At 37.7% G+C, this 535,800-nt stretch overlaps 1 protein-coding gene, 1 non-coding gene and 1 pseudogene across 2 annotated transcripts; all 3 read left to right on the top strand.

Annotated features, from left to right (window-relative positions):
• The first annotated feature begins 62,986 nt into the window (after window positions 1-62,986).
• FAM155A (family with sequence similarity 155 member A) lies at window positions 62,987-528,202 on the top strand. Its single transcript, XM_039326731.1, has 3 exons — window positions 62,987-64,556; window positions 516,443-516,614; window positions 523,569-528,202. The coding sequence occupies exons 1-3, from the start codon at window positions 63,894-63,896 to the stop codon at window positions 523,862-523,864; spliced, it is 1,131 nt and encodes a 376-aa protein (XP_039182665.1). The 5' UTR covers window positions 62,987-63,893; the 3' UTR covers window positions 523,865-528,202.
• On the top strand, window positions 190,399-191,476 carry LOC120300547 (annotated as a pseudogene).
• LOC120300556 lies at window positions 381,447-381,548 on the top strand. Its single transcript, XR_005554689.1, has one exon. It is a non-coding gene; the product is annotated as a U6 spliceosomal RNA (small nuclear RNA).
• Window positions 528,203-535,800: the final 7,598 nt, after the last annotated feature.

The raw sequence follows: 535,800 nt of genomic DNA, 5'->3' as shown, positions 1-535,800 counted from the left end.
TTTGTTTGTCAAGCTTTTCTGGCATTATACCTAATAAAAAAAGTTCAGGTTTAAAATTTACATGTTTTTCCAACATCTTATTTAGCCAACTATGTATTTTTGTCCAATATCTCTTTGCTTTAATACATGCCCCCCCATACATGGTTTTCCTGTATATGGTACGATTCTTGCAGAATCCACTGAGGTTACTTCTAGGGGTTTTAGTAAAGCAAGAAGCAGGGAAAAAAGAAACATTTTTGCCTCTAGTGCAGTAATTTTTCAAACTTTGCAACGTTAAAATATATGGACTTCAACTCCCAGAATTCCCCGCCTACTTTTTTGTTGGATCAGTAGAAACTGGATAAATTGGAAGATCATAAATAAGCAGAAGACCCAAAGTATTTTGTTCTTTAGTTGAACAGTTCACCCTTGTTCTTTATTTTTCTAAGATATTGAATAAGAAATATATTGCCATTAGATTATTATGCTTTGAATTAACTTACTGATCTAAACTTTTGATATTAGGATATACCTGATTCATGGTTTCATTAAAAATGGAGGAAGATACTCTTTCTCAGGGAATGATTTGAAGATAAATCAATATGGGCTTCAAACCCCAGGAGATTAATCTGTTAAAATTTGATGTTATTAAGATTTAAGCATACTTTAGAATTCTCAACGAGTCCCAAGACTGTTAAATTAATGACATAGCTAAGTCACATTAAGAGATGTTTGATGGAATAGCAATCTGGAATGCTGGCAAGTACGGTATATGACTAATCATTTGCATTTAATCTGTCTTGATAAAATTCTCTTTTTGTACAGTACTTGAGACTCTGTTGTTTTATAATTACCATAATTATCACTGTTTACATTTCACTTTTCTTTTTTGCAAATCTCAATTGATGCACACATCTTTAACTATGGCTCAATGTGTGTGTGTCTGTACCTAGATATAAATCTCCCTCATGTTCGTGTTCCTTGTTTCAGATTCAGTAGTTGCAGCTCTGCAAAACCTTATCCTATAAGAAATGTAGTCTTCAAATACAGTAAAACTATAAGAATAATAATTTATATAACAATGTCATTTACAAAAGAAAATTTATTTTCTTGAAGTAATTGATTTTATTCAAGTATTTATCAACAATAGGGATACCCCTTATTTTGGTTCTGTTTGGAGAGCAGTGGCTAGGTATAGAAAATTAATAGCTGCCACCTTGTGGTGATTTGACTGAACTTAAATCACTTCCGTAGCATTTTTTTCTACACTTTGACTCAATAAACACTAGAGTTATCTGATAAAACCACACAAGAAGTTATCTAAATTGAACTTAAATAATTTCCAGTAGCATTTTTTCTATGGTTATTTTGACATTCACTTTCTGGTTCAGTGGAATCTTATCCTTCTTTTTTGCAAACCATTCATCCAATCAGCTTTTTGTTTTATTGTAACCATTTATGTTTTCATGATTATTTTCCAAATTGTTTTCCCAAATTAGCAATTGCCACTATATGCATCCACAACCACACACATTATTTAAAAACCTGCGTGGCATTCAAAATGTTTGCTTACAATCATGTGGAGTAGGGCTACCATGAACATTAGTCTATTTTACATGCACAAAGTCAAAATGTAGTTTGTTTCAATTTGCCTTAGCATGTTGTATGAATAGTTTTATGGTGGTTTATCGCTTAGCAGAATGTATAAAATGATCTGTTAACTGATTCTAATTCATCTAATAATCCTCATTTGAATTTATTTTGATCTCGATTCATCTGTGTTTATTGCACCATGTTACATCTCTGTTGCAAGCTTAGCCTTAATTTTAACCTCATAATTCTTTTGCACCTTGTAATACAAAATTCTCTTTATTCTGTCTCATACTGTTTGCATTACATTTTACTGTTGATTTTAGTGCCTAATGCCAAAGACCCATCCATTAATGTTTTATATTAACACAGATGAGTACAAATAATCCTCAACTTACAACAGTTCATTTAGTGATCATTCAAAGTTGCAGCAGCACTGAAAAAAGTGACTTATGACTGTTTTTCACACTAATGACTATTGCAGCATCCCCATGGTCATATGATCAAAATTAGGATGTTTGTCAACTGGCATATATTCATGAGGGTTGCAGTGTCCCAGGATCAGGTGATCACCTTTTGTGACCTTCTGACAAGCAAAATCAATGGGGAAACCAGATTCACTTAACAACTGTGTCACTAACTCAACAACTGCAGTGATTCACTTAACAACTTTGGCAAGAAAGGTCATAAAATAGGGCAAAATTCCCTAATAAATGTTTCACTTAGCAACAGAAATTTTGGGCTCAATTGTGGTCCTAAGTCAAGGACTACTGTATTCATTTTCATATGTTCATAGATTATACAGTGTCTTTATCTCCCTGATATCATTTCTATACAGTAGCTGTATCTCCTCTTTTTGAAATAAAGAACCTGGTTGGAAAACAAACCTGCAGTCTAAAGTTATACAATATATGTTAGCAGTGATGATGAGGTTGCTGATATTGGTTGAGTTCATCATGGTAAGCCATAATATGGCTTACTTGGTTTTGTTTTGCTAGGCTATGTGGTTGGGCAATTATGGTCTATAACAGGCCTGGACAACTTATAAAAGCAAATGGGCACATTGATGAATTAAAAAATAATTGTGGGCTGCAAAAAAAAATAATAATTATCTAACTGGTAAAGCGGAGGCAGTGCTGGCGTTGGTGGTTTGGTGAGACATGGAGGCCTTGGAAGTGCTTGGTAGTGTATCTTTTGGGGCAGTAGCCACATGTATCCTTCCTGGCTGTGGCAATGTGAATTTTTAAAAAATACCAGTGGACATAAGACTGCTTGACAGGCTCAGTATTGTACAGCCCTGGTCTATAGCTTGGTGTTGTATATAAATCAATTACTATGCTTCCCCAATAAAACCTGATTAAACCAAGCACATTCTCAAATTTCTCATATGTATGTTTTTTGATAAGGATATATTAAAAAGTCCTTAAACTTTAATGAAAGAAAGTGACTGGTCTGCCATCATTCCATATTAGCATGTTGACTTTTGTAACACTGTATTTTTTTTTTAAAAAAGGAATTAATCTTCATTCATACACAAAGTTAACTTAACCTGGAAGGGAATGAACGTAACTTTTGGGAATATGAATATTCCACAAGATTGGAAAACTTTTTGAAGATAATCAGCTGGATGTCTGATAATATTTTCAAAGGAAATGGACTATTGGATTTCTTTAAAATGAGATATTAAAATTATACATTCAAAATAGAATATCCTCAGGAATTGATCTAAGAATTAAAAAGTGTATTGGATACAAAGATCACCACTCAGTAATATTTTGCTTAGGAGACTATCTTGCTGACCTAGAGCTGCTTGTTGATTGACATGATACATGAGCTAATGAACAGATAAACTGCTTGAAAAGTCTTTCAATGGAAGATAAATACCAAATGTTCTGGAATGATAGAGACAGGAAATTTAGCCTCTTCGCTTTTGTACTTTTTCTCATCCATCTTCAACGAGCTATTCTTCTTACAGGGCTCCTTTTTGAAGTCCAGTGTAGCTATATTTGCTTTGACTCACTTAAATTGATCCAGAGTTTAGTTTGTATTACAGGTAGTACTCAACCCACAATCACAATTGAGCCCAAAATTTACATGGCTAAGTGAGACATTTCTTAAGTGAGTTTGTCCCATTTTACGACCTTTCTTGCTACAGTTGTTCAATGAATCATTGGAGGTGTTAAGTTAGTTACATGGTTGTTAAATGAATCTGGCTTCCCTATTGACTTTGCTTCTCAGAAGGTCACAAAAGCTGATCACATGACCCCAGGACACTGCAACGGTCATAAATATGAATCTGTTGCCAAGCGTCTGAATTCTGACCACATGACCATAGTGATGTTGCAGTGGTCAAGAGTGAGATAAATGGTCACAAGTCACTTTTTTCAGTGCCGTTGTAACTTCAAACAGTTAAATGAACTGGTGTAAGTCGAGGACTACCTGTAATGTAAATATAGTTTAAAACCCTAAGAAGTAATAATTTGCATTGGTCAAATTCCATTTGAATATTGTATCCAGATCTTGGGTGTCATATTTTAAGAAAATTCCCAAAAACTGGTACAGAGAAAACCAAAATTAGGTGATTCAAAATGAAATGTACAAGACTGAGGAAGTGGGTATATTTGGTCATGGGAAAAAATAATTGAAGCGGGACATGATAGCATTCTTTAATTACCTTTGGGAGTATCTCATATAAGAATGTCAAGACCTATTCTCTACTGTCCCAGAGTACAGGAACAAAGAATCATGGTTAAAGAAAAGGAAGTACTGACTGAACTTCAGGATAAACTTCCTTACTATAAAAACAGTTTGACAGTGGAACTAATTATCCAAAGGATATGCTCACTTCAGTGAATATTTTCTACAATACTGGAAGCAAGATAGCCATCTGTCTTGGATGCCTTGATTTCTATTCCTGCAAAAAACAGATGTCAGCCTATACAGCCTTTCCCAACTAGACAAATCTCATAAAAGATAAATCAAAATAAACTTTAATTGAAAGGGAGAAAAAAAAGAAAATATTCCCTTCACAAAAAAGCAACAAAAATTCACTGAGGAAACTGCAGTCTTAAGCGGATCATTTGAGGAAGAGATTAAAACAGAGTTACACAGTTGACTCCGATGTAGATTATACTGGAGAAGAGAGGGTACAAACGATGTCCTTCTCCAGCTCTTGGTGGTCAGAAATAATTGTGCTAGAGAGGAAAATGCATGAAAAGGCTATGGTTGCACCCTCTTCTCTATACCCTCTTCTTCAATACAAGTATGAAGATGGTGGACTGGAGAAGAGGGGGAGAATTTCTGAATCAAACCTGGACATCTAAGGCCTCTGAAGTTTGTTCTTGATGTTTGAAATGCAAATAAATACAAAAAAGACATCAATGCGATGCCTTGACATAAATAAAATGAATCTTATCTTACCGGTACCTTTTTTCTAATTCCATTGAACTCAGGGATAGCAGATTAGTGCCATTTCTGAAAACCAAAACTCACAGAGGTACGACTAATTAGTCTTCTTATACAGTAGAATTCAACTCCAGCAGATCAGAATGACTGCACTAAGCTATAATCCGTATGTTTAGTACTAGGTTTGGCTCAGCACTTACCCACTTTCCAAAGAAAGTATATCTGAAGATGTCAACCATAGATAACTTTGGAAAAAGACTGTTGCTAGTTCTTTCTCCCAGCAATAGACAAGATTAAATATATTTATAATAATGACAGGGAAGTTTAAAAAAGACAAAAAACCTGCAGAGAAATGTTACTGAGAGAACAGTAGTTCTAGATCTAGGTAAACTTCTGAATTCAATTAAGCAACACATCATTCATGTAAAGCTTTCTTGCAACTCTCTAAGAGAATTTCTCTAAGAGAAATTCTGCAATTACTAATTTTGCACAATAGTTTGATACATGGAAAACAAATATAGGAGCCACTAGACAAATATTTCAGGAAAGTTCAGCCTCACAATATTTATATAAAAATTTAATAATTTATATGAAAAATGTTAGAAGTCATATACTGGTAGATCTGAAGTATAAATGACATGGTAACTGGAGACCCCTAAAGACACATAGTCATGGAATATACCTTGAGCCTGAGGTCATAAGAGAAAAGATGCAGTGGTGACCTTGGGAGATGTGGAAATGCTATAGCTAGGGCAACGGTTGGATAAGAGGCAGTTTAGCCCACAGTATGAATGTGAATATGGCAAGCATATCAGGAGAGACCCTCTGTAGCATCTTGACCTGTAAAGGTAACAAGAGAATTATATTTTCAGACTTGCAAGATTCTGTTAATGTAACATTACAATAAAATAGCATTAGTTCATCTGGGTGTATATTACTGTCTGGTTGCAATGACACCCATCATTATGAAATGCTTTGAGAGGCTGCTAAAGGACATCATTGTATTTAGTTTCCCGCCATCATTTGACCCACTTCAGTTTGCTTACTGACCAAATCGCTCTACAAAGGATGCTATGTCTTCTGTTCTCCATCTGACCTTGGAGCACTTACAGGAAAGAAATACTGATGTGCATTTGTTGTTTGTTGAGTTCAGTTCAACATTTAATAAAATCATTTCGCAGGATCTAGTAGACAAACTGGGCCTTTTAGGCTTAAACACTCCTTTGTGCAACTGGATTCTTGATTTTCTTACTAACAGGCCCCAGTATGTACAAGCTGGAACAAGTATTTCTAACACCATTTTCTTGAGCACAGATTTTCTTCAGGGCTGCATACTAAGTCCACGGCTCTTCACCCTATTGATCCTTGATCGTTGTGCTATGTTTGCCACCAACCATATTGTGAAGTATGCAGATGATACAACAGTAGAGAGCCTTATTCATGACAATGAGGATGTTTACCACAAGAAGGTTGAGAGTTTGGTGAACTGATGTAAGAAAAACAGCCTAGTTTTAAACATCGGAAAAACCAAAGAGATCATTGTCAATTTCAGAAAAGGCAGGCACAGCCACACTACTCTGTGCATTAATGATTCACCTGTGGAGATGGTTACCAGCATCAAATTCCTGGGTCTGTAGTTAACGAGTAGGCTGACTTGGTTGCTCAATAGTGAGACACTGGTGAAGAGGCACAGAAGCACCTGCATTTCCTGCGTCGCATGAGAAAAGCACTTTTCTTCCCCTGTCCTTATCACTTTCTACAGAGGGGTGATCAAGAGCATCCTATCATACAGCATTATAGTCTGGTTTGGAAGCATCACTGCTTCAGATAGGTAGGCGGTGGAGAGAGTGGTGAGGATGGCAGAAAAGATTATTGGCAGTTCCCTCCCTTCCATCCAGGACATAGCATATAAGCATTGCTTGAGCAGGGTCCTCAAGATTGTCTAGGACACTACACATCCTCTTCACAACCTGTTTTCCTTGTTATCTTCGTGGTATCCCAAGCAGAACATCCAGATTCAGTCATAGTTTTGTTCCATACAGTATTAACCTTGTGAACTCTACAGCTTCCTCTTTCTGTTATGTATTCAAGATGGACAGTGATTAATATTTATATGTTATTTATATGTAAGGTATAGGTTTATACCTATGTTGTAGATAGCATGTTTAAATGTGTGTTATGTATGTCTACGCTTTGAGAACAAGCAACTAAATTTCATTTTTAATGTGTGCCAGTGTGCCCACATTAAAAATGACAATAATGGTTATCTATCTATCTATGTTGTCTGCACAATCTTGCAAGGCTGACAAAGCTGTTATTTATAGTTAGTTAGAGATAAATGTAACAACTTCCTCTTAATGTGAAGGCTCAGTTCTTAAGATTGGTAATGTTTAACTATGTGCAAATTGATTGTTATTTTATTGGATTTTTCCCCCTCATATCTTATTACTCATAGTATAAAGGCACCTTGCTAACTATTTGTAGAAGATACGTGCTCATGATGCAGTCTTTGCCTCATTGCTAACCGAATATGAAGGCAGTTTATGTCAATTTTATCTGATGTTGGGGTAAGCAGACAAGTGCTAATATTTGTCAACCTTTCATCTGATATCCTTAGCTGCTGTGGACATGCTCCCTGATCCTTCAGTTACTGGGCACTGCCCTCCAAAGCTGTTTTGTAACAACTGACTGCTGCTTTGCAAAGTGCTAGTTGGGCAGGCTTTATATGGCCTTGTTATATAATGAGTCTAGCCAGTGCTTTTTTTCTAAAAAGAAAAGGTGCCAGAACTCACACACGTCATACAACCCGCCTTGCCTACCCTACAAGGTTCCATCCAAAAAAGGTGTTGGAACTCCGTTCTGGGTGTTCTATGAGAAAAAAAGCCCCGAGTCTAGCATTATTCTGTAAGTGTAGAAGAACAGATTTAAAACATGTACTTGTGGCTTTTGAAAGAGTGCTGGAACTGTGCTTAAAAGACTTCCTTCTACTGGAAATTGGTGAATTGATGTGCCGCTCACAGTAGGAGGCATTGCAGCCAAAAGGTACTTAGATATAGGATCAAAACTGCCAACAATTCTCTCTGGATTAAAGAGAAATTTTGGGATTATTTTCATGCATTCTGAACAACTGAGGGTTTTTTTTGTGATTGACAGCAGAAACTAATGTTTTTGTGGTCACTTGCAATCAGCTGGGAATTGTACCATGCACTGAGCTTTTAATGAACACTTTCATGGACTCAAAATTCAACCAAGCCTCATCTTTTTAATCACTTTGGAGTTTATTTTTTTTACTGACTGTTAAATTTGAGAAACCTTCAGAATTGCAAGTCTGGCATTCATTGGGAAAGTCTCTCTTCAATCTGTTTAAGAAAAAGAAAAATATGTCTTTCCAGCCTTGTAAACTGTTTATTGTTTGAAATATACAGCAAAAGGGTAATTATAGTGTTGTTTCTAGAAAATTTTTAAGCACTAAGAGTTCAGATGAAATTGATTTTAAAAAGGCTTTGAAATTCATTAGAATTATCCTATTACATGGGGAAAACTATGTATTTCTATTTCAAATTGATAACAAGACTTTGAAAGTAGATTGCTAGACAGAATCAGATGGCAACTTTAGAGGAAATATATCATACTTGGGTTCAAGAAATACTTGAATTATTTAACTTTATACTGGAAGCAAAAGTTCTTATTGAGGAGGAACAAGTTTCTTGGAATTTAACTGAAATAGATTTTAAAATGAAGTTAAAATTATAAACAAGGAAGAGATGGAAATATTTGATTTATAGTGAAAGTGATGATCATTTATGTTAAGTCCTCAGCGAAATGGCAATGACGCGAGAAGTAGTTGTAGTTCTCAGGAACCTCTTTATTTCTGTTCAGCATACTGGTTACAAGACGCTGACAACGCCCAAGTCTCCCTGCCCCTTTTATAGGCGATCCCCGGGCCAAACTGTAACATTTGGCACGCCTGCACCTTGCGCATGGGCGCAAGTGCTGGCGACAGCCAGTCTGGTCCCGGGCAGCTTGCACCTGCCCGGGACGGTTGCAATGCCCCGAGCCTGCCTTCACAGGCTCAGGACATAACTCCCCTTCCCCCCCGGCTAAGACTATAATCATACAATAATAATATGCAACCCAATACGAGTGTGATATCCATACTAGCTTTCGTACCAGCTATCTCTTTTGCTTCCATTGTTCCCCAGTGTTCCATTTGTTTTTTCTACACGTACAGGAATACTCTCTGTTAACTCTGTATCTTCTAAATACTTAGGAGATCTTTTAGCTCTCTGTGACCTCCTGATTTCTGAGTACCTTCCAAGTACCCCTTGACTGAGGGGTGCTGTATGCTTGTTCCCCTTGCTTGGCCCTGGTGATTCCCAAGGACTGTGCTCCAATGCCTGGCCTGCTTGCTTGCCCACCGGGCTCGTCAGGCCAGGGCTTCTTTCTCTGTTTGACCTGGTTGTCCTGCCTGGTTGCAGGCTCTCTGGCCTCCTAAGTGACTGCCACTGTTGGGCAACTCTGTAGAACCTCCCAGGTCTGTCCTAGACCTATCAAGAGGCTGTCTTTCCTCATGTTCCCGTTCTGTAACCGGGCTTACTAGGGTTTCAGTACTGTCCCAAAACTCAGTTGCCCCCTGAGTGATGCCAGAGGTGTTGTAGTTGGGATTCAGTTCCTTGACCACCTCCCTATGTGCTTGCCCCCTTCTAGGAGCAGTGGCAGTGTTGGGCCAACTAGACGGAATGTGTGCCAGCTCTCTTGCAGGGTGTGGATTGTTTGGATGCTCCCGGATATCCTCCTCTGGGTTCCTTTGGGCTCCTTCCTGGTGCACGGACACAGCTTCTGGAGTACTTCTGATCGGCCTCATGTTCTTGATGGCGCCACCTGCTGCCTCTTCTGCAGTAACCTCTCTAAAGGCATCTTGGAATGATAAGTCTTCTTTAGCGAAAAGTCTCTGCTGCAATTCTCTATGTCTCAGTCCGCATACAAATCTGTCTCTCAGCCGTTCTTCTAGATCTTTGAACTTGCAGTGTTTAGTGGCTTTTCTCAGTGCAGCAATGGACTCTTTGGCTGATTCTCTGGGCCGCTGATCCCTCTGTTCGAAGGTGTGGCGCCAAGTGATGACGGACAACTTGGGCTGGAAGTGTTCCTTTAGTAGTTTTTTGAGATCTGTGTAGTTAACAGATTCTAGAGGTGCAGGTGCTGCTATGTTTTCAGCGATCTCGAATGCGTCTTGACCGTAAACACACAGCAGGGTGGCGGCTTTTAAACTATCTTCTCTTACTTGATTGACTTTAAGATAGTTTTCTACCCTGGCTACGTAGGACTCCCATCTTTCCGGATGCGAGACGTCGAATTCTGAAAGTCTTCCAACTTTTGCCATATTTGTAGTACAGGAAGGGTCTATCAGCCAGCTTACCCCCGATGTTCGCTGAATTGGCGGGCAGCTGCTGAGTTTAACGCTGTTTCCTACTGCTCAGGACTCTAAGGTAAGCTTACAACTTGTCTGCAGTCGTTGTAAGGCATCCCACCTTCGTTGCCAGTGTTAAGTCCTCAGCGAAATGGCAATGATGCGAGAAGCAGTTGTAGTTCTCAGGAACCTTTTTATTTCTGCTCAGCATACTGGTTACAAGACGCCGACAACGCCCAAGTCTCCCTGCCCCTTTTATAGGCGATCCCCGGGCCAAACTGTAACATTTGGCGTGCCTGCACCTTGCGCATGTGCGCGAGTGCTGGCGACAGCCAGTCTGGTCCCGGGCAGCTTGCACCTGCCTGGGACCATTGCAATGCCCCGAGCCTGCCTTCACAGGCTCAGGACATAACAATTTAAAAATTGAAAAAGACATACAAACAGTCTATCAAAAGAGTAATGTGGATTATCCTTTTAAATTACAAAATAAGACATTTACTAGAATTATTACAAGGCAATTTTCAATGAACATGGATAAAGACGGCAAGAATTTTGAGAGAAGGAACAAGGATAGTAGAAGAAAACAGAAATTAGAACTTTATATATGGAACCTAAGAGTTCCTCGGGGGGGGGGGAGAAAAAAATTGGTTTACTTGATTATAGAGAAATAATGGACTGTTATTTCTGATTATGTTTAATTTGTCAATATGTTTATTTTGACTGGATACTTTTCTGTTTGGAAATATTTACTTGGGTGTAATGGGATGGTTTGCAACATCCATTTTTTACACACAAATAGGTTACTGTCTGATAATGTTTAATATTTTAATTTTTGTAATGTTTAATTGTTAATTGGGATTATATTTTTATTATGAAAGAGATGAATTAGAGAGAATTAGGCTTAAAATATAAAGTGGGACTATATATATATATATATATATATATATATATATATATATATATATATATATATATATATATATAGTTTATATATATAGGCCACGGGTAGGTTACTAACTATGCTGACTCAGGAATTCTGGGAGTTGAAGTCCATGAGTCATAAAAGAGCCGAGGCCTACCCCTGGTTTAGGCCAGTACTCTTCAACGTTTTCATGAACTATTTTGATCTCATCAAATTTGCAGATGACACTAAGCTGGCAGAAATAACCAACACCCCAGAAGATAGGTTCAAGATCGAGATGGACAGACTTGAACACTGAGCCCTATCTAACAAAATCAAATTCAATGTAGACAAAAGTAAGGTTTCACACTTAGTCAAGAAACACCAAATGTACAGATCAGGTGAAACTTGGCTCAATAAAAGTAACTGTGAGAGGGATCTTGGAGTACGTGTACAATCACTTAAATATGAGCCATCAGTGTGCAGCAGCAGCAGCCAAACAGCCAGCACAATTTAGGACTGTAATTCTGGACTCGGTTGCAGTTGTAAGTCAAGAACTACATACGCAGATGGCAGGTGTTAGTGAAGTAGAGTTTTCTATTGCTTTAAATAATCTATCCTTTCAAAATGGAAAAAAGTATGGCTAGGAAGTAAGATAAAGATAAAAATGAGCAATGTGTCAGGTAAAAATAAGTCTCAGTCTAGAATATAACTTTGATTAAATGATATATTTTTTTGCCTAACCTTTATCCTAATAAGAGGGTTAGCTTTATTCATCGGGGGGAGTTGTCATACCAATTCATTTATCATTTTAGGAGCATAAGTTGTCACAAAATTTGAAAAAAAAACATACAGCATATGAATTCAGTGTACTAAACATGAATTTATTTATTTAGTGTATGACATATCATACATGGACTAGCAATAGCAATAGCAAACTCCTATATTCAATTCTTTTTCCAATTCTGTTTTTTTAATCATTAGGCATTAACACACTCTTGATTATTAGCAATGAAGAATTATCTTGACAATTACTACTTTGGGAGATTATTTCCAAAATAAGCAATCCAGTACAGAAACAGACTGCAGGTGTCAGAAATTATCAACTCAAAGAATGTCAATTGCCTAAACATTATTTTTCTCAAGCAAACAATCATGATGACACAATAAACAGATTACTATTATACATAGTGAGTTGAGAACAATGGTAGTTACCAGTGAGAAGGTCTCCTTCAGATAGTTTTTTTGGGAGATAGTCCCTCCTCTGAAAAAACTCAGCATTCTTCAAGATAATGATAGGTTCTTCACATTTTGTCTCCCCTTGCTTCCTTGAGGAATCACTTTAAACACAACATCTAGGCATTGTCAGCCTCCTGCAGTGAGCTATGTGGAAGAACAGCAAGTTGTGAATTTCTGAAATGCAAAAATCAAATGGTCTCTTTAGCTAAATATCTGATTTCTATTTCGAGCAGTATAACTGTTCAGTGAGAGAAGTAAGGAATAGTATGTTTATGGGAAGAGATACTCTTGGAATAATACTTAACAATCAATCATTTTTAAATCCCATCAAGGAAGCTAGAAAGAACATTCCAGTTTCTGTTGTCTGGTTGTGAGCAGGGCTGTGTAGCAAGTCAATCTTAATACCTTCAAATAGAAATAGAAAGACTGTAGCAAAAGAAAACAAAGGTAACACCGATAATAATAGACACTTTGACTACAATACCAAAACAACTGGAGCATCACTTGAACACCCTCAGCACTGACAAATTCAACATCAGTCAATTGCAAAAGGAAGCTTTATCTGGAATAGCTTACCTCCTGTGATGATAGCTCTAACATTATCAAACATAAATATCTGCCTTTCCCAGGCCCTTGGGAAGGACTTGATAGGTAGATAAAAATGACAAATCCAGTCTGAACATCTGGCTGACTGTCGACAACATATCTCAGATTGATTGATGAAAGCTCTAGGGTTAAAGTTAAAGGCAAAGAATTAAAGGCTTAGTTGGTATTTTCATTTGTCTTTCCATGAATAGGAAGAGTAGGGTGTAGGAAGGGGGGTGGGAACAAAATTTAAACAATGTTTAATTTCTGAGGTCATAATCTAAATTTTTAGAAGAAAGGGATGCTTATATAAGAAAGGCTGCATTTCACAAAGACTGGGAAAAACATATTTCTTTGAAATATGGTGAACTTGCTCAGAAGGGCTTTAAACTGGATCCTAAAGGGATTGGAAATAAGTATGTGGAGTAACAGTTTCATAACTATTTTTACATTTTAAGAATTCTGGCAATTGAAGCTTATACATCTTAAAGTTGTTGGGGTTGAGAAACACAGGTTTACTGTAGGTAATTATCATTTGAATATCACTAGCCAGAAAACTAACCTTTGTAAAAGGAAATACTAAATCCACAGCTACAAATAGCTCCAAGGAAAAAAAATGAAGATGATATCAGGTTGATAGTTCGAAGAAAAATGTTCTTGGCTGATTAGAGAAGTGAGCTGACAATAAAAGAATAAAACTTAATAAAGAAAAGTACTATTTTTATTTAGAATAAAGAAATGCACAAGCAGGAATGTGAGGATTCTAGCCTAATAATCCATGGAAACAGAGAAATTATAGCTGATCATAAACTTAATATAAGTCAACAGTATAACAGAGCTGCTGAAACAAAATATAAAATCCAACACATTTTTAAGTTGCAACAACAGAAGTATCATTTCCAGCTAATGGAAAGTAAATGTTTTATTATTTTATTAGATACTAACGGTGTAATATCCTACAAGCCAACTGAGTGACTGACTGCTTTTGACTGATAGGCTTTGAACAGTGGTTCTCAACCTGTGGGTCGGGACCCCATTTGGGGTCGAACGACCATTTCACGGGGGTCGCCAAACAACGCAGTCCGCCATTTTTTTCCCCTTTTCCTTAGCTGTGCTACTCCCTTTTATTCTATTGGCTTTTGAAAGCCAATAGAATAGACTCTCTTGAATAGAGTCTAATTCTATTGGCTTTCAAAAGCCAATAAGAATTGTCCAGGCTGTCTCTGCCCCGCTGAGCCCGCCAAAAGTCCCATTCTGCAAACGGTGCTGCACCAGTTGAGTAGTCCTTGACTTACGACCAGTTGAGTAGTCCTCGACTTACGACTGGTTGGGGGTCGCGGCATTAAAAAGGTTGAGAACCACTGGCTTTGAACATTATTTTTTACGTACTAAATTACTGTAACATTTTTTAAATATCTTAATTTTTATGGTATTCTTACTTTTTGGAAAACTTATCTCATTCACTCCTTTCTGATTCTCTCCTACAAAAAAAAAAAAAAAAAAACCCTCAACATCTCTTCTCTTTTTTCACTTCTTTTGTTACTTAATAAGGAGCCTCATTGATCAATTTGTTGAAGGTGCTTGGTATATGGTGCTCTTCGTTGTTCACTCCCAAGAATATCTTGTTTAAAGCTTGTTCTGGATATTTGCTAGTTTATTGACAAACAGTTCTTGTTAACTTAAAAATATGTAATGAATATTAAAAACCACAGAACTCTTTAGGGATATTTATCAACTTGCCATGATAGGTAAAATCTTTACAAGAGATTGTTGAAGGCAGGGATGCAATCTGATTATTAAAGACATTTAATGGCTTTTCTGACTTACTAACAAACAGCAAACTCAACACGTTTAAAGAAAGCTGCATATAAGGACCCATTTTAGTAACCAATTTCACAGCAACATGGCATTTCTCATAGGTAATTTTTTGGTTAGGAACTATACAACCATTGAAATCCTGCTATTGTGCTTTTTTAAAAGGAATAATTCTATGTAATTAAAAAGGTAGTTAAATAAGTATTATTCTCAGCATTTTGAGTCAGTTCTATCATTAGCTATAATGAGGCAGTTATCTCAGGTGACAGATATTGAGAGCAAAGCACTATTAGCTTCCCATTTATTTTACTGTTACCAACCTTTCCTGTCTATATGTCTATCCTGCATTTCCTAAACTAACCTTCTGGCCTTGACGTTTATAAAGGACTTTATCCTGTTAAAGCTGCAAATTTATCAAGGTTTATTAATACACATGAGAGAGTGGCTATGTCTGGCATCCCAGTAGTTTTATTTTACTGTGTACTTATTTCTAATTTTAGTTTTTCTGGAGTTGATTTCTTTTTTATCAATAACTGCAACTATCATTCATTCATTGACTTTGTGAATTGTCAACATACTTAGTCATTTTTTCTTTGAGGAAAACTTGATTTCTAGTTATTTCATACTGGTTTTGTCAAAACAATATGGAAGTGACTTGTCATTGTCTTCTTACATGACATTTTTGTTTTAGAGCCTAATTTATAGTCCTAACTTTTCCTGTTTATCTTGCATCAAAGTTTTAATCAATATTGTTTTTTCCACAACCTATATAAACTTGTCTAGTGCTGAGATAATGCTGACATTTATGGTTTTACAAGTATTATTACAATGAATATTGACATTTACTGAGTGTGAAAAAAAACTCCTTCCTTCCTTCCTTCCTTCCTTCCTTCCTTCCTTCCTTCCTTCCTTCCTTCCTTCCTTCCTTCCTTCCTTCCCAGTGATTAACATTTATAAGCCATCCAATTCCATACAGTCTGGTCAGTATATAGTAGTTCAAAATGCAGTTCAATAAAAATCAGAACTATTAAAATAATGTCATCCCAATCTTATGACTCCTAACAAAATAAGACAAACAAAGCTACTGTATTTCAAGAAAATAAAATCATAAGTAAAGTTACAACAAAACTATAGAATTTTAAAAAAACAGGTATGCACCAATCAACTGGAGCCAGATTGAATTTCATGATCTTCCTGAATAGCCTGAGATGGTCTGGAAAACTTCCCTCTGCTACTCTAGCTAAAGTCATACATCAGGAAGACTCCCAGACTGCAAGTCTGCTTCTTCTGGAAGAGAACATCCTGTTTCTGAGCTAAAGATAAGCTTGTCCTAGAATTGGAACACTTCTGAACCAACAACCATTCTGTCTTGAAGCTGAGCGGTTGTTGATTGTTGACATAACTAACATCTCTCCTTTAAGAACTGTTGGCTCCCTTATACATTATATTTAATATCTTTAAAAAGGTTACTATTTTTTCTTTTGAAAAGCCCTCTGCATGTTGTCTTTCTCAAAAGTATCCTATCTTCTGTCACTTTGTAAGACCTTTCTGCATTATTATTTTTTTCTTGTAAAGTATTCCCACCACATTGTGAAATCCTGTTTAGTATTAAGTTGGGCTTAATGTCATACATACAGCCATAACTATTACCTGTCAGCTTTGTATCCAAAATTCACTGGCGAAGCCATCTAGGTAGTCATGCCTTTGAGATTCCTAAACACCAATGAAACAAATTTGGGTTTGAAGAATGAGATGTCTAAATGAACAATAGAGTTGGCTGGGTTGATAGAAACTACATACCAGTATCTTTTCTCTTTCATAGAACTATCTTTTCTGTGTTCAAATTCTTATTTTTTTCATATCCCTGGGAAGATTCCTTAAAGTAGAATTTTGTAGTCAATATACATTTCAGAGCTCTCAACTGAGCTCTTTATTCTAACTGGGAAAATAGCTAACTCTAGAATTAGGATGATTGAAAAGCCCAAGGGATATGCATAAGAGTTTCCCTATTACAGATTGCTAGTTAATAACAAGCAGCGCAATGTCTAACTGGAAAATTGGGTTGACTGCAAGGTGTAATGGAGGCCATATATTTTGTCTTTCAGCAGGGAATCAAATGCTTGCAAATCAAAATAAGATACTATTGTACATCATAGTTTACTTATATAGCATGTTAAATAATCTTATTTGTAAATGACTTAGTTGCCATTAAGGGTCAAAATGAAAAAAAAAGAAAAAGCAGAGAAAGGATTAAAAACTATATCTGAAATGTTTTTAACATAAGAAATCAATTTAAGAAGAAGTTACCTTAAGTAGTTCTCTAAAGGTTAAAAACAAAAAGGATCAGAAAATTTTGAGCACCCTGATTTCCAGCAAACTAATCTAAATGTATCAGGATTTTATTCCAAATATTCTCAGGAATTTACAAAGTAATGGTTTCATGTAAAAGTGAAATGATGGTTCTTCATTTTTATTTTAAATGTATCAAACAGAAAGAGCTTGCAAGACAGTAAAGAAAGTAGCAACAGGATACACAAATGTTCATAGTAACATTTTCTTTAACCTGCAAGTACTTATGAATAGGGGATGAGGCTATTCTATAATCTACTTTGAATATCTAAAATCATCTTTTTTTAAAAGAAAGTTTACTGATGGAGGATAGGTTAGTTATGTAAGGCTCTTCCCAAATAGAAAGAAAATATCTCAGGGGCTGCCACAAAGAAGAGGGAGTCAAGCTATTCTCCAAAGGACCTGAAGGTAGGACAAGAAGCAATGGATGGAAACTAACCAAAGAAAGAAGCAACCTAGAACTAAGGAGAAATTTTCTGACAGTTAGAACAATTAATCAGTGGAACAAGCTGCCTCCAGAAGCTGTGAATGCTTTAACACTAGAAGTTTTTAAGAAGAGATTGGACAGCCATTTGTCTGAAATGGTATAGAGTTTCCTGCCTGAACAGGGAGTTAAACTAGATGACCTCCAAGGTCCCTTCCTACTTGATTATGATTGTGATTATGATTATGATTATCAGTTCACAGATCTGTTAGTGGAGCCAGAGATAATCTCCTGGAAAGCATTCAACGGTGTAGATGAGCCATTTGTCTGAAATGGTATAGGGTTTCCTGCTTGAGCAAGGGGTTGGACTAGATGACCTCCAAGGTGTCTTCTCAACTGTATCTTGGTTATTGTAGAGACTTCTTAACAGAAGAATCAGATGCTTGGGACATACCCATGTCATTGAGAGACTTATTCAAGTGATACAATCAAAGCTTTGGACTAGTTTATAAAACAGTTCTTTTTGTTGTTCTCTTGCTATTTCTATTGCATAATCCACCATCCAATTCTAACTATTTGTATAATTTCTTTCTGCTGTCCTTTCTGAAGACTGCCAGTTCCTCCATCCCTCCATATTCCTATTTTCTAGACCATCTATTTTTACCATCAGTTCATCATCAAGTTCTTGAATATTGTCTCATTCAAATTGTCTTGTAAAGGTTTCTATGTATTCCTTCGTTCTTTTTAAAATATTATATTCCATCTTTAAAATCTTTCTGTTCATATTCCTTTGAATTTTCCCATTTCCCTAATTTTCCTAAATAGATCCTTTATTCTATTTTTTTAAATTTTCTTCTATTTATTTATGTTATAGTTTTAGCTGAAACAATATTAGTAAGTAATTACTATTTTCCTGAGAAAAAAAATCTTATTATAACCATGGATTCTATTGATGAATATATAAACTAGTTTAAATGACTCATAGAGGAATAGACATCCTTCTGGAAAGATGATCTAATTTACATAATGATTGTCAATACACTCATTATGTGAACGAGACTTACAGAACTAAAACAAATAGAAGGAAAGGTAGTGAAAACATTTTCATTTATTTCTCCATCTTTTATTTTAATGCACTTTCCTTATCTACTCTTAGGGACTCTATCTTGTATTTCATTGTATTTAGTATGTTCCAAATTCTCTGGAGTAATGGTGGTTTTTACATATCAGTATTTGTGGATATACATGTTTACTTGAAGAAAGTAACTCAAGTATATACTACATATTGAGCTGTAATAATATAATAAAAAGTGTAGTAGCATTGGGGCTGGCCCAGGTTATTTTTGCTGTTTGAGAGGGCAAATAGGAGGCATCCCCTCACATTCTAGGAATAAAAGGTAACTGGGTCACCTATGCTTTCAGAGTTTGGTGTCTGTACTAAAATGGTCATGAAGTTAGCTAATAGCTTGCATGCAGATGAGTGTTTTCTCCTACATATACTGCTTGTATGTAAGCAATCAAATAATAACCAGAAAAAAGAGCTGCAATTAAATGGTTGAGATTTAGTGACTAAAATTAGAGGATTTCTAAAGTCTTGGAATGGGCAACATTGGAACAGTGGATCTTACTTCTCAGTAGATCTTCATTGATGCTTGTCTTTTGCCCCTGTTGTTTCTCAGTGCCAAGGGAAAAGATAGTTTCCCCTTAGAACTGACAAACATCAGGATCCAGTTTTTATATGGGCCAATAGAAACATCAGAGCCAGGATTCACGAAGGATATCATGACGAGACGGGTGGAAGAAACTGGAGCTCTGTCTTCTTAGCCTGATTTCGCTCTGCCTGTAGACCCCAAGGGGCCAGAAAGTTGCCCTGGAGGGGCGATGAAGAAGAAGGGAAGCTTTGGGAGTTTGGGCCAGATGGCAGTCGGTCCAAACGAACTGAGAAACCTCTTCAAACGGATGGAAGAAAGGCTGCCTGTAGGCACAGGCAGTCCAAGTTATCAACAACCGGAGGAAAAAGAGAGCCACGGCAAGCCGTCAAACAGCTGATTGTCAACAATGTGCTAAGAACTGGGTGAGACCATTGTTTTTTATTCCTCTTCCTTATGGACTTGGAAATAGAGATCCTCTGATTGGAAAAATTTCTGAAGCAAAGACCCCAGAAAGATTTAGGAAGAAGGGAGTTAAAAGTGGCAAGAAATTCTAAACAGGGCAATAAAATTAAGGAATATAAAATATATATATATAAAATGGAATTGGGAATGATTTAAAGAAAATTTAGTTAACTCTAACAGTGTGGTAAATCTTTTTATATTTAATTTCTATGAGAAAACAACTTAAAAACAACTTTTTAAACCCAGACATAGACAATACAGTAAATAAGGACATCTAGTGGTGAAAGGAGATATTACAACAATACCAAAATACTAAAAGAACTTGAGAAGCTCTTGACTTTGAAACAACAAAAGAACTTTGTGTGACTCTATGGCAGAAAAGACTTTCTACAATCATATCTTCTGACCCTGGATATAAGTACAACAGAAACTATTTGGAAACAGAGGGCTTTTTACATCTTTAAACTAACTGGCACATTTGGATTAGCCTAAAGCAGTTGGCTCTTTTCATGGTTGGATTATAGCCTAACGCAGTTGCGTTTTTTTTCTTTTTCTTTTTTTCTCCTTATGGATTTATAAAACTCACTTAATTGAAAAATGAGAGCACCAAATCTCACTAAACTTATGAAAAAAACCTCTTCTGCACCCTCTGTTGGAACACCTAGTCCAGCAAGCCAGGGATCTATTAAAACAATGCTGCAGTGAGAAAAAATAAATCTCTCAGAGAAAGATGCAAGCCACATTATGGCTAATTCAAGAATCAATACAGAAAAATCATAAAGAGATAAAAACTAACTTTGATAAGCTAAATGAGCAAATGCTGGATATAAAGGCATAATTTGATGTCCATCACCAAATGATTGCTAAAAAGGAACAAAGAATCCAGAAAATGGAAAATAAATCAGAAGAAACTAATAAAAATTAAGGCATTAATGCAAGATCTAATGAAAGATTAGAACAAGCAAACCAAAGCTTTGAAGAAGCAGTTGCAGCCTTGGAAATAGAAAAAGCTGTACACTATTTAAGATTCCAAAATATACCTGAAGACAAGGAAGAAGATATAGCAGAAGTGATCATTAATCTCTTGGCAGAGGCCCTAAAAATAGAAAGAGCGGAGATACAAATGGAAATAGATGAAATATTCCGAATGAATTTCAGCTATGCGAGGAAATATAAATTACCCAAAGAAGTCCATGTAAGATTTATAAAGAAAACAATAAGAGATGAGATACTGCGAATAGTTAGAAATGAACCATTACAATATAAAAATAAATAAATTGTGGTGTTGAAGCAGATCCCCAAGAGAATAAGAGACACCCAAAGGCACTTCTTGACCACAAAGTTAATTGCCAAAGGAATAAATTTTAGATGGTTAATGCCAGAAGGGATCCTAATCAATTGAAACAATACAAGATATTGACTGGATTCAGTTTGGAAGGCAGAAGATTTTGATGAAAGAAACAGAGCATTCCTGGAGGAAAGAGTACAACATCAACAAGAGGATAGAAAAGAACAAAAGCAGACAGAACAAACAACAGAGGAAACAGCTATACAAATTGAACAAGAGAAAGAGAAGCCAGACCAAGAGGGTGAGGGAATGGTAAGAGAACAGAGGACCATGAGATCACCAAGACCTAAATAAAAGTAAACAAAATGGAGAAAGAAAGCGGAATCTTTTCAGTGAATATAAATGGACTGAACTCTCCATCAAAAAGAAACAAAATCTTTAAAAAATTACAGAAATTATATATTGATATAATTTGTTTGCAAAAGACACATATAAAAAAACGATATTATAAACTTTTGGAATACCCCAAAATTGGGAAACTCTACTATAAAAAAAAAAAGAGGAGTAGCTGTTGAAGGGTTCTGGAACAAAGTGAAATTGTTTAGTCTAACTGTTGCTTTCTTGCTTTTTGTAATCAGCTTTTGCACCAGAGAAATTTCATGCAAGTGTGGGAAACATGTACATAGATGGGATATACTGAAGGAGGGAATAAGGGAGTGTACAGGAATGATTGATATCTTTCTTATGGTGTAATGGCTCTGATTTTCATTGGCTAACAAAGTTTATAAAGCAATGCTACCAATTTTCTAAGGCGTGGCACTTCTGACGTAACTCTGCCAGCATTCCAGATCGATGGCCATCCAGCTACTTAATTTGATTAAATAAAGTGCTGCTTGATCAAGAAGTCTCTGATTAGATTGATATGGTATCTCAAGTTCAAGTAAGGGACTGGGACCTTACACTGTATATGTTAAAGAGACAATAGATTCCAAAATGATTTATTTAGATGAAGAAGGAAAAATTGTGATGGTAGAAATAATTTTACATAAAAAAACAAATACTTTTAGTAGTAATATATGGACCAAATGATAAACAAAAAGAATTTTATCAAAATCTTCATAGAAAAATAGTAGAAATGGAATACCAAAATATTTGTCTAGTAAGAGACTTTAATGCAATAGTAGATGGGACATTAGACTACAAAAGTGGCAAAACAGAAAAAAGTGGAAGAAAAAGATTACCTAAGACTTCTTTTAATATGATAGAGGAAATTGGGGTACAAGAAACCTGGAGAGAAACTAACCCTCCCAAAAGGGGCCCAGTTTTTACATGGGCCAATAGAAATATCAGGGGTCTAGTTTTTACATGGGCCAATAGAAGTATCCCTACATCACTAGCAGTCTGATCCTATGCATATTTACAGAGTTAATTCTTACCCACCTAAATGGAGCTAAGTAAAAACATGTAATCTTGCAATCTAAGGGATTGAATATAAAAATATTATCAATAGCAAAACTATCTAGAGTAGATCAAAGGGTAGGAAAAAATTCAACAGTTATATTTTCTAAACATAACAAAAGAATAATCTTTTTCTCCCAGCTTGTCAAAAGTATATGGGTTTGAATCTAAATCAGGTCATATTTAAACCAGGCTTTTTTTAAATTAAAGTGAAGATTAGCTCGTCCTGTTAACTTCAATAAATCTACTCTAGTCTTTAAGTTTATCCTACTTTTTTTTAGTTTTTATCCCACCATTATCATAAAAATAATGCAGTTGTATAAAGTTAACTTTATGAGCAGAGAAACATTTCATGGTGAATCCTACTGATTTGTGTAATGGGGCATTTGTTTCCTATAATTTTCCAAAAGTTGTTTGTGGAAAGTTAAGCTTTTTAAATTGTTTTGGTATTAGATTGTTTACTTATATTATAGAATTGTTTTACAGTTTTAATTATCTCTGGTTATCCTGGAAAGGCAGCATGTAATGTATATGTATACAGAAAGAGAATCAATTTTTACTGTACTTTCTCATCAGCACTTGATATTCAATAATTTCCTATTTCTGTGGAAATTTAGTTTAAACTCTTATTGTTAACTGCCATTAATATTTCAATTATCATTAATTCAAAAAATACATTTAAAAGTTTAATGCTTGTCATGGTAGTAAATTTTCAAAGCTAATTAATTGGTGTGTGTGTGGCATAGATATACTTGTTCTTCTATAGAGAAAGGTTTATTTTGTTTTACAGGACACCTTAATTTTTATATGACAAGAAATTTGGAAATATCAGATAAAATACAGTATCCTCTGACTGCAGAATGATTAATTCTGAAAAAAGTATTTCTAATGGCTTGATCTCTAATTCAGCTAGGCTGTTGCTATTATGTTTGATGAGCAGAGCTGAAACCATTTCCTCAGCATTGAAGAAAATTAGCATTCGCCTTATGGTTTTAATAAGGAGGAGTGGCTAGGGCCCTTCTGTTGCTGTGTTATTTCAAGATGCTACAACCTATTCAGCATATTCTAGATAAAAAAAAAAAACTAGTGGCTTTGTGAAACTTAACTTTGGACTATCTCTGTTACACCCAACTATATTGTCTTATTTTCATATGAGGTGTAAACTGTAGAGAACTTTTACTAAGTGTTTCTGTAGATCAATAACAGAGATCAGACCTCCTGGAAGGCAATTGCCTATTGTGTCCCATAGAATGTACAATGGTGACAAAGAATATTGGAGGGGATTCTTGTTGAGGGTTAATAAGATCTGGTTCCAACAGGATTGTGGAACAGAAATATTAGGAAAAGGCTTTCCTTGAGATTGGAAGTCTGACAGTTAAAATATTTATAATTGACCAACATCAATCTGTGGCCTAAAGCTGGCATAAACAAGTTGCTACAGCACCATCTTTATCCAATGTAGGAGTCTCTGCGTTCTTTGAGCTTCCTTTCCCTCCCACAAACTGGGATAGTCTGTTGGTTCACATTACAATTGACACACCTCTAATACTATATCAGTATATTGTATATCAATTATACTGAGCCACTGACTTAAGGAACACAAAAAGTAGAGCAAAAAATGAAAGGAAACAGAATGCAATGAGAAGAAAGTGGTGATAAGACTTCTGCACCTGGGTTTCTTCAAAAGTGCTTTGCTATGAATCTAAAACTGCTTGAAATATATTGGATATGATTTTTCCAGTTCCCTGTATTTAGAAATCTAGAACAGATGATTGAAGACCTTGTATCAACATTAGCTTAATCTCAGAAACAGGGAGTCAACGTGGAGTGCTATATTCATTAATAGTTCCTTTGTATAGAGAGAAGATGAGAAAGATAATACTTTCTTGGAAGAAGAAGAAGGTTGAGAAAGAAGACCTCTTGAAGGCTGTTTTGGCATTTTTTTGCATACCATATTCTGAGAGCTCATACAAATGTATATGCTTTCCTTAGTTATCAAAGAATTTGCATATTGTGCAATCTAGGTTGCCCATATTTGGGAGATGAATATATGGAAGCTGATAATATCTTGGAAATTACTCTACAGGTGAAATCCAGGCTTATGGATGAGTTAGCTCACGAATGCAGAGTGTTAAGCTGAGCTGAGTAGCCAGCCATTGATAACAATATGCAGTGACAGCAGCAGCAGCAGCAGCAGCAGCAGCAGAAGAAGAAGAAGAAGAAGAAGAAGAAGAAGAAGAAGAAGAAGAGGAAGAGGAAGAGGAAGAGGAAGAGGAAGAGGAAGAGGAAGAGGAAGAAGAAGAAGAAGAAGAAGAGGAAGAAGAAACATTAAACATTGAATACATGTAGTCCTCAACTTATGACCACAATTGATCCCAAAATTTATATTGCTAAGTGAGACATTTGTTAATGTCTTTATTTTGCCACATTTTAAGACTTTTCTTTCCACATTTGTTAAGTGAATCACTACAGTTGTTAAATTAGTAACATGGTTGTTAAGTGACTCTGGTTTCCCCATTGACTTTGCTTGTCAGAAGGCCCTTGACCCCAGGACACTGCAATTGTCATAAATGTGAGTCATTTTTCAAGCATCTGTGACCATGGGGATGTTGAAATGGTCATAAGTGTGAAAAATGGTCATAAGTCACTTTTTTCAGGGCCATTATAACTTTGAATGATCATTAAGTGAATTGTTGTATGTTGAGGACTACCTGTAGAGCAATTTATATGGTATTATCTTAGGTAAATATATCTATAATTATTACAAACATGTTTTTAACAAAAAGTTCTAAAGTTAAATGCTGTTAACTTGCATTTTTAAAATAAGTATTGCCTTTTATATAGGAACTCTAAGGAAGTATATAGTGGTCTCTTCAATTTTTTCCCACAACAGCAACCTTGTGAGATAGAAACAATATTTAGTCCAAGAGAAATCAGTAAGTTTTCTGTTCTTAGTCCATTATAGTACACCAGACTCTGTAAAAATATGTGTAAAAGCAAGCAACGTATCTTGCAGATAACCCCATGGAAATACTATCAACCCTAGATGTAACTAATTAGTGTTTAAGATAAATGTTCCATTTTTTATATGGTTACATAATTTCCCTCAATTTTGAAAGAAGAATAATTTTAAATATTTTTGCAAAGAGTTTGGGCATTTTATTAAAATTCCACAAAGCCCAACTGATACATCAGATATAATCCTCCAGTTTGATAGTACTATATACATAATTAAGAGGCTAAATGTTTAATGACTTTCAAAGTTACAGCAGCATTGAAAAAGTGACTTATGACCAGTTCTCACGCTTATCACCATTGCAGCATCCCCAGTCATGTGATCAAACTTTGCATGCTTGGCAATTGGCATATATTTATGATGGTTGCACCATCCTGGTATCCTGGAATTGTAATTTGCAATCTTCTTGCAAGAGTCATGGTGGGGTAGTGGTTAGAATGCAGTATTGCAGGCTAATTCTGCCAATTGCCAGCCATTCTATCCTGATTGGCTCAAAGTTGACTCAACCTTCCATCCTTCCAAGGTCGGTAAAATGAGGACCCAGATTGTTGGGGGGGGGGGGGCAATATGCTGACTCTGTAAACCACTTAGAGAGGGCTGTAAAGCACCGTGAAGCGGTATATAAGTCTAAGTGCTATTGTTATTGCTATTCCTAGGAAGCTTCTGAGAATAAAGTCAATGGAGGAAGCCAGATTTACTTAACAATTACATGATTTGCTTAACCATGCCATAAAAGTCATAAAATGGGGCATGACTCACTTATAACTATCTTGCTTAGCCAGAGAAATTTTGGGCTCAATTGCAATCAAAGGTCGGGGACTACCTGTTATCTGGAGTTGAGGTTGAAGAAACTGAAAAATAGAAATAAAAGAAAAAAAAAATGGGAACCATAAAATATGAAATAACAGAACAGTATCTGCTACAGTTCATCTCTGATCATAAATATGCAAAAAGAAAAAAACAGAACCCTGGAAAAGCAGGTATCGGAAATATTCTTCTGAGGCAACAAATATATATAAAGGTTTTTTAATTAATAGCTGTGTACAGAATGGATGTTAGATTTGATTTTGTTCTGAGATTCAGTTACCCAATCAGAAATGTCCTCCTATTAAAAATTTCACACTGATATTTAGGATTGTTTCTGTACTTATAATTAAAATATTTTTAATTATAATATTAAACATTATTTTAATGTTTTTATTTAGATATCTTTTATGAGCAGTGTAGGAAATCATTTTCTTAGTTCCAAGAGTCAATCAAATATAAAAATGAGTTAAATTTCCCTGCTCTCACTCTTAATGTCAGTAATAGTCTCTCACTTAAATGAAGAGCTCCTGAGGATACCTTTTAAAGCTTCGAACAACTCCTTGGAATTCTCTGGTTGTTTTGCTGAAGACCTTTCATTACTAAAACTAGGTAACATCATCAGTGCTAGTAAGGAAAATGTCTTTAACAAAAAGTTCTAAAGTTGAATCTTCAGATTGCTGTCAGCCTGCATTTTTCATATAAGTGTTCTAGGTAAACTTGAAGATTGCTGGTACTGGCATCATCAACAAAGCCATTTGCGGTACTGTGTTTTATAATGCTAATGTATGGTTGAAAAAGCGTATAAATAAGAATAACTATTTTGGGTTTATGAGATGGGGAAAAAAAGTTCCTGTTCCAAACAATCAACTTTCCTGTAGCTATGAAAGTAGATTAAAAACAAAGCTGGAGAATTGCCTAATTGTTGATCTTCCTTTGCAGATCAGATCACTGGCTCTGCATGAATCACTTAGCTTAATAGACACTGAGGATTTCATTTGGCTGTACCAGCCCGCAGGATAGTGCCTTTGAGTTTTAGAGAATTAAATGCCCAATCGAATCAGGGAGATTTTCCCTTTGCAATTCCACTTTGTTAATTATATTTTAAAAGGAGGTTGAAGACATTCTCTATGAATATGGCTGATAGTGAGTCATGTGGAAGGGCTGCCACTTTCAGCCCTGGATTTTCCTCATATTGAATATTTTTTTAAAAGTCCATCATCACTAGAAGCTGCCTTCTTCATGGAAATGCTATTTAGTGCTTCCACTTTTTGAGGTAACTTTTTTTTTTGCCTTCTATGGGTTTTGATAAGATTTGAATTTTTAGGTTTCTGAATATTGAATTTCAGTACTCATACAAAAATCTTCCTGGCCAGCCTTGTACTCAAATGTATGATAAAATTTTCACTGTCCTTCCCATCCACAATCCACATTAAGTCATACTGATCTATTTCATACTGCTTCCTTTTTCTTCTTCAGGCCATCCTTTGATCCATGTCCCATTGTCTTTTATCCTTGTGTTTCTTCCATTGTGCTCTGCTTACCTCATCTTCTGTTTTTGTTATTTATCCTACCCTCTTTTGTTGTATACATTATTCATAATGAATTTCTGAAGGTATAAATGCAGTAAGATGTAGGCTATATTATTTGTAATATAATCACTAGCCCTCTGTAAGTTTACAATCACTTGTAAACAAATCACTAGCCCTCTGTAAACAAATCACTAGCCTACAAGGACAAATCATTTACCTAGGGTCTGTAATCCGTGCTCTTTGGGCAGAAATTAGGTGTCCAGTTCAGCCCCTCTACTCTAGTAAGCCTCCGTGCTATCAGCCCCCTTTACCACAAAGATCCTGCAGGAGAAGGGCAGTGTGGACAACCGTGGGATCTGGCAGGGTGAGAGCTGTGAACCATAAACACAAAGCTTTCACTGTGTCCCTGCACAACAGTTACAGTGCCCTTGCTGACCTTAATAGGGACATTAAGGAGACAGGTAAAGGTATTTGTGAAGATAACTCAAATAAGCAGGGGATTGTGGTCCGAGATGAAGAACTAGATTTTGACAGGGAGAAGTGTGAATCAGGTATTGCACATCAGTCATGCAAGAATAGAAAGGCTCCCAAAAAGAGAAGCTACCTTCTGGTAGGTGATTCAATTATAAGGGATGTAAATTTAGGAAAGGACACAGAGGCTTTGAAAGAGGTCAGGTGTCTTCCAGGTGCTACTGCCAGTAGGGACAAGAAGCGTATTTCTAAAATAATCAAGAATGGCAGCAAGGACTGTGATGTGGAGGCTATTGTACATCTTGGCACTAATGATCTGTCCCAAAAAGATGTACTCTCTGTGCAGAATGATTTCCAGAGCTTGGGGAAGGAACTTAGCAGAATAGGCTGTAGGCTTACTTTCTCAGAGGTTTTACCAGTGTATAAGGAGCAAAACGGAAAAGGCCAGTGCATAGCACAATTCAATATGTGGCTAAAGGAGTGGTGTAAAGGGGAAGGCTTTGGATATATTAGTCACGATGTCAGTAGCTGGTCCAATCAAAAGATGTACAAAAGAGATGGTTTGCATCCATCAAAAAAAGGGGCTGAGTTACTCGGCTGTAAATTCACAGATTTTCTGAAGGGAAATTTAAACTAAACAGCGGGGACAGGGAGTTAATTGATACGGAACGACCCTGTCCCCGGCAATTTAAAAACTATAGGGCTATCAGTGCATGTAGCATAGATGTGTGTGTGGACAAGAATACCAACCTTGCTATCAAGCAAAATGAAGCCTCTAATAGCGAGTGCCACATAAAGTGCACTAACCAAATAGGTGGTAAGACAATAGGGGAACTCAGGCACCACACAGGTTATGTAGAAAGGAAACACAGGGCCACCCACAAAGGACTCAAATGTTTATACACCAATGCACAGAGTATGAACAGCAAACAGGGTGAACTAGAAATTTAGGTTAATGAGGGCAGATACGATATTGTTGCCATTACGGAAACATGGTGGGATGAAACCCACACATGGAACACACAGCTAGAGGGATTTAAATTATTTAAAAGAAACAGACCAAATAAAAGAGGAGGTGGAGTTGCTCTCTATATAAGAAATAACTACATCTCCACAGAAATAGAGTACAACAATGATAAAAACTGTCTTGAATGCATTTGGGTCAATATAAAAGGGGGGAGGAAATGACATTGCCATAGGTGTATATTACAGACCACCCAACCAAACAGAGGAAATAGATGAACTTTTTGCTAGTCAGTTAACTAAGGTATGTAGGAAGCACATCACAATAGTAATGGGGGACTTTAACTACCCTGACATCAACTGGGAGACAAACTCCGCACCAAGTGGAAGATCAAACAGGTTCCTGGCAAACCTAGCAGACAACTTTGTCTCCCAAAAAGTAGAGAAGGGAACTAGGGGATTAGCCATTTTGGATCTAATTCTCACTAACAGAGATGAAATGATAGACGGTGTTGAAGCCATAGGAACCCTGGGAGGAAGTGATCATGCAATATTAGAATTCAACATTATAGAAGCACAACCAATAGAACACAGTCAAACTAGAGTCTTGGACTTCAAGAGAGCTAATTTCAATAAACTTAGAGAGGGCTTGGGAAGGATTCCATGGATGAGAATCCTCAAGGGGAAAACAACTCAAGAAGCTTGGGAAATTTTGAAAAATGAGATAATAAAAGCACAGTCTAGCACAATACCAACAAAGAGGAAAAATAACAGCTCTCAAAAGAAACCAGCATGGCTGCATAAAGAACTCTCTGACAAATTGAAAGATAAAAAGGACAAGTATAGAAAGTGGAAAGAGGGGAACATAACTAAGTCAGAATATCAGCAAATAGCCCGAGCCTGCAAAGATGAAGTGAAGAAAGCCAAGGCTCAAAATGAACTAAGGCTTGCGACCAAAGTCAAAAATAACAAAAAAAGCTTCTTTCAACATGTAAAAAACAAGAAAAAAGTGAAGGAAATGATTGGTCCATTAGTGGGTGGAAGTGGCAAGAAGGTGACAAGCAACAGGGAGAAAGCAGAACTATTTAACTCATTTTTTGCATCTGTCTTTACACAAAGGGAAAAAACAGACCAACCTATCAAAAATAGTGCCATAAAAAACAAAACAGAAACACAAGTTAAGATAGGCAAGAAAATGGTTAGTGAGCACCTGTCCAGCCTAGATGAGTTCAAATCGCCAGGACCAGATGGATTACACCCCAGAGTTCTCAAGGAACTGGCAGATGTGATATCGGAGCCACTGAACTATATTTTTCAAAGATCCTGGAACACAGGGGAACTACCAGAGGACTGGAAAAGAGCTGATGTAGTTTCCATCCTCAAAAAAGGAAAAAAAATGGATCCAGGAAATTACAGACCTATCAGCCTGACCTCAATACCTGGGAAGATCCTGGAAAAGATAATCAAACAACGAATCAACGAACACCTAGAGGCAAACAAAGTCATTACTAAAAGCCAACATGGGTTTGTCAAAAATAGATCATGCCAGACAAATCTTATTGCATTCTTTGACCAAGTGACAAAATTAGTGGATCAGAGGAATGCTGTGGACATAATTTACTTGGACTTCAGTAAGGCATTCGATAAAGTAGATCACAACCTACTACTTGACAAGATAGAAAAATGTGGGGTAGACAGAACCACCACCAGATGGATCCGTAGCTGGCTGACCGGCCGTACTCAGCGAGTGGTCCTCAATGGAACTGCATCTATATGGAGGGAAGTGTGTAGTGGGGTGCCCCAGGGCTCTGTTCTGGGCCCAGTACTCTTCAACATCTTCATCAACGATTTGGATGAAGGGATAGATGGGGAACTCATCAAATTTGCAGACGACACCAAGCTGGCAGGAATAGCCAACACTCCAGAAGACAGACTTAAGATACAGAAGGATCTGGACAGACTTGAACACTGGGCACTAACTAACAAAATGAAATTCAATGGTGAAAAAAGCAAGGTTCTACATTTAGGCAAGAAAAACCAAATGCACAAGTACAGCATAGGTGGCACCATGCTCAATAGTAGTAACTGTGAGAGGGACCTCGGAGTCCTAGTAGACAATCACCTAAATATGAGCCAGCAGTGTGCTGCAGCTGCCAAAAAGGCCAACACAGTGCTAGGCTGCATTAACAGAGGAATAGAATCAAGATCACGTGAAGTATTAATACCACTCTTACAATGCCTTGGTAAGGCCACACTTGGAATACTGCATCCAGTTTTGGTCACCACGATGTAAAAAAGATGTTGAGACTCTAGAAAGAGTACAGAGAAGAGCAACAAAGATGATTAGGGGACTGGAGGCTAAAACATATAAGGAACGGTTGCTAGAATTGGGTATGTCTAGTTTAACGAAGAGAAGGACAAGGGGGGACATGATAGCAGTATTCCAATATCTCAGGGGCTGCCATAAAGAAGAGGGAATTAAGCTATTTTCCAAAGCACCTGAAGGCAGGACAAGAAGCAACGGGTGGAAACTAATCAAGGAGAGAAGCAACCTAGAACTAAGGAGAAACTTCCTGACAGTGAGAACAATTAATCAGTGGAACAGCTTGCCTCCAGAAGCAGTAAATGCTCCAACACTGGAAGTTTTTAAGAAGAGACTGGACAGCCATTTGTCCGAAATGGTGTAGGGTTTCCTGCCCGAGCAGGGGGTTGGACTAGATGACCTCCAAGGTCCCTTCCAACTTTACTACTACTACTACTACTACTACTACTACTACTACTACTACTACTATTATTATTATTATTATTATTATTATTATTTACTTATCTATCTATCCCATATTTTTATTAATCAGGATGTATTTTAACTTGCCTGTCAGCCCACCCACCCCCTCACCCGTCTGTCTCTATATCTAATTTTTTACTTGTGTTATTTTTGCAATTGATGAATATAATGAATGCCAGATCAGTCAATTACTACATTGTCCCTCTTTTCCAGTACTATTTTAGAAACTAACATTAAACTGAGTTGCAAATGTTTAGTTCTCATCATTATGGAGAAAAACCTGAAAAAGGAACAAATTAATTTGCAAACACTAATTGCAATTTCTTTCTACCCCTTGTTATTGGGAATGAGGTTAGAGAAAACCAGTTACACGTAAAGTTCAATAACTAAACAACAGGATACATATGCTGTAATTTAAATTAGACATTATTTATCAGAATATTCCCATATCTAGATTTCTTTTTTATTATTTAAAAAAAACTGAAATGCAGCTTGCTGATAGTTTGCTAGACTGCAATATTTAATCAATCTACATAATGAACAGCTCTAATTGGCTAAAACATATGCCTACTTAACTGTCAGCAGATTTGATAATTTTGCATACTATTTTTAACACAAGTGCTTGAAAACTGCTGATGGAGAGCATCTTCTTAAAAACACATTTTTCCTCTTTCACACGCCAGAGGAATGCCCATTCTATGATTGTGCATGATAAAAAAAAAACCTGCAACTTCCATCAGAAATGTTTTATTCTACAAATGAATTGAGAGTTAAATCCCACTTAAACACATATGGCTGATAAAGTTATTTAGTAGAGTTGTTGTGCAAATTATGTATCTTTGCAATTATTACTTTTCTATACTTTTGGCTGTATTTCCTGGTAGTAACATGACTTGAAGACACTCCAAGCTGTCTAATAGCAGAGTTTGCAGAGTGGTATAGGAGTACTTCCTCTTCCAAATATATTTATTCCATTAAATAATAATAATTAACATTCCTTAATAATAGTTTATTTATTCAACAATATTTAAAATCTACCCAATCTTCAGAATTCTGGGTGGGGTATAATAATAAGTTACAAACAGCATAAAAATGGAAAGAGTATACCTTTTAAAAAAAACTCTCAGGTATTCAAAACCAGTCTGCTTAGGCCTTATACTCCATGTCATATATGTTATGTCCCGAGCCTTGCAAACGGCTCGGGCGTTTGCAGGCAGTCCCGGGCAGGTGCAAAGCTGCCCGGGACCAGACAGGCTGTCGCCAGCGCCGTGCGCATGCGCGGGTGCTGGCGCGGGAAAAGTAACCCATTTACCCGGGAGTTGCCTATATAAGAGGCTGCGAGGCGTTTGGGCGAGGCTGAAGCCATCTTCCTGTAAGCTGAACGCTGAATAAAAGAAACTGAGAACTCCAGCTGCTTCTCGTGTCTATTTTCCCGCCACGGACTCAACACTGGCGACGAGGTGGGATGCCTTGCACTACCTGGAAAGGAAAAAGTGTAAGCTTACCCAAGGAGTCCTGAGCGGCGGAAGAGGAACGGCGTCGACTCGGCAGCTGCCCGCCAATCCGGTGCGCATTCGGGGGTAGGCTGGCTGATAGACCCGTCTCCTGAAGATCCGAAGATGGCGAAAATCGGAAGGCTTTCGGAATTCGACGTCTCACATCCAGAGCGGTGGGAGTCCTACGTATCCAGAATGGAGAACTACTTCAAGGCAAACCAAGTGACGGAAGATAGCTTGAAGGCTGCCACCCTGCTTTGCGTTTGCGGCCAAGACGCCTTCGAAATCGCAGAAAACCTTGCAGCACCTGTTCCAGTAGAGTCTGTAAGCTACGCAGACCTGAAGAAGCTGCTGAAGGAGCACTTCCACCCCAAGGTGTCCGTTATCTCATGGCGCCACACCTTCGAACAGAGGGATCAACGGTCCGGTGAGTCAGCCAAGGAATACATCGCCGCGTTACGGAAGGCCGCCAAGCCCTGCGAGTTCAAGGACCTCGAGGAACGACTGAGGGACCGATTCGTGTGCGGGTTAAGGCATCGAGAGCTACAACAGAGACTTTTCGCTAAGGAAGAATTATCCTTCCAAGACGCCTTAAGGGAAGTCACCGCAGAAGAAGCAGCAGGCGGCGCCGTCAAGAACATGCGGCCGATCAGAAGCAGTGCAGAGGGTGCGTCCGTGCACCAGGAAGACGTCCAACGAAACTCCGAGGAGGATCCGGACGAGGAAGTCGACCGTCTACACCCCGCGAAGGAAGGAAACCAGAAGGGAAGCTCTTCGGCTCCGCTCAAGTGCATCGGCTGTGGAGGTCGCCACAGGAGACCCGACTGCAAGTTCCGCTCCGCTACCTGCCGGGCATGCGGCAAACTAGGGCACATTGCAGCTGTGTGTCTGGGCCGACGAAAGGCACAACCCCAAGAAGAACGCCTGAAGGGTACCAGACTCCCCAGCCAGAATAGGGTAGGTTTTTGCGCTTCGCGAAGAAGCATCTGTAGGACAGGCACACACAAGCCCATGAAGAAAAAGCTGTCACTCAACGTGAAGCTACAAGGGGTTCCATTATCTATGGAACTAGACACAGGGTCTGCCCTTTCCATCATTTCATTGCATACATTTAGGAAGATTTGTTCCAGTAGTGGGACTAAGGCCAAGTTAAGGCCTTCTGATATTGTATTAACAGATTTTCAGAACTCAAGAGTGTGTGTTAAGGGGGAGGCCACCCTTAACGTGCAATACAAGAGTTTTGAAGGTCCACTAGACTTATTAGTAGTAGGGGGTGAACGAACGAGTCTCATAGGACTCGATTGGTTTGAGGCCCTGGGGATACACGTCACAGGACTCAATAGCTTACAAACACTCGACCTACAGGAAGTCTGCAAAGAATTTGCAGATGTTTTCAGCCCCCAGCTGGGCACATTTAAAGGACCACCTGTGTCCTTAAAGCTAGACCCCACTGTCACTCCCATTAGGATTAAAGCAAGAAGGGTCCCTTTTGCTTTAAAAAGTAAGATTGACACTGAATTAGACAAACTAATCCAACAGGGAATCCTAGAACCTGTTGATTCCAGCCCGTGGGAGACCCCCATTGTCACGCCTCTAAAGGCAAATGGGGACATTCGCATTTGTGCTGATTACAAATGCACACTCAATAAGGCATTGCAGCAACATGCCTATCCTGTTCCTGTGGTCAGTCACATCCTGGCCTCTCTCAAGGGGGGGCGTGTTTTTGCAAAGCTTGACCTAGCTCAAGCATATCAACAGCTGCCTGTTGATGATGATGCTGCTATAGCTCAGACCATTGTGACCCACAGGGGAGCCTTTAAGGTAAAAAGGCTACAGTTTGGAGTGAATGTCGCTCCTGGGATTTTCCAAAGCGTAATGGAAAACACACTACGAGGTATACCAGGGGTCTGCCCCTACTTTGACGATGTCTTGATTGCAGGAGACTCCACACACATTCTAGCTGAAAGGCTTAGGGCTGTCCTGTTAAGATTCAGGAAATCAGGCCTCAAGCTCAGAAAAGACAAATGCAAGATTGGGGTGCCTTCTACTGAATTTCTGGGATTCAAAATCGATGCTGCTGGGATTCATCCTGCTGAATCCAAACTAACTGCTATTTTAGAAGCACCCAGGCCAAAGTCTAAGGCCGAACTTCAGGCCTTCTTAGGCCTCCTGAATTTCTACAATTCTTTTCTTCCACATAAAGCTAGTGTAGCTGAGCCTCTTCACAGGCTACTAGACAAACAAGCTGTGTGGCTGTGGTCACAAGCACATGAGGCTTGCTTTAAAGAAGTCAAGGCCTTGCTCACTTCTAACAGTGTTCTTGCACATTTCAACGAGTCTCTTCCTGTGTGCATCGCTTGTGATGCGTCCCCCTACGGGGTTGGAGCTGTCCTGAGTCACCTCAGGTCTGATGGAACTCAGGTTCCTATTGCATACTACTCCAGAACACTGTCTTCTGCCGAGCGCAACTACGCTCAGATAGACAGGGAGGCTCTGGCTGTTGTTGCTGGAATTAAAAAATTCCACGATTTTCTATATGGCAGGCATTTCACGGTCTTCACTGACCATAAGCCTCTGCTGGGACTGTTTACCACACGTAAGCAGACTCCCCACATCATTTCCCCTAGAATGCTTAGGTGGTCTATTTTTTTGTCTGCATATGATTTTTCATTACTCCACAAGCCTGGGAAAGAAATGGGCCATGCTGATGGCCTCAGTAGGTTGCCTCTGCCAGTAGTAGAAGCTGACCCCGCGCCAGCTGTCAACATTCTATCAATCCAAGCCTTGCCCGAGCTCCCTCTTAGTGCCAGGGATGTTACCGCTGAAACAGGTACAGATCACACACTTTCACGTGTCCGCTCCTGGGTCCTGTCCGGGTGGCCTGAGCACTGCCCTAGTCCTGAGTTTCAGAGTTTCTGGTCCAAAAGGAACGAACTGTCCCTTTCTCAGGGTTGTCTGCTTTGGGGAAACAGAGTTGTCATTCCCACCTCAATGAGGACTAGGGTCTTAGAATCCCTCCACGAGGGTCATCCTGGCATTGTTCGTATGAAGGCTCTTGCACGAAGCCACTTGTGGTGGCCTGGTTTAGATAAAGGTATTGAGGCTAAGGTACACGCATGCCACCTGTGCCAACGATCTCGCCCAGAGATGCCCCAAGCTCCTGTGCATAGATGGGAGGAAACACAGTCCCCATGGTCTAGGGTGCACATTGACTACGCTGGGCCCTTTCAGGGCCAGTTCTTCTTGGTCCTTGTTGACAGCCATTCAAAATGGCTTGAGGTTGTGCCTGTCTCATCCACCACCACTGCAAAGACTATTCAGGTACTGAGGGGGATTTTTGCTGCACACGGGCTGCCAGATGTCATTGTGTCCGACAACGGCCCTCAATTCACCTCCTCCGAATTCCAAGCTTTCTTACAGGCAAACCTGATTCGTCATGCCACGTCTGCGCCTTTTCACCCGTCCACCAACGGTATGGCTGAACGCATGGTGCGCATCGCAAAGGACGCCTTGAAGAGACTCACCTACGGGGACTGGCATCACAGGTTGGCTGACTTTCTCCTTTCTTATCGCACCACACCGTCCACTTCTACAGGGAGAAGTCCAGCTGAACTTCGTTGGGGGCCAACTTACTACTAGACTTGACCGGTTGCATCCGGACAGACTGCCTTCATCTACCTCACATCCTAGGGCACCTAGACAACTACTTGTGGGTGCCCCGGTTTGGGCTCGCAATTACGGGCCTGGTCATACATGGGTCCCCGCTTCTGTGTCCAGGATCACAGGTCCTCTCTCCTACGAGGTTGCCCTGGACAACGGTCGTGTCCTGCGTCGGCACATCGACCAACTTCGCTCTAGGCGAGACTTTTCTGCTGAGACTCCTGGGTCTTTTCCAGGGGGGGAGGGGGACCCTTTGGAGCAAAGGGAAGGGCAAGAGCTACTGCCCATCTCCACTGAGGGAGCCACAAACGGCCCATCCCAGGGTTCCGCAATTGCTCCGAAAAGAAAGTCATGGAGCTTACCCACACAACAGGCACTCACGCCTACTCCAGCCAGGGAGTCACCCCGGGGGCATACTCACTTTCCACACACATCACACAGCACTCCAGCAACGGAGGATACCCGGGGGCATCCCAACAAATCATTCCCTGCAAGAGAGCTGGCACACAATTCCCAAGGTTGGCCTGACCTTACCCCAAATCCTACAGGGGGTCAAACATACACAGAGCTAGTCGAGGACCAAGTCCCGACTACAACACCCTAGCACAAATCAGGGAACACCTGAGTTTTGGGAAAGTACAGAAACCCACACGAGCCCGAGCACAGAATGGGGTTCAGGGAATGGACAGCCTCCTGACAGGTCTTGGACTGACCTAGGAGGTTCTACAGAGACGCCCAGCAGTGGCTATCACTTCAAGGGGCCTGAGGGTCTACAGCTAGGTAGGACAACCAGGTCACAAAGCAACAGAAGCCCTGGCCTGACGAGCCCGGTGGGCAAGCAAGCAGGCCAGGCATCGGGGCACAGTCCTTGGAAGACACCAGGGCACAATAGAGAGAACAGGCTCACGCCTCCCTCCAGTCAGGGAACTTATGCCAGTAACCCAGAGCTAAGAAGGTCACAGAGAGCAAAGAAATCTCCTAAGTACCTAGAAGATTACATAACATTGCTGGCAAGGCAAAAGCCAGTAAACAGTGGGAGCACTGGGGAGCAAATTGTCGTGTAAAATAAATGTTGTATGTTGGTAGTAGTTTTAGCCCGGGGGAAAGGGGTGTTATGTCCCGAGCCTTGCAAACGGCTCGGGCGTTTGCAGGCAGTCCCGGGCAGGTGCAAAGCTGCCCGGGACCAGACAGGCTGTCGCCAGCGCCGTGCGCATGCGCGGGTGCTGGCGTGGGAAAAGTAACACATTTACCCGGGAGTTGCCTATATAAGAGGCTGCGAGGCGTTTGGGCGAGGCTGAAGCCATCTTCCTGTAAGCTGAACGCTGAATAAAAGAAACTGAGAACTCCAGCTGCTTCTCGTGTCTATTTTCCCGCCACGGACTCAACAATATATTTGAGATAAAGTAAATTATTTTACTAAGTTAGATCCTGAACATTCAATTCCTTAGGTAATCTAAATTATGGAAGGCATCAGAACTGTGAGCAGCATGACTGTTTTCTCAGATTTGGAACAAGCTGATTTTTGTTTCATTAGCAGAAATATTGTATGGTCAAAACATAGCAGCAATATTTGGGTAAGAATTCTGAAATCAAGATTCTGTCCTTGTAGAGCAGACATGTCAAACACATTTGGCCCACCCGGGGCTGTCCCAGAAATGGCAAGGGACTGGCCCCCACTGTCCCACGCCTGGCCCACCGCAACCCAGCTGGGTGACTTGGAGCACGTGCAGGAAACAGCGAGAGCGCTTAGGGGCTGGTGGTGTGCAGTAGCAGCTCATTTGCTTTATCCCACCCCTCCCTTCCCTCCCCGTCAGACCCGGCCAGGAGTGGAAGAGGAGGAGGTGGAGGAAGCCGAGGTGTTACAAAAAAGGAGAGCTTCCCCCATTCTTCCACCCCTTCTCTCTTTTTTTTAACTTCCTCCCACTCCGTTCAGGTGCAGCTGAGGAAAAGGACAAGGAAGAGAAAACAGGAAGTGTGTGTGTGTGTGTGTGTGTGTGTGTGTAAGAGAGACAGAGACAGACAGAGAGAGAGAGAGCCAGGAGGGGAGGAGGAAGCCGAGGGTTTACAAAAAAAAAGAGCTTCCACCTTTCTTCCCCTCCTCTTTTTTATTAACCTTTTTGTGTGTATGTGTGTGTGTGTGTGTGTGTGTGTGAGAGAGAGAGAGAGAGAAATTGAGCCAGCAGGGAGTTGCAGAGTAAGCAAATTTACAAAAAGGGGATCTCTCTGTCTCTCATACACATACACAGAAGGTGGTGTGCAGGTGGCGAGAGAGCAAACTTGCAGATTACCTTTGTGGTCTATTCTTGCCTCCTCCCCTCCCTAAAATCCAGGCAATAATAAAACTCTTTGGATTGAATGGGACGTTAGGAATTGGTGTGAGTTCAAATTAAAAGGCTGAGTTATTTTGTCGGAGACAAATTATTTTGTCGGAGACAAAAATACTTCCCTTCATCTGCTCTTTTATAATTTAATCCAGCCTTACCCAAACTAATATATTTTGGGTGTCATGAACAACAGTTCCCATCATCCTGTGGCTATGCTGGCTAGAAATGCAATGCCTTATTTTCTTTGCAGTATGCACCTAGGAGGCAGTAGGTCTGTGGGATTTAGATGTATTTAAACATTTGATTCTTCTGCCTCATTTATTAAATCAACATCTAATTTGAAATTAAAAGTTTCTGAGAAATCCAGGGTGGTTTACAAGAAAACTCTCAAAGACAGCTATTGTAAAGCATCACTAGCACTGCTTAAAACAATATTAAAAGTATGTATTTTAAGAAAGAAAAATAGTAGTAATAATTTTCTTAGTGCTGTTTGACCATAAAATGTGTGTTGTTTTACATATGCTTGGCTGAACAGCGTGTTTGGAGTTGCCTCTAAACGGGTGAGGGTTGCACTGTTCATATTTTCCTTGGGAGAAAGTTTTATAATGGGGGTGCTGTCTCTGAGAAGGCTCTGCTTGTGGCCACTGTTCTATAAACCAAACCAGGGGGACCATCTGGTCTAAATGGATGGTAAACATAGATGATTAGGGGGCTGGAGGCTAAAACATATGATAAATGTTTGTGGGAATTGGGTATGTCTAGCTTAGTGAAAAGGACTAGGGGTGGTGACATGATAGCAGTGTTCCGATATTTGATGGGCTGCCACAGAGAAGAAGGGGTCAACCTATTTTCCAAAGCATCAGAAGGCAAATAATAGATGGAAACTAATCAAGAAGAAAACCAGCCTAGAACTAAGGACTTGTGAAAACAACTAACCAGTGAAAAGGCTTCCCTTCAGAAGTTGTGGATGCTCCATCACTGGAGGCTTTTAGTAGAGATTGGATATTCCATTGTCTGGAATGGTATACATCCCCTGCTTGAGCAGGAGCTTGGACTAAAGACCTCAAAGGTCTCTTCCAACTCTTATTCTTTGAGAGAAGTGCTGCCAACCTCTCCCCCTCTCCTCATCCCTTCCTGGGCACAGAGAGAAGGAGGGAAGGAAGGAGGGGAAGGAAACAGGAAAAAAGTAAGGGAAGGAAGGAAGGAGATGGGAATGAAAAGGAGGGAGGCAGGGAAGAAGGGAGGGAGGAATGAAATAAAAGAAAGAAAGAAAGAAAGAAAGAAAGGAAAGAAAGAAAGGAGCAAAGGGAGGGAGGGAGGGAGGAAGGAAGGAAGGAAGGAAGGAATGAAGGAAGGAAGGAAGGAGGGAGATTGGAATAAGAGGGAGGGAGGGAGGGTCTGAGGGAAGTCCTGCTTTAGCACTTGGCCACCAGCAGCCCTGTTGCCCCTTTGCCTTCCCCTGGTGGTCTCCCATCCTATTGCTGAGGATGCTTTGGTTACAAAGCCAGGTTTCTTCGCATGGAGAGGGAGTGGGCCTCTCTCTGACCCCACACTTTGTCCTCCTGCACCCACCATGAGCAACCTGGCCAAGGAGAGTGAGCATAGCAGCAGCAGCATTGAGGAGGAGGTAAGTGCAGCTGGGCGCCCCTTCGGGAAGTGCGGCTAAGTGTGTGGGATCCTGATGCCATGGGAGCTCAAGGGCTGGGCTGAGCACTTGATCTCCATTGCCCAGGGCTCTGGGCAGTCCATGCCACTGTCCAGGGGCCTTGTGCACAGCCTGTGGCTCAGTGAGGCTCCTCCAGTGGACCATGCCCTGGTGCTCGCCACCTGTCCCACCCACCCTTCCCCACCCTCGGATGTACCTCATTCCTGTCCAGGCCTGCACAGGTGCCCCTGACATGAGTGACATGGAGCTGGCCATGCCCACCCAGTAGGCCATGCCCATGCCAGCCACACCCACCTGCCCCCCCCAATGGCAACCACGATGCTGATGCGGTCCTGAATGAAATTGAGATTTGACACCCCTGTTGTAGAGGGAAACACTTTATCTGGGGCTGCTTTAAAATATTTGGAGAAATTGTACTTTGGTTATTTTTCCCTGAGAGCTTGTATCCCAGAAGGCAGTGGATGTTGGGCACAAGTAACCAGAAACAGGAGTTGAGTTGAAAGCACTAAAAATTTATTACGTGCTACCTATACACAAGAATCTGATCTACTAATAGTCAAGCCAAATTGGTGCTAGATAAGGGTCAATTGAATTCACGAGGAACTGGACTTGGGTCTCTTGTAGTAATGCAACAACTCCAAACTGATGACACATTTAACCCTGCCTTTGGGCTTAGCCTACTCATCTCCTAGAGAAGATAGATTATGGTCCTATTACAACACTAATGTTTATTTTTCCTCTATTTAATGTTTTTACTCCTTTTTCATATCCAGCAATTTGTAAAATCACAAAATTGAAAATTTGTGTACCTTGAAGTGTTCCATTATACCCAAATTAACAAGGAGATATGAAAGGCAAAAATGTCCTTAAATTAAGTTTGACTCTGGAAACTAAACAGACATAACTAGGCAGCTTGCTTGGCAACAGTACTATAGTGGTTTGCTAGGAAATGATGTGCCACTGTGTACTTTTTGAATATTTTTTCAACTTCCCAGTTTAGTGTACTGACTGGGATGCCATGATAGTCTCCTAACCAGGCATAATAATAATAATAATAATAATAATAATAATAATAATAATAATAGTAAAGTTGGAAGGGACCTTGGAGGTCATCTAGTCCAACCCCCTGCTCGGGCAGGAAACCCTACACCATTTCGGACAAAGTGGCTGTCCAGTCTCTTCTTAAAAACTTCCAGTGTTGGAGCATTTACTGCTTCTGGAGGCAAGCTGTTCCACTGATTAATTGTTCTCACTGTCAGGAAGTTTCTCCTTAGTTATAGGTTGCTTCTCTCCTTGATTAGTTTCCACCCGTTGCTTCTTGTCCTGCCTTCAGGTGCTTTGGAAAATAGCTTAATTCCCTCTTCTTTATGGCAGCCCCTGAGATATTGGAATACTGCTATCATGTCCCCCCTTGTCCTTCTCTTCGTTAAACTAGACATACCCAATTCTCGCAACCGTTCCTTATATGTTTTAGCCTCCAGTCCCTAATCATCTTTGTTGCTCTTCTCTGTACTCTTTCTAGAGTCTCAACATCTTTTTTACATCGTGGTGACCAAAACTGGATGCAGTATTCCAAGTGTGGCCTTACCAAGGCATTGAAGAGTGGTATTAATACTTCGCGTGATCTTGATTCTATCCCTCTGTTAATGCAGCCTAGTACTGTGTTGGCCTTTTTTGCAGCTGCCGCACACTGCTGGCTCATATTTAACTGATTGTCTACTAGGACTCCGAGGTCCCTCTCACAGTTACTACTATTGAGCATGGTGCCACCTATGCTGTACTTGTGCATTTGGTTTTTCTTGCCTAAATGTAGAACCTTGCTTTTTTCACCATTGAATTTCATTTTGTTAGTTAGTGCCCAGTGTTCAAGTCTGTCCAGATCCTTCTGTATCTGAAGCCTGTCTTCTGGAGTGTTGGCTATTCCTGCCAGCTTGGTGTCATCTGCAAATTTGATGAGTTCCCCATCTATCCCTTCATCCAAATCGTTGATGAAGATGTTGAAGAGTACTGGGCCCAGAACAGAGCCCTGGGGCACCCCACTACACACTTCCCTCCATATAGATGCAGTTCCATTGAGGACCACTCGCTGAGTACGGCCGGTCAGCCAGCTACGGATCCATCTGGTGGTGGTTCTGTCTACCCCACATTTTTCTATCTTGTCAAGTAGTAGGTTGTGATCTACTTTATCAAATGCCTTACTGAAGTCCAAGTAAATTCTGTCCACAGCATTCCTCTGATCCACTAATTTTGTCACTTGGTCAAAGAATGCAATAAGATTTGTCTGGCATGATCTATTTTTGACAAACCCATGTTGGCTTTTAGTAATGACTTTGTTTGCCTCTAGGTGTTCGTTGATTCGTTGTTTGATTATCTTTTCCAGGATCTTCCCAGGTATTGAGGTCAGGCTGATAGGTCTGTAATTTCCTGGATCCATTTTTTTTTCCTTTTTTGAGGATGGGAACTACATCAGCTCTTTTCCAGTCCTCTGGTAGTTCCCCTGTGTTCCAGGATCTTTGAAAAATATAGTTCAGTGGCTCCGATATCACATCTGCCAGTTCCTTGAGAACTCTGGGTGTAATCCATCTGGTCCTGGCGATTTGAACTCATCTAGGCTGGACAGGTGCTCCCTAACCATTTTCTTGCCTATCTTAATTTGTGTTTCTGTTTTGTTTTTTATGGCACTATTTTTGATAGGTTGGTCTGTTTTTTCCCTTTGTGTAAAGACAGATGCAAAAAATGAGTTAAATAGTTCTGCTTTCTCCCTGTTGCTTTTCACCTTCTTGCCACTTCCACCCACTAATGGACCAATCGTTTCCTTCACTTTTTTCTTGTTTTTTACATGTTGAAAGAAGCTTTTTTTGTTAGTTTTGACTTTGGTCGCAAGCCTTAGTTCATTTTGAGCCTTGGCTTTCTTCACTTCATCTTTGCAGGCTCGGGCTATTTGCTGATATTCTGACTTAGTTATGTTCCCCTCTTTCCACTTTCTGTACTTGTCCTTTTTATCTTTCAATTTGTCAGAGAGTTCTGTATGCAGCCATGCTGGTTTCTTTTGAGAGCTGTTATTTTTCCTCTTTGTTGGTATTGTGCTAGACTGTGCTTTTATTATCTCATTTTTCAAAATTTCCCAAGCTTCTTGAGTTGTTTTCCCCTTGAGGATTCTCATCCATGGAATCCTTCCCAAGCCCTCTCTAAGTTTATTGAAATTAGCTCTCTTGAAGTCCAAGACTCTAGTGTGACTGTGTTCTATTGGTTGTGCTTCTATAATGTTGAATTCTAATATTGCATGATCACTTCCTCCCAGGGTTCCTATGGCTTCAACACCGTCTATCATTTCATCTCTGTTAGTGAGAATTAGATCCAAAATGGCTAATCCCCTAGTTCCATTCTCTACTTTTTGGGAGACAAAGTTGTCTGCTAGGTTTGCCAGGAACCTGTTTGATCTTCCACTTGGTGCGGAGTTTGTCTCCCAGTTGATGTCAGGGTAGTTAAAGTCCCCCATTACTATTGTGGTGTGCTTCCTACATACCTTAGTTAGCTGACTAGCAAAAAGTTCATCTATTTCCTCTGTTTGGTTGGGTGGTCTGTAGTATACACCTATGGCAATGTCATTTCACCCCCCTTTTATATTGACCCAAATGCATTCAAGACAGTTTTTATCATTGTTGTACTCTATTTCTGTGGAGATGTAGTTATTTCTTATATAGAGAGCAACTCCACCTCCTCTTTTATTTGGTCTGTTTCTTTTAAATAATTTAAATCCATCTAGCTGTGTGTTCCATGTGTGAGTTTCATCCCACCATGTTTCCGTAATGGCAACAATATCGTATCTGCCCTCATTAACCTGAATTTCTAGTTCACCGTTTGCTGTTCATACTCTGTGCATTGGTGTATAAACATTTGAGTCCTTTGTGGGTGGCCCTGTGTTTCCTTTCTACATAACCTGTGTGGTGCCTGAGTTCCCCTATTGTCTTACCACCTATTTGGTTAGTGCACTTTATGTGGCACTCGCTATTAGAGGCTTCATTTTGATTGGTAGCAAGGTTGGTATTCTTGTCCACATACACATCTATGCTACATGCACTGATAGCCCTATAGTTTTTAAATTGCCGGGGACAGGGTTGTTCCGTATCAATTAACTCCCTGTCCCCGCTGTTTAGTTTAAATTTCCCTCCAGAAAATTTGTGAATTTATAGCTGAGTAACTCAGTCCCTTTTTTTGATGGATGCAAACCATCTCTTTTGTACATCTTTTGATTGGACCAGCTACTGACATCGTGACTAATATATCTGAAGCCTTCCCCTTTACACCACTCCTTTAGCCACATATTGAATTGTGCTATGCGCTGGCCTTTTCCGTTTTGCTCCTTATACACTGGTAAAACCTCTGAGAAAGCATATTTAAACTAAGCCCATTTCTCCTTAACTTCAAAGTCCAGACAAGATCAGCTGGTACTGACATGTATAATACTCTGTTGGAAAGCAGCTCTTGAAAATTATAAAAGATATATTAAATAAAATTATGTGAATCCCAGTAAGTAGACTTCTGAGCCTGAACAATCATAACCTCACCCTGATGGGCCTGGCTCACACCACCTGTGCCAGCAGAGGGGGCCTGCTGCAGATCCCGTCAGCCAAAGAATTTCAGCTGGGGGGCTCCAGGAGAAGAACCTTCTCTGCCATGGTTCCCACCCTCTGGAACATCTTGCCCCAAGATGAGATTGGCTCCTACCCTCCTGACATTTTGAAAGAGCCTTGAGATCTGCCTTTACCAGATGGCTTGGGGACCCAATGAGGGAGCTTCATACTGGAGGTGGTTGATTAATTAAAAGCTAATCACACCTCCCCACCTTCTGTGTGTCCAGCTCCCACCTTTCCCATCTGGTTTTAATGGTTTCCCATTTTATCTGCTGTGTGCCATGACTATTGATTTTAATGTTTCTTTTTTCTTCTTTCATGTTTTATGCTGTAAGCTGCCTAGAATCATTGGATATGAGATGGATGGCAAATAAATGTTAAATAAATAAATAATAGATAGATAGATAGACAGACAGACAGACAGACAGACAGACAGACAGACATATAAAATACATGTTTCAACCCCTAATTGGGTTGAAAAGTCGCCCTGGAGGGGTGACTATCATTGAGGAGGCTCCCATTCAGCTGCGGAGGGGCGGTGGCTCCCTCCGCAGTCCGAACTAGCTCCGTAGGGCTGACAGAGAAGAAGATCGGCCAGTAAAATGGCCGATCACTCAGATCACTCAGCCACACCAGCCAAAAGTCAGAAGATCAGCTAAGCATAAAGGACCACCATGATGAATCCAGGTGAGACCTTTCCTCCCTCTCTTTATTCTGACTACTTTCCTGTAAAAAGCTTTTGATTACTTCCTTGTCCTAAGGCGTCTGTTCACTTGGGAAAAAGAGCTTAAAAGAAATAAAATATTTAATTTTTTATAGACTATTTAATTTTTTTGGATACCTAGGGGTCCTGAAAAAAAAGAAACATCATTATTACTCTATTTATTATGTTGGAGATACCTGATTTTCTCTTTCTATTTCTCTAAAGAGATAAAATTTTACCAACTTGGAAAAAAGATTTTACAGTCCACTGAGGACATCTTGTAGCAAAAAGTGTCTTTGCAATTGTATTTTCTTTTGCTATTTGAAGATGGATTTGACCTTCAAATGATAACAAAAGGGAAAAGATAAAGGATTTGGAACACCTGGGTGGTAAATTTGTTTACTAGAATTTTGGAGGTGGATATTTGTTGATCTTTTCTAAATACAGCCTCCATCAAAAGATTAAAAGACTATTTCACCATTGAAATGGAGGAATCTTACCCAAAGCTTGATTATGAACTTATATTGGAAAAAATCTTGGAAACTACAGACTATATGAAAACGTATATGAAATCTTGGAGAAAAATCAAAAATGATATTACAGAACCACAAACCGACTCTCAAATAATGGATCAAGCTATAGACCAAAGAATAACAAAGGAAGAACAGAGTAACCCCAAAGAGGCCTCTACTCAACAAGATATACAACTTAAAGAGACAGAGGAATTACACTTACAACTTAATTATGAACTTACACCGGGAGAAATCGTGGAAACTACTGAGCAAATCAATTTTACACAATCCTATATACAATCTATGGAGAACTTTGATGATCAAAGAATAACCTTAACTGAGTTATTTGAACTGGCAAAAACAGAGTTTGACATCCAGGTACAAGCCACTGAAAATTGTGATAACGTGGACAATCAACTAGCAATTATAACATGGAATAAAATTGATTATACCATTTAGATGACATTGTAAGAAAGGGAAGAGAACCTTGACTAGTCTGAAGTATCGAGAAATACTTTTATTCAAATGTTGAGGTTTGATGTCATAGAAGCCTTACTATGGAAACTGGTTTGGCACAGAAAGAAAGCTAGAGTTAGGTTTAAAAATGCGGTTTAAAATTTCACTTAATGGGTTAAAAAGGCTGTAGAGATTTTGACTGATCTAATAACAAATGAAGTACGTGAATTTTGTAAAAGGATACTTCCCGCAATAATACCTTGTATTAGAGATAATAAGTATTTGGAGGGGTAAATTTCATTTAAGAGGTTAAAAAAAGACTTTTTATAGATATAGATTGATTGATAGAATATATATTTAAAATAGATAGAAATGTATTTTTTTGGACTGATATTTTTACTTCAAATAAGACAATTATTTTGTAATAGAGGGAGAAGAAGAGGTATTTGTGACAAGAGAAGAAATAGTATTAATAAATGATTTATTAGATTAAGAAATAGGTTATATGTGAAAAATATAAGAATGCTGTTGTTGGAATAATATATTTATCTTAGATAGAATTATTATGTTAGGAAAAAGGGAAATGAGGGATACCCGAAGTGTCAATAATATGTTTATTTAAGCCTAATTGGAATATGGTAATTGTAAATTAGTAGAGTTTAAAAACAGGATTTGGATTTTTATAACTGAAATGTGATTGATGACTGATTTGATTGATTGAACTTTATTTAGAAATGTATTAATTTTAATATGCAATATTATATGCAGGAAATAGAGAGGGAACTTCTAATGAACTAACCTGAGCTATATACAGTATGTATGACTTTGTTTTTGAACAATTGATATCCCCATCACCACGTTGTTTCTCAAGCACTTTGATGTAAAAATGAAAAAAAAATAAAACTTCTTATAAAAAAAAGAATCATCTTCAAATCAGCTGTGCTAAATATACTGTAACTACTCTTTTTTATATATTTATTCCTGTAGATCTCCAGCCTTGACATCTTTAAGACTTATGGACTTCGGCTCCCAGAATTCCTCAGCTGGCCATGTTGAATGAGGAATTCTGGGAGTTGAAGTCCATAAGTCTTAAAGTTTGCAGTTTTGAGACCTCTCCTGTAAATGTACTGGGACACCTATTTCTAGAATTCTCAACCCTAGCATTAAATTTTAACAGTCCTAGCTCCTGGACAGTGCTAAATTGAGGAAAAGTGTTGTGTTTAACATAAGTATTATTGCCTTTTTAAGCGTTCACATGGAAAAGTCAGTAAAAATATAATTTACCCAAGCTTACTATAAATTGCTGTAAAACTAGAACTATTAGGCTAATAAAATTCAAGCAGAATGAAGAAATTACAAGCAGCATAAAGCAATAAAGATTAAAAGATTTTGTCTGATGCTGAAATGCTAATAGAATATAGTCAGAATAGATATGTAGGACAGAATTCTATAATCAGGGTGCTACCACTGAGAAGGCATACAGTGAGGATTCCTACAAAAGGCCAAATAATGGAATTAGGAGGCTTTAAATATTTGTCCTAAAGCCAAAAAGATGTTAAAGATCCAAGTCAGCTTGGATACTGCATGTAGACTTTCATTTACTATTTCTGACTCCTATCTAAGGAGTTTTACAGTCTGAAACCATGCCTTTTTTCAACTACAGGCAACCATATTTGGTTAACATTTGACAGAAGTAGGCATCTCATACTTTGTGGATAAAAAGCCTTTAGCCTTCTCATGCATCTGGCCATCAATCGATGCTGTCTGTTCATCAATTCATGGTGATTCCGACTCAGAGGGAAATATTTCCCATTCTTCACTGTTTGTTGTTCTGAAAACAAAACCAATTTTACAATTGGGTTATTTCCCCTTTCCAATCCTAAATCTGTTGCTACATCCTTCAGTTGCCATGGTAAATGGGTATACACTCTCATTCCAGTTAGGTGAGAGGAGACATCCCATGAAGTGAATGCTAATATGTAAGAAACACAAAGCCTTGTTTTTAACACTGCAGATTTGAAAATAAAAATATAATATATAATATATCCAGCATTAATTAAATAATACAGGAAAATACCTTAGTAAGAGATGATAACAAGAAGCAAGCCATTTTCTGTAAACCTGTGATGAAAATAAAAGGAACGGATTTAAGAAATTCAGAATCTTGTGTTCTAGTTCACAGTTCTACTCTTTGATTTGAATAAATAACTGTTGTGTCCTGAGCCTGCAAAGGCTCAGGATGTTGCAAAGGTCCCGGGCAGTTGCAAGCTGCCCGGGACCAGACTGGCTGGTGCCGGCGCTTGCACGCATGCGCGAGGCGCACCGCGTGCATAAATGTTGCTTTTTGGCCCAGGGATTGTCTTTAAGAGAAGCTGAGAGGTTTGCATACCTCAGAGTTGTAACGGGGCTACAGAACAACAAAAAAGAAGCTCCTGAAACTACGAGATGCTTCGTGAGTTATTGCCATTAACCGAGGACTCAACACTGGTGACGAAGGTGGGATGCCTTACAATTAATTGAAGAAATTGTAAGCTTACCCTGGAGTCCTGAAACAGCGAGGAAACGGCGTTAAACTCAGCAACTGCCTGCCAATACAGCGTCGTTGGAGGTAAGCTGGCTGATAGACTCTTCCTGCACTACTGTAAAAATGGCAAAGATAGGAAAACTTTCTGAGTTTGATGGTACGCATCCAGAAAGATGGGAGTCTTATGTGGCTAGAGCAGAAAATTATTTCAGAGTAAATCAAGTGAGAGAAGATGGCTTAAAGGCCGCCACCCTGCTGTGTGTTTGTGGTCAAGATGCATTTGAAATTGCTGAAAATTTAGTAGCCCCTGCACCTCTTGAATGTTACCTACACAGATTTAAAGAAATTATTAAAAGAACATTTTCAGCCCAAGTTGTCTGTTATTGCACGGAGACACACTTTTGAACAGAGGGATCAACGGGCTGGTGAATCAGCTAAAGAGTACATTGCTGCATTGAGAAGAGCAGCTAAGCCTTGTGAGTTTAAAGACTTAGAGGAAAGGCTGAGAGACAGATTTGTATGTGGGCTGAGAAACAGAGACTTGCAGCAGAGACTTTTTGCTAAAGAAGACATATCGTTCCAAGATGCCTTGAGAGAGGTTACTGCAGAAGAGGCAGCAGGTGGGGCAATCAAGAATATGAGGCCTATCAGAAGTAATCCAGAAGCTGTTTCTGTGCACCATGAGGGAGTCCAAGGGAGCTCAGAAGAGGAACCTGATGAAGAAGTAGATCATCTCTACCCAACCAAAGAAGGGAAGCAGAAGGAAGGCAAAGAAAAGTCTTCAGCTGTACCCAAGTGCTTCGGGTGTGGAGGTTGCCAGAAGAGGACCGACTGCAGGTTCTGTTCTGCAATCTTTAGAGCATGTGGAAAGCAAGGCCACATAGCAGCTGTGTGTCGGGGCCGTCAGAAGGTACAACCCCGAGAAGAATTGCGCCCGAAAGGTACCAGGGTCCCCAGCCAAAACAGGGTGGGTTTCTGTGCTTCACGAAGAAGCATTTATAGGACAGGCACACACAGGCCACTCAAAAAGAAACTGTTACTTAAGGTGAAGTTGCAAGGAGTTCCATTGGTCATGGAACTAGACACTGGGTCTGCACTTTCAATCATTTCCATTCACACATTCAGAAAGATTTGTTCTGGTAGTGGTTTCCAGGCCAAGCTTAGGCCTTCTAATATAGTGTTAACAGATTTTCAAAACTCCAAAGTGTGTGTTAAGGGGGAGGCCACCCTTAACGTACAGTATAAGGATTTTGAAGGTCTATTAGATGTATTGGTAGTGGGGGGTGAGCGCACGAGTCTCATAGGACTCGATTGGTTTGAGGCTTTGGGAATACAAGTTACAGGGCTCAATAGCTTGCAAACAGTAGATCTACAGGAAGTCTGAAAAGAATTTGCAGATGTTTTCAGCCCACAGCTGGACATATACAAACGGCCCCCAGTTTCCTTAAAATTGGACCCCACTGTCACTCCTATAAGAGTAAAAGCAAGAAGGGTACCTTTTGCTTTAAAAGGGAAAATTGATGCTGAATTGGACAAATTGATTCAGCAAGAAGTCTTAGAACCTGTTGACTCCAATCCTTGGGAAACTCCCATAGTCACGCCTCTTAAGGCTAATGGGGACATTCGCATCTGTGCAGATTACAAATGCACTCTAAATAAGGCATTGCAACAACATGCCTATCCTGTACCTGTAGTCAGCCATATTCTGGCTTCCCTCAAGGGGGGCGTGTTTTTGCAAAGCTTGACTTAGCATAGGCTTATCAACAGTTACCTGTTGATGAAGCTGCTGCTGTAGCACAAACCATTGTAACTCACAGGGGGGCATTCAAAGTCAAAAGACTACAATTTGGAGTAAATGTGGCTCCTGGAATTTTCCAAAGTGTAATGGAAAATACCTTGAGGGGTATACTAGGGGTTTGCCCCTATTTTGATGATGTCTTAATTGCTGGAGATTCCACTCAAAATTTAGCTGAGAGATTGAGGGCTGTCCTGCTGCGGTTCCGGAAAACAGGACTCAAGCTTAAAAAGGACAAATGTAAAATTGGGGTGATAGACAGGGAGGCCTTAGCTGTTGTTGCTGGAATTAAAAAATTCCATGATTTTTTATATGGCAGACATTTCACGTCTACACTGACCATAAGCCTTTGTTGGGGCTGTTTACAACAAACAAACAAACTCCCCATATCATCTCTCCCAGGATGCTGAGATGGTCAATCTTTCTGTCAGCCTATGACTTTTCTTTAATTCACAAACCTGGCAAAGAAGGGCAAAGTGGGCCATGCTGATGGCCTCAGTAGATTACCCTTGCAAGTAGTAGAGGCTGATCCTGCCCCTGCCATCAACATCCTTTCCATTCAGGCACTGCCTGAGTCACCTTTAAATGCTTGAATCAGCCACTGATCTCACACTCTCTCGTGTCTTATCTTGGGTTTTGTCTGGATGGCCAGAGAGTTGTCCAGGCACTGAGTTTCAGAGTTTCTGGCTTAAGAGGAACGAGTTATCCACTTTTCAGGGTTGTCTGCTGTGGGGCAGCAGAGTTGTCATTCCTACCTCAATGAGGTCTAGGGTCTTAAGTTCCCTTCATGAGGGTCATCCTGGCATTGTACGAATGAAGGCGCTTGCGCGCAGCCATTTGTGGTGGCCTGTGTTAGACAAGGAAATTGAGGCTAAGGTGCACGCATGCCACCTTTGTCAGCGCTCACGCCCAGAAATGCCCCAGGCTCCTGTGCATAGATGGGAGGAAACACAGTCTCCATGGTCTAGGGTGCACATCGATTACGCTGGGCCCTTTCAGGGTCAATTCTTCTTGGTCCTGGTTGATAGCTATTCAAAACGGCTTGAGGTTGTACCTGTCTCTTCCATCACCACTGCAAAGACCATTCAAGTACTGAGGGGGATTTTTGCTGCACATGGGCTTCCGGATGTTTTGGTGTCTGACAATGGCCCTCAATTCACTTCTTCCGAATTCCAAGCTTTCTTACAGGCCAACATGATTTGTCATGCCACCTCTGCGCCTTTCCACCCTTCCACCAACAGTATGGCTGAACGGATGGTCCGCATCACCAAGGATGCTTTAAAGAAACTGACCTATGGGGACTGGCACCACAGGTTGGCTGATTTTCTTCTTGCTTACGCACCACACCTTCAACTTCTATGGGGAGAAGCCCAGCTGAACTTCACTGGGGGCGCAAACTGACTACTAAGCTTGACCGGTTGCATACGGACAGACTGCCTCCTAAGTTTACATAACCCAGGGCACCGAGGCAATTGCTAGTGGGTGCCCCGGTATGGACCCGTAACTACAGGCCTGGTCACTTGTGGGTTCCTGCTGTAGTATGCAAGGTTACAGATCCCTTGTCATACGAGGTCTGCTCGGATGACGGTTGTATCCTGCGACGGCATATCGACCAGCTGCGTACAAGACTGGACTTACCTTCAGAGACTCCTGGTTCTTTTCCAGGGGGGGAGGGGGACCTCTATAGGCAAAGGGAGGGGTGTTGGCAGCAGCCAGGCACCAACAGAGAGGCCACAGACGGCCTATCACAAGATTCCGCGAGTGTTCCGAACAGGAATTCATGGGAACCAGCTAGCACACAGGCACCAGTGCCTACTCCAGCCAGGGAGTCACCCCGGGGGCATAATCATTATCCACTAACACCATTCAGCACTCCAGTCAGGGAGAATAACCGGGAGCATCCTAATAACTCAAACATTGCAAGAGAGCTGGCACACAATCAGTCTAGTTGGCCCAACACTGCTACTGTTCCCAGAAGGGGGCATTCACACAGGGAGGTGGTCGGAGGGGCAAATCCCAATTTTGACATCCCTGTCATAACCGAGGGGTCAACTGAGTTTTGGGACAGTACTGAAAACCCAAACAGTCCTACTATGGAACTGGGGAGTGGAGGAAGGCAGCCTCAAGATAGGTCCAGTATGGGCCTGGGAGGCTCTACAGAGTTGCCCAACAGTGGCAGTCTTCTAGAGAGGCCCGAGAGCCTGTAACTAGGCAGGTCAACCAGGTTATGAACAAAGTCCTGGTCTGATGAGCCCGGTGGGCAAGCAAGCAGGCCAGGCAGTGGGGCACGGTCCATGGGGACCACCAGGGTCTGAGAAAGGGGGCGAACCCATATCATCCCCTGGACAAGATGTGCTTAGAGATTATCAGGGCCTAAGAAGATCACAGAGAGCTAAGAGATCTCCTAAGTATCTTAAAGATTTTGTAACTCTGCTGGCAAAGCAGAAATAGTAAGAGGGTGTTTCTGTGGAAAATTGGAAGAAAGGACACTGGGGAATTAATCCCCAGAATTATAGCCTGGCACCATTGGAGCAGGGGTTGACACACCACGCTCGTGTTGAGGTCGCGTGTAACTATTCATGTAGTTGTAGTCTTAGCCGGGGGGAAGGGGTGTTGTGTCCTGAGCCTGCAAAGGCAGGTTCGGGACGTTGCAACAGTCCCGGGCAGTTGCAAGCTGCCCGGGACCAGACTGGCTGGCGCCGGCGCTCGCGCGCATGTGCGAGATGCGCAGCACACCTAAATGTTGCTTTTTGGCCCGGGGATTGTCTTTAAGAGAGGCTGAGAGGTTTGCATACCTCAGAGTTGTAACGGGGCTACAGAACAACAATAAAGAGGCTCCTGAAACTACGAGATGCTTTGTGAGTTATTGCCATTAACCGAGGACTCAACAATAACCACAAGAGATACCTAAATGGAGCAAATGTCTAGAAAAGTCTACAAAGCTTGACAAACAAGCATGGAGAAGCAAAAGATCCCAGCTAAAGATCACAAAGCTTTTTCCCTTGCTTGTCATTTACCTCTTTATTTTACTTTGGAGGTACTGTATGTATTGCCCCTTTCACTTTGGTGCCTGCCAAGGTAATTAAATGAATAGTAATGAAACATTCTGTTCCATGTGCTTGAGTTCACACAAAAAAATACATAAGTTAGCAGCCACATATGGCAGAGTTAAGTCTTCTGTGATCTTGAATCCCAAAATACCTCGCAACTGTTTGTTTGTGGTAGGAAGAAAAGCTAAGTTGTCTTTTCCTTTGCTTGCTCTGATCTTTGTGAGACCAAAGGACAGAATTTATGTGCAGCCATGAAGAGGAGGTTCCGTCATCATGCTCTGCACTGTAATTCCAATAGCACATTCTAAAGGACAATATATTGATTATGTAGAATTACAGTGGTAGTTACATTTATGTTTGCAGGAGGCATTTTGATTTAAAGAATGATCAGACAATGTTCATGATAAGCAGTCTGAGATCAATGTCTTAAAAACTATGGGAGAAAGGAGCTTGAGTCAGCTTTTGAACATTAGCCAATGAATAAAATTAACTGGTGAATTCTGGATTCTACTCTAGGAAGTCATATCTCTAATCTCAGGCTACATACAACTTAAAAAAGACTTTTTTTCGAGATCTAGAATATGGGGATCATATTCCAAAAGCCTCATATAATAATTGTGCAGGAGATTTAGCAATGAAATCTTGTAATGCTATGAGAGAATGACCTTGGGAGATAGAAGGGAAAGATGCAGATTGGACAAGAAGCATGTAAAAGATGTCTCAGCCCACAGAAAGAGGGATGGCATCAGAAATGTTTCAGCAGGGACCCTCCCTAATTTTGCAGAGTAAAAGGAAAGGTGGGGAGAAACACTTTTAGACTTGCAAGATTCTGTTACTGTAACCTAACAATAACGTTAGAGCTAGTATTCCTAGTTGTGCTTCATATCTGGACTATCTTGCAGAGCTAATATCAATCTAAAACATCTCTTTCCATTGTAAGGGTCAGCAGCTACCAGAGGAACTTGAGGTTCCTAGAGGGCATATCAGGAGACTCAAGTGGAGGCTTCTAAGTCAAACAGAATTTTATTTGGCCAAGTGAAGTTGCTGGGTGGAACACTGTCTGAAACACTGGCAGCTGCATTCAGAAGTATCACACAGTGGTCAGTTAGGCACTTATGTTTATATACAGGTAACAACCAATCACAAGGTGACACTTGTTTGGCACACAGAATATTAATTAATCATCTTTCATTACTTTCCTGCTCTTTCCCATCTCTGGGTCTGTGTACGTGATCTTCCTGCCTTCACAAAATGGCGTCCCTAATGCAAGCACAGTGTACAGAAGCAAAATGGTGACCATTAGGCTAATAACAAGAATACCCTTTTGTACGATCCCTATACCATATACAATATAGACTGCATATATATGTACATATACTGCATATCCATGTATATTGGAAATAATGTAGTTTTTTAAAAACTTTAAAAATAGAGCTGGAAGGGATCTCAGATGTCTTCTAGTCCAGCCCCCTGCTCAAGCAGGAGACCCCATACTATTTCAGACAGGTGACTGTCCATTCTTTTCTTAAAAACCTCTAGTGATGAAGCACCTATAACTTCTGAAGGCAAGCTGTTCCACTGGTTAATTGTCCTCACTGTTAGGAAGTTTCTCCTTAATTCCAGATTGCTTCTCTCCTTGATTAGTTTCCATCGTTTCTTGTCTTGTTCTGGTGCTTTGGAAAATAAGTCGACCCCCTCTTCTTTGTGGCAGCCCCTCAAATACTGGAATATTGCTATCATGTCACCCCTAGTCCTTCTTGGCTCTATATAAATGTATATAAAAATATAAATGATATAATAAATCTGTGTACATCCTCACTAGTGAACAGAACATCACTTAGTAATCTAAAATCCAAACTGAAATGTCTACGAAGTAAGTGTGATACAAATTTAATTGCTCTTCTCAGATACGAAAAACCATTAGTCAATTTTATGATAAAAATTCAAGAATAGAAGCATACCAAGGTACAAATTATTTAAGGGCTCTATTAGATCCTGAAATAAGAACTCAGGTTAAAAAAATGTCCTGTAACATGCCTTATGTTAATTCATTATAGCAAGCCTAAGTTATAATGCATATTTTCTAATACAGACAGCTATAGAACTAAAATAGCACTGAATAATGAAGAGATTATGAAAAAAAAGAATATTCAATGTATGCAATGCTTAGTATGCCTCAAAGCACTGAAGTTGCAAGGACAGACTATCCCATTTTTTTTCTTGAGTGTGACATGTATAAGTTGAAAATATTTCTGTAATATTTCAGGATAGTTATATGTTCAATAGTTCTGCAGAAATGCTTCTATAGAAAGCCATTGTATTAAATGAGATATGGACTCATCCATTATGCAATGCTTCTGTTATTCAGTAGAAATGATATCATTATTAAGTTGGCTGTACGGCCCACATAACATATTCTAATTCCTTGGGAGTTATGAAAACTAGATAAGATTCCATCCATGCATTGCTGATGCTCCTTAGACCTCAAGGTGTTTGCCTTGTTAAGATTAATATAAATAATTAAAAGCACTATAAAACAGCCAAAGTATTTGGCTGCTATTTGTTGGTATGTTTCATACTCATATCTTTGAAAGAAATTTACTGATTGAAAATAAAGAGAAAGAGATGATCAAAGAACAGGCACAAGAGAGATATAGAAACAACTGACTGCACAATGATAATATTATGAATGGGTATTTAGCAATTATATGTTCATCTTGATCTTTATATCTCACCTAAAAATAACTGTGGAAGATAAAACTCTGCCTTCTAGTATTCTGATACAGTTTAGTATTGGTCAACACAATTTAATTGGGGATACAACTGTAAATAAATACAGCAAAAAATCTCTGGCATTCCATCTCACAATGAAGATGCATGTGCATCATAGTCCCTGCAATCTGACCTTTGTTTAGTGGGTTCATTAAATAGTGCCATGGGTCAAATAAATAGAATTGACCATTCAATAATGGATTATAATGTTGAGATTCACCAAAGTACATTAAAAGTCTGAGAGAACACCATGATCAGAATGTCAGAAAATGAAAAATGGTTGAAATTATTTCCATATATGTATGATTAGGATTTCAGTCATGTTGATCTGAATAAACTGATACAATAAACTGCATTGCCTCACTTTGATGTACGTGTATTTGTGCATATATATTTTCATTTCAAACTTTACCAGCATGAATATATAATCACTCAGAGTATTTGTCTTTGGGAAAAAGGATCTTTGCATTGGAAATGGCCTTGAGAATCTGCAACTCTTTGGTAATTAGGAAATTAGGATTTATTATTTGTTATTGAGATGACTACATCATTACATCCTCTGCAGCAGGGTCCCCAACCATGGTGATGTGCCAGAAACTGGGTGGCACAAACAAATGAAGCTCCATCTGTGGGATGCAGGCAGCACACGAAACTACACCTGCTCTGGTCTATGGAAAAACCTCTCTCCACGGAACCGGTCCCTGATGCCCAAAAGGTCGGGGGCCGCTGCTCTACAACTAAGGAAAGAGTTAATTTGCCCCTCAAGATTTGATGAGGGAGAGAGATAATGCTTCTGGTGGAAAAAAACTGCATGGATGACAGTGGGAGCCTTCTATGACCATTTTGCTGTTTTTACTCCTTAGTGGCATTTGTGAGTAAAATTCAAACATTGTAAAGAAAACCTGGAAGAACCAAAGAGGCTCTAATTATATAGGAAAAGGATATTTCATAAAAGAGCAGCAGATGACATGTTCAATATGTATTTGAACATGTAATATCATATTTCATCTTAATTGTCATCTATTTTGGATTTGGCTATTCAGTTTGTGCTATGAAGCAATCATTTATGTTTTAGAGCATCAATGGTCATAAATTAGGATCAGTTTAGGGACTTGATAAACATTCTTGTTATGAGCAGAATATTTTTGATCATGACCTTTATTATTCTAATTGTGCAATAAATACCAATTCATAATGCAAATAGAATTTGCAATACTAAATAAATGCAATTTGACAAATATGGTGCCGAAGAAGTATAGAAAATGTCCCTGTTAATACAAAACTCCGGATAATTATTTAAGAATATATGCTGAATAGCCACAAATGTATTTAGCATTGCTTGAATTATAAATCATTTTCAAAAACCATGCATAACCAGGCACTTTTAAACCAAGATTTTGCATCAATTTGGAATTTCTGAGCAGAAAGCATGACATTTAAACATTTTCCATCTTTGTCCTCCCTGAGTAATTACGTTTTTTTTTTTAGAGGAAGAGATTTAGAAACTTGAAATGGTGCCCATTTCCAAGAAAGAAGCACAAATCTATCAAAATGAGACAATGCTGCACTGAAGCACACTATATCTACTGTTGTATTTGTTTCTGCACTAATGAAAAATCTTTTCAAATCTGACATATTGTGCAATATGAACAACCACCCAAATAATTTCTCTGGCTGAAAACACTGCATGGCTGAATTGCATTACAATGAAGTAGATCACGGACACAAGTTTAAAATATCTGTTGACCTGGCTTACTGTGGAGAAAATCTTGAAATAATTCCTATCTTATCAATACTTGAGTAGGAAGTTATAAAAACATTTAATATATATAAAGTTTTCTATTATTTAATAATAGGAAATGTTAGGCTAAAAAAAAAGAAATACATTCCTGGAAATGTAATATGCAAAATGTTAAGAGATAATGTAGTATTTGCTTCCCTAACAATAATGTAGCTTTGAATGTATATTTAGAAATAGTCCAAGTAACATATGTTTTTCCATGTAATATAAACTTAAGATTTTGCCCTAGTAATATCTCTAACAATTATTTCCAAGTTAGTAAAGTTTGGGTTGGAATTATAAACCATGAGTAGTGAGTCAGAGGCTAAGAATATTTCTGGATATAAATTTTATCATTAATTATCATTAATTTTGGTTGGAATTGATGGTACTTGGATTCCAATACATGAACAATCCCAGGTTCTTTAGCCTTACATTAATATACAAAGATTCAAGAAGTGGCCCAAAGAGAAGAGATGAGTCACCTCCTATACTTCTGTTAACTGCATTTCAATTAAAAATAGCTCATAGTAGAAATGAACACTAAATACAGGTCTCCTATAATCATACTTAGTTTGGGCCAACTTGGAAAACACATTTTGGCACAAGTTTGCAACTTATCTGACAGTACTTCCAGCCATTTTATCACCTAAGTCTTGTATTTTTAGGATTGAAATGAAGCACACCTTGAATGGCCCATTCTCACAAGATGCTACAGGCACTTCTGTTCTGTAAGTCTCAATGCTCATCAAAAACCAGAAGCCAATCAGAATGTGATTTCTGGCCAGGAGATTAGCTAAGATGTTTTAGTCAATCAGGAACCAGCTGTGAACATCTTGCCTTTCTTCTCATTTTCTGCAATAAGACAAATACTTCCCCTTCACTCTGGAAAGAAATAAAAGGAAATAAAATAAAAGTGCTTCACCTGTTCACCATAGGTGCATATTACTGGTATTACTATACTCAACCTGATCCTCTATTGCAGTGATTCTCAACCTTTCTAATGCCGTGACCCCATAATACAGTTCCCCATGCTGTGGTGACCCCCAAGGGGGTGTGGCCACCAATAAGAGGGAGTAGGACAGCTAGGGAAAAAGGAAAAAAATGGCGGACAGCATGGTTTGGCGACCCCCGTGAAATGGTCATTCGACTCCAAATGGGGTCCCGACCCACAGGCTGAGAACCACTGCTCTACTGCAAGGAGAAATCTGGAACTGGGGCTGGTTTCTGTATTTCCTCCAGGTTCACATGCACACACTTGGTAAATTTTCATGATAAAGCATAGGTGCTCTTATAGTGCCATGATTTAATGTAGTTGGAAGTCCCAAAATCCATCCTGCAATCGTAACAAAGAGATGGTACTAAACATAATGGAGAAGACAGAGAGAAAATAGTAATTAATGTCCAAAAAGTTTATCCGTGCCATGAATCCATATGAACCCATCTGAAAATGCTACCATAGGCAACTATTAATATAACTTCACTTTGATATATATATATATACACCATCTGAGCCTGTAAGAATTCTCTGAAATGGACAAATAAATCAAAATTAAAATTTGATGGGACCTCACTTTGTTGCTTCTTGAAATGTTTCCTGTTTCCTGTAATTCTGATACCCTTGTCAATCTCACTATAAACATGCATGACATCCTTAACCATTCCTGTAGGAAACACTGCATAAAGTCATGGAGTTAATAATATAATTTAACATATCCTGCAAGTTTTATTAATCTTAATACCGAAATAGCAAAATTCAAACATATAATGTGATTGATATGAATTACCCTGTGATTTCTCTTGTAACATTAACATGAATATCTCAATAGCTCCATTTTTTTCTCCCATTCATTTGTGTCTGATTCTCTGAGATTGCTTGGACAAGCAATGGAATTTTATGTATGTATTATGCTTCTCATTTACTAGGCAATATCTTAATGACACAGCATAGAAGAGATACACTGGGACTGAAATTATATTGGGTCAACATATATGACTAGCTTCTGTGGGAAACAAAATATTCAGTAGCATAACATAGCATATGAAATGGTTCAGATTTGAGGCCATCATTCTTTGAAAGAAGATATCACATATCTTTCATTTTAATGTTTAAAGGACTAAAGAGATACATTTAAGTGTATTATTATCTGTATTACATTTAGATATCTAAATATTTTAACTAACAGTTTTCTATATTAACAAGATAACACCTCATAATACTAGAAATCCATAAAACCAGTGTGCCTATCTGCCAATCAGTAAGATACCTAAGGATTGAGTAAGATAAAACTTCATGTGAAAGTCTAACTTCTAATTGGTATTATAACACTGGAACAACTGATGCTGTAATGTTATGGATTCCTTTTCAGAAGCACATCCTCTAGCACATTTGCTGGCATTTGCTTTGTGTACATGGGCATCAGATTGGGATGTGGCCTACTGCCAGATTATTCTACCGCAAATCCTTTTGGTGGCGCTGTAGCTGTTCTTGAACACAGGCCATCAAACTAGAATGTAGATGGAGAGTTGCTGCACTAATAGCAGAAGTATGGTGAATATTAGTATGAGTAGTCTTGGAAGTATCTGGATGGGGGTGGGCAGGCATTAAGTGCTGCCTGATCCTTCCCTTATACCCACCTGCAATATTTTTTTTTCTTCAAGAAGAGAGCAAGAACAGATTTTGAAGGCTAAAACTATACCCCTCACTCCCTAATTAGCTCCTTTAATAAGGAGTGCACCAGAACAAAACAGACTCACTTGTAATCTAAAACTCCAAGCCCCCACACAGCAACACTTCTCTCTATAATAGAATAATGAGCTTCAGAATTGGAAGGAATGTCCTTATGGTCAAGTTCAGTTAGGAAGGCAAAATCTGTTACTCCAAAATATTATTGCGCAGGTACATATAGTGCATAACATAACACAATCATCATTATTAAATACAATTAACGCAAAAGATTTTTCTCTAGCCCTGTGAAAAAGAACTTTCTTCAATCAAATTCTGCTGGGAGAATAGCGCAGAGGCCGATTTTCGGCAAAATGGGATTTAGCGCTTTCTGCCCCTCTCTCCGCAAAACGTCTCCGGTCAGACTCCAGCGCCTGCCTTTTCTGTTTAAAAAAAAAAACAAACGCAAAAGCCAGAAGAGAAAGTTTTATGCAACTGCGTGCCTCCCGCACTACGAAGTGGCTCGGGGAGAGTTGGCTGCTGCCTGTTTATGAAACAGCCGCTACGAACCGAAGGTTAGAGCTTTGGGAAGAGTGGATGGGAAAGGGGCGCGCAGGTCAAATGGAAACCGATCCCTTAAATCGGCAAGAGCTACGCCGGAGTCACTCACCCCGAGGGTCTCCGAGGCATCCATCTTACCTGAAGGGTGAGGGAAGAGAGTTGAGAGATTTCCCCCCTCGAGCCAGAACGTCCTAAAACCGGCGAGAACGAGCCACAGAGTGGCAGGCAATTCCCCAAACCTCTCCGCTTCCCTCCTCCTCCTCCTCCGGCCCCCTCCCCAGTCGAAAGAAAGCAGAGCAAGCCGCGCCGCCGCCGCCGCCAATGCGCCAGGCTAGCGGCGCAGGAGGAGATGACGCAAAGGGCCGTGCGCTCTCCACCAAAAAAGTGCTTCTCCCGGACGAAGATGGCGGCAACTTAGCGCAGGGCCCCAAGATGAGGGTGGCCCCCGGGCGGCAGGAGGCAACCAAATCCGTGCCGCGAGCCGGGAGGGATCGTGCCCGGCGGGAGCTTCAGCGAGAGCCACAGCAACCGCACCGCAGTGGCACCAACACTCCTAGCAGCCGCTGCAGCGGCGGCGGCGGCAGCAGCAACAGCAGCGAAAGCAGAGCCAGCCGCAGCGGGAGCCACAGCAGCAGAAGCCGCCACCTCCGAAGCGGCAGGAACTGCAGCAGCCTCAGCCCCGGCGCTCTGGAATCTCCCCAGCAGCCCCGGAAACCTGTCGAGCCGCAGCCACCCCAGCGCCAGGAGCTCGTCTGGGGCTAGCGGGGGCGCAGTCCGCGGGGTTCCCCGGGTGGCTCTCCAGGGCGCCGGGGTGGGGGGTGGGGGCGGTGGAGCGCGGCATGAGGCGACGGGCGGGAAGCGGGGGACTGGCGGTGTTGGCGCCAAAATGGGGGCCTGTGCTCTGACCATGCCCGGGTGACAGGAAAGGCGAGGGAGGCAGGGGACGGCTACCGGCCCGGCCCAGCCCAGCCCAGCGCGCAGGAGCACCAGCACCATCGCCACCATTCGCACCAACAACGCCGCCGCGGCCACCCCCACCCCCGTCGTCACCCTTCGCTGAGGGGGGAGCCTGGCGCCCCGCCGCCCAGTGTCCATGCCCGTGGGGCCGTCGAGCCCGGCTGCGGAGCCCCCGTCGCCGTGGAGCCGGCCGGGGCTGCGCGCTCCCGAAATATGAGCAGCCGCCCCACGGGAGGATCCGGCTCGGGCGTGTGCTTCGGCCCGCGGGACACCGACAAGCCCTTCGCCGACTCGGAGCGGGCACAGAAATGGCGCCTGTCGTTGGCCTCCCTGCTCTTCTTCACCGTCCTGCTCTCCGACCACCTGTGGCTCTGCGTTGAGGCCAGGCAAGTCGCCGCCGGGCGCCATCGGGACCGGGAGCGCCGCGCGGAGCCGGGCATGGAGCACGACGTAGGGGGGACGGCCCCCAGCAGCAGCCCTGCCGCACCGGCCACCGGCCAGTGCTTCAGCTTGCTGGGCGACGCCGAGGCTGCCTGTCGCCGCTTACAACCGGGGGGCTCGGCCCAGGCGGAGCTCTACCTTCCCTTTTGTAATTCCTATACGCTGCGCGAGCTTTTCGCCGGGCTTTCTCGCCCGGACACGCTGAACTGCACTGTGGACCACGGCGAGGATCACGAAGACGACGACTGGGGCGCTGGGGAAGGGGATCGGCGCAGCAGGGAGGAGGATTGGCTTCGCTCCTGCCGCCGCTGCGTTCTGGTTTACCAGAGGTACGACCGACAAGCTCAGGACCGCTACCGGGAGTTCGAGCTCGTGCTCCAGAAATACCTGCAGGCGGAGGAATACTCGGTGAAATCCGGTCCGGAGGATTGCAAGGTAGGAGCCTCGCTTGCTTTTCGGCGGCGGCTGTGTGTATTTTACCCTTGGGGTCTGTGGCTACCTAGTTGGCCTGCGATCTTCGAGGAAGCGCGCGGTCAAGGCGTGGAGGGGGGGAGAGAACGGCGGGCGGGCCATCCTCGATCTCTTGGGAGGGTAGAGGTAGTTTCCTTCTGAGAACCGCGAGACACTGGACCTCTTCGCCTGGGGCTGGAATGCGGCTTGGCAGGGAAAAGTGGCGGCGTGCCAGCGAGTAGGATCCAAGGTGAGGAACGTGCATGGGCTGGAGCTGGGGGAAGGGAATAGTTAGGTTGAAGCATAGTTGGGAAGGGGTTTTCCCATGTCGTCCTTACCTGATTTGCGATTTCGGTTGTTTCCCGGAGTTGGCAAGGAAGAGGCGTCATTCAGAGGTCAGCGGGCCAGAATAGTTGCTTTGCAGAGGAAGTTATTTTGAAGTTGCTGTGTTTGTAGGGATGAATAGATGATGGAAACTAGATATATGTTCTTTTGGGTTTTGTGTGCGTGTAATAGGCACAGTTCATAGTTTCCTGTGCTACCAAAGATAACGTGCTTGGTGTTTCTCTTTTCTACACTTCCGGACTATCGAGAATAAACGACAGAGAAATAATAGTTACGTGTTTGGTCAAGTACTTACAGCGTCTCTCTGAAGGACAATCTTGTCCGAATTCATTGTGAAAGCTTTGCTTTGGGGGCTTTAAAGTGCTTCCTGGAACCGTTGGGAATCAAATCTCGGTGATTATCTGAGGAGTACTAGAGAGGATGGTAATTGAGTCATAGAGGAAAGGAAGTAGTCTCAGGTGGACTTTCTTTTTCTTGGCACATGTGTGTGCTTCAAATCTTCTCTATTAAATCTCTGGAGTTAGGATTAACTCCAGTTTTATTAACTGCTAATAAATTCTGCAGTGATTCTGGGTAGAAAGCCCTGATGGTAGTAGAATTGTGGTGACTGCACACTTGATTATTTTCTCATTCTGCTCAAGCCACAATTGCATGTGTAGCAAAATTTTTTTGTTGTGTTGTAACTGTTGTAGTGAATTTCTTTACAGTTGCTGTCCCAGGTGAATTCATATGAAAATAATTTTCTCTAAAGCTAATGGTATGATTTTATTTTAAACAAATTAAACTGACTATGTGATCACTTTCTGTAAGAATTGTGTTATGCTTTAAAATACAAAGGCCAGCAATATTATTTTGAAAGAAAAATGTCTGGATAGTGAATATCTTAAGAAACCTTAAAGATCACTGCATTTTGTTTTAGGTTTTGTAAAAAAGCAAAAAAATGTAAAATATCCAAAAACACTTTTAGATTGAACCAGTTTTAACCCCCCCCCAAGAAGTAGTCCTTCAGGAAATATTTATTGGTCAAGAAGAGTTTTCTGTTTTTTTTAAAGCAACTTATTTTAAAAGTTTGCTTTGAGGATAGTATCTTTATAAATAAACTTGTGATATCCAGACTTTGGGGATATAATAAACAGTTCAACGTTACACATGTTATTGCTAATGTCTTGGAAGCTTGTCCTTATGATCGATGTAAGTGTTGCTTCATATTTAAGGAAAAGGAGAAGGAGGTGTTGAGATTGTATATTATTCTGAACTGTAAACTGAATCAGATAAGGTACAGTCCAATCCTGTCTGATGGAACATAGGCCCACAGTGCTGCGGAGGCTCGATGCTGTCCATGGTGCTGAAAGTGCTTAGTGATATCCTTGTTGCTTGGTGTTACAGTACTGTTTGTAAAATAAAGACTCTAAGTCACTCAACACCTTGTTGATCATTATGATAACTGAATATTATCATATACTTAATAAGCTTGGTTATAAATGAGTTTTGCTTAGCACATTGAAAGATAGAAACCTCAGTATCTCAACTACTAGGATTTTTTAAGCCCCCTTCAGCATTAGATGGAAATTTTAATGCATCTACAGATGTAAAATCTCTGATATATAGTATTTGATCTAAGTGATAGCTAAAGATAAAATTTGTTTTGGTTCTGAATGTTTAAGATACAGTGAACTAGAATTTCAAATATTGTTTATTTTATATCTTATCTAGTTTTATGTGCTGCTAGTCACCTTTACTGTGCTTTAAAACAGACAATAAACAGCCTCAGTAAAGCTATTGAGACAACTATTCCATAACAGACATGTAAGCATTTTTTGCAGTTTACAATTTACATTCAGTAACTAAAGCAATGATACTTAATAGTACATGATCTACTATAGCATTTGCTTTCCCAGTCCTTACCTCTTTCTTGTACAAGTAACCTCAAAGAATGAATGGCTGGCACAGCCAGTATTTTCTCTTATCATGCTCCTAGAATTGTATTGTGTATTGTAATTTTCAAAAGCTACTAGTGTGGCACTATTCTGATATTTTATTATTTGTACTGTAGCATAAAAACAGATTTTTTTTAGAAATGTAATGAAACTGTAATGAAAAACATTTTTTTCTTTTGGTAACTATCCCATGAATACCTTTAAAGTGCATCACATTAAAGTAATATTTGCAGTTATGGATCAGTCACAACATTGTGGGCTTTATTATGTCCATTGCAGCCTTAGTCATCCACAGATAAGATTTCTTTAGTTTTATGAATGATTATTAACTATAGGCATTCTAAAGCTTCTTGGTGTTAGCTGACCTGTTAGCTTGAACTGATGGTATTACATGAAAATAACAATAAAAACAATATAAAGTTTTACATTTGACCTGGATACAAAATTATTCCATAGGAATAGTATTGGTGTATTAACAGCTCTTTGTCCAATTGCATTTGTTTGGGGATTATTATTTTTCTGATTTCATGTCTTTTTCTTTTGTCACACATCCTTTAGGTTGTGTGCACGCCTAAGTAGAGATTTTCTTATTTTTAATTGTATTTACATATGTTGTTATTCAGACATCAAATATCTAATAGCATTGAGCACTGTTAAGCTTAGAAATCTCTTTATTGTTCATGGTATTGCATATGTTTATCATTGACACCCCCCCCAGAATTAATTTTCTCTTTGCTTCTCTAGTACATTGTCCATCTTTATTTATTTTGAGCCCAAGAAAACCAAACACTCTTCCCAGCTTCACTTTTGAATAGTGAGTTCACTAAGCCCATTGATTAACATCACCATTCTCTTAATATTTAATATTAATCTATGTTTTACTTTACAAGCAATAACAATAATGCTTGTATAATGATATTCTAAATCTTTTTTTCCTGATTAACAATGGTGTCATCTGCTCATCTCAAATTGTTAATGTTTCATCCTTTTCTTTTGATTCCTGCTGTCATCAATTCTGATTTTGCTATTTTTACAGTATATTTGTTGTAAAAGTTAAATAGATATATGGAAATATGCACCCTTGTTATACCTGTTTCCAATTCTGACCCATTCTCTTTTCTTCAATTTCAATTCTTTCAGTAACTTTGTGTTCCTGGTAAAGATTTCTCAGAACAGTAATAATAGGAGTTGTGGCATATTCATTAGCCATAATACAACAATAATCTAGGGGGGGAAATTGCAATTTTTTTCACAGATCATCCTACTTACAAAGATAATGTGGGAATATCTGCTTTAGCTGTGCAAGGTAGTAGTGGGCTTGCTCGGTCAAATCCCTGATGGGAGTTTTGACAGTGTTTCTGCTTTGTTCTTTTTTCTTGGTAGCACTGACTTAGTTGGTTATTTATTTATTTATTGTCTATGTCTGCTATCTCATTCCAAATATACATTCTAAGTAGTATACTGATACTAAACATGAAAATATTTTATAATATAACACCTAAAACATAAGCATAAAATGCAAATTAATAGTTAAGATCGCTACTGATATTCCACAAACAAACAAAAATCTTCTGGAACAGCCAGCTTTTATCAATTTCTAGAAAGCTAGGACAAGAGTAGCTGTGTTCCATAGCAAGGAGCTTCTGGGAAGAAATCTCAACTTTATGCGTCTTCACACTTCAGCTTCTGGCCCAAGGATACCTTCATAAGATGTTCTCTGGTTGTCCAAATTGGGCAGACAGAACCTAATTTGGAAGGCTATCTGTAGCTCCCCTGAGCCTGTGTGAAGCTTTAAAGGTAGGCCTGAAATCCTGAATTATATCCGGAAACAAACAAGCAATGAACATAGCAACTGAACTAATGGTGTGTCATGACATGACTGTCCAGCAAACACATGGGCCATTGCTGAAGCTACCAAGAAGTTTTCAAGGGGGGGGGTTCTATGTGAAGTGAATTGTAGTAGTCCATCTGAGAGATGATAAAGGCATGAATTGGATGAAGGAACATTTCTTTCCATTTTGGTTTGATATACATTAAACATAATATAATAATGCAATGATCATTATATTTTAAAGATGAGAGCATAATTTTGAATTATATGTGAAACAATTCAAAAATTACCACTGTGTAAGTATTATGGACTTATTGAAGGGACAGCAAATATGATAATTTGCCCCATGCTTAATTGTTATTGCTTCTCTAGATTTACAATTTTGGATTACAGTAAAATGTTCGAATGAAGGAGAATATTTGTAGCTCGGGGTTGAAATGAGGGATCCTTGGTGCTCTCTGAGCTTGGTTGTTGTCTTGCAGAAATTTCATTATCCAAGCTAGATAACGTCATCATAGCACTAATGCTATTACTTAGTTTGGGTAATGAAATGTCTGCAAGAAAGCAACCAAGCTCAGAGAGTACCAAGGACTTCTCAGTAAAATGTTCACTTGCTATATTTAAGTTGCCTCTTTGTAATGGAAGAACTAATGAATATCATTTTGTGTGATCAAAATTGAATGACTTTTTTTTTAAAAGCAGGCTGCATTGTATGCCATATAATGTGACTTTTGTCTATTCTTTTTGTGTTTCTTCTTTTTTAAAAAATTACTTTTCTTTTTTGTATATTAAAACAACAATTACAAGTAATAAAAACATGAAAATCTGATTTACGCTCTACTCGATGGGCTCTTATTCCATTCAATCAGGGACTGAACTTGTTGAAAGGACAAATTGTGGCTTCTTTTTGATGCAGATCAACTACAGAATGAAAACTTGTACAAGAATAGTTGAAGGCCCCATCTGGGTTTCCCACATTTTTAAAATACTCAGTCATAACATTTTGAGCAAGTTATTTTTTCATTTCCATTAGAAAGGCTTAAAAAACTCATAGCCTACTAACATTATAATTTCTGATTAAGTTTATGCCAGGCATAATGCAGACCATATTTTTGCTCTTTAGCAGATCACTGAGAAATATATAAATGTGAGAAAGAGAGAAATTTTAACTGTATGTTTGTTGACTTAAAGAAAGTGTATAACAAAGAGAATAGGCTTGAATTATGAAGTGTTTTGCATGAACATGAAACTGAAGACAGGTTTCATATACTATAAAGTATATGAAATAAAACATGCATAACAATAAATTAAATACTTAGAAAATGGTAAAAAAAATTGACCTGGGAGTATGGATATGTGATATCCCATTGGCTGTTTAATGTATTTATGGATAAATACAATATACAGATTGCCCCATTATTCTGTTTCACAAATTTACAGCTGCTAAAAAGTAGTCTTGGGTGTATGCATGGAAGTTTTGTGTCAATATTTTGGCTTGTTGTTTTTTTCCTACTTTGCAAAGCACAATATGGTGGATGTGCTTTTATACATATATAAAGTATGTATTTTAAAGATTTGGTTGTCTCTGTAATGCACCGTTTCCTTCACTTGGAGAACATTACCTCAAATATACCAGCAGGCTTTATTTGATGTAATATACATACACATACAAACACACACACACACACATTTGGGGAAGAGGGAATATTCTCTTAAAATAAAAGCAGACTGATTAAAAAAGGAATAGAAAGTGTGACATCCTTTCCTCTTATGCTTTCTAATTAAAGCCATTAAGGCAAACCTGGGCCATAAACATCAAATGTAAAATAAAATAGGATTGGACAAAGGAGGTTGTTCCAAAATGTAATGGTATTGGGAATGACCTCGATAGGTGGGAGGGGAAGATATTATGTCATTGGCTACATTTAATTTGTTTCTATCATTTTATGGAGATTGTTTTTGGTTTGATCAGCACTATTTCTTATATACTATGAGAGTAAATCACAGCCTTACTTTCCATGGGCATTGATGCAGCAAATAATATACCCACTATTGAAAAGCTGAGATAAGTATAAGATGAATGAACATTAGAGATTTCTCTGAAAGCACAGTGTGTAGAAAGAGACATTCTAGCATGCACTCCAATTTTTTGTGTGTCCTGCTTTATTTTACTGTTCTTTTCTGTTGTCCTGCCATCTCTTGTGAAGAAGTAACATGGGTTCCATAGTTTGGCAGCAAGCCACTAATATGTGTATGTCTGTAGCAGAGGCCACAGCTTCATATTGTCAAAGACCAGACTCAAATTTTATGGGCCATTTCTTATTGCTTCTTAATGAAAAATCACTTATGACTTTGAAACCATGTCATCTTTCTCAATTTATTTATTACATTAATATTCCATCTTTTGCAAGATGACATCTCTGACCCTATTGGGCCAAGCCATTCAGTAAATTTTATATATCTGAATAAAGTTTTCAATCAAGTTTCCTCAGTTCTAAGTCTAGCACTCCAACTTTATACACCACACTGACTTTTTTCACTTATTACACCATTTTAGAAACAAAGAATATTAAGATTTTCTTTGAAGTATTATTTGGATTTAAAACAATAGTTTGTTCAAAGATTCATTCAGGATACAAATTTGATCCAAATCTAATTTTGTACAGAAGGCTTCGAATATTTGGACAATTATATATTAAAGCAAGTAATAAATTACATATTATAGTGATGAAGCAACTGAATTTTAAGTATGAAACTAAAGTACAGACTAGGCTGGCCCCAATGTTTAATGTTTCTTGCTAACTTTTGCTTACTGTATCTAATATTCTAACTTTCCATTTTCTTTTCTTTTTTTCCCACATTATTATTGTTTTGTTTGTCTTTTGATTTTTGACTGTAAATTAAATTTAAAATATTTTATAAATGTGCTACTATAGTTTCATTTCATAGGAATATTAAGCAGGAGTTTGCTAATTGAGTATATTGTATGAGTGAATAATTGACAGAATAATCAGCCTTAAAGTATTATTTGAAAGCAAACAAAGGAAAATAATCACATAGATGTAGGATTTGGATTTCCTGCATCCATTAGTACTGTTTTGTCATGGCAATCATACCTGAGATTGTAAACAGTTCCTTAACAAGAAGTTAGATGGATGCACAAAGGGACAGCACAAGGAGAAACACACATGCAGAAATACAACATAGATTCCCCTCCTTGATTAGATCCTTACAAATATAGAGAAAAAGGATCTGAAACTAGCTTGTCCTGATTATACCCTCAAAAATAAAGACAGACACAGACACACACATATGTTATGTTTGCTTAAAATCTGATTGTTCCTTGGAGAGATAAATAAACAGTATAAGCACTTAACCACAAGTTATTTCATTATACAAAAGAAGGATAGATGCCACCTCTGGCCACCGCCATGTAGGATTGGGAAGAATTCCAGAAATAATGTCCTGCATGCTTTTTGCCCCTGCAGCTACTTATGCCACTATTAGACTCCAGAAAAATGAAGGCCTTAATAAGTAGGGCCAATGTCATGGTATGGTTGAAAAATGAGGGGACAATTATGTTAAAGTGGGATCTGTGCTAAAGGAAAACACAGCCATCAGATTCCAGGTAATTTGCATTATCCATTACAACTTTAAAAATCGCCTTGTGGCCAGAGGCCAGATGGATGGCAAATTTAATAAATAAAAAACAAAATAAATTCCAGTAGTAGTTTTACCATTTAGAACCCAACTTCCGGAGAAGATATTTGCCGTGATACCTGGGGATGGACGGATAGGTGATGGGAACAATTGTGGAACAAAACAAATTTAAAATTGTCTCCTGCCTATGCAGTCATTGGATACCATGCAAAACTTACTGGATCAGAATAAATATGGGGAATATGTATGGTGGTGTTATCCTATGTATGGTGATTTTGGTTATGCCATGAAGAGTCAGAAAGCTCTAATTTACCGAATCAGCAAGGTGTCACATGAAAGCCCTAGCTCTAGTATTCTATAGAGCAGGGCTTTTCAACCAGTGGTATTGGTACCACCTGTGGTACATTGGCACCTGGCAGGTGGTATGCGACCATCCTAGAAAAATGGTAGCAGGGGAGGAGAATAAGCTGAACTGGTGGCAGCACCACACAAGCCTGAGCGAGAGATGGCTGGAGCTGCAGGGCTGTCAGGGCTCAGTGGAAGCACCAGGATCAGCACCAGGCTCCAGATGGACCTCAGCGCTGATCCTGGTACTTCTGCTGAGCCCAGAAGAAACATCGATCAGCTAGAATGTTGCAGCATCTCCAGGGTCTTGTGATTTACATTCAGATGCTTGACAACTGATTCATATTTATGACGGTCACAGTGTTCCAGGGTCATGTGAAGTGACCAAAACCTGCTGCAACCACCCAGCAGACAGGGGGAATAAAAACCAAACACCCCCCACCCCACCCCCACTGCCAATCCTCAACAGAAATGCTCACAACAATGAAAACCTTGGACAGGAGGAAGAACGCCGCTGGGCCTGTCTTGCTCGGCTGTGGCTTGGGGGGGCACTTTTTCAGTACCATTGTAACTTCGAACAGTCACTAAGCGAACTGTTGTAAGATGAGGACTACCTGTATTTTATCACTTTTTTCCTTTTTTTTTTTTTTTGGTCATCAAGTTTTTGACACCTTGCTAGGTGACTGGTGGTACTCGGATGTTGCCATATCTTAAAAGTGGTACAATGGGTGAAAAGGTTGAAAAACCCTGCTATAGAACAGTGATGGCAAACCTTTTAGAGACCGAGTGCCCCAAAACCAGCCCCTCACCATCCTGCCTGCTCTGCCCCTTCGCTCCCTACCCCTCCCACCCCCGCTCCGCCCCCCCTGCCCCACCCACCCGCAGGGCCACTGCAGATCACCCAGGTGGCCCAGTAGCGCTATGGCGGCTACACCCTCTGTCCGCACTCCGCAGGATCAACTGCATGCGATGGGGCACAAGGGTGGAGTCTTGTCCCCACTGCCCGGCTGCCATGTCCTTGCCTGCACTAGTTTGCGCGGCCTGTGCCTGCGGGTGACTTTCCCCCAGGGGCCTGCTGGTGAGGAGAAGGCCACAAGGGGAGGCAGGGCTGGGGTGACGGCGCACGTACCCACAGAGAGGGCTCTGAGTGCCGCCTCTAGCGTACGTGCCATAGGTTCGCCACCATTGTTCTAGGGCAGTGATGGTGAACCTTTTAGAGATCGAGTGCCCCAAAACTGGCCCAGCCCCACTCCACCCCCATCCCTCACCCCACCTACCCACAAGGCCACTTACCGCCTCCAGGGCCCGCCGCAGATCACCCAGGCAGCCCAGCAGCACTATGGTGGTCATGCCCTCTGCCCATGCCCTGCAGCATCAACTGTGCATGATGGGGTGTGAGAACAGAGTCTTGTCTTTGCTGCCTGGCTGCCATGTCCTTGGCTGTGCTGCTCCATGTGGGCCATGCTTGGGGGCGACTCTCCTTCAGGAGGGCTGCTGGACAGGGGGTCACGGGGGGAGGCGAGGCTGGGGCAATGGCACGTGTGCCCACAGAGAGGGCTCCAAGTGCTGCCTCTGGCACCTGTGCCATAGGTTCGCCACCACTGCTATAGAAAATGCAGTATTTATAACATAATTTATAACAAGAATTCAGTGGAGTGTATTTTTATTAAATAGGCATATGTCTAGAAACATTATTTAATACTGCCTTGGAGTACAAACTCATCTCATGCTATTTGATGCTTCCTGTTCTTTTGGCTCCAGTTTACCAGCAGCTCTTATAAAAGGAAAGAAATAGAGAGATACTGGCAAGCTGGTCAACAATTTGTACTTAAAGCTGGTAAGTTAAATTCTTCCTGTTCTTCAGTTGCTAAAATGGACTATTTCATCTGTATTTTACCACCCTTTTAATTAACTTTTTATCTAAATCCATTACTTGCTTTGAATCTTGTGTTGCAAATTGCCTGGTTAGTTTGAGTTTCTTTCTTCTTTATTATGTCCCACAATTTTTCTTTTATCTATCAATGGCTCTTGGCATGCTAGGAAAATTGCAGAGTCCAGAGTAAACATTTAATAAAATAACAATAACAAATTCAGATTACATTATTGACACTAGTTTTTAGATTTTCCAAAACTAATATAAAATTTTTCTTTTTAAAAAATATTAACAGTACAAGTTAATACTTAAGATACAGTAAATGCATTGTATAGTGACTTTTTTTCTTCAGTTTAAAGCTACAGAAAATAACATATTGATGAATTTGCAGTTAAATTCTGCGATGTTTATTTAGAAGCAAGGCTTTATATATTCAATGTGTGAGCCTCAGATAAACATGCCCCTAGTGGCATCTTAAACTGTGAAAGAGGAGATTGCCTATATCATTAATTCAATATAATATTAGTATAAGCAGGACAGAGATTTTATAATATGGTTTACATGCTTATAAAATACATAAGTTGTAAAAAAAAGAGGTAATAATAGGGAATTCTGCCTGATAAGGCTCTAGAAACTTAGCCATGTAAAGAAAACATTTTTAGTTAAAAGCATCCAGTTTTCTGGTTTACTGTCAACAATAGTAATTTAGTCTTGTCAGGTTAAATGCAGTTCCTGCTCTGTGCTGCCACATATAACCTTGATCCTTTCCTTTTAGACTATTGATTTGTCAGACATTTAATGATAAAATATGATGCATCTCATTTGTTAAGAACTCGATGGAAATATTTATGAAGACACAAGAATGAATTCTTCTCTGGCAGATATTGGCACAGACAATGTAGTACAAATGTCAGTTTCATTTTATAGAAAGCAGCATCATTAAAAGTAATTCAGAACTCCAATATTAAAAGATGACATGAGTGGGTACTGTCATTAAAATGTTCTATATGATTATATATCTTCATGCATCTCTTATACCACATGAAATAGTTAATAATGATAATTTTTAAAAAGGAATATATTTATTTAATTAATTTATTAAGCTGGAAGACTGCTAATACAGTTGGAATGTGGGATTTCTCAAATGTTTTCTTTCCCTTTGAAGAAGGCATTATTTTTCCCCTATTCTTGGAGTGATGGATAATTATTTCCAATTTCTCTTGGTGGTATTTTCAACTTATTGAATAATAGTAGTAGTAGTAGTAGTAGTAGTAGTAGTAGTAGTAGTAGTAAAGTTGGAAGGGACCTTGGAGGTCATCGAATCCAACCCCCTGCTCAGGCAGGAAATCCTACACCATTTCGGACAAATGGCTGTCCAGTCTCTTCTTAAAAACATCCAGTGTTGGAGCATTCACCGCTTCTGGAGGCAGGCTGTTCCACTGATTAATTGTTCTCACTGTCAGGAAGTTTCTCCTTAGTTCTAGATTGCTTCTCTCCTTGATTAGTTTCCATCCGGTGCTTCTTGTCCTGCCTTCAGGTGCCTTGGAAAATAGCTTGACTCCCTCTTCTTTGTGGCAGCCCCTGAAATATTGGAATACTGCTATCATGTCCCCCCCTCGTCCTTCTCTTCATTAAATGTTTGTTCATTAAATGTATTGTTGGAGATGATAGACAGTGCTATTGCTATTGTCATTTTCTGGTATGTCTTCTGATTGTTCTTAAGCATTCCTAGCTGCTCACATTTCACAGTTTGAAAAACCCACATAGTGATTCATCCTGATTTCTTCCCTTAGAACTTAATTGAAGTGGGAGAAGCCAGGGAGAATGCAGATTACTGGAGACTGAGAGAATGGATATTTACACAATACCTTGGCTATCTCATAAGAACACTTCATTTCACCCATGATAATTATACTGAAATTCTAATCTTCTCTTAAGAAAATGTCAAAAAATATTTTTTAACAGATTGAACAAGAACTAGTAGTAAAATACAGGGTTGTACCCTGTGCTAAAATTTGATACCCTTCCTTTCACTTTCTAGAAGGTGAGCATGGTAAAGTATATAGAACTTCCCCTGGAATACTCCTGTGATACTAGATAGAATTGTTATTGATAATAAGTAAGACTTCTGTGATAATAGGTAAAATGACTGGCTGAAAGTTACCCACTGAATTTAATGGCTGAGGGTGGAATTGAATCTATGTTGCCTCAGTCCTAATCCAGTACTCTAATTACTACTGATAGAAGTTAGTGTATCCATTTAGCTGCTATCCCGATTTTTCAATCCATATCTGAAAGTCCTAAGCTAGAGTGCAGAAAACAACTGCTTTAGGTTAGCAAATTTGTAAAACACTTATCACCTCAGGATTTTCTTTGCAAATAAGACTTTGTCACATGCAAGCATTGCAAGATGTCACAATTGTGTGATAAGGTCATCTTGTGGGTGTGGTCATTTGCTTTCCTTATCCCCCATTCATGTCTGGATAGTGTGCCAGATGTTGCAGCAATTTAAGTTAACTCTCAAAACTCTTTCAAATAATCATACATTTATAATTGGGTGAAATATTTTTGTAATAGATTGTTAATAATTTCTCTTATAATTATAGAAGATTCAGCTTTTTATATAGTTATATAAATGTCTGAACTTTTACAGTACTTGTAAATTAATTTGCAAAACTCCAGAGATTTTGATGGTTTCTTCCAGAAATCCCTTCATTTATATCTCTTCTGGTTAGCCTTTTGAGTAATTTCTCCTGATATATTGACTTCTAATATTTGTTTTTTGTCTTCCTTTGTGTCTTTTTACTTTTTCATACACCTTTATCATTTTAAAATAATAGCTTTTATTATCACTATATGTAGTTTTTTGGGGTATTACTCTTGAGGGCATTAGGATTCATAATATCCAAAGAGCAGTAACTGATTAAAAACTGATGTAGTGGGCATCTGTAAAACAGCAACACCACCACCACCAACAGCAACAATAAAAAAGACTAGAATAGGCTTGTGTTGTGATGACATAATATTGTCTTCATCAGACTTATTGGTTTGATAGCCTACTGTGCATGCTGCTGCATTTTATTTTGTTAAATTAAAGAAGTTAATATGAAATTATATCTCTTGAAATATTAGATGGCAGTTCTGTTCTTTAAGGAAATACACTTCCTGAAGAACTAAAGTCTCTGTTTATGGTAATGGATCTGCAGAAATCTTCTTCCAAGGACAGCACTATAATTTGAAGCTGATGTAATGTTATTAGTGTCCACCCTTGCCAAACTTTAAAAAATCACTACAAATTATATTGTTTTTTCGTATATGAATTTATCAGGTGAACCTCTCTTATTATATTTCAGAAGTAACATGGCTCATAGCCTACTTAAACTGAAGGGCATGGATTAAACTGATAAGGATTAGCCATACTAGGTTTTTAATACAAATGAATTGATCGTAATGTGGACATACCTGCACTACACCTTAAGCTGCTCCAGTTCTCTTCTCATGCCCGGCTGACTTTAAGCTGCTTTAAGAAAAAAAAAACCTATCTGATCTGAGACAGTTTACCAAAAACATGGGGAAGGATTCAATCTGGGCTGCAGGGTATCACAGCTTCACAATAGATGATTCTTTTGCTGCTGACCCCTGTCAACTTCCTGTTCCAGGGAAGCAACTGCAACACATACACACACACAAATTGAATTTATTACCCAAACTGAAGCATTAAAATGCACACGGATATAGGTACAATAGCTAGCTTTAAAATAAAAATGTTTCTCTGGACATCCAGTTGATCAATAAGGGTTTTCTAGAACTAGACATGGTCCTGCAATAACACTTGTCTAACTCAGGGGTCCCCAACCTATGGCCTGGGCCGTGGGGTCTTGGCCAGTGGGCCGTGAAAATGGCTGGTCACTGTGTGCACGTGTGGGTGCGTATTCCCCCCCCCCACTCATGCAAGCTCCTGTGGCCCGGTTTGCACATGTGCGCAGGTGCAAACGGGATGCTAGCACGGGGTGGGTGTCTGTGGCCCATTTGCGCATGTGTGAACGGGGCCGTTAGCCCGGGTGGGTTGCATGGCCCATTTGTGCATGTGCGAATGGGACCGCTAGCTGCTGCGGGGGGGGGCGTGACCGTTCGCGCATGTGCACAGCACCAGCGCATGCTGCATGTGAACGGGGCTGCTAATGCTGCGCCAGTGTGCGTAGCCCTGTGCATGCGTGCACCAATTTTGAAGTTACTCTCCTTCCTTCCAGTCCGCGAGCCTGGAAAGGTTGAAGACCTCTGGTCTAACTCATAGAATATTGTTGCTGAGAACCCAGCATTTTTTAAAGAAAATTATTCTTTTTCTTTCCCTGAGCTACCTGATTATCCATTTAAAATAACCTGTGTAGCCTTTCATCATTTCTTGTCACTCAAGCAAGTCTGTGAGAAAAAAAGAGTAATAAAAATCCCAAATGTTTCTGCTAGGTTTTGAACCAGCAACATCACACATGACAACTTAAGGTTTTAATTACTGCACTACGGCAAAGGACTGTTAAAGGTAGCTCTCCAAGACTTTAAAGGCTATGTCAACCATTGAATTGATTGAGAAGGTTTCCTGTCTTTGACAATAAACTTTGTGCAGGGTTGGCTTAAAAGAAGGTAACATTAGCAAGTAAAAAAGATGGGACTTGAAAACACTTGAGGGACAGAAGGAGGAAAATGCTACTTTGAAAGCAGAGCAGGGAAGTGCACATGAAGGTCAGTTTTGCAGTGGGTGAGGGTATATGTTGCTGCCCTACAAAAATGATTGCTGGACTGTACTGATGTTGGGACAATCTGGCAGTGTGGATAAGCCCCTATTTATATGTGCCAGTGTATACTTATGAACTAAAATTGTTGAATGATTACATCTAGGAAGGGCAGTCTCTTCCTGGTATGCTAATTAATACATGCAAAAAGATAGGAACTAGTTCCAGTGCAACAGAACACTAACCAGGTATCGTGGTTGTGCACAAGCTTTCTAAAGGACACAATTATTTCAGCCCTTCAAGGAGTGGTGCTTCACTCATGCTTACATCCTTTATGAGGTGCCCTTTTAAAATGTTTTGCACAGCCCTACTAATATTTAGGTCTCTGCCACAGAAGGCATTATCTGTTTTTTTTTTTTTTTTACAGAACAAATCTTTGTAAATGAAAGGACAAGAATAACATTTCTTTGACCTGTTGGTTGCATAGGAACAAAGGAAAGGCAACCATATAAAAGGTTAAGAAATCCAATAACAAGACATACTCTAAGTTCACTGTATTACAGCTAAATCATTTTAAACAGATTCCTTGCTGGAGAACTGTTCTATCTTACTTGGAGTTCAAAATACTAGTTTACAGATATAGCAAATCTAGGGATAGTAAAAAAAAAAAAAAAAAAAAGGAAGTGCCTGTGGAGATAGAATTTACTTAGGAATAATGAATTTGGCAGATTATAAAATCTGACTTCATTTATTGAGTTTCTTCCATATCTTCTTGCTTGTTTGGATATTTTGCAAACTTTAAAGGGGGGAAACAAAAGTAAAGAATAAGAAGAAAAGTAAGGAGGTGAAGGTAAAGGAGTCCCTGCTGATTTTATTCCGCTAGTCATTGCTGACTATAGGGGTGTGCTCATCTCCATTTCAAGGCCATTGAGCCAGAGCTGTCCGAAGACATTTCTGCAGTCATGTGGCCAGCATGACATCATGGAATGCTGTTCCCTTCCCACCAAAGTGGTGCCTATTAATCTATTTGCATTTTGTGTTATTCAGATTGCACACTGCAAGTGATAAATGCAAGATAAGCTGTCCATTTTAGTGGATATATATATATATATATATACAGTCCATTTTCTATTTTTTTAAGACAGCCTTCTTCAGCTAAGTCATCTTCTTACATGTATAGCTTCTTCCACTTTAGATACAGGTACAGTGACTTAATGGCTTTATGTGCAAGTATAGTTGAATATTCCAAGATTTTCCATATATTTGTCCAAGGTTACTTGCCTGGCATTAACATAAATACACTTCCTTAATTACTGACAAGCCCTACATAGCTAGCAAACCAAAAAAATCCCCAAGAACCACACAGATTTGGTAAGGGCATCTTTATATACATTGAAAAATGTAAGAATAAAGTTCCAGGCCAATTTGGATAGAGTCTCTTTGGAAAGTTTCCTCCCTATAGCTGCAATTAAACTACAACCCTTCCCTGCAACTTTTTACGGTTTTTAAGTCAAGAATGATTACATTAAGACTCTTTTATTTCTCCTGAGCCATTTAATATAATGTTTCCATTTTGCTCTTCTGTAGTCTTACTTACTTCAGTCATACAATTTATCTGGATTTATTATTTTTCTTAATGTTGGAATTGGCAATATAAGCATTTATTCGAATGATACCATTCAATAGATAACTATTGCAATTTTTTAAACTGATGGCCAACACTGCTGTACTCAGTCATATGAGTAATTCTCTGCTATTATAGGTAGTCCTTAACTTACAATCATTCATTTAGTGACCGACTGAAGTTGTGGCACTGAGAAAGTGACTTAGGATCATTTTTTCACGTTTATGATTGTTGCAGCATCCCCAAAGTCATGTAACCAAAATCTGGACATTTGGCAACCAACATGTGTTTATGTCAGTCCTGGGGTAATGTGGTCATCTTTTGCCCCCTTCTGACAAGCAAAGTCTATGGGAAAGCCAGGTTTACTTAACACTGTGTTAATAACTTAACAACTGCACTGATTCACTTAACAACTGTGGCAAGCAAGATGGTAAAACGGGGCAAAACTCACTTAACAACCGTTTTGCTTAGAAATGGAAATTTTGGGCTCAATTGCAGACATAGGTTGAGGACTACCTGTTCATTTTTTAAAACTGAAACAAAATTAATTTTTAAATTTGGGCATTTTACTATTGATTGCTTGGCTTTTAGTGCAGAGCTTGCAGTTTATACTTCGATCTATGATTGGAACTGAGTTGCTCTTTGTTTCCTTTTTCCTGTTTAAACTCTTCAATTAAGAGCAAATGGAGATGTGCGAGCTGAAAAATCACAGGCTTGGAATTTTTAAGCTCTTCAGATAAAACTGTTTAGCTGCAGCAGCTGAAGGCTTATTTCATCACAGCTAAATCAGCATTTAGAACCCACCACTGTCTCACTTATGATGCAAAACTGTATATTTAAGTAAGATATCTAAATAAAAACCACAGACCAATTGAGCAGTGCAATCCAGTGATAGTTATTTAACAAATGCTTGGCATCTTCTATAATCTGGTGTTTCTATGTCGTGGGAATTTATTCTTCTGGCCATTGTCTCATAAATGGCCAAACCAATCATTCCTCTCCTTTGCACAAACCCTGACTGCTTTTTCCTTGTGATAGTATCGGAATTGCTTTGCTGAATGTCCTCTTTTCTAATTGCTGACCATAGTGTATGGACCAATTTCCAATTATGGAAATTCCTTTTTCCTTCAGGCATCTGTGAGCCAGTTGGAAAAAAGAATTTCCTTCCTTTCCTAGGGGAGGTGCCGGCAGGATTCCCGACTGTAGCTTGCAGTAGCCATTTCCTAACATTCTGCAAAATGGGGAAATGCCAAACTGTTACGTGTTTCTGTGAATTTTTAAATATTCATACAGGAAACATTAATTTGGAATCATTTAAACTTTGTGTTTAAATGTTTGGGCTTCGTTTCCTTCTTTCTATTCCTCAATAATCTGAAGACTAGCCTACAGTACCTGATCACAGCCTTTTTAGTAATTGTAAATTGTTGATGCATCCAAATGCCAGTTTTTCTTATTTGTCCAAAACCTTTTTAACACACCTGCATATACAGTGATGGGCAGCATAACCATGAGTTAGATCCTGCAAGGTTTCGTATTCCTTTGCTATATTTCTACTCTGAGTTTATTTCCACATTCATGTGTATCTTGCCTGATAATTAAGTGGATTGGCAGTATCTGCAAGTTGTTGACAAGCATTTGTTTTATATAAATGTAAGAATGTATGCCAGTTCATTTTCATAGAAGGTTAATTAAGTAAAGCAATCATATTTGTATAACTGATTTGTGATTGAATCTGACAGATCTGGATCATGGAATTAGCCTATATTTCAATTTCCAGGAAATGTAAACAATGTATTTTTCATTTGCTTCTAATGATGTTAGTCTGCCATCTATCATTAGTACCAAAACAAAATCAGACTTCTTATTGTTGATGTTATCCAGAATTCTGTCACATATAAAGGAAGAAACCCTTGATGATTTGATATATTTTAAAGTATAAACACATTGTGCTTATTATGCAGCGGAAAAAATATTTTGCCTAACAATAAGTTATCAGCAATGACATTTTAGTATTGAAGTATGATGTTTAAATCATTTGACTTAATAAAAGAAAAAATACCTAGAAAATAAAGCATGTAAGCTTGTATTTGTAGAATCCTTGATGCATTTAGACTTTATAATAAACATTTCTATACTTCTTCAAATGTTTGTTCAAATTAAAAAAAAGGTGAATTCTTCAAATCATTGTAAAATCTATTCAAACAGAACTCATTTCAACTTTGTGGTATCAGTGTTTTTTTTCAACAATAAGTGGTAAATCTTTTACAACAAAATTAATATGTGAAATAATTTCTATTCATAAGAGAGGCGAGCCATTATATTACATTATTGAAAACTATGTTGAATATTGGAGAGCATTTCATTTTTAAAAGTACCAGAAAGTTGATAAGATAAGATAAACTTTATTGTCCTTTTTTACTGTGGGCAGAATGGCGCAGATTAAAAATGAAATTTAGTTGCTTGCTCTCAAAGTGTACACATACATAACACACATTTAAACATATTACATACAACATAGGTATAGACCTACACCCTTACATATAAGTAACATATAAATATTAATCACTGACCATATTGAATACATAACGGAAGGAGGAAGTTTTAGAGTTCACAGGGTTAATATTGTATGGAACAAAACTGTGACTGAATCTGGATGTTCTGCTCCGGATACCACGGGGCCTCCTCCCAGAAGATAACAAGGAAAACAGGTCGTGAAGAGGATGTGTAGTTTCTCAGAGAATCTTGTGGACCCTGCTCAAGCAACACTTATGTGCTATGTCCTGGATGGGAGGAAACTGCCAATGATCTTTTCAGCCATCCTCACCACTCTCTGCACCGCCTTCCTGTCTGAAGCAGTGATGCTTCCAAACCAGACTGTAATGCAATATGACAGGATGCTCTTGATCATCCCTCTGTAGAAAGTGGTAAGGACAGGGGAAGGAAGATGTGCTTTTCTCATGTGACACAGAAAATGCAGGCGCTGCTCTGCCCATTTCACCAGTGTCTCACTGTTGAGCAATCAAGCCAGCCTACTTATTAACTGCATATCCAGGAATTTGATGCTGGTAACCATCTCCACAGGTGAATCATTAATGCACAGAGGAGTGTGGCTGTGCCTGCCTTTTCTGAAATCAACAATGATCTCTTTGCTTTTTCCAAAGTTTAAAACTAAATTGAGCCTTCTCTCAACTTTCTGTGCCCTCTGATATTTTCTGAGTGCTTTTGAAATTCCATGAAATATCTAATATTTTATGATATTTTTAAATTTAGTTTGGGGTTTAATTTATTAATTTAAATATTTTGAGGATGTCTTGACTTTTCCTACTTCTAAAACCATGAGTCAGAACCTGCACCAACTGCTCAGTTAGTGTTAGCTTCCAGTTTTGAGCTGAATTTGGGAGCAGTTAATCACACACAAAAAAAGCATGGGAATGGATGCATATTCATATGTCACCTTGGAGATGTCAAGCAGGCATCTGTTTCAGCTTTAATGCATATGACTGAAACATTTGTAGTTGCTAGCCTTGGATAGAATTCATGCTATGTAAATATGCATGATTGCTTGTCTTCCAAAACAGTTTATATATTTAATAATCTTAATTCTTCTTATAAGTATTATCTTATGATATTGTTTTTATGTATATTTTTTATATACATAAAAATATATGTTTTTATTTATATGGATATTCTGTACATTGTTCATGCAGTTTTCTAATTGCTTAGTTGGTATCTAATTAGCTGTTTGACAGAGGAAGGCAGATAGGGTTTCCTGTTTTGGGGGGGAACTGGGCAGAATAGATTTGAGAGCTGTGTGTGGCATATGGGTGTCATGGTCCCTTCAGAGCCGGTTCGGAAGAGGAGTAGTAAGTGTTGGGATAGGGACTGTCCGACAGGGATGGCATGTCTCCTTTGGCAGGTTTGGAGAGGCCAGTGACTGTCCTGGGCCCCTCAGGCATTGGGGGAGGTGGTCGACCAGATGGAGAGCTACCTGTCTGCACAGACATAGGGAAGGATTGGCTGCTAACAGCAGTGGTGCTGATAGGCAGCCAATCTCCTCCAATGAGGAAAGCTGCCTCCTCCACTGATCCAAGGACACAGAGAGTGGAGTGAAGACAAGCCCAGAGAAGGGTTGCAAGGCTACTTGGGAAGAGGTCTCCCCACCCCTCCTCACAAGGAATACCTGGAGTGGAGTGATTTAAAGAAAAGCCATGGGGAGTTAGTCTTTGCCAGGAACAATTGTTTGCTTTGGCTTACACTCCTCTGGCTTTGACTCATGCCTGTTGCTGTTTCCCTTGCTTGAAAGATTGCTCTTCGCCTTTTGTCTTGGACTTAGCCCTTCTCTTGTGGATTGCTTTTGGCCTTTGCTTCACTGCACCTTTGGAACCGCTTCTTGCATTGGACCTTTCCTTGGCCCAGAAGATTTCATTGTCTTGTGCCTGGACTCTGCCTGGTAGACTGGACTTGGAATCCTGGATCTTGCCCTATGAGCATGCTCCCACTCTGTCGGCTTTATTTGTACTATAGGGACTGTGTTTTGGATACTGTGGGTGGCTGCCTTCAGGGTAGTGTGGGAATGGAACCTTACTGGTAGTTGGAGGGCCGTTTTCAGGAACATTTGTTGAGAAAAATAAAGGACTATCTAGAGGTCTGCCTTGACCACCTAGGTTATAACAGTGGGTAACAAAATGTTCAGATGTACTCTATGGCCAGGGTCCCCAACCCCCAGTCCATGGACCAATACCGGGCCGCAGCATGCCAGCAATTGGGCCTCACAAACAAGCAAAGCCCCATCCACAAAATACAGGCAGCACACAAAACCATACCTCCTCCGGTCTGTGGAAAACCCTCGCTCCACGTAGCTGATCCCTGGTGCCCAAAAGTTTGGAGACTTCTGTCTATGGCATAAAAAGGGACAAGGTAGTAGCAAAACAAGGTCTGTTTATTTGCTGAAGAAGAAAGATAGCATTCTAGTTTCACCCACTTTTGCTCAAGTCATTACCAACCCCATTGCACTCATATGGCTTCTATTTGCAACTCTCCTTCACAGAATTCCTGTCCTGGAATCTTAAATAACTTAAATAACTCTCTTTTGGGCCTAACTTTAGTACATCTATGTCATTTTCTTGGCAACAATACAAAGGTGGCTTGTCATTGTCTTTTTCCAGAATGACTTTTTAAAAAAACTTCCCAGTTTAATTAATAGTCTCCCATCTAAATGCTGACCAGACACAGCCCTTTTTTAGCTTCTGAACCTGGTAGCCAGCCAGATGCTGCTCTCATTTGAGACCAACTAGAGCAGCCTTAGCAACTTTAAAACTGATTGGGGAATTCTGGGAGTTGTCTTAAAGTTACCAAGGTTAAACAATGAACTAGAACAGGGGTCCCCAACCCCTGGTTCCATGGACCAGTACTGGGCCATGGCATGCCAGCAACCGGTCTGCACAAACAAGCAAAGCCCCATCCGTGGGATGCAAGCAGCACACAAAACCATGCCCCCTCCGGTCTGTGGAAAAACTTTTCTCCATGGAACCGGTCCCTGGTGCCCAAAAGATTGGAGACCTCTGAACTAGAATCTAGTGGTACATTTTAGGTACAGTGGATATATAGAATAATAGCTTTTTGTAAATCTAGCTTGCACTGTTACAGAAAGAATGCCTGCAAACAGTGAATTTATTTTCCAAAGCAACTATGAAATATTGCCCTTCCTTTTGTTTTTCTTATAAACATTTTCTCTTTTTCTTATTCTCATTTCCCCTCTAGTAGTCTCTTGTGCTTTTCTTCTAAGTAATAATATGTTAAGAAAGGGAGAATCAAGGGTGATAGTGTCATTGGCATGACAAATGTGTCTGTCCTAAAACAGTCTTCTGTTTTACCTCCATAGTGATAGTTATAGGATTCTAGAGCAGAAGTGAGTAATGTTTCCAAAATTCTGCTTGGACTAACTTAAAGTGTGAATCCTTCTGTTAAAAAATGGAAGCAGTTGCATTCATTTTTCTCTGCCTATCTGAAGGTTTAAAAAACTATCCTCTACTTTATTCTCACCAATCCTAACTGTTTCCAAGATTTTCCTGCTCACTCCACATTTTACTTTCCATTTAATCTCTTGTTAAGTGTGGAATTCAAGGCAAAACGAGAAGGGAGATTTTAATTTTCCCTTGGTTACTTCAGGATTAAAGGAAAAGAATTTGAGGGCATTAGGTCTTTTAATATTTTATTGAAATTCTTGCCTGAGCCTTGGGGACAGACTACACTGATGCATCAATTTAGATGGGTAAATAAAATATCTCTCTAAAATATTGATCACAGACAAGAGTTTATTATAATTATTTGTGGATTCTGTTATGAGGCTGAGCATCATTATGCTGGAAAATGGTTTGGGCATAAACATTGAATCTTTGTTATTTATTTGAATTCATATAAATTATTGAATACATCCAATAAATGTATTGAAATTCATTGTCAAAAGTCTTGAGTGGTTGTTGAGTTTCATAAAAGTAATGCATGATTCACATAATTACTGTATTATTAATTAGCTTTATTAAAGGAATGAACATATATTAAAGATTTCTGAGAAAAAGAAAAAGAAATGTGAAGAAATGATTTTCAGGCAGAATAACTTACTTTCAGTGCTTAAATGAACAATTATTGTTGGACATTCTCTCACACAATATTAGCTCTCAATGAAAGGATTCTGTTCTCTGACACTTTTAATTGACTTTAACTGTAGCATAAATGAAACTGGAATCAGGAGTTAATTTCTCCCAACAATTTTGGAGCATCTGAATTGGTGCCTTACTACTATGTATTATAACTACCCAAAAGCCTATGAGTTCTAAAATCAATAGAACCTCCTGTATACTTGGCTTACTTTCTAAACCAGAAATTAATATCAGAATTATGCACTTTAAGCATTTCCTATATTCCTAAATTGGTTTATTATTTGCAAGCTATTCCATTGCAATTCATATATATTAGGTGCTTTCTTATAAGTGAGTGGTCTTAAAAGGCATCTTAAAAATATCTTAAACTAAATGTACAATAAATATAGTTTAGCACAGTATAGTCCAACAGTGCTAAACTATTAGGATTGTGTAAAGCAGCATGGATTTATTTAACAAAAAGTGGGGTCCCAGCACACATTGAAAAGTTGAAATTTTTGGGCAGTGCTTCTGCAGAGGGCTCCACTTGACCTTCTCCAGTAGCATTATGTCTTGAGAAGACAGCTATGAAGAGTTCCAAAATAGATCAAAGCATATCAATATGGCTATTTTATTTCAGTCTTAGAATTAAGGGCAGTGCTGTTGCTTTTCGAAACGGGTTTTAGGGGGTGCTTCATTCAAACTTAATTGAAACAAAAGATTATTTGAAAATTTCCTCTGCTCTATAAAATATGCACACCATCTGAAGTAGCTATGTATTCTAAGTGTGTGTACCTGACCCCCTTAATCAACTGCAAACACACTTTTTCAACTGGAATTTTCAGTAATTTTAATTCTGGATAAAACAAATCTTCTGGATGAGACCTTGGCCATTCTCCAGTACAGGAGATGGAGAATCCACCTATGAGTTTTCTCTGTCTGCCTGCTCTTGAGACCAAGTAGCCAAATTAGCCACGCCCCTCTTGCCAGGAAATCCAGTCTTAACTTGGTCTCCGCTCTTGCAAGACTTCTGTGACTTGGCTCTCATCAATTGCAGGTTAGATAGAATTACTTTGGTGGATTCTTACCATTTCTTTATTATTGGCAACTCTAAATTATCATCTTTGATTTTTTTTCCCCCACCAGGGCTGGGATCAGCTCTGACCTCAAACCTATTTGAGAGGTGGGGGTGCATGGGGGGGGGAAATTTCCCATAAGCGGGGGGGCAATCCACAGCCAAGGGGGAAAAAATTCCCCAGTTTTGGCAGCAGGATTCCTCAAACCTTGTCGTCTTCCCTCGTGGTCGTTTTTGCATCCCTCGACTGACTAGGCCTCATTCTAACAGTGGCGGCCATTTTAGCTCCACGTGGAGGCCTATTCAGGCCTAACAGGCCTGGCCATAGGTATCAATACCATGTGATACACTGGTAAATCTCATCCCCTTTTCCCTTCCCTTTCTCTCTTCCCCAAGGCCCTGGTTGGGGGGGGGGAGAGAGAAGGCAATAGCAGAGACTGCTTGCTCTGCCTTTTCTCCTGCCCTCCCAGCTTTCCTTCCCCAATTTGGGAGTGGATTACAGTCTCCTGCCTCGGATTCAGCTTGAATCCGGACTGTCGGAGGCTGTATAAACAACCCATAGCCCTCGCGGATGCCATTTTCACAGCCGAAATTTCGGCTGTGAAATTAACTTTCCCTGTTTGGTGCACAGCACAGGGAGCATTCGGGGGCCTGCGCGATTGCATCGCAACGCCCCCAGAACGCTCCGATCATTCGGGGGAGCCCAGATCTCCCCGTGGAGGCCGCGGAGCCTAAATTCGGCGGAATTAGGTCGCAGCCACCATTTTGAAAGCCCGAACGATGTGGGGAGCTGGATTTTGCTTCTTTCAGCTTGGGAAGCAGGGGGGGTTGGAACAAGCCACCATCACAGGCCTCTTCTCCATCGGTTAGCCACAATTGAAAATAATTCCAATTGCTCAAAAATATCTTTTTTTGTATCTTAATTGGGGTTGCTTGCAAATTTTTTTATTACTAGTGCACACTGCCTGGCCACCTAAGGCCTCCGGGCAGAGCCCAGAGAGTGGTTCCACACGTGCCTTCGGTACCTGCCTCATTTACCGTGACCATAGTCCAGAGAGAATTATTTTTGGTCAGGTGGTCAGGGGAGCAGTCTTGGTATTTGCTCCAATTTCGCTTCCACCAACTACTTGTCCGCCAGAGCTCCTTCTCAGTGTTTTTCTTACTGAGATTGCTCAACTGGGATGGAGGGATCACCGTTGCCTCAAACCTTGGGCACACCCTCTCCATCACCCAATTACGGCTGCAATAAACCTTCTGAACAGAAGGCGGTGGGCAAGTGCAAAGCTAAGACAAAACATTCACTAAAGAAGACATCCAAGTTGGCGGAAAAGCAGGCACCAGGTTCTGGAGAAGGAGTTCTCCAGAGCACAGAGGCAGGCCCAATTGGACATGGATCAAATGGCTGCTACTGAAATGGAACTTCCCTTGGGCCCATCAACATCATCTCAAGGGGTGTGGTCCGTCCCGGGAATGCCAGTAACATTAGGTTCGCCCTCCACATCGGCTCAGCAAGCGACACCTGTCTCGGGCACCATCCCTGAGTCCACATTCACGCCCACGGCCGCAGGACTCAGGGGTCTAGACATCGGAGATATTTTCTCCGACGGACGCTTGGAGGCATTATTAAAAGGTTGTGGACAGAGCTCTGGCTCAGTGCTCAGTCCACTCCGAGCAGGAGGCCTCCACCTCGACCATGCCACCCTACGAGCTCCCTATGGAGCCCCCAGCACCTCAGGAACCCGTCTCTCCCGGCCAGTCCTCCATGAGTGGATATTCTTCCCCTCAGGAGGAGGAGCAACCGGAAATTACTCTCTCGGAGGATGAGGAACTCCCCCCGGAGTCTTCCACTTCAGGGAGTTTATTTAATGCCAACCTGTTCCTAACAATACTCCGCAAGGCCACCCTGATGGCAAATATGGTCCTCGCCATCTCCATTTGTACGCCACTACAAAATTGACCATTTTGCTTCAGCAGACGCCTCCTTTGGTAGGAGGGTCCTCCAGCAAGTGGTCTCTGAGGAATCTATTCCGGCCTTAACTGTTCCGCTCCATCTTGGGAAGCATAAGATAAGGGAACTTCCTGACATCTATCGACCTCACGGAGGCGTACCTACATATCCCCATCTCTCTGGCCCACTGCCGATTTCTACGGTTCGTGCACAAGGGGCACTCCTGTTTGGCCTATCATTGGCTCCCAGGGTATTTACCAAGATCCTGGCGGTTCTAGCAGCTCACTTAAGGATGGTACCAGTCAGAGTCCAATGTTACCTGGACGACATATTAATCCAGTCGTCATCCATCCAGTCCTCCATGGCAGACCTCAAATTGGTGGTAAAGCTGCTCCAGGATCATGGTTTCTCGGTAAACTTCCCCAAGAGCCATATGGTTTCCATAACAAGACTGCTACACCTCGGGGCCATCATAGACACGGTGGAGTGCTGGGTGTATTTATCCCAAGAACGCCGGGACAGCATAAGGGAGTCAGTCCTCCAATTACGCAGGGGCCGGACAGTAAAGCTGGTCAGTCTCTCCCAATTGTTAGGGAAGATGATCTCGGCAATAGCGATCATCCCATGATCCAGGCTCCACTCCAGGGAACTGCAGTGGTTCATCCTCTCCTTCCAGAGGTAGAATCTCAGTGCTCCCTATGAAGGGTGAGACTCCCACCTGAGGTATTGCGCTCCCTCACGTGGTGGCTATTACCCACCATGCTCAGAGGGTCCTGCTTCAAGGAGCCAGATTGGATAGTGCTAACGACCGACACCAGCCTGTTCGGCTGGGGAGCGCACCTTCGCTTGCATTAGGCACAGGGCCATTGGTCCCACTCAGACCTTCGGCACAACATAAATTGGCTGGAGCTATGGGCCATACATCTAGCCCTCCGCCACGTTCACAGTCTGGTGACAAGGCGTCACGTACTAGTTCTCACGGACAATGTGGCTGCCAAGGCTCATATAAACCGACAAGGGGGCACCTGATCTCATACTCTATTGACCGAGTTGCTCTCACTGGGCGCCTGGGCAGAACACAATCTGGCCTCCATCAAGGCCGATTATATTTCAGGGGAGGCGAACACTCAGGCCGATCTTCTGAGCAGGACAACGGTAGATCACTTGGAATGGCGCCTCCATCCGAGGGTCTTCAGAGAAATCTGTCACCATTTCAGCCTACCGCTTCTGGACCTCTTTGCATCCCTGATCAACGCCCAGCTGCCTCGATTCTTCTCCTGGTTCCCATCCCCAGGGACAGAACAGACGGATGCTCTTCGGAGTCCATGGCCGGAGGGTCTGCTTTATGCGTTCCCCCCTCTCCGTCTTCTCCTGGCAGTAATCCGCAAGCTTCTTCGGGAGCGAGCGGAGATACTTCTAGTGGCCCCTTACTGGCCAAGGAGGCCTTGGTTTGCCGATCTAAGGAGCCTCTCCCTTGCAGATCCATGATGGATTGCTCCAGACCGAGTCTCACTCAGCCAGGGGGCCATCCTCCATCCGGAACCCCAATGGCTCCAGTTAGCCGTCTGGCACTTGAGTGCTCAATCTTGTCACAGGAGTTTTGCTCACAAGAGGTCAGGGTAATCCAGGCCTCTCGTCGCCCTTCTACAAACCATATTTACAAGGCCACGTGGAAGAACTTTCGCTCCTGGTTCTCCGGTCGACACTTGTCACTCCCGGAGCTCACGATTCCCAACATTCTGGACTACCTTTTAGAAGGCCTGGAGAGGGCTTGGCTCCAAACACATTGTGCAGGCAGATAGCTGCTCTTTCCACAGTCCTCACCTGTGACTCCGTGGGGTCCTTGGGGCATCACCCCTTACTCCGCTCATTCCTTAAGGGTGCCGCTAACACCAGACCCCCTACGGTACACAGATACCCTTCTTGGGAGCTGCCACGGGTCCTTCAGGCTCTGACCAAGTCGCCCTTTGAGCCCCTAAAGACGTGCAATGTTTGCTACCTGTCCCACAAGGTGGCATTTTTGCTGGCAATCACGGTATGATGTATTTCAGAATTGGCAGTGCTCTCAACCTGGGATGACCTGTGCATTTTCCACCAGGATCGAGTGGTCCTGTGCCTCGACCCTACTTTCTTTCCAAAGGTCAATTCCCTTTTCCACAGAGCCCAAGAAATAGTGCTCCCGGATTTTTGCCCTAACCCATTGCATGATCTGGAACGGCAATGGCACCAACTGGACGTCCACAGAGCGCTCCGGTACTATATTACACAGACAGCGGCGTTCCACAAATCAGAAGCCCTCTTTGTCTCCTTCCATCCTTCCTCCAGGGGTCGGAAGGTTTCCTCTTTCACAATTGGCAGGTGGATTAGGGCGTGCATTTCGGGGACATACCAAGCTGAGTCATTGCTGGTTCCTCAATGAGTTACAGCCCACTCTACTTCTACTTCTGTGGCCTGGGCCATTCAGGCATCTATTGAGGATGTTTGCAGAGCGGCCACATGGTCTTCACCATTTCCTTTCATATGGCACTACAAGATCGATAGGTTTGCCTCAGCAGAGGCCTCCTTTGGTAGGAGGGTGCTCTAACAGATTGTACACCAAAGTGCCACTCTGGACTGGTCTACTTCCCACCCTCAGGGACAGTAGGCTTTGGTATGTCCCATTGGTGGATTCTCCATCTCCAGTGCTGGAGAAGGGGCGTTGTCTTACCTGAACGCCTTTTCTCAGCACGGATGAGCCACAACGTTTGATGAGCCACAACATCTTGCTATCAGTCAATGGCTACACTTGTGTCAAGACTGGGATCTCTATGGTCCAGGACGGGCGTGGCAACTTTGGCTGACTTGATCTGATTGGGCAGGAATACAGTCTAAACCCATTGGTGGATTCTCCATCTCCGTGCTGAGAAAAGGTGTTCAGGTAAGACACCACCTCATCTGTAAGGTCAAGCAAGGAAATCAATGTATTTGTGAGCGTATTGCTTAATTCCAATGGTATAACGGTGATGTGTATTGGAATGATCTCAGTTTGATTGACAAGGGTCACTAAAGACCTTCTGATAAATTAGGAGATGAATTAGTAAAACAAGGCATACCAGAATATTTGGAAGAATTTTTTTAATCTTCTGTGTTAATCAGTGGATAATCAGAGGACCTAAGGCATGGGGGAGGGGATAGTAGGGAGAGGTGGTTTTATAACTTTTCATTGCTTGACCTTCTTTCCTAATACTTTATAGGGATCCCTCCTCTGTAGCAGGAAACCAATGTGGACAGCTCTAAAGCAATCAAAGAATGATCGGTAATAAGAGATAAATAGATACATTCCCCAATTTCATATCCTTTTGCCACTGCCTTGAGACAAAAAACTGGCCTAGTGTGTGTCCCATATTGTGTGTTGGGCTGTCAATACCATAATTTGGGTAAGGTCTGTGATTGCCATGATACTTATGAACTCTTAAACCACTTCAGATTCTGAGGTGAGGCATAGCAGATTATAATCTCTCAGTAGTATAAGTATGGGAAACTCCGTCCAGTCGCAATGTCGAACACGTCATACAGATAAGCTGCTGCACGGCAGAAAGGCTGGTATAAGAGCAGCAACCCCATCTGTTTCCTAGAGCCCAATTTATATTGATTTTATTCTGATATTGTTGTTTCTCTTAGCCATTATTGTCCTGGTAGTATGCAGTATGTGGGAAAGACATTCTGCTTCTCATTTGTTGAATGGAGAAGCTGATCATGACCTTATTTACTAATGACATGAGAAGATACAGTTACATGAAAAAAGTATTTACCAGCTTTGAATGTATTTTGTCTCTGAATGTTCATGTGGATCTGTAGATCAGACTAACTATAGAACCAAGATTTGTTGTCTGCTTCATTTACTTTGTAGATATCAGATATCAGGCATGGAGAAAGTAATGTCTTAAATTGAGAATGCTTTGCTGCCTCAAGACCTGGGTAATTTATCATTACTAAAAGAAGCATGAATTCTACTTTATATCAGGGAATTCTTCAGTGAAATAACAAGTCATCTTGGCATCAGCTAATGCTAAAACACAAATGGGTCAAGATTATGATTCTAGACATACAATCGAATCTCTGTCTCTGTCTGTCTGTCTGTCTGTCTGTCTGTCTGTCTGTCTCTCTCTCTCTCTCTCTCTCTCTCTCTCTCTCTCTCTCTCTCTCTCTCTCTCTCTCTCTCTCTGTGTGTGTGTGTATGTGTGTCTTTACCATGTTTTGAAATACCAAACTTGAAATAAGCAATTTATGGCAGAAAACCATCAGAAATCACTAATTTGAACCAGGCCGCCAGGGAGCAATGGGCTAAAATTCATTCTCAGAATGAATGTGAATAACAGGAGCAATAGCATTTAGGCTTATATACCACCATATAGTATTTTCAGCATTATCTGGACTGTGTATTTGCATATTGTACCCAACAGTCTGGGTCCTCATTTTGCTAACCTTGAAAGGATGGAAGGCTGAGTCAACCTTCAGCCCTGTCAGGCTCAAACTCCTATGGGAAGAATTTGCATGCAATGCTGCTCCTTAACCATGCATCATGCAATGAAAAGCATTGGATTAGAGTTATTGCAACTAAACCTAGTACAAATGACTGGATCTGAAGAAGTGATCGTGTGTTAAATGAATTTTGTTTATGAAAAAATGAAAGCACTGAACTTTGGGATTTTTTTTGTCCTTTATTATGAAGCTCTGATAACTTTTAGTGGCAAAAATTTAGAAAATTCTATACGGGGTGAGTATGTTCCTTTTAAAGAGATACATTAGGAAACTATTTTTATGTTTTTAATTAGAGAATGAATGTTTGGCTTGCTGTTGTTACCAATGCCTTATTTTATTTTAGTCTAAGACATATTAATGATACCCTTTTCTTTTTCTGTCTTTATTTTTTAAACTTTGCCCAGTTATCAATATCATCTATCTTTTCCTTTTTTCCAAGTGTGCTGCTTTCCTAATATCGAAATGGATAGTTAATATTTACTTGCATTTTGCCTTCCTTTTCTTTCAGTTATTCTTGACAGAAACTTTAATTAGAGTGTGCATATGTATTTAAGAAAGAATTGTTTAGAAAAGATTTTAGAGTTTAGGAGCAATTCAAGGCGCTGATCATCATATTTAAAACCCTACTTAACATGGAATCAAGTTATCTGTGGGACAGTTTCTCCTTGAAAGTATCTGCCCATCCCACCAGAATGGATATGATAGGCATGTTCCAGATCCCGTTCCTTAAATGCTGCCATCTTGTGGGTCCTCAGAAGTGTTCCTTTTCCATTGCAGCCCCAGCCTATGACCCCCCTCCAGATCTGACAGGCCCTTTTATCTTTCTGAATCTTCTTCCAGTTGCTGATACAGGATGAGATCAGATGGGAACGCAAGTTACATCAGGGAAGTGTGGTTGTGACACCAGTTTTTTTTTAAATGAATGTTAGATTATTTTTATTGGGTGTAAAGCACCCAGTGTTGCTTTTAAGATGGGCCGTCCTAGAAGTACTTTAAATGAAATCAAATAAAATTTTAAAGCCTGTACCTTTGAAAATTTCACTATATTACTTTCCTTTCAAGCTTTTTTTCCTGTCAAATAATCATGATATTAGTTAGGTGGGCTAGCTAGCTCTCTCCTGCCCTTCCTGCTTCCTGCTTCCTGCAGAGATGCAGCAAAGGGAGGAGCTCCGCCCAGTAAGCTTTTCAGCTCCTCGGAGAACATGTGAGTACACTCTCTTTTACACATACACATACACACACAAAACACACACACACACACACACACACACAGATTGAAGCAGGGAAGCGCAATTGCCTCTCTCTGTCTCTCTCTCTCTGCAAAGGCAGAGGAGGCTGGGAGCCACAGGGGAAGGCTCAAAGAGCCGCAGGCGGCTCCGGAGCCGCAGGTTGCCGACCTGTGGTATAAATCCTTAGCCATTATAAAAAGGATTTTGTTGTCATATCTAACATTTTAAAAAATGTTTTAGTACAGCCTGCTTTGGTAGGATATGTCATTGCTATATGCAGATGATAATCTATATCTGTATCAAATTGCTATATACCTATAAAGATTTCAGAGATCCTTTTGCAGCTAAAGAGAGGAGTATTTTTCTATAGCACCACCCTCTTTGTGGAGTTCTTGCTCTAAAAAAGCATACTTTAAAATGTCCTGTTCCAAATATCACTTAAATAGAGCTTTTCCACCATGTGGCTGTAGCATTTTCCCTAGCAAGCAGACGGTTTCAAGGCTGCTACAGTGTTTTTTGGGGCCAGATTTTTGTGGCCTTTGTTGTCCTTCTAATGGCTTCCCAGTGGAACTTCTTGGCTGTTGCCGTCAGAATGGCAGAAGGCCATCCTCTTTTCCTAGATAGCATTGGCTGCCAATTGTCTGGTTTCCAATTTCACTGCTTTGGCTTGCATGGTTTATAAGTCCTGGCTGACCCTGTGATTATTGGGTTCCTCTTAATTATTGTCTTGAATCTTAGGTATAAAATTCAAATACTAATACTCTGATTTTATCTTGCAATAAGTGACATAATCATGCTTATACTGTAGATGCCTGAAAATCGATGCTTTTCATGCAACTGGAAGAACAGAGGTAGGAACAGCACATAGTTGCTATAGAGCAGGGGTCCCCAATTCCTGGTCCGTGGACCGGTACCGGGCCACGTCATGCCAGCAACCAGTCAGCACAAACAAGCAAAGCCCCATCTGTGAGATGCAGGCAGCACACAAAACCATGCCCCTCGGGTCCACGGAATAATCTCTCTCCACGTAACTGGTCCCTGGTGCCCAAAAGGTTGGGGACCTCTGCTATCGAGGATTGTTGTAGGTATTTCTTGAAAGAAAGTTTGTTTGTTTATATTATTTCTGGGAATTTATAACATTAGAACGAGTGGCTAAGTTAATAGAGGAGAGAAAGAAGATTTAAAAAATCTAAGCAGTACGATGAACTGAATAGGAGGGAATTTTAATAAGGAAAAAAGTAAATATTTGCATCTTTGTAAGGAAAATGAAAGGTAGAAATCCAGAATTAAAGGGACTTGATTTGACAGGAATGTTCTTGTTGGCTACAAGTTAAACATAGCCAGCAGTGTAATACAGCTACCCTTATTATCAGGATAGCTGGACAGTGCATTATCAGAGTCAATACCACCGAAAATAGCAGTTTTGTTGTGCTGTGCCCTGGTCCTGCCCATTTGGAAAATGTATGTCCAGCTGTGAGCACCATTGCTTAAGAAAGACAGCAACAAATTGGAGTCAATTTTTCTAAATGATGAAGAAACAAACCCCGTGAGGGCAGATTGAATGGCATTGAGGGACAGGAGGAAGATCCTCTATAAGGCAATGGTTAGATAAAAGAGGTCTGTGTTGGCAGCAAGAATGTAACATAAGTAAACATCTCAGAGCTTCCCTTGTTGTCTCAAAGATAAAGGGAAGGAACAAGAAAGTATAGTCAGACTTGCAAGGTTCTGTTACTGTAATTTTACAATAAAGTAGCATTGACTTACATTACATTTGTTTCAGACTGATCTACCTTGAAAGGCTGAGAAGAATGGTTAAAAGAACTCAGTATGTTTTACCCACAGAAAATAAAACTGAGGAGAAATACAATATCACTTATCTGAAAGGTTATCACACAGAAGAGGGAGAGAACTTATCTGTTACCACACAGTAGGATTGTAATAAAAAGCTTAAAATTGTAAGAAAGAAGATTCAAGCTAAACATGAGGAGGATATTTCTAACTGTGATTGAGGTGAGGAGTTTTTCACTGGAGGTATTCAAATAGAAACTAAACAAATTTCTGTCACAAATGTTGTATTATGGTTCAGTCACTGGCTAGATGATCTTTAAAGTCCCTTCCAATTTTGTGAACATAGCTATTTTGGTCTTGAGTAGATGAATAAGACAAATGACATGTTTACCTCTCATTATGTATATAAAGATACTATATTCTATTATTTAATAATATTTTATCTTAGAATTTCTAGTCTGGTTGTAATCTTTTCAAGTAATTTACATTATTTATATTTACAATGTAAATCTACTACAGTTTGCTCTGGGAGTTTATTTCTATTATTTTATAGTATATCAAAATGGAAAATTAAAGCAGAATCTAAGAAGATAGGTATTGGTCATGCAGACTGCGTTACTGAATCACTGACTGCTGTGAATGCTTTTGGTATTTGAATTGTTTAATGGTTGTATGGAGTAATGTTAGTTGCTTTCTGCCAGAAAAGAATTTATAATACTGCTTTGTTTTGTTTTTACAAGTGAAGTTTAGTTTGAAATTGAGCTGCTACAGTAGAGGATAATTCTTGCTTAAATCTAAAAACAAATCTCAATCAATTTGTAGAGTATAAACGTGTTTCTGTTTAGAACAGTCTTTCCTAACTAGATACTTTCCAGATTTCTTGGAGTATACCATAATCCCAGAGTTCTGTGGGCTTTCTGGGAGTTGGTCCAACACATCTGGGGATTGCTTGCCTTTGTTTTAGAAAGTTATAGGATTGTTGATTCATTGAAAAATACTCTAGTCTCCAGTTTGTGTCTGTGTTCTTTAGCAAACAAGGATTAATATGAAAGTTGTACTGATGATATACATAAATTAACTTGTCACAAGGATTATTTTTCTAATTCTGTGATACTTCAATTTTTAGAAACGTGTACTACTTTAATAGCCTACTCATTCTTAAACTATGAATGTTAACTCAGACAAAATATCACTGCATCACTTAGCAGTGGAAGTTCTGGTCTCATGTGTAGCTGTAACTCAAGAACTACCTATAACTATCCAACTCTAAAAGACTCTGGGTGGCTTAAAATATCATATATTCAAAGATATCAGAAGTATGTTTGTGTATAATGGAGTTGTCTGGTTGTTAGTGGCTAGAGAAATTACCACTAGGGAAAGAGGGGAAAAGTGCAAGAAATGAAAAGTAGATGTGTGAAAGGCAGAAAAATATCTACTAACTTATTTCCATTTATCTTTGTTTTCCTGCCACTGAGAGAAATACGCTAAAGAGGATAGAGAAAGAGACACATAAATGTCAGCAAAGCTACTGTCCAACTGCCTTTCTCATAGGGAAGCATTGTGGAGTTTTTTTTTTTTTTTTTTTTTGGCAAGATCTGTCAAATTCAATCTTTTGTTGGCTCCTCCTACCACACCAAACTGGGCCCCAAAATATTATCCTGATAAGAAACAGATCCTTCCTTTCCAACATTCCACTGAGTTAGAAAGAACATATTAGGACATTCCATGTTCTGGTTCATATGGAGAAGAAGCAGTGTCTACAAAGACAAAAATACTAGATGACCTCCAAGGTCCCTTCCAACTTTACTACTATTATTATTATATTAGTTGGCAGAGTTAAGCTTTCAATTCTAGACTAATATGCTCATTCAGTGAAAGAAATTCATTGAGTGAGCATATTAATCTAGCACTGAAAGCTTAACTTTAGTTAAAACTAAGATATAATGCCTTCTGTAATCCAGTTTCTCATGTGAGGGAATAGTATACAATAGTAGTATGCAACAATTCTGTCTATAGCCTTGTAGGTTAAATGTTAAATATCTTGAAAATGTAACTTAAGAATGCTTTTAAGTAAATCATATTGGTAATATTCTGAGTGAATGGAATGAAGACTTTTTCAATAGATTTTTTTATTTTATTCCCAAACTTATAACACAAACTGCAACAGAAAAAAAAAAAACAGGAAGAAAAGCAAAACTAAACAAGGCAAGGAAAAATGTGCATTAAAAGAAACACATAGACATAATTTGTCCCCCCAGCTGCATATTGATAAATATATTTCAGCAATAATAATTTTCCCCCACTTGTGAAACAGGTCCACAATTTATGAACTTCTACATCTCTGTCACCCAACCAATTTGACCTGACATCTATCTTCTATAAAAACTAACAGTAAACAGGTAAACCCAACAGTAAAACTAACTTCCAAAGCTAACAATTATATTTCATTTTAAAGTAAAGTCTATATATAATAGCATATCTTCAATAAATAAGAATTGTAGCAAAAAACTTAAATGAACAAGCCAGTGCTAATATATGATAATAGTAATTGGCAGTTATGTAATATAATCCATTTATCAGCACTTTCCATCCAAATAAGAATATTTTATCTATAAAATGAAATTGCATCAGAACTTATAATTATAGTATCTAGATAATTACCAATAAATGTAGACAAAACTAAAAAGTTGACGTAAATAGGAAAACATCAAGGCTGTGTTGTAAAATGTTTCTAACTCTTATGAGTGTAAATCCTTAATATTTTAGAATTCTGCAATTTCTTTGACATAGACAGATGTAGATGAAAATATAAATGAAGATGTAAATATAGATACACATGCTCATTTCATTCATTCATTCTGATAATTGAGGTAGTTTTGCTTTATATTTGTCAAACCATAGCACTTAACACAGGATGTGCTATAGGATGTGCTATAGACAACTCTTTCTTTATGATGGAAACATTACTTTTTTTTACAAAGGGATACACAGGGCATTTTCTATACAAATGAACAAGTTGATTCTTTTTTGTTATACCCAATTATAGCACTCAGAAACCAATAAGAGAACATTATTTTCAGGATGCTCAGCTGCTCATCTCAAAGTTTAATGCCATAAAAAAGAGATTTTAAAAATGAAAGAAGTAGCATGAATTTGAAGACTTAGCATTTATCAGTAAATTTGATTCTCTTTAGGTGAAACATAGCAAGGAAATTCTATTCTTATACCCCATCAGCATTGGTTCAAAATAGTTAGATTTGAGCTCAAGATTGGCTCAAAATAGTTAGAAACTGCTTTTATAAACATTTTATTTTTATTCCCTATACAAGCAAGATGTCATCTAGAACTTCTGTTTCTATTTGCATGACTTTTTATCCCAATATTTGCCTTTTTAAATATTTGCATGGAAAAATATGTACCTTATTTCTGAGACTGATTTTTTTGTACATCTGATTAAAGCTTTCATAGCCAGAGCTCACTTAATCTTTAAAACGTGAAAATATTTACAAATATTTTGCTGTTGAAAAGCAAACTTGATTATTCATTTTGCAATTTTTCAATTTCATGCTGGTAGGTTTTGAGTCAGTATTTTGACTCCTGGTGATGGTCTGGATTAAGTTTCTGCACTTTTCTTGGCAAAATTTCAGAATTGGTTTGCCATTGCTGCCTTCCTAGGGCTGAGAGACAGTGACTGGTCCAAAGTCACCCAGCTGGCTGCATGTTGAAGGCAGGACTAGAATTCACAGTCACCCGGTTTCTAGCGTGGTGCCTTAACCACTATATGAAACTGGCCTTCTGTATTATATAATATTCTCCTTGACATTTAGAATGTAAATGTTCTACAAATATTTGATTTACCTGGATGTCCATTTGTCTATACTTTGCAATGCTAGAGCTAATGAAAAAATAATAATTTTGTTTTCCCTCACATCCATCTTGTCATCTTTTGAATTTTATTCACATGATAATCCTGTTCTGTGTATGTTTATTTTCTCCCTTTGCTTATTTCAAATCAGACCCATAGCAAATGTTAAGCATTGGTATAGATTATGTGGGATATTGCATACAAATTGCATACAAATCAAGCACAGCTCAACCTCAGTGATCTGGGATTTGCACTAAATATATGATATTTACTTCTTTGAACAGTAATTGAAAAAGTAATATTAGAAATGTTGTAAATCATTAAAATCTTAATTATTGGGTCAAAAAGGCTTTAGAGATTTGGACTGATTTGACAATCTAATTGAATAAATGAAAGCAGTAAGATAATAATTGGTGTAATAATATGTTTGTCTTAGATACGATAGTTAATTTGGTTGAGAGTTAAATTTTACTTAAGAGGTCAAAATGATTTTTTTTGTTTGTTTTTTTACTCTGTTTATATAGAAAACTATTTTGTAATAGCAGAAGAATTAGAGAGATCTATGATAAGAGAAGAAAGGGTATTAATTAATGATGTATTAAATTAAGAGATGGAATATATGTGAAAATATTAGAATGTTATTCTTGGAATATTATGTGTGTTTTAGAAGGGATACCCCAAATTTTATTAATATGTTTGTTTAAGATTAATTGGAATATTTTAATTGAAATTAGTGGAGTTTAAAAGCATGAGTGATTTATGTAGATGTAATAGTAGGGATGATTCTGTGGATTGATTGAATTTTAAGAAGAAATAGATCAAATTTGTTATATCATGTGAGGAAATAGAGGGGGGAATTTTTAAGGTATTAATTTAGTTATATATATATATATATATATATATATATATATATATATATATATATATATATATATATATATATATATATATATGACTTGTTTTGCTATGATTGATTACCCTTACACCACAGTGTTTTCCTGAGCACTTTGATGTTAAAATTAAAACAACAACAACAATAAAATGTGTATATAAAAAAAGAAATGTTGTAAATAATGTAGTATAGCAATCATATATCTTCATTTCTATTCTGTAAAAGAACCAGTATTGGGACATACTTACATAGGCATTTGTTTTATTTATTTATAATAATTTATTTTTTATAATAATTGATTCTGGACAGTTTACAATAAAAATATAAAAACTGGTATAAAAGCATAAATAAAAACAGAGGTAAAACAGAAATAAGAGCAAAGTTAAAATAAAAATATTACATATTAGAAAGGCAGGGGGAGTAACCTTCATGTCATCACCAACTTCCAGAGTGATATTAACAGGTGCATGCAACAATTTGGACTTGTATAGCTTCCTTTTCGTATGAAATAATGATGAAGTATTTACTGTAAATGCTTTTGCCAGAGGTGTTAGGCTTCAGGTTGGCTACTTAATTTGATGAGCTGTTTGGGTCTGAGTCTGGATAGAGAAAAGAATGAGTATTCATAGTTTCCATACTTCAGATTGGCATTGTGTGGAGTTTTTGAAATGGTCTGGCAAAAATACTGGGAATCTGGCAATCTGACTGTGCTTGAGATGCAGAACAATTCAGACTATAACCTGAATGGGTTTTGTGAATGAGCGAATATAATTAGCCTTTTAGTTCTTACAGAGTTCGGCACAATCAAAATGTCAAAAAAAAATTCTTTCCTCCCCCACTTTTTAAAAACCCACCATACTATTCATGACTTTATGAAAGAAATACTATTTATTTGGAAATGTTTTATTTTAAGGTTATAAAATGTTAAAATGGTGTTTTCTTATTTATTATATTCTGTCCTTACTAATAAAAACATTCCCTTTTTATGTATTCTTGTTCTGTTACGATTTCTTCCCTGACCCATGTTTCTTGCCAAGTATCTCTAAGTCTTCTAAAGCTAACAGGAATGGTTGATATCTGAAGCTTTGTATTGTTCTGATTTCTGCTCTTTGAATTTAGAAATGACCATTCATATCTACACTTGGAAAACCCACAAAAATGAAGAGATATGCAGAACCATTTCCTAACCCTTGAAGATTCTGAGGCTCGCAGTTTGGGGAATACTGCTGGAGAAGTGCAAAGGAAGCAGTTGCATGTGCTTAAGGCTTGTGAATCAGATGATAAACTATTGTTATATCATTATATCTGAACACAAAAGGCAAGCAATATTTGGACCTCTGTAAACCACTACAACTAAATATTGATGGATTTCTCTTGTGCTTTGAGATTTCTGAACAATTTTGCAATTCTCTCTATCACAGATACTGCAGTTTATGACTTTTGTGTGCTCCAGGGGACTTTTTCAACTCAACAATGCTTTTGTTGAATAGCTTGGCCTGTTGCTGAGCTGTAATCCACATGACCATCTGGGACTGACATGATACAGAAGCCAATTAGCAACAGTTTGCCAGAAGCAACAGTGAACCTGAATGCTGGGATATCATTCGGAATGCTGTTTAGTATTTTATTTTTGTTATGATTAGAACAAAAATGCTAACCTGTCCACTGTTTCATATTTCTTTATACAGAATGCCTTATTGATCTACTTGAGCATGAGCTCATTAAGGACTGCTGAATTCAGTGATGAGGAGGAAAGAAGTCAAAAGCCATGTGAGAAATGACCCATCTGACACCAGAAAAATGTAATGGCTGCTTTGTGCCCATTTTCTGCAACACTTTGGAAAAAACAATCATTTTCGGATCAAGTCTTATAGCAAAATAAATCCACAATAGAAAATAATGGGAAAAGGATAAAAGGATAAAATAATCTTTTCCATATTGCAAAATAAATATAAAATAAATTGCTAAGTATTGAGAGATACTGAACTTTCAAATCCACAGATACAGTTTTCAATCCTCCTGCATATTTTCTTGTATCAGACTTACCAAAATTAATGTGAGCCAGAAAAGAACATATTTTATTTAATTGTATACTTATAAATATTTATATCTTTATCATGACAAGATTGATTCCAATGTAAATTCATTGGTAAATCAACCTATTAATACTTTAACCCAAAATAAGATGCCAGTCATTTCAAATTTACAGGAATAAATAACTCACTGTAAAAAAAAATAGAAAAGAATAGAAATTCCTGGACAAAATGTTTAAAAAGTTAACATATTTTTACAGCAAATAATAATACTGTAGACTTAATAGTCTTCTAGGCACCAAGTTCCAAAATATTTATACAAAAATATGATATTTATTGCACATTTTAAATGTGTATAGTGCATATAATAGGTAAACTTTTTGAATTTTATTTTATTCAGAACATTAAAATACAAACTCCCAAAAAGAAAAAAATACAAAACAAAACACAACTAAACAAGACTACACAAAAAGAGTGCATAAAATGAAAAAACAAAACAGACATAAATTGTTCCCTCTAGTTGAATACTGATAAATATACTTCAGATATAATAATTCCTCCCCACTTTGCGAAGCAGGCACACAATTTATACATTACTAAAACACTGTGTTTACCCAGCCCACTTAGCTTGACATCTATCTAGTATATGGAAACATAGCTAACAGGTAAAACTAACAGCTAAATTAAACTTCAAAACTCTGTAGTAACAGTTTATTTATTGTATTTCATCCACAGTCCATAATGGCTTCTGATCTATTTTAAATCACCACATTGTCTCTGATCTGTCTAGGATCAAATATCCTTGATTGAATCTTAATAATAAGGTTTTTCTTTAAGATATTAATTGAGATCTTTCCTAACAGTTAGATTTTATTCCCCAAAGTCATAAGTCTCTGTTGTGTATATATCCACTGCATTTATTGTTCAGAAAAATCTCCTGTAAATTGTAACATAATACCTCTTAACATGTGTTTTTCCAGAAGAGAACAGCAACTAAGATGATCAAAGGCCTGGAGACTAAAACATGAATAACGGCTGCATGTTTTGGATTTGGCTAGTCTAAAGAAAAGAAGAAATAGGGGTGACATGATAGCAGTAGTCCAGCATTTGAGGGGCTGCCACAAAGAAGAGGGGGTCAAGTTATTCTCCAAGGCACCAGAGGGCAGGGCAAGAAACATTGGTTGAAACTAATCAAAGAGAGAAGCAACCTGGAATTAAAGAGATGTTATGACTATCACCTTGTTGTTTGTATCTTATGATTTATGTTGATTGCTTATTTAGTATCGTATTATGATTATGTTGATTTTACACAGCTTTCCCAGCGGAGACAAATTCTTTGTGTGTGCAATCACACTTATAAAGAATTAATAAAGAATTCTATTCTATTCTATTCTATTCTATTCTATTCTATTCTATTCTATTCTATTCTATTCTATTCTATTCTATTCTATTCTATTCTATTCTATTCTGATATTGAAGAATTCTTTTAGGTCTATTGCCTTAAGTCTGCTTAGCAAGACTGATGGATATCCCTTAAAAAGTCTTAGATATTTGCTACCTTCATGGATGCCTGGATCTTGGACATGTGACATTACAGTACATGAATCCTAACATAACTGTGATTTGTTTAGAGTACCTATTCTTTCAGATAAAAAACATGGGTGCCATAATTGCTGAGTGCCCTCATTGTGGTAAGCCAAAAACAAAACCACATCAGTTAGCACTATGTGTAAATTCAGTCACAGAATTGTAAATTGTGTTAGAGAAGGATAATGTCCATATTTAAAATAATCACATCACAAATATTCATGGCTTTATTTAGTTATATGTTGAGTATCAGACTCTAAGTCTAAGTGAAAAATTATTGCCATGCAATTATAGCCTTCCATTGTTAATTAGGATAAGAAATTAAATCCATGCTTATTCAGGTGAATGTCTTGTTGGCAACACTTGTACTTATCATGACATTATATTGAAAGAGAACTTCCTATCTCTTAATTCCTAGTTAACCACTAACTAATGTTCCCAACTTCCAATTGATTCAACCTATATTATGTTTACTATAGCTCTGTTCCCTTTTTATCTCTCATGATGTAAAAAAAGGAGCAAATTATTCCCTGGGTCTTAAAATTGCAGGCTGTTAGTAATGTCAAACCACCATCTCTTACAAGTAATTGCTGATTCCTTTCAAAGTGTTGCTGCATTATTTTGAAACAAATTGTCATCATTTGATTACTGCAATTAATCTGATACTTAGAAAGGTATAGGAGGATGAAGCTTTATTGCTTTGCAAAAAAATGGATGAATCAGGTTGGCTTTGGAATCTTCCTTTGAAGATTTTATTAATGCTCTTAAGGAAATTGTGTCGATATTGTCTATAAGGTCACCTTTAAAAATATAATTGAATATTAGTATGCATGTGCTTCTTCTTTAAATGTACTTTTCTCTGAAATATTTCTGCACTATATTGAAAAAATATGAAGAAATTTAAGAGGAAGAATGAGTTTATACTAATGCATTGCCATATTTTTCATATCAATTCCTTGAAATGAAAATGTGGAATTTGTGATGGTTAGCTTTTCTGTTATAACATGTACTGTATAACAAATAACTTGAACTGTTCAACTTAAATGAGACTGTATGCATAATTCTTTATGGAACACCATTTAAAATACTAGATTCGTATATGTATAAAATTGTTTCTTTAATGTTATACAAAATGAAATGGTTGCTAATGTTTTAGCTTCATATGGTTAAGACGCGACATATCACAAGAATAATTGGAATGCAAACAATTTAATTAATTGCTTAAGTGAACAATATTAGACAAAATATAATTTTACCTAGCAATATGTTCAGCAATCAGATAGGAAGAATATAAAAACACATATGTTTTCATAAAGTTATATTAAAACCTAGACAACCTCAACAAGGGATACCTTCAGAAAATTTATTTATTTTGATCAAATATTAGCTTATACAGAAAAATCAAGTAAGAAAGGACAAGTATAATTGAAAAGATATAATAATAAAATAACAATCAAAGGAAAGGAAAACATTGTACATGAATGAACAATAAGAAAGGCTAGGCTTGCTCTAATGGGCTCAGGTAGAATTCAGTAATTATAAATAATTTTGCAAATCTAGTGATCTCTGGGCATTAGACTAATAGCAACAATGAATAGAATTTTTGTTTTTCTAGGTCTGTGAAATACAACAGGGTTTATAAAAGTCATGGTAAAGAATATTATAAAAAAAATTATAAAAAAGGCTTCCGGTTCCGGTTCGCGGCGGTGCGGTCGAGCGAAGGGAGTCGTCCCTTTGCCGATCAAGTTTCCCCCTTAGAGGGTTGAAAAGATGCTCTGGAGAAGCATCTACCATTGAGGAGGCTTCTCGGATAGTTGCAGAGGAGTGGTGGCGTCCTCTGCGCACCGAGTATCTCCTTTGGGCCAACAGGGTAAAGATCGGCCAGTAAGATGGCCGATCATTTAGCTGCGCCAACTGCAAGCCACAAGATCAGTTAAACAAACAGACCCACCGTGGAGAACTCGGTGAGACTTTCCTTTCACCTCTATTTTCTTTATGCCTGTGAAAAGTTTTTTTCCCTTGGAATTATTCCCTTTTCTGGTGAAGCGGCTTTTTAAATGGGGAAAGAGAAGCACAAAGGATTAAATTTATTTTTGTTTTAATGGTTGATTTTATTTTTGGATATTGGGAGCCTCAAGAAAGTTTTTTATAATATTTGGAGAATGTTTTTAATATTAGAGATGGTATAATGAGAAAAGAACTGAAAAATGGGAAATGGTGGAATTAATTATTGGAGATTTGGAGAAACAGTGAAAAACAATAGAATATTGGTGAGAAAGAGAAGAATTTATTTTTGGAGTTAATAATGCTTAAATAAAAAAAATACTTGAGGCACCTGAATGAATATGTTAGTTTAAGATTAAATATTTGCAAAATTAAGAAAGCATGATACAGGATCTTTGGAATGGATAATGAGTTTGTAAATTTTTATTGATTAATGAAATTTATATAGAGTGATATAGTCAATGAAAATTTGTTTTAGGAATGTTTTAATGAGCTTATAACAATATAAATAGATAGAGAAGGTTAGGTTATTTTTAATTATATAACTTGGATGAAATGTTATATTAGTGAATGAATTGGTTTTAGAAAGATATTGACTTGATTATAATGTTTTTAAATAAATGGAGAGTTCTTTAAGCTTAAGTTTAAATGTGTGAAGAAATATAGGTTTTATAGATTAATTTTTTTATTAATGCAGTTGATGGTTAGACATAGTAATGAATGAATTCATCTGAAAATGTATTAATTTGATTATAATATTCTATATAGATAGAGAGGGAAATTTTTAAGAAATATTGTGTATGTATTTACTATGTTATTGTTCGTTTTTTAAAAAATGATCACCATGTTTCCACGTGGGTTCTTAAGCTGTGTTGGTATAAAATAGAAAAGTAATAAAATTTGTTTTGGAAAAAAAATTAAAAAATATACTAAAAAGAGTAATTATACATGAAACAGAAGCTATGTTTCTTGAATTTGGCATCACTATGTTGGCTCCAAAATTGAAATGTTATTTTTTCCTTCTAGCACTAGAGGAAAATGTGAAAGCAAGTCAGGAAGAAAATGCCATGGTTGCTTAAATGTAAGGTCATGTAAGTTCTTTGCCAGAGTGAACAGCCTTCGGTTAATCAACAATCCATACAGCCCTTTCCTGATCTTTTTGGAGGTCTATATTTAGATATATTTTTAAAAATTCACTTTGGTCCCTATTGAATCCCAGCATTCTTTTTTGACAAATGTTCTCCTGGAGCTGGATCTAACTTCCAATTATGATGGAAAATCAAGTCAGTTAAAAAATCAGACAGAGTTAGATATATTGTTGGAGATATATTGCACATTGTTGATACTAAATCTTCCACCCTTTTATTTCTTGCCTATTGTTGAGATTTCTTTCTCTCTCTACTTTTGACTATCTGTTATCCAATTTTACCACAACTTCTTTGATGTTCGCTGATATAATAAATAAACCCCAAGGTATATTTTTTGCAACTTTCATTAAATAGTCCTTGTGCTTGCTGTGATCTGGATGTATAGTAGCTACAAGTGTGCTTGGATAAACTGGAAATTACCCACAATAATTTTCCAACAAAAATAAGTACCTTAAAAATATAGATTGGATTGGATCCAGAACACATACACAAGTGTGTTTTATTGTATTTTATTTTATTTTTATTCTGCATTATAAAACAGAAGTTGGAAGGACTTTGGAGGTCTTCTACTCCAACTCCCTGCTCAGACAGGAAACCCTGTACCATTTCAGACAATTGGTTGTCCAATCTCTTCTTAAAGACTTCCAGTGTTGGAGCATTCACAACTTCTGGAGGCAAGTTGTTCCACTGATTAATTAATAGAAGGATTTATATTCCTTGCAGACACCTGGTCATTTGCATTCTTTTAGAGAGTCATTGATGCCACCTGGAGGTTTATCTGTGTCATCAGGGTCACCTGAGTAGTGCAAATGGCTGTAGAGCCTTCTTAAGAATGCAAAAGTCCAGCTCTCTGTAAGGAATATATATCCTTTCATTACCCACCATCCAGTCAGAGCTGAAGAAGCTTCCTGGATGAGAAGCGAAACTACTTCAAAGAAAAACAAGGAAGTCCAATTGCCTCATGAAGAAGCATTTTTGGGAAAACTGGATGCAGTATTCCAAGTGTGATCTTTTGAAGGCATTATAAACTGGTATTAACACTTCATGTGATCTTTTTTTTTAACAAATATTTTATTAAGTTTTATAAGGGTAAAAGGGGAATAAGGTCAACAAAGGTATAACAAAGAGAAACATACAAAGGGGTTAGACCAGTGTTTCTCAACGTTTATGTGACGGCGACCCCCGTCACACAAACGTTCTGCGCAGGCGCGGCGCCGCCCCACGCGCGGCATGCATGCGCAGTGCCGCCCATGCACGGCGGCGCCCCATGCGTGGTGCGCATGCGCGGTGCGACCCCCATGCGCGGCTAGCATGTGCGGCACGACCCCATGCACGGCTAGCATGCGCGGCGGCGCCCCCATGCGCGGCCAGCATGCGCGGCGGTGCCCCATGCACAGCTAGCATGTGCGGCGGCACCCCATGTGCAGTGGTGCCCCATGTGTGGCTAGCATGCACGGCTAGCATGCGCAACGATGCCCCATGCGCGGCGCGCAAGCGCAGCGGCGCCCCCATGCACGGCAGGCATGCGCGGCGGCCCCCCCTGAGGGGAGAAAATGGCGGATCGCCTTCTTTGGCGACCCTGGAAAAATGGTCGATCGACCCCAAATGGGGTCGCGACCCATAGGTTGAGAACTGCTGGGTTAGACCAAAGAAAAAGGGTAAACACAATAGTGGGGTTATTCCCACAAAATAACATCGCTTCAGCAAGTAGACCCATCCAGGTATACATATTAAATCTTAATTATTAGTCTAATATTAAACAGCTTACAATAATTAATTTTATCTGTAATCATGTAAATAACAAGTTGGTCAATATATCTCATTCATTTTACTAAATAACTGCTTAATATAATATTGCTAATATATTACTAATTAGTTGTAATAACTTTAAAATATTAATATATTACTTATTAGCTATAATTTACTTATTATTAAAATCACACTTCATGTGATCTTGATTCTGTCCCTCTGTTAATGCAACCTAGTACTGTGTTGGGTTTTTTTGGGCAGCTGCAGCACACTGCTGGCTCATATTTACGTGATTGTCCACTTAAATCTATCTGTCTGTCTGTCTGTCTGTCTGTCTGTCTGTCTGTCTGTCTGTCGCCTATCTCACCATGGGGCTACTCTAGGCTGCTTACAACAATAAAAAGAAAATGAAAAGTATGTAAACAAAAGTAAACTAATAGAACAACAAAATAAACATAGAAAAAGAATACAATGCAAATATATCAATATGACAAGATGGATGGGTGGAGAGCAGAGAGCAGTTGGGGCGGAGGAAGGTGGAATCTGCCATCAATCCAGCAGCCACCTCCAGCATGGAACTACCCATCTGGTCCACAGGCCTGTGTGTGCACAAAAAATATATTATTAATGTAGTTATTTTTCTTCATGAATAGATGGATGCCTATATTTGTGTAGGTGCAAGTGCTTGACTTGTTCAGTAGGAACTGATACAAATTAATTAACTTCTGTTCTGAAGTAATGCAAATAAAGAATTTGGTGCAATGGGGTGGGTGGAAATAATCTGTGCAATAACATTGAAATATTTATTTGTTTTTTTCAGAAGCTTAGATGATAATTAAGATGTCAAAAATGGAGAAAGTTAATTGCATGTAGAACATTGCTAATTTAACTCTCTATTTCTTTGTATCAATTAAAAATTATGGATATCTTTCAAAGTCGCATAGGTCATTGAAATGAACCAATATAAAATATGCATTTTTGAATCACTGTCTCTTTTGCAAATTGATGAGTCCTTATTTCTTCAAAATGTATTAGATACTACTTGGACTTTATGTTGCATGGTAGAAAGCAGATAGAGCTTTAACATCTCTTAATATTAGAAAGTATCCGTTGGTTCTAAGTTAACGTTTAGTATGAGGAAGCCCAAATATCTCTTGGAAATGTGCAGTGGTTGTTGTTGTTGCCTTCATGTAAATTGATAAATGCTTTCCTCAAGTATAAATTAGCCTTGTAGGTTTGTGTACTCTTTCTACTTTACCTTAATTAAGTTTAACACCACTTGCTTTCTGGTCTCTTTTACTAAACAAGCTCTGCTTGATTCCTAGAAGAGATCATTAAATATCCTAAGAAGTCCTTATCACAGGATTATTTCATATGTGGTTGTCCATTACATCCTGTTTCCAGAACTCAATGCAGTAATTAACAGAAAACAAGGAGCCCTCCTGATACAAGTTTAATGTATTAATGCTTTTCTTAAAAAACAAACAAACACCAATGTATTTCAAAAGTTTAAACTAAACTTGCCTGGCTACATCTATGTGAATTTAGTCATTTGCAAAGATAACGTTGTAGAGATAGATAGCTTTTGTGTTTATGGAATTGGAAGAAAAAGGCAGAAAAATATAGAATATAATTAGATGTTAATTATACTTTTTGCTAAAGCTATTCAGTCTTTAGACTCAGTTTCTGACAAATACTGCAGTTCATATGGCCATAGCATTTGACCTAGTTTTGGGGATATTCTTCATCTTCTTGCCTACTATCTGGAAATAGATAATGTTCAGGTAGTCCTCAACCTAGGACCACAATTGAGCCCAAAATTTATGTTGCTAAGTGAAACATTTGTTAAGTGAATTTTGCTCTATTTTACAATCTTTGTTGCACATTTGTTAAGTGAATCATTGCAGTTGTTAAGTTAGTAACATGGTTGTCAAGTGAATCTGGCTTCCCCATTGACTTTGCTTGTCAGAAGGTTGCAAAAGGTGATCAAATGACCCTGGGACACTGCAACTGTCATAAATATGAACCAGTTGCCAAGCATCCAAATTTTGATCATGTGACCATTGGGATGCTACGATGGTTGTAAGTATGAAAATTGGTCATAAGTCACTTTATTCAGTGTCGTAACTTTGAAAAGTCATTAAATGGATTAAATGAATACAGGTCGAGAACTACCTATATACTACTTAGTTATTATAGCTGATCTCAAGTTATTAAGCATGGTTTTTTATTTTCTTCTGATGGACAACTTGCCTATAATTTTTGTAGGACTCTTGTACTATGTTTCTATGGAGGTTAAGCTGCCTATTTCATTGATCGCCAGTGATTCATTTATTTAAACAGCTATAATCTGCCATTATCCAGAGCAGCATGTGATCCATAGAAACAATCCATAGAAATAAAAGTAAGTAGTAAAATAAGTAATAAACTAGTTTAAAGAACCCAGTTTAACACACAAAATAATGAACCACTAATACTATCATAGTGTCATGTAAAGCATAGAAGGCATAGTCAATGTATGTTTACTAAATCCAAGCAGAAGTGTAAAAAGAATAAAAATCAAGTATCTCTTACTGAAGGATTAAAGGCCTCATCCTTGGAAATATCACAGGGTTGTTTAGAAGACAGTTCCTAATTGTTTGTGCACATGTGATTATGCACATGTGCACATGTGACTATGTGCACAAACATAGTCTTCTGCTGTGAGTGCCAGTGAAATGAAGTAGCCTTGAACATCCTCACAGAGATAACATTCTAGCGGCTGCTAGAGATGACTTTCGAAACTGGATGAAATTATAAATTTTATTCTTTTGCCAAAATATTCTTCTTTACAACCAGACTAGAGTAGCAGAATCTAGACACCTAAACTAATGACTCTTATATTCCTTTCACAGCCTGGCTGCCAATTCTATCTGTTGTAGTTTACAATATGACAGGTATAGATTTGGGATAATTTTCACATTCTGTAATGCTCATAGGCTCCACTCATGTCCAGGTGAATGAAGGAATCCTCAGCAGAAAGCATGAATTGGATCCCTGAAGGAAAAGAGAAGCAGAGAGGAAATGGTGTGGAAACCATGGCATGGATAATAGATGATACAATCTGCAGTCCCAAGATTGTGTTGCTGAAATTCACAAATTCATTATCAGTGCTCAAATGATTTCCTGTTGACTTTTTTCAGAGAAACCAAAAATGGGATGTTAGGTCTTGGCTAGACATAAGAAATTGAGAGGAAAAAATGCCCCTCCAAGCATCCAAAAAGATAAAAAGAAAAAAATCTGTGGACTACCAGTGCCATTCTGTAATTTTTTATTCCAATGCTAACTAAGCTGTTCAAAGAATATCTGTTCTGTTTACTTAGATTATCTTCTGCAATCTAAATTATTTCCCTGTTTGTGAATTTTAGTATGATTATTTTACATGGGGCTGCCATTGAAAACCATCTGGAAGCCACAGCTGGTACAAAATGAAGTGATGCAAGTGGGAATGGGTGCCTCCCAGTATGCCCACATGTCACCACTGCTATGTGAGGTTGCCATTCAGCTAACTAGTGCAATTCAAGTGCTGTCATTACCTATAAAATCCTTTGTGGAATAGGATCTAGATATCTCAGGGACTGCCTGTCTCCAATTGTTTCTACTCACTGAGAATGTTTTAGGAGAGGATACACTCCAGACCCCTTCTGTAGCATGGTCTTTATAGACAGGGAGCTGAGTCACAGTAAACACAAAACTCCAAAAATCAAGAAAACTTGTTACTTTTCACAGACACTTAAGCATTCAGTGTTTTTTTGGGAGGGGAAAACAGTCCCTTTGGAGTGTCAGGAATCCACTCCAAGAACTGAAAAGTAAAATTTCAAAGTAAAATATCAAACCAGGGGAAAACAATGGAACATTCAGTCACAGTTTGAGTCTTGTTATTCTCCTCCATTCCAGCAGTGGATATCCCAGTCTCTGCAAACAGGCAAATCTCTACTTGTGGCACTTTCCTTTTCTTGCAAGGAATTCCAATTGAGGAACCAGATCTATTTACTGCCTGACAAATGAGCCAGGTCCCAACTAGGGCACACAGACAGGTGGGGGAGCCTTGATAAAGATAATTCCAGCTTTCTCAGCAGGTTTCCTTGTTGTTCCTCTGGTATCTGAGAGGTCCTTGGTGCTCTCTGAGCATGGTTGCTTTCTTGCAGACATTAGGTTGGGTAATGAAACGTCTCGCACTGAAGATCTTACCTAGTTTGGGTAATGAAACATTTGCAAGAAAACAACCAAGCTCAGAGAGCACCAAGGTCCTCTCATTTCATCCCCGAGCTACAAATATTCTCCTTTATTAGTCTCTGATATCTGCCAACTCTATCACCTCCCCTTTCAGCAGGGCAGACTTGGCTTAGCCAGCAGCCCTGAGCTTTCAGGCATTTAACGATTAGGAGCTGTGGCATACTTATTTCTGTTTCTTGCCTTTTGGCTAAGATTAAGTATAGTATTCTTATTAGGAGGCAGGTTTATTTCCTTCACCAAACCTTCTGTGAACCCACACTCTGGAACTCATCTCTCCAAAGATATGGACAGTGCCCTACCAGTATCTCATAGGGTACTAGAAATACTTAAGAGCTGGATTTGATCTCAGGCCTGGGGTTGGTATGTGTTTGTAGAGCTCCTGGCTTTGTTTGATTTGTTTAATTGGTAACAAACTGGGCTGCTTGTAGGATTGTGTGTCTTTAACAGTTTTATTGTTGCGCATATGTAAGTCGATGGGTGGCTACATAAATTTAAATAAATAAAGGGTTTTTTTGGAAGCAGCCCTCAACAGGTGTACAAAATGAATCTTTTTTGGACGTGGGATGTGATAAAAACTTGTCTTGATGATTTCATTATGACGTTCAGGTAAAATAGGAATTTTGGATTGTGCTGAAAGCATTTTTAATTGGTTGTATAAGCAGACCAAGCTGTTTTACATTGTATTCTGTTTAATTAAAATATTCCAAGCAAAAATCAAATCTTGAAAAAAAATCATGTTGCATATGAATAATGCTGTACTTGTGAAAAGCCGCTCTCTTCTGTACAACAGGTACTTAAATACCATGGTGACTGACATGGGGTATATACAGGAGAAGCTTTTTCTGTTCTTCTTCCATATGCCTTTTCCAAGGCCAGTGGCATTATGTTGTTCCCTTAAAATATCAAGCTAATATGTCAGTGAAGCAAATGAAAATGTTCTATGCAGTGCTTTTTTTCTAAAAAAAAAAAAAGTGCCGGAACTGACACACGTCATCCAACCCGCCTTGCCTACCCTACAAGATTCCATCCAAAAAAGGTACCGGAACTCCGTTCTGGGTGTTCTATGAGAAAAAAAGCCCTGGTTCTATGGGAAACATGAAAATATAATTCAATTTTCATCTGACCTAAGTTTCTAAGTATCCAAAAAAAAAACTTGGGTTTTTTTTTGGAAAAAAAAAAAAACCTCAGTGATGTTTGGTGGTAGAGGATTCCTGAAATTCCTCATAATTTCTAGAAGCTGGAACTTCCTACTCTACCTTGACCACAACCTGCTAAATTAAATTTTCAAAGTGAACAATTTCTTATCCCACTAGAAATCCATCTTCTGCATCTACTATTTGATGAAAATATATGTTGTTGTTAAAGTTTACAAAACGAAAGCGACAAGGATTAAAAAGAAAATAAATTACTGACAAAAGAGAATAAAGATGGATAAAAAGAAAATATAGTATGTTCATTAAAAGAAAATAAGGGTGAGGATGTTTTGTGTTAAGAAAAAGTTTTAAATAACACAACATTGGAGGTATAATTTGTTTTATATAAAAAACAAGGCCAACAATATCTATAAAAGAGACTAGCTCTCCGTGGAATATGGTGAGACAAGAGAGAACAAATTTTAGGTTAGCAAACAAAATTCAAAATACAACAAGAGCAATTTTGGAATGTATTTGGGTTAAATATGCCTGAAACTTACAATCAATTTGTAATAATATGTATAAATACCTGAATGCTTTCCCTGAAAAGGAAAGGTTCATTATGGGTTTGTTTTAAATTGTGGTATTGGAGAAAACTCTTCAGAGTCCGTTGGACTGCATGGAGATCAAATCAGTCAATCCTAAAGGAAATCAACCCTGATTGTTTTTTAGAAGGACAGATACTGAAGCTGAAGCCAAATACTTTGGACACCAAATAAGAAGAGATGACTCATTGGAAAAGACCCTGATGTTGGGAAAGATTGAAGGCAAAAGGAGAAGGGGACGGCAGAGGATGAGATGGTTAGATAGTATTACTGATGCAATGAACATAAATTTGGGCAAATTCTGGAAGATAGTGGAGAACAAGGAGGCCTGACGCGCTGTAATTCATGGTGTTGCGACACAATCTAGCAGCTGGACAACAACGAACAATCGGGTTACTGTTTGGTGCTAGATTGTTCCTCAGGTTCCAGAATTGTAATTATAGTTATAAACTGTTACACTGTTTATTTTGATTTTGACTTTCTTTTTGTAAGGCAGGAATATAAGATACTCATCGTCCTTTATATTATCTGTATTAATTTTAAAAATAAGTTTTTAAATTGTTCACTTACCAAAAGAGAAAGGGTTATAATGAAAATACCCTGCTTCTATGTTTTTGAATTTGAGTTTGTATAAAGAATTTGAGGATTTATGCATGTTAAGGTATAAAGATTAGTGGTAAATTTAGATGGAACTCCATAGCTAAGTATCACAAATATATCTCCTTTTTAATACCCTTCAGACATTTTAAACAAAAACATTTATGTTTTACATGCTGATAGTTCTTTATCTTTTTAGCTCATAGCAGATGCTTTATTGTTTTATTGTAGTTTATTTGTAAGAAAAGGCTCCCTGCCTATTGCAAATATAATTAGAAACTTCTATCTTTGGGATGTAGAATGTAATGTAGAAAGAGGTTCAGTGGCCCTTTTTGGATATTTAAAGACAATAATTATTTATTAGATTTGTTAAACAGGATGTAGTCCTCCTCTTACAACCGTTTGTTCAGTGACTATTCAGTGACTCACAGCTGGTCCCCAAAATTATTGCTGTTGTGATGCCTCCACAGCCATCTGATCAAAACTCGAGCATTTGACAGGCCACCCATAGGCAAAATTCAGGGCAGCCAAAAGGCAGAGATTCAAGGCAGAGTGTGTGAATCAAACCTGGAATGGCTTGGATTGGGACAGATCTATTCAGTAGAATTCAATTCATAACAACAGTGGGAAGTGCTGGGATTGCCATCACTAAACAATGTCACCTCATGTCGTGCTTTATGACTGCATCACTTAGCAGTGGAAATTCTGGTCTCATGTGTAGCTGTAACTCAAGAACTACCTATAACTATCCCACTCTAAAAGACTCTGGGTGGCTTAAAATATCATATATTCAATTGAAATTAATTTTAAAAAGCCACATAATACAATAGATGGGACAAAAACACCTATAACATAATTAAAATCACATATAACAGGAACTCCACTCAAGTTTTAACCCCAGGCTTGGGAGCAGGGCTAGGTCTTAAAAGCTTTCCGGAACTCTAAGAGAGAGGGTACTGTATGTATCTGGGGACATTGCCAATCCAGAGAAAGGCCACTTCCTCAGTTCCATTAGATAACAGTGTTTAAGGGGAGCTGCTGCATACCTACTTTGCCTAAGTATATTTCCTTAGGTGGCAGAAACAGTTGGATACAGATGATCCCACAGGTAACCAGGCATTATGTCTTAAAATTAGGTGATCACCAGTATCATTGAATTGCACTTGGAAGCCAACTGATAATCAATGCAACTCATACAGGAGCAGTGACACATAAGTGTAAAGAGAAGTGCTTATTATTGTCTGTGCCACAGCATTCTGGGGTAGTAGAAGCTTCTGGATGTTCAGTAAGGGCAGCCTTATGTACAGCACATTGCAGTAATAAGCTGCAAGTAAATCAGGAATGCATGACTGTCTTCTTCTGTATCTTGCTCTCTGCAATGACATAAAAGAGGCTAAGTATATTGTACATAGGTATCCACCAGGGTGGGTAGAGGTACATGAACAAAGGAGGGTCATGTCATCACAGTGCAAGCTCTGGGGGGTTTTTTTGGGTTTAAATTTAACGGACATAGATTTTTGGGGGGTTAATAAATTAATATTTTAATTTTAATTTTAGTTAATATTTGGAAAGAGAAAGAACATTCTGACTTTAGAGAGTACCTCATCAGCTCAAAAGCTCTTATAGCTACAGACTGAAAAGGCGAATCAGGAATAAACAACATTTGCTTTTCCTCTTCTTGAGAGGCATTTATAATCTGGATTTTCTATTTTCAACTAGAGTGCCAGCATATATACCACATTTTTCCTGAGTAATCCCTCAAATTAAATAATTCTACTGTTTGTTAATCACTTTTTTCAGTATTGTAACTGTATTAAAATACAGTTTGTCATGTAATCTAAATAAAAGAGTGACCTGGTTTACATTACAATTGTGTGAACTTCACTAATTAAATGGATGGTTTAAATATTTTATTAATCATACTGGTAAACATGCAGATGAAGCACACGTACGAAAATTAGATACAGATAGTCATTGAGTTATGTCTATTCATTCAGCAAACTATTCAAAGTTATGACAATACTGAAAAAAAATAATTTAAGACCATTCCTTGAAGTAATGGTCATTGCAGCACTCTGGTGGTTACGTGATTGAAATTCAGGCTGGCCTGCATTTATGACCACCACCCCCACTGCCCCCCCCAATGGTACACCAACCTGTGGCATCTGCTCATGTTCCCTAGCAGCTGTCCATAGCACTTACCTCCTCCCTTGTTCCCTACTGCTTGCCCGTGGCACTCCTGTACCTGTAGCATGGGAAGAGCCTGCCCATGGTACCCACCCCCACCCCACTCCCTTGGCCTTGAGATCCGGAATCTTTTAGCAAAATCATTGTTTAAAAGCATGTATTTATATTATTTTATATATTTCCTAAATACACCTTTCTTGGGCTGTTGGTTTGCCTAAATATTGTTTGTATCAATATTAAATATTTACAACTAGGCCTTGCAAGCCTCTTTTTTATTTAATGTTTATTTATGAAACTTACATCCTGCCTTTTCTCTAGAGTATAACGTGATGCACATAGCTCTCTGTTATTTTCTCTGAAAACAACAATCTTGTGATCTAAGATTTGGTGAGAATGAGCTAAGAGCATTTCGTCCAGAGGTTTTCATGACTGACAGATGTAGGAGCAGGAGTGGCAGAACATCTGGGTGGAGTCGAAAGAGTTTCTACGTAACCAAAAATGGACTAAGTCCAACCCTTCTTGAATTCCTTTAATCCTTATCTAGTGCCAAAATAGCACTAACCATTAGTTGAGTAGATTCCTATGCGTAGACATAAGAAATAAATCCATTTAATTGGAACTTCTTATGTGGTCTTGATCTTCCTATGTGGTCTTCATATTACATTTGAACCTGATTTTTTCCAGTCCTATTTCAACACCTCAGTAACTATACCATACTCTTTTATTGATGGGGTTTAAATTTATGAGATGTATCCTATAATATTTATGAGATTAAAGATTAGAACAAAGGATGAATATATTTTCTTCACTTCTTTTAATATAGTTCCTTTTGCTTCACTCTTTTTTTTTCTGAAATAGCAAATGAACATTAAATGTCCTTATCTGATGGACTGAAGTAAGATCTAGTACATGGGTGTCAAACTCGATTGCATCATGTGACGTATTGTGATGTTTTTTGCCTTTGAGGAGCTGGGGTGGGTGTGGTCTACGCATGATGCACCCGGCCCACAGGCCACCAGTTTGACACCCCTGATCTAGTAGTTACAGAGCAAACAAGAGCAGGTAGTTTTTATTAGTATGCTCAACATATTGAGTCACAGATACTGATTCAGTTTAGAAAGTAATTGAAGAACTAACTTTCTGGTGTTCTGATTATATAACATTAACCATGTCGCAATAACTGGCAATCCCTAACCAACTTAGGCTGATATTGAAAACAAATGAAGCAATGAGAGACATGATTATTTCTTGGATTACACACCACTAGGACATTCCTAGATTGTAAACTATACTGAGAAGTAAATATATATTCAGACAGATGTCTAATTGATTACACCTTGACATTTTTTAACTGCTATACTGCAGTTTTACTTTTTACAATCTCTTTTGCCTTGCAGCCCCCAACTAGGGGCGTTAAGCAGGCTCAAGTCGCAACTGCGAAACATTGAAAATCCAAATTTCTTTTTCTGACAAAGAATTAAAGAATTAAATTGGGAGACTAAGATGGCCATTTTGAGCTCATTCTGCTCTCGTCAGTTAGCCACACCCTTTATGGGATTCGAACCTGGGCAGTTTACATACTAGGCAGTGATTTAACCACCAAGCACAGGCTCTCCTCCCTCTTTGCCAGCTGAGTCAAGGGAGTATATGCAGGAAGTTTTTCAGACAGATGTCTAATTGATTACACCTTGACATGGTTAAACATTAAGAAACCTGTTAACTTTTAGAAAGCCTTACATTCACTTGCGACAAACTGCTAATGAAGGATAATTCCTAGATCAGAATATACTGTTCTCTAGCTTTTCTTTTCAGTCTTAGCTTTTATGTGCACAAAACAATTTTCAGAAATTACTTCCTTTATGAAGAAAAGTTAGTTTAGCACCAAATTCTGAATAATGCTATCTACGTATGTATGCCAAAACCTTCAAGGTGGCAGCAAGTGAATGGGTTCAATGTGGCACTGTGTCTGCCATCTTGCATTTTTTGATGCCCCTGCTGAGTGCCATGATTCAAGAGAAACAGCATAAGAATATCTGCAAGTCATGTAGCTCATTAAAATGTGCCTCAAATCTTGGGAAATTGAGAGTAGAAGTAACAGAAGTATCAATAAGTTTCAGTATAGGACAGTTTTCCTAACCTGGTGCTGACTACTGGCTTACAACTCCTCTGCGTTATGTAATTGAAATTGTCCTAGCATCTTCATAGAGACATGTACAGTTCTCTCACAATCAATCAAGTATTCAAGTACCTTTTAAAAATAAATAGCTGTTAACTTGATTCAATATTACTTTAAGGTGACATGAGGCATTCTGATTTATTTACATCAACCTATACTTAATCCATAGATGTCATGAGCATTCTTATGATACCTTTTGTATGTGTAGAATTTTGAGAGTAGGAAGAGTTTCTCTCATATTGCACTATTGCTATGCTTTCTTATTCTAAAGTAAAGAGTGATATGAGAATTAGTTTCCTTTTCCCCGAGTTAGCATATAGAAATTAAAACTGACGTATTATATTTATAATTTAGAAATTAAGAGTTGATGAAAGCCAGTAGTTGTCCAATCTTGCAGTTTTCTTAATTTTTTAAAATGTAAAATCAACAAAGTGCAAGAGGCTGAACATAACTTTATTTAAAACAAATTCAATTTTATCACAAGAACAACAACATTACAAAATAAAAAATGTATTTGGGGCATGTTTACAGATTTTAAAGTGACAACTAGCACTTGGAACTGAGATAATTAAAAACGGTGTTAAATATAATTCTTTAAGGATAGGTATAGGAAGAAGAAAAACCTAAGCTAAAGGGGTTATACATGCAGACCCTTGCAAAAGATGTGTCTTCTTTCAGAGCTTGAAGAGTGATGTTTTGTTTGAGCTTCTATGAAGCTTTAAACATGTTTCAACCTACCAGACATATAACAATAAAAGACAGACTAGGCATACAAATTAAAATAAACAAGGAAATGGTAAGAGAGCATCTGTATGCTCTGGATGAGTTCAAATCACCTGGATCTGATGGATTATATCCCAGGATTCTAAAGGAGCTGGAAGATGTAATCTTGGAACCATTGAACCATATCTTTCAAAGATCCTGGAGCACTGGGGAACTACCAGAGGACTGGAAAAGAGCTGATGTAGTTCCCATCCTCAAAAAAGGAAAAAAAAAATGGATCCAGGAAATTACAGACCTATCAGCCTGACCTCAATACCTGGGAAAATCCTGTAAAAGTTAATCAAGCAACAGATCTGCAAACACCTAGAAGCAAGCACAGTTATAACCAAAACCCAATGTGGGTTTATCAAAAACAGATCATGTCAAATACATTGTGCTGTCCCACTCACTCACACACACACACACAACAGTGATTTAGTGGGTTTATTAATATTCCCCAGCAATTCCCTTCACCAAAAAGGGAAAACGTCCAGCCAAAAGCAGACCCATGCTAGTCCACAAGGCACTTGAAAGTTTCCCAAACAAGATAAACCCAACAGGCAAAATTAAATCCACAATACAAGAGGGCTCATGAGGCAAGAAAAGTCTAGAGTTCATAAAGCACAATGTAAGTCAAGGCATGTGTCAATCCAAAGCATGGTAGGGATCACAACCAGGAAACACTCAGCTAAGAAATGAACACATTGTTCCCAACATCATCTCCATCTGTCTGCTGTGCTAAATAGCCAGCTTCTGGTGCAGCCCATCAATCACCCCCTCCCAATTAATTAGGCTGAACTTTGCTGGTCCTGCCTTTTCTTTGCCTTAGGTGTTCTTGGATCAGGTGCAGAAGGCAATTCCTCTTCCTCATCTCTGATGGGCTGCACCTCTGTGCTTTTCTCACTTGAAGCCGCAAGGCTGTCCGACTGCAGCTGTGCTTCAGACAAATCCCTCTCAGATGGCTGCTCAGACTCATTGACCAATTTTCCTCCTGGCAAGCCTGGAACTTGTTCATCCTCCTCTGAACTGACATCTGGAGAGGTATTTGGGGAAGTGTTCAGGAGAGTCATCTCATAAATCTTATTTCATTCTTTGACAAAGTAACTAAATTAGTGGACCAGAGAAATGCAATGGACATCATATACTTGGATTTCTGTAAAGCATTTGACAAAGTAGATCACAACCTAATTTTTGGTAAGCTAGAAAAATATGGGATAAACAGCATCATCACCAGAGGGATTTATAAATGGTGGACAAGCCACACTCAGCGTGTAGTCCTTAATGCAACTACATCTATATGAAAGGAAGTAAGCACCAGAGTACCCCGTTTCTGTTTTAGACCCAATACTCTTCAATATCTTTATAAATTATTTAGATGAGGGAATAGAAGGGGAACTCATCAAATTTGGAGATGACACTAAACTGGCAGGAATAGCCAACACTCCAGAAGATAGGCTGAAGATCCAAATGGATCTTGACAGACTTGAACACTGGGCTCAAACTAACAAAAACATCTAACAAAATGAATTCAATATAGAGAAAAGTAAGGTTTACACCTAGGCAAGAAAAATCAAACGTACAGGTACAGATTAGGTGAAACCTGGGTCAATAGCAGTAACTGTGAGAGGGATTTTGCAGTCCTAGTAGACAATCAAATATGAACCAGCAATGTGCAGCAGCAGCCAAAAAAGCCAATGCAATCCTAGACTGCATTAAAAGAGGGATAGAATCAAGATCATCAGATGTGCTAGTGCTGCTTTATAAAGCCTTAGTACAACCACACTTAGAATACTGCATCCAGTTTTAGTCACCATATTATAAAAAAAGATGCTGGGATTCTGGAAAGAGTACAGAAAAGAACAACAAAAATGTTTAGAGGGCTGGAAACTAAAACATTAAGAATGGTTGCAAGAATTGGGTATGTCTAGTCTACTGAAAAGAAGGACTAGAGGTGACATAATAGCAGTCTTCCAATATTTCAGGGGCTGCCACAAAGAAGGGGGGGGGAACTTTTTTCTAAAGCACCAGCAGGCAAGACAAGAAACAATGGATAGAAACTAATCAAGGAGAAAAGCAATCTAGAACTAAGGAGAAATTTCCTAACAGTGAGAGCAATTAACCCATGGACCATCTTGCCTTGAGAAGTTGTGATTGCTTCATAACTGAAAGCTTTTTAAGAAGCCACTTGTCTGAAATGGTATAAGGTGTCCTGCTTGAGAAGTGGTTGGATTAGAAGACTTCCATGGTCCGTTCCAATACTCTTATTCTGTTATTTCTGTTTTTTTCCTTAAAAGCGTTTCACTTCTCATCCAAGAAGCTTCTTCATTTCTGGTCAGAACTGAAGAGGTTTCTTGGATAAGAGGCGTTTTCAAGAAATAAATCCAAGAAAGTCCAGTTGCCTTTTGAAAACTTCTAGGCAGAAAAATTATTCATTCTTTTCTATAGTTGGTTAACAAGTTATAGCTATAGAACTGGGGTTAGGAAAGTGGCAGTACTGAAAGGAAAGTTGTTATTAACACTTCTAAAAGATTAATTATCAGTTCAGAACCTAAAAAGTGTCAGCATAGCTTCTCAAAATTACTTCAACATTTTTGTGAGATATTGTATCCTCTCACAATATTTATAGACATTTAACTGAGTATTTTCAAACACATTTACCTCCTCTGTGTACCTTTATGTTGTATAAAATATTTAATAGGCAATACAAGTTAAATAAAACAGAATACTTCCTGATTTTGTCTTTGTTGTAGCCAAAATATTACTTTCTAATTCTTTAATCTACATTGATGATTTAAGCAAAAACAAATAATATTTATGTATATTTATGTTTATTACATATATTCATGCAAATCAGGCAAGAAAGTGATAATTAAGAAATATAAAATTTTGTTTCAATATTGAATGGATTCAAAATAATTACAAAACATATTATTAGAAGCGGAGTTTCCTTCCTTCCTCCCTCCCTCCCTCCCTAAATCAATATTGTAATGAAAGAAAAGTTAAGAAAGAAAATTATAGAAAAATTATTTGGTTCACCCCGTCTTTTTCATTTGTTTCATTCTTTCTTTCTTCCCTAGATATATTCTGAACTTATTAAATCTTAGTTATTAATATAAAAATTGTTTATTAAGTATTTATAGAGTTAATGATTATTGACCTTGTACAGGCCAAAACATAGCATATATTGATTTTAATCTTTTTGCAAAGGAGGAGGGAAATGAATTCAACCCAACACAAAGCAGAGGACTATTGCAGAGGAGATTGAGACGGAATTCCTATCATGTGGGGCATCTACTGAATCTGCACAGTGCAAAATTGTGTAGCACTCTTCATGAGTTGCAAAATCAGATTCTATGGTGGTTGATCAAACTAGAGAAAGACCAGGGTTGCTTAGCAAGTGGGGATGGGGTTGGGTTGGATTGGGGTCTGGAAGGACACATAAATAAATGTGCATTTCTCCTTTTCAGCATGTCCTTTAAAAAGGCAGTTGATTTATTAAAGCCTTCAAACCAATGTTGTTAAGCAAATCCAACAGGCTGCTTTTCCCAAGAATGTTTATTTGAGCGTGCTCCTTTTAAAGCAGCGAGATATTTATATCAAATAAGCATCCCCAAAATTTGAAAGGCATTAATCTTAGTGCACCGCAACACACCTGGAAGGCCGATAAAAAAAAACATTTGAGCTGAGATTGTGGACAAAAATCCATTGAAACTATAGCTCGCATCCTGCTATAACGCATCCTCTGTAAGGATTCACGGACTTAATTTATAACATCTTACCTAATAAAACACAGGTGTCAAACTCGCTGTGTTACGTGATGTGTTGCAACATATTGCGACTTTTTTTGCATTGCTGGAGCTGGGGTGGGCGTGGGCTCTGCATGATGCAACCGGCCCATGGGCCGGCAATTTGACACCCCTATAATAAAATATCCAGAAAATACTGATCTGTTTTGCATGCAACTACTATTATAAGGTTGGTATGAAACAGTTTCTCTGAATGTAGCCAAATTCTGCTATGCTGTATGTAAAATTAGGCAAATGTTAACTGCCCACTGTTAATTCACCACCAATTGCAATATATTGCTCTGCCTTTTATTTTTATTTTTTACTATTGGTATTGTTTTAATGCTTTTATCTGCTGTCTGTGACCGTAATAAAGATTAAGAAAATCCTGATATTTATTTGGTTTTTACTTTGCTCCAATCCAAAGACTCGTATTGGCTGACAGTACAATAAAGAAAAAATAGAAACATAAAAAAGATTAAAAACCATAAACCAGTGGTGGCAAACCTATGGCACGGGTGCCAGAGGCGGCACTCTGAGCCCTCTTTGTGGACATGCGCGCCGTCACCCCAGTCCTAGGCCTTCAGTTGGGTTTTATAAAACCTTTTCGCTTTAGACCTCCGCTGCCGTGTGCAAAAAAAAAAAAAAAGTTAATCAGTCAATTTCAACTTCTCGCGGGGAAAAAAAGATCTTGCAAAGTTGGAATTGATTGATTGAACTTTTTAGTCCCACCCAGTCTGCCATTACCACTGCAGCCACCCCACCCAACGGGCCACACCCACCCAATGGACCACGCCCACCCAATGGGCCATATGCACCCAGCACTCGATGATGCATAAGTGGGTTTTGGGTTGCAGTTTGGGCACTCAGTCTCTAAAAGGTTTGCCATTACTGCCATAAACCATACAATAGCAAGCAAAGAGGCATCATGATCTAATCATACCCTGAAAATCTCCATCTTCAACATCTTCCAGAAGGTGGCCAAGGTTTAACCTCAAATAAGAGCCCATTTTAAAGGACTAGCATCATCATCAACAAATGCATCTGAGCATTGACACATAGACCTCCCTCCTGAAATGGGGAATTTCTTTCAGAGTTGTTATGGTTTAGCCAACTTCTATAGAGAGATGAAGTCCTGCTTATATTTATACAATTCATAGTTTATTTCCCATATATCAGTAATCCTCCTTTTTAATTTCTACTTTCTTAAGATTTGATGCCCTAGAAAAATTATGCTTGGCATGGAGCATATCAGCCATAATGGAATTACTGCTGTGATAACATTGTGTATATAATATTGCAAGAATCTCTCAATTAATGACATCACACCAACATTAAAGGCATTAGCGAGCATTACACAGGAATTCCAGGTAAATAAAATGAGGCAAACAAATACGAGCTCCCTAGGGTAGAACAATTTTTTAGGTCTCTAAACCAGACAAAGTAGTTAGAGTGCTATAGAAATATTTAATTATGATTATTACTAATTAAATGGATGTTGCTTGCTGAATATACACCGGTGTAAAACATTTAGTAAATATAGCTGGATAGTCAGTTTGATTAGCTAGATTGGAAATGCTCCAAGGATGAGTTAACAATATTCAAAATGATATCTTCATGAAGAACTCTTAGATAGTCAGGTAGTGGCAGTGGAAAATCACATAATTATGGGACTCAGAATAATTAGCTATTTGGATAGAATGTTCTAGAAATATTACGGGGTGGGTGGGATGGAATTATGCTGGTCATTACTAGGCAGAAATTCCTCAGTCTTTCCCATAGAGGTCATGCCTTAAAACTTGGCTGAAGTTTTTTGATTCTTGATAAAGACTATTCTTTTACCCACCATTTACCTTAGATCTCTGTTTAAATTACTGGGTTCTCTCTGTGATATTTTCAAATAAAGGGTTTATTTTTAGAGATATTTGAAGCACCATTTGTTTCAAGAAGACTTAAACCTTTGCAAGTATTCATCTAGTTTAAAGAATGCAAATGTTCATCTAGACTGACATTTGGAAACAATAAAAAATTGGGAGAATGGGAACATATTTTTGGAAATAATTGTTATAATCAGTGCTTTTTTTCAAAAAAAAAAAAAAAGGTGCCGGAACTCACACACATCATACAACCCACCTTGCCTACCCTACAAGGTTCCATCCCAAAAAGGTGCCAGAACTCCATTCTGGGTGTTCTCGAGAAAAAAAGCCCTGGTTGTAATTATTGATCATGATATGGAATAATCTTTGGGTACGACTTAGAAAGTTATAATTGATACAACTTGCTAAGACTAGGTTGTTAATTGGACAATTCTGCCAATTCTTATATATTACTTGTACATCGCCCAGGGTCCCTCTGAGGAAGATGGACAGTTTCTAAATTTAATAAATGGATAGGTAGGTAGGTAGGTAGGTAGGTAGGTAGGTAGGTAGATAGATAGATAGATAGATAGATAGATAGATAGATAGATAGATAGATAGATAAGAGAGAAGTCTTTGATTTCTAATAGGCTTTTAGGCCCAATTCAAAGTACTGAGGTTTTTTTTAAAAGCTCTATATGGTATATTGCCAGGATATACCAGGCATAATGGAATCTCTCCATCCATCTGGTCATCCAGTGTCCCCCTACTCTACCATGATAATTACAGAGTATGGCTAAACAATAGGACATATCTATGATAGCCCCTCTTTTTCTAAAGCAGCGGTTCTCAACCTATGGATCGTGACCCCATTTGGGGTCGAATGACCATTTCACGGGGGTCGCCAAACAAGGCTGTCCGCCATTTTTTCCCCTTTTCTTGCTGGGCCAGCTAGTGGCCCAGTGGTGGTCGGCCTGCGCCTTCGCTGCTGCTTGCCAGCTACGCCTCAGCCGGCGCAGGGGGCAGCACCACGCATGCGTGGCGCTCCCGGGCCGAGGCGGTTGCTGGGCGATGGCCCGTGTGCAGCCGCAGGAGAGGAGGCGGAGCGTGCGTGACTCCTCCTGACCCGCCCACAGGAAATACAGATAGTCCTTGACTTACGACCACATGGTTGGGGTCGCGGCATTGGGAAGGTTGAGAACCATTGTTCTAAAGGAATGTGCAGTCTCCACTTTGCTACTAAACTTGCTGGGAGGCTAATTACTGGTAGCCAGCCAGAATTATAATGGTGAAATGGGCAGCCATATGCATTTAACAAATAAATAGATCAAATAAATAAATATCCCACAAGGAAGCAAAAGCTGTATTATTCTGTTGAGGTCTTGGCCACCACCTAATTTGAGTGAGGCATTCATCTTGTTCGTTTTTTGTTTTATTATTACGTATTGGGGCAGGCTATAAAGTATAAATCAAAGCCCCTTTAAATAGTACTTTGCTTATAATTAATACATTTTGTAGAATTAAAGAAAGTATATTCAGGATTATGTTTATTTTCTAGTAATCCAGATATGCTTAGATATTAAACCCAAGAGTGCATGAATATTGGAGGCAAATAATGAATATAATATTTGAATGAATAGCAGTAGTGGGGGGAATTAATCCGTTGTTCTTTAATTGTTTAAAGAGTGGAAAGCATCAAAATATAAAATAATTTATTATGAATGTATTAATAGCTATACATATTTAATGAGCTCTGAAATAGAATAGTGCTCATTCTCTAACAATATGGGAATGACTAAGGAAGCATCGGGCAATTGCAAAAAGGGAGTCCTTAGTAGTGGGAAGAGCTGTGGTGGTGCAGTGGTTAGAATGCAGTCTAATTCTGCTGAATGCCAGGAGTTCAATCTTGACTGGCTCAATCTACCCATGTGATCACTGACATTGACTTGAATGCACTTAACCAATCAATTTATCAATCAATCCATCTTACAAGTAATTTTTACTGTCAGCAGATGTAATCAGAACACATGTTAATGCTGGGTAGGAGTAAAGAGTATCAGCCAGCACCACAACTCTTTATCTTTTTCTTTTTTAACACTGTTTATTGTTTATATGCTATGTACATAGCAAACTGGCAGAGAAAAAGTATTTTCATATTTGCCAGACTTTTTGAACAAGTTATCAGAGTTGTTGCTGTGTAATCTATGAAATAAGGTATCTTAAAATTATATAAGATGATCTCTTTATGGAATTCTAATTGATAATTAAAGGGGAATTCACACAATGAAAGTATGAAGAGTTTTTGAGCTTATATTATGCTGTTAATAAACTACTAATATCCACTAAGATGTGAATGTTTAATAAACAAAAAATAAAAAATGTCCTTCATTTCCTGCAACATTAAATAAATATTCACGCTAGTACAGGCTGAAATATTTAAGATGTCCCTTAAGAATTGAGCAGTATAATTCAACATGTTTCTTCAGGGCAATCAATTGCCACATTTAATTTTAGCTGGGAATGTTATATTAATTATCTAAGTATTATTACTACAAGGTTAATCACTGTAATGTTGAGGATGAACACTTGATATCTACTGGTAAATGGTGGTACATAAGCCTGAATGCTTGGGTGAAATTATTTAGGTCTGCACTCTAATTACCAAGATATCTTAGATTTTGCTTCCCAGTTTGAGTAAAATTGGGACCAGGGCAAGAGAAACAATCCACAAACATTAGTGAAATCAATTCTGAGTAATGTCATGTAAGACAATGAATATGTGCTTGCTAGTTATGCTGCTAGGTTCTTCAGAATGTTTTTTTTAAAAAATGCAGGTACAGTTATTTGTTGTAGCTTGAAACTATCTGAAGTTATTACCAGGCTGTAAGAAAAATGCTTAAACTGCCTGCAACCCATATCATTGCTTTATAGCAGAAATAATTCTAAACAGTGGACATATTACAAGGATGAGCAGGTGAAAATAGGAGACACAAGGGAGATGAAGTTTTTTATTTGTTTTAAAGTCTTAGGTATCATCTTTCAGAGTTATGTTTTCTCAGGATGGCTTCTAAAATACTGATATACATTTAAAAAATCCCAGAATAATTTAAATAAACAATGAAATAATGATTAAAATACAGGATGTGACAATATAAACCATAGAATGATAAAACTGTGAAAACCCTTCTAAAAGCATGTGCATTTAAGATCATCACATTAATTAAAATGTATGAGAATGTAAACATACCCTAAAAGGCATACTTTTCCTGGGGAATATATTCCAGAATCAGAGAGCTATCAATGAGAAGCCTTGTCAGTTAGCCACTTGCAGCTGTTTAGTGAGTGTGGGAGGCAATAAGGGCAAGATCTATAGAGATGTTATTATTATATTTAAATATACACAAAAATGTTCTCCAGCATGGAAAAGAATGGAGAATCCATGAATGGGGTTAAAGAAGTCCTCTAGCCCAATTAGACCAAATCAATCAAGTTGCCACGCCCCTGCTGGAGCGGACCATGCCCCAATTTCGATTTGGTCTCAGCCCAGGACGGACTAGAAACTTGGCTCCCAAAGAGAAAATTTCAGGAGGGCAGGTTGTATTTCTTTCTGCTCCCATTTATGGATTTTTCATTCTCTTGCCATCTGGTCAGCGCTGGGATCAGGGCTGCCCCAGCTCGGCAAGAGCTTCCAAAGAGTTAAATTTGCTGAGCCAGTTTTTTTTCTCCCTGCATTGGCCAGCTGATCGTCGCGAGTGCTGCTCTGAACATGGCGCGACAACAGGGCTTTTTCTCTTCAGATCTCTGCTGTTTTTTTTGACAAACTCTCCATTCCTTCATACATTTCTTGCCTTTTCTTTCTTGCTGCTTGCTCGACAAGAGGCTGTCTCCCCTTGATCTCAGCTTTCATTTCACTTTTTCTTTCGTCGGCCAGCGCGGCCGCCATTTTGGACTACCACACGGTTGGCGGCTGCCTTAGTTTCGTTATTTCCCCCTTCTCTCAAAGTTGATTTCTTCCTGCCTATTCTTTAATTTTCAGCTTGGTTCTCTTAAATTGCATTGTGGGGGTGCCTGGTTAGTGTTTTTTTCAGCCCCTAAAGTGTGATTTAATTGCGGAGACAAACCTTCATAGGACGATATTTTGGCAGGAACAAATAGATCACCGATCTTTCCAATGTTGTAGGTTCTTTTCCATCATTACTGTTACACCCTGCAGTTTTCATAATAATCTGCAATTAAACAAACACTGCTTACCTTTCCCAGCTTTTGAATTATATCATCTGCCAGCTGGGCCCAGCTGACTATTCCATCACAGCCTGTTGACGCCGTCTGCATCTAGTGGTTCGGCAGATTTTTTTGTTCCAGCCAGCACTAAGTGAGACATGAAGGATTCATCACTAAACAGAAAATAATAATAATAATAACAATCCATCGCGAAGTGTGACTCCGTGCTTAACGGTGGGCCGGACTTCACAGATCCTCGTGTAGGCCTGTACCACCCAGTTGGGCCGTAGCTGCATCTCTTGCAGACCAAGCCAGTTTCAGTGATCTGCTGTAAAACTCCTGCTGATTATGGCAGACAACACCGTTCCACAGGCTTCTATCTCCAGTGGAAATAAGAAACACAAGTCACCCAACCAAGAAGTGGCCACAAAAATCAAGGCCAAAACCAAAAGAACATCTAAGGCAGCCGAAAAGTAAGCTGGTCGCAGACATAGAGCGTTAGAAAGGCAATTTTCCAAAACCCAAAAGTGTGCGGTGGAGGGTCCGGTTCCCTCGACTCCTCCCCCTATTGCATCGACAATGGGGGGGCCCGCGCCCCTCATCCTTTGTGCGGGAATGGTCTCCAGAATGGGATCTAGATCAGAGTCTCTCACTCGGGTTCAGCCAGGATCACCTTTCTCTCTTCAAGCAGGATCTAAGAGTGCGGAACCAAGATCCGGTACCAGGGGCCGAGCTCACCCCTCCCACAGTGGCGTATGGAACCTCAGAGAGTTTCTCCCTTGCGGGTCTACCTCAGGCTCCGTTGGCCTCATTCACTCCTACAGCAGCAGGACTCTGCCCCCTGGAGCAACCATCATTTACTGACTCTCAGTACCCAGATCTGGCCTCTTCACTATGTTCCTGTGGGAGCGAGGTGTCCGAATATTCAGAGCACATCCTCAAAGAGGGTCAGTGGTTGGATGATGAGGAGCCACACATGGAGCCCCCTCCCTTGGTAGGCTTGTTCAACCCTACATCTTTTCCCTCTCTCTTACATAAGGCCTGCGCCACCGGAAAGATCGAACTGGTGAATCCCCCAGTGTCTGATCAGACACCTGGTCAGGGTACCATCCCCCTGTTCTCGGAACCAGTCATAGAACACCAGCAGATTCCTTGTCCTCCCATGTTTTTGAAATCGGTACAGACCAATGGGGTTCCCCCGGCACCTTTTCCGCTCTTGGGGGGATTGACCGTAAACTCATAGATACGGTTTCGACCCTGAATGAGGCGTTGTTCCAGAAGTGGACAAGTCCCTTACTCCCATCCTTTCAGAATCCAAGATTCCAGGTGACATGTCGGAGGCGCTGAAGGCCGAGGACAAAAAATCTGAGGTTTCTTTCTATAGGACACACCAGGCTTCGGTGTGGGCGGTAAGAGCTTCCACATCAAATTCATTCTTCGCCAGGATCTCCCTGATCTGGCTACGTGAATTACAGTCTAGAATCTCCCCAGAGGAGGTAAGGGTACACCAGGATGCGACCAAGTTGCAGGCAGCCTTGCAATATATGTCAGACGTATCTCTCCAAGTGGCCAGATTCTTGGCCCGTTCCATAGCCTCCAATGTCGCTGCACATAGGTTATTTTGGCTTAGAAACTGGTGTGCTGACACCAAACACAAATGGAGGGTGGCTGCTGCCCTGTATCAGAGTGGTCGTCTTTTTGGAGAGGCTCTCACTCCGTACTTGGTGGAAAACAGGGAAAAGAAGAGGGTACTTTACCACCTTTCCAGAAGATCGGGCAGGCATTTTGTCCCATATAACTGTCACCCTCCTTTTCAATCGGATCAGAACCGACCTCAGGAAATGTACCACGGCCCTTTCCAGCAGAACCGAACCGTTCCTTGGACCGGTCCAGTTACAGAGACAGGTCCAGACAGCAGATTCAGAACAAACAGCTCTTTCGAGGCAGAGGAGGTCGCCCCTTCCTTAGGTCAAGGTGACTCGGGGTGGACCCCTCCCATAGGCGGCAGACAAACTTATTACATACGCAAATGGGAGGACACCACCATGGACGCTTGGGTGCTGATCACCATCAGGGATGGCTTGTCCCTTGAATTCATGGCAACCCCCCCCCTGATGCTACATCACCTGTCCCTTGTCACGGAATCCCATAAAAAAGGGCCTCATGCGGGAAGCCATTCAACATCTATTAAGCATAGAGGCCATAGAGCAAGTACCATCAGACCAACTGGGGCAGGGGTTTTACTCCATCCTATTCATAGTACCAAAGTCTTCAGGGGGATGGAGGGCGATACTCGACCTCAAGGTTCTGAACTCACACCTGTTGTATCGCAAGTTCAGAATGCAGATGCTCCAATCAATCTTGGCCAGCGTATGGTAGGGAGACTTCCTGACATCAATAGACTTACAGAGGCATACCTTCACATCCCCATTCACCCAGAACACAGACAATTCCTCAGGTTCAGGTACTCCAACCATCACTACCAATACAAGGCTCTCCCGTTTGGCCTATCATCGCCCCCCAGGGTTTTCACCAAGGTCCTGGCAGTACTTGCTGCGCATCTCAGGTCGGTACCAATTCGCGATCACTGCTACTTGGACGACATCCTAATCCAGTCGTCCTCTGCACCGAACGCACTGACGGATCTGGAGCTAATGATCGGGATGCTTCAAGGTCATGGTTTCTTAATCAATTTTCAAAAGAGCCACTTGATTCCAGCCACCCGCCTATTGCACTTGGGTGTGATAATAGACACAAACCTTTGCCAAGTATTCTTATCCCAGGAGCATCAGGTCAGCATCCGTACTCTGGTCCGCAAGGTCCGCAGGGAGCAACAGGTGACCCTAGCCCTGCTCTCCCAACTGTTGGGAAAACTGATTTCCTGCATTGCCATAGTACCCTGGGCCAGGCTTCACACAAGACAGCTCCAGTGGTTCTTACTCCCCTACCAAAGGCGGGGCATAAGCTCCTTTCCCCAGAGGGTACAAGTCCCAGCACAGACGCTCAGATCCCTTCTCTTCTGGCTCTCCCCAGCTTTGTCCAAGGGATCCCTTTTCAGAGAGCCCATTCGAGTAACTTTGACCACGGACGCCAGTCTATTCGGCTGGGGGGCACACCTCCAACTTTAGTTCGCCCAGGGCCGGTGGTCCCAGCGGGACCTTAAACAAAACATCAACTGGCTGGAACTCAGGGCTATACACCTGGCACTTCGCCACTTCCGCAAAACGATTGCAGGGTGCCATATGTTGGTCCTGATGGACAATGTGGCAGCAAAAGCTGTCAACTGGCAGGGCAGCACTCGATCTCAGGCCCTGATATCTGAGGCCCGGTTACTGGGATCATGGGCGGAGCGGAATCTCCTTTCCCTGAAGGCGGAGCACATTTCAGGGGAGGTGAACCGGCAGGAGGATTATCTGAGTCGCTCTACAGTAGACCATTCAGAGTGGTGTCTGCATCCACGTCTCTTCAGGGAGATCGCGCAGCGGTTCGGTCAACCGATTGTCGACCTTTTCGCCTCCCCAGTGAATACCCAGCTCCCACGTTTCTTCTCCCATTTCCCCTCACGGGTCGGAGGGACTAGATGCCCTCCGCAGCCCTTAGCCTGGGAGACTACTATATACCTTCCTACCGTTTCCCCTGATTCCAGCTGTCATCAGAAAACTGTTATAGGAACAAGCAGAGCTGATATTTGTGGCCCCATACTGGCCGAGATGTCCATGGTTCGCGGATCTCGTGAGCCTTGCCATATCTCCTCCATGGAGGGTTCCTCCAGATCGGATAGTCCTGTTACAAGGAGTCATACAACACCCAGACCCGCAGTGGCTCCAGCTAGCTGCTTGGCATCTGAATGCCAGTTCCTGACACGGGGTTCATACTCTTCAAGAGTGATCTCAATGATTCAGGCCTCTCGGCGGCCGGCAACAAATCGGATTTACGATGCCACTTGGAGAAACTTTTGTCACTGGTATGACCAAAATAGTTTGTCCATTTCTTCTGTTACTATTCCGAGGATACTCGAATATCTCTTGGAGGGCGTGGATAAGGGCCTAGCACCCAGCACTATCCGTAGGCAAGTGGCAGCACTCTCCACGGTTTTCACCTGTGCCAATTCCGGCCGTTGTCTCAACACCCGAGGGTTCGATCCTTTATCAAGGGGCTTACAAACAGCAAGCCTCCTGTAGTCCATTGTTACCCCACTTGGGAGTTACCACGGGTACCACAGGCTCTTGCAGGATCCTCCTTTGAACCCATCAGTCTTGCAATTTGCGACACTTGTCCCATAAGGTGGCCTTCTTAATTGCAGTGACATTGGCGAGGTGCGTTTCGGAATTAGCAGCTCTTTCTGTCAGGGAAGACCTATGCACTTTTCACCAGGACAGAGTGGTCCTGCGGTTGGACCCCTCGTCCATTCCCAAGGTTAACACCTTATTTCATAGGGCACAAGAGATTGTGTTGCCGGACTTTTGTCCTATCCCATCACACGACTTGGAGCAGTAATGGCATTCTCTGGATGTCTGCAGGGCACTGCGATATTGCATTAAGCGGACAGCTATCTTTTGTAGATCGGAGGCACTTTTTGTCTCTTTCCATCCGGCTTGTAGGGGTCAGAAGGTCTCTTCTTTTACCATTGCCAGGTGGATTAAGGCCTGTATCGCGGAGTCGTACCAGGTACGCTCCTTGCCAGTTCCAAGCCGTCTAACACCACATTCAAAACGCAGTGCCTCTACATCAGCTGCGTGGCATACTCAAGTTTCTATCTTTGACATTTTTAGGGCGGCGACGTGGTCTTCACCTTCTCCCTTTATCTGTCATTATAAGCTCGATAAATTTGCCTCTGCAGAGGCCTCCTTCGGCTGCCATGTCTTAGAACAGGTGGTCCAGGCAGCGTCAACACTTGACCAGTCAAGTGTAGAGTCACATGGGCTTTTGGTATGTCCCATTCATGGATTCTCCATTCTTTTCCATGCTGGAGAAAGGGCGTTGTCTTACCTGAAAGCCTTTTCTCAGCATGAAGAATGGAGAATCCACCTCCCCCCCCTTTGAAATTCACAGTCAGGTCAGTGTCAGTAGGCTGGGAGCCATCACGTCGCACAGTCATTAGCTTCGCCCTTTTCGAAACTGGGGCATGGTCCAGTCCAGCAGGGGCATGGCAACTTGATTGATTTGGTCTAATTGGGCTAGAGGACTTCTTTAACCCCATTCATGGATTCTCCATTCTTCATGCTGAGAAAAGTCTTTCAGGTAAAACAACACCCCTTCCTAAATAATAAAGGGCTTTATAGGCTAATTAATATCAGTACCTTAAATTGAGTCTGGAAATAAGCTGAGACTCAGAATATATCATATCAAATCCCATTGATGGATTAGTTGAAGTTGGACAGAAAAAGCTCATCATTACCTTCTGAGGTGGCCATCCATGAATGAACACAGCTCCAAACTTGTTCCATTTATACTTAACATGATCTACCTTGTCAGAAGTATATCATAGTCAGTGCTATTGAAAAATATTAAATACTACGACAGAATCAGCAGGGTATATATCCCTCCTGTTTTACTTCCGGATATGTTGACCATACTAGTACTTAAACATCAGTTGAAATCAGTACAGAAAATCTATTTTATACTATTAGCTATGCACTTGCCCGGAATGGAATATTGGCCTATTCTTATTTAGATTTTTTGGATCCAGTAATGTCTCACTGGGAGGACTGATGTCATTGTATTTTCTATTGAGGTTGGCACCACTCTTCCTAAGATGGAGTTCTGAACCAAGGTTTCTTTTGTATTAGAGATAATAGATATAATCAGTGCTTTTTTTCTAAAAAAAAAAAGGTGCCGGAACTCACACATGTCATACAACCAGCCTTGCCTACCCTACAAGTTTCCATCCAAAAAAGGTGCTGAACTCCATTCTGGGCATTCTATGAGAAAAAAAGCCCTGGATATAATAAGCCATAAAAATAAGGGTTGAACAGACAGAAAGCCATCCAAAAATGAAAGTGTCTAACATTAAGGTTCTGTGTGGTCTTCTACTAGGTCAGATCCTAGAAGACATTGAATCAATAATAACAACAACAACAACAACAACTTTATTGTCACTTTTAATATACACCAATCGGCATACACCGCTTAGAGAGTTCTTGCACTTAAAGCGGTATATAAGTCTCATAAATAAATAAATACCTCAAAATGAAATTTCATTGCATACAGCTCTCAAAAGGTCACACCCCTAGTTCGTGGCCAGCTCAAGTTACAGATGGCAAACAGGAGAGATGGAAGCAGAGCTCCATGTGGATTAGCCCTCAAATTAACTTGTATTCCTGCATGACGACATTGCCTCCTTTCCTTTTTCTGATCCTGTCTCTTCCACCTTTTCCTTAAAGATGCCTTGCTCCTATTCGCCCTGGAGCCGCCGCCACCAACTCCTCCAAAAGCCTCTCTCCCTTCCTCTGGGCCTGCCGACAGCCTCATCCTGTTCCTTTGCTCCATAAGCCCTGGGACCTCTCCTCTCTGCCTCCTTTGGAAACAGCCCTGGCTAAACAACTGAAAGGATGAATTGGCAGAGGATAAAATTTTCACTTCCATTACCATCCCAAAATATTCATTATAGGAGCTCTGTCAAGCATTCAGCCAGATTCAAAATGAATTTTATTTCACTGCATGAAACCCAACAATAAACTATATTTTTCTGCAGTATATAAATATGGTATACTACAGTGTGTTAAATGTAAGAAGTTATTCCACAGTTTGAAATGACTGACTTTAACCACACTCATTCACTAGAAGAAATAGGAAACTGGTTTGTTCCAAAGTGAAAACTCTTGTTTTCATTTCCCATAAAAGAAGTTGAAAAAGAAGATGATGAATTCATGGTTACTCTTCTTTGTAATGCTAAATCGGGACCAATTTGATAAAGAGATAAAACCATCTGTCTTGGGCCTTGAAATTTCAAGGGAATTCAAATGTAGATACTTGCCAATTCTTAACATAAAATAGTCTAAAATGTTTCTTTTTGTTCTGTCTGCATGCCAGTGGTGGGATTCAGCCGGTTTGCATTACTTCAGCAGAACCGGTAGCTAATTTTTTGTTGCCCATGCCCAGAACGGACTTCCAGAAGTGGCATCCACACAGAGAACCGATTGTTCACATATTTGAATCCCACCACTGCTGCATGCCTTACTTTATCTTCAAATGCTGTTCATTTATTATGGCTCAGGGTCTCAAAAACTGGAATTAGTCAAGCTTCTCTAGAGTTTGAAAGAACCTGTGCTAAACTGATGTAATATTCTGCCTAAAAGACTTACAATTTTTTCTTTCTATTGCTCTCATTAAAAGTTCTATTTAGATAAAACAGGTGAAAATGACAAAGGAACATGTAAGGCAAACCCATTTATCTTGTAATCATTATTCTACGCAGTGCACAGGACAGATATTTCCACATTATAGTTTCTATTGTTTATTCTATTTTGGAACACTAGGGGCCAAAACTATCATACTTACTTAGAAGGACCTATTCTTCTAACTATTTCCCAATTACATCACAGTTAAATGCACATATTATGTCTGTCTGTCACATTTAGAAACCACCCCGAGGGATCCTGGGTGCTGTACAGATAAAATGTTTTTTTAAAAAACCACAATCTAAAATGTAAGCATTTAAAATAAAAGCAAGCATTGTTAAAATTCAACATTAAAAGTTAATTAAAAGGTGGGGGGGGGCTCAGGGTGGTAGTCAGCCCCACTCTGCATGTTCCTCTGTGAGCCCCAAGTGAGATGGCAGAGCCAAGTCTTTAGATATTTTCAAAAGGCCAAAAGACTGGGGTCCCATCTCACTTCTGGGGAGAGAATATTCCAACGGCAGAGGATATGTTCACATAGTCATTTGTTTGTAGCATTATTATTTTCCCCAAACTTTAACTAAAAAAGATGTGCTGTGATATATAAAAATATTAAAAACCAGGTCAAATCTTATTGCATCAAATATAATTCAGTAAGTATTGTACGCTTATATAGTCTTGTCTAAATATGCATTATAACTAGTTTGCCTTTAAGAGAGCAGGGAAAACTAAATAAAGGTATGTATATCCCAGATTTAAGATCTAGTAAAGATAGGATACAAACAAACAAACAGAATAATATAAAACTTCATATCTGATCTCACTCCAATACTTTTTAGAGCAAGCACAGTCATTCTTTGGCTATAAATACTGTCACTGTAACATAGTTGGTTTTAATTCAATGAATCAGAGTTTATTGATATTAACTGAAAATTGGTTCTAGCAGTAGAATTTAGTCATTATAACAAATTTATTTGCATTATCATTTGCATTCTACTTTGTGAAGATACACTTTCTCAGGTTATGACCCTGGTAATACAGAAGGTCCTTGACTCACAAATATTTATATAGCAACCATTAAAGGGGACTTATGACAGGTCTTTGCACTTACAACCATTGCAGCATCCCTATGTGTTCCAACAAACAATTGTACAGAATATGATGGTAGTTTTCTATAGGCTAGACTGAAAACTGTAGAAGAAACATTTTCAAGACTCAAATCTATGGATAAACAGAGTCTTGGAACAAAGTACGCACAGTACAAAAGAATCTTGTACACTTTTTCTGATTCCAAAAGTTTGTGATAAGATAGATTTTTCCTAGTGTCTTATTTTCCCTTGAAATCATATTAATAGCGTGTTGATGACCTATCTTTGCCAGGAAATAAATCATGTTATTTTTCTGGACTGTGCAAGTATGACAAGCAACAGATTTTTCACCTAGGATTATGTTCTCAGCTGGGAAATAAACTGAAGTTACTGGCTGCATTGAAACATACATTTTTCCCCTCAGTGGTAGTGATAAAGAAACCTCATCATTCTACTGAAGTTTTAAATAAGATAACTATTTCCTTACAACTGCAGCAAATTAATTTCCAGGCAAGCTATTTCCTTACTTTTTTAAAATAAAAGATTCTGTTCTTAAAATGATCAGTACAAGTGTCTGAAAAATGTCTTGAGCATATTAAAAACACTGAAAACATGAAAAACATCTTAAACAAATTGAAAACATCAACACCACCCATTCCCAAACACGTGTCACAATGTTCCAACATGATGGGATTTAGAGGGTTTTGGCCATTGCTTTCTTTCAGGGTGTTTTTCAACCTGCCAGTTCAGTTTTCAGCACTTGTCAAAGTATCAAGATAGAAACCAGGAGATTGTGAGTTCTTATCCTCCCATAGGCATGAAAACCAGCTTGATTGATTTTGGGCCAGTTACTCTCTCTTAGCCTAGTTCACCTCACAGGGCTGTTGTGGAGAAAATGGGAAGAGGAAGCAGCATTAGGTATGTTTGCTGTCTTGAGTTATTTGTAAAAATAATAAAGGTAGGGTATAATTTAAGAAATAAACCGTGTGATAATTATGCTGGATTGACAGACTAGGATATGTGGAATGAGACTAAGCCCCCACCTATTTCTTAATGGCACTCAATCACAGAGGAAGACATGTGTAGCTCTTCAGACGAGGATGTAGGAAAAATTGACATCTGCTTTTCTATGATGGACTACTGTCCTAACAGACCCTGGGAACACTGAGGGGACAGAAATATTGTGTAATTAACTGTCCTGTTAAATCTGTTTTTCTCACCAGTCAGCCAAATAGCTCTATTAGCTGTTCGCCCTATGATAGTTGGTTCAGGAGCTAAAGCATTATCCAATTGTGTAACTAACCTTGCAATTTCTAAACTCAGATTAATTTTTGGTACTTTGAACGCTAACCCATGAGACTGCAGGAGCTCTTAAGAGATATTTGACTCCAGAGAAGGGATGGAAATGTAAAATATAGATTCAGAGTAACTGGAGCCTACTAGCTAAAAATATTTTTTCAGTGGTTCTTGCTTCTTGAGTTTGCCAGTCTTGCATGTCTTGACATCCTTCTACTGTTTTATTTTTATTTATTTTATCAAATTTATGTGGCTGCCCATCTCATACAAGGTGACTCATAAGATGGGAGGAAGATATTTAGTAGTTTTCATGCCTGCTGATTGGATCAGGAATCCAAAGGGAAACTGAGAGCAGAAGCCCAGATATAGCTACAATTGTGAGGGGAAATTGCAAACGGTAAATGTTAAGAACCAGAAAGGAAGTCCTGCTATTCCTAACTCTTGAATCTCCTTAGCAAACCATTGTCCATTTATGCTGATCACTCAAAGGGTGGTTGAAAAATATCTATTTGTAGGTACTATGACTAAATTCCTTACTGTTTGTTTAATCAGTTGCATAGCATTTCAGAATCTTCGATACCTCAGAGAAGTATGTTACTAAAACGATTTTCCGGTTTTAATAGTTTTTCAAGTCTCACTGATAATGACACCTAGTCTTTGGAATATTACTTCTTATTCAGACATGCCTGTGAAAATTAATATTCATAGCATTGCAAGACAATAAGAATAAATTAGGACAGTGCAAGGTCCCTAGAGATGGTTAAGACTGTTTAGGCATGAATTATTAAGAAAAAGTGGAGATTACTTATTTAAAAATACAAAAGTAACCTAAGGCAATAATCTCAGTGTTCAAAGATTAGTATTTCAGATACTAATAAAATCAGTAGTAGAAGCGCACCTAAAAGCAAGTTTGATGGCACTTGGCTAGAAACCAGGAGATTGTGATTCTAATCCCACCTTTGGTACAAAGCCAGTTGAGTAACCTTGGGCCAGTCACTTCCAAACCTAGGAAAGAGGCAGTGGCAACTTAAGAAATTTTGCCAAGAAAATTGCTGTTGTCAGGAGTCAAGATTAACTTGAAGGCACATACTCACAAAACACATTTACTTCAATATGATTAACTAATGTGGGCCAAAACCAGAAATGGACCACTTAAAGCTCCTAGATTTTCATTTTATGGCCTTTTTAGTCCTCTCTGTTAGTGACTGCTGAAAATCATCCATTTGGTGCTCTGTTGTGAGGAGGGAATCAAGTGAAATCTGTAATGTAAATCGTACTCTTAAAAAGGGAGGAATCTGGGAATCCTGGGAATTTATGTGTATTTGATGGCTTTGGGGACCACATACAACTCTTGAGTTTTAGCATAGGCACTGCAGTTGAGATACATAAAATTTGCATTAGAATATTTGTGCAAAATAAGAGAAAGGTTCTTACTCTTAATAATGATATCAAATAATGAAAAATAGTAAATTAAATTATTTTTTATTATTTTCTTATTGCAATATGCAAATAAGATGAACTGCTTATAAATGACACTCTAATTTCCTGAATCTAGAAAAAAATAACAGTATTTTTCATGTAATGGGATCTTGGCAATTCAATTAGTAACGCTTACTTTTTATATTGGCAGTTGGTGGCTTTTTTGTGGTTACTCAATCTAGAAAAGTTGTTTCACTTTATAATATGAAAAAAATCCCACAGGTTAGTATCATCCTATGGTTCATAATATGTCTAAAGGAATAGTAGCTTTCATGCTTTCTCCATTCTCAGTATTTTGTCAAAAAATACATGCAATTATGTCTCTTAACAGGCAGGGCATAAATATAACAGTTTCCTCTACTTTCTGATTAAAGCTATAAAGATTAATCCTAACTATGTTAGTGTTGAAGAAACAGGCAACTGTGGAAATATTTTGAGCTTTCCAAGTCTCCTCTTTACAATCCTAGGAGTTGAAGCCCATGCATCTTATTGTTACCAGAGTTGAGAAACATTTCACGAATACCACATACATTGTTTATATATTTAAACTAGTTTGGTTTTAGTAACATAGTGAGGAATGGGAATGCAGGTTAAGTTCAGGGGAGACCTTAAGTCCTTCAAACTATTACAAATACATAGCCCTTGATCTTGTACAGTTCCTTCAGAATTACTAGAAAAAACAAAGATAATTTTGATAATGACAAATGTCTCTCCAAGGGATGTTAGGTCCATAAAATGCATAGAAATATTACATTATGCTCCTAAATATAACATTATAATGCAAGAAAATATGACAGTAATAATATTTTCCTTCATTTATTTAGAAAAATACATTTAGTTTATAGTAATTCTTATAAAACAGATAACATTTGCCTTATGACCACAATAACCTTCTAACTTAAATAATTTATATTATTTTTAATAGAAAAATCCATTGCAAAGTGAATTAACTCAGTGATGACTGTAATACATTATCCTTGAAAACAGTCTAGGCATTGTGGCAACCATGCTGCAAACTGGTGCACAGATCACCTGATGGCCAAACTGAAAAGATCTGCATGAGCTTCCAATTGCCTACAAATATAGTCTCTCTGTTGGCTTTTAAAATCTTAGAATTGAACAATTGCTTCACTTGCTATGAACCTGCCTAGTTAGGGTAGCAGGACATGCTGTTTTGAAGATCCCATCATGGCCAGAGGCGTGGTTATTTAAATATGTAGCACAACTGTATCCTGTTTGGCTCCCAAAATATGGAATTTCCTGCCCCTGGGGGCATGCTTGGCCCCAGTTCTGCTTGAACTTAGGAAAATTACAAAAGCATATCTCTGCTGCCAAGCTTTTAATTGTTAATTGATTTTAATGATCCTGATTTCAGTTCTAAAGATGCTACTAGTGTGTTGTATTCCTTAGAAAGGCAGGATATAAATTGAAAAGTGGAAACAGGAATAATGACAACAACTGTAACTTGGCAATGTTTTAATGTATCAATCTGTTGATTTTCATAATTGGTCTCTTCCCAAGCTTTTTTTCAGTCAGGCTGTTTCAGAAAGATTTCCCACCTATTATTTATTAACATATTAATTAGGCTTATTTTGGGTTTTTTTTTTTTTAGGAGGGTGACACCTCCAAATTTTATCCTCACAACAACCTTGTAAGTTATGCTGGATTGAGAAAGTGACTAACTCAAAGTCATCCAAAGAGTTACAAAACTGTGAGATGGACTTGATTCTCAGTCTCTGCAGCGCAATATCTTAACTATTATATTATATAGTTTGTATATGGTATTACTATTTACTTTTAATCCTGAAATTTTCTCCATTTTATTTTAAATAAACAGATTCATATTGGGTTAACCCCACAGTTAGCGCTGATTACTTGGTAAAATCATTTGTACATGTACGTTATGACTAATGTATGCTCTACTGATTTAAACTGGATCAATTCCCTATTCTTTTTTTTTTCTGTGAACAGCTATTTTTGGTTAGTTTTGTATGTATCCTTTAGAATTCATGACTCACCATTTCTTGGATATAACTACTTATTTCTTATCATAATTTGCTGTTTAGTTCAAAAGTCTCTTTACAGTACAGATTGGTTAGTGGTACTAGGAGCCAGTTCCTTTTAGTTTTCACTCACAGAAGTAGGCAATTTGAATTCTATGTTTCATGATAAAGGTGGCTTTGGAAGACATTATGGACCACTGACCCATGAGGGGCATTTCTGCCCCTGTGAAGTAGCCATTGAACTGTTAATGTTAGCCTGAAATAAAATAAAGTCCACCAGCCAAAATAGATGGGATCAGACAAGATATATATATAAAAAGGTTACTTGAAATCGGCAGCGGAAAAACATGTTCAGAGGATGCCCCCAATTCTTATCTGCAATCCTGCTTGGGGATGGGGCAACTAGATGTCTGTATAAAGTCCCTATGGGGCTTATTTAAATACATAGTTTTACCAAGGATGCTAACTTTTACATGCAAGTGTAATACTGGAACAAAAACTGTGACAGCACAGCTGTGTGTATTTCATACATTGTCTCCCTGGAAACCCTTTGTCTGCATTTTACAAACACTTGCTGCTTTATCCTCTGAACATTGGCTGACAGTAAGAAATGTTTATCTTGTTTTATCTGAAACCAAGCGTGAACTAGAGCTATAACTCTGCATTCTCATTTTAACTATAGGTAGTCCTCAATTTAACTAATATTTGTTTAGTGACAAGTAACAACAGCACTAAAAAAAGCAACCTATGACCATTTTTCACACTTAGTGACCATTACAGCATCTCCATGGTCACATGATCAAAAATCAGGTGCTTGGCAACTGGCATATATTTGTGACAGTTGCACTGTTCTGGAGTCATGTGATCACCATTTGTAATTTTCCAAGCCTGCTTCCTACAAGTAAAGTCAGTGGGGGAAGCCAGAATTGCTTTATAACCATGTGATTCACTTAACTACAGTGATTTATTAAACTGCGGCAAAAAAGATAATAAAATGAGGCACTACTCACTAAATTGGCTTGCTTAGCAACAAACACTTTGGATTCAATTATGATCAAAAGTCGAGGACTACTTGTGTGAATGCTTTAGCTAATTTGTTTTTTAGATTTATCCCATCTTTCGTTCAGTAGCTCAGTATGGTATATATATTACTATTTACAGCCTTAGATTTTTAATAAACTTACTGACAATATCTTTCATTTATTCTGATGTTTTTAGATGCCAGATAGGACAAATTTATTCACCCAGATTATAATGGTATATTTTAACTTTTGCTGAAAATATAAAATATATTATAAAATTTGTAGAATATTGTAATATGTAGAAAATATTTTGCTTACTGTAGTTATTGCTATACGTCAATTGGTGTATATTTTTTATCATGGTTTTTGTTTTATTCCACATATATGTCATCTCAAAACTTTTTTAAAAATTTAAAATGAGATTTTCAGAGTTACATTTCAAAGTTCAATCCAACAGTTTTATGTATCTAAATATTTCAAAGTGGCTTTATAAAAACTAAATTTATGTTCCACTTCGTGTACAGCTACTCTTTCTTTACCATAATTTCTTGTTATTAAAATTAGATAATGATATTGTAACAAAAGTGAGTATAGTCAAGGCCATGGTTTTCCCAGTTGCAATGTATGGCTGTGAAAGTTGGACCGTAAGAAAGGCTGAGCGACAAAGAATTGAGGCCTTTGAACTATGGTGCTGGAGAAGATTCCTGCGAATCCCTTGGACTGCAAGGCGTTCAAATCGGTCAATCTCAGAAGAGATCAATCCCGACTGCTCTTTAGAAGGTCAGATCCTGAGGTTCAAATACTTTGGCCACCTAATGAGAAGGAAGGACTCACTGAAGAAGAGCCTAATTCTGGGAAAGATTGAGGGCAATAGAAGAACGGGACGACAGAATGAGGTGGATGGATGGAGTCACTGAAGCAGTAGGAGTAAGCTTAAAGGGACTCCAGAAGATGGTAGAAGACAGGAAGATCTGGAGGAACATTGTCCATGGGGTCATGATGGGTCAGACGACTTCGCAACTAACAACAACAACAACATTGTAACTTAAAATGAATGATATAGTTTGTGGTCAACATAATAAAAACTGTGATGTATAAATTAAATTTGGAGTTCTAAATGTTATTTCTAATTAGTCCCCCTTCCAATTTTTAATGAGACTTTATTTCTTAGTTTGTGGGTAGAGATCAGATTATAAAAATATATTAATGTTGTAACTCTTAAAAATAAATAAGATAAAAATGAGGGGCATTCTTACTTTTTATAAAGAATAATTATGGTAACAGTTAAACCAGTGTATTATTTTAGGACAGTTTCCAATGTATTCATTTTGTTATTGGTTTTAATTCAGTAGTGAGATTTGGAAACCTTACAAGTCACTTTTGTTTTGTTTCAAGTAATTTAAATAATTAGGTATAGAAAATATGTGGTAGAGGGAAATGACAGATAAAAGAAACAATTCAGTACTGCTTCAATGGATTAGGATGCTGTGCCAAAATCTTAATACATAAATGCATAATTACAAAAGCTTTTCCTTGAAAAGTAGAGAGTTTAGAAAGTGTTTTCCAGTTGCTTGGATAAAATGGAACGAAATCACTATAAATTTTTCTTCAACTAAAGAAAGAACCAATTCACACATTATAATTGTTTCCTGGTTCAAATGGTTGGCCTGAATAGAGAAATGTGTGAATTGACAAATGATATAGGAACTTCACATGTGTGAATGATTGATAATAGCAGATTTTTACATAAATTTGGAAAGTGTTAAAGCTTTGATTCCTAATGGGTTTATGAACACATTCAGTTTTCTTTGTCATTCATTATATAAAAGCTGTTTGCCATTATTCTAGAATGCTTTTCATCCTAACTAGCTCACAACCCTAGGTTTCATGGTAGACTCTCATCCAAAAGCTATCCAGGCCTTACCCTGCGTAGCTTTGTAGTCCAAATAAGTCTAGCTAGCTTTGCCATCTACTGAAACATGTTATATATGATCATGTTTTTGCTCTAACCATTGGCTTAGGTAGGAAGGTAGATTTAAAGCACACAAATAACAAACATTGTTTGAGCAGAGTTCATAATAGAAAACAAAATATAATTTGTAAAGTTTAAAGTAGAAGCTCCACATAAACAATTTCAGATTATTTAAAAATCATTGGTCTACAATTATGAGTGATTAAAATGATATGTGTGATTTGTCCCTATACACATAATATGCTTTCTGAAGAAAGTGACATGCTAAAATATAAATTTAATTTTAATGCTTGGATATAGAGTGTCTATGAACTTATATCATGGGGGTTTTAATTTAATAATGCTAGGAATACTATTAATTAATAGGCAAAATAATTCTACCAGGGCAAAATACATGGACAAGGCATTCGATGAGTCATTAACAATGTAAATCCTGTATGTACCGGCAATTGTAAATAAATGGATAATCTTAATGACAATTTAAGGATTATAATGCATAGATCATCAAGGATAACTCCATTATTTATGAATTTATGAGTTCTATATATTGAATGCGTTTACTGTGCGCATTCTTAGAGATGTACAAACATCCACATATAGACAAAATACATTAGAGGGGTTTTATATGCATGTAGAATTTACATACATGTTTTAATGATTGAAAGTTATATAGTGGATATTATATAGTTCTATATATGTGTATGTATATATTTGTTTTCTGAGGTTTTCGCGGGTGTTTGTAGGTCTTTGGTTATTCGGGTTTTCTCCGAATAAATTGGAAGTGTCTTGACGACGTTTCAATGAAGTCTCATTCATCATCTTCAGGCTGGTGTTTTCGGCTTTGTGCTCCTAGAAGCATGAAGCCGAAAACACCAGCCTGAAGATGACGAATGAGACTTTGTCGAAACGTCGCCAAGACACTTCCAATTTGACGCGGGAGAAAACCCCAATAACCAAAGACCTACATATACAGTAGAGATGTCTTATATGCTGTCATATATATATATATATATATATATATATATATATATATATATATATATATATATATAGTCAAAATAATGATCACCAAGAGAATATCTATCCAAAAATAGAATTTAATCCACCAAGCTTTCGTCAAATACATTTGACATCGTCAGGGTTAAAAGGCTAATAATAAAGTCTAACGAGGACGATGAGAACGAGGATGAATCCTCCCCTGAGGAAACTACCAGGCATATTATGATAACCCGGTCGCGGTCGAGCAGAGGAAGGCACCCTCCTCTGACATTCTCAACACAAAGCTACGCAGTGAAACAGCGACTGCAATTAAAGGGGAAGAGTCCCGTACGGAGTGAGAATGGAGAATTGGGGATGAGTGGGAATGGTGCTTACCGATAACGGACGGAACAACAAGGCGCTGACAATGGGACGATGGCAGAAAACATCCTGAGTATGCGCGAGGGAGAGAGTGTGAAAACGAACAGTAGATCATTCAGGAGGACTCACGGGAAGGAGGATGGGAGGAGGAATAGCATGGGCTGTGACTATGAGCCTGCATTACAACCCCGAGGGATAGATAAACAAGATCAAAGTGGTCTTGGGGTTTGCAGGGATATTGGAAGCGATTTAAATAATTGCCCACCCCCGGTCCCTAAGGGATGCCGTGTGTGGGATGGTGGGGGAATTATGAGCAGGGGAGGAGAAAAATTCTGATCCCCAACCTGACCAACCCGGAAACAGCTAACGGAGTAATGTATGACAGAATGCAAATTAGCAATGGAAAGAGGATAGGTGCTGGTGTGGGGTGTGTGCTTGGGACGCAACTCGATCAGCTGGGGCTGATGACACGCTCCAGGAGCCGGAAACAGGCATTAAACAACTGTATATAAGACTTCCCCCGGCGTTTGCCTTTTAACCCTGATGATGTCAAATGTATTTGACGAAAGCTTGGTGGGTTACATTCTATTTTTGGATAGATATTCTCTTGGTGATCATTATTTTGAGAATATGAATACTCCCAAGAGTCGCATTTTTGTTTTTATTTCTAATCGAACCTGGGCTATATGCATGTTAGGCATATAGCCCAGGTTCGAATCTCAGAAGAGTAAGTCTGGCTGAAGAGAGTTAAAGGAACTCGAAATAGCTATACCAGTTCTCTCTTTATTCTTTGTTAGCAACCTAAAAATGTAAAATGATGTCACAGTTGGTGACTGCTGCTTGTGGATGGCTCTAGATTGAGCTGATACAGGCAAAAGAAAAGAAAAGAAAGAAGCTTTCTTTCTCCCATATTTGGGCTGACAGGGTGCACATTCAAGGTAATATATATATATATATATATATATATATATATATATATATATATATATATATATGTAGGTCTTTGGTTATTCGGGTTTTCTCCCACGTAAAATTGGAAGTGTCTTGGCGACGTTTCGACGAAGTCCCATTCGTCATCTTCAGGCTGGTGTTTTCAGCTTCGTGCTTCGAGGAGCAATGTTGCTCCTCGAAGCACGAAGCTGAAGACACCAGCCTGAAGATGACGAATGGGACTTCGTCGAAAGGTCGCCAAGACACTTCCAATTTTACGTGGGGAGAAACCCGAATAACCAAAGACCTACATACAAACACCCGCAAAAACCTCAGAAAACAACACACACACACACACACACACACTACACACACACACACACACACACATATATATATATATATATATATATATATATATATATATATGAGACAGCATATAAGACATCTCTACTGTGCATGAGAACTAATCACAGGACAAAAGAACATTTCTATCAACTCAGTTTAACTTCTTGCCTTACTTTTGAAATTTGTAAGCTGATCAAAGATTGGGGAGTATTAAGAGATCGTTATCCCAAGATAATAATTGTATTAACGGGGGTTGAGTGTCCAGGGTTTCTTTCTTATATGAATGATTGTCTGAACAGGCATTCTGATTTATTACTCTGCGATAGGTTTTTAACAAAATAGGTTTATTTCCTTCTGTTAAGCAAGGATAGCAAATGTAAAAAATCTGTGAAAATAGTTCTTAATGCTATAGCTATTCAGCATCAACACTCATTCTGCCTTTTGCTAGTGTTACAGCACTATAAAATTTAGATTTATGAACAATATTGTATCCAGTAACCTCCTTTCCTGTCACATAAAGCATTCAGCACATGAATGAGTTACAAAATCATTCTAAGAAATGAACTGTTGATTGTATACTGAAAAACAAATCAAGAATAATTAAACATTTGGTGCTCTGCTCTCTCAAAATCATGGTGGGAAATTATGTGTGTGTTTCAATTGAAAAGAAAACATCTCCAAAGTTAATGATATGCTTATCATGCTAGACCGATACCATTTATACTATTTCTGGTTTGAATCACTCAGTATTTAACATAGCATACATTGTGCAGAGTGCTACATAATTGACAGGAAAAACACTTCAAGGTCAGGCCAAAATTATCTGTTTAAAAATATATATTTTGATATCAGTTTAGGTGACAGTAGATGTCAGATTTAGTTGTGAAGTCCTTCAGATTTAGAACAACTTCAGGAACCACTTGAACTTGATAAATACAAAATAGCAATAGTTTACTAGATATTCAAATCCACTCTATCCTGGTTGTATCTGTCTGAAATTGTAAACCCACATTGCTGAGAGTACTGTTTTATATATAAGTGACTGAATTGTAAACTTCTATGGTTTCTCCAGGAACAAGCCAGAATCTAAGGCCATTGTTTGCTCTTGGATTCTTCTTCAAAAGGGAGATACCACATTTCCTAGTTTGTGCAATATGACAATTTCTAAATCAAAAAGGCTTGGTCTAATACTGTTATGTTTGAGGAAGGAATAGGAGAGCTTATAACAGCATGCAGCTCAAAATGGTTAGCCAAAATTTGGAAAATTCCAGTTTTACTGTTCCTGTCAATATAGCTATTAAATCTTCAATCATTTACAATTATTTAGTAATCTCTGATCTTCAGTTGTAACACCTTTTCTTTAGTGTTAACTTTTGTTCATTTTATTTGATATGATAAAATGACTATGCCTTTGTTTAGCACAGGAGGGGAATAAATCACCTCTAACACTGCCTCCTTGGCATCCTTACTATGTTACTAATGCAAATAGCTTCCAAAAATATGATCCTGTAACTTAGCTTCACCATATCCCAAGACACTCAGATGGTTATATATCCTGCCAAAGCCACAGTATCATGGACTACTAATACGATACTGTGAGATGGAACCACATCAGCACCTAATTATTCAAATGTGAAGCTTGACTGTGACAACATTTTTAGAAGTTACCCTCTCATGGTAATATAACATGTTGCAGATGTTACAAAGAGATCCCAAAGATTGAAATGTAGAGGAAAATGGAAATTTTCTCAATAAAAGTGATCTCAAAATAACTACTGCCCTAGATTTCAGTGCTTGAAGTGTTTCCCAACTGCTTTCTTCTACACAGATGGTATGGAACACTGCAATTCCTAATGTCATCACCAGCCAACTAGAATGTGAGAGATATATACTGTTGAATATCAGACAAAAGCAGTGAAATATGAGTGCAAACAACTCATTTACATTATCCAAATAAGACAGATCAATCAAAAGCAAAAGGAAACGTATCAGGGGATCTGATTTGTTTTTAAGTATGATTGGTTACTGTCCAGAATCACTTGTTCGCAAAGGGTGGTCATATAAATTGAATAAATAAAATTTAAAAACCTGGGGGTCATAAATGGCAGAACTAGGTTAGCCTGGATAATTGGCTGTCACTGAGCAGCTGCTTTAGAAGGGAAATACTAGCCTATCTTAGTTATCTCACTGTGAGGACATAAATGTGCTTCATTATTGACTATGCTTGAAACATCTGATATCTGCCAAGGGGTTTTAAGACTGATTACTAGTAGTTGTTGGTAATTACATTTGCCAGCAGCTTCACACCTGCCAATGGGATTTGGGCCAGATTAAGGGTTTATTTTAATGATCTGTTCCAAAGAATGGGCCGTGCTGCTTTTAGCTTTTGTAAGAAGTTCAAAGGCAATGAAATCATATCTATTCACAGATGAAGCAACAGTAATAGTAGTAGCAAACTATTTACAGTGCTGTTTTTTTCAAATTTACCCCAATCCATAGACTCTGGATAATGTCACAGATTCTTTTACTTATACCCAAGTGAGTAGGCTCCAAAACCCAGGAGAGCCAACACAGTTGCATAGGTCACTAGGCAACAAATCCATCCAAGTACTTGAAGCCTAGTACTGCCTGCTCACCATTCCACTCTTTCCCATTTCTAATGCACCTCCTCCTATTCCAGCTACAACTTCTTATGAGTCCTATTGTTGGAGAACAGCATCTCTTTCTAGCTGCTTTAGGCTACTTCAGTAAGCCACACACCAATATTAGCTCCCAACTGCTTCTCTGCTTAGTTTTTATAACCAACAATTGCTACGCTGGCTAGTATTGAAGGAAGAGTCTTCATCATGATTCATCCAAGCCGGGGATAAACAACTTGGTGACTGCTTTAGAAAGAAGGTTGCAGTTTATTGAAGAGGAGAGCAAGACAGGAAGAAGGCTCTGGAAGAAAGAGAGTGAGCACATAGGGAGTGGGTTTTTATATCCTCTGGAGACTTTTGTTTGGAGTTATTTCCTGTCCTGTTTCAGGCTTTGTATTTCCTGTGTCACATATTCTGACCTGAGTCTGGATGTGCCTTTCTGATATTCTGATGGTGGTGGGTCAATCCTATTACTCTCAAGGGTCATATCCTGGTTCCCTGAGGCTGTGGCTGATGACTCTTAGATTTTTGGTGTTGACTCTAGAGATTTGTCTTCCTAATCCCAGCTTCCTGACAAGATTATCTGCATTTCTGCAGACTTGGTTTCTGCTTGGGACAGAGAGACTTGGGGGCAGGGTTGGTTTCTGCTTTTAAAATCCTTTAGGGAAATATATTCTGCCATTTTAATATTTCCTTCTCTGAGGGGGCTGACTTCCCACACTAGGGAGAGGTTTTCAGGACAGTGCAACAGTAGCACAGGTGCTGGCCATTTTGTAAGTGGCCTGTCCATTCACAGATAGCAATAGCAAAAGAATAATACAGGTAGTCCTCAACTTACAGCTACAACTGAACCCAAAATTTCTGTTGCCAAGTGAAACATTTGTTATGTGGGGTTCCCATTTTACGACTTTTTGTAGTTGTTGTTATCACTGCAGTTGTTAAATTAGTAACATAGTTATTAAGTGAATCTGGTTTCCAGGATGGAAGGATTTCACAAACCTCTTGTGCCTGTTTTTTCATTGTTTTAAATAAATGGACTATAAATACCAGTGCTTGTAAAGCAGAGCAACAAAAGGAATGTCTCATTTTCATTTTTTAGTTAAATTGAGTATGGATTTTTCAAACAGCAGTTGTGCTCTGGGGCCTAGCTAAAGTGAGACAAATCCACCCCCTGCTTTTCCACAAAGAGTTTCAAACACAAACATTATTTTGTTATTTTTTAACTTTCTATTCTCCCCCTAATCCAGTAATCCTGTATGTGTGAGAGACAAGCCTCCCACAATTTCTTTTTGCTGAATAAGAAATAAAAATGGGGGTGAGGTGGGAGAATCATATAGCTGCTATAGTGCTACCTCCTAACCACATGTGATTAGATATTTAATCCTTTCTTTCCCCCTGCCCCTCCTTGGGGGAGATAAACCCAATTCTTATTAGAGAAACAAAATAAACCATTATTAAAGAGGTGAAGATTAAATGTAAACTCTCTTGTAACTTCAAATATTAACATCAACCATTCCTTCAGTAAAATAACCATTTCAAAATGAATTAAAGAGGAAAAGAAATCTGAAACAAGATTTCAGTCAAATCTCAAGATCATTCACATAGATTTGCTACAAATTGCTCATTTACATATCAGCACCTAATGATATAAAGCTTCAGGCTTCTTATGAAAAAGTGGTGTCTGAAAATGATAAAGCAATAGTCATGATCCAAAATGTATTAATAACTGGTAATTATATGTTACTCCCCAATTTGAACAAATACTTAAGCACACAAAACAACAAAAATGTATTTAACATCCACACAACAAAATAAATCAATGCTCTATCACAGATTTCTGACTAAAACATTTAACTGTTTGTTATAGAAACAACAGAGTAAAGTCTTCTGCTTCATTTTGGGGATCTCCCCCAGATTCTTTTGATAATTCCAGCTATGGTAAAGTTGATACCACTCACTCCCCCCCCCTCCCTGGACTGTTGAAGGCATCTCCTAATGCAGGAATATGGAAAGCAATGTCACAGCAGTGATGTAATCTCCACCTCTTCATATGTAGTGATGTCATTTCATCATTCTAACAAAAGCAGTGAACTCCTGTGGATGCCCATGGGCAAAACATCTTGGTCTATGTTTCTGGAGCTCTGCCTTTTGTTAAAAAAAGAAAGAAAGCTGCTTTTGATCCAGAGAAAGGAAAGGCTAGAAAGTTCTACAATGCCTATTTGTCAAAAGACATATTTTACCTTCATGAATGTGTACAGTCAGTCCTTGACATATGATTGCAATGGAGCCTGCTCATTATGATCATATGTCGTCATGGTTTAAAATGTGTTCATCAGATATCTGAAAGACACTGTAAACAGCCATATATGTAGTCATGTGGCTAAGTGCAAACTGTTCATGTGATTGTGGAGGGATCCTGACAGTTGGAACTTTGGATCTGGGTTGTAAGTCCTCTTTTTTAGGCCTGTTCTAAGGTTTTACACTTGGGAAAGAAAAACCAAATGCACAGGTATAGAAAATAGGTGCTACTGGCTCAATAGCAGTAAATGTGAGAGGAATCTAAGAGTTTTAGTGGACAGTCATCTAAATATGAATCAGCAGTGTACTGTAGCCACCAAAGAGTCGATGCAATCCTAGGCTATATTACAGAAGGCTAAAATCAAGATCATGTAAAATGATAATACTGCTTTATAATGCCTTGGTAAGACCACATTTGGAATATTGCATCCAGTTTTGGTTGTCATGTTATAAAAAAGACTACTGTAGAAAGAGTGCAAAGAAGAGCAACAAAGATAATTAGGAGGTTGGAGGCTAAAACATATGAAGGATTGCAGGAATTGGATATGTTAGTGTTATGAAAAGAATAGCTAGGGGCTCAAAGAAGATGGGGGTCAACCTATTCTCCAAAGCTAAGTGACCAGTTGTAAGTTGAAGACAATCTGTATTCAGACGCATATGGTGTCTTTTTGGGAATGTGAGCTGGCTGGGAGGAAACCTCACGATTACAGATAAAAATGTAAAGCAAATTGTAAATATTTATTTACAATAAATGGAACTAAATGTAACATGGGACTACTTGTTTCTATGCAATTATTTTAAGATTAGTTAATTTTGAGTCCTTATGTTAGCCTGATAAGCGCAAAGCTTATAACAGAGTTGGAAAGGACTTTGGAGGTCTTCTAGTCCAACCCTGTTCAGGCAGGAGACCCTACACCAGTTCAGACAAATGGCTGTCCAGTCTCTTTTTAAAAGCCTCCGCTGATGAGTATCCATAATTTCTAATAGCAAGCCTTCCATTGGTTTATTGTTCTCACTCTTTAGTTCTAGGTTGGTTCTCTGTGAGGTGAGTTGAAATTTGAGAATGACTGGCCCAAAGTCACCCAGCTGGCTTTCATAACTAGGGCAGGACTTGGTGCCTTAGCCATTAGACCAAACTGTTATTCCTAAAAATCCATGTGGAATACATGGCCATACATTTGAAACAGCAATTCAAAATATAGTGGTCCTGCTATAGGAGTTAGGATGAATTCAAATTCTAGCAACAGCATAGTTTAAACTATAAAAATCTAAACAGCATAGTTTGCTGAGAAAACGTAATGCAATTGCAGTGCAGGAGGGTTTTTTTTAAAAAGGTATCTACAAAAACCTTTGTTTTAATTTTTTTATACATTCTTTCAGTGGGTATCTTTTGAAAGATCATAAGATGCTGATTCAGGAGGCACCCTTAGATGTCTTAGGTATACCTTCAAGTATTAGATGAATCTAAAATTAATCTTGCTTTTGTATATTATATATGTATAGTAAAAGCCAACCTTTTGATCCTTTTAAAACAAAAACTTTTACAAATGAAAAAATGTACTGCAAAAAAGTTTTGTAGACCCAAGATAGACTTTGGAATCGTGAGGTAAAATCCTGAGATTTCACTTGCAAATGAAAAACAAGCATGATAACATCTGCTATTAAAGGACTGGGTATTATATTGAAACAGAATTACCACAGATATCTTCCAAGCTATTCTAAGATAAGAAGTATTGGTATGCCAATGAATTGACCCGAACTGTTAGAACAGCATTTTCTCCTTCTAGTAGTCAAACAATTTTCTCTGGATTCAAAATGCTGTATGAAATATCCTTAATACCATTAACTAGTAATACAGCATAGCACAGCAAGAAGTGCTCTATTCACACAGAACTGGATAATATATGTGGAAGCCAACTGGTTTTAAAAGGAAGTACTTCTCAGTGCATGTATTGGCTTGAAAATATTGTATAATTGATTCTACGTTAGATATTCCATTAGAAAAGTTATCTAGGCTATAGTTGCTTGCCAGCTTACAGGTGGCATAATTCACACTTAATCAGCTCAGAGGAATCAGGCTGTACTTAATGCTTTCAAACAAACAAAGATGTTAGATATCTATTTTTTTACAGTTCTACGTTTATTCAGATGTATAGTCTCAAAGATTGCTGTAAATGTAAAAGCCATATAACTTTGTTCTACTTATAGTATTGCCATTGAGGAAACAATTTTTAGTTTAATTTTGTCATAATAATGAAAACACTAATTTTTGAGGTGGTGTGTGATTTGAATTTATTTTTATACTTGAAAAGATATTTATAGTTTTGAGCTTTAAAACATAGAAGTGTAATAAGTATCTTCGTCTTCTTGTGCCATATCCATTATTGGACGTTGGCGATCATGTTGGTGATTCTGTTTTTATCAGCAGCCGCACGAAAAAGTGCTGCTGAGTTTTGTCCAAACCAGTCCCTTAGATTTTGAAGCCACGATGTTCTTCTGCTTGGACATCGTTTGCCTTCAGTCTTTCCCTGGAGGATTAAATGGAGTATGCCATATTTTTCTGGGTGTCGCATCACATGTCTGAAATATTCTAATTTTTGTTTTTTAATTGTTTTGATGATTTCCTTTGGCTTTCCCAGGCGGCTTATCACCTCCTCATTTCTGATCTTGTCAACCCAGTTTATATGTAACAGCCGCCTGTAAATCCACATTTCAAATGCTTCTAGTCTCTTCAGGTGGCCTTCTGTCAGAGACCAACTCTCTACTCCATAGAGCAGGATAGAAAAAATATTGCATCTGACAAGCCTGATTTTCAATCTTAGGCTTATGTCATGACTGCAGAAGACCTTTTTCATTTTGAAGAATGCTGTTCGAGCTTTTTCTATTCTTGTCTTTACTTCAACGGTCATGTCCCAGCTTTCATGTAAATTAGAACTGAGGTGCGTGATCCTTTCAACTTTTTCTAGTGGTATTCCTTCTGAATTTATTGGTGGTAAATTAACAGGTTGTTTGCTGATGACCATGATCTTGGTTTTTGAGGTGTTAAGCTTCAAGCAGTATTTTTCAGTTACTGTATTTCTGTGACTCTGTTGATGAGGAGCTGAAGTTCTTCATGCTTACTGGCAAGCAGAACTGTATCGTCAGCATATCTTAAGTTGTTGATCCAAACACCATTTACTTTGATGCCAGTAAATAAGTAATAAGTATAAGAGCTACTAATTTGCATTGAATTGATAGTTGCACTTGCCCAAACTCTTGTATGTGCCCTAATCTTATAAAAAGAGTATCACATAGAGCACGGGTGTCAAACTCGCTGCATCACGTGATGTGTTGCGATGTGTCACATGATGTATTGCGACATATTGGGACTTTTTTTGTATTGCTGGAGCTGGGGTGGGCGCAGCCTCTGCATGATGCAGCCGGCTTGCAGGCCGGCAGTTTGACACCCCTGACATAGAGGGAATAATTATGCAATATTTTTTCCTTCCTGTTTTTCAGTAATTTTTAGTAGCCAGGAATTAGCAACTTTGATATAACACTCATCCTAAAAAATAAGGGAGCTGAGAACTGTGCAATAAAGAGATGCAAATGTTCAAAGACATACAGAAATGCTGTTTTGCATACTTTACATTTCATGTAACACTATTTTATTTTTAGTGTAGCGTTGTTATAGCTAGGTGTCTGGTCCTAAATATATTTGCCTAGAATAATACCTATTGAAGGCAACCACATTTCTCTTTAAATATATAGTATTTACAATTGTGCTGTTATACAACTTTCTCTGGAATACGGAGACAGTGAGTTAATTGATACAGAACATTCCTGTCCCCGCAATCTAAAAATTATAAGGTTATCAGTGCATGTAACATAGATGTGTGTGTGGACAAGAATATCAACCTTGCTGTCAAGCAAAATTGAGCTTTTAATAGTGAGTGCCACACAAAGTGCACTAATCAAACAGGTGGTAAGAAAATAGGGGAACTCAGGCACCACACACAAGTTATGTAGAAAGTAAAAACAGGCTTAGTCATAAAGGACTCAAATGTCTATACACCAATGGACAGAGTATGAACAGCAAACAGGATGAATTAGAAATTCGGGTAAATGAAGGCAGATATGATATTGTTGCCATTATGGAAACTTGCTGGGATGAAACCCACAAATGGAACACACAGCTAGTGGGACTCAGATTATTTAAAAGAAACAGAGCAAATGAAAGAGGAGGTGAAATTGTTCTCTATGTAAGAAATAACTACATCTCTACAGAAATAGAGCATAACAATGATGAAAACTGTCTTGAATGTATTTGGGTCAATATAAAAGGGGGGGGGAGAATGACATTGCCATAGGTGTATACTATAGGCCACCAAACCATACAGAGGTAATAGATGAACTTTTTGCTAGTCAGTTAACTAAGGTATATAGGAAGCATATCACAATATTAATGGGGGACTTTAATTACCCTGACATCAACTGGGAGACAAGCTCTGCACCAAGTGGAAGATCAAACAGATTCCTGACAAACCTAGCAGACAACTTTGTCTCCAAAAAATAGAGAAGGGAACTAGGAGATCTGTCATATTGGACTTAATTCTCACTAACAGAGATGAAATGATAGAAGGTGTTGAAACCATAGGAAACTTGGGGGGGAGTGACCATGCAATATTGGAATTCAACATTATGCAAGCACAAGCAATAGAACACAGTCAAACTAGAGTCTTGGACTTTAAGAGAGCCAATTTCAACAAACTTAGAGAGAGCTTGGGAAGGATTTCATGGAAAAGAATCCTCAAAGAGAAAACAACTCAAGAAGCTTAGGAAATTTTGAAAATGAGATTATAAAAGCCCAATCTAGCACAATACCAATGAAGAAGAAAAATAACTCCTCTCAAAAGAAACCAGCATGGCTGCATAAAGAACTCTCTGATAAATTGAAAGACAAAAAGGACAAGTATAAAAAGTGGAAAGAGGGACACATAACTAAGGCAGAATATCAGCAAATAGCCCGAGCCTATAAAGATGAAGTGAGGAAAGCTAAGGCTCAAAATGAACTAAGGCTTGCAACAAAAGTCAGAAATAACAAAAAAAAGCTTCTTTCAACATGTAAAAAACAAGAAAAAAGTTAAGAAAATGATTGGTTCATTAGTGGGAGAAAGTGGCAAGAAGATGATAAGCAACAGGGAGAAAGCAGAACTACTCAACTCGTTTTTTGCATCCGTATTTACACAAAGGGAAAAAACAGTCTAACCCAGACATGTCAAACTCGCGAAATCACGTGACGTCGCCTGACGTATCGTCACTTTTCCTCAATTGTCGTCAATGGAGTGGGCATGATTTCGGCATGATGCACCCGGCCCGTGGGCTAGCAGTTTGACATGCCTGGTCTAATGTATCAAAAACAGTACTGTAAAAAACAGATTAGAAACACAAGTTAAGATAGGCAAGAAAATGGTAAGTGAGTACCTGTCCACCCTAGATGAGTTCAAATCACCAGGACCAGATGGACTGCACCCCAAAGTTCTGAAGGAACTGGCAGATGTCATCTCAGAACCACTGAACTATATCTTTCAAAGATCCTGGAGCATTGGGGAACTACCAGAGAACTGGAAAAGAGCTGAAGTAGTTCCCATCTTCAAAAAAGGGAAAAAAATGGATCCAGGAAACTACAGACCTATCAGCCTGACCTCAATATCTGGGAAGATCTTGGAAAAAATAATCAAGCAATGAATCAGCAAACACCTAGAGGCAAACTAATTTATTACTAAAAGCCAACATGGGTTTGTCAAAAACAGATCATGCCAGACAAATCTTATTGCATTCTTTGACCAGGTGACAAAATTAGTGGACCAGAGGAATGCTGTGGATATAATTTACTTGGACTTCAGTAAGGCATTTGATAAAGTAGACTACAACCTACTACTTGATAAGATAGAAAAATGTGGGTTAGACACCACCAGATGGATCTGTAGCTGGCTGACCGGCCATACTCAGTGTGTGGTCCTCAATGGAACTGCATCTACATGGAGAGAAGTGAGTGGTGGGGTGCCCCCAGGCTCTGTTCTGGGCCTAGTGCTCTTCAACATCTTCATCAATGATTTGGATGAGGGGATAGATGGGAAACTCATCACATTTGCAGATGACACCAAGCTGGCAGGAATAGCCAAAACTCCAGAAGATAGGCTTAAAATACAGAAGGATCTTGACAGACTTGAACATTGGGTGCCATCTAACAAAATGAAATTCAATGGTGAAAAAAGTAAGGTTCTACATTTAGGCAAGAAAAAACAAATGCACAGGTATAGTATAGGTGGTATCTTGCTCAATAGTAGCAACTGTGAGAGGGATCTTGGGAGTCCTAGTGGACAATCGTTTAAATATGAGCCAGCAGTGTGTTGCAGCTGCCAAAAAAGCCAACACTGTGCTAGGTTTTATTAACAGAGGGATAGAATCAAGATTATGTAAAGTGTTAAAACCACTTTACAATGCCTTGGTAATGCCACACTTGGAATACTGCATCCAGTTTTAGATACCACGAAGTAAAAAAGATGTTTGGACTCTAGAAAGATACAGAGAAGAGCAACAAAGATGGAGGCTAAGGAATGGTTGCTGGAATTGGGTAAGTCTAGTCCAGTGATGGTGAACCTTTTAGAGACCCAGTGCCCAAACTGCAACCCCACCCACTTATTTATCACTGGATGCCGGGTGGGCGTGGTTGTGGTGGTCATGGCAGACTGGGTGGGTGGGGCCAGAGTGGCGGGGGCCAGTCCCTCGCCATCTCTGGGGCGCGGCACCTGTGCCCACAGAGAGAACTCTGAGTGCCACCTCTGGCACATGTGCCATAGGTTCACCACCACTGGTCTAGTCTAATGAAGAGAAGGACGAGGGGTGACAAGATAGCAGTGTTCCAATATCTCAGGGGCTGCCACAAAGAAGAGGGAGTCAAGCTATTCTCCAAAATACCTGAAGGCAGGACAAGAAGCAATGGATGGAAACTAATCAGGAAGAGAAGCAACCTAGAACTAAGGAGAACTAACTAACTAACTAACTTCCTGACAGTTAAAACAATTAACCAGTGGAACAACCTGCCTCCAGAAGCGATGAATGCTCCAACACTGGAAGTTTTTAAGAAGAGACTGGACAGCCATTTGTCTGAAATGGTGTAGGGTTTCCTGCCTGAGCAGCGGGTTGAATAGATGACCTCCAAGTTGCCTCCCATCATCATCATCATCACCACCACCACCATCATCATCATCATCATCATTATTATTTCACCCCAAAATCCCGGTAGCTTCTGTACTGCTGGGTTTTTAAAAAGTTATTCAAACTCTGGCTTTTACGAAGGAAGGACAATATCTTGTGATTTAAGGCAGTCTTCAAGGGACATCTGTATCTTCCTGAACTTGCTTACATTTTTTACTTTTAACAACTGGATTTTCTATTCTCCAACATGCAACAGACTGCTTATTTCTTTAACCTCCCATTTTGATAGGGATTTTGCCATCTGTTTTTAAGCACAGCAGTATTTGAAATCCAGCTGTGCTGAAAGAGTTCCTGGTAAGATTAAACAAATTTTTTTACAGTGAAATAATAATAAGGTATGAAGAACTTTGAGACCTAGGTTGTAAAAGAAAAAGAGAGAGAAAGCTATTGAAAAGAATCTAAGGGAAATAAAGTAGAAGTCTGCATTTTACTGTAACAAACTTTAACTTTGCAGAAATATTGCTACTTCAATGCACTCTAAATGTGTCATGAGCCTGTTAAAAAAGGCACAATTGGGTTCTTATGTTATCCTGATTCTAAGATGTAGTCTTCTGATATTTAATTCTTAGCAAGCAAACAGTACTCTGTGTAAAGAAACATAATTGTTTCCCTAAAGTGCTGAGTGCTGATAACTTAAAAAGAAATTGAATTCTACGTAGATTGACCTACATAGTCACTGTATGTTGAAACCTCATTTTTCATGGAGAAACATGCACAATAGTAGGTCCTCTAGTTTTATTTTGTTTTCCAAGCTCTCCTTGACTGATTTTCATTTTTCAGTCTCAAGGTTGTTAGACTTAAGTGAAGGGCAGATACAATGCTTTTTCCTGCTAAACTATTCTTTGAAGATAAGAACTCTCCTTTCATCAATGCTTAGTTTTAGAGCTGTGCTTTGAAAGTGACACTTCACAACATGTAGGTGTGGGTAGACAGCAACTTTCTTCACATCTTTAAAACATCTGTCCTTTTCCAGGGCTATCAGCTGTTTTGTAAGCTGCTCCCAGCTATCTCCATATGTGTGTGAATACTTAGGCACTTCCCTGAGCAAAACACCAAATCTTTGGTGGAAATGTTTTATGTGTCAATTAGAGGACCAATCAGTCAATAATATTTATTTAGTCCAACAAAATTTAAAAGAACAAAACAAGCAAAAACTGAGTGAAGCAAGTGAATGCAAAATTATACTAATGTCTAGCAATATAACATTCACTCCTCTATTACTATGCTAATACAGTTGTTACCTAGGTGATAAATCTAAAACATTAATAGATATAAAATAAAAGTAAAAACTATCCCTTATAATAGTTAAGATTATTAAACCAAGTAGTATTTTAAAACACAGGTAAATATGTATTTGACCAATTATATCTAGTTAGGTGCCAACTAGAGTGATTCAGAAATGTCTCTATATTGAGTCTCCATGGTCTGATCAGTGGTTTCATCATTAGTAAAGTAATTTGTGACTGATTTTAATGGAAAACAAAATAGACTACTCATATTTGGAACATATACTATATATTATTTATTTTGGCATGCAGGATCCAGTAATACAATAAAAATGATTTGACAATATTGTTGGAAATTTAAAACCATGTAGGCTGTCCCTATCAATCTTATGAAAAAGAAACCTGATGATATGGTTGATAGTTTATGGTCATTGCTATTGTGAAATATATATATATATATATTTCTTACCTCAGGATAGGCAATCTACTGGCATGCTTCCACCGCCAATTTCTTTACAATATTTATGTAATTTATTCAAGCTCTACAAGCACCCACCTTTCAGTAGCGACTCTGGGCAGCTAAGACAGTTTAAAACCTCTGATTCAAATATTAGCAGTAAACGAAAATATTGAGGGAAGGAAAGCATAGAATGGCAGCTGAGAATAAACAGTCACAATAAGTTAGCAAAATTCATGTGGGCTCAGCTAATCTTCCAATATCTAAATCTGAGACTATAGCCTAGTGCATACTCTTTCTGTTGGGCCCAATGGGGTAAGTAGAAACAGCTACCGATAGGCAACTCCTCAAATTGCCTGTTTCCTAGCTCATCTGACTCTATTTTCATAAAAAGCAAAACCAATGGGACTAATGTGGGAAGCTGCTAGCTTCCAGGTCATTTTTATTTTTATACCAATGGATATGCTGTGGCAAGTTAGGATGCAGCACCTGTCTTTGGAATAGGCAGGTATATGCGTGGCAGCCCCCCTTTTTTGAGAAATATGCCCACCATCCAGGACCCCTTTGGGTATAATGTAAATTTGAGATAAGGTACATTTAAAAGTTTATTTAAACTATTATCAACAAAACAAGCTAGGGTAATAAAAAAATCCCTCCAAGCAAAGGAAGCTCCTGAAAAGTCTCCCATGCCCAATATTGATATTTGCATTAGAATTTTAAGTGTTTGATTTTACAGTTTCTCAATGGATTTTGATGACATTACTATCATAAATTTTGCACCTTGAGTTGTATAAAAAGGAAAGTTGTAAATAAATTACGTGTCACAAATATACATTAAGTCTTTAATTCTCTCGATAAAGCAGAGACAATAAAATCTTTCAGTTCTGCTGGCTCCTCAGGACTACAGTCTATTTAGCACTGTTGCCAGAATTGGGATTAATGTTTCCTAAGAAAGAAACTGTAGCTGGTATGACTGAGCCAGAATAGAGGGAATAATCAGTAATTCTCCTAGAGCACAGGTCAGCAACCTGCGGCTCCAAAGCCGCATGTGGCTCTTTGAGCCTTCTCCTGCAGCTCACAGCTTCCTCTGCCATTTGCAGAAAGAAACAGAGACAGAGAGAGGCACTCGCGTTCCCTCCTCTCTGTTTGTATATAAAAAAGAGAGTAGCCTCACCCTGTTCCGATGAGCTGAGAAGCTTACTGGGCAGAGCTCCTGCCTTGGCTGCGTCTCTGCAGGAAACAGGAAGCAGGAAGGGCAGGAGAGAGCTAGTTAGCCCAGCTATGCTGGCTCAGGAATTCTGGGAGCTGTAGTCCATAAGTCATAAAAGAGCCGAGGTTGCCTACCCCTGAGCTTGTTGGAGAACAGCTTGAAGCCAGCTTGCCAGGTGAGCAGAAGATCGGAGAGAGGGAGGGGGGGGAGAGAGAGAGAGAGAAAGAGAGAGAGGGAAAGGCAGAGAGAGACAGAGATTCTTTTGACATCTAAAATGAAGATAACATTGCATATATCCTTTTTTACCTTTATGAGATACACCCCCCCCACACACACTGTATATATACATACACATACTCCCTAATTATACTAAAAATGCGAATACACATACATATACATATATACATACATACACATACACACACACACACACACACACACACTCTTAAAGTAAGGCTAGGCATCATAATAATGTCTGAAGGAGTGATACAGGGTGGAGGCTATGTCCAATATGCTGCTTTGCTGTATTCCCCTTCTGTCCCAGAGCTGATAGGAAATCATGCCATTCTGAATCTTTTGTCTTGCAGACACCAACGTTGTGTTGCTGTCTATTCAGTGTTATGCAACAGTCTAAGGGCTGTGGATGGAGATCCCCTCAGCTGAAATTCCAAATCCATCCAATATAATTCAGCACATTAAGTGCTCCAATTATTCAATAATGTACTGCATTTCTTATTTTTTTCTGTCCTATACTGTTCCTTCCACTTTTTAATTAAATTACTTGAAACTATGGTTCAACTGTTTGACCATTCTTCTTCTTCTTGTGCCATATCCGTTATCGGATGTTGGTGATCATGTTGGCGATCCTGTTTTTATCAGCAGCCGCACAAAAGGTACTGCTGAGTTTTGACCATTAGGTGGCAGCAAAGAGTTAGGTTTTTGTACTTGGCTGTTCTCTGGTGGTTTCTAGAATGTGTACATCTAGCACAAAAACTGTTTTAGAGAAAAGAGTTTAGACATGGAAATGATGTGGGAGCCATAAACTACTATGAGTGTGAAGAAAAAACAAGAGTCAGAGCTTTTCTGAGAGCACCACTCTCTAGGCAAAATCTTTGACAGGCTGCAGAAGTACTAAAACTAAAGTGTATTAAGCAATAGGCTTATCAATTTCAAAGCCTTCATTGACCAGTAACCTAATTCTGGAAACAGAATTTATAGGAACTGATAACAAACATGGTATTGTAGAGTAAATCCATCGGGGGGGGGGTCAGCATATAGTAACTTGGACTAATTTTTTTATTAGTTGATAACTTATTATCAGTCATAAAAGATAAATTAACATGAATTGTAATTGGGGGAGGAGATTTATTTATTTAATTAAATTTAAATAGCACCCATCTCACTATCTAAGTGACTCTGGGTGATTTACCAGTAAAAAATATAAAATTATAAAGAAATAAAATTTAATACAGGGTTAAAAACAGAGGAGCACCCCCATGCCATTAACCATCCAGGGTTGCATGCTGCTTTTTTATCTCCAGTACAGTTGGTGGAGCCAGCTCTTCAAACACTTCTGGAGGCAAGAAGTTCTACAGCACAAAGGCGCCAACAGAGAAGACTCCATTCTTACACTCTACCAGTTAAGATTCTGTAACTGATTTGGACATATTATAATATAGAATTAGAAGAGTGGCAAAAATTATGGGAAAGAAATATTAAATTAACTAAAGCAGTGCCATATAAAGAAAACCTATACAAAATGTTTTACAGATGGCACATGACACTAGTGAGACTAGAGAAAATGTTTAAAAATACTTCATACATTTGTGGGAAATGCAAACAAAGGCCAGGTACTTATTACCACATGTGGTGGACATGCCCTAAAGCAAAAAAGTATTGGGCTAAAATATATTTATGGTTGGAGAAGATGACTAAAAAACAAATAGACTTTAAACCAGAACTGTTTTTGTTAGGAATAATAGGAGCCAAATATGAGAAAGATTGTAGATATCTAATATTACATGTATTAACAGCAGCAAGAATTGTATTTGCCCAGTATTGGAAAAATGAAAACTTATCATCTGAAGAAATTAAGAAAATTCTAGTGTGCACAGAAATGGATAGATTGACTTTAGAGATTAAAGAGAAAGAAGACTCCGTCTACTTTAGAACATGGGATAACTTTTATCAATGGCTAGAAAAATGAGTCAGAGAGAAAGGAATGTGATATGTAATTTTGAATATATATATTAGTAAGAAGAAGGCTATTGAGTGATTATTTAATACTGTTTATGATAATTAACTACATCTATTATTCTTACTTAAATATATGTGCCCAGATAATATGCTATTTGCTAAATATTGAAAACATTACATGGGAAAACCCCAACCCTAACCCAAACCCCAATCCTAATCCCAACCCCATTTTATCCCTAACCCTATTAGAACTAATAAAATTTATATTAAAAAAAGATTCTGTAACTGATGACTCCACAACATACCCTCCCTGCCTGATCAAGCGGGATGGGTCACTGAAATTGGGATGAGATGGTTTCTCAGCTAACCTGGCCCCATGGCGTGAAGGGCTTTAAAGATGATAACCAATACTTTGAATTGGACCCAGAACCAAACTGGCAGGCAGTGCAGTTCACACAACAGAGATGTTACATGTACAGTTCTTGAAACACACAAAACTACTCACGTAGTCATATTCTGCACCAGCTGTAGTTTCTATATACTCTTCAAGGGTGGCTCCGTGTGGAGTGCATTGCAGTATTAAATGACCAGGGTGTGAGAGACTGAGAGAAGGGCCTCTAGATCAAGAAATGGGCACAACTGGTGCATTACACAAAGTTGTGCAAATCCCTTCTAACCATGACTGCCATCTCCCCCCTTCCCCCACTCTCCTGCAAAAGGGCTGGCTGGTATCGGCATCACCTGGGCAGGCCTGGCCACGCATTTGCCCAGTGGCGCTGGCGAGCCCGGCCTTTCTTTCTTTCTTTCTTTCTTTCTTTCTTTCTTTCTTTCTTTCTTTCTTTCTTTCTTTCTTTCTTTCCTTCCTTCCTTCCTTCCTTCCTTCCTTCCTTCCTTCCTTCCTTCCTTCCTTCCTTTCTTCCTCCTCTCCTCCTCCCTCTCTATCTCTCTCTCTCTCTCCCCCCTTCTCCAAAGTACAAACTTACACGTCCTTCTTCCCCTGCTAGCCTTCTGCAAGTGCAAATGGACGCCGCGCCCTGCTTGTCTTCTCCAAACTCATGCCCACTATCGCTTCCAAAGGCTGTCTGCTCGCTCACTCGCTCTCTCGCTGCACTCCTGCCAAAACCTGCTCCTTTTATAGGTTCCTCTCTCCCCGCCCAGCTCTCGTATCTGTTCCCATGAGAGCGTGCTGGATTCGGTTTCCCTGCCCTCTCCAGTTCCCACTAGTCAGGCGCATGTGGAGAGGGGGAGGGGAACATCCCTCTGGTGCGTGTGCTGACAAAAAGGGGTCTGCGTGCCTAGTCTGGCACATGTGCCATAGGTTTGCCACCACGATCCTAGGAAATTGCTAACTTGGCAAGATGAGTTTGAGGTAAAATGAAAAGGTTCCATGGAGAACCCAAGAAAAACAACAGCAGGATATCTGAGCTGAATAAACCTTATGGAGAAAGATCTTATTTACTGCTTAGAAAAATAACTAAAATTGTATAGCACTGGAAAATGTAATGGTATTGTCTGTTCAGGAAAGTTTTTGACATCATGGAATGGGGGTCTTGCAAACACAGGTGATGTTGTGGAACAATAATCCATAGCTGATGTGAACTTCAGGGGACTTGTGTGAGACAATCTGTATCTGTTTTAATCATGTCTAGGGATGATTAGAGGTGGCCAATATGAGTAGCATGAGTTTTGTGTGACCACATGAAGAAGACTAGAGAGTGTTTTGGTAGTACTGCTAGAAAAACCATGCCTATACTGTATTTGTAATAATCAGAGGTTAATGGGTCATTCTTAGTTGCTCTCTCATATCTATGAAAGGATCTCTCTACCGAATGTACTACTGTGGAATTCTGTCGTCATTTTCTTGCCCTTTATTAGGAAATCAGATGTTCTAAGTATCTCACTGCTTCAAAACTTTATTATTCTGATAATAATATTGTTTCAAAGAGATCAGTAAAAAATCCCCCCCGTTCTAATGTTATTCTTTTGTAAGAATATGTTTTTTAATTAAAAGATTGCCTTGCTTTTAAATCTTTAGAGATTTCTGAGACTCTTGAGTTCAAGTCCTGCCTTAGGCATGAAAGCGGGCTAGCTGAATTTAGACCACTCGCTCTCTCTCTCTCAGCCCAACTCACCTCACAGGGTTGTTGTGGGGAAAATAGGAGGAGAAGTCACATTAGGTATGTTTGCTGGCTTGATTTATTTATAACAATAAATGTGGAATATAAATAAATAAAATCTATTATGTTTTCTAGCTCATCATGTCTTCCATGCTTCATTGTGTAAAAAAGTTATAATTGTATTCATTGTTGTTCGGCAACCTGCGGCTCCAGAGCCACATGCGGCTCTTTGAGCCTTCTCCTGTGGCTCCTAGCCTCCTCTGCCATTTGCAGAGAGAGACAGAGACAGAGAGAGGCACTTGCGCTTCCCTGCTTCTCTGTCTCTCTCTGTCTCTGTCTCTGTGTTTGTTTGTGTGTGTGTGTGTGTGTGTGTGTGTGTGTGTAAAAGAGAGTGGACTCATTGTGTTCTCCGACAAGCTGAAAATCTTTTTGGGTGTGGCTCCTCCCTTTGCTGCATCTCTGCAGGAATCAGGAAGCAGGAAGGGCAGGACAGAGCTAGCTAGCTAGCCCAGCTATGCTGACTCAGGAATTCTGGGAATTGAAGTCCATGAGTCATAAAAGAGCTGAGGTTGCCTACCTCTGAGCTTGTTGGAGAACAGCTTAAAGCCAGCTTGCCAAGTGAGCAGAAGATGGGAGAGGGGGGGAGAAAGAGAGAGAAAGAGAGAGAGGGAAGGAGAGAGAGAGAAAGAGTGGGGGAAGAGGACTGGCAGACCAAAGGCAGAAAGAAAGAGAGGGAGGGAGAGAGAGACACAGAGAGAGACCCTTTTGATATCTAAAATGAAGATAACACTGCATATATCCTTTTTTACCTTTATGATCGATCGATCTATCTATCTATCTATCTATCTATCTATCTATCTATCTATCTATCTGTGTGTGTGTATACACACACACACATACACACACACACACACACACACACACACACATATATATTCTGAGGTTTTCGCGGGTGTTTGTATGTTTGTTTGTCTTTGGTTATTCGGGTTTTCTCCCACGTCAAATTGGAAGTGTCTTGGCGATGTTTTGACGAAGTCTCATTCGTCATCTTTAGGCTGGTGTTTTCGGCTTCGTGCTTCTAGGAGCAATATATAAAAGGTAAAAAAGGATATATGCAGTGTTATCTTCCTTTTAGATATCAAAAGGGTTTTGCGGCTCCCAGTGTTTTGTTTTTGGTGGGAAACGGGTTCAAGTGGCTCTTTGAGTGTTTTGGGTTGCCTACCCCTCCCTAAAGTAATTATAATTTATAATTATAATCAAAGTGAAGTTTTAAAAATCATCCTCCACCCATGATCTTCATTATTGCAATGAAGCAGTGATACAATCAACATTTCAAAAATATAATCTGAAATACCTTAAACCTTTTTGCCAACATTTAAATGCTTTTTGAAAATGTTTAAATGCTTAAATATTTCAAAATATATAAGCAATTCTTGGAATAGAAATTTCAAACTCTGACTCTGAAATTCATGGGAAGAAAGTGAGGAAGGTGAATCAAAAGAGAACAACAGGGATCTTAAGCATAACTAAATCACCAGTCAATGTCACCTTTTATAGATGGCTAATAATATTCAATAAACTTTTAAATCAATTAATATGAGGGAACTTTAGTATCAAATAAGGCATCCATATTTACAATACATTGCAATCCAATGTAGGAAAAAAGTGCAAAGCTTCTCAAAAACCAATTTATCATGCAAATCTATGGTAGAAAAGATCACATATATAGCATCCTGAGAAATCTGTATTGTTCCTCAAATTCTCTGGCATATCAAAAGTAGTCAAAGAAATTCTCCAAGTATGATGTGATTAAATAATAGTAAATCAGAGAGGAAGTGGTGATGGTAATGGTGAATAAAATCCAGCTAGGAAGGGAATAGTCAACTTTGCCTTATCTTGAAAAAATAAACAGATCTTATGAATACTCGGCTGAGAGATTGCTTGGAAAAGTCAGGTTCAAGGGCTGGATCGAAAGTTGAAAAATAAATGAAGAAAACAGTGAAAAACAACTTTCATAGTATTGCCAGGAATACTATGGAAGATGGACATGAAGAAACCGGGAGCCCAGCTCAAGTTAAGCATTTGCTACTTTTTTCATGGGCATATTGTTCTTCGTGGATGAATAGGAGTTACTATATATATTCTGCTTTGGAAATGAATTCTTTAAAAGGAAGGGCAAATAATTCAAGGAAGGTATTAGAGATGGGGAAATAGATGGCTTCTTCTGGGGACAAAATAATGATTTTGAAAACAGTTATCTCTTAACAGAGCTCTTAATTTTTTTAAAATCCACCAAGGATTGAGCTGTAAGCAAAACAGAGAATTTGGGAATCAGCTGTATTTGAGAGATGACTGGTGTCAAGTTCAGGGGTTTTGATTAGTGTGAATGACCAGTTGTTACAAAATCTTAACTGATTTGTTAAGTAAACACGGACTGTATAACAGCATTAACTGATCTTGATAACTTTGAATCTCTGTCCTATCTTCGGAATACCTATCCAGATTCCAGGATAGAAAACCTATCAGATTTGGGAGACAGACCAAAATAATCTCAGTTTAAATTGGGTAGAGACTGGGAGAGAAGCAGAATGCGATAGAAAATGCTGAGAACTGGCCGAAATTGAAACTCACAAGTTGAACTTTTAGGAGATCTGATTATAGTCTATTATTTTCAGGGTTTTTTTTTTTTGCAATGTACATTTATAAAGCAAAGATTATAAAAAAATGACATATCTAACCATTGTTCCATATGAGAGTATAATCCATTGTATGTTTACTTGGATATAAGTCCACTATGTTTGTAATAACCTAAATTCAGACTAAAAACTCTTATATTTCATCACTCTGCTTTTGACAGTGGACAAAAAAATGCATTTTGGAGGCTTACAAGGAAAACACTAGCCAAATAACACCTTTTCACTGAATATCCGGAGCATCAGATGGATTGAGGATTGTTTCTTCTGGTACAGTATGTAATTATCTCTCTGTAACACCTGTAAGATACATTTGCTCTGTAAATGTATCTACTCTATAAATTCATTAATCAGACAATATATATTTATTATTGTAGAAAGAAAATTAATCAACATTTATTTATTATCCAAGAGTGAACACAAGGAAAGTTCAAAAACATAGTACAATATCTTTATTTTCAGATACCAAAACAAATATGCACATTTAACAAAGAAAACTGAAATACTGGATTCAGAGGAATAATGAAGTAAACACTGATGGAATCTGTTGTTACTACAAATCAGTAATTATATATCACATACACAAACAGTAACAATTAAGCTATCTTAATTTGACAACATTTTTGTGCTACATTCAGGTGTTTTAAAACTAGGAGAGAATTCTCATGTAATATTATTGTTGTAATGCCTGACTAGGGTATTAGTAATAAAATTCCACTATTACCAATTCATTCTCCTTATTGATCATCAGATATTCTGTCAATTTTTATAATCCTGGACCCAAAGGGGACCAAAATAATGACTGAGAAAACCTGAAGGTTCCATGGTGGCCTTAAAATCTTGTTTCATCTCATCATTAATAGTCGTAAAATGTAATAAAGCCATTCATGAAAAAATAATAGTGGGCAACAATGTGGGTAGCCATGAAGGACTTGGTCTTTGATGGGCAAGTCATTTACAACCACAGATTGCAGTTGAATATAGATGCCTACAGATTTATTAAAGATTTAAGAAATGGGAAACCTTTAATAGGAATTTAAAGATTAAGCCTGGCAAAATCAAAATAATCTTTTTATAATGCCTGTAAAGGGGCTTAATTGCAGCATTTTATTCTGTTTTTAATATTGCAATAATCCAATTTTATGGAAATATCTTTCTACAGCAGTTGTTTTCATATCAGGTATAATTAATACATTAATCCATATTATAGTATAAATTATGTAGTAAGTATAATGTATTTACTGTAATAAAATAATAAATCCAAATATCCTTATCATACTTCTACATTTTAAGATAAAGGAAAAAAATCATGTTGTGGCTCATTTTCCCAATGAACTCCAACAACAAACTGCATTCTGGCTTATAGACATATTGCATTGCATTGTTTGGTTCATATGCGTAATAGAAGTAAGATTAAGTGATTTTTTTTCAATGATAGCTTGGAAAGGCAATTCAAAGCAATTGAGGGTTTTTTAACAGCTCCTTTTAGAATATAAGACATTTTCTTCTCTGTGTTATATACTAAATTGGAAAGGAATTACTCCTTTCCAATTTATGTAATTATAAATTGGACAACAATGAATTATATAACATTGCCCTCCTTATATATTTCCTTCCTCCATCCAAGTGTCATCTCTTCCCAACCATTTAAATCTAACACAGATATTTATTCCTCTGGCATTCCATGGGTTAAATTCCTACGAGGCTGGGTTAATATCTAGCACCCCTGCAACTAACAAAGACACTGCACCACCACGCAGGGTTTTTGTTGTTGCAAATATCTGCAGTGTGTAGTCGAACAATATCCAAGCAACTCTCCTTTCTTCTATGCTGCAGAACTGCTATCCAAATATAACCTCTTGCTGGAAGATCATTGACAGGTCTGAATAGCAGTTTTGCATCTAAAATAGCTGTTTCTATCTTCTATATTTGTGCTTTCACTTACAAATGTGCAGTTTTCACTGCTGATTCTGCCATTGCAAAGTGTTGTTGAGTTAAATAGTATTTGAAACTCTTTTAAATTTTCCTTACAGTTTTATTAGTATTCAATCATTTTTAACAAGGGTATTGGGAAAGTATGCAGTTTTAAAAACTTAAAAAGTAATATTATAAATATTCATTCTTTTTTTTTTACAACAGCATATCTATTTAGAAACAAATAGCTGTATCAGACATATTACCGAAGGAAGTCTACTGTCTAATTATGCATCTCCCAAAATCACTTTTTGTAAGATGGGCGATATAAAAATGATGGATGAATGTATAAAGATAACATAGTCAAGAAGGTATCTGTTGCGTCCTTGGCGGGAAAACAGACACGAGAAGCAGCTGGAGTTCTCAGTTTCTTTTATTCAGCGTTCAGCTTACAGGAAGATGGCTTCAGCCTCGCCCAAACGCCTCGCAGCCTCTTATATAGGCAACTCCCGGGTAAATGGGTTACTTTTCCCGCGCCAGCACCCGCGCATGCGCACGGCGCTGGCGACAGCCTGTCTGGTCCCGGGCAGCTTTGCACCTGCCCGGGACTGCCTGCAAACGCCCGAGCCGTTTGCAAAGGCTCGGGACATAACACCCCTTTCCCCCGGGCTAAAACTACTACCAACATACAACATTTATTTTATATGACATTTTGCTCCCCAGTGCTCCCACTGTTTACTGGCCTTTGCCTTGCCAGCAATGTTATGTAGTCTTCTAGGTACTTGGGAGATTTCTTTGCTCTCTGTGACCTTCTTAGCTCTGGATTACTGGCATAAGTCCCCTGACTGGAGGGAGGCGTGAGCCTGTTCTCTCTATTGTGTCCTGGTGTCTTCCAAGGACTGTGCCCCGATGCCTGGCCTGCTTGCTTGCCCACCGGGCTCGTCAGGCCAGGGCTTCTGTTACTTTGTGACCTGGTTGACCTACCTAGCTGTAGACCCTCAGGCCCCTTGAAGTGATAGCCGCTGCTGGGCGTCTCTGTAGAACCTCCTAGGTCAGTCCAAGACCTGTCAGGAGGCTGTCCATTCCCTGAACCCCATTCTGTGTTCGGGCTCGTGTGGGTTTCTGTACTTTCCCAAAACTCAGGTGTTCCCTGATTTGTGCTAGGGTTGTTGTAGTCGGGACTTGGTTCCTCGACTAACTCTGTGTATGTTTGACCCCCTGTAGGATTTGGGGTAAGGTCAGGCCAACCTTGGGGATTGTGTGCCAGTTCTCTTGCGGGGAATGATTTGTTGGGATGCCCCCGGGTATCCTCCGTGACTGGAGTGCTGTGTGACGTGTGTGGAACGTGAGTATGCCCCCGGGGTGACTCCCTGGCTGGAGTAGGCGTGGATGCCTGGTAGTTAGGTAAGCTCATGGAATTCTTGTTCGGAGCTCTCGCGGAACCCTGGGATGGGCCGTTTGTGGCTCCCTCAGTGGAGATGGGCAGCAGCTCGTGCCCTTCCCTTTGCTCCAAAGGGTCCCCCTCCCCCCCTGGAAAAGACCCAGGAGTCTCAGCAGAAAAGTCTCGCCTAGAGCGAAGTTGGTCGATGTGCCGACGTAGGACACGACCGTTGTCCAGGGCAACCTCGTAGGAGAGAGGACCTGTGATCCTGGACACAGAAGCGGGGACCCATGTATGACCAGGCCCGTAATTGCGAGCCCAAACCGGGGCACCCACAAGTAGTTGTCTAGGTGCCCTAGGATGTGAGGTAGATGAAGGCAGTCTGTCCGGATGCAACCGGTCAAGTCTAGTAGTAAGTTGGCGCCCCCAACGAAGTTCAGCTGGACTTCTCCCTGTAGAAGTGGACGGTGTGGTGCGATAAGAAAGGAGAAAGTCAGCCAACCTGTGATGCCAGTCCCCGTAGGTGAGTCTCTTCAAGGCGTCCTTTGCGATGCGCACCATGCGTTCAGCCATACCGTTGGGTGGAAGGGTGAAAGCGCAGACGTGGCATGACGAATCAGGTTTGCCTGTAAGAAAGCTTGGAATTCGGAGGAGGTGAATTGAGGGCCGTTGTCGGACACAATGACATCTGGCAGCCCGTGTGCAGCAAAAATCCCCCTCAGTACCTGAATAGTCTTTGCAGTGGTGGTGGATGAGACAGGCACAACCTCAAGCCATTTTGAATGGCTGTCAACAAGGACCAAGAAGAACTGGCCCTGAAAGGGCCCAGCGTAGTCAATGTGCACCCTAGACCATGGGGACTGTGTTTCCTCCCATCTATGCACAGGAGCTTGGGGCATCTCTGGGCGAGATCGTTGGCACAGGTGGCATGCGTGTACCTTAGCTTCAATATCTTTATCTAAACCAGGCCACCACAAGTGGCTTCGTGCAAGAGCCTTCATACGAACAATGCCAGGATGACCCTCGTGGAGGGATTCTAAGACCCTAGTCCTCATTGAGGTGGGAATGACAACTCTGTTTCCCCAAAGCAGACAACCCTGAGAAAGGGACAGTTCGTTCCTTTTGGACCAGAAACTCTGAAACTCAGGACTAGGGCAGTGCTCAGGCCACCCGGACAGGACCCAGGAGCGGACACGTGAAAGTGTGTGATCTGTACCTGTTTCAGCGGTAACATCCCTGGCACTAAGAGGAGCTCGGGCAAGGCTTGGATTGATAGAATGTTGACCGCTGGCGCGGGGTCAGCTTCTACTACTGGCAGAGGCAACCTACTGAGGCCATCAGCATGGCCCATTTCTTTCCCAGGCTTGTGGAGTAATGAAAAATCATATGCAGACAAAAAAATAGACCACCTAAGCATTCTAGGGGAAATGATGTGGGGAGTCTGCTTACGTGTGGTAAACAGTCCCAGCAGAGGCTTATGGTCAGTGAAGACCGTGAAATGCCTGCCATATAGAAAATCGTGGAATTTTTTAATTCCAGCAACAACAGCCAGAGCCTCCCTGTCTATCTGAGCGTAGTTGCGCTCGGCAGAAGACAGTGTTCTGGAGTAGTATGCAATAGGAACCTGAGTTCCATCAGACCTGAGGTGACTCAGGACAGCTCCAACCCCGTAGGGGGATGCATCACAAGCGATGCACACAGGAAGAGACTCGTTGAAATGTGCAAGAACACTGTTAGAAGTGAGCAAGGCCTTGACTTCTTTAAAGCAAGCCTCATGTGCTTGTGACCACAGCCACACAGCTTGTTTGTCTAGTAGCCTGTGAAGAGGCTCAGCTACACTAGCTTTATGTGGAAGAAAAGAATTGTAGAAATTCAGGAGGCCTAGGAAGGCCTGAAGTTCGGCCTTAGACTTTGGCCTGGGTGCTTGTAAAATAGCAGTTAGTTTGGATTCAGCAGGATGAATCCCAGCAGCATCAATTTTGAATCCCAGAAATTCAGTAGAAGGCACCCCAATCTTGCATTTGTCTTTTCTGAGCTTGAGGCCTGATTCCCTGAATCTTAACAGGACAGCCCTAAGTCTTTCAGCTAGAATGTGTGTGGAGTCTCCTGCAATCAAGACATCGTCAAAGTAGGGGCAGACCCCTGGTATACCTCGTAGTGTGTTTTCCATTACGCTTTGGAAAATCCCAGGAGCGACATTTACTCCAAACTGTAGCCTTTTTACTTTAAAGGCTCCCCTGTGGGTCACAATGGTCTGAGCTATGGCAGCATCATCATCAACAGGCAGCTGTTGATATGCTTGAGCTAGGTCAAGCTTTGCAAAAACACGCCCCCCCTTGAGAGAGGCCAGGATGTGACTGACCACAGGAACAGGATAGGCATGTTGCTGCAATGCCTTATTGAGTGTGCATTTGTAATCAGCACAAATGCGAATGTCCCCATTTGCCTTTAGAGGCGTGACAATGGGGGTCTCCCACGGGCTGGAATCAACAGGTTCTAGGATTCCCTGTTGGATTAGTTTGTCTAGTTCAGTGTCAATCTTACTTTTTAAAGCAAAAGGGACCCTTCTTGCTTTAATCCTAATGGGAGTGACAGTGGGGTCTAGCTTTAAGGACACAGGTGGTCCTTTGAATGTGCCCAGCTGGGGGCTGAAAACATCTGCAAATTCTTTGCAGACTTCCTGTAGGTCGAGTGTTTGTAAGCTGTTGAGTCCTGTGACGTGTATCCCCAGGGCCTCAAACCAATCGAGTCCTATGAGACTCGTTCGTTCACCCCCTACTACTAATAAGTCTAGTGGACCTTCAAAACTCTTGTATTGCACGTTAAGGGTGGCCTCCCCCTTAACACACACTCTTGAGTTCTGAAAATCTGTTAATACAATATCAGAAGGCCTTAACTTGGCCTTAGACCCACTACTGGAACAAATCTTCCTAAATGTATGCAATGAAATGATGGAAAGGGCAGACCCTGTGTCTAGTTCCATAGATAATGGAACCCCTTGTAGCTTCACGTTGAGTGACAGCTTTTTCTTCATGGGCTTGTGTGTGCCTGTTCTACAGATGCTTCTTCGCGAAGCGCAAAAACCCTACCCTATTCTGGCTGGGAATCTGGTACCTTTCAGGCGTTCTTCTTGGGGTTGTGCCTTTCGTCGGCTCAGACACACAGCTGCAATATGCCCTTGTTTGCCGCATGCCCGGCAGGTAGCGGAGCGGAACTTGCAGTCGGTTCTCCTGTGGCGACCTCCACAGCCGATGCACTTGAGCGGAGCCGAAGAGCTTCCCTTCTGGTTCTCTTCCTTCGCGGGGTGTAGACGGTCGACTTCCTCGTCCGGATCCTCCTCGGAGTTTCGTCGGAAGTCTTCCTGGTGCACGGACGCACCCTCTGCACTGTTTCTGATCGGCCGCATGTTTTTGATAGCGCCGCCTGCTGCTTCTTCTGCGGTGACTTCCCTTAAGGCGTCTTGGAAGGATAATTCTTCCTTGGCAAAAAGTCTCTGTTGTAGCTCTCGATGCCTTAGCCCGCACACGAATCGGTCCCTCAGTCGTTCCTCGAGGTCCTTGAACTCGCAGGGCTTGGCGGCCTTCCGTAGCGCGGCGATGTATTCCTTGGATGTTTCACCGGACCGTTGATCCCTCTGCTCGAAGGTGTGGCGCCATGAGATAACGGACACCTTGGGGTGGAAGTGCTCTTTCAGCAGCTTCTTCAGGTCTGCGTAGCTTACAGACTCTACTGGAACAGGGGCTACAAGATTTTCTGCGATTTCGAAGGCGTCTTGGCCGCAAACGCAAAGCAGGGTGGCGGCCTTCAAGCTATCTTCCCTCACTTGGTTTGCCTTGAAGTAGTTCTCCCTTCTGGATACGTAGGACTCCCACCGCTCTGGATGTGAGACGTCGAATTCCGAAAGCCTTCCGATTTTCGCCATCTTCGGATCGTCAGGAGACGGGTCTATCAGCCAGCCTACCCCCGAATGCGCACCGGATTGGCGGGCAGCTGCCGAGTCGACGCCGTTCCTCTTCCGCCGCTCAGGACTCCTCGGGTAAGCTTACACTTCTTCCTTTCCAGGTAGTGCAAGGCATCCCACCTTCGTCGCCAGTGTTGCGTCCTTGGCGGGAAACAGACACGAGAAGCAGCTGGAGTTCTCAGTTTCTTTTATTCAGCGTTCAGCTTACAGGAAGATGGCTTCAGCCTCGCCCAAACGCCTCGCAGCCTCTTATATAGGCAACTCCCGGGTAAATGGGTTACTTTTCCCGCGCCAGCACCCGCGCATGCGCACGGCGCTGGCGACAGCCTGTCTGGTCCCGGGCAGCTTTGCACCTGCCCGGGACTGCCTGCAAACGCCCGAGCCGTTTGCAAAGGCTCGGGACATAACAGTATCCCTTCCATTCCCACACAGAATATAATCATGAAGGCAGCACACTGAATCCTGAGAAGTTTCACTAATATAAAGAGTAAACCAAAACTTCTTTGGATTTGTACTTTTCTGGTTATTAATATTTTCAGGGGTGAGGGTGGGAGGTATTTTGGGTGCTGCTTCATTTTAAAAAATGGTCCTCACCTATTTGATCAGATAAATTAAAATGGAGTTTTGTTGTATGCTATTGGTCCTCTCACAAAAGGGATGCCATTTTTGTATAGTTGGTGCCAAAGGGAATATGCATCTTGTTGATTCCAAGATTCAAAAATTTAATTTCCATGATCAGCACCCAAACCAGTGCAGGTTCTTTTAGACCTAGTGGTCCATATATTGTTTACTTTAACAATTTTCAGAATATTGAGAAACAAAGAGAGAATCAAATAGGGAAGATACGTAAGGTAATCTCTTTTTCTTTCTGTCCTTCATATAGTTACTGTAGCTGGAGTTTGGAGGGAGCATATACTTGAATGGGATATATCTCTCCTGATCTGAGTTCCTGCATCATTAAGATCTGCAAAAATATAGAAAGCTATGTTCATTTTCACGTGAATCCACGTTGTCTTCAGACCTTCCAACTGAAGGAATGTAGATTAGAGAGACAAAGAAATGAGACGAGTGAATATGCCCCATTCTTTATATGCTTTCAGGGACATAATTGAAGAAGTTAGTATTGGTTCAACTCAGCACTAGCTGCAATTTCAGTATCATCCTTAAGGCAGTCACACTTAGAATGCATTGTAGTAATTTAAATAGGAACTTAGCTACTTTGTTGAAGTAGCCTTGCAGTTGGCAGCCATTGAAGCTACACACAAGCATCCCATGCTGTAAAAACTATTGCAACATCAAAAATAATGTCAAGTGTGTTTTGTCATCACTGTGCAAATGATGGGAATTATGTTTTTGAATCATTTTGTATTGTAATGATGTAAAGTAATACAAATATATGTCAAGTTGTTTACACAATAACACACACCCAATTGTCTCATCTTTAGACTTCTCCAAGAATGCCATGCTGATTTGCCCTAATTTTGGTTTCACAAAGATATCCATGCAAACTACTAACATTATGTGAACTTTTCAGGACAAAGATAAAAAGTACCCAAGAATGATTATATTTAAAAGGAGAAATTTTCTCAGCTCCTAGATCTGTAAACTGTTCATCCACAGAACTTTAATCTGAAGGGGAAAATGCAGCTGGACACCATGAGTATATTAATGACTTGCCTCCAGTTGCCCCTAAATTATCTCACCACTGGTCTCTTATGGATATTAATCAATGTGGAGAAGCAAAAAGGATCTCTGAAGCACCTCACCGCTTAATGGCCAAGGGGTTCAACTAAATCTTCCAGTGAAATTCTTTGGAAACCCTACCATCAAATATCATGCTTTCAATGTTCACTACATGATGTTAATCTAGAAAATTCCATGCACAATGATATGAAAAGTCTTAGTGAGTTTCAGAAGTACAGCAGAGTACCCTCTTGATTTTCAAATCAAGGCAACAAACGTAGTTTTATTCCTAAATCCAGGTCTTTTCCCATACCAGAATGAGTGTAACACGATCATGTTCCACCAAGAAGCTATTCTCCTGAAAGAATGTTTTTAACTGGGAAGTAGTTTTCATATATATATATATATATATATATAGGTCTAGGATTGCAATGTTTTTAGGAAATGCATTATTAATATCTTTGCAAGTCCAAATCATAATTATTGGAAAACAGAATAAAATATCTGAAAACCATAAAACTAATTAACCATCTAAAAATATGAACAGATGCATCCATCAATCTTTCCAAGTAACTTGAAGCTTACGTTATTTAGAAAGGATGCTTAAGCTCTGATCTAAGGCCTGAGTCATTTGTGTAGCCACACATATAATTGGCAATTTAAAATGAAAACATAATGTTCCTGAAAAGTGTTTCTTACATTGGCTTGGAAATATCAGTCATGACACTGCAAAATCTTCTCTAAAAATAAGTAAAGTTCGCCTGCTACTTCTTTCTCAGCCATGGTGAAAATTTATCAAATATATGATTTAATATAACTATCACTAATCTGATGGTCTACAGATGAATAATTTTTAAACATCCAAAAGGTAGGTGGAATAAAAATTACAACTTGTCTAAAATTAAACGAAGTTGAAGCTAACATAATCTCTCTTAAGAGTGAGGCCCACAGTTGTGGCATTGCCACAGAAAAGGCCTTGTATTGAGGATCTACCAACTTAGCTCCCCTTAGTAATGGATATATGTTATGTGTTCCTGGCCACTTTCCTTCATGACCAGAGGCAAGCTCGCCTGACCAATAACCAGCCAAGACACAGCGAAGGCCTTTTGTTTAGTTTATTGCAATAAGCCGGGAGAGAAGCTATCAAAGCTTGGTTCTCTCCAAACTTCTAACCCAAAATATTTCTTTCTTTATACATCCCTTGTCCTGGCCGTCACATCCCTCCTCTTTCCCCATTGGCTGAGGTACTATGAGGTTACACTCTTTTCGACCGCCTCCTACATATTTCCTGCTAAATACTAAATCATATATCACATGTACATTAAAATTAGGAGATAATTTATGAAAGGTGTGCCAGTTAATATTAATTAATTAACTGCGCATGCTCAGTTGCCTGAGTTCTGGCCCCCCATTTTTATGACTTCTTAGAAAAATAGGTTCTCGCTATCATTGGTCCCTTCACTATTTCTTCCTCTAAATCTATCTCTAATAAATATTTATAAGTTTTTGTTAAAAAATTTTCTTCCTTACCTGTTAAAATTTTATCCAATTGATGTGGGGTCTGGTTTATTCCGTGCTCTTCCATATCCTTATTATATTTAGATTGGATCTGTAAATATGGCCACCAGTCTATGGTTATTCCTTGTTCTTTTAATTCTTCTCTTAATTTGAGGTTTTCTTGATTATCTAATAGTTCTTTGTATCTGATCATCTTTTTTTTATCCAGGGTGTTAGGGTGGATCGTTGCCTCCATTAGTGAAGTCCAATTTGGAATTTTCCTATAGTTTCTTTTTTTAACTTTTTCCCACGTCCGAATCAGTGCATCTCTTATCTGATGTTGATAAAAATATGTGTGTGTTTTCTTATGTTTTCCCCATAGAAAGGCATGCCAACCAGCCTGTAAGTCATGCCCTTATATCATTAACACCCTTTTATTATCTAGGTTTATCCAATCCTTGATCCAGAGTAGTCCAGCTGCTTGATAGTAAATTTCCCATTTTGGGAGCCCAAATCCACCTCTACTTCTACTATCTTGTAATATTTTCATGTTTATCCGTGCTTTTTTGCCCAACCAAATAAATTTGTTTATTATTTTGTCCAATTCCTTGAAAAAAATTTTCTCTAGTTTTATCGGGACTGTTTGGAATAGGTATAATAATCTTGGTAATACATTCATTTTAATCAATGCAATCCTACCTAAAAATGATAATTGTAATTTCCCCCAGGTCTCAAAATCTTTTTTCATTTGTAATATCAATTTTTTATAGTTATCCTATAAAATGGGCACGAAATGTGGGCCGAAATATAAAACTGGAAGAATGGGAAAGATTATGGAACATAAATTGCAAACTGACACTGTCAACTGCATGTAGAGAAAATCAATACAAAATGTTCTATAGATGGCATTTAGCACTGGCGAGATTGCCCAAAATGTACAAAAATATGAATTCGGAATGTTGGAAATGTAAAAATAAGGAAGGAACATTTTATCACATGTGGCTGTGCCCTAAAGCAAAGACCTATTGGGAACGGATTAGGAACTGGATACAGGAGATAACTAAGGTACAAATTGAACTCAAACTGGAACTATTTCTTTTGGGTATAATAAATTTAAAGATGGAAAAACAACTCCAATACATTATTATACATATATTAACAGCAGCCCGCATAGTATATGCCCAGTGTTGGAAGGGTGAAAACATACCTACAAACGATATAATCATACACAAAATTCTACAATGCGTGGAAATGAATAAACATACGCTAGAATTAAAAGACAAGGAGGCAACAGAATTTTATGAAATATGGAACAAATGTTATAATTGGCTAGAACAGAGAAAGAGAAAGATATGATTACTGATGTAAATAAACTGTAAATAATATATAGGCGATGTATAACACAGTTCTGTTAAAGGAAAAAATGTATTTTCTCATTTTTTTGTTGTATAGTGAAAAATAAATAAATAAAAATTAAAAAAAGAAAAAAAAGAAAAATAGGTTCTTTCCTGTTTTGCTAATTATCTTCTATTACAGATGTTTTCTTCTTCCTTTTCCCACTCTTAAGACCCAGCTATTTTTGCCTACATATTTCCTTTACATCCTTTCTTTATGTTAACCTTTCCTCTTTCCCACCTTAGCTTCTCTACTCAGTAAATTTCCACTGCAGCAAATTCAATTTTAAATTTCTCTTTCAATATTAAATTTTGAAGATCTTTCTTTTACTTCTATCAATATAGATCACATTTTCCAGAACGGATAGAGTCTTTCCAATATCACTATTTAGGGCTATATAGGTAAAACAGCATCTCATACCATCCCTGGAAAGCCAAAATAGTTGATGTGGCATTGGTGTAATATGGCCCAGAAGTGAAGGCCATAAAACACGCTGGACATAAAGCAATCTGCATTCAGCAATAGCAGAAAGAGTTGAAGATGAAGTGGGAATCTATGATTTTCATGCCAAACAAAGCTATTTTGCAAATGTTACATCATTGTCTTTCTTGTTCCTCTGTCTCATACAAAGACCCATACTTAACCACTAAAGACTTGTACTCAGTCTGGACGTCTATAGCTTACTGCTTCTTAATAAAAGACAGAAAGACAAAAGTCTTGGACCAAATGTAAATCAATTTTCTTTAGATATACATGAATTGAATATAGATAGTTTTTAGAAGCAATACCAAGGAAAAAAGTGTAATAATTTATATATATAAGAGTAAATATTGACCAGGTGATAGGATTAAGAAGCAGAAAATGCAGTCCTAGCTTCACCTTGGATATGGCAATAAATCTCTCTAGGAATGCAAGTTCTCAAGAGCTTTATAGTAGAAAATTCAAGGATGAGGCTTAGATACAGTAAGTTGTTATTGCAGATGCAAAAGAAGCCTTTAGAATGAAAATGAGTGACAGCAATATTCTAAGAATCTAACCCCCTCTCTCCATCAACCATAGTTACAGAATTTCTAAGGTTTTAGCCCTGCAGTTGTTTCCATTGTCTTTAATGGTAATGATTTTTGTGTACTAATTTCTCAGCCTTGGATGTTGAGGGTACCTGCACAATATTTTGAGAATGATTCAGTCTTACTTCTGGTATTGCAGGCCTGTGTACGCTCCCATAATACTCACAGCCCAAAGCCATCCTGGTTTGATGCTCTCCAAATATGTAGGACTTCAGGCTGTCAAAACCTCATATTCTGTTAGTGAGATTCCTACAGACATCTGACGGACCATCACTGGATGTAGAATGCTGGGATAGATGGACAAGGCTGTATTGCACAGGGATCTGCTTACATTCTCAAGTACTATGTGAGAGAAATACATACGACATCAGGGATATCAAAACTACTTTCAAAGCTTTTTGTTCAGGGGTAAGGAATAGCCTTAATGTAGCAAAAGCAATTAGTATTCTAGGCACAAATTCCCTGGAGGATGAAAAGCTGAAGCCAAATACAAAATAGTTATGCAATATTCATTACTCCTGAAATGAAGAACCTTTACATGTTTCACTGCTCTTTTCTTTTTCAACAGAGCTACAGAAGGAGGCACGATTCACAAAAGTAGTAAAAATATAGTTTCTATTCAAACAACAAACCTATTTGAAAATAAAAAGTATGGCCTGATTTTTGAAAAATCTACTTTTAATTTGGGGGGGGGGGTAATTCCAAATAACTTTACATCATCATTTAAATTAGGCCCTCTCAATTCCTGGCAAATAGATGGGGAAGAAATGGAGGTAGTGACAGAATTTATCTTCCTGGGCTCCGAGATCACCACAGATGGGGACTGCAGCCAAGAAATTAAAAGACGCTTGCTCCTGGGAAGGAAAGCTATGGCAAATCTAGACAGCATACCAAAAAGCAAAGACATCACCCTGCCAACAAAAGTACGTATAGTCAAGGCCATGGTTTTCCCAGTTGCAATGTATGGCTGTGAAAGTTGGACCATAAGAAAGGCTGAGCGCAAAAGAATTGAGGACTTTGAACTATGGTGCTGGAGAAAACTCCTGCGAGTCCTCTGGACTGCAAGGCAATCAAACCAGTCAGTCCTAGAGGAGATCAACCCTGACTGCTCTTTAGAAGGCCAGATCCTGAAGTTGAAACTTAAGTACTTTGGCCACCTAATGCTGGGAAAGTACTTTGGCCACTGGAGAAGAGCCTAATGCTGGGAAAGATTGAGGACAATAGAAGAAAGGGACGACAGAGAATGAGGTGGCTGGATGGAGTCACTGAAGCAATAGATGTGAGCTTAAATGGACTCAAGAAGATGGTAGAGGACAGGAAGGCCTGGAGGAACGTTGTCCATGGGGTCGCGATAGGTCGGACATGACTTCGCAACTAACAACAACAAAATAATAACATCCAAATTGTTTTGGGAGGAAAATACAGAAAAAGATAGATTAAAATAAATAAAATGAACTTAATATTACTTAGAGTTTATTTCTCTACTTTTTGCTATTTTACCAATTTATGAGAGGAGTCTTGAGTTTGCCTAGTAATCTTAAATGAGGGACTTTCTAAATTTCAAATTAACAATATTTTATCAAGTCACCCCATCAAATTTATTTATTTATTTTATTACCTTTATATAAGTACCCATCTCACTTAGTGACTTTGTGCAATGTACATAATTTGCTTGTTTGACACAAAGAACATGATAGGATTAATTGGACAGGGATTATATTAGTTCTTAGTTTTGCTCAACAAGACACGACCTTCTATATAATATTATATTTGGGAATGCTTTGAATCAACGCTTCAGAAAGAGCTATTAATTAAATGTCTTATAATTTCCTTGCCCTCTTCTCTCTCCTCCACTATGCTTGCTATTGAACTGTTAAATCACATTATCATAAAAAAGATAACAGCATAGGTAGCAAGGAAATTTCCAAAATCCGTAGTGAGCTAACATTTAACTAAGCCGGTGATCAATATTTTGTGTAGGCTTTCAAATTCTTAAGTTTTACAAATGGCAACTCTACATATATTAATGGCTACTGCTGGAATTTTGATAGGTACTATGTTTTAGATGTGCAAACAGTTTTAACTAGAGTAATTTATAAGTTCATAACTATGTCTGAAATTGGAGTGAACAGGCAGATCCAATGAGAAAAGGCCTCATATTTGGTGTCGCTTGGGAAAAGAAATTTCTGTAGCTGCATCTTCCTATGCAAAGGTAAAAGAAAAATGCAACTGTTGAAAAAATTCTTCTTTCCAAATTTTAAATTAAAAAAAAAATCATTGTTCACAACTGTAGCCTAGGGACGTATGTATATTTCAAAAAAAATTTGATTGGCACTTTCAGACTCTGTTTAAAAGATGCTACTGAATTTAATTTTTAAATTAATAGAAGTGAACAGAAATACATGGGAAAAATAAAATTAACTGTATTTAATTTATTAGTTCATCTTTTTGATCCTGACAGTGCCTGTTTTGGGAAGCAGTTCACTTAGTATGCCAATTGGTCACCAAATATAGTCCTTAGTTCTTCTCCCTATCCTTTGTCCAATTACTGCCCCCCTCCCCATCCCCACTAGTATTGTATATATTTGCAGTACTTTGCATCAGGTTATCCTGCCATATCTGTTCCTGACTGGCTTTTAGTGAATTAACATTTACTAAAATGCTATTTTAATTTATCTTAGGTTGGTAAATACAATTCACAGATTTGTTGCCTTATATATGTCAAACAAAAATCAGATATAGAAAATTATTAGAACTAGCAAAAACAAATATTATGTAGCAATAACAGCATTTACAATACTGTGGAATTCCAAATTTTTTCACTTTGTTTTGCTACTTTCCTTTTACATTTCTTTTAAATTTTTAATTGTGAGTCATCCAGAGATACTAGGGAATTGAACAATCTCAAAATTGAAATAATAAATAAATAAATCCTGAACACTGAATAATGAATGAAACTGTGGAGAAGCCATTAAATGTAAATAATAATCTTGTACTGTTTCAGCAGTTTTCTATGATTATATGGAAATATCCTAGATGCTGTTTAATATACTCTATAGAATTGCTTGTTGCTGTTGCAAATTTTAAAGACCACAGTTAATCAGAGCGAAGCAGTGTACCATTAGCAATGTAGCATATTCTTATAAAAGTAATTTAAATTTGAATATCTAAAACTCTTTTTTACTTACAAGAATATTCTTATATCTACTTTCACTTGTCTAATAATAGGCAGTGAAATAAAGGAGGTAATTTTAAAAAACAGTAAGATCTAGACCTAAAAGTGGTGGGATTCAGCTAGTTCACACCAGTTCGGCAAAACCAATAGCTAATTTTTTGTTGCCCAGAATGGATTTCCAGAAGCGGCATCCACATATTGTTCACATATTTGAATCCCATCACTGCTAACAATTATATTTATTATGAGAAAGAACAACCTGGAAATATGAAATAGGAATACATCAAGTTTATTTCACATTGTATGCAGCAGGGCTGCAACATGCCTCGCGGGCTGCAGTTTTTCAGCTTTTCCCCCAGGCTTTATTGAAGACACATTTTTTTTTGTCTGCCTGGCGGCTGCCGAACCCAAATATAAGCAGCTCTAGCCCAGACAAATGGCAAGCCCAGAAGAGCAAGGCGGTGAGCAAAATGGAGTTCTCCCAAGCGGAAGCTGTCAGAGCTGAGATGGACTGGGAGGTAGCAAGAATTACCTACAAGAGCAACACCTGCACCAAGAGACCCCGACCCCCCCAAGCCTCAAAATGCCATCACCATTGCAGTGTCTTCCCAAGCTCTCTTTGATATGGTCGAGGAAAGGAAAATTTATGAAGAGCAAAGTCTGGAAAAATATGTGGAATATCAACAAGCCAACAAGAATGTCACTCTGAAACCTGGGCCTGCTTTTGCCTTTGTGAAGGTGGTGGAACATGTCAATGCATGACTTCGTGAACTATATCCTGATGATGAAGATCTGTTTGATATTGTGCTTATGACTAATAACCATGCCCAGGTGGGAGTGAGACTTATCAACAGCATTAACCACTATGGTCTTCTAATTGAACAGTTCTGCATGACTGGAGGAAAGAGTCCAATCGGTTACCTGAAAGAATACCTTACCAATTTGTATCTTTCTGCTGACTCTGAAAAAGTCCAGGAAGCCATAGAAGCAGGAATTGCTGTTGCCATTTTATTTTCTGGAAATAAAAATGTGCCTTATGATGATAAACAACGAGTAGCCTTTGACAGAGATGCTGTTCTTTTTTTCTGATAAATCTGAAATCATTGTGAAAGAACATGGGCTAGATAGTTTTTTTTAGCATGAGCAGATCCATGAGAATATACCTCTGTGCAGGGTCCTTTGAAATGTTTCCTGGAAGACCTTGGAAGGCTCCAGAAGAGGTTCCACCTCAGGAACGAACGATTGGACTCTCCAGTCAGGACTTAACTAGCGACAGCCAGGAGTGCTGCCAGCTCTGGAGCCAGAGTGCTGAAAACTCTTTGCAGCTGGGGACTGCAGATTGATGAAGCCCTCTTCCTTGCAAGGGTCCAATCTTGGCAAAAATCAGACCTCACATTTTCTTTGATGATCAAATGTTTCACATAGAAGGAGCACAGCAGCTGGGTACTATTGCTCACATATATCATATGGCATTGGACAGAAGTAGTTATAAATTATTTTGGATCTTGTAGTTAGATTACTTTAGTTCTCTTCTGTGAGTCTTCTTCAGAGCAGAAATGTTGTTTTCTGAATTCTCATTCTTTGTCAGAGGTAGAAAGTATCAAATGATGGTTAGCTGATAGCCAGCTTAGTTCACAAATCACATTTTGAATCCTGTTTTACAAATAAGCTTCACTTCTTAAGTGATAGGCATGTATTGGACGTTATCTGAGATGTGGTGTGCCATAGAGCTCAGTACTCTTTCCATGCCTTTTTAACATCTACATGAAGCCACTGGGTGATCATCCACCACCCATCAGTCTGCTAATAATACTCAACTCCTGTTCTTTGGAACATTGGGCTCCCCTAGCTGAGATCTTCACTCACCCCTTTGGCCTTCCAAAAAGGCCTGAAGACTTGACTCTGCCAACTGGCCTGGGGTCCCAATGGGGACGTATCATTCTGGAGGTGGTTAATGAACTAAGATAAGTCCCCACCTCCTCTCCCTATATGCATTTTGCTTCCTTTCTCCTCCTCTTTGTCAATTTTAACTGAATTAATGTTATTATTTATTGCTTTAATATTTAATGTTTTTATTGATTTTTAATTATTGTAAGCAGGCAAGATAAGATGAATGAATGAATACATAAATCTAAGTATTGATTTAAAGATAGAGCTATTCAGAGCTGAATTGACCATTATCTAATAATCAAATTTTCATTCATGTTGAAATGGGATTCAAGGCTTACTCTTTCATTAAAATCATATGTTATTTGTCCCTGGCACTATCCATGTTTCTTTAGGCTATTTTCAATTTTTTAAATGTTAGATACAATATGTATAAAAATGGATAGTAAACATAGGTAGCTATTTATATACCTGTATGGATAGTCCTCGACTTACAATAGTTTGTTTATAGGATTGTTTGAAGCTGGAAAAAGTAACTTATGACAGATTTTCACATGACCATTGCAGCATCCCCATGATTAGGTCATCAAAATTCAGGTATTTAGCAAATGGCATGTATTTACAACAGTTGTAGTGTCCGGGGTCATGTGATCACCATTTGTAATCTTCCTAGCTGGTTTCTGACAAGCAAGTCAATGGGAGAAGCCAGATTTCCTTAACATAATTCATTAAAACAACTGCAGTGATTTGCTTAACTATGGCAAAAAGGTCATAAAATGGGGTACAACTCATTTGAATGTCTTGCTTAGCAACAAAAATTTTGGGCTCAATTGTGGTCATAAGTCAAGAACTACGTGTATGCGACCCTGTACTACTTATAACCACTGAGAGCTGAATGTAAGACTACAATAACCAAAATTATAGCTTACTAGAAACTGAGAACCACACTTTTTTTTTTAGTAAACAGACTATAAAAATAGGATATATTCAGACATCTGGTAAGTGTCCTAACATGATAGGTAAGCCGGATCTAGAACAGTATAACTAAATATATTGAATAACACAGGTCTCCAACCTTTTTGCTTTGGCGATCCAATTTGCATGTACAAACAGGCTGCGGGCATGCGCATCACGCAAATGGGGCTGTGAGCATGCATGCGAGGCTCTCAGCAATGGTGGCGCCTGTGTGAGGCTTGTGGCGACGCCACCTCCAGGCTCATGCTACCATCAGCACGAAGATCACTCCATGGCCCACCTGCCACTTGCGGTGCTGTTGCCGTCCGCTCAATATTAGCAGTGCTGCCTCTGCCCACATAATACTTGCGGCAACGGTGGCATGAGGGGGAGTGAGCATGCACATACGTGCATGCACTGCCCATCTACTCATGTGGCCCGGTGGCCAGGCCTGGTAGTGGGCCACAGCCCATAGGTTGGGGATCTCTGAAATAACATCAATCGTCTGTTTTTAGATAAGTAGATTTGGAGCACATGCATTTTATAAAACCAGTGATTATAAACTTATAACTGATTGTTTATTTGAATTGTTTATTTAAAGGAGAAGAAACTTTGAGGGATAAAGCCAGGTGAGGAAATAGACAAGAAACACTGGAATTCTATTTTATTGCCATAGGCTATAGTAACAAAATCATGAAAGCCTGTCAATCATACCAAATGGACTTAAGGCAGAGTCTGTTGAAGTTTTTTTTCTAACGTTCTCATGTTTTCCTGGATTTAAATTGTGCTTTGCTAACTGTTGCATTCTTTTCCCAAGTCATCTTTGTGATTCTCTACAGTAGCTTTGCAGATGGCCTAAATTTTACTGTTACTTAGGAAAGTGTTTTTGCTGAGTGAAATTAAGGCTTTATTTATTGTCAGATCTACAACTTTTCTTTCCTTCTGTGTCTAATTATTTTTTCTCCCTCCTGTCACTCCATTTTAGTATCAACTTTGTTTTCTCTCGTTTCTTCTCCTTCCCCTTTCTCAGCAACCATATTCTCCTATTTTCCCTTTTTGTGAGAAGTAAGAAAGGGACTCTTTGTGTGTATTTGCATGTTTCTGTATATGCTGATTTTTGTATAACACACAGAGAGAGAAAGGTTGATAAATAAGGAGAGCTTCTTTTATAGGCAGTTCTAATCAGCAGTTGTCCTAGTTTTCCTTCATTTTGGAGTTGGCTTCTGGCAGGTGTTAGCATAATTCCTTCAATTACTTTTCATTGCCTACAGCAGTGGTTCTCAACCTTTTTAATGCCGCGACCCCCAACCGGTTGTAAGTCGAGGGCTACTCAACCGGTCGTAAGTCAAGGACTACTCAACTGGTGCAGCACCGTTTGCAGAATGAGACTTTTGGCAGGCTCAGCAGGGCAGAGACAGCCTGGACAATTCCTATTGGCTTTTGAAAGCCAATAGAATTAGACTCTATTCAAGAGAGTCTATTCTGTTGGCTTTCAAAAGCCAATAGAATAAAAGGGAGTAGCACAGCTAAGGAAAGGGGGAAAAAAACTAGCGGACTGCGTTGTTTGGCGACCCCCGTTAAATGGTTGTTCGACCCCAAATGGGGTCCCGACCCACAGGTTGAGAACCACTGGCCTACAGCCACATGGTATGTGTACATGTGTTATTTATGGGAAAGGGGGGCATAAAGAGATAGAGAGTCGTTTTTTTTTCCAAAAAGTTTTTTTTTTTAAAGAAAGCTAGTAGCTGACTTCAGTCCTGGTTGTTTTTTAAGATGCTGGGCTTTCTATGAAAATAGACACTTTCCATTTTCCTGGGACACTCTTAGACAACTACTTCTGGTTCATGGGTGTGTTTACTGTGAGTTAGTGATAGCTGAATCAATTGAGTCAATTTTGCCTCAATGAAGAACTAAACAAAAGCAACCATGATCGTGAACATTAATGATTAAGCAAGTGACTGTAACATGTATCAACACAAGGGTCTGCTCCCAGTCACAGTGGCACAAAATCCTTACACTTGGGTTTTGATCTCACATGGTAAGCTTTACCCTTCAATATAAAAGTGATACAAACGTGGAAAGGGTAGTACTTCTGTAACAACATTGCAATTTCCTCTTGTTTTTTTCTTCTGCTTCGTTACATGATTTCTGTCAGATGCCTATGGCTAGGAATACTCATGAATGATTTCTGTCAGGAAACTAGTACTAACACTGATTAATTCATAATTCATTATGATTTTTTAAACTGCTTTAGTCAATTTATAAACTCTATGTGTGAAATCATCCCCTACCCCCTGCTGTCCCCATTCCCGCTGCTGGTCCATGGAACCAAAGGGCTTGGGGACCACTGTGTTATGCAATACTTTTTATTTAAACCTAATTTCTGCAGCATTTTCTCACATGCTTTCCTTCATCATTCAAAACTCTTTTATCATTCTACAAGGCATCATATGGCATAATTCCCAAACATTTCTGCAGCACTAATATAATTAATTTCAGTGTTCCAAGCAGCTTCCACCTCCTCCCTTTTCACATACAATTTCTATGCATTTGATTGAGAAATTAAACTATTTTCTAATACTTTTCAAAATAGGACCCATGCTTTCTCTTCCCACAGTGATTTTGGCCAGTATGCCAAAAGTACAACCAAAGCCTAGTTTGCCTCAAGCAAATTTACACAATTCTATGTAGCCTAGATGTATACTCTAGAGCAGTGGTTCTCAATCTTTTTAATGCCGCGACCCCTAACCGGTCGTAAGTCGAGGACTACTCAATTGGTCATAAGTCGAGGACTACTCAACTGGTGCAGCACCGTTTGCAGAATGGGACTTTTGGCAGGCTCAGCAGGGCAGAGACAGCCTGGACAATTCCTATTGGCTTTTGAAAGCCAATAGAATTAGACTCTATTCAAGAGAGTCTATTCTATTGGCTTTCAAAAGCCAATAGAATAAAAGGGAGTAGCACAGCTAAGGAACAGGGGAAAAAATGGCGGACTGCGTTGTTTGGCGACCCCCATGAAATGGTCGTTCGACCCCAAATGGGGTCCCGACCCACAGGTTGAGAACCACTGCTCTAGAGCAAACATATTTCACAAATAGGCACATAATTTAATGTTTTACATATTAATCCTGGAATTTTATACTGAATTCTCCATAAGATGCATTTCACTGAGAGCTATTCTATAGAAAATGATGTGCCTTTCACAGAAATCACCTGTGTTTAGAAAGTGTATATTTTATAAAGTCTAGTATTTTTTAGGGTCAAAATATTTCACATACATTATCAATAAATATTACCTAGTTCTGCAAAATAAGTCATAGAATGCAGCCTAGATTGTGTTGATGGCTGACCCAAGAATAATTTTTGGCACCAAAACTATGCTTTCAGTCTTAAATTTGAATCCAATGGAATGAAAAAGATATATGGAAGAATTAATGGTGCCTTACCTTTTCCTGAACTCAGTACTCTCCTAGATTTAGCCTGGGTACTTGACATTTTATATTCATTTATCTTATTTCTGCAGATGACTTTACCTTTGCCAGTGCTGTACAGATTGAAACTAGACATGGTAACAGACCTCTGGTCCTATTTTCAAATATCTGCTTCATTCTTTAGATCACAGCGAGCTCATAAGTTCACTAAAAGCTCATAATGGCAATGAGTCAGAATGTGTATTTCTGATTCATTGCCATTACCTACCTACCTTCCTTCCTTCCTTCCTTCCTTCCTTCCTTCCTTCCTTCCTTCCTTCCTTCCTTCCTTCCTTCCTTCCTTCCTTCCTTCTCTCCCTCCCTCCAATTTATACAGGCAAAGCAAGTGATTCTGTGTCGTGTACAACAAAGTTTAAACAATTTATAAATACCTTAAACAGTTCTATTCTTAAAAGCATTAAAAACAATGTGCTCTTCTTTATCACTTTATTTCTGTATTATCACTTTATTTTTATCATGTCTATGCCTTCTTCCAATTTTGTCAGTGTAGGAAACGTATTTGTCTGATTTCACAGTGACCTGGGAATTGTGGCAACTGTATTCCCTCATCCTCTGATGATTCTTCCCCCTTTCCTCCCCATCATTAAAGTGACATTGGCCAAGTCTTGGCTTCCTGTGTCATTATATATGCCCTTTGGTCCCCTGCCAAAAATCTTCTAAATACCACTTTGGGGGGGGGGGGTGCATAAATTCACTTCATTTTTTTTGTTTTAGTTTTTAGCTTTTTAATTTTTGTAAAATTTATATTATTTATTGTGCAAAATTTATTTATTTATTTATTTATTTATGAGACTTATATGCCACTTTAAGTGCAAGCACTCTCTAAGCGGTGTACACCAGTAAGCAATGTATATATATATTTACATTGCCCCCAACAATCTGGGTCCTCATTTTACCCACCTCGGAAGGATGGAAGGCTGAGTCAACCTTGAGCCGGTGAGATTTGAACCGCTGACCTGCTGAACGTAGTCAGCTAAAGTGGCCTGAAGTACTGCACTCTAACTGCTGCGCCACCTCGGCTCAAAAATGATTTTGACCTGTAGGAATAACTTCAATATTTTTTACAAATATTCCTGTATAGTGTCCCTGACGCAAGAAAATAATTTGACAGTAAATAAAACAAACTATCTTATTTGAGGAAGGAGAATGGCATTTATAAATGCCTCATCTGGAAGCACTAATTGATCCTAGAGCTCTTCCATTAGGTCATCTTTCCTGCCAATGGGATCTTTCATTCTTACTGTAGTTAATACTTAAGATTTCTCTTGAAATAAATAATTTCAATCATTCCACTCTCCTTTAATAGACTTTCTCTATTGGCATCTTAGTTTTGAGGTCTTGCATTAGCTGGAAAATGGCTGGATTTCTGAATCAGACTGTGATTTTTCAGCTTTTTTTTGTATATATCCTTGATAGACAACTGAATAATCATTTTCTTATAATATAGATGGGAAAATAGAGTCAAAACAAACTATTTTCCCAGGATTAGCTGAATAAGTTACTGCTTCAGATAATGCTAGAAGCTAAAGACAGAGCGTTTCTAATTATATTTTTAATAGACCCTTGTTTCCAGTATATAGGAAATTATGATGAGTAATAATCTATAACATTATAAATGTAATCTGGATGCATTTATGGAAGAGTCTAGAGTGAATATAGTCAGAATGCTTTCACATATTCTGATCTGAACTCTTTGAATAAGTCGTGATCCTTCACTGTTGAAATCTTTGCCTAATGTCATAATTTGTGTCTAATGTCTAATTGTGACATTGTGTGAAATGTGAGATAAAATGTGAATTTTTCTCACATTCTGGCTCATACATATTGTATAGGTAGTCTTTGAGTTACAACAGTTTGACTAGTGACCGAAGTTACAACTGAAAAACTGATTTATGATTGTTTTTCACATTTAATGACCATTGTAGTGTCCCTGAAGTCACATGATCAAAATTCAGACACTTGGCAACTGGTTCATATTTAGGATGGTTGCAGTCTCCTGGGGTCATGTAATCACCTATTGCAACCTTCTGACAAGCAAAGTCAATGGGGAAACCAGGTCCATTAAACAACCATATTACTAGTTTAAGAACTGCAGTGATTCATTTAACAACTGGGGCAAGAAAGGTCATAAAATGGGGCAAAATTAGCAAATATCTCACTTACCAATATAAATTTTGGACTCAGTTGTGGTTGTAAGGCGAGGACTACCTGTATTTACCTAACTTCTATTCTCTTTTACATCAGTTGAGCTAGCCCTTTGAATCTAAATTTAGTATACTGATTACTCTTCCTTTCTGTCTCTTGTCCAATGTCACTGCAATATTTCTATTATTATTTTGTGTCCATCAATCCCAACCCATTCTATAAAAAGTTGGGTGTTTGCAAGTATAGTTGTTCTGTTAGCCAGAAAAGAACAGATGTCAGGATTGCAGAATCCACTCCAGTTTTTAATAGAATTTTGAGATCCATCAGCACAAGTCAAAAAAAATTTGGGCTTCAGGAAGCAAAGCCAGTTATTTCTTGCATTCTTGAGCTTTAACCGTAGGTATAATTCTACTTCTATTCATATGATTTGTAAGTTCTAATAGGTTTAATTTAAAATAAATTAATTTAAATTTGGTACCGTAATATACCTAAAATTGGTATTGTTAATGAATTGGGAGTTGTCAACCCTTGTTAATCAATTTCAGATCAACCAAAAGTCCTAATCCTATCTATTACCATTCTTGCTGTAGGCTTACCAAGCTATGCTCATCTCTATTTATTTCTGTACTGCAGCTTGTAAGCCATAATTAAAAATGTACAGCCTCAAGCTGTTACCGGTACATTTTTCAGCATGTTATTGGAACATTCTATACTATAAAACTTTTATGTTTAAGAAATTCTAAACCTAATATAATAGTGATTTAGTGAAAATATTGCCAGTTTTTCAATTACTCTAATGTTGTATGTGCAAATGATTTCAATATGATTTCCTGATAAGCATGATAATTGGATCTGATAACTTCAAAAGTATTTTATTGACATAGTAATCCTTATATAATTAAGTGGTACATAATGGCATGAATTTGATTTAGTTTTGATCTGACATATATAGTTTCTTGATATCCTTTGGATTATAGTGCTGCTACTTTTTTTTAGGCATTTTTAACCTTCATATTCACAGTACTGAATTTGAAATCAGTAGATAGTTGCTGTGGTTCAGTAGCTTGGCCTGGGTTCAAATCCTCAATAAGCCCAGAAAATCATTGGATGCTTTGGATAAGTCATTGTCTCTTGGTCTAATCCAGTGGTTCTCAACGTTTGTGTGACGGCGACCCCCGTCACACAAACGTTCTGCGCATGCGCGCTGCGCATGGGGGTAGCGCCCCCAGGAACAGTGCGCATGCGCGGCGCCGCCCCCTGAGAGGAGAAAATGGCGGATCGCCTTCTTTGGCTACCCCCGAAAAATGGTCGATCAACCCCAAATGGGGTCGCGACCCATAGGTTGAGAACCGCTGGTCTAATCCTTCTGCCATATGAGACAATTCTTTGAATGTTTTTTTTTTAAAAGAGCAAACATAAGACATGCAGATCAGTTAACATATAATGGAGTCACTTTACGTAAGGTTTAGTATTTACTATGAAGGTTGCTGTTAAAAGCAAATGTGACAATATCTCCACCTTTATTGTTCATTTTAATGTTACAGTTACCAAAATGGCACATTTTAGGCGATCTTCTCTTGGGTCTTCTCCAGATTATTGTGATTGGTTGACTAATGCCAGGTGATGAGAACAATGATGAGCTATAAGCTAATTTTACATTGAGATAAAATGTTTGTGAAATTTGCTCACATTCTGGCTCATACATATTTTATTTATAGGAAGGAAGGACAGTTTTCCCTTTGAAATAATTATCTTTGTAGTATATCACCTTAGATTCCCCAAACCAATATTTGTAAAAAGAACACATCAGAGAACTTTCTGTATTCATGGACTTAATCCATTTTCTTGATTTCTCATTGTTAGAGAAGAATAAACTGTGGGGTTTCTTTCTTCTCTGGAAACATTTTTTACAAGAGGAGAACAATGAGGAAATGGCATGGAACCTGGTGTTGTCATCTTATTTATGAACCACAACAGAATTACATGATGATTGAACAAAACTGGAAGATCTAAATCTGCTGACCTGAGAGGAAGAACTGAATTAAATGGGATTTAATTTAGAATAAATACCCACAAGGTTCTGCTTGATGAACTAGGCACAAATATTAGTTCAACTTTTTACAGTCCCCCTTCCATATTCTATTGTATCTTCTCCTGTTTAGTAATTTAGTATTTCCTCATCTCAGTCCTAGTTTATTTCTTTTTCTCCTTTTCTTTCCTTGTGTAGCTTTGTCCTTACAGCCTCTCTTAACTTCCTTCTCATTCTCTTTGCACTTCATTTGAAACAGAAGAAGGGAGTACATGTACTTAACATTGTGAGAGAGGTTAGTTTGTATGTATATGCTGCATGTAGGGGATAAGTTATTTTCGGTTTTTCCTTAGTTCACAATTAGTTAATTTTAATCTGTAGTAATTCAATTAACCTTAAATACTTTTTTTTTCTTTCCCCTAGCCTTTTTTCATATATATAATATGAAGCACTACTATTTTACCTGCTCCTGCTGTGATTTGAAAGTTGAGCTCCACAAATTCAATATCATCTCTATGAAAAGAAACTGCAAAATACCACTTTGCTTTGTAACTGAAGGTGTACGAAAGCAAACAATCCAACATCTCCTTATCTCACCATGCCTCAGAAACAAAACTACAGTACTTTGCAATGAATATCAATCACTTTTCCCCACACAGGTTTATTCAGTTACTAAAACCATATACAGTAATAAAAGCTTTCTTGCCTGATACCTTATCCCAGATTAATTGCCTTATTTTCAATGGCTTATTTTGTCTGATTGCAATATAGCTATGTCAGCAAAAGATTATAAAAAGCTTCATTACCTGCATGCCACCAGCTGTGTAAAGCACCTGTGTAATTATAAATTGTTGTGAAGGAAAGTGTAGAGTAAGGAAAAGTTAAGGGAGAGTTGCAGTCAGGTCTTCAGTTGCCGTTATGTCATCAATAAAAAGAAAATGATGGATCCATAGATTAGAATTGGCTCAAGAAATGATGGATATCATGCTGTGCATACCTCTGTTCCCATTCTCTGGAGAAATGTGATATCTCAGCTTCCTCTTTATAAAGTCTTCATCTTCTGATTTCTTATATTGTGTAGATCTGTTTATTATGCTTTTGAACTCACTAAAAACTATGACATAATTGTTGATGCATAAAATCTGTTTCTCTTTAGGAACTTATTACAAGATATTGAAGATGTAGCAAACAGGAGCCCTTGCAGATTAGAATAAGCTTTATGGAAGGAGATGGATGCCATATAAATTTAATCAGCACTGCATGGACCTGATTATGATAAGAAAGTTCCAAGTATACAATGAGAGGAATCTACTCTGTTTTTGAATCCCTTTGTTATAAATATAGCAGACAGATATGAACATGAAGACACACAACCTACCTGAAAGTACTTTTGTTAAATTTCTATTGATGTATGCATTATATGCTTTTCTTTTAAAAAACAAAAGAAACAAAATTCCTGTGCAAACATATATACATTAAAGGGTAAATGTCTGGAAATGTTATAATCAAATTGTTGTGATGTATTCTGTCTCTAATACTCTTAATTCAGATTTTATATAATGTATAGTATTACTCTGGAAGAGACATTTTAATCTGATATTTTATTTCATAAACAATTTGTGAAAGGGATATCTTGGTACTATAAATGAAGTTCTGAGCTGATTGCCTTATAAATCATTAGGAAATAGATAAAAGCAATGACTTGATTTGCCAAATAATTTTGCCTAACCTAAAATATACAAACAAATGCTTCAAATGTTCCTATCAAATTTCTGCTCAAAAGAAATACCTGAGGCAATTAAAGGGAAACAGAAGGAGGATTCATTATAGCTAAGGACATGCCTTATGAGAATTCCTCAGATGTTAAACTATATTAATCAAATTCATTTTATTGGAGAATAAAATAGCCGTATTTTTAATTGGTTGAGACAAGAACTATTTTATTATTATATTAGGTATACAACAATTTGTTTTAATTAGTGGAAGAATAATTTTTGTTTTATTATAGAAGAGATGTTAATTGGGAATACTTACAAATCAAAGTGTCAGAAAAGAAAAACTTTGGTGAAATAATGGGGCAGAGTGGGTGGATACAGCAATGTTCAGAATGGAACAAAACCTAAAAATAGAAAAATGAAGTAAGATAAGAATGAACTCAGGTATTGGATGAAACAGTTCTGTGCCAATAAAATAATTTAGCTTGTTTCATAAATCTGAATTCCAATAAAGCTGTCTCCATTTTCCAATTAGTCTTCAAGAAAAGGTGTCTTCAGACTTCCAGTTTGTCATTGTAGCTACCGCGGACACTGGAAGGTGAGCTCTGTCTTCCGCATTCGGTTTCGCTCCACTGAGGACCCTGGAAAGGGTTGAGAGTCGCCCTGTAGGGGTGACAAGCAAGGAGGGGATCCCTACTTGATTGCGGAAGGGCGGTAGCCCTTCCACTCGATCCAGGGCAGCCCTCCAAACTGGCGGATGAAAGACCGGCCATAGAAATATGGCTCGTCACTAGGCTGTAGACAGCTGACGTCAAACTTACCACCAGGCACTTCTAAGGCAGCGCTGATAAGACTGGGTGACATCTGAACCTTTCTTCAATCCTAAGTATTTTTTTCTCCTGTAAAAGCTGCCCAAAGTATCTCCCCCCGTAAGGAAAGAGGGAAGGAACTTCTGTCCCACCCTCTAAGAATAACGGTGACTGACTATCCAGGGGAGTTAAAATACTGATAGAATAACCTTAATCTAACTAGATTTATATGCTTCTAAAATTTGGGGACCAAAAGATTTCTTATCTTTACTGAAGACTTTGGTTTTTATTTACAAAAAAGAAATAAAATTGGAAAAATGATTATAAAAATTTTGGATTTAAAAAACTTTAAATGACATTGGTGACATCTTGTGGCCAAGTTTGATATCACAACTTGTTATTGTCTAAAGGAGACTTGGCTTGAAGCCTAGACCAGGGCTTTTCAACCTTTTCACCCATTGTACCACTTTTCAGATAAGGCAATATCTGAGTACCACCACTTGCCCAGCAAGGTATCAAAAACTTGACCCCCCCCCAAAAAAAGGAAAAAATGAGAAAGTACAGATAATCCTTGACTTACAACAATTCGCTTAGTGACTGTTTGAAGTTATAACGGCACTGAAAAAAGTGAATTATGACCATTTTTCACACTTACGACTGTTGCAGCATCCCCAGGGTCATATGATTTACGTTCGGATGCTTGGCAACTGATTCATACTTATGACGTTCACAGTGTCCCAGGGTCATGTGATCAATGGTCGGGGGCGTGGCCAGCTGATCACTCAGGTTGCAGGGTGCCTGTGGGGGGGGGAATCCGTGGGTCACTGGTGGAAGAGGATGGGACTGGGGTGGGTGCCTGCATTCCTTCCTTCCCTTCTCTCCCACTGTCCCTTCCTTCCTTCTTTCCTTCCTTTCCTTCCCCTCCCTTTGTCCGTTCCTCCTTCCCTCCCTCTCTCCCATTGTCCCTTCCTTCTTTCCTTCCTTTCCTTCACCTCCCTCTTTGTCCCTTCCTCCTTCCCTCCCTCTCTCCCATTGTCCCTTCCTTCCTTCTTTCCTTTCCTTCACCTGCTTTTTGTCCCTTCTTCCCTCCCTCTCTCCCTGCCAAGCCCCCTTGGGCTCGACATGAACGGGCAGAGGAGAGGTCGAGGTCGACATGCAGGGCAGCAAAGGAGACCAGCGGCCAGCGCCATTCTACCTGGTAGCGTGGGTGTCGGCTCTATGGGCATCCTGCTGAACAGCTGAGCGGCTCCGACTTCTGGCCACCAAACAGCAGGGAGCCAAGGGCCGATGGCGTGGCCTGAAGCTGAAAGGCTCTGTCTGCCGGCCACCAAACAGCTGATGAATGCGAGGCCTGGACCATAGCCAAATGGCGCAGGGATGCTCACGGGACTGGAAGACTACAATGCTGCAGCTCCCATTGTTCCACCTTCCTTCCTTCCTTCCTTCCTTCCTTCCTTCCTTCCTTCCTTCCTTCCTTCCTTCCTTCCTTCCTTCCTTCCTTCCTTCCATTGTCCTATGGTACGCTGCCCAGACCCCAGCCTGGTTTTGGCAGGCAGCAACACATCACGGCCCTGCCTGTGCACACGCAGAGGCAGAGGAAAGCGCACAGGCAGGATGGGGATGTTACTAGTTCATTTTTAGGCACGTACGTTACGAACCTCCTACTTCTCCCAGTCATTTTTCCCCTACTGGGGCCCAGCATTCAAGCTAGGTTCCCCGATCCTCTCTGTGTACATCATTCTTCCCACAGCTCTCCCCAGTGCTGTTGAGAGATGCCCATTTCTGGCCGCATTGCTACCATTCTTAAGTTACATTTGCACCCACCCGAAGGAAGAAAGTGACACTTTTCTCCTTCCTCCAAAGGAAGGGAGACAAACCCGCATCGCATCCAAGTCACCCTTCCTTCGAGTGAAGTAAGTCCCCACCTTTGAGACTGTTTCAGCCTGAAGCAGAGAGTCAGAGAACTACGTAACTCTTGGCATTTGGACCCTCTACTTTTACGCTCTGGAAGCAGCTTGCCTTTCAAACCTCCGATAATTAACAGAAGGAGAAACCCAGTGTAAAGGCGCATCTCCTGAAAAGATGGGGGGGGGGAGAAAGGCGATCAGTCAGCCAAGAGCCCAGACTTTAAGTCTATGATACAGCCAATGGAAGGGGAAACTGACTGGTGGGGGCAGGCCGGCCATCATGGAAATGGAAAAGGGTTAAATGCTGCGAAATGGAGGATGGAGTCAGGCCGGCGCATTTCTCCCTTCACAGCTGCATTATATTGGCTTCGCCTGGCACACGTCAGCAAAACAAACATGGGCCTTGATTCCCACCTGCTGCTGCAGGATGAGTCCTCCAGGAGGCAACGTGAGGGCCTTGTGGGGTATCGCAAGCTCATGTGGGGTGGAAGGAAAAAAAGATGGAAGAGAGTGAGGCTGCAAAAGAGAGAGAGAGAAGGGGAAAAAGAAGGCGGGGCGGTTGTGATTTTGGCGCTCAGGGCCGCAATACGAGTAGTCTCAAACCTGCCGAGGAAGTGGATGGCTCTGTCCCCTATCAGGCTAGCGCCTGTTGTAAAGTAAGAAGGGGGAAAAGGGTGACATGGATCGCACTGGCCCACGTGCACGAGAAGTCAATCTGGTTGTTGCACAATGAGTCCCTGGGAAGGATGGGGCCTTGCTCTGCACCTGCGCTCTTCACGCACCCTCCTGCAGGGCACGTTTGGTAGGGTTCGTGCAGGCTGTCGCCAAGCAGCATGTTTTCCACAAAGAAGTGAGCTGGGAAAGGGGGGGTGGAGGAAGGCGATGCTGTGGGGGTGGAGGAAGGCGACGCTGCATACCACCAGCCAGGTGGTTATGTACCACCAGTGGTACACGTACCACCGGTTGAAAAGCCCTGGCCTAGACTACAAATAAGACTTTTTCAACCTTGACAAATATCAGCTGTGAGAAGCTCAGCTGTGTTCTATACTCAGTTATAAAATCATTTTCATTCTCTGACTTTAAAGTTCTCAATTTAACACACCATTAAGAGAATGTGGATGAAGACTAGGAACAGATTCTTTTTATGTTGAAAGCAATACATGAAACCATTCTTTCAGCTTGTGATGAAATAAGATGCTACAGAAAAGAACAAGATGTCAGCCTAGATATACGAATCCCAATTTTGACTACAATTAAAGAATCAACTGTGCAGAACATAACAGAAGAAGTGGAACAATTAAATACTATGATAGAGGATTCAATTGACCAACAAATACAGTCAGTGGAAAATCCAGGAAAGGGACTGACAACACTGAAAATGGAAAAGACTTTCTATATAAACCAGAAGAAACTTGAGGAGCAAGAAGAAGAACAGACCAAAGGGAAGACAAACATATCAGGACAACTATGGCGATCTGGAATAATAGAGAGATGATTCGCTAGCCCTTCCAAAAAATGGCGACTGGATGGTCTCTTTTATTTCAAATAATATATATAACAACAGAGGGAGATCTATTTGATGACTTAAAAGCACTGACATGGAAGGTGAGCTGGCAAAGGAAGAAAGCCAGAATAAGGATGAAGAAAATTGGGGTTTTAATTTATTAGAGAGGGTTTTATATTACTAATTAAAATAGAATATAGAAAAGATGTGTATTTTGAATATTAGATTTTGTTATGAATTGAGATAAAGAAAACTTTGGTCATTTAAAACTTGGAAGTATATATATTAAAAGTTAAATTTGAATATTGATGGGAAATTTAAAATTAGGGAAAACAAATAGGATATTGATTGTCTATAAAGACTGAATGTAAAAGTAATTAAGATATGGATAAGCTAAAAATTTATTGATAAATGTAATACACATGTTTTACTTAGTTGATATAATAAGAACTGTATTAGCTTAAATATGAAATAGTGGATATTAAGGGAAAAAGAGGAAATATTTAATGCTGAAATAGGGGAAATTTTGGTCATTAAATTTAAGACATTTGGAAATTACTTGAAAATAAGGATATTATAATGTATTATTAACTAGATGATGTAAGGGTGGGAAATGGAATATACTCAAATAGATAAGATGTGTATATTGAATATTAGACTTTGTTATGAATTGTGATAAAGGAAACTTTGGTTACCTAAAACTTGGAAATTATAAATATCAAATGTTTAAATATTGATGGTAAACTAAAAATTGGGAAAAATTAATTATAGGACATTGATTGTCTATAAAGGTTGAATGTTAAAGTAACTAGGATAAGTATAAGCTAAAAATTTATTGATAAAAGTAACAATGCTATTTTTACTTAATTGATATAATAAGAACTGTTTTAGTTCAAATATGAGGCAGTAGATATTAAGGGAAAAAGAAAGGAAATATTTGATATGGTAGCTTGAGATTTGTACTTTGTAACATACAAAGATTTTTGTATGTTATTGAATTATTGATTAACCCAGCCACCACGTTGCTTTTTAAATACTTAAATGTAAAATTAGAAAATGAATAAAATATTACAAGAAAAAAAGAAAAGTTGTCTTCAGATGACTATGAATTTCATTTTAAATCATATCAGAAAAATATCTATGAGAAATTAAGTTTCATTTTCAAAAAAGAACTTGCTAAAATTTAATTCAATATTACATGGGACAGAAACACATTAAATTTTAAACAATATGTCATAGAAGAAGGTTAGTTTGTTGCAGTGGTTGAGGCATCAGACTAGAAACTGGAAAACCACGCGTTCTAGTTCTGCCTTGGGCACAAAGCCAGGTGAGTGACTAAGGGTCCGTCCTTCTCTCTTAGCCCTAGGAAGGAGGCAATGGCAAACCACCTCTGAAAATACCACCAAGAGAACTCCAGGCAGTTACCAGGAATCAATACTGACTCAAAGGCATGCACTCACAGACACACACACAAACACACAAACAAACAAACAAAAGGAACGCAGAAATAAAGCTGACAGAGGAATGCAGGAAAAAGTAAAAGAATAAAAGGGACAGTAAATAATATCTCGGTTCTGGGAGCTGGGACAGGCGGGAGCATGAGAAAGAAATCTAAAAATTACTCTGCCTTCAGTATATGTGGTGTAAAGGGTCAGAGGGAAACTTTGGCAGGCTTTCAAGCTTCTATTATACAATTACAATTATAGATTAGAGCAATATTTCTCAAACCTAGGTAAATTACCCAAAATTGGGAAGCAATAGTTTTTTCTTTGGGTACTGACACATGAACTCATTACCCAATCATCACAGGGGCATTTAAATAAGGACTGTCCGATAAACAGCAAAAGAGTTTTCTGATAAATAATTTAGGTAACAAAGGAAAAGGTTTGGGGATGCACTGAAGTAGAGTCTTTGGTTGAAAAAGCTGCTCTTTGTAGAAGAAAGTGAAACCACCTGAGTCTGATTTTGAATCCTATTGTATTAATATTTTTACCCACATTGAAGTTTCAGACTCATTTTGTAACAGACTTTTAATTTTGAATGTGGCAACTAGACAGTGATGGTACTGGAAAATGCTATAACCATTGATGTATCATCATTTCATTCTCATTATTTGGGTCTTCTTTCATTTGAGAACTTTCTGGGATGTTATCAGTTCTGCTGAGTTTATATGATTTTAAATAATGTAATAATGTAAAGAAAATTTCCTAATTAATCTCATTTGCTATTTTCCCCCTATTAGCCCAGTTTTTGCCATCTTCTATACCTTGAGTGTACTATTACAATATTTTAAGATCAACTACCATGCTAGGACCTTCTGGATGCTTATGCAAAGACTCATCCTGTTTCACTGCTCACTTGTGTCTCAACAATCTTTAAAGCCTTCATAGCACGGGACTAGGTTATCCAAAGAACTGTCTGTCCCAATGACATTGACTATGGAATGTCTTGTCCCTAGAGGGGAGGTTGTCCCCAACTCTTTTGGCCTTCTGAAAGAATGTGAAGTCCTGGCAATGCCAATTGGCTTGGGGGTTGAAAAGTGGAACACAGCCCTGGGGTGGTTGGTGGCTTGGGGGGGGGGTTTCCCTCTGCCTTTTAAATTCTGTTTTTAGACTGCTCCTCGTCCTGTTTTAATTCTGCTTTAATTTATGTCTTTTTTATATGCTTTTATAATTTGTATTTGTAAACCACCCAGAGTCACTTGGGTGGTGAGATGGGTGGTGTCTAAATGTAACAAACAAACAAAATGATATACAGTAATTGATCTACAAACTCTGGCTCAGAAATAATGCTGTTGACCTGCCAGTATTTTATATGTATCCAATCTCTTCTTTAGGGTGTTCTATTGCAGCCAAAGTTAATGAATATATAAAGATATTTTAATATTTGTTACTTTTATTTACATGAATTTGATGGGATTCTTAAGTGGTGATATTATTGCTGTTTTGCTTTATCCAGCTAAGTGAATCAAAAAGAAGATCTCCAGTGGAGTCATTTGGCTAATATTTATGCAGACTCATAAAACTTTGGGCCTGTATTTCCTTTGTCATACTGCTCTGCTATTAAAAAGATACATAGCAGTCAGACAGTTGGTATTTTTACAATCATTTTTCAGATCTTGTTTTTCTTTATTAACACACTTGAATCAGAGAGGAAGCTGGGTTTTTAATATGCATATGTGTGAACTTAGAATATATACTTACTAGACCCCTAAAGTAGATCTATCAGTCTTAAGTAGTTACAAAATCTGTTACACTGATTTGCAGAATGTATTTTGTGAAATCTATTACAGCTTAATTATTAGTTTGTTCCCTTTCCTTTTTTTAATTATTATTTCATAATAAGTCAATTAATTTCCTGTCTAACGGTTACAGACTTAATTCTGCATTCTAAGTAATATCCCATGTTTTCGTATCATGTTTTGCTTTATCTGTATATGGATTCAAAATATCTCTCCTCATTTTTCTATATGGTGAACATATACCTGGTCTTACTTTAATTGAGAATTCAGAAATATTTTAGTGCCATGGCTATATTTTCCTAATTCATCTGAATAAGGAAATCTTTACTTATATTTTGTATTTATTTTTGTTTATTTTCTACAAATGATAGTGTCTCCTTTGATGGAGCTTCCAGCTGCACTAATTTATGGACAAAGCCTACCATCTGAGCTCTTAAAATTTCCCACCCACTGCATCTTGCAGGCCCAAAATAATATCCTTGTTACTTAATGTGACTCATTTTATGCTAGTCTGTCCTTGAATAGCTGTAAACAAAATTGCTTAACCTATGAATTAAGCATTCATTGATACCCTACAGACAGCGATATATTTATCATATTGACAAACATCTTGATAATAACAATATACCAGTATTTAAATGTTATTAATAACACAATATTCTGAGTTTTTCAAAATATATAGAAATTATTTTACATAACTATGTTTTCCTACTGGAGAAAGGAAACATGAAAATGCATAGTCCCAGTGACATCACAGACAAAAAAAGTTTGTTTTTCAAAGCTGAAAATAATAAGTGGGCTGAGTGAAGCTAAGGGAACGCAGTAGCTAATTTTATTGCAAAATTGGGCTTGTAAAATGTGAAATTCCACATATGTCTTCCATAAGACATGTAATAATGGGTCTTTGCCAAACAGTGAATAGTATTTTTGGGTGGTATTCATCGTGTTTTTCTAGATATTGTTAGAAGAAAAATAACTCAGAAACAAAGTGGCCTTTTCTAACTTTGCAGATATTATGTAAGAATCTTGCCTGCATGCTTTCTGTTTACGGGCCCAGTTCCCAACGGGCCATGGCCTGGGACCGTGGATTGGATTAGATTAGATATCACTACAGGACATGAGTTTGAAACTTGTTTTATTTTCATATTGTGATTAGACACTTCTTTCATCAACTATTGAAATAGAATTATGGCATTACTTGAATTGCATAATCCATCTATGCCCTTGGAACTGCAGATTTTGTTCACACGTCATGTTTAATTAAGAAATCTTTGATTGCATTAGAAAGCAGGTGTCAAGTGCCAGGGAAATAAGGAGAGCCATACAGTTCAAATGGGTATAAAGTTTTATTGCAAGCTTAAGCTCTCTACAAGAATTTGAACCACTAATGGTCCAAGCAAATTGGCAGTAGATAAGCGTTAATGGAATTCAAGGTGGGCTGTACCTAGATCTCTTGTGGGTGCAAAGGGACTTGTGATTGACGATGTGTTTGAGCCCTCCCTCAGGCTCAGCCAGGTCATCTCCTAAACAGTACTACAATCTCTGGTAATTCTGCTTACTGAACAGTGTGGGCAGCACATAGATCAAAACTGGTATACTAGATTACTGTTTTTCATTAAGTACCTGCAGACCAATTGATAGCTTTTGTCATGCGTCTAAAATCCTGAAACAATTACAGGAAGTTATTCTAGTCTTAAAAGTGTGTTTAAAACTTGTGGACTGGATGATGCAAAATATATTGATGCATAATGCACATTAGACAGTGGCTCTCCTTATTGTTTTATAAGGCAGATCAAAGAGTTGTTGATCATTTTGAGTGCAATTTTGGAGGTGAATTTAGATATACATCTAATTCAAAAAGAATACTATTCCCGGCTTCCTTGAACTATGTAATGCACTCAATCTAGTTTGAAGCACCCTCTTAGCCTGTGTCAACTTCTATGTCACAGAAGATCTAGGCATCTTCATAACTGAGATCTTTATAATATATGAGTAGACTTTAATTTCTAAGCAGCCACAGGTCATCCACATATCCCTACAGGAAATAATGGACCAGAAAATAAGCATCCTTGTTTATCTAAATATAGATACATTACAAACCTCCATTTCTTAATAAACTGCCTTGGCATTTCAAGAAACTTCTACTGCCCCAATAAATTAGAAAATACAGGAAATTAGATAATAACAGTTGACATCTGCACGGTTGCCATAAAGCAGTATCATACATCAGTATCAACCTGGCATACTAGAGTTACCTCATAGGACTAGCCTCAGTCATGCTTTTTTACAACTTATATATAATAACAATGGACTTCATTTTCTTTATGAAAACTGTTTTGTTCTAGTGGGCAAGTTTGGAATTTTGAATGTATTTTATTTGTTATTTAGGTATTAAATTTATTAAATTTGTTTGCTACCCATCTTGCCACAGAGTGATATATTTATAATATAGTTGCTATATGCCTATATCCATATATAGGTAGTCCTCCACTTACGACAATTAGGCCCAGAATATTGGTCATTGAGTGAAGTGGTCATTCAATCAGATGCTGTATGACCACTTTGCTCAACGACCACAATCCTGGCTCTTCTAATTATGGTTGTTAATTGACCAAGCAGGAGGTTAAGCAGAGCATTGGGGAAAGGGCCCAAACCTCACGGGCATCATGGGGAAGGGACAGGGGAGAAAGATCATGAGAACAATGACATTCACTAGGTTTTTTTTTTTTTTTTTTTGCCAGATTTGAGGTCTATTTCTCCAGCACGAAGAATTTCTCTCTGGAGGAACAAACCTTAAATCTGGTGGAAGCACTAGTGAACATCAATGTTCTAGAAGGCTTGGAATGCTGGCATTTACCATTGTCACTGACTTTCTGAAGGAGAAAACAAATGCCAGAATTCTTGAAGGCTCAGAATGATGCCATTCACTAGCATTTTTACCAAAATTGAGTTCTGTTTCTTGAGTGTGTGGGAGGATTTCCCCTCTTTCATGGGGAAATCAAGGAGGGAAAATCCGTTAATTCCAATGTCTCTGCTGCTTTCAATTTTCCCTGCTGGCTTCACCATTGATTTTCTGGAGAAGCTGGCAGAGAAGATTTCAAATTATATAATTGAAATTGCAGGATGCTTGGCAGCTGGTTGTAAATACAAACAGGTCACCAAGTGCCTGAAATGCAGTCAAGTTATGACTTCTGGTCTATAAAGCACCCATTCCAAGGCCATTGTAACTACAGATGGTTGTTAAATGACGGATCGTAAGTACAATACAGATTACTTCTGCAAAACAGATAGTCCTTGACTTATGGCTGTTCATTTAATGATGGCTCAAAGTTATAATATCACAGAAAAAAGTGACCTTTGGTGTTTGCGCTTATGTTGCAGCATCCTCACAATCAGGTAGTCAAAATTTGGGCATTCAGTAACTGACATGTATTTACAACAATTGCAGTGTCATGTGTCATGTGATTGCCATTTATGAACTTTCTAGGGAACTTCTGCCAACAAAGTCAGTAGGAGAAGCCAGATTTGCTTAATTACTGTGTGATTTGCTTGACAGTTGTGGCAAAAGTCATAAAATTGGGCATAACTCACTTAACAGTTGAATTGCTTAGAGACAGAAGTTTCAGTCCCAAATGAAAACACTAAGTTGCAGTCTGACATCTACAAACTCCTCCTCCTCCTCCTCCTCCTCTCCCCCCTCTTCTTCTTCTTCTTCTTCTTCTTCTTCTTCTTCTTCTTCTTCTTCTTCTTCTTCTTCTTCTTCTTCTTCTTCTTCTTCTTCTTCTTCTTCTTCCATCCCTCCATCCCTTCTTTCCTCCCTCCCTCTTCCTCCTCCTCTCCCTCTCCCTCTTCTCCTTCCTCCTCTTCCTCCTCCATTCTGGCTCTTGCTCTTCTGGCAGCCTCAACCATTGTTAATTGATGTTATTGTAGTGTGTCTTTGATATTGGCTCTCCATCTTCTTCTGGGTCTGCCTCACGTTCCTTGATCTTCTCCTCTCCAGGTGAGCAAACCACTTTATTTCCTGTTTTTGTATAGAACCAATCTTAAATTTTGTAATTTAAGCTTGGTTCTATGCCAAATCTTTCTCTTATGGTCTCATTTCTGATTTTATTTCTCCTGGTCACTCTAGCAGCTTTCCTCAAACACCACATTTCCATGGTGACTAACTTTTGTTTATGTTTTGTTGTAAGTGTCCGTGTTTGGCACTGATAACATAGGATGGGATGAATATGCTATGTATAAGATGCTTCTTTGTGCTTATTGTTAATGCCTTATGTTGTAGGAGTGGAGCAAGCTATCCCAATACTTGGTTTGCCTTACTTCATCATATGTTAATCTTTTCATCCATTTTACCATCTTTGGTGAATATTGTTCCTTGATATTTGAATCTGATACTTATTTTATGCTTGTTCCTTCTATTACTATATTTAGGATTTGCTGTTTTCTTTCGATTGCCATTACTTGTTGATTCTCATATTATTTGTCTTGCATTCTTGGTTCATGGCCATAAGATATTGTTGCAGTTTCTTAGCTCGACTTGCTGTTATCGGCAAAGAGTAGTTTGTTGATATTATTTCCATTCTTGGGTTTGGCTTCTTTGCTTATGCTGTCAATATAGGTGGTAAATGATAGTAGTGATAGTATACATCTCTGTTTTACTCCAGATGCTATTGAGAAGGGTTCTGATGTTACGTGTCTAATGCACGGGTTGGCAATCTGCGTCTCTGGAGCCGCATTTGGCTCTTTCAGCATTCTACTGCAGCTCCAGTCGTCCTCCGCCAGCCATTTGCAGAGAGACAGAGACAGAGAGAGGCACTTCCGTTTCCCTTCTCTCTCTCTCTCTCTCTCTCTCTCTCTCTCTCTCTTCCTGATTAACCCTGCACCCGGGCACCCACCCCCTGGGAGAAGCGTGGCCAGGAAGCTGGCCCCGTCCGAGGCACATGTGGCTGGAGAGCCACGTGGGAAGCCCCAGGATTCCCCCCCCTGGGAGTGTCCTGCCGGAGCCTCTACTGAATGGGCCAGCCCTCCTGGAAGCTGCGGCCCTGAGGGAGCACAGCCCCTGCAATCCCCAGCTGGCGCTACCATTGGCCCTGATGGCCAGGAAAGCATGCTGGAGTCCCAGCTGCTGGGAAGGTGATCGGCCCATTCCTCTCCCATCACTCAGAAGAGGTAAACAATTAGTCCCAAGTGCTGGGTTTTCCCCGCATGCAGGATTTACATTGGTGGCGGAGACGCAACAAGGGAGGGAGGGAGGGAGGGAGAGGGAGAGGGAGAGGAAAGAGAGAGAAAGAGAGAGAGAGGCAAGAGAGGGGGGAGGGAGAGGAATGAGAGAAAGAGAAAGAGAGAAAGAGGGAGAGAAAAGGGGGAGGGAGAGGAAAGAGAAAGAGAGAGAGGGAGAGGAAAGAGAAAGAGAGAGGAAAGAGGGAGAGGAAAGAGAGGAAAGAGATTGAAAGAGAGAGGGAGAGGGAAGAGAAAGAGGGGAGAGAGAGTGAGGGGGGAGAGAGAGAGGAAGGGAGAGGAAAGAGAAAGGGAGAGGAAAGAGAGAGGGGGAGGGGGAGGAAAGAGAGAAAGAGAGGAAAGAGATAGGAAAGAGAGGAGAGGAAAGAGAGGGAGAGGAAAGAGAGAGAAAGAGAGAAAGAGGGAGAGGAAAGAGAAAGAGAAAGAGGGAGAGGAAAGAGAGGAAAGAGAGAGGAAAGAGATTGAAAGAGAGAGGGAGAGGAAAGAAAGAGAGGGAGGGAGGGAGGGAGGGAGAGAGAGAGAGAGAGAGAGAGAGAGAGAGAGAGAGAGAGAGAGAGAGAGAGAGAGAGAATGAGAATATGAATATGAATATATGTTGTCCTTACTGGACTTTTAGTAAAGAATGTTTAATGAAATATTTTAGTTTTTTTTAATTAAGAGATGAGGTATGGGGATAATTATGCTGTATTTAAAGATGGTAGATAAGCTACTACAATTGTTTTCTCCTGTTGGGATGAAGGAGAAAGTCCCCCCCCCCTTTCTCCTGCATAAAATTTTGTTTTCTTTGTAGCAGTTCATTGATTTCATAAATGCAACACACTATAGTTTTTTTATACATAGCATAAAGGTAAAAAAGGATATATGCAGTGTTATCTTCATTTTAGATGTCAAAAGGGTTTTGTGGCTCCCAGTGTTTTCTTTTCTGTGAGAAACGGGTCCAAGTGGCTCTTTGAGGTTGCTGACCCCTGGTCTAATGGAATACTATGTGTACATCATATTTTAAGTCTGGGAGAGTGACCAAAAGTTACCATTAATTTCACTAAGTTTTTTATTCCTCTTATAAGGGAATCTTACTTTGGTTTTGTTGATTCAGACTATGGCGACCACAGTTTTTGAAACATTCCTGGATTACTAAACAAATTGACAGAAACTTGCTATAGTACCAGAATTAAGTGGACTAAACTCAGGTGCCTCTCAATGTGCTAATTGAGTCAAGTAACTAATTGAGTCAAGTAACTACTCTAATGAAACAAATATGAAAATGTGGCCAACACAACTGCTCCTTCTGCAATCCTTGTTTTTGTGAGCATTTACTTTGTTTCTTAAGATTTTTACTGACAATTATTATTGGACTTTGTATTTAAAATGCTCATCACCCAATGTGACTCATACATTTCCTTGAGATCAGCAGTGCTTGCCATGGAACATGCTTGAGGGCGGTTTAATCTTGGATTATTGTCAAATGGCATTGCCAAATGGACAGTTCAAATTATAAGCAGAAATGAATCTACGATAGGTAATTAAGCCAACTTTTTGCAGAGGCTGAAAATGATTTTGATTTCTAGTTAAAAAAAACTACAGTACTGCTAAGTGGAAAATGTGCAGTACAAAGTATGCAAAATTATGCATTCATTTTTATTTTCATTCTAGAGAGGGCTGGAAAGAATTGACCAATTTAAAGAACTATTCAATGAATTGTAGGATGAGTTTGGTATAGCAAGCATGCCAGATACTCAGAGACATTGTTTTAGTGCTATGTGACTGTAGGTAGAAGGCCAGATGAATTGAGACCCAGGAGATAGGAAAAAGAGAAAGCTTTAAGTCCTTTTGATGCCAACTTCCTCTTTCCTCCCTGATTCTTTAAATACTTGTCCATTGAACTTAACCAATTGGGAGCAAACAAGCTCCATATTAGGCAGTTTTAGATAAACTACAAATAAAAATGATCTATTTCTCTATTGCAGAAATTCATGTCATGAGCTAAGTCAGACTAGGAAACTAAGGTCAAGCATGCTAATACTGCTTTTATGATAAGGTTATAGTAGCAGAATCTTGCAAGCCTGAATGTGCTTCCTCCCTCCTTCACTTTACAGTACAGCAAATCACCACTGTCATTAAGTAAATCCATGCTTATTAAGTGAACAAGCTGGCACAGAATGCAGTTGTGCCCCTAGGGTGGCCCTTATTACATCACTGTTCTATAGGCTGCACTGGTTGCCAGCTTGCTTCAGAGTCCAATTCAAGCTGTCGGTTCTTACCTTTAAAGCTATTCATGGCATAGGTTCAAGTTATCTGAGGAACCATTTCACCCCAATGGGATTAGCCCATTTTACCTGCCCTGGCAGAAGGGGCATGTCGTGGATCCTATTGTTCAAGGAATTTCAGCTGGCAGGGTCCAAGAGAAATGCATTCTCTACCATGGTTCCCATCCTTTGGAATATTACGCCCCCTGAGGAGAGATCTGACCCACCATTTTGGCTATCTGAAAGGTCCTGAAGAACTGACTCTACCAATTGACCTGGTATGTCAATTATACCTGGTATGATATAATGGGTGTGTGTCATTCTGGAGGTGGTTAATGGACTAAGATAAGACCTACCTCCTCACCTTGTGCATCTTGCTTCCTTCTTTCTTGTCTTAAGATTAATTTTAAATTAATTTCAATACTAACATTTTTTTTAAACAAGTTTTATTAATTTTCCATTTTTACAAAGCTTCAGATATTAAGGAAGCAATATGGTGGTTGGGTAATACATAGTCCAATAACAAGCTTTACATCATCAAAAATTTCCTCTCTGTTTCCCTTACTAACATTTTTATGATTAATATTTTATGTTGTTATTTTTATTGATTATAATTTACCTAGAGTCATTTCTAGGAGATGAGGGGCATATAAGTTTAATATAATAAATAAATAAACACCATGGTTGTTAAAGGAAACCATTGGCTCATTAAAGGTGCAGTTTTGTTGAAAACTGAAAATAAATGCTGATTTTTAGCAAAACCATTATAAAATAAGTTAACGTGACTGTGGGACACTGCAAATGATTGTAAATGCAGCTGTGTTGCCACTGCCAAAATTTGATTATGTTCCTACAGAGGGGGCTTGGACATTGGAACTTAAAATCTGGGTCATGGGTAGCCCCAAGGTAGGTCTGTCATAACTTTGAATGGTCACTAAGTGACATGTTGTAAGTTGAGGACTGCCTGTATCTTTGTGAGAATTAGAAAGAATCGTGTCCAAGATGCACCCTGGTTATAGTTCTGCTCTGGTCTCAGGTATTTTTTAAAATTTGGCTATTATCTTATTAGAGGCTTTTCTTCCTGTTCTTTAGTGTCATTCCTTCTGCTTATTTATAATTCAGCACATTTTGTACTTGCTTGCCCTGTTAAACTTTCCTTCCTGAAGCCCACTGGGAAGTTTGTATGAGAAATCATAAATCTCTGAGATTATGCTTCTGAAGTCCACAGTTGTCACAAGACAAAGAATGAAGTACCAAGGGAAGCCTCATGTATAAGAAGAGGTCATCAAACAAAAAACAGGACCTGATATACATCACTCCCTTCAAAATATTATCCTGCCTGGGTCAGAATCCCAAATTAATCCTCATTCATGACTTCAGACTATGTAACCTTCATGAATTGTAGTAACTTTATCTCTTCTAGAATAAATGCAGAAGATGAGTAGTTTACTAAATTTGACTTATTGTAGAAGTTTACAATTTGATTTGTAGGAAAGAAAGGCAGAATTATCTTTGATCCATATTAAGACAAATTTGAATATACACTGATCCTTTGGCCTGTGCAGTTGATAGCATGTCCTTATGAGCTTCCTATCCGAAATATTTTGGAGTATTACATTGTGGAATAACTAGAATATGAATATATGTATGCATATATTATACATATACATACAGTGCATTTTTGTGAATTTTGTTATGCTGTTATGTTTTGTGAATTTTGTTATGCTGCAGCCTGATTCTACAGTTGTTGAAATTCATTTTTTTCCTCATTAATCTACACTCAGTACCCCATAATGACAAAGTGAAAGCTGAATTTTAGAAATCTCTCTCTCTCTGTGTGTATTGGAACGACTTCATGCTCATAAGTTATTTCTTAAGTTATTCCTTGGTCTGTTTTGGTTAGATAATGTTTTAGGCATTCTGATAGTTTCTAATATGCTGGCAATGTTCAAAGGATGTTGAAGACCTATTTAGGGAGGGATGTAACTCCTGTAGAATGTTATACTTAATTTTGCAAAATGTTCCAGAGTTCTTATTCTCTCTCTTTCAAAAAAAAAAAAAAAAAAGAGGGTCCTATCAGCCCTTCAAAGTAGACCAGACTGGGATGCCAGAGTTATGAATGCTAATACTACTTTATTATAAGGTTATGGCAACAGAATCCCATAAGTGTAAATGTGCTTCCTTCATTTTATTATTATGAGAACTAGGGTGTCTGAAATGCTTACTCAAATTATATTTCTGCCTTGGACTCAGATTTCTTTTACTTAACTGGTGTCTTGATTGCTACTCTTCTTGTTTCTCAAGATTATTCATAGTTCCTAGTTATACATCCCTGTCAGCCTCAGTCTCCCTTCCCCTATACCAGTGGTAGGCAACCTTGGTTCTTTTGTGACTCGTGGACTTCAACTCCCAGAATTCCTGAGCCAGCCATGCTGGTTCAGGAATTCTGGGAGTTGAAGTCCATGAGTCATAAAAGAGCCAAGGTTGCCTACCCCTGCCCTATACCTAAAGAAATCCAAGTCTGGGCCCTAAGAATGAAGTGCAGCTGTGCTACTTCCCTTCTCTGCCAGCAACTCCCAAAGTTTACTTGTTAAGCCCTATAAATATAGCTGTATCTGGAGAGGGTATTTTCTTTTGTTCCTCAAGGTTATTCCGATTGCCCATTACATGACCTCCTTTAATTTGATTCCAAAGACAAGGAAGTTTTCCTAGGAAGGTTTATTTCTCAGCTTCTGCTGCATCATCCAGACCTGAATTATTTTACAGACAGGTGTATCAGACTATACATATTCAGGCTATTGAGGATGGGGGAACAGATCTATTGCTTTCTGCTTTTTATTCTTGACTAATTTTACTAGCAGAAATAAATGTTTTTAATAAAGAGCTCTTGGCAATAAAAGGTGTTTTTCAAAACTGGTGACACATTTTTAGAAAATGCAGCACTTCCCATCCAAGTCTGGACTCAACACAAGAATCTAGGTATCTGCAAATGTTTATGGAAATTCATATAAAATCAGTTGGGTGTATTTTTTTCCCTCTTGTTTTAATTTTTACATCATCTATGTCCTTAGCGCAAAGAATGGATAGCTGATGCTCTTCCTGAAAAACTGAATATATTATTTCTTATGTCATCTCTTATTTTGAAACCAAAAGGCTTCCTTCTTTTCCAAGCCAGTTTCTATTCCTATTTCTACTGAACAAGTGCATTTAAAACAGCGATGAGACCCTTAAATGGCTATTCTTTAGGGAATCTCCCTTTCCTTGTGAGCAGGAAAAATGGCATGAATTTAATCATCTTTATATTACCCTTTCTGTCAGAGAAGGGGTCTTGAAACAGTGCCATGACAACAAAACTGATTATTTTGTTATGTTTAAAACAGCCCACTTTTCCTTGGAGAATTTTGGTGGCCTTGCATCAAAAGAGATTGAAAACCTTTATTTCCTCTTGTCATATTTCTTGATGTGCCAAGTATTTAACACTAGATGACCTGACTTGCCGCATACTCTATCCTGCCCCTCGGTATTACTAAGCTCCCAAGGATTAGGGATTTGATCATTGGTTTAGTAGTCATTAATTTGCTTCTTGTAAAGGGCTTCCATCTGCATCACAAACTGCTAAACTGTTTATGGCCATTTCTTCCAGTACAAAGGCATTCAGTTTACAGCCATTTTACCATCTTTTTTCCCCAGTTGCTTTACATTCATATCTATGTAGGAATGAAATGAATGAATGCCACTCAGTCTAGAACAGTGATTCTCAACCTTTCTAATGCCGTGACCCCATAATACAGTTCCCCATGTTGTGGTGACCCCCAAGTGGGTGTGGCCACCAATAAGAGGGAGTAGGACAGCTAGGGAAAAGGGAAAAAAATGGCGGACAGCCTGGTTTGGTGACCCCTGTGAAATGGTCATTCGACCCCAAATGGGGTCCCGACCCACAGCTTGAGAACCACTCGTCTAGAACACTAGTTGCTGTGTCACCTATCAGCAAGACAACTAGCTCTCTCATAGATGTCTCTTCTGAACTCTGAGACAGGATTCCTAAATCAGATGAATCACCTGAACTTCCTTCATGGAATGGGAGAAAAAAATTCTTTCTCCCAGTTGCTTTGGCTTGGCAGGGGAGAGGAGATTCTGTGTTTCAACTAAAGAGATTTCATAGGAAAAAGGAGGGGAAAACAGATTCTTAGATCCCAAAAGGAAGCAAGGAGGCTTGAAGGGGAAAGTGTTATAATAGTTAGTTGACAGGCTGATAAAGATTCAGGCTTTACATTGTTTTCCATTATCTGCAAAGAGGTCTGCCTCCTCACTTCCTATCTGTCAAACTACTAAGAAAAATGGAATAAACTTCTCCCCTAAGACTCTTAGGAAGTAAATTAGTTCTGCATGAGTAATAATTCATTCATTGAGTATCTTGTAACCCTAAGCATCTCAGCTCAATACATCTTGTTAATGAAAGCCCTGTGTAAATTTTGTTTGAAAGAATAATTGTCAATTTGGGAAAGTAGCCAAAGGCCAACACCAACTTTTCTCTTTTAAAAATGCTTCTGGGTGGTCTCTCTGTAAATGCAAGTAAGCTAGAAGTTTATGCTCATGGTAGTTACCCATTCATTTTCTAAAAAAAAAATAAAAGAATTCTAAAAATAACATTAAGTAGGGCAGGCAGCTTGGTGAACATGGAGGGTATATTGTCATTTAGAGATGTCATACTGGAGATACAGATTGAGAAAATAAAGCAGTAACTTAAAGAGTAGCTTTTCAGTTCAGGAAGTATGAAGACCCTTTGTAATCATTACATAATATGAATATTATAGCACTTTATACATTATGAAATGTTGTCTTTCTTTTGACATTCTTTCATTCATTCTTTATTCTCTCTCTCTTTCTGTCTCTCTCTCCCACGTCCCCCCCGAAAGAAACATTTAAAGTTGTACAACTTGAGATGACAATAATAGGATCAGCCTTGACAGCAAAAGCCACAAACCAAGGCTCCTCTAGCTTGTCTTGAGTTACATTTACTTGTCAGAGCTATGAATCTTGCTGAAGCCCATCTCAGGATGACTGGGTATATATTTGTTCCATTTAAAGCCATTTTCTCTAGGTTATTATGTTTGTATCTCCATTAATGACAGAATAAGTATTTGGGATTTTTTTCACTGAAGTTAGTTCAATTAAACTATAATGCTGGCTTGTCAAATTCTTCTTGAATTGTTGGGGAAAACCATTTCATATTTGTGCATCTTGCCTTTCCCCTTAAAAGTATTTTCTCAAACTCCTTTGCTCAGCTATTTATCAAATGAATTAATACGATCCAATTTTCTTTTGTAACAGAAGTAGTGTGCCTCAGTGGTTTGTAGTTAAATGCATCTGCTACTTGCAGCACACATTTGAATGTCAGTTACTATGAAATATTGTGAACATGAAATCTGATGGCTCAGTTGGGGATAAGCTTCCTTCATTCTATTCTTGTATTCAGTTGATAGCAACTGCCCAACTTTCTCCAGGCTTAGAAGTTAAGTGAGATCAATTTTGGCTTGTACTTGGATGGAGGATCTCCCAAAAATATCAGAGATGGATATTCTTGTCTGTACATTTGACTAGGAATTTAAAAAAATACATAATTAAAGACGAGCAAACACATTTTATACTACAAGTAAGCTTGTATGAAGCCACTTGAAGCTGTATTCAGTTTCAGGGAGATTTTTTCTTCTTCATTTTGCTAAGCCCCAAAGGTTTCTACATCATACTCACTGCCATTTGTACATGTGTCCTACATTACTTGTCTATCCATTGTTCCCTCAGTTTTGCCTCTAAATTCTTTAACATTCCAGTTCTGAGAATAGAATCCACAAAATCAAATGTGGTTTGAGTATTTATTTTCTGATGTTCAAAATTTGATTCATTGTAAAAATCTAAATCCTCTGATCCTTATGAATTTGTAAGCTGCTTCTCTGAAGTTTGCAATTTTTCACAGTGTTGTGTATCAGGATTTCTTCAAAATCTAGTTTATTTTACTCTGAAAAACATCAATTTGCTAGAACAATTTGCTAGAACAATGTGCAAAAATAAGGTAAGAGAACATCTATCAGCTCTAGATGGATTCAAATCACCAGGTCCTGACGGACTACATCCCAGAATTCTAAAGAAATTGGCAGACATGATTTCAGAACCATTGAAACATATCTTTCAAAGTTTTTGGAGCACCATGGATGTGGTTCCCATCTTCAAAAAAGAAAAACAGATCCAGGAAATTACATACCAATCAGCCTGACATCAATACCTGGGAAGATCTTGGAAAAGATAATAAAACAACAAATCAGCACCTACAAGCAAACAAAGTTATAATAAGTAGCCAACATGGGTTCATTAAAAACAGATCATGCCAAACAAATCTTATTTCATTCTTTGACAAAGTGATTAAATACGTGGATCAACAAAATGCTGTGGACATAGTATAATTAGATTTCAGTAAAGCATTTGATAAAGTAGATCACAACCTATTTCTTGGCAAACTAGAAAAATGTGGGATAGACAGCACCAACACCAGGTGGATCTATTACTGGCTGACAAATCATAGTCAATGTGCAGTCCTCAATGGAAGTACATCTACATGGAGGGAAGTAAGCAGTGGGGTGTATCCCAAGGTTCCATTCTGGGCCCAATACTCTTAATATCTTCATAAACAATCTAGATGAGGGAATAGAGGGGAACTCACAATGTATACTAAGCTGGCAGGACTAGCCTACACACCAGAAGACAAGCTCAAAATCCAAAAAGATCTTGACAGACTTGAACACCTTGCCCTATCTAACAAAATGAAATTCAACATAGATAAAAGTAAGGTTTTACAGTCAGGCAAGAAAACCAACTGTATAGGTACAGGCTAGGTGAAACTTGGCTTAATGCTAGTAATTGTGAGAGGAATCTTGAGGACCTAATGGAAATCACTTAAATATGAGCCTACAGTATGCGCAAGCAGCCAAAAAAGTCAATGCAGTCCTAGGATGCATTAATAGAGGGATAGAATCAAGATCATGTGAAGTTCTAGTATCATTTTACAATGTCTTAGTAAGGCCACATTTGGAATACTGCATCCAGTACTAGTCACCACAATATAAAAAAGATGTTGGGACTCTGGAAGAAATGCAGAGAAGAGCAACAAGAATGATTAAGGCACTGGAGGCTAAAACATATGAAGAACAGTTACAGGAATTGTATATATCTAATGAAAAGAAGGACTAGGGGAGACATAATAGCAGTATTCCAATATTTGAGGAGCTCCTAGAAAGACAAGGGGAGGGGGGTCGTACTATTTTCCAAAGCACCAAAAAGGCATGATGAGAAATAATGGATGGAGAGATCAAGGAGAGGTGCATCCTGGATCTAAAGAGAAATTTTCTAACAGTGAGAGCAATTAAACAATGGAACAACTTTCCTTCAGAAGGAGTTGGAGAAGGTGGAGTTAAAAGAGAGATCAGCCAAGCATTCCTACATAGCCATAAGTGAGCAAAATCCAACTTCCCTTGAATTCTATTGACTCTTATCTAACCCCAGACAAGTGCTGTTAATTGAGGTGATTCCTATGCATAGGCATGATTAGCAATAAATCAGTTTTGTTGGACCTTTCTGTGTGGACCTTATTTTTGGTGCCCGACAGGATATATGGGAATAACTCGTTTTCATATTATTCTAAGGATTGTATTTATTTTAATTCTATTATTGCTTGTTTTAGAATTAAACTGCTTAAGGGTGAGGTTTTATATAAGCTTTAATAAAAAATATGTACCAAGGGACATTTCTACAGGAATACTGGTGCCAACTTCCACATTTTTCTTCTCCTACTATAGTGGTATATAAACCCCAACCAGGAAACCCACTGCAAATTACAGCATACATGATACAGGAAATTTCAGATGCTTAATTGCAAATGGTTGGGATAGTGGTGTGGTGGGGAGCAATTTGCAAGCCAAGTAAATCACTAGAAGCCATAAGATTTCACCAACTTACTGTTCAAATGTAGATATGGCAAAATTACACATCTTGACAAATTTGGAAGAAAATAGGAAGAAAATCATACTCTGTATGACTGAATTGCATCCTCCTTCCTATTAAAATCTATTCTACCTAATTAAGCTTTACACATTTTAAACTATTCTAATCAATATTAAAAGCATTTTAATATTGCTCAAAAGCAATAGGAAACATTCATAACTACTAATCTAGTAGCAGTACTATTCAGCTGATGCAAGGTTCCTTTTTTCTTCAACACAGGAGAAACTGTGGAAGGAGGGGAAGGGAAAATAGTAATTGTTCAGTAATGGGACTTAACAAGACTGAGTCATAGGAGGATTAAATAAATGAACGAAAAGTTACTTTACTTCTTTGTTATTATTGTGCTCCTGTATTTGTTGTTTTGCTTAAAAAACACAAAATAACCTGTTTTTTTAAATAGATCTGAACTTTTTTTGGTATTGAACAAAAATATTTGTCACCTTAAAGACGAATCTGGGGGCAGATGCTAGAACCTTTTCCATTTTTCAGAATTTTCTACAATTCCCTACAAATTTCCAGGGAAAAGCAGCACCAATAACTAATGCATCCATCTATTATTTTTCATTGTTTTTACCTTACACATAGAAATTATTTTCATATTGGTCTTTTTTTGAGAAAGTTTGACAAAGTATCAGCAGAATAACAGACCAGAAATAACAGAATAAGAGTATTGGAAGGTACCTTGGAGTCTTCTAGTCCAGCCCCCTGCTCAAGCAGGAGACCCTATATATTTCCAGACAAGTGATTGTCCAGTCTCTTTTTAAAAGTCTCCAGTGATGGAGCACCCACAACTTCTGAAGGCAAGCCATTCCACTGGTTAATTGTTCTCACTGTTAGGAAATTTCTCCTTAGTTCTAAGTTGGTTCTCTCCTTGATTAGTTTCCATCCATTTTTATTGTCTTGCTTTCTGGTGTTTTGGAAAATAGGTTGACACCCCCCCCCCCAGATCTTCTTTGTGGCAGCCCCTCAAATATTGGCATACTGCTATCATGTCACCCCAGTACTTTTTTTTTAGACTAGACATACCCAATTTCTGTAACCGTATATTTTAGCTTCCAGCCCCTAATCATTCTTATTGGTCTTTTCTGCACTCTTTCCAAATTATCCAGCACAGGAGATAGAGAATCCACCAATGGGGTTGCTCTGTCTTCCTGCCCTTCAGACCAAGTCAGCCAAAGGTGCCATGCCCCTTGCTGGGCTAGGACCCAGTCTTGACTTGGTCTCAGCCCTTCAAGATGTATCAGGTTTGGCTCTCTGGTCTGACAGGTAGATTTACCCATTAGCAAATTCTCCCTCTCCCACTTTCCAGGGAAGACTTATTTCTTGAAAATTAGTGGAAATTCCACTCTCCTCTCACCTCCACAGCCTTCTCAGCAGCGCTGGAATCAGCGCTGTTTTAGATCGGCTGCTGAAGGCTGAGGGGGGTGTAAGCTTTTAAATTCCTTCATCTTTCCCCAGGGCTCTGGGGAAATTCCCTTCCCTTCCTAGCTGCCTCAGCGTGACAGCTTAATTGCCTGAGCTGAACAAGTGAGAGTCACGAGGCCCTTCTGGCCTCCGACGAATTTTGGAGCATCGGGCAGTCACAGCTGCCATTTTGGTGGCTGCAAGTGCTGCAGCTTATTAACCACAGCTGCACAGGGAAAGCTTACGAGGCCTTTTGGCCTCTGACATTTTTCAGAGCATCGGAGAGTCACAGCCGCCATTTTGGTTGCCGCGATCAGGCTGTGGTCCTTGGTAGGGACCTCATACAGCGGGGGATTCTTTTCTGTCGTCATCCCATGCTGTCTTCAGTTATCACCAGCGAGGGGAATGACTGACAAAGAAACAGTGTGGAGTCATTTTCAACATGTTTAGCTACGACATTTGGGGCAGCCGCCATCTTGAATCGGTGCCAACATTCCCTCAGAGTTCAGTCAGGCCTTAAGGGTCCCTACCACAGATGCCCTTTTGGCGCGGTCACCCCCTTTTTTTCTCTCCAGCTTCCAGTCCGATCTGGCCAAGTGGAGACTATTCCATGGCAGGAGCCTTCGCATAGGCTTCATAACCTAGCTCAAGCACTATATTAGTAGGCCGTCACAGGTTCCACCAAACCTGGGCACCATTTTCTGGATGGCCACCATTTTGATCATGTAGAGTGATTAGGGAAGAGCATTTCATTGATTACGAACCAGATTAGGCCCCTCTGCGCCAACCTTGGGCTATTCTGATGCATTTGGCCTGGCCACCCAAGGTCTACAGGGTGGCGCCAGATATCTGGCACCTCACCATGCTTTGGCCCTTGCTACAGTAAGAGAAAGTGACCGGACTATGAAGGGGCACTGAATTACCTGTCAGGTGGCAAGGGGAGCAGCGCATAGTCCCTGCTCCAATTTATCTCCCCACCAATTAATTGCCTGCCAGAGCTTCCTCTCAGTACTCCTGAGATAGGTCACCTCAGGATGGTGTCCCACGGTGCCCCAACACATGACCACCATACCCCCATCCACTAGCCACTGGTCAGCAGGGACGTGGATTCTATTCCATTCTCTTTGTGGTCCCCAAGACATCGGGAGGAAGGAGAGCAATTCTAGACCTCAAAGGTCTGAATTCCCACATTGTGTATCGGAAATTCAAAATGCAAACACTCTGATTCATCTTAGGGAGCATCAGGAAAGGAGACTTCCTGACATCAATAGACCCCACAGAAGCATATCTCCACATCCCCATCCTTCCCGATCACAGGCAGTTTCTCCGGTTCTGTACAGGGCCCTCCCGTTTGGCCTCTCCTCGGCTCCCAGGGTGTTCACCAAGATCCTGGCAGTGTTCACTGCACACCTAAGACAGATGCCTGTATGTATTCAATGCTACCTGGACGACATTCTTATCCAATCATTATGCCTTCAGGCAGCCCAGTCGGATCTGGAATTGTCATCCAGGTCCTTCAATAGCACGGGTTCTCAGTGAACTTCCTAAAGAGTCAAACCACTCCCTCGACCCAACTCTCACACCTGGGTGCCGTTATAGACACAGTTGATTGCCTGGTCTATCTTTCCCAGGAGCATTGAGACAGTATCTGGGACCTGACACTCAAAGTGTGCAAGGACCGTGTGGTGCCGCTGGCTCTACTTTCACAGCTCCTGGGGAAGATGATTTCTTGCATCGACTTAATTCCTTGGGCCAGACTCCATTCAAGGAGTCTTCAATGGTTTCTCCTCCCCTTCCAGAGATTGGGCGTCAGCTCATCCAACCGAAGGGTAAGAGTTCCTGTTCAAACCCTGAGATCCCTCCATTGGTGGTTATCTCCAGCAGTAGCCAGAGGGTCACTATACAAGGAGCCTGTCTGTCTTACGCTTACAATGGATGCCAGTAGGTTTGGCTGGGGAGCTCACTTCTGGTCTCAGTTCGCGCATAGCCATTGGTCCCACGCGGATCTGAAACACAACATCAATTAGTTGGAGCTCAGAACCATACACCTGGCTCTCTGCTGCAACGAGATTGTGAGGCAGCATGTGCTAGTCCTTACAGACAATGTGGCGGCAAGGGTACCTGGTCCAGGTCTCTCATGGCTGAGGCCCAGTTACTGAGCTCCTGGGCAGAGACCAACCTTTCCGCCCTCAGGGCCGAACACATCTTGGGGGGAGGCGAACTGGCAAGTGGACTTTCTCAGCAGGTCAACCGTGGATCCCTCAGAATGGCATCTGCACCTGGATCTCTTCACAGAGATCACACAATGATTTGGGCAACTGGTCCTCGATTTGTTCGCTTCTCCGGCAAACGCCCAGCTCCCGAGGTTCTTCTCCCGGTTCCCATCCCCAAGGGCAGAGGGAGTGGATGCCCTTCGAGTCCCATGGCCGGGGGGGTCTGCTCTATGCATTTCCTCCTCTTCCTCTGATCCCGGCAGCCATTCGGAAGGTGCTGCAGGAATGAGCGGAGTGATCTTTGTGGCCCCGTACTGGCCTCAGAGACCCTGGTTCACCGACCTGGTGAACCTCTCCCACTCTCCCCCATGGAAAATCCCACCGGATCGCATGTCTCTCCACCAGGGGATTCTACGACACCCAGAATCCCAGTGGCTACAGTTAGCCGCCTGGCACTTGAGCGCTGGATCATGACTCAGGAGTCATTCTTGGCAAGAGCGATTCCATGATCCAGGCCTCTAGGAGGCCGGCGACCAATTGCATCTATGACTCCACATGGAAGAATTTTTGCCATTGGTGCGAAAGACGGCAACTTGATATCTCGGATATGACTATTCCACAGATTTTGGAGTACTTACTCGAGGGCCTTGACAGGGGCTTGGCGCCTAGTACCATCTGTAGGCAGATAGAGGCTCTATCAACCTTACTTGCCTGTGCCAATTCGGTTCCCTTGGCCCAGTATCCTAGGATACACGCCTTTCTCAGGGGTGCCACCAACACAAAGCCACCTGTGGTACATAGGTATCCCTCTTGGAACGTACCTCGGGTCCTATGGGCTCTCACCAGACCACCGTTTGAGCCTCTCACAACTTGTGCTCTTAATCTAAATGCCATTCTCTCAAGGTATATATTCTTTGGACATCAGAACTGGTATTAAACAAGTTATCTATTATTTTCAAAAGCTACCCTTGAGTGCACAAACAGCTTTTTTGTTAATAAAAATCACCGAGTATTTATATTGCTGATATTTACTTTGGTTCAGTATGGGGTGATGGGATTTGATAAATCCAGTAAGTCTCTGACAAGACTGAATTAGGAAAAATTTATGTAGGTTAAATATTATTTTGGAATTGGTTATATCTTAAGTAGAATAAAATCATATCTTTGTTGAAACATTTCTGGATGAGTTTTAAAGCAAGCCAGAGGAATGAACTTTATGAACTATTTCATTTTTAAAGAATTTCCCCATGTCTGCTTGATGTTTTTTGGGAATGTCACAATAGTTTATGTCAGAAAACCCTGTGCCGGAGACTTGCAGACTAATTCTGGCAATATTAAGAACCTCTTTAATTGATTGATCCTGTTGAATTTTCTATATGTGAGTTACCATCACTATCAGTCTTGGGGAGGACTCTCCTCTAGAAATAAAATATGGGCAAAGCATGTCAAATAAGACTATACAATGTACAAAAATACAAGCTTTTCTTTAGTGCTTACAATATATATAAAATTTTACTTGGAGATCTTGACCTGTCCTAAATAATAATTGTAAATCTATGGATTTTTCATCTTAAGTTAATTTTATTCCTTTCTAAAACTGAACAAAAAAGCAACAATCTGGTAGCCATCATTAGGAAAAGCAGTAGTTTTGTAAGATTTTTAAGGTCAAAAAGTATTTGAGTTTAGACTAGGAAATCAATGACCTATATTATCAGTTGAAAAATAATGGGTGAAAAAGAAGCAGATGCTCACAACTTTCACCATCTGCTTTTGGAAGCCTTTCCCCTCTTTCTGTTTTTTTACAATTCCACGATAAACCAAATACATATCTTCTAGAAGTAAGTTAGCTGTGTTAGCATGGTCTTGAAAGCAGTTATCCTATAAACACACCTACACACTATTGATGCTAAAATGTGTGTTTAATTTACAGGACCTTCTCCATCTGTTAGCTATGTACATATCAGCAAAGATTTTCCTCCTGACAACAGAGCCATATGTGTCATTGGAAGGTCCCTGGACATTAAATCTTTCTGAGCAGATTGAAAGAGAGAGAGAACATGAGGCAGCAGCTGCTTTCTATGAAGTTCAGTAAAGCAGAGCAAAAGCAGTGAAGTGGAAACATTATTTGGATCTGAAATACTTTTTTTTCCACTTCAGTTTCCATGCACCTTCATCTCAGATTACCAGCTTGTTCCTTCAGCAGTCTGATATGCACAAAGGCAATAATAAATGTATAGACACAGTGGTGAGATTCAAATATGTGAACAACCAGTTCTCTGTGTGGATGCCATTTCCGGACGTCCATTCTGGGCCTGGGCAATAAAAAATTAGCTACCGGTTCTGCCAAAGTGGTGCAAATTGGCTGAATCCCACCACTATATAGACACCTTCTCTAGGGTAGTAGTTGATTGGGCTCACCAACTTACTGTGAAAGAAAAAGGGAATAATGGGATTTCCAAGATTTGATATGTAAATAATGCATTTTTTTCTTTTGGAAACTGCTATTCATTGTTTTGTCCTCTGAAACGTTTCTGTTACGATCCTCATCATTTCTTGTATATGTTGGGCAAGATCTGTATTCTACAAATATATCAGTGCAGTGTTTTCCTTATTTTATTTTTTTTTCTTTTCTACACTGAGCTTTAAAGATAAGTGTAAAGGGTGATAGGAATCTAATGATTTTTATGGTTATCTAAAATCATGATGATGATGATGATGATCATCGATTGGATAACTCCAAGAAAATCTCATTGATATCTGAAAACAAAATGTTTTGATATTATTTTCTTATGGGACACCACGAATAAGAGCTTAGTGGGTGCATATCATTTTTACTATAGGTTATATTTTGACTAATAGAAAAACAAATTTGTTCTTCTATTAGTCTAGAATAGGCAATTTCTACTAGCCTGAGGCAGTTTCAGTATTATTCTGGGGTAAATTCTGGGTTAAATACATCATATCTCTCTCCCCCCCTGCCTTTCCTACCACTTAGCTAGTGACTTTATAATGGGCCTCGAGCAAAAGTCTTTTTTTATTTTAAGAATGTGGAGGTTTTGAGAAATGCCATTTAGCTAATTTATCTCTGCCTAGATAGTCTACTAATATTCTCTTTGTATAATGTCTTTGATTATACATAAACTAAAATAATCTAGTGAGCTGCTTCCCATTGTAGGCAATAATCCCATAATCTAATATTCAGCTTCTATTACTTTGACCTAGTGTGTAGAAATGAAGGCTCAATTTACCTAGTTAGTTCTCATCTATTAATTTAAGTCCCTTTTAAAACCATTTGAGCCAAAACTTGTTATACCTGATAGCAACAATTCATAGGCAGGTTTTCTAAATATCTTCTTTTTGTCTATGCTGTCAGCAACTGGTAGTTCCAAAACAACTATAGTTAATCACACACATGCACTGTCCCTCTCCCTCCCTCCCCCCCCCTCACATACACAACAAAATTAGACTGAGATTAGACTGAGAATGAAAAAAAAACATCTTGGAATAAAACAGTGCCAAAACATTTCTACATATTGTTTCGAAGCAAGCACACAAATATTCCATGAAGTGATCAAGAATCAAGTTGTACTCAAGGCAGATTTTATTTTTTAACCACTAGCAAAATAATTTCCACTTTCTTTGAATGTGGGCAACTTCAAAGACAGGAATAAGCTACAATTTTTCCTTTGAGAGGTTTATAGGGGACACTGTAGTGGCAGAAGTTCCTGGTAAGGAAAGGACCAAAAATATTTGGCCCTGAATGGTCTTTGTTCTTATTTTAAATTAACATATGTATGATAAGTCTTTGTAAAATTTCTGTACTTACATCATTGGTTTGGGGCATCCACATCATGGCAGGTGTGTAGGGTGGAGGTGCATGATTCCAGCTGGTGTATTTGCATCAGGTGCCATTTGAGTTATATAGACATTGCGATGTTTTGCAGACAACCTTCAGTGAATTGCAGCAGAAAATGCACACAACATGGGATAGAGGGATCCCTAGCCCTCTTACCTACAACTTTCTGTGAATTCAGGCTTCTGTTCTATTTTTTTTTATTTGAGAATAAAGTCTGTCAAATTCAGTGGATTTTTGAAATGTATAAAATTGTTTTGCAAAACGGAACAACATAAAGAATGGTGCTACATAAGACATTGGTGTACTTTTACAATAAATTAAATCAAACAATATTTTTTTATAATTTTTATTTTGTCTATATAATCTGGTAATATTTGCTTCTGAATGTTACAAAATTGCATCACCTGTTTGAATTTCTTTTCCCTCATTTCCTTAGGACAATTGCTTCTCTATATTATATCAACAACTTGTTTTCAAATTTCCTTCAGTTTTAAAAAGTATGCAGTGCAAACTGTTTACTGAGTTAAAGCCTTCTGCCTTTTCAAATTAATTTCATGGTTCCTTGCCTAGAAAACACTAATTATTAACCAATGTTACACAATAAGATAGTCATCTTGTACTGCTAGCAGCAGTAGATGGCAAAGTAACAATAGTTAATTCTGTTGAACATTATTTTAGGAGAGAAATGCAAGATACTAAAGAGTGAGTTTCTGCTTCCAACTATTTAGAGAAATATTTTTTATAAATAACAGGAACTTCATATTTATGAGATAAATTTATATTCTATGCTTAATGTAAGTTTGGATCCTAAGAATGTTGATACCTGTTGCTGCATTTTTAAACAACTATCCTTTTAATAAAAAATAAAATTCCTTTTTTATTTAGCACTCATCCAAATTGCAAATGATTGCTTACAGAAGAAAGCTAGAAATTCCAACTAAATAAGATAAATTTCCCCAATTCCAGGATTTCTAATTCAAATAATTGCAAAATTAACTTCACAAAAATGAACCCATTTTTTTCCAATTGTAGAGTTGTCAGTTTCTGAGATTTTTGGAAGAAGCTTTGATTATGCATTGCCCCCTATGTTTTTTTTCTTCAGAATATTGCAATTCTTTTCATTGTTTTGGGGTTCAGTCAGCTGTTGACAACTAATGTTATCCTCTATTGCATTTTGGTATTCCTGTTCACTGAACAGATTCTTAACTAAAAGCTGTCTTTCAAACCAAGCTTTTATTCCTATTCTTCATGCTTTAAATGCTTTATAAATAATGGCAAGTATCTAAAAAGGAGTATTGAAGGAAACAGAAATGTCTATACAGTTTCTTACTTTCTTTTCACCTATGATTCCTAAAAAGTTTGCAAAGCTTTTTTCTTATAGATGATATATTAAAATACCAAATAGTTGGTGATTTGCTTCATGTCTTGATAATTTATTATCAGGAATTCATTAGTTTGACCTTATTAATAATAGCAATAAGCAAATGGACATGTATCTTGTAACCTATATTGAATAAAGACTTATATTGGTCATACTGATTACAAAGACATTTGAATAAGTTTAGGCTTACTGGAATCAGTAATTGTAAATGCAGTTAATTAAGTTCTGGCCATTATATCTTGACTCAGGTACAATATTCAAGAAATATTCCCTGAATATATTTATTTCTCTAGAGTTACATGCTTAGAACAGATTCTGAAGTAGCAAACCATAACCAGAAACAATACCTCTGGTATAAGGTGGGGAAAGTTGACACTTATTCTTTGGTAAATTGCACCATATGCAAACAGTCTGCTTATTAATAATTGGTTTTACAAACGTACTGATATTTAGTTGTATAACAGTGATTGATAGATGTACTATTCACACAAAGGAATGGTAAAGATAAAGTCAAAATGTAATCGAACACTATGATTTCTTGTAATGAATCTTCTCTTTTGTAATCAAATGTCTTACAATGCTAAATGAGGTTCTTGACACATTTTAAATATTAAAGGTTAAGCTGTCAAATGGCATTTGTTTTCCCATTTCATGATGATAAACTGTATTAGATGATAAATTCAAAGGGGTAGAAATAAAAATCCTCCAAGAGATGTTGCATAAATGGATGCTTCTGGAAATTTTCTTTCAAACTATGGAAGGAAAATACCACATCTGTCTCTTTTTAAATTTAATCTCTTCTCTCAGAATAATAAAAAAATCAAGTATGTTATCCTACACATCCCTGCATTTCATAATATGTGGCTTGGCTTGATGATTACTATAAAAAGTACACTTGGATCTCTTTACCCTCCCTTGTTGCTTTTCTGATTGTTCCTTTTCAGTATCCTTCTTTAAGCAGCCAGCTTCTTGGGACCAGGGAGTTGAGCTTATCCTTGAAAGCAGGCACTTTGCTCTAAAATAATGTTCCTGTGGTGCTTCACTTGCAACTATCTATTCAGTGACCATTCAAAATTGCAATGGCACTGAATGAAGGACTAATGACCCCTGCAGTCACCTAATCAGAATTCAGGCACATGGTGCTTATGACTGCACAGAAGCTTCAAGTCTCCCCACTAGCCCATCTCCTCCCATAGTTATCCTTCGGCACCCTGCATTCTGCAACCTCTGCTGCATTAGCTGACCCTCACTGAGTTCTTATTCTTACTATGATCAAGCATATCCAACATATCCTAAAGTAGCTGATGGCTGCACAAGGCTTTCTTCCCAAGGTTGCAGACAGCAATTTCCTCTCAAGACCTGGGGAAGATGGCCTCAGGTGGTTTCCTCACTCAGGGCCAGTGGAGGAGTGCCTCCACAGCAGTGGGATCAAGATAATAGGAAAGGTCAGATGGGATGGTGGAGTGCAGGTGACAGGGCCTTGGGGTTTAGGATGTCAAGGTGATGTGATTGTGGCGATTGTGGCTGGACTTCATGCTACAAATGGCTTTTGTGGAAGGCTGGACTTCACACTGCAAAGGGCTTTCTGGGAAGCTCTTTGCAGAAGCCCTTTGCACTGTGGAAAAGCTCCTTTGTGCCATGAGGTTTGGGTTTCCCAAGAATCCATTCATAGCTCAAAGCCCAGCCCTTCTTGTGAAAAAGACCACTAGCTCTGCATTGCTGAGCCAGCAACATCAGCCACCCCAGCCAAGCCCAGCAGTGTGGCACAAAGAGGCTTCTTGGTGCATAACAGCCCCAGAGATGGCATGCCAAGAAGTCCCTTTATGCCCCACTGCTGGGGCTTCCTAGGAGGTGGTACTTTATGCCACATTGCTGGAGCAGATTGGGGCATCTGAGGCTTCCAGAGTTGTCTGTGGCTTTATGCTGCAGCTCAGGGGCTTCTTGCAGCTGTAGTGTATTCTTCCCTGGCATCCCTACATTACAGCACCCCAACTCAGGTGTGGCCCACGCCAGGCTACTCAGAGCCTCCTCCCCTTACAGCATCCCCTTACTCCCTTACCTGAGATTCCTTCCTATTCTTCCTTAATAATTTGCACATCTGGGATTATAATGGCAATCTGGACTGCTGGGATTGCCATTGCTAAGCAGTGCAGTCATGTGATGTCATATTTTATTATTATATTGCTTAGTGATGGAAATTCTGATTCCAGTTGTGGTAGTAACTCAAGGACTATCTATATTTTACAGAGTTACAAATGTCTTCTAAATGTACATTATCAATTGCATGCTAAGAAGCAACTACTAACTTTCACTAACTAACAGATAAACTTTCATTACAGTACAGATAAAAAAATGTCTGTGCAAACTGAACATGAATACATATAATAGCTTCTACTTATTTTTAGTGGAGCCGAATAACCAAAACATTTCATTTAATGTATTATTTTTAAACATATTCTCCCTTTTTCTGACTATACGGCACTCACATGATGTTTTCAGTAGCATTAGAGAATAATTTGTAGAAAGATAAAAGGTTTAACAGCATAGAAATACCTCACCATGTATGAATAACTTTTGGCATAGTAAAGATATGACATAAGAGCAGCCCGTCAAAATTAGGTCAGCTCTGAAACTCTGGCTTATTCATGAAATTTTGCAAAACTGCAGATAGGATTTGATGTCATGTGTGGGGTTGGCAATCATGTTTTAACTACTGTGAAATGTGAACTGTTTCTGCATGAGGCACACAATTAGGAGAGCTCTTTACCTTAATTTGATTGTCAGTAAGGATATGCATGGGTGTAATGAAGATTGCTACTTTTCCTGTTTAACAGTTTGGCAGTGCAGTAAGATAATGAGAGAAAGCAGGAAGGTCATTTCTTTTTTTTCAATTTCTATTCATTGTTTAGCCTGCTTTTTAATGGTCAGTCTCCTAAAATACACTGCACAAACTGATTATGCCATTGGGCATATTTGGAAAAGTAAGACCCGGTTAAGATTTTTTGTTTTTACAAAATGGTTGCCTTAACCATTTACAAAACCAATAGACAAACCAGTGAGATTAAGAGATGGAAACAAAATCATCAGATGGTGTTCATAGGCCCATTCATGCCTTTTGGCATCATATTAGGTTCTCAAGCTCTAAAGGAGTTTGTGGCTCAAAACCTGTATGCCAATAGGTTCCAATAGTATGCAGGTAGTTCTTGAGTTACAACTGCAATTAGGACCTGAATTGCTATCATTAAATGATGTGGTTGTATGGTATAGCATGCTGTCAGGTTCAGTGACAGAAATCCAGACAGTTCTGGTTAGTATCATAATTACAGATGGGGGAAGGAAGGTGTGTGTGCAAGTGAAGAAAGGCCAGGATGCAGGAAACAGTGTGAATGTCAGTGGAGATTCTCGATCCTCCAAGTCATGGTTGTCCCAAAGGTGCTTTTTCAAGAGGCAACTGGACTTTATTGTTTTTCTTTGAAGATGTTTCTCTTCTCATCCAAGAAGCTTGATCAGCTTAATTGAATGGTGGGGAATATGAAGAGACACAGGAAGAAAATATCCTGCAGAAAGCACAGTTCCACAACACAGTCCTTTCAGCAGTTCCAAGAAGGCCCCACACACATTTGCACTACTCAGATGACCTTGAGGACACAGACAAACCTCCAAGTGGCCTCAACAACTCACTAAAAGAATGCAAATGACCAGCTGTTTGTAAGGAATATAAATCCTTCCATTCCCTACCATCCAGTCAGAGCCGAAGAAACTTCTTAGATGAGAAGCGAAACATCTTCAAAGAAAAACAAGAAAGTCCAGTTGCCTCTTGAAAAAGCACCTTTGAGAAACCGTGTGAAGTGCAGTTGCAGTCTGCCCCAGCAGCGCAGCACAAAGCAGCTCCAGAAGCCCCAACTGTGTGGTGCAAAGCTTCTCCCAAGCTCTGTGGTGTGAAGCCCTCCCCCAGCACTGTGGTGAAAACCACCTCAGGAAATCCCAGCAGCTCAGCCCAAAGCCATCACCTCAGGAAGTCTCAGCTGCCCCATCCCAGCTGCACTCACTGCCCTGCACTTCAACTCCGTAGATAATCTTTACCCGATATTTTGCTCTGGCTGCTGATGAGACATGTTTGCGAGGCAGCTGCTGGTCATGTGAGGTCATCTTTCCCAAGTCTTGCAAGGAAACCTATGGAAAAACATCTTGTGTGGCCAGTAGCTGCCTCATAAAGCTGGTAGTGAGAACAAGAAGATAGTGAAAGTCAGCTAGGTGGCAGGTGCTGCGACATGCAGGGGCCAAAAGACCAAAAATGGGGGGTGGGGTGGAGATGTTAGAGGAAAGGTGGCAGAATCCCTGTGATCATGTGGGTGAGCTGCAAACATACAAATTTTGATTACCTGACAGTGGGAGCCCTCAAAGACATAACTTTGAAGATTGGTTGTGTAACTCTAATACCTCATTTTCTTATTTGGAGATGATCAAGAATAGAACAAGGATAGCACATAGACAATGGAAGTCTTTTCTGCTGCAATGAACTTCTGGGGCAGTCATGTCTAAGCTGCTATTTTCGGTAGAAGGTTACTAACAACAGTACATATAGTAACAGAACCAATTAATCCCAAAGAAAAAACCCAGCAATTTTTCATAGTTTCTACCTATAACCATGATCTCCACAAAGTGTAGTTTTACTTCTCTTCAGTCCAAGCCCTTCTGTAACTCTGGGCAGTGTACAATATTAAAGTAAAGTTATGTATAATTTTTGCAAAAGAAGCACTCAACTATCACCCTTTTCATGTCATTGAAACTAGAGCCTTTTTTTGCACACTTTTTTAAAAACAGGGATATAAAAGAAAGCACCAGTTCTGCCAGCATGAGCCTGATCCTTTTTCCAAAAAGAAGTCACTCATAGGCACACAAATGGTGGCCTTGGTGAGGCACAAACAGAGGCTTTGGTGAGAGAAGCCCACTGGCATCAATGCAAAAAAAGTCAGTGCAAAGAAGGTCCTGGATGGTACATTAGTGGTATGCAGTATGGTGGTATGCAGTATACATTAGTGGTATGCAGTATGGCAGAAGGCAGAGCTGGGCGGTGGGGGCAGTGAGTGGGCAGATGGCCAAAAGGGCAGAGATAGGCAGTTGTGGGGCAGTTCAAAGGAGATTCAGGAGTCAGTCTCTTGTTGAGTGTTAGGGTTGGGAGGGACCAAGCCAAGAATGGCTTGGTTTGGTGTGAGTCCTCAGCTACTGACCAGTAGAATTTGGTTAGTGACAGCAATGGCGATTACTGGGATTGTTATTACTAAGCAATGCAATCTTCTGATGTGTTTTATGACTTCATTGTTTAGCAACAGAAATTCTAGTCCCTATTGTCATCATAACTTGAATTTTACCTATATAATTAGATCAGATATAGTTATTGTATATTATACAAGCATATTATATATTCATAGTTACTCATCATTAATTGGTTCCTGAAGGCGCAATGAGTACCAAAGAAAATGTATACCAAACAATTTCCCAAAAGTAATAATGTAATGAGTCACAAGGCAGCCGATACCAACGAGTTCTAACTTGTGCATTGAGTACCAAACAAACAATGAGTATCGGGACAAAAATTTTGTATCAAAATACATTGAGTATCAAATTTGATGAGTTTCAAAGCAATTGAATACCAAGGTATAACTGTATTTATATTTATAAAGACATTAGTTGGCGACTAGTTGACAACTAGTGTTACGATAAAACTCATCTCCCATTCAAAATTCCTTGTTTTGAAAAGTCCTGGTATGACAATCTTATGCCATACTACCAACAAAAACTTACAGAAGAGTTATTCTAAATAATGAAGAACTGACCTAAAATTAATGGGAGAAGTATCTTTAAAATGAACCAGAAGTAGAAAAGGGGGGAAAAAGTGATTCTAATTTAGGGAAAAGACATAATCAGCACAAATTAGTATCACAACCAAAGCACACATTTAAATTGTGTGCTTCAATTAGTGCTTTGGTGTTTTTACATCTTTAATAATCTTGCTGAATATTTCAGTGCAGAATGCAGCATATCCAATCATGCTTATTGAAAAGAAATATTTCTTAGAAAAATACTTGTAGTTTTAGGCTAATTTCAGGAGATGTCAAGCACAAGAGATCAGGACCATACATGAAGTTCCAATTAAACTGATTAAACTCATGCCTCTGCACAGGAATTTACTAAACCAATAACTAGCAATACTGTAGCATTAGATAAGGGCCAACAGAATTCAAGAAGGGTTGGACTTAGTCCATTTGTTGCTAGCTAGAGACTGTAGACCAGTGGTTCTCAACCTGTGGGTCGGGACCCCATTTGGGGTCGAATGACCATTTCACGGGGGTCGCCAAACAAGTCTGTCTGCCATTTTTTCCCCCTTTTCTTTGGCCACGCCCCTGGCACCCGATGATGTATAAGTGGTTGGGGGTCACCACAACATGGGGAACTGTATTATGGGGTCGCGGCATTAGAAGGGTTGAGAACCACTGCTGTAGACTGATTCCTCCTTTGACTCTGCCCCTAGGTTCTGCCATTCCTTCTCTTACAGGAGGCTATATTTGGATTATAATTTTCTTTAAATTTCCAAATTGGCAATATGAATTTAAATAGGGATAACTTTCTCCAATTTGACACATTTAAACAAGATTTTTGTGTTAAGAGATTTTTAGAAAGTACCACTAGAAATTACTTAATTTCTTCATTCACTTCAAAAAATGCCAATATATGTATAGTATTCATGTAGATATGCTGGTAATGGAATTAAACAAATTATCTCTTTCACTTGCCATATTCTTGGAACTGGGGTATTTTTTTCTGAATACACTGAATAATATTGCAAAATGCATTGTATAATGTGCAGTGACACAACAACATTTTTGTAATATTTCCCAAAGGAAGTAGGAGGAAGAGGAGGAGAATGCAAATCTAGCATTCTAAGAAAACAGTGGCTTAACTTTTTAACTCAGACTAAGAAAGAGTAAGATATCAATTAGCATAGATACTTGATAATATGTTTGCAAGAATGTGTACACATATGTAAAAGTGTAGCCTAATAACTGATGAAAAAAGAAGTTGAAAGAGAAGAAAACTAAGTCACAAGCACAAAGCCAAATTCAAGGGGGAAAGTCTAAAGTTTGATTGGTCTTGAAATTTTTACAGTGACGAAGCGAATGGGAAGTATCTCGTGGACTGAGATGATGTATTATACTAAATGATCACTAGATGAATTTGGGAAATCTTTTTAGAATTATATGCCATACATTTTAAAGATGACAGTTTCCTGTCAGGAAGCTAACAGATTTTCATAAATTTTATATGAAAAATTGCTATTCTTGGTCCGGACAGCAGTCTTTATATGGGATATGATTACTTTGTCCTGTGCCTCTTAATTGAATAGAAATGTCTTTTTAGATGTGTTCATGCATTTTAAAATAATGGCAATATAAGAATCAGCTAAAAATGCGAAGCACAGCCCGTAGTTCCATCTTCTGACCTATATCTTTATCTTACAAGTCTTTGGAAGTAGTGAGAGCAGAAAAATACCATTGTGATAAGATAATAACAGCAATATGCACTGAATCTGGATTATCTAGAACATTGCAGTTGGGTTTCAGTCTAGGCTATAGCACTGAGATGACATTGGTTACACTGGTAGGTGAACTCTGGCAGGCCTGGGATAAGGGTAGGTTATCTATCTTGGCCCTTATTGATGTCTTAGCAGTTTTCAGTAGCCTTCTGGACTCTTTGAAGAAGTTGGGGGGGGGCACACTGTTGTATGTCCTTCTTTTGGGTTTAGTTCCAGTTAGTGAGGGAAGAGGTCCAGTCTTAGGTACTTTTTTGAGAGTGCCACCTGTTTGTTTTCTCACACCTATTTAACATTTACATGACATTGAGGGAAGAGGACTTTCTCAGTGGTGATCCCTTCTCTATGGAACATCATTTCCCTGAGGTATGATTGGCCCCCACCCAGTTGCTGGGGCCTCTGTCAGGGGTTCCAGTGACTAAAAATGGAGATGGAGCTAATGAAGTAGTTGATTTGACTGTGTTGCTGCTGCCAGGAGGGGTGGGGAGGGGTTTTATGATTTTTTTATGTTATGTATTTTTTAATATTGTAAGACACCCAGAGTTAGGTGACCATATGAATTTGTTTAATAAATAAATTTAATAATAATATTTATAATACCAGATTCTATACCAAAGGATTACCTTCGCCAGTGGTTTCATGTAGATGTTAAAAAGAAAAGGCAAACTCACATTCTGAGGCACCCTTTATTGGAGGGGCTTAGGGTTCAACATCTTCTCCCTCATCAATACCAAGTGGAACTGGCCATAGAAGGAGGAGAACCACTATAACACAATGCCTCCCATTTCCAACATCTGAAGCCAATTCAAAAAAATATCATGGCTGATGGTATTGAAAGCCTCTGCGAGATCCAAGAGGTCCAGAATGGTTGCATCATTCCTATCCCGAGCCTCCAAGATCATTGCCAAATGCGACCAATGCTGTTTCAATATTGTGTCTTGGTCTAACCCAGACTGAAAAGGATCTGGATAATCTTCTCAAACAATTGCCTTATATTCTTTCAATGTCTTCTCCACCGTGTCTCATTCTAATTCATAAGTGCTGCAGCATCCTAGCTACCCAAATACCGTCTTGGATCTCCTGTTATTATGATGGACACATGCAGTCAGCTCTTTTGCAGAAACAGATTAGTATCTGATGATATTATTATACTTAACAATAGAATAAATGATGTCCATTTTGCCTTGGGTCAGACTCACTTAATTTCATTCCTCTCTGTGTAGAAGCAAAACAGCATCTGATTTGACCAATACATCCAGTTGTGGCAGCCAATTTTGCCTCTCACCTGTTGCTGCTGCTGGCCTGTCACTGGGACCGATACTACTAAGAGTATCAGAAAACAGATCTGCTCTGCTTATGTGTGTTGAGCTCTCTCACATGATTTCATTTCCCTCCAAGTAGTCCAAACAGCAACATAGTCCTCTGTGGTTTTAAACCTGGATTTAAAATATCAAAGGTGCCTTCTGACCCCAAATGTTTGGCAATGCTATGTGACAACTCGGAACGAGAAGGAAAAAGATAGTTGCAACCATGCTCATTCTAAAGATGACATTCTGGAGAGAGATGTATGCACGTGTAAGGTAGCTTTCCTTCAAGGAAAAAAACAGTCCAGTTGTCTTTTGAAAAACATCTTTGAGACAACTATGACCTGGATGACTGAAAATCTCCACAGATGTTTAGGGTTCTCTTAATTATGCTCCAATTAATTAAAGGATTTGATCTTTCACAATGCACAAATTAGGAAATAAACACACAAATTGGGCGATGATTGTAAAACAAAGAGTGTAAAGCTCTAACTTCACTAGCATATTAGGATGATTGTTCACTAGATTGGTAGAATACTTTTCTGGCATTAGTACATCACCAAAATGGGGTCCACTTGCAGGTTTTGCTATTTATTTTGTTAATCTAGTTTTTATAGTTAAATTCTGTTCCATATGGGTCCATATTGTTCATAGTTCAGAAGCCTTTGAAAATATTTTGCAATATTTCAAGAGCACACCGAGGATGGAATTATTGATTCCACAAGTTTCTACAATTCAGGTAATTGATGTGTCAAGCATATGCCCAGTTATAGAAGCACAACCATATGCCCAGTTATAGAAGCACAACATTATAGAAGCACAACCAATAGAACACAGTCAAACTAGAGTCTTGGACTTCAAGAGAGCTAATTTCAATAAACTTAGAGAGGGCTTGGGAAGGATTCCATGGATGAGAATCCTCAAGGGGAAAACAACTCAAGAAGCTTGGGAAATTTTGAAAAATGAGATAATAAAAGCACAGTCTAGCACAATACCAACAAAGAGGAAAAATAACAGCTCTCAAAAGAAACCAGCATGGCTGCATAAAGAACTCTCTGACAAATTGAAAGATAAAAAGGACAAGTATAGAAAGTGGAAAGAGGGGAACATAACTAAGTCAGAATATCAGCAAATAGCCCGAGCCTGCAAAGATGAAGTGAAGAAAGCCAAGGCTCAAAATGAACTGAGGCTTGCGACCAAAGTCAAAAATAACAAAAAAAGCTTCTTTCAACATGTAAAAAACAAGAAAAAAGTGAAGGAAATGATTGGTCCATTAGTGGGTGGAAGTGGCAAGAAGGTGACAAGCAACAGGGAGAAAGCAGAACTATTTAACTCATTTTTTGCATCTGTCTTTACACAAAGGGAAAAAACAGACCAACCTATCAAAAATAGTGCCACAAAAAACAAAACAGAAACACAAGTTAAGATAGGCAAGAAAATCGTTAGTGAGCACCTGTCCAGCCTAGATGAGTTCAAATCGCCAGGACCAGACGGATTACACCCCAGAGTTCTCAAGGAACTGGCAGATGTGATATCGGAGCCACTGAACTATATTTTTCAAAGATCCTGGAACACAGGGGAACTACCAGAGGACTGGAAAAGAGCTGATGTAGTTCCCATCCTCAAAAAAGGAAAAAAAATGGATCCAGGAAATTACAGACCTATCAGCCTGACCTCAATACCTGGGAAGATCCTGGAAAAGATAATCAAACAACGAATCAACGAACACCTAGAGGCAAACAAAGTCATTACTAAAAGCCAACATGGGTTTGTCAAAAATAGATCATGCCAGACAAATCTTATTGCATTCTTTGACCAAGTGACAAAATTAGTGGATCAGAGGAATGCTGTGGACATAATTTACTTGGACTTCAGTAAGGCATTTGATAAAGTAGATCACAACCTACTACTTGACAAGATAGAAAAATGTGGGGTAGACAGAACCACCACCAGATGGATCCGTAGCTGGCTGACCGGCCGTACTCAGCGAGTGGTCCTCAATGGAACTGCATCTATATGGAGGGAAGTGTGTAGTGGGGTGCCCCAGGGCTCTGTTCTGGGCCCAGTACTCTTCAACATCTTCATCAACGATTTGGATGAAGGGATAGATGGGGAACTCATCAAATTTGCAGATGACACCAAGCTGGCAGGAATAGCCAACACTCCAGAAGACAGGCTTCAGATACAGAAGGATCTGGACAGACTTGAACACTGGGCACTAACTAACAAAATGAAATTCAATGGTGAAAAAAGCAAGGTTCTACATTTAGGCAAGAAAAACCAAATGCACAAGTACAGCATAGGTGGCACCATGCTCAATAGTAGTAACTGTGAGAGGGACCTCGGAGTCCTAGTAGACAATCACTTAAATATGAGCCAGCAGTGTGCTGCAGCTGCCAAAAAGGCCAACACAGTGCTAGGCTGCATTAACAGAGGGATAGAATCAAGATCACGTGAAGTATTAATACCACTCTTCAATGCCTTGGTAAGGCCACACTTGGAATACTGCATCCAGTTTTGGTCACCACGATGTAAAAAAGATGTTGAGACTCTAGAAAGAGTACAGAGAAGAGCAACAAAGATGATTAGGGGACTGGAGGCTAAAACATATAAGGAACGGTTGCTAGAATTGGGTATGTCTAGTTTAACGAAGAGAAGGACAAGGGGGGACATGATAGCAGTATTCCAATATCTCAGGGGCTGCCATAAAGAAGAGGGAATTAAGCTATTTTCCAAAGCACCTGAAGGCAGGACAAGAAGCAACGGGTGGAAACTCATCAAGGAGAGAAGCAACCTAGAACTAAGGAGAAACTTCCTGACAGTGAGAACAATTAATCAGTGGAACAGCTTGCCTCCAGAAGCAGTAAATGCTCCAACACTGGAAGTTTTTAAGAAGAGACTGGACAGCCATTTGTCCGAAATAGCGTAGGGTTTCCTGCCCGAGCAGGGGGTTGGACTAGATGACCTCCAAGGTCCCTTCCAACTTTACTACTATTACTATTACTAAATATTGGCTGTAGGATAACTTCTCTTTTTCATGGCGAAAGATATGAATTATTATTAGATTGCATAGATCTACCACTTTTTTTCATTGACTCATTCTCTTCATGATTACTAACTGCAAACTGAAGGGAAAATATTGGCTATGTCAGGAGGAGACTGATGTGAAATGACAGATGACATAAAAAAAACTCTCATTAGAGGCTGAGGGATGTAATATTATCACTCAGTTGGTAATATCCCTTTATCTCAGCCTGGTTTTGGTACCAAAATTGTTCTGTTAATGTTTTGCCTTCTGCTGTTCTAGAAGGCAGGAATAGAAAAATATCCTCTGGTACCTGATTGTAGCATAGTAGAAACTACGTGCAGTAGTCAGGGTGAGTTGTAACCCTGGCACGGATACCTGCTACTAAGTCTAAGTGTACAATTGGTGCATTAGCTGTAATTGTGCAATTATACTCCCTGTTACAGTCATTTCTTGTAAATCTAGCAAGAACTGGAAAATAAGCACTCCCAAACTGTATGCCTTCTTACCCAGAGCAAGTTTCACCTCAATCTCGGAGTCCAGCTTTTTCTAGCTTTCATCTTGTCTGGATTTAATATTATTTCAATTTGTTCTCTTATCCATCTGTTATTGAAGTTCAGCAACATTCAAGGACACTAATTGCTTTTTCAGAAGTTGAAGATGAGAGCATTGGAGTTGGTACCCAATTCCAAGATCTGGATAACCTCTCCCAGAGGTTTCATATAGATGTTAAAAATACTTATATGGTTATTTTCCCAAGAATATGTTGCAGTTTGAATTCTATTTTTCACACAAAAACATGGTTTTTTTTCACTCATATTACATGTATTCTATCAGTCCTGCTGTCAGCTAACCAATAAAATAAAATATTTTATATTTTACTTTTCCATAAAGAATATTACAATAAAATAAAAGGCAATGCAAAAAATAAAACCCTGATCTGTGCTGTAATAGATGAGTAGAATTGATGTGTAGAACCTTATGGTTTTGTGTTCCCTGGGACTTGAGGGAAAAGGACTATATCTGAATTACAGGAGATACTACATTCATGTTGGAAGCCCCAAAGAGCTTTCGGGTTGAGAGGATTGAACAGTGATATCATCATTGCCTGGGGGACACCCAGTTGAATCACCTTTCATGTCCCCATTAAGTTGCCCACTGAAGTGTTACCCATCTATCTACGTGCGATCACCTGTTTTCAGATTGCTGGATTGGCAGGAGCTGGAGCTGGAATTTGTGATGGGAGCTTACACTGTCATGCAGTAGCAAACGGGTCTCAAATGTTAGCCTGTCGATAGTTAGCCCAAAGTCCTAACCTTGTAAGCCACCATGCTCCTTTGTAACATGGAGTAAATTGCCACTTCTTACTTATAGTTATTTACTATAAATGACATTGTTATAAGTTGTACATATAAGTTTAACTCATTATAAGTATATATTTTATGTAAGAAACCTACTTTAGTACACATTGTTCCTTTGTGTATATAGTAAAGGAAAAGGATTCAGCTTTCTCTTGTCTGTGTACCATAAATTAGTTGTAACCCTGTCATACTTGGTCACTTCTGGACGCATAGGAGCACATTAGATGGAAGTAAAAGTGAATTCTGTATCTGTGAGTTCATGCCTGCTGCATGCTGTATTTTATCCATTATACTGCTTGGGACTGCTTGGGTTAGAAGACCAACATTTCCTATGTTTTAATTGAGCTCCCAAGTACATTTTCAAAGTTTTCTCAGACTTTATCACATGCCCCTCCTACATATCTTTTTTTTTTAAGCAATGTGATGACTGGGCTAATCGATAGTTCAATAGCATACATAAATCTTTAGTATAAACCTCATATTACAAGAGCCTAAAGAGAATTCTCCTGGAAGTGCATCACCGCCGGTGGGAGGAGCATCTTACTTTACCAAAAAATTATAGGCCTATATCTCTTTTAAATGTGGATTATAAGATATTTGTAAAAATTTTGGTAAATAGGCTTATGAGGGTGGTGCATCATCTTGTGCATAAAGATCAATCAGGGTTTATAACAGGAAGGTATATGAAAAACAATGTTAGACAAATTATTAATTTATTAGAATACTTAGATAAGAACAACCAAGTTCCTGCAGGGCTCATATTTTTAGATGCTGAAAAAGCATTTGACCAATTGAATTGGCATTTTATGCTAAGAGTAATGGAAGAAATGAATTTTGGTGAAAACATATTACAAGCCCTTAAGGTAATATATCAAAAACAAACAGCACAACTTATTGTTAATGGAGGTTTGTCGGAGGTTTTCACAATAGAGAAAGGTACTAGACAGGGGTGTCCTTTATCGCCATTGTTGTTTGTTTTAACATTGGAAATATTATTGATCAAAATTCGAGAGTCTCAGGAAATTAAAGGAATACATGTTAATAAAAAAGAATATAAGTTAAGAGCTTTTGCGGATGACTTGGTTGTTACTTTGTCGCAACCTGATTATTCTGTAGTAAACTTATTACAGTTGATTCATCATTATGGCTTGGTCTCGGGTTTCAAGATTAATGTAAATAAGACCAAAATTTTACCTAAAAATATGTCTAGTCAGGAGAAGCAGATTTTGACTAACCTGACGGGTTTTGAGATTGTTAATAAGGTAAAATATTTGGGGGTGATGTTGTCTGTTTCTAATGTAAAATTATTTAAAAATAATTATGAAAGGTTGTGGGTCAGGGTACAGAACGACTTGAAGAACTGGGAAAAGTTGCAATTATCCCTCATGGGAAGAATTGCAGTGATAAAAATGAATATTTTACCCAAGTTTCTTTTTCTGTTTCAAATGTTACCAATTTTGAAAAATGAGATTAATTTAAATGAGTGGCAGAAGGGTCTTAATAAATTTATCTGGGCAGGGAAAAAGCCAAGGGTTAAGTTTAAAATTATGCAAGACTTCCGTGAGAGGGGTGGACTTAAGGTACCAAATTTGAAATTATATTATGATGCGGTGGTTTTAACACTAATCAGTGATTGGGTAAATTTGACAAATTCTGAGATACTTTATCTAGAGGGATGGGATTTACTTTATGGGTGGCATGCCTATTTAATATTCAATAAAAAAATGGATTGGGCTTTTAAATCTCATATCTTAAGAATTTCTTTACTTAGGATTTGGAGAAAATATTATAAAAGTGATTTCAAAGTACCATTATGGGCTATACCTTGGCATGCGATAGAAGCAATAAAAAGAGGGGTTAAAATGGATATGGTGTCTTACAGACAGTTACTTAAATGGGATGGACAAAACTGGCAATTAAAATCACGGGAAGAGTTAGCACAAGAAAACTTTATTTATTCTTGGTTCCAATATAGGCAATTACTAGACAGATGGAAGATGGATTGTAAGGTGGGTTTTCTTAGAGAAGATGAAAATCTTATTAAGCAAGTGAAGGATTCAAGACAAACCCACATTAAGAGAATTTATGCGGTTTTAGTTGAATTGGATTCAGAAACGGAACTAATTAAAGACTGTATGATTAGATGGGCGCAGAATTTTGGTGAGCCAGTCTCATTCGACACCTGGGAAAATATTTGGGTGAGAAATGTCAAATTTACACAAGCACAGAACTTAAGGGAGAATTTTTATAAAATGTTTTATAGATGGCACCTTGATCCACAAAAAATGTCTTATATGTACCCTGACGTGCAACCCAAATGTTGGAGATGTGGTTATAAGGAGGCTTCCTATTATCATATTTGGTGGTCATGCAGAGAGATAAAAGCATTTTGGATCAAAATATGGTGGAATATCCAGAGAATTTTTAGAAGGAGGGTAAAATTTACTCCGCAATTATTTTTGTTAGGTATTGTTACAGATTGTGATACAAAGGAGGTTGTATTGATGTTAAATTTGATTACAGCCGCTAGGCTGTTAGTAGGACAATATTGGAAGAAGGAATCTTTGCCTACATTGCAGGAATGGTTTCTTAAAGTAGCTCATTTGGCGGAAATGGCAAAGATTTCGGCTTTCTTAAAGCAACAAACGCAAGAGAAGTTTTTTGCTGTTTGGGATAAATGGATAAAATTTATACAATTTAGATTGGGTATACAAAAATATTATATAGTTTTTTCATAAGTTTTATTTTCATATATATTATAGATAATCTTTTTATATATATAAATATAAAGTTCTTAATTTAATTTTTATTTTTATTTCTTAAGCCTATATTCTGCTCTGGGAAGCTCAGGGGGGGGGGAAGGGAGGGTTTTTTTTTTTTTTTTGGGAGGGGTGGGGGATGGGGGGTTTTTCTTATATATGTATTGTTTAGTTTTATTTTTTTGCATATGTTGTCTCTTGTTTTGTATTCTTTTTTCTTTTTTGTAAAATTTATAAAACTTTTAATAAAAAAAAAAATAAACCTCATATTACAACATCAGATATTTCCTCTCTTTTTTCTTTAATATCCACTATCTCATCTTGGTCTAATACAGTTCTTATTATTATCAACTAAATAAAAACATCTTTGTTACAATTATCAATAATGTTTAGCTTATACATATCTTAATTGCATTTGCATTTGATCCTTATATACAATCAATGTCCTGTTATTGCTTCCCCCCCCCAAACTTTAATTTCCCATCAATATTCAAATTAACATTTGTTATTTATGATTTCCAAGTATTTTATACTTAGATGACCAAAGTTTCCCTTATCTAAACTTCTTCCTTTTTCCCTTTTCATAACAAAATATAATATTCTAAATACACATGTTATCTATTTGATTATAGTCTTGTTCTGTTTTCTAAAAGTTATCTATTTCCCCCCATATTAAACATCTAATTAATAATACTGTATCCCCTCTAATAAGTCAAAATCATTATATGTGTTGTCTGGGTTAACCAATAATTCAGTAATACTTAATTTTTTTAGTTTAGGTCTAATATTGAAAACTCAAATACCCACTCTCTTTTTCTAGTAATATCTGTTATCTCATATTGGGCAAACAAAATTCTTATTTTCAACTAAGTAAAAACATTCTTGTTACATTTATCAATACTTTTTAGCTATACATAAACTTTAATTTCCCATCAATGTTCAAAGAAAAGAAAAAATAAACAGACAAACAAAAAACCACACTGTTATTTATGATTTCCAAATATTTTATGTTATGTAATTAAAATTTCCCTTATCTCAACTTCTCCCTTTTTCCATTTTCATACCAAAGTCTAATAGTCTTGTTACACAACTTAGCTATTCAATTATAATGTTATGTTATTTTCTAAAAGTTATCTATTTTCCACCATATTCAACTCTCTAAATAGTAATATAATATCCCCTCTAATAAATCAAAGCCATTATTTTCTTCAGCCTTACTCTGGCTTTCTTTCTTTGCCAGCTAACCTTCCATGTCAGTACCTTTGAATCATCAAATAGTTCTCCCTCTATTATTATATATATTATTTGGAATAAGAAAGACTATTTGATTGAAATTTTTGGGGGAAGAATGAGCCCATTTGTATTCATTAGATCGCCTCTTTATTACTCCAATTTCCCACAATTGTCCTGATAGGTTTATGTTCCATTCAGTCTGTTCTTCTTCCTTTTCCTCAAATTTCTTCTGATTTTTGTTCAAAGTCTTTTTCAGGTTCAGTGTTGTCACTCCCTTTTCTGATTTTTCCGTTGGCTGGGTCTGTTGATCAATTGGGTCCTCTGACTTGGTGTTTAGTTGTTACAATTTTCCTGTTATTTTCTGCATTGTTATTTCTTTAGTTGTAGGTTTGTATATTTAAACTGGCATCTTGTTCCTTCATGTTGCTTTTTATTTTGTCATGAGCTGAAAGGATGGTTTCATGTATTGATTTCAACATGGAAATGATTTTTCCATGGTCTTCATCCATATTCTCTTAATAGTATGTTAAGTTGCAGACTTTAGACTCAAATGTTAAAAATATTTTTTTGTCTTTTGTAGCTGGGTATGGGACATCTATTTCACATGTTAGAGATAGTCTTTATAGTAGAAGTTGTTTGTCAAGTAAAAGTCCAAGATGTTCCATCATCTCGTATAATAATATATGCTTCTCATATAAAAAAATAGGAAAGCAGTTCCCCAAGTATAGCTCTGAGAGTCAGTAAAAGTTTACATTCATAGTTCCAACAGGCTAGATATGCCACCCAGACGTTCCTTCTTTGCAGCTGGGTATTTCACAAGTGGTAGCTGTCAAGGTCAAAGAAATTTTATCTAAAGTCTGGGCTTCAAGCCAAGTCTCTTTCAGGCAATAACAAATTGTAATACCATACTTCACCACAAGATGCCACCGATGCTGTTTTAAACTTTTTAAATCCAAAATTTATATGGTGGCTTTTCAAATCTTATTTTTTAAAAAAATAAAAACAAACGTCTCCAATGAGAAAAGGAACAATTTTAATCCCCAAGTTTCAAAAAAATATACATCGTATTAAAATTATTCTTATAATTGCTCTGTTTCCCCTGGGTAGTTAGTCGCCGCTTTTCTTAGAGAGTGGGGTAAAAATTCCCTTCCATCTCTCCTCACAGGGGGAAAATACTTTGGGCAGCTTTTATAGGAAACATACTTAAAATCTTAAAGAGAGAATCAGGTCTCACCCAGTTTCATCCGTGTTGCTTTAAAGTTGCTTGGTGGTGCTTTTGACTTTGCTGTCAGCAGCTTAGTGACCGGCCATCTTGGTATGGCCGGTCTTTCCCCCGCTGGTTTGGAGGGCTTCCCCAGATCAAACAGAAGGGCCACTGCCCTCCCACAATGAAGCGGAGGTTCCCTCCTTGCTTGTCGCCCCTACAGGGTGACTTTTGACCCTTTCCAGGGTCCCCCAGCTGAATGAATTCAGACATGGAAGATGGAGCTCATCTTCCTACATCTGTGCCGCTGTGATGGCAAACCGGAAGTCCCATCCTACTGATCTTTTAACTGGTATATACATATACATGTACATGCTATACATGCACATGGTAATCTTTAGGAAAGCGATGGCGAACCTTTTAGAGACCAAGTGCCCAAAAACTGCCCCCACCCCCGTCCCTGCTCCGTCCTGCCCACCGGGCCACCCACCACCTCCACGGCCCACCACAGATCACCTAGGCAGCCCAGCAGTGCCATGGTGTCCATGCCCTCCACCCATGCCCCACAGCATCATCTGCGCACAACAGGGCACAAGGGCAGAGTCTTGTCCCCACTGCCTGGCTATCATGTCCTTGGCTGCACTGCTTCGCGTGGACCACATCCAGGGGCAACTCTCCTCCAGGGGGGCTACTGGTGAGGGGGCTGTGGGAGGAGGCGGGGATGGGGAGACGGTGCATGTGCCCACAGAGAGGGCTCCAAGTGCTGCCTCTGGCACCCGTGCCATAGGTTTGCCACCACTGCTTTAGGAGATACATAGCTCCTAAAGATACATAGCTTAGTTACTAAGGTCACTATTCTCATGTTTGTACTATACATGTGTGTACTTTCTCAATATGCTTGCCAGCTCTTCCCCTTGCATCCACTTCCAACCCACTCACGTGTCATCCAGAAGACAGACAGACAGACAGACAGGAGAGAGAGAGTGTGAGTGAGTGAGTGAGAGAGATTTGACAGTAGAATAGTGCCCTGCCAGAAATCTAATAGACCTCTGTTCACTCAGTCAATCTGAAAGATGGATAGGCTTTCAATGTCAGGCACATCCCTGGAGTTCTCCAACCCTACCTGGACAAAAGTGATTGATGATTATTTCCCACTAGCAGGTGACAGGCAAGGTGGGAGGGGGGAAAAAGTGGGGAACCTGCCAACCACTGCCCTAAAATTCTCCTGGGTTAAATCTTTAAGAAAATTGCTAGAAGTGTTGCTGAGATACAATGAAGTTCGGTTTGGGGAGCAATGCAATTTATATCAGTATACTTTTCTGCATATTAATATGCCCACAAGGAAATCTCATTCACATCTCTGTGTGTATACGTATGTGTATATGCTGTATATGTTAGGATACTCTCTCCTTAAATGCTTCCTTTCTTTATTCTAGGCATTAGGCCAGATATATTTATTTGCCCAGCTTTTTAGTGTAAAAACTCCCATGTTATTATTATTTTCAAAAATACTGCTTTCTTGCTTGATGGAACTGTATTATGTTTGTTATTGTAAGATGTTATTGTATAACTAAATCAAGAAATGCTTCTGTTTTTTAATTGTAGATACTAACAACATATTATGCAAAATATAAATTCTGCTGCCTCGGTATAAGCATATTTCTCAGTACAGTAAATGGATTTAGAATTATAGACTAAATTCGCGTGTATAGAATAGGTCCCTTGGTTACCGTACTTGTTTTGTCATGGACAAAGGTACAACACTGGCAAATTCAATTTGTGCTTTAAAAGAAAGGCTTGAGGCTTGAGTTGCTTTGTTCAAAGTTCATCCACAGGTCAATTCTTATCATTTTTACAGCAGGCAGCATCAACGGGTCATTTCATTGAGGTTCATTTCCCCAGAATTATAGAATTTTTTTTAATAGTTAAATTACTGATAATTTTTTTAAAAAGGAAAAGAACTATCATGAAACTCCTGGAAGTTGAATTAAAAGTTGTATATGAATGCATAAAATGAAGTATTGCCTAGACAAATTGGTTGATTTGGTGTGCCATTTGACTTATTTGGGAGAGGGCTCATTTGGTATATATAAATGATGCAGCTGAAGTCTATTAAGAATGCTAGTTTCTATTCAAAAGATTTCAATGTGCACTCAGAAGAGTAATGTTTCAATATATAGATAACTAGAATATTAAATCAACAACTCATCTTTCTCATCTTCTCATTTCTCATCTTTTCTCATCTTCTCATCTTTCCTATTATCTTCTCCCATGGAGTCTTATGACTTATCATTTGTTTGTATCTTATGATTAATGATTGTAACTGTGATTTTTGATCTATGACTTTGCTGTTTGTATGTACACTGAGAGCTTATGCACCGGAAACAAATTCCTTGTGTGTCCAATCACACTTGGCCAATAAAGAAATCTATCCTATTTTATTCAAAACAGCCGTTTTCAGGATGAGTAGATATCTACGTGAAAAAGTGAGGGCATATTATAGGAAAATTCTGGAATAATTTATTTCATGGTTACATTTTGGATTTTTTAAGTTCATGTTGAATACCCAAATCGGGAATTTCTCAATTTGCATTGTCTGCAAAATACATGGTTCCTCCTCTGCCAGGATTTTGCTTTGTTTTTATGGAACTTGTTATAACATTATGAGATAAATGTTTTATTACAATGAAATGTTGACAACACAGATTAATAGAAAAAAAAGAAGGAAAAAGGAACTGACTGACTTAAACAGCCTTTACAGTTTAAGCATTAAAGTTAATGGAAAAGTTAAGATAGGCAAGAAAATGGTAAGTGAGCACCTGTCCAGCCTAGATGAGTTCAAATCACCAGGACCAGATGGATTACACCCCAAGGTTTTCAAGGAACTGGCAGATGTGATCTCATAACCACTGAACTATATTTTTCAAAGATCCTGGAGCACTAGGGAACTACCAGAGGACTGGAAAAGAGCTGATGTAGTTCCCATCTTCAAAAAAGGAAAAAAAAAAAAGGACCCAGGAAATTACAGACCTATCAGCCTGACCTCAATACTTGGGAAGATTGTGAAAAAGATAATCAAACAACGAATCAGCGAATACCTACAGGCAAACAAAGTCATTACTAAAAGCCAACATGGGTTTGTCAAAAACAGATCATGCCAGACAAATCTTATTGCATTCTTTGACCAAGTGACAAAATTAGTGGACCAGAGGAATGCTGTGGATATAATTTACTTGAACTTCAGTAAGGCATTTGACAAAGTAGATCACAACCTACTACTTGATAAGATAGAAAAATGTGGGTTAGACAGTATCACCACCAGATGGATCCGTAGCTGGCTGACCAGCCGTACTCAGCATGTGATCCTCAATGGAACCGCATCTCCATGGAGGGAAGTGTGTAGTGGAGTGCCCCAGGGCTCTGTTCTGGGCCCAGTGCTCTTCAACATCTTCATCAACGATCTGGATGAGGGAATAGATGGGGAACTCATCAAATTTGCAGACGACACCAAGCTGGCAGGAATAGCTAACACTCCAGAAGACAGGCTTAGGATACAGGAGGATCTGGCCAGACTTGAACACTATCTAACAAAATGAAATTCAGTGGTGAAAAAAGTAAGGTTCTACATTTAGGCAAGAAAAACCAAATGTACAGGTATAGTATAGGGGGTACCTTGCTCAATAGTAGTGACTGTGAGAGGGATCTCGTAATCCTAGTGGACAATCATTTAAATATGAGCCAGCAGTGTGCTGCAGCTGCCAGAAAAGCCAACACAGTGCTAGGCTGCATTAACAGGGATAGAATCAAGATCACGTGAAGTATTAATACCACTTTACAATGCCTTGGTAAGGCCACACTTGGAATACTGCATCCAGTTTTGGTCACCAAATGAATGTTATTTGTAAAGAGGTGGAGAAAGGGAACGCTCCGGGGTTGGTGGCGAGGACAACAATAATTCTTTGGGATTGATTAGAAGATGTTTTAGATAGCAGAGATGTTAAAATAATAACAATACAAATTTATTAAATTTATATACCAATGGTAGCGAACCTATGGCATGCGTGCCAGAGGCGGCACTCAGAGCCCTCTCTGTTGGCACACGCAGCACCGCCACCAGCAGCAGGTGCATCAGGCCACCACTGCTGCCCGGAGCAGAAGCCCCACCTAGCACAAAAGAGGTGAAGCGGCTGACTAGCAAGCTCGAGTAGAGGTGGTAGAGCAGAGGTCACCAACCATTGTTGATTGGTGGACTGGAAGAAAAGGGAGGGGGAAGCATTTTACATGCATGCATGCGTGCACAGGGCCATGAGCACACACATGCTGTAAATGGGGTGGGGCTAAATGCCTGCATGATACTCACTAGCCCTGCCCTGTTCTTTCATGGTGCAACGCCTTGTATCTGCACCCCATGGCATGGCCGTTTTTACGCCTTGCAGCACGGTGGCCAATTTTTGCGCCCCTGGTTTTTGCGTGCCAGAGGCGGCACTCAGAAGCGCCTCCCTGTCCCCCATGAGGGCACCACAATGCTGATGCGGCCCTTGCACTTTGCGATAAATAAGTGGGTTTTGGGTTCCGATTTGGGCACTCAGTCTCTAAAAGGTTCGCCATCACTGTTATATACCATCTGACTTTTAGGTGCTTTACAATTGTTATAAACATTTTAAACAAGAAACAATTCAGAACACAAAAGCAACACAAAAGAGCAAAAAGGTCAGATGGGAACAAGAAAAAAAAAGGAAGGATCATCAAAGTTCCTTGGTCAGAAGAAAAGCGAAATACCAATAGGGTGATGATATAAAATGGTCAAGAAAATCTACTCTTTTTTAAACCAAAAAAGTCATACATATTTCTCACATAATATATGAACATTTTTAATGATTTATAATTGTATTGGTTATAATTGAGCATTCTGGGGACTTATGTAGGCAAAGCATTTTTGATTTTATGACAATAAACTGTAGTTATTATACTGATGATAATTATAATCTTTTGGCTGGGAGAAGAATCATTATCAATTACTGATGATTTTAGTTTGCTTCTTCAACATCCAACATTTTAATGTGCAAAAAATCTCCAGGTTATCATTTAACAATCTGGACTGACAGCTAGAGGTAAAATATTTTGATGCTCAAGATTTTGTGTCTAATTGGAAGGGAATGGAAGCATATATTACAGTGTTTCTTTATATATTAGAATTCACTTCTGTGTATATATTTTCTATAACATGCAGTGTTTGTCTACATAAGTCACTTTACACGGATCACTGTTTTCTAAATAACTATATTACATACAGTCTTTGCCTGACCGAGAAAGTTTTGTGGTAAAGTTTTCTTATTTCCTCTTTTTATCTACTTTCCCTAAAGTATTTTTCCAAAATATTTCTGCATTATATTAATAAAAGATTGTGTGCATAACTTTGATTTGCAGACTTAGCAAAGAATATTGGGAGGCAAGCAAGTTTGGTGGGTGGGGGAAAAAATCTACTGCTATTCTTGTTTTCATGAAGTACAAATATCCCATAGAATCATGACAATTATTTTAACAGTTTTCTCTGGAGACTTCTACCCCAACTTTGTTTTCACGTTCCAATCACTCCAAAGATATTTGAAACCAAGTATACAAATATGCAAAAAATATAGAGTAGTCCTCAACTTGATATCATTTGTTTATTGGTCATTTGAACTTACAATGGCACTGAAAAAAGTTACATATGACTGCTGTTCTCACTTATGACCAGTCCTTGCATTGCAGCATCTCCACAGTGACATGATCAAAATTCAGTCGGTTGGCACATCCTGGGATCATATAATCAACGTTTGTGATCTTCCTAGGTATGTCTAGTTTAATGAAGAGAAGGACAAGGGGGGACATGATAGCAGTGTTCCAGTATCTCAGGGGCTGCCACAAAGAAGAGGGAGTGAAGCTATTTTCCAAGGCGCCTGAAGGCAGGACAAGAAGCAACGGATGGAAACTAATCAAGGAGAGAAGCAACTTAGAACTAAGGAGAAACTTCCTGACAGTTAGAACAATTAACCAGTGGAACAACCTGCCTCCAGAGGTGGTGAATGCTCCAACACTGGAAGTTTTTAAGAAGAGATTGGACGGCCATTGTCTGAAATGGTATAGGGTTTCCTGCCTGAGCAAGGGGTTGGACCAGATGACCTCCAAGGTCCCTTCCAACTTTATTATTATTATTATTAAAGTAAAATCAATGGGAGAACCCAGATTTGCTTAATGACCACGTGATTCACTTAACAGTTGCAGTGATTCACTTAAGAAAAATGGCAAAAGTAATAAAATTGGGCATGACTTATTTTAATTACTACCTTGTTTAGCAATGGAAATTCTGGTCCCAATTGTGGTTGTAAGTCAAGGACTATCTGTAATAAACAATCCAATCAGTGTCCTGCCCTCTGAGTTACTGCAGATCCTAGATCAACAAAGCTGCCTCACCCACACAAAAGGGCATTTTGTAGAGATGTCCTCACCTTTTAGCATGTAACTTTTAAATCAAAAGGTGTAGTGTTAAAACAGCACTCACAATATTACATTGAGGGCTTGTCTTTGCACACTGGGGTGTTTTGCTGTATAGAAACAATATATTTATTAAGGACCTTGGAATTGTTTTGTAATCATCTTTGACAGATGAAGTAGCTGGAAATGACCATATGACAGAGTGTCCATTATATCCCTTTTCCATCGTCTTGAAGCTGTTGGATGTAGACTTAAAACAATACAAACAAGCAAGCTCTTTGCTTTCAAAATAAAGGAGCTGTGCTATTCCCCCCAAAAAACTTTGGTAGAGTGCTTCATATAAAATCTTCATCAAAATAAAGCCCCCCTTTATAACTTTGCCTACTTTACTACTAATACAAATAATTAAAACATGCTCCATTTTTTGAGAAAAACATAAGAATTTTACCATAAATAAAAACCATGTTCTTTTCTACAAATTGTACATTAATACAATTAAAGGTGAAAAAAGCTTTAACTCAGCAGTTCTCAACCTTTCTAATGCCTTGACCCCATAATACAGTTCCCCATGTTGTGGTGACCCCCAACCACTTATATATCACCGGGTGCCAGGGGCGTGGCCAAAGAAAAGGGGGAAAAAATGGCGGACAGCCTTGTTTGGCGACCTCCGTGAAATGGTCGTTCGACCCCAAATGGGGTCCCGACCTACAGGTTGAGAACCACTGCTTTAATTAGACATACTTGTTCAATTAGAGTTAATTATTAATTCCCTCAAATTGCTTATGCAAACTGAGGTGCCAATTTGTCACCATTTAATATAGCCTTAAGCCAAATATTAAAGTTTTTACCTAACACTCCAAGGAAGAACAGTTGATTATAAATCACCAAAGGCTAAAAGTGTTGGTCTTTCTTAACAGCACCAAACTTCACAGATATAATATAGATAGGCCATACAACAAGATAAATGTTTCAAATACTGTACTTAGAAATCATTCGAAACCTCTAAGAAAGAAATAGTCCAAGATTCTTATGCCTTGTTCTTTGTCTAAAAGAATGCAACAGTATTTTAAGGTTTTACTGTATGCACAGGAGTTATCTTAGCTCAGCTGCTACTATTGGCTCAAAATCAGTTATACATCTTATCTATGGAGCACAATAACACAGTTGTTTCAACTTTGCTCCTTACAAAAAAGTGCAGTTAAGATTTTATTATTTTTTTAATAAATATTTTATTAATTTTCTAGTTTTACAGTCATAAGTACTTAATAAACAACATGTTGTCTGGTTCCATTAGTAATTCAGTGGTACATATTAACTTCTTCAATCTAGGCCCAATATTACATCATCCAAAGCTTCCTCTCTTCTTCCAGTAGTACGCATTTTCCCACACTAGGCAAATACAATTATTTGTATTCATTCGTCATCTTCAGGCTGGTGTTTTCGGCTTCGTGCTTCTAGGAGCAATGTGTGATGGTAGCTGCTTCTTCCTTTTAACTGCCAGTGGGGGTATGAACTGATTGGATGAGAGCTTGGCTGTGTTCTGATTGGATGGAGGTGTGTTCTGATTGGTTAGGACAATGGTTCTCAACCTATGGGTCGGGACCCCATTTGGGGTCGAACGACCATTTCACGGGGGTCGCCAAACAAGGCTGTCTGCCATTTTTCCCCCTTTTCTTTGGCCACACCCCTGGCACCCAATGATGTATAAGTGGTTGGGGGTCACCACAACGTGGGGAACTGTATTATGGGGTCGCGGCATTAGAAGGGTTGAGAACCACTGGGTTAGGAGCTTGGCTGTGCTCTGATTGGATGGGGGGTTGGCTGTGCTCTGATTGGTTGGGGGAGTGTTCTGTTTGGGTGGGGGCTTTGTTGTGCTCAGGTTAGTCTGAGTTGCAGGGAGATGTGAGATGGTGAGCTGCATTGCTATTGTTTGGCTTTGCGTTCGTGGTCGTGCCTCATCTTCATGGTGGGTGTCAGTTTGCTTCATGTATGGATTGGAGGGGTTTAAAGTGGCTAATGATGCAGCTGTGGTATGGCTTCTGATTTGTGGTCGTGCCTCATCATCGGTGTGGGTTTGGGTTGGCTTTTTGCGTGGATGTGTCATGGTGACATCCTGTGTGGTTTTCGTGAGTGTGGGTCTGGTGTCATTCTTTGTGTTAGGGACTCGTTTGTCAATAAGGGCAGGTTTCCAAATGGCTGGTAGGCAGGAAGTATCATCTCGTTTGTTCATGCTGTGTGGGCATTTTTCTATCTCGATGGCTTCTCTGATTATTCTGTTATTAAAGTGTTCAGTTTTGGTGATAGTTCTGGTCTTTTTAAAGTCAATTTCATGTCCTGTGATTTTAAGGTGTTGGACCAGGGAAGAAGTTGGTTCCTTTTTTTGATTGAGTTCTTATGTTCTTCAATGCGTGCACTTATTCTTCTGTTGCTTTGTCCGATGTATGTGGTGGGACAAGTGGTGCATGGGATTTCGTATACTCCTTGATTTTGTAACTCAATTTTGTCTTTAGGGTTTCTTAGGATGGTGGATATCTTCTGTTTGTGCAGAATGCTGTCTTGATGTTGTGTTTGTGGAGGAGCTTGCTGATTCTGTCTGTGATGCTTTTTATGTAAGGGAGGAGGGCTTTGCCATTTTCTTGTTCTCTGTCTTGGATTTTAGTGGGGGTTTCTTTTTGGATTAGTTTGGTAATCTTATTTCTTTGGAATCCATTGGATGTAAGTACATTAGTGAGAGTGTGTAGTTCGGTTTTTAGGTGTTGTTCATCAGCTAAGCGTTTTGTTCTAGAGATGAGTGTCTTGGCTACGCAGTTGATCTGTGCTGGGTGGTGGTGTGAGAGAGCGTGCAGATAGCGGTTTGTGTGTGTTTTCTTCTGGTAGATGGTGTGTCCTAGGGAGCCATTGGATTTCTTGTAGACTAAGACATCCAGGAAGGGAAGCTGGTTATTAGCTTCTGTTTCCATGGTGAACTGTATTTTGGGGTGTAGGCTGTTGAGGTGTGGGAGGAAGTTGTCCAGTTTTTCTTTCCCATGTGGCCAGATTATGAAGGTGTCGTCTACGTATCTGAGCCAGAGTTTGGGTTTGTGATCAGATTTTTCTAGAGTTTGGGTTTCAAAGTGTTCCATGTAGAGGTTTGCAATGACAGGTTAAGTAGTGCTGTCTGTTCCTCTTTGGGTAAGTTGCTTTTGGGTGGCTTGCTGGTGCAGAGGATGTTGGTGATTTCGAATCTGATTCTGTTCGTCGGGGTTGATTTTGGTCAGGTTGGTTTCAACTCCGCAAACAATGGTTTCAGTGGGAATGTGTTTGGGAGCGATTGCAAAGTTGAATCCTTTGGAAAGGACATTGGTTTCGGCTTTGGTGAGGATCCTATCTGAGATGTTATGCACTGTTTGTTTCATGTGTGGCTGTGAGGGAGGATGGGTTTGTTTCTGGTCTTCTTGTAGTCTTCCAAGTTTGTTGGTGTGTGTGTCTGTGTTGAGAGTGGTCTGTGTTTCGTCTCTCCAGACGGCGAGTTGTTTGACAAACAAGTCCCTAACACAAAGAATGACACCAGACCCACACTCACGAAAACCACACAGGATGTCACCACCACACATCCACGCAAAAAGCAAACCCAAACCCACACCAATGATGAGGCACAACCACAAACCAGAAGCCAGACCACAGCTGCATCATTAGCCACTTTAAACCCCTCCAATCCATACGTGCAAACTGACAACCACCATGAAGATGAGGCACGACCACGAATGCGAAGCCAAACAATAGCAATGCAGCTCACCATCTCACACCTCCCTGCAACTCAGACTAACCTGAGCACAACAAAGCCCCTACCCAAACAGAACACTCCCCCAACCAATCAGAGCACAGCCAACCGCCCATCCAATCAGAGCACAACCAAGCTCCTAACCAATCAGAACACAGCCAAGCTTTCATCCAATCAGTTCATACCCCCACTGGCACTTAAAAGGAAGAAACAGCTACGATCACACATTGCTCCTCGAAGCACGAAGCTGAAAACACCAGTCTGAAGATGACGAATGGGACTTCATCAAAATGTCGCCAAGACACTTCCAATTTTACGCGGGAGAAAACCCGAATAACCAAAGACCTACATACAAATACCCGCGAAAACCTCAGAAAACAAATACACACACACACACACACACACACACACTTGAATATCAACATCTTTGTTACATTTTCCTAATAATATCAATAATGCTGGTTTAAAATATCTTTTCTAACCAAAATATATTTTAATTGTACTTGCACTTAATATACATTTGTTCAATTAATATCCTGTTTTTCCCACTTTTTAAAAATTTTAATTTCCCATCAGTGTTCAAAACATCTCTATCGCTTAATAATTTCTCATAATAAATTACATTTGGGTAACCAAAAGCTTCCCTTATTCAAACCCTCTTAGCATTTTCATATTTCCCTTCTCATACCAAAATATAATATTCTAGTTACAAATCCTATCTTTCTAGTTATAATAATACTTCTGTTTCTAATAATTATTTATTCTCAGCCATGTTCAAACATCTTATTAATAGTATAATATCCCATCTAATGGGTCAAAACCTGTATTTTCTTCAGTCTTACTCTTGCTTTTTCTTCCTTTTCCAACTAACTTTCCAAGTCAATGCATTTGAATCATCAAGTAATTCTTCCTCTATTTTTGTGTATATTGTTTGGAATAGGAAAGACAATTTGATTAAAGTATTTTTGGAAGGATGCTCAGCCCATTGATATTCATTAAACAGCCTCCCTCCTTCTCCAATTTCCCCCAATTCTCCTAACAGCTCTATCTTCCATTCAATCTGCTGTTCTTTCTTATCCTCAAGTGTGTTCTGAGATCTTGACAGGTAAGATACCTTTTCCATTTCCGATATTATCACTACGTCTTCTAATTGTTCATTTGTCTGAGTCTGTCTGTTAGTTCCTTTCTTTAGGTCCTGTATCTGTGGATCTGTTTCCTCTGATTTTCCTTCTATTTTCTGGGTTGCTAGTTCCTTCTTTGTAGTCATTTTCTGAGTTTGTAGATTTAGATTAAAAAATTGTTCTTTTATCTGTGTTATTTTTAGTCTCATCATGAGCTAAGGCAATTGTCTCTTGTATTGATTTTAACATAGAAATAATTTCTTTCCGAAATTCATCAACATTTTCTTGTTGATATATCAGGCTGGGGACAGGTGTTAGAGATGGCTTTTTACCATTTGAAACTAAGCATGGAACATCCATTTTGTTTTTGTATGTAGTCTTTATAGTCCAATCTATTTAGGGATTTTAAAAGTTTGAATCAATTGTCATTTGAATTCCAAATTATCCAGCCAGCCTATCAGTCCATCCTTAAGTGTCATTTGAACTCCAAATTATCCAGCCAGCCTATCAGTCCATCCTTAAGTCTCCCCTCAGCAAATATAAGTAAAGTTTTGAATTTTTCATTTTTTTCTGTCCAATGAGAGAAAAGAGCAATTAAAAATTGTTCATCAATCAAAGGTTTATAATCCAAAGTATTCCACCATCTCAATCAATGCATGTTTCTTCCATAGGGAAATAGCTCCATGACACAGCTCTAAAAGTCAGTTAGTGTTTATTTTAATTACTTGGCTAAGGTTTAACTTGATTCCATGGTGCTGTTTTTATCAATAGCATCTGATATATATAGGTCTATTTTGGTGGGAAAACATTGCTGTCCTTAACCCTTTCCCCAGACCTTTCAATAGCTCAGCTTCAAAAAAGTTGATATAAAGATTCCAAATATATTCCACCAAACTTCATGGATGTTTTGGTCATTAAGAGATCTCCAAAAATCCCTTCCTGCAGATTACATATTGTTAACTTCCTTCCAGAATTGCTGAGCATTTACCAAAGGCCCATTTCAAAGGTTCTTGTCTCAGCAGTTCTGGAGGGTAGATATAATAAAGAGCTCCTGTAAGGAGATGCCCATGTGAAGCAGGAGGGATTGAGCCAATTGCATGTATTCTTTTGGAATGCAAGTTTTATTTCGATGTTTGGACAAGAGAAAAAGTGGGGAGAGGGGGAAAATAATCCCAGTACGCAAGGTGAAAGGAGGAAGGGTATCTCCTATGTCAAGCTATGTGCAGGGCAATACAGCTAGTTCCTTGAGTTATAACCATAATGAAATAATGAAACCTGTCCATCATGATTGTAACTTGTGGCAATTGCAAATAGGGTCACCCAGATGATCAACCCGATTTCACAATCTTTTTTTTAGCAGTCATTATTTGAACCAGCCAATTGAACCAAGCCCAGTTTTGCTGAAAATGGGAAGTAAATGACCGTTTTTAGGAAAACTGTTATAAAACTCGGTCAGATGATCATGGAATGCAAATGGTCACAAATGCAGCCTGTTTGATGGTTGCCTGAAGTGCAATCATGTGACCGTGGGATACATGGCCATTGGAATTTGAAATCCTGGTCATCAGTATCACCTGGAAGACACATCATAACAGTCACTAAATGACAGTAGTAAGTCAAGTACTATCTGTGAACCCTTAAGTGTTTGGAGCTTGCAGTGTTTTAAACTTCATCCTGAAGGGTAATTTAGTATCCTCCTATAAAAAAAACCCCATCTCTGGAATATAACATGAACTTTAAACAAAAATGTTATATTTTTAAAATGTTTGGTGATGCCCAATTAAAACTAATTTTTTAGAGCTGCATTTATTGCAAAAAGTGCTAACATTGGTAGCCTCAGATGAATCTCACCTTCTCCACAAAGCTTGATATGATTCTCTGTATATAATGCGCTGGAGTTACATAAATTCAGAGTTAATATACAGATACCTTTCTTGAATATAGTTGAATATATTTCCTATGAAACAATTTTGCACCCTTTTCTTTATGATATCAGTCAAGAAAATGGAAGAAATTACATAGAACAAACAGTAGTTGCAGCTTGAATTCTCAGTTATTATTATCAGCTAAACTAGAAAATGAGAGTGCCTGGAGAACAAATTATTATTTTGATAAAATAGTGTTAAAAGTGGGGGAAATAGTCTGTTTACAGTATTTGGACCAAATCCCTGCAATCTAAGCTAATTATTATTCTACTGTTCCTTTTGTTTAATGGCAGAATGCAGCATATGAATTTGGTGTTAGAAATGGACTTTAAACATACCAATTTCATAAACAAGTATGACAATACTATTTATAAAAATGCTGTTTCTATAAACAACAGCAACAAAAAAGAGTGTGTAGTTATGTAGTTATTATATAAATAGCCAGTTGTGATCGTGGTTTAATGCCCCAGACTAGAAACCAGGAGGTCATAAATTAGAATCCCACTTTAGGCAAGGTTTGGTGACTGGGCCAATCACTTTTTTTTAACCTAACTCAATTCACAGGATTGGAGGTGAAGAGGAAAAATACAAAGAGGAGGTAGCAGATTATATTAAGTTGAGTTATTTATAAAAATAATAAAGACTGGATAAAACATGAAATAAAATTTAAAAAGTAGTTTATAAATACATAGAGATTTTTAAAGAAAATTCATACCGACCACTGTGTGTTATCAAGCTAACATATTGTAGTGGTTTTCCTTCAATGTGTTAGCTTATAACACTTATTACAGATAAAAATAAGTCATACTAGCTGTACTAAAAGTGTATTATTCCTGTCAGTTTATCATTCTCTTTTAAATAAATTTTTTATTAAAAAATTTATAATGCTTCCTTCCATCTAATTTTCTCCTATATTCAGTTTGCAAGGATGAATTATTCAATGTTTCTTCCAGAGTTCTAAGGTGCTGAAAACCACCCAAGTGTTAATTAATGATTATTATTAGCTGTATGTCATTTGCACTGTCTGGAAATTTCAGCCTTTGCAAGCAATGCTTAATGCATTGCAATCATGTATGCTACTGTGCCCACAAGAAAGGAATATTTTTAAAATCAGGAAAGTGCATTGAGATAGAACAGATTTTTTCGTCCACGAGTAGCATTTATATCTTTTAAATAACAATAAAATAACACTGCAGAAAAAGTTTAAATCATGAAGACTGCTAGACTGAATTATCAATCTCCAGTAAAGAAAAATATGGAAATACAAAGTCCTTGGATGCAAAGTCCTTGGATTGCTAGAAAGAGATATAATTGAATAATTTCACATTATTGGTCATAAAGCAGTTCTTCTAAACATTTTATTAATATGAAAAGTTATGTGAAATAAACTGTGAATTTCATTTAATCTCTACCATTTTATACAAAGCAGAGATGTTTTTTAATTATCTAGAAAATAATAATATATTTCTTTTGGAATACCTTTGCAATAGTCAACAGATAAATAATTACTACTTTTTTGTAAAATATTCACCCACATATATTAATATTTTGACATTCAGTTCATGATATATTTTATGTATTTATTTTTAGTTAATTTATTTCTTGCTAGTTCTCCAGGACCAGTACACGTAGTGCTCCATTTCTTGTTTTTGCATACAACACAATCCTTCAGGTTGAATTGAAAGATTATTGGTGTGCTTTCACAACTACTTTGTATCTGAGGAAGCCCCAATTGCCCTATTTAATTTGGGTGAAAGTACTAGTAAATAAGATACAGGCGATCTCCAAGACAAACAAACAAAACACCCTGTTTGATCAAAGCCAATAAACAAAACTGTGATTTCGGGCATATCTGTTCAATAATATACAATCCTCGAACTCTAGGAGGAATATAAATCAGCTGTTTATTGTTAAAAAATTTAAAAACAATAAAAGCAACTATTTACAGTACTAAAACAAACTTAGCTTTTGCTGATCCACTGTCAGCGTCTTCAGAGTGAAGTGTTGGGAGTGGAGAGATCTCTTATAAGCCTTGATAACCTAGTTTCTTACTCACCATTGGCCTCCTTCTTCGCTGTAAACTGTATGTCAGGGAACACTGCATTTAACCTTTCCATGAAGACAGCCATCTCTGTCCATTTAACAATACCAAACGTATTGTCCACATATCTGGCCCAAAATTCTGGGCAGTAATCGGACATTACCTTAGATTTCAGGCACTGTAGGACTACCTCAGCAATGATACCCGAAATGAGGTGAAACCTGATTGATGGTGATTACACAGCTTCTCAGCTGCTTACAAATCTGTTTGAATGTCTTCTGCCACCTCCTGGTGAGGCTGGAAGCTGCCAGGTGAAGAACCAAAAGACCATTATTTACAATTATAGTGCTATAGCTAATTAATGTAGTTACAGTGAATGGTCTGATAAAACAACAACAACAACAACAACAATAATAATAAAAGTTGGAAGGACCTTGGAGGTCATCTAGCCCAACCCCCTACTCAGGCAGGAAACCCTATACCATTTCAAACAAATGGCTGTCCAGTTTTTTCTTAAAAACTTCCAGTGTTGGAGCATTCACCGCATCTGGAGGCAGGTTGTTCCACTGGTTAATTGTTCTAACTGTCAGGAAGTTTCTCCTTAGTTCTAGGTTGCTTTTCTCCTTGATTAGTTTCCATCTGTTGCTTCTTGTCCTACCTTCAGGCGCTTTGGAGAATAGCTTCACTCCCTCTTCTTTGTGGCGGCCCCTGAGATATTGGAACGCTGCTATCATGTCATCCCTCGTCCTTCTCTTCATTAAACTAGACATACCCAATTCCAGCAACCATTCTTTGTATGTTTTAGCCTCCAGTCCCCTAATCATCTTTGTTGCTCTTCCCTGTACTCTTTCTAGAGTCTCAACATCTTTTTTACATCGTGGTGACCAAAACTGGATGCAGTATTTCAAATGTGGCCTTACCAAGGCAACGTATTAACACTTCACGTGATCTTGATTCTATTCCTCTGTTAATGCAGCCTAGCACTGTGTTGGCTTTTTTGGCAGCTGCAACACACTGCTGGCTCATATTTAAGTAATTGTCTACTAGGACTCTGAGATCCTTGTCACAATTACTACTATTGAGCAAGGTACCACCTATACTATACCTGTACATTTGGTTTTTCTTGCCTAAATGTAGAACCTTACTTTTTTCACCATTGAATTTCATTTTGTTAGATAGCGCCCAATGTTCAAGACTGTCAAGATCTTTCTGTATCTTAAGCCTGTCTTCTGAAGTGTTGGCTATTCCTGCCAGCTTGGTGTCATCTACAAATTTGATGAGTTCCCTGTCTGTCCCCTCATCCAAATCATTGATGTTGAAGAGCACTGCGCCCAGAACAGAGCCCTGGGGCACCCCACTACACACTTCCCTCCATGTAGATGCAGTTCCACTGAGGACCACATGTTGAGTATGGCCGGTCAGCCAGCTACGGATCCATCTGGTGGTGATGCTGTCTAACCCACATTTTTCTATCTTATCAGGTATTAGGTTGTGGTCTACATTATCAAATGTCTTACTGAAGTCCAAGTAAATTATTTCCACAGCATTCCTCTGATCCACTAATTTTGTCACCAGGTCAAAGAATGCAATAAGATTTGTTTGGCATGATCTGTTTTTAATAAACCCATGTTGGCTTTTGGTAATGACTTTGTTTGCCTCTAGGTGTTCACTGATTTGTTGCTTGATTATCTTTTCCAGAATCTTCCCAGTTTCCTTGATCCATTTTTTTTCTTTTTTTGAAGATGGGAACTACATCAGCTCTTTTCCAGTCCTCTGGTAGTTCCCCAGTGGTCCAGGATCTTTGAAAAATATAGTTCAGTGGTTCTGAGATCACATCTGCCAGTTCTTTGAGAACCTTGGGGTGTAATCCATCTGGTCCTGGTGATTTGAACTCATCTAGGGTGGACAGGTGCTCACTTACCATTTTCTTGCCTATCTTAACTTGTGTTCCTAATCTGTTTTGGCATCCAACTTCTTTGCTGAGTATATAGAAGGGAAAAAATTGATAGAAAATTAGACATGATGTCATACCGTGATGCAGTGGAGGCTTCCTAAGAGATTAGGTGTAACTTGGCTCAATAACAGTAACTGTGATAGGAAACTTGGAGTCCTAGACTTAAATATGAGCTAGCAGTATGCGGCAGCAGCCAAAAAAAACCTAATACAATCCTTGGTTGTATAAACAGATGCATAGAATCAAAATCATGTGAAATATTATTACCGCTTTATAAAGTAAGGCCACACCTGGAATACTCCATCCAGCTCTGGTCGCCACATTACAAAAAAGATTTTGAGACTTTGGAAAAAGTGCAAAGAAGAGTAACTAACCTGATTAAAGGTCTGGAGACAAAAACATATGAAGAACGGTTGCAGGTTTTGGGAATAGCCAGTCTCGAGAAAAGAAGGGGGGACATGATAGCAGTGCTCCAGTATTTGAGAGGCTGCTACAAGGAGGAGGAGGTCAATTTATTTTCCAAAGCACCAGAAGGCAAGACAAGAAACAATGGATGGAAACTAATCAAGGAAAAAAGCAACCTGGAATTAAGGAGAAACTTCCTAACAGTGAGGACGTTTAACCAGTGGAACAGCTTGCCTTCTGATATTGTGAGTGCTTCATCACTCAAGGTTTTTTAAGAAGAGACTGGACAGCCACTTGTCTGAAATGATATACAGACTCCTGCTTGAGGAGGGGGCTGGAGTAGAAGACCTCCAAGATCCCTTTCAGCTCTATTCTGATGATGATGATGATAATGATTGTTGTTGTTGCTGCTGCTGCTGCTGCTGTTAGCATGATCCAGTTGAACAGCATCAAGTTTCTGAAGAAAACTAGAAACCTCTGGAATAATGAAAGGGTGGGATGCATTTGGCAAGAGATCTGATGGAGGAAGGTGGCCTGAAACTGTCCTGTTTCAAGTCTCTCTGTCTCTGTCTGTCTGTCTGTCTGTCTCTCTCCCTCCCTCCCCCCCCTCTCTCTCTCTCACACACACACACATACTGTTGCTAGGAGATAGTGAGTAAGTTACTCAAGCCAAAGTAAATAAACAGCAGGCAGGCAAAAAGAACATAAATCAGAGTCTCAGGAGATAAGGTTTGCCTGACCGATATTTCACTTTCCAAAGGAATGCATAGAAGAATAGTTTAAGTCCAGTCCAAGGAACTGAGTAAGATTTGTTAGCCCAAGGTCAGAGCTGAGGCTTCTCACACAAATAGAAGACAACAATATACGAGACATAGAATATCAGTTGGCTGTTTCCAACAAACAAATAGTCTCTTAAATAAAACTTCAGTTAGCTGTTTTCAATTAAGTCAAGCCCACCGTTGCTTGGTGATGGGTCTCATTCATTATTGCTTTGCAGTCTGCTCCATTCAGCAAGCCTGGAGTCTGAAGATCGCACATCATCACCTGGTTGCTTCAGCTGTTTGAATAGCCTCAGGTATTCATGACTTGATGTCCTTTGAAGCTGGCATTTCACTGGTTCAGCCCAAGCAGCTTCTTCAGGTTCAGAGTTTGTCTGAATCCTTGGCCCAGACAGAAAAAGCAACATCTGAGTGGAAGCATGAACATAAATGGATTCAGTCATATGTAAAATATCAAACCAATGGTCTTGCTCATAGTTTAATACAGCTATGAAGGCATTGTTCTAAACTGGCATTCGTTACCTCTGTTTCTCTATTTTACTGTGGATGATAGGCAGGTGAAGGTTCACATCCAATTGTTGCAATAATGCTTTCAAAAACCAGGCTATGATCTATAAACCCCTTCATAAATTAGATAATTGGGCAAAGCATGGTTCGGGACGATTGATTGTCTGAACAAGAAATTGTTTTAGGGACAGAGATCGCATCCTGGACATAAACTGTTTCAACTTCTTCCCTCAAGACAATGCTATAGGGTAGGGGTGTCAAACTGCCGGCCCAGAGGCCGGACACGTCACTTGGAAGCCACGCCCACTCCATTGCCGGCAATTGCAAAACCGGCCCGATACGTTGCATGATGTCACAATGTCGCATGATGTTGCGAGTTTGATATGCCTGCTATAGGCCCTTGCACCCCAACTAGACACAAGGACAGTTTTTTCCCCCATGCCATCACTCTGCTAAACAACTAATTCCCATAATACTGTCAGACTACCTAGTAGGGCTGTATTACTATTATCCTTCTCATCCTTCCTATTACCTATTCCTTATCTTCTTATGACTATAACTTTGTTGTTTGTATCTTACAATTTATATTAATTCCTTTATTTAGTATCTAGTATGATTTATGCTGATTGCTTATTTAATATCCTATGGCCATCACTGAGTGTTGTATCTTATGATTTATGGTGGATGTTTTTTATGATTATAATCATGATTTATCGCTTGTTACTTGTATGTACACTGAGAGCTTATGCACCGGAGACAAATTCCTTGTGTGTCCAATCACTCTTGGCCAATAAAGAATTCTATTCTTCTATTCAAAATGAATTGGGCCATCTTAGAAAAGAAATCAGCATCTACCACAGTTGATTTCATGCCTTTGATTGATGAATCATAAGGCATAGAGCAAATCTAAGGAAACTATTCAGAGGCAAGAGTCCAGTCTGTTTCCTAATCGGCAGTTTACATTTGTTCCAGAATAAGGATATAAGTGCCTGAAGATCCAGGCTTTACAATTTCACAACTTGGTATATGCTTTTGTCTGGTGAAACCAACAGTGAACTTGAGGCAGGGCCCCCAAATGAGGAGTTTTACACTCATAGAATCTGGTTTTGTTGTTAGATAGCAGATATTTGGAAACTGACAGCAAATTTGTTAAGAAAGGCACTGCACTGATATTGCAGATGATGGGAATGTAATCTGAGCCATGTGAACCTGAAAAAAAAGCTAAAGTGAGCATTTGAATTAATTGCATGAGCAAAATTGATGCATTTGATTTTTGCCTATTTTAGTGTCTAAAAGGGAAAGAAATTCTTCTTTGCTTTAGAGGATGTTTTAAAGATAACATTATATATTTACTATCTCTGTATTTATCATCCCTTCCTTTGAGTTGGAGATATATTTCAAAAATTCCTGAATGTGAACAGTAGCCATTAAATTAATGGCTTAACTAAAACAGAAAAGGGGTTTTTGAATATAGAACAATTGCTTAAAGAATCATAACTAGAATCTGGATCTCCCTGCTCTCATTCCCACTGTGATATTTCACACGAAATATAATCACAACTGCACAATAGTTTTGTAGATGAAAGCAGGATCACAGGGCACATTAAACCAAGTCAGTTGCAAATCTAGCAGTTGTATTAGCATGTCAAATCTAGTAGTTGTATTAGCCTGGCAAGTTTTTCATAATCTTTGGTTCCTTTGTGTGGTGTGCAATCTGTGGCCATTTGGTTCATTAATGCTTCGATATACTGGATAAACCCACAGCACAGCTAGTAATAAATCCTAAACAATTAAAGGCAGTATAATATTTAATCCATTTTCTCTGCTATTTACAATGTACAAGAAGTAATTAATGAACTGGGCAACATTTATTTGAAGGCAAGGTCACACTTAACACATTTATGTGTAAGCTAAATTCCCATCTCTTCAGTAAAAATAATAAGAAAACAAAATACAAAGATTTGCAAATACAAATAGAATGACTCTGGCAAAAGAAAGCAAAGATAGTATTAATAGTAATAGGTGCCTTGGGTGCAATCCCAAAACAACTGGAGCACCACTTGAACACCATTGGCATTGACAAATTTACCATCAGTCAATTGCAAAAGGCAGCTTAAGTCAGAACAGCTTACATCCTTTGACAATACTTTTAACACCATAAAACATGAACATCTGCCTGTCCCATGTACTTGGAAAGGACTCAATCAATAGACAAAAATTTCAAATTCAGTCTGAACATCTGGATGTCTATACAATGAACTATAATAATATGCCAGACTTATCAATTGTCAATAAGAAAAACAAAAAAGTCTGGATAGCGGACATGGCAGTACCTGGAGACAGGAGAAGAGAAGAGAAGGAACTGGAGAAGATAACAAAATACAAAGACCTGCAAATAGAATGAGTATGGCAAAAAAAAGCAAAGGTAGTATCAATAATAATAGCTGCCTTGGGTGCAATTCCAAAATAACCAGAACAGCACTTGAACACCATTGGCATTAACAAATTCACCATCAGTCAATTGCAAAAGGCAGCTTTACTTGGAACAGCTTGCATCCTGCAATGATACCTTCAACACCATCAAACATCCACACCTGCCTAGTCCAGGTCCTGGGGAAGGACTCAATAGGCAGACAAAAATGCCAGATCTGGATAACTCTGTAATGAACCATAATAATAAAAAAAATCTGACAGTAACAGTATCAAGTACACTGTACAGTACAAATACAGTGGAAAGGAAGGAGACATCAAATAAACATTCATTCTCCTATGTAATTTTTCTAGGTTTGTTGCTATTTGGGGCCAAGGACATGACACAAAGTTGTGGTTGCATGTCATATGCTTCCTTTCTTATTCTACAGTTCGTTCACAACCTCCTATTATTCGAATCTTATCTTGACTGAATAGCTTTCCTTCCTTCCTTCCTTCCTTCCTTCCTTCCTTCCTTCCTTCCTTCCTTCCTTCCTTCCTTCCTTCCTCCCTCCCTCCCTCCCTCCCTCCCTCCCTCCCTCCCTCCCTCCCTTCCTACCTCCCATTCATCCCCCTTTTCTAAGAACCAAAACATTTGCATTCTTGTTTGGGAAATTTAAAAAGGGCAACAGTCCATTTATATGACATATTACCTAAGTCATTCACAAAAAAGCGTAACTATTAACATAACTGGTAGGGAAATAGACGGCAAAGTGTGTCTGATTGTGATCAGTTCTGCTTCCACTTGCATACTCATGAGAAAACGGTACTTGTTTTAAATAGATTTATATACCTCAATTTCAGTAGAAGATGCTGTGCTGAATAGCTAAAATATATCAGGAGTTCTTGAATGGAACAATTCGTTTATTGCAATCACATGCCAGGAGGTATATAGAGCGATGTTGGTGCACTGGTTAGAATGCAGCACTGCAGGCTAACTCACTGCTCCCTCCAGGGGTTCGATTCTGAGTGGCTCAAAGTTGCCTCAGCCTTCCATCCTTCCGAGGTTGATAAAATGAGGACCCAGATTGTTGGGGCAAGAGGCTTACTCTGTAAATCGCTTAGAGAGGGCTGTAAAGCACTGTGAAGTGGTATATAACTCTAGGTACTATTGCTATTGCTATCATTTCAGTGTATTCTGTTCAACACTGCATGAAAATTGAATGTGTGTGTGAGTGTGTGTGTGTGTGTGTGTGTGTGTGTGCATGTGTGTGTGTTTGTGTTTGTGTGCATTTGTGTGTGTGTGCACCCTTACACATTTTCATAGCCTTCTAAAATGTTGATCTCTGTGCCAGAGAAGATGTAGTTTTCCACAATTGTTGAACATTTATTTATGCAACATAAAATTATAAAATATTAAAAATCAACATTTTGACACAACTTTTAAAAAAACATCAGATATATAAATTACCCATAGGTGCTTCAGTGGAAGAAACTCTGATTTGATACTGTTATACAAAAACTAGCAAAAAGTTATTGATTTATGTTGTTCAAAAGCTTCCTCAAGGAATGCCTCGTTTTAGCATCCATTTATTCAACATTTGAAGAAATAGAAAAGTAAAGATTTCAGTTCTTTTTTTCTTACTGAATTATATGCATTGAACTAGACAAACCATTCTGCACATAGTAGAATACTTGCTGTTGATCTGATTCTTAGATTTTTTTTTTTAAAAAAATACATAAATAAAGGTCAGGAATATAACACCCTTTTGGGAACTTTTTAAGATTACAAGGAATAAATACACTTATTTGTGCAATCACTCTAGTTTATTGTGGAATGCACGGGATTTTTTTTTTACTTGTAAAAAAGGATCTGCTAATCTTACACTTTAGTGCATTGATCCTAAAAATACATAAATTTTCTGAAATGTATGACTGAGATTTCCTGTTGACATTAGATATCATTATATAGGGACAGAATCAGAATATTTCATTGTCCTAGCTATTAATGAAGGAAATGATTGGTCCATTAGTGGGTGGAAGTGGCAAGAAGGTGACAAGCAACAGGGAGAAAGCAGAACTATTTAACTCATTTTTTGCATCTGTCTTTATACAAAGGGAAAAAACAGACCAACCTATCAAAAATAGTGCCATAAAAAACAAAATAGAAACACAAGTTAAGATAGGCAAGAAAATGATAAGTGAGCACCTGTCCAGCCTAGATGAGTTCAAATCGCCAGGACCAGATGGAATACACCCAAGAGTTCTCAAGGAATTGGCAGATGTGATATCGGAACCACTGAACTATATTTTTCAAAGATCCTGGAACACAGGGGAACTACCAGAGGACTGGAAAAGAGCTGATGTAGTTCCCATCCTCAAAAAAGGAAAAAAAATGGATCCAGGAAATTACAGACCTATCAGCCTGACCTCAATACCTGGGAAGATCCTGGAAAAGATAATCAAACAACGAATCAACGAACACCTAGAGGCAAACAAAGTCATTACTAAAAGCCAACATGGGTTTGTCAAAAATAGATCATGCCAGACAAATCTTATTGCATTCTTTGACCAAAGAAGGCTACAAGGACCAAGTGACAAAATTAATGGATCAGAGGAATGCTGTGGACATAATTTACTTGGACTTCAGTAAGGCATTTGATAAAGTAGATCACAACCTACTACTTGATAAGATAGAAAAATGTGGGGTAGACAGAATCACCACCAGATGGATCCGTAGCTGGCTGACTGGCCGTACTCAGCGTGTGGTCCTCAATGGAACTGCATCTATATGGAGGAGAGTGTGTAGATGCTGTCTAACCCGCATTTTTCTAACTTTCTAACTTCTCAAGTAGTAGGTTGTGGTCCACTAATTTTGTCACTTGGTCAAAGAATGCAATAAGATTTGTATGGCATGATCTGTTTTTGACAAACCCGTGTTGGCTTTTAGTAATGACTTTGCCTGATTCATTGTTTGATTATCTTTTCCAGAATCTTCCCAGGTATTGAGGTCAGGCTGATAGGTCTGTAATTTCCTGGGTCCTTTTTTTTTCTCCTTTTTTGAAGATGGGAACTACATCAGCCCTTTTCCAGGCCTCTGGTAGTTCTTCAGTGCTCCAGGATCTTTGAAAAATATAGTTCAGTGGTTCTGAGATCACATCTGCGAGTTCCTTAAGAGCCTTGGGGTGTAAAGGTGATTCTGGTCCTGGTGATTTGAACTCATCTAGGCTGGACAGGTGTTCACTTACCATTTTCTTGCCTATCTTAACTTGTATTTCTATTTTGTTTTTTATGGCACTATTTTTGATAGGTTGGTCTGTTTTTTCCCTTTGTGTAAAGACAGATGCGAAAAACGAGTTAAATAGTTCTGCTTTCTTTCTGTTGCTACATAGCATAGGTCTGAGAGTACTTGAGAGACTGCCTTCTTCCATGGTATCTGCCTTTCCCATATACTTTAATAGGGAAAGCACACTCTAGATCCCTTTCATTACGGTGTATCATCTTATTAGACCCTCAGCACCTGCCCTGAGGGATAGCTTCCCTTCTGACCTCTCACTGGTTTCAACCTTGTTACCCTTTCAAAAGGCATTAGTCGTGTAAAAATATAAAAGCCTTTTGGATTAAGATATGGTGGAATATTCAAAGAATTTTTAGAAGGAGGGTAAAATTTACCCCACAATTGTTTTTGTTAGGTATTGTTACTGATTGTGATACTAAAGAGACCACATTGATGTTAAATTTAATTACAGCCGCAAGGCTGCTGGTAGGGCAATGTTGGAAGAAGGAATCTTTGCCTACTTTGCAAGAGTGGTTTCTTAAAGTTTCTTACCTGGCGGAAATGGCAAAGATTTCGGCTTTTTTGAAGGATCAATCGCAGGAGAAGTATTTTGCGGTATGGAAAAAATGGATAGATTTTATACAATATAAGTTGGATATTAAAAAATACTATTTAGTTTTTCAATAACTTATATTTAAAATATCTTATAGATTTCATTTCCTTTTTTATTTTTATTTTTTATTCTTATTATATTTTCTCTTATCTTTTTTTTGTCTTTTCTTTATTCTTTTTTCTTTTAAGTATTATTTTTTGGGTATTTATGTTTTTTCATATATATATATTATTGTTAATTATCTTATAGTTTGTTTAATTAATGTATTTAATATTTAGATTTATTCATGGTTTATATTTCTTTTTCCTTAAGATTATTTGAAGAAATTTTAATTAAGCCTATGTTCAGCTCTGGGAAGGTCGGGGGAGGGAATGGGAGGGTTGGGGAGGTTTGGGGGTGGGTTGTTTTGTTTTTTGTAAAATTTTAAAAAAATTCAATAATAATAATAATAATAATAAAGGCATTAAAGACTCAGCTGTTCCCCATACATTTGGCTGGATGGTTAGGCAAACTTTGCCAGTTAGGGTTATCTTTTTATAAACTATGATTGTTGTTTGTCATCTCAAATGTTAAGGCTTGGTTTGTTGAATTGTTTTTAATCTTTGTAAGATGGGCAGTAATGTAAATTTATAATAAGTACATAAATAAATAAAGAAAATAGGACCCCAGTAAACCAGGATGAGCTTTTGGCTTACTCTGAGTTGGTTTTGCATGTTCCCTCCTTTATTTAGGGCTATTCATACAACTTCATCAGTAGATAGCATACTGATACTAAATTGATACATGTTCATTGATAACATAGCTAACCAATAATACATGACATGGTTACAATCAATCTACTTAGTTACAAAAAGAATAATAATTTGGGGAACAATTGCTTTCTATGTCAAAAACAAAAAGTACTGAATTGTTTTTGTGAGAGTATGGTTTTGCCTCTTTACAGATTCTTCCAGTGAGATGAAAAATAAAAATATATTTCAACTTATGCTGTATTAAGATAGTCAGGAATCCATAGACAGCAAAGAAGTCTCTTAAAAAAAAAACAAGAGGCCTTGCTATTTTTTTCTAGACTTCTGTCAACATATGTTATGTATGTATGTGAGAGAAATTTCCTAACCAGTCATGAATTATATTGATTGGTATCAGTTGGAATAGAAGAGCTTCTCTCTCTCTCTCTCTCTCTCTCTCTCTCTCTCTTTCTTTCTTTCTTTCTTTCTTTTTCTTTCTTTCCTCTTTGGTTCTTGAACAGTTTCATGAAAAGTGCAATTCACCTTTATTGGAAGGAGAAGCTGCAGCTGTTGCATTTGTATCTATAGACGAGAAGTTTAATACTTTTTCATATGCTGTCATTGCTCAGTAATGCTAAACTTATGTTACATGTAACATGCTATCTCCATGGTCCATTATCTTCAGTACCTGTACCTCCATTATGGTCCAAGGCGGGTGTCAAACTTGCTGCATCATGTGATGTGTCGTGACCTTTTTCCCCTTGCCGGAGCTGGGGTGGGCACAGCCTCCACGTGACGCATCCAGCCTGCAGGCCAGGAGTTTGACACTCATAGTCTAGGGTTACCAGATTAAGCTCAGTGACCCCTAGAGGCCAGCAAAAAGCTAGACTGTTCTGAAACATCTAATATTGTTTTGGTAGACCTGTGGGACAAAAAGATTAGTCCCAGTTTAGGAAAAGAATTCAAAATCATAGATATGATTTGAAGTTGGCATGCTGGCACAAATCAAATTGAGGTTAATTTTCAGATATAGTAAATATGTGATAGAAGCAAAAGCTCTAATATATCAAAGGAAGTGTAATGGGAGTGAGAAGGGAATATACAATACAGTAATGTAAGTTGTAACCCACTTTAGCAATATAAGTGTTAATACAGAATGAGTGGGCAACACATGAGTGATACTGATTTCTTTCATAGTCTACCCTTTAAATGTCTGAAGCTTAACTAAAGATGGTCTGTGTGTGAAGAAACAAAGTGCACTTTTCTATATTCTGTTCTGTTCAGAAACTCTGTCCTCCCTGTTTTTAGCAACTTGAGGTTTACATATTATGACTGCATCCATTTTATAAGCCTTTATAAAGTATGTTCATCATAACTCTGAGTAATTTGAAAATATTCTGCCTTGTTTAGAGTATTGCTGTTTCCCTTGGTGCCATAATTATGGTCCTGTCAATATTGTTATAAACCTAGAGTTTTTGGATTAGTTTTAATTATAAAACAGAGAGAATAGAAATTTTAAAAAAATAATTCTAATTTTATTCCAAGAATATATCAGCTGGTCAAGAGATGACTAAGCTCTGAGTCTCTTCCTCAGTATATATCAAGGTCGTGCTGAAATCAAGGTTAAAGGCTAACCTTTTCCCTTGTACAAAAATAAAATAACTTTGCAATGATACCATATGCTTCACAACCAGCTTCTGACAAGATGAGTTAATGCAGGATGTGGAAATAAAATCACAGGTCGCAGACACATGAAGTCTTAATAACTACAGCACTTACCAACAAAATTGTCTTTGCTAAGGGAGGAGTACCTATAGTGGCATCTCAGTGAATCAGCCTGGAGTAGCTCCTTGTGAGTGGTTGCAAAAGTGGTTGTCTTTTGCTAAGCCTACATCACAGAAACCATGGTGAATTGCCAAGAAAAGGAAGAAAATATACATTGGAAGTTCCATAATGAAGATATTAAGGATTCTTCTATAATCACAGGCCCCCTGTTATCCTCTGCAACAGCTTTAGGCTACTGCTTTTGGGGATTGGGAAAGGTAAGGAAAAGATGAGGGTAGGATAAACATCCAGGTGGCCATTTGGGAAAAAGATAAATCACAGTGAGGAAAAAGTGATCACCAAAGAGAAATGTCCATTTGCTCCAGAAGAATAGGTAGATGCAACAGATATGCAGCACTTTTCCTGGGTGAGTGGAGAGGATCCAAAGGGCCAGGAGTGAAGCAATGGTGGAATATCCCACCAATGAATATCTCCAGAATTTTTTCAGCAATAGGTGAGCCAGAAAATTAGCACAGCTTGCAAAGCCCTCTGGAAGGTCCAGGACATTATGAGAATTGAGTAGAGATGTTTGTGTCTAAACTATGGGTTTGGATATCTTTAGAGAAATCAGAAGCAAGATGGAGGGAAAATTGCAATGAAAAATCTAGATCAGTTCAAGCAGGGCAGAAGTATTGTCAATATTTTAGACTTTGTTTCTTATTTCACCTATATATGCTTGATCTTGCAGTTACTGTGAATCAATGGGAATCCCTGTGATATACAGCTCTAAACTCAGTTATTAAAACTAAGTGATATATTTATTTTTTGCTTAATCCTAACCCCAGTAAAATTATTGCTGAAGATGATAGTATTGCAAAATTGGAAGAAAAGCTGGGAAATAGAAGTACAATGCTGATACCACATTGGCATTAGCTTTGTGTACGGAGAAGGTTGAATCTCTTCAAAGGAAAAGTAAAAAAATAATTATTAATGGTGTACTTTCAGGTGAAAAGGAGAGAAAAGCAGACTACTCCCATGGACTGCAGAAGTGTGGCAAAGATTATTGGGGTAATTATAGAACTGATAATTTATGAAATTATAGAACTGCAAATTTCAAAGGAAAATCATTTTCTCATTTGAAGAAAAAATAAAGACAAGAAGATAATGAGTTACATATTGGAAACCTAGGCATTGTGGAGCCTGCCAGCAGGTGTAGTATTCTACTGAAAGATTAAATCACACATTTGGAAATCCTCCATTATGGATAAAGAAGCATAGTTATCATGAATGCTGTGAGAAATATATAGGAAGAAATCACTGGATGCAGATTTGAATAGACAATTTTCCCCCTTCTTATTAATTATTTCAATAATTGGGCGGATGCTTTCTGTCTTCTAAACCCTAAATCAATTTCTATTTTACAGAGACCTACTGATGGTTGAAAGGATCTGCTTAGTCATACTTATTTTCATTTCAAATCTTAACCGGTCTGAAATATTGCTACTTTCTTGAACCCTCTTTAGTCACAACTGATTCCTTTGTCAAAATATGATAGCTGAATTGTTTTAGCAGGTGATAACCAAGGGTTAGAAAATAAATACAGCTTGTAATATTTTGCCTAACTGTCTGTCATAAATTATTTGAAAAGTTGTAACATCTGTTATTGCCTGAGTCCAGATAACATCAACAATGCTTAAGTTCCATTACAGTGAAGGACACATTGTACTTGTAACGAGCGTGTTTTATTAATTTCTATTTGACTTTAAAATGACTTGGTTGGAGTTAATGCCTTCTAGAAAGACTACAGGCAGAAGATGGTTTTCATATAGATACTTTGTAGTGTTTAAACCAGGACTGAAAAATGTGGTGCTCAAGTTAAATAACCGGTAAATTTCCTAAAAATGTTGGTCACAGAATAGATTTACTCAGCTATGCACAGAACTGATTGTTAGATGAGATTAAACCCAGATGGAGAGTCTTTGTTCTTTCTGCTATATTCACATTCTGTCTCCTCTTTCTTTCATATCCATCCATCTATCCTTAAATAGTCATTCACCCATATAGCCTCTCAAATGATCAACAAGAAAAGCAGAGTAAAAGGGAATGGAGACATGCTTCCACAGTCTCATTGTACTTGGTGAGGATATTCCATTCTATCATCATAGCCCATAGGCTTCCCAATTTCAACCCCTGTTTTAAAGATAAAATAATTGATTGTTGGGTGTATTAGCTACTGTCTCTTCCATGCTATAAACCTAGTCAAGCTTTATCAGACTGTAACAGCATATAATATCACCATCATTTTATAATAGAATTAGCAACTCATAATCTGGAAGCTCTGCTCAGATCTAAGCTGACAGTTAAATTTGCAGAGCTTTACTATAATTACCTGTTTTTACTTATGATTACTCCACCTCACTGTGGTCCTGGGCAGCCCTAAGATTGCCATCTTAGGTTAGGAAAGAAAAAAATCTGTGTTTCATTTTTCCTTAGGCAGAGATTGGTAATAGCGTATAGCAGCAGAAACAGAGACATTTAAAATACTGTCCACTGGGAGGGAAACGAGAAATTCACGATGGCCATTTTCCTACCATTGGTGGTCATGAAAATTACATTAGTTTTCCTGCTATTGGCAGCACAGTTTTAATCCCTTTTTGCTGAAATATATGCTTTATATGTGTCTGACTATGAATGCCAATGTGCTTATAAATACTGTATATAAGTGTCATTGTCAGGTTAAAATTGATGTCAGGAATGCAATGACTGCCATCTCAATGTTCTGTAGGATATAAATCTAATTCCGAAGACCTGACCCCCATCAACTCGATACAGTTGTTTTAAGCATGATTGCAGCATGAGAAAAGTAATTTTGGGAGGGGTCAAATCTATTTCAAATGTGCCCTCTTACAGGAATTTCACTTCCCTGCTGCCAGTATATAAGTTTCCAGTGATGGTGGATGGGCAAGAGGGGAAGTGATAAAACACTGTGATGTCCTAATACAAATTCTGCATTCTATGTATTTACATGTGACATTGTAATCCAAGTAGGAAAGAGAAGACTTTGTATTCTGATATCTCAATGCATGTTTGGTCATTTTAATGTCATTATGGTTAAGAATGCAGTCCTTTTATAACCAAATTATGTGAAACTGAGAATTTTTATGCTTAATATTCTGCTGATCAAATAACTTTTTGCTTATTTTTCACTAGACTTGCTTTTTAGGTGTACTGTATGTCCTACAGGACATTAAGATTACATTCATGGCATCCCTGCCATCAACTTTATCTTGAAAACAGTGACACTTTAAAGTTGGCTCAAAGTCATCATTGAATTTTCATGGCCGAAGATATTATTATCTTTATTCCGCCTTTATTATTTTTTTATAAATAAGGCATAAACATACCTATTACTTCTTCCTTCTATATTCCCCACAGCAACAAGCTTGAGAGGTGGCTTGGGCTGAGAAAGAATGACTGGCCCAAAGTCTCCCAGCTGGCTCTCATGCCTGAAGTGGGAGTAGAACTGCCAATTTCCTAGCTTCTAACTTGATGCCTTAACCACTGGGACATTTTTGTCACTTTATCACACAGAGCTTTTACTTCTGGGAAGAGGTAGCCTGGTCTGGAGAACTTGTCTGTTTTAAGACAAAAAAAAAAAAAAAAAAAAAGCAAGAGGAACAGTTTTATTCTTATTTAGTGTGCAGGAATCTCTGCTCCTTTCCATCCTCTAGTTCTATTCTGTCCTCTCTACTTGAGACTGATGCTGTTAATATATATATACCCAGACCTTCCAGTTTTCTGGCCTAAGAAATATAGTATTTTCTTCATCAGAGAAAAATATTCTCTCCGTGTTCTTGGGGTTTGCTACCAGATAATGATTATGAATTTATAAGAGTACTTGTAGGAATACAAGGTGGAAAGATAAAACAGTAGACTTCCAAGATTTTGTTACTATAGCTTCTCTCAATTAAATTTATTTCTAGTTTTCCTATAGAAGCAGTTTCCAGATCTGAGGTTGGGATGACATCAGTCCTTCAAGTCTGCTTGTGTTTTACGTCCTCCCCCTCTTACACCACATTATGTCAGGGAGCATCTCCTCTGGAGCTTCTTCCTGATGCTTTCTTCTTTCCCAGGGATACAGGCTCATGCTTCTGCCTTTGCCTCTGTCACAATGTCTGAATATTCAGTTCAAGTCCATCTCCATAACTTCCAGGGCCTTTAACCATTACCTTATATCTTTTCTGTTTATGGTTAGATTATTACCTGAATAAATAAGACAAGTATTGACAATGTAAGATTTACATACTGCAGTAGATTGCAGACTTATTTTCTTGCTTTTATGATTCCCTATTTTGCCTCATGACACCAAGCTGTGTTTATCTTTGTTTGTAAATCATAAGTATAAATTTGTGACCCTTTGCTAGTCCATAGCAACATTGATCATGTAGTTTTAGACTGTTGGGAGTGACCTTTTAGCAGTATCTGGAAGGAAACAGATTCCCTATCCCTATCGTAAATTCTAATGAATCTGCTGGAAACATTGTGGTAGATGAAGCTGAGAGGGGCATGAATGTAGCTTTAATCTCTACACCTCTATTATGCATGAGGTTTGGAACAAGTACTTTGTACTATTTGTAATTTGTAATATTGTACAAATCTCCTCTCCAAAATGTCCTGTGTCACCCTAAAACTTTGACTAGTAGTTTCAGTAGCCAGAAGAGTCACACACAGAAGTCTGTTTGGTAGTTAACAGTAAGTGTGAGAAGAGGTTCCTGTGCATGCATCTCACACATCCAAAAGCAATCTGAGTTTCCAAAGGAAGTCTTAGAAGTGAGCTAAGGTGAAGCAATGTAGCTTCTGCTTCACTTTGTGTTGGGAAGCTATGTTGTTTTGCAAAGTAGCTTTAAAGAGATATTTCACGTGAATCTTTGATGGAACAAACACTCCTTTGAAATTGTGCAGAACTCTTTTAATCTCCCCATGAGTTAAAATGAAAAGGTATTTCTAGTCTGGACCTGATCTAGATTCTAAGGTCCTTTGGAAGAAATGATGGTTATTTGTATTAGAATCATGGAAGGCCCATTGTGCTTCCAGTGATATACACTTTGGTCAAAAAAAAAAAAAATGTGACCAAAACTCATGGCTAAACACCGACAGGAAGGAACTAAGGAAAGTGGAAAAATCAAATAATATGAAAGCAGAAAGGCATTAAAATCCCAAGTTAGAGTATTTGCTACCTTCTCATGTTACTCTTTGATTAGGAAGCATCCAAGGACATAGTTGTAAAGTGACCTGTATCTGTTCTGCTTCAGTTAGTTTGAGATAAATAAAGAATATAAAATTTACAAATCAAAGCCTTTATCTTGAAAATCTTCATCTGATCCCAAGTATATTATTGGTTTGCATCTGGCATATGGCCAGGGTTGTACAGATGGCCTGCCATGCATGACTGTGTCTCTGGATTTCATGCCTGGTAACATCAACAGATTCATCTTTCTTCTTCACCAGCAGTCTGTCTTGAACGGTGGGCTTTTGCTAATTACTGGGCCTCCATTTCATCACCCTCATCCTCATTCTACTCAATCCCACTAGAATTCATAAACATTATATTCCACATAAACATTATACATCACACAATAACATAATATACAATAGCAAAGACTATTAATTGCTCTCCAATAGAACTTAGAAATAGTCTAAAATTTCCAACTAAATTTCCCATTGTGGTGATTTTGCCTTTTCTTTAGCAATAATGCTTCATTTCTTGGTGTCACAAAAAATGACAGCTCAGCTGTCACTAACAAGAAATCTAAACCTATATATGCATTTTTGTTGGTTCTCCTGTTTCTAGCCACTTAATCTATTTAATCTTTTTGATTTTAATAGTATTTATTCATTAGGTATGTACATACATACTCATGTATGCATATATACAGTATATGTATGTATATATATATATTTCTGTATATGTATATATATTTGTGTATATATGTATCTTTCTGTCTGTCTGTCTGTCTATCTATCTATCTATCTATCTATCTATCTATCTATCTATCTATCTATCTATCTATCTATCTATCTAAGAACTGGTTCCTAGGTACAGATCTATATTCTTTTTGATTTCTCTCCAATATCTTTATTCTGTATTAGTACTACTAAAACTCTTGTTGTCAGGACTTTTAACAGGGCAAAACTCTATGTAAGTATGTAGGTATGCAATTTCTATAGATTGTTGAACTGAACTTGGGTGATTATATATATGGTAGCTTTCTTGGCAATATAACAAGACTGGCTACTCTCTGCATTCTTTAGAATGTTTTCCCAATCTAGCTTACAGTTGCAAAATTCTCAGGTGGTTCCCCATCCAAATACTAACTGGGACTAATCCTGTTTGGCTCACAAGGTATGTTAGTGTTTCTACTAGCTAAACATTTTTAAGATATCTTATGATGCAGGTTTGTAAGAATATTCATCGGTGCACTTTGAACTAAAATGTCCAACCTGACTCCTTTTAAAGATTCTTGCCTGCCTAATGTGAAGATCTGAAAGATGACTAAATCTGTACTGTGAATGCATTCAACAAAAAGCGCTTTCAGCTCTCTTTCACAATTAATATTCTTAGGTCTTTACAACAGTCAGACAAGTGGAGACCCTGAGGCCAAGGTTTGGATTCTTGGTCATGTATTCCCCATTTTATCCTATTTTATTATCTTTTTGCCTTATCCCAAATATTGAGTGTTATTATTCTGTTGTATCCAGAGTTAAAAGCTATACATGGTTAGATTGTAATCTTTGAACTATACTAGTGCAAGGGTGTGGAGACTGCTATTAAATTTGGCTGTATTGCCAACAATCAAGATCTCTAGCACTGTAACCAGGTTTGTGCAGCTCTGTTATACAGAAACTAAGAAAAGGGGAAAGAATAGATGGGTGAAAAGTATATATTTAATACGTCTTCTTTATTTTTATTTTTTATTGACACTTGAAATTGTCAACCAGATCAAGCATATTATTCTGAGGGATGGATGATTTTTTTTAAAAAAATCAACAGCTAAAAATGATACATTTTCACTGTTTTTTTTAATACACTGTTATCTTGCAAAGCAATACTGAGTATAGATTTAATTTGTGGCTTTTCTTGTGTTTTGTTTGAAGTTAAATCAGAATGGATACATGAACCAGAACTAAATTATTTTGAAGTGCTGTTTCCAGCCTTTTAGTGGCAGGAAATCATTTTAGAACATTATATAACAGCTGTTACTGTTGGTGACCAGCATGTTAATGTTTTCCTGCATCCCTCATGTTGTGTCAGGCATCTTTCACAGCATCTTGTTCAAGGACCTTTACGGTAAGAGAAAGCAGAGCTAAGGGTTATACAACTGTAATCTGTTTGCAGACAGATGAAAAATTGATCACTCAGTTCTGAATTGTCCCACTATACTGACCTAAAAATGTTACCATCATGAATGTTGCTTTCCTAGAAGAATAGGTGTTTTTTTATTTAAATATGTTTGTACATATGTAAATGAATAAAAACAACTGTCTTTGTAGACTGATTAAACCAACTTCTGTGCAGAAATTTTATGTTTTATTAATTGTATTAAAATTCTAACAACTTTTATAGTTGTGAAGAATAAGAACAACAACAAAAGACCCTGGAGTTTTAAAGTCCACTCCAATTTTTGCTAATTTCAATAAACAAATTTAATCTTTGATATTATCTAATGATTATAATTATTTAGAAATGATTAAGAATCATGTGTTTCCTTTCATCATTATAATTTTATAGCCAAAAACTGTCCAACTAAGCGGTAAAGGAGTTTCTTTAATATTTTATATTAATGTTTCTTTGAACTTAATAGCTATTTAAATGTATATGAAACCACTAGGTGAGATTATTTGAGGGCCTAGGTTGGTATCATCAGTACACAGATAGCACACAATTTTACATCTCCATTCCAGGACAGGTGATGTTGTTCAGGTGCCTGAAGGCTGTGAGACCTGAATGGTGAGGAACTGGTTTAAACTCAGCCATGGAAAAAATGGAGCGGATATGGAATTTTGGGATTTTGATCCCCAGGGATCCAGTGAGTTCTACTCTTGACTCTCAATGGACCAGCACTTCCCCAGAATTAGTGCAAAATTTGAGGTCTTCCTGAATTCATGACTGTTGCTTGAGGAACAGGTGGAGGCTATGGCAAGAGGGAGCTTTGCATAGGTTCAGCTTGTGCAATAATTGCATTCTTTCCTGGATCAGGGGACTTTGCTCATTGTCACTCATGCCTTGTCATTTCTTGTTATATTATTACAATGTGATCTATATGGGACAATTGGTCTCACATGCAGTGATGTATAGTTCTATGTACCTGGCTATTCGTTCATGTTTCACCAGCTGCTGCATGAATTATACTGGCTCCTGGTTGCTTTCTGATTTAATTCAGATGCTGGTTATTATCTTTAAAGCTGGCAATCGAATGAGGCAAATTATTTGTGGGCTTGCCTTTCCCTTAGGGCATCTGCCTTTCCCATGAAGTTAGATAGGGTGGGCACACTCCAGCCCCTTCCCTTAACTATTGCAATCTGATGGCACCTTGGAGATGTGCCATTTTTGTGCCTGCCCTGACCCTTTGAAAGAATCTTCCTGCTGAGATTGGGAAGACCCCCACCCTACTAATATTCCAGAGGGCATTGAACTATGATAAAAATGAGCCCAGCAAATGCAAGAATATGTAGAGTTTATGGGATATTGCATCACAATGGTTGAGATATGTGATATTGTGTTGGGATTTGGTTGCTTTTATACATTTTGGTTTCACTTATTGTTAAGTTGACCAACTTTTTTACAGTGAAAAGGAGGACACAAATAAATTGAAGAAAAAAATATCGTAAATAAAAGAAACATTTTATTCATTGCAACAATAATACAGAATATACTATAATATGATAAATGCATAATAAAAACATTTGTAACAATATTTTATATTGTAATTATGCTTACATGCTGTGCCCCCATCTGCAGCCGCCCCGCGAGCACTGCTGCCCCGCCATGTAGAGCAGGCCCCGCGGCTCCCAAAGCACCAGCTGTGCCATCTCCGGCCCCGGGGGGGGGCAGCCTGCCGTCAACACACCCTGCCTGCAGCTCCCCGCCAGCACCAATGCCCACCCTGTGCAGCCCCATGTAGAGCAGACCCCGTGGCTCTCACAACATGGGGGGGCAGCTGGCCGCTGCCACCCCTCACACCCCCACCCACAGCAGTCCCGCTGCCCCTGCCTCTTGTGCCTGCAGCCATTATTGCCCTAGCAGGACCGAAGATCAAGAGAAACTTACCATGGCATTGCCGCTCCAGTTTCCTCCAAATATCTTCGGGACTAACTAGGAGATGATGTAGTTGGGTAGTAGGGAGGGGTGCAAAGTTCCTGCCAATTTGCCTTTGCTGCAGATAACTTACATGTGCAAAGTTTGCCGGCCTGGTGTTTTGGCGCACTCAGCAGCAATTTCTATTGGCTTCTGAAAGCCAGTAGGAGGAGTAGCACAGCTCATGCAAAAGTTGAAAAAAAACATCAAAAAAAAGGTGCTGGAATACCGTTCTGAGCATTCTATGAGGGAAAAAAAGCCCTGCAGATTAGTCTTCAAATATCGAAAAGGAGGACATGTAGGAGGACATTTTTCGAGGGAGGACAGAACTCACAAAAGGAGGACTGTCTCCCTAAAGGAGGACGGTTGGTCACCTTATTATTGTTATGTTGAGCCACCTAGGAATATCTTGTATAAGACAGGCAACCATATACTACTGTAGGTATTTCCTGGAACGTATATAACACTAGCATCTTATTTCCAAATTGTAATCACACATTCATAAAATGTATTCATTACAGGTAAATGGGATATCTACATTAATCTTATCCTTTGCATAGTATACCACCAAATATGGAATAATTAAAAGAAGACTATAGAAAACCTTTTTGTCTTCTTTCTTCAAGTCATTCCAGAGTCCTGGTGATGCCTGGGCATATGTGTGCAGTTCCCTGGCAACATTTTGGGAAGTGGCTTGCCATTGTCTTTTAATGCTGAGAGAAAGTGATTGGCCCAAATTTGCCCAACCCAAAAAATGGCAGCCAGATCTATCCTGGCCTTCCTTTGTGCTGCTGTTGTGCTTATCCATCCACAACATTGCAGTGCAGGCAGTCTTTGACTTACAACACTTCATTTAGTGACTGTTCAAAGTTACAACAGCATTGAAAAAAGTGATTTATAACCATTTTTCATACAACCTTTGTAGCATCCCCAATGATCATGTGCTCAAAACTCAGATGCTTAGCAACTGGTTCATACTTATGACCATTGCTGTGTCCCAAAGTCATATGATCACCTTTTGCAATCTTTTGACAAGCAAAATTAATGGGGAATCCAGATTCACTTAACAACCATGTTATTAACTTAACAACTCCCATGATTCACTTAACAAATTTGGCAAGAAAGGTCATAAATTGAGGCAAACCTCACTAAACAAATGTCTCACTTAACAGCAGAAATTTTGGGCTCAATTGTGGTCATAAGCTACCATATGAAGGAAGTATCATGGTTCCGATAAATAAGACCAGTAGAAATAAGAACTCCGAAGCAATTGCTTTCCCCAAAGAACACATTTAATGGCTACATAGTATCAGCACAAACAAAGGTGAAACCAAGACTGAAAGTCCCCCCCCCAGGTTACAAAGTAACAAGTTGAACTTCCCATCCCTGCAGTGTGTGTCATAAATCACAATCACCAATTAACTACTTTGGCAGGCTTTCTAACGGTAGCTTCAGCCCACCAAAACTTAGGTAACTTGACCTTGGTTCCCACAGAACAATTTATTGTTATGTCTAAACTAAGAGAATATATCTCTCCCCTCCCATCACTGTGGCAACCGAAAATGAAGTGAAGATGGTTGCAGCCAATTTGGTTGAAGGTTGACAGGAAGCTTATAATGCATAGAAGAAAATGTTATACCAACTGTGTTTTGCCAACAATAGAGGTAATAGCTATGTATCTGCTATTGTTAATGGAAAACTAAGATGATCAGTGTTTTGCTTTACGGCTCACAGTTTTGTGTTTACAAAGATATAATAAAAATCCTTAAGAGTCTTGCTTCACATCCTTTAGTGCTCTTCAACTCCTCTTTGCACCTAGAATATGAACTTAGAGGCATACATGATATTCTTGTCATTTAAGATTTTGGCAGAAATTGGCTTTTACTGAGGAATCTTTAGCCCCTTGCAGATAATTAGAAAAAAGACATAAAATTGGAACTTTGGCTGTGGCTTTTCTGCTTCATCTCTGATCCCACTTATACTGAGAAAGGCAATACTGAGCTGAAGCAGTGTGCTTCAGTATATACTGTAGTTCCTTAACTATCCCAGCAAACTAAAACTGAATGCCAAATTGGAGTCCTTTCATGTTTGTTAGTTCCAATGCTTTCACCAGCTTTATAAGAAGAAGATACAATAATCCCTCAAACCAGTCAGAGGTTCCACTGCCCATTTTCTCTGATTTGTAGCATTGGCTTAATAATGTCCTTAATATCTGCCTAATTCACTTAAAAAGGAGAATGTATTCTTCCTACTAGTAGATGTGTTCTTAAAAATCCCCAGAAGAGGGTCCATATTTTGTTTCATCTCTATTGCTGTTCAGATGTTTTATACATCCTATGGAATTGTATTTTTTTTGCATATGATTTATGTTTTCCCACATTTTTGTTTTAAATTGTATGCAATATACAATGGTTTTTGATCATAAATAAAACAACGTAAGTAAAGATGTGGCCCTCCAGATGTTGTAGAGTTCTAGTTTTAGCAGTTACAACCATTTGACCTACTAGATTAGATTTGACCTGTCAAATCTAATCAAAAACTGCAATAAGGACAACCATAGGTTTCTTTTCTTGAATTAATGATTTCAATTTTTAGTAATAAAATGGTTAAAAGTCTTAAGAAACAATATGTGATACATGCTTAATACTGTCACTGCTGCATGATATCTTAATCTTTCTATCTGGATTATTGTTTCATTACATCCTAGTTGTACATAGTACTTTTGAAATGATAGTGGAATGACATTATTTTGATTTTATTATAAGAACTAAATTTCAGAAGATGATACTGCTTTTATGAATGAGTAATTTGGATGCATAGATATCTGAAGGAGGGGAACAAGGCTGAGTAAGTTTTATGCAAACTCCAGGCCTCGGATACTATAAGATGAAATATGATATCACAATGTGTGTATTATCATTTTTGTGCTATTACAGTTAGGAACAGATGCCTATGTTTATGTATCCTTTTCTGGGCACAAGAAAAATAAATGAAATTATGGCATATTTATAATTTATTCACATTTTCAGTTGCTGATGATAGTGTAAATTCTAGGCATTCCATATGAAAAGGAGCATGTTTTGTACCGTAAATTTAGATATGCCATTTCAAATCGTGTTCAGCTTGTAGCTCACTAACCTCTTTATTTCAAGTAGATTTTACTCTGGCACACATGAGGGAAGGAAGACATTCATCTGTAATATAATACTTTGAATTTGACTTCAGAAAGTTCAATAGCTTTAATTTAATTCTCATAGTGTATTCTGTAAATGGAGATTCCATTCTTTCCTCCTAATAGTTTGGCCATTGTTTTAGTAACTTTGGTAGCAGCAACACAGCTAATTAACAGGACTGTTTACTCATTCATATGCTTCTGTTTCTTGAAACATATTGTGTTGGCAGGACTTCCTAATAAAATGAAATTATAATGTTTCTTAATTTTAATTGTTCTTCTCATTTGCAAACTAGTCCATTTTTTAAAGTTAACTCATGAGGGATAAACAAATTCTACAAACTCCCTACTCTGTCTAGAACTCAACATTTTATTTCCCACATTTTTCTAAAATGTTTCTAATAGTCAGGAACCCTGGAAAAGAATACAGAAGGTGTAAAGAAAAGACGATAGGAAAGTTCCATTTCTTTCAAAGTCTGCAAACTACAGGGAGTCCTCAAGTTACAACAGCAATTGGGACTGGAATTGCTACCACTAAACAATGGGGTTGTAAAGTGTGATGACATGTGATTGCATCAATTAGAAACAGCAATCCTTGCAGTCTCCATTGCTGTTGTTAAGTGGGGATCATGGGTCAAGAAGTTAGAAGACCTAAAGGGCTCACAAGCAAACCAGCAGGCAGGTAAGTTATTGATACTCAGTGGGAGAAAGAGCAGTGGGATTCACGAGTGGGGCTTAGGGTGACTGCTATAAGCAGTGGTGGGATTCAAATATGTGAACAACCGGTTCTCTGTGTGGATGCTTCTTCTGGAAGTGCATTCTGGGCCTGGACAACAAAAAATTAGCTACCGGTTCTGCCGAAGTGGTGTGAACCGGCTGAATCCCACTACTGGCTGTAGGATAGGAGAAGGTGTGCAAGTGGTAGAAAGGCATGACATGGCACGAGCGTGGAGGGCTTGGAGTAGCTGCTATCAGGTGTGAGGGGCTGTGGAGGCATAGTGCCAGTGCAGTGAGACTCAGAAAGTGTGTGGATATGAGACTTAACCAAGCAACATGCAGCCCTCTTTGCCAGCTGTCTTATTGACTTTGCTTATGGGGAGCTACAAAGAAGCTCATAAACTGCGATCATGTGACAATGGGATGCTACAACTGTCATAAGTGTGAATCTAGATTACAATCATGTAACCATGGGAAGCCTAACACAACCAAAACTTTGAAGATTGGTTATAAGCCTCACTTATTGAACACCATCTTATCAAGAAGCTGGGATTGACAAGAATTTTTCTGTTGTGTGTATAGTACTTATATTCACATGTAATACTGCATTGGGATTTTTAGAGGTATGTCTTGTTAAACTAGCCATTGCAAGATATTTCAAAAATAATCAAATCACAGTATATCATAGTGTTAGAGAATTAAACCTTTCATTAGAAAATTCAATTTAGTGCTATTATTTGCAGACTGATTTATCTCTCTTGTAACATAGATAATTTTAAGTTAAATATGATTTCTTTCTTTTTCCTTTATTACATACAGTACATTCAATAACAGCATATTGTGGATTTCATTTTTAAAAATATACAATTATACCTTATGATGGCTCAAAAGATAATGAAAATTTTTAAGTTTTTATAAAAAGTTTTAAAAACATTAATTTCTTATTTTTTTCATGTAGGATAACAAGTGCTTAAACTTTATTTGTAGAGGAACAGAAAAGCGAATATGGAAAGTAATTTCTCTCTGAAATTCTAGATCAGGCATGTCAAACTCACAATGTCACGTGACATTGCGCGATGTATCGTGACTTTTTCCCCATTGCCGGCAATGGGGTGGGTGTGGTTTTTGCATGACGTATCCGACCCGCAGTCTGGCAGTTTGACATGCCTGTTCTAGATAGACTTGAATTTTAAAAGTTTCATGGATATTTTACAAACATTTAAGAATATGATAGATAAAGGAAGTCTGGTTTTCAGTTTTTGATGTCATCTATCTATCTATCTATCTATCTATCTATCTATCTATCTATCTATCTATCTATCTATCTATGATCTTATTTCTCCAGAAGTCATTTAAATGTATATTTTAAATGCATGAACTATGTGCCTGTTACATAGAAATTACAATGCCCCTTCCATCAAAACTAAAGCATTACATGTGACCAGCATCTTTCAAGCTAGGATGTCTCTAGATGTTTGTAAAAATAGTTTCTTTTTAAAGTTTATGAAAGCTTTGTTTTTCATTTAATTAGTTATCTTTGTGGTCTTTGTGTGTGCATGCACAATATCCATGCTTGCAGTTTAATTATGCTGAATCTCCCTGCTTTCTCCTCATGTCCAAATTAGATTAATATTCAGAAAGATCACGTAGCTGGCATTATCCCAGGTGCACAGCATCTGCTGGCTTTAAGAGTCAGGAAGGAAACATTGATATTCATATTCTGTTCTATTTCTCTCTGCTAGACATTTAATTCTCCAAGATTCAATGGTGTCCATAGAGAAAAATGATTGTGTCACTCAACTCAGCATTTCCAAGTCTCATATGCATAGGCCAGTGTACCCATCTTCAGCATGTTTTTGTTTCTTTGTGATTTCCAGGGACCTTACTTTTTCTGTAGTCTGCTTGGTTTTCTCTTTTCAGGTGAAGAATAAATAGTAGCACTGCAGTTTTTGATTCTCTTTTTTTGTTTAAGATCTACTCTAGGCTAATGTGAGTGCAGTGATTATAATATCTATTTCTTTGTGAGACTTTCTAGACACACACACCAAAGAGATGGGCTACTTTCAGCAAATATAACCACTCAACAAGCAAGATGGATATTTCATTTGCATATTGCATGGGATAGCTTAGGATATTACTTAACAAGAGAGAAAATATTATGGACCATTCCAACCGTAGGAAGATAGTCTGATTCATTAGAAGTTAGGGATTATAGATTAGAAGGGGAATTCAGTTCAAATCTTCAACTTGAGGCCAAACCAATTCAGTGTGAACTGCTTTAAAATGCAAGGTTCAGTTAAAAAACAAAAAGGGATTTGTCTGTAGGCTACTGCGGGGAAATATCAAAACTCCTGCAGCTGCTTCATTTTTTTTGTCAGAATGGGTATAGAAATAGCAAGAATAGAAGAACTAAAGGTCATTAACCTGCAAAGAGCTTCAAGACATTTGCAGTAATTTTATGAAATATTCTCCTTGTTCTTTTGTCAAGGCAAAGATAGCAAAAATGAGGAAAGGACAGTAGAGAAACTCCCACATTGTCTAGCAAAGAGTCTCTAGAGAAATTGACTGAACCAAGGCAGAAAGTAGCCCACTATATAAATAAAAACTTTCAAGAACTGCTTTTAAAGTAAGCCCTTTTATACATGCTTTTGAAGGGCCAGGCCAAGCACAATATTGAAGAATACTCATTGTGGAGTGATATAACTGTGGTAATATTTGAGTTGTATGTTGTGTGAGGAATCTTGGCATAGTTTGTTGGAAAATAATGGCTTTTGTTAGCAACGTTTGCTTATCATTGACTTCATTGTCATGCCAGGTTAAGCATGACACATTGGCAGACTGCAATTTCTTCTGGGAAGGTCTCAGAAGAATACTCATTCACTTGTGGCCACTCCCTCTAATCACCGGGTTTAGTAGAATGAAAATTGACATAGCTTTTTGGCAAGCTTTGACCCCCTCAACAGACGGAACTATCATTGTGGTACCAGACACGACAGTGCTTTGGGAAAGTATAGCCTATGCTGAGTAGAATTTGATTGTATCAGAGTTGTGGTTTCTTAGCCATATCTTAGGATGGCAGGCAGCAGAATCAGACTGGCATAGTGAAATCAAATGTGATAAAAATATATTGTAGAGAAAGAGTTTCACCAGAGTAAGTGGCATACATTCTTGCCATTAAAAAGAGTGAATGCTAGTGTCCGTAAGTCTGGACCCTTTTTGTTCATTATCTAGAGATTTTGCTGCTCAGGTTATGCAGAATTAAAAAAAAATCTTTTCTCAGAACTTCATCTGAGCACAGGTGTAAATTTATCTCTGGGTATGCTTCCAGTCATGGAATAGAGGGATAATTTTTAGATAAGTTGTTTTAATTACATGTTCTAAAGAAATTCCTAAAATGAGAAAAATCAGCTACTACAGAAGCAAGAATCTAGCAGCAAGTGTCAGCTCCAGAGTTTATATCTTGCATCTGCCTCTTCTTCTTTGTGCTGAAGCCCACCAATTTCTCAGCCTTGGACAGTCGGATGTAGACAACTGTCTCTGGTGTCTTCTAGCATTGTTATTTCAGCTCTCACAGTCTTGATTCGGTAGTGTGTATTAGCCACAATCCAATGATCATAGTTAGAACAAAGGCAAAGTTAAGATTTATAGCTGACCATATTAAAGAAGTTGAGAGCTGAAAAGTTAATTAGATGCTTAATTTGATCATGATTGCCATTGCCAAAGTTCTCTGACTGACAGTGTATCAAGATGATAATGTTAACTGGTTGCTACTACTAGTGCCAGAATACTCTTTAGATAACTCAGCTGCCCCCATCCAGCATTCTCCACATATGGGATAGAAGTTGCAATACTGTATGTTGTCTATATCAATAGTAGAAGCGGGCGGGGGGGGGGGGGAAGAGCCATCAAATTTGCAAAGTGCTTCACAGACACCTTATTCAATCCACTAGTTTGAAGCCTGTCCCTATTTCAATTGCAGATCTGCTTCAGAGGGGTAATTCAACTGAATCTTCATTGAACTGAAGCAGTCCCTCAAATCTTTGCACAATTCTGATAAAAGCCTGGTACAAACTATACAGTGGGAGAAATACAGATAAACAGATGCTGATGTACAAGTAAGATTTCCTCTTATTTGGATAGATATTGGTCATCATTAACTTTTTCAGTCTAAAATAAAACTTGATAAGTGTAGTCACCAAATTAGAAAAACAGTACTAAATGTGCAGTACTAAAATTTTCAGTGTAAAACTTTTTTCTCTTTGTGAATAAATCTAAGTCTAGATCCAAATCTCTAAATCTAAATATATTTAGTAGATATGACATAAAATAAAACCTTGGGATTGAATATCCTGAGTTTGGAATGGCCATTCAAACTATGGGTTGCCCACCCCCATGAATATCTTGTAGAGGGTCAGAATTTTAAAAAACAACAAAACTGACAAGACTTGCACAGAGAGAGTATTGTCAAAACTTGTTATTCTCCCCTCCCCCCTCATTTGCTAATGCAATTTGGCTATGGGATTACCCAGGTAAAATGGAAAAAAAAATCAATGTTCCTACTTGGTAACACAAGATTGATTCTTGTTTTTGTTCCTCATTTTACTTATATAAGCCTGCAATGGGCAATTGTGCAATAGGCAATTACGATTTTTAGTTTAAAATTTAGTAATCGAAAATAAGTGATGTGAGAATAATCCAAATTATTTTTAAATTTTTGTGGTGCTGTGACCTCCTAAAATGATAAAGGACATAGAACACACAAATACATAAATAAAATGAATGATTTCACTTTTAATGACCATTGAGGTAAAGGCGAATTGTTTTCATGCTGTCAAAATATTAGCTATTTCATTTGTATTCATGTATGGAGGAAATGTTGTTAGCAACAATATTAAAAAGTGAATAGTTTTTTTTATAAAAAAATAAATAGTTTTTTTCCTGAATCTATCTGCGTACATGACTTCTCCACATTCTAATCATTACCCGTTCAACCATTACCTGGTATACACTGATTTAGATAAGAAATTTAAAGCGTCTACTCTTACAGTGATAACAAAGAGCCAGCTAAAATGCCATGTTGCCAAAGTGATAGATTTCTTATTACTCAAGTGGAAAAAAACATTTAAACATTCACTGAATGTTGTGGTTATGAACACTTGTTGACAGCCCAGAGACATAGGGATACATGGCTTCACATTTTATAGCATTTATTTTCTCACATAAACATACCATAGAATTTGTTATTAAGCCCTTCTTGCCGTGTCATCCTTTTGGGATAAAAGATTTTCAGTTCTTTGTAAAACATTGGAAATGTAGACCAGATATATGTATATAGACAAATATTAGTCCTTGATTCAAGGACCATATACTGAATTCTGCAACTTAAAAGTCAACTCCTTTTTGTCAGGATAAATTACATTGCCAAAATCAAGAATAGCTTCAGTAATAAGTAGGAGGTGGATGTATTGAGTAGCAGATGCAGGAAAATAGGACTAATAGATATTGGAGAACAGACACAGTTGCATCATTTGGTTTGCTCTGCATTTTTTGAATCAGAGATGGATAATCCTTTGGTAATCCTATGAGCAGAGGAAGAAGTCTAAGAGCTATAATAAGAGCACCAGTGATATAAAATTGATGGAACTGTTTTTTGACAGGTTTTTTTTAGTGAGGTTCTTTTTCCTTAAATTAGTTAAAATAAATTAGTTATTAGTTATTTTCCTTCTATGACTAACTTTGTAGCTTTAATGTTATCTCTTATAATCTCAGAATTTCTGCCAATTTTCAGCACTAGTGGTAAGAGGAATCCTAGGGCCACAGATTGCTCACCTTCCCCGTAAGATCTCTTTTCAGATAAGGTGGAACACCCATGCCTCCTACTGAGGGTTCAGCTACAGGTTGGCTTAGCTTTTGCAACTGAAATAGGAGGATGCCATTTTGTCCTTGATTTAAGGCAGGGGTAGTCAACCTTATTATACCTACCGCCCACTTTTGTATCTCTGTTAGTAGTAAAATTTTATAACCGCCCACCGGTTCCACAGTAATGGTTATTTATAAAGTAGGGAAGTAACTTTACTTTATAAAATTTATAAAGCAGAGTTACAGCAAGTTAAAGCATATAATAATAATTACTTACCAAATACTTTATGTCGGACTTTTGCTAAGTTTGGCAGAATAAATCTTTATAAAACAACTTACTGTAGTTAAATCTATCTTTTTATTTATACTTTGCATACATAGAAGCATGAAGTCTGATGAAATTACATTTAATTAATTAAATTATTAATGAGATCCCCGAGGCTGATGCTGCGAAACTAAATACTGGATATCTGGCTCAATTTTTGTAAGGAACAAATGAAGGTCTCCTCTTTTGTAAATATTCAGGCAGTTTCTTTCTTTGGTCATAATATGATTAACAGCACTAAAGCCTGATTCCACAAGATATGAGGTAGGGAAAGGTATCAATAAACTGAATATCATTTTCCACATATTTGGATATAAGACAGGCATTTTTTTTTACTATGCCATAGATTTTCATATCCACCACTATCGAATTTATGTTTACTTTCTTCATCATATCTAATTTCTAACAGTTCTTCTTGGCAAGTTGTATCAGCCTCTTCAATATTTGCGGTAAAAGGATTTTTCATCCAGTCATACACCTTCAATTTCAAAATATCTTCAAATCGTTTTTCCATGTCCAATTTAAGTTCGTTGAGGTGGCTACTGAATCTGTCAATATCCTCTGGAGTTACATCATCTTTTATAGATGATAATTCAGGAAACTGATGAAATTCTCTCTTCAATATATTATAACGAAGTAGTTCAAGTTTGTCAATAAATAATGACACAATACTTTGGCAACCTATAAGAGTTTTATTAGCTCCTTGAAGCTGCAAATCGACATCATGAAATCTCTTGAAAATATTTGCCAAATAAAAGGCATCATTCTTTACTGTTTTTAACTGTTGATTGGTCTCATTATTACTTTAAAAAAATTGTATGACACTATCATATAATGCTACAAAACGAGCCAAAGATGTACCCTTTGACAGCCACTGAACTTCTATGTGCAAAAGTAACATAATAAAATCTTCATTATTGTCCTGGCAAAGCTGTCGAAACATTCTATTATTTTTTGCATTGGATTTGATCTTGCTTATGGCTCGAATTATTATAGTTAATGATGAATGGAGGCTTGTACTTAGATGTTTTCCTACAAGATGTTGTCTGTGCACCACACAATGAATATATAAAACATTTGGCACTTCATCCTTCAAATAAGCAACAAATCCACGATAGCGACCTACCATTGATGGTGCTCCATCAGTAGCACATGCAACAATATTATTCAAAGGAATATTATTTTTTGTAAAGCATGATTTCACAGTATTAAATATAGATAATCCTCTTGTATCTGTAATGAGATTTATTGCGAATAGCATTTCTTCTCGTAATGTATTGTTTTCATCAAAATAATGTACATATGCCATCAATAAAGCATTATTATCTGCAATGGTAGACTTGTCCAATTGATAGAAAATGAAGAGTTTTGGAGAATACTTATCAGTTTTTTTTCAACATTAACTGGCATTTCTTCAATTCGTCGCTTTACTGTGCTATCACTTAAGGGCAACATTTTTAAAATTTCAGGTATATCCTGATGCATTATTGTTGAGATAAATTCTTTTATAGAGGGTATTATTACAGTTTCTCCAATATTATAGCTTTTACCACTTTTTGCAATTAATTGTGAAATGCGATAAGCGGCAATTAATCCATCTTCGTTCACTGCATGTTGTTTCTTAAATGATGCAATGATTGTTGAACGATTTTGAAATTTTTTATATATTTCCTGAAAATATTCAATGGGCTTGTCCTTATCATTTGGATGTTTTGTAGAAAGATGTTCTTGCAATCGACTTGGCTTCATTGCCTCATTGGATAATGTTTTATGACACAATAAACACATTAGATGTTGTTTATTAACAACAGATTCTATGAAACCCATCTACAGATACTCTGGCAAATAGTCACGAGCATATTTCTTTTTTTGGGACATGGACTCACAATATTTTGTTTGAAGCTGTAGGCATGTGCTCACTCTCACAAATCTAACTGTGTACTGACCAGTGCGACCACAAACAAAAGAGCCTGTGCTGTGTATCGTCATCTTTGCATGCCTCTCGCACATCGTGGATTGGGTTTGGGGGGGGGCGCCGGCTACCAGCTCTGCTTGTCTGTTACAGCTGGGTGGTGTGGGGGGAGATGAGCAAGCTATTCTGAGATGAGGCTCTTTTGTTTGCGGTCGCACTATAGCGCCATTAATTTCACTTACGTAACGTGAACTAAACTTATGCGCAGGCAATACAAATAGTATATTTTCAGAAATTTAAATTGTCACGGAGAATTTTATGAAAACCTAATGAAAATGTTTTTAAATAATGCTATGAATTTTTTTAAAAAAGTCAATTAAATTTTAAAAAAGGAAAGTGCTTCAGTATCGGACAAAACCCCTACTGCCCACCATAAAAGGTGGAACGCCCACTAGTGGGCGGTAGGGACCAGGTTGACTACCACTGGTAAGGCAACAACATGCTTAACTCTGGAAATAACTTTTGACAAAATGAAAAGCCTAGGTGGACAGTTACCCTGGAAATTTACCTGGCGAATACTGATGCCTTTCTGAAAAGTTTGTTGCTTCTGGGGTCTATAAAAGTTCTAACAAGCACTGTATCTTCATAGGAAATTATGTTAGTGGTTGAAGGTGTCTGGTATAAAATAAGTATGTAATCAGTTAAATGATCAATTGGCTGCTCTCATTGCTGCCAAATGAGGTAATTATAACATAGTAACAATTACTCACAATAAATTGATTACTTTTGAAGCTTTCCTCAAGTGTCCTGTACCTGTGTTATTAGAACAAACCTTGCTAATTATGCTCTGTCAGAGGATAGTATCTGCTGCCAACTTTGTGGAATAACTATACACAGTATTTTACAATATACTATTAAGTTGTTGTTGTTGTTAATTGCGAACTCATGTCCGACCCATCGCGACCCCATGGACAACGTTCCTCCAGGTCTTCCTGTCCTCTACCATCTTCTGGAGTCCATTTAAGTTCACACCTACTGCTTCAGTGACTCCATCCAGCCATCTTATTCTCTGTCGTCCCCTTCTTCTATTGCCCTCAATCTTTCCCAGCATTAGGCCCTTCTCCAGTGAGTCCTTCCTTCTCATTAGGTGGCCAAAGTATTTGAGTTTCAACTTCAGGATCTGGCCTTCTAAAGAGCAGTCGGGGTTGATCTCTTCTAGGACTGACCGGTTTGAACGCCTTGCAGTCCAAGGGACTCGCAGGAGTCTTCTCCAGCACCATAGTTCAAAGGCCTCAATTCTTTGGCGCTCAGCCTTTCTTATGGTCCAACTTTCACAGCCATACATTGCAACTGGGAAAACCATGGCCTGGACTATACGCACTTTTGTTGGCAGGGTGATGTCTCTGCTTTTTAGTATGCTGTCTAGATTTGTCATAGCTTTCCTCCCCAGGAGCAAGCGTCTTTTAATTTCTTGGCTGCAGTCCCCATCTGAGGTGATCTTGGAGCCCAGAAAAATAAAATCTGTCACTACCTCCATTTCTTCCCCATCTATTTGCCAGGAATTGAGAGGGCCGGATGCCATGATTTTGGTTTTCTTAATGTTGAGTTTCAAGCCAACTTTTGCACTCTCCTTCTTCACCCGCATCAAGAGGCTCTTTAGTTCCTCTTCACTTTCTGCCATTAGAGTGGTATCATCTGCATATCTTAGGTTGTTGATATTTCTCCCGGCAATCTTAATTCCAACTTTTGATTCATCTAGCCCTGCCTTTCTCATGATGTGCTCTGCATATAAGTTAAATAGGCAGGGCGACAGTATACAGCCTTGTCGGACTCCTTTTCCAATTTTGAACCAATCAGTGGTTCCGTGTCCAGTTCTCACTGTTGCTTCTTGACCCGCATATAGTTTCTCAAGAGACAAATGAGATGGTCTGGTACTCCCATCTCTTTAAGAACTTGCCACAATTTGTTGTGATCCACACAATCAAAGGCTTTAGCATAGTCAATGAAGCAGAAGTAGATGTTTTTCTGGAACTCCCTAGCTTTCTCCATGATCCAGCGTATGTTGGCAATTTGATCTCTAGTTCCTCTGCCTCTTCGAAATCCTGCCTGTACTTCTGGTAGTTCTCGATCCACATACTGCTGGAGTCTAGCTTGTAGGATTTTAAGCATAACTTTACTAGCATGTGAAATGAGTGCAATGGTGCGATAGTTTGAACATTCTTTGGCATTGCCTTTCTTTGGAATTGGAATGTAAACTGACCTTTTCCAATCCTGTGGCCACTGTTGAGTTTTCCAAATTTGCTGGCAAATTGAGCGTAGCACTTTTACTGCATCGTCTTTTAAGATTTTGAATAGCTCAGCTGGAATACTGTCACCTCCACTAGCTTTGTTGTTGCTCAGATTTTCTAAGGCCCATTTCACTTCACATTCTAGGATGTCTGGTTCGAGGTCAGTGACCATCTCATTGTGGTTATCTGGGATGTTAAGCTCATTCTTGTATAGTTCTTCTGTGTAGTTTTGCCATCTCTTCTTAATCTCTTCTGCCTCTGTTAGGTCTCTGCCATTTTGGTCCTTTATCATGCCCATCTTTGCATGAAACGTTCCCTTCATATCTCCAATTTTCTTGAAGAGATCTCTGGTCCTCCCTATTCTGTTGTTTTCTTCTATTTCTTTGCACTGTTCATTTAAGAAGGCATTCTTATCTCTTCTAGCTACTCTCTGGAATTCTGCATTCAATTGGGTGTATCTTTCTCTTTCTCCTTTGCCTTTCGCTTCCCTTCTTTCCTCAGCTATTTGCAAAGCTTCCTCAGACAGCCATTTTGCTTTCTTGCATTTCTTTTTCTTTGGGATGGTTTTAGTTGCTACCTCTTGTACAATGTTGCGAACTTCCATCCATAGTTCTTCAGGCACTCTGTCTATCAGATCTAATTCCTTAAATCTATTTGTCACCTCTACTGTATATTCATCAGGAATATGATTTAGTTCATACCTGAGTGGCCTAGTGCTTTTCCCTACTTTTTTCAATTTAAGCCTAAATTTTGCAACGAGAAGCTCATGATCTGAGCCACAGTCAGCTCCTGGTCTTGTTTTTACCGACTGTATACAGCTTCTGCATCTTTGGCTGCAGAGCACATAGTCAATCTGATTTCTATGTTGACCGTCTGGTGATGTCCATGTGTAGAGCCGTCTCTTGGGTTGTTGGAAAAGAGTGTTTGTTATGACCATCGTATTCTCTTGACAAAATTCTATTAGCCTGTGCCCTGCTTCATTTTGTACTCCAAGGCCAAACTTGCCTGTTATTCCGGTTATCTTTTGGCTTCCTAACTTAGCATTCCAATCCCCCATGATGATAAGGACATCATTTTTTGGTGTTAATTCTATAAGGTGCTGTAGGGCTTCATAAAACTGGTTAATTTCATCCTCTTCAGCACCAGTGGTTGGAGCATAGATTTGGACTATTGTGATATTGAATGGTTTGCCTTGGATTCGAATTGAGATCATTCTGTCATTTTGGGGATTGTATCCCAGTATTGCTTTTCCTATTCTTTTATTGACTATGAAGGCTACTCCATTTCTTCTGAGGGATTCTTGCCCACAGTAGTATACCTGATGGTCATCTGAGTTAAATTCACCCATTCCTGTCCATTTTAGTTCGCTGATTCCTAAGATGTCGATGTTCAGTCTTGTCATCTCTTTTTTGACTACGTCTAGCTTGCCTTGATTCATGGATCTTACATTCCAGGTTCCTATGGAGAAAAAATCTTTACAGCATCGGACTTTCCTTTCACCACCAGATATATCCACAGCTGAGCGTCCTTTCGGCTTTGGCCCAGTCGCTTCATTCTTTCTGGCGCTACTAGTACTAGCCCTCTGCTCTTCCCCAGTAGCATATTGGACACCTTCCGACCTGAGGGGCTCATCTTCCAGCGTCATATCTTTTTTCCTTTTAGTACTGTCCATGGGGTTTTCATGGCAAAGATACTAGAGTGGTTTGCCATTTCCTTCTCCAGTGGATCACATTTTGTCAGAACTCTCTGCTATAACCTGTCCATCTTGGGTGGCCCTGCACGGCATAGCTTATAGCTTCATTGAGTTACGCAAGCCCCTTCGCCACGACAAGGCAGTAATCCATAAAGGGGATATTATTAAGTATGGAAAACCAATTCTTGCTATTCTATTAGATTGGTTTAGTTATTTTCCTGTTGTTGTATTCCACATCAAATTCCACAAGTAAATTGAAATTCCAGCCTTAAAGCCAGACTGATTGCATGCTCTGTAAAAAAAAAAAAAAGGACCCTCATCATTTCACAAATAGCAATATTATTAAGTGTTCCCATACTGTATACAGTGAAAAAAGAGGATTCACTCAAGAACCCCAGGAAATAATTACACGAATGAAGTCAACTAGCTTTACTAAAATTATGAAAAATCTCTAAAAATATTGCAGATTCAGAATGAAATGAAATTGACTGATTGACTGATTGACTGACTGACCGGATGATGTTGGTTGCGCTAGAACCAATATTATGACTGAGAATCAATTATGTTTTGAGAATTCTTTTTTTCTGGTTTTTAAATTATATTTTACTTGTTGATTGCATCATAGCACTTTTCATCATATTGATAAATGGAAGTGAGAGGAAGTGATTAATTAAATATATTTTAGCACACATAGTTAAGAAAATCAGACTATTGCTTTTAGGGAAATTTAAGTGTAATGCACTTAAAAACTGTGTTGTTTTGTCCCTGAACAGTTTGGTATATATTTCTCAACCCATTAAGCATCTTAATTTATACTGGCTTGCTTTTGTTTTCCTAACAGGATAAAGAAAAAAAATCACTTTATTTTAGTAATTGTCTTTATAAGCCATGAACTTCAGGTCAGCCATCTGTCAAAGTACAAGAATTATGAAGATTTATTTGAAGACAAATACCAACTTTGCATGCAATTGTTTACATCAAGCTCTAGGTTGCATTCAAATGTATATGAAATAGTGGCTGTTGCTAAGACTCATAAGGTACAAAAATACTGTTTGACTTGTATACATAAATATGTTCATGTACAGTCATACAGTAACAAGGCAGAATAGACAAACAGTTCACAATATGAGCTTTTATAAAAGTTTTAATTTAGGTTTGGCAATTATTAATGGAACAACTTTCAAAACGTTTAAAATTAAATTTTCAGAGGAACCAATGAAAAAGGCAGTGTAATGTGGTTTTCAATTTGAAAAAAGTTTCCTTGCCCACTTCAATTCATAGCTTAGTATTTTATTTTTAATCAGTATTTGTTTTATATCATAATGGAAGATATTGTATTATTATATGGTATCTTTGATCAGGATCTGTTTCTATATTTGTTTTTAATTTCTCGCACAGCATTATTTTATATTTGGGGCCTACAAAAGCTAGACATTAGTTTGTTATTCTGTGGGATTTAAAAGTGGGAACTTTAGCCTGCAAATATACTGCATAATTTTTCATTTGCTCAGACCATTTTGTTTCATTCAGTTTTTCCATATCCATCTTCCAGTCTCCCTGTTCTTGACATGGCAATCAGAAATAGACCAACCTTATCTTCCATTAAAGCATACTATGATTATCCTGACTTTTTGCACTAAGTACTCAGTAAGGCTCACAATAGTAAAGCACAAAGTACATAATTTAATTTACAATGTAATTAAAAGGTAGGGGCAGAAGATAGTAGAGACAGAAGCATTTGAGGATATATATTTCTTTAAAAAAAGTGATTAAAGTTTCTTGTTGCAGAGTTCTCAACCTTTGTTGTGCTACGCTCCCTAAAATAAAAAAAATGTTTCTCTCCCTCATGAAGACTGTAGGATCATGCTGTGAGGATCTCCTGCTGTGGAAGAGGATTATTGGCTTCTGGAGGTAGAGTGGGAGGATAGTCTAGCAGTGAGTCAGTTGTGTATATGCAAACTAGACTAAAAGTGTGTTCCCAGAGCCAGGGATCCTTTTTTTCCTGTAGCTTTGCTTGCAGCAACTGTTCCTGTGATAGCCTCAAGCCATTCCTGAGTGCTGCCCAAAAATGACCTGACCAAATTAAGATAATCTATTCTAATCTTCCTGGTTGGCAGCATGCTGATTTCTACATAGCCATTGCAAGGAGTAGCCTGGTGTCCAGTCATGAGGTATCATCCTCCTGAGAGAAGTAGAAGAGGCACCCAATTCATACAGCCTGATGTGGGTATATAAGTGAGCACCAGCATACCTTCCTTCAAGAAGATCACTAAGGAGAGCCATCATTGGAGGAAATAAACAAAAGAGCTGTGATTTTTGGGAGTGTATGGCAGTAGTTCAAGTCTTTGTAAGCACAAAGGCCATTGGAGAGCTCCCAGTGCCTTGTTATCTTGCATCAACATCATGGTAAAGGCTACCTACATGTGGTCAAGGTCAGAGCGACTGTGACCCCATTGAGTGAGAGAATCCCTATTTTATTGAGAACACTTTAATCTCCACCTAAGGAGATTGAAGCACCATGCCCAATTATTTTTTAAAAATGAAACACTGCTTGACATCTTTCATACTTGTTAGCATTTTAGTTTTCATTTATACTCTTTAAAAAAAAATAAAACAGGAAGAGAAAAAAATGGGAATTAGTAAGAGTCACAATTATAAGACCCTCATTTTAGATTATCTACATAGTAATCTCTACACAAATTTGTTTTCCACAGAGTTACATTGCAGTGACATTTCCATTAAATCTACTTTTGCACACTCCAGGAACTTTATATTAATTGCTTTTGATTTCCTAAACATTTTAAATGCAAGGATATTACAGAACAAATTCTATTGGCAGTTGACTGTTGTTTCCACTATAGTTGTGACTCATCTGCCCTTTTTATCCAGCAGATTATAATAATAGAGCATTTTTTTTTTAAAAAAAGTACTTTCAAGAAACAGTCTCTTTGCTAAGGACTTAAAATAAGCTTTATTAGTTAGGGTCACCAGATCTGGGCTACAAAAATCCAAAGAAAGAGTAGATGTCAAAAAGTTGTAGAAAACTCTGCTCCCATCGATGAGCTCATCCACCATCCTCCTCCTCCTCCTCTTCCTCCTCCTAATCATCATCCAAATTTTGCAGCCCAGATATGTTAGCCAATTTAGGTGAAATATATTGCTATGATTGGTTCATTATTATTATTAATTGAGAAATTATTCATTGATATTTTATAGTAGTTATTTAAATAAAACTTCATTCTCATGGTGAAATAATTTGCAAAATACTAATTTGCAAAAGGTTTGGAGTATATGTATGTGTATATATCCTTAATAATATTAAAAATTCGAATCCTGGGAAAACACATATCAATAAAATATAGAAAAAACAAACACCAGGATAAAAATAAAACAAACCTGTTTAATACAAACAAGTTTGTAAGTAAAAGAATTATCAAGCTTTCATTGGCCCGACTGCCAATGAAATGCTAGGTGAATAGGAAACTTGCCTATATAGCTACCTGTCTCTGTGCCCGGCTTCTCGAGCGCATAATTGGCTCATTAGTTGTATTACTCTGCAACGTGCTAAGCTGATTAACATCCAGCAGCCTGTTGGTGGACCCGGTGGTTATGCCCAGATCCTGATGACGTTGGCAGTTGGGCCGATGAAAGCTTAGTAATTCTTTTACTTATAAACTTGTTTGTATTAAACAGGTTTGTTTTATTTTTATCCTGGTGTTCGTTTTTTCTATATTTTATTTATATATAAAAGGGAATGAGGGTAACAAGTAGTGGAGCCATTCCAAAGTTAGCAACCCGGTTAGCATACCTGGTTAGCAACCCTGGTTAGCAACCCATTAACACACACAGGAGCTCACCCGTTAGCGAGAGAAAGAAGGGGGGTGATAAGAAACAGGAACAATGAGATGACCAACCCCCAGGGGTTTACACACGGGCAAGGAAAGCAACAGGGTTGGCAAATAGAGGAACAAAGCTTGAAGCACACACGCTAGATAGTGCAGCAATACAGAGGCAAACTAAGATGAATGAGGGGGTGGGGAGGGACGACCGGGAGCAGATGAACAGCAGATCTCCAGGCACCCACACACCCACAAAGAAAACAACAGCAATTGGAGAGGAGAGGACAACTTTAGAAACGGCCCCTTTAAGAACTACACAGCCAATGTTGATGGGTGGACCTATGACCCGATCCAGGGTCAAAGCGCAGAGACAGCCAGCCACATAAAAATGGACTCCCGGACCCAGCATTTTATACCCTGACAATGTCGGTAGTGTGGTCGACGAAAGATTGGTTTTGTAGATTAAACATTTGTGTTTATGATTTTATCCTGGTGATCACCTTATTTTACTTCACATTATGTGTATACCCAGGATTCGTGTTTTTAATACTTATATATATATATATATATATATATATATATATATATATATATATATATATATATATATATATATATAATTGATTTATATATAAAATTGAAATATCCAGGAAGTATCCTCCCTGCTTTTCTATCTATTTTTTTCATTCTGAATAATTATTATTTCAAGTTCTTTGTTTCCTGTCACTGAAGAGTTCTCCTATCTACCATTGTTAAGTTACACAGAGCAACAGTGTTTACAGACAAAGAAATATGGTGGGCATCTGAAAAAAAATCCATTTTGTAAGATAGCATCTCTAGTTGAAAGCTTTTTTTAAAAAAAAAGTTTGACAAAATGATAATGGTTGTGAAAAAATGTCAGATGCAAGTAATTGTAGATAAACCAGATTCACAAAAGGAATTTGATTTGAAAGTAATAAATTTGGTGGAGACTGAAAAATATATGGATTTTGCAGATTTAGAACTAACTGAGTGAATAGCATGTGCATTCTTGACATTCAAGCCTGCATTCCTTACAACAGCAGGAAAATGAATGAGTGAATAAATGATAAATTGGTTTCCTCTAAGGATTGATGGAGACAGGGGAATGGATTTATCATACTTAACTGGAAAACCATTTTATCTGGACTCTTTGGGGAAAATAAATCAACTTTGGAGAATGGACTTATTATATTTAGCCAGACAACAATTGATAAAAGATGGTATTAAGAAACAAATGTGGCTATTTTATCCAGGACAAATCAGTGTTAATTGTTGGCACTGTTTGGAATAGATGTGATAAATTTTCTATTGAGTACAATAACTGTTTGTTTTGAAATTTCAATCCTGCTTTTTTATTATTGTTCTACCTGTTAACTATTATGTCATTAATATGGTAGATAGGCGAAGGTTAATAATTTGCAAATAGAATTAGCAGTTCAAAATTTTGAGGGGGCTGTTTTGCAAGGGGTGGGAATTAATATTTTTTGTAATATATTTATCAGTATTCAACTAAGGGGAATAATACATCTATATGTGTTATTATTTTAATGCACTTTTAAAATGTTTTGTTTGTTTTGTATTTTTTGTTTCTGTAAAAAAATTTGGAATTTGTATTTTAACTTTTTTAATATAATAAAAATAGACAAAAAAGAAAAGAGATATGAAAAATGAGAACAAACAAATATAAAGATCAAGAGTATGCAGCTTAGCCTCCTTCAGATGTTATCAATTACAAATCCAATAAACCCTCAGGGCTAACATCTGAATTCTATAATTCCAGACTGTTATTAGATGACTGCAAAGAGAGTTTTCTAGTTCTTCTCTGGATTTTTCTATCTACATCTGATACAAAAAATAGTTTAATGTAATCCAAAACATCTACAGGAAATCAGATTTTTGCATAAGGGAGTAAAGACATCTGAAGATAAATAAAATTTGTAGCAGGCTTCTTTAGTCTCCTAAAGAGTGTGTGTGTGTGTGTGTGTGTGTGTGTGTGTGTATGTGTTTGCGTGCACAAATTTTCCTCATAGTTTGTGGCCATCACCATAGTCAGGTAATTGTGATTTGGCAATTGGCTTGCAATTACGATAGTCGCAGCATCCTGCAGTCATGTGATCACCAGTTACAACCTTCATTGTCAGCTTCAAAATCAATGAGGAAGTCAGCAGGAGGTCGCAAATGGCAATCACGTGACTGGGATGTGTAGGATTTTGCTATTGACAGCAGCTAGGACTGCTACTTAGTGTGGCCATGTATCATTGTGCTTTATGACTGCTACATTTAGTGAAGGAATTGCCAATCATAATTACTGTTGTTAAATGGAGACTTCCTGTTCTTGCACATGTAAATTTTCCATTGCCAACATATCTAGAGAATGTCCTTTCTCATACTGAAAGAGGTTTATTAGTGGAAATGTTACACAGAAGAAAAGAAAAAAATCTGGATGATGATGTATTTTGATGAAAAGGTAATTAATAGGAAACAGTGTTCATTCAAAAATTTAAAAGATTTAGAGACCACAAATACAACAGAAATTAAGTTGTAGATGAATTACAGTATAACATTAATCACACAAATTACTGGAATGTATTCTCTTATCATCTTACCATGATCATCAATATAAATAACATTTTAAAAAAACTGCCTATCACTAATGTAATATTAGGCACCCACAGGCATTTGAAATTAATTAGTTCAGGCTAGTTTCAGTTTAAGTTATAACTTAAATTACATGGAAATTGTGCCAATCAATAGCTGCTCTAGAGTCTAATCATGTGACATTCAAACATGATTACAGAATCATAGGCATGATCCATCTCATGTAGTGTTGATTTCCACCTTCATTTGTATGATAGATGTAATATGCAAATTGGCCTGTTCTATTTGGCTAGCCATTGTTACCAACAGATGCCAATTCAAACTACTGCAATTCTTGTGTAGTTTTTGAGTCACTGCATTACTAATTTAGCACATTGTATCTGGCAGATGGGAATGAATATAACCAGGAAGTCCAAGTCATTTTAAAGTAACATTCAAGAGTGAGCGTATGAAACAAAATAGAACAAAGTATAGCAAAAACCTTTCTCTGTGAAAGTAGGCTGTATCAATCAGAGCTGAAAATGTGTAGTTCCCACTTCGTGAGAAGTTTAGTTAAAAATTGATCACTGCTGTGCTTTATAATCTGAAATACCAGAATCTGCATTAATGTTATGTTCCAAAAGTATCCCCATTCAAGATCTTTTGCTAGCAGCTTTGGGGATAAATGGATCAGAGGTCAATGTTTTACCATGCTGAGAAACTGAAAAGTGACAGAGCCACAAAGAGGATGATACATAGAGTTGTAGTGGCAGCTTTCTTTGAAGGTTTTTATGACAACTGTAGAAAATTTCCATAGGTCAAATTGATTGCTAACAACCATTTAATAATTTGATTTCCTGGTTATCTGATTATTTAGGACACAGATTTTATCTCTGTAATTGCACTTTGTTAGGGACACATATACTCCAAATATATTGAATTTTGTATGGCAATTTTCTTAAAATTGTGGCCTCTAGACTACAGTTAGCTGGGAATTTTGAGAGTTATAGTGTAGTTTGTCTGTAATTTCTGCCCAGCTTTGATAGTGGTTGGAAGCTAAGTAGGATAAGATCCAGTTGGTGCTTTGATAGGACTTCCAGTAGGCTGTAGGCTAAAAGAGCTGAATCTCAGAGAAGGCAAAGGCAAATAATTTTCATAATGTAAAGAAAACTGTATGCACATATCCATAAAGTCAGTAGAAATCAAGATTCATTCAAAGGTATTTACATCTGAAGAAAGTCAAGTTAGAGCAGAACTGCTGTTAGATAATTTATGACTCTCAGCTAAATAGTTTTATGTTTCCTCTTCTTTAAATGGCATTTGAAAGTGATTCTGTTCCTTTAGTTCAGGAGGCCCTGGACACTACAAAATACCATTGTCAAAACTCTTATTTTGGGGAAAGCAGATATAAAAATGATTCATAAGCCATTTCTCCCGTTTATTTCACTGTGTGCAAGGTCCACAAGAACCGTGCACTTATTAGGAATCTAGCAGGCCATAATATGCTGGGCTTCTTGGATTACAATTTCGGAAGCTTGGATTTATTGCTTTTCCAGGGGTAGTCATCAGGTATAGTAGTTGATAGTCTACCATTATAATGGTGAGTTTTAGTATTATTAATTCCTCCTAGAATTTAATTACTATACAATTCAGGTATTTTGGATTGCAGTTCTCAGGAAATCTGGCCAATATACTTATGGAATAGTTGACTTGTCTGACTATAAACACATGAGAACCAATTAAAATAATATATTGTTTAAGGAGTTTAGATGGCCAGAAAGAAATGTGTCCCTGTCTATTTCTGTGAGTCTTGTTTCACATTGAGCAAAGGCACCAGACTTGATTTCAAAGTGGTTTACTGAGTAATAATAGTGCACCTACTTACCAGGTTGACAGAGAGGTGGCTGTACAGATGCATCCATGTCCAGAAAATGCAACAAAGTGAAGTCTTGCTGGGGATTACAAAACACAGTTTAGGTTCAGTCAAAAATTAAGCCATAGGAGATAAATGAAGCACAGGTTCATGGAAATGGATCAGGATAACAATAAAAAGGCAAATGTAGTCCATGATCTAAATTGAACAGATGAAAAGCAAAGCAGGAAGCAGGAATGAAGTATTGTATATCTAAAGTTGGCAAGTTGTTTCCAACAATGGGCAATCACTGACAATTACTCTTAAGAGGCCAGGTGCAGATTTGGTGGACATTGGTGGCTTTGCTTCTCAGAGAGCCAAGGAGAATACCTCTGCTCCAAAGCTACTGATGTGTCCTAGCGCTGGACAACTTGCAAAAATTTGGCCCTCATCACACAATTCTTCCCACAACTACTCTGGCTGATTTTCTATTGAGTCAGACCTGGGAGACTGATGGTCTGACACATCCTGGGACTAACAACATGATGAAGCTAGCCTCTAAGCCTCTGAGTCAGGGAAATCCATGACACTGTTTTTTTTTTTAAATATCTTATTTTCTACTCTGTATTTGAAGCACTGAAACAAGTTAGTGGAAGACATGGCAACAATAGATATTTGAAATGGGACAGTTCTAGAAAGAGTATAATGCAAAGTATGGCAGTCTCACTGTACTTCATTCAGTTGTAGTATGTGATATGTGCTGAAGAAGGAAGCATGCTTGCCATAAAGCCAATTAGCTACAGCTGTGCTGCTCATAAGGTTTCTCTATCAAACGTCAGTGGCTGTCACTGTTCCTTATGATCATGCACTGTTGAATTAATATAATGTAATTAGTTCAGGTCATTCAATAGATTAACTCCTCTGCCAGATGTATAATGCAGACATTCTGCCAAAATGATGTTTGGGTGAATAGTTGTTCCGTGTGTGGATCTCATATGCTTGCATAGTCATCTTGAACTCTTTCATTTTAGCTTGTCATTCATTTGGCTCTGGACGTTTGGGTGGCCAGATGCAAGAATAGACAAGTTTGAAGATCATTGTTGGCTGGGGTTTCTGAGAGTTAAAATCCTAATCTACCTGGAAGATACCTGGTGGGTGTCAAGTTCTTTTTGCGGCTATCTAAAACTGATAGTTCTTTCCAAACATGATTCTTATGAAATCTATTTAGACCAAATCTGTTGGAGTTGCAACAATTCTGGCAATTGAACCATTTCCCTTCTAAACCAGTATATCTCTAAAGTACTTTGCATCAAAGCCTTCTTTATTTTCTTTCTAATTGCATTGTTATGTATCAGTGAAAAGTCTGATTTCTTTTTTCCTATTAGAGAATCTTGTAACAGGTTGTTCATGCAAAAGTCTCCTGAATCTTTATGAGTCTTGAGTCTCAAGATATCACTTCCAGTTTCCAGCAAAAAAACACCCTTTGGAGAAAACCAGATTTGTTTAATGACTGCCGTGTTTGCTTAACAACCACCACAAAAAGTATAAAATTGGTCATGTTCATGTGGTGACCTGCTTAACAACTGCTACAACTTAAGATTGTAATTCCAGGCTCAATTCCAGGTAGGTCAAGGACTACCTCTATAGTCATACCAGAATGGAGAATCAAGGGATAGCCTTCACCAATTATTTACAGTTTAGTATCCTTCTGCCTAGTTTAATGTTCTGAAGTATACTCACCCAAGTTTTTAATCTGAATTTGATGAACCAATGCAGTTCAGATTTGTGAACTGAATCAATTCATTGAAAGTATGCATGCCCATATGCAAAAATCCATCACATTTCCAATTGTATTCAAAAGCATTTAATTTGCTTAATAAAATCAATGTAGAAATTTAAAGATTTAATTAAACAAGATCTCAATCAAATCTGCATACAGATATAGAAGCAGTAAAGTCATGATTTTATTAAGATATACTACTAAAAAAGTTAGACATAGTTCAAAGATCTTCCTGGGGGCTGATTCCAAATAGATATGATAAATATTAAATGCTCTATGTGCAGTTGCCATAACTTTTGAAAAAACTGTGGAATTTGAGAAAAAAATAAATTGTACAGCTAACCAGTAAGAATCCAGGGTGGCACCTGTTGCAATGCTCCCAAATGCTTAAGCGTGGCAACAGAAGAGGAATGGCCAAAGTAGAATGCAAGGAGCACAGAACTTATTTAACAGTTGGACAAGAAAAAACAAACCCAAAATCTGTAGTGGGATACGATATAACAACTATTATAAACAGTTAACACTTTAAGCACCTGCAGAGCAGCTAAACTAAAGTTCTCACCTCTAGTAAAGAAGAAGACAAAAGATAAAGTCTTGGTGTTGTTAGTGCCAAGCTGTATTGCATCAGATTCTAGTCAAACTGCAAAGGAAGGTCATCCAAGGGAGAAGAGTAAAAAAAAGTCAATATTGCAACAGTGCCCCTTTTTAATGCATATGCAATGCATGCCAAGAAGGATTGGATCTTAATCACCTTATTGCAACTACAGTCCTCATTTTTTTAACCATCCTCCGGACTCCCATAATGTAAAGTGATATCTTAAATTGATTTAGAAGCATTCCGCTTAAGAAGAGCATCTTCTACTGTATGTAAAGTCACAATCAGGTTCTGTGTCGGTGCCAATACTGTGAAACAGTTTCCTGACCATCTCTATTAGCGATGTTTTGAAAGCATTCCAAGATGGAGCCATCTTTATTTTCAGTTTTTATTGTTCATAGGTCTATTTGGATCATGGTGGTTTTTTGTTTAAGGGATATTGTACCATGAATACTTTCCTTGGTTTTCATTGTCTGTGAAACTGCCAAACAGAACTAGTTTGGTGTAATGTTAAGACATCAGGCTAGAAACTGGGAAACTAGTCCCACAAAGCCAGCTGGGTAACCTTGGACTAGTCTCTCTTTCTGTCAGTGCTGGGAAGGAAACAAGAGCAAACCACCTCCAAAATCTTCCCAGGAAAAACCACAGGATCTCGTCAACCATATCCTTGGCCTGAAGGACTAACGACTGCTGAAAGTCATTGTTTTCTCTAAGATACATCTATTATTAAAATCTGAGGAAGAGACTTGAGAGTGATCTGAAAGAACTAGCAAAATCTTTACTAAGCGATCCATCCTTGATTTAGAATTCCATTGCACGGTGAAATCAATTTATACTAATTTAAACTAGGAGAATACCACTGTTTGGAATTATGTGCTATTCTTTTAAAGTGCAGTTGAATCCTTTCTTCTTCTTCTGATTATTTTCATGTATAAATTTTCATGAAGCAGTTAGAGCCCTCTGCTGGCATTAAATATACCTGGGCTGTTTGCTTTAGAATTTATGAAGGCATCAAGGAAGATTTATTGGTCAGTCATATTTGATGCTTATATGAAGTATTTCACTACTATCAGCCACATCAAAGAGCTTGTCAAAATTTGTTACTGCCCCAATAATAATTTCTATTGGAAGAATGTTTATTTTTTATATTGACCATGTAGAATCACAGCACAAAGCAGTAGAAACACCGAAGCCCTCCAAATGTGTGAAGAATATACATACCTTAAATCCTCCTCATAAAAACCACCATCCAATTGGCATAAAACATATAAGTTGTAATTGAAATCAGAAGTCCAACTAAGCAAAATGACTCCAATGCCCACACACTGATTTAAACAGGATTACAGTTATGGAAATAGAATAGAATAGAATAGAATAGAATAGAATAGAATAGAATAGAATAGAATAGAATAGAATAGAATAGAAAGGGATCTTGGAGGTCTTCTAGTCCAGCCCCCATGCAGGAGAAACTATACCCATTTCAGACAAGTGACTGTCCAGTCTCTTCTTAAAAATCTCCAGTGATGGAGTGCCCACAATTTCTGAAGGCAAGCTGTTCCACTGGTTAATTGTCCTCACTGTTATGAAGTTTCTCCTTAATTCCAGGTTGCTTCTCTCTTTGATCAGTTTCCAACCATTTTTCCTTGTCCTGCCCTCTGGTGCTTTGGAAAATAGTTTGACACCCTCTTCTTTGTAGCAGCCCCTCAAATACTGGAATACTGCTATCATGTCGCCCCTGTTTCTTCTTTTATTTAGACTAGCCAAACCCAAGTCCTGCAGCCATTCTTCATATGTATTAATCTCCAGGCCTTTGATCATTTTAGTTGCTCTTCTCTGAACTTTCCCAAAGTTTCAACATCTTTTTTGTAGTATAGTGACCAAAATTGGTTGCAGTATTCCAAGTGTGGTCTTTCTAGGGTTTTATAAAGCAGTACTAATACTCTGTGTGATCTTGATTCTATGCCTCTGTTTATACAACCCAGGATTGTATTAGCTTTTTTGGCTGCAAACCTCTGCAAATAAATTATTCCATATTTATTTATTTGATTCATTCCTGTTGCTCAAGCTGCCCTCCATAGCACTACCTCCTCCTGCTTCCACACAATACATGGCCAGTGAAGTAAGTTTGGCTAAGAAAATCTGGCCCAAATTTGAAAATCTGTGCCTGAAGATGGACTTGAACCTGATTCTCTGTGGTCATAGGCCAACTTCCTACCAACAATACCAGTTATTTGGGCCCTCATTGAGAACGCCCACTTTTACACTCCCATAATTTTCTCACAGGGAAGGGACTTGAGTATCCCCCATCACCCTCCCTCTCCCAGTAGCCACAAAAAATAGGCAGAATTTCATAAGAGGAGAATAATAGGAAACTGAGCCATGAAGAGGTTTACAAGTAATATACAAACACATGGAATTGTATTGGAAATCTAATGGCAGCGAATACAGCAACCACAGTATAGTTGTCTGCTAAGGTGACTCACCTGCCAGCTGCATTCTGAGCTAACTGAAGTTTCAAGGACAGTTAAAGTTTCAGTATATTACAGCAGGAGTCCCCAACCCCATTGACTGGCATCAGGACACAGCATGTCAGAAATTGGATTACAATACTATAATCATATAATGATATTGTAAAGGTTCTTAGGTCTCAGAAAGGCCATTACTGACATACTACTGAAGCTGGCCAAAGGCTCCCAGAGTAGTGCCTTCAGTTGCTGCTCAAGTAAGATCCTTGTTGTTGTTGTTGTTGTTGTTGTTGTTAATTGCGAAGTCGTGTCCGACCCATCGCGACCCCATGGACAACGTTCCTCCAGGTCTTCCTGTCCTCTACCATCTTCTGGAGTCCATTTAAGTTCACACCTACTGCTTCAGTGACTCCATCCAGCCATCTCATTCTCTGTAGTCCCCTTCTCCTATTGCCCTCAATCTTTCCCAGCATTAGGCCCTTCTCCAGTGAGTCCTTCCTTCTCATTAGTTGGCCAAAGTATTTGAGTTTCAACTTCAGGACCTGGCCTTCTAAAGAGTAGTCGGGGTTGATCTCTTCTAGGACTGACCGGTTTGAACGCCTTGCAGTCCAAGGGACTCGCAGGAGTCTTCTCCAGCACCATAATTCAAAAGCCTCAATTCTTTTGCGCTCAGCCTTTCTTATGGTCCAACTTTCACAGCCATACATTGCAACTGGGAAAACCATGGCCTGGACTATACGCACTTTTGTTGGCAGGGTGATGTCTCTGCTTTTTAGTATGCTGTCTAGATTTGCCATAGCTTTCCTCCCCAGGAGCAAGCGTCTTTTAATTTCTTGGCTGCAGTCCCCATCTGAGGTGATCTTGGAGCCCAGAAAAATAAAATCTGTCACTACCTCCATTTCTTCCCCATCTATTTGCCAGGAATTGAGAGGGCCGGATGCCATGATTTTGGTTTTCTTAATGTTGAGTTTCAAGCCAACTTTTGCACTCTCCTTCTTCACCCGCATCAAGAGGCTCTTTAGTTCCTCTTCACTTTCTGCCATTAGAGTGGTATCATCTGCATATCTTAGGTTGTTGATATTTCTCCCGGCAATCTTAATTCCAACTTTTGATTCATCTAGCCCTGCCTTTCTCATGATGTGCTCTGCATATAAGTTAAATAGGCAGGGCGACAGTATACAGCCTTGCCGGACTCCTTTTCCAATTTTGAACCAATCAGTGGTTCCATGTCCAGTTCTCACTGTTGCTTCTTGACCCGCATATAAGTTTCTCAAGAGACAAATGAGATGGTCTGGTACTCCCATCTCTTTAAGAACTTGCCACAATTTGTTGTGATCCACACAATCAAAGGCTTTTGCATAGTCAATGAAGCAGAAGTAGATGTTTTTCTGGAACTCCCTAGCTTTCTCCATGATCCAGCGTATGTTGGCAATTTGATCTCTAGTTCCTCTGCCTCTTCGAAATCCTGCCTGTACTTCTGGTAGTTCTCGATCCACATACTGCTGGAGTCTAGCTTGTAGGATTTTAAGCATAACTTTACTAGCATGTGAAATGAGTGCAATGGTGCGATAGTTTGAACATTCTTTGGCATTGCCTTTCTTTGGAATTGGAATGTAAACTGACCTTTTCCAATCCTGTGGCCACTGTTGAGTTTTCCAAATTTGCTGGCAAATTGAGTGTAGCACTTTTACTGCATCGTCTTTTAAGATTTTGAATAGCTCAGCTGGAATACTGTCACCTCCACTAGCTTTGTTGTTGCTCAGATTTTCTAAGGCCCATTTCACTTCACATTCTAGGATGTCTGGTTCGAGGTCAGTGACCATCTCATTGTGGTTATCTGGGATGTTAAGCTCATTCTTGTATAGTTCTTCTGTGTAGTTTTGCCATCTCTTCTTAATCTCTTCTGCCTCTGTTAGGTCTCTGCCATTTTGGTCCTTTATCATGCCCATCTTTGCATGAAACGTTCCCTTCATATCTCCAATTTTCTTGAAGAGATCTCTGGTCCTCCCTATTCTGTTGTTTTCTTCTATTTCTTTGCACTGTTCATTTAAGAAGGCATTCTTATCTCTTCTAGCTACTCTCTGGAATTCTGCATTCAATTGGGTGTATCTTTCTCTTTCTCCCTTGCCTTTCGCTTCCCTTCTTTCCTCAGCTATTTGCAAAGCTTCCTCAGACAGCCATTTTGCTTTCTTGCATTTCTTTTTCTTTGGGATGGTTTTAGTTGCTACCTCTTGTACAATGTTGCGAACTTCCATCCATAGTTCTTCAGGCACTCTGTCTATCAGATCTAATTCCTTAAATCTATTTGTCACCTCTACTGTATATTCATCAGGAATATGATTTAGTTCATACCTGAGTGGCCTAGTGCTTTTCCCTACTTTTTTCAATTTAAGCCTAAATTTTGCAACGAGAAGCTCATGATCTGAGCCACAGTCAGCTCCTGGTCTTGTTTTTACTGACTGTATAGAGCTTCTCCATCTTTGGCTGCAGAGCACATAGTCAATCTGATTTCTATGTTGACCGTCTGGTGATGTCCATGTGTAGAGCCGTCTCTTGGGTTGTTGGAAAAGAGTGTTTGTTATGACCATCGTATTCTCTTGACAAAATTCTATTAGCCTGTGCCCTGCTTCATTTTGTACTCCAAGGCCAAACTTGCCTGTTATTCCGGTTATCTTTTGGCTTCCTACCTTAGCATTCCAATCCCCCATGATGATAAGGACATCATTTTTTGGTGTTAATTCTATAAGGTGCTGTAGGGCTTCATAAAACCGGTCAATTTCATCCTCTTCAGCACCAGTGGTTGGGGCATAGATTTGGACTACTGTGGTATTGAATGGTTTGCCTTGGATTTGAATTGAGATCATTCTGTCATTTTGGGGATTGTATCCCAGTATTGCTTTTCCTATTCTTTTATTGACTATGAAGGCTACTCCATTTCTTCTGAGGGATTCTTGCCCACAGTAGTATACCTGATGGTCATCTGAGTTAAATTCACCCATTCCTGTCCATTTTAGTTCGCTGATTCCTAAGATGTCGATGTTCAGTCTTGTCATCTCTTTTTTGACTACGTCTAGCTTGCCTTGATTCGTGGATCTTACATTCCAGGTTCCTATGGAGAAAAAATCTTTACAGCATCGGACTTTCCTTTCACCACCAGATATATCCACAGCTGAGCATCCTTTCGGCTTTGGCCCAGTCGCTTCATTCTTTCTGGCGCTACTAGTACTAGCCCTCTGCTCTTCCCCAGTAGCATATTGGACACCTTCCGACCTGAGGGGCTCATCTTCCAGCGTCATATCTTTTTTCCTTTTAGTACTGTCCATGGCATAGGTTTTCATGGCAAAGATACCGAAGTGGTTTGCCATTTCCTTCTCCAGTGGATCACATTTTGTCAGAACTCTCTGCTATACCCTGTCCATCTTGGGTAGCCCTGCATGGCATAGCTTATAGCTTCATTGAGTTACGCAAGCCCCTTCGCCACGACAAGGCAGTAATCCGTAAAGGGGAAGTAAGACCCTAGTATAGGACAACACTTTTTGTGGACCTGCTTTTTGAGGGGAGTGCAATTCTGTTCTAAACTACTTTTAGACCTGGAATAAAACCAAACTGTTTGCGTACAAGAATTATCGTCATCTTGTTGGGATGTCCCAACCAGTCTCTGAGAGCTTGTGTTGTCCCAACCAGTCTCTGAGAGCCTTCAGATACCAAGAGACTTCTTCTACCTCTCTGATCTGTATACAGTGCATAACTAAGTATATACATGTGCATGTGGTGATTATCGAAGGTCTGTAATTTACAGTGCTGGTCCAGTGCAGATTAGTGGACTGATGTTTTGAAGCTTTCCAGTCACTTAGAACGGCAGCTTCCCAGTCTAAAACTTAGAGAAAGTGATGAGCCCAAAATCGCTTAGGTGGCTTCTATGCCTAAAAAATCTTGGTTCTCCTTCATCCTACTCCAGGACCTAGCCATCACACCACACTGGCTCTCATATTCATATGTGTTGTGTGTATGTATTTATGTATTGTACATGCAAACACACAAACAGAGACATATGTTTATGGTAATTATCAGTCATCCAGGTCATGGTTGTTCCAAAGTTGCTTTTTCAAAGGCAAATAGGTTATCTTTGTTTTTGCTTCTCATCCAAGAAGCTTCTTCAGTTCTGACTGAATGGTAGAGAATTGAAGGATTTATATAAAATCCTTCCATTCATCACCATATGGCACAAAATATGACCACTTACAGGCTCAAACTTGGAAAATAGCTATATTCTGTCACGTTCATACTTTCTCTCTTTTTGGGGCATGTTCCAGTCGAAATTCAAAAGATTACAAATTTTGAAGTATAATTGTATTTCACCATGTTTATTTTGCAGAAAATCTATTTAGATTGGTAAATCAACCTATTCATAGGGAGGATTTTATCCTCAATAGTTGCCCTCAATTCTTCTCATTTGTTCCCTATTGCTACTGCTGTAGCTACTGGTGGATTGTTCCTGGTAATATTGTGCTTGTTAAAATATTATTAAATATTAAAGTGTTAAAATATTAATAGGACTTCGTAGCCGTGAGAAAGTTAGCAGTTATTCTGGCAGTTGTTATATGAGGACTCTGTGGTGATCACAGATGTCTCAGAGCAAATTTGAATCAAGAAGAGAAAAAGGTCCCCCCCCCCCCGGTACCAATTCCCCTACTTAATCTCTCAATGTATCACAGAGGAAAAAAAAATATAATATTTGAATTCTTAAGGCGAAACAATTTCTTGCCAACTAACAGCAAATCTGAGGAGAATTAATTCAGGGACTAAATTCTGGGAAATATGTCTTTAACATGCCTCTTCACAAAGAATACAAATAGACTAAACTTTAGATTTTTTTATTGGTTATAACATATTTCATTCTAGCTTTATGAAGATAAGACCATTCAGGATTGTGGCTCTTTAGCTACAGTGGATACATATTTGTCTGTAAAGATTTTCTCCTAAAGTATATACAGTGATTGCATAAATGTCTGCACAAAAGAGATGATATTTGGGCAACATTCGTGTATGTATTTTCACATAATTTTGCCATACAGAAATATGTAGCTTTGGATAATTTTCTTCAGTAAATAAATGAACAAATATAATGTTTTTGACTCTTTTACTTGGTTTCTCTTTACTTTTAGGCTTTCTTTGGAGAATAGATCAGGGTTTAGATCATATTTATGCAGAAATATTGAAAATTCAAAAGGATTCACAAACTTTTAAGCATTACTTAAAAGTGTGGAAGTATCCTATTTAGGAACTGTGAAGAAAAGATTCAAAATACTATTGCTAAAATAGAGCCTTTTGGGTTTTTCATTTGTTACCTTGCTCATTATCTTTTTGTGTAGTACTACTCGAAGGAGGTATGTCAGGATGGGAGATAGCAATACAGATAGCAATGGCACTTAGATTTATATACCACTTCATGGGTGCTTTACAGCCCTTTCTAAGTGGTTTACTCTCTAAATGGTTAAGTCAGCATATTGCCCCCAACATTCTGGGTCCTCATTTTACCCACCTCGGAAGGATGGAAGGCTGGGTCAACCTTCAGCTGGTGAGAGTCGAACTGCCAAACTGTTGGCAGCTGGCAGTCAGCAGAAGTAGCCTGCAGTACTGCATTATAACCACTGTGCCACCAGGTATTAGGAAACAAGTGATGTTAAAAAAAAAAGAGGAAGAACTTGTTTCTTTTCATGTCTGAAAGTTGTCCAAAGCCCTGGAAGAACACTTTCCTCCCAAAAATACTAATTAAATGTGAAGTCAATAAGTGAGAAGAGTATAGCTATACAGGTAATCCCTGAGTTACAAGCGTTCCCTTAGCAAATATTCGAAGTTACACAATAAGCGCCCCCTAGTGCTTATGAACAAGTCTCAGAAATTATTAATGTTGCTGCACCACGGCAGTCTTCACCCTTATAAGCGACTGCACTGCAACATTTACCCTGGTTATTCCCTCACTCCTCACCCCGGGTCTCCCTAGGCACTAGGTCTTCAATACTCACCCTGCGAAGATCGCTTTCTTGGCTGTTCCAGGCCTTCGGTGCGTTCGCAAAGAATGGCCTAAAGTAATGCAAGATCACGCGAGATCAGTAGCGTGAGATCTCACTCAACTGATCTCGAGTGATCTTGCATTACTTTAAGCTTCCATTCTTTGTGAATGCACCGAAGGCCTGAAGCAGCCAAGAAAGCGAAGGATCTCGATCTTCTCAAGGTGAGTATTGAAGATACCTGAGATAGCTCATGCTCACTTAATGAGCCATGTGTGTCTTAACGAGCAGGGAGTGATCTTGTTCAAGGTACAAGATTTATTCCCATGAGTTTTTGAGTTACGAATGGAATGGGAAAGCTCCATTACATTTGTAACTCGAGGACTACCTGTATTCTTAATTTCCATGGAGGATTTATTTTCTGTAGAGGTTTAAATAGACAACAAAGGTTCTGTATAACAGAGTGCGCCTCTACAAATATAAAGCTGCAGTTTCAGATGACCAGGAGGTCTGATCTAAGCTGATGAAAACAATGTATTGCTGAGCGGAGAATCAGAAGGCTACCTGATGCAAATATTGGAGCCTATGAGAATTTGCCTGCCATAGTGGTTAAATTAAATGCAGTCTAATCTTACAGCTTCTAGGATAAAGCACAACATTAAGAATCAAGAAATCTACATCTTTTATGGTGCTTTGATTATAGTCTGTTGTAGCTCATTTATGGTAGCTAGAAATCCAATTCACCTGTCTTCTGGTTATGAGTGTGTGCTTTCTTTTTTTTTAGTGGAGGTTCTACTGGATTTCAGTATCCATGTAGAGACTACCTAAATGGGAACAGTCCAGGGTAAACATAGGCTGCTCCACATGATATACAACCCACATACAGTATATTAGAACATATTATTGACTCCATTTTTTTGTTTTGTTTTGTTTTATCATGATCTGGATACTGAGACATAATATGTGGGCTCCTTGTCATGGACAGATCACTGTCTGATAGGTAACATCTGAACAACCTGGCCTCTTGACTTTTTATAAGATTGAAAAAAAACATCTGGTAATGTGTTGATTTCACCAAAATCAGATTACACTCAAAAGCTCCTATGTGTTCTCAGAAAAATATGTGACTGTTTTGAAGAGTAGCAATGTTCATGCAAATGCAGTGTTCGTGTTCCGACATACTCTGAGCATTGTATAGCTCTATTGCTCATGCAAAGAATCAGAATGTTAATAGATCTACATATTCTGGTCACAAATCCTTCACTGTATCTTAAAAGGCTATGCCAATATTTTGGCTTGTATTGATAACTTCCACGTCTATTATGCATTATCTTTAAAATATTAATAACAACAAAAACCTGAAATTCAGCAATGAAAATTCAAATGGGCTGTTTTTTGGAATTATTTTATTGATGAACTATATGATTTTTAAATGCATCTTCTGGTCTGATCTTATACAGAAGTTAATGTGTTCTGTTAAAGGGTATAAATCAGATGCAGCACAAATCTCATGTATTACACACTGAAATGCACAAACATTGCACACATAGCATCTAGTTGATTAATACCTGGAGTATAGGATTCTTTACATTAACTACCAGCCTAAATTAAATCTTGAGTAAAGGTAAAGTTTCAAGTCATACACAACTGCTGGTGCTCCCTTGATCTATGTAAGCAACAGAACAGAAATGCTTAGCATTGCCTTGTTTCAGAACATTTTTTTACCATTCTAGTCTATCCTTCAGCTTTCTACTATTAACAATATCTGACCCTTCTTAATTTTTTCACTATCAGTCAAGGTCAGCCAGCAACCTAATTGGTAAAGGTAAAGTTCCTGAAATAAATATGATGTTACTGAATTATGCATGCAGATAGGCAGGGAACTTTATCATTATCATCAACAACAACAAAAATTGTGAAATAATTAATTCAGGCGTGTCCATCCTTTGTCCTGTATACTGTGGCCCCACAAGATAATAAAAATATAAAAAATAAAGGAAGCTTATTATTTATATACATTAATTATGTTATGTATTTTATATGCAGCCCAAGAAAATTCCTCTTCACTCAATATGGCCCAGGCAAGCCAAAAGGTTGGACAACCGTGAATTAATTCATGGGTTAGTACTATATAACCACTACTGGTAAGGCTATGAATCAACTGAACATTCTGAGTAGTTTTCAAATGTAGCCTTCTATGCTAGTTTTCAAATACAATTCTATCCATTGTAATAGTCTAATTATGACTTCACTTAACTGTGTCATACTAGCAGGCCCAAAAGTGCCAGAGGACTGACTGGCACATTTCCCATGATTACCTTCTGGGCATCTGTTAGGAATAGAACCACAGTGCTTTCTGTTCAAGAGAGTTTAAAATTATAAATAAACTTCTAAAATGGAGAAGATCCATTTCAGAAAGTAATGGCTGGATTAAGAATGATAGCTTAATCCTAAAATGGATTTCTGGCTTCAGTAATTCGAGCAACGTATATCAAAGATCCTTGTACTTTAAAGATGAAGATAAAATAAAGCAAAAACATTGCAATCCATTTTTTAAAAAAACCTTATTCATTCTGCCAACTTTTCAGTGTGGTTTTTCACACACCATTGCCTAGTATTAGTGAATAATTTATAGATGTGTATAATTTCAACCTGTAATTCAAACTGCTATGCAATGTCAGCTTTTTGTGTAGATCTTTTTGTTAGAAAAAAATATGACTTATTGTTTGCTTGTCCTTTTTCTGCCCCCACTGCTGAAAAAAAGACAAAAGCAATATTTTATTCCGGATATGTTTTTCTCCTCTCCAATGCCTGCTCAACTGTAGACCTATATCAGCTTCTGTACAATGTGTCAAGTACAGGTGCCAGGCATCAGCTGCAATAGGATTATCTTATTTCTACTTGTTCCCTCCAGGTTTGTTTATTTAATCAGCGAAACAACAGCAGTTCTACAGTGAAATGAGCCATTCACTTGCATAAATTAAACAGCATGGGCAGAAAAAAAATGATTTATCGTACCTTGTCACATAATTCAGGACTCATTGTGATCTGTTCACAGCACCACTTCATTATATAGTTGGGATTCTTACAGAATTTCAGCTCATATATTAAACCATGATATCAGTCACTTTTTATTCTCAGTCTGCCAAATGGTTAGATCCACTTGTATACATTATTAATCTGAACTGCACTTTTGTATATAAATTTGTGTCAGTGCTACAAAGTGGCTGCATGCTGCTTAGAGCTTTAGTGATCCTTAATCCTTTAATATTGCCTTCACAAGTTGTGGGTGCTCCATCACTGTAGGCTTTTAAGAAGACACTTGTCTAGAATGGTATATTATAGGGCAGAGGTGTCAAACTCAATTTCATTGCGTTTCATTTCATCAGCATTGCGGTTGTCCTTGGGGGGGCGGGTAGGTGTCGCCAGGGTGGGCGCAGCCTACTGGGTGGGTGTGGCTGGAGTGGGTGTGGCCTACTGGGTGGGCATGGTCAGCTCCACATCATTTGCGTCAAGGGTGCCTGTGGGGGCCTGGGCAGGAGTAGGACAGATCTGAGGTCTCTGGCAGAAGGGGGTGGGACCAGGGCAAGCGCCAAGGCATAGTCCACTGGAAGAGCCTGTTGAAACCACTCCCCCAGAGCCCATCAAGCCAGATATGTGAAGTAGGTGAGGGCCATTTGCTGGCCACTTCCAGGCGATGGTGCATTTCTTCATTCCTCACAAAGGGTGACACTTCCCCAGCATGCACCCAGGGGGCAGGGCCAACGCTGCAGGGGCCGGTCCCTTGTTGTCTCCAGACGGCCTTGTGGAGCTAAGACTGAATGCGTTTCAGCCTAGATGGCCACCACAAAATTGTACATTGGCTCCCAGCTGGCCTGGGCCAGGGCCAAGGCAGTGGGGGCTGTTCCCTCACTGTTTCCAGGATGGCTTCATGGGCCACATGAAACCACGCTGCGGGGAGCATCCGGCCCCTGGGCCTTGTGTTTAACATGTCTGTTATAGGGTCTCCTGCTTGAGCAGAGGGTTGGACTAAAAGACCTCCAATGTCTCTTCCAATTCTGTTATTGTGCTATGCCAAAGTACAGAAATGATGTCATATTATCATTCTAAATCCAGTAAGTAACTTCTATTAAGGCAGGTACAAATGTATGAAATTTTAAATTGTAAACACAGAACAATTTATGTCCTATTTCAGTTGGCATATCAGCTGATTTAAATTATGGAGTCCTTGGTGCTTTCTGAGCGTGGCTGTTTTTTCTGAAGATATTACCTTACCCAACTAGGTACCATCATGGCTTAGGACTCAGATACCGACTCTGAGCATGAAGAAGCTGTTCCAGCAGAAACTGTGGAATGTCAGCATCAGGAGACATAAAACCAAAAATTATCTGACACTAATCAAGCCCCTGGAGCGGTCAGATGATAATGATATAAGGTCACCCCCAGCACATAGAGTGGACAGCAGAACAGAGACATTCTATGAGATTCCTTGTAATCACAGGAGTAAAACTTGTGATTAAAGACAGCTGGCTGTAGCCTGAATTAAGAGGCAGACTTGACTCATGATCCTTTATTGGAATCAACCATCTGTTCTACAGCTCTTCTGTGGATTTTGCTTGTGAAATTCTTCTGTGGATTTTGCTTATAAAATTCTGATCTTTGGACTGGCTGAGCCACCATGATCTGGTTCTTGGAACTTTGGACTGGATTTTGACTATTTTTCTGTGTGCTTCTGTTAAAAGCAAAATCACCCAGACAAGCTTCTTTTAGAAACTCTATTTTGGTTTGCATTCCTTGTCTGATATTACCTTGAGTAAAGTGCTGATTTTCATAGCAACTGTATGTATGAATGTGTGTTTGACACCCGAAGCAAAACATTTGAAGAACAGCAAAGACTCCAAAGTTCAATTGGCTATTACTATTGCACAATAGCTCTGCTAAGAAAACATACTTATTAAATCCACTAACAATAATGAAGTTTTTTGTGATGTTCAAGAGAATCTCTAATATGACTTTTCTCAAAACATAATTATAGGTTAAAAAATCTTGGACAAGAATGTAGCAAATGTCTAATATGACAAGCCTAGAATTGGGAGCTTTTAGCTTTGTAGGACAGATGCATTATGATACTGAATTTCTCCTAAAATTATAAATTGGAATGCTTTGAAAATGAGGAGTTTTCTCAGGCTCCAACAGGTATAAATATTTTCATTGGTCTTGGAAGCTTGTAGATAAGGTTTTGTCCATCACCATCACTAGGTTATTTAATAAAATAACAACTAAAAAACCCCCAGACAAACACTACAGAATAGATCACTTACAAGCAAAAAAGAATTGTATTAACATTTTTCTCATAATACTATTCTTAATAATTTTTGGTATTTAAAAACAAATCTTCCATAAATATTGAATACTTCATCTTCCCCAGAATGATTTAGCAAAATACTCCATTTTATATAGGGGACGGAGAATCTTTGAATATTTGACTTTCACTTTGATTAAAATTCACTCTGAGTAATAAAGCTGATGAATGAATATAGTAGATATTCACTATGTCAAGAATGTTTTAGGATCTCTACTTGTAATGTGTCCTTCTAGATAATATATAATGATTTTTTTAAATTTTGATCATCTGTATCTATTTTTACTCTAATTAAAAAAGGACTCTGAGGGATAGTCTAGATAATAAGGTGCTCCTTGCTGCAAACAAATCTTAACAATGTATTTGATATTGTCTTCAATTTTCACATTAGCTAGCAAAAGGGATAGGGCCCCAAAACAACATTCATTCTTCTTGCTATTTGCTTACAATTATGATTGTAAATAAAGCAGTTGGACTTATGGGGTAATCATAAATTATATATATTCTGGAATAGTCACATATTTAAGATACATAGTTGTTGCTTATAAATATATTTTACTTACTCAAACAAGGGTAAGAGAAGAAGACGATGAGCAGCAATGTGACTGGACTCAATTACTGTAGCAATGAGTATACTGTTAGATTTTGTCCACAATGATCTGATTCTAACCCATCTAGATGATCATTAAAAGTTGACAACAACTTAGCAATAGCGCTTAGACTTATATACTGCCTCATCGTGCTTTACAACATTGTCTGGGTGGTTTACTATGCCAGCATTTTGCTCCCAACAATCTGGATCTTCATTTTACTGAACTTGGAAGGATGGAAGATTGAGTCAACCTTAAGCCCCATCAGGATCAAACTCCAAGGCTGTGGACAGAGTTTTCAATACTTTATTCTAACCACTACATCACCAAGGCTTTTGGTGCCATATCAGTCACTCAATCATTCAAACAGTAGACACATTGATGGACCTTGGTGAAGGAAGGCTATTGGACTGTGGCAGAACCTCTGAACCTCTGTTCTCCTTTACTATTTCAGACTACAAGGAAACTTTGCATATCTGTTTAACTTCTTCATGTCCCCAGTTCCGGTTAGATTGGTTTCAGATCTACAGCTCACCAGGATCAAGAAATAGTTAATACTCGCAGAATTGCCAAAGCCTAAGGTCCTCCTTTGCATTGATTAATATAACACTGTGATTTACCTGTAAATCAAATATATGGGGATTTGGAGAAAGAAGAGACAGGCTCACTGCCTCTTTATCAATTTGATCTTGGCTTCAGGAGCTCAGATCCCTTTGAAATTCCAATCATCTGTATTTTAACAGAATTGGTTTCTTTAAAGGAATTACTTAATGAAGAGATTTGCAGCCTCTGCCCCAATATTTCTTGTCAAGAAATATGTGATTCTTTGAGACTGATCTATCAATTTATACTTCTGAATTCTGAAACATTAGAGAAACTCTTCCCTTCCAATTACCTTTGAAATGGCTACATTTTTTTTTAAAAAAGGACAACTTTTTAAAATTAATTTGGATCTCATGGGGATTTATAGTCCGATTTTCATAAAGAACATGACTAATTGTTTTTGACCCACAATAGGTAATGTTTGACTGTACAGCATAGAAATGCACTAATAATATAATTTAATGAGTACTTTGATTTTTATAAAATTCATGAATGGAATGTTTTATCATTCTTACATGGTTGTTTATTTAGATGACATTTTGACTTATTTCAAAGATCCAACTAGTTATTTTGAACATGTCTTTAAATGGTTTCACCTGCAGAAATTGTATGTTAAGATAGAGAAACGTTGTTTTGATCTCTTGGTTTTACATTATTTAGATTACTATATTTCTTCTGAGAGTGTTGAGATGCTTTTTAGAGTAATGTTTTATCTTGTCCTGACACCTTCCAAAAATGTAAAAATCTATCAGTTTAGGGGATTTCTGTCACCATTTTATAACTTATTTTTGCAGCCTACCCATCTTATTAAAAGGTATCCCATTCAAGTTGAATTCTGAGGCACAACAAACATTTTTGACAGCTTTTACCTCCCAGCCTCTAATTTGTCATCCAAATTCCATTCATTCTTTTATTGTTTAAAGAGTTGTTTTTGGTTTTGCCTTGGAAGTGATTCTCCTCCACTGATGACTTAGTGCAAGACATCTTGCCTTATGTGCGGCGTTGCGCTACTGGCGGGCCGCTCATGACTCTTGGCCGAATGAAAAGGAAGACACCGGACAAATGTTTCCTAGGGATGAGGGCCCCGAATGAGGCTCGGGAAACCTCTTTTATTAGGTATAAACAAAGAAAGGGCGTACACAATGACATCAGAAGGCACATGATTAACCAGGTCCGATACAATGTTACAGCATACAACAAGGCACAAAAGTGTGGATTCGGGCATGGAGTGATTCTTTAGGGATGAAGGCAGTCCCAGATGATGTTTGAAAATGCATCACGTGGTGTGATTGTGTAATGATGTCCCATTTCCGTGTAGGTGCTTCAGGCAGCTGTGCTGCCCTGCACGTAGGCATTTCAATAATCCCAACACTTATGTCTTTTATTCTAGATAGCTGCCACTTGCTGAAAGAAACCTTGATGTTTTTAACAAGGCCACTAGCAGTGAAAGATACCTTTCAACAATGGAAACATTTTTTGGATCTGTTTAAGGTCAGACTGATCAGAAAATCTGGAATTTCTCAAGGCTTTGCAGAAACTCATACAACATCCTTTTTCCTGTCATTTGACTTTTATGTTATGTATATCCCTAACTTTCAAAATGGGCACATTTATATACTTCCTGCAAGTCTATTTCATTCCTTATAACTCCCTTCTCATGAACATTAGTATAGTATACAGTTATGGTATTGGACAAAGAGCTGGAAGATCTAGGCTGCAGTCTTTTATTTGGTATGGAGACCAGATGATGGCCTTGAGTCATTCATTCTTCTCAGCTACAATCAGTGGGTAGAAAAAGAGCTCCACATGGCTAGGTTGAAGAAGGGTAGCATTCTCTAAAGCAGTGGTTCTCAACCTGTGGGTCGGGACCCCATTTGGGGTCGAACGACCATTTCACGGGGGTCGCCAAACAAGGCTGTCTGCCATTTTCCCCCCTTTTCTTTGGCCACGCCCCTGGCACCCGGTGATGTATAAGTGGTTGGGGGTCACCACAATATGGGGAACTGTATTATGGAGTCGCGGCATTAGAAAGGTTGAGAACCACTGTTCTAAAGGTCTGTGCTCATAGGTCTGAGCTCACAAGCATTTGATGAATATTCACACATAGTTTGTACAACAATTTTTTTTTCATTTTTGATGGAAGGTAATCCTTTCTTTCTATTTCAAGGTGATGCTTATTATGGCCATATCAATGAAAAACAATATATTTCTCTTTAGGCACAGAGCCTGAATAATTTAATTAATGCAGTTTCACATTAGCATAGAAAACTGTAATTATATTCAAGCATTTCTTAAATTTAGTATAACACTCATTTGTTTGTATCATCTGTTATTTTACTTGCCTTGGTCACTAAACACAAAACAAAACAATACTTAAAAGTGACTTCTAGCATGTATTCTTCAGAAGTGTATGCAGCTTTGATCAGATCAGAGAGAATTATGCAGAAACACCGGGAAACTTTACAAAGAATGTTTTTATTTCATTGAAACTCTCTTTGAGGAGTTACTTCTAAATATATCCCTTTAAATATAGAGAGTGGGAAAAGTTATTAGAAAATAATTTTAATATGCACAAATCATGGCATGTTACTGGGAGTTTCTCTAATATCTAGTCAAGGGAAGGCTCATAGAGTCTAAATATTTTGTTTCATTTTAAATCCTTTTGTGTAAATTATAGCTGAACACTTGTCTTAAAATACATTCATATGTAGCTGACTTCACAAGTGCAGTACTGTTTTCATATCTAATCAGACGCAGGAAGTCAACAAGAGCAACAAGTTATATTAATTTATTTGGATTAGTTTTACCTAGTTGGTTTTATCATCTGAAAGATAAAATATCTGATCAAAATTAACATTAGGACGAGATAATGATTTAGAATGGAATTTTGTTTATTAATATTTACTGTCAGGTAAAATTTAATCAAGCATGATGTGGTACAGTTTTGTGGTTATTTTTTGAATTCAGGAGATGCAAGAAGCTGTGAAATTTAATGTTGCTTCCTACAGCTTAATTTTATGATATGGTTTGTATAACTGCAGTTATTGCACTTGTATCTATAAATTATATTGCATACTATAATGTTTGAGAAAATCTTATTGTACAAGTAAATACTAAGTACATCTTGGAAGAAGTGTATAACCCTTTCCAAAGTGTTATTAGGAATGTCATTAAACTCCAGCTTACCTTTTACACCTATTTTATTCTGATTTTATTCATCAGGAAGGAAATACGCTATCATCCAAAATTAAAAGAAAAGCGCATGGAAGCTAAGGTTTTTAACTGAATATGAGATCAAAAATTTGTTGAACTATGAAGCTCATAGTCATGTTTCAAAACTGTGAAACGTCATGTTTCAAAACTGTGAACTATTATGTGGGGTTGCTGTAAAGTTATTTTTATTTACTTGCATTAGGGCTACCAGATTAAATAACAATTAAAAAAACAAATATGGACCAGGTGGTTATGCAGATTTTTGCATAGCTCTATTAATATGTTATATTCTAAAACAAACCAAAATCTTAAGATGGAAGAAACTAATTTTACATATATAGTAAAATCAAACCCATAAAATGCGTTAAGCAACAATTTAAAAAACCAGTTACATCGGTTTTAACATCAATAGATACAAGAAGTCCTAAATTCTCTTCTCCCAAAACAGGCACAGAAAACGTCATATGAGAAGGATGCGGTTAACTTATTTCAATAGATGATGAGATGCAAACATAAGAAATACAATATTATAATTTTTCAAAGACAGTCAAACTTACTTTTTCGAACTACCTGAATTCTCGGAACAAGAACTCATACCTTGATGTCGCTATAACAGTTTGTTTTCTGGCTATAAGATACAGAAACATGGGAAATATTTTCTGAGAAGATTAATCCTCAAGTGAATATTTTCAACAGAGCCAGTCAAAACTTTGAGCAGAAAATCATTTTAAGTCTATATTGCCAAAGAAATTATATGCAGTCCATTACTATCCCAATGTATTAGTTGCCAAATGTTGTTCAAGCCAGCAAATGAATAATTATATTAGACTTGTAACTCAAAGCATTAAAGTTATACAATTAAAGGTTATTTACCTAACAATTCCCATTTAAAAGTTGTATAAGTAATTTTAGTAACCATGCCTTAAGATTGTATTATTTTGTCATGAAATAAGATTTAGGATTAATTTTCAAATCCTAGATTAATTTTTAAATTTAAGGTATGATTCTAAGAAACAAGCTGTATTAAGTGGGCTTACTTAAGCAAGGGCTGGTCTCCATGACCTCAATAGCCCGTCCAATTGTATTATTCTGGGATTGTAGCTTTCAGCTTACATATATATCTTTTATTTTGATAACAGGAATTTTGCTCAATGACAAATATAATCTTGCTATACAGGTAGTTCTTGATTTACAACAGTTCATTTAGTGACAGTTTGAGGTTACAACGGAATTGAAAAAAATGATTTATAACCATTTTTCACACTTATGACCATTGCAGCATCCCCATGGCCATGTGTTTTACATTCATGCTTGATAACTGGTTCATATTTATGACAGTTGCAGTGACCCTAGGGCATATGACCATCTTTTGTGACCTTCTGATAAGCAAAGTCAATGGGGAAACCAGATTCACTTAACAACTGTATTATTAATTTAATAACTTCAGTGATTCACTTAACAAATGGGGCAAGAAAAGTCATAAAATGGGACAAAACTCACTTAACAAATTTCTCATTTAGCAACATAAATTCGGGCCTTAGTTATGGCTTGTGCTTGGTTTCCTGAGCTAGGAATATCTTGAATACTTTTACAGAAATACAAAATATATACTGCTCAAAAAAATAAAGGGAACACATCCTATAAGGAATCCTATAGGATGTGTTCCCTTTATTTTTTTGAGCAGTATATTAACTAATAAGTAAAGAGAATTTAAGATACATAGGCAATGCTAATACTTTTGCCCCAAACTACAATATATTATTTGATTGTGTGCCATTAAGTTGTTGACAATTTTTTGTGATCACATACTATAGATAGATTTTGTCCATGATGATCTGTGTCTTTCAGATCTTTCAGTAGTGTATCCATCACCACTGTAATAAAGTCTATCCACTTGCTCCTGGTCATCTCTTCCTCTTTTTCCTTCCTCCCTTCCCATTAGGAAGCATTGGAGCCTTCTCCAGATCTTTGCTTAATGAAGTTGGATAATCTGAGCCTGTGGTTTGAGAGAGAACTCTAGATTCCCTATTCTTCATTTAAGAATAGTGACTCCACTAGTTGTTTGAATTCTCTTATTACTATATTTTCCTACTTTTAAAAATTAATTTGTTACAGATCTGATTTTGTTGTTCTTTGTTACCTTATATTTTGCTCCTTTGATTGCTTACAGTTAGTCCTCAACTTATGACGCAATTGAGACCAGAATGATGGTTGTAAGTCATGGCAATCATTAAGTAAGGTGCCCATGTGATTACCTCGTTTAATGACCACAATATCTGCTTTCCCCATTGCCATCATTAAGTGCAACATAGGGTGCTTCACGGGGTGGTGGAAGCCCTGGGAGGCCTGATGGAGACCAGGCCCATACTGCAACCTTCATAGCTCAGATGTGTGGCTTGTCCTGGATCTCCCAGAGCCTTGCCAACCATCTGACGCATCACTTGCACAGCTTCCCACCCTACTGGATCCCATACTGTTGTGGCTGCTTCCAAAATGGCACCCACTTCCACGATGGCACCATGCAGCCTCTGTATAGGAAGGCCATGTGACGTATTGGTTCTCTCGTTGGGGAAGGTGATCTTAGCTCTGGTATTTTACTAGATGTGTTCCCACATGTGCCAGTCATCATAATGGGACATACTGGAAAAATAGTTAGTTTAGAATTTCAGCGAGAAACTTTATTTTCATCCCTAGCAGATGAGCAATTTGGATATCTCCAAGGTTTATTAGAAATTTATGTTTAGTTTTCATTGCATGAATTTGTATTTCTTTAAATTGTCTAAAGTTACTTGCTTATTTATAGAATTTAAAATGTTTATTTGCCTTCTCCCCCACTACTCAAAATTTCAATTATAAATCTCTTATGTGAGCAGACTATAGTGAATTAACATGATTAATGGCAAGTACTGATTAAATAGGAAGAGCCATTCAGCTTATTCTTTCTCACAAGAGAAGGTGGCAAAGTATAAATCTCTTCATGACAGAGTCCTTTCAGTAATAGAATAGGAAAGACAATAATAGAATACTTTCAAGCTAACAGTTCTTTAAAATTACTAATTAGAAAAAAATAATGGAGGTAATTTTCAGAATCATCAATCACACAGTACTTCTAAAACAAACATCTGTAAATACTTTGTAAGGGGGGGAATAGCAACAAATTTCAAAGGGGTGGAGGAGAATGAGAATGAAAGCACTTTGTTCAGAAAACGGTACGTTGCTTCTTTTCTAGAATATTTTTTCCCTAAATAATGTTATGAATTGGATTAATTTATTTAAAGAATAGTGATAATGTTTAAAGATGTTTTAGAAAAAAGCAAATGGTGTCATTTGCTTACCCATTGGCATCAATTGCATCTTTGGAAAACTCAGGGTGGGGATAGAATAATATGTTACGGAAAGTTCTTGTCTTGTAATGACTGTCTTCACAGGGAAATCTGCATAGAAATCTGCATTAGAAGCTTAGTTTTCAAAGACTTCCTGAAATATCCTGATAAACAGTGGAAAAAGAATGGAAGTTAGATTTGAAAAGATGGGGATCAAGTTGGAACTAAAGATATCTGGGTGAATGGCTGGTCAGATACAGCTGTGACAGAAACAGGCAGTGAAGTACTTTGTGAAAGAAGAGAATATTTTTCATAAAGGACAAGTTAGAATATGTAGATACAGTTGGAAGAGTCAAGTCTAATGCCATCAATTCACTTTTCCAGGAGTGGGTTAGCTGTGCATCTAGTAATAGATTGCTCCTGACTGTCAAGTATAATCAATACTCACAAATAGACTTACTCTTTAGATAACTTTTGACTCTAAGCACTGGTGATGGGGAGATTGGTTGGCTATAAATGAAATCTGGGATGCCTCACATTCTACTCCTGAATCTGAGGATGAATGAATGGCGTTTTAGGGAACATGGAGATAAAAAATATCCAATTTACAGAATAAATGATTCTAAGTTATCATCACTATCAGATTTCTTAATAAAAGGTTTTACTGAAGAAGCTACCACTTAGATTTTTTAATGAAGTGCAGTTGGACATAAACTTCTCCCCCCCCCCTCTTACTCTCCTAAAAAAGACAGAATGTATCTTTGGGGCAAACTAAAAAATGGTCTCCTATGTATAGAGACAGGGAAACAACTGTTCTCTGCTTTCTCCTTGTTTTAAACAAATTTCTGTGTGATATTTGTGCAGAAGAAAGATAGCTGGAGAACAATTCCACAATGGTGGGTAAAGTTGATTTGCATCATCATATAAAAGAGTGGAGCTTTACAGAGTAAATGTAAAAAAAATAGTTTTTAAATGTAATGGATCTTTTGAATTAAAACTGCTTATCTGCCTTTTCTAACAATATAGGATAATACAATAATGCTTTTTTTCCTATGCTGATTCAACTCAAGGAGATGCATAAACAAATATATTTCTGTAGCATGATTGTGCGGTGCTTTGTAATTCCAAGGCAAAAGGTCACTTTATAGCATCTCTTGACATGTACATAATATCTTTCTGTAACCAGACACACGTTTTCTTGGAATTAATTAAAAATATTAGTTGAACAAAGTCACATGAGAATACCAAACAGCATGAGACTGTGCTTCAGTCTGATGTTTTGTAAAATTTGAAGCAAAAACATCAATACTACATGTGATTTCAAGAGAGGATGCCAGCATCTTCCAAGATTTGGCAATCATGCAAATTTTGGACAAAGTTGTTATTACTTATTTTGGGCTGCCAGGGACTTACTGCAAAGTCCTTGCAAACTTTCAGCATCCCATGCTACAACTTGGGGCTATTGTCTTAGACCAGAGCTCCCCAACCTTTCTAGTTTGGTGGCCAGAAGGAAAGGGAGAACAGGAAAATGTGTGGTTGTGTGGCAGGCATGTGTGCATGTGCAAATAGGTGCGTGCATGGCAGTGGCACTAGCGCTTGCACATGCATAAGTGGGCTGCGTGCACCCATGGTGGTATGCTGGCACCTGCGCGCATGTGCAAATGGGCTGCTAGGCTCATGTGATGCTGGTGCTAGCATATTCATGCATGCTCAAATGGGCCCGCTAGCACCCACGCAGCAGCACTACCATGATGTAGGGGGCTCGCCAGCTATTCCTGTGGCCTTGTGGCCAACAGGCCATGGTCGGTACCGGGCTACGGACTATAGGTTGGGGAGCTCAGTCTTAGACCATTGGCTAAGGTCAGAAAGTTGGTCTTGATTTTATTGCACATGGTTTATTTGACAATCTTGAACAATTTAAGGCACTTTTTCATGTCTTGTCTATGACAACATTAAAAAAATTGTATTCATTTGATAGTTGTACTGTTTTTATATATCAGATCTAAAACATTTTTTTCTTATTCTCAAATCTTCATGCTAGAAACATGCATGCAATATGTTCTCTGTGAATGTATTGTATGACTTACTGCATACAGTGATGTATTACAAAAGATGAAAGAGTTAAATCACTATATCTTTTTCAGAGTGTGTGTGGTACAGAACTATGAAGTTTCACTGAAAGATGATTTTGTTTTCTGCAGATCTCTTAATGAGCTTTGGTAAAAATCCAGTTCCTCAGCAAGATCCTTGCATTTTCAAATTGTGTCTGATTATGAGGAACATTTTGATGGTTGGGAAAATAACTTCTCTCCAGGTTACATCACTCCTGCAGTGGGGTTTGTTTTAGTTTGCCCAGATTTAAGATTATATTGGAGAGATAATAAAACAGCGTAAATGCTATAGTATCTATAACTTCTTATATGTTCATTAACTTAGACCACATGACTTTACATTTTTAAAGATTGTTGTCATGAAGAAAAATTAAATGAAAAACAGGATAAATGCTAGATTTTAGAATTACTTAAACCCATACTCTTTGGAGGTATGTTGCCTACCCAGAAAAACATAATAAAGAATTATAAAGATAAACTGGTGCATAAAGACCACCCTGGGAACGAAATGGGGTGGTGGAAGAATTTTATGAGGAACTTTATAAATAGGCAAGTTTGTGGTAAGAACTAGAATATTATCTATAATAATAGATACAATACAGTATACAAATTGTGTGTACTGATCAAAACCAGTTATCCAGTTATCGACCCTAAGGATTACTTAAGATAATTTCTCCTGAATTTAAAATTTTAAAAGTAAATTTAAAGTAAAAGTAAAAAGTAAATTTAAAAAATAAATTTAAAATTTACTTTCAGAAATTATTGATGGTGCTGGTTGTTGTGATTGAGCAATGTTCAAGTTCTAATAAGGTTATTGATTCTAGTTTAACATAGATTTTTACTGTTTTATGAAATTTGTATATAATTGAATTATGCCTCCAAACAACTCATAGGTATCAACATCCAGCTCAAGAATCCAAATAAAACTCCCAAGTTCATTCTGTTTCTGAAAATCTAACTGTTTATTGAATACACTGCATGGTTTTGTCAAAGCAAAACTAACTCTGAGATTCCAACACCAATTTTCCCAGCCAAACCCCCAACATCTTATGTAATTGATATCAACAATCCCATTTTGTTATGGGAACCATCTGTTTCAAATCCACACCTGTTCTGGTGTCCTTGACAAGGCTTCAAGATCTCATGGTCTTCAGCTGAATCGAAGAGGTTTCGTTTCCCTATTTAACCCACTGCCAAAATTTAATACTTGACAATAGGGACAAAACCAACAATAATGGTTCAATATTTAACATCATAAAAACATAATTATAGTGAAAATCACATCCCAAAAGCTTTCCAGAAGGCTTTTACAGTCTTCAGAAAGCCATTACCGGGGGGGGGGGGGGGGGGGGGGAGTCTAATTTCTAGAGGGAGGCTGCTTCATGATTAAAAAAATATTCTAGTCTCAGCCCTTCCTTATCATATGAAAATGGGATATGATAAGGAAGGGCTGAGACTAGAATACCTTTTTAATCATGAAGCAGACTCCCTCTAGAGATATTTCTGTTTCTGTTTGACTGGACTTGTTATACTGTTTTATGTATAAACAAGATCAGATTACATAATGCAGCTGCCAAGAGTGTCCTTAGCTGATACACAAAATTCATTTAATCCATTTATAGCTTAAAAAATTCTTATTTATTCATTTCCCCCTAATTGTTTATACTGCGCTCATTTTAAATGCAATTAGAAAAACATCCAATTACTTATGCCATTCTAGAATGCTCTTTTTTTAAAAAAAAATACCGAGCATTCTAATTCCAGATGTACTTTTGATTCTAAAAAGACCAGGAAAGAGAGAAAAATAATTTGGTATTCTAAGTTTTGTAGAGAACATTCTTTGCATCATCTGTGTCTAGTGATTTCCCTTTCTGTTCACAACCTGCTGTGTATTTAATTGGATTCACTCACTGTGAGATTGTTCCCATATAAAGTTTGTCTCTATAGGTATCCTGTGAGAAAAGCTTAAACTGGAATTGATTCTCTAGGAACATAATTCAAAAGAAATGTTCAAGTGTATCATAAAATTGCTGATGAGTTTTGTTCACACAATTATTCTTTTTGGAGACCAGTTTTAGGAGAAATGTTTCCTTTTACTGTATACAGTCTTATGAGTGATTCCAAAATTTTCATAGGAACATCCATTGTGAATTGACTACACTCAGTTTCTGAATTAGAAAATAAATATTTAACTTCCAGGTTTCTATTACAAAAAGCAGTACTTAATGTACTTTCAATACATTAAAAAACCTGTAATTTATTTTAAAGGACCATCTAGCACTCCTAAGTTTTGATGAAGACAAATAACTATGTTTTCAGAAATTTAAAAAGAAATTTAAAAGGAGAATTCTGATTTATAGTGTATATACTTGTCTCACAATCACCTCTGAAGACAAAATTTATTTTATTTGAAAAATCAGTTTAATTAACGTTGATAAATGGACAAAGAAATTGTGCCATGAGAAATGATGTCACTTCAAAAAACATTTGTCAGCTGATTTCATTGACACTAATAATGCCATGTACAACCTTGTACTTTCATAAGATGTTGAAATACTGTATATAAATAAAATTCCAAGTGACATAGTTCCTGCCCGCAAATATCATGTAAGAGGCATCATACATAATATAAATATAAACTATTTTTTTTCATTGGAAGCTGCCCAAAGTTTGTTATAATATGGGCAGCTATATAAAGATTTTAACTAATTTAAGATAAATAAAAAAGAAGCTTCCTGTGGGGCATGGCAAACTGATGTCCTGCAGATAGCAGGAGACATTATGGCAGAAGATTGTGTGGACTGCCAAAATCTCTCCAGAGAAAGGTGAGATCTGGCCCATATGTACTACAGACAGCTATTTTTTTGTATGAGGAAGCAGCAGAAACTGACATGTTGTGGTTTCTTGCAAACTGTTGCGGGATTCCTATGAGCTCAGAGCTGTTTAATACAACCTTTACATAACCTCAAAATTTGACCAAATCTCACTTTTTCATCACTTTGGAGTTTACTTTTTTTTCTTTTGCTTTTTGAAGACTGAGAACCTTTAGAATGGGGAGAAGAAAGAGGGAAATCGGCTGAGTTGGCCAGGCACTGAAGTGCCACTGAAAAAAGTGGAGTCTGTGTGCACACCTGCCCTCACCCTGCATCTGCCATACTCTCCATGGTGCACTGCAGCTGATCCGAGGCAGCTGGCCAGGAACCAAAGCACCACTGAAAACAGCAGAGTCTGTGTGTGCATCTGCCTTGCCCACATCAGCCATGCTCTCCATGGTATGCTGCAGCTGATCTGAAATGGCCAACCAGGCACTGAAGCGTTGCTGAAAACAGCAGAGTCTGTGCATGCCTGCTACACGCTCACCCATCAGCCATGCTCTCCACACCTCGGATCATCTGCAGCACACTGCCAAACTGGTGCGGACCGGCTGAATCCCACCACTGAAAATATGTACCCAACCATCCTGATTATTGTCAATAAACCTAATTCAATCCATACCAAAGCAGCGTATTCTATACCATTCTGTAGTTAGAGTATCCAGTAGAAGAGGAAATATATAAAAAGTGCCTTTTAATAAGTTCAACAAGACATAATTAATTTCTACATGCATTCCTACATAAATGGAAGAAATTTAACAAATTAAAATAATTATGATTTTTAAAAACAGTAGGTTATTCAACACAAATTTCAGAGCACAGTGTATAAAAATAATAGAAATGATGGTGATGATAATAATAATAATTCTTATAATAAGACATGGTTGCTAGTCAATGCTGATAGACTGGGAGAGGTTAATATCAAGAGAGGAATCATTCAAAGAGGCTCACATTCACCACTACTATATATCATTGCATTGATTCCTCTATCAATAATAACTCAGGCCATGGCTATCAAACATCAAAAACATCTTCCAGACTATCCCACCTCCTTTACATGGATGAACTGAAGCTATTTGGAAAAACACTATTTGAAATAGAATCACTGCTCAGCACTGTCCATATATATCCAAGATATTGCAGTGGAGCTTGGACTGGACAAATGTGCCATGTGGGGTAAAGCCTGACCATTTTCAGGTACAGTGAAATTTGCATTTTAAGTCTTCCCATTGTAATATATGGAAATGATCCATATCAAGAACACCTCCAACTACCAGTTTAAATGAAGCAGTAGATATCTAAATATTATACATGCTGATGTTGGAAAAAGAAAACTGTTGCAGGCAGTACCAAAAAGTCACAGTGTAGATTGAACTCTTTTTCAACAATACTCTATTCCATGGGAGTCAAACTTGCCACATCACGTTACGTGTCCTGACATAGTGCGACTTTTTTTTGCATTGCTGAAGCTGGGGTGAGCGTGACCTCTGTATGATGCAACCAGCCCACGGGCCGGAAGTTTGACACCCCTGCTCTATGCCATTCCTTGACTTTTCTCTCCATACAATATTGTATAATTCAGGCTCTATTCTTTTTATTTCCCTGCCATTTCTTTTTAATTATTTTTGTATGACTACAAATTCTGAGGTTTCCATAAGCCCTAGAAATTTTTGTATTGACAGAATGCTACTCATTTTATCTTTTATCTTCAAAGTTCAGGAAAAACGAGGAATGATAACTATGGTAGTAGAAAATGGATAGGTATCCAAAGTATATACTGAGAACTCACAACCATATTTATAATAAAGTAAATAAAAAAAATCTTAACATATTAGAATTTTAGATAAATTAGGCAGTCATGTTTGTTCAGGACAGAAACAGAAACAGAAACATCTAATTACCTAATAGTCATCCTTTTTTTTATGAAAGTGGTAATTGTGCTTATTGAAACATCCCAGTATGATCCTGGATACATATGTTTACAATTACATTTCAAATATTTTAAAAAAGTGTTGTCAGGTTAAATCAAAATAATGGTCTGATATATGCATTTAATAATTCAGGATAACTTCAACTTGAAGATGATAAAAAAGTGCTTGGGGACATTGCAAACCAATGGTTTTGGATATATAGATGTACAAATAAATCACATTTAAAGCAGCTCATGGACCATTAATTCCATGTAATTCCTGCTTTATTTTTTTTTACAGTTGCCTGTAAAAAGAGTCTGTCCCCAAAGATCTAATAACGCAATATGACATTAAACCATTGCATTGCCATGCTGTCATTGTTCTACTCTTTTTCAAGAAAAAAACAGTAAAATAGGCCTGTAAGCTCTGCTTTCAACTGTTTTGCTGAAACTATTCCACCTGCTCATTAACAGCCTAATAAAAGAAGAAACAATTGAGAAATCCAAAAGAAAAATAAATTGCTTTTAGTAAATTTTAGAAGCTACCTTTCATAAACCAGTCTATCCCTCTCCCTCCCTCTCTCTCTCTCTCTCTCTCTCTCTAATGAACTATAGGTAGTTGTTGACTTACAGCCATAATTGAGCCCAAAATTTCTGTTGCTCAATGAGACATTTGTTATGTGAATTTTGTCCCATTTTACAACCTTTTTTGCCACAGTTGTTAAGCAAATCACTGCACTTGTTAAATTAATAACATGGTTGTTAAGTGAATCTGGCTTCCCCATTGATTTTGCTTGTCAAAAGGTGGCAAAAGATGATCACATGACCCTGGGTCACTGCAACCATCACAAATACATGTCAGTTGCCAAATGTCTGAATTTTGATCATGTGACCATGGGATGTTGCAACGGTTGTTAAGTGTGAGAAATGATCAAATGTCACATTTTTCAGTGCTGTTGTAACTTCGAACAGTCACTAAATGAATGGTTGTTAGTCAAGGACTACCTATAATATCTTGGGTTTGCCTAACATGTGAAATCAAGCTCAGTGTAGTGGTTCAGACATATCTTGTTATATTTGTTCAGCTTGGTGTAGAATGTATGAAAGGTGAATGTAACAAGTATATTTCACAACTTGATACTCCCCCAAATAGTAAGTCTGCAGAGATTCAGCTGTGTTTAGTTTTTTCTTCTCTTTTTAAGATCAAAATTTTGGAGGAGGGCATGGTAATATCCACAGATAGGTTTAGCAATTCAAGGATAGCCATACTTGCACTGACATTTTGATGGCTTGTATATTTCCTGCAGATGCCCCTGGCAGGGAACTGATTTTTTTTCTTAATCTCTTTTGGATTTTGTGCTTGATTAATCATCTAGAAATGGCTTTTTCCTTGTTGATTAAAAGGAAAAATGGAAAATATACTTCAAATATATTTCAAAATATATATCCAAATATATATCCAATTTCAATATTCTTTAATGTGATGGTCTCCAGATATTTGGGAATTATGACTTCCATGAAGTTACGATTCTGGGAGTTTTCAGTTTTGGACTGTGAAAATTTACATGTAATATTGAATTGGATTTTATCTTAGACATATCTCATGTAATGTTTTAAATTACACTATTCTTTCAAACACTAGGTACTTTCATTCTAATAATGTTCACTTAGTAATATAATTTCTTTCTTGCTGCAAGATATTTACCATTAATGAACTTCAGATCTGATTACTTTCCTTTCCAATTAGAGGCATTTCCAAAGAAACCATTTCATCTTCAATTTAAGAAATATATTAGTTGGAAGATACCAGCTCTCTCTTTAAAGCATCTTTCAAATGTGGGAAATGGAATTAGATTTGGAATAATGGCAGGGGGGGAGAAGCTAGCTGGTGAAACTTCACTGAATTCAAAATATGGTCTACACTCTCCATCTCAGAAATCTTTTTAATTGTGGAAAGTAAACATAGATTATTGAGAAACAAAAATAAAGATAACATAGAAGGCCCTTAAACTCTCCTAATAAAACTGGATATTCCAGAAAAAATGGTCCAAATTGAGTAGTTCTTCCTACTTTCCTGGCCAGGAGCTATGCTGTTTAGGTCACAGACATGTCAAACCCGTGACATCGCGCAACGTATCGGGACGGTTTTACCATTGCCGGCAATGGGGTGGGCGTGGCTTCTGCATGACACATCTGACCCATGGGCCAGCAGTTTGACACTCCTGGTTTAGGATGTCTATGCAGAATTCTGGATTTAAAGGCAAAAAGGTGCATCTGCAACTCCCAAAAGCTATCTTTTCCTAAGATTTTTATTCCTCCACATGCTCCAAAAGACCTCATTATCTTTGGAAACTAAAACATGGTATGACCCTAGTCAGATCTTTCTGCCCATCTGTGAATGAAGTGTTTCTTGGTGAAAAAAAAAATCACCTAGTAAAGTCTCTAGAGACAGATAGACAGAATATAAAGATCAAAGTTTAGACATACTTTGGTAGCCAAAAAGTAATGGAAAGAAGAACCTTTCTAATTGTTATTAGAAATATCATATTTGCTTCCTTGTTCCTGTAAGAAATATTTTAATAAAGAATACCTGCAACTATAGGCAGTCCTTGCTTAACAATCATGATTATTAATTGGATGCAAATTTTCCATTGCTAAGTGAAGTGGTCATTAGGTGAAACATCACATGACCACACCACTTAGTGATGGCCATTCTGGAAGTCCCAGTGGCAGTTGTTCGATAAGGACCGTCCTATCATTAAGCAAGGACCTCGCATGTCTCCTGCCTATTGTGTTTGCCTCTGCTTAAACTTCACGTTAGGCTCCAAACCAAGAATAACACATGGCAATTCTTCCAAGCTGAGTTCTTTTTTGTTTTATACTTTACAGCCAAAATCTAGCCATGCTGAAGACTATTATCTGCATCTACAATATATTCTGTGAACTATTAGGGAGACTCTGTCTCTTTTTGTCACACATAATCCTTGGGCTTAGTTCCCTTTTACTCCTCTGGTATATACCCCTAGTGATCCACCTTCTCACTGCATCTCATCACCCCTCATCTGCCTATGTCCCTCTCCATCTCTGCCCTGTTAGCTGCCTAACACCCCACTGCTGCTCCTGCTTTCACCATCTTATTCCCCCCTCTGCTTATAAGGCACACCCATCCAAGGCAACTGGTACCCTTCACAATGCCTCTGTGACACTATGTCTCAGCCAGTTGTGCTTTGTCTTCAGTGGAAGGAAGAAAATGGTGATGGTCTGCTGGGGGCAGCAGGGATACTGAGGGTAGGGTGGCAGGGTAGCACATCACAGGGCAGTGCCAAAGACAGGGTGGCAGGGCAGGTGGTGGAATATAGAGGGCAGAGATGAGGGGTAGGTGGGGTGGGTAGAGTTGAAATACACATAGGGTCCTTGAATGTTGATTATGTGGCCATGGGGCAGATGCAACTGCTTTAACTTTGAGGATTGGACATAATAACCATTCAATCAATGCTATTATAAAATTTGAATGGTTGCTGAATGAATGGTCATTCATACAGAGAACTATCTGTATATTTTCTGAAAACACCGAAACATTAGCTAATCTGTACATTTGTTTTATTTGGACACTATTTAAGTTAACACTCAATAAGTTTATCATGACTATGAAATCACACAGATTTTTGTCTTAGTTGGGGGGAAAGAGCCATTTAGAAGAGAAAACTTATTTTGAGAGAAGAGTAAAAGAACAAAAGTAACTCCTTGGCACAGCTTGTCTTCATCTGTGCTAATATTTCTTTATACATGTAATTTTGAAAAGATCAAGATTTCTAAAATGAAGTTAAGACCAGGAAGCCCCAGTAATTAAATTCTTGGCTATTGAGTGTTAACCAAATTAATCAGGAACTGCTATACACTAATGATAAAATTAAGTCGTGATTAACCATCAATTATATCAATGAATTCTTTGTTCATTGTAATAATTCTGAAAGGTCTCAGGTGCTGTAGATTTTACTGATTTATTACAATAAGAAATATGATTCTGAGATCATATTCTTTTTCAGCCCATTTATGGAATATATATACATGCATACATACATATACATGTACCACACACAAACAAAAAAAGCAGTACACATGTGATATTACAACTGTTTGCATATGTTTTAGCCAAAATTAGCAGTTACAGTTGATAATCTAAGAAATACCTTATGTTTCCACAGATGTTTCCATCTGTATTAGAATTCACTGGATTTTTTTCATTACTTTCAGTTTCTGCTATTTTCCAAGGTATTTGGAAGCTTCCACAGAGTGAAATGGAGAATGGATTTGTGGGAACACAAAGGATCTTTGAACTAAAATCAAAACTGATTATGCCTGTGGGTAAAAAAATGCTGATAACCAGACATTATTCAGAAGCAGTAATCTTATCTTTTTGTGCTGTTGATGTTTGTCTCCGGTTACATTGTGACACTGTCCAGGTGCATTTCTCCTGGAAATGTTTGTAGCTAGGTCATTGCAACCTATCCAGAGGGATGATTTGTTGTCAAGTTGTCACATGTCATAAGTGACTGTTCTGAATCCTTTTTTTAAAGCATCATGGTAACTGCAGATTTCCAAAGACTCAGCACTTTTTGAGAGAGTATGATAGTACTTTGAAAAGTATTTGAAGAAGATATTACACAAAGTTTGTTAGTATAAACGAAGCAAGCATTAAATCAGAGGCATCATTTGGAAAGTTTACAAAGTTTGCTTTGTACAGACAACATTTCCACTGGGATCACCAGCTACTTGAAGCAGCTGGGCATGTTCATCTATCTGTAGATAATTGGACACAGCCTTTGAAGCAGCTGTACAAGTAGATCTGGCTGCTTTACTCCTTCAGGGAGAGATGCTTTTCTTGAGTTAATGTAGATCATGATGCCTATTTTCAGGTCCCCCCCCCTACAAACTACTATATTTGTATATCCATCCTGTCAGTCTTGTGAGGTAGTCCAGACAAGTAGCAGTCCAGATGAATTCATTCTATTTTATTGTAAGGTTGCATTAACAGAATCCTACAAGTCTGAAGGTACCCCTCTTCCTCATTACCTTTACATCCCAAGAAACTGAGGAGGTCCCTTCTGAGATGTTTGCCACAACCACATTTCTGCTGAAGGCTAAGCTGCCTCTTATCTGACTGTGGCCCTGATTACAGCTCTTCCCTGTTTCCAAGAGTCATTCTTTACCATTTACACATCCAGAATAATAATTTCCTATTCACTTCAACACTGATCCAAGCAGAAATGCTTTCAATGCATACCTTAGAAAGTCCTTAAAGTCGCCTGGATGTTTAGAAGAATTGCACAATATTTTGAGGAGTACAGACAGCAATTCTTTATCCAAATGTTTTTATTTCTTAAATAAATTATGGTAATATTTTCATAAAATTCAGCTCTAACTTTAGATTTTGCTACAATAAATTTAGCACAAAAAATAAAAAGAAAAGAAAATTATATTAAAATAGAGAGAGAAAATAATTGTTTTATAGATCTTTCAAAATTTCTTAAATGTTGACTTGATGCACTTAAAGCTGACATTCTTGTACATAATTCTGTAGCATAGATAGATATACATAGACATATAGGATAGCGTATTCATAGTTGCTGAAAGAATGCTTTTCAAACTTACTTGTACCGTGAATTTTTAATTTTAAAGAAATGTAAAAAGTATCTATATTTTTTCCTGAAATAAATTCATGGGCATACTCTGCAGGTTTGTTATGCACTGATATTTAGACAATAGGGAAAATATGGAATGAATTAATAATATCCAGTTATTAGTTATCTTGCTACTAGAACTTAACAGTGCTGTTAAAGTGTCTAATTAATTTTTACTAGCTGAAAATAACCAGGAAAATGAGATCAGGACTTTTCCATTTTTCATTGTCACTATTAAGGTTGCCAGAGTCACTGTCATTGATGTGATTTTAATTTCGTAAAGGGGACAATTATCCATGATACTGTGTACAGTAAAATTCCTAATCTGAGAGTTGCATACTCTATGTACCATTGCAAAAAAACAAATATTTATGGATACATTTTATTTTTCAACAAGCTTAATACATGCAAGATGGGAGATCTCCAATTTTGTAAAAATGATTGATTTCTTCCCCATGTACAATTTGCTTAGTAGAGGAGAATGTAAAAATTACACTCTAATTTTGTTAAAATACTTTTTACTAAAAACTAGGAGATTTACACTGATGTATCTATGCTAAGATCTGCCTTGTGTACCTTCAAATTTTGGCATTTCACTGAAAATCACATGGCTAATTGTTATTCAATATCCGTTTTAGTTCAAGAGAAGGGATATCATATCTGATTTGAAGTTTTTCAGCACTGTTTTTATAAAACTCATATGAGGTATGGGTGATAAGTATTCTAAACAGTTGCTTGAGACATTATTATCAGGCAATGGAGATACACATTTGTAAAACAGAATTACAAGAATTATTCATAATAATTGTATAGAATTGCAGATATTTATCAAATATATTAAAACATTCATTTGATTATTTCTAAAACTTTAAAAATTACATAATTTAAAAAAATGACATATAGCATAAAAAGGTTTACTTTCTACATTATGGCTATGAATGAAGACTATTAGAAGAAGTAACAGAATAATGAAGGTGATCCTTATTTATTCCATATTTTTTTATGCCAGGCAATCTTCATGTTACCTTTAAAGAAAAATCTATTCAGGTGATATACTATACATAATAAAATGAGCATCCCTGAAACTCATAAAATTTATAATAATATAAATGAGAAATAACATTTAATATATTTTAATGGATATAGATTGGTAGTGTTAAAAGCTTAATACTTTGAGGGTATAGTTTTTCAGATTAAGATATTTGTCTCATTTCTGATCCATTAGAACTTTTAATGATTTAGGACAAGAATATTAACCTGATTTTTTTTTGGAAGCACTGATACTTTGAACTATGAAAAATAATTACCCCAAATATACAAACAGTAAAACGGTAAACTAAGCAAAACAGAATAAACTAAACTAATTTCTCAACCATCAGTAATTAGGTGATTAACAAGATTCTATCACAGATACAACTGAGACTATATTTTGCTACAACAGAACAGAATAGAATAACAAAGGTGAAAGGGACATTGGAAGTTTTCTAGTCCAACCTCCTATATATCTCTTTGCATCTGTCTATATGCCACCCCCACCCAAAATGGTGAATTTTTTCTGTAGATTAAAAATTGAAACAAAATGTTGCCAAAATAAAAATTTACTCCCAAGTCCCAGAAGTAGAGCTATACTAAATTAGAAACCCATCTAATTTAACATTGTGATCTCCAGTGGCCATCAAATCCCATTGGGACTCCCCAAGCTTAGCACAATAATACTTTCATTTTTATACTGTAATTCGTTATGATTATAGTATATGCAATATATTTTAAAATTTTTTTTTACTGTTCCTTTACTTGTTTTTAAACTGCTTCTATTATAATATTTATTTATAGCTTTCGTATTTTTATGTCTACTTACATGCTGCCTAGAGTTGCTCTGGTGGGAGATGGGTAATTTCTAAATGTGATAAACAAACAAACAAACAAAGATTCTGTAATGGTGACTAATCCCAGATGGATACAAGTTCAGGAGATGGTTATATAATCAGCCAGCTGCAAACTTTCTTAGGATTAGTAAAAATATTGGCATCCTCCCGTGATTACAAGTGAGTAGGAAAAAAATTAAACATTATCTTTGCCATAATATATTAGGGGATAGATTGGTTGTAAATGGAAAATAGATCAGTGGCTGGAAGTCATTTAACCCCATCGCCTTCATCTTAATACATTTTACTAAATGACTACAAACGATTAACTGCAGATAGAACAAGTATTAGTGTGCGGGAATTGTTTTAAGGGAACAATATTTAGCCTTGGATTCTGAGACTGTCTTTCTTTGAATTGTTAGTTTCTTCAGACTACTAGGCTATGGGCCCTGACTAATGTCTCTAAGTGCTCTATATGAGTTTACATTCTTAAGGAAGAAGTGACAAGGTAGGATTCATTCAAGTATTGGATGGATTTTTCATTTGTTACTTTCATTTTCATTTGTTATTCTTAATTATAAAAACATTAAAACATTAAAATGTAATTGCAATCCAACAGTGCTTATCAAGCGTTTAACAGGCAATCATAAGATAATATCTTTGCCAGATGGGTTTAAAAGTTATTAACAAAAGATACAAATAATATATTTGGCATGAAGTTGGCAGATGCTTTTTCAAGGAGCCCTTCAGATAATTATAAGGAATACTTAACATGATACACTTTTGAAAATTCTGAAAGGTCCATATGTCCATATATTCAAAATAAAGCTATAAAATACTATAGGTAAGTACAACCATGTTTGCAGTGCTTTGTTAGCAGCTTTGTTGTAATGCCAAATTTCAGATTCAAATGGATATATGAATATTGACCTTTAAAGCTATAATTCTGGTATTTTTTCCATATGTAACTTTCCAGATATTGGGGCCCCTCTTTTCATCATATAAGTTGCATGAAAACAAGGGTTACCTTAACTTCAATACCACTGTTTAATATTAAATAAAAAAATACATAAAACATTAATATCCCATTTTGAAATACTTGATTTACATATTCAATATCCTATTTCTGATTGTATACATTATATTGTATGTCCTGTGCTGTTGTTGAATTTTGTTTTATTTTTATTATGGCTTTTGTTTTCCTCTGAATTTTATTCCGCTTTATTGTTCCTGGTGTTTGTTTGTTTGTTTGCTAAATATTGTGAACTTTTGTCTTTTAGCAAATTGAAAATATAATATAATGTCTCAGATGACAGAATCTAATTGATTTTTGCAAGTAAGATTATTGTAGAAGGGGATGTTCTAAAACAAATGAAAACTACAAGAGAAAAGGTATCAATGTAGGAGCAAGAGGAGAGAAAACCATGAAATAAAACCAAACCCAAACAACATAGCAAACTGCTCCATAAAAAGTATGAAGAACAGTGGGCTCTCAGTCAAAAAGAACCATGTAATTTTATTGAGTGGTATCTTCTTTCCATAATATCGCACTGCACTAAGGAGACTGTTGTGTTTGGAGGCATTAACCAACAGAGACTACTTCTGATAGTCATCCAGAAACTCTTTTAACATGGCTAACTCTGAAGTAGGCATGTGATATTGCTTGTTTGTTTATTAAATTTATTTATCAGCTATCTCGCTATGGGGAGAGATTGTACAGCCATTTGCCTGAAATGGTATAACATCTCCTGCTTGAGCAGGGAATTGGATCAGAAATCCCTTCCAACTTCATTATTCTATTCTAATCCAGCATCCACCTCCAACGTGGTTCTTCTCCATTGGGTCTCCAATATTAGCTATAAATTGGGCTCTAGGTTTTAGGTGGATGATATAGTCTCACTATACACTGAGGAAGCAAGATAGTTGCTTCATTTTCTCCTAAATATTTTAGAAAATCACATACTTTTCTGATAAGGAAGGAGGTTGATTTAGTAGTGAGGAAGGCCCTGAATGAAAAGAGTCAGATGTCTCCAAATGGCCTTTTGACATTCTTGAGAGGAAAAAGAAATTGTCCCTTGCTTCCAGTGGACATCTGGATTTGGTCTATGCCCAATATTGTGGGGATGTAGAAGGAAGCTGTGAAATAGGATGTCAAGAATTCCATATGACCATTTATTTTTAACTTAAGATGAATTGTACCAGCTTTGCCAAATAGTACCAGCTTAAATATATTGCCCATCAATGGTTTAAATAAGCATAGGCTTCTCTAATAGCTATATGAATAACCCAAACTGTCACACTGTAGTCTTATCTGTGAGATTGTTAATCAGAAAAAAGCAGAAAGCTGTATTTTTGTCTCTGAAGGGGTGTAAAGAATAGCAGGGATAATAAAGTATACTTGCTCTCTGCTCTTTGTCTTTTCTTAATTGTCTGAGGGCTCTCCTGCCAAGCGTTTGGAAGGGTGCTCTACAAAATTTCCCAAAGACAAAACTTTGGTGCAATTTGGGCATTTACTCATGAGATTCCTGCCTTTCACAAGGTGGTACTTTCCAGAGGACTCAGAGGAAAGAATTTTAGCAGCCAAGCCATCGCTATGAGTGCTCAGCCTCCAATGTAAACATATAAACTGAGGATTGTCCTTTGTTCTCTACAGTATTGCAACCCAGGATCGCTCCACTGATATAGGGATGACAGAAGGCTATAAGACCTCCTCCTTATATTATTGCTTCTGTGCTCAATTCCTCCAATTGCCCAGCAATTAATGCACAACACTGAAATAGTACTTCCTAATTATCTGGTGTTCTTTGTTTTAGTATTTGCAATTCACTTCTCTTTAACACACTGAGGATGTCAACTAGCTGGGTAATGAAACATCTGTAAGCAAACAACCAAGGACTCCATAATTCAATCCTGATCTAAATATATTATCTTCTGTTGGAATTCAGTTCAGTTAATCAGAAATATCCTCCTGAAGCAAGATCAGTCACAAGCAAGTGCTTAATCTGGCATAAATATAAATATATATATAAAGATAAAAATCCTTCAATTTGGTTTTCCCCATAAAAGTTATTTTTTATAAACAAGGTTGTAAATTAAGGCTAATAGAACTTCATTAAGTGCTATTTTTACTCTCTAATCTTAATGTTAACAATATATGTATTTGTTTCTATTCTCCTACCCACCTTAATCTAGAGCTCTGTAGCATTTTTAAGCATGTAAATGTATGTCCTTAAATGTATACTGGATACATGTCATAGATATCAGGTGTCCCCAAATTCATCAGCTCATTGACTTCATTAAGTGCTAGATTGTACATCAACTCCTAAACATTTATTATATGAAAACAATTTAATAAATAGTTTAATTAAAAGTACTATTAATGGTAATCATAATAATAACAGAGGATATAATCAAAGCTTGGGGGTCAATATTGGGGACTATCACTGCTTTGGAGAACCTTGCTTTATGTGATCAGGATATAGTTCAGTAGAGCAAAATATATTTTTATTCATACATATTAGCCTTGTTCTCACCATATGTTTAACCAGCTGCTAAATCAATGAAATCCCTTTGCCATATGTTCTGGAAGCAGACAATTAACTTAATCAAAATCATTATTTTATAATACATACTTTTTTCAGGATGTCTGTGGTTTCCTATGACAGAGGTCCCCAACCTTTTGGGCACCAGGGAGATTCTGTGGAGAAAGGTTTTTTCACGGACCAGAGAATGTGTGGTTTTGTGTGCTGCCTGCATCCCACAGATGGGGCTTTGCTTGTTTGTGCAGACTAGTTGCTGGCATGCCGTGGCCTGGTACTGGTCCATGGACCGGAGGTTGGGAACCCCTGTCCTATGAGGTCTTGTGGTAAAGAGAACTGAAACACTTCATTAAGTCCTTCCTTATTTTCATCTGGATTTCTCTTGTGCTCAAAAAGGTTGGATCACATTTTATTTTTGCCAATAGACAGATGCAAAATAACAAATTCAACACTTCAGTCTTTTTCCTTCATCATCTTGCCATCTTCACCTATCAGTGGACTGACCATTTCTTTCATTTGAGTGAATGTTGACTCCTGGTTACTGCTTAGGCTTGTCCCTGCAGTTTTATAGACAAATTTTCAGAAGTGGTTTGCCATTACTTTATTTCTAGACCTGAGACAGAATGGCTGGCCCAAGATCTCCCAGCTGGTTTGGTGCCTAAGGTGGGACTAGAACTCATGGTCTCCTGGTTTCTAGTCTCATACTGATACCACTACACCAACTGGCTCCAAACTTATTACATGAGTGCAAATCCCATGTCAGCAAGGTATTTTAAGTTTCTTATATTATCCATACCTGATATAACCAAACATTCAACTACCCTTTTTGTTTTAGACCCCAACACTACCTACAGTTTGGGATGACCAGGAAAAAAGTGCCATTATTGGTTGTGCTTTCTAAATGTGCCACCTTCCTCTTCAAAGCCAACTTTAATTGATTACACTTAAGACCTGCAGTCATCCTAATTAATTGACTCACCATACCAATTAAGCAGCAGTTCTTCGGATAAATGTCATTAGGTTTATTACAGTTCCTTCAGAAATGCCCTTATTAAGACAGTTCCCCCATTTATGGGAGTATCATGTATTTTTTTAAAGAGCAAGAGAAATGATCACAACCAAGCTGGGTTAAGACAGTCTGTAATAAATAGATATTTTAAAAGATGGGTTAAATGTGATATTGGACTAGCAACTGGAGAATAAGTAACTCTGGGTTCAGAGGAAATGCATATAAGTTATAAAGGATAAGACACCATCTAGCCATTAGAGTCAACATGATTAAATAGTTGTGGTTCTCCTGATTTCAAGCATAATTTTTTCCAACTCTGCTTGGGGTTGCTAAAGGCTGAAATTAGAATCTTCAAAGGATGTATTCAAAGCATGCCCTTTACCACTGAGCAATGGTTTTCCTCCAAGGAATGAAATATAGAACACATTCAACAAAATATGTTAGCATTTCAGATTCACATTCTTCTTTCTTTCTTCACATAATTTTTTTCAGTTGTTTTATTATAGTTACCAATGTATTTCTGAATGATAGAGCAATGTGTTCTAAATAAAGGTGAGTAACCTTAGTGTCTAAAGATCAAAGAAGATAATATAAAACTAAGGAATATCACATTTTAAAATAAGTTTCTTCTGAGTCATTCTAAGAAGCATTCCCATTTTTCTACTTTGGGAAAGGTGGTGCAGTGGTTAGAATGCAGTATTGCAGGCTAATTCCAACCATAGCCAGGAGTTAAATCCTGACTAGCTTTGACTTAGTTTTCCATCCTTCCAAGGTCAGTAAAATGAGAGCCCAGGTTGTTGGGAGCAATATACTGACTTTGTAAACTGCTCAGAGGCTGCCATAAAATACTACGGAGCAATATATAAGTCTAAGTGCTATTGCTATTATCAAAGAAGACTGTAATGTGAGAATAAGCCTCACTTCAATCCTGTTTGGCTGTGTTGTTCTCAGGTTGCTTCCATTTTTTTAATTAGTAACATTTCCAGCTTCATCCTGGCATGATGTTAGACCAGTGGTTCTCAACCTTTTTAATGCCGCGACCCCAGACGGTCGTAAGTTGAGGACTACCCAACCGGTCGTAAGTTGAGGACTTTCCCTGCCTGAGAGCGCCACACATGCGTGGTGCCCCCCCTGCGCCAGCCGAGGCATAGCTGGCAAGCAGCAGAGATGGCGCAGGCCAACCACCGGCTGGGCCACCAGCTGGCCCAGCCCAAGGGAGGTAAGGCATCCGCTGGGCCCCACACATGCCAGCAACCTCCCTGTGCCCGCCAGCCTCCCACCTCCCACCCCTGGCCCTCTTTTACTTACATTTTTAGTAGTTGCTCAGCAGGGAGGGGTGGAAACTTCCAGACAGCTTGCCTTCGCTGCAGACAACGTGCAGCACCGTTTGCAGAATAGGACTTTTGGCGGGCTCAGCAGGGCAGAGACAGCCTGGAAAATTCCTATTGGCTTTTGAAAGCCAATAGAATTAGACTCTATTCAAGAGAGTCTATTCTATTGGCTTTCAAAAGCCAATAGAATAAAAGGGAGTAGCACAGCTAAGGAAAAAGGGAAAAAATGGCGGACTGCATTGTTTGGCGACCCCCGTGAAATGATCGTTCGACCCCAAATGGGGTCCCGACCCACAGGTTGAGAACCACTGTGTCAGACAATCACATTGGCTGTGTGGTATTTTTGAGTTCAAATGAGTACAACAGGGAATTTGAACAACTGAAGACAATCACTGAGAACAAAGAGGATTTTTGGAAAATATCTTGAAATGTCATTGAAAAACTGAGAAAACTTTTAGCATTGCCAGAATTTTTTGTAAAACAAATTAATACATGGTTAAAATTGAATAGGCTATCCTTATATAATAGTATTTTAGGATCAATTTATAGCTTTACTTTTTTAAAAATAGAATTATATAGTAGGAAAGAGACATTTAGAATCATCATATCCAACTCCGTTAAGGAATCCAAATTAGAACATATTTGAACAAATCCAGTAAAGAGAGCTCTACTATTTCCCTTGGTAATTGTTTCAACTGTTAAAATGCTCTTACTACAAGAAGTTTCACCTACCATTCATTACTTTGTTGACTTCTTTATTTCATGTCCTGCACTCTTGGATGATGTAGACCAGTGGTGCCAAACTACCGGCCCACGGGCCAGATACATCATGCCAAAACTGCGCCCACCCCATTGCCAGCAATGGAAAAAAGTCACGATACGTCGCGACACATCTCGTGACGTTACGAGTTTGACAACCCTGATGTAGATAGACTTTCTCCTATTGACTAGTTCAACTTTAATTTAGATATTTGAAGAGTGTATGTCATAGTGCTATTTTTTCCTCACCTTTTCTCAAGACTAAAATTCCTAGATGTTTCAAGTTTCATTTTATAGGATTTTGATTCTAGTTCATGGTTATTCTTCTTGGTCTGAACACACCTGCACAAAGTAATGAACTCACTTATACATAGTAATCTTTCTTGAAGAATAATTTCATATTTATGATTCAGTGTGATTGACCTATGAAAAACTACTTGTGTATTCTAAGAGTTTGAATGTATCAATGGCTTACTTCATAGAAAGAACAATCTGATGACCTGGAACATCACATTTTCTTTTTCACATGCTGTAGTTAAATTTATTTAAATAATTTAAAATTTTAAAAATTCACTGTACTTTTAAATAAAATCTTATGATTTATGGTGTTATCCAGAAATAAAAGCATCCACAATGCAACAAAATAAATTAAAATAGCTGCCCCTCAAAACTAATAATTTAAGATTAAAATGGTACTCTAGTCATAAGGAGCAATTCCAGTGATGCTGTGTTAATGAATTAATTAAAAACCCTGTGAAAGAGTTCCATTTATACTAGCTTTCAGAAAGCCAGCACGGTTAGGATAAGCTGAAACTCCTGTGGATGGGTATTCTACAAAACAAGGGCCTTAACAAAAAGTATATTTTCTTAGCTTCACTATCCCCAAAGTTGCTGTAATGAGGGAATGTCAACATTTTTTTCCTCTGCACTTATGTTAGCTGGGGTGATTCTTATTTAAAGAGACAGTCCTGAAGGAACCCTGGTGCCCAGCCCTAGAAGGCTTTATGGGTGATAATGACACACCGTGATGGCATACAAACAATGATTTAATTGTAAAGATATTACTGAAAGTATAGTGCTGGACTATTTTAGCCCTTGGTGTCTTTCATTGAACAAGAGATTGGGCTTAGTAGTCCACAAGGTCCTTTGAACTCTCTGATAGTAAATTCCCTAAGCAGAATTGAAGTAGCTATTATATAGAACTGGTTTTCAATACATGAATTATTTAAATATTTTATATGTCAGGAGCATCTGCAGAATCTAATGGGTGTAAGACAATGATCAAATGATTTTTTTTATATGTCACAATACTTGTATACTTGTGTGTGAGCAGCATTGAGCAACATTGCAATGCTGATTTAATTATTTCCCTGTCTTCTGTAAACACCCATGTCATATGAGATTTATATGGAAAATCTAAGTCCAAAATCATTAATAAACATAAGCCTAAGAACACTAATAAGTCCCATTGAAAATGGTAGAATTTACTCCTGTGCAAGTAGAATTGTACTGATTACATTGTATGAATATTGACCAAGACATGGAGTATAGTATTGACTGGATGAGTTTTAAAGGTAAAAGGGCAAGATATTTTCGTGTTACAAGTAGGTTATGGAGAAGGATGAGAGATAATAAATAATGCAAATTTCTTATCCTTCCTACAGGGACATATATAACTAAGAACGTTAATTTTAAAATAAATTGCATCTATTTTTAGGGGCACAAGGAAATAAATTGTAACACCCTGATGATACACTCCCTTGGTTTTAACATTGACTGCTAAAACAATGTATTTGTTGAAGGTTTTTTTTATTAATATTAATTTCTTCCACAATGTGAATCTAGAAAGTGAGTTTTATGTAGTTTTGCGGTTATGTAACAATTCAAATCAATTTAAGTTTGCCCTTTGGGGATTACTATTGATGAAATTTGTCAATTATTTTTGCCTTTAAAGTTTTAAAAAGTGTGAAGCAATCCCCAGATAATATATTAATATAACATTAATGTAATGCATATTAATATATTGGATCAAAGGTTGAATTATTTTCAAATCGTGCATAAAGTTTAAATAAATGCATAATGTTCCCTTAAAACAAGTGAAACTGAATTCAATTAGCTTGTGTTTACAATTTTTTACAAGTCTGTTTACAGGTTAACAGTAATACTTAATGGGGAAATTCATGCAAATTAATACATAAAGTATTAAGTAATAAATATAAATGTGTATGATCATTCTGCTTTCTATCCCTGAATATGCATTCAAAGTCCTTTTATAGATTAATGTTGGAATGACTCCAGGAATCCTCTTCTTTATATCAGACTATTGTGTGACATATTGTATAATATTTACTAAACAGACCAAACTATACAGGTACCTTTAGTGTTAACCCTTATTTTGTCACCTTTTAAAGTTCTTCAAATCAACCCTTTGATGTCTTTAGTACACCTCTATGTGTTCCATTGCCTCTTTACATGATTTTCTATACAGGTACTCCTTGTTTAGTGACTGTTTCATTTAACAATCATTATGATGATGATAAAAAAAGTAATTTTATGACCTGTCCTTACATTTATGCTTATATTTTATCAATTTTATCCTTACAGATTTTGTGACTCTATAAACAGGGAAAAGCTTAAGTAAGATCATAAGTACAGTCACTGTTTCATTTAGTAATTGTTTCACTTAATGACTGAATTGCTGATTTCCATTATAGTCCTAAATGATGACTATCTATACTATGGGATAGTGAATTTTATTTTCAAGATTTATATAGCCATATCTACATTTCCCCCCTGTAAACTTTATTTGAACATAAAAAATGAAACATATTTAACTGTGGGGGTAATAAAATGGAAGATGCACATTAAGGTGGTTTGGTTTTACAGAAAGAATAATGATGATAATGTATAAAAACAAATATACAAAGGAAGAGAAGAACAGAACAGGAAGGTCAAGAAAATATTAATTTATTTCAAAAGGGCTCTTACTCAAGGAGCCCTTCAGATGGTCACAAGGGGCACTTACCACTTTTGAAAAAAAAAAATCTGAAATGTCCATATGTTCAAAACAGAGCTATGAAATAGACAACTACAATCATGCATACAATGCTTTGTTAGAATCTCTGGCTGCCAAGTTTTAGATTCAAATGAAAGTATGAATATTTATATTGACCTTTAAACAAGTCATTCTAATGTTTATTTCATATGCAATTTCCCAAATATTGGCTGCCCTCTTCACATTATTTCATGAAAACAAGAGTTATCTTAATTTCCATACATGTTTCATTCAATTCCTTATCTCTTATTTTTATAATATTTAATAATTAGAATTCATATCTAAATTATTTTTAGTAATTAGAATGAAGATTTATAGAGTGTTGCACACATTTTCAAATACTTATCTAGGATATGAAATTATAGAACAGAAACAAAAAAAGAACCTGAAAAGAAAGATCAAAGCATAAGCCAGAGATTCAGCAAAGAGGAAATCTCATTAAATAACACAAGGCTGCGATCACTTCTAGGCAACCAAAGATAAAGGACTTATTCTAGCTTAAGGATACTGCATATATGTCTCCCTCTCCTTCCAAACTCCATTAATACTTTTTTAAATAAAAGTTTTATTAATTTTTAAGAATTATAGTCTTTAGTGCTTAGTAAACAACATGTTGTCTGGGTTCAGATATTTAACATTGACTTCTTCAGTGTAAATCTGTTCAATACAGTATTTTTTCCTGACCCTGCTTTCTTCTACATATTTTTTTCATTTTCCCCTCATTACACAGTTACAATTTTTGGTACTGTTAATGTATACAGAGTTAAATATAAGCATCTTCGTGATATTTTACTAATATCATACAAATAATAATAATATCAATTCGTAAATCAATAATGTCAATTCATTAATCAATATCCTTTTTTTGTGCTCTTGTTAAGGTTTAATTTCTCCTCAGTATTTGAAATATCTTTATCAGTTATGATTTTCTTAATATTAATTACATTTATATGGCTAAAGGTTTTATTCATATCAATCCTCCTCTTATCTTCATATTTCCCATATCAAAAAAAATGCAATCTTAATCCTAAATCATATCTTTTATTATAAAAATTTAATTATATCTAAGGGTCATCTGTTCTTTTAATCATATTCAAACAAGTATTTAAAAATATAATGCCCCCTCTAAAAGGTAAAATCTTCTGTTTTTTAAATCTGACTCTTTCTTTCTTCTTTGCCAAGTAGCTTTCCAAGCCAGGGCAATTAGATCGCCCAGTAATTTTCTTTCTATTTTTGTAAAAATTGCTTAGCATGAGAAAGACAATTTAGGTAAGGTATTTTTTGGGGGGAATTCCACCCATTTATATTCCTTAAGTTCTAAGATGGCGGTGCCTGGATCAGCTGCGGCTGCATTGCCTCTCAAAGGTGAAAAATTATGGGAGGGATATTAAGGGGTATAGGCCACATGATCAGGAAGGTTTTAATGTGTTTGAGCAATGTGGTGGAACTAAGGTAACATACAACATACGACTGACAATCTTTGCTGGCATGGCGTGTTTCTAGCTGTTTCGGAACTGTTGGTGAGACTGTTAAAAGTTGTTCGTGCTGTTTGAAATTGTTCTGCTGGCAGCAAGATCTGACTGCTGGTCCAGCGACGGATTCTATTGCAAATAATGGCTGTTTCTAAAGGAGGCAGAGGAGGAGAGGTCCGGGGCTTATGGAGTGAAGGAACTGGATGAGGCTATCAGCAGGCCCAGAGGATGGGAGAGAGGCTTTTGGAGAAGTTGATGGTGGCAGCAGCGTTCTCCAGGGATGAAAAAGAGTGAGGCCTCTTTAAGGAAAAGGTGGAAGAGACAAGATCAGAAAAAGAAAGAAGGTGAGGTTGTCGTGCTGGAATACAAGCTAATTTGAGGGATAATCCATTTCCATCTGTCCTGTTTGCCATCGTTCGCTCCCTAGAGACTAAAATGGAAGATCTGTAACTTGAGCTGGCCACGAACAAGGAGTGTATATCAGAGGTGGTGACCCTTTGAGAGCTGTATGCAGGGAAATTTCATTTTGATGTATGCCGATTGGTGTACTTTCAAAGTGACAATAAAGTTGTTGTTGTTGTTGTTGTTGTTATTAACTAACTCCTAGTTCCTTTCTCCCTCCATTTCTCTTTTCATTCCCTGTCTCCCAAGTTGTGACATTTCCCCTAACAGCTCTATATTACATTTTTAAAAATGTTCTTCCTTGCCATCAGATATATTTTGCAGACCTAAGGAGTAAAAAGTCTTTTGCATATTCATTATTATAGTTAAGTCTTGCAGTATTTTGTTTGTATATATTCATTTATATTTCCCTTCTTTTATCTCTTCTATCTCTAAATCCTTTTCTTCTGTTTCGTCTTCTGGTCTATTAATATTTTTTATTCCCCATTAGATTGGGCAATGGATGATGGTCTTCCCCTGAAGATGGGGATTTAATTGGAGATAGAGGAAAGGTTGTTGTCTATACTAGGAATAACTTAAATGCAGATTGTATTTGGATGCTAAGAATGGCCTTTTAACAGTTCAATCAGTCATTGCTATATTTGATCAGATTCTGAATTCCAATTTAAAAAAATAGTTGAATTAAAGATTTTAAAAGCAAATTATACTTCTAAACCAGTTATGGAATCAAATAGCAACGCATATGTTTCAAAATTTACCTCTAATCCATGGACTGCATGGAGTTTACAAAAAAAAAAAAAAAAAAATCAGTTAAGGAATTCATTAATTAGAAACTAATTTTTCAGAGACCCTGGATCTTGCTTCAAGTTGCTGATGCTCCTCTGAACAAGGTAGAAGTGGCACAACAGACAGGCAATATTACACTATTTCCCACAACTCATTTGTTATAAAGTATAGTCTATTGACTTTACCAAAACCTTCTGACTTCCTAGCAGGCATGGATCTAAAACAGTGGTGGCGAACCTATGGCACGGGTGCCAGAAGCGGCACTCAGAGCCCTCTCTGTGGGCACGCGCGCCGTCACCCCAGTCCTAGGCCTTCAGCTGGGTTTTATAAAACCTTTTCGCTTTAGGCCTCTGCCACCATGTACAAAAAAAAAGAAAAGGTCAATCAGTCAATTTCAACTTCTCGCGGGGAAAAAAAGATCTTGCAAAGTTAGAATTGATTGATTGAACTTTTTAGTCCCACCCAGTCTGCCGTTACCACTGCAGCCACGCCCACCCAATGGGCCACACCCACCCAATGGGCCACACCTACCGGGCACTTGACGATGCATAAGTGGGTTTTGGGTTGCAATTTGGGCACTCAAGTCTCTAAAAGGTTCGCCATCACTGATCTAAAAGGATAATATTAACTTTTAGCCAGTTTATTTTGCCATCATAGTTTAAGAACTTTTTAAGGAAGTTTATATTTTGTCTATATGTGTTCTGTATCCAGTTTTTGCTAATTTCTGGAGGGAGAACCAACCAATGAAGAAGAATGGCAGAAGCTCTAGAGCTCCTAATCACAGCCATCCACTGTCTGTAAAACAGGGAACTCCTTTAAAAATCAAGGGGCAAACAGGATAAATACAGGGAAAGAAATGTCCTAAAGGAAAGGAAGCTAAGGAAGATTAAGCTCAGCTGTTTGCTACTCTCCAACTTGGAATGTAAATGGCTGGAAAGGGTCTGCTAACAATGATTTGGTGAGATTCCTTTCTGAATTTGAGATAATAATTTTACAATAAACTTGGACAATAAGAGAGGATGATAGAATACAAATCCCTGGTTTTCAATGCTTGTATACCCTGCCCAAAAAATTGAAGAAAAAAATAGTGAGCTTGAGGGGGTTTATGCAATCTCATTGCGATAGCAATGTATGAAATTATATAATAGGAATAATCTGCCTCACTGGCCATGAAATTCATATATAAAGATTTTGAGTTTATATTGGTAAATGTTTATGTTCCTCCAAATGTATCCTCTTATTACAAGTCTGACTACTGGGTACATTTAGAAAGATTATTGGAAGAAATAATTACTTTTCACATCCAAGCCATAATTATTTTAGTTGGTGATTTTAATACAAAACTAGGCCAATCTCTTCATGATTTCTCTTGATAGAGTGGACTTCCAAATGATTTTTTTGGGCACAATCATTCACTTTATTTTTCAAAAGATTATATATATATATATATATATATATATATATATATATATATATATATATATATATATATATAGATGGGTATTAGATGGTGAGCCAATAGATCAAGTTAACACCTTTCCTTATGTAGGGGTAGTCTTCTCTGAGACTTGATTCCCTCGTCAAAATAACCTATTCAGAACAAGGGCATATGTGAATTTACTGCTCAAATTAATAAATCACAGCTATTCAGGTTCCTTAACCCCAGTTATTACAGAATATAATGCCAAGGTTAGAGCTGAGATCTGAGGCTTAAAACACATAACATTATTAGAACGAACACAATCACAACATCTAAAAAGTATCTTCAGCATGGATAAAAGAACCTCAGCTGCTGCAGTTAGAGCCGAATTGGGAATTTATTCAATTTGCTCTTTGTCTAAAATCAGGGCATAAAATTGTTGCTACAAAACCAATGCTGTGGAAACTGACAGGCTCTCAAACTGTTCTGTTAGAACAGACAAGATTTCAATTACAGACCTCTTTGATTGTAGTACTGACAAATTATATCAGGAGTTGATGTCTCCTTGTTTCTTGTCCAACTGACCCTGGAAAACAAGTTAAAAAGATTGTTGCACAAAGAATTTTGGATATTGAATTGAAAGAGAGGTAGAGTCACGCTAAGTAAGGCTGGCAGATTGAAATGGATAAGCCACTCTAAATTTTCAAATATTTAAATACAGAAATGCCTAAACGTCTTAGGGGGTATTTACCAAGAAAGATTTGAGCAGCTGGATACAATGGTTAAATATGAAAGGTTTAACCAAGTTCCTTATAATAAATAGATACATTAAAACCAACATATTTCATGTTGATCAGAATCCAAGGGTTACAATCTGTATAATACAGCCTTGTATTTGAACAAAAACTACAGTTGAGAATTGCATATGTGGATCTAATTGGGGTAAATTGTAAGAGTCACATAGAAGTATGATTTGCATTTTCTTTTACTTATTTCTTTTATTATTTTTAACATAGGATCTTATTGCTTTGTGTTTATTGCTCTGTATTCATGATCTAATGGCTAATCAATAAAGTATTACCAACTTACAATGAATTTGATGAGTTCTTCAAAAAGAAAAAAGTGAGAAGTTTAAAGGACAGTGGTGGGAGAATAGAATAGAAAATAATAAGAATAAGAATAGAAAAATGTGGAGAAGTATAACAAGGTGTCCTTTTTTTGCACTTTGTTATGACGTAATGAGATCCAGTTTGGTTAAGGAATTAGGCTGGAAATTGCAAAACTGTGAATTCTAGTCCTGCCTTAGGCATAAAGTCATCTAAGTGACCTTAGGCTAGTCATTTTTCTTAGCCCTAGGAAAGAAGCAATGGCAAATCACTCCTGAAAAATCTTATCAAGAAAACTTCAGGGACTTGTCCAGGCTGTCCCTGGGAATCAGACATGATTGAACAGAAGAAAAAAAAAACATTAGAAAAGAAAGAGTGATGGGTATAATGTTGTGGGGCTATGAGTATCTAAAGCTCTTAGATTTAACCTATTTTCTAAAATAATGAATTCTAGTTAATTGAAATATCATTTTAGTATTTTTTGAATATTTTAATCCCCTCCTTTTGAATTCTTCTTTTGCTAGTCATGGATGAATGTAAGTTAGAAAAAAAATCATTTTCTGCTAGACAAAATGAGAAATATGTTTAATATGTTTCCTGTGCTATGCTGAATCCACTAGGACAGGGTAGGCAACCTTCGCTCTTTCATGACTTGTGGACTTCAACTCCCAGAATTCCTGAGTCAGCATGGCTGGCTCAGGAATTCTGGAAGTTGAAATCCACGAGTTATAAAAGAGCCAGGGTTGCCTACCCTTGAACTAGGAGCACAAATCTGGAGACAAGGAAAGAAGAACAGATTGAAAATATAATGCTAATTCTATGTAACTGAATTGATTTTTAGAAGCCACATTGTGTAGTATTAACAATGATTTACCACTACTTAATTATTGCAATTAATTAGTTACAACTGAGAATCCTACCCAAGGTATTTTTGAAATGTAAATTGCATTTCCACAGCTTCTACAACTGAGTTAGATGTGCCGTTTGGAGAGAAGGCAGAAATAATCACATAGTGATTTGGTGTGTGTGTGTGTGTGTGTGTGTGTGTGTGTGTGTGTGTGTGTGTGTATGCTGATAGAATTGCATTAAAATCCATGTTTTCTTATAATATAGGTGTGGTTTAATTAGTTTTTTGAGTAAACAGAAGAGGAAAAAAATCAGGAAAATGTCTGGTATTTTCAATTTGTTAAAGCTGTTTTGAAGATGGAAAAATATTTGAGAGGATTTTTTGCAAATAATTGTGTAAAAGTACAATAATTTATTTCTGGTATAGGATTTTGAAGAGAACAAGGGCAAACAAGAAAAACAAACTGCAAAAAGTTATTACCACTGTAATGGTTAATTAAAGGATTTTTAGTACTGTAAATCACAGAACCAACTTTCTCATATTTGGAAAAAAAAATCTATTTTCCTGCCATTACATGATGTATATTCAAGGGATTATTTGGACTCAGGAAAGCTGTTACTATTCACTAATCTTCAGTCACAGTGAGGGTTGACTTTGCCATTTGGTAGAGTGAGCTGGTAGCCTCTGTGGAAGGGCAGAGTGGCAGCAAGGTGTTAAGAGAACACATCTAGTTTTCTCACTAACTGGTTGTTCACAAAAGGATGCTGTCTTGCTGCCAATTTGAAGAAAGCTTGAATTGATAGTCTGGTCATTTTTTGTAAATAGAATGAAAGGATTATCTTGCATGGTTCCCTCTATTTAAATACACTCTGTCTGTGCTTTCCCAACCACACACATTTTATATAAGAAGCTGTTTTATCTTGTCTGGTTTCTCACATGCTATATCATGCATGGGTCCATTTGGGTGAGCGTCTGGATAAATGCCTGTTGTTTCCATATAATATAATGACCAAAGTCAACTAGTGGTGGTGATGATGGAATTCTTTGTACTTCAGTTTTCCTTATTAATCCCAGAAGAATAAAAGATCTCGAAGCAGAATGAAATGGAATAATAAATTACCTATCTGGGGATTCCCAGACATGCAATTGAGGGAACTTCTAAGGGGATAAATTTTGATAAAATTTCGTATAAAGAATTGTTAATCTGGTCTGGTTTGAATTGGCATTTGAAATCCTAGATGTACTAAGGCAGGAAAATATTCTACAGTCATGGTTTCAATACTTATAAATAGTGGATAGATGGACTGTAGATAAGAAAGAGAGAATAACATTAGAAGATAAACAATTGGTTATTCAGATTAAAAATCAGAGCCTGGCTCATATAAAAAGAATTTACAATGAGTTATTAGAGTTAGACTCGGAAACAGAATTGGTTAAAGACTGTATGATTAAATGGGCTTAAAATATACAGGAACCGATTTCATTGGATTTATGGGAGATAATTTGGACTAGAAATGTTAAATTTACACAAGCTCAAAATTTGAGAGAAAATTTTTATAAAAGGTTTTATAGATGGCATTTAGATCCTAAAAAATTATCTTGTATGTATCCTAATATACAACCCAAATGTTGGAGATATGGTAATAATGATGCGACATATTTTCATATTTGGTGGAATTGTAAAAAAGTAAAGGCTTTTTGGATTATGATTTGGTGGAACATTCAAAAGATTTTTAGAAGGAAGATAAAGTTTACTCCTCAACTATTTTTACTGAGTATTTTTGTTGATTTAAATGAAAAAGAAACTATTTTGATGTTGAATTTAGTAACTGCAACAAGGTTATTAAGTAGGTTCATATTGGAAGAATGATTCTTTGCCTACTTTAGAAGAATGGACATTTAAAGTATCTAGTTTTGCAGAAATGGCAAAAATTTCTGCTTATTTAAAGGATCATACACAAGAAAGATATATCACTGTATGGAGAAGATGGACAGATTATATTCAGAAAAAGTATGGAATTAAAAAGTTTCATTTATTTTATGAATGAATATTATAACAAATATTATAGAGAATTGTTTTATAGGTTATGGAGTTAAAGGTTAATTATGATATTTTCTTTTTTCTTTTCTTTTTTCTTTCTTTTTCTTTTCTTTCTCATTATTATAAATTTTGTTATTATTAACCCTGTATTCTGCTCTGGGAAGTGAGGGAGGGGGGTTAGGGGTGGGAGGGAGGGTCAGAGGGGGGTAAGTGTAGTATAGATAATGGTTGTTTATAGGAGTGTGGCCCGGGCACTCCCCTTATGCTGCGTTCATGGGTTTGATAGGGATGGGAGGAGAGAAGGTGTAGAGAGGAAGTAGGGTATTGAGAGGACAGGGGGAGGGGAAAAGAGTAGGAGGAGAGGAGAGAAAGAGGAGGGAAGTAGGGAATGTTTTAAGAAAGGGTGGACGCAGCCTGGGGGAAATGGGCGGGTCGCACCAATGGTTATGAACTTATCTTATTTAAAATTGTATTGTATTTTTATAATGTTTAAATGGAAAAAATAAAAAATTTTCAACAACAAAAAAAGAAATGGAACCATAAATTGAAAGGCCCCATCTAGCACTTAGCAATAGCACCTAGATTTATAGCACTCTCTGAGCAGTTTACAGATGTCAGCATATTACCGCCAACAATCTGGGTCTTCATTTTGCCAATCTCAGAAAGATGGAGTCTATCTTGAGCCAGTCAAGACTGAACTCCTGGCTATGGGCAGAGTTAGCCTGCAATATTGCACTGTAACCTCTATGCCACCATGCCTGTTTAGGCTATTAATTCCACCTCCTGCTCAGAGTAACAGTCTAGATTAAAGTATCTCAGACTTTCTGTTTGGATTGTTCCAATGAAAGATGGGGAGCTTTTCACTGCTCCTACTATTAACTTGTTAGATTTAAGTTAAAGGAAGGAAAATTCTATCATTCCATGTCCTCCATTCTCACTTTCTTCTATGTCCGTGGTGACGAACCTATGGCACGTCACAGGCGGCACGCAGAGCCCTCTCTGTGGTCATGTGCGCCATCACCACAGTCCTAGGCCTTCAGTCCCATCCATGAGCAACTTGCATCAATACCCACGCAGGGTTGCCATATCCGCCCCTCCTCCCCAAGCGTTTTTTTACTAACCTGCCTTTCAGCTGCATTCCATTTCTCTGTTCGCTTCTCAGCCTTTGCTGCGTGTTTGTGGAGCTATTGGTAAAAAAAAAAAAGTTCCATCAGACTTTCTAACTTCCCACGAAATCTCAAGAAGTTAGAAAGTCTGATGGAACATTTTTTTTTTTTTACCAATAGTCTCACAAACATGCAGTGAAGGTTGAGAAGCGAACGGGGAAATGGAATGCAGCTGAAAGGCAGGTTAGTAAAAAAAATGCTTGGGGGAGGCGAGGGCATCTGGGTGGGGATGGGAGGGTGGGGTGCGTGCCCTTCCCATACCAGGCCAGCCCCTGCAGCCCCGAGGCAGCCATGTTGGGTGGCAGTAGGCAGGGTGTTGAAATGGGGGCTGGCAGGTGGAGCGCCAGAGGCTTGAGGAGGGCAATGAATTGGGCGGTCGGGCCATTGGCAAAAGCAATGCATCTGAGCAGAAAGCGGCCTCGGAACAAGTGGGGCAGATAAGGGAAGAAATCCTTGCTCCCCCCAGAAATTGCCTTTCTTTCCTTACCTGACTTCTAGCCCTGTGCCGTTTCTCCTTTGCAATCCACCGCCACCATCGCATGCAAGGAAACAAAGGACATTTTTTGAGAAAAGGTCACTCAATCAATTCCAACTTCTTGTGAAAGATTGCAAAGTTGGAATTGATTGATTGACCATTTTTTTCCCCAAAAAACTTCCTTTGTTTCCTAGCAGCATTGGGTGCAATACGTGAGGGGGCAAACAGCTGCGTCATGTCGAAACCGGCCGCTTGCCGCCTCCTGTCTAGTGCCATTGCCGTGAGGAGCCCCTCTTTCTCCTAGGAGTTGTGCTGGTGTCCTTCATGCTGGACATCCTTTGCGGTGAGTTTCTGGAAAGATTTGCGACAGGAGTGGGTGCGATGTGCAAGGCGGCAAATGTCCATGACTGGCAGCAAACAGCCACGTCATACCAAAACTGAGGGGCCGGTAGGCTGTGGCTGCTGATGGACACAGTTGGCCCCCATTCTCTGGCTGTGTGCGGTGGCCGATGGTGTCAGGCAGCAGCTGCCCCGGCCCCTGCTTTGCCTTGCCTTGCCCTGCGGTAATGGCACCCCTGCCCTGCCCCCTGCCTCACCTCACCCCAAAGGACGAGCCTCCTGTCAACCATCCCATCTGCCAGAGACCCCTGGATCTACCCCAACCCTGCCCGGCCCTCACAGGCATCCCTCCCCATGAGCAGCATTGAGGTGACCATGCCCACCCAAGCTACGCCCACCCAGTCTGCCGTGACCACCACAGCCATGCCCACCCAATGGGCCATGCCCACCCAATGGGCCATGGCCCCCCGGCACCAGGCAATACATAAATGGGTTTTGGGTTGCAGTTTGGGCACTTGGTCTCTAAAAGGTTTGCCATCACTGTTCTATGTGATACTGCTTGTGTCCTAAAACAACTTAAAACTAAACTTTCCTAGTTCTTGCAATCATTGTTCACCAGTTTCTAGGACCCCAACCTTTTTTACTGCTTTTTTCTAAATGGTTTCCTTTGAATCTTTCTTAAAAGGAGGTTTATTTCAGCACTGGGCATAATACTCAAAGGTCGAATCTGAAGAATTCAGAAGTTTTTTAATGTTTTTTTAACCATAGAGAAAGAAAATTACTCTATAGCAGATGGTAATACCTGATTTTGTCTTGGCTGATTTTTTTTGTAAAACTGGACCAAATATGGGATGGGAGACCATCAGAAAATCTAGGAGACATTGAACATTGTGAATTAAAATAAAAAACTGGAAAAAGGTATATATAATTTATAACAATAATTTATAGTTTTATATTTATTTATAAATTTATATTTTATTTTTTATATATTTAAATTAATTATATAAATTTATAAGTATTTATAATAATTATTTATATAATTCATACATTCACCAGGAGTTGTCTCTTTATCTTCTTTACTGGATCCTAGAAAAAGTTGTTTTTTAGGATCATGAATTCTCTCTGGAGCAGTCTGTGGCATTTGTATTTTTGTGCAGAAAGGACACCCTTTGGCAAACAAATACACATTACATTTTTGTAGAGGGCATTTGGATCTATGTTGTCATATTCATATTCTGCAGAATGTCTTCATAGCTGAATCACTGGAGAAAAAACAGCTAGTTCTTTAAGTTTATAGTAATATAAGAATGATTTCTAGATGTGCAGTGCTACATAATATAGGTTTGTAAACTTTTGTCAGTTCTGTTCAGGACAATATTTACTTGGACAACAGGCCTAAGAAATATAAATCATCCCAAAATTAGAGAACACTCTTAATATTAATAGCAAATATCTTATATTAACAGTAGAAATGTTACTATATCCAGGAATTAAATCAGGAAGGAGACGTACAGTAAAGTATGTTAAGATACTTTTATGAAAGAAACATTCTACTTCTTTTATCTTGATTTAAAAAATCAACATAAATGATACTATTTTTAACTTTTTAAATTAAATACAAACAATATGCATCAATTCCTAAAACTACAGAAGTTAGTTATCATTTTATGGGTTTCAGTTTTATATCTATAAGTGTTTTTATATTTTACAGTACTTCTGTTCCTACACATTTCTGGGTAGATAGGAATAACATTAGGTTAAATCTGTTTTGAAGTTTATTGGCAGAGTATATTTTTATTTAGAAATTACATTGTAGATATGAAAGGAAACATAAATTAATAAAACTCAATTTAAAACTGCATTAATAACTGATAAGAACTTTACTGGAATTAAATGTTAGAGGACCATAGTTCATTTAAACGTCTAAAGTTTAAAAATAATTCATTTATACATACATCTCTTTGGAGAATATTTCATTAGTGATGATATAGAAGAACAAGATTTGTTAACCATGTAGGACATGTAGTTGTATATTTAACATATTGAATGAGTGAAACTTTTGCCATCTTGAATAAAATTTACAGTCTAAAATAAAATAAAATAAAGTAAAATGGAAAAATAGGAAGAGGGAGCATTTCTACTTGAATTATCCAAAATAGAGGTGGCAATTAATGCTTTACTTAAGGGAGAAAATTATGTTTCCTGTGATGTAAAAACTATTTTTAATTATGATAAACTAAACACAAAAATACAGTGTCCACTTTAAAAAATATGAAGCAAAATTATGTGTAGTATTACTGAGTTACTCAAAAGGAGATCTAAAACAGGTTATGATATTTTAATGAAAGAATGAATGAGAAATAATATTTATTTTTTTAAAAAAAATAATTTTGTTCATGTACTACAACTTTTGTTTTCCTAGTTGACTTTATGATATCTATGTGATACCTATGGTGATTACTATCTGATACCAGTGGACTTTATTAAACCTATGTGATAGTATACCTATGTGAGAGGTATGAGTCAGCTCAATTAATTTCATTAATTTTACCTGCTGGGATGTTGAGTTTCAATTGAGATAACACAGTTTAGTTTCTTTTCTTTCTGTAGAGCCATACTGAAACCTTATGTCACTGATAGAGCCCTATTTCAGGCTTCAAGCTCTCACACACAACTGATGAAGAGTAACTGCAGGAATCCTGTACCATTCAATTAATATTTAGTTGCAAAAAAAAAAAAAAAGTATTTATAAGCTTTTAAGTCATTGTTTACGTTTTCTGCTAATACTTTGTTTTTTCTAGGATATTTCAAGATAAGTTTTCCATTATCCTACGCTGTAGTCAAATAATTGGAAAAATTCCTTCCTTAAATACTCCATGTCCTAAGCCTTGATCTGGCCCAATACTCATACAATTTTATTTCCAGTTTTAGCATAAGTAGATGAGTTTACTATCAGGAAATTAAGCAACTTCCTTGCTAGTACAATAGACAAGATGAACTGAAACAAATGATTTCATCCCTCTGCTTTAAATCTTTCGCCTAATAATATCAGTGCTTATATATGAACATTGCATTATGAAAAATCATCCCATTCTGACCTGAACTTTGCCATTGATAAATGAAACAAAGAACGTCAGGTACAGTAATGATGTGCTTTTTGTAGTTTTCTAGAAACAAGATACTGAGGGTTGTTTTTTTTTTTTTTTAATCTTGGCTTTGAATAGCCACATCTTTTACTCAAACTTTTTAGTATATGTGTATGTGTGTGTTTTACCATAATGTGTATTTTGTTCCTGTTTATTTATTTATAAGTTTTTTTAAAAAAACTCTTGGAAATATTATTTGAAAGATAGAGTAGAAAAATATATGTACTACTAAAACTAGTTGTCACGACCTTCAGATGGCCAAAATGATGCATTGTAGGACAACAGTATTTGAATCAAGATACCTCAAATGGGTTCACTTATAGCAGGACTTTTCAACTGGTGGTACGTGTACCACCTGTGGTACTTTGCCACGTGGCAGGTGGTCCGCTTCTGCTAGCTAAGTGTAGCAGGGGAGGGGAATGAGCCAAAGCGACTCAAGCCTGAGGGAGAGGCAGCTGCAGCTGCAGGACTATCTGGGCTTGGCAGAAGCCCCAGGAGCCGGCAGGGCTCTAGATGATTGGCTCCAGATGATTGGTGCTTCTGGAAGCAGTGCAGAGCTGGAGGTAAACTGAAGAAAAGGGGGGAGGAGAGGAGAGGCTATAAAAGGAGGTGGTTTAAGTGGGAAAGAGAAAAAAAATACAACAGGAAAAGAAAAGGAGAGGTCAGCAGGCAGGGAGGAAACAGGGACAGAGAAGAAGCTGCAGCTGTTGCTGGGTTGGGTTACCATAAGGATTTTTGTACAGTTTTTACAGCATTTTGTAATTCAGAGGCTCCTTTGTGTGCTTTGATTATTGGAATATTTTAGTCTGTATTTTAAGCTAGCAATGAGTCCAAAGTGTTGACTTCCGTAGGTTTAATCCCTTTAAACAAATGTAATTAATTTTACCCCCTTATCTTGAGTCTGTCTATGGCTTTTAGAAAGTTTTCTTTGAAAGTAAACAGGCTTAATTTAAGGCTAAAACTTTTTGCAATTGCCAGAGCCTTTGAGTCTCAGGTTGCAACATTGTGACATGTTGCATGCCTGAGGCAGCTTAAAGAGAAAAAAAAACCCAGAGTTTATATGTTTCTTTATTTTGTGAGCCTTTCTTGCTTTGTACTTGATTCCTGTGTCTTTAAAGGTACAGGGAAGGGATTGGGGGGGGGTGCATTCTTACTACACTGTGGAAAGGGCCGACCAGCTAGCTCAGGGTCTACAACTTAGCAAATTTAAGACCTGTGGACCAACTCCCAGAATTCCTCCTCCAGCCATGATGGCTGAGGAATTCTGGGAGTTGAAGTCCACAAGTCTTAAAAGTGCCAAGTTTGAAGACCCATGAGCTAGCTGGTAATGGTGCATATTAATAAACATGGATAAATTCATTATACATTTGTCAGTGCAAAGGGAAAGTGATTCAGCAAAGGAACAGCCACCAAAGAAATTAAAACTAGTATTTTTCCTCTTTTTTTCTATAGTTTGTAATATTTTATTAGATTATAGAATAAAATACAAAAATACAAAAGCAAATAGCAGGACAGAGTGAGGAGGAAAAGGGGGGAAGTGAGGGGGAGAAGGGAAAAAGACCATACTTCCTTTGTTGCAGTAGAAGGAAGCATTTACATTGAACCTCAACTTTTTACTTTTCCATAATATTATAAACTAGCCATTTCTGTAACAACAAATGAATCCAATCAGTAAAACCCAAAATCCGCCTCCTTTTTTTTAGTCATCAAATTTTTGACATCTTGCTAAGCACTGGTGGTACTCAAATATTGTCATGTCCTAAAAGTGGTACAATCTGTGAAAAGGTTGAAAAGCCCTGACTTATAGGATGTGCCCACAATCCAAGATCTTAAGGGAATGACATTCGGTGAAGTTGTGATGGCTTCAGTGCTCCAGGTTGCTACTGTGCTGCTGCTGTGGTCACATGATCTTCATTTTCAATGGTCTGTGACAGTGTCCTATCCCATTTTCCACAATCACTCCCTTCCTCTCCACTTAGCAGCAGCTATTACCTCCCTGCTGGGAAGGGAAGGGAAAGGAAGGGAAGATTTCCAATGATCCCTAGCAGATTCCCACAAGGAAACACAGTCAGGAAGCCAGCAGGGGTGAGAAGTTACTCTTGCTCCCACTGCTTTTTTGCTCATCTTTAATCATTCTGTTTAGGCTTAACAGGGCACAAGTTGTCTAGTATTAAATAAAATAAGCTGTCTTCATCATTAGACAAATGTGACATGCAATTGCCTCAGTAAATTTATAAAAAATTCCCTTTCTTGCAACATTTTGTCTCCTTTCTCCTAAACTAAATAATTTCCCATATACAGTACATATCAAACCTTATCCCTGAATGTATGTGTAAGGGAATTTATGTTTGGAGAAAATACCACTTTCCCAGATTAGTGCTTTTTTGATTCTTAGATTTCATCCTCAACCAGAATAAAAGCAAACGATTATTTCTGTATCTCCATACCCTGCTGATTAGGAAGTTTAGATTTAGATCCAGTGCAACCCATATTTTACCTACAATACAAAATTGGAGATCATCTTTCCCATTAGCATGCAATTCTCACATTATCTTGGGAAAATTTGAAAATAATTCTAGTAACTATGTCTTAAAAACATATTGAGCTCCAATGTTGCTAAGTGAATAATGATAGGGTGCCTTTTACACTAATGCTACCCTGTCTAGAATTATGAAAATAAAGACATAAATCTTCAGGTATAATTATTTTATCATTTTAGAGGATGAAGGTAAGATGATCCTGCTGATTCCTAGGTTGATGCCCTTAAAAGATGTGAATTTAAATAGGTCACAGGAAAATTATTTGGTTGGATTTCTAATAGCTTCTTTTTGTGTACTGTCACACAACTGCTTGTTTTCTACCTCTAGAAAGCTCCCAGAGTTTGGAAATTGGAATTCATCTTAAAAACTAAGTAAGGCATGGAAAGCATGCAGAGTACACCACCTGACATCTTTCCAACCCTGTTAATAATGGGTCTATGACAACTTGCTGCTGCCACCTCACCCCAGCTAATTTGCCATGGGGATAGCTTGGTGTGAGCCTGGGCCTCTATTTTGGTTTCCAAAACTGGCCCAGTTTAAGGGAGGCAAAAGTTCCAGCCAGTCTGAACTCCTTCTCTGAAGATTTCCTTGTCTCACTTCCCAGTGCCCTCCTTAGCAGGTTAAGACACACACACACACACACATACACACACACACACACACACACACACACACACACACACAGATGTCTCTCCAAGCTTGGGGACTTTTATTCGCATCTGAACTCGCAGGCTGCCAATCATGCCTGTGTTTGGGGAGAAAGGCCTCTCTTTTGGCATGCTGCCCTGGACTCTGAAAGCTCCCAGTTTGGGGGGGGGGAAGAGGGGCAAGCAGGGATAGTGACAGGTTGATTCACTCCTGACAGCATTGCCATGAAGGCTCTTTCCAGTGAAACATCCAGACCACAACAATGACTTCTGCCTAGCCCGTCTGCTTCTCCTTCTCCAAAGGCTTCCTTGCCTAGCTTTCCAATGCCCCCCCCCCCCGCAGAAGATGGGCTAACCAAGAATCATTGTTCTGGGCTGACTTGCCCTGTCACTGTCTCTGCTGCTTGACCCTCTCCCTATCTGGGAGCCGTCAGCCATAAGAATGACTCCCAATTAGCCTGCAGGAGAATGCTGGAAAGTGAGGCGAGGAAGTCTTCAGAGAAGTAGTGCAGGCTTGTAGGAACTTTCAGCTTCCTTAAGCCAAGCCAGCTTTGGAAACCAGAGCGGAAGGCCCAGACTCACAGCGAGTTGTCTCCTCAGCAAGTTGGCAGGGCGTGGTGTCCCACTGCAAGGTGGCAATGATGTAGTGGTGGAGAATTGTCCCATTCTGATCTCCAACAGTGGCCATAGAAGGAGTCTAGTTTCTTCTGTAAAACAAAGTGTCAGCTTCTTGAGGTAGGCAAGGTCAAGCAGCAGAAACATCTGAGATTCCAGGAATATTCTTTATAGTTATAGGGACAAGAACTGAATTATGAAAGCTTTTTCAGAGTTTCTTTCTGTTTTATCTTATAAGAACAAAATCAAGGAGAGGTTATTTTAAATTTAATTTTCTTGTTCTTTTTTTCAGGACTCATTATTTTTCCTGAAACTCCCTCCTTAAGAGAAACATTTCCCCTGTCTCATTTGCAAGTAGACCTGACCAGGGGAATATGACAGAGAAGATCTACATGGACCTAGAAAGGACTATATCCCCTTTCATTGTATGGGAATCACGTGGAAGATCCAACATGGATGGAAGTAAAATGTCTGGTGACTCTGGAGGCAGTTCAGAAGGGCTGGGTTTATGGGGAATTGGCAGACAAGTTGTGATGTGTGACTATCCTCTATCCCTCCCATTATCTTTAGCCATTGTAGTGAATCAGATATTCTTAAGTGACTCCTCTGCATATAAAATCCAGAATATTCAACCTAGTATTCCTCTTCCCCATCCATCTGAACTGTTAAGGGGTAGAGAGGAACAGATGTAGAACATCTGGGATATGGCAACTCTTTTTTGAATGAGGACCAGCTGATAAAATGCTGGATAAATCTTAACTGAAACAAGCAATTGCAGGTAGAAGACCGGCAGACTAATCTGATGGATGCAGGAAAAGGGTTTAGTCCATCTTAGTTTAGTCCAGCTTATTGAATAGGAAGGAGGAAGGTAAACTATTAGTGGAAAGTGACACCAAATTTCCAAATGCAATCTTGGTGCCATCTTGTGCATCTGCTTCATTTTTGTATACAACTTGGTCAAATCAAGCTGTTCCTTTAAGAGGCTGTGCCTCCTACCTGTTTTGGAGAAAGTTAATGGCCCAGGGAACAATGGAATCAAAAACTCTTAAGGGAAGGCAATGTATGTGGCAGGCCTAGACTGCTTGAAAGGAGACATGTTGAGGGAGGAATGTAATGATTATTAAGCAACTTCTGCTGAAGGTAGTAAATCAATCCAGTTGCTCTGTTGATAAGAGAGAACAACTCAAATACTTTTTGAATGATTCATTATATTCTGTTTGTCTGTTGGGTTGCATATTAATGATTATAAATGTTCAGTAAGCGGAAGAGACCTTCCAAAATGTAGATGTGGAAAAAAATCACATCATTGATTAAGCCCTTGTACCCAAAGAATTATCTCTTGAGTGGATGATAGACCTTTGCACTAGACATCTTTGGGAAACATCTAAAATGGTTGTATCCTTTGCAGTCTTCTGGCAGATTGATAATAACATCCGCAGAAACTGTGTACAAGAATGGCTGGAGCAAACTGGCCAGTTTAGCAGTAGGTTCCATGTCCTTTTTCCACTTTGAAAACTCACATCTGCCATATCAAGCAGTGTGTTGCATCTGTGTCTCTGTGTTTCTGCTTTTTGTGCTTAATTTTATATTTCTTCCACTCATGAATAAAACTTTCTCGACTGGAGATACAGGGAACGAGGGTATATATATACAGGATCTGGCAACGACAGTGGCAAATTATGATGTTAGAGCCACAGCCAACTGTTTTGGCTGCCCTTGTTTCTTCAGTCTTGTTGCTGAATCTTTTCTTCACCCATGATTTTGGACCTGTGTAAACCTAGAATTTAAAGTTATCAAAACAATTTTTTTTAAAATCCATATTATTTTGTATCATTCATGCATGGTGCATGGCTATGTAGGAATGAACTATCTTTTGAAGATGATATACTTTTCAGAAAACATGGCTATCCCTCATGGGTTAATGCTGATGTATAGATGGAGATACGTAGGTGTACAATGTCATTATGTAGGTTATATATTTAAACCTGTAAATCTTTACAAAATGTAATGAATAGTTTAATCCTTCAGATAGCTACAGTAAAATATGTTACTTTATTTTTTTTAGCAGAGACAGGGATGACTGCTGTTGTGTCATCCCCAGCAACATAGCTCTGAAGAAGTTGTGGGGGGAGAAAGCAAGGTGTCATTCTTTATATTCATGCAAATAATGACATTTTAAATGATAATGTAATATATCATCCTCCTAACAGTATAATTATCCAGACTCCCTTGTAGATAATTATTCAGGGATAATTGTCAGCTTCTTGAAAAGTTTTTACTACAGATTACATATGTTTTGACTTTAAACAAATTACAGTTAAATGATTTAACTAAAGTGTTTGTAGGTAGTGCATTCAGCTGACATAAAATTTAAAATGTATATATCACTGGAGCAATCTAAATCTAATCAGGTTATAGAAAACATTAATCAATACTTATTTCCTAGTATTAAGTTCTCATTAGAAATGTCAGCCTTCTGCAGCACATATACTAAAATTGGAACGATACAGAGAAGATTAGCATGGCTAATTAGCATGACACACAAATTCGTGAAGCGTTCCAAAAAATAAAAAGAAAGAAAGAAGTGTCAGCCTTCACACCAGACACAACTTTAAGTATCTATTTTGCAAGGAGCTCAATCCCACATTCAAAATAATAGAGTTGGAAGGGACCTTGGAAGTCTTCTAGTCCAGTCCCCTGCTCAGACAGGAAACCCTATACCATTTCAGACAAATGGTTGTCTGATCTCTTCTTTAAAACTTCCAGTGCTAGAGCATTCACAACTTCTGGAGGCAAGCTGTTCCACTGATCAATTGTTCTAACTATCAGGAAATTTCTCCTTAGTTCTAGGTTGCTTCTCTCCTTGATTAGTTTCCATCCATTGCTTCTTGTCTTGCCTTCAGGTGCTTTGGAGAATAGTTTGATTCCCTCTTCTTTGTGGCAATCCCTGAGATGTTGGGACACTGCTATCATGTCACCCCCTAGTCCAGACATGTCAAACTCGCGACATCACATGATGTCGCATGATGTATTGGAGCTTTCCCCCCATTGCTGGCAATGAGGTGGGCGCAGTTTCCTTGTGACATGTCTGGCCCTTGGGCTGGCAGTTTGACACCCCTGCCCTAGTCCTTCTTTACATGAAACTATACAGCAATCATTCTTTATATATTTTAGCCTCCAGTCCCCTAATCATCTTTGTTGCTCTTCTCAGCACTCTTTCTTGAGTCTCAACATCTTTTTTACATCGTGGTGTCCAAAATTGGATGCATTATTCCAAGTGTGGTCTTATAAAGTGGTATTAACACTTCACATGATCTTGATTCTATCCCTCTGTTAATGCAGCCTAGCACTGTGTTGGCTTTTTGGTAGCTGCAGCACAATGCTGGCTCATATTTAAGTGATTGTTCAGTAGGACTTCAAGATCCCTCCCACAATTACTACTATTGAACCAGGTATGACCTATGCTATACCTGTGCATTTGTTTTTTCTTGCCTAAATGTAGAACCTTACTTTTTTTACCACTGAATTTTATTTTGTTAGATAGTGCCAATGTTCAAGTCTGTCATGATCCTTCTGTATCTTAAGCCTATCTTCTGGAGTGTTGGCTATTCTGGCCAGCTTGGTATCATCTGCAAATTTGACGATTTCCCCATCAATCCCCTCATCCAAATCATTGATGAAGATGTTGAAAAGTAATGGGCCTAAAACAGAGCCTTGAGGTATCTCACTGCATACTTCTCTCCACGTAGATTCAGTTACAACACTTCACCAATATGGCGAGGTTAATTTTTCTGCTCAGAAAAAGTCACACATAATGCAGAATTTCTACCTGCTGCAATTCATACCAATCAAAGATTGCTATATGTCTCTGTTCCAGGCTTTAATTGTTTTTCTTCCATGTTTCTGAGTCAACATATTTTTTTTTACCCCATGCAGCTTGAGCATGTTTAATAACAATTTGGTCTGCTGTTGCCATATTTATGTGTTGTAACTGATTTTGCCCAAGTAGTAATCCTTTTGCAAATAGATAAGGCCCTCTAGCTGCCACTTTGCATACACAACATGGTTCCAAATTCCTGAAGTTAGCCATCATCTGATCCCTCTACGTTGTGAGCTCTTGACCTAATCTTTATACTATCAGAGATTTGAATTCAAAAGTAGCCGTTTTTAGAAGTTTTGCTTCTGAACATAAGAAAAATACTGAGTACAGGTAGTCCTTGATTTACAACAGCTGAGTCAAAAAATGCCATTGTTAAGCAAGGCAGTTGTTAAGTGAGTTATGCCTCATGTTAGGACTTTTTTGCTACAGTTATTAAGTGAATCGTGTTAAACAAATCTGGCTTTCTCCATTGACCTTGCTTGTCAGAAACCAGTTAGGAAGGTTGCAAATTGCTGTTGTAACTTGAATGGTCACTAAATGAATGGTTGCATAAGTTAAGGACTAGCTGTACTTAAGCAATAAAGTATCTGTGGAAGAACAGGCTGCTTAGAAAAAAAAAATCAGGTAGCTGCACTGCCTTTTTCCCTCCGATTTTCCCCAGTGTCAGCAAGGCAGAATTGCCAATAAAGCTGCAAAATTGAAACAGGTGTGGGAACTGTGTGTTTTGAGACTCTGCATCTACCAGCAAATGAAGTAAAGCAGCTGAATAAAAAAAAAATGTTTTCCCTTCAGAGGGAATGGATAGTCCAGAAGAAAAGATGTATAGAATAACAGAGTTGGAAGGAACTTTGGAGGTCTTCTAGTCCAACACCCTGCTCAGATAGGAAACCCTATACCATTTCAGACAAATGTTTGTCCAATCTCTTCTTAAAAACTTCCAGTGTTGGGACATTTACAACTTCTGGAGGCAAGTTGTTCCACTGATTAATTATTCTGTCAGGAAATTTCACCTTAGTTCTAGTCCTTAATCTAGTTTCCTTGATTAATTTTCATCCATTGCTTCTTGTCCTGCATTCTGGAGACAGAGCAAGGAAGAGTACAAGTGTGAAATCATGATATGGAAAGTTGCAAGTGCACTAGGAGTTGTCCATTAATGGAAAAGAAAAAAGTAGAAGAAATCCCAAAGAGAGAAATAAAGGCAGAACAATACTTGTAAGAAGAAAAAAACTGCTGTATAATTGTAATACAATAGTCTGTAATTTAGTAATTATAATAGAATAGTTATACTATAGAATATGGCATAGAGGAAATTGTGTAATACTAATGAAATAGTAACAGAATGTAGTAATTGTTATAGTAATAAGATAAGATATCCTTTATTGTCATTTTTTACTATAGGCACACTGACACACATTAAAAATAAAATTCTGTTGTCTGCTCTCAAAAGTACACATACATAACACACATGTAAACATGCTATATACAACATATGTATATACCTACACCTTGCATATAAATATATATAAATATTAATCACTGTCCATCTTGAATACATAGCAGAAAGAGGAAGCTTGAGAGTTCACAAGGTTAATACTGTATGGAACAAAACTATGACTGAATTTGGATGTTCTGCTTTGGATATGTAGTGTCCCAGACAATCCTGCGGAGCCTGCTCAAGCAACACCTATATGCTATTAATAATAGCATTAATAACAATTATTGCAAGTAATGCAGAAATAATAGTAGTAGAATAAAATGTAGGAGATGTATAATTTTCTATCCCTCTGTTAATGCAGCCTAGCACTGTGTTGGCCTTTTTGGCAGCTGCAGCACACTGCTGGCTCATATTTAAGTGATTGTCCACTAGGACTCCGAGGTCCCTCTCACAGTTACTACTATTGAGCAAGGTACCCCCTATACTGTAGCTGTACAGTATATTGGAATAAATAGCCATTAAAATCTGCTTCTCTTTCTGTTTGGCCATCACATGGATGGCCATCACATTGGAAATCACAAAAATCAAAACTTATCACTTCATCCCACCCTGCTTTTTAAGAATACACACCTCTGTTTTTCAATTGGTTCCATGTATAACGGAATGCAGAGAGTTGGAGTGGAGAAAACATTAAGAGAGCGGAAATAGCATGTTGGACCTAGAAAGGGAAAAGAATGAAAAAGAAACTGAAACCAATTCTACCTTGATTGACCTCTGATTCCTGACTTGGTATATCTTGAAAAGCTGATACCATGTCATCTTAAGCTTCTAGAATGCTAAAGGCACTAAACTTTCCTTTATTCTAACCAGTGGGCCTTTCAGATAAATCTCATATCTGAGTTTCAGCCCAGGAAAGCCTATTGTTCAATATTACAGTTTTTCCTTCAGGAAGATCTATTTTTGTTGAAGTCAACTGTGTTGAACTCTCCAAAGTGATTTCAACATAGATTTCTCCTTGGTCTATATGATGTTGTCACCTTATGGCTCTGTTTGGGAACTGAGTGCCCAAGGCTCCTTTGGAAAGCCTCCTTTGCTTGCCATATGGAGAACAAATCGGGAGGATAGTGCATCCTCTTGACTTTAAGATTCAGCCCTCTTCTCAATTTGATATATCCAAGTCACTGTTGCTTTGGCAGTTCTAATTATAATGTTCTGAATCTTACTGAAGGCATTTAGACATTCCTGGGCCAAACCACCTTTCTACACCTTCAATTTTGCACTGTACAATGAATAATTACAGAACAAAAATAAGTTTCTATTTCTTATTCCAGCATTCACCAACTAATTCTATGATAATGTAAGCATCAAAATCAGGCTTCAACTGTCAATGGCAGTTTGGACAATGGAGTCTATTCTTTAGCTGCAAGTCTTCATTCTGATCTCAATGCTGCCACACTTGAAGGATTTGATTTCTTAACTCCCCCAATATGCAATGAAGGGTACAATACTGGCTTTGTCAAGGATTATACAAGGATTTCTATCCAGAAAAATAGACAACTTTGATCAGAAAAAGTTTATTGCCTTTTTCTTGTTTTTGCAATAGCAGAATATGGCTTGAACTTCAGCAAGGAATGAAAATGTGGTTTTCACAATGATAGAAATATTTATTTAGACTTAAACATAGGATGCTGAATGAGTAATCGGAAGGCCCTATACACTTCTTCATTGAGGTACTAGGTAACAATAGGAAGCATGAATATGTAGAGTAAACAGTATTATTGTTTTCTCAATAACCAAGAATTTCTTTTTGCTGCAATTTTTTAATCTTAAATGATTCCTTTATACATAGCAACTAGTTATACTATTTACTGCATGTTAATTAAAATGAATACAACATTAAGGAAAATAAAACTTAAAACAATAAGGAACATGTGGTTAATGTTTGGAAGATGCCAATGAATATATAAAGTTAAAGAGCAATACCATAAACTTTAAAAATGGGATCAGTATTGTGTCTTCAAAGACATAGGCAGTTTTCTTAGTAGGTTATTTTAACAAGTTTTTTATGGTGGAGAAATGGAGACCAGGGTTGAATAAGACTATTCTTTTCAAAGCGAGTGCAATTTCTCACATTTTAAAATTCTGTTGATCTAAAATGAGATGAGGTTTACTTTTGCAGAATTTTGTGATAACAATTTCTCAGATAACAACAGAAATTGAATTAATTTCTCATGTTGCACAATTTATAAACTGTTCATTTAGAAATATATAGAGAAATCCAACTGCAGGATTCATTACTGAAATTTAATGAATGATTTTTCTAGCTTCTTTTAAAACATTTGATCTAAGTAAATAATTAAATAATATTTCAACCTGGTAGGGAAATTTGTTTCAATTTGCTAATAACTTTTGTATTACTCAATTAGGAAAAACTATGATTAGTACGGTATAATGATAGAAGTGTATAATATCTCTCATATATGATAAGATAGGAGATAAGATAGGAAAAGTGACTACAAGAGCTATTTCTACTTTATTTTAAGGCCACATTGATTGAATTTTGGAAGTCTGAAGGTACAGACTTCCTGCTACTACTTATAACTGATTAATTAGGATGGGTCCTTTCTAAGTTTCTTCATCTGACCATTAAACCCTGGATGTTTTCAGAAGTTGTAGCAGGGGCTTTCTGTGTGTATCACTAAAAATATTCTATTGATTTAAATAATGTAAATAATCACCATTCTTGAAATGTTATTGATATTGGTAACCTACAGTATATAATGTGGTGAATTTAAATCAAAATGCATTTAATTTGCTCATTTAATGAATTATTTTATTTATCTTCCACACTTCCTCTGCAATCTGAAGATCTGTGATCTATCTCACCAATCCCCCCATACCCAAGAAAAAGAACTGTGAGTTAGCTCAAGAGAATAATTGTTTCAAAAGATGATCAATGATTGACTAGATACTTGTGACTGGATCAGTACAAGTCTAATAGTTTAAACACTATGCTGTCTGGCTTAATATGAAAATAGATAATATTAAAACTTTTGCTCAGTTGTTTTGAAAAAAATATTCAGCAGTAACAATTTATCCATCATATTCACAATCTTATTAATTCTATTTTATATTCCATTATTTCTACTGGATTAATTTATTTTCAAACATAAAAACTTAAAAACATTATTGCTCAAGGAATGGAAGCAGAGGAAGGATCAGAACAAAAAAGGTTTTATTTTCTAGTTTTATCAGTTTAGCAAGAGTTTAATATATGGATTTGCAATAACTGATATTTGCTTTAATACTGAAAGCAGTTTTGCTTGCATTGTTTGTCTAAGTTTGGGTTTAAATCATGAGATAATTCTTTGCTGTATTCAAAATCAAGTATAGAAAGTTGGATTAGCAGAGCTTGAAACAAAAATAGCACTCGTAAATTGTGGAAAATATGGAAGTATGGAAGTTAGAATTAATTTAAACTTCAGTGCTAAGTTATGAATTATTCAGGGGAATTATTAAAATAGATACTGAGTTCTGTAAAATCTCTTCACATTAAGCTGATTCCTAGTGACTTCTTTTGTGTGTGCCTTCAAGTAAATTTTTTGACTCCTGATGAGTGCCTGGGAAAGTCCCTGCTATTTTCTTGAGAAGATTTTAGGCAGTGGTTTGCCATTGCTTCCTTTATAGGAATGAAAGTGACTGGCCCAAGGTCACCCCAAGAAGGCTTTGGGGACTAGATCCCACAGTCTCCTAGTTTTTAGTTGGATATCTTAACCACTGCACCAAATTGGCTCCCCATGACTTCATAGATGCATCTGTTAGGTTTTCTTAGTGACAATGGTTACTGTTTCCTTCCTTTGGAATTTATTTTTACTTCCAAGTCAAATATGCATGCCTGCATTCCCTGGAAGCCTCACAGCTCAAGAATAACCACCTTCTGAGCCTAGACCAAATCAACTTGGTATTGTTGTCTGCTAGGACAGATATTGGTCCGTGATCCTTAATAGTTGAGATATTTGCATTACCGTTTTAATAAAAATTAAGGACAAAGTGGATTTATAAGTGATTGTATCATGATTCCAAAATCCTCAAATTCCAAATAGTTGGATTAAAAAAGCGATAGTTCTATATTCGTGGCAATAATGGTTTATGCAATGAAAATGCGTAATTTAAGTACCTATATTCTTTTTCTTTTCATTCTTATTTAAATATGTCCTCGAGCCAGATACAGAGGTGCTATATTTTCCAGGAGCTGATGTTAGATATTTAATTGCAATTTTGTATTTTGTCTCATCTTCCTCTCATAGTTTCCTATGGCGATAATAGAGTTCAGTTGTGCACTTAAGGAAAGGCTGAGATTTGGAACAATATTGCCATTGTAACACTAGATTGGAAGGAAAAATTCATTTATCTGCTAAATATTTGATATCCTGGAAGAACAAAGCCTGTTGCATGTAAATGGATAATTTCCACACTGCCGTTTATCAGTGTCTTGCTATATATGGATTTTACTGTAATTATAACATGAACTGGGTTTTAAAATATAATTAGTCTCATTAATCATTATATTGAACCTAGTAGATAATTCTGTGAGCTAAAGCAAAAAGTTAATCATTTTTTTGCATGAATAAGTAAGCTGGGAGCCTTAATGGGATCATGTAAGAGCAATCCCAGAAGCACAAATACATTCACAGCTCAAAAGTTATACAAAATACTAAAATAAGCTTTATCTCTGTGATGTCTATAAGACAACAGATTAAAAGCACCGTCACCTGAGATTGCATAAAATGTGACCATTTTTTACACTTATCATACCACTTAATTTTATCAGTTTTAATTTTTTCATTGTACCTGTTTTTTAAATTGCCTCATTTGAGTTTAAGGTTTCTAGTATTTAAAGCTTTAAGATTTCATAAAAAAGACAAATGGAAGAGAGGCATGATAGGAGCAGATCAACTTATCTCCAGACCAAACATTTCTTCCTTTCTTTAGAATTTGGGAAAATCAAATAAAGTTGAAAAGCAGCAGACTCAAGAGACAAAAAGAAGCAACACATAATTAATGTATTAAAGCCATATAGATACAGTACATGTCAGATTCACTGTACACTAAAAAGTTTTGAACTTTTAGATTTTCAATAGTTCTGGACAAATGTGACCTAAAACATTATCTGTTCACTACATGAGTCAATAACTCAATTAAGAGAACCCAAATAAATTAATGAATCAAAAACTTTATAAATGTTCATTTGTTATTGACAAAAAATGATTTCAAGCTACATGTTTGTGTATGGCAAAAATAGAGCTAATGGATTATGGTGATCTTTGATGTCATGGCACTCATCCGGTTGGAGAGTGTGGTTTTGGGGGGAACAGAATTTAGTTTTTGTGATGTTCACATTTAACTAGTCTTTAGATGAAGTGAGGTAGAGCAGATATAGGATAACATTCAAATGAGATAAAGCTGACTAAGAAGGTGAAAAGAAATTAAAAAATGAAGAACATACTCTGGATTGTTCCTGCTTCTGCATCCAAGAGAATGCCCCAAAATAAATGTCAAGTGTTAAAAGGGAGTGGACAAAGTCTTGCATAATGAGAATCTTATCCACAGTTTCAGGCAAGTAAGAATACCTGCATTCCTACAGAAACATCACACTTGTATTTGTTTCTGTGCTTCATGTCTCTCAGTGTTGCCAGTAGTTGCAGTTCTTGTCTCAGTTGGGAGAGTGGCTTGTTAACGCTGTCTATAGGTAATTGGATCTGTTTCCTGTAATCTGGACTTGTATTACATAGGTTTGATGAAATGATCTGTAGACTTCCAAAGTTTTTACCTGGGTTTGACCAATGCTAGTTTTCCCTTTGGCATTTGTTTAATTACTGCTGTCAACCATAAAGAGGACACTGTAATTTCACTGAAAGCTTCCTTCCTTGATAATTGTAATGGATTAAATTTTTCTTTGAAGTAAATAGGAGGCTCTTCATTTTCAGTTACAAATTTGCATGTGTGTAATTGTTTATGTAACAACTACAACTGCATTGAATATATAGTTCAAATGAACAATTCAAACTATAGATACCGGTATTCTGATCGTTATTTTGTTTTAAAAACTTCCACATTTACTTCTAATCTTGATTCTAAAATGGATTTAGACAAAGCAGTGGAGGATAATGGTATAATGGCTCATCAATTTTTTCTAGCAGGATATCTTCCTATTATATAGAGTTCAACTCTTAGCATTTTTAGCTAAGGCCATGTTAACTTGGAATCCTCGAAGTTGAATTCCATACATCTGGATGTGCTATCTCTAGAATCATAGGAAACTTTCTTTTTAATAGTAGATGCTGAAAAATAGCAACATTTATTCCACTTATCTTTGCATCTGTTTTCCATAACAGAAACAAGATATGAAAGCCAAGGATTGGAATTGACGTGCTCCCAAGAGTTTTCCTTCTCCTCAAAATTAGACTTGCTGAAAACTAAAAAAAAAAAAAACAACCATTGGTTTTGACATTCTTATGAAAAATCTCATGAGATTTGGTAATCTTAATGATTTCATGAGACCTCACAAGAGATTGCTGAAATTTGAGATTGTGCAAAATTTTGGCATTTTCTCTCCTCATCCTGGTGTCTGAAATCTGACACCAAGTAGGGAGTTGTCTTAGTCTATCAAACTAGGTTGCTGTTATATAACTAGAAAATTTTTCACATCTTATATTATTGGGTGGGTGGGTGATGCTGTAAGGGACTAGAAATTGTAAATGTGATTATGGCCACAATGTTTACAAACCATAACTTTTTATGAACTTAAATGTAGGGTATCCATTGGTCAGTGGGCTGGAAATATTATCTTTACAAGTTTGTGTGTTTTAAATAAAGCTGTTATCCATTTGCAAATGAATCTTGCTTCAGCTGTTCCAGAAAATAAGTCTGATTTCCTATGCAACTTGTGAAAATTTGAACTGAAAATCTTTAAAGTTTGATCAGAAAATGTTATAATGACCTAGAGCATTATTGAATTTAGCAGATGTATTTTCTGAAACATAAAAGTAAAGCTTTAAAATGTATTCCATATTAATTTTTGTAATAAAAAGTATTTCATCTGAAACTTTTGAGTAAAAGAATTAAAACATGGAAAAAATGTGGTTTATGTAAAAACATGAATATAAATCTTTAAAGAAAAACATCTTGCCTTACATTGCTCAAATAAGCTGGAATTTGATAGATATTGAAATTGGCAGTAGCAAACTGAATATGTCTTGAACCTGAACCAAGAAAACATTGTTATAAAAATCTGCTTCAGAATATTAATGGGACTAATTAGAGATACTGTATCATCTATTGAAGCACACTGCAAAACTCATTATACCCAACAAATAATCTAAAGATTTTGTTTTTATGCTCTTTGCACTCCCCCCTCCTCTTCTCTTTTGGTAATTCTTTATAGTCCAATTAGAAATATAACTGTTGTTGAATACTTTTGCTATTGCTGTTTGTTTGTTAATAAAGGCCTTTAATAATTTGCTTTTAATATTTATCATGAGGCTTTTATGCTATTTATATTATCAGTTACAAAGTTTTCATTCTACACTTTTCATCTCCTTGCTTAATCTTTTGTTGGAATATTTAACTACATAATGAGATTTGATATCTGTTGCTTTCAAGAAAATGATTTAGATGTTGCAAGATAATATTCTGTAAATTGTTTGTTTGGTTTAAGAGCACAAGAACAGGGCAATAACCATTTTTGGAAAGAAGGAACAGAAAATGTTGCTCTATACCAGGGGTGTCAAACTTGCAACGTCACATGACGTGTCATGATGTATCATGACTTTTTTTCCATTGCCGGCAATTTGACACCCCTGCTCTATACTCACTTTCTCCCATCACAAATATTTCTGCATGCATTTTCCTGCTGTAGTTTTAAAATATTCTTTTCTGCCTTACGTCATCTTGAGTGCTTCCGTCCATTTTGATTACCCTAACACAAATACACACACACACATACACACATCCAATAGACAAATCCATGGGAAGGCTTTCTGGGAACAGAAAGGTGGGAATGTACATTAGCAGGGGAATTCTGCATGTTGGGAGGACAAGGCTGCCTATTGGATAGAATGACTACCTTACAAGCTGAATCCAGAAAAGATTTTTTCAGGTAACATACCACTATGAGAACAGGACAGGAACAACTTAACAGTGTAGCATAGATATTCCTTCTACTTATGAATGTATTTATAGGTCATCAAAGTAACTGATTCTGTTTGATTAAGTCCTTGAATAATCAGAGTTCCTTTGAACTTTGTCCTTTTCTGTCTAAAAGAGAATGTGATAAACTATAATGCAGTGGTCACCTACATGATGAGTGAATTTGTATCTTCAGATCCAGAATTGATTTTCAATTATGAAAGTGGGACAAACATAGGTTGATAAATTGTCTCATCTGTGCTTTCTTGATCGTCATTTTTCATTTTATCCATAAACATAAATTGTCTTGAATAGTTATCAGTTAGTGAAGTGATACTTATCTCCACAAACTTTGCAGCCTGACATTTCATTTGCTATTACTGACAAATCTGCAATGCCATTTGTTTTTTTTATTTTTTTGTAAGAATATTACGTTTATTCAAGGAAAGTTAAAATACAAGACACCAAAATATTAAAAAAGCAAAAAATAACACAAGCAAGACATTAAAAAGAAAAAGTGTCTTAAAAAACTAATACATATACACATAACATCCTCCCTGGTTGAATGCTGATTAATGTAACATGACAATATTAATTTCCCACCCTTTATAAAAAGGCCAGAAGAATTTTAAATTACTCAACAACTAAGTCTATTTACAAATTGTTAGCCTGTCATCTATATACTATATCAATAACAAAATAGTTAACAGGAAAAGCAATAATAATATTATATAAAAGTATAATAATAATAATAATAATAATAATGATAATAATAATAATAAACAACTATTAGTAGTAGTGGAAGAAAGATAAGATTGATATTCCAAACACCTCTGGTAACAAACTATTATTGTGATAAACTTGTAGAAAATTTATTATAGCTTCAATCTGAGATCATCCCAAAAAATTAACCCTAATTGATCCTGAATCAAATATCCACATTTGTTTCTTAATGCCATGTCTTATCAATTGCTGAATTGATTAAATGCAATAAATCCTATCTCCAAAGCTAATCTGTCTTCCCGAAAATAAGCTAGATGGGATCATTCCACAATTAAATACAATAGGTTCATTCCCCACTCTCCTTCAAACCCCTTAAATAAGACCTATTTACTACTTATCTACCCAGAGAGTTCTCTGCTATTATATGGAAACATAGGATTAAGCTTCAGAAAGGTGTATGGAGTTGGCTCTGTTATTTCTGTTTCTTCCTGGCCGCTTTACTGCTGAAAAGTCACACTCCTCTTGGTTTTGATTTTCCACAGTTTGTATTGTTCCTAGGTCCATATTGTCATCTGCTACTTTGAAAATAGAATCATTTTGTGAATTTAAAATGTTTAGAGTTGGTTTCTTCAGAATATTTTTCACAGACTTATGAGTTCATTAAATCTTTTAGACACCCCCCCCCCAAGTGTCAGCCACCACTTTCTCTCTGTAATCCAATATGTTGAAACTCAGTGAAGTAGATCAGCAGGACAGCGGATAATAAAGAAACAGGGAGGATAGTTTCTGGCTGTTTTGATCCAGGTTAATAAAATACAGATTCCCTGCAGTGAATATTCAGTAAAATATAGTCCAAATATAAACATTTTCACCATCCATTTTCACCATTCCATTTTTCCATATGGAAATACAGAAATTGATAAGAGCAACCAAATAAATCAAAGACAAAGCAGAAAGAGGAGATTACGTCATCAGGGAGTTGAAATATATCAGCATTCAGCCAGCCAATTAACATTTAGAGATCAAAAACAAAAACATAAGTTCAAAAAATGAAGTTAAAAGTCCCAGGCTTCCTTATGAAAATGCTCTGCTGGTAGGAAGAGAAAGTAAAAGTCCTTTGACTTTCTGGTTTCTCCCACAAGGAATTACAGTCTTCAAGGAACCCTTCCTAGGCCTGCCCATAGCCATCCAAAAGTCATCATGGGTCATTTCTAAGTGCCCCCAGAAGGTAGGACTGCCAAAGAGCCAGCTCTGGCAGCAAACACAGCAGATTGTGGGTAAGAGAAAGAAAAACTATCATCCTACAGCAGCCATTTTGGAAAGGAGTCTTTTTGTAATGAGTTGTTTTTCATGTACTAAAACAGAAGTAAAATTTCTCTTTGTTTTGTTTTACTATTTCTCCCCTCCCCCCGCCCTTATTTATCCATTAACTAGAGAAAGAACAGGAAGGTTACTTGCATTTCTCTTCTGGAACAAACATTTTATAGCTTTAAGGGCAATTTCCCAGATTTGGACTGTAGAGCCATAGGAAAATATGATCCAGCTTCTCAGTTGGCCAGAGAGAACTAAGCTCTGTTGAGATGAAATAATTTCCCATTACACAATTGAAAAAAAAGCCCCAATGTTGATGAAAGTTATATTTATAGTCATGCTTACAATCTGCTTTGGAAGCATAAGGCAGGAAAAAAAAACCCAGATAAAAATATTTTAAATAAGGATATTAACAAGGTGTCCCAAGGATATGAAAATTAATAATAACGTTGTTAAATTTATGTGCCACCCAACCCCCAGCAAAATTATACTATTATAAGTATTATGACATGTAATTTTCCTAATGATGTTGTGATTGCATATGACAGTGATGCTGCAGCTCCGCTTGCCCGGCGGGGCGGGGATGCGCTCATGCACTGGGACACACATAGGGCTGCTGCCTTGCTTTCTGTGCCATGCCAGGGCTGGGCATTTTTTTACTAACTTGCATTTCAGCTGCATTCCGTTTCTCTGTTTGCTTCTCAGTCTTCGCCATGTGTTTGTGGAACTATCGGTAAAAAAAAAAAGTTCCATGAAATTTTCTAACTTCTTGTGAAGTTAGAAAGTCTCATGGAACTTTTTGTTGTCCCACAAACACGTGGCGAAGGCTTAGAAGGGAATGGAGAAACGGAATGCAGCTGAAATGCAGGTTAGTAAAAAAATGCTTGGGGGAGGCCAGGGCATCTGGGCGGGGTCGAGGGTGGCAACCTTACCCTGTGCGGCTTTGGCAGGTGTCTGGCAGGGGGAGGGAAGCAACAAGCCCCACCCCACCCCTCACATGGAGCGCCCTGCTCCCATTGCTCCCCCACTCCCCACGGTACATTTTTTCCAATCCGTCACTTCCTCTGCCACTGTGTGGGACTGAAAACAAAGTTCAATCAAGTAATTCCAACTTTGCGAGATCTTTTTTTTTCTGCGAGAAGTTGAAATTGATTGATTGAAACTTTTTTTTTTTGCACACAGTGGCGGAAACCTAGGACTGGAGCGACGGTGCACGTGCCCACAGAGAGGGCTCCGTGTGTCACCTGTGACACGCATGCCATAGGTTCGTTACCACGGGCATATGATGTTGCTCATATCTTAATCACTTGTATAACATTATCTTATGTTATTTACATAAAATTCATTAGAAATTTTTTTAGATGACATGGGTGCTTCAGCTTTAATAAATTTTGTATTAGAAGAAAAACACCAACAGATTTAAGATAAATCAAAACCTTTTCAGTAGGAATCTGTTTCAAGTCAGCTTCTGACAGAGAAATCTTATCCTTGTAAGGAGTGGAAATGCTGGAAAGAAGAAAAGAAGGGTTAGAGAGTAATCAGGATGATTTGAAGAAGTGGGTGACCTAGAAACAAAATAATTTAGATAGAAGTCAAAAATAAGATAATGTTATTTATCCTTGTCAGTCTTCTCTAAACCCGGAAGAAAGGCTACATAAATGATTAGATACAGAAATGGCAGAATTGAAATTCATATCTGAAAGTTTGATTTCATCTTATGCTTAAATGTGAACACTGGCTTCTAGGCAAATTCCTATTCCAAATTAATGCTACATTTTCTTTAATGTTCCCCCATCTCTTTTTTTTCTTTTTTTCTCCCTCCAAACTACAGTATGATATAAGCCTAAGGACTATAAATCTCATAGTATTGTGTTTCCCTGAAAGTAAGACCTACCCCCAAAATAAGTCCTAGTTTGGGGACGAGACACATACCTAAAAAATCAAGCTAGGGCAGGGAGGGTGGAGCTGCCCCACGTGCCCCGCAACCGCTTACCTTGCAGCCAGGCATCTCCTCGCCAGCTCACTTCTTCTGTGGCATCCCCAGAAGGCCCCTGCAGCCACGAACAGAGCTATGGATTCAATCGGTTATGCAGAGCCTCTTATGCAAGGTTCTCAGCTGTAGAGGCTTTCCAAAAAGGCCTGAGTGCGAAATGTAGGCTGGAATGCAGCTGCAGAATAAAACTGCTCCTTCGACTGCAGAAGTGGACTGGCCGGGCGGGGCTGTCGGTGCCAGAGGTGAGTGGAAAAGACACCCCCCCCCCCGAAAATAAGATCTGGCACCTCTTTAGGAGGCAAAAAGAAAAAAGAAAAAGACCAGGTCTTATTTTGGGGGAAATATGGTATATGAGAGTTGTTAGTCTTTGTTGTGTCTTATACTCCATCAGGTCTTGTGATTAAGTTGTTTGTGGAAATAAAAGATTTTCCTGAAATAGGTTTTATAGAGAAGTGTAAGTTTTATGCAGATTTAGATCATGATTACCATCTGCACATTTTACTATGTGCTCTGTGCTTTGGAAAGTGGAGATTTTAGTCCTACACACCATCAGCCTTACATGGAACTTTTGCCTCTTTTTACGTCAGTGCCTTTTGTTTCTCCATGGTTGAGTCTTTCAGACCATTTTCAAAATACATACTTTTGATTGGAATGATAGCATAATGGGTCCATGGTCCAAGCTTGAGATTGTTTTCTGTTAAACCTCCAGTAAAAAGTAACTGGTCCACCTGAAAGTTACTCAATGCAGAAAAGTTAATTCATTTAAATGCATTTGCAAATATATCACAGCACAACCTAATTACTGCTGCCATAATGGATACATAGAGCCCTGGTCTTGTAGAAAAACGTAAGAGACTTTTACGAATTCCAGAGGGTGTTAGCAGAGAGATTTATTTTGAGCAAGGTTCAGAAGCAATTAACAACCAGCAATTCTGAACAAAACTACAGTTTTATACTTTCCATTTCTCAGAAACAAAGAACCATACATAAATCTATATTGTATTTTCTTCGGTTAGTTTCTCACAGGCATACAATGAAGAGAGTTTTGCTTCATACAATGTTTCTAAATGCCCTGCGCATTTGATTAGTCACAGATTGCTTACACAGCTTTATTCCAGTAACTATGCAGACACATCATTTTTCTTTTAGTGATTTTTCATTATCATTATTATTATTCCACTTTATTCTACTTTATTCTTCATTATTCTTTATTATTCCACTTTACTGGGACTAGTTTGGAATTATCATGTGATGATGCCTAGAGAGGTTTAATGACCACGTATTCAGTGATTGCACCACTGCTGCAGTTCCATCATTGCAATTCAGCCACTTGGCAACTAACCCACAGTTACAAGTGTAGCACCATGTGGTCATGTGATCATCATTTGGGACCTTCTCAGCCAAATTCCCACAAACAATCAATGGGGAAGCCAGCAGAGAAGATCCGGTAAGTCATTCCAGTAAATTTCTCCTGGCCTCCCTGTGCTTGTGTAGCACCCAGGCACCCTGTACTCACTCTGACTTGCATTCTCCTTCCATTGGCCTGCTTATGTTTATGCATGGCCTGCATGGAATGCCCCTCCAGCATCCTCTGACTCCTTACCTGTGACTCCTGTTGCTTCCTGTTTAACAACTAACATGTCATGGGGTATGATAGCAACTGGGAATGCTTGGATTATCATTTATTAAGTAATATGATGACTTGATATCATGCTTTACCATCACATTGCTTAGCTATAGTAATTTCAGTCCCAACTGCTGTCATAATGCAAGGACTGGACAACCATTTGTCTGAAATGTTATAGGGTTTCCTGCCCGAGCAGGAGGTTGGAATAGAAGACTTCCAAGGTCCCTTCCAATTCTGTTATTCTATTCTGTTGACTATATCTATACAGCAAACAACGCAAAATAGAATGGAGAACAGTCACCTTAACAGAATATAAGATGTGATATATGTGTGTGCAATACAGGTACAGATTCAAGCAGTGATTCATGCACATGTGAGAACAGCATAGTGCAAATGCACATGACTATCACTATTTTTATCTGTGACATATTGAAGGGTATGGGGTAATTTTCATTCCCTTCAAACTCTTCAATAATGAGCATAACTGCCAACTATGATTGCATCCAGCAAATGTTTAATGTTGTAGGTGAATTAATTTAACCCAGCAGAAATGACTGTTCATGTTGATCTAAATCAGGCTTTGCTGAACTGGATCTCTCCTAATGTGTTAAAAAATACAAGCCCCAAAAACCTCATGTTGGTTGAAAATATTGGAAGTTGATTTCCAGCATATTTGGAGGACATCAAGTTGAGAAGGTCGTATAGCTTTTAGTATAGATAATATAACAACATATACAGACATTTTTCTGCAAGCCAGATCAGGACAATTGAAAGCGTTCAAACTTTGGAATGACCTCATTCTTTGTTTTTATCACAAGATTTAAATAAATTTTGGTTTTGGAGCTGGATCACTGCCTCATTTTTTTTAAAAAAAAAAACCTGTCCTAAATGATACCTAGAAAGAATGGACATATCGAAGAATTGTTACAGAATTGTTGTGGAGTAAAGGGGGGGGGAATCCTCAGTTTAAATCCCCCCCCAAAAAAGTTTGACTGTTATACTTATGAGACAGAAATGCTTGCAACTTAAATCCTGTTTGAAAAGCCATATCTACATAAAAATGAATAATTGCATTACATTAGTTTGACTAATGTAATCATACAGGCATATACAAAAAAGAGTAGAAGGTCAAAAAACATGAGGCAGACCCAAAAGAAGATGGAGAAATAACATCAAAGATACAGTACAACAACATCAGTTAGCAATGGTTGAGGCCACCAGAAGAGCAAGAGCCAGAACTTTGTTTCTCTCTCAATACCCGAAGCAGAAGAAGAAAAGGAAGTAAAAAAGAAGAAAAATCATATAGCACAGGTATTGTAGTCACATATTTGGGAAACACCAGGCTATGGAAGGCTCAACTGAGTGTCCTCATAGAGGACTAGTTCAAATCGTTTGCAGTGGTATTTTTAAAGAAACAATGGAGGAAAAAAATTAAATAAATCATTTTTCTTTTTGTACTGTATGACACAGTATATTCTTCAATGTTATTTTTATCCAAAATGCTAGTTGATCTAACTAAAACTTTGTCTATCCATTTACAATGAAGTGACATACAGAAAGAATTGGGACACTGATACCCCAGGAACAAATAAGAACAAAATAAAAGAGGAAGAGGGAATGATTTTGTTTTAAGGTTTGTTTGCCAAGACTTTTCTCATTTTGTATTCTGCATGAAAACTGTGACATCTATTCAGCTAGTTATATATAAGTATGCAATGCAGTACAAATGTAATTTAGATTAAACTCTCTTAGCATTGGGATTGCTTTCCAAATTTTTGTTTTGATTTTGCTAAAATTTGTATTCTACTCTTATATTGTGTTTCCCTGAAAGACCTACCCTGAAAATAAGCCCTAGCTTGATTTTGGGGAGGGCTAATATAAGCCCTACCCCCAAAATAAGCCCTAGTTTTGGTGTGAGGTGCATGCCTAAAAATCAAGCTAAGGCAGGGGTGGGAGATGGTGCTGCCCTACATGCCCTGCACCCACTTACTAGGCCTCCCATGAATCGACACCTGCCTCTCCTTGCTGGCCCACTTCTTCTGCGGTGTCCCCCGCCTGCATTTTGCAGTCAGAGAACCAAGCTATGGATTCAATTGGTAGCTCCGTGCTCAGCTGCAGAGGCCTTCCAGAAAGGCCTCTGACTGCAAAATGCAAGCAGGAGCTCCATTCTCAGCTGCAGAATGAAGCTGCTCCTTCGGCCACAGAAGTGGGCTGGCTGGGCAGGGCTGTTGGTGCCGCTACTGTGAGGTGAATGGAAAAGACACCCCCCCCAAAATAAGACCTGGTGCCTCTTTTGGGGGCAAAAAAAAAAGACTGGTCTTACTTTCAGAGAAACACGGTATAATAAGAACAATTTAAATCAAAGCAGAGTTACATGGAATCCTGGAAGTTTTTATTCATTTTTTCTCAATTGCTGTATTTGTTTGATAAGAAGACAGACTTGAATTTAAGACATTTATATTTTTAAAAAACCTTGTCTGCTTCTTTTACCATATATTTCTTTTGCTATCATATACTCTTATGAATAAATAAAGTAAATTAATTTTGGGAAAACATAACTTTCTTTTCAGCTACATAAAATAAAAAGGATCAGGATAGGATTTTAACTGGCTCTATAAAATTAGGAACAATTAGACATTAATTATCAACTTCCATAGCTGATTTCATGAATTGTTTTTATTACAAATAGCTATGCTAACATATGAAGCACAGCTAACATACATTTGAAAATGTGACAGGCAGTGTTTCTTAAGTCAGCTGTACTATAGTCATAAATGGTGGCAGCAACACATGCAAAAGTTATGTAAAATATTGTTTTACACATCCCAATTTACGAGGGCAGAGAAAATTTCAGGCGCAAGAAAAGGCCTCTCTAATCCTGACTCTGTGTTTCTCTGCTGTATCCTGTTCTGTGTAGTCTTGTTCAGTTAATATTGTTTTAAATTACCATTCTGGGAGCTAAGAGATGAAGTGATCATTGCAGTCAGATGAAAAGATGGGATATCCAATCTCTCAATAAGCAAATGTGTTGGATTTATAACTAATCATGATTCAGATTGATTTAAAGCTGAAAGGTGCACCTTGAGAGAATATTCTTTTAATACAGATGGAAATGATTAGAGAAACTGCCCTATCATGTTGTTCTGAGTAGGAATATTTCCTCTTTGTTAATGTGGCTGTAAAGCAGGGGTATCAAACTGCCGGGCCGTGGGTCAGACGCTTCATGCAGAAGCCACGCCCACCCCATTGCCGGCAATGGCAAAACAGTCCCGATATGTTGTGCGATGTCATGTGATGTCGCGAGTTTGACATGTCTGCTGTAAAGGCATGTTTATGTTCAAAGACCTGGGGACACTAGCATTATATTGAATCCTCATTTAGTTTACATTTGTGTGTTGGAGTGAGTGGCCATTAAACCTGAATGTCCATTAAATAATTTTTCTCCTCCTCCTCCTCCATCACCGTCATCATCATCATCATCGAGTTGGAAGGGACCTTGGAGGTCTTCTAGTCCAACTCCCTGCTCAGGCAGGAAACCCTATACCATTTCAGACAAATGGTTGTCCAGTCTCTTCTTAAAATCTTCCAGTGTCTGGAGGCAGGTTGTTCTGCTGATTAATTGTTCTAACTGTCAGGAAATTTCTCAAGTTCTAGGTTGCTTCTCTCTTTGATTAGTTTTCATCCATTGTGTCTTGTCCTGCCTTCAGGTGCTTTGGAGAATAGCTTAATTCCCTCTTCTTTGTGGAATAATGGAATGGAATAATCTCATATGAGATTAGAAGCAATAATAGCAAGAAAAAAGAGTTTGTATCACATTCTCTGAATTTAATAATGGCTACTCTAATTTTAAAGAGAAAATAAGATGGCCTTTTAGGTATTAAGAAATATAAGATGAATATATTAGGAATGAGATTCATACAGTATTAAGCAGTTAAGATAAAACTGTAGGATAAGGCAGGATGAAATCACTTACTCATTAGGAAATAGATCAAAAGTTCAGATCATTCTCAACATATGGAAGGCAAATTTCTGTATATTTTAGTTCACATTGGCCTTTTCCTATCCTTCCTAAGGGTTCATATGACTGTTCAGATATACATCTGAAAATGCACACCAGAATGTGAATGTTGAGTGTGACAAGTGTGAAAGCAAAGACGATATGAAGATCTGGATTCCTGGCTGTTCATAAGCATACAAATTATAACTGCTGATATCTCTTTAAATCAAACATACTTATTTCCTTGGGATCTTATGGACACAGCTTTTTTCAAGCAAATGTATGTAAAATGTCATTGAATAAAGGTGATAGCTTCAATTTTATTAACATTTGTTTGAAAAACAGAGCCTAAATTTCCTTAACAACCAAGATGTCTTAATAAAGATTTTCTCCTGTCTACCATCAGCAAAGGCAGCAATGTAAAACTATACAGCTGAACAGAACTGTTTCCCAATCATGGAAGCCCCCAGCTGTGAAATAACATATAGAAATATGTAAAGCTTATACAGAGCTGTCTTATCCATTATCATTTTTTTGTGGAGGGAGGATGCAGTTAGAAAAATCAAGGCCTTTTCAGACTCTCATTGGAACATTTTGTGACACTAGTAGGCAAGAATGGCAACCTATCCATCTGCTTTTATCATCATATATTCACACACTATGTAAAGCTGTGGTTTGAAAAGAAAACACTTAGTTTCAATTGTTTCACTGTTTCCCCTCCTCCTAACGAAAACCACTGTGCTGGATTCTGTTGTGAACTGGCCTGTAAATGTCCTCAATGCTCAATGCCTTTTAGCTTAAATGGCTTTAAAATCAACTGATCTAGAAAGTCAAGATATGCAAATGGTACTGTTTCCTTGAGATCCTCAATGAGATCTGATAAGACCAAAGAATTGATGGATGGTTCAAAGGATCAAGTTTCCAATTCCCATTCACAGAAATGACCCCTCTGATAAACTGGGAAGCCTACATGTTAGCTAGCTTGTGTATGATGCTGAAAAGGGGGCAATTCCAGGACAGAGTCCTCAAATGTAATGTGATTAAATAATTTTAAGTTGTAACAAATTGTGTCTAATTTGGATGCAGTTAGAAATAAATGGTGACACTTTATATTAACCTAATAAAATGAGGATGCTGGTAAAAGTTAAAAAAATGAAAAATGATAGAGGAAACGTGAAATACAGGCAGTCCTGAATGTATGACAATAATTAGAACCAGAATTTCCATTGCTAAACAAAGTGGTTGTTAAATGACTCACACCCACCTTGTACAACTTTTGTACAACTTCTTTGCGACAGTGGTGGAGCAAATCACTGCAGTTGTTAAGTAAAAAATGTGGTCATTAAATGAATCTGACTTCCCCCATTGATTTTGCTTGTCAGAAGCTGGCTAGGAAAGTTGCAAATAGCAATCTCATGATCCCAGGATGCTGCAACCATCATAAATACATCCCGATTGTCAAGCACCCTAATTTTGATCATGCAACTGAGGGGATGCTGCAATCACCATAGACGTGAGGACCAGTCATAAGTCACTTTTTTCAGTGCCATAGTAACTTCAAAGGGACACTGAATGAATGATTGTAAGCTGAAGACTACCTGTAGCATCCCTACAGCAAAAGCCACCATGGCTTGTGTCATGTTATGACTATAAATAGGAAATATATTTGTTCTGCCACGGTTAGTATACATTAAATATGGCATGTTAAATTTTATTGGTCTGATACTTGGGGTATGGCTACTGTCTTGAAACAGCCTTGAAATATCTGTTCAACAGAAGATTGGCTTCACAAGAAAAAGATCAAAGTTTTGGAATGGCCCAACCAGAACCTGGACCCAAATACAATTCAAAATCTTGACGTGACCTAAAGAGAACTGTGGAAATGCCTCACAATCTGACAGATTAGTGCTTTTGCAAGGAAAAGTGGGCAAAGATTCCTGAGGCAAGATTTGCCATGCTGATAGGCTGCTACCCCAAAAAACTGAATACTGGCATAAAATTAAAAGGTGTTTCAATAAAGTATTAAAGTTTATTTTAATTTTTTTCCTCTAAAATACTTCAGTTTGTTTTTCAATTGAATTGTACAGTTTATATGTTATAATAAAAGTGGAAAAATTCTGAAGTGATTTACCTTGATCTACTTTTTTTTACATCTCAAAAACCTGGCATTTTAAGAGGGGTATAGGATCCGATCTGGTTCGGTCACTGGGCCCCGAGGTTTTGTCTTCCTAGTTTTCAAACTAGGATTCTTTAGTTTTCAAATTAGAAGTTCCTTGAAGACGGGCTCCAGTATGAGTCCAAAAACTCAGAAGACAGAATCTCTGGTCCTGGCGACCGACCCAGATCAGATCCTGCAACTTCATCCTGGGACACGTATATTTGTCTTAATTCGTTAAGAGGGATCGTGTAGACTTTTTATGTCCATTGTAAAATGGTTAAGACCCATATGGTAACAGCTGAAATTCTGGTTTACTTAACTATTAAAAGTACCTGCTTTGATGTTGGTGGTACATAATGAACCTGATTTCTTCCTTTATTAAACATGTGTTGTAATCTCAGTCATAGACCTGATTATGAGTAGTGAGGGACTTGTTTCGTTTCAGAGAAGCCCACAAGTATGGTTAAAAAATAAGTCAAGATGTTGCTCTGTGTGTGTTTCATGTGTGCTGAATGTAGAAAACAGGGGATCTGTCATGGCCACCATCTAGATTTTTTTTACCACACCTTGAGGACACCCCTGCTTTTCTCTAATGTATATTCTTTTAATCAATGATAGTCAGTACAGGCCTTAGAAGTCTTAAGTATTTGAACCTTATTTTGTTTATTAACCACAATATTATGTAAGTTAATGTGAGTAAAACTGCAAAGGGTTTTACCAATAGTGCTTTTCTTAAGACCAGTTTCTCTATTCAGATTAATCAGTGCATGGAGAAAAAAATTGTAGTGGATGTCCAGAACCATCTTTATGGCAAGGATTTTGCCAATAGCAGATGAAGCAAACCATAAGCCTTTCCACTCCTGATGGTGGCTTATCCTGCGTTGTTTTCTGCTTCTTCTTTTTTTGTAGATGCCTCTCAGCGGCCTCCCTGATAGTGTTGGTGAGTATGTTTGTTCATTCCCAAACTCCTAATAATCACTGAATACCTCAAAGCAAGTCTTATTATTTAGCCATGTTATACAGCTCTTTATGAGCCTTAGTTGTTCCTCAGCATTATCTGCTAATCAGAGAACATATATGTATCCCTCCCCCACAATTCTTTTCAGTTTTATTTTTCAGAGCAGAGAGAATGTGGGCAAAAGGACCATGCAAATTCATTAGGGTGTGCTGCTTTAACAAACATGCAGATTTGAGGGAGTGGTAGAGGATTAATTAAAAAAAGAATGTTGTATTTGAGTAGTAATGAAAATGTTCTTAGGTAGGTATCTTTAGGAGGTCAAATCCAATTATTTGATAAAACTACTGTTTGTGTGAGTATTTGTATGTGTGTTTGCACTGCCTTCCATTTAGAGACATTTTTTTGGGGGGTGTTCTGTTTAAAGCAATCTTTCTCACCCCTCATGCAATTGGGGTTCAGACTGGACCACAGGATGGGGATGTGCTTTCCAGTACAAATGCTCTTCAGAGAAATAGGGATCATGCCTTGCCCTATATTATTCTCCATAGGAGGTACTTATTGAGCCATGTGTGTTTATGTATGACTATAATGAAGCCAAGCTGCAAGTCCTGCATCAGGAACAATAAATTCCCTCTTGTAGAACTGCATGCCAAGAAGCACCAGCCTATTTCTTCACCAAAATCCATTGCCCTTCTTTGCCATTTTTTCCACTGCAGTTCTAACCGGGGGGGGGGGGGCAAACAAAGCCACAGTGTTGTCATTGTGTAGACAGGTGAGATTCATTCTCACATCGACCTGTTCCTTATGCCATTACATTGTGTGTGAGATATCCTATTGGAAAAACTTCCATATGTTAAAAAATATTGTAATAATGCAGCAGGACATTAGGAAAATGATGTTTTCAAACAGGTGCAAAAATGAACAAAAGCATGTGAGTTACAGCTGTTGTTATGGATCCTCTCACTCCCATTTGGGAAAACGAACTTTTGCATAACAAATGAACAGCACCATTTCATTACCACACTGATATTAATGTATATTGGAGGAGTGTTAATTTGTTCGGTACAGATTAACTTCAACATGACCATTCTTGTTATTTCTTTGGGAATAATTCTTTCTAAAGACATACAAGATACTAACACTTCTTTTATATGTGTGAAACAAAATTTCAGAGTTTTCCATATATCTCATTCATTCTATACCCTCCTTTCTTTTTCATATTTGCTTTAGAGGTTTTCAATTTAACACAATGCCTTATTAATATTTTTGCAGTTATTTGTCTAAAGTTGCATCCTTGAGACCTGGGGGTGGGAAATTCTGGTTTGAAGAAAGTAATGAGCTTTCAAATCTAGATGTAAGTTCTATCGCTATCTTTCTCAGGCTAAACTTAAGTAATTACAATAAAATATTTGGAAGAAGGTTGTTGGATTCAAAATTTCAAGTAGTTTTACAGTATTCCAATTTTCTTCTAAGATGGAAAAGTTGGTTTTGCTTTAAGAAGAGTCCTTGGTCTGGGATACCTGACAGATGGATCTTAGCACTCAACCGAGTCAATAAAGGTAAAGTTCTAAAATCCCCACAGAGTTATCTTGTAGTTTCTTCAGATGGTCTTCTATACATATTACTTTGACTCCCAAAAGCTCACCCTCCTGTAATTCATGAAGCATTTAAGAAGCCAGCTTTTAAGCATCTTGTTAAAGAACTATATTTTCACTTAGGCTTTTAACTTAAGAGGCATTTATATATGATTTTGCCTCTTGCTTCTCTTCTTTTTCATTTTTTAAAAACTGAACATATTTTATATTGTTTTATATCTGCTTTAATCCAGTTTGCATTTTTTTATTTTAAATGATTGGAATTGTTGCAAAAATTATAATGTAGGAAATGGTATACAAATATAATAATTAAATAAACCAAATAGAATTCAGACTAAAATCTATATTTTAATGTATTTTCTGGGCATATATGCCATTCCAATTATACAGCATTGTTAACAACAAAGGCAAAACAGAAATAAGCTCATAATAAAAAGCTATAAAATCTAGACATATTTGGGCTGTGTAGATCTTGGGATTGCTGATGTTATAGAGAAGAGGATATAATTAAAAAAAACATTCCTTTGTTCATCCTGTTAATGACATTACCTGAAAAAAGGAACCCAAAGGTTCCTGGTTTTATTGGATGAACAAATACAATTGGGATCAAATACAACTGTGGTCACAATGATATCAAAATCCTGAGCCATAAAGGACTTTAAAGGTGACAACCAGCAACTAATACAACTCTTAGAATCGAGCTGTTACACGATCAAATTATCATGTGCATAAACCATTACTTTCTGAATCAGCTGTAACTTCCAAGTCGTCTTCAAATGCAGCCCCAGGTAGGACACATTGCAGTAATCAAAATGACACTCATCCTTTAGCCATATGTCATCCCAACTTAGGGCTTTATTTCTGCTCTTCTAATTGGAATTCCTCCCTCAGGATGTTGAACTACAATAACATAACATAATAACATAAATCTAACACTTGGAAATGATCCAGAAAACATACCATAATCAATGGTACTGAAAACTTCAGAGAGATCAGCAACACCAGAACAGTCACATCTCACCTATTCTGATCTTACTGAAGATCATTCACAAGTTTGACTAATCTGATTTGACTAATCTAGTCTCAGTATCACAATTAGGCTGAAAGCCAAATTGTAAAAGATCTAAATGATTTGTTTTTTTTTCCATTAGTCCCACAGCAGCCCAACAAACCTTTCTGTCACTTTTCCCCAAAATTAAAATTGGAGACTAATTATTTTAATCAATAATCATCTAATATAGCTGGGTCAAGCAATAGTTTCTTGAAGAGAGGATGAATCACTGCCTTCTTCCAGGCAGTTTTCATCCTGTCTTGAGGATGCATTCATTCCCACCCAAATTCTAGCTTTCTTTCATTCCCCTTGATTTAAATTGTTAAAATCCTATCCACTTTCTCAGGAGTAACCAACTCAAATTCATTTTAGATAATATTGCATGACATCATCTAAGTCATTTCAATATAACTTGTTCAATATGAATCAAATCTGAAACAATCAGAGTGAGTTTTTCCTTCAGATATCTACAAAATTCTTTTTAGGGGTCCTATAAATGTCATCTGCTTAGCCTTCTCTAGAAGGCTCTGAGTGACAGAACAGGTGGGCAGCCTTCTGTAGTTTAAATAGTTCCTTCAGAACTCTGGGATGTAGTCTATCAGAACACATCGTAAAAAGAATAGAGAAATATTGATTTTTTAGTATTTTTATCACAAAGGTGCAAGCTTGGTAATGAGCTATGTTTGATCATATCTGCTTATTTTCCTCCAATCAATTCATTTCTAAAACTCTTCAGTAAACCAACAACCTTTCTTAAACAGAAGAGGCCTTCCAATTACCATCCTATTGAAGGATGTCATTTTATTCCAGCAGATAGCTAAAGCAGAATTTCACACACAAATCTTAGGAATCTCCCTAAGGGCTCTTTGGAAATCAAGAGATTCCACTGAATGCCTGAGTTGGACCAAACATCCCTCTTGTGGAGGTTGATGGCTATCGATAATTCTAAAGTAGTGTGAAAACTCACCATAAAAATGTCTCATGGTCTTAGATATATTACCATCTAGCCCAAGAGTAAACCAGTTCTAGTACCTGGTTTTCCTTAGAAAATGGACCTTTGATGACCTGGAAAAAGTTCATAAATATAATAGTGGCCTTGAAGTTTGATATCCATTGGGTTCCCTGGTTTGTATGATTTTTCTCTAAAATATCGCTGTATCTTATACATACCCTAAACTGATTTGAGATTTCTTGTCAAATAAATAAATAAATAAATAAGTGTTAGATGATTGGATTTTCTGCTCAGTATAACTGAAGCAAATAGTATCAATGCCTATGATGCTTAGAAGGGTAATTTAGGAAACTGACTTATGAGCCAAATATTGAAGAATAATAAAATAAAAGTCTTCATTTTCAAAGAAATAAAAACTAATTCAGAAATGAAAATGTACTAATACAAGTAGCATTTCCACTTTAAAACCAATTAACTCAAGTCTCAACAGCAATGAGCTTTTTTAAAAAACAGAAGTGTTAATATACATCATGTTTTTTACAAGAAGTGCGAATTCCACAATTATTTTTCATTTTAGTTCCTGCTTTATTTCTCTTTATCATAGTAATAGACACATACATTAGCATGTAATTAATCTGGAAGGAGGGGAAACAAATTAATTCCAAGTTGACTGTTCAACTCTTTGATAGACTATTGGAAAGTTGGTTAATATGTTTTTTTTTTTTTTTTTTTTTGCTAAGAGTGAAGATAAGCGAGAACAAGACAGCTATGTACATACAGAACTTGCCTATCTATATTCTGGTTTAGTAGTTTGCCTAAAACTATTGTAATCTGTATGTTATGAAATAAATTATAAGATAAATGAAAATGAGATAATTAGAGACACACATCACAAGGAATATGTAGTTCTTTGCTATTTCTTTCAAACTATTTTGGAAGATCAGTTTTGGGGTGAAATGTTTTTTTTATAAAACACTTTCTACCCTCCTTTTTTTACAGCAGTGCAAGGCATGTCTCAGAAATGCCCTTTTTGTCCTTTGATGCTTCCTAGATTGACTATTGGATGAGATGATCTCTTATGTTGTCCTAGGAGATTTCTCCCGGACAGAAAGCTGTCTTTGGGGAAGGGGGTGGCTGGGGAGAGCTATCTGCAAGCATTGTAGAATTTTAAAGGTCAAAGAAGGATGCAATAGATCTGTCAACATCTTCTACATGTTACATTTAAGTGCATTTCCTCAGATGTGATTTGATTTGACTGAAGGACAGATATATGCTATAGATCTTTATTTTACATGCATTAGTTGTGTTAAGGTTTTTTTTTTTCTGGAGGCAATCTTCCAAAGTAGAGTTTTAGGAGCATTTGGGATGAGATTATTTTAAGCAGCAATAAATTAATATAAGAAGGAGCTACTTTTCCCATCCTTAATTTAGTTGTTAGGTCAAATCATTCATCCTGTGAATACCCAAGTGAAGCCCAGGTCCCTCATCATCACACTGATGACATTGGCTTCCCTTCAGCAGTCATATATTCACCATAAAATTCTGCAGGAGAAACACCATTGTCTTTTGGGGCTTTAGGATGTAAATAAAATTGATTGAAAAGCGTTTGTGGTTTCTATCCTGCAGATATTTGTGTGAATGCACAAATACATTACATTGATATCCACAGGAGTTGTGATAATGGGGTTCTTGGGAAGTTAACATGCTGAGCACTTCTGATGCAAAATACTGAAAAGCCTACAGTGTGCTTGGACATTCAGTTGCACATTGGTTTATTAAAAACATACAATACTTGATTTAACTTTTGTATACATATTTTTATTTCACTAAAATATCAAAAATATGAAAAAGTGTAATTGGTCCAGAGTGCAACTGCATGAACTGTTCTAGGGGTCCATGTGTCAACACTGTTGTGCAAGCTGCATTGGTTGCTAGTCTGCTTCCAGGTCCAATTTAAGATGGTTGTTATGATCTTTAAAGCCTTTATGGCATGAATCCAGGTTACCTGGATTTGTCTCACCCCAGTGACCCATCCCACTTATTCTGATGGAAAAGGATGCTGCTGATCCCATCGGTCAAGGAATTCCAGCTGGTGGGGAAGGGCCATTTCTGCTATGGCTCCCGTTGTCATGATTCCAATAGATGAAATCGTTAAAAGAACTTCAAGGCAAGAATTCTTCCTTAAAGCATGTTTTATTAGGAAACAAAGTATTGGCACTTACATAGTTGTACCCAAAATTGAGATTTCCCTCCCCCCAGATACAAAGCAGCAAGTTGCAGTTCCCACCCCACAAACGCTGTCATCAATCACATTCCCCAATTAATGCTCCTCAGCCCACCAAAATCTTATCAACTATGTCCTTGAGTTTCTACATTATTATGGCTAACTAAACCCTCAAGCATTTATCCCATCCCCCCTTCTACATCTGCTTTCTAAAAGAAGAGATAAGGTACGATAGAAGCAATAGTGAAAATGGCTGCTAATTCTCAGTTATCAGAGTGATGACATCCACAGCATTGACACCTGTCCTCTGGAACATTGTGTCCCTTGAGAGGAAATCCACCCCCACCCACTTGGCCTTCCATAAGACCCTCAAAACCTTGCTCTGCTGACTTGACTTGGGGCCTGAGTGGGCTAGGTTATTGGACTAGGAAGATCTTACTTCCATCTTGTAGTATTCTGATTTCTTATTTATCTCTAGTTATTTAATACTTAAGGTTTAAGGTTTTGTACCTTTGTTTTTTTATGTTTGTAAGCCATCCAGAGTCACTTGTCAGTGTGATAGGCGGCATATAAATCAAATACATAAATTGGGTTCAATATATTAAAAAAGGAAGATGCAATATACAACAAAGATGACAAACTGAATGTCATGCATGCAAGTATATGTTATGTAATCTTTCTCAAACTCAGGACCATATTTGTAGCCACTCAACATATAGAACTTAGTTAACTCTGAGTAAGTTTGAAAAGTTAAGTCGGGCTGAGACTGGTTCATATTTGACTGGAAGACCATTATTCCAAGATTGGATAATAACCTGGGAAGAAAGTCTCAAGGCATTATTTCCATACTATTGCATGGAAGTTATATGTAGATGTAATCATCAGAGTGGAAATCAATTTAAGGGAGTCTTTTTAACTTTGTGCTCTAAATATGAGAAAGGCCAGGATAAGAATTTGAAAGTAAAATGATATATTAATAAAATGTAAATTGAAGTAAAGATTAATTTCCTCCAAATGATTATTAATTTAATTATTATATGAAAGCAATTCTTAGAGAGATTCTGCAGAATATACCCAAATGTTGCTGGGACCTCAAACATTCTTGCCCTCTTTAATTTTTCAAATTCCCTTTTAAAAACATTGGAATACATTGGTTTATTCAATTAAATGAACATAGCTTGTCTTCAAAAGACCCATTGACATATCAACTATGCTTATTGACTAAATTTGCAAAATGCTCCATGCTCAATTGGGGTTAGGGTTATTTGTGATTTGGGGTATTCTCTGATTATTGTTATACACAAGGTACATTTGTCTTTTCTGAACCTCCTGCCAATCATTTTCAGTAAGTAAATCTAAGTTTTCATTGTGGGAGGGAAAACTCCCTCTATTTAGAACCAGGTTTCAATCTAAAGCCTCGTACATGTAAGATTCTGCTGTTTGATTATGCTGTGGTACTTGTAGAGCTAATTATTTGTGAAGGAATTCCATGCCTTTAAACAGTAAATAAATGGCTGCAGGTCAAATTGATACAAAAGAAATTGTTCCAGATCTGAAAGTGTTTTGCTGTTTGTTTAGCATGATGTATGATTCTACCTTTATGACTTAAAAGTGGATGAATTAAAAGCATCCTATGGATGGATTAAAAAGATACTATATTGGTTTATGTGTGAATATGAAGGAAGTGGTAGCGATATTGTAAAAGTACTCTACAGCAAGTGTTGAATGGAATTCCTATTTCTTATTTCATTTTATTCATAATATTTATATCCTTCTACAGTCTTCACAGTCAGGGCAGCAAGCTCAAGATGCAATAGTATTTTAAAAAGAGAATAGAAAATGCAATTAAAACAATCATAAATCAAAATACCTCTGATAGATAGAGGTAATGCAGAGGGAGGGGGAAGAGCTGCTTTGTTCAGTCCAGCAGGTCAGGTTTCAAACGGACACCCCACGTGGCCCAGCAAGAAAGGCCTACAGTGCTTTCTTTCCCTTACCCTACATCCTGAATTCTGCAGATCTTCAGAAGGTAAGTGAGGGATTGTGTGAGGGACGGAAGAGGGGGACAAAGCAGGCCCAGTATGTCTGGGTAGTGGGAAGGGCAAGGATTGGGGGCGGAGAGATAAGTGGGTGTTCTGCAGTGTCTCTGCAAAGTTACGAATTCTAAAGAACTCAAGTCATTCTTAAGGATAAATGACCATGTGGCTTCTGTAGAATTCGTAACTTTGAAATTGGGTCATATATGGAAAGTTGTAACTTTGAATGGTCACTAAATGATCTTGTACTTTGAGGATTACCCGTATAAGAATAATCCTTAATAACCAAATTAACAAATACATTATATCAATGAAAGGTAAGTAGGTGAAAAGAAGAACCAATAAAGTTATGTTTAGTTAATTAGATTCTGAAAAACAAAGAACCAAGAAGTTTATTTATTTTAAAAAAGCAATATGAAGCAGGAAATGAATGTGTTGGAAACAGTTTATTTGCAATAATACAAAGTATGGAGAAGTGTAATGGATGGTATTGGTGAAAATTAATCTTAGCTATATTTCCATGGCTTTACTTTTTTTTTTTTGCTATATAGCATTTAATATACTTTGCTTTGATGGAATCTTAAAATTGGGTAGACGAATGTTCTTCTTTTCTATAATGACAATTTGAAATAAGCCTTGTTTTTTTGTTTAAGTCATTTTAACACGAGCACATTATTATTATTTAATCCAAATTGAGTTATACATATATTATCTCATATATACCCATAATCTGTATAGTTAGATATATGGAGGATAGAACAATAATATTCAATATTCAGTTTGCTGTAGTACTAATAGTAGTCACAGTAGCAAGAATAACAATTACAACAGTCTTCCTTTCTGAGTATGAAGAGGATAATAGATTATTTATTTGTATCCCACCTTTATTGTTTTTAGAACTAACTCCAGGTAATGAACATTTCCAACAGACCTTCCTCTTCCTATTATACCTACAACAACAACAACCCTGTGTGGCAAATTGGACATATTTTGTAGAATAAGTAGATCTGAATTCACTGTTTTAATCCTATTGTGATATATAGGCCAGGTTTAAGGATATTATTCCCAAGTAAATCCAATTGAGTTCCAAGGGGGTTATATAGTCTTAGACTGAAACCTTAATCATTCTTGCTATGGATAAACACTAACTCAAATTTGTTTAATTCTATATAGAACTGTATTGGATTGAAGTAAGTAGACAATAATTTCAATAGGATGCAATTGGAGTTAACCAGTTAGCCAGGCTCTAGGTCAAGGGTGTCAAATTCGCAATGTCATGTGACATGTCGCGACATAGCGTGACTTTTTCCCCATTGCTGGCAATGAGGTGGGTGCGGTTTCGGCATGACATATCCGGCCTGCGGGCCACAGTTTGACCCTGCTCTAGGTTATTTCCAATCCCTTCTACTTCAGCAGAAATCTTGCAAAAGAAATAGGAACTGTATTCCAGTATTTCAGATTGACTTTTCTGTATCTTTCCAATAAGCTTGCCTGGATAATTCATTACTCTTGAATGAATAACTTGTTTTGTGGTTGTGAATGTGTTTGTTTATATCTGTGTGTTTAATGTAGCCTGTTACACTACAAGTGCTAATAAGTAGGACCTGTGTCTACTTGTGTTTTAGTTTTTACTGTTGAATCTAAAGGGAAAAAGGTGTTAATCACATGCAAAACAGGGACAGTGTAAACAAAATATCCTTGTGACTGGTAATATTTACATGGTTTAGTCTCACTGATGACAAAGAATATCTGATGCAAAGTAAAATTCTTATGTGGCAGTTTTATTTGATCCTCTTATCCCCCAAAGCACAAAAATTTTTCCGTAAAATATATTAAAAACTTTGCAGAAATATAATAATATTTGCAATAGCAAGCTTCATCCTGCAATCTTTCTGCACCTAAATCTCTTGTACTGAAAAATTTCATTAATTTAAAGACAATATCTAAGTATGAGAATAGTCTGGAGGATTGCCTCTTAAAATAAATATTTTGATGATGACAATTCATTTTCTGGGTATAATTAATTATGTAATAATGAAGGAATTTCTTTAGATTTGGAAAAGATGGCAAATAAGTTTAATTTTGCTTATTCTAAACATAGTTTATTTCAAGAGCCAATTAGAAATAAATAGTTAGCGGCAGGAAACAAAGAGGCAAGCCGGAATATTGAAACAAAAGGGGAAGAAGGAAGAAGTGCAAAAATTACTTCTAAGATTAGAAATTATGCACCAGAATTAATTTAATTAAGTGCTATTGGGCTGGCTGGACCCTATTTTAAGGGCAAATTCCTGCCATCATCACCACCTTTCCTAATAATAGTATGTAGTTCTTCACAAGGCATTTTGGTGATCTTTTTTGATCCTGTTCATTAACCTCATTCATTCGCCTATTCTTTTTTTACTTCCCTCAACCTGCAAATGTTTTTCTAGTTGATCATATGCTGCAGGGGGCTGTTAATAGAAAGAGAACACCGTCTAAAGATAAGTGGCATGTGGCACATCCTTGGGAGTGCTGGGCCATGGGGGAACAACACAAGGCGGCCTTCTTGAGGGACAGCAGTGGCATTAGGACTGAAGCAATTTATTATGGACTGAAGGAACCCTTAAAGTGGAATTGTGGGAAACTATTTCTCAGAAGATCTCATGTTTGAGGGACTGCCTCTTTCCCATTATACCAGGTCTGGTAAAAACAATATGTTGTAAGTTCTATCTGCTAAAAAGCTATAATTGGTGGGACTCTGGAGACAAGCCTTTATATTTGTAATAATGGTAATTAATGTTTTAAAAATATTTTAGTATTTGAAATGTTAAGTGTGATTATATTTTTGGAGCTGCAATGAGTACCATAAGCAGGCAGGTCAGGGTACAACTCTAAATAAATCATAGTATAAATCATACTATTTATACATCATAGTAAACTAGCCATATTCTGAATTGTTGGCTGATTTGTCCCAAATGTTGCTAAACCTGAATGCTCAGCAGCCAAAATCAACTTTGCCTATCAGAAACATTGTTCTTTGGGGCTTTGAAAATACATATTTCAAAAACTGAACATGCCCGGGTAGAACAAATGAATTTCAAAGGACCTAAGTTGATCACTTCTAATTATTGTTTTGAATTGTTTGAGTTATTTTTTTATAAACAGAAAATATATCCATTGTCTTCTTCCTTACCTCATTGCCTTAATCTTTGTGGCTGAATAGTTTTATAAACAGTGAATTCTTTTGGTTCTTTTTACTAGATACCTAATATATTATAGAACAATTATAAAAAATGTCACTTGCTAATACATATTGAGAATTAGTGTTTTCCCTAATAATAATACTTATTGTTATCATTTTTCAGATTATTGATAAAGATATGAAAGCTTTCGGATATGAATATCTGTATAGCTGCTTAAATCTTCTTAATCATTTGCTACAGAAATACCCATGACCCTCCCAGATAGTCTATATTCAGTAAAATTAGGAGCTGAATGCCTTCAGTTATTACATGTTTTGTTTTTCTATAATCTGTGCAGTGAGCACTGTTTTTCCTTAGTACATAGTAGATCATTTGCTGATATTTTTAGTCTTCCTACTTCTGAGAATATTGCATTGTAGGAACAGATGCTTTAAGCATCGCTTCATAGTATTCTCTTTTGGCATAAAATAACCCATTAGTTTATATTATATCAAAGATGTAGCTGTTTTTACATGTGATACAATGATTTCTTTGTTGTCACAAACTATTAATTGAATATTGTTTTGATATGTCACATTCACAGTGTTTAATAATAATAATAATAATAATAATAATAATAAACTTTATTGTCATGTATGTGTATACACAGTTTACACATACAAAGAAATTTACATGACACCCAAAGACCAGGTCCCACACACATAATCCCCAAACACACTCCCACCACCACAATTCCCCACCCCTAAAACCGCCCAAATATCCACCCAACAGACCAAGTAATACTGTCAACAGTTCACTGATGGTGACCCTTTAGTTCATTATTAAGTGCAATTATAGCTCTGGGATAAAATCTATTCAGAAAATGTGTGGTCTGAGTTTTAAATGTTGTATAGATGTCCTTTCAAGCTTTAGGAAGTCGTTCTGATGGAGATAGCAGTAAACAAGCTGGGAAACCTAATAATGAAGTAGTTGCCCCCTTTCTTTACAAATCTAAATGTGAAATGATTAATTTTGATGAAAGAGACGGTTTAACAGATATGGCTTAGACCTTGCAATATTCTTCTGTCAGGTGTTGCTTAAATTCTATAATGGCTTGTACCTTCCTGCTAAGTTAACTATTGAAATACATAACTACAGCCATAGCCTAGTTTGTCATTTTGCTGCTACAGTTGGAATCATTATAATTCTCCAGTTTATCTACTTTAGTTTACCATCTTTAGATACCTTTCTGATGTTACAGTTGGCTAACATTTACATATAGGTAATCCTTGACTTACGACTGATCACTTAGCAACTGTTTGAAGGTCTGACAGATCTACTTGGGTACTTATGTGCTGGATTCAAAGTCCCCCCCCCCATTGGGCCTTCAGTAATCAGACTGCATTTACAGTCATTTACAGTGCCCCCAGTTCTGCGACCATGTTTTTTGATGGTTTTGCTGAAAACTGGCACTAATGGTTTTGGGCAGAACCAGCCACAATGACTGTGTTCTTTGTTTAACAATAGCCACAAAAAAAGGTTGCAAAATCAGGGGAGACCAACTTGCTTTATGACCATCATGACTTATGATTGTAATGGATAAGTTCCATTATATTTGTAACTTGAGGACTAGCTGTATTTCTCTCTCTTCTTCTCTTCTCATACTTTTAAGAGTATTGAACACTTCATATGTACAATCTCAGAAACCTGAACCGATGGCCAGAAAGTTACAACTTTGTTTCCATCCTCTAATAGCAAAAAGAAATCTGAACCTTCTTGTTGTAGAGAGAAATAAGAACTATCTATCCAGGCAACAGAAGCGCTGTGCCTGATCAATAGTTCAAATATGAAGTAACGGAATTCTTATTATTTCCTTTTTTATCTTTGGCACCAACATTTTTTTTAGGGGTATTTGTTTATATTATTATTTAAGGGCTGTTTGCTCATTGCTGAGATTTTGTGGCTGTTTTAGAAAAAGCCATTGCTTTATTTTGGGAGAAGGATGAACAATTTATTGTTACTACTATTTTTGTAAATGTCATGATACCAAAAGGTGTTACAATCTAATAAGTTCCTCCTGCCATAGCTCCCTAATGGTTATCACATAACTGCTATCATTTGAAATGAAAACCCTTTATAGAAAGAAACTGGAACTCAGAAGAGGTATTCTTAATCAAAATGTCTTTCCCATCATGAATTCTGTCACATACCCAAATGTAGTTATTGAGAAAATGCTATTGTCACTCAGGTTTGTCCTTTATAATACAAATAGGTTGCAAAGTTACTTTATGAGACCTGAACTGAATTGAACTGTATCTCCATATCTTGAAGAATGGTTAGGTCAAAGTCCTTGTTATTGGAAAAAGGCATTCAGTACTGGGGCAATATAGCTGGCCGTGTTGATACCAAACTGATGAAATGAACGTTCTCTGAGTCATAAAACAAACTCTCTACCTTTTGTACTGGCACTGCAGTGTGGCACTCAAGCCTATCAGGGGCATAATTTGCATTGCAACATTTTGATACAAATTTTATTATCTGTCCCTTGCATCCTCTTTTGTGGATTTAGTAATTGTGTGGAACCTGCACTCTGTACATGTACTCGTGACAGTTAGTGGAATTCATTTCTAGGTTTAAACAAGTATCTGGAATTAGAAAATTATGTTTTTAAGGGCACTGCCTCATATCCCATTGATATTGTCACAAAGATGTCTGATTAACTATTTTTAAAGGAGGGGTCCTTGGTGCTCTCTGAGCTTGCTTGTTTTCTTGCAGACATTTCATTACCCAAAACTAGGTATTTTTAAAGGACTTGTATGGAAATGCCTTTTTGTCAGGTCTAGCCCATCGTGGTGGCAGCTTAAATTTATCTTTAGCTGTTCCAATCTTAGCATGGTATTCACAAGAGAGGAATGGTTGGAAACAAAAATGGGTAAATTTATTTCCCTAATTAGACAAAAGATAATATCTACAGTACATTTATGATTTACTGAAAACCCTTTATAGGCTTGAAACTGAAAAACTTTTGACTTGTGGCTTTGTCAAAAGACTTTCAAAATACTTTTGACATGATTTTGTGGTTGTGTTTCTGCTGGAGACTGTTCTTAACTTGTTAACTTGTTCCTCATTATCACCATAAGAACGACTCTTGTTGGCATTTTCACTAAAGTAGAATAGGATTTGGCAATCTGTATAGAATTATTGATGCTGACATACCCAGGGACTGAAGAAATGCATGTTAGTGTGGTCAGGAGGAATAGCTCTAAATTTGTACTGTATGTGTGTCAAAAAGAGCAAAAAGATTTATTTAAAGAAATTGCTAAATGAAGATATCTGATAATATGTAATGTTTATCCAAGTATCAAATAATCATTAGACCATATACTATATAGAAAGAATTTTGATATTCATATGTAATTATTACCTGAATTTTCAGTAATAGTGACTTCCTTGGTATAAATTATTTCACAGTACAAATATAAATCATAGATGTGAAAAACATATCCACCACGGTCTCTTTTGGACGTAACAGGATGTTATATAGCCATTAGATGGCATAAGTGCTCATATCATCATTCTTAATGGCATAAGTGCTCACATCATCAGGCAAACCATGCCTTGTTGCCTGCAGTGATTAATAAAGTAATACTTCTTCCCAGTGGTGGGATTCAGCCGGTTCGCACTGCTTCGGCAGAACTGGTAGCTAATTTTTTGTTGCCCAGGCCCAGAATGGACTTCCAGAAGTGGTATTCACACAGAGAACCAGTTGTTCACATATTTGAATCCCACCATTGCTTCTTCCCCTTCATCAAATAAGGCAAGTAAAATTTTCAGCTCTTACTATGGCATTCTATAGTGTATCTAAAGTAGCATGTTGATTTTGAGAGCAAAAGAAAGCCTTGCTCCCAACATCTTCCACTTGACCACCTAATAATTAGTCAGGTTCTCAACTTGTGAGATCCAGCAAGCAAACTTAGGGAAAAATTCTGAAAATAAAATCAACTCTTTTCCCATGCGGTCACCTGATTTTCCTCAAGTGTCATGAGTGACAAAGACTAGCAGATTTTAAATACATAGGGCTACTCATGCATGGTAACAAACTGGGATACAACTAAGAATGCAAAATTAAATGAAGGCAACACCATGGGAACCCATCAATAAAGGATGTCAGTAAGTATGTGCTGTAGTTTTGCATAAATGGGAAAAGTAAATGTTGCATTCAGATATCAAGCTTCTCCCCATTTACAATGATTATGTTTTCAAAAGTTGCTCGTTGTAGAAACCTGTATGTTAAAAAGTAGAGTAATTTGCATTACAAAGCAATTAATTTGCAGAAACAGCTATATTAGGTACTGGAAAGTGTATAAAAGCATCATACGTTAGGAGACATTACAAATATAAACTATTGAAAAAATATCAGATTTTAAAAAGAATTCTCTAACAGACCAGAATATCATCTTGTAATTTATTGCAGATAATAAATTTAAAGATATTCAGTCATCTATAAATTAATTTCATTCAGGGTTAAGACTTCAGTGAGCAATAAGTGCTGGTGAGGAATTTACTAATAAATAAATATATATATTTGTATTTGGAAGGTTCAGATTTTAAAAACTTCATTTTGACTGATGTTTATCTTTGTGCAGGGAACTGCTTACTAGGTTAGAACATTGCCTATCCTACAATTCTTCAGAGTTTCAGTACAAATTAAATCTTTGCTGTTAATCACAGAGTATTGGCAATTGCATTAAGTCTGTGTATGTATGTAAACTCAATGTAAAACTAGAGTTTGGTTTCAAAATATCGGTTTATATGAACCAAACCAATGTTATTTAAAACTAAGATGCTCATTATGCCAGTACTTCATTTAGCTTTAATTAACACTTAAATCACATTACATACATATAAATATTATGTGTATTATAATGTTGTGTTAACTTAAAAGGAAATGGTTCAAAGGGAGACTTTGTGCCATTTGTTCTCCCCAATCTATATTGCAATAATATCAACTGCATTAGACACTTCTATGTAAAGATAATAGCAATGAAATGGTTGAATAAAGCTATAGAAAAAGCAACTTTAATAAATAAATTATAAAGCCACAATAATTTCACTCAGGTTGTTTTTTTGTACCTTTATAAGAAAATTCACAAGAGAAAAAAATGTACTGAATTTTTGAGTGTTATCAACTACCGGTAATATAAAATGTTTCATTATTTTCATTATTTGCTATATATTCATTGTATAATTTTCAAAAATATATTTTTTCAGTTGAACTAAAACCCCTCCATTATAGAAAGAAAATATTCTTGTGTTTCCTGACTATCATATTAGACATGTACAATTTTAGAGGTTTAGAGGAATCATCACAAATACGGATACATAGTTGAATTAACTATTTCTCACTGCAGTGGGCAACATGGTTGTAATTGTGTATGAGTATGCACAAGTTATATAGAGATATATTATTAATATTTATCATCTTAGTAGTCACAGAAGCAAGCTTAGAGTGTTGGGTTTAAGCGGATGTTTGTATTCCAGAGTTATCCCTTGGGGGTTCTGAACTTCTTTGGTTTGATTTAGCCAGTCAGCCAGAACTGGAAATGGAGACGTGGAAGGCCTTTTGCTCATGGCTAGAGTTGTCCCTGCTATTGACAAATATGCACACAAAAAATAGTCAAACCCCACTAAAAGAAAAATTGAATTCAATAAATGTATATTTTTCAAAGGAAGAACATTTTGAATACTTCTTTTTTTCTCTAAGAAACAAATGATACTAACTACTGCTGAGATCTGAAAAAGAACCATATTTCTGATGGCCAGCTCAGTTCATATATAACCTTTGAAAGAGGAATAGGAAGCCCCCAAAGTAAGACAATTATACTTCTAAATTATTTCTTAATACTTTATTATTCCTTGGGAAAGCCTAAACAGCATATTATATTTAGATTTCAGCAGTTAAATATTAACCTGTCTGAGAACTAGGATCTTTTTTTCTCTTTATGGATGAAACAGCAGTCTTTTCTTAGTCACACAGCTGTGTAATTCTGCTCTTCTTTTCTTAAAATATCAACTCAGTGCGGTGCATCAGGGAGATGTATAATTTGAATTTTAATGATTTTTATTGGAATATTTTTTTTGTTTTAGAGAACTTTAATTGTATTATGACTGGTACTGTAATATTTTGAGAGGTAATGTATTATAAGCAGTAATGTATTATTTTCAGAGATCCATTTAAATGAAAAAGCTGGAGAGAAATTAAATTACATTTACTACTAAGAATCACCATAATAAAACTTGTATTATTGTTGATAAAAAATACAGAAGGGCAGGAAATTCTTATAGACAAACAATTTACAATTCAGAGAGAGTAAATTAATGTTGGAGAAATGCTCACTCTTTTTTGAAGTTACCAAAAACAAATATATGACCAGACTAATATAATCCTATAATATACAGGTATGGTCAAGTGCATTAAAAACATTTAATATAAATTCAATACAAATAATTTTAATTTATAAAAAATTAATATATTAACTAGATTTTTAAAATATCATTATATTTTGTATGAAATGTAATAAGAACAGTACTTAAGGTGACCACTGAGTTCCATTAACTATTGGATTACTTTCACTTTCATGATCATATGGTTGAACTGCTTGATAGCACATCTGTAATGTAGAATGTGAGTTTGTGGGTATATCACTGTGTCTTTCACTATCCTTTTGTTTTGCTTTTTCTTGAGCATATATTTGACACCAGATTTCCAGCCATAATTAAGAGCATCATGAGGGAGAAACTGCATGAGAGGGAACTCCTGTTTAAAGGTATGTTGTTTTAACTGTGAAGGTTGATACTCTATTCCTATTTATTTCTTCAGGACCTTGCTTTTGCTTGTCAGAAACAAAGACAATTTTTGGAATATATAAAAAACGGTCCACACATTTGAACGTAAAATATACATCAGTCCCACTGTCAACCAAAATATAGTTAGATTCAGAAATATTAAGAGGTCAGGAATGGTTAATGAAGATTAACTGACTATGGACAGAATTCAGGTAGAAGACAGAATGCTCATATAGACATTGCAATGGGTAGGGAAGGAATCAAGTTCTCCTGGGCAACAGAGGAAGAGAAGTCATTGCTACATGTTGAGGAATTGGGGAAAATGATAGAGGAGTCCCGAGAATAGAAATTTCTGGGAACAAAACTGGAGATTGTTGTGGAAGAAGTCAGGAATAAGAATGAAGATAGTTGTGAAACAGACTAAGTGATATCTTTATTATGGTTATTGTGCAGCATTTTATACACTTGCTGTAAATTGTACTGATACATAAATGTAGTTTAGATAATTAACAGAAGTAAATTGCAATATCCTAAAAAATCTAAATAATACTAATTAACTATATTATAAAAGCAGTTGATGAATAAATTACTAAAATACTAAATTATGATAATTCATCTTGTCTTTCAAGAGTATCAGTTGGGAAAAGGCAGGCAGATGATTTATTTATTTATTCAATTTGTATGGCTATCTATCTCTACAAGTGACTCTAGGCAAGTACCAAAATTAAAGTAAAAACAATTACATTAATACAAAAATTAGAAAATATAGCTGCTGAAAATATCTCATATACCTTAATATAAACATGAAACAAGTCCCTGAATTCACTCAGGGTTCCAGGCCTGGATACAGAGCCAGGTCTTCTGGAGTGTCAAGGCCATCCTGATCTCCAGAGAAAGAATGTTCTGTCAGGTGGATGCTACAGTAGTAAAGCCACATTGTTTAAACCCTGCCAAACAGCATTCCTTAGCTGATGGGGACTCAAAGCATGTCTATCCTGCTTGACCAGATTGGATGGCTGGAAACATCTGGAAAAAGTAAACTGGTCCCAAGCCATGAAGGATTTTAAAAATAATAATGAACATTTTGAATTGCACCTATAAGCACATAGGCAACCAATGCAGCTCACTGAATAGTGGTGTTGTATACCCCGAATAATTGACACTATATATATTACTCATGTTCTTGCATTCTGCATCACTTTAAGCTTCTGAATGTCTTCAAGGGCAATTCCATGTAGAGTGCATTGCAGTAGTCCAAATGGGAGGTCACAAGGTCATGAGTGACAGTGGATAGATCTCCCAGCCTAGAAATGGGTGCAACTGGTACACAATCTGAAATGTGCAAAGGCTCTCCTAGTCATGGCTGCCATCTACTTTTTGACCAGGAGCCATAAGTCCAAGAGGACCCATAATTGTGCTGTCTGTCTGTTACCTCATTCAACAATGGAAAGTCCCTAGCATGAGAAAGCCCACACACACAAAGCCATTAAGTTTTGTTTGAATCAAATCAAAGCCTACTGCACCCTATTCAGGCCTCCATATCCAGATACTGAGATAGCATGTCCACAGCATCACTTGGGGGGGGGGGCTGGGGTGAAGATATAAAGCTAGATATCATCAGAATACTGTTGTTATGTCACTTCACATCGGGGGATGATCTCATTCAGCAACCACATATAGCTATAGCCTTTGAAGACTCTATCAAAACGTCAACATTACCTTTAATTGACAGAGAGACATTGTCTTGGGCTCTGCCCATTCCCTGTTGGCCTTGATTGTCACTTTGAATTGTGAACAAGATCAGATCCTGTGTTTGGATGTATTAAAGAGGCTTTCATATCTCTTGGGATCAGTTTCATTAGTTACACAAGACCTTTCATTTTAGATAAGACATCTGTTTCTATTTAGTTATCATGCTGTAAGAATTCATTAACTGATTAGTTCACTTTCCAAAAGACCAAGGGGTATCTTTCTTACGGTTAAGCGTTTAGCTATTTTGTTCATTCTACAAAAGGGAACAAAGACAAATTTAGCAGTTATCCAAGTTAAGCATAACATTTGGAAGCCTAGCAGTGAAATAGATGCCTTAAAACAAGAAAAAAGAGCATCTAGAATCCTATTGCTGTTATGAACTGAAAGAATTAGTTGCTTTTGTTTATAAACAACAGAGTCCGTTTTGTTACTTAATCTTGAGAAAATTTAAGGTTAATTGTTTGCAAGTAGCTTCTCAGTTAGTAAAGAATTCAGCTGTGGTGGTATGCTTTCTGTTTTTCGGGAAGGATCCTATATGCGTGTTAAATGTTTTCCTAGATCATCTATTTTAAAGATATAGCTGTTAATTGACCAAACAAGGATAATAAAAAATATATATCTGAAGCTAGATTGTTACTTAACTCATCAATGGAAACATTGTTAGGGGGTCTAGGACTACTAACTGTGGCCAATTCACTGTGGGACAATTTGCCATGGCCAACTCACCATGGGATAACTCGCCACAGGACAAGAGTATTGAAGAAATTATGGAATAGAATCATTAAAGAAAGGATGCAAAAGGGGGGACAAAATGAAATGTAAATGACAAAAAATAAAATATTTTAAAAATTATTTTAAATGATTAAATTGAATTGTTGAATTGTTCTATGGTGAGTTGGCCACAGCAAGTTGGTTGAAGGGAGAAACAACTTAGGCTTAATAACCACAATGCCTAGGGCATCATAATGGATCAGTGACAATTATGATTATAAAATAATGCATATATTTTATTATTCCCTATTTTTCTTCAAGGGGAAATATAATTTTTAATGCTATCATTTTTTAATGGAGAAAGTGGGTCCTCGAAGACTGAGTGTCCACAAAGTCATAATGCAGTCCTTCTTAAAAGTAAAACTTTTAAGTGTACTTCTCAGAAGCAATATTTTCTTGGAAGTCATCATTCCCTCTGAACCCACCATCTTTATTGGGGAGGAAAGAGCTTGGGGTATAATCTAACTGCAGAGAAAACTCCTTGAATCTATTTATAGAATTCACAGCATCTAGTAGATTATATCATTTTCAAAACATTTGAGGTGAGAGGATAATTATTCTTCATTTATTTTGTAACTTCATCAGTTTCAATATTTTTAGGCTGGTTCTGTGCTTCTTTTTCTGCCCCTCATGTCATGAGTTTTTAATTACAGGCCAGAACTTTAATTAATAAAAATAAGTAAAGTAATAAACATAAAATAGGGATGAGGAAAAATGAAACAATAAAAGCAAAATAAAATAAAAATTTGAATGGAATCTGCTGAAGGGGCCTTCTCTTAAGTCACTGTTTTTCTAGAAGTGTCTGTTACTTAAGCAAATTCTAGAGCTGTGTTTCTCAAACCTTGGCAAATTCAAGGAATGGAAGTTTCTTTTCAGCCAGTAATAGAGTTTTGGAAGTTGAAGTCCACATATCTTGAAGCTAACTTGGAGATTTTGCTTTTAAAAGTGTCAGGCTTGACATCTGTGGAGATTCTCAGTTATTCAGGTCACAGCTGTCTCAAAGGTGCTTTTTCAAAAGGCAGCTGAACTGTTTTTTCCTTGAGGAAGAAGAAGAAAACATTTCGCTTCTCATCCAAGAAGCTTCATCAGTTGTGATGTTGGGAGATGGAAGGTAGGTACATATAGTTGAGACTGGATGGCAGGGGGATGGAAGGATAGGTTCTGATAGGATGGGGGGTTAGATGTCAGGATTGACTGAAAATCTTGGAATAATTTCTGCCATTATATTAAGAGAAGAAATGGGAAAGAGTGGATATAAATAGGGAAAGGGCTTTTATTGTAATTGTTTTCTTTAGTCATCCTGGCCTATTATAAATTGTCAATTCTGTCCTGTTTTTCACATCACTTGCACTTAAGGAAAATATTCAATCAGAATAGAGCTGAAAGGGACTTGGAGGTCTTCTAGTCCAACCCCCTGCTCAAGTAGGAGACCCCATAGCAATGGTGGCAAACCAGAGGCGGCATTCAGAGCCCTCTTTGTGGGCACATGCGCCATCGCCCCAGTCCTAGGCCTTCAGCTGGGTTTTATAAAACCTTTTCGCTTTAGGCCTCCACCGCCATGTGCAAAAAAAAAAAAGGTTCAATCAATGAATCAATTTCAACTTCTCACAGGGAAAAAAAAGACCTTACAAAGTTGGAATTGATTGATTGAACTTTTTAGTCCCACCCAGTCTGCCATTATCACCGCAGCCATGCCCACCCAATTGGCCACACCCACCCGGCACTCGACAATGCATAAGTGGCTTTTGGATTGCAGTTTGGGCACTCAGTCTCCAAAAGGTTCGCCATCACTGCCCCATACCATTTCAGACAGGCTTTTCTTAAAAACCTCCAGTGATGAAGCACCTGCAACTTCTGAAGGCAAGCTGTTCCATTGGTTAATTGTCCTTACTGTTAGGAAGTTTCTAATTCCAGGTTGCTTCTCTCTTTGATTAGTTTCCATCCATTGTTTCTTGTCTTGCCTTTTGGTGTTTTGAAAAATAAGTTGACCCCCTCTTCTTTGTGGTAGCCCTTCAAATACTGGAATACTGCTATCATATCCTTCTTTTCTCTAGACTGGCCATACCGAATTGCTGCAACTGTTCCTCATATGTTTTTGTCTCCAGGCCCTTAATCATCTTTGCACTCTTTCCAAAGTCTCAGCATCTTTTTTGTAATGTGGTGACCAAAACTTGATGCAGTATTCTAGTTGTAGTCTTACTAAGGATTTATAAAGAGGTACTAATACTTAACGTGATTTGATTCTGTGCCTCTGTTTATACAACCAAGGATTGTATTAACATTTTTGGCTGTTGCTGCACACTGCTGGCTCATGTTTAAGTGATTTTCCACTAGGACTCCAAGATCCCTCTCACAGTTACTGTTTTTGAGCCAGGTTTCCCCTAATCTGTATTTTTGTTTTTTCCTATTTAGATATAAAACCTTGATTTTCTGCATATTAAATTTCATGTTGTTCAAGTCTGTCAAGATCTTTTTGGTTCCTGAGCTTGTCTTCTGGGGTGTTGGCTATTCCTACCAGCTTAGTGTCATTTATAAATTTGATGAGTTCCCCTTCTATTCCCTCATCTAAGTTCATTTATGAAGATATTGAAGAGTACTGGGCCTAAGACAGGACTTTGTGGTATGACACTGCTTACTTCCCTCCATGTAGATGTAATACCATTAAGGACTATTCATTTTGTCAGCCAGTTACAAATCCATCTGGTGGGGATGCTGTTTATCGCACATTTATTCACAGGATAAAGCAAATGTTGGCAAGAACAAAACAAAGGATCATTAAAATTGAAGACACATGAATCTGTTCTACACTGAGTTGTCTTCCATTTCAGATAGGACTCTCTTCCATCCTATCAAAAGCACGCATTCCTTTCTGTTCATCAAACTATCCTTTTCAATGAATGAGCTGGATACAAAGAAGGGGGAAATATGGGGAGAAAACACTTTCAGAAATCCTTCACTTAAATAATTCCATTTTTTTTCATATCACACCCACATACTTCTAATTCTCTAAGAATCTAGAGATTTAGATTTCTTCAGTTAGATCACAACTTTACATTCTTGGAACTTAACTTTTATGCCATATGTTTTATATTCTTCAGGACTGTTTCAGCTGCTCTGAAAGTGGAATAAGCACATATGTATTAGTACAGCTGATAATTCTAATTGCTTCGTATGTTAATTGCAGTGTCTGGCTGGCTGTAGTTTGTTTTGATGGGGTGACTTGTTGCATTATCCCAAGTCCTCTTCTAACATTTTTATAAGCTGAAAGAGGCTATTGTATATGTAGTGTGACACTTCCAGGATTATATTAGATTGGAAGTTCCTTATGTTGCAGGTGGCCTTAGAACAAAACCAAGTGAAAATAATATGGTTGCTTTGCAAAGCTGCTACCAGCTTTCAGGTGACAGTGGAACAGAATAAGAGGTGCTTTACTTGAAGAAATTCTTTAATTGAAGCACCCATTTGAAGCTTTCTCTAATTTATATATTGATCACATTTGATCCATATTTGATAGCAAAAGACACTCTAGTTTTCAGACATATTTATTTAAAGATGTTGCCTCAAAGTGCTATCCAGTTTTATATACGGAAGTGGGACAAGACTCTGGCTGTGTCGGCTTCCGGTTCCGGTTCGCGGCGGTGCGATCGAGCAAAGGGAGTCGTCCCTTTGCCGATCAAGTTTCCCCTGCTGGTAGGCCCCCTAGAGGGTTGAAAAGACACTCTGGAGGAGCATCTACTGTTGAGGAGGCTTCTCAGTAGTTGAAGAGGAGCAGCGGCATCCTCTGTGCACCGAGTATCTCCTTTGGGCCAACAGGGTAAAGATCGGCCAGTAAAATGGCCAATCATTTAATTGCGCCAACCGCAAGCCACAAGATCAGCTAAGCAAATGGATCCACCGTGGAGAACTTGGTGAGACTTTCCTTTACCTCTACTTTCTTTATGCCTATGAAAAGTTTTTTTTTCTTTTGGAATTACTCCCTTTTTTGATGAAGCGGCTTGTTAAATGGGGGAAGAGAAGCACAAAGGATTAAACTTATTTTTGCTTTGATGACTGATTTTATTTTTGGATATTGGGAGCCTCAAGAAAGCTTTTTATAATATTTGGAGAATATTGTTTGCTTGTACCTTTATGGTGTCTGGAAGGATTGAACATCTGATTACTTTCTGGGGGACACCTTTTGATAAACGTATTCATTGTACTTGCTATCTTTTCTTTGCTGGAAAGGCTTTCATTTTGTACAAAGGAAAAAGGCGAAGAAACTGGGAGGAGATGGATATTGTGATTGCTCTTTAAATATAGTCTCCTCTAAAAGGATAAAGATTTGAAAGATAATAAAGATGGAGGAAACCGGTGTAGATTTTTACAAGTATATTCTGGCTAAAATTTTGGAAAATACGGATGAGATAATTGCTTGTTCAAAAGAGATTTCTTGGTATCAACAAGGAAAAAGACAGGGACTAAGTAAAACATCAGTTTATACACAAGAGGCTTGTACCTTGCTTACCAAAGTGGAAGAAGTAAACTCACAGTTGGACAATCAATTGATTTTGGAAAAAACATTTGACATTAATGGGCAAAGGACTTATGATAATGAACTAGATGATCTCACCTCAGAAAAACAAGTTGATCTGCAGGCACCATTTGAACTTGAGATAGAGGAAAAAATATAGGAAGAAGAGAAATGTGATCAAAGAGGACAACATAAAAGAAGAGATTTTAAGTGAAATTTATTCAACGTTAAAAGAAAGGGGAAATGATGTTCTGCCATGAGCCATTCAGATTAATTATAACTTTTATATTAACTTAACAAAATGCACAATGGGAGGGTTTTTTTTGAAGTGTATAGTGTGGATTAGAAAGAAACCCAGAATAAAATATAAATATGAAATCTGATTATAGCGATCTGGATTGAGTTGGACTTGGACTTTGTTAAAAGGGCTTTATATGTTTTTGATACTAGAGATGGTATAATGAAAAAAAAACTGAAATATGGGAAATGATGGAATTAATTATTGGAGATTTGGAGAAATAATGAAAAACAATAGAAGACTGGTGAGGAAGAGAAAAATTTACTTTTGGAATTCATAATGCTTAAATAAAAAAAAACACTTGGGGCACCTGAATAGTAAATGAATATGTTAGTTTAAGATTAAATATTTGTAAAATTAAAAAGCAAGATACAGGATCTTTGGGATGGATAATGAATTTTTAAACTTTTATTGATCAATGAAATTTATATAGAGTGATATATTCAATGAAAATTTGTTTTAGAAAGGTGTTAATGAGTCTATAATAATATAAATAGATAGAGAATGTTAGTCTATTTTTAATTATTATTTTTAATTATATGATTTGGATTAAATGTTATATTAGTGAATGAATTGGTTTTAGATATTCACTTGATTATAATGTCTTTAAATAAATGGAGTTCACTAAGCCTAAGTTAAATGTGAGAAGAAATATAGGTTTTTATAAAGAGTTTTTTTTTATTAATGTAGACGATGGTTAGACATAGTAATGAATGAACTCAATGAAAATGTACTAATCTGATTATAATATTCTATATAGATAGAGAGGGAAATTTTTAAGAAATAATGGACATATATTTACTATGTTATTTTTGTTTTTTTAAAAAATGGATCACCACGTATTCACGTGGGTTCTTAAGCTGTGTTGGTGTAAAATGGAAAACTAATAAAAAGTGTTTTGAAAAAAAAAAAGACTCTGGCTGTGTCGCCAGAAATTACCAGACCTGGCAGTAACTCAAACCAATTTAATTTAGGCTGGAGTAGCAATTCCTTCTTATTTCAGGACTTAATTGCTAGTCTTTGAAACTACTGAATCAAAAATACAGACTACAGTGTTGGGTATGCATTGAACACATCACATATTGTTTGGAAACAGAAGTTATTACATAGCTGCCAGTTGTTATCTGCATAGAAACAAAACAAAATAATAATAATAACTACACTAGTCAGAGCTAAAAAGAATTACATTTTCAGAATTTTCCAAAGCATAGAGTACCATCCAAAATTATTGTCCAAGAGCTAGGATACTTGGTTCTAAATTTATTTTAGAAATTTATTTTCCTTTTTCCACCCCTTAGCAAACTTGATTTGGTGAGATTCATTGTACATGTGAAAACTGCAGTTGCTTATTTCCACTTCACTATGGCAATGTCGCCAGATTGAACAACTTTGTTACCTCCCCTTTGTTTCAGGAGAGTTCTTGAAGGTACAGCAAACATTGACTGATTCAGAAGGCTTATTGTAAAAATCTTACACATTTGAACAAACAAACAGTTAAACATTATGAACTAAATTTCTATGTTGCTCAAACTTTGTCATTAAAGTTCAAAAATACCGCAATACAGTCATCATATAAATATTTGTAAAGAAAATATATATTCAAGCACTAATCCATTAGAAAATAAAGCACTGCCCCCCCTCCCAAAATCAGCTATCAGGTACAATTGAATTCAGGCAAGGATGAATACTTATCAAAGTGTTAAAAGAAGCAGAAGAGGCAGTTAAATAAACTTCATGTTAATGAATATGAAACAAGTTTGTATAATGAAGAAGGAAAATGCAAGGGAATGTTCAGATTATGTCCAGCTCTAATTCCTCATACAAACAAAGTTTAACTTAAGATCTTTCAAAGAAAAAGACAAATGCCAAAGGCACAGTTTGTTTAGGAAAGATGGAGAGACGAGGTGAGATAAGTAACATAAGGTAAATGAGAAACTGAAAGAATGTAGAATGTTCACTTTATTGACTCTAGCAAAGTCATTGATTCTATAGATCAGGGGTGTCCAACCTTTGCAACTTTAAGACTTGTGGATTGCAACTCCCAGAATTGCCCAGCCAACATACCTGACTGGTGAATTCTGGGAGTTAAAGTTCACAGGTCTTAAAGTTGCCAAGGTTGGACATCACTGGTGTAGATTATGCCAGAATGAGGAATATGCATTCCAGAATATCTGCCTTTTCTCCTGAGAAAAAGAAGACCAAAAAGCTGCTGTTAATAATTGAGTTTAGAGAAATTGCTCAGAATAGGGAAGGCAGAGAGGCAGGATGCATGTAGTCATCACATCTGTTTAACTTGCACACTGACTACATTATCAAGGTATTTTATTTATTCAACTTGTATACTGCCACATCCCTTTGGGCTTCCAAATTGGTTGATGGTAACATAACTGAAATGATTGACAGCTGGAATTTAAACTGGAGTTCCAAACACTAATAATTTGAGATATATAGCAGAAAACCACTGAAATCTGAAAAGAAAAAAAAAAGACTCAGAAATGCTTTTTAGGAAGTAAAAATGGTAAGTGGAAAACCTGAGTTAATGTTAACTATAAAAAGAAAAGATAATGCCAATCAGCCACAGATGATTACAGAAACAAAGATTCTAATAATTTTTACCTGTAAGATCCTTTTTGTATCCACTAATAGGAAGAAATAGTGTAATTCTGCTATCTCCCATAAATGTAAAATATATTACCCTCCAACTGCATCCATTTCAATATTCATCAAAGGAATAACTTTTTCTTTCTTTCTTTTAACCTTATGGTTAGTGATTGCCTATTCTTTTGGGTACCACCACAAGTATTTCCAACATCTCAGAAATACACTGTTCATGGTAGGTACTTTTTCTTGTCAACCTAAATTACTTTTTGTATTTTTACTGCAACTGATTATAAGTTAGAAGTAGACGTTGCTTACCAACTGCCTCACAGTGACCATCTGAAGTTATAATGGTGTTGAATAATAACTTTGCAACCAAGGCATGTATTTACTAACTTTGCAGCATCCCTCCCTCCCTCCCTCCCTCCCTCCCTCCCTCTCTCTCTCTCTCTCTCTCTCTCTCTCTCTCTTCTCCCACAGGTTTGCCTACGTTATCCTGTGCCTCAGCCATTTTTTCTGTTTGCAGAGTGGAGAGATTGGAGAGGAAAGGATTGTAAGACAGTAAGCAGGCACACAATGGGGAATACACAGCAAATACTAGCATAAGCCGTTTGCCTAGTATGCTCATGAATCCTAATTCTGAGTGTGCCAAGCACCAATTGGCACTAGAGTATTCCTTTCAATATGTATTCCCCTTTGTGTGCCTAGCTATTTTCCTGTAATCCCTTCCTCTACAAAGAATGTAAATAAAAACATTATTTTACTTCTTGCTATTTATTCTAGCACTTGGATAAGCATTATAAAGGGTGGAGGAATGGGGGAGGAGAAATTATTATTATTATTATTAAATAATAAATAAAATAAAATTGAAAGCATAGTCATGGTCATCTGATTTTCCACTTAGCAAATCTGTTTCCAGTCGCAATTGTTGTTGTCCCAATTAAGATTATATAAGTGCAAATTTTGCAAAACTGGAGCAGCATATTAATTTATTCATTAAATTGTATATTTTTAAATTAATGGATGGATATTATATAGCTTGCTTACATTATTACTATAAGCTTCATGTTTACAGTCCAGATTTGTCATTTATTAAAAAAACTTTGAATTTTGTACCTATTACAAAATAGGTTGTTATTACAACTTAAAGGTCTTTAGAGATGATTCTACTATGTGAATAATTATATAGTACCCTTGTCAATTTATATATGTTAAGATTCTTGTAGGAATGGAATTTTGTTGAAGATAAACAGTGTAGAAAACTTATTAGAATTTGGTAACACCATAATTGATTAATTTCATAATTAGAGTACATATAATGCACTCTGTAATTCCAAATATATGAGATAGCTGTATCAGACTAATGAGTTGTATGCTCTGTTAGATATTAATTAGGATTTTTTTGTAATTCTTAGAAAACATAAGTAATGTGATCAGGAATCGCTAATCATGATGCTTTTGTTTTAAAGGCCAGACATAATTTGTTACAAAATCATGGTATTTGATCCCATGAGGATTTATTAAAAATTAATCTTATTGGCATTACTTTATTTTAATGTCACATATGAAACAAGGCACAGCATAGTTTAACAAGAGAGAAGAAAAGAGATTGGTTATAAAAAAACAGCAGAAGCTTCCTTTTTTTCTTGTAAACTGAAAGATAAACACCAAGAAGGAAATTAATCATAGCTGTTCAGCATAACAATACATCATTATCCACTAGGTTCCAGCCACTATATGGATTTTAAGACTGATTGAATCTTACCTGGAGTAATACACAACTCTTAATATTTTTTAGTGTTCATGAGTTCCATTTCAGGCACAGAGTCACTTTTGGAAAAGAAGATTCCAGAGCTCCTTTTTAAGTTCTACTTCTTCAGGCCACTGTTTTATTCATTGGGCTTGTTGTAATTGAGGCCTTTCACTTTGGTTGTCTGAAGATGAGTGAAATAATAAGTGATTCCTTTACACTTCATAGCAGCATGTCTCTATGCCTTCTTGCTTTTCTCTTGGCATCAAATTTTTCACAATCCTGGTCAATGAACTCATATTCCCAGTAATAAGCTATAGTAAAGCAAACCATACAGTTTTAGCCTCCTACCTCATTCTTTTTTAATTCTCCTACCTAATCATGCCTTGGGATGGGTCTATGACAACTCACCACAGCCAACTCACTATGGCCATCTCACCACAACCGACTTGCTGTGGCCAACTCACCGCACGGCAACTTGCCGTGGGACAAGAGTTACATTAATATTGAATAAATAGTCAAATAGAACCATTAAAGAAAGTATGCCAAGGAAGGACAAAATAAAATATGGACAAAAAATAAAATTATTTGTAAAATTATTTTAAATAATTAAATTGAATTGTTGAATTGTCCTGCAGTGAGTTGTTTCATAGTGAGTTGGCTGTGGCAAGTTGACTGTGATGAGTTGGCCATGCAGTGAGTTGTCCAATCCATTTGGGGTAGCTATATGGCAGTTTTTGTAAGCATCATTTTCTCATCCTAAAGACTTTTCTGTCTTCCAAGACACTAGAAGTAGCCCTCAACTTATGACTATACTTGACCCTAAAATTTATGTTGCTAAGTGAGAAATTTGTTAAGTGAGTTTTCCCCCGTTTTAGGACTTTTCTTGCCACACTTGTTAAGTGAATCGCTGCAGTTGTTAAATTAGTAACACGGTTGTTAAGTGAACCTGGTTTCCCGATTGTCAGAAGGTCACAAAAGGTATCACATGAATCTGGGACACTGCAACCATCATAATTGTGAATCAATTATCAAGCATCCAAATGTAAATCACCTGATCCTGGGTATGCTGTAGTGGTAATAGGAGTGAAAAAGTGTCATAAGTCACTTTTTCAGTGCTGTTATGATTTCTAATGGTCACTAAGTGAACTGTTGTAAGTCGAGGACTACCTGTACTTTGAGGTAGTTGTTATATCAAAATTACACCCTCTCATAGGCTTTTGCAGAAAGTTCACTGTATTTTCTCTTCAGTCAGTGATTCTATATCTGTTGTGGCCATTTGGCTTCTGACTTTTTTTTCCCTGTCAATGAGTCATAGGAACCATTATATCTCCTAGTGTTGCTTATGCTGACCTCTCTAAACATTATTGTGATACTGCTGATGCATTCTCTGTCAATTTGTTTGACATCTGTTCCATTTAATGAAAAGTAATCCTGTAACATTGGCCCACATCAAACTGGACTTAAATTGTGCACCATACAGAGATTTCTTCCTATCTCATTTTTCATGAATACAAATTAATTCTTTGTCAGATATTTTCAGATACTTACTTCCTTCTAAATTGGTCTCAAGTCTTCCACTAGAAGCAAGATATTGTATTGATTTATTTCTCCACCTATCACATTTCTAAATGGATACTGACAACCATCAAATTTTATTCTCCCTTCCCCCTTCAGATCTACACTAATTTTATAAGTAGCATTGGCAGCCTTGGTCCAGATATTTCCTTATACTGGAAACTATATGAATTCAGTCCCACATCTTCATCCAATAATTTGCATTGGATGAAATCTTTGGAATGGCTATGATAATTGGATTTTCACTTACAGGTGAAAAGTTTGTTACTTACTCATGTATGTAGCCATACGACTAAAATGAAGAAAAATTGATTCTTTGTAGGGAACTATAATTCTGTTTGTGTTTCTGTGGTGACCTTGTTACTTTTTCTAATTTGTTCTTTTAGTGTTAAGAACTAAATGGGCTAGAAAAAGCCACACATAGATTCTTAATAACTACTTTCGTTAGACCTTGAAGATTCCAGCAAGATGCTGCCTTGTATGTATATTTACAGATGAATGCTATTGCTATTGTATGTATATTTACAGATGAACGCTATTGCAGGTAACAACTAAGTGCCTTTGGCAGGTTTGATTTTCTTTCTGCTAGTAATCAAAATGGATTACAAGTATCAAAAGGAAATGTGTAAGCCCTAGTTCTTTTAGTTAGCCACATTCTAATTTGTTTTACAACTTCATACTATTTATCACACTTTAAATTCCTCTCATCAGGCCTTGCTTTACTTTTTATGATCTTGAATGATAACCTCTTAATTTTTCTACAATGTAATTCTATGAGTCAGCACACTCTTTACTTGGAACTTCCGCCTTTCTTACTTAACAACCTGTGTTTATTGTGAAGGGTCTTTAGTGCTCTCTAGGCTTGGTTGTTTTGTTGTAGACATTTCATTACCCAAACTAGGTAATATCATCAGTGCTAGTAAGGAGTGGGGTTTGCTCTCAGTTTAAATTCTAGTGGCTTGCCTGTCAGTGTTGGTGTGGGTGGTATTAGAGATTCTTTGGTTAGGCTGTTTGCTATTGGCTTCTTTGGTAGTTTCTTGATTGAGGTATTGTTTACTTGATTGTTAGTCTGATGTTAAGCTTGGAGTTAATCTATGCTGATCTAGGTGCTGATTGCTGGTGGAGAGGTGCTTGGGTCTTTTTGTTCCTTTTTGGGCTGGGTCTCTTTTGCATAGTCTATAGATGTTGTTAATATCTATGAGTCTATTCAATTATTGGAAAGGTGGAAGATAGATTATAAGGTGGGCTTGCTTAGAGAGGATGAGAATTTGTTAAAACAAATTAGAGATCAAAGTCGAACCCACATTAAAAGAATTTATGGTGTCTTGGTGGAACTGGATTCAGAAGCAGAGCTAGTTAAAGATTGTATGGTTAAGTGGGCACAAAATTTTGATGAACCGATTTTATTAGATACATGGGAGATTATTTGGGTGAGGAATGTTAAATTCACGCAAGCCCAAAACTTACGGGAAAACTTTTATAAAATTTTTATAGATGGCACCTTGATCCACAAAAAATGTCTCGTATGTATCCAAACCTGCAGCCTAAATGTTGGAGATGTGGTTGCTCGGATGCTACTTATTATCATATCTGGTGGTCATGTAAAAATATTAAAGTTTTTTGGATTAAGATATGGTGGAATATTCAAAGAATTTTTAAAAGAAGGATAAAATTTACTCCACAATTGTTTTTGTTGGGTATTGTTTCTGATTGTGATGATAAAGAGATTATTTTAATGTTAAATTTAATTACTGCGGCTAGGTTGTTAATAGGGCAATATTGGAAGAAGGAATTTTTGCCTACTTTGCAAGAATGGTTTTTTAAAGTTTCTTACTTAGCGGAAATGGCAAAAATTTCGGCTTTCTTGAAAGATCAATCGCAAGAGAAGTATCTTTTGGTGTGGAAAAGATGGATAATTTTTATACAATATAAGTATGATATAAGAAAATATTATTTAGCTTTTGAATAATTTATATAAGTTTAAGATATTATTTAGATGTGTAATTATTATTATTCTTAAAAAAATTCTTTTTCTTTTTTTATCTTTTTTTATTTAGATATTATTTAGAAGTGTAATTGTTATTATTCTTTAATTTTTTATTTTTTTTTATTTTTTCTTTTTTTCCCCTCTTTTTGTTTTTTATATATAATGGAGTTAAAGTATTTTACAATTTGTTTATTGAGTGTAATTATATTTGCTTAAGGTTTATGTGGGTTTAAAACTTTTTTTCTTTTAAGATCTAGTTAAGCCTGTATTCAGCTCTGGGAAGAACGGGGGAGGGTTTTGGGGTGGGTTGGGAGGGATTGGGGAAGGGGTTTTTATTGTAAAATTTTAAAAAAAATTTAATAAAAAAAAATATCTATGAGTCTATTGATAGCTGATTTATTAGAGTACCAGGTTTCTAGAAATTCCCTGGCATTTTTTGATTTGGCTTGGTCTAGGATGGTCACATTTTCCCAATTGAAACTATGGTTAAATCTCTCTATATGTTGTGAAATTAAAGAATTTTCATCATGTCTTCTGATTGCTAATTGGTGTTCGTGGATGCATTCTGCCGGTCTTCTGCCTGTTTGTCCTAAATAGTGGTTTTTGTAGTCCTTACATTGTATGTTGTAGATGATGCCTGTTTTTTCTTCTAGGGTTGTTGGAACTTTTGATCAGCTTAGGATGTTTTGAAGGGTTTTAGTTGGCTTGTGTGCTACACTGATTCCATGTAGTTGTAGTAGTCTGTTGGTAGTTTCTAAAATATTCTTGATGTATGGCAGTGTAATTCTTTTTAGGTTTGTGTTGGTTGTGTTGTATTGAGTTGAGTTGTCAATGACTTTTTGATAAAGTTGCATGGATATCCATTTTGTTGGAATATGTTGTATAGATGCTTTGTTTCCTTTTTCTGCTGTTCATTGTTGCCGGGGTGATTTTGTGCTCATTTAGACCTGGCTCATTTAGGAGTCATCTAAACATACAGTGTAATGACTGCAATTCTATTTTTTAATTGCAAAATTGTCCTAAGGTTTAATAAATGGTGAGCAGAGGTGATTGAAATATAACTGCAATGCAAAGTAAATAGTAAGTAGCTGACAAATGAAAGTATATAATGAAATTAGTTATATTTATAAAATATGAATTAAAGCATAGAGTAGACATATACATATATATGGGACAACTATGTATATCACTCAAAAATATGTAACACATATCCTGAAATTAATCACTTTTAAAAATGAATAATATTGTAATTAAAACTAGAGGAAGTTATAATTGCCAAGTAAAATGGAACTTTAGAACAGAAAAGTAATACATAAACGTTACAGATTGGAGGGTATTGTCATGCAATTTTTTCCAAGACAGAAAATTGCAAATCACTTTCTGCAACTTACTCATTTGGGGGGAAAATATATATAAACACTCTTCTCTTGTCCATTATCCTTCTTTATTCCATTTCTGTCTTTCTTACACAATCCTAACTTGAACTAACATAAACATAATAGAATTTAGTGAAAATCAAAATGTGAAAAGCTGAACATTCCTATTGCTTGTAAATTTTGAGATTGTAATAGTTTTCTCCAAAATGGATACAAAAAGAATAGATACAAAAATGTATGCAGTATTAGAGTGGTAATAGTAGTGGAATTAGTAGGAAAATTTAGCCTTGTAGAAATTTTGTTTAATTTTTTAAAAACGTTTAAAAAAGAAGAAAAACTGGCAGATATTAATGTACTGAAAATGCGTTGAAAGTTGTCTTCAGATGATATTTACCACTGTTACTATTAAGCCATAATTAAGCCATACATAATGAATATGTGTAGAAATGGGGATCTATTTTAACATGGAGCAGAAGCATGAAAATGTTCTTAATAAAGAGGAATATTATGCTTACCGTAACTGGGATTGTTCACTTGCAGAGGTTCAAGAGCCATAGAAATCTTTCCATTGTAATAATTTTAATTTTTTAAAAGAATAATTTCAAATTAATGACATTAATTGGACATCAATTGCATATTAGACATTAATGCATATATATTAGTTCAAAATTATACTGTGCATACATTCATATGCAGGAAAATGTCATAAATGTCAGAAAAATAGGATAATTTTCTCCACGTGAATTGGATTTGAAATAGAAGAATAGTTACTTTGAATTTTTCTCTCTAATTATTGAATATTGTATCTTTTGTTTTGTTGTTATTTTAATCATTTTGTTTATGCTCTTATTTATTTTACTGACTTGAGGAAGCCCAAGTTTATTTATACTGAGCAACAAGTATACATAGTTTAAATTATGTGTTTGAATTATTTGAATTACTTTATCATAAGTGAGAATACTATAAAATAACACTGAATGTATTATTGTAAGAAAAATACTAAAGATATATTAGTACTATATTATATATTCATTTCTCTTTCTGTTCGTACAACATTATGTTTTATAGAAAACTGAGAAATTTGCCTGACTTATTGTCAGCAAAATTATTTTAATATTGTAAAACACCTGTATTAAACTGACAACTTAAACAAGGATGCAGTGACTTTATTGTAAAATGTTAATTTGCTTAATTACTGGAAAAAATAAAGCTCTACGGGTTTATAAATCTGAAATTTATTTTCTGTAATAAAAAATAAATATAAATTAATGTACAGATAGAAGAAATAAATGAAGTTGGAAAGGTTAACAAGTTTTCACAAATGTAAATTAGGAGAGATGGAACAGCCAAGTTAGAGAAATGAGAGCATAACTGGGAAGGAAGATTAACAAGAAGATTCCCATTAACAAAATAATCAGTGGCCAAATAACATTAGCAACAATAGCATAATAATATTATGAAAATCATTGTCCAAATTTTTCAGAAGTTATTAAAAAAATAGGTCAGGTCAGGGAAACTGCTCTCTAGGGAGAGAAATATTAGTTGAACTTAGAACAAAGCTTTAAAACTATCAAATTATTTTTCTCATTCAGATTCTTAGTTGTAAATAGTCTTAACCTACTCTCTATCCTTTATATGTTTTTCCCTTAAGTGGTCTTGGATTTTCTTTCATATCCCCAAGTTCCACCAGCAGCAATCTTGTCAGGGTAATAATTTAATAGCTAAACAGCTTATGTAATGATATAATGTAACATAAGGTGGATGATGCAATGATAGGAATGACTCAGCAGGGTCTGTGTCTCTTTAAGAGCCTGTGTATAAAAGGGAAGACTTTTATTGGAGTCTCTCTCTCTCATCTGTTTCCTACTGTAACTACTGTGTGTTGGACTTTATTGTATTACCACATGTATGTATATTGTTCCTGGTGTATGATATTGTAGATAGTGTAAGATAAACCACCATTTAATGTAGACCACTATTTATTGTATTTACTCCTGTGTTATCTCAGCGCAATAAGACTGTGCACGCACTGACAAATCTTGTTAAATTACTAAATAAAAAATTATACAGTACTCTCTTCTAAGTTCCTCTTCTGCTGAAGTTCAGAACTTGAACCAGATTTCAATGCTAATAGCTCCATACTGAGTTTTCCCTTCTCTATTATTTTTTCTACAATTGCAGAGCTTTTCAACTGGTGGTTTGTGTACTACCTGTGGTACTTTGCCATGTGGAAGGTGGTATGCGATCGTCCCAGAGAAGTGTAGCGGGGGAAGCGACCCAACCTGATAGGCAGCTGCAGGACACTCGGGACTTGGTAAAAGTCCCAGGAGCCAGCAGGCTCAAGCTGACTGGGGCTTTCAGAAGCAGCGCAGAACTGCAGGTAAACTGAAGAAAAAGGGGGGAGGAGAGGAGAGGCTATAAAAGGAGGTGGTTTGTGTGGGAAAGGGGAAAAAAGACATCAGAGAAAGAGGAGGAGAACTCAGCAGGGAGGGAGGAAACAGGGACAGGAAAAAAGAAGCAGCTGTTGCTGGAAGAAAAGGTCCCCTGGTTTGTTTTCACCAGCCAGGAGAATGCAATCAGTGCTGAAGCCGGCAGATGAGCATGTCAGAAAGGAGGTGGGTTTATTTAGTTCTGGATCAGCTGGCAGCTTGATTGGGTTACCATAAGGATTTTTGTACAGTTTTTATAGCGTTTTGTAATTCATAGGCTCGGTTTGTGTGCTTTTGTTATTGGAATATTTTAGTCTGTATTTTAGGCTAGCAATGAGTCCAAAGTGTTGACTTCTGTAGGTTTAATCCCTTTAAACAAATGTAATTAGTTTTACCCCCTTATTTTGAGTCTGTCTATGGCTTTTAGCAAGTTTTCTTTGAAGGTAAACATGCTTAATTTAAGGCTAAAGCTTTTTGCAATTGCCACAGCCTTTCAGTCTCCAATTGCAACATTGTGACACATTACAAGGCTGAGGCAGCTTAAAGAAAAAAACCCTGGAATTTATGTTTTTCTTTATTTTGTGAGCCTTTCTTGCTTTCACTTGAATCCTGTGTCATTAAGGGTACAGGGAAAGGATTGGGGGGTGCATTTTTACTACACTCAGAAAGGAGAGAGGAAGAAGGGCCAACCAGCTAGCTCAGGATTCTACAAAGATAGCATCTTTAAGACTTGTGGACTTCAACTCCCAGAATTTCTCATCCAGTCATGATGCCTGAGGAATTCTGGGAGTTGAAGTCCACAATTCTTAAAAGTGCCAAGTTTGAAGACCCCTGAGCTAGCTGGTAGTGGTGCATATTAATAAACATGGATAAATTCATCATACATTTGTCAGTGCAAAGTGAAAGTGATTCAGCAAAGGAACAACCACCAAAGAAATTGGTATTTTTCTTTTTTCCTTACAGTTTGTAATATTTTATTGGATTATAGAATAAAATATAAAAATAAAAAAGCAAATAGTAGGATAGAGTGGGGAGGAAAAAGGGGGGAAAGTGAGTGGGAGAAGGGAAAAAGAACCTACTTCCTCTGTTGCAGTAGAAGGAAGCATTAACACTGAACCTCAATTTTTTACTTTTCCATAATATTATAAACTAGCCATTTCTATAACAACAAATGAATCTAATCAGTAAAACCCAAAATCCCCCCCTCTTTTTTTAGTAATCAAGTTTTTTACACCTTGCTAAGCACTGGTGGTACTCAAATATTGTCATGTCCTAAAAGTGGTACAATTTGTGAAAAGGTTGAAAAGCCTGCACAATTGTATGAAACCAATTGTTGAAACTGGAAAACATATATCCTGACTCTGCATGATATTTCTTTTTTATATATAAAGATAAGGTGACCAACTTTTTTACAACAAAAAGGAGGACACGAATAAATTTAAGAAAAAAATATCGTAAATAAAAGAAACATTGTATTTATTGCAACAATAACACAGAATACACTATAATATGATAAATGAATAATAAAAAACATTTGTGACAATAACATTTTATATTGTAATTATGCTCACATGCCTATTAATTATTTAAATGAGTACTTTTCCATTGAATGAACATTTTTTGTCAATGTATCATCTTCTAACAATATATTGGAAATATCTGAACAAGAAATATCCTTCATATTGAATTTTACGGCAAGTGCTGCAGCTAGAGTATCAATATTCAATCTCGATTTCTCACTTGTCCAAAAATCTACATGGCTGGACTGCGCGGGGGTGGGCGGCGGAGGCAGGTGTTGTGAGCCAGGCGCTCCAGGATGGCCATGTAGATGCGCAGGGTGAGGTGGTGGCAGCGCAGGTCAGCACTGCGTAGACCACCAGCTGGCGCAGCCCATGGAAGGTCAACTGCCCGCCGCGCCCCCGCCCACAGCCGCCCCGCCAGCACTGCTGCCCTGCCGTGGAGAGCCGGCCCTACGGCTCGCAAAGCACCAGCCGCGCCAGCTCCGGCCCTGCAGCCGCCCCCCAGCACCACCACCCCCCAGCACCACCATCCACCCTGCGCATCCCGGTAGAGCCGGCCCCACGGCTTGCAAAGCACCAGCCGCGCCGGCTCTGGCCCTGCAGCCGCCCCCCAGCTGCCCCCCAGCACCACCGCCCCCCCAGTCACCCCCAGCACCACCGCCCCCCCTGCCCATCCCCGTAGAGCCGGCCCCGCGGCTTGCAAAGCACCAGCTGCGCCGGCTCTGGTCCTGCAGCCACCCCCCCCAGCCGCCCCCCAGCACCACCGCCTACCCTGTGTATCCCCGCGTAGAACCGAACAGGGAAGATCAAGTGAAACTTACCGCTCCAGTCTCCTCCAGCTATCTTTGGAACTAAGAAGTAGGAGATCGTGTAGTTGGGTAGCAGTGAGGGGTGCAAGTTCCTGCAACTTGCACGTGCAAAGTTTGCCGCCCGGGTGTTTTGGCGCGCTCAGCAGCAATTCCTATTGGCTTTCGAAAGCCAATAGGGGGAGTAGATGCAAAAGTTGAAAAAAAATTAAAAAAAAGGTCCCGGAACGCCTTCTGAGCATTCTATGAGGAAACAAAAGCCCTGCAGATTAGTCGTCAAAAAGAGGACATTTAGGAGGACATTTTCGAGAGAGGACAGAACTCACAAAAGGAGGACTGTCCTCCCAAAAGGAGGACGGTATATGGAAAAGGAGGACATTTAGGAGGACACTTTTCAAGGGAGGACAGAACTCAAAAAAGGAGGACTGTCCTTCCAAAAGGAGGACGGTTGGTCACCTTAATAAAGAGAGAGAAATATGTGCCAATTTTTTTTTAGATTTTAAAAGGACTTAGAAATGTAACATTCATGTGACCAACCTGTTTTGGAAAATACCGGTACTAGGAGGAACTTACAACAGAGAATAATCCTAGCAGCCTACTTTACTGGTCTTTACTAAGCTAACATACTGTAAGCACAACAGGATTTCTATTTATATTTAAGTCATCACAACTCCAGGTTTAAGTGGGTTACAGTTTTAGTTAGTTGGAGATGACTTGCTGTCATCAGCATGATGATCCATAATCTCATTCCCTCAATTAGAGGTAAAAATATTGTGGAATATTCCTTGATTGCTTCTGAGCATTTCAGGTAGAAGTCAAGACCTGTATAACTTGAAATTCCTTGGTAAAATTAACAAATAAATAATATTGTCAATAATTCTTAGTAGAAATGATGAGGATGCCAGAAACACATTTCTGGGTGGGCAACCCAAGTCCTGTGAACTGCACAGCCCAATATGACATCACAAAGTTTCTGTAGAGAACTCAGGGTGCTTCCCACTTCTCACTAATGTTTCAAGGAATTGAAATGTTAGCATTCGTTTCTGTGATTTGTACCTTTAGCACGAAACCCTCTGCCTATCACAAAAGACTGAATGTCACCCTTAGCCTTAAAAAGTCCTAAAAAGATTGCTTAATCATGTTTGCTATAATTATTACAAGAGTCTTTTGATCTGTTTTGAAGAAGTATATTCTATCATGTGCAATCATGGGTAATAATATCAGCTGTTGTCATTGCTTCTGTGTACACAATTATATGAAATGCTTGCCACTTTTATAAATGCCTATAACAAGTGTAAGATACAGCTTATGAAAGGGGGAGACTATTATTGCTATTAGTGAGAATTGGGAACAAAAAAACTTTATTCCTGTGCCCAGCTACCTCTGTCTGCAGCTGTATAGAAAAACCAAGAAATTAATGTTATTGTTGATGGGGTGTTAGGGAATGTTCAATTTTCACAGAATATATTTTATATGGAATATAATGAGTTTTGTGAGTGAGCTGAGAGTTTGTTATAATGCAGTAGACAGCTATAAGATGGAGTAATTTTACTGTAGATGAATTGAAAGAAAAGGTTATAGCCTGCAGGTTTAAGGGTAATTCTATTACTCATTTGTCATCTTAAAGCTTTTAGCTGAATTATGTATAGTGTTTTGCAACTCAAAAGTAACATCAAACTGCTTTTATTGGATGTGTATAAATAAGTTAAAAAAAATCATATGTTGTGATTTTTTCTTAACCCTCATGTATCATTTGTCCTGATGGAATATGACAAATACATTCTGGGTGGCTAATGTCTTTGGTCCAGTGGTGGGATTCAGCCAGTTCACACCAGTTTGGCAAAACTGATAGCTAATTTTTTGTTGCCCAGGCCCAGAATGGACTTCTGGAAGCGGCGTCTACACAGAGTACCAGTTGTTCACTTATTTGAATCCCACCACTGCTCTGGTCCCTTGTACAAATTGATTTATAGTTTATGGGTCCTAAATAATCAAGCTGTGGCTTCAAGCATAGCAAAAAAGTATTAAAACATGTACACTGAAAATCAGACAAGAATCACTGAGAAGGTTTATCAAAGCAAATGGAGAATCTCCAACTTTTGTTAAACAAAATATTTAAGAAATATTTGAGAACTGAAACAACCTTTTTTTTTAAATAAGTGGACTAGAGAAGTTACTTGATTTGCTAATTAACTTGCTTAAATTGCTAATGTCTTATCATTGATCAGTTTGTTTTAACTCATTTCTGTTGCATTTTGTAATATTAATAGTTTTGCACTTGATGATTGCCTGTATGTTCTTCACACTAGAAGAGCCAAGACTGTAATTCTTATTTGCAACTTATACCTTGCAAGTTATATAATGGACATCGTCCATTTACATATTTTATTGTATTCATTATTACATTAATATTCACATTATTTCCACTAGTACTCTGTGGAATAGAATGAGGATTAGTTGTTCAAAATTCCTTTGTTACTTCTTTTGTCACTTCCCATTGTTGGGTAGCAATTTTAACCTAGAATTTTCTGCTGTAAGTCTATCATATAACTACTATATGACCCTGGCATTTTTGAGGATCTTGTACTAGAAATGGTAACTCTTGAAATCAATTTGCTAGACTCTAGTGCCGTTATTTTTTTAATAGAATCCATTGCTGTAATTTTTAGCAAAGATAGCTACCTTAGAGATTTTCTGTTTCTTGAAGAGGAGCATTGCCTGAGAAATTGGGATACGTATGTGAATTAGTAATAAACTGCCTTTACTTACATTTACAACTTTATTACAAACAAGCAGTCTGAAAATGATATGATTTATGCCTTAATTTTGTTTCTTAGAATCCTGCCAATATTTGTATTCTGCTGAGTTAGTCCCAACGGCCTCAAGCAATAGAGCAGGCCTTTCTTTGCAGTGCCCTAGCTGTTAAAATGCCATCTGCCACACCGAGTAAAAAAGATGCCCTCTGGCTATATATTCCACAAAGAAATAGATGTGGGTGTGTATTTATATATAGGAATATTGCCACTGCTCTGTAGAATATTCCAGCCCAAAAAAGTAATTATAATTTTCTTTTGAATTTCAATTTCCTAGAAATTTCCTTTTCTATACTAGGGATCCAAAGAAAAATGACCTATTTGGGACAATACCAGGAGTTTAAGTCATAAAAGACCTTGCATTTCAACATGCTTTTGTTTTTTGGAGGAAATTTTCAAAATAATCTATTGAGAAAAATTACATTATTATGTATGAATCTTTTTGTGTTACACTAGGAATTATGAAGAAATAAGGAGCAGGGTTCAATTTTGCTCAAGCTTTTGATGTCCAGACTTTAGCTTACTCACTTCGTTCCAGATCTCAGTGAAATCCACAATGCCGTATTTCTCATGGTCACAGGGTACCATATTGAGCAAAATAGTTGCATCCTCCCTGGAGGATCAGACAGCTAATAAGGGTGGAGCTGCCAATGGTGCACTTGTTTGTTTGTTTATTTGGTTATATGATACTACAGTCCTAAAGCATTTTGAGCGGCTTACATTATCTTCAGTAAGAAGATGGAACAGAAAAAAGTATATAATAAGATAATCAATTACAATAAATATTAAATATTGAATGTTTTCCACATGTAAACATTGAAACACAACTCATGAGGATGGACAAAAATGAGTTCCGCTCCTTGAAACCCCACAGGTAGAAACTAATCTGATATCAGAAGATAAACTGTTCTAAAGAGAGGAGGTTGTAATTGAAAAGGATTGACTCTGGTCTTTAAAAGTACAAATCTCTTAAGAGAAGGGTTGGCAAGTTAGCTTTCTCTTCCCAGAAATCTCTGGAAAAAAGCACTCAGTTCTGTTCCTGTAAATACAATAATCATATAACCTATATCTACCTTGCTGCTTGACTATCTTACCTTCAAAGTCCACTAGAGCTCAATGGCCAATAATATTTGACTGCCAACTGATGCCAGCATGAAATTGGTATTTTGTGTTAAGCTTTATGTGTATTTGCTTTGTCATTTGCATCTAAGATGATTAATGTCAAGATTATATTTTATTCAATGCACACACACTGCATATGTTGATTGTAGGGGACCCAAATATATAGAGAAAGAGTACAGGTAATCCTCGACTTAAAATCATTCATTTGATGACTGAAGTTACACTAGTGCTGCAAAAGTCACTTATAATTAGTTCTCGCACTCATAATTGTCACAGTATCCCTATGGTCAAATGATCAGAATTTGGACTCTTGGCAACAAGCATGTATTTACAATGGTTGCAGTGTCCCAAAGTCATGTGATCTCCATTTGTGACCTTCCCAGAGGGCTTCTGACAAGCGAAGCTAATGGGTGATGCAGGATTCACTAACCACCACATGATTCACTTAATAACCACAGTTTTGATTAATGACCACGCAAAAAAAGGATTGTAAAATTGGGTGCAATTCACTTAAGAACAGCAGAAGCTCCAGTTACAGTTGTGGTCATAAGTTGAGGACTACCTATAGTAAAGCAAATCTTTTAAAGATTATGTTTGGCGAAAGGACATGGTTCCTATTCTCATACTCAATATGGCTTGCAACTGTTCTTCATTTTCATCTTTCTCCCACGGCCTGACCCAAACCTCACAAATTGGACCTTATCCATAGTCTCAAATGGATCTATCCAACTTAATTAGATTGATAGTTATTTCTTTACTTAGAAAAAGGATCATAAAATGGATTGTTCTTCTCTCCCCCCCTCCCCCCTTTTGTTATAGTGGAACCATATTTAATCTCAGTCACATTATGGATTCTTCTTTCATCTTTATTATTTACCATAATAAAAATTTAAAATGTTGTCTATTTTTCAGCTAAAATAGTTTCCAGATGCATCAGGCTCTGTCAGATTTGGGATTCTATCTTCATAATACCCTTTTCAGGTTTTTGAGCATAAGGTATAATAAATCAAAGTAAGAAAAAAGGTACACTGGGAAACCATAGTAATATTTTCATAATGCTGTATTGCAATTCATTTAACCACAGAAGGTATTAAGAAGCTGAATTTATGATTTAGGGGGAAAATGCAGCTTTTTATATTTGGTAAATTCTGTCCAATTTTGTAAAATTGTAAGGATATATATTTTTTTTAAGATCAGAGAAATTTGCAAAGGGTGCATGCTGTTTACACAAAATTGCATACCAAGAAATCACTTTGAAATAATCTGTATCCCTTTACTGGAAGCAGAAATCTGCTAAATAATAATATTTTGCAGCATTAGAGTAGCTACCTGAAGAGGTACTAGGAACAAACATCTTTTCATAAAGAAGGCAGCAATCTCTTGCTTAGTTTTTGTTCTGTTACTTGGACTTTCTCAATGCTCAACAGAGAAGGTTTTTCATTTTCTCCTGAACTAAATATACTTCATTTCAACCAATATTGAACATGTCCATTATAAAGCATGCAGAAAAGAATCCTTATGAAATATTATGCACAATATTTTAAAAATCTGTGAAGATGGAAATTTAACATTTCTAATTTTTAAAATTCCCACATATTTTATGATTACTTTAATTAGGGTATTTTATGTAATATGTGCAGCATAACCTTTTGCTTTAGGAATCAAAGCCCATAGTGCTGTTGAAACAGAAGAAAATGGCATTTGTAGACTCATTCTGTGAACTGGCAGAAAGAGAAACAGATGGTACAAAGGAGTGAGCTCCCACAGGAAGTCTCTTCATGTGCTTCGCAGAATTATGTTAGCATAAATCTTAAATATTCTTCTTGTTTTAGGCATTAAAACTGCTTCCCTGCCATCGGTTTTGAATGTAGAGCATCTTCCTGCTAAAATTGAAAGATGCAGTTCAGCAGCTTGTATACATATTTCCCGTAATTATTTCAAGACCAAATATATTCTAGAATGCCAGTGTTACCATAACTACAAATAACCTTGATGCATAAAAGTAGAAAGAGTAGGAATCACCTAGCTAGCCAAAGGCACTCCTAATATTTTAATATTTCTTAGAGCTATAGAAGTAATATTTTCTTTTTACTTCATCAGTGTTTAATATTCATTTATTGTATTGCATCTGTTTGATTTTTGTTGTTTCTTCAGTTATCCTGTTAGTATCTCATTGTACATATACAGTATACTGACATTTGATGTGTCTTGTGATTTTATTATGAAACAACACAAATCTTTGTGGAGAAGATGTTTTATTCCTCAGTGTTTTAGGCTCCTTTCCATATTCTTGGTGTATAAAAGTATGCCCATTAATTACAATAATATTTTAAAACGTAAATAACATACAATAGTTCTAAGAATAGCTCCATTTTCACTAGACTTTATTTTTTGGATAAATGAGCACTAGATATAAATGTTCTTCTGATATGTGGTTTCTTTACAAATACACAGACAATCAATTGTTCTGCAGGATTCTTAATAGGATAATGTGTAAACCAAGAAGGTTGATATTTTCTTAATTTGCACCAAAATAAGATTCTTTAATGTTCCATGATGTCTAGGAACAGACACTGTTCAGAATAATAACAATTAATAACCATTAATAACCATTAGCTTGATTTGATTCCAAAAAGGTATTTTTGAGATATGTGGTAAGGCAAATGTAATATTTTTCGGCAAATTTTCAATCAGCCTCATCAATGATCCTGGTAAAAGACTAGAGTGGTGGGTGTAGATTAGTTGATTAGTTCTTGGATGGGAGACCATTCAAAGGTATCAACTGATAGGCTATATGGGAATTTGGAAAAATATTCAAGTCATCTATGGCAAAGCACTTCTATTCTGTTGCCAAGAAAGCAGATGGAGATAAACCATGAAGTCACCTGAACTTGAGTTTAAACAAATATACCTTTTATTAGATATTTGACTCTTTAGCAAGGAAGAAATCAAAACCTTCCATTTCTCCCCAGTTAATGCTCCAAACTCTTTGATCAGAGTTGTTGCCACATGCCACTGAGATTATAGTCAAGTTTTTTTAATTGAAGCAATTACTGGCCAGCAGAAATTGCAGTCGCTTTTTGCCATAAGCAGAAAAAGTGTAGGAATTGATAAATGGGTCACAATCTGTAACCATGTCATTACTGTAATACATTTAAATTCCTGATAGCACTAAAAATCATTTATTACTGTACCATCCCCATTAGCTACACCATGTGTAATTAAAGCTAGAAAGAGGAAGTGTTAAGATTGTTATCAATAAACAAACAAAATAAGATACTGAAGTCTTCCATCCATGAATGTAAAGACATTCCTAATGTCACAAAAGCTGAAGCAGCTGTTTCAGTTTCTTGAGAAGTTTTTCCAAAGTATCCTAAGTGAAGTCCAACAGATCCTAAATAGTAATTGTTGATTAATGAAACATAATCTGGGTGGTAACTTAAAAATACAAATGGAATTAAACTCTTATCAGCATTTTTTATCTCTATAAAGTTCTGATGGCTATCAATTCAATAATTTCTAAAATGAATCAAGCATATTCATATTACATAAGGCTATCACTAATAGGAATTACTGAACAGTAGTGAAGGCTGTTTGATTTTATAACCCACTTTCAGGGAAGATTTTTAATTGGAAAAATTTATTTGTTTTTAATTAAAAATTGGTCCAGAAATTTGCCAGATTCAAACTGGGGATAGCCTTCTGACAATTTGTGGAAAGCTTTGTGAACAATAACTGTCCAACTTGCCTAAAATCCTGGTGGAATGAAAAAACTAAAATTAATTCTTATCAGAATCAACCAATAGCTATGGACCTCTGTTCCTGGTAGCTGCATACTGTCTTGAGAATCATGGGCCACATAATGCCAATCATTTTCTCTATAGGATTCCTATAGGCATACATAGGCAGTCTTTGGGTCAAAAACAAGTTCCATTTCTAACTCTAACCAGAATTTGTATCCTAGTGAGAACTCATAGATACAAAAGGGTTGGTGGAGATGATGAATGGCATTTTCTTTCCTCTCAGGCCAATGGGCCACTGGGGTTGCAAGTACCTGAAAATCACTGAAAATGGACTGTATATTAAAAAGATGAGGCTTTGGCAGTTCCTGAGGGTCTTGCACAGTTTCTGTGGTTCATCGACTTGGGGGGGGGGGAAGCACTGTCTGCCATTTTTGGCAATGGGCAGCCCATTTGTATCTAAGGGTTGTCCTTAAATCAGATATTCTTCACCCAGGGACTTCCTGTAGTTACTGCCATGGACAAAGGGCAATGAATTAGAATTACCTTTCCTCTCAAACAGCAGGACTCTTGCTTGTTAAATTAAATTGAAAAGGCATGGAAATACATTGTTTGTTTATTCTTCTTTAACAATAGCTTAGCAAGGTTGTTATGTTTATTAATATCCAAATCATTCCTCTGCCTAGCAGAAAATGGCAAAGAAGACCGAAGTCCAAGGAGCTTTGATGTTGAGGACACAACTAGTAGAGTATGTTTCCTTTTCAAGGCTTTATAACTGGGGAAGAAAATCCCCATATTTTGCTTTTGTAGTTTGGCTGGAAAGAGAATTTTTGATATTCAGAAAGGACAGAAATGATTATAAAGGGGAAAGAAAAGATACATAGATTTGCAAAAAGCCCCTTGGATTTCTTCACGAGTAAGATTTTGTTCTATAATGTGAAGTTATTTTAAACTGTCGCCATGTACAGGACAGGGTATCCCAAATGTTAAAATGTAACAGCATAATGTAGTTAGAATTAGTACAAGTGTGGCCATTGTCATGGGGAAAAATCAAACTAGAGAAAATAAGAACAATATAAAGAAAAAATAGTTGGAATGCTGAACAAAATATTATTTTGTTAAAAGGGTGGCTATATATATATCTGACTCCTTGCCTTCTAAATTAGAAACTATTTCAATAAAACACTGAAATTTTCAGATATACTAAAATCTATACAAACTTCTTAGGGTGGAAGGAAGAGAACTTCAGTGGGTTAGGAAAAAAAATTGTGTATACAAAACATTAACTGTGTGAGAGATAAGCCTGGTAAGTAACAGGATGAATTGGCCAGTTGGGAAAAGGGGATGTAGAATAAAGGCCTACATATATAATCTTTCAATTGAACCATTTATATCAGGGGTCTTCAAACTTGGCCCTTTTATGACTTGTGGATTTCAACTCCCAGAATTCCTCAGCCAGCGTGCCTGGCAGAGGAATTCTGGGAGTTAAAGTCCACAAGTCATAAAAGGGCCAAGTTTGAAGACCCCTGATTTATATTGTTCTGGCAGTTTTTTTGATTCACACAGAGAAGCTGTTTTTAAATGAAAGTGGATTGCCCCACAGAAATGAAAGGCAGATACAAGATTTTATTCCATTTAAGATTAGGCACAAATGTGTCCACCTTCTCAAGTCTATCAAAACTCAAATACTGACAAAACTGAAAAAAAATCTCTTCAAAGCAACCCAATAGGGCCCCTGTAGATATTTGAGAAATTTGACTGAGAGATGAATTGGATGGGAAAAAAATTAACGGATGGAATAAGTTGGCTAAATCTGAAATGTTGTTTTAACCATTCAGTAGTGTCCGATTCTTGGTAATTTTATAAGCAAGCGCTGTCCATTCTATCCTATCAAGCTAGTTTTCTTCAGTTGTTGGATATTCTTCTTTGTATCAGATTTGACATTATCAGGCCAGCGTATTCTTTGCTTGCCCCTTCTTGTTCCACTAACCATTCCTAGCATCACTGACTTCTCTAAAATCTTAAATATGAACATCCAATACTGTAAAGTACTGTACTCTACTATCACATTTTTTAGAATTTAATTTTAAGTTTTTCCTTGAGCGTGATTGAAATAAAAAGGAAAATATGTCCATACATTTCTTTTTAATACTATTCTGTTTGATGAAAAACAATCTAATTGCTTCAAAGCCATTCTTAGGTTATGGCAAAGCATTGAAAAATATTCAAACTGACTGTAATGATTTAACAAGCATCTTATGTAAATAAGATACATATAGTTAAAAAAACCTTAACTGTTCTGCTTTGTGATCTGTGAAATAGTATTTGAAATGAAAGATCATGCTAAAGAACTGCTGCCCATCTTTTAACAACCTTAGTAGCTGACAAATAATGACAAATAGATAAAATGAACATGAGTGCCATAAAAGGTATCTGAGTCATGTTGAGTTATTACCATAAAGTATTCAGGTGAGATTTTTTCCGGGATAGTCCACCATTGCTTTCCCTAATCCTCCCCATTTAATCTGGGTTTGGGAATGGCATATGGTTGATGAATAAGTTAAGTAGAATGTAGAAATGGTCTTTTTGTCAAGCCTTATTACTACAGTTGCATGCTTCACTAGCCCTATATATGTTTTAGTTTAACTTACGTACATTTAAAGTATGTACATTCAAAACATCTGTCCTTTATTCCTGCATATTTAAAGAAAACTCTGACCAGGTGCTTTGGGGAACAGACAAGGAAAAGCATCTGCTGCTCCTTTTTTTTCCTTTTGGAAAGATATCCATTCCTTGGGCCAAGGAGTTTCACATAATGTTCCATGGAATCATAGGGTTCCACAACAATTTGATAAAGTTCCAAGAGGGACTAAGTGCTAAATTACTGTATTATCATCATGGCCATCATCTTTGCTTTCTGATCAGGAGTTTGGGGATTTTTCTTTAAAGGGACCAAAGACTGAAAAAGTTTGGAAACTCATGCTCTTAGAAAAGTGTTTATTTATTTATGAGACTTATATACCGCTTTAAGTGCAAGCACTCTCTAAGCGGTGTACTCCAGTAAGCAATGTATATATATATATATATTTACATTGCCCCCAACAATCTGGGTCCTCATTTTACCTACCCCGGAAGGATGGAAGGCTGAGTCAACCTTGAGCCGGTGAGATTTGAACCACTGACCTGCTGAACACAGTCAGCTAAAGTAGCCTGCAGTACTGCACCCTAACTGCTGCGCCACCTCAGCTCTATCCCAACAACTTTAAGATGCATGGACTTCAACTTCCAGAATTTCCCAGGCAATTAAGACATCACTGTATAAAAGAAGATACAACATAAAATATAAAACATTGTCAGCATTTATAGATAGGTAAGGTAACAAATACCACTGAACAGAAGAGATCTAAACTATAAAATGTAGGAAAATTAAAGTATCACTAACACATTCTGAATATTCAATTAAATCTTTATTATGGCTGTAATAAAGATTTGATTATAAACATTAGAACTCAAAAGTGTATGTGAGAGTCATAATTAATATTAGTTATAAGACTATAACAGCTGTAATGTAGCAATGATAATAATGAAAACTGAAACCTATATGACTTAGATAATAGCATACAGATGCATGACTATAGACTCCCAATGATCTGGTCTATGTTCTCCTTTGAGTTCTTGGCCTGACAAATTTTACTTGCTGCAATGCAAAACTTAACAACCTTATGTTATAGTGAGATTACAGTATAAAAGTATGCAGAAGGAAAGTGATGTTGTTTTCCCTGAGCCTGTAAGAGAGCAAAGGACCAAGCCTATACAGGGAGACAAAAGAGAAAAGTTGAAAGAACCGGATATGAGTTTCAATGGAAGAGAAAAAGTAAAGTGCACAAGAGACCTAAAACAGCCAGTTATGCATGGAAGAGCTGAAACTAAAAACATTTAGTAGAGTGAGCTATGAGACTCTGAGGTTAGTATACAGTAGCTGGAAAAGAAGTAGCAGAGACTTACAGTCTCTCATGTCTTCCAAAGACAGAGACCAGTTATAGCCAACCAGCAATAAATAATTGTTTTCTCTCTCCTACAAACTGATAAGAACTGAGTGATGGAGAAGCAACTCAGTAAAAAGGAGCAATTACCTGGCTACTTTAAACTTCATCAAGACCTACTGAAGTGTAAAGTTAGAAAGTGGAGGATAATATAAGTCTAAGGGTAAGATAAAAAAACATTTAGGCTGTGAGTAAAAGGAACAGAATTCCCTGTCCTTAAAGGGGAGGGCTAGGAAAAGAATTGTGATAAGGATTAGGATTGTGTTTAAGAATTGTGCTAAGAAAGATGAACAGTTAAGAACACAGGATAAAAGAAAATTGAGATTTGGTCAAATATTGTCACTTGTCATTTAAAGCTATACCATTATCATTTATATATTTGTATATTTTGAATAAACCAACTTTGTATAAATACCAACTTTGTATAAAAAAAAGCATTCAGCCTCCTAGTCTGTGGTTTGTAATGATAATTTAACTTTAATCCTTTCACAGAATAAGAAGCAGACATAATCTTCAGTTATATTCCCCTGTACTGTAGTGTAGGAGATGAAAGTATTTCAAATATCTTTAGAATGAACAGTGAAGGAGAAGCATGCACAACTGATGCAATCTCACAATTTGCCTGGTACAGAAGACCCCACAGCTGAGGTCAGTGTTTCTCAACTTTAGCAACTTTAAGATGTGTGGAATTCAATTCCCAGAATTCCCCAGTCAGCAAGACTGGCTGGGGAATTCTGGGAGTTGAAATCCACACACCTTAAAGCAGGCATGTCAAACTCGCGACGTCACAGGACTTTTTCCCCATTGCTGGCAATGGGGTGGGGGCGGTTTCGGCATGAAGCATCTGGCCCACATGCCGGCAGTTTGACATGCCTGTCTTAAAGTTTGCTAAGGTTGAGAAACACTAGCTAAGGTCATGAAACACTTCTAATACTTTTCACATATGTAAATCATCAGATGAATTCATTCATTTAAATGTAGAATATCATGCAGGATCTCAAAGTCTAAGATAATACCAGTAACAAAACATCATCTATAAATTGAAAAATGAACACCAAATGCAATCAGTTCTAAAGAGGGAGCTTACGTAGAGTCCATTTTCTCAAATCCAGCTCAATGAAACAGTCCAATAAGGCAGCAGTCCCCAACTTGCTGGCTCTGCAGACCGGCAGTGGTGGCGGGAAGGAGGAGATGGTTTCATGCGCACAGCCTAATCCTGTGCATGCACAAATGGAGCTTTGCGCTGTCGCCATCCACTTGTGCAGCCTGATTTGCAACAGACCATGGGCTGGTACTGATCCATGGACCAGGGATTGGGGATTCCTGAAATAAGGTACAATAGGCAGTGATTTAAAAAGCCTTTATTAGTGATTTAAAAATTCTTCCATTTTTCTGTTAATAAGATGATCCATTGGGATAATCAAGCCTTCCTTCCTTCCTTCCTTCCTTCCTTCCTTCCTTCCTTCCTTCCTTCCTTCCTTCCTTCCTTCCTTCCTTCCTTCCTTCCTTCCTTCCTTCTTCATATTTCTCAACTGCCCATCTCCCTCGGAGACAGGCTCTGAGCAGTGTACAATATAATCAATAAAATCAAAATAAAATAATTTAGGATTAAAAGTTTTAAAATTATAAAACTTCACAAGATAGAGAGTTCCAAGATGGGGAGATTAGCAGTTATTAATACAGGCACAACCTCATGGTTGTATGGGCCTCTGTGTCCCCTAAGTAAGGCTACAGAGCCAAATTTTGGGCCATTTGCAGAAGGCCAGGAGATTGAGGGCTTTCCTCATCTCTGATGACAAGATGTTCCACAGTGCAGGGGCAGTGGCCAGACTTTGATTGACGGGATCAGTAGCATACTGATGAGCATGAGTGGGATGGGCTGATGTGATGGGCTGAAGCTGGTTCCCTGTAGAGAATTATACACAATAACAAACACCTTGAATTACCCAGGAAGGGGTATAATTGGCATGCAACATGAAGTTGGGCAAAGGTTGTCCTGGCCATGGCTGCCACCTACTCTTTGAGCAGGAGCAATAAGTCCAAGAGGACCTCCAAGTTACATGCTGAATATGTTCATTAGTGCAATCCCATCCAAGACCAAACTCCTGGATACAGAGGGGCCATTCTGTCTTACCAGAGTTCAATTGAAGTCTGTTGTTCCTCATCCAGACCTCCACATGAAAGGACATCCATTAGATCATTCACTTTACCTGGGATGAGATATATAGCTGAGTAACATCAGTATATTGATGATACCTCATCCCAGATGCTCTCTCCCAGCAGTTTCATGTAGAAGTAAAAAAGGAGTGGATAGAGCACTGACCCTTGTGGCACCCTACAAAGGAGGAGCTGTGAGCTGGACCTCTTACTCCCTTCCCTCCGTAGGCCTCAAGGGAAGGAGGTGAACCAATACAAAACTGCTGCTCACTCCCAACTCCCTAAGTCCTCCCAAAATGGTTTCATGGTCGATGCTATTGAAAGCCACTGAGAAGTCAAGAAGAGCAAAGATGGATGCACCACCCCTATACTGTTCCCACAGAGATCATCATCATCATCATCATCATTATCATATTTTGCCCTCAAGTGGATCTGAAATGGGGTTAGAAAAATCAGCTTGTTCCAGGAATGATGGAACATTCTTTCTAGAGCATATTTTCTGAAAAGATTATCTGCAACTGGATGATGGTTTTCCAATACTGCACCTATGGCAGGTTTTTTTTTTTAGAGGGGGCACAGAATTGCTTGTTTAGCAGCAGGCAGCAGCATTTCTTAATTTATTATGCATTAATTATAGCTTTGGTTTATCTTTTGGAATGTTCGTACACCAGCTAGTTGTAATTAGTCATGATGGACAAGAATTGGGAAGAGAAGTTGGTCCTGCTGCTACAGTATGTTTATTTTGTCCAAATCTCATGCCATAGCAACTATATTATATAAATTTCATACTATCTACCAGAAAGGATACCATTGTAAATGGTAAAGATCTACAAATCCAATTTGAAGATGATCTAGATCAAAATATTTTGTTCATTTGAAGCAACAACAACTTCATTATGCTCTTAGATGAACAGAAAAAAATAGTACAAGCAACAAGAATACAACGACATTAATGCACTTAGTAAATGTCAACTGCTGTATCCTGGATCATATAATTAGCTATCTACTACCTTGAAGATGCTGTGGGATGGTGGGTTCTAGTTGCAAAAAGGCAATATTTTGCAGCTAAGTAAGTTATTCTGAGGCCTCTCTCAGCAAGTAAATAATCAGTATAAATTTGGTCTCTGACCTGGTAAATTGGATTATAAAGCATTCAGTCGATTGCTTCCATCTCCTCTCCTTTGCAGGGACATACTCTCTGTGTAGCTACCCTTTAAGATTGTTGAATGGGAAGCATTAAAGTGGCCTCTGGAGAATGCAGATGAGTACTTCAGGTGTTAACTGAAAATAGATAAGCTGTAAGAGAAATTCTTTGCCTTTCCTTGAGCTCATAATAGGTCCCTGTAGTTTGGCTTAAAATTTTTTGTCATTCTGTGTCCTAAATGCACTGCCTGATTCTTTGGCTTTATCTGACCCTGAAAACAGCATGTATTCCATAGAGAGACAAGACGATTCCAATTTGTTCATAATACTGTTCCACCTTTGTGACTTAGGACTGTCAGATATAAGAATGGAAAAAAGCCAAACTGGACCCAGATGGAATGACAGACACACTTTCTAAATGGACAGAAATCCCCCATATCATTTCAGAGGTATCCAATTTAACTCAAAAGATCTAATTACCCCACTTATTTGATTTGAAGTCTGATTCAAATGAATTGTCTGAAAACAATCTCAGAATAGAGCACTTTTATATCCTAGAATAATAGTATGGAAAGCTACCATTGTTTTCATTAAAGGAACAGGATCTTATATTTCTTATGCATAGATGTTGACCTAGGATATTCATTTAAATGAGGAAGTCCTCATTTAAATGAATTCAAAAAATTAAATATATAATTTTTCCAAGACAAAGGTCATTATTTTCTTTCCTGATTTGTAAAAGTCTTGTTATTCATTAATAATTGTTTACACTTAGTAGCATAAATTAATCCATTTTTAAAAAACTTCTGGGGTTTCCTTGGACAGTTGCCCACATATGCTCTAGGTGGCTACTCCTTGTGAGGAGACCACAGGACAGTGGTTTTTCATGGGTCTGAGCACTAGGAGATGACATGATTAGCCATCTTGCTTATAACCATAGCAGAGATTTTAAAAAAACACTAAGTTTTCAGACCTCATTTTTTAATCACTTTCAGAAATTATTTATTACCTCTAAGCTATTAGAGAACTTCAGACTCTCAAGTCTGAAAACCCTGGGTAAATCTGCTGTCAGTTAAAAAGAATATTTTATTATAAACTAAAGAATTGAAATAAACATTTTTAAAAACAAAATAAGATTCTGATTTTAGAAAATTATAAACAGACTAGGGATCAAGATATTTAAACTTTTACAATAAGATTTTAGAATTAATTATAAAATGCAAAGAGCTTCTTGGAGAAAATGGATCCAATTTTGGTTTTTAGATAGATAAACAATTTTATGATTTTAAAAAATGGATATTGTGACTAAAGATTTTAGACAGAGGAAAAATATGCAGTCCTGTTAGATGATAAAAAACATTATTACAATAAAAATATTGAAGGAGATCTCTGAAGAATGGGATCAGAAAATAGTAGCCACAGTATCAACAATACCAGTAATGTCTGCTTCTGTGGATAGACTATATTCAAAGCTATTGAAGAAATGACAAATATAAAAAAAAAAATTATCTCACAAGAGAGAGCTGGTATTGAAAATACCTGATAGGCCAAGAGAATGACTTAGAAAAGAATGCTTCACTGGATCTATAAAACAAAGCCCAAGGCTTTAAAATTTTAAAATTTAAATTTAAAATTTAAAAGGGAAATACAAATGACAAACCAAAACAATGATCTGGATATTTTTTTCTTATTGGATTTACAAAAGAGGCTTATTAAGACCTTGAAGAACTCTGTGTGATGGTCACAGAAGAAATGAAGAAAAGTAAAAGTTTTTGGCAATATTTGAATGAATTAAAGATTAAGACAGAAGTAAAAGAAAGGAATTTAAAGTTGGTTTATTTGATCCATCTTAAAACAAGATGTTATTACTTCTGGCTACCCTTTACAGACTTTTTGCTGACACCAGGACTGAATGATGTTTTATGGATTTCTTTCCTCTTCCTTTATTATATTCTACTTTTTCTTTTTTCTTTCTTTTTCTTTGTACTTTTTACTCTTTCTTTCTACTCTTTTCTTTCTTTAAATTTAGTTTATATTATATATTATTATTATAATCAAAATTTACACACAGACACATACATATATATATATAAACATATACAATTAGCTACTCAGTGTAGGCTTTGCTCAACAGCTCAAGAACAGAAATATTTTACAGAGATATCTCTAAGGATACCACAGTTAATTGACTAAACATGTAAGTCTACAGTTAAGCAATGTAGGAATAGATTAGATTTCTTATACTTTATATCTCATCAGACCAATATACCTGTGCATGCACTTTACAGTTTTCTGTTAGTTAATATGTTAGTAGTTTTTAAAATTTATAGTACCATATATGCCAGCGTATAAGGCGACCCGGTGTATAAGATGACCCCCATCTTTGGCGCCGAGCCGCATGCCTAGAAAGTCGTCTTATACACCGGAAACTACCGTTATTTCTGGCATATAAGACGACTTGGCGTATAAGACGACCTCCGACTTCGGTGCCGATTTTAACACTTGCGAAAGTCATCTTATACGCCGGAAAGTACGGTATATAGCAGACAGAAATGAATATTCAGAATATAATCAAATCTTCTTCCCAGTTATGATCCTGGATGTAATAGCACTGAGAATGTTTATTGTCATTGATATATGTATTTATCTCTGTGTATATGAGTAGTATTATAACCACAGACAAATGTAGTAGTCATGCTTTTCTCTTTTAAAGTAGAGCATGAAAGATTAATGTAAGGCCAAAGATCACTATCCCATTTAGTTTCACACTCTTTAAATATTTCCTTACCCGATTCCTCAATGTCTTCAACAATAGCAGAGCTTGTAATGTATTGCCTTCACTGGAAATGTTCTTAAAAATTTAGGAAGATAGTCTGCCTTGAAAGTAGCTTGTATTGATTTATATAGCACAGTCAAACTTCAGAAAATGTTTTTGGAGCTTTTGTATCATGTCATAAAAAGATTTGTGATAGTTTTTTACATAATAAAATTTGTCAAATTTCAATAACATGGGAATGATGGATTCTGAATTTTGTATGCAGTGTATAAGTTGTCCTGTTTGAGTACCTTGGCTGAAAAAGTTTTGCACCCTTTCACCCAGTTAAAGGTTACAGACACAAAAATTTTAATAGAAGAAGATATACACATAAGACTGTAATAGAATCATTCTGGAAGATTGGTGTGAAATGGCCCAATTTATGTAAAGAATGATTAGTTATCAACTGACGTTGATGAGTAGCTAGAAAAAAATGCTACTTTTGTCTCATTGGAGTAGGAACCTAAATTTATAGGAAAACCTATGCGCCTATGTTCTTCATACTGTATACTTTCCCACGTTGAGAAGAAAACCCTAACAATCTCAGCTGTTATTTACTGAAGTATATTGTTCTTGTGGTAAAATAAATTTTAATTAAAGTGGGATAAATATTTTCAGCATACCTTCATTCTTGACCAAATTTTTCATTTTTTGTGTGATGCTGCGTTATACTCAAAACTAAATACACTAATTTACTACATGCATAAAACCATATAAGCTGACACAATATAGCACATTTATGGAAATATGTTTTTCCTGCTCAATGGACTGAGGAAGTGGCTACACCTAAGCTAAACAGAAGCAGGCTGGGTTAATGCTTGATAGAAAACCTTCACAGAACACCAGGCCTTCAGGCTAAAATGGAAGCAAAATAAAATTCTGAAAGAAAGCCGTAGCAGGCCATTTCCATATTCCTGCCAAAAAAGTTTGGTCATGGATGTGTCTATGAAATCTCCAATAATTGAGCTCCAAGGAGCCTTTTTTTCTGGACAGTTGATAATAAAGTGCTGTTGGCTCAACTATCATTTATGTGTTAAGAATTTGCTGTGTAGCCTCATTGCCTACTCATAAATAAGCTCCACAGAATATGAAGATTGCATTTTTAGGCTCTCATGTATTTAATATTTCATAGAGCTATTTGTAGAATAGCAAGCAACCTTTAAGTTAGACTTCTCCCAAACATACTCTTTTACTAAATTAGAATACAAAACACTTCATTAAAACTATTGCTACATCTGTCTTGCATACACCCACCTATGCTCTTGAAAACAGTTTTATTATGAATGGATTTCAAGTACCTGAAAAAAGCTTCTAAGGTAGAACCATGTACTTGAAATAAATTTCAGATCATCAAAGTGCCTTTCCAACATAGCCATGAGTGATAAAACAGTAAAATGACAAAAGTATATATACATGCATAAGAATTTTAAAATGAAAGATCCATTCCTTCTTTCAAGCCTTTCAGTTTTAGATGTTTCTTTCTCTACTCTCTGCCTGAGTTAGCCTCAACATCATCCCTCTCATCTGGTAGGGGGATGGATGAGCTTCAGTGAACCATTCCACTTCTTCGTATTATCTTTGCTGACAGCAAGAGAGAGGATAGCAACAAAGTGATTTTATGCAGCACACAGAACCTACTGCATCTTATTTATTAGGTCCAGACTGCAGGATCCAAAATAAAGAATTTCTAGTGCATGCAGATCTAAGGATAAATCCCTTACATCCTTATTTAAAAAGGCTTGCTGATATGATGAAGATGATTTCTGTTTAAAATCAGTCCTAGATACCTGTTTCCAGGGGAGTACCTAGTGGCCAAATTAGGCAATAGGTTATGTTCAGCAGAGGTGAAGAAGGCTCATTTAAGGTGGAAAATTGAAACAAAACTAAATTTCCCTACACTGTTTTTCAACTGATGTATTTTTGTACACTGCATGCACATCAGATTTTCTTGCCGACTTAACTTGCTGCTTGAGAAATATGAAACGGAGAAACAGAATAACCAAAGACAGGAAAAAAGCAGCGAGAACAGGAGCAACTTCTGACTTCCTGTTGGCTACCCCACTGACTTTCCTTATGGGACTTGACATGGAGCGTTGGAACTATCCCCCTCCCCTCTCCTCCCCTTCCCTTCCCAGCAGGCAGGTAAATGGCTGATACTGAGTAGACGAAGTAGTGAGGATTGCAACGCTGGCTGGGAAATTGTCATGAGCATTGAAGGTGAAGATCATATGACTGCAGCAACAACCCAGGGCCTCAGCAGTAGCCACTAGCACAGAAGCAGCTACAATTTCCCCAAATTTCATTTCCATGGATGCCTCGCATTTTGGTCACATTCTCTAAGTTAGCTCATTTAAGGTACCTTAGTTCAAAACTGTTGCCTTATAATGCATAATGTTTTGCCCAGTCTAAAGATCATGATGAGATTTTTAGTAGAATGTAGATGAGTGGCTGATCTCTCAATCAAAGTTATGCAGAAAACCTATATTACAAGGTATCTTAAAAATACTTAGCTGGTAGAAACACTATTCTGTCTTGTGAGCTAACCAGGATCAATCCCAATTAGTAATTCTTCTTCTTCCTCCTCCTCCTCCTCCTCCTCCTCCTCCTCCTCCTCCTCCTCCTCCTCCTCTTCTTCTTCTTCTTCTTCTTCTTCTTCTTCTTCTTCTTCTTCTTCTTCTTCTTCTTCTTCTTCTTCTTCTTCTTCTTCTTCTTCTCCTTCTCCTTCTCCTTCTCCTTCTCCTTCTCCTTCTCCTTCTTCTTCTTTTTAAAACAAATTTTATTGGTTTTTTGATTCTTAGAACAAAGTGCTTAAGACACACCGTGGTGCTGGGGTAATCAAACATCCAGAAATAAAACCATATATAAATAATTCAAATCAATACATTAAATATTCCCTCTCTATTTCCCTCAATTAACCTAATACATTTAAGATAATCCATTTCTAATTTAAATTTCTAAAAATCCTAAACCTGTTTTAGAGCTTTGTGAAATTACAATTAGCATAATCAAATTTGACTTTAAAGAAACAAATTATCAATTCCGGTATCCCTTCCAAATATATTCTAAATGTCAATCTCTTAAATCCTTAATTTTATCACAAATCTCATTTATTTCTTCTTCCACTACACAATCTATCTCCTAATTAATTTCTTGTGTTTTCTTTTGTTGCACTTGTATTTTGGTCTGTGACCGCAAAATAAAAATTATTATTATTATATCTCCTAATTAAAGTAAAAGATTAGTCTATCCTATTCATATATAATCCATCAATCAATCAATCTCTTTAAGATAACAAAATAAATCAGACCTTAAATCATTTCAGCCCATTGGGCCAAATTCAAATTTCATCCAGTTAATTATCATACCTAATAATGTCCATATTATCAGACAAGAACAGCATCTTACTAATTTAACATACTCAATTAGTTATTAAATCAATCCAGATCTAAAACGCCTCTTCAGTTTTCTTCATTCCATTACATAATAGTTTTCATACAAATAATCCTATTATTCCAAATAATACATTCTTAATCTATTTAAAACATATATTCTAATAATCACCCATTTTTCTCTTACTTCTAACTCTAAATCTTAATATTTAAATCAATCCATAATTCTACAGTGCCTTTGATCCATCACATATAATTTTGAATTTAACTTTTCAGTCTTATTCTGGCCTTTTTTTGTGCCAGGCAGGTTTCCACAACAAAGCTTCCCTTTCAGCCAATAAGTCTCTCTTTATTGCTTGTAATATCATTTGAGACAAAAAGAAGCATCCCGTCCTCTGCATTAGGTATCTATTTCTCTTATCCTTAAGGCTTTGTTGCTTTAAAGGCTCAAATCTCAGTCTTTGATTTTTCTGATCCTCAAAGGTATAGATGAAATGCTTGTAGGGTAAAATAAAATCCTCTTTAGTCTCAATTAAATCCTCTTCTAGTATGTTTTGGTTTATAGAATGGTCAGATGTTGTCTGAAAGTCAGTTTGAAGGTTTGGAATATGGCTTCTGACTCTTAATTCTGTAGAAATCCCTTTCATTGTAGAACATATTTCTTCAATAGTCTCGTAGATCTTTTCCAGTATAAGTTTATAGTTCAATTATGAATAAGGTTTCTCCATTTTAATAATAATTGAAGAGAGTCCCTTTTTTTCCTTTTAGTGGTGGCTGTATTCAATAAAAGTAAAGCAGTATCCAACCCCACAGTTCCCACAGCTGCATCCGCTTATATTTTCTCTTCAAAAGTAATTTGAAGGCCAAGTCCATCTCATCTCCAAACAGTAACCAGCGGTTGCAATATTAACTTTTCACCAGTAGATGTCCTCAATAAATTAAAAAATCTTTTCCAGACACCATTTTCTATCTTTTAGAGCAGTGGTTCTCAACGTTTCCAATGCCGCGACCCCATAATACAGTTCCCCATGTTGTGGTGACCCCCAACCACTTATACATCACCGGGTGCCAGGGGCGTGGCCAAAGAAAAGGGAAAAAAATGGCGGACAGCCTTGTTTGGCGACCCCCGTGAAATGGTTGTTTGATCCCAAATGGGGTCCCGACCCATAGGTTGAGAACCACTGTTTTAGAGAAAAGAGTGGAAAAAGAAACAATCTTCCAGTATAATATGATAGTAGAGCTCTTTAAAAAAAGATTTTTTTCTGTACCCCAAAGTAGATAAGAATAAAATGTAGTCTTTAAAAATTTTTATTTTAACCTTTTTGTTCAGCGCCTTTCTTCCCACACATACCAAAGCTGCTTTTTGAAGACGGGGAAATGATTCCAATAGAGCTTTTACAGGCAAAAAAAGAACAAAGTAGAGTGAAGAGAGGAGGAGAAGGGGTCTCACCCGGATCATCCGCGGTGGGTCTATTCATGCTTAGATGTTGTTGTGACTTTTGGCTGGTGCAGCAGGGTAATCGGCCATCTTACAGGACAATCTTTTGCTCCTGTAAGGAAATAGCTGGAGCCACAAGAGAAGCTGCCGCCCTCCCGCAGTCTCCAGCAGGCCTCCTCCTCGGTGGTTGCCCCTCCAGGGCGACTTTTGACCCACAAGGAGTCTACCGGCGAAGAAAAACCCAGCCGGTGTAGAGACAAGTCTCCCGACGCGACCTGAGTTGCGCAAACCGGAAGTCCAATATTTCTTCTTGTTGTGCCATATCCGTTATTGGATGTTGGCGATCCTGTTTTTATCAGCAGCCGCACGAAAATGTGCTGCTGAGTTTAGTATTTGGATGAGAATTTCACAACTGTAAGTTAGATTGGGAAAATATCCTAAAAGAAAGCAGAGACGAGCCAATTTTGTTATACTGCTAAGAAATCTACAATACAGAAGCAAGCTAAATTCAACAGTGTCTTTACTTTTAGAAATTGTATACTTATATAGGTAACACTTTTCAGAGTAATATTTCCCCTTTATTTATGCTAAATTCTCCAGGATTCCTTGAAAGATTTCTATAATTCTATTTGATACCTGTCCCAGGTCAACTATTTGTTACAAGGCTTCTACCGGCTTTTAACTAACTTTCTTTACAATTTAATTTAACAAAGTTCAGAATCACTAACATTTTTCTGCTTCATTTTCCATTCTTCATTCAGAATCACAAGTGAGAGAAGAAGGGGGCAACAAAGAGTAGTATTTATTTATTTTATTTATTTTATGAGACTTATATACCGCTTTAAGTGCAAGCACTCTCTAAGCAGTGTACACCAGTAAGCAATGTATATATATATATATATATTTTACATTGCCCCCAACAATCTGGGTCCTTGTTTTACCTACCTCGGAAGGATGGAAGGCTGAGTCAACCTTGAGCCGGTGAGATTTGAACCGCTGACCTGCTGAACACAGTCAGCTAAAGTGGCCTGCAGTACTGCACTCTAACTGCTGCGCCACCTCGGCTCTGTAGTAGAATCTTTAATTAACCACCTCTTCTAGTTAAAAGTTTGAATTAATTAATCTGAAAATAGTTAAAATGTACTTTTAAAAAGATATATCCTTACAGAATGGGAACCAAACAAGATCCCTATCTGTAATCATAGCACCATCCTGAAAAGGACATTACCTGCAGATCTTAACAGCTATCAATTTAGACATTCAGGCTGTATGCCAAATGACCTCACATCAATTTGTGCTTAACAAACTATTTGCAATCAGGGCAGTGTTCAGTGTAAACATCATATGATTCCTGGACCTTGTAACATTTAGCAGCTTAGTCAAACATGTGTATCTCTGCATGCAGTGGTGGGATTCAAATATGTGAACAATTGGTTCTCTGTGTGGATTCCACTTCCAGAAGCCCATTCTGGGTCTTGGCAACAAAAAATTAGCTACTGGTTTTGCCGAAGTGATGCAAACCAGATGAATCCCACCACTGTATGTATGCACATATGCACATGTATAATCCCAAAATATGAACATTTCAGAAACCCTTTGTCGATCCTTTTGCTCATGAGAACATTTGAGTGGAAAATAGCAATTGTATATATTATTAGTGGAGGGTATTTAAGTTGGACTGATATTTTTGGATCTCTGCTCTGGATTCATCAATGAGGTTCTTTACAAAAAGACAACATAATTATGGATTCAGGGTGTCAGGATTTTCCTTTAACCCCCCCCCTCCCACAAAATAACACATTTGCAATTATAACACAGATCATATTTTCCTTCTCTCAAATTTGCTCTGATCAGTTTCTGCATCTCAAAATTCCATCCTCTCTGGTTATTTCTTTAAACTTTTTTTTCTAACCTGTCTTTTTTTGAAACTCATGAATTCCAGTCTTATATGTTTGAGCTTATAGTAGCCCCAGAGATGATAACTGAGATGCTTTTAATTTGCTGCCAAGACACATCATGAAGACCATGGGGAAGCACTCTTTTTCTGACAGAGTTGAAGCTAAATTATGCAATCAGGCATCCGTGCTCATGTGATTGAGAGACTGTGCAGTAACTGTCCTCCTTTTGCATAGTGGTTGTTATGCATCCTGTTGACAATCAACTCATCACTAAATGCATCTTTCTGTGCCTTGTCAATTGCTTTGGCTGCCTGCTGTTTCAAGAGACATGCTGTTCTTTGCTACTGGGTTATTTTTTTTGAATTGCCTATACACTCATATAGTATGCAGTATGTTTGGGTGATTCACCCAAACTCCAACAAATTTGTCAATATCATAAGGTGAAGCTAAATACATTTCAATGTTCATTCTATCCCATTTTAAATAAGTTTAATTTTATTTCCTCCTGACTAGGGCTAAATTTTCTACTTTAACTACTTTATTTTGTGGTTTAGTTGGCATAGTTTTTTCTAGAAAACTGCAGCTGATATTCTCTTTAAACATATCAATAAATTCCTTGAAGTATAGCCATATGTTGGGTTCAGTCATATGCACTTACATTGATAAGAATCTGAGCTCTGTTTTTGGATGGCACTTTCCAGGATTTGCAAGAAAATCACTTTGCTTTTACCCACTGTTTCTTGTCCTATGGGAGAAGTACTCCCTCAGTAGTGAATCTTGTTTGCCTTTGATCTAATCTATACTTATGAACTCCCTTAGCATGGTTGGGGAAAAAAAAACTTTCTAAAATCTGAAATTCTGTTTTTTAAATGAGCATAGATAGTCTGAGTTAGATAGACTAAGAATCAGACTTGGAAGTAGGTAATAATGAAATGTCTTTATTCCTCTCCACTTTAATATAACATTTTAATATTGTATTATAACCAGGAGACTATTATAATCAAGCAATAAGTGTGTTTCAGATTGACTTTATGTTAATGTGACACTGGTTTAGAGGATATTTCATGTGAGGATGTGGCACTAAATTATAAAATTCGAGAAATAAGTGGAATGGATAGCAAATTTTGTCTGGGTGGAGGAAAAACACTCCAAGCGTCTGTGGGAAACAAATTTCTCAAATCTGTTTTAGGCAGAAGGCCTCATTACTCAGTAGTATAATCATTGCATAAAGAACTATCCTTCACTTTAAGGGGAATATCGGGATCAGGATAATTTCTGTTTTCAGATTTACCATTTCAAAGATGTGATATACAAGCAAAAGAAATGGAGAAGGATGAGGAAACACTCTGTGTTCAGTCCTTATCACTGCCAGCTGGATGAACAAAGTTCAGGTGATTTATTGAGTGTAAAGTAGGTGCCTGTTGACTGAGGATCAGAGCTTATCCCTTCATCAGGCTAGGACAGCACACTGAACCAAATGGATCAATAGTCACCATCGTCTTTCTGTTGTCCAGGACTTGTTTTTGCTCAGCATACCATTTTCTTTCTTGGTAGGTCATGGATTCCTCTTTTCTGCTAGTTTTGTTGTTTCTCCCTGATACATATAAATATTAAGAGTGTAGGAGTTCATCACAGTGTACTCAAGTGTACACTAACCAATGTCTTTGATACAATGTACAATTTAGTCACATCACCACAATCCTAATAAACAGGTGTGCACAATCTGTGAGCTTAATTTTCTCTGGCCATCCAGAAGAACTGGACAATCACTTTAGCAGGGTAAAAAGACCTATTTCTCTTTCATTGCAATCTGCTTCTTTGAAGAGAGAGAAAAGGTGGTTAGAAAAAGCAGTGAGAGGCAGAGACTTGTGCCTCCATAGCTTCTTTTTGCCTTGTGCACCATATTTATTCATTGGAAATTAGCTCCTTGGCATTCCTGCTCATAGCAAGTAAGCTTGCTTTGGACCGCATAGGTCTAAATTATAAAACAGATTAAGCTCTAATGTATGCTTTTCAAGTAGCTAGTATGAAATTATTTTTTTCCAATTAGATTGCTTGCCACTAAAAACAGAATCAAACCTGCAGATAATTACCATTTAGCTGCTAGAGATGGGCAGTTAATGTATGGTACTCCTTGCTGAACCACAGATCTTAGAATTCATATCCACTACTGGCCTTGCTTCCTAAGGATGCTGTAAATTGTAGGTTCCAAAATACCTACTTTTATTCCAAAACACAGGTAAGGCACTTTTTCTGGCATCAAGGCCAGAAAAAACTTCCTTCCTTTCTTCCTTCCTTCCTTCCTTCCTTCCTTCCTTCCTTCCTTCCTTCCTTCCTTCCTTCCTTCCTTCCTTCCTTCCTTCCTTCCTTCCTTCGAATTCAGGTGTCATGGTGATATCACTAGCAGCTTTACACTTCCATATCTGCTCTTATGTTAATATTTTTAGCTCAAAGCTGAATTATTGCAAATCTGTCAGATTAGCAATATGATCCTTGGATGTTCTAGGAGCTGCAAGGAAGTAAGCAATTCCATTTAAAAACCATAATAAAAAGGGAAAAAATTATCAAGATTCTGATCATTTCTTTGCTTTTATTTTCTTTATATGATTTGGTCACAGAATGCAACAGAGAAATCTCCTTGCAATGGACTTACTGGTGGTAATAGTGTGTCTATTTTTCCCAAAAATCTAGGAATCAGAGTATATGACCATGGTAGTACAGAGCATTGCATCATTTATATCATGCAAATGATCCACGTTATAATGAAATCTGTCATCGAAAGCTCCATTTTCACTTGTGAAAGCATATTTGTTTCTATGCATTAGCCCAAAGCCATATCAGCAATTGTTTGTGTTAACTTTGTTAATGAAAGAACAAACTAGACTGTATTGAATGTTTAACTGTGTTTTAACATATATGTGTTTAATGTTTGAGAATCGGGGTACTTCTATCTCCCAAGCTTTTGGAGAGCAAGATAGTATTATCCCATGATTCTGTGACATCAGTGGAATAGCTGGAATTTAATGTTTTTGAGAATGAGATTTGGAGGTTCTGAATAGTGAGAATAGGAATTGAAGGCTTTGAAGGACAAACTGTTCTCATCTCTATCTCTCTATCTTTCTTCGAGAATGCCCTGAAATTGCATTGCCATTTTGTTTTGGAAGCCAGGGGCAGGTGGACTGCAACTTGCTTCTGGGAGATTACATGCAGCTTATTGGTTGCCCTCTGCTGCTGGACTATGTATCAGTCTTTACATTTAAGCATATAATGAACTGTGATAATAGTGTTACATGGTACTTGGCTTCTCTTAGACGGAAGATGCAGCAAGATTTGAAAATAAATTAATAAAGTTTCAGTGTCATACTGATAAATTCAGTGTGCTTACCAGTTGGTGAAGTGTGCAATGCTCAGTTTGATGTCTACATTTCAGTAATGGAAGAAGCAAATTAATCTAGTTAAAATTAATTGGAAATTCCAATAATTTTATAGGCAAGCCTGTCAGCCAGTTATTACTGATGAAGTTGCATGGACAATTTTGTTCTATGGAGAAGAAATGTGCTAAACAATTTTATTAGCTTATTAATATTATGAAAGCAAAATGAGCCCTATTAGGCTTTTAACCTTTGTTACAAAGAGGGAATTTGGTAGTTCTACTTGTTAAGCTGCAGTCTTTTTCATACTTGTTGGGTGTGAATCCCACTGGGTTCCAGATTCTGACTATGCATCTATTCTGTAGCTCATTTATTTATTTTATATTATTTTTTATAAATAACTCAAGGCAGTGAACATTCATAATGCTCCTTCTTCCTATTTTCCCCACAACAACAACTCAGTGAGGTGGGTTGGGCTAAGAGAGGATGACTGGTTAAAAGTTCATCTATTTTTTCATGCCTAAAATGGGATTACAATTCACAATCTCCTGATTTCTAGGCCAGCACCTTAACCACTAGATTAGTTGGATACTCTGATCTAATACATGCATATTTGTGCCAAAAAGCTTCCTTTATATTCAGTTATTAAATGAATAGCTGGTTGTACTTTGTTAAAAAAAAGATATAACATATTTGTGAGATGTATGTCTAAATAAGGCAAGATAGTCAATTTGAAATTTTGTGCTAGATTTTTTCTAAAAAGTTCAAAAGGGAAAAAAGTTCCCTTTGTCTTTAATATCTATGCATTGTATACACTGTACTCCAAAAAGCATATTCTCCTCTTTCCCTATCCATTCCACTCCAATTATTAGATTACCTCTAAGCATCTGAGAAAGTTGATTCAGACAGTCAAGTTTAGCTAGCCCAGAAGCAGGGAACTGCCGGATTAGATTTTGGTCAATGGGTTCATTCCTTTCCATTCAAGTATGGTTGCTCTCTAAGACATGTAGCAATTTCATCTTCTGATCATATGGCATGTATGCCTCTTCACAGACTGAAGACTGTTGTCTGGCACTGTGGGAAGAATCAGAAATTCAAAGAATGAAACTAAGTTGTTAAATATTTTTTTCACCTGTGAAGGAAAGGAAGTTGAAAGAACGTTGTGTGTAGAGTCTGTTATTTAAGGATTAATAACACTTAATTGTTATTAATATTAAATAGTTCAATTATTTATTAATTCAATTATTTATAATTCAACATTTACAATTTAAACATACCTTACAGCATTAAGATCATTCATTTATTTCTAACACAATCTATCTGTTTGTATATATCAAAATATAATTATTCTATAAGAAAACTTTGATTTTTACTTCTTTTCATTTAAAACAATGGGTGATTTTTTTACTACCTCCCCTTCTATCTTCCACCCATCAGTATATTTCAAGGGCTATAGTCTGAGATGAAAAGGCTCAAGGACATATGCACCCTCCATAAAACACATTGACTGATGGTGTCACCACCCACCAATGTGAAGAAATGCATTTTTATAATGATTTGGAAGGAGGGGTGGATTTGGCATTTATAATATGGAAATAATTTTCATAGAGCTATTACTAGTGCTTATGACATTAACATTGGGCAAGCTGATATTCACCAATAATACATACCCTTCATAGTGGAGTAGAGTGTAACTTGAACAGTCTTCCTCAAATTTGCAATGCCTATTCTAACAAAGTTTGTGAAGATCTAGTCTAAGAACATTTATGTTCACTTTTGTGATCTCACACACAAACTAAAAATATAAAAAAGGGAAGCTATTTTTGTGGATCTCTTCCTTTTAAGTGTAAAAACACCTCTGACACTAGTGATCCTAAAATAGTGCTTCCTTTTCTTACTCACTTGTAATAGAAAAGACAAAAATAATGAAGGTGATAGATTTGGCAGGAATAGCAGTATTTTTCTTAGCACATATGGAAGCTATTAGAACAAGGACACAACTATAATCTACAAAAAGTAATATGGTTGCCTTATCTACAACATGCAGAAAATCAATTTGACATGTAACACATGTTTTGTCACAGTAAATTAACTTGTAATAAATCTGGCCATTGGGACATGTTTCCTGAAAATACTTCCTACCACAAGTGAAAAATAGGTTGATAAGCTGATAGAGTAAGGCAATGAAGTTTGATAATGCCAGTCAACAGGCTTGTTTGGTCTGCAATAATCTGTTTAGTAGAAGTCTATATGAACAGAAATTATAGTAATATCTAAATCATTCTCTGTAGTAAGATTCATCTTATTTACATTCTGACTTGTTGCTGAGGCAATTTGTACAAATACAAACTCTGGTTCAGTTGTGAAATGAGGGTGAAAACAAAAAGTCATTTTTTTTCAAGGATAGTTGTAAAAGCATTGTTACTATATTTGCTATAATATAATTACTATATTTGTCATTTACAATAAGCCTGGTGTGCTATGGCTGTTGAATGAGGTCCTGAATTTTATTTTATGACAGTATTCACATAGAATTAGCAGCCTGACAAAGACATTGGAAATAAGCATTCATGGTGTTTAACTTGGAATAGAAAGTATTCAGCACTATTAATTTGGAATTGCTTTCAAAGAAAACACTGCTTGATCCTGGCCAAATTAACCAATGGACAACCAGTTCTCAATGCCATTGGCTTTATATCTTTGAAATAACACCAAGTCAGTACTCAGAATGGGCAAGAGTATCATGGGCAGTAGCAGGAAACCACAATCACTTGGTTGAAGCCACCATCTTGATTTTTTTTTTTAAAAAAAAACCCTCTGTGGCATTGCCACGATGTAGGGTCCATCTGCACAGTTGATAGTGTAGGCAAGGCATAGCTACCATGACTTGGGCTTTTCTATTCTTTTCTCACCAGGAAACTAGAGCAACAATAATCTATAGAAACCTCTGAGTTTGATCAGCACACATGTTCTTGTGCAATTCATAGTTTGCTTCTTTTATGTGCCAGTGGGTGTGTTTATTTATTTTTTCCTTTCCAAAGGGAAGCATTTTATGAACCTCTCTTTACCTCCACTCTGAAATATCTCATTCTCTTCACTATGGCGTAAACATTTTGTATCACATTCTTTTGCAGTTGGGTAAATATGTTTTCATCCTACCTAAACTACTTATCTAAACAACTCATGAAATATGCTCACTGATGGATAAACAGTGTAGTATTATAAAACATCTCTCTATTTCAGTGTTTCTCAACCTTGACAATTTTAAGGCATGTGGACTTCAACTCCCAGAATTCCACAGCCAGCACTGCTGGCTGTGGAATTCTGGGAGTTGAAGTCCACATGTCTTAAAATTGTCAAGGTTGAGAAACACTGCTCTATTTCTTATATTTTAATGATGGGACTACAGCATAGTTTTCTAATTATATAAAAGAGCATTGGTCATGTTTGAGTCTGGAGACTTTGTCTGAGCTTCAGTGAGATAATTAAACTGTTTGACCAGGACTGGGGAGACACAGATTCAAGTCCATTATGGAAACTCAACATGAGATCTTGCAGAAGTCACAATCTCTCAACTTTATAAGATTGTTATTATGGGAGGAAAAATAGGGGTTAAAATGCTATTTATATTGACTTTAGTTCCCAGAGGAAAGACAGACTATAAAATACTGTACATACAGTATATACTAAAAACAAAATATATAACATCCTGAAAAGAACATCTAAAAATATTTCCTAGACATTATACCAAAGTTCATGTGAAAGCCCACATTTCATGTAACTATAAATTATACGACTCAGACCTAATTTCAAATCTCACCTCATTTTACTACAGGGCTTATTCTGTAATAATAAAAAAAAGAATCTGCTATTTTAGCAGTTCCCTGTTTTCAAGTAAGCATATGATTCTGAATGTGGGATATTATGGCTACTAACTAAATCCACCTACCTGTAATGATAACTAAAAAAATATTTTAATTGAAACACCACTTTGTCCCAATTTTGTTTTAATAAATTCATGAAATAAACCTAATATGAGTATACTGGCTACAACATGTGCATATATTTATCAACTATGTTTTAAATCTGTTAGAAAGCTGCTGTAATAAGAATGATGATTATTTTAGGATTATTCCAACACTGAGTTTTTGTGTTAATCAGAGAAGTCAAAACTATGTATTCATTATGAATGATAAAAATTTTACTTATATATTTATTTAAAACATTTATATAGCTACCCATCTTATATCAAATTCTAGGTGGCTCCTAGAATACATATATGTATTAAAACCGCAAACCTTAAAACCTGGCATCAACATTAAATTTTCACATGCAGACCATCACTAAATCCTGCCATCAATTTCACATTAGTCCAATGCTTGGGGGGAAAGCCAGGTCTTCAGTGCTTTTCAGAAGGTTAGGAGAGTGGGGGCCTGCTGCACATCAGGGGGAAAACTGTTCCATTAGGTTGAACTGTTCCATTAGGTTGCTGTGGAAAAGATTTCCTAGATCCCAAAAGATGGCAGTGTTTAAGAGAAAAGACTAGGAGTATGCCCATCCTATCTGTTCTGGTAGCAATAGCATGGCTTATATACCGTTCCATACTGCTTTACAGTACTCTCAGATGTTAACATGTTGCCCCCAACAAATTGGGCCCTTATTTTACTGACCTCGTAAGGATGGTAGGCTGAGTCAACCTTGAGTTGGTCAGGATTGAACTTCTGTCCATAGCAGAGTTAACCTACAATACTGAATTCTAACCACTGCACCACCATGATAGGATGGTTAAATGTCTTTAGGGAGAGGCAGTACCACAGATACTTCCTCTCCCTAAAGGACTTTAAAGGTAATAGCTGGCACTTTGAATTGCACTCAGAAAGAAATTGGTAGGCAGTGCAGCTTGCACAACAGGGGTGCTAGATGGGTAAACCTATGCCACCACATTCTGGACCAGTTGTAACTTCCAAGTAGTCTTCAAGGACAACCCATATAGAGTGCATTGAAGTAATCTAAACAGGAAGTGATTAAGACATGAGTGATCATGGGTAAAGCTTCCCAGTCTACGAAGGAGTGCAATTGATATAGTGGATGAATCTGTGCAAAGATTCTCCTTGGTCATGACTACCACTTGCTTCTCAAACAGGAGCTGTGAGTTTAGGAGGACCCCCAAATTGTGCATCAACTCTGTCCAGGGGAGTGCCACCCCCATCCGAAGTCAGAGATGATATATCATGTGATCCTGGAGGAGGAGAGGACAAAAACCCAGAGCCACTTCATCTAGCCAGGGTTGTTAAAACTGGATCTTCCTAATCAGATCCTTCTAGTCTCCAGGCACTCAGCCAATACTACATCACCTGCCTGAATAGATATGGAAACATATAACTGGGATTATCTGCACATTGATGATACTGCATGCCATATTGACAGATAACCTCTCCCTTTCATGTAGATTTTGAAACGGAGAGGCGAAAGGCTCAAGCCTGAGGTAAGCCATATTGCAGGGTCCTAGGTTTGACCTCTCTTCACCCACCAACTGGAACAGGCCACAGGAGAAGAAGGAAAATCACCATAAGAAGGTATCTCCCACTCTCAACCCCTGTAGCTGGTCCAGAAGGGGTGCTGAGAGGTCCAGGGGTCCAGAGATCTATTTGCTACTGGTATTTCTATGCTGGTCTATTCCAAACAACAAATGGAATGTACTTTTTAAAAACAAACAAACACACTTAGCATAAAGACAATTTGCTTTTCCCCATCAATCAGAAAGCCATGTACAGTATCTGAATGTGTAGGAAGAAATAACATGTGCAAAAATAAATAAGCAATATGTTTGAGCATTGTAGTTGCTGCATTTTAACTGATTGACCAAGAGCTAAGTCACTCTTAGGAATTTGTAGGTTTCAGTAGTGTAGTCTGAACTCTTCTTGAAGCTCTCTATAATTACACTTTTGACCCTTATTAATAGAAAATGAATATAAAATTGCTTATAACTAGAAGCATTGTAGATAGAAAGAAAATCAGCCTTGCATAGCATTTTGTAGCTTTCTGGCATTCAAGAATTTATGAAAAGCTTATCAGTGTTTTATCATGATGATTGAAATGATTGCATATATCTGGATTGCAAATGCTCCCCCTAATGCAAGATATATTTGTGAGAGTACTTAGAATAGGTAGGGAACGGAAACACATTTGTTCACATCACAAACCCATTAAAAATAAGTACTGTCTTAAATTTTAAATCCATGCAGCAACTTAGTCTGTTCAAAGCATTTTGTAAGATTTTCATAAAGATGATTGCACAGCCTTGGATACACATGCCTGATTGTTGCGTATCTGGAGTGAGTTAATCCCTGGGGTCTTGCTTCCAACTGTATTTTTTTTCTTGATACTTACAAATTTCAAGAAAAAAAATTCTCCATATGGCAAGCTTCAAGCATTGCCTTGAACCATTGCCTTGAAGCAATGTCTTTTAAGAGTTGAAATGGGTAGTTGGTGGCTAGACAACAATGTTTTGGCAACAGCTAGAATGAGCTGTGAAAACATAGGGATCAAGCAAGGACTGCATTTATATGTGGGTCTTGGAGTAGGCAAAGTTTACTTTCTACATGTTACTCTGTGGAATGATGAATTGTTGTAGAAAATTGATATGAAGGATTCTGTGTAAACTTTCTCTACATTTAAATTTGTGTGTTTTGTGTGTATATGTATAAAATGAATTTTACCCACACAAAAGCACAGTAAGGAAACTAAACCATAGCTAAGTATCACAGAGTTAGTACCTCTGATATTTTTTATCATTCAGAAGTGGAGTGTAATGCTTACCACATATTTTATGGCTCCAGACACCTACTCCTGGCAATGAATTTACATGACAGTGGCCTCTGTCAACTTTAAGGATTTAAGAGACCAGGAAATAACCATCTTGCTCAAACCATGGTAAGCAGCTTTGAAAGAATTAGGTTTGCATACTTACTTCAGAAATTGCCTATTAACTACTTTTCAGCTATTAATATCTTTTGGATCGACAGGTTTTACAGCACCAGGTGAGTTTCCTTTAATCCTTAGTGAAAAAAAGTGAATTGAAAGTGGATTTCTAAGAGAACAAAGAGAAAAGGAAAAAGGAAAAGTTCTACAACATTATTTGAAGGGACTAAAGATTAAAATAGTTATAAGTAAAAGGAAGGACTATAAAATTGATTTATTTGATCAAGGTTAAAACAGATATATTGTTATCTGTACTAACCTTAATGATCTTCTGGACTGAAATAACCGTGCTTGATGGATTTGTTTACAGATAAGAGATAGGATATGGAAGAAAAGATCATCTGTTATATTTCAAGAGAAGGTGCTGTTACTAAAATTGTTTATACTTGTGATGAAGGTGGGAAATTATTTCTTATTTCTTTTCTTTATTATATTCTTATCTTTATATCTTTTTTCTTTCTCTTCCTTTTTTCCTTTCTATCCTGGATCGTCTACTCTTTCTTTTCTTCTATTTTTTTCCAGTTTGTATTAGTTTTTACTGTTGTAATTATAATCTTCAATAAAATTACCATAAAAATTAAGACATAATATCATAATATCATTTGAATTGTGGGTTTACTTTGTTATTTTCCCATTCTGAGTAACATAATGTTAGATGCAATTAATTAAGAGTTAAGATTAGAAAATTCTTCTATGAAGATCTAATGGAACTTTCCATTTTGCGAATTCATAGTAATTACTTCAAAATAGTCTCGATGATCATAAAGCTCCTTAATGTATTGTACCTGGTATTAATTAATTAGCCATGTGCCGAGTGGGTTCTTGACTTAGCAGCAGGAGCTTTTGGGAGGGCGGGGGGAGAAGAACAGTGTTTTAAAAAATCAAGATAGCAGCTTGTACTCATGTTCAAAGCCATCATCTTTTCACTCATCCACCCTGTGGCTTTCGATGCCTAATAGATTCCTGGCATTCTAACATCAGATAACTTTCCATAGCTTGACTTGTGCTGCAGAAGATTCCTTGTAACCCTAGCTCTCTACCATACTCTTATATGACAACCTGTTTATATTACATTCAGATATCAATTTTTATTTTCATACTATGCCTTAAAAGAACATGTTACTTATGTAAGGGTGTAGGTCTATACATATGTTGTATATAGTATGTTTAAATGTGCTATGTATGTGTACACTTTGAGAGCAAGCAACTAAATTTCATTTTTAATGTGTGCCATTGTGCCCACAGTAAAAAAATGACAAAGGTTATCTACTGTATCTCTCTCTCTCTCTCTCTCTTTCTCTCTCTCTCTCTCATCTATCATCTATCATCAAATGCTAGAAAAGAGCAGTGCTACCTTGCAGATAATATAAGACAATCCCAAAAATTCAACCTGAATACAAAATAAAATGCAAACAAAACAAGATAATTGGAATGGATTTGGAAAAATATGAACTAAATAGTAGAAAGTATTGTGACAAATAATGTGAGGAAGATTTCATTCAAAAAATAGGAAGACAGAGATTATTTTAAGTGGCTTGCTGTTTCTTCTCCTTCCAAATGTCCTTGACTGTCATGTTATAATTTATGAATTGTAGAGCAATAGTTTTACAAGGAAGGACGAATTTGGTTTCGTAACAAAATGTTGTAATGTGTTCTGGTACACACGTGTTACTCTAAATCTCTGCTGAGAAGAATAAAAATACAAAAGTTTACAGTAGGAATTATTTAATTATTTTAAAACTATTTTGTTAGTTTTTATACTTTTTTTAATGTTATTGTGTTTTTTATTCTTTTATTACTGTTGTAAGCCACTGAAGGTTATATTACATAAAAGGGAAGGTTCTACAAATCTTTTAAATGGATAAATAAATTTGATTAGATTTGATTTGCACTATGCAATTCAAAATAAAATTTCCCCAAATGACCAATCAGTGGATGTGTATGACATTCTTGTATGTATCCCAAATAGATGATTCAATATTATATTGATTAAATAACTAAATGGACCTCTCTGTCCATTCTCCCAAGTTCATTGCCTTCTATTGCATAGTAATACCAATTCTGTTTTTGGAAATGTAATGGTTTTTCAAGTCACATTAACAGAAACTCTAGCTAGCTAGCTAACTAGCAATAGATGGCAGATAGAGATGCAAAGATGATGGTTGGATGCATAGAGAGACAACATATTGGCTTTATCTTTAAAAAATTAAGCTGCAGCAAATTGTTGCTTACTTTTATGAGAAATATATCTAATAATCTGACCTTGAATAAATGCTCTAGCACTATTCTATATGAAAGACAATGACCTCAACATAAAAAGAAAAATGTCTGTCATTTCCCTTTTAATCTACTCAATAACATATTTATCATTCAAGTAAGGCACATTCAAAGACTACTTAAAAAATATAGTTAATTTTTCATTGCAGTAAGCAATAAGCTGAACAACGGTAAAAACATAAATTATATTAGTGTCTAGAGCATATGGTTTAATTTTTTTCTCCAGTTTCTTTTCAGATTTTAGAAGTCTTTGAAATTTAGATGCTTAAACATTGAATATCAAAGAATGAGATATCAGAAAATAAAATAATTTAAAACAATTTTGTGGTAGGGAAGATAGTCAAATGTTTATTACAGTAAAAGACCAGTACAATTAAAAATACTTGAGTATCTAGTTCAAAATTCTAGAATAAAATAATAACAAAGTCTATGTTAAAATCATAATTTGGCAACTCATCTGTCAGTTGTACATAAACAAGAACACAGCTTAAGCAATAATATATTGGTCCTTAAATTGTGAAGGCCTATAGCCATTAGATACTAAAATTCAACAAGGTGATAATATCAAAAGCTTTAGTACATTAATTCTATAAAATAGTATAATGGATTATTCAACAGGTTCTGACAAATCTTTAGTGCTGCTGCATGGAATTTAGCCACCTGTGTTGTGACTACAATTCTTTCATCTTTAAGTAGCCATTGAAGATAAATGGTGTCAGAAACAACCAGAACACCTACTAATTATTGGAAAAATAAATTTTGTTTGAATGTCTCTGTAAAAAGATCAGCAAAGAAGGATGTGTCCAGAGGTTTTCATCTCTCCAGAATTACAGGGACAGAGCCTTTCATTATTAGCATATGGTGTTGTTACAATAGCCAGGAGACCACAATGCTATTGCACAGTAGCAGTTTGGTTTGCCAGGGTACTAGCCCTGTTATAGGACACACTTGCATGCTTCCCAAGGGGCACCTAGAGAGAAAGATGAGCAACTCTTCATGCAGTGTCACACAAGGCACCTGCCCTTCCTGGAGCTGGCTTGCAAATGGGCAGTGCAACCAGGAAGGTTCAGGGTCATCAGAATCTGAGTTCCTGCAAAGAGCACTTCTCTCCACCAAAATGGTACCTTTCTATCTACTTGATTTTGAACTGTTAGGTGGAAAGAAGCTCAGGCAAGTAACAGAAGCTCATCCTGCTACGCAGTGCTTGGGCTTGAACTGTTGGAGCTGAGACCATCTCTAGCACCCATAAGCCACTAAGCCAGCATGCCTCACTTTTCAATCAGTGGTATCCCTTTATATTTGCCCTCCAGGATGGCTGATGGAAGCACATGGCATCGTGCAAGTGAAAAGGCTTTCCGATGATTTGCTATCTCTAATTGGCTAAGATAGCTGTTAGGTGTGACAGTACATCTAACAGAATTTAGAACTAGAAATAATGGAACTTCCTCTGAGTTCAGCTGCCTCTCTATGCCCTCTACCCTTTGTCTCAAGGTTTGTTTTTCCATTTTGAGTATTGAAGATGGAGAAAAGTCTAGTTTAACAAGGTTGAATTCAACAGCCTTGACCCATGAAGACAAGAACTTACCTTGGTGCAAGGCCTTGAGGATTCCTTCAAGGATTTAAATCCAAAGATTTAAGGAAGCTATACAGATTCTTGCTTCAACTTTTATCAATCCTGTCTCCAGGCATAGAAGTGTATTTGAAACACTACAAGGCATCTGGAGAATTGTTCTAATAAATTTGGATTGAACTCTTTCTAGAGGGTGTAAAACAAAAAGCTGAGGATCCTAGCACAACCCGTAAAAAAGTTGTGCTAGTGACTTGGCCTGAAAAAGCTTAATTGTGGCAGAATATAGTACCCTTTCTTTGTATGGAAAAAAATGAGAATAGCATTAGCTGATCTTTGGCCACAGGCAGTTGCATATTCACAATGCACTTTTTTTGAACCAGTGGCACGTAACACCACACCTAGATATTAAAGGTGGTCACTTGCTCTAGGTCATGCCTGTTAAGATACCATCAGCAAAGGCCATAACCTTAGTTTTCTGATAGTTTATGACCAGTTTGTCATTATTACAATACTGGATAAGAACTTGCAAGACTCTTTTAAGACCTACAGGTGTCCTGGAAAGGGTTACACCATTATCTATGTAGAGCAGGGGTGTCAAACTCAATTTCATTGAGGGCCACATCAGCATTGCAGTTGTCCTCGGAGGGCCGGGTAGGTGTGGCCAGGGTGGGCGTGGCCTACTGGGTGGGCATGGCTGGAATGGGTGTGCCTACTGGGTGGGCATGGCCAGCTCTACTTCATTCGCATCAAGGGTGCCTGTGGGGGCCTGGGCAGGAGTGGGACAGATTTGAGGGTCTCTGGCAGAAGGGGGTGGGACCAGGACCACTTCCAGGCGATGATGCATTTCTTCAGTCCTCACAGAGGGTGACATCTCCCCAGCATGCACCCAGGGGGCGGGGCCGATGCGGCAAGGGCTGGTTCCTCGCTGTTTCCAGATGGCCTTGTGGAGCTGAATGTGTTTCAGCATAGATGGCCACCACAAAATTGTATATTGGCTTGCAGCCGGCCTGGGCTGGGGCCAAGGCAGTGGGGGCCATTCCCTCACTGTTTCCAGGATGGCTTCGCGGGCCACATGAAACCACATTGCGGGCCACATCCGGCCCCTGGGCTTTGTATTTGACATATCTGATGTAGAACAACAGAGCAATGCTTTGATCGCTTATATTTGGGGGGGGGTAGTTTGGTTTATTTAACCATTTTACCATATGATTAATGTAGAAGTTGAAGAGTATGTGTGGGGGGAATACATCTTTGTTTAACCCCCTTTTGAGTTTGGACTGACTTAAAGAGAGACCCTTGCAGGGTAGGAAAGATAGATGATTAATTTCTTATGAAAAAGTTACAGAACCCCAACTATCCACAAAATTAACATTAAATTAAATTGCAGGAGAATGTTGGTTAGGGTCTTGGGTTCTTCCAAGATACAGGACAAGTTCAGTATGCAAAAGGAATATAATTATATCATCTGTCTGATAATGCAGAGAGCAAGATGTTAATGCAGGCTAGAGACAAAGCTCTATGGGGTGACAGGGGGGTGATGTTGAATAAATAAATTTCTAACTAAAAAGACTCTTATTTATATATTGCTAGTTAGAGTGCCCGTATATGTCCTACTTCACCAGAAGATCTGAAAAAATCACACTGATATATGGTTTTGGATCCTAGCTTTCCAAGAAGAAATGATTAAAAATAGAAAAATGAAGCTTAAGCCAAAATTCAGTTGGCATTTATGGGGCCTTAAAGCTAAGGGGAGAGCCAGTTTCTAAGCAAAGTGCTGCATTTGGAACACAGCAGGATGCTGCAAGTTGCACTTTTAATTTAGAGTGTAGGAGTATAGCCTTAGCACTATTATTTACCTTACTGGAATAGTATCCCTATGCTTGTGATGTCTCATTCCTTTGAAAATAATTTTAGTTTTCAAATAGTTAACTGTAAGAAATTCTTCTCTCCAGTAATCAGCTCCAGCTTGTAGGTGTCTTCTGAAATTAACCTGAGCAAAAGAAAGAATAGCTGCATCATCTATATACAAAAACAACTGACTGTTCCTATTTATTTATTAAATTTATAAGCTGCCCATCTCACCTTTTAGAGCAGGCATGTCAAATTTCTGATGTCATGTGATGTCGCATGATGTATCACGACTTTTCCCCCATTGCCAGCAATGGGGCAGGCACAGTTTTGGTGTGACGCATCTGGCCCATGGGCCAGCAGTTTGACATGCCTGGTCTAGAGACTCTGAGTAGTTTATGTGTAAGGCAGCAATCACGGAATTGACATATATATTAAAAAGAAGGGGAGCCAAGACACAGCCGGTTTCAATTTTCTGAATGGGAATATCTGTAGAAAGCTGATCATTACTACCATGTGTAATTTGTATGATCATATCATCATGTAACATTCTAATTAGGCAGGGTAATCTTTATAATTAATTTATAATAATTATAAAATAATTACAATTATTTTTAATTATTTTCTAATAGAAAATAGTCTTTCTAATTCAGAGTAATCATTCTAATTAGACAGAATAATGCTGTGAAATCAAGTCCCTCCATAGTCATAGAAGCCAGCTGGCTGACTTTGAGCCAGCCAGTCTCTCTCAGCCCAATTCACCTCAAAGAGCTGTTATTGTGGAAAAATAGGAGAAGGAAGGTGTGTTGGATATGTTTGCCCCCTTAAGGTATTTGGGAAATAATAAAAATGACATGTGGATTAATTAATTAATTAATTCCCCAAACTATAAATGATTGCAGCACTTTCAACTTCTCTGACTCTTGAATCAAATGTTGATTTTAGATCAATAAAGACAACTTATAAAGAGAATATATAACTGTGAGTATATTTGCCCAAAACTGCAGGGTAGCACATTGATCCCTGGTTGATGTGCCTTCCCTAAAGTGTGTGTGTTCATCTTGTTCTAATTGTTCCTGTGCTTTCCTGTCAAGGAATTTATGAAGGATATGTGTAGTTTACTGGAAATACTTAGGAGACTAATTGGGTGATAATTAGATGGGTCCATGCTATTATCCTTCTTAAAATAATACACCAATAATAGAACAGTTCCGGTCTTTAGGAATATGAAAGCTGTTACTGAAGTGGGTGAAAAGGAGGCCGAAAAAGATCCAACCAATCAATGTAATGTTTTAAACAATTCAGCAGGTATCAAATTACTACTGACAACTTTATTTTTTAATTGATCAATTTGACAATGTCCAGCCAAGAAATTGGTAACTAAGGGAGAATACTTTGGGGGGAGGAGGGGAGAAGGGATGATAGTAAATTGAGATGAAAGACTGATGAGGTGAGCTCCATATAATTGATAATAAAACTCTACCCCCCCCTTTCTGACAGGATCTTAGCTTCTGACCAGCCTGACTTATTGCTTGGCCTATCCCAACCTCTTACAGCATTGGGTACAGCATTAAGTGGATAATAATAAAAAATCTTGCAATTATGGAGGTTCTGGAAAACAAGTAACAAAATCAAATCATATGTACAAATTAAGTCTAAAAGAATTGGATTATCTTTTTTTTTAGACTGCAATGTTTCAGGAAATCAGAAAGCACCTCTTTTGGCTTTCACTCAATCAGTCTGAAGATTGGGGTTGGATCTGCTATATCTTTAATTATATTAAAGACACATTTAAATTTAATTTAAAATAAATTATATAAATCCTAATTTGTAATATCCTTGCTTCTGTCCACATACATGAGTAAGGTAATCAGGATATAATGATTTTTAATATTATATGAGGCCAATGGGACGGATAATGAAGAAAATTTAGTAAAGGAAAACATCCTTAATGAAGACCAATTCAGAGAAGATAATATATTGTCCTCCCTATAGTCAAGGTTATCCAACTATAGAAATTCCATGTGTGATTCGGAACCAGGCATAAAAAAGTATAACAACCAAGCTAATATAATAGCCAAACAAAAAGAAAGGAATAATAATAATAATAATAATAATACTCCAGAAGGTTAAGAAGTGATATATATTTTCCACTTCGTTATGCCTTCCAAGTATCATTTAATAATTTCAGAGCAATAGCAGGCAACCTGATAAGTACTGAAGATTATTCTCTCAAGCAATATTCTGACTATTTTCCATTTTTATAGAACTTCCTTAGTGAAATTGGCATAAAATGTAAAGCTCCCCATTTAATTATCCAAGTGGATTGGGATTTCTACAGAATTTTTTTCCCATAAGACAAGTCTAAGGAGCCTCATCTTATAAGGAGAGAAACCCACATGTATGCAGCTAATAATATTCCCTTTAAAGTTATTGTGTACATTTGAAGGTTTCTTGAACATGGATGCTGGCTATGAAAGTATGGATTCTATTCTCTGACAGTTAAAAATAGACTATAAAATACAATTGAAATCCTATCCACTAATTTTTTCTGTACAATGAATCTGTATATCTAATTTTTAACATTTATTAATTAATGCCCTAGAGCAACGTTTTCACTTTGTAACTGTTAAAATGCCCCAAGGATTAATGTTAAGTACATTCATTTGCAGTACTTTCCTACTGTATTTCACAGGAACAGTTGTCTACTAAATAAGGCTGCAGAAAAAACATGCTACATGATATTGTTGTGGAAAGGAACAATTTCTGTTGGAATCCACAACTCTAATTGTTATCTTAGAATATTACCCCAAAACATTTTCTTGAGATAGAAATGGCTAGAAACAGCAATGAAATTATATAATCCTTTAATCCATTAATTAAAGTGTTCCCAGTACCTTCTTTACAAAAATAGGTTTAAATTGAAAAGGCGAATGTATACCCTATTAAATGAAGAAGAGAAGAAATTGTCAGTGCCTGCCAAGTCTTATAAAGATATTGTAGTAATGAAATAAAAAAGCAATTCAATATTGTCTCTTGATGTGAATCTATATATGCATATATTTTGGTATGATACAGGAAAATGGATTAATATTTCACATTCTTACAACCAGAAAATTGTAGTATGGGTTATAAATAAGAGAGTAGCTTTTCTCCAGGCACTGAGGCACCTTACAAGAATCTTTCTCAAAGTACCTTGTTAGCAGCCAGAAGAATAACCTTGAGCAACAGGAGGAAGAGCTGCAATCAAGACAACCATCAGATAAAAAATATCTGAATTGAGGCAGTTTGATAAAATGACCTTTTTTTAGTTCTCACAAAGATAAAGGAAGGGAGGAGGAAATGTATTCAAACTGGCAAGATTCTGTTATTATGTTGTTCGTCCATCGATTTCGATGAAGACCTTGACATCTTGTGGGTTATGGGCCATCAACGATGTGTCCGTAGGTGGCTAATAAGACCGATGTTAGCACGGAATGTTCTGCCACATACTGAACAAAGAAATGTAGACACTGTTACTTCAGCATTTGCAGCTCTGGTTTTGCAGAGTGCTCGCTTTTCTTGTGCCAAGATTGTCCTTCTGTGTCTGGCAACCCTGGCACACCAAGGTGCGCCTGTTATTATAATCTTATACTAAAAGTAGCATTCACATTTTTAACTTTGGCTTCCTAATCTGGCCTACCTAGGATTGATACCAAGGGATGCTTGGTATTTCCCTTTGTGCCTCATGGAAAGACATGAATAGATTAATTTTGTATGTTATTCTTTGCTACATGATATATTTACAGGGATATAAATAGTGTGGGATTCAGCCAGTTTGCACCAGTTCAGCAGAACCGGTAGCTAATTTTTTGTTGCCCAGGCCCAGAATGGACTTCTGGAAGCAGCATCCACACAGAGAACCGGTTGTTCACATATTTGAATCCCACCACTGGATATAAATTTATAGGGATATCCACAGATATTCTTCATGGCAAGTGCAAACACAATGGAACCTTTTAAAGATATAAAACCAGCAAATGTTTACAGAAGACATTAAGGTAAGAAAAACATGAACTGCTAACTGCCAACACAGAGGCCACAATGTGTCATGTCTCTCTGTCTCTTAAGATCTATCCAAATATTTGGGAGCCTTTTATTCTGGGCATTCATACTTGTAAATTCTGCCTCAGAAATGTATCACTATTTCAGTTTCCATTTTCTCACATTTGGGCTCAGTTACTTAAAGGACTTCTTCTTCTTCTTCTTCTTCCTCCTCCTCCTCCTCCTCTTCCTCCTCCTCCTCCTCCTCCTCTTCTTCTTCTTCTTCTCTCCTCCTCCTCCTCCTCCTCCTTCTCCTCCTCTTCCTCCTCCTCCTCCTCCTCCCTCTCCCTCTCCTCCTCCTCCCCCTTTCTGTTGCAAGCATCATAAAAATGGTTGAAACATTATAGCCTTGCACTGTCCTTTTTCGTTTTTACATTCCTAAAGAATAAAACTCTATTGTAAATTTTCATGAACAATCATATAATATATAATTTGTGTCAATAAATGATAGATATGGAAGCAACTTTTTTTAGGGTGGTATTACTCTTTTATTAGCAGTAATGAATAACTATTTCAATCCAGTTACTTTTTTTTTTACAAATTCATTCAGTGAGTTATCTGATTTTTTTCTCCAAACTATTAATTCTCTCTCTTTATCTGAAAGTAAGTGCATTTCAGCAACTTAGACAGTACTTCTGAATATACAACATGAAATTGTCAAAACTGAGTGCAGTGAAATGTACTTATGTAATGTTAACCATCTTGATAGTAAGAACATTAAATATTTTTGCAGAAACTGTATTAGTGAAAATGAATAGAGCTTTAAGTTGATGAGAAAAAATAGATGCATTCATTGAAGTAAGGTAACTCTAGGAATAAAAACCCACAAAAACATGTTTGTTTATGAGCAATCTGTAATTTTCTTAAATTCTTTTCTTGATCTACCTTGAGTTTTCAGTCAGAATATTTTAAAGATAGAAAATTCCATTTGCTTTGTTTTATTTGTCTATGGTGCTATGTAATGTGATCCTTATGACCTATGGCTAACATATCTGTCTGAAACATTCCTTTCTGTACCTTACCATATTTTTTTTATCACACTGTTTGTTTTTCTTTTCCACTGGAATATTTCCAATCTCTTTAGTTCCACTAGTTACAGGCAAGCAAATGGTTCCAGTGCTTGCAAACTGAACTTTGAGCATGTGTTTTGCAAGGTTCTCTCACAAATTGAATCCTAAAGATTAAGTGTTAATATTTGCTTGGCAACAATAGCACCACCATTAGAACTTTCTTTATTGATGATTAAAATCTTTAAAAATATTAAAGCTGTGAAGTAAGTTTTTAGAAGGCAGTATTTTCAATATTAATCAAAAATCAAAAACATGGGGGCATAACCTCAAACTGACTGTTTTGTATATTTCTATATTTCTACAATGCTGTGAAGAACTTGGGTTAGAACAGCAATTCCTTGTTATCGTGAGACTTCCTTCTTGACAAAAGCTTTACGTTGTCAAACAGAACATAAAAATGTGAGCTTAAATCTTTATAATAGTTAATATGGAGAATGTAGAACTGGTAGGCTGGGCATGCTAATAAAATCCTTTGTCAACATCATGTAACTAGTTTTTGATAATTCACAGATTTATGCCTTCTCCTGCTTTGAATTCTCACCCTCCTGCATCCCTGGTTATTTTATTTTAGTCCATGTATGGTACATCATTGACCTATGTTGATTAGCATTTCACTGCTGGATTTCTTATACTATTAATTAACTTCTGCCTATCAGAAGTGAGAAGAAATATAGAATTAAGCTTTTCAAGAAACTAACAAATTTGTTAGTTTGTTCTTGTGAACAGGGATCTCTCATTTTGGTATTTATTCAGAGTGACTTTCAATAAGGCCATAATTTTGTCTCACATATGAAGCAGAATTGCAAAACAAGATTGGTAAGGAAAATTCTTATTATTTTCTTGTCAAGAAAAGAAGAATAATATGATATATTTTAAAAAAAATCTCTACCGCAATATGAAGAATTCCTACCAATCAACTTTATCTCAGATAATAATAATAATAATAATAATAATAATAATAATAATAATGATTGATGATGATGATGATGTTGGAAGGGACCTTGGAGGTCATCTAGTCCAACCCCCTGCTTAGGCAGGAAACCCTATACCATTTCAGACAAATGGCTGTCCAGTCTCTTCTTAAAAACTTCCAGTGTTGGAGCATTCACCGCTTCTGGAGGCAGGTTGTTCCACTATTTAATTGTTCTAACTGTCAGGAAGTTTCTCCGTAGTTCTAGGTTGCTCCTCTCCTTGATTAGTTTCCATCCGTTGCTTCTTTTTCTGCCTTCAGGTGCTTTGAGAATAGCTTGACTCCCTCTTCTTTGTGGCAGCCCCTGAGATATTGGAACACTGCTATCATGTGCCCCTTGTCCTTCTCTTCATTAAACTAGACATACCCAATTCCAGGAACCGTTCCTTATATGTTTTAGCCTCCAGTCCCCTAATCATCTTTGTTGCTCTTCTCTGTATCTTTCTAGAGTCTCAACACATTTTTTACATCGTGGGGACCAAAACTGGATGCAGTATTCCAAGTGTGGCTTTACCAAGGCACTGTAAAGTGGTATTAATACGTCACATGATCTTGATTCTATCCCTCTGTTAATGCAGCCTAGCACTGTGTTGGCTTTTTTGGCAGCTGCAGCACACTGCTGGCTCATATTTAAGTGATTGTCCACTAGGACTCTGAGGTCCCTCTCACAGTTACTACTATTGAGCAAGGTACCACTTATACTATACCTGTGCATTTGGTTTTTCTTGCCTAAATGTAGAACCTTACTTTTTTCACCATTGAATTTCCTGTATCTTAAGCCTATCTTCTGGAGTGTTGGCTATTCCTGCCAGCTTGGTGTTGTCTGCAAATTTGATGAGTTCCCCATCTATCCCCTCATCCAAATCATTGATGAAGATGTTGAAGAGAACTGGGCCTAGAACAGAGCCCCGGGTCACCCGCTACACACTTCCCTCCAGGTATATGCAGTTCCATTGAGGACCACATGCTGAGTACAGCTGGTCAGCCAGCTACGAATCTGGTAGTGATGCTGTCTAACCCACATTTTTCTATCTTATCAAGTAGTAGGTTGTGATCTACTTTATCAAATGCCTTACTGAAGTCCAAGTAAATTATATCAACAGCATTCCTCTGGTCCACTAATTTTGTCACTTGGTCAAAGAATGCAATAAGATTTGTCTGGCATAATCTGTTTTTGACAAACGTTGGCTTTTAGTAATGACTTTGTTTGCCTCTAGGTGTTCACTGATTCGTTGTTTGATTATCTTTTCCAGTATCTTCCCAGGTATTGAGGTCAGGCTGATAGGTCTGTAATTTTCTGGATCTATTTTTTTCCTTTTTTGAAGATGGGAACTACATCAGCTCTTTTCCAGTCCCCTGGTAGTTCCCCTGTGCTCCAGGATCTTTGAAAGATATAGTTCAGTGGTTCTGAGATCACATCTGCCAGTTCCTTAAGAACCTTGGGGTGTAATTCATCTGTTCCTGGTGATTTGAACTGGTCTAGGCTGGACAGGTACTCACCATTTTTTTGCCTGTCTTAACTTGTGTTTCTAATCTGTTTTTTATGGTACTGTTTTTGATAGGTTGAACTGTTTTTTCCCTTTGTGTAAAGACAGATGTAAAAAACGAGTTAAATAGTTCTGCTTTTTCCTTGTTCTTGTCACCCTCTTGCCACTTTCCCCCACTAGTGGGCCATTCATTTCCTTAACTTTTTTCTTGTTTGGTAGATATTTGGTAGATTCAGCAGATATCTCAACTTCCTTTGACATACTCTTCATCTAGCATTCCTTCTTAACTCCAAATACGTGCTGTGCCTAGATAACAACATCTTCAACTCATTTACTCCAAGCCTATCTAACAATAGAGGTTATAGAAGATTTATCCCAATAGTTACTTGGTGACTCCCATATTTAGAATGTGAATAGATCAGGTAAGGATTCAGTTGGGTATCTAAAGAATAGCCCCTTGATTATTTGTGTGCCCTTGTGAAAATGGGTGGGCAGGCAGATGGTGCCATCTCTTTAGCTTTTTGTTCCATTTAGTGTTATTTAATCTTAAAATGTTGTTATAATTAGGAAAACAATACTAATACTGAATAGTTCCAAGCCACAAAGAATTTAAAAAAAAATCTTTACACTTTGACAGCAGCTGGAAGCACTGTGTATTTCCAATATTTATTGGAAATAAATGAAACAAGAAAAGGACAGTATTTTTTTCTTGATGTAATTACCATTCATATGACCTGATTATTAGGCATTTTGCCCATCAATCACCATTTCCATTAGGAACAAAAATTAACAGTGTTTGAGAACCGATTTGAGTACTGATTAGCAGAGTGTAAAGGAATTTGGAACCTAAGTTGGAAACAAGCATTGCAACTCAGTGTAAAGTTTTCCCAGTTCTGTAGATACCTGGCAAGAGCAATTTCAAAAGCAAGTGCATGGGAGTTTGCCAACATCAAAGTCATTATTAGTAAAGACCAGGTCAGCTAAGCAGCTGATTGCAAAAGAAAATGTATTTGACATTTTGCTTTCTCCTCCTCAACTGTCATCATAGCATACGATTTCTGTGGATACAGTTGACAGTTTATTGCTGTGCTGAGTATCACAGCCCTGTCAACACTGGATCTGTTAGCTGACTTTGATGCTTATGGAAACTATCTTCTACAAGGAGAATCTGGGCTGAGACTATAAACAAACATCTCCAGCAACAGAAATAAACTGAACTAAAACCCTCTTTTAGATCAAAGAGAGTCTATTTTTTTTTCATTTTGCACAGCCATTAAAATCATCTGCAGCTTAAAAAAAAAAACCCATCACAAAAATAGTATAATAAAGCTAGAAAGTTATTCAAGAGCATGGTGAAAACAGCCCACCATCAAGACTTAACCTCTAACTTCAGTAGAGATAAAGTGCTTTGTTTAATTTAACATAGGCTTCAAATAATACATATTTCTGAATGGCTCCTCCATTGTTTTGTGTTGCTAAAGTGGTAATATCATGGCAGTTCAGCACAGTTATAATCCCACTGACTCAGCAAGGAATGAATGACTCATTTCCTAAAACAGATTTTCAGGAAGGAAAAATGACTTTCTGTCTGATGTTCTTGTTTTCTCATTCCATGCCCATTAAGAAATGTTGGTTTCCAAGACAAGGCAATAATATTGCAAATGTCAGATCAGCTTGCTGTGAAACTGTAAAAATTTGGTAAGACAGAGTTGGACAATACTGATTTATTGGGTATGCTCAGAGACACAGTTATCATAGTTGGGCATCAAATAGGAAATTTCAGCTAATCAGAATGCAGCAGCCAAGTGAAATTATATACCCACCATAATTGTAGGAAAACATCTGCAGTTGTTGCCAGTTAGGTACTAAATTAGGATTCAGACTTTATTTTCACCTATATATATATACAGGCAATCCTGTATAAGATATGAATAACATCTGATTTTAAATCTTTCTTAAGTTGAATTTGTAGGTAAATTGGAACAAATACATATGGTTCTTATTCAGTAAGTGTTAGTCAACTGTCTTAGTATATAGCAGTGATGGCGAACCTTTTAGAGACCGAGTGCCCAAAAACTGCCCCCCTTGCCCCATCCCTGCCTCGCCCCCACCCTGCCCCACCCCGTCCCTCACTTCACCTGCCCGCAAGGCCACTCACCGCCTCCAGGGCCCACCACAAATCGCCCAGGCAGCCCAGCAACGCCCTGGCAGCCACACCCTCTGTCCGTGCCCCGCAGCATCAACTGTGCAGGATGGGGCATGAGGGCAGAGTTATACACTGCTTGGCTGCCATGTCCTTGGCTGCACTGCTCCATGTGGGCCACGCTCAGGGGCGACTCTCCTCCAGAGGGGCTGCTGGTGAGGAAGGGGTCGTGGGGGGAGGCAAGGCTAGGACAAAGGCATGTGTGCCCACAGAGAGGGCTCCAAGTGCTGCCTCTGGCACCCATGCCATAGGTTTGCCACCACTGGTATATAGTATATAGAATATAGTTTATAGTATCATTGGCAGTTCCCTCCCTCCCATCTTGAGCAGGGTCCGTAAGATTATCTGGGATACTACACATCCTCTTCACAACCTGTTTTCCTTGTTACCTTCTGGGAGTAGGCTTCGTGGTATCCGAAGCAGAACATCCAGATTCAACCAGAGTTTCATTCCATACAGTATTAACCTTGCGAAATCTCAAGCTTCCTCCTTCCGTTATATATTCAAGATGGACAATATTTAATATTTATTGCTACGTATATGTAGGGATGTGGGTCTATACATATGTTGTTCATAGTATGTTTAGGTGTGTGTCATGTATGTGTTTCACTTTGAGAGCGGGCAACTAAATTTCATTTTTGATGTGTGCCATTGTGCCTACAGTATAAAAATGACAATAAAGGTTATCTTATCTTATCTTATCTTATCTTATCTTATCTTATCTATTTTACCTTGAAATAGGCATCAAGAGAGATTTGTCCAGAGCGTTTCTTTTTCTCACCATAAATAGCTTTCTAGTGGCTGAGGTCCTTGGTAATTGTAAGGTAAACTTTGCTGAACTTCTTTGTATATGAATCTGGGTCCTCTAACTTTGCCATTCTTGCCTCAGTAAAATGGAAGATTGCAACTAGCTCTATTGTCAAAAACCTTTTTTTGTTATGCAGTTTTTAGGCCCCAGTCTTCAGAGTTTTGGAGATACACTTGATCTAAATGGGGTCATACAGCTGTATAAATTAAGCTTATAGTTTGTGGGGAACTCCTTGATCCAATATTCATACTAGATAGCCATATTATGTTGGTAGGAGTAGCAACTTTTATCAGCTTCATTTGGAAGAAAGATAAGCACCAGGGACTTCTAGTCTTGATTACTGCAACATCTTTAAAAAAAATTCCAGAGAAGAGATACCCTATAAGACAGGGGTCCCCAATGCCCTATTTGGAACCGGTCCGCCGAAGTATCAGGCAAGCACACATGTGCTTGAAACTCCAATTGCATGAGAGGTGGGCAAGCATGTGTACAGTTCCACTCGCGTGAGAGGCTTATACTTGCACATAAAAGCTCACTCACATAGAACCATCCCTTCTTTCTCTCCCCCCCCCCCGTGATCGCCAAGCCGGAAAGGTTGTAGACCACTGCTCTAAGATATATCAGCAGAGTGGGAGAAGCTTTGACCTTCTTAATCTTATCATTGAGCCCTTCGCTTTCACTTAGCTTCTCATTGTTGGTTGCCCATAATATTTCCTGCTGCCACCACCCATCTTCCTAGAGAAAGGAAATATTCTTTGCCCTGTTTTCTCCTTTTTTCACACTAGATTGTGAAAAAGATGCAACTTTATTGCCTGAACACTTATACACACATAAAGTGGCCCAGTAATCATTATGGTGACAATAATGCCAGTGAACAAAGAAAAATGAACATTTTTGTGTCTGATCATAGTAGCATTGAGGCATAGGGCCAGAGGTTAGCAACCCTGTCTCTTTTCAGGAGATGAAAACAAGGCATTCATTTTGTTATTTAAAAATAACTTTTCTACTCAAGACAGTTACAGTTGGATAGAATAATGCATTTTGTTGATAAGATCACTTTAAACATAAGACTCTGATTAAATGGTATAGGGAGATCCACTTGATTGGGGACTGAGATTCAAATAGCTTAGAAAGAACAATGAACTCTTAATAGAAATAGCTGGTAGATATATCCAAAATATCATAATCCCCAAAGCATCCTAGCATATTAAAACAAACAAACAGAAACTGACTTCAAAACCTTATTTTACCTCAAGGGAAGTGACTTTTCCTAGTTTGCTTCTCCAACTCTCTTTTCAGACCAATCCCTTACTTCCATAGATTGCAATTTTCAACTGAACCTTTAAGACAGGGGTGACAAACTGGTGACCCGCAGGCCGGATGTGTCACATGCAGGCCACACCCACCCAGTTCCGCAAAGGCAAAAAAACATAGTGATACATCATGATACGTCACGTGATGCAACCGAGTTTGACAGCAGTTCTTTAAGAACACTTCCTCTTAGTGCAGGCCAGGCAAAAGAACAACATGCCATTGGAGCTGAGATTGTAGTGACTTCATTATAATTTAAAAGGTTGCTTAACATTTCTTTTGATTCAGGTCTTTTAGAAGTTTTAGCTAAAAGTGGTTAAGGTATGGGATAGTCAGGTTCAAGGCCACCCCTTAGACCAGTGGTTCTCAACCTTTCTAATGCCGCGACCCCATAATATAGTTCCCCATGTTGTGGTGACCCCCAACCACTTATACATCACCGGGTGCCAGGGGCGTGGCCAAAGAAAAGTGGGAAAAATGGCAGACAGCCTTGTTTGGCGACCCCCGTGAAATGGTCGTTCGACCCCAAATGGGGTCCCGACCCACAGGTTGAGAACCACTGCTTTAGACCCACCAGGTGATGACTTTGGGCCACTCCCTCTCTCTCAGTCCAACTTATCTCACATGGTGATTGTTGTAGGAGAAAAGGGGGAGGAGGTGGGTGTAGAAGGATACTTCCCTGAAAGAAAAGGTAGGATGTAAAGAAAAAATTGCAAATATTTATAAGCTACCTATAGACACACATAATTGGTGGTTGTCATAATGAAATTTCAGAATAAAGCATGAATAAACAGCAGGATAACAGATAATTTGTGGGTTTACAATTGTAATTTCTTTGGTTGCTGCTGGAAATTTAAAAAGAAGAGAAAGGGGAAATTGATTTGCCTCTTGAGGGCAGTTTTTCAGGTCCCTGCATTTATTCTATCTGTTGTCTTGGTGAGCCAAGTGCAAATAAGATGTCAGCAGTTCAGTTCCTTTGCGCTGGCATAGTCCAGTGTTATTGAAGGAGAAGCCTCTTTCATTCCCACAGAAATCACTTTGCAAATGCAGAAACCAAAAAATAAAGTTTTGACAGTTTTGAGGGAAGAAAAGGTAAAATCAAGAGAATGTTTATTTAAATGAAGCTCAATGGGAACAATTTCTTTTTCTTTCTAAAAAAGAAATGAGCCATGTCAAAATAATCCGCAGTAACCAATAAGATGTAAATTTTAAAGAATGAGCAACAATGGATTTTATCCAGATATTCAAATGGGCAGATTTAGCAGCACCCAAAAAGTGAAAGTGATAAATATCAATAAACTTTGAAAACAACAACATCTATTACTAATAAAAGTCTGAGGAAACAAAAATGATATGCTCATGAAATCTCTACCAGGCCTGAGAAGAGGCATTGCTTCAAGATGACTGATCACATAGGAGTTTATGATAGTTGTTTTAACTTTTAGCTTCTTATATTCTCACTTTATGTATCACATGAGTAAACTGACAATCACTTTTTCTCTCACAAATCCTTTCCCAAATATAGACCCTGACAGCTTGTACATATTTTGTTATATCACATACCTGAACTCCATATGTAAGGCTTTTTGTTTAAAAGATAATACACAGCAAATGTAAAATTGCATGCCTATTTAATAACTAATTTTAGTTTTTATAATAGAATGAAATCCTTTGACATCGATCATGTACCGTTTGTGTATCAATACTGTTATATAAAATGCAATTTTATCAAATGGGATCATTTGGTTTAACTCTACCAATACTTGTTTTTCACAAGTTAATATGAATGTAACAGGTCCTTATATGGTGACTTAGTTGGCTCATGAATATTTTAGACCAGATTTCCTTTGGTGTTTAGATAGCTGGAAATTGTGGAAATTAGAGGCTCACCATATCTGAAGGCACTAGGCTGCAGAAGATTGTTTGAGATTTGCTGTAATATTTTTACTGGTTATTTACATCTGAGCAGAATTGGGTTGCTACAAAATGCAAGGCGTATTGAAATATGGTAGAAGCCAAATGATAATGAGAATTGATAGTTAAACTGGCCAAAGAAAATATCATCTTCTCCCTCCCAAAATGAAATTATATTTTGAAGGTTTGTTTTAAAATGATAACTATCTATTGTTAGCAATGTATCCTCAGGCATATGCATTCATGCGAGGAAATGTTATTTAATATACTTTTCCTATTTCCTATTTTCACCATTGGAGAAGAATGCATTTATTTTCCAGCAATAGGGAAAAACTGAAAAATAGATAATATTTATTCATTCTGTATTTCCCATAAATCCTTATCATGTAGTTAATATTTAATTTGTAGGAAGTTAGAAAACTATGCATTCTATAGACAATCCTCACAGAGGAAGTGAAAATGTTGTATATGCTGTTTATGTCAACAGTTATTATATATCCCACATTCAGAAATTCAAAGATTCAGCATTGTTTTAAGAATTTGCAGCAACAAATGGGTTCTTGAAATATTCTCCTGGCCCATTCTGACTCATCTCATTATGCACATGAGCTTCTGAGCACATTACCATAGCACAGCTGAAGTACAGAATCTCTTGAGATACAGGAAAGTTCTATTTGCTTCAGAGTTAATATAAATATAAAATATGGTGAGGACTTTGCTATGCATAGCAACATAAGGATTTGGTTGAAGGAGTTTCCAGATTTAATACTCAGGTTTAAAAATCCTAATTGAACTTAATGTTATAAAAATCAAATGATACTGACATTTTACTTCTACCTTGTTTTATAGAGATTGAAGGAGGTAGACCTTAATTAAAATACAGTATTAGCAGGCCCTCAATAATTTCATAGGTGTTGTCCTCCAGGATAGCTCTGTTGATAAATATTTCATTGCATTCAATCTGTGGATGGATGGATAGATGGAAAGGAGGGAGGGAGGAAAGGAAGGAAGGAAGGAAGGAAGGAAGGAAGGAAGGAAGGAAGGGAGGGAGGGAGGGAGGGAGTTGCTATAGATCTAACAAATTTGAGTTACCTTTCAATGGTCACTTAAAGGGATACATTTTATATCTGCTTTTAGGAAGCAGTATAGAAGTGGTTGCCACTGATGACTTCTTTTCAGATTTTTTTTTCAACTTACTAATGGAAGAGAACAAATTAACAGAGTTGGAAGGGATCTTGGAGGTCTTCTAGTCCAACTCTCTGCTAAAGTAGGAGACCCTGTACCATTTCAGACAAAAGGCTGTCCAGTCTCTTTTTAAAAGCCTCTAATGATGGAGCACCCACAACCTCTGAAGGAAGATGTTTAGTTTATTGTTCTTACTGTCAAAAAAATTATCCTTAGTTCTAGATTGCTTCTCTCCTTGATTAGTTTCCATCCATTGCTTCTTGCCTTACCTTCCAGTGTTTTGGAAAATAGTTTGACCCCCTGTTTGACACTGTTATCATGTTGCCCCCTTAATGATTTCTTATAAGTGTAAATGTACATTTAAGATAAGTGGCATGTGGAGGCCTCAAGATTTGTTCAACTACTAATGAATCATAGCTTTGTGTGTGAGACTTTATCTGTTGAGTCCTTGGCGGGAAGCAGACACGAGAAGCAGTTGAAGTTCTCAGTTTCCTTTATTCAGCGTTCAGCTTACAAGTAGATGGCTTCAGCAGCTCCCCAAACCTCCCAGCTTCTTATATAGACGCTTCCCGGGTAAATGTGTTACTTTTCCCGCGCCAGCACCCGCGCATGCGCACGGCGCTGGCGACAGCCTGTCTGGTCCCGGGCAGCTTTGCACCTGCCCGGGACTGCCTGCAAACGCCCGAGCCGTTTGCAAGGCTCGGGACATAACACCCCTTTCCCCCGGGCTAAAACTACTACCAACATATAAACATTTATTTTATGCAGTGTTCTGCTTCTCAGTGCTCCTATCGTTACCTGGCTTTTGTTTAGCCAGCAATGTTATGTAATCCTCTAAGTATTTAGGAGACTTCTTTGCTCTCTGTGACCTTCTCAGCTCTGGGTTACTAGCATGAGTTCCCTGACTGGAGGGAGATGTGAGCCTGTTCTCCTTATTTTGCCTTGGTGCCTTCCAAGGACTGTGCCCCAATGCCTGGCCTGCTTGCGTGCCCACCGGGCTCGTCAGGCCAGGGCTTCTGTCACTTTGTGACCTGGTTGACCTGCCTAGCTGTAGACCCTCGGGCCCCTTGAAGTGATAGCCACTGCTGGGCGTCTCTGTAGAACCTCCTAGGTCCGTCCAAGACGTGTCAGGAGGCTGACCATTCCCTGAACCCCGTTCTATGTCTGGGCTTGTGTGGGTTCCTGTACTTTCCCAAAACTCAGTTACTCCCTGATTTGGGCTAGAGGTGTTGTAGTCGGGACTTGGTTCCTCGACCACCTCCCTGTATGTTTGACCCCCTGTAGAATTTGGGGTAAGGTCAGGCCAACCTTGGGGATTGTGTGCCAGCTCTCTTGCGGGGAATGATTTGTTGGGATGCCCCCGGGTATCCTCCATGACTGGAGTGCTGTGTGATATGTGTGGAAGGTGAGTATGCCCCCAGGGTGACTCCCTGGCTGGAGTAGGCGTGAGTGCCTGTTGTGTGGGTAAGCTCCATGAATTCCTTTTCGGAGCAATTGCGGAACCCTGGGATGGGACGTTTGTGGCTCCATCAGTGGAGATGGGCAGCAGCTCGTGCCCTTCCCTTTGCTCCAAAGGGTCCCCCTCCCCCCCTGGAAAAGACCCAGGAGTCTCATCTGAAAAGTCCCGCCTAGGGCGGCGTTGGTCGATGTGCCGACGCAGGACACGACCGTTGTCCAGGGCAACCTCGTAGGAGAGAGGACCTGTGACCCTGGAAATAGAAGCGGGGACCCAGGTATGACCAGGCCCGTAATTGCGAGCCCAAACCGGGGCCCCCACAAGTAGTTGTCTAGGTGCCCTAGGATGTGAGGTAGATGAAGGCAGTCTGTCCGGATGCAACTGGTCAAGCTTCATAGTAAGTTTGCGCCCCCAGCGAAGTTCAGCTGGACTTCTCCCTGTAGACGTGGACGGTGTGGTGCGGTAAGAAAGGAGAAAGTCAGCCAACCTGTGATGCCAGTCCCCATAGGTGAGTCTTTTCAAGGCATCCTTTGTGATGCGGACCATGCGTTCAGCCATACCGTTGGTGGACGGGTGGAAGGGTGCAGACGTGGCATGACGAATCATGTTAGCCTGTAAGAAAGCTTGGAATTCGGAGGAAGTGAATTGAGGGCCGTTGTCAGACACGATGACATCTGGAAGCCCGTGTGCAGCAAAAATCCCCCTCAGTACATGAATAGTCTTTGCAGTGGTGGTGGAAGAGACAGGTACAACCTCAAGCCATTTTGAATGGCTGTCAACAAGGACCAAGAAGAACTGGCCCTGAAAGGGCCCAGCGTAGTCAATGTGCACCCTAGACCATGGGGACTGCGTTTCCTCCCATTTATGCACGGGAGCTTGGGGCATCTCTGGGCGAGATCATTGGCACAGGTGGCATGCATGCACCTGAGCCTCAATATCCTTATCTAAAACAGGCCACCACAAGTGGCTGCGTGCAAGAGCCTTCATACGAACAATGCCAGGATGACCCTCGTGGAAGGATTCTAAGACCCTAGTCCTCATTGAGGAGGGAATGACAACTCTGTTTCCCCAAAGCAGACAACCCTGAGAAAGGGACAACTCGTTTCTTTTGGACCATAAACTCTGAAACTCAGGACTAGGGCAGTGCTCAGGCCAACCGGACAAAACCCAGGAACGGACACGTGAAAGTGTGTGATCTGTACCTGTTTCAGCGGCAACATCCCTGGCACCAAGAGGGAGCTCGGGCAAGGCTTGGATTGATAGAATGTTAACAGCTGGCGCAGGGTCAGCTTCTACTACTGGCAGAGGCAATCTACTGAGGCCATCAGCATGGCCCATTTCTTTCCCAGGCTTGTGGAGTAAAGAAAAATCATATGCAGACAGAAAAATAGACCACCTAAGCATTCTAGTGGAAATGATTTGGGGAGTCTGCTTACGTGTGGTAAACAGTCCCAGCAGAGGCTTATGGTCAGTAAAGACCGTGAAATGCCTGCCATAGAGAAAATCGTGGAATTTTTTAATTCCAGCGACACCAGCCAGAGCCTCCCTGTCTATCTGAGCGTAGTTGCGCTCAGCAGAAGACAATGTTCTGGAGTAATATGCAACAGGAACCTGAGTTCCATCAGACCTGAGGTGGCTCAGGACAGCTCCTACCCCGTAAGGGGACGCATCACATGCGATGCACACAGGCAGAGATTCGTTGAAATGTGCAAGTACACTGTTAGAAGTGAGCAAGGCCTTGACTTTGTTAAAGCAAGCCTCATGTGTATGTGACCACTGCCACACTGCTTGTTTGTCTAGTAGCCTGTGAAGAGGCTCAGCTACACTAGCTTTATTTGGAAGAAAAGAATTGTAGAAATTCAGGAGGCCCAGGAAGGCCTGAAGTTCGGCCTTGGACTTTGGCCTAGGTGCTTCTAAAATAGCTGTCAGTTTGGATTCAGCAGGGTGAATCCCAGCAGCATCATTTTTGAACCCCAGAAATTCAGTAGAAGGCACCCCAATCTTGCATTTGTCTTTTTTGAGCTTGAGGCCTGACTTCCTGAATCTTAACAGAACAGCCCTTAGCCTTTCAGCTAGAATGTGTGTAGAGTCTCCTGCAATTAAGACATCATCAAAGTAGGGGCAAACCCCTGGTATACCCTGTAGTGTGTTTTCCATTACGCTTTGGAAAATCCCAGGAGTGACATTCACTCCAAACTGCAGCCTTTTTACCTTAAAGGCTCCCCTGTGGGTCACAATAGTCTGAGCTATAGCAGCAGCATCATCAACAGGCAGCTGTTGATACGCTTGAGCTAGGTCAAGCTTTGCAAAAACGCACCCCCCCTTGAAGGAGGCCAGAATATGACTGACCACAGGAACAGGATAGGCATGTTGCTGCAATGCCTTATTCAGAGTGCATTTGTAGTCAGCACAAATGCGAATGTCCCCATTTGCCTTTAGATGCGTGACAATGGGGGTCTCCCAAGGACTGGAATCAACAGGTTCTAGGATTCCCTGTTGAATCAGTTTGTCTAACTCAGTGTCAATTTTACTCTTTAAAGCAAAAGGGACCCTTCTTGCTTTAATTCTATTGGGAGTGACAGTGGGGTCTAGCTTTAAGGACACAGGGGGTCCTTTGAATGTGCCCAGCTGGGGGCTGAAAACATCTGCAAATTCTTTGCAGACTTCCTGTAGGTCGAGTGTTTGTAAGCTATTGAGTCCTGTGACGTGTATCCCCAGGCCTCAAACCAATCGAGTCCTATGAGACTCGTTCGTTCACCCCCTACTACTAATAAGTCTAGTGGACTTTCAAAACTCTTGTATTGCACGTTAAGGGTGGCCTCCCCCTTAACACACACTCTTGAATTTTGAAAATCTGTTAACACAATGTCAGAAGGCCTTAACTTGGCCTGAGTTCCACTACCGGAACAAATCTTCCTAAATGTATGCAAGGAGATAATTGAAAAGGCAGACCCTGTGTCTAGTTCCATAGATAATGGAACCCCTTGTAGCTTCACCTTGAGTGACAGCTTTTTCTTAATTGGCTTGTGTGTGCCTGTCCTAAGGATGCTTCTTCGCGAAGCGCAAAACCCTACCCTATTCTGGCTGGGGAATCTGGTACCTTTCAGGCGCAGTTCTTCCTGAGGTTGTACCTTTCGTCGGCCCAGACACACAGCTGCAATGTGTCCTTGTTTGCCGCATGCCCGGCAGGTAGCGGAGCGGAACTTGCAGTCGGTTCTCCTGTGGCGACCTCCACAGCCGATGCACTTGAGCGGAGCTGAAGAGCTTCCCTTCTGTTTTTCTTCCGTCGTGGGGTGGAGACGGTCGACTTCCTCGTCCGGATCCTCCTCGGAGTTCCTTTGGGCATCTTCCTGGTGCACGGATGCAACCTCTGGACTGTTTCTGATCGGCCGCAGGTTCTTGATAGCGCCGCCTGCTGCTTCTTCTGCGGTGACTTCCCTTAAGGCATCTTGGTAGGACAGTTCTTCTTTAGCGAAAAGTCTCTGTTGTAGATCTCGATGCCTTAACCCGCACACGAATCGGTCCCTCAGTCGTTCTTCGAGGTCTTTGAACTCGCAGTGCTTGGCGGCCTTCCGTAATGCGGCGATGAATTCTTTGGCTGACTCGCCGGGCCGTTGATCCCTCTGCTCGAAGGTGTGGCGCCATGCGATGACGGACATCTTGGGGTGGAAGTGCTCTTTCAGTAGCTTCTTCAGATCTGCGTAGCTGACAGACTCTACTGGAACAGGTGCTGCAAGGTTTTCTGCGATGTCGAAGGCGTCTTGACCGCAAACACAAAGCAGGGTGGCAGCCTTCAAGCTCTCTTCCCTCACTTGGTTTGCCTTGAAGTAGTTCTCCACCCTGGCTACGTATGACTCCCACCGCTCTGGATGTGAGACGTCGAATTCCGAAAGCCTTCCGATTTTTGCCATCTTCGATCTTCAGGAGACGGGTCTATCAGCCAGCCTACCCCCGAATGCGCACCGGATTGGCGGGCAGCTGCCGAGTCGACGCCGTTCCGCCGCTCAGGACTCCTTGGGTAAGCTTACACTTCTTCCTTTCCAGGTAGTGCAAGGCATCCCACCTTCGTCGCCAGTGTTGAGTCCTTGGCGGGAAGCAGACACGAGAAGCAGTTGAAGTTCTCAGTTTCCTTTATTCAGCGTTCAGCTTACAAGTAGATGGCTTCAGCAGCTCCCCAAACCTCCCAGCTTCTTATATAGACGCTTCCTGGGTAAATGTGTTACTTTTCCCGCGCCAGCACCCGCGCATGCACACGGCGCTGGCGACAGCCTGTCTGGTCCCGGGCAGCTTTGCACCCGCCCGGGACTGCCTGCAAACTCCCGAGCCGTTTGCAAGGCTCGGGACATAACATTATCCATATACAAAAGCAATAGCCTTAGAAATCAGACAGAGTGGTGAATTTACTGGCATTGTAGTTGGAAGTGTTGTTGTTTATTGCTGATGAGAAAATAGTTTTTCATAAAATTTTAGTAAGTGCCAAACTCTGATGATCTACTGTTAAATTAGGATAATAATTAAACTCTTTATTCTCATTTTAACAGATCATATAATTTTGTGATTGTTTTATTACAGTATCTAGTAATTCAAGTAATAATATAATTATTTTTATAATCTATAAAAATCATTTATATGCAATAACACAGAATCCCAAATATTTCTGTGTTAAACTAAAAGTAGCCTATCAATAAAACAGCAGGAAATCCATAACAAATGCCCTGAACATAATATGTATTCACTATAATGGCTTCATTTAATGTAGCGTATAGAATTTAATGCAATAAATTCTTCAGATTGGCTACATTTGAATCTGACCTTCCCTTTGAAGCCTTCAAAATGACAGGAGGATCTGTGGAGGAAATCTGTGGCTGTCCAAAAGAGAAAAAAAATTACTTTTTCACATTAGATGTGAATACTTAAGTCAAATTGGAAAACTGGAGAGCAGGTAAGAAAATCCCAGAGCTGATTACAGGGTTACAAATAAACAGTCATAGTCTAGCTAACATTACCCAGCTATACAAACAATCAAGTCAAGCTGAAAGCTTTTAATTCATAATTTTTGTTGTTTGTGGTTAACATACAGAAAAAGAAAATACTGTAGCACAGGTAGTCCTCAACTTATGATCACAACTGAACCCAAAATGTCTGTTTCTAAGTGAAACATTTGTTAAGTAAATTTTGTCCCATTTTACGACCTTTCTTGTCACAGTTGTTAAGTGATTTACTGCAGTTGTTAAGATAGGAATACAGTTGTTAAATGAATCTGGCTTTCCCATTAACTTTGCTTGTCAGAAGTTCACAAAAGGGTATCAAGTGACCCAAGGCACTGCAACCATCATAACTATGAATCAGTTGCCAAGCCTCTGAATTTTGATCACATGACCATTGGGATGTTATAATGGTCATAAATGTGAAAAAAATAGTCATGTCACTTTTTCCAGTGCTGTTGTAACTTTAGACAGTCACTAAATGAACTGTTGTAAGTCAAGGATTACCTGTAGTTGGAAGTAGGTAGCGAAAACATGTTTATGGGCATTGAAATTAATCATTTCATTAGAGAATATATGTGAATAAAAAGCTTGCCATTGCTCTCTTTTTCCTACTGTCTGATAGGGTTGCTATAGCATAATCATAAGCCCATCCAATGTTGATCCTATGCCAGGAGTGATTCCATTGCTACCTGCAGCCAGGAGTTGCATTGGACTTATAGCACTTTCCTGGATAGGGATGCTTTCCATTCATGTCCTGATCATCTCCCATTTGGACTATTGCAATGTGCTTAAGTGGGGCTATCCTTAAAAAGTATTCAGAAACTTCAGTTGGTACAGAATGCAACCACACAAGCAATCTTAGGCATCCCAAAGGCAGTAAATGTAACACCTCAGTTATTAAAGTGGAAGTACTCAGCCTGTCCCTTGGGAAATGCTTACACAGATTCTAGAATATTTATCACAAAATTAATATAACAATTCTTTTGGGTTTCCTCAGATGGGCAGTGTCATTCCTGCAAAGAAAGAAGGAAATTCATCCTTACAAAATAAGCTGTGCTTTGACACACATTAGTCTCAGCTTCCAGTATGTTTCTGCTACATACAAGGCATCTTTGTCTTGTTCAGATCCCACATGTTGATCATTTATGATTAACTTTATTTTCATTGATATATACCAAATCTTTCTGTTTGAACTGTGATGAAGACTCTTTTCTCCCCTCAAGAAATACCATATGCTTTATTTTCCAATTGCACTTTTATTACAATTTTTACTCTTTTTTCCCCAAATCCTGTTTTAAATAGTCTGCCAGATTTCTTTGCCATGCAGTTCCTTAAAATGAATTTTTTACAACTATTAATGACTTGAATCAAACCCGTAGATTTGGATAGGCAACAATTCCACATTAGAGACCAAAATTCAATGTGAATTCTCTGAAAGTCTCTTTCTATCCTCATAGTTTGACTTACAGTACCTTTTATAACCTTGCCTTGTCATGTTTTAACAGCTATAAATAGAGAAGAGAGGCAGATAAAAAGAAGAGGAAACATGAAAGAAGTCTTATGAGCTGTATTTAGAGCAGTGGTTCTCAACCTTTCTAATGCCGCGACCCCATAATACAGTTCCCCATGTTGTGGTGACCCCCAACCACTTATACATCACCGGGTGCCAGGGGTGTGGCCAAAGAAAAGGGGGAAAAATGGTGGACAGCCTTGTTTGGCGACCCCCGTGAAATGGTCATTCGACCCCAAATGGGTCCCGACCCACAGGTTGAGAACCACTGATTTAGAGTGTCTTTGAATTGTCCCTTGTAGAGTCAGTATAACACGAAGTCAACATAACACTCCTCCTGGCTTGTATTTAAGAATTGGTATTCAGGAAGGGTTAGCATCACTGGTTAAAAATAAATTGTAAGAACATATCACAGCACATTAATCTGGAAGAAAATCTTAAACAACAAGAGCATTGATGCTCACCTTCTCTAGGATGATTGAATATTTTCTTCTTATAAATACAGGTGGTCTTCAGATTACAAATGGGCACTTAGCAACCTTTCAAAGTTAGAACCTACCTGAAAAAGGAAACTTACAATTCAGATCTGAAGTTCTGACGGTTGTCCCTTGTTCACTTGTCTCTACTTTGGGCACTTAGTAACTGCTTGCAGCATCCCATTGTCCTTTGAGTACATTTTACGACAATTTATTACTTTAAGAACATAAAATGTACTCTCTGTATATTATAAATACTACACAGGAAAATTAACATATCTTTATGTTTTTAAAGTTGATTGTGCTTTATGAACAATGTGGCAATTTATCTGTTTATTATATCATTTTCTAGGCTTTTTTTCTTTTGCAATTAGGAACACTATTAATTTTAATGTTGCATTATATTGCTATTCTATTCTGTTTGATATAATAGGATTATATTGAAGTAACTACCAACTCAAAAAAGAATATATGCAAAATATTACTACATACTTTTTATTATTTGGGTATTATAATAAGATTAATAATTGAAAATAGAAATCAGGATCCCACAAAAAACAGTTTAAAAACTGGCTTTAAAAACCATTTAAAGGAAAAACTTTAATAAATAACAAAGAAACAACAGGTGTAGATATTCAGCTACCCTTTATCATGCTACGCTTTGTGTTATGATATTTATTTGACAGGAAGCTCAGTTTTATTTGATCTTACATGAGGAGGAACAAAATGGTTTCTGAAAAATTTAGATGTCTCTGAAGGTCCTTCAGATCCTCAGAAGCAGATGGGCTCTGTCTGGTTAGTTTAATCCTGTATCTAACTTTAAACAACTTTTTGCTCTCTTTTGTTCCTTCCATCTTCAGTTTTCTTTTTCCTTATTCTCTTCCTCCTCATTTTATATCTGCTTTTTTCTTTCCTCCCAGCTCAGTCCCTGTCCCTTACCCATCTCCATCCAGTTGTGAATTTCTCCCTTTTAACTCCATTCTTTACACCTTTGTGTGATGAACAAGTATAACTTCTCTTTGCTACTTAACAATCATACTTTTCAAATGGCAAAAGAGGCAGAAAAAAGATACCACTAGTCTAATGAATCCGTGAATTAAAATTAAGATCTTAAAGCTTTGTTCTTTTTTAAAATTAAATTAGATTCTTTAATATATAGTAAAGATCATGTTTATACAAGAAATGCTTGTGGAGAATTTCTTCTGAAACACTTTTGTAACATTCACAGTCCTAGTTCGTATGTGTGAGGGAGTGAATTCAAATTCATGGATAAAGATATGAATCCATGTACTCATATATACATATGGCATATGCACATATCCATTGGGAAGGACAAATCATTAGGATTGTTTTGGTTTAAACCAGACATGTCACACTCGTGACGTCACATGACATTGCACAACGTATTGGGATGGTTGTCATGGTTCCGAAAGAAGAAGCTCTTCAAATAACTTTGAGGCATTGTTTACCTTAAAGAATCTTTAATTTGCAACATAGCTTTGGCACGTACATAGTGAAGCCAAAATCTGTATTCTCCTCCACCAACACACAGTATCAAAGCATAACTCACTCCTTCATTTAACAGTCATTAATCACATTCTCCAATTAGTTTGAAGTGTGAACTTTCCCTCCCGTTATCTGCTGTTATTACAACTAACCCTGAAGAATACTCTACTGAGATATTGTTATGGCTAACTAGTCCCCAGCACATTCTTCCCCCTTCCCTCCAGCACCAACTCTTTTAACTCTAAAAGTAATACACAGGTGTCAACACTGCTAATATTGAATATTCTTGCTTTGACAAAATATGCAGAACTGTCTGGCATGATGTCATGGTTCTGACTAATGAAACACTTCAAAGAACAATTAGTAATTTTCTTAATTTTCAAATTTATCCAAACTATGGTATTTTGTATTTTTCCCCCATCTGAGTTTAATTTGCTGCTTCCATCTATGGACCTCCCTTCTCTCTTTGGGAGGCTTTTTGCTTCTTGGGGATCTTTTCCAGCAAATTAGGTATAAAATAGGAGAGAGAAGATCAAATTCCTCACCCAGTTTCAAGCATGCAGTTCACTGTTGTGCTAGCTAGTGCCTTTGGACTTCGGCTGCAAGTAGCTTGGGCTGGTCAGTGAAGTGTGGCCAGCCTTTCTCCTGTCGGGTTAGAAGGCTTTCCCTGAATTGAACAGAATGATTTCAGTCATTCCAGAATCGCTGGGGCATGCTTCTTTTCTTTGCTTCCTCTTAGACCCATTTAGAGTGCCCTGGCAGGGTGAAATTAGCCACGGGGGTCCAGAGATCTGCACTCCTGGAACTGGGCGCTACTGCGCAAAACTGGAAGTCTTGTAATAAAGTATTACTTTAGGGGGAAATGTTTCAAGTGAAGTTATAAATGTACTGTTATTTGAGACAATCCTAATCCACGGTGGGTCCAACTTGAAGTGTTGGGGGTCGCAACTTCAAACTAGTGTGACCAGAGTCCATAATAGCTCAATATTCTGTGGATTGCAAAGCCAAGATACATACTGACAGTATCTACTGGGGAAGGTTGACTGAGACCATAACAAAACAAGGCAATAAATGTAATAAGCTTACGTTGCCAATTATGTTTGGGCAAATGCAACAGCTATTCTTTAGTCTGAGCCAATTAGATGGCTGTCAACATCACTAGTAAACATGTCAGCACATGAGAAATTGAGAGAACTGATTGCTTAAAAGAAAAGCATTAACACCTCAAAACTTCAGCTAAACATGGCATTTTTGCATTAGAACACTGAAACCTCTAAAATCTTTATGAGTTCTTCATTATTCTAAAATGGCAATTTAAAGAAAAACTTGGCATTGGAATAACAATCATCATAGATGTTCTGAATTATTTGTGTGCATTGGATTTAATCAATCCAAGTTCCTAAAGAAGATCAAGGTAATATAAAACAGGTTTTCCTGGGGTAGACTGAATGGGTTAATTCTGAATCTGGATGCCAATAAATCACGATTCTCTTTTGTTTCTTTAGCGTTCCACAACATTATCAGGGGTGAAGACTGTGCAAAAAACAAAGCAAAATAGCAAATTGATGAGGTGTTGTTTGATTGATCTTTTTGTATGCATCTCGGTTACTAAAGTAACTCTAGATGGCTTATGCATTACAGATTATGTTGTGAGATGTACTCATAAAATATTTTTTCTAGCCATTTATTTTTATTCCTTAATAACTGACCATTTCTTTTCTTCCATTCTTTTTTCTTTTTTCCTGTTTTGTCTCATTCCCAATATATTTCTATATGTTTTTTTGCAAAACACAATTTTCTTTTAAAAAATAAATTCACGACTAATTTATGTCTGATTATAATGTATTAATGATTATGTTGTTCTTTACTATGTTTTTTGATCATTTGTCTCTGTATGTCATAATGTGTGTGCCTAATATTGTTATGTATCTTCTTATAATTTTTATGCCAATGTTGCATAGTGAACAACTGAGGCAGCAAGCTAAGAGTAATCCATAATTCTATAAATCTGGCAGGCAACTTCCCCCTGAAATTAAGGTCAGCCACATCCCTTCTAATATTTGGAAGGCCCTCAAGAGCTGGTTATGCTGCCAGATCTAGGGCTAGAGAATTGGCTACATTGCTGAGGGGATATTTTTATCTTCCCTTTGCCAGTATTAGTATTTTTGTTTTTATGTTATTTATTATTGTGGCTTTTATATTTTTACTAAATTAAATTCTACTATATTCTATTGATTAAAAAAAATGTTATGATCATGTTTTTTTAACCACTGTAAGATAATGAGATATCAGAAACTAAATTGTATGTAAAGACCCAAATCCGAAAAACATATGTACTGTATGTATATCTGGTGCCATCTGAGATTGACATCAATTGGAAATTGCCAGGTTCAGGGATGTCTACATGGTGTGGTCAGAAAAAATTTCTAAATCATTTAGCATTTTGCTTTGTTACTATTTGCTATGATGGAGCCCAATTTAACAGGAACAGCCTATTTCGTATTTGTATTTTATCTACAGGATAAAATAAGAAATAAGATTGAAAGCATTGAAAAAAGCAAAAGTATATAAAATTTGTTTTGGACCCTGTATAATAACAAAGATTATTCCAAAAATGAAGCAGTAGAACTTTCACTTTTATATGTAAATAATTAAAAATAACAGCAACATATAATTTTTCATTAAGCAAATAATTCTAGTGGCAATATTTTCCCTTCAAAATATAATGATTTAAAATCCAAGGGAAAGTTAAAAATCACCGTTTAGGAATATTGTTTTTTAATGGTTGCCTAGCAACTTTGTTACTATCTGTTGCCACTATAAATAAACAGAAGATAGCTCTATAAATTAACTGATAGAAAACTAGAACAGATAAAAATAAAATACATTTAAATGGCACAGAGTTTCTAGGAAATTGCCCTGAAAATTTCAAGCAATTGAATTTTCAACCTTCACTTTTCATCTCCTTCTTTAACTTATTGTCTGATTGAGAAAAGCCACAATTAGAAGGAGAAAAACATGTTCTATAATTGTTCTTTTATAATTCATGGTAGAAGAAACTTGCTTAGAAAAATGCTTAAATTGTTGTTATTCACATGCTAGAAAACAAGTTGTCCTTTTCCAGACTGTTTAAAGGGCCCTTATTCTACTTATTGGGTAGATCAGCGGTTCTCAACGTTTGTGTGATGGCAACCCCCGTCACACAAACGTTATGCGCATGCACGGTGCGCATGTGCGGCGCCCCCATGCGCGGTGCACATGCGCGGCGCTGCCCCCGGGAGGTGCAGCGCCGCCCCAGAGGGGGGAAAATGGCGGATCGCTGCCTTTGGCGACCCCCGAAAAGTGGTCGATCAACCCCAAATGGGGTCGCGACCCATAGGTTGAGAACCGCTGGGGTAGATGAACTATTTCATGTTTTAATTAAAGCTTATATTTTTTTACATTTACAGTTGTGCTTTATCTTTTGTTAGACAAAGTTTTCATTTATTTAATTCTTTGCATTCTGCATTTAAAATAAAAACAAAGCAGCTTTTCTAAATATAAAATATAAGAGCAAATCACAATCAGAGTTCAGCTCATTGCATGATACAGTCTTTTAGGAGTTCTTGGCTCTTCATAGGCTTCTATGGAAAGGTGCAGCACATAGAAAAGCCAACAGGTGCTTCTGTCTCGCCTTCGTGAGAGAGACAGAATTTAACAAAATATGGAAAGTACTCAGATTATGCAAGGATTATTAGGCTATCACGCAGACATATAGATCTGGATTTGTATTCATGGACATTGGAATAAAAAGGTATTAGCATGAAGGTTATAAGTATACGCAATCTATTGAACACAAAGGATTCTTACAGATTTTTGCATTGAAGGCAAAAAGTTGCAGCCTTAAGTCTAGTACATTGTGAATTTACAGAAAATTCATCTCCCACCAGCAATTTACCTTGTAATCCATAGGCATGCTGAGAACTATAAAACTTGGTTAGGGCCACAATCAGAGTGTACGACATTCTAAACTTTTAATCAATGCAAACACAATGAATTTCTATATCATAACCCCTATATACAAATTAGTTATTAAAGAGCAGATTTATATAGCCTTAAGAAATGCTATGACTTGAAATATTGGGAATCAGAATCTTGGATATGAAATGCAATGCCATGTTTATAAGCAACTCTTTATAACCATGTTTGATTTAGATGCTCCAGCAATTAAAATATTATATATTTATGTAGGAGATCTAAACCTGTCCTCTAATCCTTTTAACTGTTTTAGCCTGGGCTAGACCTTACTAGGAGGTAACTAGCACCAACTTCTGTGAATATTTGTGACTTACCTTTAGCTAGTAAAACTGTTATAGGCAGAGGTAACTGTTTTAGCTATAATGGTATTTATTAAACGTTTAAGGTTTAAATATTTTCCATACTCCTTGATAGATTGTGGACTTTGGATTTATTTATTCAAGGAATTATTTGCAGGATACAAGGGCAGAAAAGATGTGTGTCTAAACAATGAGTATTTATGAGAGGCACCAAGGCCATCTTTTTCTTCTCTGCTATTACTATATAAAATCCTAGCTGCTTCAGTTCTTTACTTTCCACTCAGATATTTCCTAGTTAGCATCATGATGGAAGCCAAGTTTTAAGGCAGTTTGATTTACAGCTGTCTTGAACTGGAAAAAGAGAAGTGGAAAGGCTGGTCTGGATTGGGATATGTTTGCTGGAAATGACCCCTCCATCACTATCCTCAGATCATTTGGCAGTCAAACTCAGAGCCTTTTTGGAATCTTTGGCATCTGACTGGCAGGATACTAATTGCCAGAATCCCTTGGAATACATGAAGAGTCTTATGAAGCATATTTCCCAGAATTTCTAATGCCCAGAAATCTGGTGGGTCAGCCACAGCTTGGTTGCTAGAAACAACCGATAAATATAGTACTATGGATTTGTCTTTCAGAAATGTTTGGCTACTTTTAGACCAAGGGTGGGTTGTACCATAAAAACCTAGTAGCAGTGTTTCTTCAGTGCAACTACTGATGTAATATAGAGGAGGAAGAGGAGTGTGGAAGAAACTGCATTGGTCCTATGGACACATTATTTTCTGATTAAGGGTTTTTTAATCAAAGTAAGTATTGAGCTACCAAGATGATCAAGAGAGCCTAGGCTAGTCCACTGTTTGGAAATGGGGAAAAAAATTAACCAATGGAACAACCTGCTTCCAGAAGTGGTGAATGCTCCAACACTGAAAATTTTTAAGAAAAGACTGGACAGCCATTTGTCCAAAACGGTGTAGAGTTTCCTGCCTGAGCAGGGGGTTGGACTTGATGACCTCCAAGGTCCCTTCCAACATCATCATCATCATCATCATCATCATCATCATCATTATTATTATTATTATTATTATTATTATTATATTTCCTCTAACTGGAACATTCTGTTTCTTTCTCTTCCTCTAATTTGCCTCCTAGAAAAATCTCTCTGGTTTCTTAATTTTGCAAATGACTTACATGCCCGTGTATAAAAAAGAGCTTTATTAACTCAAACCATTTTAATAATTTTGGCAAGTTGGTAAAAGTTGAAATTTGTTGGGAGGGTTAGCTGATGTGTCTTAATAATTACTTTTTTGTGTGACTGAGAAATACCTGGAATAGAAATCTGAATTATAACACTAACCTTAGAAAAGAAGTAGCAAAAAGGAGCACAGCTAATTCAGATTCCTGTGAAGGAAACGAAGGGCATTGCAATTTGAATTTGACACAGATGGAGACAGGGCTATCAATCGCAAGGCATTGTACCATCTTTTCATTCATAATGGATTTTTTGGTGATAAGAAAACAGCCTGAAGAAGTGACAGAAAAAACACAAGAAGGTTATAGATGGAAAGCTAGGGCTTAACTTGGCTTCTCAGTAAAATTCTGTCAGTGAAGTGATTGCACAGTAAAAACACTCACAGAAAGCTTGGTCTGGGGCAGTATAAGTATCTCTCAGTATCTTGTTATGAACCAGCAGTTTTTGGCTGTTGGAATGCTGATAAGCTCTGCTTTGTTTATACTGAACCAGTATATTGGTAGAAAGTGCGAATATTATAAAATGCCAGTGATCTCCTTCTAGTGAAGACGGAATATGAATGAGTGCTCCACATGTTACATTCTACGTCTTGGAATTAATAAGCCAACAAACTAAGTCATGATAGAAGGCATGTGACTTTCAGGAAAAGAAAGAAAGTGATGTGTTATCTAAAGGATTCCTGCTTTATTTTACTGAAAAGCTTTTAAAGTGTGATAGATAAGAATAGAATGATAAGAACAATTCTACTGGTGCTGCTTTGGCTTGTCAATTAATCTGATTCTTTACTTTTCTTCCTATCTTTCTTTTTCTTCTCCTTTAGACCGTCTACAAAGCCTGGCTCTGTTCCCAGTATTTTGAAGTCACACAGTCTCATTGCAACAACACAATTCCTTGCAAGCAATACTGTTTGGAGGTTCAGACAAGGTGTCCATTTATATTACCAGACAATGATGATGTCATCTATGGAGGATTATCGAGTTTCATCTGTACAGGTATGGCAGATTTCAGCAGCTCTTTCTAACACCCCTTTCTGTTTCTGAGGGCTACATATAATTAAGAATTCCTTTCCACTTTCCACTCAAGACCTCCTCCTCCATTATATATCCCACAAAAATGATGTTGTTGCTCTGTAATCTTCAAGAGCTTTTACTTTTGCCTGCTCTCTTTCCCACTTTCCCTCCTCCTCCTCATCTCTATTTAGGCATGACTCATCTGCCTTAGATACCAATTCACTTTATTTGTTCTCTTTTTATAACATTTCCGGAAGATAATTCCACTTGCATGTTCTTAAGCACTTCCTATTTATGTTACCTGTACAGAATCCCTCCACTTGGACAATATTTTTAAGAGCTTGTTAAAATGAAATTTCCTGTGCTGTTGATGGAGGCTAAGATGTAAAACTCAGTGTGCAGAATGAAAAAAAGTATGATTCACTTTCAAAAGAGGTATCTTTGGAATATCACCATGCCCCATTGGTTGCATCTTCTGTGCAACCAATGCTAGAATCATCTCTGCTTGTAACTGTAGCTTAAAAATACCAGCAGTTCTACAGAAAATACTTCCTGCACGAATCTGAGCTTTGCTGCATTTCTTCCATCCTAAACTGCATACTTTGTACTGGTCCAAGTACATTCACAGAGCTTGCAAATGTGCAAACAAACTGAAATATTGAAAGAACAAAGGGCTGTACTCAAGTATGGAGCCTGTTGGTGTAGTGGTTAAGGCAGCGGTTGTCAACCTGTGGGTCGCGGCCCCTTTTGGGGTCGAACAACCGTTTCACAGGGGTCGCCTAAGACTATCGGAAAACACATATTTCTGATGGTCTTAGGAACTGAGACATCGCTCTGCATCTGTCTCTACACGGCCTCCTCCACCACTTGCAGAGAGAGGGGGGGGCACTTTCGCTTTCCTTCTCTCTCTCTCAGGCGGACTTACCTCCTGCAGGGCACCTGATTGGCCCTGTGCCCGGGTGCCCCACCCCCTGGGAGAAGCACAGCCAGGGCCTCGTGGCTTGGAGCCGCCCGGGGAAGCCCCAGGATCCCTGCTGGGAGTGGCCCACTGGAGGTTGTGGCAGATCAATAAATAAAGGGGTGGGGGAGCCAAACGGTCCAAGGCATTTGCACCCTGAATGTGTGGATGGTTCTTTCATGATTTGCCACCACCACCCCCTCTCTTCCCGCCCTGCTTGGGCAATGTGCTGCTGCTGCTGCTACTGCTGGCTGAGCTGGGCTGAGCTGCGGTGCTGAGCCGATTCCCACCCCTCCTGGTTGCCCAGTCGTGCTCCACCCCCGGCCACCCTCCATGCCACGCCAGAGCCTCCCCCCGCCGCCCAGCCTGCCTCCCTTGCCATTGGAGGGCATCTGTGTGTGTCTCCAGACCTTACTGGACTACCATCCCCAGCAGCCCTAAAAAACACTGTGGAAGAATGGGGAATGCTGGGAGTTGCAGTTCATCACCATCTGGAAAAACTCTCCAAAGATCGATCAATCCTTCCTTCCTTCCATCCATCCATCTCCTTCCCTTCCCCTTCAATCTCTCCTTGCTTCCTTCCTTCCTTTCCCCCTCAATCTCCTTCCTTCTCCATCTCCTTCCTTTCCCCTTCAATCTTCCTTCCTTCCTTCCTTCCTTCCTTCCATCCATCTCCATCCCTTCCCCTTCAATCTCTCTCTCTCCTTCCTTCCTTCCTTCCTTCCTTCCTTCCTTCCTTCCTTCCTTCCTTCCTTCCTTCCTTCTCCTTTCCTTCCCCTTCAATCTCTCCTTCCTTCCTTTCCCCCTCAATCTCCTTCCTCCTCCATCTCCTTCCTTTCCCCTTCAATCTTCCTTCCTTCCTTCCTTTCCCCTTCAATCTTCCTTCCTTCCATCTCCATCCCTTTCCCTTCAATCTCTCTCTCCTTCCTTCCTTCCCCCTTCAATCTTCCTTCCTTCCATCTCCATCCCTTTCCCTTCAATCTCTCTCTCTCCTTCCTTCCTTCTTTCCTTCCTTCCTTTCCCTTTCAATCTTCCTTCCTTCCTTCCATCTCCATCCCTTTCCCTTCAATCTCCTTCCTTCCTTCCTTCCATCCATCCATCTCCACCCCTTCCCCTTCAATCTCTCCTTCCTGACCCTTCAATCTCCTTCCTTCTCCATCTCCTTCCTTTCCCCTTCAATCTTCCTTTCTTCCTTCCATCTCCATCCCTTCCCCTTCAATCTCTTTCTCCTTCCTTCCTTCCTTTCCCCTTCAATCTCCTTCCTTCTCCATCTCCTTCCTTTCCCCTTCAATCTTCCTTCCTTCCTTTCCCCTTCAATCTCCTTCCTTTCCCCTGCAATCTTCCTTCCTTCCTTCCCTCCCTCCCAACATTTTTGAGCAAGGAAGAGTAAGCTTCTCCAGCGAGCATTGCTATATTGTTTTTGTGATTAATCACTATGCTTTAATTATGTTCACTTCGTAACAATGAAAATACACCCTGCATATCAGATATTTACATTAATATTCATAACAGTAGCAAAATTATAGTTATGAAGTAGCAACGAAAATAATTTTATGGTTGGGGGTCACCACAACATGAGAAACTGTATTAAGGGGTCGCGGCATTAGAAAGGCTGAGAACCACTGGGTTAAGGCATCAAGCTAGAAACCGGGATACTGAGTTCTAGTCTCACATTAGGCACAAAGTCAGCTGGGTGATTTTGGGCCAGTCCTTCTCTCTCAGCCTAGGAAGAAGACAATGGAAAATCACTTCTGAAAAATCTTGGCAGAAAGCTGCAGGGGCTAGCTCAAATAGTCACCAAGAGATAACACTGACTTGAACGTGCACACATCCATGTATGTGCACGTACACACACACACACACACACACACACACACACACACACACATATGGACAACAGAAATTCTAGGTGTTTTTAATATTGCTGGGAGAATAATTAATTATTGAAAATGAAGCATCCATTCTCATTCTTGCTTTTGACATGACTATTTAATTTTGATATATGCCTACAATATCATGACAAATTAAATATGAATAAGCAGTGTGAATAAATTGTTCACTTTTAAAGATATACAACTGGGATTTTTTTGAGTAGGGAATTTTATATGTTAATACTGCGTTTCTGGGTCTTCATGAAAGTCTTTTAGAATTAACAGGAATATTAAACATTTTGTGGCCCGGGTGTCATGCTTATTTATTTTGGAGTGCCTGGGGAAGCAAGAGGATTACAGCTAGTAATGTTAGTCAATCCAAGCATTTAACCTTCACTAAACAAAAGGGTCTAAAATTTTCACCCCAGATACTATGGTATCCAGTGGTGGGATTCAAATCTGTGAACAACCAGTTCTCTGTGTGGATGCTGCTTCCAGAAGTCCATTCTGGACCTGGACAACAAAAAAATAGTTACCGGTTCTGCCAAAGTGGTGCGAACCAGCTGAATCCCACCACTGATGGTATCTTGTAGGAGAGTCTCATATAAATGAAATCTTGGACCACTGGCCCAACCACAGGGGACAAGAGGATCAAAGCTAACTCCTGTGTACTGATTTTCAGTGACACAATTTCCACAACTTACAATTTGTATCGTATATCCTGACACAATTACATAATTTCAGAATTGTTGTGATTATATCATACATATTATACAAACATGTACTATTTTGGCACGATCGTCGTTTGCTGATTGGGCAACTGAACAGATAAAGTTAAGAGAAAGACAGAAAGACTGCACTTTGAGTAGCAAGGATAAATTAACCTCTTTTAATCTAATGCCACCTGCAAATTCCATGATCCCCAATACTTGAATGGCTTAGGAGATGGGAATATCATCTAATGCATCTAAAAATATTCTTTGGGAAATGCTATCCTAGTCAATCAATAAATTTCTGAGTTAACATATATTGTGAAATAATGCAAAGTCAAATAAAGGATAGAAATCCATAAATAAAAAAAGGCCTCAGTGTTAGGAATTTGCTGTCTGTGAAACCTCAAATATGTTCTTTTTGAAGTAATTCATAATCCCAACTCACAAATCATATAGCTTGATTGAAGGCAAACTTCACTATCAGATAGTGAAGGAACACTATTTATCAGGAACACTATTTTTCTCGATATTGTTCACACTAGTGTCTTTGAACAGTACAGCAGCTTCTCTATTGATAATATCAGAGGGTAGAATTAAACATAACTCAAAACACTGTCCAGATTATACTACTACTTTATTGTTCCAGATACCATTGTCTCCAATAGTTCCAATTTGTGAAAGACTCTAAAACACGAACTTGAGCTTTGAATGATTAGTGATCTATTACCTTTTCTGAATTTCTACAGGATTAGAACAACAAAATATCTCGAAGAAGCCTCAGATTGTTGCAATGCTCTGCTTCGTAGAGAGAAAACTCTTCTCCTTTTTAATTGGAGAAGGCAAAATCCTAAAGAGGAGAAAATGCACTTGTAGTTTCAAAATGCAATATTTTTTCCTATTACTATTTATTTCTCATACAACACATCCCTGATAAGATGGTTGTGAATGCCAGGAATTTGGGCATTAAAACCCTGCTTTAATTATTTAAAAATATTTTGTTTTGATGTTAGGCCTTAAACACATAGACAAAATGTTTGCAATACAGGGTTTAATGTATGTGGACAAAAAGTAACCTACTGTTTTGCATTATTGAAATAAATAATTATTGAAATAAACAATACTGAAAGTTATTTAGGTAGAATGGTCTTTTGTCAGGGAGACAGCTTAATTAAAAGAGCAAGGCAATTCTCCATATGAAAAGTCATTCGCCTTCAGAGATTATTCAAAAGTTCTCAATAACTACTGGGGTTACTGCTCTGTAGATTGTAGGATTGTACCTGAGATGAAATAGTATTGCACCATTGTTAAAATTTAATGAAAAACATAACGTTGATGAGTTTCTGAACCTATTGAGGGTGTTTAGCTATAGTAGCCAAGATAATAAAAGCTGGGAAAATGCTTTATGCTATCCAGATGACTCACTAATTTCTGTGTATTTTGTAAAAATGAAAACTGAATGAATGAATGAGTCTTCTCAAGAGTCTTCTCCTTAGCAGCATCTTCCCAGCAGAAACTCTTCTGCCAAAGAGGAAATATTGTATAGTTTTTCAGGTCTTACAAAGATTGAACTGCATCAGTTCTGGTTGGCTGCCAGTCTAGTCTGACCACTAACTAAGATGTGGTAATCTTACTGTTTCTCTGCATTGTTAATCAATCCATCATTGAGCTGGTGAAAGTGATCACAACGAGGAAGGTGACCTGGAGACTCTTGATCCTATTTACTTGGAGCCTCGAGTCTAGAGAATCTAAAAAAAAAAAGAAGAAGAAGAGGAAGGGACATCAAGCAAAGGAGTATCAAGCGACAGCCTCTATCCTGAGATGTGTTTGTAGAATCTTGACTTAAAGAGACCCAAATACTATGTTTCACATTAAAGCTGCGTCCTGAATTTAGACAGCAAACAACAAAACATAGGTGTCACATGTTCCTTAGAGCCAATCAGCATTATTCTGCTTGTAAAAAGCGTACAAAACGTTGTGGAGATTTCAATTTTATACTTTAAATTCTGGGAACTATGCATGGGGTATTGCGGAAGTATTTTGTAGTTTAAAACAGATGACTGGGGGCATCTAGTGGAGAATAGCAAACATTTCATGCATAACAAATTACATCTGAGTTCTGAATGAGAAGCATTCAAGTCAATGCTATAATTTCTAAGTAATCAGGATTGAGCCTGTTACAAAAGAACCTCTAATATGAATCTGTGACTCGCCAAACAATAAGATAACTACAGAGTGAAGGCTTTTAAAATTGTTTTGTAATAGTATGGTGAGGTAAGAAAGGAAATTGTAAAAAATCACAGAATTGGGGAGCATGATTGAGGAAAATTTTTTTATCTGATTTCATTTCATTTATCTGATTTCACTAGTTGTTCCTAGTACACATAATTAAGTTTCATTAGATATTTATGCAATGATGGGAATCAAATATATGAACAACCGGTTCTCTGTGTAGATGCTGCTTCCAGAAGTCCGTTCTGGGCCTGGGCAACAAAAAATTAGCTACCGGTTCTGCTGAAGAGGTGCGAACTGGCTGAATCCCACTACTGTATTTATGGTTTGGGGGAATATTTATGAATTTCTTCTTTTCATTAAGTCTGAGGTGACAAGCCAGTTGGTCAATTCCTGTTGCAACCAAGGGTTCAATCCTTAGTTGATCTGAAAATATGGATCTGCACTTGTGAGAAAATGCTAGGAAGAAAATAATAATTTTTGATTGGCAATTTGGGGAGTTTCAGTCCAGGATCTCTGAAAGATGCCAGGCTGGGAATATGTGAATTATTTTATTACAAGGGCTATTATAGAGAGATATGGCTGCAAGAGCTGGAGGACACTGCATTAGTTAAGGGAGGCAAATTCTGTGAAGAGTGATTGATGAACTAATTTTGTCTCATGATAATGAGATATTTGGAAGTGAAGCTATAGTTGGTTTTTCATGATATTTCAGGGACATTTTAGATTATGCTGTTGATTTATCTGAAAACTTTCTATAATAGTTTGAAAATTGAGACATATATACTGTAAGTCCCAAATTTATGAAAAAAAAAAAACCCTGTCAAAAAATGCTTAGTACAGAACAAAATTCTCTGGTAAATTTGTTCAGAGCAGCTTTTGTTAAATATTTGATGAGTGGTTGTTATTAGTACTACCATTAATTAGTCCTATTATATACTGCTTTTCCATTTAGGTTTTTTGGAATGACTTCTGACACAACAGTAGCAATGTAATCATAGCCATAGATATTAAATATTTAAAGTGAGATTATATTTGATACTGGGCAGGTTATATGGGTCTATTCCCTGCCTTCCTGCATCTGTTTTACCATGATGCAAAACCAGAAATCCCTTTGTTTTCTTTTAAAAAGACTTTAATATGCTGCTCTTTTTCTCTCCTGCAGGGCTCTATGACAATTACCCAACCAATGCAGAACCAGAATGCTGTGATGTCAGATGGGGACTCTTATCCGATAACCAATCCAAAGGGACTATAAAAACAAGTGACTCAATGATGTGTCACCGGACATCACTCACAGTTTCATCAGCATCAAGACTGTGTAACAGCAGACTCAAACTGTGTGTTCTTGTATTAATTCTCTTACATACAGTACTCACTGTCTCAGCAGCACAGAATTCAACAGAACTGAGCTTTGGAGGCATAACAAATTTTGAAGATAATTCCACCAATGAGGAATAAGAGACCTGATCCATCTCCTCCTACAGGCACATAGCAGGCCCACCTGTACGACAGTCAGACCCAAAAGACTGGACCTTTTTACCCTCTGTTCACTCCTCCAAAAGCCTTCTGGGTAAAACTCAACTGACGGGCCACTATCCAAACAAGGACACGTCCTATACAGCTTTTTATTGACTAAAAGGCTGTCTGGTGACTTAAATTTCTCACACCATTTTATACACTGTGTTTTAATGTTTGGGGTTTCTTTTTTTGGTTTGTTTTGCACTTGTTAATACAGGATTTTATTTTTCAGACAGTTTCTCAGAGCTAAACTAAGTCTTATCTATTTCTAGTCATTGTGTGTGTTCATCAAATAGTTTGGTCTTTTATGTCTTGTCAGTTTCTATTAGAAGAAAGAACTGCTGTGGTTCCATGGCAAAAGATTTTTTTAAAAACAAAACAGTGAAAACCAGCCCTCCCCTCCCAGCCCTCCTCTCCACAAAACCAGTTCTCTTTTTCCCATTATATTTTCCCCTGCTTCAATGCCCCAGAGCAAACCATTTCTGCTTGCTTTCCTTTGGTGTAATCACAATGAATGGGTGCGCGGTCCAACACACTCTGCCACTGTTATGCAAGTCATCTGACTGGAGAAACCCAAAGTAAGGGAGGGGCGAGGAGGAGAGCACAATTAACAGGTACTCTCCTTGAAAGTGGGATCTGACAGTGGAACCTTAATATAAAGAAATCTATAACAAACTGTTGCTCCAAGGCCCATTTTCAAAAAGTCTAGTCCTTTCTCATTGGTCAGTTGAACAGGAGTGGCCTGATAGAGAACACCGTGTGTGAAACCAAGCCAAGAGCTCAGCGAAGTGATGAGAAGGGAGACCAACACACTGGTGGTAAAAGTTTGGCATTCATTGTGAATTACGGTTTTTATTCCTCTGTTATCACCTCTGTACCACATGATTATACCATCTATAAAAGCCAAGAGGTTTACGGGAAAAAAGAGAAAATTTTATTTCTACCTGTTTGATTCTGAGGATATCTAGAGATATCACAAAGGCGGTGAAGAACATAGATTTCCTATCAAGTATAGGTAATATGGTCATTGCATGTGAGTGTACATACTCTGAACATAAATACTGGGGTACATCTCTTCTGGGATCACTTGCCCAACCAAGCAGATGACCATTTTAAAATGAATGCACCCTTGTGTGTTATGCTCATATGGTTCCTACAGCCTGCGAAATAGTTTCTGCTCCTCATGGCTACAATTAAATCCTTGGAAATAAGGTAGGGTGGGGAGGAGATCAAATGGAGTTAGTGAAGCTGGAAAAATACATTTTTTTCTTTTTTTAAGGATATTTTCATGAGTGTGCAATAACATTTAGATGCTGGGCTACAGTATGAGTAGTCAAGTATTGTGAGGGATTAATGGGAGAGGATAATCCAATTGCCTTTTTCATTGCTCTTTTTATAGGACCATATCACCTGCTGAGTGGATGGGATCTTGCTTTTTAAAATGGCTTTTTAGAGTTTACACTAGAATAAATGGAAGGAAAAGTTAATAAGGGCTGTTTTTTTAAAAACAAAACAAAAAACAAACTTTTCATTCCTTCCTGTTCTCTAACTACACTTGGAAAGTGCACTTTAGAGCTGTTTGCTGTGTAGCTGAGAGATGAAGGAAAAAAGATAGAAAATATTCTCTTACTTCTTGCATAAAAACAATATTTCCTTGCCCATTTCAAGAAATGTTTCTGTTCCTCACTGCATTGTTGATATGCATTTTTATTCATGTTTTATGATTTGTGAAGTGCTGAAAAAAAGACAGCCTAGACAAACAAACAACCCTACTGCTTTAGCAGATTAAACTAATGCATTTGTTAAATTGTATAAGCTGAACTATTTTGCAAGACTTCTTGTTTTGATAGTGTTTTGCTATGACTGAGAATGAGGATCTTAAAATGACCTGTGCAAATACAAAACAAAACAAAACAGCACGTAAACGCAGAATTCTTCAGCTTCAGTTTCTTTCCTTACGTTTTCCCTCCTTTCCACTGCGTGTGTACACTCACAGATATCTACATGGCATAAAGCACCATGCATTTTAGGGTGGGTTTTCCCCACTGGGATGAGTACATTTTCTGATACATATTGTGAGAATGCGCTGAAAATAGGTATGGTGTGAAAATGGAAAGCTTTATTTAATGATGGAATGTAAATTTCAAAGAAAATCTGATCTCTTCTTGCAAAATTCACGCAACGAAATCTGCACAGAGCCACAGCGCTGGGGGGTTTAAGCGAGAGTCATGTGAGAAAACTCTTAGGAGAGCTCTTGTTCAACTGACCACTTTTTTTCCCTGATCTTAACATGTAAAATGGTCAATAAACAGTTTGTTATATACCTTGATCTACCTCTGCTGTACAAAGGCCATTCAGCAACATCCATTTCTGTGACATTCATGGCATCATTTTGTTTTTCCCATGAATTAAACATTCATATTTTTTTCTTCCATTTCCCCCCTACTATCTCAACACAGTAGTGTGTTCTGTTCACATCCCCCAGTTACAATAACATTAAAAAGAGATGCTAATTCTTCTCAGTGGGATCCTGTTTTGCCTCATAATGATCTACTGCAGGGAATACCAGTAAAAAATGTATTCTCTTTGCCCCCAATCCTTTTCAACTGAATTTTTAGGGGGGGAGAAATCAGCTCATTTGATTTTTGGCTTCAGGCAGGGATGCAAGAGAAAAAGAACTCATGAAAAAAAAAAACAGTGGCAACATTATTGATTTGCTTTAAAAAAAACAACACCAAACTTTGAGTAAAATGAAGTAGGAAGCACAAACCATTTTACTTAAAAATATAATAAAATGTTTCCTTCCTTTCAAAATAGCTGCCTGCAGTTACATTTGTCTCTGTCACTATCCCACACCCAATCTAATTCTTTTACTGATTTTTCTTTTTTTTCCAAAAGGAATACAGTATAGTGTTCTTGGGAGACAGCTGCTGCGATGTATGTTATTGTTTAGTCTGGGTATGTTTACTCCAGCAGTGTGGTCTGTATTCTTTCTTAGCAGCAGCTAAGAAACCATGCCTAGAACAAAAGGACTTTTTTAAATGAAGTTCAGAGAAACATAATCATGTATGATGCAAAAGCTCATCCCATCCATTTCTCATCCGTAACCGTTTTCTTAGCACAAACCTGAGCATGCTTGATATTGTGCATCTATTACTTTTGCCCAAATAAATTTGCATCTTGCCACTGTAACTGCCATCTTGTTCCATTTCTCCTTGTACTGTATGAGTTGACATACATGATGAAGAATTGGCTTCTAACAGACCATAGTTCAATATTCTAGCCTAGTACAATGAAGAAAGAGAATGACATCTATTTAAAATTGTGTGCAAAACACTTCCCCTCTTTCACATGTTTCATGATTTGGTTTTCTGAAATAAGGAAAAATCCAGAGTTATTGCAATATATTAATACTGCAAAGCCAAAATGTCATAGATCATAATCAGAGTTACTTATTGTTTCTTCCTTACTGCACTTGAGAATTCACTATACTGACTTTCTGTTCATTAAAGAGAGAGAATATTCTTTTGGGTGTGGTGAGGTAAATAGAGCTATTGAAAGCTATCCCTCAATGCAGAATTACTCATTTTGTGGAAAAGTGTATTAAAATTTGGGTACAGCTGAAGATCAAGTTCCAGTGAGTGGGTGAAAGATTGAATAAGGATTGAAATATTTCAAAGAATTATTTTGTGTAATTCTTTGAAATACAGAAACATTTAAAAGGTAACAGAAATCATATATGAGATATAGCAAGTTTAATTGGACTAAAATTGTGTGGTCTAGCCTGAAATAGCTTTATTAGAACAACAGAGAATAAAAACATTTCTTTATTTTCCTCTGTTTTCTAAGGAAGATCTCTATTTCTTACTAAACCTAGTGAAAAGAGCTGAAAAGGTAGAATTTCAAAGTAAAGTCTCTTTAACATTTTGCAAAATTAATTTAACAGAATTTAACTAAATAACAGAGTTGGAAGGGATGCTGGAGGTCTTTTAGTCTCCTAATCACATGAATAGATAAAATAAACACCTTGATCACAGATGATAAGACAAGAATAAATATTAAATAAACAAGAGAAGGTTGTATGCCAGTTAGTATAATTCCAAGCTTCTACAAACAAAATGATCTATTGGAATGAAAAGTTAGAGGAACAAAACATCCTTAGACATCCTTAGTCAGATTAAAAACTCTGATTTAAGAGTCTCTTCCATTAGGTTTTTTCATGTTTGATGAAATTGTAACAGAAATTATTTATAAGAGTGTAATTTTATTTTGAATATATTTAAATAATGGGTTGCTTTATTAAAAGCTTGCTGAAGGTAAGATATAGGATTTGAAGTGGAACATGTACATACATAAATGCTACTTAACATATACATACATAATATTTTAAGCTGCTTGGATTATCCAAAGCAATGTGTGATATAAATTGTTATTCAGAGGGAGAAAGTTGAAAAATGCTAAATCTTTAACATACCTAATGTAGTTTTTTATCCCCCCAAATGCTAGTTGAAGTTATGGACTTAACATAAGCAATATTATTGATGGCAAAATAAGGATGTGGTGAAGCTGTCTTCAGCAGTTATTTCCCCCAAAATCTGATGACATATTGGTTAAAGAATTATTTGTTAGATTTATAATCCATGTTTTTGTTCAGTTCAACCTCAGTTTAAGATTATTGTATTTTATTTTAGCATATTAGATATGCTTGATTATAAACTCCATGTTTCAAATGAGCTAGATCCCTTTGGATGAACCTTGTTTTTAATCGTATTCTTAATGCACTACATATTTAGACTAAGATCATGACTTAATGCCAGATCAGATTATCTCCTGCATACATAACTCTGCTGAACATCTACTGAAGGTTTCTGATGGAGAAAGTAAATGCAGCAGGTTTCCTAATGTGTTTTATTAAAATTTGCCACAAGAATGAAGTGCTCAGTAGAAACATGCAAAGCATTCAAAAGTAACTTAACAAAGACAAAAATGAAGCACTTTGAGGTAGGCAAAGTCAAGAAAGAGGAGAAGCTGGGATCTCGGGAAGGTTTTGAAAGGACTTGAATATCTTGAAAGCTTATCAGGTTTCTATCTGCCACATTTGCTGTATATCAAAGAGAATCAAGACAGGTTTATTTTGAGTTTACTTCTCACACTTTCCCAGGACTGACTAATGGATCATTGCTGTCTTCCCCCCTCCTGGGTTCAGCACAAAATTCTTTTGAGGGAGTCACAGTCTCCAAAATATAGGCACAATCAAGGGCCTTTCCAATATACCCCTGTAATATGTGCAGGCATAGCTGTGCTTCACCAATAATCCCAGTGGAAGTACAGTATATGCTGTATATGCTCATTTTAAAACACCCAGATAAATTAAGAAGCAGCTGCGGCAAACTTTGAAACAGCTGCACCAATAGCAAACCCTTAAGATGTTGTGGCTACCTTAACATTTTGATGATGAACTCTTCTTCAAATGTTTTGCACAGATCTGGGACTCAGCACCTATGGAATTATAATCTTTTCCACTGAATAACTCTATAAAATAGATTAATCTGAGAGTCAATAATGAGATTTAAGGTGAACCAGGATTACTAACTTCATGGATGGAGCATTATCAAATACATTCACAGGAGAAGCAAGAAGGATGCAAAGAACAAAACTAGGCATCAAGATGTCATGTTGCAAATGGCATGACATAACTGTCAGAAATGATACAATTGCATAACTATATGTCAGTAATTTTCCCATTCTTATGGTACATATCGGTGACTGTATTCCCAAGTTAACAATATTTATTTTTATTTCTTTGATTTAAATAATTTGGTTTCTTCAAAAGAAGGTCTAGAGCAGGTATGTCAAACTTGCGATGTCACATGACATCGCATGACGTATCGGAGCTTTTTCTCCATTGCCGGCAATGGGGTGGGCACGGTTTCCTGGTGATGCATCTGGCCGGTGGGCCGGCAGTTTGACACCCCTGGTCTAGAGCATCTTAGTTAAGGTGGGATTGGATTCTAGTGATGAATTGTGTTGAAAGTTTAAAGCATAAGTTAGAGTAGAAAGAACAATGGAAGAAAAGTGATAGCTGGAAGATCACCTGATGGATAATGGACATAAAATGAAACAGATCAGATGGTACAAATCTATATAATCTTTAAATAATCAGAGTCATGTTTCACCAAGAGGAACAAGAGAGTGAACAAGAGGAGAAACATCAAGAGCTGAATATGCAGATTCTCATTTTCCATAGCAAGCATAGAAAGAATTTGTATGTCTGCAGAACTGATCAAGAGTTAAGCTCAATTCAAATGTGTGAACAACCAGTTTTCTTTGTGGATGCCACTTCTGGAAGTGCATTCTGGGCCTGGGCAACAAAAAATTAGCTACCTGTTCTGCCAAACTGGTGTGAACTGGCTGAATCCTACCACTGGATAAGCTATATTAAATTCACAAAGAGTAGCACAGCAGAGTTCCCTTAACATGCATAAGGATTTCTTTCATATATAAGTGAGAGATCTGTTTTATGGGGAAGTGCATCTTTTGTTACCTGCAAAATTCAGTTTTCTGATCCATATTACCTGCAAGACCTCTCCTCATAATGGCTTACATTTTGGGCAGATTTGCCACCAGTTTTCTAGACTCCACCTAAAATTTAAGGAAAAGGGCAATCTACAGTGCCATCTGAGAGAGACGATTCTAGGTGCTAAGTAGCCAATGACCTTTGATTAGATTGGACTGGATTTATTTCAGATGCTTTTATGCTGCTTCAGTTATATAAATATAAGTAGCTTAGTGCAAAAATATCCATCATATAATTTCTGGCAAGAGCTTTGTCACTGTGAGTCTGAGCTTAATATAGAGGGATCTGTTTTCTAGATAGATTTAAAGGCTGAGCTTTTACAAAACTAAGAATTCACTTACCATCTGCACAGAACTGAAATAAAAACTTTTGGCAATCTCTTTATAGTCAGACATTTCTGAAATATAAACAGCCTTAGACCCCCTTCTCTGGCCTTTAAGAAATAAAAATCTGGATTTGGTGTTACTACAGGTGTGTGTGTTTGTGTGTGTATGTATATGTGTTTGTAATAGGTAGAAATAGGTAGATGATAGATTTTATATATACATATACATATACATATACATACATACATACATACATATATATATATATATACACATATACATACATACATACATACATACATAAATCGATAGCGAGATAGATAGGTAGAGAGAGATAGAAAGATAGAGATAGGTAGAGAGAGAGATGATAGATAGATAATAGACAGATAGATGATAGACAGACAGAAAGACAGACAGACAGACAGATATCCCTTAGTTTATCCTTGTCTTTGCTCCTTCAGACTTTTGTTCTATTTCTATTTTTATCTGTATTTGTATTCTATTTCCTTGTAATATCCCTCCCATTTCTATATACCATATTTGCCTTCAGATTTTTATTATGTAATAATGCACACACAAACACACACACACACACACACACACACACACACACACAAACACACACAAATACACACCTTGTAATCTCACCTAGACCAAAGGTTTATTATTCTGGATACAGTGCCAGATTCACCTCTGCATGTTCTTTAGGGAAAATAACTAAACGGGTATATTTAACATCTCAATGTCTTTTAAGAGCAAGGGGAGGATAAGGATGATGACATAGAATCTTTGCATTGGTAGAAAGATAGTTTATGATAAATGACTATTAGAGCATCTTTACCATATTGAAAGAAACTGCTCATATGTGAAGATTTAAAACTGCCACATAAAGGACAGTACAGAGCATCAATAAATGATGAGGTTCAGTATACCCATTAATCTCCCATGCGCTTAGAGAATATTTCTTATGACAGTGACATACAGATGTAAAATTAACACCAAATTTGCCTGAGTTGAGCACATTCTTGCAAGGTTTTTTTAACCAACCCAAACTGAGGAGGTCAGGGACAGGAAATCTCCATATCCTAGCCACTTAGAATTTTTGAATGGGAAGTCTGGATGGCAGTGATAATCAATTCAAAAAAAAAAAAAAATAGATCTGGCTCCAGATTTCCAGAGAAAGAATATAACAGGTGGACAGGACCCGATCAAGGATTGTTGATAGATACATAAAGAAGATAGATGATAGATTAGTAGATGATAGGCAATGATGATAGATAGATAGATAGATAGATAGATAGATAGATAGATAGATAGATAGATAGATAGATAGAGACAATAGATAGATGATAGTAGATAGATAATAGATGACAGATAGATGATATTAATTCTGATAAGGAAACTGGAATCAGTGTTAGAAATGTAACAATGGAGAAATGTTGATAAATACTATCCAGAAGAAACTAAGAAAGAAACTACATCAAATTAGCATATAGTTCAAACTGGGAGGAAAAACAGAATAAAATAATAAATTTGTAATAAATGTAGAAAGAGTAAGATGATACAGAGTTAAACTCACTGGGAACAAAAAATGTTCTAAGTAAAGAGTACCATTAATTTAGAAGTAAAAAGCAAATTAAAGCACAACATAGATATGTGGAAAAAGATTATACTGCAATGTTTTAAATGGTTGGAAGCTAAAGAAAAGAAACTGAATAAAAAGGGATTAGATGAAGGACAGGAAGAAGGAGAGAAAAATATTAGTAACAAGCTTCCTCAGCAGGATGCTGACTAAGAGGCTGGCTGGCACTGTACTTGAGCCTCTTTCGGTTTCCCAGATACCTTGTGCTGTTTTTTTATTAAGTGGAATTGTTCAGGATTGCATAAAAAAAGAATGCACTGGATTATTACTGGGTTTACAATGCGATCTAGGGTCAGCCAGCAATGTGATTGCAAAAAAAAAAAAAAGAAAAGAAAAAAGAAAGAAAGAAAGAAAGAAAGAAAGAAAGAAAGAAAGAAAGAAAGAAAAGAAAATAGAACGTAAAGTGGAGGCCAACCTCCTCTTTCAAATTTGTTTTTCTTAAAAATAGAAACAATTTCCTGTCGGTAGCTGCACAAGAATACATATTTATGCTAATAAGTTAAAAAATAAAGATTTGTCACACTTTAGAATGCCATAGCTGCGATATATATATGGCAAAATCTGGACTTTGAAGACCTTTCTTGAAGAAAAGACCAGGAATGGAAGAAGAAGAGAATGAAAAATGTGCTGGTGAGGAGGCAAGACTCATCAGTCATGGTTTATTATTTTAATTGATTTTTATTGAACAAATAAACAGCAAATACACAAGGCTGAAAGACTTTTCCCAATATTAGTAAACCAATAGAAAGGGAATATATCTCTCCAATCCAGGGTTTCAAATCAAGGGTAGGAGGGCCTTTCACAGGAGAAAAATAATATTTTGAACAAAGTCCATAAGTAATAAATTCAGAGTTCTTCTGAATTTGATCCATGCCAGTTTTTCAATACAAAATGTAACACCTCTTTAGACCTTATTTCATTTCTCAAGAATCCTCAGTAGCTGAAGATAATTTAAACTTGTCTAGGTTGCACCAGGAAACCTGAAAGCATATTTCTAGTTCTTGAAGGCCGAAGTGATCCTGTATGCCAGCAACACAGAGGCCCAGCCTCTTCAGGATACGAGGATATGAGTGATTCTATGGGCAAAGTGCTGGGCAAAGTAAATATACTATTTCATATTCCTCTTTAGAAGAGAGCGTAAAACAGAAGCCCCAGTTGGCCAGGTTCATTTATTTTTATTTTTATTTTTGGTTTTTCCCCACTGAAACTCTAGGAGGGTTTGCTCGTTTGTTTGTTTTGCTACTTCATCCTCAAGTTCCTCAGTAAGGAATCAAGGAATCCACCATTTTTGAGATTAAAGTGAAGGCACTCGGGATGAATAATATTAAATTGTCTGGGTCATAGCCTGTGTTCAGTGACTAATCAAGTAATCAATGGGCCTACCTAACAGACTATTAGGAAATTAGGAAACATCAAAAACCTACAAGACTCCAGTGACAGACCGGATATCATGTACAGAAACTCAGGTAGGGATCCTAACCAGATAGTAAGGCAGTCAGTGCAGAAACAGGATTTTAATTTGTCCCTACTTTAACAAGTAGGCATTCACACACTGGTATCTCACAAATAATAACCCAAGTTACAGAGAAGTTAGGTCAACATCAAATAGCTCCCAATCTTGGCTTTAAGGCTGCGGTGAGTATCAAATCCCAGGAAGACAGATGTCTGATAGAGCTGCATTGCCATGTTTACCCAACAGAGCATTTTTTTTTTCTCAAATGACTACTAATTACATGTGTATGGTACAGAGAATGTTTTAAAATAATAAAAAGTGCAATTATTTACTGCTGTGCATTTTGTAGCTGTGCTTTAAAAATTATAACCCCCTCCAAAATATTATGGTTGGCCAATCCCTTGTCATCCTGTTCACCAAGGAAAAGAAATCAAGGTCAACACATTTCTTATATTAAAGTATTTTTCCCAATCTTTGATCAAAAGCAAAAAAGTGAAGGAAAAAATAGCAAAGCCCCAAAAATTCATTTTGAAAATATATCTATAGGCATCATCTGAAATTCTACTAGACTGAATACATATTGTTCAATCATTCATGTTCACCAATAGAATCCAGAAAAGAGATATAGGGAAAAAAAATAAAGAAAAACAAGGAAGAAAAAGAAAGCAAGAAAGGAAAGGGAGGGGGGAAGGAGAAAAAGAAACAAAGAGAAATAAAGAGAGAAAGAGAAAAAAGAGAAAGAAAGAAAGAAAGAAAGAAAGAAAGAAAGAAAGAAAGAAAGAAAGAAATTAGTCAGTTGGGTTGGGTTTTCTAACTGAGCTGAGAGGAACCAGCCAACCAGCCAGCCAGAAACCAATCAACCAACCACCAACCAACCCTAATGTAGATCGTCCCCCCAAAAGACAAATAACTATTACAGAGTAGCCCTTACCGTCACCTGCTTTTTCGTGAACCAGATAATATAGTCAATTATCAAATATCTATTCTATATTACTGCACAAAGTATCATTGAGAAATAAATTTATCCTGCAGATCTCACCTTTTAATCAAGACATTCTCTCTAAAGGACATATTGTCCTCCTATTGGCAACAATTTCAGTATTTGATATTTTGAAACATCAGGAATCCAAAATTGGCAAAGCACTTTGACCATTCCTTTAAAGTTAAAATTACTCTAAATTACTTTCCCAACTTAAATCTAACTATGATACAAACCTGCTTTGGCAACATGTTTTTTTCTGCCATGTTTACATAATATTGACTTCATCCTATCCTCAACTTTTGGGTGAGTTGGCCTTAAGCCGTCCTTAAATATATAGGTATTACAATAGTATTTCCCCTTTGTTTCAACATTTTCCTGAGATATATAAAACTGATTAGGTTCTGTTACCCATTACCTTAAAGCAGTATTTTTCAGACGTGGGAACTTTAAGAAGTGTGAACTTCAAGTCTAGCATGGCTGGAAAATTCTAGGAGTTGAAGTCCACACTTCTTAAAGTTCTCAAGTCTGATAAACCCAGAACATGCTAGCTGGAAAATTCTGGCAACTGAGATCTACATGTCTGCAAATTTGATGAGTTTGCTTTCTATTCCCTCATCTAAATGGTTTATGAAGATGTTGAAGAGGGCCTAAAAGGGAACCTTGGGATATCCCACTCCTTACTTCCCTGTATGTAAATGTAGTTCCATTAAAGACTACATGTTGAATGTGGTTTGTCAGCCAGTTACAAATCCATCTGGTGGTGATACTGTCTATCACATTTTTTTCTAGCTTACCAAGAAGTAGGTTGTGGTCTACTTTGTCAAATGCCTTATTGAAATACAGTACTTTGCTGGTCCACTAACTTAGTCACTTTGTCAAAAAAAAGAAGAAAAGAT

This window comes from Crotalus tigris, unplaced genomic scaffold (assembly GCF_016545835.1).
Source record: "Crotalus tigris isolate CLP2741 ecotype Arizona unplaced genomic scaffold, ASM1654583v1 scf7180000024343.1644824, whole genome shotgun sequence".
NCBI classification, from domain to species: domain Eukaryota; kingdom Metazoa; phylum Chordata; class Lepidosauria; order Squamata; family Viperidae; genus Crotalus; species Crotalus tigris.
This window is presented reverse-complemented; position numbering and strand designations above follow the sequence as displayed.

Coding starts and splice junctions, on each gene's coding strand:
- FAM155A (XM_039326731.1), top strand. CDS start 63,894: ATGAGCAGCCGCCCCACGGGAGGATCCGGCTCGGGCGTGTGCTTCGGC. Junction 64,557..516,442: donor CCGGTCCGGAGGATTGCAAG/GTAGGAGCCTCG, acceptor CTTCTCCTTTAG/ACCGTCTACAAAGCCTGGCT. Junction 516,615..523,568: donor ATCGAGTTTCATCTGTACAG/GTATGGCAGATT, acceptor TCTCTCCTGCAG/GGCTCTATGACAATTACCCA.